This window comes from Meleagris gallopavo, chromosome 21, assembly GCF_905368555.1.
Source record: "Meleagris gallopavo chromosome 21, MGAL_WU_HG_1.1, whole genome shotgun sequence".
NCBI classification, from domain to species: Eukaryota; Metazoa; Chordata; class Aves; order Galliformes; family Phasianidae; genus Meleagris; species Meleagris gallopavo.
Window position 1 is genome coordinate 6221208 of NC_139424.1, and position 563212 is coordinate 6784419.

General features: G+C 44.4%; 29 protein-coding genes across 57 annotated transcripts; 18 read left to right on the forward strand and 11 right to left on the reverse strand.

The window, feature by feature from the left end:
- The first annotated feature begins 3308 nt into the window (after positions 1 to 3308).
- Positions 3309 to 25401, forward strand: CPD (carboxypeptidase D). Its single transcript, XM_085241056.1, has 21 exons — positions 3309 to 4066; positions 4788 to 5035; positions 10879 to 11021; positions 11633 to 11802; positions 12394 to 12761; positions 13167 to 13358; positions 14015 to 14182; positions 15295 to 15404; positions 15562 to 15664; positions 16111 to 16253; positions 16804 to 16973; positions 17518 to 17829; positions 19026 to 19221; positions 19510 to 19645; positions 20427 to 20573; positions 20982 to 21077; positions 21171 to 21235; positions 21372 to 21503; positions 21771 to 21956; positions 22269 to 22368; positions 23028 to 25401. Exons 1-21 carry the CDS (start codon positions 3411 to 3413, stop codon positions 23252 to 23254), a joined length of 4068 nt encoding a protein of 1355 aa, XP_085097182.1. The 5' UTR covers positions 3309 to 3410; the 3' UTR covers positions 23255 to 25401.
- A 58-nt stretch (positions 25402 to 25459) lies between these two features.
- On the forward strand, positions 25460 to 50327 carry GOSR1 (golgi SNAP receptor complex member 1). Of its 2 annotated transcripts, none has more exons than XM_085241059.1 (9): positions 25460 to 25616; positions 25929 to 26034; positions 27500 to 27587; positions 27811 to 27918; positions 28319 to 28410; positions 28794 to 28868; positions 40132 to 40161; positions 45952 to 46034; positions 46982 to 50327. In XM_085241059.1, the coding sequence occupies exons 1-9, from the start codon at positions 25586 to 25588 to the stop codon at positions 47104 to 47106; spliced, it is 738 nt and encodes a 245-aa protein (XP_085097185.1). In that variant the 5' UTR covers positions 25460 to 25585; the 3' UTR covers positions 47107 to 50327. The 2 variants fall into 2 exon arrangements, with proteins under 2 accessions (XP_085097185.1, XP_085097186.1); XM_085241060.1 differs by having other exon boundaries at positions 25929 to 26028.
- A 3264-nt stretch (positions 50328 to 53591) lies between these two features.
- On the reverse strand, positions 53592 to 61239 carry TRARG1 (trafficking regulator of GLUT4 (SLC2A4) 1). Its single transcript, XM_085240840.1, has 3 exons — positions 60746 to 61239; positions 57506 to 57638; positions 53592 to 56965 (listed from the first exon to the last, which is right to left on the reverse strand). The coding sequence occupies exons 1-3, from the start codon at positions 61139 to 61141 to the stop codon at positions 56958 to 56960; spliced, it is 537 nt and encodes a 178-aa protein (XP_085096966.1). The 5' UTR covers positions 61142 to 61239; the 3' UTR covers positions 53592 to 56957.
- Positions 61240 to 61839: 600 nt separating this feature from the next.
- On the reverse strand, positions 61840 to 65182 carry BHLHA9 (basic helix-loop-helix family member a9). The gene has a single exon (XM_010722181.3). It carries the CDS (start codon positions 63420 to 63422, stop codon positions 62781 to 62783), a length of 642 nt encoding a protein of 213 aa, XP_010720483.1. The 5' UTR covers positions 63423 to 65182; the 3' UTR covers positions 61840 to 62780.
- A 911-nt stretch (positions 65183 to 66093) lies between these two features.
- Positions 66094 to 96464, forward strand: ABR (ABR activator of RhoGEF and GTPase). 3 transcript variants are annotated; one of them, XM_085241052.1, is made up of 23 exons: positions 66094 to 66445; positions 76230 to 76414; positions 80736 to 80840; positions 81177 to 81362; positions 81505 to 81612; positions 82030 to 82090; positions 83514 to 83566; positions 83730 to 83870; positions 84069 to 84190; positions 84295 to 84460; positions 84586 to 84708; positions 84797 to 84872; positions 85024 to 85128; positions 85509 to 85583; positions 85722 to 85819; positions 85928 to 86059; positions 91946 to 92005; positions 92110 to 92219; positions 92328 to 92467; positions 93014 to 93148; positions 93255 to 93360; positions 94327 to 94474; positions 94605 to 96464. In XM_085241052.1, exons 1-23 carry the CDS (start codon positions 66109 to 66111, stop codon positions 94692 to 94694), a joined length of 2862 nt encoding a protein of 953 aa, XP_085097178.1. In that variant the 5' UTR covers positions 66094 to 66108; the 3' UTR covers positions 94695 to 96464. The 3 variants fall into 3 exon arrangements, with proteins under 3 accessions (XP_085097178.1, XP_085097179.1, XP_010720400.1); XM_085241053.1 differs by lacking the exon at positions 66094 to 66445 and adding an exon at positions 72157 to 72309; XM_010722098.4 differs by lacking the exons at positions 66094 to 66445; positions 76230 to 76414 and adding an exon at positions 78604 to 79126.
- Positions 96465 to 97640: 1176 nt separating this feature from the next.
- TIMM22 (translocase of inner mitochondrial membrane 22) lies at positions 97641 to 101365 on the reverse strand. 2 transcript variants are annotated; one of them, XM_085241054.1, is made up of 4 exons: positions 100930 to 101365; positions 100420 to 100616; positions 99362 to 99434; positions 97641 to 98250 (listed from the first exon to the last, which is right to left on the reverse strand). In XM_085241054.1, exons 1-4 carry the CDS (start codon positions 101348 to 101350, stop codon positions 98174 to 98176), a joined length of 768 nt encoding a protein of 255 aa, XP_085097180.1. In that variant the 5' UTR covers positions 101351 to 101365; the 3' UTR covers positions 97641 to 98173. The 2 variants fall into 2 exon arrangements, with proteins under 2 accessions (XP_085097180.1, XP_085097181.1); XM_085241055.1 differs by lacking the exon at positions 97641 to 98250 and adding an exon at positions 98529 to 98901.
- A 50-nt stretch (positions 101366 to 101415) lies between these two features.
- SPECC1 (sperm antigen with calponin homology and coiled-coil domains 1) lies at positions 101416 to 183344 on the forward strand. 6 transcript variants are annotated; one of them, XM_085241047.1, is made up of 15 exons: positions 101416 to 101545; positions 120014 to 120194; positions 122185 to 122320; positions 146132 to 147699; positions 149565 to 149772; positions 150396 to 150469; positions 151009 to 151187; positions 159409 to 159554; positions 159781 to 159881; positions 160239 to 160317; positions 163553 to 163703; positions 164806 to 164908; positions 176898 to 177014; positions 177387 to 177446; positions 178235 to 183344. In XM_085241047.1, exons 2-15 carry the CDS (start codon positions 120048 to 120050, stop codon positions 178322 to 178324), a joined length of 3159 nt encoding a protein of 1052 aa, XP_085097173.1. In that variant the 5' UTR covers positions 101416 to 101545; positions 120014 to 120047; the 3' UTR covers positions 178325 to 183344. The 6 variants fall into 6 exon arrangements, with proteins under 6 accessions (XP_085097173.1, XP_085097172.1, XP_085097174.1 ...); XM_085241046.1 differs by lacking the exon at positions 101416 to 101545 and adding an exon at positions 110402 to 110553; XM_085241048.1 differs by lacking the exon at positions 101416 to 101545 and adding an exon at positions 118560 to 118697.
- An 8479-nt stretch (positions 183345 to 191823) lies between these two features.
- ADORA2B (adenosine A2b receptor) lies at positions 191824 to 201387 on the forward strand. Its single transcript, XM_003211761.5, has 2 exons — positions 191824 to 192511; positions 198856 to 201387. Exons 1-2 carry the CDS (start codon positions 192183 to 192185, stop codon positions 199547 to 199549), a joined length of 1023 nt encoding a protein of 340 aa, XP_003211809.1. The 5' UTR covers positions 191824 to 192182; the 3' UTR covers positions 199550 to 201387.
- A 195-nt stretch (positions 201388 to 201582) lies between these two features.
- Positions 201583 to 210788, reverse strand: ZSWIM7 (zinc finger SWIM-type containing 7). Of its 3 annotated transcripts, none has more exons than XM_085240652.1 (6): positions 210648 to 210788; positions 210200 to 210296; positions 208568 to 208589; positions 206411 to 206513; positions 202144 to 202248; positions 201583 to 201877 (listed from the first exon to the last, which is right to left on the reverse strand). In XM_085240652.1, exons 1-6 carry the CDS (start codon positions 210663 to 210665, stop codon positions 201761 to 201763), a joined length of 462 nt encoding a protein of 153 aa, XP_085096778.1. In that variant the 5' UTR covers positions 210666 to 210788; the 3' UTR covers positions 201583 to 201760. The 3 variants fall into 3 exon arrangements, with proteins under 3 accessions (XP_085096778.1, XP_085096779.1, XP_085096780.1); XM_085240653.1 differs by lacking the exon at positions 210648 to 210788 and adding an exon at positions 210506 to 210635; XM_085240654.1 differs by lacking the exons at positions 210200 to 210296; positions 210648 to 210788 and adding an exon at positions 208837 to 210193.
- Positions 210750 to 214401, forward strand: TTC19 (tetratricopeptide repeat domain 19). Its single transcript, XM_085240651.1, has 10 exons — positions 210750 to 210936; positions 210996 to 211072; positions 211216 to 211326; positions 211400 to 211438; positions 211865 to 211921; positions 212186 to 212247; positions 212808 to 212902; positions 213082 to 213236; positions 213527 to 213689; positions 214095 to 214401. The coding sequence occupies exons 1-10, from the start codon at positions 210750 to 210752 to the stop codon at positions 214226 to 214228; spliced, it is 1080 nt and encodes a 359-aa protein (XP_085096777.1). The 3' UTR covers positions 214229 to 214401.
- Positions 214402 to 215649: 1248 nt separating this feature from the next.
- Positions 215650 to 273665, reverse strand: NCOR1 (nuclear receptor corepressor 1). Its single transcript, XM_085240645.1, is given in 48 exon segments — positions 215650 to 218440; positions 218671 to 218853; positions 219099 to 219320; positions 220407 to 220460; positions 220614 to 220756; positions 220892 to 221029; positions 221443 to 221666; positions 221911 to 222071; positions 222241 to 222369; positions 222822 to 223318; positions 223593 to 223707; positions 223710 to 223757; positions 224180 to 224353; positions 224669 to 224818; positions 225454 to 225663; positions 226314 to 226538; positions 227022 to 227382; positions 227777 to 228033; positions 228519 to 228602; positions 229705 to 229845; positions 230392 to 230560; positions 231348 to 231445; positions 231914 to 232015; positions 232137 to 232257; positions 232621 to 232781; positions 233480 to 233653; positions 235406 to 235601; positions 235917 to 236043; positions 237314 to 237869; positions 238207 to 238333; positions 239061 to 239200; positions 239722 to 239784; positions 241598 to 241815; positions 242085 to 242215; positions 247791 to 247892; positions 248668 to 248722; positions 249177 to 249355; positions 249887 to 249977; positions 250207 to 250379; positions 251294 to 251360; positions 252230 to 252282; positions 253055 to 253111; positions 255615 to 255728; positions 256528 to 256710; positions 257794 to 257989; positions 259619 to 259755; positions 261550 to 261727; positions 273538 to 273665. Coding segments are annotated over 47 exon segments (7602 nt in total). The 5' UTR covers positions 261658 to 261727; positions 273538 to 273665; the 3' UTR covers positions 215650 to 218252.
- Positions 273666 to 273824: 159 nt separating this feature from the next.
- PIGL (phosphatidylinositol glycan anchor biosynthesis class L) lies at positions 273825 to 329996 on the forward strand. Of its 6 annotated transcripts, none has more exons than XM_085240648.1 (8): positions 273825 to 273995; positions 274859 to 274972; positions 279718 to 279817; positions 311816 to 311906; positions 317374 to 317441; positions 325362 to 325393; positions 328920 to 329053; positions 329408 to 329996. In XM_085240648.1, exons 2-8 carry the CDS (start codon positions 274912 to 274914, stop codon positions 329540 to 329542), a joined length of 621 nt encoding a protein of 206 aa, XP_085096774.1. In that variant the 5' UTR covers positions 273825 to 273995; positions 274859 to 274911; the 3' UTR covers positions 329543 to 329996. The 6 variants fall into 6 exon arrangements, 5 of the variants coding, with proteins under 5 accessions (XP_085096774.1, XP_085096775.1, XP_085096773.1 ...); XM_085240649.1 differs by lacking the exon at positions 273825 to 273995 and adding an exon at positions 274122 to 274256; XM_085240647.1 differs by lacking the exon at positions 273825 to 273995 and adding an exon at positions 274394 to 274613.
- Positions 329997 to 330147: 151 nt separating this feature from the next.
- On the forward strand, positions 330148 to 358434 carry LOC100540299 (transient receptor potential cation channel subfamily V member 2). Its single transcript, XM_010722085.4, has 20 exons — positions 330148 to 330304; positions 332055 to 332251; positions 333533 to 333738; positions 338180 to 338324; positions 346343 to 346597; positions 348315 to 348611; positions 349263 to 349396; positions 349650 to 349802; positions 350245 to 350385; positions 350543 to 350841; positions 351087 to 351263; positions 351581 to 351739; positions 351867 to 351962; positions 352496 to 352566; positions 353256 to 353421; positions 353896 to 353962; positions 354048 to 354355; positions 354753 to 354871; positions 355643 to 355737; positions 356533 to 358434. The coding sequence occupies exons 6-20, from the start codon at positions 348370 to 348372 to the stop codon at positions 356661 to 356663; spliced, it is 2358 nt and encodes a 785-aa protein (XP_010720387.1). The 5' UTR covers positions 330148 to 330304; positions 332055 to 332251; positions 333533 to 333738; positions 338180 to 338324; positions 346343 to 346597; positions 348315 to 348369; the 3' UTR covers positions 356664 to 358434.
- Positions 331080 to 334227, reverse strand: CENPV (centromere protein V). Its single transcript, XM_019621863.2, has 5 exons — positions 333904 to 334227; positions 332930 to 333028; positions 332049 to 332118; positions 331688 to 331802; positions 331080 to 331321 (listed from the first exon to the last, which is right to left on the reverse strand). Exons 1-5 carry the CDS (start codon positions 334140 to 334142, stop codon positions 331197 to 331199), a joined length of 648 nt encoding a protein of 215 aa, XP_019477408.2. The 5' UTR covers positions 334143 to 334227; the 3' UTR covers positions 331080 to 331196.
- UBB (ubiquitin B) lies at positions 339971 to 341877 on the forward strand. 2 transcript variants are annotated; one of them, XM_085240650.1, is made up of 2 exons: positions 339971 to 339994; positions 340815 to 341877. In XM_085240650.1, exon 2 carries the CDS (start codon positions 340821 to 340823, stop codon positions 341736 to 341738), a length of 918 nt encoding a protein of 305 aa, XP_085096776.1. In that variant the 5' UTR covers positions 339971 to 339994; positions 340815 to 340820; the 3' UTR covers positions 341739 to 341877. The 2 variants fall into 2 exon arrangements, with proteins under 2 accessions (XP_085096776.1, XP_010720481.2); XM_010722179.3 differs by lacking the exon at positions 339971 to 339994 and adding an exon at positions 340028 to 340185.
- An 11862-nt stretch (positions 358435 to 370296) lies between the features above and the next one.
- On the reverse strand, positions 370297 to 374128 carry HASPIN (histone H3 associated protein kinase). The gene has a single exon (XM_010722178.3). It carries the CDS (start codon positions 374047 to 374049, stop codon positions 371587 to 371589), a length of 2463 nt encoding a protein of 820 aa, XP_010720480.3. The 5' UTR covers positions 374050 to 374128; the 3' UTR covers positions 370297 to 371586.
- Positions 374129 to 379712: 5584 nt separating this feature from the next.
- P2RX5 (purinergic receptor P2X 5) lies at positions 379713 to 399974 on the forward strand. Of its 2 annotated transcripts, none has more exons than XM_010722083.4 (12): positions 379713 to 380728; positions 382408 to 382558; positions 384320 to 384439; positions 385372 to 385447; positions 385791 to 385887; positions 386325 to 386405; positions 386977 to 387115; positions 387602 to 387738; positions 388173 to 388266; positions 388813 to 388878; positions 389733 to 389815; positions 390246 to 399974. In XM_010722083.4, the coding sequence occupies exons 1-12, from the start codon at positions 380592 to 380594 to the stop codon at positions 390319 to 390321; spliced, it is 1257 nt and encodes a 418-aa protein (XP_010720385.1). In that variant the 5' UTR covers positions 379713 to 380591; the 3' UTR covers positions 390322 to 399974. The 2 variants fall into 2 exon arrangements, with proteins under 2 accessions (XP_010720385.1, XP_003211850.1); XM_003211802.5 differs by having other exon boundaries at positions 379743 to 380728; positions 384320 to 384391.
- Positions 399975 to 400174: 200 nt separating this feature from the next.
- EMC6 (ER membrane protein complex subunit 6) lies at positions 400175 to 401147 on the reverse strand. Its single transcript, XM_085240834.1, has 3 exons — positions 401007 to 401147; positions 400850 to 400916; positions 400175 to 400743 (listed from the first exon to the last, which is right to left on the reverse strand). Exon 3 carries the CDS (start codon positions 400699 to 400701, stop codon positions 400369 to 400371), a length of 333 nt encoding a protein of 110 aa, XP_085096960.1. The 5' UTR covers positions 400702 to 400743; positions 400850 to 400916; positions 401007 to 401147; the 3' UTR covers positions 400175 to 400368.
- Positions 401111 to 404674, forward strand: TAX1BP3 (Tax1 binding protein 3). Its single transcript, XM_085240833.1, has 4 exons — positions 401111 to 401251; positions 402433 to 402552; positions 402825 to 402902; positions 403178 to 404674. The coding sequence occupies exons 1-4, from the start codon at positions 401213 to 401215 to the stop codon at positions 403313 to 403315; spliced, it is 375 nt and encodes a 124-aa protein (XP_085096959.1). The 5' UTR covers positions 401111 to 401212; the 3' UTR covers positions 403316 to 404674.
- A 209-nt stretch (positions 404675 to 404883) lies between these two features.
- On the reverse strand, positions 404884 to 412638 carry CTNS (cystinosin, lysosomal cystine transporter). Its single transcript, XM_085240827.1, has 11 exons — positions 412479 to 412638; positions 411980 to 412088; positions 411422 to 411500; positions 410135 to 410219; positions 409941 to 410044; positions 408837 to 408968; positions 408014 to 408113; positions 407800 to 407919; positions 406670 to 406840; positions 406165 to 406282; positions 404884 to 405809 (listed from the first exon to the last, which is right to left on the reverse strand). Exons 2-11 carry the CDS (start codon positions 412077 to 412079, stop codon positions 405679 to 405681), a joined length of 1140 nt encoding a protein of 379 aa, XP_085096953.1. The 5' UTR covers positions 412080 to 412088; positions 412479 to 412638; the 3' UTR covers positions 404884 to 405678.
- SHPK (sedoheptulokinase) lies at positions 412376 to 420945 on the forward strand. Of its 2 annotated transcripts, none has more exons than XM_085240826.1 (7): positions 412376 to 412463; positions 414372 to 414513; positions 416628 to 416811; positions 418028 to 418180; positions 419160 to 419335; positions 419427 to 419627; positions 420532 to 420945. In XM_085240826.1, the coding sequence occupies exons 2-7, from the start codon at positions 414375 to 414377 to the stop codon at positions 420924 to 420926; spliced, it is 1248 nt and encodes a 415-aa protein (XP_085096952.1). In that variant the 5' UTR covers positions 412376 to 412463; positions 414372 to 414374; the 3' UTR covers positions 420927 to 420945. The 2 variants fall into 2 exon arrangements, with proteins under 2 accessions (XP_085096952.1, XP_003211843.1); XM_003211795.4 differs by lacking the exon at positions 412376 to 412463 and adding an exon at positions 412709 to 413147.
- A 138-nt stretch (positions 420946 to 421083) lies between these two features.
- TRPV1 (transient receptor potential cation channel subfamily V member 1) lies at positions 421084 to 434033 on the forward strand. The gene is made up of 18 exons (XM_031556467.2): positions 421084 to 422700; positions 422906 to 423064; positions 423727 to 423761; positions 425095 to 425410; positions 425941 to 426107; positions 426447 to 426599; positions 426985 to 427125; positions 427596 to 427894; positions 428542 to 428718; positions 428928 to 429092; positions 429361 to 429456; positions 430042 to 430112; positions 430763 to 430928; positions 431656 to 431722; positions 432141 to 432457; positions 432674 to 432801; positions 433032 to 433147; positions 433687 to 434033. Exons 4-18 carry the CDS (start codon positions 425109 to 425111, stop codon positions 433851 to 433853), a joined length of 2532 nt encoding a protein of 843 aa, XP_031412327.1. The 5' UTR covers positions 421084 to 422700; positions 422906 to 423064; positions 423727 to 423761; positions 425095 to 425108; the 3' UTR covers positions 433854 to 434033.
- A 131-nt stretch (positions 434034 to 434164) lies between these two features.
- On the forward strand, positions 434165 to 464031 carry TRPV3 (transient receptor potential cation channel subfamily V member 3). 2 transcript variants are annotated; one of them, XM_019622025.3, is made up of 19 exons: positions 434165 to 435103; positions 442688 to 442943; positions 445964 to 446086; positions 451700 to 451804; positions 453307 to 453393; positions 453748 to 453905; positions 454574 to 454750; positions 454852 to 454992; positions 455430 to 455710; positions 456446 to 456622; positions 456715 to 456873; positions 457212 to 457313; positions 457456 to 457529; positions 458369 to 458534; positions 459045 to 459111; positions 459495 to 459766; positions 460221 to 460333; positions 460917 to 460987; positions 461883 to 464031. In XM_019622025.3, the coding sequence occupies exons 3-19, from the start codon at positions 445968 to 445970 to the stop codon at positions 461975 to 461977; spliced, it is 2364 nt and encodes a 787-aa protein (XP_019477570.2). In that variant the 5' UTR covers positions 434165 to 435103; positions 442688 to 442943; positions 445964 to 445967; the 3' UTR covers positions 461978 to 464031. The 2 variants fall into 2 exon arrangements, with proteins under 2 accessions (XP_019477570.2, XP_010720382.3); XM_010722080.4 differs by having other exon boundaries at positions 463173 to 464031.
- On the reverse strand, positions 463965 to 470703 carry ASPA (aspartoacylase). Its single transcript, XM_019622026.3, has 6 exons — positions 470280 to 470703; positions 468556 to 468751; positions 467480 to 467573; positions 466745 to 466852; positions 465709 to 465818; positions 463965 to 465168 (listed from the first exon to the last, which is right to left on the reverse strand). The coding sequence occupies exons 1-6, from the start codon at positions 470516 to 470518 to the stop codon at positions 464956 to 464958; spliced, it is 960 nt and encodes a 319-aa protein (XP_019477571.1). The 5' UTR covers positions 470519 to 470703; the 3' UTR covers positions 463965 to 464955.
- A 2893-nt stretch (positions 470704 to 473596) lies between these two features.
- Positions 473597 to 477480, forward strand: SPATA22 (spermatogenesis associated 22). Of its 3 annotated transcripts, none has more exons than XM_085240810.1 (8): positions 473597 to 473639; positions 473993 to 474115; positions 474791 to 474845; positions 474995 to 475087; positions 475464 to 475818; positions 476128 to 476257; positions 476788 to 476885; positions 477289 to 477480. In XM_085240810.1, exons 1-8 carry the CDS (start codon positions 473597 to 473599, stop codon positions 477478 to 477480), a joined length of 1089 nt encoding a protein of 362 aa, XP_085096936.1. The 3 variants fall into 3 exon arrangements, with proteins under 3 accessions (XP_085096936.1, XP_085096937.1, XP_085096938.1); XM_085240811.1 differs by having other exon boundaries at positions 474995 to 475075; positions 475485 to 475818; XM_085240812.1 differs by having other exon boundaries at positions 473993 to 474073.
- Positions 477481 to 479247: 1767 nt separating this feature from the next.
- On the reverse strand, positions 479248 to 535051 carry LOC146543032 (LHFPL tetraspan subfamily member 7 protein-like). 2 transcript variants are annotated; one of them, XM_085240829.1, is made up of 4 exons: positions 534605 to 535051; positions 525831 to 525969; positions 521520 to 521673; positions 482150 to 482226 (listed from the first exon to the last, which is right to left on the reverse strand). In XM_085240829.1, the coding sequence occupies exons 1-3, from the start codon at positions 534890 to 534892 to the stop codon at positions 521558 to 521560; spliced, it is 543 nt and encodes a 180-aa protein (XP_085096955.1). In that variant the 5' UTR covers positions 534893 to 535051; the 3' UTR covers positions 482150 to 482226; positions 521520 to 521557. The 2 variants fall into 2 exon arrangements, with proteins under 2 accessions (XP_085096956.1, XP_085096955.1); XM_085240830.1 differs by lacking the exon at positions 521520 to 521673 and having other exon boundaries at positions 479248 to 482226; positions 534605 to 535030.
- LOC109370682 (uncharacterized) lies at positions 483453 to 538088 on the forward strand. Of its 3 annotated transcripts, XM_085240831.1 has the most exons (10): positions 483453 to 484493; positions 485398 to 485488; positions 503819 to 503908; positions 506149 to 506220; positions 514862 to 514970; positions 528178 to 528296; positions 530283 to 530406; positions 531264 to 533905; positions 536662 to 536722; positions 537071 to 538088. In XM_085240831.1, the coding sequence occupies exons 2-7, from the start codon at positions 485471 to 485473 to the stop codon at positions 530385 to 530387; spliced, it is 513 nt and encodes a 170-aa protein (XP_085096957.1). In that variant the 5' UTR covers positions 483453 to 484493; positions 485398 to 485470; the 3' UTR covers positions 530388 to 530406; positions 531264 to 533905; positions 536662 to 536722; positions 537071 to 538088. The 3 variants fall into 3 exon arrangements, 2 of the variants coding, with proteins under 2 accessions (XP_085096957.1, XP_085096958.1); XM_085240832.1 differs by lacking the exons at positions 530283 to 530406; positions 531264 to 533905; positions 536662 to 536722; positions 537071 to 538088 and adding an exon at positions 528781 to 530268; XR_004161812.2 differs by lacking the exons at positions 483453 to 484493; positions 485398 to 485488; positions 503819 to 503908; ... (4 more) ...; positions 536662 to 536722; positions 537071 to 538088 and adding exons at positions 520392 to 521081; positions 528781 to 530268.
- A 596-nt stretch (positions 538089 to 538684) lies between these two features.
- AKAP10 (A-kinase anchoring protein 10) lies at positions 538685 to 553419 on the forward strand. Of its 3 annotated transcripts, none has more exons than XM_085240689.1 (15): positions 538686 to 538927; positions 541084 to 541131; positions 542049 to 542231; positions 542558 to 543112; positions 544287 to 544385; positions 544603 to 544687; positions 544995 to 545118; positions 545678 to 545814; positions 546778 to 546922; positions 547425 to 547598; positions 548988 to 549097; positions 549933 to 550015; positions 550573 to 550625; positions 551213 to 551308; positions 551950 to 553419. In XM_085240689.1, exons 1-15 carry the CDS (start codon positions 538906 to 538908, stop codon positions 551953 to 551955), a joined length of 1920 nt encoding a protein of 639 aa, XP_085096815.1. In that variant the 5' UTR covers positions 538686 to 538905; the 3' UTR covers positions 551956 to 553419. The 3 variants fall into 3 exon arrangements, 2 of the variants coding, with proteins under 2 accessions (XP_085096815.1, XP_085096816.1); XM_085240690.1 differs by lacking the exon at positions 538686 to 538927 and adding an exon at positions 538973 to 539252; XR_014887530.1 differs by lacking the exon at positions 549933 to 550015 and having other exon boundaries at positions 538685 to 538927.
- Positions 553420 to 554201: 782 nt separating this feature from the next.
- NLE1 (notchless homolog 1) lies at positions 554202 to 562602 on the forward strand. 2 transcript variants are annotated; one of them, XM_085240691.1, is made up of 13 exons: positions 554202 to 554314; positions 554639 to 554782; positions 554861 to 555078; positions 555165 to 555244; positions 555515 to 555591; positions 556899 to 556996; positions 558611 to 558803; positions 558938 to 559073; positions 559439 to 559485; positions 559648 to 559850; positions 560800 to 560959; positions 561049 to 561119; positions 561224 to 562602. In XM_085240691.1, the coding sequence occupies exons 1-13, from the start codon at positions 554306 to 554308 to the stop codon at positions 561234 to 561236; spliced, it is 1449 nt and encodes a 482-aa protein (XP_085096817.1). In that variant the 5' UTR covers positions 554202 to 554305; the 3' UTR covers positions 561237 to 562602. The 2 variants fall into 2 exon arrangements, with proteins under 2 accessions (XP_085096817.1, XP_085096818.1); XM_085240692.1 differs by having other exon boundaries at positions 554257 to 554314; positions 554483 to 554782.
- Positions 562603 to 563212: the final 610 nt, after the last annotated feature.

A 563212-nucleotide genomic window follows, 5' to 3' on the forward strand; every position in this document is an offset into this window, starting at 1 on the left:
AAAGGGAGTAAATTAATAAACGCCAGTCTCTTCGGGTGTAACACGAGCCTTAGAAACCTGAGAAGAAATGATTTAGAATGTGAAAGAGACTGTTGGCTGCGTTACCCTCCAGCTCAGAGTCAGGGCAGTGTGTGTCCCAGTCTGTCCTCAGTGCCTCCAGAGGCAGAGCACTGCTCAGAACCCCCTGGGCTGTCACTGGCAGAGGGTTGCTCTTGCAGTCCGGGGCATCCCGGGATGCACCCAGATGTGTGTGAGTTGGGATTGCCTCTCTGGTTGGCTGGCAGTGCCTGTAACTGGCTGCAATCCTGCTCCAGAAAATGCCTGTGCTGGTCCCCGAGGCTCTGCCCCAGGCTGCTCGGTGCGGTTCTCCTCTCCTAATCCCTTTTTAATACACGGTGCCACATGTTTTGCAGCTCCCATTGTTTAGGAAATCCCAAACCCAGTTGGGAGCAGGAGAGCAGGGCTGTCAGGGAGTGCTGCTTGGGCACCTTCTGCTCTGTGCTGCCTCCCACAAATCCCATTCTCCCCAAGTATAATGACTGGAGATGTGCCCTGCTTTTGCAATCAGACTCAGCCCGTACCCCACGTACTTTCCACTATTGGCACAGAAAAATCTCAAGTTTCGGGTTTTTTTTTTTTTTTTTTTTAATATATAAATCTGCACATCATCGTATTTCCCGATCATCCTTAAATAAAAGGTCACACTCTCTGGCACTGAATGCAGAGGAAAGATTGGCCAGTTTTAGCCCTGGGGGAAAAAAGAACAAGGAAAAGAACCAGTGCCTGGGTGAAGGTTGGAGGGCGGTGGGGGCCACCTACTGGCTGCGGGCCGGTGCCATCGTGCTGTGCCTCTCAGCTTTAAGCAGTTCCTTTCAATCATTTTTTTCAGGATCCTTTCAACTGTGTCTCCTTGAAGTGAGTGCAGGAAACAGAGCCGTGTCCCAGGAGTGCAAATCTAAGCTGTACTGCAGAGCAGCGAGGCACTGGCCCGTGGATCCTGTGCTGTGATGAGAGCACCCAGAGACTGCAGAAATTCTCAGGGCTGTGCACAAAGGTTCTGCCAAATCACTGCTGTGCTCGCTGCTGTCTGTCACCAGCCTCATCCCTGATGCTCCGGGTCATGGTCAGTGCTGCAGGTGTGCCCACAGCCACCAACCTGACTGAGAAAACTAAAGACAGAACACTGGTGTGGTTGTTCCTGTCCTGCTCTGTGAAATATGGTCCCAAACAAAAGCACATGGGAAAAGAACTTGGTGTTAAATGAATAGTACAGGTATCTGCAGGAGATAGATGTGAGGTTTCTGTATTAAATTCCACTTAAATTAAGAAAAATGTGTTGTCAGAGTGTGCTGCAGTGGCACAGCTGCCCAGGGAGGTGGGGGAGTCCCCCTCCCTGGAGGTGTTCAGGAACCATGGGGATGTGGCACTGAGGGCTGTGGTCAGTGGGCACTGTGGGGCGGGTTGGGGTTGGACTTGGGGATCTGAGAGCTCGTTTTCAACCTGAATGATTCTGCCATTCTGAATGTTGGTCCTTGTATCTTCCCAGTAAGGGGGTTCTGTTCAGTAACTTTCCACTTTCACACATAGTAGCACTCAGGCAGATGAATAACACCAATCCTTCGTTTGCATCCTCTACTCGTGAAGCTCCATTTTCAACCCAATGGGAGCAGCTCCAAGGCAGCCTCCTGCCCAGCAGACTGTGGTAGCAGAGATTATCCGCAAGGTCCCCATGATTTTGTTGTTTTTCTGAACAGAAACAAGCTGCCACTGATGGGCTGAAATTCATTTTTGCTTCCTATGGGAAACCAGATTGACTGGGGATGATGCCAAGTTGGGTGCCTGCTTCTTTCTCGATTTAGAAGCTCCCTCATGGCCAGTGCATGAAGTTCCCTGGTGCAATTCTCTGATCTGCTTTTTTTTCAAGACACTGCTGTGCTGTGGTACCCGTCAGCCTGAACCTAAGGTATTTTTGTCTGCCTAGGAACTATCATCGCCAGTGGAACTTCTTGGAAGTGCATTTCTGGAAAACCAAGTGCTGATTTGATCCTGTGAAGACCTCCCAAACAATATCAGCAGTTTGAACTTCCCCACTGCGGAGCCGTCCCTCGTTTCCTCTGTGAGCAATCTGCAAAGACCAGTCTGCCCATCCTGCCTGATGGGAAACCACTCGGGAGGAAACCGTGGCGGTGCTGCAGGGCAAAAGCCACAGCCCCCACAGAGGAGCAGGAGGCGTTGTGCAGGTCAGTCCCTAACCTGCAGTCTCACCCTGCCTGCAGGCACAGCTCTCAGGCTGGCTGGTGGGAGCGAGGAAGCTTTATTTATGCTGGCTGATGAGAAATCGACGGGATGAGTCAGGCCTCTGCCACATGCTGCTTTTACAGTTGGTTTGTTGAAACTCCAGACAACTGGGCCTTCATCGGCTAAAAAGGGAAATGAGCTCAGTGATTCTGTGTAAATCCAAAGCAATTTATTTGTAGACTGAGGATGTAACCTATGTAACTGGGACCACTTCTGAGATTGCCAAGTTCCCCAATGATGTTCCTTCGCCCTTTCAGTTTAAAATACCCTGATGACCCAGGTCTTTCAGCTTTCCCAGGAACCTCTTTGATGAACAATCCCTGTTCCCTGCTCATCTCCCTCCCAGTGACCACGCAGCATGGATCAACCCTGAGGAGGAGGAGCTGATTTGCTCTTCTTTTCCTCGGGGCCCTTTGGATGCCGTGCGTGCTCTGATCTGTGGAGCAGCAGATGGCAAAGATCTGCACAAGGGATGGATGTTCCCCAAAGGTTGCAGGTTGAGGGCCGCACTCAGCTCGTGTCTCCGACAGGAAATGCCGGAGCTGGGAAGCAGATGTGTATGGGAGATAGCACAGAGGATTTAAACAGGAATTGCTGAGACCTGCTGTTGGAGGTGACCCCTTTTTTTATATGGGCTGCGGTGTGTTTTTTGCAAAGTTCTCCTAGTTATTCCTGATTATTCCACCTGCCTGAAAGAAAAAAAAAAAAAAGGAAGCAGCAAAGATCTGATCAGAAGAACCCCCCAAATACTTACTCAGCCCCTTGTGCAGCAGGGCTGTCGGTCCCCGGACCGCCTATTCGCTGCTCCCCTGCCTCGCCTTTCCCTTTCGGGTAGCACTGCGCCGCAGCCCCGCCGTTCCGTTCCGCGGCCAGACGCGCTCCGCACGAGGCCGGGAGCCGCGCGGCCAACAGGGGGCGCACAGCGCTCCGCCTCGCCCCGCCCCCCGTGACGCAGCGCCGCCCTCCGCTTCCCGTTGGCCGCTCTCCGCCTCGCCCCGGCCGCTTCACCCTCGGGTCGGAGCTCATTGGCCGGCGGCCGGAGCGGCGCGCCCGCCCCCTCCCGGTGCCCGGCGGCTCCGCGGCGCGGCGGGGCCGGGGCGCGCGGCGGGGCCATGGCGTGCGCGGCGCGGGGGCCGCGTGTGTTGCTGCCGCTCTGCGCGCTGCTGGCGCTGCTGGGCCCGGCTCGCGGCACGCACATCAAGAAGGCGGAGGCGGCGGAGCCCGGCGAGGCGCTGCGGTACCTGCACGCGGCCGAGATGGGCGAGGCGCTGCGGGAGCTGGCGGCCTCGGCCCCGCCGGGCCTGGCGCGGCTCTTCAGCATCGGCGAATCGGTGGAGGGGCGGCCGCTGTGGGTGCTGCGACTGACGGCGGGGCTGGAAGCGCCCCGGGCCGGCGAGGAGCCCGGCGGGCCGCCCCTACCCGGGCGGCCGCAGGTGAAGCTGGTGGGCAACATGCACGGCGACGAGCCCCTGGCGCGGCCGCTGCTGCTGCGGCTGGCCCAGGAGCTGGTGCGGGGCTGGGCCGGCGGCGACGCGCGGATCGGCCGCCTGCTGAACACCACCGACCTCTACCTGCTGCCCAGCCTCAACCCCGACGGCTTCGAGCACGCCCGGGAGGGAGACTGCGGCAGCGGCGGGGCGGGCGGCCGGGAGAACGGCCGCGGCCGGGACCTCAACCGCAGCTTCCCCGACCAATTCGAGGCCTCCGAGCCCGACCTGGGCCCCGTGCCCGAGGTGCGAGCCCTCATCGCCTGGATGCGGCGCAACAAGTGAGTGCGGGGCGGCCCTGCGCCGTCCGGGCTGCTTTCCTACCGGCGCCCGACCTCCGGCGCTGCCCGCCTCTGCGGCGCGGGCCGCTCTCCGCTCTCTCCCGTTCAGCTTTGGGGAGCGAGGTTTAGTTCGAGGGCTCTCCTTGTTAACGCTCTGTGTGGCTGCCTGTCGGGAGCCGTGCTTGGGGAGGCCCTGCAGGCTGCGCCGTAACTGGTGTGTCCTGCTCAGACGGCTCGGTTATCCAGGAGCACTCCTGGTTTGGTGCAGTTCAAATTGAGCTGCAAGAGAAACCTTTGCGTGTTCTTTATATCATTTTGGAAATGACTTTTTGTTTTCCGTTTATTAACTTAATGGTTTTGCAAAGGTGAGGTGAGATCTTCATTTAGACCAGGCTGGAATAGAAAGAATGCCATCCTTTGTGCACCAGCTGGGGCTGCTGCGCTCGCTGCACCAACGTAGTGCTGGTACAGGAGGCAACGGGTAAACAGAACTGCTTGACTTAAATAATAAAGCAAACAAAAAGAAATAGATAGTGGGTATAACCCAATTCACGTGTGCTGTCTGAAGCAAGGATGGAGGTATTGGTCATGTTATCTCTGCTCGGAAACAACAACGTGCTGAACTTCAATTCTCTTTCTGGTGGAGGTGGCTGTTGTTGGCTTCTTATTCACAGCGTTCTGACGTGACTCTTAATTCTTTCCTTCTCCTTCCCAACTCCAGGTTTCTGCTCTCTGGCAACCTGCACGGTGGCTCAGTGGTTGCAAGCTATCCCTATGATGACTCGCCCACACATAAGCCTACAGGAGTCTACAGTAAATCAGCTGATGATGAAGTGTTCAAATATTTGGCAAAAGCTTATGCATCACATCACCCCATAATGAGGACTGGCAAGCCAAATTGCCCTGGTGAGGAAGGAGAGACCTTCCCAGAGGGCATCACCAATGGTGCCCAGTGGTATGATGTGGAAGGTAAGCTGTGCTGCTGAGCCACTCTCGCTGCTACTTTGGGTCACATGATGGTGCATGGAAATGATTTCTTGGTCCTGCTAAGAAGTAGTAGTGATGACCACCAAGGGAAGGATGGTAGGTGAGGCGATGTTTTTAGCTTGGGATGTGTTCTAGCAGCTTGAAATGGTTTCATGGTTACACTGGCTAGTGCTTGGTGAATCTCAGCTTGGGAGGGTCTTGTAAGGAACAGCTCACAGCACACTGGAGGGCTTTTCTGCCCTCATTAAGTTGCCAGAGGGTCATCCTGCACACAGGTGGCTTCATCTGCCAAAGGGACTATTGTAAGATCTTGAGACAGTTACCAAGTTTTAATGATGGTACAGGAAGGTGAACTTGTGTTAATGTACTGAAGACACAAGCAGCATTGATCTGAAACCAGTGCCAGTATTCTGCGAGGGTTTTTAAACCTCTAAACCTACAAGTTTAGAGGTTTGTAGGTAAATGGTTATAAGGTGGCCAGGTATAAAGGTGTAGAATGATGTAAGTGCACAGTGTGAGTTCAGCTAGCTGCTCTCCCTGAGGTGGGGTGGTTTGGCCACGCAGTGGGCTGTGCTGTGTGCATCACTTCTGCTGCTGCTGAGACTTAAATGTCTGTTTGTGATGAGGTGCTCTTGTGGAAAGGAGCCTGTGAGTAGCGGGAAGAGAAATCTTGACTGTGCCCTTAGAAAGAATTACACCATTTCCACACCCCGTCTGCGGAAGTTGTACAACCACAGGCTTACCAGACAGCACGGTGACTTCTGTGGTGAGGACAAAGCACCAATCTGGCAGAACTGGTCTGAAGAAGTTACACTGCTTTGCTGTGTTTGGACTGCTCTGCTTTCCCTCGCACTAGGGCTGATGCAGAAGGCAGGGGTGCAATGAAATCAGGCATAGTGGACCCCAAATAGCTTACAGCTTAACAAATTCTGAACATACAGTGTCTTTCCAAAACACGGATTTCAGAGCTGAATCATGTGCTAACCTGATGTCCACGTTTCTGGGGAAGAGAGGAGGGTGATCCATTATTAGACCTGATTACATCACCGCCGTGCTGGAGAAGGAAGTCCTTATTTCAGCGGTTGGATGGATCATTCCTGAAGATTTCACTGTTCTGATAAGCTGCGGTGTTCAAACAAGATGCGGCTCTGCCATGTTTGCTAACAGCCGTCTCCTCTCCTCCACCCTGCCGAGCACAGCACTGGTGTTTACTGGCCTCAAGGTTCACTCTGGAAAGCAGAAGGTTCAGCACAAGGAAGGTTTGTGTAATCTCGTACATCTGCTCGTGACGGAACAGGATATCCTGGATGATCTGTGCTGCCTTGTTCTGGTGGTGGTTGTTATCAGCAACCGTTGAGATCAGTAGGTTTCTTTGCTGCAGCTCCAGGGCTTTTGGCTTCTTCCTGAACTGGGCTGGGTGTGCTATGGAGGGAGGCTGCTTTGAACTTTCAGTTTCCCTGCTCCTGGAGCAAGAAATGCTTCTCACCACAGTGTTAACTTCATCCTCCTGCTGGGACAGTGAATGCCCCACCAGTGCCAGCCAGCCTGTAGGAGGCTTGCTAGCAGCTGTTGCACAGGTGTGAACCTTTTGGGCTGCCTTTGTGTTGGACGCTATTGAAGCTGGGGTTTGCATGCTTTCTTCATGTAGGAAATGGCAAGGTGTGAGCTAGACCGCAGCATTGTGGTTTATAACTTAATAGCCTCCAACTTTCAGCCTCTGCGGAAACAAACCCTTGAGCTGTGACAAGCCACAACCTCGGGCTCTGTGCTGATGGCTGCAGGCAGTGATTGTAGGCAGTGTGCTAACAACACCGGCTCAGAATGAAGTGCTGCGAGGCTGGCACCTGTGCCATCTCAGCCAAGCTGATCAGGAGGGCAGTGGCAGCCCTTGGAGCACATCGCACACCGATGTGTAACTCACCATTGAGGGAAGAGTGCAGATGAGCTAACAGATAACACGGGGGGCAGCCTGCACAGTTTGAAGTTGTGTCAAGTTTCAGTATTGCTTTGTGGTTTTGGGTGTTAATGCTGATTTTCAGTATTTCAGGTGGATGGAGTCAGTGGTATGCTGCTATACTCAGACCAAGAGGCTTTTCTCAGTAACTGCAGAACTGGAATGCATGGGGGAAGGAGGATGGGAGCTCCCTGGCTGGGCTGAGCTCTGTGAGAAGCATATGACATGCCTGAGGTGCAGAGCAAGTGCTCGTGGCCTGCATAGCAGGTTGTGCTGGGAAAGGCTGCAGCCTCCAAGTGAACTCAAGCCAGGAAAAACAAAGAATTGAGAACAAAATGTTTCAACAGGTGGAAATTTTCCTGCCACGTTTTATTGTGTGAAATCAAACATGCTGGAAAGGCGATTGCTGTGGGATTCTTTGTCCTGGAGCTACCAGTTGGGCTTACGCTGGTGCCAGACCCCATTAACTTTGTTTTCAGTATCCTCTTATGTGTATCAAGCTAAGGTGGCAAGTGCAAACCATCCGAGTAATTCTTAAGGTCAAGCGTGAGCAGAGTATGGCTCCTTGCCATGCAGCTCAATGTGGCTGCTGCGTTCCAGCTGCTATAGATAAGCGTGTCTGGCACTGCTTGGGCTATCTCTGCTGTACATGTGCTTAGTCTTCCTTCCCTTGTAACCTCTAGGGCTTTTAACTACTGAATGACCAGTTCAGATCAAGAAAATGATTGGAAATTTGGGCTGTTTCATGATGCGGCTTAGTGCAGTCTGAGTCGAGAAGGGCAGCTGTCCTGGAGAGTCCATGAACATAAGGAACTTTTGTCTGTAGGGTGGATGTGTTTGCCTTTAGGTGGGAAAGGCCCTGACTCAGAAATGGAATTAATTGTGACATTGATTGGGGTGTTTTATGGGCTGCCTCGAGCGGCTTTTTCTTTATTTGTAGCTTCTGTGTAAAAGATGCTTTCCTCACTGCTTTCAATCTGTGCTGTGAAGGTGCTGGAGGTGCCTACAGGTGTTGGGGCAGGGAGGGGTTTGGTGGGGGTTAGGTGTGTGTTTGCCAACTTCTGAGCAGCTTGTGGTGACATTGAACTCGGAGCAGTTGAAAGGAGCCCCTGAGAGCAGCAGCTGCTTGTCAGATCCATGCTGTGACCTCTGCTTCCTGGGCATGTCCAAAGGCAACTGCACAGTTGGAAGGTTTCACCCATGGCTTCCTGGCTTATACAGTTAGCTGTCGTGTTTACATACGATTCTTTAATGTAATTTTTTTTTTTTTTTTTTTTCCTTGAGAAAACTGTTGGCCTGTTTGTTAGAGGTGTGATATTAGAGGCTGTGATGCCTTTTTTCACACCTAATGTGAGCAGTGCAGTGCATGTGAAGGTGCTGCTCTGCTCCTCAGGGCCTGGAAGGCTGCAGGGTGCACTGCTCTGGGCTGGATTGTGAGCTGCTGGAGCTGCAGGCTGGAACCTCACCTCCTCTGTGTTTTAATGACTGCAGACTAATGGACCAAAACATTCCTCTGCCTTTTTGGGGCTGCTGCTGGTCTCACGCTGTGAGGCAATCAGCCCTGTCCACAGAGGAAGCAACTTGTGCAGTGTATTTAATCACGTCTCTTGCCTTGTGCCATCTGCTCTCCCTGCAGAGCAGACAGGAACCTTTCTCTGCTGTGACTGAGCTGCAGGTCTCCATCTCCTAATGTCTGCTCTGCTGAGAGCTGGAATTAGAGAGCTTTCTTCATCACGCAGTTTGAAAATTGAGTCTTTCCAAGCTGGCCTAAAAGGCTTCTCTGGTATCTGGTGCATTTATGGCATTGGAAGCTCCGGGCATGACTCGAGTGCTGCATTCTGCCGCCTGCCTGCCTGCTGTGGAGCTTGGCAGGGAGCAGCAGCATGCTGTTGGGCTCCTGTGCTGCGAGAGGTCTGAGCCTGCTGCCTGAAGGGCAGCCCCGATGCTCAGGGGATGGGACAGAGTGGGGGGAGGTTCTGCTGCGTTGGAAAGCAAGGGCTCAGCTCCAGCCATTCTGGTACAGGTCTGTACACCTGCACATCTCCTGCCTACTCCTGAGGGGCCGTGCAGATGGTATATGGAAAAATATGCGATGCCACATGCTGTAAAAATAGCTGTCCTGCTCTGCAATGGGTCTGTGAGAAAGCCAAATATGTTCAGCACATACAATCCAAATTTTCAAGCGTGCAGTGGACTATTTCTTGAAGAGATTCTCACCAAAATTGATGTACCACGCTCCAATTTAGTCCGTTACTGCTCTATTATGGGTGAGCATCTGTCCTAAATTTGCTTGAATGGCAGATGAAGCACTAAATATGCTTCATAATGGCTCTGGTTTACGTATGGATGTTTTCAAATGCATTAGTATCCCGCTATGAACAGATGGTTCCAGGCTGGCAAATTGTTCTGCTCTGCACAGAGTTTACATCCTGCTGTGGGCTGCTTTTCTGAGCCTGGTAACAGGAGCTGTGTAAAACCAGAGTTACAGGCCTGGCACCTCCAACCTCCTGAGCTGAGCTTTACAGGTCGGTTGTTTTTTTTTTGTTTGGTTGGTTTTTTTTTAGGCCCTCAAACACTTTTTTGGGCCAGAAAAACCTCTTTCCTGTTTTAATCTCAGTCTGTGTATGAGCTGCAGTGCTCTCTGTCTAGTGGGAAGTGCCATTTGATTTGCTACGAAGGCTGCCTGTTCCCTTGGTAGCAGGCTCCTAGGAGAACCAGAAGGAACTGGGACATCTCTGATCCAGCCCCATCCCTCCTGTCTTCCCGAGGTCTGTGCTGTCAGTACGTCTGTTTCACCAGGCTGCCATGGGGTTCTTGGATTCAGGACAGCAGTCCCTGGTTTGGACAGTGAGTGCTCACAGCTGCCATGCTCACTGGAAGACTGCTGTGCTTGGGGGAGCAGTGCTGATGCCTTGTCACAGCCTCTGCCAATGCCAGGCTGTGTCTTTGCACTGTGGCTACCATCCTTTCCAGTTAGTTAGTCATCCAGCACGTATTTCTTAGACTTACCTGCTGGGATCCTGCTGTTTGACAGGCTTGTGGTGTTTGGGGTCATGCTGCTTACTACTGAAAGCTCCCATGAGTGTTCAGAGCGTTGTGTTTACAGCCCTGAGCTCTGGACCATGAGATGGTACCCAGCAGCCTCACGTCTCACTGGCGCATCATTCGTTCCTGTTTGAGAAACAGATTTGCATGTTGAAGGTTCATCTTAACTTCAGCAGATGGGATCGGGCTGCTTGCTAGAACAAGGTGACTTTTTTCACTCGTAGCAGTGCCTGTGGTTTGTCTGAAAGGAAAGAATGAACAGATAAGCTTGATGCTGGGAAACAGCTCTTGCGCGCTCCTGTTTTCTGGTGCTCATGAGCTGGTTGGTTTCACACCAAACTGTTGAACTTCCCCAGGTTGGCACTCTGGTGCATTTTTTTGTGTCAAGCCTGAAGCTTGTTTTGGATGAAACTACTTCTCCTACAGGCAGGCCTTACAGGTCTGAGGCTAGCTTGCAACACGCAGTGAAGGATTGCAGCAGCAGCATTCCAGCTCTGTGTGCCTGCCATGCTGGGCTCTGGAGCATCTGGCAGAGAGCTTCCCAGTGATATGAACCCAGAGGTGCTGCCAAGTGCTGTGAGTTCAGCTGACAGAGCAGCAAGGCCGAAGGGACTGCCTGCAGCTTAATGCCCTGTGTGCTTGTTACTGGGAGAGGAGAGCTCTGTCTCCCGCAGCACAGGCTTTCACAGTGATCCCATCTGACTTTTCTGCTGAGGTTCATCCTGGTGAGATGCCACAGGGGGCTGAAGGACGGAGAGGAGTGTGCATCCTGTGGAGGGATGTCCGTGTATTGTTCTCGTGACACATCTCTGCCTTGTTTTCTCAGGTGGGATGCAGGATTACAACTACGTGTGGGCCGACTGCTTTGAGATCACGCTGGAGCTGTCCTGCTGCAAATACCCACTGACCTCTGAGCTCCAGCAAGAGTGGGAGAACAATCGTGAATCCCTCCTTTCTTTCATTGAGAAGGTAGCGTGAGCTGGTGTGGGGCGTGGGGACAACACCTGAGAAACTCCTGTGCCCCTGCTGGGCTGGGAGCACTGCATCAGCTGCTCTCGTGGGCTGCATGTGGTAACACAGCTGCTGCAGAGGCTGCGCAGAGGTTGGGGACTACAAAGTTTCTGTGCATCTCTGTGGTTCTGCCACAGTTCCACATCCTCAGTGATAGTGAGCTCCTCCGAGAGGCCTCGTGGGGTACAGTGTTACGCAGGACTGTGAGTTGCAGATCTCACTACCCACTTATGTGCTGAGTAGGGGAGAGTTTAGCTTGAGGAGGGAGCAGCTGTGTTCTGTCCCTCGATATGGCCTGTAACCCTGCTCTGTTCATTATGTTGCGTGCCCACGTTGACAAATGGGAGGATTAGCTAGGGAGGATCAGTTTTGAGAAGCTGCTGCATGCTGAATTTCCTGTCCTTGCTCCCAGGCCAAGCACTGTCTAAATCATGGCCCCTTGTTTGTCTTTGCCTGGCAGCTGTCCTGCTCTGTGCACGTGGGGACAGCAGGGGATGGTGTCGCTGGTGAGGACGCTGTTGACCTGCTGTTACCCATCTTCAGCCAGAGCCTTATGTTGTTTTCCTCAGGTCCACATTGGAGTGAAAGGTTTTGTCAGGGATGCAGTCACCAAGGCTGGCTTGGAGAACGCAACCATTGTTGTTGCTGGCATTGCTCATAACATCACAGCAGGCAAATACGGCGACTACCACCGGCTGCTGGTGCCTGGGACCTACAACGTGACCGCCGTTGTGATGGGGTAATGTCTCCATGGTGCTGCCTACTGCTTGTGTTACTTTACTTGATTTCTTCCCCCTGAGCATGTTGTGTATTTAAGGGGCTTGGCTGGAAACTGCAGCAGGAAAGGTCTCCTGCAATGGATTAGAGCTGCAGCTGTGTTTGTTCACCCGTGCCCTGCTGTGGTGGGGAGCTGCTGGTTGCACAGCACTTCTTCCTCCTTCATTTGCTTGTATCAACCTCCATCTTACTTATGGGCAAAAGGAGAAAGTGCAGTAGGTCATCCCAGTCAGGTTTTGCCTCACATTTGGGGGGTAAATGTGTTGCTTACTGCTGGCTAGTCCTGTGCTGCACCTGTGGCTTCTTCCCTGGAGAGTCCATAAACAGGAACTCATGCCTCTGACACAGCAAAGGGCAGCAGCATGGTTGGATTTGAAGGCAGGAGGATGAGCCCCATCAGCTTGTTTTGCTGGTGGATCTCTCACATAGTTGTTAACATCTGAATGTGCTCAGACTGGGAGGAGGAGGATGGGAAAACGTGCAAAGGTTTTGGCCTCTGTTCTGCAGAGCCACCTTGCTGAAGCCTGCTCTTTTTTTTATTTTCTTCTTACAGTTACACACCACTGACCAGAGAAAACATTGAGGTGAAGGAGGGAGATGCAACAGAAGTGGATTTCTTCTTGCAACCGACTGTGATGGCACCAGCTCCCAACCTCACACAGCTCACAGCAACACTTGCTCCTGCTTCTACCATTGCCTCCACCGTGGTGCAGGCTGAAGCCCCGAGCCCAACCTCTCTCCGTCAGCCCATCCAACCTGTGGACTTCCGCCACCACCACTTCTCAGATATGGAGATCTTCCTGCGGCGCTACGCCAACGAGTACCCCAACATCACCCGGCTGTACTCCGCAGGCAAGTCGGTGGAGCTGCGGGAGCTCTATGTGATGGAGATCTCAGACAACCCTGGTGTCCACGAAGCAGGTAATGTGGGAGAGTCTTTCTAGCCAAACACAGATGCGAGTGGTAGACCTTTAGCTTTGGGAGGCTATGGGCTGAGCGAAAAGGAAATGTAGAGCTTGCATCTGATGAGAGGCTGAGCTCTTCCCCTTTAGAAAGACAAGGTGCAGTGGATGATGCTTGGGTGAGTTAAAGAGCATTCCTAGGGAAATTTACCTGAGTGGGTGGGACTCTGGGGTCAGAAAGACCAAGCACCCTCCTTGCACTAATATTCATCCTCTTGGTGTTGTGAGAGCAGAAGGATACATAGTAGGTAAATGCCCTCTGGCCTGGAGAAAGGTCTGAGTGCAGTGCTCACGGTGGTGAGATGTCTCCAAGCTTTAATGTAGCAGTCATAATTATCTCTTTGGCATGGCTGTGTGTTTGCAGGTGAGCCAGAGTTCAAGTATATTGGTAACATGCACGGGAATGAAGTTGTGGGGCGAGAGCTGCTGCTGAACCTCATCGAGTACCTCTGCAAGAACTTCGGCACCGATCCTGAGGTGACTGACTTGGTCCGGAGCACACGGATCCACATCATGCCATCCATGAACCCAGATGGCTATGAGAAGTCCCAGGAAGGTAATGCTGCCCGTGCTGAAACCCCTGCGGGATTTCTAGCTCTGAGAATGAGACCTGTGGTTTGCCATACCTCTGGGAAGTCTGGAAGCATTCTGTTGGGGCTGAAGTGCTGTCAGCGCAGGGGGGATGGGAAGGGACTGTTGTGTGTAGTGGAATGAGTGGGTGGACCCACCACTGCAGGAAGTGGGTGGCTGACTGATGCCTGAAGTGGTTGGAAAGAGCTCTTATGCTTCGGCAGTGCTGCCCCTGTTTGGGTCCCCTTATGGTTTGTGGCTATCCCAAGGCTTATTTAAAAACAAAAAAAGACATTCCTTTTACACAGCTCATACTTGCTATGCTTTGGTCCATGCTTTTAGTAACATGTGATGTGGGAGCCAGGCAGTCTGCAGAGCACTAGTCCAAGGGTAATATAGGCTTTTATTGTGGTGTTGAAATTGGCAAAAACATTCAGGGAAGTCCTTCAAACTGCGTGGCTTTTGCAGATTGGCCCAACAAAGCTTGTCCAGAACAATTTTCTGGAAGTAGAGCTCTGCTTGTGTTTAACACAGAACTTGTCCAGCTGGTTTGAGAAGGTCTGAGATTCAAGAGGACACGGCCTCCACAGCAAAATGGGAAATTGCATAGGGTTCAAACCTGAATCTGTGTTTATTTTTCAGGAGATAGGGGAGGAACCGTTGGCAGAAACAACAGCAACAACTACGACCTGAACCGGAACTTCCCAGATCAGTTCTTCCAGGTGGCAGACCCTCCACAGCCTGAAACTCTGGCTGTCATGAGCTGGCTGAAGTCTTACCCATTTGTGCTTTCAGCAAACCTGCATGGAGGTACATCAGCTACACCAGGCTCCTTTCTCACCACTGAGGTTTGAGGATGGAGTATGCAGGAATATCTCTGCTGTGTTTATGGCATGGACTGAGGAACAGTGCTGTGAAACAGCAGGAGCAAAAGCAGCCGGGTTCCTGTACTGGGGGTGGTGCCTGTAGAAAAAGGGGAAACCAAATCTACTGTTACTTGGCTGGAGGTTGTGCTTCTGGAAGGTGGATCAGAAGCTGAAAGCCATGTCCCCCAAGCACACTTATAGGCAGTTGAAGAGGCTGCTGGAAGGAGCACAGCCATTTTTCTGAAGGGAGCACATGCACAGGACAGCAGCTGGCATGTTGCCTGTGGAGTGATGGGGCAGTTGGGATGGACTCCCCTGTCAGCAGCTGCTCAGTGGCTGCTGCTGTGAATGTGGCAGTGCCATGGCTGTGAGAGGCTTCATAGTATTTATAAACTGAGGGGAAAACGATGTAATCCTGAGGGTTCCCTGCCTCAAATTGCACGGCAGAACGATGAAATTTGCTGCAATTTAATTATCTTTTGAGAGTGATCTAAATGAAGTCTTTGCATTACAGCTTATTCCCTAGACACTTTGTCTGCTGGCTTGGAGCTGTGGTGACCTGCAGGTGTTGCTCTGTGCTAGCATGTTTAATTCTGTAGTGCAGAAGTACAGTGTGTGGGTGAGAGGGAGCTGGCTGTTCTCCAGCAGCAGCACTGTGTCCCACAGTGCCATTAACACAGCTTGCTTAGGGAAAGTTTCAGCCAGCCAGAGCTGTCATAGTCTGCCTGTCCTTGCAGTAAGCTCCAGGAGTGTTTTAGGAAATTTCCTTTGTGTTTGCTCCTCTGGGAAAGTGATTATTAGCAGGCTGTGCCCATCCCTCCAGAATGTAAGGGCACAGCTTTGACGTGTCGTGGTTGGGGTTTGCCTTCCTTATTGTCTCATCTTTTCCTGTGCTTTTGCTGTCTCTTCTGTTCACTGTGCCTAATGCTACATTTATAGCCAAGACTTGAGAGCTTGGTCCTGACACTCTCAAAGTAAAAGAAAAGCTGCTTCTGTTAGGCCAAGGACTCCATTGAAAAGCATGCAAGTCTGAGTTGAATCTCATTTCCCCTGCAGGTTCTCTGGTGGTTAATTACCCCTATGATGATGATGAACAAGGAATGGCCATATACAGCAAATCCCCAGACGATGCTGTGTTTCAGCAACTGGCACTTTCTTACTCCAAGGTAAAGCTCTGAAATGGGAAATCCCATCTGCCAGAATCGTTTCTGATGCTATCATGAGCTCTCTGAGTGTGTGGTAGGGGAGCCAGTCTGTTAGAACAGAAGAGCCATTGGCTGTAGAGAGCAGACTCAGCTTCACATGTTGCATCTTGTTTTTCAGGAAAATAAAAAGATGTATCAGGGAAGCCCATGTAAGGATATGTACCCCAACGAGTACTTCCCACATGGCATCACAAATGGGGCCCAGTGGTACAATGTTCCAGGTGAAGTCATCCTGAAGTCTCTTGCAGTGTTTCTTTCCAAGTTAACGCGTGTGCAGCTGAAAGAATTTAGTCTGATCAGTCACAGACTTTGCATCTCTCAACCCAGATTCCTGGGACTTAGGTTTCTTTTGTAACCTCTTCAGTAATGTACCCGGGTTAAGTCATTCCGGAGGGGAGGAATTTATGATGTGGTGTTTCTGGTTACCAGCAGTATAATGGACATGAAAGGCATTTACAAGGAGGGTGGTTGTCTGCAGTGTTGACAACCCCCTGAAGATTGAATCTTGCCCCATGTTAAAAGCCTTTTCACTTTGGTATTAATTGTATGTAGTAGTTAAAATTTAATCTTTCTCTAGTATATGATTTTTTAAATCTTTTTTCTTTGAGCTATGTTACTGCTTCCTTCAGGAGGTCATATCAAAAGTTCTTTTACATTCCTGTTGTAGGTGGGATGCAAGACTGGAATTACTTAAACACAAACTGCTTTGAAGTGACCATTGAGTTGGGCTGTGTGAAATACCCAAACGCAGAGGAGCTCCCAAAGTACTGGGAGCAGAACCGCAGGTCCCTCCTGCAGTTCATGAAACAGGTGAGACACTTTGATTCCAAAAGATGGTGAGAGCTGCCTCTTCGGCCTGGATTAGAGGTGCTGGACAAACAGGCTGATCTGCACACTGCAGTGAGTGCTGCTTCCTGCCCAGTCCAGGTCCCTGCTCCGCAGCGATCCTTCCATCTGAACATGCATTGATTTTTCTCTTCTCCCCTCCTTAACATGCCAAAAATCTGTATGGAAATAGCAGCCAGATGATGCGGGTGGGGGCATTTGATTTCCCAGCTCAGTTTTCCCTTGGCTACAGGTCCCTTCTGTGCTGTTTCCATCTGGCTCACGGCTGCTGGCAGCACGGTGCAGCTGGGGCATGCAAACAAAGGTGTGGGGCAGAGCGTACCGTCATGGCATCGTGAGCCAAACAATTGCCCATTCATTGTGCTCGTGTGACCTTCGTCCACGCCAGCTTCACCTGAACCCTTCTGGAACGTGTTGCTCCTCCAGGAGCGCTGGGAGCTCTGCATGTCAGCACTCCCACAGTGCTGTGTGTTGGAGGGCTGGAGCTGAGTGGGGCTCTCCGGATCTGTTCCAGGTTCACCGTGGGGTCTGGGGCTTCGTGCTGGATGCCACGGATGGAAGGGGCATTCTCAATGCCACCATCAGCGTCGCTGAGATCAACCACCCAGTGACCACCTACAAGGATGGAGACTACTGGCGCCTCTTGGTGCAGGGGACATACAAAATCACAGCATCTGCACGAGGGTGAGTGAGCTGTGGCGCACGGGATGGGCGCTGCACAATTACCACAGCGCTCTCCTGGCTTCTTAGTCAAAAGCTGACAAAGCTGTGCTACCCTGATCTCAGGACTGTTCCTTTGGTGACGGTGTAGAGTCCAAATCTTCCCCCGTTTGGAAGTGGTGTGGAGAAGCAGTTGAAAACTGGGTGTTTTTAGGGGAAATTCTCACGCAGGCAGCTGCTCGCAGAAATGACTTCAACGGCTGCCAAAACCTTGTTGTTCTGTGGGTTAAAGCTTGCTGACCTGTCATCCTACCTGCCTGCCACGTAACCCTGCAACACCTGTGCCAGAAGCAGCTCAAAGCTGTGCTGGGTCCTGAGCTGCTCCCTGCCCTGCCGTTCCCATGCCTCTTTTGAAGAGTTTTTTTGCTGTTTGTATTTGTGCCTCTTGCTTCCTTTGGCTGGAGTGCAGCAGCAGTCTTGTGCTGAGTATCTGGGCAGGAGGGGGAATGGCTCAGTGTGCGAGGCCTCAACCCCTGATGTTTTCTTGTCCCTTCTCTTTCCTGGGCAGGTACAATCCTGTCACTAAGATGGTGGCAGTTGACAGCGAAGGTGCGGTGCAAGTCAACTTCACTCTTAAACGGACAGATGCCAAAGTGGAGGAGGGGAACGTGCCAGTCCTGAATACCCCAGACACCAGCGACCCCAACGAGAAGGAGTTTGAGACTCTGATCAAGGATCTCTCTGCTGAGAATGGTGTGGAACGGCTCCTGCTTTCCTCCTCGGGGAAAGTCTCTCCTTATCGGTACCGCCCTTACAAGGACCTCTCCGAGTTCCTCCGAGGCCTCTACCTGAACTACCCACTCATCACAAATCTCTCCAGGTGAAAACTCCAAGCAGCAGTGCTCAGCTCCTCCATGAGCAGCAACCTGTGGCAGAGAAGTAGTGCAATGATGAGCTGTGAATGCGATACAGAGATGGGGGGGAAGTTTGTTCCTGTCCTTCCCTGTGGTGCATGAGCTCAGAGGAGCCCCAGATGTAAGGGCACGGTGGCAGAGCATTGGCTGCAGGGACCCACAGACACATCCACGTCCTTTTTCCTGAGACCTCATTTTACTGACTGAAACCTGGGGCGCAATTAGCTGCCCTGGGTGTCTTGCACTGATATTCCCAGCATTGAGATGCCAGGTTTCTGCAGACACACTCTATTCCCTCTATTTTCCAAATCCTGCCTGACATTTAAGCTGTACAAGTGGACAAATACGGGTTTGGAATCTTAGAATTGTAGAGTATTCTGGGTTGGAAGGGACCCATGAGGATCATAAATCTGATGGCATTTTTTTCAATTATCTGCTTTCAGATTTTAATTTAATATTGTGAGATGTATTTGAGGTAATGTCCTGAGCCAAGGTCTCTGCCCTCCCGCAGGAGCTGCCTTGTAGTCCTCTGCTCTCCCTTGTGACCTGTAGCTATTACCCTCTGTCAACTTCAGAAGGCACAAATCTGGCCTCTTTGTCCCAGGGCCCCGGTTACTTGTTGTCACCAGGCACAGTGTGCTCATGTGCTGTCCGTGCTGGTGCCAAGGCTGCCGTTCTGATCTGTAGCCTCTATTGTCCTTCCAGTTACATCAGCCCTGATTGTGTTCCCTGCTTTGCTTGCATTCGGTTTGCTAACTTAATGGCACGACTGTAGCAACAAGTTCTGCACTGCTGGAAATAGGCCTGCTTTTGTCTTCTGAACTTGGTGCTTTATGAATTAGTTTGATCTCTGGATGTATCCTGCACTGATTAGAGAGGAGAAAAAAGTCCAAAGCAAACAAACCCACTTTGGAAGAAACATGGAGGCATTTAGCCATTCCTTCCACGCTTACCGTGGTGTTGCAGGCTGTATGTAATGCATGGAGCATTGAGTGTTCTGTGCATCTCTACCTGGATGCTTGTGATGCGGCTGTGTGTTCTGTGTCACTTGTCTCAGTAGCCTCCTTGTGGAAGGAGGCAGCATTCCCTTCCACACCAGGGTTTCTCCATAAGGCCAAGCTCTGTTCCTGAGCTGACACTCTGCTTTCTTCTCTCTCGGCAGCCTGGGTCAGAGCGTTGAGTTCCGTCAGATTTGGTCCCTTGAAATCTCCAACAAGCCCAACCAGTCTGAGCCTGAGGAGCCCAAGATCCGCTTTGTTGCTGGGATTCATGGGAATGCTCCTGTTGGTACCGAGCTGCTCCTGACACTGGCAGAATTTCTTTGCATGAACTACAAGAAGAACGCTGCTGTTACAAAGGTGAGGAGCTCTGCTGCAAGGGACCATCTTGGAACCCGCCAGTTGTATCTTCAGAAGACAGCACTCGTCAGGAGAGACTTGTCTTGTTCTGGCCTGTGGGTCCCGTGAATGCAGGGAGGATGTTAGGAGATCTGTGGGGCCGGTGGGAACCTGTGACTCATGAAATCAATGGAAGCAGTTCTGGAGAACTCCTAGGAAAAGATTGAGGCAGAGGAGATGTACAGAAATGTACAGAGAACAAACCCTATTAATTGTACTGATGTGTTGTTTCCTTCCTGCTTTATTCAGCTGATTGACCGAACACGGATTGTGATTGTGCCATCCCTGAACCCAGACGGACGGGAGATAGCACAGGAGAGGGGCTGCACCTCCAAGATAGGCCAGACTAATGCCCATGGCAGAGATCTGGACACAGACTTCACAGGTAAAGCTAACTGATGCAAACTGACGTGTGGTGTCCCATAGAAATGCAGGCTGTAGTAGAAGTCTCCTGTTGGCCTCTCTAGGGTTGGAGGTACTTGTCTGACTGTGGGGTCTTCCTGTAAAGAGGGCAGTGCTCCTGCCTCCCAGCTGAGGTAGCACAGCTGCTGGGAAATGTCCAAAACTTGAATTCCCCTTAGAGATTGTAATTTGCAGACCTTTGTGTGGAAAGAGAAGACAAAGCAGAGCTCTTTAGGAACAATCTAGAGATATACAGAATTTTTTCCTGTTAATTGATTTTTTTTCAGTGCTACGTTTCTGAAAAGCATTCTCTATTCTTGCTCCTTGGAAACAGTTTCCTTTTTTCATGCTTTACTGCCTGGTATATCCAGCTCTGTACCAGTGCTGTGCCCACCTTTCCTGGAGAGGAAGTGTTTTCTCTGGCCGCCTTTGGCTGGAATCATCCCAAGTGCTTTCTTAGGTGTCAGTTCAGGGACAATGAAGAAAGCAATCACACATGAAACACCCTCTGCATCACAAAAGTAAATAGATTGGGAAAACACTGATATGTCACGTTTGTTAAGCTTTGCAGATGAATTCCACCCATGAGCAGTGTGGATGAGGTGCTTTACTTAATCTTTCAGAAGCAATTTGCTGAGATCTAGCAAATATATTTTCAGGCAGATAATTTCAGCCATAAAGAAGAAACATTTTTCTGCAATCCTCTCAAATAGCAGAGAAAACTATCATCAATCCCTTTTCCTATTTGTTGTTCTCACTTACAGGCAATTACTCCAGGTATTCAGGAACACAAGAGCCTGAAACCAAAGCCATGGAGAACTTGATATTGAAGCAAGACTTCAGCCTCTCTGTTGCTCTAGATGGTGGATCTCTGCTTGTCACTTATCCCTATGATAAGCCAGTGCAGACAGGTATGACTGACTCCTCCAGGGTCTTCAGTGCAGTTAGACTCTGGCTAGTCACGTGGCTGCACGGTGTAAGAGCTTGTCCTTTTCTTGGTGTTTTTGTGCTGATGGTGTGCTGTAGCTTCCTTTTCGGTTTAAGCCCTTGGTTCTGGAGAACTGCTGGCAGTCTGTAAAGCAAAGCTCAGCACCCTGACAGGATTCAGCTTGGAGTCAGAACATTTACTGTTTCTGTTTTCAGAACAATATTTCAGTTTTTCCTCTGTGTGTGATACACCACCCCTCGATGTAAGAAGAAATCTGAAATCCCCCTGAAGCAATGTGTGACTTTTACATAGGATCATGGGATTAGAATAAGAATATCTTCCCCCACTCAATAGGAGCTGCACTCCCAATGTCTCACCTTTCTGTTTGTAGTGGAGAACAAAGAAACACTGAAGCATTTGGCATCTGTATATGCAAACAACCATCCGTCGATGCATTTAGGCCAGCCAGGCTGTCCAAATAAGTCCGGTAGGTTTGGTTCAATCCTTCAAACCCCTGACCACTTGTGCTGGGTTCTGCTAGGAGCAGATCAGTCTGATTGCTGTGTTCTTACTCTCACAGATGAGAATATTCCTGGGGGTGTGATCCGTGGCTCTGAATGGCACAGCCACCTGGGAAGTATGAAGGTACTTCATCTCATCACAACGCTTTCCTTCCTTGCAGATATGTCTTTAAATTTGGGCAAAACCTCAACCATCTTCAGCTGCACTCTGGGAAACCTTTTAAATGCTGCCTCTTGTAACTGTGGTGGTTTTGTTTCAGGATTTCAGCGTTACGTTTGGTCACTGTCCTGAGATCACTGTTTATACCAGCTGCTGTTACTTCCCCAGTGCAGGGCAGCTCCCCGGCCTGTGGGCAGAACACAGGAGGTCTCTCCTTAGCATGCTTGTGGAGGTGAGCAGTGGTCTGGGGGCAGAAATCCTTGCTGGGAGTGAAGGTGTTGGGATGGGTGTGTTATTTTCTACTGGGCTGAGCAGCCCTTGCAGTATTATATAACCTTATTTCTTAAGGGAAAAGGGGAATGCCACGGTGGGGTGATGGTTAAGGTTGCTGAAGAACATGCTGTATTTTAAGGGGAAGCTAGATCCCGTTTTAGTTAAAAAATATGCCTTACACGTGGACTGGAACATAAGGCATTTGAAATGCTTTGTTTTGTTTCAGGTTCACAAGGGAGTCCATGGATTTGTCCAAGACAAGAGTGGCAAGGCAATTTCTAAAGCTGTCATTGTTCTTAATGAAGGTTTGAGGGTTTGTACTAAAGAAGGTGGCTATTTCCATGTGCTTTTGGCTCCTGGTTTGCATAACATCAATGCTATAGCAGACGGGTACCAACAGAAGCATATGCAGGTATGTGAATATCTATTGGAGTTCTCCTCCCTTGCTCTCTTATGAAGGCATCCATCCCTAACTGTTCTTACCTGGGCTGTATCTTGTTGGCTGTGTTTACCTTCTGGCTACAGTAGTTGTCTTCTGCCTTGTGATAATGGAGAAGAATTTCTGAACACAGCAGAGTTCTTCTGGGCAACAGTTTTTCCCTACGCTGCCTTTATCTTTGGTATCTGCCTGGTTCTGCCCTGGGCAGCAGATGTCTTTTTTTCTTTAGACACCTACCAGATGTGTAAACATTGAGACAGACTGAGTTCTCATATCTTTCCATAGGTCTTGGTACGCCACGATGCACCCAGCTCTGTGTTCATTGTATTTGACATGGAAAACAAGATATTTGGTCTGCCACGGGAGCTGGTTGTAACAGTTGCAGGTAAAGTGATAGCTTCATTCAAAGCTTTGAGCCTCGTTTTCCAGGCTGGTTCATTCTGACAGTAACCTTTTTTTTTTTATATATATATATATATATATATATTTTTTTTTTTTTTAACTGAATTGGAAGAGTAGCCTACAGCATTGAGTTTTTCTCCTCCTGTTCTCCCTTCTGAACACATGCTTGGCCCTGCAGACTGGTACAACAGCCTTTGGCTCTAGTGATGCTGGGCTAGCAGATAAGGACAGAGGAAGTGAAGAATGTTGCAGGGATCTGAAGAGTCCTGAATGGACCTTGAGATGGCTAGAAGGGGGAGAGCCTGTATGTGCATAGGGCTGGGACCTAGCAGACCTTACATTTTCCCTAGGTCTCTTTGCATGGTCTGGCACTGGGCCAGCACTAAGGAATTCATATATTTTTGTCATTGTGGCTGCTGCTGGGGTTTATTCCCAGTGTACTGCAGAGGAGCTCAGTGATATTATCTTAAATTGCTAGCCCGGAAAATCTGGTGCTTCTCTACTGTGACTGAGCTCCTTCCTCCTAGGGCACAGAAGTGAGGAAAGCGGCTGTGATTGTGTAAGGGAGGATTGATACTGGAAAATGTAGAAGCCTCTGAGGTGACGAATATAGAATTAAATTCAGTGTCTTCTCTTTGGCAGGTGCAAGTATGTCTGCTCTGATCCTCACTGCCTGTATCATCTGGTGTGTCTGCTCAATTAAGTCCAACAGACACAAGGATGGCTTCCACCGCCTGCGGCAGCACCACGACGATTATGAGGATGAAATCCGCATGATGTCCACTGGCTCAAAGAAGTCCCTCTTGAGCCACGAATTCCAGGATGAAACAGACACTGAAGAAGAAACATTATACTCCAGCAAACACTGACACCTCCCCGACAGGAAAGGAAGTTTCCATGGACTAGCCCCAGTGGGAGGGAGGGGTGATCCCTCTGGATCAGTTTGGAAACATTAACTTGCAGGACTGTGTTTGGGTGGCAGCTCCTGACTTCCTTCTGCTGTTTGCTCTGTTCCTATGTACATGCAAATCAGTGGGTGTTAGAGGCTGTGTTTGGGTTAAGGGCATGGCTTATGTTTTTAGGGCAAGGTCTGGAGGTTCACATGATGCTGACTGAAAGGTGATTTAGCAGGTTGGCCAGCAGAGTTCCTAACACTTCCCCAGCATCTCAACGCTGTGAGCAGATGGTGGGGAAGTGTCCCAAGACCTGTGTAGGGTCATAGTCAGAACACTCTGAAGTGGTATCTACCTGTTTTGATTTCATTTTTCTTACTGTGTGTGGTGGAAGCCTTGATCCATCACCAGCTCCACATTCTGCAGAGCAGCCCTTGGAAACAGCCTGTACTTGCTTCTCAGCTGCTCCCTTGGAGCTTTTCCCTACCTTGAGATGCTGTGCTCAGCCACACTCTGCAGTGGTTGTGGAGCACCTCTAACGTGTTGCTAGTTCCAAGCAGTGATTTGGCATCCTGAAGGCTGGGGGAGATGACATCAATTCTTGGTGTGAACTGGAGAAAGGAACAAATGTCAGAGCTTCAGTGAATTCTGACCAAATTCAGCAGCTTGTCAGCTCTGCAGAACTGCTGTTCCTGGTTCTGGGGAAGAACATTTGTCCCCATCATACCTGGTTGCATCTCATTCATGTGGACTTGGCTTTTGGAGTCTCATGTTAGTGTTTCAGCAGTGCAGTGTCTGAAAGCTCAACTGGAGGTTCTGAGCATTATTGGAGTAGCAGAGAGAAAGGGTATCCATGGCCTGACTTTGGTCTTGACTTTTGAAGAGCAGCTGCACCCTTTGCTGTTGTCCATTTAATACCATTTAGTGATCAGAGCACTTGGAAAACAATCTCTCATCCAGCTCTGGGGATGCTAGGCACCAAATCAGCCTGCTGGCCTAACTTAGTTCTGCTGCTACAATGTCCCTGAAGTATGTAGCAAGAGCTCCACCTGCTTGTATGTCTGCAGTGTGCTGTGGAGGCCTGAGAGTGCAAGGCATGAGGAAGGGTTGAGTGGCTGTGCTGGAGGGCAAAGCAGCCAAATTCTCTTCTGGAGCACTTAAGTAATTGGAAAGAGGAGCTGCAGTGTGCATCCTTCAGCAGCATTGAATTTGTGGGGCAATGAAGAGGTGCCCAGAAGGGCAGGATGCCCAAGACATTTGATTTCCAAAGCCTTCACATATTTCTGAAGTTCTCGTGCTTTCTGGGCAGAAGTCTGGGGTTAGAATGTAGGCACTTATTTCCTTGCTGCTCGTTCTTTTTTGTTTCTTTCTTTTTCCCAACGGACTGAACTCTGCAGTGCCTGGAGCACTCACTGCCTTGGATATCCAGCGTACCCTGAGCTGATCTGCCTCCAGCAGGCCAGAGAGGTCTGCTCCTGAGATCTGCACAGGGCAGTGCTGCAGTGTTTGCACCCAAATGTGTGATGAGGGCTTGGCAGCTGCCTGGAAGGGTGAAGATGACCCTTGGGTGGCTGCAGACTTCCTTACTTTACCTGTGGTGTTGGTATAGGGCGAGAAGCACGTGGTAAGATCTGGCTGGAGCAGCGCTCTAGGAACAGGGAGATGATCGTCCACACTGCTATCCTGCATCGCTGCGGTGTGAATGAGCCCCTCAGTGCCTCTGCCCTGCAGAGCCCGTGCGGGGTCCCAGCTCCATGCTGGGTTTGGTGCTGGACTGTGAAGCAGCTCCTGGAGCGCCGCGTGGGCAGAGCCGTCCCCAGCAATAAGTCCTTGGGAATCAACGCACGGGAGCCGAGCGGGGCTGATAGGGCCGATGGTTTTGTAGCCGTGCGGGACTTCTCTGTGCCGCAGTGGTGCTCAGCGTGCCGAGGAGCCCATCCGTCCTTCTGTCCGTCCGTCCGTGGAAGCGTCTGCCCCACGCGCACCGTGCCTTCGCTGTACGTTTCCACGAGGGCCTCGAAGCGCCCTTCCCCGGGAGGCAAGGGCCGGCGCTGCCCCGCGCTGGGCCCTCGGGTCGTTTTTTACCTGTATACCAATAATCTGTATAAAACTATTTTGATGTCCGCCCGCCTTCTCTCGTTTTTCGCCCTCGAGTCGCGGGGACGGGAGCGTGCGGTGCTCCGCGCCTCCCGTCCGCTGGGGGGCGCTATGTTGGGAGGACCGGCCGTCCCGTCGGTCACCGCGCTCGCAGGGAGACGCTCTAGGCGGGAGTTCTCGGCAGGCGGCGGCTGACGTTGGACAACAAAGATGGCGGCGGGGAGCAGCAACTACTGGGAAGGCGAGTGGGGCCGGGGCGGCGCGGGGTGCTCCCGGGACACGAGACGGGCAGAGCGAGGCCTCCGCCGGGTCCCCTCTGCTCGCTCGCGGCCGGAGGGTGCGGTGTTCTCGTCGGCCGCTCAGCCGTGAGGCGCCGGTGCCCGGCTGAGCCCCGCGGCGGGGAGGCCTCGGGCCGTGTGGGGCGCGGCCTGCGGGCTCTCAGCCCCCGTCCTCCTCATCCGCCCCTTGGGGCCGCCTCTGTTTGAGGGCTCCGCGGGGTTCCCCGGGCGGCCTGGGGCTGTATGTGACTCCCCTCCGCTCCCCTTCCGTACAGATCTCAGGAAGCAGGCGAGGCAGCTGGAGAACGAGCTGGACCTGAAGCTGGTCTCCTTCAGCAAGCTCTGTACCAGCAGCCGGGACGGGCGGCGCGACAGGTATAGGTACTAACACGTTTCTTTACGTTTTACTTTGCTCTTTGCAGCATTTGGTTCGTGTCTGTGGTTTGCTTAACGCTGGTCCCCACTACAACCTGTGGCGTTGATGCACAGTTGCTTAAGAAGCTTACTTTGCGGTGCTGGGCTCTGAGAAATGTCTCTTTCAGGTGCCAGCATTGCTGGACAGGTGTGCGTTCCACCTGTGAGAGCACACAAGGCAATGGGGGAAGCTGTATTTAAACTTCAGTTTGTAATTCATGGGATTAGCACAGCTTGAGTCAGAAAGGGCCTTAAAGACTGAGTTTCAGCGTCCCTGCCATGAATGAGGCTGCAACTCAATTATGGGGGAAGTGTGTGAGGGAAGGATACGGCTTCCGTAGTGCACAGTACAGCTGCCTGCATCGTTTCCTACTTCTCCCTGCATTACAGTTCGCAGGGACTTCAGTAAATGTTTTGTGCACAGGCAGCTCAGCTTCACACCTCCCTGGCAGGGGGCCGTGGTGCTGGTGGTCCTGTGCAGGGATGAGGGAATTGTGACACGGGGCTGCAGTGACCAGCCCAAGGAGGACACCAACAAAGTGGGGAAGTGAAGCAGTCAGTCTGTGGCAGTCCTTTCCCAAGGGTGGCTGTTATTTCTGATTTCCTTTAAGGTAAGTCTTAGTAGGGAGAGCTATATATATATGTTTGTATGTATACATAACAGAGTTTGTTTGAAGAAATTATTTATTTAGGCAGATTTGTATTTGACTGGAGAACTAATATAAAAAAACTTACCAATTCTTTCTAGCTTAAGGACTAGAGCTGAGGCCTTTCTGCAGTTCCAGAGCACCTGGCTATCAGCTTCTTTGTCCTTGTGTGCAGTCTTTAAAAAATGCCATTCTTTGCCTGCTAATCCTGGATCCCCACATTGCATATATAGTTAGGAGAGTGATTACTGTTTGTATGTGTGTTGATTTCAATTCTTTTTCAAATCAGTGTTTACTTTTTATCCTTCTCAGGTTATGTCTTGATACGTACAAACCTGTGTATCCTACAGCCTTGAGTGCTTTTTGTCCTTTGACTAAAAGTTGCTTTCATTACCAATTTCATTGCCCATTCCTTTGAAGTCTAAGAGTGTTTCTTGGTTTTCTACCATGGTGGGTTGGGTATAAAGTTTCTGGAGGGTGAAATGATTTTTTGAATCTTTCACTAAATTTCTGTTCTAGAAACTTGAGAGCAACTCAGAAATAATCATGTTGCTCTCCAGTCAGATTCTGTCTCTCTTAGCTCTGGGATATATAACTTGCTGTTTGTTCTAATTGTCTTACTTAGTTTTGCCATCCTGCACAAGATGTTCTGATCTTGCTCTGGTTGTGGAGATAATCATTTGTTTGGTGTCGTTTCTTTGGTGCATCTTCCAAGGGGAGGTGCTGTTCTCCCCAAGTGGTGCAGGTTGTTGTATGTTTTAGTAATTTGCCTTCTTTTTCCTTAGCTCTGACACCACTCCTCTCTTAAATGGGTCGAGCCAGGACAGAATGTTTGAGACCATGGCTGTGGAGATTGAACAGCTTCTGGGAAAGGTAATACACAAATTACTGATTTTTATTTTGAAGTATCACAGTACAGGTTTTTGTGATGAGTGTTTAGAAAGTAATAGCATGGGTGGTAAAGAAGTGTGTCTGATGTTGTGCATCTCATATAAGGGAAAGCTCTTTCACCTTATACATTGTACATTTCCTACAATAATAAACCGTTTCAGGTTGGTTTTGTTTTTGTGTTGGTTTGTTTGTTTCTCCCCTACAGCTTACTGGAATAAATGACAAAATGGCAGAATATACAAACAGTGCAGGAGTTCCATCCCTGAATGCTGCACTGATGCACACATTGCAGCGTCATAGAGACATTCTGCAGGTAACAAGCACGTGTTTCTCTTGTGTTTTATTTCTTTGGAGTAATTATTAGTATTACTGGCAGCTTGCTCAGATACACTCCGGATGCCTGTTGGCTGGGAGAAGGCTCTGTGAGCTCCCAATATGAAAGAAACAACAAATCTGATTTATTGAAAAACATCTTCCCTGACATGTGCTGCAAGCACAGGATCTGAAAACATTCTTACAAACAAACTTCTCCAAATGAGGTCGGGGTTTCAACATCTTCATGTGCACTTGGAATGTGATGTTAATTTAATAAGTTGGTCTTAGCTGTTCTGTAGCAAAAAGGCTAATACTTGACAGAGATGGCAAGATTTGAGTGTCTTGCTTTGGTAACTTGATCTCAGGGCTCTAACTTTGGAGTGATTGTTTTATTGCAGGATTATACTCACGAATTCCACAAAACCAAAGCAAACTTCTTGGCAATAAGAGAAAGGGAGAATCTGTTGGGATCAGTACGAAAAGATATTGAGTAAGTTGCATTGTGTATTGCAGCAGTGCTGTGGGAGTGTGCCAGAAGGGAGAAGGCAGCACCTCCTGTAGGAGTGTGCTTGGCTTGGGTTTATCCTCTGCACTCTGAGCAAAATGAGAGTAGTTGCTTGAGTTCACAACTCTTAATGAGCTTCTGATAGAAGTATTTGGTGGTTTTGTTTGCTAATTTTAACTGTGAAAATGAAATCATGTTTGTAAAAGTAAAATTGCTAAGCACAGATTACTTAAAAATGTTTGAATGTGACCGAAGCTTTTCTGGTTGGTCATTTCAGAGCGACACAGCATGATGTGTACATGAATCAGTAATGTCTACTTAAAAGCCTCTGGAGAAGATGTTTTTCAATGTTTGTTTTTTGCATTTAGATCATATAAAAGTGGGTCTGGCGTGAACAACAGAAGAACAGAACTATTCCTGAAGGAACACGAGCACCTTCGGAAGTAGGTGTCACTTGTTATTTCTGGATAACTTGCACATCTCCTTATGGTGGAGGTTGCAAATTTTTCTGGGGGGTAAAACATTCCAAATTCCAAGTGTGGATGAGAACTCTGTGATTTTTTTTTTATATCTGACGAATGTGTACAGAAGGCAATGGAAGAGACTAATTCCCCAATATTTGTGAGTTGTCTGTACTTTATTGGACAAGGAAAACAAGAGGTGCTGCCTTTTGATTCTTGCTGCAGAGCACATGAGGTTAGGAGAGGTTTTATTTGTGCGTTCCCCACACAGCAGTAGCAGAGCACTGGCAGAAGAGCACTGTTGGTGTTTTGTGGACCACTGGGATGCATAGTCAAGAAGTAGCACTGATCTTGCTGTCTGTTCTTGGCTGAAGTCATGCTAAGCTGCAGGCTCGCACCAGAGGGCAGGCTTTCATTTAAAAGAAGGAACGACTTCAGTCTGTCTTCAGGTTGAATTTGTTGCTAGGTGTGAATGATCAGGGAATGTAAAGTTTCCCCAAAAGAAAAAGGAGGCTTAATATTTTGGAGTTGAACATCAGTTGAACGTCATGCTTAAATTATCTGACATTGATTCCTTAAGTTCCTTCCAGATGTTGGGATTACTATTTTGAATTATTTCTTGGAGGGGTTGTGAATACTTTATTTTAGACAAAGCTACAAATGAAATATTTCTGAAGTTGTAAAATTCACTTCTGAAAAGCTGAGGATCCTCTGAGTGCTCTGTTTTGAAAAGATGAAAGCTTGAAGTTTTGCAAGCATTACCTGAAAGATGTTTTCAGACACTGAAACCAGAGCTCTGTGGGGCATCCATTGCTTTGATCTCTTCAAACATACCAAGCTCTCCGTATGCTTCAAGGATAAAAAATACGTGAAAAATAAGCAATTTCAGAAACATTTAAACCATCTTCTGGGTGATAATTTGAAGATATCAATCAAGGCTAAAAGAAAGAAAACAAGAACTTAATATGAGTTGGGGATGTTTAGGAAACAGAACTAAAACTAATCATAGAGCAGTACTGCACAGCAGAGATAACTTGAAGGTGTGTGAAGAAGTCTGGAGTAGAAGGAGAAGGCAGCTTTGGCAGGAAATCAAAGCCTGCAAGATGCACAGAACTCCTGAATTGAGACTCTGTAAGCTTAGATATACGTGCTGGCAGAGGAAATGACTGAAGGCTGTGTGTGTTTTGAGGTGTTTGCAGTTCGGTGAATGGTGGTGCTTGGCTCATTGATAGAAATAGGCACTGCATGTATGGGCAACTGGGAGAGTTCAGATGTATTTTTAGTGAAGTTGTGAAACCTGTGAGAAGAGCTTGAAAATGGAGATGGGAACACACAATGTGCAAGGTATTATTGTGAGCTGCAGAGTGGCGACAGTGCCTCAGGAGTGATGTATTCCTACTGAGTAGTGGAGTACACACTTGGTTGTGACCCTGCTTAGTGTTTGATCTCAATAGTATGGGGGTAAGGAGAAGTGCCAAAAGCTCTTCTTTGGGTGAGCCTTGGGACAGATGTTGGATCTCTGCTTTGTGCCTAAATCTGCCTTTTGACTTTTCTGCCCTATATCAGACATCATCCTTTCTGGAAAGACTGAGAAGGAAGGAGAAGTCTGCCTTCTCCATATGTAGATAATAAGAGGGGAAGTAAAAAATAATAATCTGTGAGTACAAAAGTCTGATGAGTAAAAGGATCCAACGTACATTAAGCAGCAAGGGAATGAGAGCAGCGGGAGCACTCGGTGTAGCACACACACACTGCTCTCCATTAAGCTGTGGGCATTGGGCATCCATTTGGATTCCCTTCCCCAGGCTGGTGCTGCTGCTGTGTCAGTGCTGCTGGCACAGGCACTGTGCTCCGGTTCCTCCCATAGCTCTGGGTTTAGCAGGGAGGTGGGTTTGTCTCAGTGTTACTTCCTGGGGGTGAGAGGCATAAAGAGTGTTTCACCTTGCAATTTTAGTTCTGTACCAATGGTTTGTGGGTTGGTTTTCATACCTCTGGAGAGAGAAGCAACAGTGCTGAAAACTGTAATAAAAATTGTAATAAAGATTTTAACACCTGCTAATTAAAGAGAGGCAGGAAGGCAGTTGTTGTTGCATGCTGATGTCCTGGTAATATTTTTACTTCATACCTCAGGTCTTTTGGCAAGGCAGCTGCTTAAAGAAACATCAAATCTCACATAGCAGCATCTCTAGTTGATTTTCCAATATTTGTTTCCTTGGGACTGTGCAGTGCAGTAAATGTGTCTGTATGCTTTTGGCACGGAAGTAAACAAGTCATTCTTTTTCTTGTAATGTTTTCCATCTAAAGGAAACAAGAATTTTGATGAATAGACGTAGCTGAGCAGTTTATAAACTGCTCTGAAAAGTGCTGCCTCAGTGGATGGAGTCCTGTGGGCTCGATGGGCGCCCTGAGAAGTTCTGCAGTTATTGATGAGCTGTGCCTGAAGTCAGCAAAGAAGGGAGTAATGCGTTTGATTAAATTTGCAGTGCTGCGTGTGTATGCAAGTGAGAACGTTTGTCCTGTTAGTGCTGAGTTGTTGGGGAATGGGGAATGAAACTGTGTTCATCAGCTCTTGCTGGAGCTTTGTCCCGCCGTTGTTGGATTGCTGTGATTACTGCCTTGCTGCTTAGCTCAAAAATCAGACATTTGCCCATTTCCAAGAGGAACGCTGCTGGTGGCTGTGCTGGTGCAGATGGCATGGGCTGATTTAATCACCAGCTGGCTCTGTTTGTGGTGAGTGCTGCCCTGCAGGCCCTCAGCCCAGCCAGGAAGGAGGTGTGCAGCTTCCTGGGGTACGGGGTGAGATGAGGGGCTGTGCCAGGGGCACAGAGCAGTGCTGTGTGAACACAGTGGGGGGGGGAGCCCAGGTAGGTGGGTGGCACGGTGGGAGGAGAGATAGCAAATCACAGAAGGGTGTTTGCATTCTGCATGCAAAAGAGGAACGGGAGAAGCGAGCAGGAGGAATAGGGGGATTTGCAGCATAATTGTGCTATAAATAATACATACCTGGCTCGTGGAGATGGTGGGGATAAATCAGCGTTTGTGGGGGACTTTCATAGAATCATAGAATGGCTTGGGTTGAAAAAGACCACAGTGATCATCTGGTTTCAACCCCTGCTATGTGCAGGGTCACCAGCCACCAGACCAGGCTGCCCAAAGTCACATCCAGCCTGGCCATGAATGACTCCAAGGGACTTCATCCATGTAAAGCACTCTGAGGTATTAAATGTCTCTACTGCTACTATTGCATTTCATGTTTCTACAGAACCATATCAAATTTCCTGTGTTTTTTGGGGCAGAAATGGCTGCATTCTGTAGAGAATAATCACCAGGAAACCTCCTTCAAACTTTTTTGGTAACACAGTTGAGTTCTTAACAGAGGGAGTGACTTCTTCACCATTTCTCCCTCTTCCAACTGATGTTGCTCACAAGTGCTCAGCACTGCTGTGCGCAGAGAAGTCAGCTTAATGAGATGCTGAGGCACGTTACAGGGATCTTCCTTTGTGCTTTGTGGGAGAAGCTCCCAGCATTCTACCTGGCTGTAATTTCCTGTTCTTTGTTACTCCCTGCTCTGCCCTGTGGGCCATCTATGCTCTGTGTTGTGCTGCTCATGTCACTGGGGGGTTTCGGAGCACCTCCAGCATTGGCTCAGACCCAGAGTGCTGCCATGGCCACCCCTTCCACCCCACACTCACCTCCCATTGCAGGGGGATGCACAGATGCTTGGGAGCAGCTGCTCCAGCTGTTCTCCTCTGCATCTCCATCACACAGAGCAAAGAGAGAGACTGTAAGAGAAACAGCTAATTCACCAATTCCTTCCTCCTTCCCAGAGAGGCTGGGCACAGCAGGAGGGAGCTGTGCTCAGCCTTCATGCCCAGTGCCTCAGAACTGCTGAGCTCTGCTGTAGTTGGGCCCAGTAAGGGCTTTCTTAATTGCTCTACTCGCCTCTAAATTGAACTTATTTTGTCTTCTTGTCAAAGCAGAATGCACTGCTATTGTTGCTTTGTTTTCGTAATTTTAATACAGATTTTAGCTGAAGCCGAGCTTGATAATGAAGAACTTTCTTTGCTTTGTAGCAGTTCTGGAAAAAGCCAAATAGATCTGCTATGAAAGGCAAATCCGTGCTCACCATCAGCTTGGTTTGGACTGTTTGGCAAGAAGCACTGAAAAAGGTGCAGTTTGGCTGCATACTTGCTGTGCAATAGTAATAGAAGGCTGCAGTGCTTTGTGTATTGAAGTGGAAGATACAATGCAAGGCAGGAGTGAGGAATCTAGGTTAAAACGTTTCCACGCTGTGATTAACTGAAAGAGCTCGAGCAGCATTGTGTCACCAGTTTCCCAAATGCAGTTAAATATCTTTGGCTTCTTTGTTTCTGGAACAGGGAAAGTTGGGCAGTGATTGCATTAGAAGTGCTGGTGCAAGCCAATTGGGATGCTCACTGTAATTACCCTGCAGACTGACTCGTCTGGTGCAGCTTTCAACCTCCCTAACGCTGAGTTTTTGGGAGGGCTGTACGTGCCATCCCAGAGGCAGCACAAATAAACTGGTTTTTAAGGAAGAGATTTGAACAAAGGAGCTTTTTGCTATCCCAGAGCAGCACGACAGCTTCTACTCCTGTTTCCAAACCCAACTCTGTGTTCTCATTCTGCTCTGTCTCCTGTTGCAGCAGATTTTTCTCAATGGCAGTTGCACATCAGTGACTCTTCCTTCAGCCTGATCCCTGTGTGGGGCTGAGTGGGCTTTATTTGTGAGCCTGCTGGCAGAACCTCATGGCAGAATGACACAAGGCTGTGTGACAGCAGCTGCATCATCTTCCTCTTTAGCATTCCCTGCCTGAACACAGGATTCATGCACCTATCACCACACTTATCCGCAAAGCTGGTCTGAGCACAGCGCATCTGTTTTCATATCTTAATGATAAATGTTTCTCAGTGAGAGGAGGCAGTTCTGGAAAAAAACTGGGGAAAAAAAGACTGGAAAAAAGGCATTTCGCCACTTATTAGGAGTGTAATGTGACTGCATGAGCGAGTTATTGAAGTAGTTTAATGAGAATTTGGGGAGGTTCAAAGGCTGCAGGCAGTGAAGGAAGATGCTCTCCTGGGTGTTGTTACTATTTATAAATAATTTTCTAAAAGAATGTGAAAATCAGCCTTTAGCATTTCAGGATTTGAAAGAGGTTTTCCCTTTAAAAATAGTTTGAGCTTCGCTAGAGTAAAATCAAGTGGTGCTTTTCATCTTCCTGTGCTATATTTAAGGCTTCAAACGAACAGAACAACCACTAAACTAAAGATTCTGTTTGCCTCACAAGGTTTATTTGCAAGCTTTCTTTACAGTTAGATTTCATTTAGAAGGCAGTGAGGATAAATTCCCTGATGCCTGTGGTTGTGGTGAGATGGTTACACCTCAATGTGTTTGTTGCAGCAAGGAGGGGAGGTACCTGCATGCTCTGGGGGCTTCTTTTGGAGATTCCAGCACTTCCAGAGCTACACCAAGTTGTGCAGGTGATCAAGGACACAGCCAGGCAGCAGCATTGAGAAGCTCAGAACTCATGGTTGGTACAAAGTGTGGAAGTTTCTGTGTTCATTTCCATGTGCCCCCTAGGAAAATCCACCCCAGGTCTTTATAGGCATCTGCAGGAACTCAAGGGCAAACCCTCACAGTGCAGTTGGGAAAAATGACCTGAGTACATCATGAACAAAGGAAACTAAAGATTGAAGCTCTGCTCTGGTTTGTGGTTCTGGGCTTTACCTTAATGGCAGCGGCTGCCCTTGGTGTGGGAGGCAGGGACATAAAGCCACCCTTCAGACTTCACAGCTCCACGTGCACTTCTGAAGCAAGTTGCTCATTTCAGAAATAAACAAGTCAGCCACGTGTGCTGATTTGCTTTTCGTTTTCCTTCAGACACCATTTCTTAACTAGGACAGCTTTCCTTCCACAAGAGCTGCATTGAAGTTGGGACTTTGACAGGTACCGAAACTCATCTTCCATGAGTAGGTTCTGAAAAGTAGGTGTGTTGTTTGAACAGATCCGACAGTTGTGGAGTTCTATCGAGTTTCTTTTGTGTAGCTTATTTAACATGAGCAAATTAGCCCTTATTTCAGAGGAGCTGCCTCTGGTGATTGCAGAGCTCTATTTATCCTCAGCGAGCACTCTGTTCACATATAATCACAACAGTGATGCATATAGTATAATTTTCCAGCTACAGAACATGTTAGTATCCCCATTTTTGAGAAGGAAACGGTTTTAAAATTAAGACAAGTTTACTCCTGATGCTCACAGCATTCTAGAAAGCATTCTAATGCAGATATTCCCTATAGAAATGTTTTATGAAGCAAACATCTTCCAGAGGAGTGGACCCCTCCTGCTGTTGTGATTACCAGAAGATATGTTGGTTTGCATATATGTGTGTGTATGGATACATTAAGCAGTGATTATTTCTGTTTTTCAGGAATAGATATTGTATCTCTTGGAAAATTATATTACTGTGTAAATGTCACTGTTGAGTTTATTATTTGAACCTCTGTACCACTGCTTCAGAATGAGGTGCCTATCATCTTCACTGCTGTGTGGAAGGCACTGCACATGTCCTAGCACCCTGGGTTACTGGACATAAAGCATTGCCCTCTCACCTGCTGAGGTTTAAAATGCATTATTTAGTTCACTGTACAATTGCAAGAATCCTTTCCTGAAGCATAAGAAGCAGGTAAGTAGTTCTAACTTCAGGTGCTCTGGTCAGGTTCTAAATGGAGGCTGTGTAGCTTCCTACACCTACCAAAAAAACCTCAAAACCACAGCAGAGTTAGGAGGCAGAAACTCAATGTGTATTTTAGGCTTTGTACTAAAATAAAACTGGGTTGTCATCTCAGGGATAACTCTCACTTTGTTTCTGTGCTAGCTTCACTGGAAATTAAGAAGACACTTGAGGTATTAAATACCAAGTTGTGTGGCCAGGTCCTCTGGAAGGCGTTCTCCTTGGCATTCCTTTTGGGTGTGTGAGTAGTAGGACAATTTTTCCAGCTTTAGGGAAAAAAAAAGTTGAGGTAGAGAAGAGGCACAATTTTTTTTTGTTACAGTACTGGTTGTAAGCAGCTGTGTTTCATGGAATTGGTGCATCGATCTCATCGTTGTGCACAGCACAGCACTGCTGACAGGCTATCTTGGTGTCCTCTATTCTGTCACGCTGGTGTTGGACACTGAAGGCTGTGTGCTCTTACAGGTGTTACTTGGTTTTGAGGGTTTTTTCCCCCTTGGTTAAAGGTATAATTTAAATTGTATCTTTTAAACCAGAGGAAATATGAAAACTGCACTACTACTGAGTGCTGGGTCCAAGGAGATGCCGATAGAGCCCATTAGTAAGTTACTGGAATTGTTCTGACAGCTGTGGTTACTGATAATGACTTACAGTAAGGCCTGCCCTCTCCCTTCATTTAACTTTGTTCCTATGGGTAATAGGGAGCAATTACACAGGAGGGTCAATCTATCCAGGAACTTTCCCAACCATGGACAGAGAGCCTCTAGAATCTTCATTATGTGGCTCTTGGTGCCATCCTGGCTTTGGTTTTATGCTTACTAATAGGCAACCAGCTGCTGCACTTCATTTAGATGATAGGAGCTGTTTTCATTTTAAGTTTTTAACTGCGTTCTCTGGGTAAACTGGATAGTGCAGATTATTGAGAAGCCTCTTATTTCCTTATAGATCTGCTTTGAAGGAAGAAGTATTGCTGTTACTCACCCTCCTGGGACTCTCAGACATCAGGCACTCACAGTAGTCTTTCTGTGTGCCAAAGAGCTTTCTTGGCTAACTCCTCTTTTTGCAGAAACATTTATTTTACTCTGCTGATAGTTCTCAGACAAATACATGGAGTGCAGTGGAGGTGTGGGCTGTGCCCTTTAGAGATCCCAAACAGCGTGCTGGTGTCCTCCAGCTTCTGAATGGAGCTCCACCCCAAAGCCACGGCATCCCTTGCATCATTCTCTAAACAGCCTTAGAGAAAAATCTTTTTTTTATTTGCAGTCCTGATGTAGGCAGAATTACAGATGTTAGATAGCTGCAGAGCTGTGTTAGCTTACCTCCAGTTCAGATTCAAAAAGGCTCTTCTCGCTGTAACCAACGCGCTGTTGAGGTATTTACTTAATGATGTCGTTAGGAGTCTGATTTTAATGAGTTCTTTATCACACAGGACTGCAGATTGGCTGTTGTGTTGTCTCTAACCTCTCACGTGCTGTTTGCACGTGTACAAGGTAGATGTGAAGCATCTGGAAGGGAACCCAGCACCATTACATTGGTACCTCCTGCCTACAGCAGTGGTTTCTGTTCATTGTAGACTAACAAATTGCGTTGACTTAAGAACAACATGATGATGTGCTATCATGATTTTTCTTCTCTTTTCCAATGTTGCAGCTCTTCCTCATTCTTCTTGAACACGATTGCTGAGTGTCACACTCTCCAGCACAGTGATCCACAGAAATAAGATTGCTTACATGTGTAGAGCTTGAAGTCACAGTGACATTTACACTGTTAACAGTTTGTTCCTCTGGGGCAAATCTATACATGAACATAATGCTCGTACTTCTGCTGGTTTTTGTTGTGTTGTTATAGGCTGTTATTTCATTTTGGCTACTGCAAGTGGAAATGTGAAAGCCTTGCATCTCCTTAGCACCCGGCTTGGTGCTGCTGTTAATGAACCAAGGGAACCCACTGGTTGTGTGGGTGTTGGAACCTTTCTGTCCCTGCTTCCTGAATATTTGTCCCATGCAATGCAATGCCCATTCAAGTCTTTGTTTTTGACCAACCTGCTCTTCTCACACTGGCAATTTAAGTTGAGTATTAGTAGGCAAATGGACTCTTTTTCCTCTCTGCTGTGTATTCATAGCAGGTGCTACTTCTGCTCTTCACTACCAACACAGGAACCAGTTTTTTGTTGTTTGCACAGACCTCTGCTATACGTTTTCATAGAATGGGTTGGAAGGGGCCTTTAAATCATCTAGTTCCAATCCCCCTGCTATAGGGGGCTCCTTAGAGCCCAGATTGCTCACCAGCCTGCCCTTGAATGCTTCTCTTTTTCTCTCCTTGGGTTTCTATCCCCTCGGTGTATTTGACTCCATGCTCTTGTGTTGGCTCCAGTCAACAAGGCTTCTTCTGCAGCAGTTTTTGTCTTCCTTAGCATCTGTGTCTGTACCAGCTATGCACCTCCAGCAGAATTTTCTTTCTTTCTTTGACACTGGAGTGAATCAAGCTTGATATGAGTCTGATAAAATCTGAAATATCTAATTTCTTATCACAGGGAAGACTAAATTCCACTTCATGTTTTTCTAGTTAAGTTCTTACAGAGCTTAATAATATTTAGAACTTCTTCAATGCTTTGGAATCTTGATGGCACTGAAGCATTGCTGGGTTTTTTGGGTGCTCGTGGTGTTTCACTTGTGAGATAGGAATGGCTGTGATGGGAATATCTATGTAAGTATGATTTGCTTCATCATAATCTGCATAGTTGTATTAGAGTATCAAGTATGCTCTGCCACATTTGCATTCCTTAAAGCTCCATGTTGCCTGGTGATTCAGGACTGTGAAAATAGAAAAGATTTGATGCGAGCAGCTTGGGGAAGCGAAGGCTATTGCTGAATCTTACAGTCAGAGCAAAGTAAAACTGGTACTTCTATGAAGAAAGAAAAAAGAAAAGAGAAGAAAAAATAATTTTAAAAGCTAGGTGTAATGGGCACACAGCTTTTCTATCCTAGAAGCCTATTTTACTTAAGAGGAAAAATTACCTGTCCACGTATTTAAATGATGAGCTGCGTGCCCGGTCTTTTCTGAAGATAACAGTTGCACAGAGGCCTGATTATTTCATGTGCATGACTGCTGCTGCTGGATCTGTGCCACTTATTGCGGTAGGTGATGACCTCAGCATCTTTTAGCATTCCTTTGCATAGTATTTTTAAATGACTTGGTCAGAGTGCCATCTGTCTCGACAGGTGAAAGTGCCCAGCTTACTGAAACATATGGCAAGTCAGATTAATATTGCCCAGAGTGATCTCTTGCTTGGATGCTCATAAGGCAATGTCCACTGGAATTGTCTTTGCTTGGAAAGCAGAAGAATAAAATGGAGATCTTCCGAGGAACTCCATAATGTTTTGGATGTGTGAGATACACAAGATTATCTTTTTCAGTGTTTTGCCTTTTGATTCTGTCAAATAGTTAAAATTTGACCTAATCATTGTGAGATTGGTGTGAAACAGAGTATTAATGATCAGACATCTGTAAACATCCCCTCCACTCACCCTACCTCAGTCAAGCTTTGGTTCTCTGCTCCCCACTGTGCTTTTGGTCTTCCTTAAGCCTGGCTGTTATTTTTTGTAACTGTGAGGTTGTGCACCTGCTGGACGTGCTCTCAGAGCCTTCAGAAGAGGAAATAGGAAGAACATACTGGAAGATGTGTTCAGCAAACCTGTGTGTTTTGCAGCTATTTATTTAATGAGAACGTATGAGTTAGCTCAGTCTGCCCTTCCTGCACATCAGTCATTCACAACACAATTCATATGCAGCTCATCTTTTTCAATAGTCAGGATGACTGTCTTGTAAGTTGAGAACCATTCATCTTGTGACTTCTCCAGTACCAATTAAATGCTCTGGGTTCTCGTTTGAGTTCTCTGTGCCCCTGGTAATAAATACCCCACAGTGGGTGAAAACAGCTTTACTTCATTAAACCAATCAACTCAGAGCTGATCTGGCTCTTCGGAGCATGGCTTTATTTTGGGAGCAGAATGAAGCGTTCCAGTTGCAATGTTCTCAATGTTTGACCCCAGTTGGGTCCCTCTCAACTCCAGCTTGGGCAAAATATTTGTAGTGCTCTGTGTGCTGTCTCCGTGTTTCAAGCTGTGGACTTGCCAGAAGTAGCAGCTCTGGTGGAGTCTCCATCCTTGGAGGTGTTCAGGAGCCATGGAGACGTTCTGGGATCATGGCAGTGGGCATGGTGGGGATTTGGGTCGGACCTGGGGGTCTCAGAGGTTTTACCTTGCTTATAGTTGGGAGGTACTGCTCTAGGGGATGCTACGTGCCTCTTCTTCTCCAGAACTCTCATTATATGTGTGCCAGATCTACGTTGTAGTGAACAGCAACTGTGTTCTGAAACAAGACTCACCAAGGGTAAATTTGTGAAGGATTATGTCATGGAAATCACTGATGTAGCAATCAAAAGTACTGAATGCCTGTTCCTTTTTTTAACTTTGTTTTTTCTTCTTGGCTTTCAGCTCAGATCGGCTGATAGAAGAAACAATAAGGTAGGAATGAATTTACTAATTTTCATTATTTTCTGTACAATCAGTATTTGCACTGAACTGTGTCCAAAAGTCTCAGTCACTTTCTTTATACAATAACTGTATTGTTCACAACTTGTACTACAGTGAAGCAGGGTTTTATTTTTACTATTCAACACTGACATAATGGTGCTACCAAAATATTTTATTCAGCCTAATTTGGAAAATTTGGGTTTCTGTTCAAAGATGAATACCTTCTATGGCAACAGTGAGGATGGCTGAGCAAAGGGAATCTCAGGTTGAGTTGTTGAGAGCCATTCCAATAGTGGGGCTGTTTTTTCTCAGGGTTACTCTCCTACAGCATGATTTTCTGTAGTCCTTTGACGTGTTCAGCATCCCAGTGTGCAGCTGATATTGGTAGGCACTTGGTCCTTATGGGCTTGAGTGGCTGTTATAAGCATAGTTACTTATTCCTTGGTTTTCGTGTGGTTTGAATATTTAAGTGCTGCCTTCTCTAACTGATCTAGAAATTTTAGAATCATAGCATTGCAAATTACTTTTATCATCTGTGCTCTTCCCAATCTTTCATTGAACTCTGAGATTTTGAAAACCAATAATTCAGAGAGCCTGACTTAATGGTTTCAAGTCTTAGATATTGTTTTAAAAAAAAAAAAAAAAAAAAAGGAAGAAAGCAAGCAAGATACGGTTTCAGATAATGCATGTACTGGCATAAGTGATAAAGAGGAGTAATTAGAGGCTCTGTGTCCATTAAGGGCTGGCTAGCTTAAGTACATTCAGTGGGCTCAGTATAATTAACATGGTGGAAGAATGTGTTAAACCACCACGTTAATGTGCTGTGACAAACCAGAAGTGGTCACTGCCATAATGTCTGGGAATGTGGAGGTAGTCTCTCCTCAGGCTCATAAAGATATTTGCCAATCTGAGCACAGATATTGTGAGTCTTCACTTTACTTTGGTTCTCATCTTCTCCTGATTAAACATCCTCTCCTTTATTGCCATATTTGTAGCCCTGCTTTTCCACCTCATAAAAACACTCAGTCAAATCTCTTCCTTGCTCTCCTTGCTCAAACATTCTCATAACTAAAGCATTATAAAGCCTGTGATGACTTATTAAGCTTGATATCCTGCAAAATGACTCGTATTATTTGAGCTCTTTCCCTGGCCTCCTGATTACGTGTCACTGAGGAGTATGAGAGTACAAGATGAGTGAAGTCCTGAGTGGATTGGCTTGCAAGCTGAGGCTCAAACAGGGCACCTACCTGTGTGTTGCCTGAGTTCCTTGACGAGCTGTGAGCCAGCCCCGTGGTGTCCCAGCCACAGCATCATCAGGAGGTGACCTGCCTGCTGTAGAATGGCTTTGAGTTCCATTTGGGTGAGCTGCAGACCTGTGGTTGACTATGAATCCACCAGGGATGGTTTCTCATGCGATAGACCCAACTGCCTGGCTCAGCTCAGAGCTCCTTGCTGCTGGGTGCAGAAAGCTTTCCTTCTGTCAGCAGGTGAGCCATGATTTTAGGAGGCTGGAGCACTCCTTGTTGCACCACTTATTACCTGTAGTAAACAAACTTCTTGTAGCCATTGCCAAAAATGTTCTACGTTTCTTTTTGTAGAGGAGGAGTTGGGTAACTACACACATCACACAGGACATGCTGCTTGATTTAGATCCCCTCAATTCACTTCTGTCTCTGGTGAAGCCAGGGTGATTTTTTTGTCACCCCCAGTGGTTGGAGGTGTCCAGGTGTGGTATTCCTGCTCTGACTTGCAATGCACTGAAGTGCAGGGCCCGACTTGCCCTGTGTGTGGTTCTTCTATGGAGCAAGCAGACCTGCAAGAGGATGCATAGGTGCTGAAGCTGTCATTCCAGATGTTGTGTTAGCATGAACCTTATAATGAGATTTTTAAATGAATTATGTGACATGGCTGTTAACTGCAGCATATTTCTTTCCAGAAAGGAGTGGGAAGTGATAGTTTGTACTGCAGTTCTTTTGGAACTGTGTTCACTTGTCTTGGATATATTTAAATATAAGCATAGATTCTGCTTAATATGTTTGGTGTTCTCAGGTTTTCATTTTCAAACATTATCACTTTCTCAGAATAGCAAATGATTTATTTCTTGTTTTCCAACAGCTTATATTTTTAGGTTGGTTCACTTTGACAATTTGCTACAGTTTGGCATGCACAGTGTGACCAGCTCCTAGGAATTCATTGTAATATTCCTTCTGATGCCTGATTCGGGCTCACTTGTCAGTCTTTGTCTATTGGCAGGATGGATTCAGAGCATTTTTGCTTTGACCAAACCCATAGATTAAAGAAATAAGTAGAAAATTCACTAGTGTTAAGGCCTGACTTCACAGGGTGGGGAGGTCTGAGTTAGATTTTGAGTCCTAGCTCTGCTCAGGAGAGCCTGCAGGATCTGGGTGAAATCACACTCATTTCTGGGGGAACATTTCCTTGGTTTTCATCTGAGCCTTCACCAGAAGACACGATAATCTGTAATGAAATTGGAAAGGTTGTGTGTGTGTATGGATATGCCTAGATATGTATGTGTGTATATGTATACACAAGGAACAAGCAATGTAGTCATAATTGTTAGCAATTTAGAAGCAGAGCTTGCATTTCTATGCCTAGTCACTGAGTCCATTCCCTCAGTCACAGATGTTGTCATGCATTTAAATAAGCAAGTATGATTCATGAAGCACAAAGTGAAGCAGAACTTCCCATAACTCGAGTTATTTTATTTTTAAAAGCATGTCTTGTTCCTTTAGAGCTTTGTTTTAGTTCTGCACTCATACAGATGGGACTGAGCTACGTGAATAAGTGAAGCAAGGAGCTGACTCTTGGTAGGTTTGGTTGGCAGATACACTGCATCTGAACGGCTGCTACGTGGGGTAAAGGTACCCAACCCATCCCTACTGCCTCGGTCCAGTGCAGCACTGAGAAAAGTTCGTGCTGTAGTGAGCGTTGTGGCATGGGGATATGTTTTAAGTAGTTCAGTCCTGATACGAATTCTCAGTTTTCATTAATGCTGCCACTCTTGTAACGTGGACTTAGCAGAGGTGTCTTATCATTGGGAATCATCAGTCAGGAACAATTGAGGAACCAAACCGTTCCTGTGGACTGGGGAGCTTGGGAAAGCTGGAGGATCAACGTTCATCATCTCCAAGAATGCCTTGAGAAATGATCACTGTTTTGTTGGGAAGAAAAGTTCACTTTTAAGCCTTAATTCTGTGTCGTTCTGCTGAGTGAGTTTGAGAATTGGATCTACCACAGGGAGCAGGTAGATTCCTGAAGGAAGAATTTAATCTTAAACGTTGACTAGAAGTCTCAAAATGAAAGAAAAAGTAATTCTTCATCTGGAGAGATTGCTGTGTCAAGTGACTAAATGGGACCAATGCTGTGAACAGGAAGAAGATTAATTTTTTCTAATTAAAAAAAAAAAAAAGACATTTGTCAGTAAACAAATGATAACAGTGAGTTAACGAGCATATGCTGGGGGTGGGAATGGAATCAGAGCTGTTTAATGAAGAATATGAGGATGCCTAAATGCTCGAGACTGCAGAAACAGACAGGGACTAGTTCCCAGGGGCTGTGCATTGCCATTTTGGTGGTGCTTAAGCAGTAGTCCCAGGTTCACAAATACAAAAAAGGCTCAGGTAAACCAGGCAATATTTCGGGTGATCAGTGCATGAGGATCGGTGCTTTCTGTCTGAATTTGAATTTTAGTCCTAAAATGACTCTTCCATGTAACCACACAGATCAGTTGTGTCAACAGAGCAGGTGAGTTGGTGGATCCACAGCAACAAACGCACACACTGCTTAATGCCAGTAGCTGTACAAAGCAAGAGGAGCTGCTTTGGTCAGTTCTGCTTGCACTGAGGAGCAGCACAGGTTAATGGATGGGCACCTCCTCCTGAACCCCAAGGAGGCCCCAGCAAACCCTGCTGCTTCCACACAGCTCCAGTTTCACCTTATGCTGATTTGACACTGTATAAAACAACTGAAAGCCATAACATGCATGAAGGTTGATCTTAGTAAGCCCAGAAGCATCCATTGTGTCAGGGTTCTGTTTGTTCGTTCTGTTTTGTTTTGAAATGCATCTCAAACTGCAGAAAGGGGGCTGGAAAAGGCATCCTCCACCTAAAGAGAGAGATGCAGATTTTTTTCCTTTTATGTTTTTGGGTTGTTTGGTTTTTTTCCCAACTTTGACTGGCACACAATGGGGAGGTAAGAGATACTGCATGAAGGTCTCCTCAAGATGGAGTAGGCAGGTACAGTGGAAGGGAGCCTGAATGAACTTAATGCTCCAGACATACTTAGGGCTCATTGATCCAGGCTCTTTCCTTAAGATGCCTCTGAGCTCTGGCAGTGACCTTGTGCTGTAGGTCTGAAAGGGCCACTGTTGGGCTTGGCTCTGCTGGGTTTTGCCAGATGTTGTGGTTGGCTGCAGTGCCCTGGTGGAAGAGTCAGTGGTACGTGAGATGATTCAGGCACTGAGAGTGAGCAAGCATAAAATGCTCAGGTAAGTTTGGATGTCTGTATTTGGTAAAGGATTCTTTCTCCTATCTGTTCATTTTCCTATCAAATTGCAGCCTTAGCTCTCTCCTATCCTCTGTTGTATCATGATGTTCCAGTTAACTTTCACTCTCCTGGAACAGTTTCCCTCCATATTTAAGGCTTAGAAACTTATCCAGGAACTCCCTTTAATCATTGTTATTCATGCAGGTATAGAATTAATGTAATTATAGAATAATAGTCAGTAGCAAGTGTCATCTTCTGAGTTGTTATCCCACAACATTGTATGGATGTCCTACTTTTTCTTTTTGCAAGGAGAGCAGCTCAAACTCAAATTCCTCAAACTCTTCCTTCTTAAGCGCTGTAGCTCCTGAACTAAACTTTTATATATTGTTTCTCTATGTGTAAATGAGTCTGTTTGTCCAGGCAGAGCTCTTGCATTCAGTATAGCTACATGGAACATCACTGGGACTGCAAGTAGTAGCCTACCCTTTCGTTTTCCGTGGTAGAACTCTTGGTTTTATGGGCTGAGGAGATGCTTCAGGTTCGAAAGAAAATTGTCAGCTGAGTATTTCTCTAAAATCTTCTTTTACATGCTTTATTACTTAAAGAGAGTAGTCGCTGCTCTCCAACTTCCAGAATGTTTTGTACTTGAAATGGGGATTGATTTTATATTTACTTGTATTGTGTTCTGATATTTGAAGCGAGTACGTCTGGGTCGACCAAGTCTTACTGAAGAAGCAAAGTATGAAAACTCCATTTCCTTGTGTGACATTAACTAGGACTGAGGGTCAAAAATGTGATTTTTTTTTTTTAATGCTGTTATGGAAGTGTCATTTGGTACAATTTAATGATACACCAGCTTGTAGAAAACAGGAAAGTTGGACTTTGTGGGACATGAATCAGAAGAACCCAAGCTTTGTGTGCTCAGCTGGAGTTGGGATCTGTTTGATTCAGCAAACTTCCCAGTTTACAATGTAGTCTGGTAGGGCACCTTTAGGCTTGCTGGTAGTGGAACACTCGTTTCTTACTGGGGGTGGAGGTGCACCAAGACCTTCAAAGAGTTCAAAGAGTCGTTGTCTTCAGTTGGTAATGGCTTCTACAAAAAGAGAAATCATGTCAGGGTAAAAGAGAGATTAATGGAAACAAATGTTGTTTCATTCATATTGCTTCACCTCATTCATTGTTCTGCAGAGAGGTGTTGCCTGCTTGCTTTCCTGTTGTTTTAACTGTAGATTATTCTTAGCACCAGCAACTTGATCCACTCTTTTCTTTATCCAGCATTGCCATGGCAACGAAAGAAAATATGACTTCGCAGAGAGGGATGTTAAAGTCAATACAGAGCAAGATGAATACCTTGGCTAGTATCCTTCCTCAAAAAAACTGTGCTGCCAATGCTTAAGAAAGAGGTACAGTAACTTCTTTTCAGTATGTCATTGATTCAGGGATCAAAATGCTTTGGGATGCCAACAGCTGCATAACCTGCGGTGCTCTTGTTGGGTTGTGGTTGTTTTTTTGATCTAACTGAAGTCTCTTAATGACAAATTGGTGATGAGCAAATTGGTTTTATTCAACTTTGAATCCTGCGTATAGACCCATGTCTATATTTTTCATGTAGAGATCTATAACAGCATTTATTACCTTTCCAACTCTGTGTGTTGGTTTTGGCTTTCAAGATCAGAGCAACTGCTGCTGTTTGGTATTATTTATAGCTCAGTATTCATCACCTGAGGATTCTTCTGTCAGTCACAGGCTTGCAGATGTTAAGATTTGGGTTTCTTAGCTTAGGATACATTGACATTAGTGTGATTTGACAGTAGGAGGAGTTCTTCATGTGCTGTGCAGGGAATAGTGCATATTCATGCAATGTGCATGCTTCTCTCAGTCAAATGCCTTTGCTTGTTCCCTTAGCCAGTAACTATTCCATTACATAAATATCACCAAAATTTTGCTCCCTCCCCTTTTTTTTTTCCCATTTAAACATACTTATTAAGAGTAAAAAAGCTTTATATTGGAGATGACACCAAGCACTGGTAATTTAGGTGATCAAATGCTGAGTTCTATGTAAATTTGAACTCTAACCTGTTGCATTAACTCTTTTCTCTGATTATTAGATCATAATTTCTCTGCCTTATTAGCAAAGTACAGCTGTAATCCTGCTTATCTTGTTAGTTTTCTGATTGCATCTTCTCCCTCCAACCTGAGAGTGGTTCTGTACTTCGTGGCATTGCTGACTTGCACATACAGAGTTTGGGGCTGGTTAAATAAGTCACTGTTTTTTTGGTATGACCTTGACTCACCCTGCTTAAAGATCGGTTCCCAGCAGTGAACAGCCTGATCCAGAGGATCAACCTTCGGAAACGACGGGATTCATTCATTTTGGGCAGCATCATTGGCATCTGTACCATCCTACTGCTGCTCTTTGCCTTCCATTGATGGATGTTCCCCCGTGGACTCTGCTAAACTCATCACCACATCCCTCCCCCAGCCAAGGAAAAGTGAGCAGGGGAAGAGATGGACTTCCATCAGCCTGCTCCCCCTGGCTGGGACCGTCAGCATGGTGTCTAGAGTTGATGATGATAGACTGCAACACTGGTTTGGGGTTGAAGCTGCAGTGTTTCTCCTTCCCTGCCATACATCTTCCTTTGGTTAAATTTGGTGGGGGTTTTTTTGTTTTTTTTTCCCCTCCTTTAGTCCCTTTCTCATTGCAAGGTAAGTAAATACAGCCACTTAACAACACCAGTAGAACAACACCTGTGCTCAGTGGTGCTGGGGAGGTGCATTGCTGGCCAGCAGATGGGAACTGCAGGAAACCTGCTTTGCCTGCAGGCACTTCTGGGCACTGTTGTCCTATGAGAAGAATATTGCAGCTTTAAGCCATCAGGTTGTTTTACTACTAGATACATGTTCTGTAATTCTTTTTAACTCATGGTTGAGGTAATAGTTATTTCTACATCGTTTGTGCTGTGAAAACCGTGCTTCACACAAATTCCTCAAAGAAGACAAGGATTGCTCCATTCACTTTTTGCACAGAAAATGAATAAACCGCCCTGGGAGGAGCAGTGATAAGGTTTCTTGTGGCTTTAAAGGGACTGATAGGTCCTCTTCTGTAAAAAGGGAGCACAGTGCCCTAGCAGCTCCTCACCATAGTGTTCAGTCATCTGAAAAGTGACCAAACGTGAGTTCACCTAAGAGCAGCCTTTGGTGTCAGTACTTGGATTTTGGCTGACATCATAGAGGTCTTTATAAAGACAACGACTGAAAAGTCTGTATTGTAATTTACATAAAGTTATTCTAATAGCATTAATATTTTTACACTGTAAGTAAGATATAATCTACACTGTCAAACGGAAGTGAAAATGATGATGGTTCTACCTGAGGCAAATGCATCTGAGTGCAAAAGTTTTGGACACACCTCCTCCTGGTGAAGAGTTGAATGTAAAATAGCAAACCAAGTTTTATTTACTGTTATCTGGGGAAGTTGTTTGTGTCCAGGCACACAAACCCTGGTGCGTTTGCATTGATAACTGATGGCAGGAAGGGCTTTGATATTGCAGAACCACAAACGATGGATTTTTCTTTCTGCTCTTTCAACTGCTTTTTCTCCATCTGTTGTGTGATAACCCAGTGAATCCCAGCTGAAGCACTGGAATGTCTTAGGAGCTTCATCAGCTCTTTGACAGTGTTCCTAAGAGATTCCATGTATGCCATTGCCACGGATGTCAGGTAGCCTCCAGCTTATCTTCTGGAGCAAAGCCTAGTGGAACAGTTGCAGTGTTGTCCTGCTTTTCTTGTGTCTGGGTGGGGTTGGGAGTTGTGGCTGTGTGGTGTGCAGCCCACACTGCTGCCCCTGAAACGTTTGTATGGGTTGGAAGGCTTATTTGCAGAATAATGGCTTTGTGCTCCAAGGTCTGCAAAGGCTTCTAATCGGTCGTCGGCGGCATTAGAAAGCATTTGGAATTAATGCATGTAAATAAAGGGTGATTATTTGGTTGATCTGGGAATATTCCTGGTTTGATATAAAGCGTTTATTAAAAGGGTTTATGAAAAACCTTGATGGATAAAGGGAGTTTATTAATGAAGCTGTGTGTTGGGAGATCAGCCCTTATCTCCCCCATCCCACCCCATGCAGGACCCCGGCTGGCAGTCGTGCATCTGCTTAGGATCTGTAGGATTTGGCTGCTCTATAGAGGGCACTCGGAGATCTGCAGTATCATAAATAAATTCATTTCCTTAATCTGGTAACCCGTCTTTTTACTGGACTTAATTGATGATTTGGTGCATATATTTAATCTTATTGTGTGAAAAAGCTGCTATGGAAAGTATGTAATTATAATAAATATGTAAACAGGATTGATCTTTTTCATGTTATGAAGATGTTTCGGAGGAACTGATTTATTTTAGTACAAGATAAATATGCTGAATTATCTCTGATAAAGCTTGACTGGAAATGCTAGCTATGGTCCTTCCATGCAGTTCTTCTTAATCTTTAGGAAAATGTGTTGTTAAACTGTTTTTATTTCTGGAATTCCCAGCAGAGTTGCAATGTCGTAACTCAACCAGGTCCTGCTGGTAACTTCTGATCCCTCAGACAGACCCCAGTGCTCGTGTCTGTGCCATTTCTGCCTGTCTGATCCTCCTGCTCCGTTTGCTGGAGCCCACGGGCAGCACTGCTGTGTGTTTGGTCAGCACTGAGCATTGCTGGGGCAGAACCAAGGACGTGGGGGTTTCTGCTGCTGTGAGAAGGCACAGTGGGTGTTTGTGGTCCATACTGAGCTCGGGAGCTTTGGGTATCAGCATGCTGTAAGCTCCTGCTGGGTTCGTTACACTCATCAAGCAGAACCTTATGTACTTCTGAAAGTCCTCTCTTCTGAAGGTCTTAAGGTTGCTGTGAGAAGAGCCAGTTCCTCACAGGGTGCTGAAGATAGAAGAGCAGAAGTACGTGGTTGTAGGTGATGTAAAAGTTCCAGGTCTGTGCTGACCCCTCCAGGAGCCACGTTCCCAGAACTGCTCTGCCATGCCCAGTGGAGGAACTCCCACTTGGTTGGGTTCATCGGTGCCCCCCCAAATCCAGCAGCTTGTTTGCCAAGATCATTCCATGCATAACTTCTTCTTACGTATATTTTTTTTTTTTCCCCAAAACCTTTCATGTGAAGCAGACAGGAGGGGTGACAGGAAGAAATAATTCTGAAACTCCTTCTAAGAGTGCTGGATTACGGCAGCCCTCAGAACGGCGGTGCTATCTGGCAGTGCACAGCCAAGGAGAGCACAGTGGGACAGAACTGAGCCCTTTTCTGGGTGGCATCAGAAATCCTGGGATCTGTGTGCTGGATGCACGAACCCAGCGCTGTGCTCAGCTCTGAACACAGCAGTGGTTGTCCTCTGTGTGCTGCAGAGTGAGGAAAGTGGTTTAAATCAACATTCCCTCGAAATGAAACCGCCATCACCAACAAAACCTTTCTGCCAAAACATCCCAGTCCGGACTTCAGTAAGTTAATTTCTGATTGTAGTTTCTGATTGCACTTTCTGATTCTTTTTGCTTTTCACAGAGCTGCTTGAAACTTACTGTATCTGTAATTACTTTTCACCTATTGTGCATTCTCTGGATGTAATTACAAAGCTTTGATATGTAATTTAATAATAAATGAGAACTCTAAGCAGGGTGCTTGGTTCTTTCCCCGGGGCAACTTCTCCCTCCCTGGCTCCAGTGAAGATGCAGACATCGCAGAGCTCATCTCTGCAGTTTGGGATTGAGCCTGGATGTACACATGGGTTTGTCCTCTGCTTTTGTGCCACAATGGGCCTCTCTCAAGGTGAGCTCTATGAAGGTTTGTGATATATCCATAATTTAAAACCTGGATTCCCAAACGCGTGCCCAAACTGCGGCCAACGTTTAGCTGACAGACTACAGGAGTTGTTACTTTGCCCCTTTTTTAATCCACTTCTCCGTGGTTTGGTTCCTTCGCTCCCACCTTGCAGCACAACACCAGGTGTGAACCTGCACTTGGAGCTCAGTGCAAGTGGTGTGAAAACCCACAGCCATGGACCCAGCAGCACCCACAGAGTGCAGCTGTTGTCCGGGAGCTGTCCCTGCATGGGGGGCCGTGCAGTGATGATGAATCCCTGCATCCCTCGTGTGCCCCCAGACTGCTGGGGGTGAGCAGTTCTTCCTTCAGGGCAGCTTTGGGTGTCCCTGCCTGGAGAGCAGACTGTGGGATCATTCTGGATGCACAGAGGCTGTTCTGCCTGCAGACGGGAAGCGCCATTCATTTTCCCAGTTGCTGCACTGGTAATAAGTGGTGCATAAAATTCCATCTTCGTTTGGATTAAGAGGTAAATTATTAATTGGGTTGAATCCTTTTTTCCAGCTCCCTGTACAGTCAATAATTTATAGTGGCACAAGCACCAGAGATACATTTTTAACCATCCACCTCCCAGCACACTGCGTGGTGTGTGCGTGCTCGGCTCCTCCATTTCCTGCTGCCATTCCTTGCTCCTAATGGGACCCTGAGGCTTTGCTAATCTGCTTTTGGTAGCACTGCTCGTAAAGGAGGAGAGCTCTGGCTGCAATCAGAGTCCCTACACCATAAGAAGCAGCATTTGTGGTCCTCTCACTGTGTTTTCTTCTCCGGAACTGCCGCTGAGGTCTGTATGAATCCTCACTCCCTGATGCACAGTGCAGTGTCTGCTCGGCAGTGCTGGAAGGCAGATTGCAACCTCTTCGGATGCTGTTTCTCACTCTCCTTGCCCACCCCCATCCCATGCAGTGCTCTTGGAAGAAGAATCAGAATCCTTCAGCTTGTGTCTTGTACCGGGAGGAGCTGGTGGCCTCTTGCTGCACATTGCAGACCCCACAGGTCCCATTTTGCTGCTGTTTGTGCAGTGGAAACTTCCTTCCAGCACTGCCCAGGCACACGGGCTGCTCCCCAGCCCCGTGCTGAGCTGGCTGTGTTGGTGCCATGCTGCTGAGCCATCACATTTGTACGGCCGCCTTCGCTCGGAGCTCTGCAGAAACAACGCAGGTGGAAAAAAAGGAACTGCGAGGAGCCCCAAAAAAATGCTGAGCGGCGACAGCGCAAAAATTAATTCCATTCCAGGGTAACTGTGCAGCAGAAGGCCGTGTCATCAGTGCAGGTGTGAGTGGGGTGGTGCATCCCCGTGCTCCGGTGGCACAGCGCTGGGATGCGGGCGGTTTCCCCTCTGTGCTATAAGAGGAGTTCCCTCTGGGTCAGGCGTGTGTCACCAGAGCTAAATTTACCCGCAGCCATCACTGAGGTGCGGCGGTGAGTCAGCCTATGACAACCTTATGTCAAGGGGTGGAGGGGGCTGCCAGCCCCCAGCAATGCCCGTCCCAAATCAGCGTTCAGCCCGTGGTGCCCCGAAGCAGGGCAAGGGGACAGCGGGATGCTATTCCTGGGCTTCCAGATGTTTGGGGGAATTTGAAGACTTTCCAACCTCTATTCTGGCTTAGAAATGTAAAAAGGAAAAACAAAGCTCACATTTGGGGAATGAATGAGTTCATCTGTTCTTATCCAGGAATACTTCAGCTCTTCGCTGCTGTGGGAGGAGGGGGAGGAATGGGAAGGAGGGATGCTGCTGTGTAGGTTTGCGTGTTCAGAGCTGGGAAGGGTTTAACAAACGGGCTTTGAGGAATGGCACCTGAGACCAAATAACGGGAGAAATTCCTTAGGACCCACAGGCTATGGTCAGCCATCCCTACGAGCTCGGCGGGAGGAGATGTTTTGCTGGGAAGGCTCCGTTCCCCCCTCGTTACAGCTTCACAAGGTGAGGAGTCCTTCAGCAGCCCCAACCACCCTGCAGAGTGGAGGCAATGACGGCCACTGGTCGTCACATCTCTGTGCTCAGCTCAGGGAGAATCCCCACAGCTCTATTTTAGGAAACCTGGAGATCCGGCAGCAGCCAGCAGAAGGAAAGGGTTGAGTACGGAGTTATGGGTGCCAGAGCAAATCCTGACGTCTCCCTGTGTTCCATTGGGAGCTTCCATGGAAAGCGGCTGGGGAAGTGGTGACCAACTTTGTGTCCTTCACCCGAACCCCCAAACATCACACAAACTTACTAGAGGTGAACGGAGAGCCTTTGGTGCTCAGCAAGAACCATATCCACACGGAAATGGGATGTAAACCTCTCGCTGTTCCTTCTCCTATCTATTATACATGAGCCATCAGAGCAGAGTATTAATAAAACAGGAGCAAAAGCACTTGGCACTGCCCTCTCCTTAGCAAAACAGTGGAGCAGAGGCCATCAGCTCCCACCTCTGAGGTCTGGAGCTCCATCTGCCCACTGCTCCAGGACTGCACCGGGCGGAGGGAGCACTCTGTGCTGTGGGTGATAGGATTCACACTGGGAAAAATCTGGACGTGGCAAAGAAATAGGGTTCAAAATGTCTTATTGTGGTGCAGAGCCCAGTGGGAGATGGTGTTGTGATAAAGGGGAAGGGCGTGGAGAAGGCTGGTCTGGTCTGAGTGCTGCCTGAGTGTTCAGGCAGTGCTTCGTGGTATGAAATGCGGGTGATGGATCCTCAAACCACAACTGTAGCTTTTGTCTTTTGGGAAAGAAAAGGAGGTATTGGTCCTATCCCTGCCTACTGACAGCCCAAAGCTTTGTTGGGCTCCTTCCTGCAGCCACCATTTGGGATAGGAATGAGGGGATGGAGGAGGCTGCTGGGGGCGGTTGCCCATTCAGGAGATCTGTGGTTTTGATCAATAACTTGAGGATTTGGGTTTGGAATGTGTCTGCGCTCTCTCCTCGTTGGCTGTGCAGAATGCAGAGCTGCAGAGGTGAGGTCTGGTGGCAGTGCCACCACAGCCAAAATGCTGCATTGCTTTCAGAATGGGGAGCAATAATTAAATGAACAGTTTGAATTTGATACATTGTTCTCATTAAGACAGAAGAAGCAAGTCTGGCTTTGACCATGCATGTTACATTTTAATTCTTTTCTCATGCCAAGAAATACAAAGGAAGTATATAAGGTACACCATATCATCCCGCAGAAAAAGAAACATCGACCAGCAAGGCGATTCCTGGAGTGTCCATGGCATCGCTGAGCACTCCTCCAGTTGGGCTCTGAGGATTGGGGCTGTGCCCTGGGACACCCCTTACTTTGAAAAGGCTGCTCCCCTCCCTCCCTCCTTCGCCCCCTTGGCTTGTCCGCAAGCATGGGAGATTTTAGCTTTGCCAAATTTGGCATTGCCAAAATGAAAGAGTGTAAGCGGAAAGAAAAGAATTGGCATTCAATCTGCAATCAGTTCATGTTGGGCAGCGATGAGCGGCCAAGTGCTGGGATGGGGCTGGGGCACCAGGAATGGGAGCAGCCCATAGGGGTGGCTCAGCTCCATCCTGGGCTCAGACTGAACAGGAGTGGGGTTGGTGTTTAATTGGCAGCAACTGGAAAGGAAGGAAATAATGATTAGGAAAAGGGAAATCATCCCCAGTGCAGCAAACTGGGAAAGCTCTTCTGCCATTTTTCTCCCTTTGTGCTAAAACCCTTGTGGTCCTCTCCACCAGCAGTCATCAGTTGGACACTGAGTGTTGTGCATCCCTTCTGCCTCATGGTCACTGCATCCCACAGAGAGCCTGGCTGAAAACACAGTGCTGCAGAGAGCAGCTCCTGGAGAGTCCTGTGTGCAGGATTGGGCTGCAGAACACACCGGGAGCTCAATGGAGTGTGGGAAAAGGGTCTGGTTGGTCCTGGGAGCCTTCTGGCACAGCACTGGAGGTGGGTTGCAAGGAAGGAAAACCTTTTGTCCGGCTGTAGAGGTGTTCCACTGTGTCTAAGTGTGGGATGAGGAGCACAGAGATGTATTGAAGAGTGCAGGGCAGTGCAGTTGTATCTAGCCAGAAAGGAGATGAAAAAAGGGAAGGAGTTGAGGGGTCTTTGTGTTTTATGGTTTTAGAGGGTTTTTTTATTAAGTTGTTGCTCTCTCCTGCGCTCAGATGGCTTCTGGTGCCTCTGCTGCACCTCCGGTCCTGTTCTGTACATCCTCGAGGTGGTCCTGGCTTGCAAAGAGCCCTCTGGAAGCACCAGATTCAAAGGACGGATCCATTCCCTCCTATTTATGTTGAGGGGGAGAAATAACTGTTTTCTTTTCTGAGCTGCTGGCACACGTGACTTGGAGCAACTTTGCCATCTGTGCGATGAGAATAGCGCAGCCCTCACCGCGGGGCTGCAGCCGTGGCGAAGCACTTCAGGTCGTGAGCTGGAAGGCTTTGTGTAATGCCAGGGCAGCGTTCCATCCTCCATTTGGTGCTCTCAAGTGCTGCAGTTTCCCCCATGTGCGGACCCATCTCATCCTCAGGGATCCCCCCTCCAAGAGGGACAGGGGATCAGGTGTCAGTGGGCTCTGCACATGGCCAAGCACAGAGCTTCTCCAGCCCTGAGCGTGCAAGAAATGAGTTGCAAATGCAGGAGATGAATTTGGTCTGTTTTCAGAAGCTCGCAGTTTGCAATAAAACGCAGGCAAAGGGATGGGGCAGCCCAGGAAAGTGCTGTTGTACCGTGCTATTGCTCTGAGTCCCTGCACCCCTTTTGAATGTAAAGAAAAACATAATAGTGGGTGCAGGGATTTGGCTCTCCTATCCCCTGGGTTCAGATTACCTCTACCCAGAGGAAACCCTGTAACAAAGAGCAATTAAACAAGTGACAAGAGAACAATCCCGTCTACATCCCTATGGCGTGAGGATTTATGGCACAGCAGTTCTCCCCACTGCCTCCCCACGTGCCCCATGCTCACCAGTTTGGGAAGGATGCTCAGGGGCTCCTCTCGGTGCACCACAATGTACAACAGCTCCCACATGGCCAGAGCCCTTGGACATATTGGGTTTGGTTTGGGGATCTTCCAAATAGGGTGCCCCAAAAACACCCCAACGTCCCAGGGCAGGCTGTGGGTGCAGCTCCCATGTCTGTAATTTGGAATTATGGCAGCAAAGTTTTGCTAAAAGGAAGGCTTGTCCAATGCAAAGCCAATGGGCACAGCCAGGAGCCATCTGCAAATGTACAGCAATGGGAACCTTGCTCAGTCTGCACAGCCAAATGAAATGCCAACACCAGCACCAGCCCACAGTGGGAACAGAGAGGTTGGATGGGGCTGCATAGCATGGAAGACTCAGCTGGGAGCAGAGGGGCTTGGAACGATCATGGGGAGCAAAAAGTCAGCATTGTTTACATGTAGTTAAATACAAAATGTTAAAAAATAATAATACTCATGACCCGAGCCCAGCACGCTCCAGTGGTGCTGGAGGTGTCTGGGGTGCAAAAGAGGGGTAATGACAAGAGCACGACTCTGAACTCCTCCATCCCTCTAAAGGTCCCCTGGAGCCCTCAGTTGGAGCCCAAAGAGGTGAGAGGAGACGAGTGCGGCTGTAGGGCCGGATCTTGCTGCAGCTCTTGTGTGACGAACACGACCCAGCAGGTAGGAGGGCTCTGCTCCTCAGTGCCGCCGCTGTGGGTTAACCAGGACCTGTGCTCAGCGCCGGTGGCATTAACCTCACTTGGGTGGATGGAGAAGGAAACGTGTGGTTGCACAGAGAAAGCGTGATCCCTTCCGTTAGCGCTGCGCTCCCATGCAGCAGCGCCCTGCTCCGCCAGCCCTGACATCAGATGTGAGCGATGGAGGGGCGCGAATGGATGAACAGACACGGAGAACATTCCCAAAGGCATGCAAATGGTCATTGTCTCTTTTTTGTTTGTCTTTTTTTTTCCTCATCAAAAATACAAAAGCACCCACCGCATCTCCGAGCACCGCCGCGCTCTGCAGCTCGCCCTCCTCATGCATGGAACACCGCTCCGCTCCTGGTGGCAGTTTGAGCTTTTGGGTGTTTTTTTTTTGTTGTTGTTGTTTGTTTGTTTTCGCAGAGACAGAATTCAATGATTTAAAAAGCAACAAACCCCCCAAAACGACAGTGCCAAGGTCCTTAGGAGGATTCCTCAAAATGCCGCAGTCCGCCCTTAGGTTTTCCTTCAAACAAGCTTCGGTCTGGAATCTCCCTCCTCATCCTTCTGTCCATCCCCCAGTGTGGTCTCCCCACCCTGTTGGAGGGGAATGAGGTAGTGGATTTCCCCTTCTCCTCTCTGCTCACATCCAGTTCTTGTCCCTCGTCCCCTCGCTGTGTGCCCATCCCCTCTTGTCCCCAAAAGGCGGAGGAGCAGCCACGCACATTCCTCCAGATGGGCTCCGCTGTCACAAGTTTTTGTTGCAAGGCTGAAAGTAAAAAAACCCCAAAAGGAGCGCTGTCTTCCTCCTCTTCGAGGTATTTGCATGCTACGTCTTCTAGGAAACTGTAAAAGAGAAAGAGGGTCTCAGGGCAACTTCCAGCAGAGGTGCCCCTGATGCCTTTGGGGTTTGGGCCATGGAGTGGGCGAGATGTGACATTCCCATGTCCCCAGGTGCTCTGAGAAGATGGCTTTGTGGTTGGGAAGATCCCCACACACCCACGGATGGCACCACTGGGCAGGCTGACTTGTGGCCTCCGTCCCTCATCCCATCAGAGAAAGCCACCTCAGCCTCACTAAGGTAAGTCCTTGGGTTACAGCCAAAATACTTTTTGCCTGGGGGATCTCATATGGAATAGTAGAGGAGGACCTCAAATTCTGGTCCTATTCCTGCTGCAAGCATCCCCTTCTCTGGGGCATATTGCATGTGTGCTGTTGGTGGTGGACATATCAGCACAGCATAGCAGTGCTCAGTGCCTCATGCTGTGTGGGAGTGATGTGTCCTATGGGCAGGAGTGTCCCATAAACTGCCCATGGAGCCCCACGGACAGGGGAAAAAAAGGAGAGGTCACTGCTTGAGCTGGAGAAATGAGAAGGAGGTGTTACCTCGAACACTGAGCGAGACGTAGAGCACGATGATGATGGTCCCCAGCACGATGGAGACGATGCTGAGCAGGCGGGCCATGCGGCCCAGGCGCCGGGCTCCATCCACATCCCCCTGCTGCCCGCTGTTCCGCGACTGGGGGGAAGCATAGAGAGAGGCTCCTGAGACCGCAGCCCCAAAATTCAGCAGCTGTGCCACCAAGGGACATGGATTGGATCCTGGCCGATTGGTTGTCCCCTGTTCCCCAAGAGTAGGATGGCGAAGAATGGGCTCAGGTCTGCATTTGGGTGAGGCCTGGGATGGGAGGCGTTGACCAGCAACAACCACCCCTCTCTGGAGCTTTTATGAAAACAACTGGAATTTGGGACTTGGGTCCCCGAAGTAATTCATTAACTGGGGGCTGGGATTGGGAAGGCAGTCACTGGTGGTCTGGGGTCCATAGGGGATGGAGGGAACCCTGAGAGCTGGAGTTGGATCATTCAGTGGAACCAACTGAGAAGGGTTTGGGAGGGAGGAAAATAGGATAAGGAGCTGTAAGGCCCGTGTTCTCAGCTGTTGGGGGGGCTTGGAGTGGGGAAAAGGCATAGGAAAGAGAAGCAACGTGGACAAAGAAGAATTAAGAATTAAGGATGAAAAAGTATCAAACAATTACACTTTCCTTTCCAAAAATGTGCATCTCAGATGCACTGCGCCATGTGTGAGCTTTCTTGTATTGAAAACAAAAGAAAATGAGCAGCTGGGAGAGCCAGCACAGCTCCAACTCCATGCAACTCCATTACCTCCAATGCCCTCAGCTTGCATCTCCCCACAAACGGCGATCTGGCATCACGTGGCCAAATCATTGCACTGGTGTTGAGCTCAAGACCTCATTCCCTTTGATTCCCTATGGCACACCTGACAGACAACCCCAAAAATCAGCGGTGCACAGACAAGAGCTTGTTTGCATTGTAGAGCAGGAGGGGAGGAAATGAAGCCCCATGGGATGGTGCAGAGGGACAGGGGAGAACACAGCCATGCAGGGATAGATGGGGTCCCTGAGCTGCTCGCTGTCAGCTCCCGGCATTTGGGATTTTTATAGGCTCAGATGTTTGTAACCAAGTGTAATGTTTTTGCAGGGTGTGGGTTAGATTGCGGTGAAACATATTTGCAGCTCTAGCTGTCTTCCAAGGAAAATATATGGGCTAACAGATTCGACATATTTATCACTACAGCTTCTGGAAGTGTTTAGTGATCGTTTATCCTGAACAATTCTGAAAAATACATCAGCATCAGCGTGGCGTGTTTAGCAAGCATTTGGTCCTGCACATATATTATTCATTGGAACGGTTTGATTATAGCTGCTTCCTATCAGCCACCCTATGATTTTCATTCTCCATAAAACCATGACCATTTTCGTTATTAATCGAGATGCAGAGGAGCCCCAAAGGGCAATATGCCAGCATTGTGCTAAGGGACTCGGTGTCACAGGGAATCTTTTAGGGAACACAACCCAGCACGGAGCTGGGACTGGAAGGGACTCACAACAAAATGCATGGAGCCAGGTGAGTGCCATCAGGAGAGCCGTTCTGTGCCAGTCCCACGGACAGAAAGACAAATGGTCGCAGCCTCTCTCCATCTATGAACTGGCTTTGGATGTGCTCTGCTGAGTGCCACCCATTACTCAGAATCGGTCATTAATCCTCCACACTTGCATTTGGTTGAAGAAAACATTCCAGGGGAAATATAAATCACCACCAGACTGAGATGGATGAATGCACCATTTACATGAATAACACACAGTTTGACTTCTCCCACACCGCTCTGTAGCAGCAGTATGGATTTGGGGCCCACTGTTTTACTCAGTGTGGGTTCTCACTTCGTGTTTCACTCCCCCTGATCTGCTCCTGCTGTTGGGTGCTGTTGGGTGAGCTCTGCACTCCCATGGGACTCTGGCTCTTCTCCAAGCAGATGCACCCCAGGAGCAGTGGAAGAGCCCCTAGGTTGCTCATTTCCCCAAGACCGCCAGGAGCAGGAAAAGCCTGGGGGCTGGAGCTTATTTGTTTTCCCACCCCTGGCCCTGGGCCCTATGGGGATCTGAGTGCAGCGTTTGGAAAAAAATAATGATTTATGAGACACTAACTCCACAAAGCATTCATTTGCTTCCCTCTCTGCTTGCCGCTTATTGCCCAGCAAAGCTTTCATGTGCAAAGAAGCATTGACTTAGGAAAAGAAAAAACACAATTGCAGAGCTAGAGGGAAGTCGGCACACTGCAGGGAAGCTGCCCACCCCCCAGCATGAGGGGTACCCGGGTGCCATGCAGGTTTGCAGGCAGCTGCACAACCCTGGTTCTGTGCTGTGCGGGAATGACGCCTCTGTATTTTGGGTGGAGAGTAGGGGATGGCCTTCCCTGAGCATTTTCAAAGATGAGATTTGCCTCCGTTGCAAATGCATGGTGGGGAGGCTGGCTGGGGGCTGTGCAGCAGCAGGGGAAGGGGGTGGCCGTGCTCGCGAGGCTCTGCTGAGACAAGTGGGAGGCGGCTGCCTTTCTTCTCTCCTCTGATGTCGGTGTGTTTGCTGAGGTGTGGGGGATATTTAATGGAGAAAATTGCTTTTTTGGGACAAATGTGGGAGCTGCAGGTGCAGCCTTCCTCCCTTTGAAGTGTCTAAGGGCAGAAGCGAGCCCCCCTGCCCGGGTCCCCCCGGTGCTGCAGGGTTGGGTTGGGCTGCTAAGGGGTGGAGAGAGGGAGAGCCCTCGCCCGTGCCTTGCTGCTCCATCCCAGCTGGGAATTGGGCTGATCACGGCCACCGGGAGAGGAGAGGGCATGGAGTCAGGACAGGGCGTGCCTGAAACCACATCCCAAATCCCGTATCCTGAATGAACCCACATCCCAAATTCCAAACCACACATTCCGAATTCCAAATCCCGTATTTCCAAATCCCACATTGCGCATCCCAAATCCCATATCCTAAATCCCAGATCCAACAGCCCGGGCTGCCCCACTCCATTCCTCCGTGAGCTGTCCCAGAGAACCCCAGTCGAGGTATGGGAGCAGCAGCACAACCCTTCCGAGCTCCGAGCCCCGAGATCCGATCTCCGAGCCCCGAAATTCGAGTCCTGAGCCCCAAGAACGGATCTCTGAGCCCCGAGCCCCAAGCTCCGAGCTCCGAGCTCCGAGCCCCGCCCGGTCGCTCTCCGCCCCGAGCCGCCGCAGCACCGCGGACAGCGCCGCAGCCCGGTGCCGCCCGTCGGGGCCGCACTCACCATGATGGAGAAGACGAGGGCCACCACGTTGATGGGCCAAACGGGGCAGAAGCAGGAGAAGATGGCGAGCACCAGGTAGTCCCGCGGGCGGCCCTGGTCGGGAGCCGCCGTGCTGGTGGCGGTGGAGGAGGCTCTGCCCAGGCTGAGCCGGGACGGCGACAGCGGGGCCGCTTCCAGGTGCCCGACCGACACCGACTTGTAGGAGAGCCCGTGCCCGTGCCCGTTGCGCTCCGCCTCGCCGGCCAACGCGGCCGTGAAGGACTTGGAGCCCCGGAGGCCCTCCCGGCCCTCGGTGGCCGCCAGCAGCTTCTCGGTCTCCTGGAGGCGGCTGGGCAGCACCGTGCCCGAGCCCGAGCCGGAGCCCGAGCCCGCGGGCGCGGCGTCGCCGCTCGCCATGGCCCGGCGGAGCGGGCTCGGAGCTCGCCCCGCCGCCGCCGCTCTGCGCTCGGGGCTCGGCGCCCCGCGGGAGGCCGTGCCGGAGGAGGGGCCAACGGGGCTCTGCCCGCGGGGCAGGAGCGGGGCAGCGCACCGCCCCCGGGTTGGCCCGGTTCCTCCCGAGAAGGGGATGCTCGCCGGGATGGGGAGGGCCGAAGCGGGAGGGAAACCCCCTATGGGATCCTCCCACCCACCCACCCACCCTCCGCGCGGTTTCGTCCCGCCCCGCGGAGCCCCCCGCGCTCGGATCCCCGGACACAGCAGCGGGTGAGAGGGGCGGGAAGGAGGATGGTGGCGGCCCACCGAGCCGCCTTCCAACGGCGGCTTTTCGCCACCGGCTCCGAATTCTCCCTCCCCGCTTTGCCGGGGGATTCCCGGGCGCGGAGTGCCACCTGCGTGCCCGCCCCGCTCCCGCAGTCACTCCGCGGGGACCCGAAGAGCCGCTGTTCCCCTGCAACTCTCCACCCCGCAGCCTCCAGACAGAAAAGGGATCCGCATTTTGTAACTGTGAAGCTGAGAGCCTCGATGGTCTCAAGTGTTTTGTCTTTCCCATTCTCTCATCTCTCCGAACATTTATTTCCATCCGTTTTGCTTTAACACCAAAATGTGGGGTAAAAACTGAAAATAGAATTGTGATGGAGAGGGATTAGTGCTAGGGTGGGCGTGGGTTTGGTTTGGCTTTCACATCTCTGGATCCTGGTGTTCCTGAGCTCACACCACGGTGTATGAGTGCTGGACACAGGCAGAGCCTCGCCCCGTAGCAGGGGATGCTGATGGGAGACATAGGATTCCTCCAGCAGCCATGGCTGCAGCCCTCCTGGAAAGGGGAACATCTGCTGGAGATGAAAGCCAAGATGTCTCACACCGGCAGCGCTTGGAGGAGGATCCTTTGCTGAGCAGAGAGCTCTCTCTCCTGGCTGCTACGGGCTTTCCTCTGCCAGGCTCATTTCCCAGCTCCCCCACCCCACCCTGGGTCTAAAGGAGGAAGACTGGCACACGAGGAGCTGAGGGCTGAGCCCTTCCCTGTCCCAGCCAGGAGCTCGGTACCAGACTATCCCAGAGATCCACTTTGCAGTCACCAGGAGGAAGCACGAGCTTTCCAAAGGCAGACATCTGTCTCTCTTTCCTCTTCGTCCAGGCTTACCAGTCTGTCTCCGCACCAATATGTGCACCAATGGGCTTAGCATTAAAAGTACAACCGCGTTAACCTTTCCCAGCCCCTGCTCCCCTAATTCATCAGCTGGAACCAGAGCCAGGGGCTTTAGTGTGATCCACACACACCATCTGTCCACCTCGCACACACTAACAGCCAGTGCCCCGATGCTGGGTTTTTAAGTCATGTTTTCTCACAAAGCAAGCAAAAGACAATAAATAATGGTCACAATTTCCAGCAGAGAAACCTCACAAGAAAAGAAACTGCAGAGCTGGCCCTTCCTCGAGCACAAAGCAACCTCCTCCACACTTCCCAGCTGAGTTTCCAGGCTTTGCTGGGCTCACGGCACCTCAGCTGAGCTCCACATCCCACTGCTCCCACACAGTCCCATCCCACTCCCCGCTTTGTTACCTTCCCGGCACCGCCTCACCCTCCCTGCTCTGTGGCTCAGTGGATGGGGAAGCATTGGAAGCCAGAGCTCTGCAACCCCCCCAGCTGCCAGGGGAGCGGTGCAAGCGGGAGGGCTTGCAGGTTGCTTGCGTGCTTCTGCTGACTCCCCACGGGGTAAAACACAGGGCTGGCTGCTGGGCGATCCTCCTGCGGGCTCTCATAGCACTGGAGTTGGCTCTCGGGAGGACAGCAGCCGTAACCCACAGCACTGGGGGGCACGAGGCGGCCGTCCCGCACGCCCTGCCTGCGGCACTCGGAGTGGGTGCAGGGCCAGCAGTGCAAGGACAGGGACAGAGCGGCGATGCGGTGGATGGCTCTCCGGAGGGTGGCGATTTTAGAGAGCCTCTTGCCTCCGAGGTCGTGCTTGAGGGCCAGCCGCAGGGCATTGAAGGCTTGGTTGTAGTCCAGGATCCTCTTGCGCTCCCGCACGTTGGCTGCCATCCTCCTGGCCTTGGAGCGTGCCGGCCTGCTCCTCTTCCTCACCTTCATCTCCTCGGTGTCCCCCAGGCAGGCGGTTGCGTTCCTCCCCTTAGGAACCCACATCTTCTGCCTGCAGCATGCTCGCGGTGCTGCACCCACCTCCAGCTCCTCTTCCGAGCCATCAGGCTCTCCCAGCCGTGCTGCAGCTGCTCGGGACATGGCTGTGGTGAGCAGGACGGGGCAAGGTGCTCTTGTGGTCCTGCCTTCCCCAGGGCTGCCACTCACTGCTCTGGGGTCAGGCAGCCAGCCCTAAAAACCCAACTGCCGTCACGTGGCTCCATCCCAGCCCCCAGGTGCTGGCCCTGCCCAGGGGATGCTCCCACTTAGAGACCTCTCAGATCCCCAAGTCCAGCCTCAGACCACCCCCACCATGCCCACTAACCTCGTCCCTCAGTGCCACATCACTGGGCAGGTGGCAAAGGAGCAAGAGTGCTGTCTGCCTCCTGCCTTCCTGCTGCTGGGAACACTGCTGGGCCTGCCCCATATTTGCCCTTATTGGTGGAGATGATGAAGCTCCTTGTGCCCCAAACCTCCTTGTTTCCCACAGCTTGTTTCCTAAATCTCCTTATTCCCCATGGGTCTCCCAGCTATGGGATGGAAGCCATCAGGAGGGCCGGGCTGCTTGCAGTTGCATTCCCTGTCCTTTTGCCCACCTTTTCATTAGAGAGCAGCTGCTAAATGCCCTCCTGCACACGAGGTAACAATGTTTTGAAAAATGGCCCTGGAGAGTCATTGTGACAAATTGTTGGGGCTACTGGTGCAGAAGCCAAGCCCTGAGAGAACATGGTCCCCTTTATCCATCCCTTCTTATCTGATCATCCCGCAGTGGGGTTCATCAATGGCTACAATTAGCGGGACTATTTGTCTATTGCCCTTCTCCTCTCTTGGTTCTTTGAAGTGGGAGCTAATTTAGGTGCCTCTGCTTCAGAAACCCCATAAATCAGGAGCAAGAGCCTGAGGGAGTGGGGAGGATGAGGCAGTGGGACTTCAAAGGGAAATGAAGCTTGCAAATAGCTGAGCACCCACCTGTGCTCACCATGACCCTCTTGTTCTCCCAGTGGCCTTCTCGTCCCCCAGTCCCTGCAAGCTGCAGGCCCAGCTAGGAACAAAAAGCAATTTAATTTTCTGGGGGGTGATTTCATGCCGGAGACTTAGGGAAATGCCACTCTGTGATGCCGTGGGGATGCTTTGTGGATGCAGGAAGTTGAGCCATGCACACAGAGCTGAGACAGAGATGTACCCATGGCCCCTGTTATACCCTCATCCTACCCAGAGCCCCAGGAATAGCCGTGAAGCTTTGCTGGCCCCAGCCCTGCAGGGACTCAGCCCCAGCTCTCGGAAGGACCGGACCATAAATCACAGCTCATCGGATGCCACCTGCTGCCTGTAATTAGCACAGCCCGCCGGGTGTCCCCACCTCGTCCTGGACATTTCCTACCTACCTGCCCATTACTGGTGGGCAGGTGGGGAGGGACACCTGCCTGGGGCTGCTCCCCCAGCCCCCCTGATTTATCGCTTTTCACTGGGGAGATTTATGGGTTGGGATGGGCAGCCAGAAATGCTATGTAAAGCTCTGCTGGGCTGTCTGCATGTCAGGTGATGGAAGGGCTGTAATTATCTGTCGCCACACATAAATCAGTCACTCACAGCACCCCCCCCTCCTCCTCCATCTCCTGTAGAGGATCTCAGCACTGGGGATGGGCTGTCTCTCCAGCACAGGACAGGGCATTACCTGGCACTGTCCTCACCTGGGCTCCAGTGTCACTTCTGTCACTGGCCCCAACGCCCAGAGAGGTGTTTTGGGAGTCTCTGCCCCACCATCCCTAAGGGGATGTTGTGCCAAAAGGAGTCCCAAAGCCCTCCCCATGGGAGCAGCCACCGCAGGGACAGGAGCAGCCGCTCTGGAGATGGAGGAGGCGGCTGTTGCGACACTTCCTGGGATCATACGTAAATGAATAGGGTGCTTTCTTCCTGCTGGGCCACAGCCAGGTGGCAACAAGGGACACAGGCTGTGAATCACCACCCTGAGTCACCCACACCTTCCTCCTGTGGCGAAAGGGAAACGCCATTCCTGTGTGAGGCGTGGGGAGCAAACCACTGTGCACCAAGCCAGGTGTCACTGATAACAAGCCAGGTGTCACCATCAGAGTATCATCGTGCCAGGTGTTATCGTCAGAGCACCACCAGCCTGGGGATGCTGATGGCCATAAGCCCAGCACGTGGGCTGGGATAGGGCAGCTTCCACTATTCAGCACCACTGAGGCTCACTTCTTGCTGGCTGAGAAGCAGCTCTTTGCAATGTGTGGGATGGTTTGTGCCACTTGGTTCGCTGCTCTGATGCTGCTGGCAGCAGGCACTGCCTCATCTCAGCACCCAGCATCCTCCTGGCACATGTCAGGATCTCTAAGGTGGACCCTCACCAGGAAGGGCTCGGACCACCTGCGGGTACACGATCCTCCCAGCATCCTCAGCATCCTCCTAACAAGTCAGGAGCTCCTGGGGAGACCCCAGGTTGCACCTTGAGCAGGAAAGGCTGCTGGTACGAGTGCTGTGCTAGCACCGCTACCTCAGTGAGGTTCCTTTAACCTGGGGGTGGCTTCCTTCGGAGTTCCAGGAGTAGACCCCGAGATCCGGCTGCAGAGAGCCGGGCCGGGAGATGCCGGAGGGCGGTGGTAGCGGTGCTCCCGCCCCGTCGGGGCCGTGCCGAGGAGGAGCGGCCGGGGGCGGGCCGGAGGGGCCGGGCGGGAGCCGACGTCAGGGCCCGCGGCAGTGGTGGGGGGCGGAAGGAGGAGGAGGAGGAGGAGAAGGAGGAGGAGGAGGAGGAAGGCGGCGGGGAAGCCCGGGGATGGCAGCGGGCGAGGAGGCGGCGGCGGCGGCTCGGGCGGACTTTGCCCGACATTGGCAGGAGGAATTCCCGGGGGAACCGGCGCCCCGCATGGAGCTGGGCTCGGTGCGGGCCATGGAGCGGGAGCTGGAGCGATGCCGCCGGCACCTGCGGCGCCTGCAGCGGGCTCTGGCCGAGGAGCGCTTCAAGGTGCTGTACCTGGAAGCGGCCCTGGCCCGCGCCCCCCCGCGCCCCCCGGCCCCGCCCCGCCGCCGCCCGCCCCCCGCCGCCCCCCGCGGCAGTTCCCCGGAGGGAGGCAGCGACGGCAGCTCCGGAGCGGAGGACGCGTCCTCGGCAGGTGGGTGGCGGGGGGGCACGGCCCTGCGAGTCGGTGTCCGGCAGCGGGGTTGGCCCCCCGGTACGGCGGAGAGGTCGTGCTGCCCCGCGGCACCCGCGCCGGCTCCTCGCCGGGCTGTCCCCCTTTGCACGGTCAGGGGGTTTCCCGTGCTGTCCTCCCGGGCCACCCTCACGTGCCACATCCGAGGACGTCGTGCTCGTGTCCCCCCACCCTGTGCCGTCCCCTGTGCCATCCCCGCACGTGGTCACGGCACGGCAGCGGAGCTGAAAATCTCCCCAGGAGGTCCCCATCACATCGCCAGGAGCCACTTGAGTCTCAGTTAACATCACCCCCGGCCCCGTGCTGTCCTGCTCTCAAGGGCATCCTGTGCCAAGGCCCCGTCCTTGGGCCGATCCCATGCAGCCACTTCTTGGAGGTGCCACCAGCACAGCGGCCACCTCCAGGCCTGGGATGCTGCACAAAAGCCACTTCCTCCAGGTGTGCCTTAGCTCAGGGCTGTGAAGTCCTGCAGCCTCTAAGGCAGACGTGTGAGGTGTCCGGGCATCCTGAGGACACATTATTTTGCAAGCTGCTGCATGCTTCATGGCACTGAGGGTGCAAGCAGCCAGCACTGTCACTTTGTCCTACTTCCAGCGACCTGGAAGTTGTTATTGCATCATCCCGTGTGCTTTCATCCCGATTCAAACACAGCCCTGACAGCCAGGAGATGGCACTTACATTGCTGACTCTGCAACTGACTTGCATTAATTTTGCTCTTGCTCAGTCTGTTGGGGTTGATTTGTTCCCTGCCCCAAACAAACTGAGCCCAAACAATCGGCTCCCAGAGCTGTGGGCTGTGTGGGTGATGGTGATGGTGACAGTGGTGGGCTCTTCCCAGCATGTCCCATGCAAGCCCTTGGCATCAGCACTGCTTTGTTGTGCATTATAAGGGACTCAGTGTGTGCTGACATTTCACAGCAGAGTCTGAGCGTACAATAAGCAGCGTGTGGCTGATGACTGGATCCCCCTTTCTAGTTACGTGTGGCTCATTTATTGCTCCTGCCTTTTCTTCTCACTTCTCTTTATTGTCCAGCTGTAGCTACCAATTCCTGATTGCAGTGCTGCTTGCCAGCTGGGCTGTGATGTAGTTGGTAATTTGGTGCATGCTGTCTGGTTTGGGCTCCCCCAGTATTTTCATGAAGTTTGGGGCTCTCCTTCTGTAGGCAGCTGAGCTCACGGTAACATAATGCAGCAGTGCTGGGTATTGCCTTTATGGGAATTACCATGGGAAACACAGTGGTTTCCGTTAAGTAGCTTGTGATTAATCTGATTTAAAGCGAGGATATCTACAAGATGCCTCCGTCTGCAGCTATTGCATGAGAGGAGGGCATGTGACAGCCAGATATGTGATGCTGGCATTGGAGATAACGCCCTTTCCAGCTCGCTCAGGACCAACCCAATCGGAGTGTCAGCGAGCAGATGGCTGAAAGGAAGTGTGCAAAGGGCTGGCATTCCCTTCATCTGGCCATCACCTGTCCTTATGCCGGGGACTGAGAAGGGGATTGGGGGATTGCATGTTGCGGGGATGCTCTGAGCTCAGTGTTTGGGTTGCAGTCAGAGGAAGAGCACCTCCATGCTCTGTTTCATTGCTGGGAAGTTTAGGAAGAGGCCTGCTTTACCTGAAGCTGCTTTGCTGCGTGAACTTTTCTTGTGGACACACTGCAGCCCAACAGGATGAGAGCAGAATGTTTGGTGTTGGATACAGCACAGCAGGATGCTGTGAGTGAAACCCCCTGCATTCAATTAGCTGGAATCACATCTCGTGGTCTCTTCCATGAACGCAACCGCCCCACGTTTGCTGTGACCTTGGGAAGTGTGACCCGAGTCCTGGGGGCAGCAGTGGGGTCCCCATGGCACAGGAATAGTGAGCACAGCCCCAGTGGAGGCTCAGCTCCACCCCAGGCACCTTGTGCCCTGCTGATACCTCATCCCCCACTTGTGAGATCCCCAAAAGCTCCAACAGAAAGGAGAACGGAAAACAGCACACAGTCCGAGGTTTGTCTCCGTGCATCTCTTTCTGTCCGGAGCAGCTCGTGGTGTGCAGGAGGTGATGGAAAGTGAAATGTTTTGCTGTCACCTTGTAGCATCTCTGTACATCCGTTTCCTTCCCTTTACAGCAAGGAGGGGCTTCAGGCAGGAGCTGAAGCTGTAGGTGCGTGGGTGGCCCCGAGCCTGGCCATGACATCTGTGTCCTCTTTATTTTTTAATTTTAACTTCATAGTGTTTTCCACTGTTGGAAGAGTGTTTGTTTGAGTTTGAGTGTGCTGCGAGTTCCTCTTCTGGTCTGGGAAGGACATGCAGAGTGGCAGTGTTTAATTTTAACTGCTTGGGAGGGAACAAAACCCCAGCATGTGTGTGTGCGAGCCCTGCCTGGGACCTTTGAACCATCCCCATCTGCTGTGGGGCCCAGCACTGTGCTGGGGGGTGCAGGACAGGGCGCTTTTCCAAGCACCAAACTGACTGGGGATGGAAGGGGGGTCTGGGGAGGTGACACTGGGGCAGGTTGGCACCATTAATGAAAACTGTAAAGAAGTGCCCTGCGGGGCCTGAATACATTTGCATTGTAAGTCCTACCAGGGCCGTGAAATCTATTTTGCTTTTCTTTTTTTTTCTTTTTTTTTTTTTTTTGGCTGGAAAGACACTTCTGTGCAGTGAGGTCTTTGCTGGTGAGATTCCCCCTCCATCAGCTGCAGAAAATCTTTTTCCCATTTTCTGCTGGTGGGGGATGTGTTCCCTTGGGTCAGAGCAGGGTGCCCAGGTTAGGCAAGGGCTAAAATGTGCATCTGTCCAGGAAAAGTGGTACATTTATCCCCAGCATCTCTGGGTTCCTCCTGCAGACCTTGTGGCAGTGTCCACAGGAGCAGCAGCCTCTGGACGTGGTGTTGCTGTTGGGATGCACTCAGATTTCCCCTCCTCGCCTCTAAAAAACATCTTAAAATAGGCTTGGCTTTTTCATCCCTCCTCTCTTTATCGGTGTTTGCTAAGCAGGAAGATTTGCATATGTAGATGAGCAGCAGCGACGCCTCTCGGCTCCCTTGGATGCGTTTCAGGAGCAGAGTCTGGCCTGGGGCTGGGCGGGTCTGCCCTGCACTGAGCCACAGCCGCGAGCTTTGGGATGGAGCAGAGCTCTGGCAGATGGAGACCTTTGTGCTCGGGGCGGATGCTTTCTTCCCGACTTGCCAACCACCATCTCTTCCTTTTCCTCTGCAGCCCCCCGGGTTGGTGCTGGGGCTCCTCCAGCCCCTCTCGCCCTGCTTTTGGCTGCATGTTCTCCACTGATTCTTCCTCCCCCTCTCTTTCCCCTCACTGCCCGTCCCCAGCACCCCAGGGCCACGTGGCTGTGGTCGGAGCATCCTTTTGTGCAAGAGCCCAGAAATAGCAGTGCGTGGGCTGCCCGGCTACGGCCAGCAGATGCCAGGCGGGCGGTGAGAAACCCAACAGGGCACGGGGCTGCAGCGTAGGGGCAGGAGGCCTGGGCTCTGCCGTAAGAATGCACCCAGCTCCACGAGCTGTTGTGCCCAGAGCCATGGGCAGAGGCTGTTGGGGTGTGTTAGAGTGTGTGGTTCCCACTGTGGGAGCCACCAGCTGCTGGGTGTCCGTGCTGTGGCACTGCTGCTGGGAACTGGGTGTGCTCCATGTGCAGGAGTAGGGTTGTGTTTGTTTGTTTTGGTTTGGGTGTTTGTTTGTTTGCAAAGGCGAATAGGGTGGAGTAACCAAAATAAAGCACAGGTGTCTGGCCCACAGGATATATGTTTGCTGCATTAAGCCATCAGTGGTGGTATGGGGATGGTACTGCCTTGGGCATCTTGGTGCATACCGAGCATTTCTTCACCCCAAATCCATGGGATGTTTCTACGTGGCTCCAAATGGCTCCTACCTCCATGGAGCAAAGTTGGGCTGTGCTCTTCGCTCCCTCCCTGAGCATATCTTGGCTGCAACACTTGCTGTTGTCACTGCTGGCTCTTTGTGGGGTGTTTGCACTTTGGGGAGATTCCCTCAGTCCCCACCAGTGCTGCTCAGGGGAGGCACAAGGTTCCTCATCCTCATGCTGATGCACGGGGGGAGTGATATAGGCATACCATGCACAGACAATCAGCTGCACAGGAGATGCTGAGCGCTGCCTGCCCCCATTCTGTGTGGGGCTGTGCTGGTGCTGCACGCCCACAGTGGTGCTGCTGCTCTTGCACTCAGCATCTTCCTCTCTTGCGGAGGATATGTGTGCTCAGCCCTGTACCTCGCCATTGTGGGGGCCTGCTTCTGCAGTGCCTATGCATGCATGCCTCCTCCCTGCTGCAGCCCGAGCAGCTGCTGCCACCTCCTCCTCCTCCACCTCCTCCGTCCCTATCCTCAGCCCTGGCTTATGCTGCATGGGCTCAGAGAGTGCTGCTCAAGCACAGGAGTTGAGAAGATGGAAGTGGCTTTGCATCAGGGCTGGTTGTGCCTTGCAGTCATTCAGATGGGGGCTGCTGGGTATAGGAGAGCAGTGGATGCACTCATTGTGTGGGGCAGTGTGTCATCCCACTACCTCCCCTGGGCGCCATATGTGCCAATGGCTTGGGGAGGGGAGCTGTGGCACCAAGCAGTGCCAGGGTGTAGAGTGGGGTGCAGGGGTCCCCAGGATATCCAGAAGCATGAGGGCTGGGAAGTGGCGGCACCTTCAACACTGACTCAGCATGCAGTGACTCAGCCCGTGGGGGCTGGATGCGGCCCTCTGGGGACGTAAGGCTGCACCGGGGCGGCACCGTGTGCTGTTGGCTGTGCCAAGCTGTGCTCCCCAAAATGCATCCACCACATCTGAAGGCCGTAGCATCCCTGGGAGCTGGGAACCAGGTGGTGGCAGTGTTCCCATTGAGTTTTCCAGGTGTGGTGACTGCTGATGCCTCCCATGTCCTGGCACCTCACACCCCGGTGTTGTGCCTTCCCCACACGTCCTGCACAACATCGTCTCTCCTGCACAGCTCCCAGCTGTTCCCATCACCTGGGCTGAGCCCATCCCTGTGCAGGGCAGGATGTGGCTGAGGACAGTGCCTTAGGATGCTGTCGCACCAGCAGGACGAGGGCAGTGGTGTGGGTGCGGGTGGGAGGAGGGCAGGCTGAACGCTTGGCTGGTGTGCTGACATATTGGGGTTGATGACTCTGGCACTTTGTATTTCCTTTGGCTACACGCAGATGGGGAGGGCAGTTTAACCCCTGCCTGCCCGTTCCAAGCTGTCAGCCCTTTGTGGGGGGCAGCGGGAGAGGCTCCCTAGGTGCTGACTTCTCCTGGGGAGAGGGACCAGCAGGGGTCTGGCATCCTTCCAGGGAGCTGGGCATCCTTCAGCTGGTGAGGTTTGGCTGGGATTGGGGCATCCCTGGAGCATGGGGATGAGAGTGAGGTTGGGGCAGAGGTGGGTGTTCCCGTGCCCCCCCATTGGTTCTGGGGTTGCCTGAGGCTCTGCGTGAAGCCTCGCACACCTGTGCCCATAAAGCCACCATCCCCACCTCCCCTCTCCAGGCACCGCGGGGAGTTGGCGTGGCTGCGTGCGGGGAACGCAGGGCTCGGCTCCCCCCGGCGAGGCAGAGGCGGGAGGCGGGACGCTCTGCCATCGCCAGCCAGCACCTCCTTCCCTGGGCTCCCCTGGCAGAAGAAGATCCGCTGTGCGGCCGGGCAGGAGGCATTGCCCTGCTCCCAGCCAGCCCCCGCCTGGGCCTGCAGCCCCCCGCCTCCCGCCCTCGCTGCCTTTGTTGTGAGATGAGAGCCGGCTGGCGGGGCTGAACGCCGAGCATGGAGCCGCTGAGCCACCGCGGCCTGCCGCGACTGTCCTGGATCGACACCCTCTACAGCAGTACGTGCTCGGGGCGGGGGCTGGGAGGGCTCGGGGGGACGGGTACCCCCACTATCTGTAGGGTGACGGATGGATGCTGCGCTGGTGATGCTGAGCTGAGGGCGGGCAGGGGGCAGGTGATGCCGGTGGGGGCTGCGCTCCCCCACCCCTGAGCATCCTCTCGTGCCCCGGCGGGGCTCTCTGGGGTTGGAAGTGGGGACCTGTGTCCATTGCAAGGGGTGGCAGTTGTACTGGTATGGAGCGTGTCACTGGTGCCGGAGCAATGTGACAGTGTGCTCTGCCCATGGGGGACCTGGGGGTAGGGGTACTGCTTCAGTCCCTGTCTCTCAGTGCCTTTGGGTCGTCTCCACTCCCCCAGCAGTGATTTTAGCAGTAGGATGCGGTGGAAATGCAGTCCCTTGGTAGGACCTAAGGTCTGGCAGCAGAGAATCCCCTGCAGCAGCACTGGGGCTGTGAATCCTTCCTGGCCCCATGGATGGGCAGCCAGGATCTGGTGTGGGAATAAGCTGGTCCTGAGACACCCAGTGGAGGCATCAGCATCCTAGGGAGCCTGGGATAGAGATGGGAGTTGGGGGGCTTGGTTCTCTGCCATTCCTTCTGGGGAGCACTGAACCTGCACACACTGCTGTGTGGTTTTGGGGGTGTGAAATCTGTGGATATTAGCTGGGAAGTGGCTGAGCATGGAGCCTGGCACTTGTGGGGCAGGTTTGGGTGGGGAGGCAGGATGGGGATCAGGGGTAATTGCACGTTTGAATTTGCAATTAGCTGTGCCAAGAACCCAGAGCTGAGGTTGATCATGGGAGCACAATGCATGGGGCTGAGTCCCCTGAAGTTTTCCATCCCAAATTCCCCAAGGCAGACCCTTGCAGTCAAAAGCATCCCCCTGTGCCAGCTTGTGCAGTCCTCCAGATCCAGCCTCCCTGCAGCTGCCTCCCTGCAGAGCCCATGGTGCCAGGAAGTATTAGGATGCTCAGGGACAGTAGCACTTGGGAGCAGTGGGTGCTCAGCACTTGGGCTTGTGAGCATCCTGGGATGATGTGCTGGCTGGAAGGATGCAGCGTGGGTGAGGAGGAGAGGCTGTTTGTGTCGAGGAGGCCTGTGGAGGCAGGTCTGAGGCCAGCTCACGCATCCCTGTTGTCATGGTGAATTTTCACCCAGTAAAAATGTGGCGTTTTCCCAAACCTTGCAATCTGGGAATGGCAAAGTATGTTCTCCCCCACCATAAGGATGTTGAACTGTGGGAGTGGGACAATGCTGGTGAGCACTGAGGTGTGCGGAGCCTTGGATGTGGTATGTGCCCAACTGGGAAAGCAAAGGAAATGCCACACTGTGCTGCTGTGACAGTGCTGTCACCTGCCCATGTTGGGAGGAGCCAGCGGCCGCCCTTGGCCACGCTCATTCTCGAGCATCATTTCACCGGCGTCAGCTTGGATGGCAGAGCTGAGATGTGATTTTTCCATGTGGGGACGTATTCCTGACCCCAACATGCTGTGGGACCCCAATGGTGCCAGTGTCCCTCAGGCACAAGCCTGTGGTGCTGGGGGCTAGAGGCTGCAGCACTGCTGAGGGAGCCCAGGCCATGGCTGATTTGGGTGGGGGGCTGTAGAGTGGGTTCTGATTCCTCTGTCCCCATATCTTGGGTGGAGCAGGAGGGTTTCCACTGCTGCTGGAGCAAAAATAGCTCTGGGTTTGGCATGGGCACAAGAACAGGCTGCAGGGGCAATGCATCTGCAGGAGGAGGAGGGAGCTGTGTGATTTGGGCTTGCTGGGCTCTGCAGGCAGGGCTGTGAAGAGGATAGGCCTTCAGTGTCCCTTACGCATGGGCAAGGTCCCCTTCCCATGGTGGCATTAGGCACTGATCTGTGCACCGAGTGATGGCACGTCCCTTTGGATCCCTGCTTGCAGCACGTCCTGACTTGTGTCCATCTGTCCTCATAGTGAGTTCAGTGATGGAGCCACTTGTGCTCCATGGATATGGGGGGAATTACTTCAGAGAGCCTGTGAAAAGGTTGGGATGCTGCCAAGAGGCACCTCCTGGTGTTCAGCAGTCCTGGTGCACGTGGAGACATGGCACTGGCGGTGTCTCCTGGGTGCCCAGGCACCCTCTCCTCAGTGTGTTCTGGGCTCCTGAGCAGGTACAGGACTCTGCCAAGGGTCCCTCTCCTTCCATGTTTCTTTGGATACCGCAGCTTATCTCCAGGTCAGACCTGGGGCTGAAATCTGCTCAGGCTGGGGGCAAGCAATGGGTGCTTGAGGTCTGGGGCCATTCCTGCGTCTCCATGGACTGGTCCTTTCCCCTTCTGTTCCTCTGTGCCTTTGTCATTACCTCCACTGCCGGAGGCAGTTGGCAAGGTCCCCAGCTGCCTCATTAAAATGGTGTTCCTCGTTACCCGAGCTGCTCCCAAGGCTGGCAATGGAGTGGGGAGGTGGCCAGGTCCCAGATCTGCTGCAGGGTTCCTGCGCTGCCTGCTGCTGCTGTGGCCCTGGTGTAGGAGCAGTGGCTTTGGCTGGGCTGGCATAGCCTCATCTGTACCCATGTCACCATTTTTGGATGCTGGGATGGGGTGGGCTCAGGGCTGGGGTGTTGTGCTTCAGCCTGAAGCTGCAGAGTTTGGCGAACAGGAATGTGGGATTGAAGATTTTCAGGGGGGAACCTTCAGCTTTGCCCCCTCCCTGCTCCCCTCGTTAGACCCTAGCCAGTGAAGGGTCTGTGTGAGGGGCTTTGGGCTTCCCCAGGGTAGGTGGTGTGAGGTTGGCAGTGTCAGGCCTCTAGAGGTTCCTCATTAGTAGCTAATTGCTAGTGAAGAGCGGTCTGAGAGTGGCTGGGCTGCCCTGGGGGTATCCTGTTGGGATCCCTGTCCTGTCCAGGGATGTAGGACAGTCCTGGTCCCTCCCTGCCAGCACTGCACGGCTCCTGGCCCTGCGCTCTTTGATTTAAAGATTTATCCATTTTAAATATTGAGCTGAATGCAATATTAATGGGACAAGCAATGCTGGCGGGAGCCAAGGGACTCCCAGTTGAGGCTGTGGAGCGGTGAAGCGACAACAGTGCAGGGTTTGGCTTGGGATGGGTGCAGCCCAGCGCCCTTCTGAGCAGGGATCTCAGCCATGGGGACACCCCAAGGAGTCGGGGTGAGGTCCTCATCCTCTTTGCAAGGTACTGGGGGGTTCCTGTGCCGCAGCCGGGCTCCCTTCCCCCTCCCCTTTGTCAGCATCTCGGGGCTGCTGCAGCCGCCTCTTCCCGCCGAGTGCTACCGTTGCCATGGGAACCGGTTCGGATGTACCCCGGGCCCCCGCTGCGCCCTGGGCCCTCCCTGCAGCCCCCAGGCCTCGCACTGCTGCTTGGCCATTCTCAGCTCCCACTAAGGGCTGAGGGTCCCCAGAATGGCTCTGTGTGTATGGGGACAGGGGGGCATGGCCTGGTGGCAACGTGAGGGTGAGCAGAGTCCTTCTGCAGTGTCCCAAGTCTCTGTGTTGGCATTGCTCCCACGTCCCCCAGGTTGCCGTTGTCCCCATTCTTCCAGGTGGGGTGGCTGTGTCCCCCTCACTGGCATGCAGTGAGGATGAGGAGGATTGGATGCCAGCCCGGTTCCATCGCTCGCCGGCACTGAGGGCAGGGCTGCTGGCGCAGGGCCGGCTGTCTGGAGGAGCAGCTGCCCCCACACAGACGCGGCCTGCGGCTTCCCGGCAGCATGAATTATGTAAATGCAGGGAAAAGAGCTGCTGGTCGGCAGGTGGGCAGCAGCAGCTGTGTGGAGCGGGTGTCCTTGTCCCTACGTGGCCCTGAGGGTTGGGAGCGGGGTTGTGAGCCCCTGAGTCGTTGTGGGGTAGGACAGAGACCAGGAGTGCTTGGTGTCCCTGTCCTGACATCACCCATCTCCTTCCTGGATGCTCACCACCATCTTCTCTTCTTCTGGCAGATTTCAACTATGGTGCAGAAGATTACGATGCTGAGGGAAACGAGGAGCCCAAAGCACTGCCAGAAGGCTCGGAAACCATGCCCTATATTGATGAGTCGCCCACCATGTCCCCCCAGCTCAGCGCTCGGGGCCAGGAGAGCGGGGATGGCGTCTCACCCACACCCACCGATGGGCTCAACACAGGGGTAGGTGGGCTGGGCACTGAGCTTGGCAGTAAGACCTGTGAAAATTGGGGCTGGGATGTGTCTTCTTTCTAGGTGATGGTCTGGTGCTGCTGTGATGCATGTGACTGCTCGGCTTCCCAATCCCAGGGCTGGGAATGGTGCGGTGTCCATGGGTCACGTTGGTGACACTGCCCCAGACAGCAGGGGCTGGGTGCTGGAGCCCAGTTGGATGATGCTGGGATGCACTGCTGTGTACCCCGCCTCTCTGCGAGGGGACAAGGAGCCGTGCTGCAGGCTCCATCTAGTGGCGCTTGGGGACACCCTGCCAGCTGCGGTGGGACACCGTGTCCACCCCTTTCTCTTTAAAAGGAAACTCAGATTTAACTCCTTGAGCTCTCGAGCATCCTTGCAGAACTGCCGGGTTTTTATCCATTGCCTTTCCCAGAAAGGAAATTTCGAAAGCTTTGGAGTGGGAAACTGAAAATGGAGGGTGTTTTTTCCAAAATTAGGGTTTCTCTATAACCCAGGGGGTGCAACGCTGTCCCAGGGACCTGGGAGCTGCTGTCCCCTGGGCAGGGCACTGGCTACCTCTGCTCCCTGTGCATAGGGGCTGCTTTGTGGAGGATGGTGGGGACAGGGACATGGGAGGAGGCAGTGTGGAAAACATGGAGGTTTTTGTCATGGAAGGAGTTAAAGCCCTAACCCGGATGTTGAGGCGGAGGAGCATAGAGGTGTGGCTTCCTCCCCAGGGTACGGGTGCTGTGCAGCATCCTCTGTGTCCAGTCCTATATGGATCCCACGGGTCCCATCATCCCTTGTCGAGCTGCTGCGTCCCCAGGCATGGTCCCCTGGCTCCCCAACATGGGACTGAGTTAGCCCCGACCCTGGTACCCCACTGCAAGGGGGTCTCATCCCCTGGCAGGGTGGTCCTGGGGAAGCAGTGGGGCTCTGGGTAGCGCAGAGGATGTTGCCTTCTGCTCTCAGGCAGTGATGTCATCTCAGTGGCCATCTCAGCTCAGTGTGGTCCAGCACTAACAGGATTGGGGGCTTTAGAGCTCAGTGCCAGCTCTGCCTCTGATCCCTTTATCTGCAGCTGCTTGGGCTGGGGCTTAGGGAGAGTGCCTTTGGGTGCCAGCAGCTGTGGTCTTGGAGCGCCTCTGGGTGGGTACATGTGCGTAAGCTGGAGCCTTATTGTCTGGGTGGCATAAGGTGCCTGGCTCAACCTGACATCCCATATCCACCTGGTGTTGGAGGTGGCATCTCCAGCTTGGCAAGTTTCTGGCAGGGTCCTGTGAGCTCCTGGGGTGACTGCAACTGAGCCCAGAACTTCCCCAGCTGCATGGAGACCAGCCCATTCCACGCGCAGCCACGAGCATCCTGGCAGAGGCTGTGGCCACAGAGGTTGGTTTGGTACTGAAGATGGCTCTCCCCACCCTGGTGATCCAACAGCTGTGTTCTGGGGTCCTGGGAAAGAGCTCTCTTACCAAATGTGCAAAGCCTGAGGTGCAGTATGGATGCAGGGCAGGGCTCCAGAAAGTTCTTCCTCCATTTTTTCATGCACCAGTGTTTTGTTTCAGGTTTTGAGAGGAGTAGGGAGGCAAGAAGCTTGTGGGGGCTGAGCATCCGCAACTACTGGTTCCCTTTTTTTTTTTTTTTTTTTTTTTTTTTTTTTTTTTTGCGTAGGAGATTGAGAAAACAACTGAAATGGCTCTTGCATTATTACCTCCTCCAGATATCTGCATCTCCAATCCCCTCTTGCCCCACTCATCAGGGCCAGCGAGGCCCTGCAGAATTGCTAGATGTAGACCGCGTGCTCTGGGCAGTACTGTGCATCAGCACCATTTCCCTGCTGAGCTTTCTTCTGGAGCAGGGAGGGGTCCAGGAGCCTTCATCTGTGGGATTCAGAGTGGGGGGTCAGATGTCCTAATGGGACATGATCTCTTCTGCTGCCCTCAAGGGTCACTAAAGAATCCCGTTATCCAGCTCTCCCCCTTCATGGGGATACCCATGGGTGACAGCAGGCAGAATGGGTGCTCTGTTGCTCGCTGCTCTGGCTGGCGAGTCCAGGGAGGACATGGGGGTGCGGATGGAGGGTTGGGGACCTCTCCCCATGGAGTTCCCCCTTGCTCTCTGGCTTCCCCAGTGCCCTAACTCCGAAAAAACATTTGCCGAGCTGTCTTGACCATAGTGTGAGCAGCCCCACCTCCACACCAGACGTGCATTTCCTGTAGCGAGAGCACAGGGCGGAGCGGCAGCGCTGGCTGCAAGCAGAACAGAGCGGCACGGCGGGCAGCGGCCCTACGCTGCTGGCGGGGCACCCGGGGAAAGCGTTGGCCAAGGCAGAGCCAAGCAGCTCCTCCGTCTCCGCTCGGGTGACCTCGCCGTCCCCGCTGCCGTCACGCGCGGGTGGCTGTGCTGCTGCCTGGGGAGAGCCCCGCAGCGGGGCCGACGGCCTGAGCTGGGGCAGGCGGGAGCACCGGGGATCCCATAATGGCTCCTTTCATCCAGAGGCTGTGGCCGGCATCCAGGGCTGAGTCAGACCCGGCTGGCTCGGCTGCGTAAGTCCTCACGTCCGAAGCCTTGTGGGGTCCCCGCAGCCCCCCTGGTGCCCAGCAGGCCATGGAGGAGGAAGAGGAAGCCATAGGGTACCTGGATAAAGTCCTGGAGGATGAAGATGACTCTGAGCCAGGAACCCCCACCAGCCCCGGGTCTCCATTCTCGGCCAGTGAGAAGGTGGGCACCCATGGGGCACCCTGCTTCAGTGCTGGATGGGGTGGGGATGGAAATGGGCTTCTTGCTGCTGCTGGCATGGGCCTAGGGGCTTGGGTGCGAGGTTTCCCAGGGCAGGGGTGGGGAGGGAATTGAGTGCCAAGAGCTCAGCCAGTGCTTGTGTGTGCCTGCTGGGGTGGGCTGCTGTGCTGGCGGAGCTGGGATGCTCGAGATGAGGCTGGACCACTCTGTGCCACTGACTCACTGCACAGCCATGAGCAAACTCCCTAAATTGCTCCCAGCCCTGGTACTTTGGCCCGGGAGGTGTCCTGGTGTCTCTAGCTACAGCCCTTTGCCTTCTAGCCCACCTAGCATGGTTGCTTCATGGGGGGATGGAGGAGGTCTCCATCTCTGTTCTCCATGGGAGTCTCCTTCCCAGGGTGGCCACTGGACCCTGCGTGAGGGTGGACTTTCTGCCCGTTGGGGCCATGGGGGTCCCACTGACACTGTCGCCAGGAGTATCACGGGCCTTGGGTGCAAATGTGCCCCCCTTATCTCCTCAGCTCTCACGCAGGGCCCAGCCTCAGGGGAAGCAGGAAGAGCCCATGACTAATGGTGGCAACGAGCCCGCCAGCACCAAGCAGGCTCCCTGTGCTCCCCCCACAGAGCTCCCTGCAGCCTGGCCTTAATGGTACTGCTGGGCAGGGAGCACTGGGCTCTGAGCTGGCTGATGGGATGGGACCGAGCGGTGCCCACATGGGGTGAGACAGGAGTATCGTGTGCTTCCTGGCTGTGCTTCCATCCAGGAGGGGCTGCTCATGCTGCTCATGGCATCCGAGTGAGGCTGCTGTTGCTGCACCTTTGGTGTGGTGCCCAGGGCTGGCAGAGAGAGAGGACCGTGGTCCTGCTTAGCCGTCCCAAATTGCTTGGAACAACAAGCTGGTAGTTGTGTTCCTCACTCTCCAAATTAGGTTGTAACAGCTGGGTTAAGGCAGGGCTGTGTCTCTGCCTGGTGCTGTTCTGGTTGGCAAAGCCCAGCTCCTGAGAGTGAGCTTTAGTGGATGGGAATTTTGAGCACAGCGTGGGTTTGACGCAGTCCAAAGCCCGAGAGAGGCATTCAGGGTTGTGCCTGGGCCTGATGTCATGGCTAGGTGCATCTCTTCTGAGTAGAGCAGAAGCTTCTGGTGTGCATGGATGGGTGCTGTGCCCCTGGCACTGGGCCTGCCCTGATGCCACCAAGCAGTGACGCAGAGGCCAGTGGTGACCACAGGGGTGGCACTTTCCCAGAGAAAACCCTAGCTGGGAAGAGGGTGGTGCTGGCTCACAAAGCCAGCCTTAAGGCATGGTTTCTTTGGGCGCCTGTGGACTCTGCCCTGGGAGGGTTTTACCTCACTGTGCCGCCTGGAACATTGCCTGCAGTGCTGGGCTCAAGGCCAAGCAAAGTCGGTGCTGCCCCAGCTTCCCAGCTGGCTCCAGCCTGGCCGTGCTGTCCTGCAGGCACGTACCAGGCCCTTGCTGCGGTGTCTCTATGCTGGAAGGGATGTGTCCTCGTGGAGATGCTGGGGCTGGGGGATGAGGGGCTCTGTGCCATGCTGACTGCTGGCTGAGCTGGGCTCCTTGCTGTGTTGCACAGGGTGAGCGAGATGCTGGCAAAGGGCTGGAGATGCGGAAGCTGGTGCTCTCCGGCTTCCTGGCCAGCGAGGAGATCTACATCAACCAGCTGGAGGCACTCCTGTTGGTGAGCACAGCCGGGCCCCCTCCCCAAGGGGGTCACCAGAAGGGATGGAGGGTGGGGTCCTTCCTTCCCGGGCAGTCCTTGCCAGCTTGCCCAGCACAGAAGTGTCTGTAGCCCTGCTTCCTCCCATGGCCACCATTGGCTCTTGCAGTGGAGATGCAATTGCATAACATGAGGCTGCTGGGATGGGCAAGTCTGAGGGTGCAGGAGCAGGGAGCAGACCTTGCAGTTACTGTCCCTCGTGCTGGGGGCCACGGCTGTCCCAGAGCTATCCCCATTGTTGGGCTGGAAGAGTCTTTGGGGCCCAGCTCTCAGACGCTCTCCCTTCTCCTTCGGCAGCCCATGAAGCCGCTGAAGGCCACAGCCACTACATCACAGCCCGTCCTCACCCTGCAGCAGATTGAAACCATTTTCTACAAGATCCAAGACATCTACGAAATCCACAAGGAGTTCTATGACAACCTGTGCCCCAAGGTGCAGCAGTGGGACAGTAACATCACCATGGGCCACCTCTTCCAGAAGCTGGTATGCTCCTTGCTCGGCTGGGTCACCCACATCCCCTTCTGCTTGAGGGACAGACTGAGGTGGTTTATGGCCCTGCCTGGCCTCTGGGGGTGCAGGGGGCACTGTGAGCACCTGGCTGACCCCACTCCCCCCCTGCTCACAGGCCAGCCAGCTTGGGGTGTACAAGGCCTTTGTGGATAACTACAAAATTGCTCTGGAAACAGCCGAGAAGTGCAGCCATAGCAACAACCAGTTCCAGAAGATCTCTGAGGTGAGTGGGGCTGGGGTCATGCTATGGGGTTAGAGCATGTGTCATGGGGTGGGGAAGGGGACTTTGTTCCCACAGCTGTGCTGACCACATGCACTCTATAGATGTTCCCCCTGCCCTGGGGACTTTTGGGTACCATCTGTAAAGCAGAACCACCTTTTGCCGTGTGGGCTGGTGGTGCTCACTGGGTGTTGTTCTGAATCCTGCAGGCTTTGCCCCCCAATTTGGGACCCCTCAGTGGACCAGTGCTGTGATACTGCTTTGGGGAGACCTGGGGGAATGGCTGGATCCACCTTTAGCTAGTAGCACCCCATGCTTATGGCAAGGCCCTGTGGGGCTGGGGGAGAGTCTTGGAGCAGAGCCTCCCAGCCTTGAGGAATCCCTGCCCCAGCCCCGCTTTGCTGCCCTTTCCCTTCCTAGGAACTGAAGGTGAAAGGCCCCAAGGACTCGAAGGAGAGCCACACGTCCGTCACCATGGAGGGTACGGCATGCGTGCGAGGGGCGGGCGTGGGGAGGGGGCTGCAGCCTTTTGTCTGCGGGTGCATTACCAAGCAGCTCCCGGCAGTGGAGCCCTTTTGCGTTCCCATGCGCAGCGCTGGCACTGAGTAGGGGGGGACGCCCCTCGTGAGGATGCTGGGGGCGTGCAGCAGCCCCCCACCCCCTGCCCACCCCCTGCCCACCCCCTCCTCCTATGCTGGGAGCTGTGCTGAGGGCCGATGCCGTGGCGCAGCAGCTGGGCTGAGCTGCCGAGGGGAGGCAGGGATGGCTGCGCGGAGAAGGGGCTGCCATGGAAATCCTCGTTATCATCCGGCTTTGCTGTAACTGCACCTACGGTGAGGGCTGGCGGGGGCTGTGGTGCGGGGGGAGCGTTTCACCTGCTGAGATGCTGACGTCTTTACGGGACGGTGGTGGCTTTGTGCTCTGCAACCTGAAGTTGGGCTCTTCTTTGTTCCGGGCTCTGTTGAACCGCCTGGCTCCGGCAGAGTGGCCATGCGCTCATCTGGCCCATGGGGCTCGTGTTGGTGGTGGAGATGGGGAGAGAGCTGCTCAATGGGGCTCTGCGGAGAGGTTGCTATGGGGAGGGGTCCTCCTTTTGCTCGTTGGATGCTGTGAGCATCTTGAGGCTGCGATGCCCTTCTTGGCTCCGTGCTTTTCTGCCTGCTGTCATCCAGCCCCTGGGGACCGCGGTGATAGGGATGGTGCTGGAGAGGGGGTTGGTGCTGTGCCGGATCAGCCCCTCCTGGGGACACGTTGGGCTCCCAGGTGCTTTGTGTGTTCCCCGTAGTGATGGCAGCAGGAGGCTGTGTCCTCCCTCTGTGCAAGGCGGGGCGGTACCTTGAGCGTCCCCTCCCTCCTGGCTCTCACTGAGTGCTGCAGGAGCTCCAGCTTTCCGAGGTGTGGGGAAGTGGCTGCAGTGGGGGACAGTCCCGTGTCCTTTCTCAGACAGAGGGGTTCTTGTCTTCTCACCTGGGGCTGTTGGACAGCACTCTCCTCCAGGCTCCTTGGGAGCTTCTCCATGACTCATAGCGCGGTGCAGGGTCAGCACGTTTCCCACTTCCTCTCCTGGTTGCAGCGCTTCCCTACTGGGGCTCTGCAATTTGAGGAAGTGATCCGAATCGCCGGGAAAATCCAGATGCCTCAGTCTGGGTATAAATAGCCCAGAGGGATGTGCAAGCAACCAGCTGCAGGGTGATGGGACCCAGCACCACAAGGGGATGATATGGAAGGTCCTGCTGCTGGGGCTGAAGGGAGCTGCAGAGCATCTCATTGGGTGGGTGAGCGGGGCTGGAGCAGGAGCTACACAGGATCCAGCATGGAGCAAAAAGAGAAACTGAGAAAGATTCTGTCTGTGAGGAGCTGAGCTCCCACAGGCAGTGCCAACTGACACCTTGTGTCTCCCACAGCACTGCTGTACAAACCCATTGACCGTGTCACCCGGAGCACCCTTGTTCTGCACGTGAGTGTGATGCCAGTACTGGGACGAGGTGGGGATGGTGAGGTGACCTGTGATGGCTGTGTCCCCTGGCTGGACCAACCATGTCCTGCTGCTGTTGGGGTCCCACAGCATGGGGAGCAGTGTGGGGGGCACCCCAAGCTTACTCCATCCTCACCCCATCCAGGACCTCCTCAAGCACACCCCGTCTGACCACCCCGACTACCCACTGCTGCAGGACGCCCTCCGCATCTCACAGAACTTCCTCTCCAGCATCAATGAGGACATCGATCCCCGGAGGACAGCGGTCACTACTCCCAAGGGGGAGGTGAGACTGGCAGGGTGGAACAGGGGGGCAGTCGAGCCCTGGTCCTTGCTGCTTGCTGGCACCCTACTGACATTCAGGGAGACAGAATGGTACCCAGGGGACATGGACCTGTGAGATGAAACATGAGGAGGGACAGGGTGTGTGTGTGTGCCACCCTATGCTCTTTTCCCTCTCTGACACCCACCCTGCTCCCTGCAGACCCGGCAGCTCATCAAGGACGGCTTCTTGGTGGAGCTGTCAGAGGGCTCGCGGAAGCTGCGGCACGTCTTCCTCTTCACTGATGTGCTGCTCTGCGCCAAGCTGAAGAAGACAGCCGTGGGGTAAGAAGGGCACTGGGTTTAGGGGGGATGAGCTGGATGCCTCAGCCTCCAGTGGGATCCAGTAGGGCTGGGTGGATCTCTCAGTGCTCACACCTCGGCTGCAGGAAGCACCAGCAGTACGACTGTAAGTGGTACGTGCCCCTGGCCGACCTGGTGTTCCCCTCGCCGGAGGAGTCAGAGCACTGCCCTCAGGTGCACGTCATCCCCGACCACGAGCTGGAGGACATGAAAATGAAGATCTCAGCCATCAAGAGTGAGGTGCAGAAGGAGGTGAGAGGAGAGCATGGGATGCCTATGAAGTGTCAGGATATCCCCATGCTTGGATGGGACACCGATGAAATCTTGCCTGCCTGTCCTTGACCGACTCAACCTCTGTGTCCTCTCCCTGCCTGCAGAAAGCCAACAAAGGGCAGAGCCGTGCCATTGAGCGCCTCAAGAAGAAGATGTTTGAGAATGAATTCTGGCTGCTCCTCAACTCGCCCGCCATTCCCTTCCGCATCCACAACCGCAACGGAAAGGTAAGCAGGGCTGCAGGTGAGAGCACAGGGTTGTGCTGGCCAAGGAGGGACAAGTCTCAGCTCTGCAGCATTGCCTTCTCTCTTCCAGAGCTACTTGTTCCTGCTGTCCTCTGACTACGAGAGGTCCGAGTGGAGGGAAGCCATTCAGAAACTGCAGAAAAAAGGTAATTCTTGTCCTGTTGAGGCCCCCATGGATTGTCTTTTCCCCAGAATGCTGGGATGGGTTGGTCCCATGTGATTGCAGCCACTGCCATCCGGTCCCTGGGGCCAGTGCTGGCCATGTCCCTCTGAAGCTCCTCTGCTGTCCTCTTGCAGACCTCCAGGCCTTTGTGCTGAGCTCAGTGGAGCTGCAGGTGCTGACAGGGTCCTGCTTCAAGCTACGCACTGTCCACAACATCCCAGTCACCAGCAATAAGGATGGTGAGTGATGACCGGGCTGGTGGCCCCTCTTTGCACGGTGGTGTCAGTGGGGAGGGCATTCTGTGTCCCTGGCCTGGTGAGGGGTCCCTGCTGCGGTGGCCCTGGCTGTGCATGGGGACATGTCCCCAGCAGGTGGCACTGCGGGAGCACAGCTGGGCTCCCGGACACAGCACTCCCAGCTGTGACATGGGGCTGGCTTTGGGGTGGGAGCGTCACCCCAGCATCGGGATGCCCAGTGGGGCTGTTGTGGGGGAGGGAGGGAGTCGATGCTTGGCCTTCCCCAGACCTCTGAGACAGCCCTGCAGAAGACTGGGAGTGTCACTCGGGGGCTGTGCTGGATGGTAAAAACCAGAGCCCTAACGCATCCCCCTGTCTTGCAGATGATGAGTCCCCTGGGCTCTATGGGTTCCTGCACGTCATTGTCCACTCTGCCAAGGGCTTCAAGCAGTCAGCCAGTAAGTGCAGGCACCTGTCCTTTGTGCAGGGGCTGGGGAGGGAGCTCGGTCCTGCATGTGGCCCCGCTCTGTCCCAGTGTCCCAGGGTTTGGCAGTGAGTACACATTTCTGGATGCTCAGCAGTGTCTCCTCCCCCAGACCTGTACTGCACACTGGAGGTGGATTCCTTCGGCTATTTTGTCAGCAAAGCCAAGACCAGGGTTTTTCGGGACACAACAGAGCCGCAGTGGAATGAGGTGAGAGTAGGCTGTGGGATGTGGGGAAGAGACCATGCTCACCTTCCAGTGCAAGCTTTGAAGCTGATTTGGGTGCTGGTTCTGAGCCATCCTCTCTCCTCTCCCCAGGAGTTTGAGATTGAGCTGGAAGGCTCCCAATCCCTGCGCATCCTCTGCTATGAGAAATGCTATGACAAGACCAAACTCAACAAGGACAACAATGAAATCGTGGACAAGATCATGGGCAAGGGGCAGATCCAGGTATGTGCTGGGGCATTCGGGCATCTTCTCACCCTCTTGGGGCTGGTCTGCTGGGCCGGGAGATGGTGTGTATCTGGCCTTTGGGTGGATCCCTGCATGCAGTAGCCTTAGCAGAGGCACAGAGCACAAAGGGATCCTGGCGAGGTGGCAAAGCCCATGATCATCCTGAGGGTTGCATCCAATTCTTGCCCTGGTGGCAGAGGGCTGCAGGAATGGGGCTGCTCTGTCCAAGATGGGGCTGTGAGCTGGGTGCCTGCTTGCCCCAAGGAGGGCTCTGGGTGTGCTGCCCTACATCTCCCACGCCAGCACAGCCGTCCCACTCTGCCGGCCACGGCTGTCCCCCTCTGCCACCATCTGCCTCGCCTGCGCCTCCATCAGCTGCTGTTATGGCAACGGGTGTTTCCAAGGCAACAGCTGAGCTGCCTCTGATTGGAGGTTACCAGGCAGGGAGGATGGAGGCCTTGGATGCCCTGAGATGCTCCCAGGTGAGCGGCAGCAGGACAACAGGGAATGCCCACCCTGTTTCGTGGCAGGACCCCTGGTCTGGCTGCCTTCCCTGCTATGCTGGGGAGAGCGTCATTCTGGGGACATGTTCTTCCAACCTGAGCGTGCTTCTAAGTGCCCGTCATGGCTGTCTGCTCCATGGGAAAGTAGCTGAGGGCAGGTCCCTGGGGAGGGAGGAAGGAGCATGAAAATGTTGCTGAGATGGAGGCACCAAGTGGGGTCAGCACCAAACTGGGTGCAAGATGGGAGATTGGGGCTCGGCTGGGCTCATTCATATCCAAAATTTCCTATCTGTTGCCCTCCTTGGCACAGGGCAGGGGTGATGTGGGGTCAAGCAGCGTGCGAGAGGCCGGGGAAGGGGCTCAGCGCCTCGGAGGGCTCAGCCCAGCTGCACTCTCTGAAATAGCCCATGTCAACAAACATGAGTCACGCTGAGAGATGCGGGGATCAAGATGGGGACAGCACAGCTTGTCTCTGCTATGCAAAAGTCCTGGAGGAAGAAAGGAAGAGATAAGAGACCTCAGGGCTGCTTGCCCCAAGGAAGACCTGACTGGATGCACTGGTGTCTCTGACACTGGGACAGGGGTGTCCAACCATCACCCAGCCCCATTGCTCTGGGCAGGGCTGGCTGCAACAGGACCAGCACGGTTACAGACTTGGAATGGAATGGAGCAGGTATGGGCAGGACAGGCGCTGCTGTTTGCGGGTACCTGCGTTGTTGCATCCTTACTCTGTGCTCTGAGCTGCTAAGGCAGAGATGCTGCCCAGGATAGCTCTTATTTGGTCTCTGAGATGGTGTTTGTTCTAGTTAGCAGTGAGGAGCAGAAAGCACTGGTCTGAGGTTGGCAAGGGGCTGAGCAGTGGGGCATCAGGAGAGCTCAGAGCCCTGGAGGGCAGCCAGGGGTCATGGGGCGGGAGGGAGCAGCCCCTTCTTGGCTGTATGGCTGCATTTTGGGGCAAGGGGAGGAGATGCAGCTTTTGGAAGCGGAGGCTGTGTTGTCATGGGCACAGTGCCTGCAGTTCTTGCAGGGAATCACCCCCTGGCTAGCCCCCTTGGTGCAGAGCTGGCAGAGGCTCCACAGGAGATCTGTGGTGTTGGGGCTCTACTGGGTCTGCAGGGACTCACAGGGTGCTCCATGCAGGCCTGGGGGCTGGATCTTTCCTGGTGCTGAGCCCCATGGGGACAGGGGACTGTGCAAGTCCCCACACTATCACTTTGCTCTGTCCCTGTGTGCCACGAGGAGCCGTGGTGATGCTCCAGGGCAGCACACCCCACCTCTGTACTCTGCCCCACTTTGTCCCCTCCTCACTTCCCCAGCAGTGGAGGTGATGAGGTCCAGGAAAGGATGGGGAAGTGTGGAGGGATCCCTGTTCCCCAGAGCTTGGCAGGGCAATCCCCAAAGCACCAACCCCGTGCCTCTTGCCAGGCCCAGCCTGGCTGCTCAGAGGGCTGGGAATGCTCCGGCGCTGTGTCCCCAGCCGTGTCAGGCAAGGCTGCGCAACCCTCCTGAGCAGCACGGCGGGCGGCAGGGCGGGAGTTAACGCGTGGGGGACGCCGGGGGGGCTGCTTTGAGTCACTTCCTCGCAGTGGGAGGGAGGCTTTGGGGCTGCCGAGCCGCTTCTCGCCAGCCTGGCTCACACCCTGAAGATGAGCCCAGCCTGCTGCTGCCCGAGCCGGGCTGTCCCCGGCCACTGCTGAGCTCCGTGCCCCAGCAGCCGGAATGCCAGTGCTATTCTAACCCCCACCTGAGCCACCCTCGGGTCCTCCAACCTCTCCTCTCGCGTCCGCGGAGCCGAAGCGGTGGTGATGACCGACGTGTTGGTGCAGCCGGACAGTGGCCCCGCTCCTGGGGGGGAGCACCTGGAGCCGGGTGCAGAGGAGCCTGATGGCAAACGGCCCCCCACCACCGGCGCCCGCCTCTGGGGCCGGGTGCGCAGCAAGCTGCTGCGACAGAAGGTGCGGGGGGACCGGGAGGAGGTGAGGGGCACCTGGATGGCTTTCCCATGCTGTGGCTTTTGGCTGAGGGGGGTTGTGGCTGTGGGCGTGCCTCACTACCTGCTTGCTTTGGGGAGATGGTTCTGCATGCTCTGTTTGGATGCGTTGGGAGCTTTTAGAAGTAGCTGCCTTCTTAGTGTTTGTTTTCCTCTTTCCCTTCTTCCCTGGGGGATGCTGAGCTGCTTTGTGCTGCGCTGGTTGGGATGTGCTTGGGGTGTAACACCCCACGAGTGGCCGGGAGGAAACACAGCACCTCGGTGTGTTGTACTCCCCCATGGGTGGTAGGTGCTGCTTGGCTTGCAGCCCCCCTGACCCTAACCCTCGCTCTGATGCTGCGTTGCAGCTGCATTGCAGCCCCATCAGTGCTGTCTGTCTTTGGGATATGATGAGGTACAGGGGGGACAGCACCATCTCAGGCTGTCCTGTGTGACACCAGGCGCTTTCTTCCTGTGCTGGCTCGGAGCGGTGGTGGACAGGAGCTGCCCTGGCACGTGTGGGTTCAGTTTGTCAACAGCACAAGGGGCTCAGTGGCAGCAGGGCTGGCTGTGACGCAGCAGCATTAACCTCGATTTTGTGCAGCCGCCACTCCCGGGGATTAAGGGGCGGCAAGGGCTGTGCAGGAGGCTGCCGGGGGCTGTTGCTGGGTCAAAAGCCAAGCGGGTTGTGCTTCCCACTGCTGCTCCAGGATGCGGGGCAGACAGGCAAGCAGAGGCTGTGTCACCATGAGCTGTCCTGCTAAGGAGTTCGGCTACAGCAAGTCCGTGTGCAGGGTCCTGGTGTGCGGAGAGCACGTCCTGCATCCTGCTGGATGGGGCTGTGAATTGCTGCTTTGGGCTATGCTTTGCTTTGGGCTAGCATAGGGGCTGCTGTGTTCCAATGGCATAGCTCTGGCATTGCCAGCTCTGTGGGCAAGGAGTTGGTTGGGGAATCTAGAACATCCTCTGGTCACTGGACTGCTCCTGGAGGCCAGGCTGGGTGCCCTCAGGTACCAAAATGATGTGGAATTGCCCCAACTGCACTAACTCTGCTGGGATCTCACTCCCAGGGTGATACGGGGTGACGCCACGCTGGTGAGTCACTGCAGTGCTCAGAATGGCTTCACCCCAGGCTGAGGCATCGAGTGACCTCATGGATGAGGCACAAGAAGGGATGTGCCCGGCAGCATCTCAGCTCCTGGGGCCACTGCATGGGTCTCCCTGCCACCAGCAGTGACCACAGCCTCTGTGCTGGCCTCAGCATGGGTGTGTCAGTCACAGCACTGTCCTTGTGGGCAGGAGGGAGTTGTCCCACAGAGACACCTGTGACCCGTTTGCCTGGCTTCAGGGTGATGCATGCGTCCAGCTCAGCACAAAGCTTGTGCACAGCACCTGGCATCTGGGACTGCAGCGTATCACCTGCACCATCCTCTCTGCCAGCTTGGGGACATTACTGGGTCGTGCTGGAGTGAGGCAGCTCCCTTTGGTGCAGGAGAAGGAGTTGGTGATGGTGACAGTTGCTGAGAGCTGGGTGTTTGCCAGCCATTGCATGGGCAGATGCTCACATTCATCCCATGTGTGGGGACAAGGCTGGCAAGACACTGCCTTATGGGGATATGGGTAGGCTTTGGGGAGCACTGGGACCAGCCCTGAGCCCACAGGGACTCACCCCAGCTGCAGGGCAGCTTGGTGACTCCAGCTGAGCCATTTCTGTTGTGGGGCAGTGATGGAAGCGGGGGGCTGTAGTGTGGCAGGCGGCCTCAGGAACGCGGCATGCTCAGGGTAAGGTCTGCAGCGCTAGCAGCATCCAACCTGGCTTTTATTATGGCTCTGTTCAGAGCCTGCTAAAGCCCTTCCAGATGTGCACTGCCAGGGCCATCAGAGCCAAGGGGACCCATGGGATGGGGCTGGGGCAGATGTGCGTGTTGTTTTCAATTAATCTCGTGCTGCAGAGTGCGGAGGCCCATGGCTCCTGACCTGGCTGGGCAATGAATGGCTTCACTTGTCGCTGTTGGGGCTGCAGTAACAAGCCAGCCCCTGTGCCGTTGCCATACAGGAGATGTGGGAAAGGGGTGAAAGCCCCTTGCATCTGTCCAAGGGTCCCTGGCCAGAACTGTGGTGCTACTGTGCAGGGGGCTGTGGCAGGCATGCTGTGGCACTGTGGTGGAGGGGATGTGGAGCTGCAGGGCTGGGGCTGGCCACGGTCCAGCTGAAGTCTCATAATCTTTGTGTCCAAACCTACTGTAGAGCCCCATGGGAGCCCAGGGTAGCTGCAGCCTTTCTTCTCCTTCTCCTCCTCCTCACTGTTCCCAGCAGCCACAGTATTGGGTTTGAGCAGGGAGCCAGGGCAACTTGGTGTCTTGGTGTGCAAGAGGGGACGTGAGGGACTCCAGCACCCCTCAGCACAATGTGCACTGGCTTCATGAGCAGCCAGAAAATGTGGCAGGGGAATGATAGCTCAGTGGCCAGAGCTCTGGACATCTTGATGCTTGCCTCGAGCATCTCCCAAGCCATCAGCTGCCAGAGGAAACTCCAACGTCCTTGAGGAGTGACCTCATGTGTGTGGCATGAGCCTCGCCTGGCAGCTGCACACACATGGCTCTGGGACCCCCGCCAGGTCCACGTCCCGTCCCCTTCCCCGAGGGGACATTAGTGCCGGGCACTGCCCTACTGCCTGCCCTGTGCATTATTACAGGGATCGATGGGGACAGATCAATGCTACCAGCTGGGGACCAAAAAGCCCCAAAAGGCCATTGGAGTGAGAGCTGGCTGCTCTGGCAGAGCCCCATGCCCTCGGGTGGGAGCAGAACCCCTGATCTCAGTCCCCATCCCTGTGGGAAGGCGAGCCGGTGGCAGCCTTCCTCACCCCTGCTATCATGTCTCCAGGGATGAGATCCCTGATCTCCATTCTTTTGGGTCCAGAATCAGCACTGTCACCTCTGCCCCAGTCCCGCATCACTGGGGATTGGGGACACCTCTGTTCCACCTCGCTGCCACCTCGCTGCCACCCGTGTCAGGGCCTTGGGAACACCAGAACCTTGCTGCGGCCCAGGGGAAGCATCACCGCGTCCCCTGCTAGCCCGAAAGCCTGAAATAGCAGAGCCTGTCATTCCCAGGGGTTATAAATAGCCCTGGCTATTGGGAGATGTTGTTTTTTTCTGCATGGAAAATGCTGCCCTAGTTCTGTTCCATCAATCTGCCTCCAGAAATAGTCCCGATTCTTGGAAATTTCTTGTCTCTGGGGTGTGTATTCAGCTGGGGGCTCAGGGGGGACTGATCCCACATGGGTTCAGCCCCCAACCCAAGGGGACCCCGGATTGTCCCCTTTGGTGTCCAACACCACCTGCGGTTTAGGGGGGGGTGGCGGCAGGTGGGCAATCAAGGACCCTCACGTGCTGTCTCTCCTCACAGCTGGACCCGCAGGCTGTGCAGACCAAGAACTGGCACATGGACGTGATTGAGATGAATGGGGTAAGTGGGGCCCAAGCCCCCTTCCTTGGGGTGGGAGCTGCCAGCTGGGATCCAGGCTGTGGGGCTGTGTGACACAGAGATGACAACCGGGGCATCTCCCGCAGATCAAGGTGGAGTTCTCCATGAAGTTCACGAGCAGAGACATGAGCCTGAAGAGGACCCCATCCAAAAAGCAGACTGGAGTCTTCGGGGTCAAAATCAGCGTTGTGACAAAGTGTGTACAGGGCTGCGGGTGGCTGCTGTCCCACTCCCTGTGGGATCTGGGAACGTGGGGCTGGTGGGGTCCAGCAATTACTGCTTACACCTCTCCTTTCTGAGCCAGGCGCGAGCGCTCCAAGGTGCCTTACATTGTGCGCCAGTGCATCGAGGAGGTGGAGAAGAGAGGCATTGAGGAGGTCGGCATCTACAGGATCTCCGGCGTTGCCACGGACATCCAGGCACTGAAGGCTGTCTTTGATGCGAGTGAGTGATTGCTTCTGTCCATCTGCAGGCATCATGCACCCTTCCAGCCCCCAGTCCTGCAGGCTTGGGGTCTGCCAGTTGCATTGCACAAGGTGCAAATTGTGTGGGTGGGTGCATGGGATCTGAGCCCCCAGAAGGGAGCCTTGCAATCCCTGACCTATTTTTGGTGGTGTTTATGTTATGGCTGTGCTCTGCCTCCATGCCTGGCCGGCTCCCAGGGAGACACTGAGTCAGGGCAAGGTTGCAGAGGGATTTGCAAATTGTTCCGCGTTCCATTGCCCAGCAGGCAGGGACCACTCAGCTGTGCCCAGCCCTGGCATGGCCAAACAATCCACTCCCAACAGCAGCAGGAGGGTCGGAAGTTGGGTTAATGCTCACACTGGTGCACGTCCCCTCCGTGGGATGGTCACATCCACAGGGACCCATGGTGTCTCTTGGAGTGCCGTGGGGCTGGGGACCCAGCTGTGCTGCCCCCTTATTGGGCACTGGGGAGATGCAGGTGTTGGCAAACAGGAAGCATCACATGTGGCTCTGCTCTCTGGCCAGATAACAAGGACATCCTGGTGATGCTGAGTGACATGGACATCAACGCCATCGCTGGCACGCTCAAGCTGTATTTCCGGGAGCTGCCCGAGCCCCTCCTCACTGACAGACTATACCCTGCCTTTATGGAGGGCATCGGTAAGGCCTCGGGGATAAGAAGTGGTCTGGCCATGCTGCTTTTCCCCACCATCCCGCTCATGCAAGGCTGGACGCCCTGTCCTGAGCTCTCTCTCCTTGCCCCCAGCCCTCTCAGATCCTGCTGCCAAGGAGAACTGCATGATGCACCTTCTCCGCTCACTGCCTGACCCCAACCTCATCACTTTCCTCTTCCTGCTGGAGCACTTGAAAAGGTAACAGCTTGGTGGTGCAGGGCAGGGAGGGCAGCTCAGCCTTTGGCATGAGGCAGCTCTTGGCTGCCTCAGCCTGCCTGCAGCTGCTGGGATGAGATCTGTGGCCTCAGCAGAGGGCGGGGAATCAATTTGGAACCATGCAGTGCCCTCTTAGAAAACAGCACTGCATCCCTTCTCATCAGTCCAGGAGCAAAGCACATTGTGCTAATCCCCGTAACGTGTCTGCAGGGGTGTTCAGCTTTGCAGAACCATCCTGAAGCTGCATGCAGCACCTTATGCTGCTGTAGTTGCATCTAGCATGGCAGAGGCTGGAGCTCCTGTGCCGGCTCCATCTGGAGCAGGGAGAGCCCATCTGAGACCGGGGAAGGGCAGCAATGGTGGACACACAGCTGTCAGCAGAGCCCAGACACAGTGTGCTGTGAGCTAGGGAATGGGACTGGCAGCTCGTGTTACTCACATCGGGAACTGTTTTTCTCTGGTTTGGCTAAAAGCAAACAGAAAAAGTGATTGCTGCTGGGGGTGGGGAAGGAAAATCCATTTCCATCCCGAGAATTGGGCACAGGCAGTTCCTACATCTGCTCTCCTGGCTGGGGCTCAGCCGAGGAGTGTGGCCACCTGCTGACATGGCAGTGCAGTCCCCCAGTGTGGCGTAGATGGGGCCAGGGGCCAGTGTGCATCCCCCATGCCCTGCAGGGGCTGGGGCAGGGCGGAGGCTCTGTAGATCAGAAGCAGGCCAGGCTACGCCGCTGCCACATCACACTTGGGGCTCCCAGCCAGGCCTGGCGGCTCCTGCAGAGGCCATGAAGGGGGCTGAGCTCTCTGCCCTGCCCCTGGGTCTGAACAGTCAATGCTGGGGCTGCAGGGTGGGAGGAAGGCTTGGTGTTTGTTCCCTCACGTTGCCCCATGCCTGTGCTCTGGGGGTGAAGCTTTGGGGGCTCACATTTGTGCTCTCTCCCCATCCTACAGGGTAGCGGAAAAGGAGCCCATCAACAAAATGTCCCTCCACAACCTGGCCACAGTCTTTGGGCCAACACTGCTGAGACCTTCAGAGGGGGAGAGCAAAGGACACCTCACCCTGGCATCGGACATCTGGTCCCACGATGTGATGGCCCAGGTAAGAGCCGAGTTGGCAGTGCGGGGGCCCTGAAGGGCTTCCCCTGTCTGTTCTCACTGGGGATTGCTGCTCAGGGCATGCTGGCAGCACTCTCCTTTTTGGCCTAACACTCCCTGTTTGCCCACCGTAGGTCCAGGTCCTTCTCTACTACCTGCAGCATCCTCCCATCTCCTTCACGGAGCTGAAACGCAACACACTTTACTTCTCCACGGACGTGTAGCCCGCAGGGAGGAGGCACCGGCTGCAAACACTCCCAGCTCCCTGCCAGGGCCATGGACCGGATCGCGGCCCCTGAGGACATCAGCCTTGACCCGAGATGTGCTGCCTGCAGCTCCTGTACAATTGTGTACTGATGGCCTGGTGCCGCCCCAGCGCCGTGCCGCTCTGTAAAGTAGTCGTGTCTTATGTCCCTTCTTGTGTTCAAGAATTGTTTTTATGTATATTTGTTCAACGGATGAGGTAGTGACTGACAAGGGCTGTGGACACAGGCTCCTCCTTTGGCTTACTTTCTCCTGGACTCCTTCCCACCCGCTGACTCCTGCCCAGCAGCCCTCATCTCACCCTGCTCAAAGCCTGCAGCACCTATCAGTGCCCAGCTGCTGCTTGGCTCTGGCTCTGCTCTGCCTCGCTGCCTGCGCCGTTGGACCCCACACCTGGATCTGGTTCTGCACCATGAGAGCACAAAGCAGGGCATTGCTGCCTCCCTACCACATCCCTGCTCAGTGCTTCAGGCCAGTCTCCTTGCTCCCCGTGCTCCACCTGCAGGGGTGCAGCATGGTGGTTACCTCCCTTGGTGTTCTGCAGGTGTCACAATTTCCCCTTCACAGGGTCTAGGGTCTAGGCCTTGTTCTTGCCAAGCAAGAGTGTTTCCCTGCCATTTCTGTATCCCTGCCTTAGCTTTGCACGTGCCCCTTCCAGCCAAGCACTGCCACTGGGTTACCAACCCCTGGCTGCAATGCACTGCAGCTCCATCTGCATCCCACAACAATGCTGGCCGAAGCCCCAGTGAGGAAGGGGAGGTTTTGTTTCCCTCCGTGGCCCAGGGAAAGGAGGAGGAAAGCCCTTGTGGGCTCCTTGGCTCTCACTCCCGGAGGCAGCAGTGCTTCTCACAAGGCTGTATTAATGGCCGTGTCCCTGCCCTTACAGGTGGGTGCTGGTGCCTGCTGGGACACAAAGCCTCAGTTCTGTGAGCCCACTCTGTGTTATCATGGGGAAAGCCCCCTCCTCGATTGCGGTGGCCCCACGCACTCCTGTGCCAAAGGAGATGGATGAGAGGTGACCAAGCATGTCCCCACTACCAGCCTTGCCTTTACCCACCTGACTATCAGACTGTTCCAGGTAGAGCCCGGCCGATGCTCCAGGTGTGTCTCAAGCCCACCTCCCTGGGGAAGACAGCACCTGCCGGCCCCCCACCAGCAAAGCAACTACAGGAGGGGAGGTCTTTTGGTCTCCCTCTAAAGGGCTCACACTCCAGCCCCTGCTCCTCTTGACTACCAGCTAAACAGAAGGGAAACAGCATAGCAGAAAATAACCAGGCGTCTGTCTTGGCCCTGGACCCAGGAAGGAGGCTGAGCATTAGATCTGACTGCACAATGGATCCCTGTACGTGTCTGATTTGTTACATGTGTCCAAGTCTGTCCACCATAGTGTCATTCCAGATGGAGGCTCTGTACAGCCAAATCCCCCTGTGTGATGGTGGCCGGGGACCACTCCGCACAGCCCCGGTACAGCAGGCGGCAGCTGTCCCTGTGGTGGGCTTTGTTTGTCCCCACAGGAGGGGAAGGTGGGGGGGGTGAACTTTTGCAGCTACAGGTAGAATAGAACTGTTAATTAATATTTGACTTTCAGAAGTTGTTAAGGATATATTTTTGTTTGTGTTCTGTTTCAATTTCTGTAGATTATAAACTTTAAATGGCTGTAAACCATGTGAAGAGAAAAAAAACAACAACTGTTAATAAAAATGCAAAGCCCCAACATTTGCACAAAAGGAGCCCTATGGTGTTGCTGCTTGCACGAGTTGATCACCGTGGCTCCATAACTGCTGCTCTTTCAGTCATGGAAATCTTGCTAGTTGTGTTTCAAGCCAGTGGTATAAGCACGGGCACTGTGCCAGGCAGTCTTTTAGGAGACATCTTATGGTTTGGGCTACATCCTTGCATTTCAGTACATTCTGGAGAAAAAACCTGGACTGTCTGGAGCCAGCTTGTTTAATCAGCCCAGAATTACTCAAGCTTCAAATTCAGCTGACTTGCACAGCTTCTGCCTGAGGATACTGAACAGGCACAGCGAGGGAGATCAGGCGATCAGGAAACCTCAGCTGATAGATCACATGGAGCTGTCTCCCCACTTCTTTCCGTGTAGGCATGGGAGACAGCACGTCACCAAAGTGACCACTTTCTCACTAAACACCCAGCTGGTGTTGCTCTTCCAGGTAAGCAAATGCTGTGCTGTCCTGGGATGTCAAACCCTGAATGCAGAGGGGAAGCAGGTGGGAGAACCCCCATTAGATGTTCACAGTGCATTTTAAATCCTGCTGTTCCATTGCAAGGGTGGGTGTTTGCCCTTGCACGGTGGCTCAAAGAAGGTTAAAACAGCATCTAAACTATTTTGAATATAAAAATTATCCCCTGAGGTCTGAAAACAGAGTTTGGTTAGAAAAACAAGACAGCTAATAAGAATGCAAATCCAAAAGGGAGCAGCCAGCCAAGCTCATGAGCAGGTGCTCTGACTTCAGTACCAGCATTCTGCAGAAGTGATGTTTCACTTTCTCCCAGTTTAACACTGGGGAGCTGAGAGGTGGTGTAGGAAAAGGATGGGAAGCAGACAGCGTGCTAAGTGAACGCCTTGTTATCTGTCTTTATTCTCACAACTCTGCTTTAAAGCCCAGCCATCAAACTGCTGGAACTGAGGGTGTGAGCCTGTGGCAGTATAAAGCAGTAGCAAAACTGCTTGTACTCCCAGGGCGAGGTTAAATCAGGCAAGCCAAATGGCTACAGAGAATTATACATCTGCAACAACCTCTTTTTTATCCTTAAACTGTTTTGTTCATCTGCCAGGAACCACATGGTCCTAAGGCACAGGATTCCTTTTTGCTTTTCCCCTTTAAGAAATGGTAAAGAAATCTGGCATTCGTTCTGTACTTGAAATAAGACAAGTTGTACAGATGGTGGTTTGTCTTCAGTTGGTATTTTAAGAAAAGCCTGGAACAAACTATTTCTCCACAGGATCTTACCTCTCCCCAACAGAGCAGCAAGCTGCAAACCAGGAGCTGCTAAACACTTGCAGCATATTCAAACACACGGTAACATAAACCACTGCTTTCTTTATGAAGATTGTCCTCCTGCCTCTTTTGATGCTAGCAACAGACTTAATCAAAATCAGACCCAAAGGATCGAGAAAGCTCAGAGTCCAGGCTTGTTTCCTGGAAACTGACAGTCAGCTGATCCGTACTGGTGATACTGCTCCCTGTGCCTGGCTCCATCCTTGCACATTCCTGCAGGCCTGCCTGAAGCAGCATGCCAAGGCTCGCAGCCAGATTATTGTTAGTCATTCAGGAAAAGCAGCCAGCATCATCCAGCTTGCACTGATCAGGGCTCCAAGGCAGTGGAAAGGTAAGCCTGATGGTTCTTCTGCCGTGATGCAGGCTCTGAGCAGCAGCACTGGAACGCAAGGAAAACTTGCTCCCAAGGGATCCTGCTGTTACCGCAGATAGTAATCAATTGCTGCGGAAAAAGCAGCAAATCCACCACAGCCGATCACCCCTGCCTTCATGCCAGCTGCAATGCAAAAGGGTGGGAAAGAATGAGACAAAACAGGGAAAAAAAGATTCCTTGCAGCAATTAGCCTACACTGCATTGGCTTGGAAAGCTGACACCTGCAGGAATCTGGAGGTCCTCCACCAGGGAATGCTGCCACTGCCCAAGGGAAGGGGGTAACCTGGCACAGATGGGACTTCAGCTCCCACATCTGGATTAGCGTAACACAGTGACTGTGTGCCGTGTTGCTAAGTCTCCCTGCACAGGCTAGGACATAAAATAGCAGTGGCCACTGCCGATTTAAGGGTGCTCTGATTCAAAGCAAGTGACTTTATTGTTGGGCAAGGATGGACAGCAAAAGCAGCTGCTACTTTGAATGCTCTAAGAGGATTAGGTGCAGGACAGACACAACTTAACAAGCTCAATTAGAAGCTCTTTTGAGAGCACTTTCATTTCTTCTATGCTCTGTAAACTGCTTTTGTCTTTTTGATTTTGTTTTCTTAAAGATAAGTAAGTGAAGTTTGATATTTCTGCTGAGCAGCAGCACAGTTCTCTTCCTGCCTGGGGCTCTTCTTCAGATGTTAACAGTCAAAGCTTCCCAAGAAGTCCCCACTAGGTCCTGCTGGACGAAAATCTCAGTCCTCCTGCTCTTGCACAGCTAAATAGAATTGCCTGTTTGATTTGAGATGGGAGAAAGGAGGGAAGCATTGTATAAGCTGTGCAAGTTAACAGAGTTCTTGTCAGTGAAACAATATATATAAGTAGAGTCTATTAACACAAGAGCTGTAACTTCAGCAAGTTGCTCAGAACATATTTTTGGCTCCCTCTCCATGACACCCCAGAAGCATGTGGACAGCTAGCACCATTTCCTGATTTGCTTTCAAGTCACTTCTGTTCATTTTTCTCCGATCTCCCTGTCCTGTACAACCAGCCTTCTCTACCCACACATATTTTTCAAGATGACAGGAAAATGACAGAGATGGCAATTCTGCCAACTTCAAGCACATTCTCATGCTGACATCAACATAACCCCATACAAAGAGATTTGCAGTGTGTGTTGCCTTAAAAATGCTGCCTGTTACCATACCAAATTGCTGTCTTATCACAGTAGTTGCTAGCAGGCATCACCAACCTCTGAAGCCGATTGCTCCTCCCGTGATGCAGCCACTAATAACACTGTTCCTCCAGTCTGACTTTCCACGATACTGTGGAATTAAAAAACAGAGACAACAAGTAAATATGGAGTAACAACTCGACATCTGTGCTAATACCAAGGGAGATGAAGCGACATTCCAGACGTTTCACATGAGGATGTTTTTCCCTCTGATTTCAGCAGATGGCTCCCCTGCACTGTAAAAGGTTTTGCACGGCCAGGCGGAGGGGAAGGAGCAGGTCAGCAGCAGAGGTAAGACACATCCGCGTGGTGCAATGCAGTGCTACAACAGACTCTCAGGTGAATCCATACAGCCCCCAGAAGGCAGCATTGTGCACTGGAATTAGCTCACAGATTTTAAAGGCACTGTGAGCACAGTCTGGCCATGCAGCCTGCTGCTCAGCATGGGGAGAGCATCAGCAGCCTGCGGGCAAACATTAGCTATGGAAATTGCATGAGCACACTAGTTTTTCACCAGTGCAACATCTGTTTGTTCTGCTTCACTGTGCAAACAGATATACTTTTCTTTTATATAAAAACTAATTGTGTTTTTCAATTAAAGGACAGTACTGACATTCATAACAGACTCATCTTCCTATTTAAGAAAATGGACAATAGCTGTAATGCCGAACCGCACGAGGTCACTTCTTGCTGTAGGGGCAAGATAAAAACAAGTCTATTACTTCAGAACTCTCATCAAAGGATCCCTTTCTGCACATACAATTTTTGGAGGCTCAGATGGCCATGTTGCAACTCCCAGTTTGATCTTTTAACACAACAAGAAGTTATTTGGAGCTTAGGTTTCAAAAAGTAACGCCAAAATCCAGGACTTGAACGGGAAAGGTCTTCACTATTGCACGCAGCTCTGCTTATTCCATCAGAGAACAGCTCTGAAAACCTTTAGAACTGAAAAGCTTAAATGAGCAAGCAAAAGGAAACGAGCCAATCCCTCACCACAGTGCAAGGGGGCTTGGACTCATGAAAAGTGATCAAGTGTATAATAAAACCTTATGTAATGTTTGAGAGTCATTACTCACTGATTCCACCACGCACTCGGTGCAGGAGAACATGGCGCCCACGATGGCGAAGTTCTTGGCATAGGAAATGCCGCGCTGCCCCATGTCCTTCAGCACCTCCTTGGCAGTCGGGGTGCGATAGGGGTCCTTGGGGTCGAAGCCCACATTGGTGTCGATGCCAGCAGTGAAGATCCCAAACGCTCCTCCGAGAACGAACCCTGGGAAAGACGATGGGTATGAAATGAACCTCTGGATTGGAGCAGCGGTCTCCTCACAGGATCAGAGCTGCCCCGGTCCTACGGGCAGCACGAGCGCTGTCCCTCCGTGTGGTGGGCACTGATGCTGACCCTCCTTTACTGCAGGCACACAGCACGGAGCACTCTTCCTTCAACTGGGGAGGGAAGAAAGGAGACCCCTCCCGAGGCCCACGGGCCAGAACGGGCCCTGAGTGCTGAGGAGGCCGCAGCCTCTCCCTCAGCCCCAACCCCTCCCGGTACCGCGGGACCCCCGGCCCTCCCAGCCCCGCCGCACCCCCCACGCAGGCCAACGCCGCTTTGAAGGCGCAGCTCTCCATGGCCCTCTCCACCATCTTCTGCTCCTTGCTCTTGGGCGGGCTGGGAATGCCCCCGAAGGTGTTAGGGTCCCACACTCGGGGCCGCCGCTGCTCGCCCACCAGGTGCTGCAGCAGAGCGCTGTACTGCAGAGGCGGCGGCGGCTGCGAACCGCCCGGCGTGGAAGGCGGCGGTGCGGCCGCCATCGCTGTCCTCGGCGCCGCGACCCGCTCCAGCCGCCGGCAGCGCGGCTTCCGTAGCGCGGAGGGAGCGGCGCGCGGGTGCCGATGGGTGTCGTAGTTTCGCTGAAGGAGACGCCCGCGGTGCGGCGCGGTGCCGCGACTCCATCTCCCAGCGTGCCCCGCGGCCGCGCCCGAGCGGGGAACTACAGCTCCATGCATGCTCCGCGCCGAGACACGCGATTGGCCGCGCTGAGGGCGGGGAGCTCCGTTACCCGGCGTGCCGCAGCCCCCTGGCGGCCGTTGGGGCCGGTGCAGCTGAGGTGAGTGCTCCGGCTGCCCGAGCATCCTCGAAGGCGGCAGCGGAGGAGGCGGCGGCGGTAGAGAAGGCGGCAGCAGCAGCAGCAGCAGCAGCAGGTGAGAGCGGCTTTCAGTGGGATGGAGAAGGGCTGGGAGCGGGCCGTGGGCAGCCGCGGGCTGTAGGAAGGCTGAGGAGCCGCAGTGCGGGGCCGCTCTGCCTCAGGTGCGCGGGGCGGCGGGAAGCTCTGAGGCGCCGTTCTCGCCCGCCGCTCCGTCTGAGTGACTTCTGGGGGCAGCAGGTCAGCCTCGCCATGGGGCCGGGAGCTGCGGGTCCTGCGGTGGTGTTCCTGCACAACACCGGGCCGAGCCCTGAGGATGTCCCTGGGGTGGCGAGGCTTCATCTCGTGGCCCTCAGGGCTCTCCTGAGGTGTGTGAAGGTGCGAGGTGCCAGGGATCTCCTGCAGCCCATCTGAGCAGCCTCTGGTGCAGGGAGGCGCGGAGAGGCAGCTTTACTTCAAAGGTGCTTAGAGAGCAAATGAAAGTCTGCCTTTCTGTCACAGAATGCAAACTGAGCTCACGGCAAGTCATATAGAAACCTCAGTCCTTCTGTGCTTGCTCTGTTCGGTAATGGGGTGGGAAACTCTTCTTCTGTGCCCTGCTCAGCGAATGAGGAGCTGCAATGTTAAAAGCCTTCACTCACATGTGTGTGTTCCATCTCACTTTGCTGTTCTGTGGAGCAGAAGCACTGCTCTGCTCAGCCCAGCACACTGCAGATGGGTTCGCTTGGAAGAAATAGCCTTGTTGACTTCAATGTTGGCTTGGTTTAACTTTGTTACCTATACATTTTTAACTCCCGAGAAATAGCTGTGGTGGTTTCAGCAGGATGCTTCAGATCTGTGTGCTTCAAGAACTGAAAACGATGTAAAAGATTTGCTCCTTGTTCTTAAGCAGTGAGTTAAATATGAGATCTTCCTGATGCCATGCGGTGCTCTGAAAGGTGACTGCTTAGAAATCCGAAGGATCCAAAATAATTTTTTTCTTATTTCTTTTTTCTTTTCGTTTTCTTAAATTCCTTGCCCTGTGTCTTGTTTGTGCTGGATATGCAGGTTCAAATAACAACCTGAATTAACTGAGTTCTTCTTCAAATGAAGCGTTGAAGTTATTTTCATCAACTTTCCTCTTTTCCTCTTAAATTCCACTGCCCTCTGCTGGCTGGACCATCAGACCTGCCCAAAGCTCTTCCCTTGCTATTCTTATACTCTTTAAAGCTTTTTGTATTTTAAGGTCAGAAACTGTTGCAAAGTGTGCTGTTAATATCTACTACTATGGGATCTTTATATAAGAGAGGAGGTTGATGGTTGAGCTCCCTAGGGAGCCCTGAACTGTAGATCTCAATCTTCTCTTTGATCCACACTAACCTAGTTGGGCTGATCTTGAAGTCAGACTGCAAAGCCTATTTTCCAAAGGCGTAAAGGGAAGAAAGATATATGCTGGTATTTGATGCTGCGAGTTTACATGTGAAGCTGGAATACTGCTTTTAATTTCTTTTCTGTGTTTCCAAACCCAAAATCGTGAGTTTGTTTGCTTGTGAGTATAACAATATTTCACAAGTATTTTCACCCTTGGTTATATGAAACAATTATATTTATTTATGAATATGTATATTGAATTAAACATTTCCATTTCCCCTTTAGGTGTTTATCCTTTTCTGCTTCGTGCTGTTCTCTGTTCCACCTTTGAACAAATATATGTGCTTGAAAAGTCCTGATGAGATTATCCAAATGGTCACATGAGGGAAGTCAGATGGAACATTAAGGCTAGGAGAGGGAATCTGAGAGTCTGAGACATCTCCAATGAGTTGTTCATGTGAAATTTTAAGTTGCTTCTTCCTTGTCCCAGGTGAAACCTCTTCAGTTCGCATGTCTTCTCCATGTGTGATGACAGGATCAGGTGCAGCTGATGGTGGCTTTGCTCAGGCCTGTGATGGATCCACTGTGCTCAGCACTTCAGCAGAGGGCAGCATACAGGAATATTACATGACTGTATTTCACTTGGCCTGTGCAGTGACTCAGTTGTTATCCCACATTGCAATGTTCTCCAGACAGGGTTCTGAAAGGCAGATTGTTCAAACATTGGAAGTAATGGTTTTGCTTGAAATCCTGGTTTTGTGTGTCCCTCCAAGATTTTGAATAGGCTTCAGCTGTCATTTTTGGCAGTGCTGTTTGAAAACAAAATCCAAAGGTTTTTGTAGCTGAACTTTATTTTGTAATACGTTGTCAGTTCCTGAGTCCTTTCTGAAGCAGGAAATGGCTGAAGATGGAAGCTGAAAATAGTGAGCTGAATCCATTCTTTTTCACTCTTACACCTACCTGCCTGCCCCTTTTCCTTTCCCAGAACTGCAGCAGCCCAAGGGACAGAGAGGAAGAGAGGACAGGTTCACTGATGTTCTCACAGAAGAAGGGAAACCTTTCCATTGTACCACGAGCAGAAGAAAACACGTCAGGTTTGTAGTGCTGGTAGCTGGTTGCTCTGCAGCCCTTGCCTCTCCTGGAGCCCATAGGTTCTCCATGACTAGAGAGGGCTGTGCTGGGCTCCATTCCAGCAGTACCACCTAACACTTTCACTCTGTAGTTCTCATATCCATGAACTGAGGTTGCAGCTTTCCTACCTCTCATCCAGGTTCTAAATGTAATGATTTTTTACCTATGGGATTTTAAATTCTTGGCTTTGAAAGGACATTACAGCAGTAAATTGCTTTGTGAATTATGCCTAAATCCAGTAGATTTAGTTACTTTAACATCTATGCTTCCCTTGGCTTATGAATTTAACCAATTTTATGTTTGAGAGTGCAGTTATTTTTTTCTTCTAATACTAAAAAAAAAAAAAAAGGCTTTCTATGCTGGAGAATCTGTCACTATGATGGCAAACGGCTGAAGTATTAATAACAGGTCACATTTTGGAGATGGCAGTAGGTATATGGGAGGTAAAACAGAAAAGGAAGCCTGACTCGCTGGTTTTTCTTCAGGTCAGATAGACTGCAGTGATATAGACACAGATTTAAACAAGATCTCCTTTCAGGATCAGCAGGTTTGTTCCTTGTGGCTCTGATTTGTAGCTCAGGGAGAAGGAGCAGGATGTGTGGTTTTTGAGCTGTTTGATCCTCTCTTCCTTCTCTTTAACATTTTATATCTCAAAGTGAACATACTTTTTGACCATAGTCCCTTCAGTTTTGTCCCACTTCAGTGAGCTACTGGTTTCCTTCTTCCCAGTTTCCCCAATACTAGGCGTACTTTTGCTTTAATCTATGAAATCTAAAATGCACTCGTGTTGTGGGCTAAAAAAAGATCTGTGTAAAGTTTCAGACATCATCGTCTCCCAGGGATTTCAGCCGTTGCTATAGGAGCCCAAACTCTCATTTGAGAGACCTTTCCAATGTGAAGAAGTTGATACTGGGGAAAGTTGTCATGGAAATACGCAGCAGAAAGGGAATCTCAAGGTGATAATTGTTCCTGGCTTAGCCAGCTTGAAGTGACTTGGTGGCTGGAGATCTGGTCCTGCAGATTCTTTGTTGCATTCCACCAGTCTGGAAGGCTATGGATTCAAACCTCAAGAAATGCACTGTTTGACATTTAGAGCTCTAGTTCTCCCAGGATAGCTCTTCATCAAAGTGAGCTTCTTATGTGCTGCATCCATGTTTCCCCCTGCATGCAGATAGCAGTGTGACACTGGGGCTGTCCACCACTGTTGGGCGGTGCTGCACTGCCTGGACCTGCAGTGCCACCGATGTCCCCTGCAGGAAGGAAGACCCCTCTGGGTGCCAAGGGCAGCAATACATCCCACAGCCTGGCCCTGCTGTGGTAGTGAGCCACAGCACAGCCCCTATTGCACTTCTGGAGGGGTTCACAGAGCTATTGCTGCTGAAATGTGGCAGTGGAACAAATTTTTCAATGACTAAAAATAGCTTATTCTGCCAACTTCAGTGCTGCCTCAGGTTTGAATGGAACGAGCACTTTGTGTGCAGCCAGGTGGTGGTAAGAGCAGATCTCTCTGTATGTTCCTTGTCCACTTACTCCATTACCTGACCCAGGTTTCTGGTTTCAAGCTTTTTCTGCTTTTTCTTAATAAAGCTTCTTGATCCCTAATAGAAGTGATTGTGGGAGAGCTGCCTTTGAATGTCTCATACTGGTGTTACCATGGTAACTGCTGCAGGGGTTTCTTGTTGGGAGAAGGTTTCCAGCTCCCTGAGATACAGCAGGGCAGCTCAGGCTGCCTGCAAGCTCTGAATGAGATTACCCACAATATCAAAGAGGAAATACATTAGTTCTTATCTTTAATAGTGAATGTTAATGGTAATGGAAGGCTGTAAGATTGATGTTTCTCACGTTAGATGTCCTCAGGTGAGAGAACTGAAGTCAGCTATGTGGGCAGTGAGAGCCCAAACTTTTTGCTAGGAGCATGGCTTTCCCAGCAGCTCCTGCAGCAATAGGGGAGTGTGGCTTTCCTTGATCAATCCAGTGCTTGACCTTTCCATTGATACTGCCAACAAGTAACTAATTAATCTTAATGAAGGATGTGGAATTGTGGTACTCGCTACAGGAACAGACATTCCTATTCAGGTTTATTCAGTCTGTAGTAGAAAAAAATGATCTGCCTTCTATGTTCTCTTTTCTCTGTATTCCCAAACTGTGGCTGGGTGCCACACTAGCACTGCTAGATGGACACTACCAGAGAGACTACTACAGACTTTGCTGTCCTGAACTTCCTAATCTTCCCCTCTTTCCCACACAGTGGCTTTCTTTGCCAAGTTCCTTGGGTGTTCTTGGCCTATTGGTCCTCATTTTACCAGCAGTAGTTCCTTTTGCCTTCTCCAAGTGATGAGTTCACAGATGTGCCTCATATTCCCTCCTGCGTGTTTCTTAACAGTTATGCTGTATCATGACCGCTAATGCTGGAGGAGTTGAATCTCCGTGTTTGAGAGCTACAGCTTTCAGGCAGCAGTGAGTGCAGTCATTCAAACAAGTTGACTGGAAGCAATCAGTTGCTGAATGTTAATTTGGATTCCCCCTTTTTCCTGCATTTGATTAGGCCACCAAAGCCAAATCTTTATGCTGCAGTTCTGGGTGCCTGTCAATAACAGCAGGCCCAGCTTCTGCAAAGCTGCTGACTTCCTACTGGCTGGGGGCTGAAATCAATGGGTGCTGAAGATCCTTACTAGCTCTTGATGTATTGTCAATAAATTAGGTGCCTTTGTTTCACTGTCTTTGAAACAGATAAGGGTTACTAAGCTGCTGGTGCTGTTTAAACAATCCATAAAAAAAATTAATAAATGCAAAGAGTAAGAACAGGAATGGAACTTTAGGATATTACTGTATAGAGAACTAAACCTTGCAAATAGTGGTGGTTTTTTTTTGTTTTGTTTTGTTTTTTTCTCCTGAAATCCTGATCTTCATTAGAGGGCATGTTAGTCTTCTGGGGTTTGAGCTCCTTGTGCTTCATCATTTTTCTCAGTTAATTTGTCCTAGTTCTTGCTGCTGCTGGGCTCCCTGTGATGCACACTTTGCATCCAGGCATGCCCTGCAGTTCTGGTTCCATTCAGGGTCTGTCAGCACTTCCAAATCCCTTCAAAACAAAGCTGGCACCTTGGCTCTTTTATTTCCGTCTCCCTGAAATGCATCAAGGAGTTCAAAGCGGTGAGATGGGACATTCCTACACCATCCCTTTGGGGTTTCTGCTTCGAAGGCAGCCTCCAGCACACGTCATCTTCGGTCCTTAATTTTCCTGCACAGCTCTCCACTGTCAGTGATCAGCAAAAACTTAATGAAGTGACTTTCTGTTAATCTTTCTAATGGATATCTGTTCTAATTCCTCTCCTGTAAGGTGATCAAATGCTGGCTTCTCCAACATGAAGTCTGTCTCGGCCTGTACGGAGAGAGAGCAACTCAGGTTGTGCAGTACTTTGTCTGTGTAGGTAGTAGGAACTTGCTGTGCAACTTGAATATGGTAATTCTGTGTTGTTAATGCTGTGTTAGAGCCTGTGCATCAGAAAATTAACAGTGAAGAATAATAAAGACCAGGGGTGTTTTTCTTCTAAGTCTTTTTAATTTCATTACTGAAATAAAACAGTTAAGTGAGAAAACATTGAAAGTCTTATCTCCCCTTTCAGGGAAGAGAGCTGAGCATTGCGTTTCTCACAGATTGAGATATATCTGCATTTTGAACAGAGGAGTAACTGTAGTAACACTGTCTTTGGTTTGCTGCTGTGCCTCTTATGGCTGAGAATTTTTCTCTGTAATTTTCAGATGTCCCTACGCCAACTTCTCTAGATACGTGTGTGAAAAAGCAACAAGAGGCTTTTATTTTATATGTATGAATTGCAGCAAGTTTGTGAATATTTCTTTGCCATGTAGATTTCCTTCCTCATTCTGTCACGTTCTGTAGGTTGGATTTTTTTTGGTAGATAGATGTCTATTAACTCTTCAGTGATTTGGATGGAGATGACAGAAATACTGCAAGATGCTGGCTCCTCTCACAGACTCTTACTTTTGAATCAGGCAGTTTCCTAATTCTATTTTTGACGTACTTTGTGGCTGTTCCCTTGGAAATTTTCAAGTTGTTGTCTGGTCTTCTGAAATTTTGGCAATAGGCAACAAACTGCTTTCAAGCTGCTTTTTCTGTCTCTTGTAGCACTCCATGTTCCATAAATCATATCTGCTTTCTTCCTTCCAGCTTTAATGATTCCAGTTTCTTCCAGCAGAAATGTTTGTTCTGGTTGCAGGTCAAAGCTGGTAGCTGTGCCACAGGGTACGTGCTGCAGGTGTACACAAGGAAAAGTGGCACTGCAGGAGAAAATCTGAGTTCCCCAATTGAGCGTACACAGCTTTCTTGTACTAGTGCAGCCTTCCTGGCAGCAGTTCCAGGAGTTCACTTTTTCTATCCACCCATTCAATCAGCAGCATCATCTTGTTAGCTGAACAGCAGTTGTTTTTGTCAAAATGGAAAGCGGTGCCCCATGATTCATTCTGCACATGTCTGCTGGCTGCTTGAACTTCCTGACATCTGTAGTGGAACTGAGAAAATAAAGAAGTTTGTATCAGTTACGGAGGAGGAGGAGGAAAGGGGAGTAAATACTGACCAAAGCCATGGCCTCAATCCACTTATACCCACTGTCTGGTGCAGACTTTCCCTTGTAATTACTCTTGGCACATTACTGTCTGGAGTTATAAAACCAAGCCTTATAGCTGAATTACAGACTTGCTTTATAAAAGATGTTGTTATTGACATAATAGCCTTGCTTACGGAATCTCTGTCTCTGTAATTAAGGTTGTTGCATGCACAAAAGCAGTTAAAAATAGCATAAATATCTCTAAATGCTGTAAAAAAAAAAAAAAAAAAATCAGTAAAAGATACTCTTCATCTTGTTCCTCCTATGAGCCTTTGTTTTTTTTTCCACGTAGCATGTACACTTGAATCTCAAATGAGCTGTGCCACTGGAAGTTCTGCCCTTTGCCCATTCCTTTAAGTTATGTGCTATCCTATTTGTTCCTGTGAAACTACACCAGTGATGCAGGTTGCACCATAAAGCACCTGCAGTCCTCACACGCAGGGTAATGAAGGTGCATTGGTGAGTGAGATTCAGTCTAACTTTTGTCCCTTGTTAGAAGAGCTGGTGGGTTTGACCAGCATGCAACCAGTGTGCCATCTGTTCATGTGTTTGTCTGCTGACCAGATTTACTGGTTGGGTGAGAACCTGGCACTTTCTTTTAAAAAGAAATAAAGAAATTCATATTGCTGCTGAAATTTTCTCATCCTGGCTGTGTGAAAGTAATTATGGTTAATGCCCTGGACAGGCCACAGGCTTTCTTTATGACCTCAGCCAGCTCATTTTAGCTGTCTGTTTCTGGGCTCTTTGTTCATTAAACAGAAATGCAGTTTTTCAGTTCAGAAGATTTTGTGTTGAATAATTCTTTGGTCTAAGTGAAGAGATCAGATGAATGTAAGTGCTACTGAAAAACCCAATAAACAAATGTACTGTCTGGTCTTGCTGGGCCTGGGGAAATTGTGTGGCACTATTCTAGCAAAACTGAAGTATGTAAGTGCTGTCAGTACTTCTCATTTCTGTTCGGCTCTGAGGGTTGTCCAGTGCCAAAGCAGAGGTTCTTGCAGCCTACCTTACTGCCTGTAAGCAGTGATTGAATGCCTGAATGCAGTGTTGCTTCCTCAGGGAGGAGAAACCATTTGTGTAGATGGCAATACCTGCCATAGCTTGGTTAATATGAATGACAGAAAGTACTGCTTTCTTATCTGAGCTGTGAATAATCTCAGACTCTAAATATCAGATGTATAGAAATATGGCATTGATAAATTTTTCTGCCTGTGATGACCCAGTCTGTCCTCAGGTACTGAAGAAACTGGCAAAGCAGGCTGGGTCAGGTTGGTACTGCAGGTATCTGAGCTCCCAGTATCAGCTGGCCTGGTTGGGTGAGTGCTTAGGGGCTTACAGCTGATCGTGGGTGCCTGACACCCACCGGACGTTGACCACCGATGCTCTCAGTGCCTGATCTGTCACAGCCTCTGACAATTTCCTTCCTATTTTCAGAGACTACATTTTCTTCAGAAAGATTAAGCAAGTGGGTTGTTGATCCTTGCTCATTCTAGTCCCTAAATAGAGACCAGGCTTCTTGGTCAGCTCGAGAAAAGTCACTCAGGACCGACTCCAGCTATTTCTGCTAGCGTGTCTGCCCAGGGTCCAGATCTGCTTGTAAGGATGATGAGATACTGAAAAAAACTTTGCTCTGCTTTAATCCGTGAAGCATCTCTGTGCTTTTGAAATGGCTTTCTTGAATAAATCTGCCTTGCTTTGATGAAAATATAATATTTCTCTTTCCCCTGAGTAAGCAAGTGTGCATATATGTGTGCGTGTGTGTGCTGAATGCCAAAGTGCTGGTGAAGCCAGCTTGCTTCCGTATGTGAATCATTTCTCAAGCAGCTCTCTGTCTCGCTGCAATGTGGTTTTCCTCTCAGGGAAGCGCTCAAGCCCTGTATTTTCAGTCTGGCTTGCACATGCTGTCAGAAGCTAGTGGGAGACAGTTTTCTTCTTAATGCAGAAAAGAGGACAAGCTTTCACTGTAAGTATTTTACTTTTTAAGCTGGGAATAATTGTATCAGGATTGTCGGAATATCGGTGTATCTTAGAGTGAATGAGCCTGTAATGCTCAGCAGTACTTTTTTTGTATTTCACTCTAATTAAACTTAAATTGCACGAAACACAAAAAATGTAGAGTGCAAACAATTCTGTGTTACAGAAAACAGGCTGGGGGTGATCTAGAAGCCATTACAACTACCAAAAAGTGAATCTGGAGAGCTGGCTACTGTTTTCTCCTGCTTGGCTTCGTAGAATTGGGTGACAGAAGGGCTGAAGCTACTTCTGTGTCTGCATCTCCTTTCTTCTCTGGGAGCCGAGTGTTGCGTTCCGGCAGTTAAACCAAGCAGGAGCATGAGCAGACTTTCCTCTGCTACTGCATGTTCACGCAGCCCATTGAGGAAAGGGCAGAAAGGAACAAGCTGCTAAACAAATAGCTTTGGCAGCTCGCTTCTCCGCAGGGGACCAGTGACAGCAGTGCAGAGCCTGCCAGACAGTACCATCCCATAACACCAAAGCATGCAGCTGCTCTGGGTTTTGCGGGGCCCTTGAGCTGTACCACGTTGACATGTGGCCTTAAAAGTATACTCTGGGCTGCAGCATGTTCGTAATAATAATTGTGTTTATATAACATGTAACATAGCTTTGCAAAGTTGTGGAGATGTTAATTAACGTTCTGTATATGTAGCAGTAAGGGATTACTGGTAGAACTGGTTTGAAAACAGGGATTCTCTACCACCTTCTCTTGTGTGCTGTCTTAAGTTCTTATGAATGTTCCCTACCAGTTCTTTGTTTCACCTCCAGAATGCTGTTCCTCTTTTACCCTTTCTAAACTGTGAAGCACTTTCTGTCCCTGTAAGCTTAGCTGTGGAGAGGATGTCTGATTTGCAGAAATATGCAGGGTTTTGTTCACAGAATGTGGCAGATGACTAACACAGGGATAGCTCATCCTAACATGCACACGTGTACTACCTCTTCGCTTTCCTCTGTTTTAAAACAAATTCATTTCATTATGCAGCACACCACAGTGGGTCCTTTTGTCCCTCAGTGGTCCTGTAACTCATAGTCACAAACCCCTGATACTGTTATTTAAATCTGTTCTATTCCTGTTCAGTATGACTGTTTTTTAAATTCAGAAGTCTTCTAGTTTCTCCTTCAGGTTTAGAATTTACTACTGTTGTCTTCCCAAAGTAGCCTTTCAGCTTGAAGTTTACAACATCACTCGTAAAAGTTCAGAAGTTCCCCATTTCCTAACTTTAATAAATGGCCTTCTCAGCACTTTGACAGAGGATAAATATCTCCCTAAGGGATGGCTTCCAGATCTCCATTATTTCTCCCTGTTGTGATTGGTGGAAAAGGGGAATCAGGGAAACATCCCAACATATGGCAATATTTGGGGCTGCTCATTGTATGCCGTGTGACAGATGTTGATTTTCCATTATAATTTTGCTTTTTTTTTTTTTAGTAGAGTTTCTTTCCAAGGCACATGAATGACCATCATTCATGTGTTTATCTTCATAAGTTTGCTGTACAGTGAATGGTTACGATTCTGCTCTCATAAATGTAAGAGGGCTGAGGTGGCCCATGAAATCTGTGTTGGAGCTGAGGGCAAAATCAGGAGGAATCCCAAGGCAGTGCACTGACTGTGGTGTCACCCAGCTGTGCATCACACACAAAGGAAACTTGCCAGTCTGTGTTTATGTACCAGTTCATTGTACTCTGAAATGACCTGCTGTGCATCTCTGCCATCCTAAAAATGGGCTCATTCCTTCCCTTTCTTGTTCCTCTATCTATCCTCCTGTGCTGCAGAAAAATGTAATTGCAGGTAATTACCCAGAAAACCACTTATAATTATTCTTCATTTCTCTAGCAATTATATAGCTCTTGCTCTATATAAAATGAAACCTTTTCCTTCTCCTTATGAGTTGACAAAACATGAAGTGTTAACTGTATGTGTCACTCTTTGTGCTGTATTCACTGGGGCAGCAGTTCAAAGAACCTGGGTTAATGGGCAGTGGCTACCTTGAAATGGTTCGAAAACATTTTGTTCTCAATGTGCAATATACTGAATATAACTTAAACCCTTGTATTCAAGGCAGGGACGTAGTGGGGAAAGCCCTGAGTGACCTAATTCTTTGTGGTGATGACGATTGCAATTCCAGAAGCTAGGAAATTCAGGATCATGGCATCGTTTTCTCCCTTCTGGGGAAGATTGTCATTTATTGTGCAACCTGTATATATGCCTTCCATGTTTTATGTGCTTTCCCAGCTGGAGAACCTGCTGCCTGTGCCCTCTTCCCTTCTTTCAGTGTTTCCATCCTACCCTGATTTTTCCTTCCTACCCTGCACGTTTTTTTTTCCTGATGTGCAATAATCAGTAGCACGGTGCATCTGGGTTCAGAGTTGCCACATTCAAGTCCATATGTCTGTCCTGCAGTTAGTAGAAGACCCTACCTGCCTTTTGGATGAGACAGCATCCACTGCAACCAGAGAAGCACAGCAAACTGCTTCCTGCAGGCCAGCACATGGCCGTGCTTCATCACTTCAGGTCTCATGCCATCCAGCTGGTAGCTGCTGCTGTTATCTGGAGGACACGCGAGCAAAACGCTGACAAACGAGCTGATATCTTTGCTTCCCTATCCCTGTATTTTCTGTATGATGGAAGGTCACTGGGAGGTAGCACAGCTTCTCTTCTGAGATGCGTGGTGGTGGCTGGTTAGATAATCAGCGTGAGGAAGGAGGGGGCGGAGAAGATTGAATATCCATGGACAAACAGAAGATGGTTCTCAGCTGTTTCAGAGCACAGCGTTAGCTTGGTGGGTTTCTTGTATGATTTTTGTCCTGTTTTATAAATGGTCAGTAATGTAGAACAAGGAGAAAAGAAATACAGCTAAATATCTCCTATGTCCATACACACCTGTGAGGGTTTTACTGTAATTTCTGTGTTCTCTATGGGATCTAACTAAGCATATAAAAGTCACAAATCATAAACTCCAGGGAGAATGAGTGTAGGGATGAGCAGCAGGCTATGTGCTGCTCTGTGCCTGGAAAAATCATCAGTGACACTAATAGCTGGTGTGGGAAGAGAGCATTTTGTTTGGAGCAGTGCTGAGAAGTGGAGCTGTGCGGTTGCTGACCTGTCAGCCATGTTGGGATGGGTCAGGAAGTTGAGTTGATGACCAGAAACTTGTCCTTTGTGGCTACCTGGAACTGTCATCACTTGGACCATTTCTGCTGTTATTTACATGTCTTCATAACCATCTGGTATATTTATACACTGGTTAATACGTATCTGTTTTAGAGAATTATGAATGCTGAGGAAATAAGCAAGAAACACTTTGAACAACACAAACACCAGAGATTGTCTTACCTCAGTAACCAGTGGTGCAGAAACTGTCTCTGAGAGATAAAGGGGAGTTTCCATAGGCTGTGAGCTTGTAACTGGTGCTGTGAAGGGAAGGGAGAGGAACTGGCTCTGCTGTAGTTCCTCATGCTGTGGAGGAAGGGAGCCCTGTGCTCTACTAAGAACGTTCTTATCTGAGGCTGTATTGAAGGCTTTCTGCTGAGATTTTTAGGAATCCTGCAGAAGAACGGATTTTGTTCTGTTAGTTGTTTGTATCCTTGAAAAATGCCTCAAAAAGCAAACAATTTTCAGATAACAGAGAAGGTGTTGGAGGTGTGACCCTCCAGCTGGATCAGAACTACTGCTGGTTAAATTCTTGGAATACTGCTTTGTTTTGTATTCTTCTAGTGATGAGTTAGGTGACCTTGGGCCTGCTTTTTCATTTGCACGTTTTCTGTCTAAAATCTATCTAAGAGTTTAACTCCTTGCAAAACTGTTTGGATTTTTCAACTGCCTGGCTGTGTTACTGCATTATTATTATTATTTTTTTTTTGAGCTACTGAAATTAAAAGAACAAAAACACAAAAACATCTTTGCTTGAGGCATGCATAAAATCAACCATTTTTCCCTGCTGTAGCATACAGTCTGGACATGAAAATTTCAAGGTGTTGCCTTGTTGTCTTGTTCTTTACCATCAAAACATGAAAATTCAACTGCAGATGCAATGGGAAAGTATGTCTGCTGAGGTAGACCGGAGGAAACAGCTGCCTGAGTGATTGGGGTCAGGTTTAAAATTGATTCTCTGTTTTTATGGCCAGCAAGAGTGTCAGGTGTGAGGTGCTGGCACACTTTACCTATTCCTCTGGGTTGATTTTTGGGTGGAAGTGGATGATCTGACTTGTGGTTTTGAGGGATTTTTAATGCAATTGCAGGGAAAGTTAAGCTTTGCACTGGAAAAACTGCCAGCAAATCTGTTTGGAAGAGTAACAGAGGATTGTTGCTCTGAGATAGTATGCTTTCAGTAAGCTTGATGCTAATGGAAACCAAATGAAAAGAGGATGTTGAATACAGAAATATTAAACACAGAGCTGAAAGGAACTGATACCTAAGGAAAGTTGCTAATGATGACCACAATGGAGTAACAGATTGTTTTTGTTAGTCTGGTCTTCCTTGCAGATAGCACATACAAAAAGCAACCTCCACCCTGGCAATTCCTGTGTTAGACTGTGGGCTTCCCTGGTGTGTGACCTGGCTGGGTTCCAGGTATCAGCCTGAAAACCAATATGACTCATATGGAAGCATCTGTCAAGCCTGAAAATTGTTCAAAATGAATTTGTGTGAAAGGCAGAAAATCATTCTGCTTTAGCTGTCCTGCTGTACAGCTTTATGCAGGCCAGAAGGGAAGGTCTTGCACTTTTTGGAACTCGCTATCCATCTCTGCGTTCCAGTTGATCGTTTGATAATAGAGTTTGGTTAGGTTAGGAGGATAGCATGACCATGATGCAAATTTTGCATGCCAGAAACAACAACAGCAAACAAGAGAATTGTTTTGTTTTCACGAACATTTGTACTGAAGGTCCTGGAACAGTCTGACATCTTGATACAATAGAAGTAACTGAATTATGGGAAAATGGCACTGGGCTGGGGCTCTTAACCAACCTGACTAACAGACATCTGTCCTTCGAGAGTTTTCTCTTCAAAGATGGTCCTTTTGGCCTCTTTTTTCAGAAATGGGCGTTCATTGGTCTGAATGAACATGCTATCTCATACATTACTCATTACAGGTGAGAGTTATAAAGAATGTTGACAATTATTCTTTTCATTTGTTTGGCCAAAGCAACTTGAATGATTCTGCTTTGGCTAGGCTGCTCTATGGAGTAGATAGCATTACACACAGAGATGAGCACTGAAACCTAAATCACGTGAAATACATTGGGTACAGAACTCTGTGTATGTCCTCCTTTCTTCTCTGGGAGTTTCTTATGGAGATTAATTTCTGCAAGTGATATTCTGTTAGTGATATCTGTGTACTTAACAGTGTAACTGCTAGGTTTCCTGACTGTAGAATATTTCTGTTGCCATTCAGTTCAATCTAATCTTATTTAGTTATTCAGAGGGAAGCAGCCTTTGACAGCCAGCAGAATGTTTGTTCTACAAGATGGGTGGATTCCTCCTTTGATGGATAGCCAAGCCTTGAGATCCAAGGGACCTGCCGTTGTTTCTGCTTATGCTGACTGCCTGTGAGAGTTGGAATAAATTCTGTATCCAGTTTTTCTAGCCATAAAATGGGAATCATTCTAGGCTAGTTCTAAAAACTTTTATTAATAAGTGCATTCAGACTGACTAATGAAGAATTGTCTATGTTTTCAATCTTTAATAAAACAATAACATTGTAAGTAAAATGGACCATTTTTCCACTCTAAAGCTTCCTCTGGCAACTTCCAAAATAGTGCACATCGAGATTTTCCAAATCCCCTTTAAAAAAGCCAGTGAGTTAGGATGTGCTGTACAGAATGGCCTGAATTGTTAGAGACTGATGCCTGCAGGGAATCCTGAGGATTACTGAAAGGAAAAGCTCCGTCAGGACCAGCTTTCCATTTTTATAAGCCCTCCTGTTATTTCATTTGCAGCACCCATTTCTGACAGGAGAGACACTCAAACACCAGTGTTCTTTGAGTAGGAAATAATTATTTAAAATACATTTTTTAAAAAAGACCTTCTGTCTAATTCTGGAAATTACTGGTAATGGAATTGATTTTGCTGCTCTTAAGCGATACGTTCTTGGCATGAACCCCCACTTACTTCAGCATGGGGTTGCTCCTTATCTTCAGTTTATATGCATTTTCAGAGCACAGCTCCAAGCAGAGCGTTCTGCTGGGCTGTAACTGCAGCCCACTCGTGAGCTGCTCTGGCTGACAGCAGAGAGAGGCAGGGCTGGGATCTGTTTGCTTCCTAAAGAAAGCTCCCTGTAAAATGTGAAGAAAGAAATGAAAATTGTAGAGATCTGGACGTTGCTTATAAAGTCATCTTCTGGGAGAGCGAGCAGAAGTGTGCCTCATCTGAATGTGTGAGACACAAGGGATGGAAAAGCAGTGATTTTTGTCATTGCGTTTGTGACAGCAGCTTGACTGCATCTCTTGTGTAAAGCAACTTTTTTTTTCTTTTATTTATTATTTGCTTTTTATTTACTTTTATTTATTATTTTCCTCCCTCTGTGAGGAGCCTAGAGATTAAGTCACAATCTCTCTGGGGTTCTTCTGAAAGGAAACGCTGATATTAGCAGGCTTCTCTCAATGCACTGTACACTAACTGGGAGCCATTACCTACTGGTGCACAAACACAAGTTCTGTTTCCTGAATGCCCACTGTCTGCAGCCACAAGAGATACCCAAGTTAACGTTTTCTTGGCAGTTCATTGCTGCCTGCCTAACTCTGTCCATGGGCCACTACTTGATACTAAACTTTTCTTGGTTTATTTTCTTGTAATGCAATAAATTGAATTTTGAGGCAAAGAGAAGCAGATGCAAACTCTTAGGATGTATTTCCTGCTCCCATCAAAGCACAGTACCATTTTATTTGATTTTTGAAGTAGTTTTATTTGGCACTTCTCTCGAAGCAGTGCTTCTAATAATGTGTGTCGCCTGCCTAAGAGCGAAACCTGCATAAGAGGTGTGAAACTTGTCTTTATTCTTTGAAGTACATACAAGGCTTGTGGAAAATACTGGGGCTCCTCTTCACAGATGGAAACCTTTTTATCTGCAATAGAGGTTCAGGTTAGTCAATTGCATCAGAAGCATCAACTTCACATTTCACAAATGCTGATTCCCATATAAATTTGTGGGAAACTAAACACTGAACAAATCCAAATATCCTCTTCTCAATGTTAGTTTCATCTCTTTGATGTGGTACATTATTATTAAATGCAGATGGCACAACTCAGCTATCACTACATGATAAAGCTGCTTTGCTGCAGGCTACTGGCTGCATATGGCTTCAGGTTTGTTTTGTTTTTTGGTACCTCCTCCTTTTGCTTCCAGCTCCTCCTTTTGCTTCCAGCATTGTGTTCTCATGAGCTTATCTCTCCACTGCAACTTCAAAATGCCACGAGTGACTCAAAATTAAATTCTTTTGGGCACCAAGAAAGCATCTGTGCATCTTAAAGCAGGAAAGTATGAGGTAATTATGAAGAAATCCAGAGGGTATGTGCAACCACTGACTGTACAAAAACCCAAATCTGCATAATTTGGAGATTAATCAGGAAGATAGCTTGCATCTGTAATTGCTTGTTCACCCATGTAAATACAGTGAATGTATGCTCATTATAAAGCAGTTTATTACATATGTGCAAGCACTGAAGCTCTGTAAGGTAGATCACGGAGTCTGGAGATGCTAAATATTTTCTATTGTAATATGGTTTATGTATCTGTCCAGGCTTCAAAAAAGCAGCCAACTGTGATCAGCATGATTATCAACAGAAACAGTACTGCTTTCTCCTCTAATGAGATCAGTTGATGGCTCTATGCTGTGTATGTGTTAAGAATTTTAATGGAGGAATATCTATAGTTAGTAATAATACTAGCCAGTAATATTGTAATTTCTTTATTTAGCAGCTGACAGGTTAGAGCTGCAGGGAAAGCAGGCAAACCTTGCAGGAAGCGCTGAGGATAAACAGCAACTGCCACTTGCTGGCTTTGGTCTGTCAGACAGCAGCATAGCACCTGATGTTCCCTTTGCCTCTGTGCTGCAAAGCATTCCTTGAACAGACCATGATGGCACACGGAAGCTGCTGTGAGTGCTGACTGTGTCTTGTCCCTTAAGTGATTTGCTTTCCATGTGCTCAGTGAGTGCTATTTGTGAATGTGAAATCATGCAGAAAGTAAGTTGTGGGATAAAAAAGTGATCTAAGCCCTTCTCTTGACTCAGCCAGGAGGAAATCGTTTTGGCACCTCTGTCACAGGGTTGCCATCCACCTGCCCAGCTGGACTTCTGTGTGATGAACAGCAGGCACTTACTGCTTGCTTCGTGCTTTCCCCTTGATGAGACTTTGATCTCCTTATAGATCTCTGGATATTACCTGTTAAATGTAGAAACAAGCTGGCTTCTGTCAACACAAGACTGATATGTAACTGCATCCTGTGTCTATTTTAGAATTGAAGCTGAAGAAGAAAAATGTTGCTCATACTGAAGTGTGGAGGAGATAGCAGGCGGTCTCCTCTCCCTCCTACTCCCAGCCCTGCAGGCTCATGGGGTTTCAGGAATATAGATATAATTATTTTATTCTGCTCCTGGTTTGGATTAGGGAAATGGAGGGTTGAAAATGTATGGATTTAGATCTACAGGAGTTGAGCTACTGAATTCTCAGCAGTCTGCTTACTGAGAGGGGAAGAGTAGTTGTTCTTGCTGGCAGATCAGGTTTATTCAGCTATAATTAAAAAAAAAATTAAAAAATTCTATTTCCTGATCCTGGCAGGATTTCTCTCTTGCATAAGCATATCTCTGAGGAATAGTGGATCTGCTTTTTGTTTTGTTATTTGCAAGGAAGTTGTTATTTTTACCATGGTTCGTAAATCTTGGTATTGTGAAATGCATCTTTATCACCGGGGCAACATCAACTGCTTCTGTAAAAGACTGATAAGTTAAAGATATAATATTCTCTGTATGACTGAGGAAACTTCTCATGTGGCTTTTTTAAAAGAGTAGTATTTCAATTGAAGGTGTTCTAGATCTAACAGTAAGAAAGAGTTTTCTTTTTATGCCAACGTTGTCCTTGTTGTTGCAGGTTTTCTCACGAGTGTCCTCAGTTGCTCTTTTGTTGAGCTTCGGCATTCGTGGGTTTTCTGCTGTGGTTGACAGAGGTTTCTGACTTGCAGAGTCCCAACAAAAATCCCTGTTCTGTCTGTGTTGTTTCATGTTTCCAGTCATTGTTAAAAGTGTAAATGGCTGCAGCCTGTATTGAAGGACACTATAGGCTGAGGTCTCATGTTTATAAGAGAAGGAACAAAATTTGACCAATCCTTTTCAGCTCTTTAAACTCATGCCAGGTATCTCTGCTTTGCTCTCTCAGATGAAAAGACACTTTTTAACACTTTTTTTTTTTTGTTTAGGGTCTGTAGACTGAGTTACTCAAGGGGAGAAAAAATGAAGAGTACTGCCAGGCCTTGGAGCACAGTGTCAAAGCCAGGAAGTCATGGGGTTGACAGAGGAAAGTCGCTTTCCACTGCTTCATCAGGAATGAAGACATCCAAGTCCTCGACTTCACTCGCTTTCGAATCTCGGCTCAGCAAGGTATAAATCCAGTTGGGGCTGTGCAAGCATTTCTGCCTTGTTTTTTGCACCTCTGAAGGGATGCTGCTGAAGAGACTAGTCCAGAAATTTGATATGATTGATTTGCGAGTATGTTAAATGCAGAGGATTTTCTTCCTAATTACAACTAATATTTTGAGATTGTTGAACACCTGTAAATGCAAGATCATCAGTTTACATAGGTCACTCCGAAAGTAATGCCTCCAATTTATTTCCATAGAAACTGTGGCAGGTATGAAGCACAATAGCACTACTTGATAGAGCAAATTCTCAACTGCTAAATACAATTTGTCAGCATAGTCACCACCATTAGCTATGGACTTTCACCAGCGATGAACATGAGTCTGAATGCCACACTTGTTTAAAAATAGAAATAAAAAGATCTGCTCCAGTGAAGGGGATCCATTGACCATGTCATCACTATTGAAATTCCTCACTGTTCTCACGTCTACTGTTTGGTCTCCATCATCATTCAGCAAGCATTGATGAATGCCAGTAGGTGCAATTTTTTCTGCATGGAGGAATTCAATTAGGTGCCTTTGCTTCATGTGCACTTCCATGTCAGACAGTGTTTTGTCAGATTGCCTCTCTGCTGCCATCTCTTGAACGGCAACAAAGTTCAGTGAGTACTGGTGGAAAAGTTCAGCCTCTACTGCTATACCACCAACATCTGCTGTGAACATCATGGTCCAACATCATAAAATAGGAGCATGTCCTTTCAGAGCATCCCTCTAGTATATTTGAAAAAAGAGAGTTAGAAAAAGCCAACAGTTGCTGCTGTAAAAGAGGATTACTGACTAAGTTATGTAGAGAGGTTGCTGAGGTTCAAATTGTTCCTTTCTGCTATTAAAGGGGAGCTGAAAAAACTTCTGGCAGAAGGTGAAACATTGTTTGGTTTCCGGAAGCAGATCAGCAGCAGCTTTTGAAACTTGCACGCTCATGGGGTCCAGGAAGCCACAGACTGAGTCAGAGACAAAAAGAAGAAAGAATTGGAGTTGAGAGAGATCTTATTTTGCTTTAAGATTTTACATTTAGAAACTGTTAACCAGATGAATGGACATCATCATGTGCATTCTTTTTCAACCTGAGCAGTGGTTTTCAGCCTGTGGTTAATGGATCCCCTGTGTGTCACTGAACAACCCCTAGGGAATTTGGTTTTGATTTGTGAAAACAGCTTAGGTGTCCACAAACTGTGAAGGATAGAAAAATACCCTTCTAAGGAGTCTCTAGAGCTTTGGTCTTTTAAAATTCTTTACTTTCAAGAGAAATGCATTCAGGTTTTATCAGAATTACATAAGCTGTTAGAGGTACAGAAATGGGGAAGCAGCTGACCAAAAGGTCTGAGATGATTTGGTACTTAAGTGTTCTGATTTAGAGTAAACTTAAAAGCAAACTCCTGTCCCAAGAAAGGCAGCATAGCAACAACAGTTCCTTGCTTTCTCTTGTACAATAAGGCATGTGAATAATATATAGTGATATCATATACTATTTTTAAAAATATACTGTAAAATAGCATGTAAGGCAACTAGTTCTTCTTCCATGAAATGGAATGTGTCAGCTGGCACTGAAATGCAGAGACCTAAATATTTCAGTAAAGGTAAGGTAAACCAGTGAGGAAATCCAATGGTTGCTGTTCAGGGCAGCATCTGAGAAGCTGGCAATATCCAGTAGTCTACTACTGTAGTTTTTTTTCTCCCATCATCTTAGTTACTTGCTAATTTAAACACTTGTTCCTGTTTTCTATCTTTAGTCTTGAAACGGTTTTGTCTCTTAACCCACTTCTCAAAAATCTAGAATGCAATACAAGTAATATAAAAATAAATTAAAAATGAGAGAGGATTTTTAGCAATATTTGCACTGGGTTACTTTATGGAAATGGTCCTTTTCTCTCATGACCCTGGGTTTTGAATGGCTTCATGGGAATAGTCAATTTCAGAATCTTCTGGTTGCTCACAAAATCTCTTTACTGTAGCTGAAGAGGGCATGCAGCGATGATATGCTTACAAAACCGGGAGTGACAGCAGCTTCTGGAGTTTCTAGACTGAAGAAGACCATTACAACTGGAGCAATTTCTGAGCTTGCCGAGAGTCGGCTGAAGCCCGGCACAGGTAGGTACAAAGATACTGGAGGACAGTCTACTTGATGTGAAATGTGCTTGGTTTGCTGAGAACCTGTTTGAGTTTTCCCTCTTTTCACCTTGTAGCACAGTTATAACTTACCTGCTGTAATATTCATCACACTGAACAGGAACCTGTTGTGCCTTGCAGGCTCATCTTTAGTGTATCCTGCTTGGTCAGTAATGTAGGGGAAGAAGGAACTGAGCGCTGAGTGGCCACGCGGTGGCACTGGCTGCCTTCTGGCAATTCGGGCTGTCAGGGGCGATGCGCAGCTCGCTGCTCGCAAAGGGACACGGCCATTTGAAAGCTTGTTCTTTACTTATTTAATTTCCACCTTATATGCATACAGCAATCTCTTTTCCTTTAATTGATTGAGCAGAGAAGTTATCAATCTGTCCCTGGGACACAGCGGAAATGCAGGAACAAAGAACCAGCGCTACCATCTTCGTGTGTAGGTTGTCCTCCTAAGCTACATTGTGGCATGCTTCCTCCCTCTATGTCATCCCCACCAGCTTGTTCCTATTGACTTCAGATCTAAGCCCATTTCTAAAGGCAGCGACACCATCTGCATACCAAGGACTTCTGAGCAAATACTTTGTTTTCCCCTAGGAGCTCAGCAAATGCTTTCTTTTGTCTGCTCCCTGGTAGCATTTCCAGGGGAATGTGAGATGTTATTAAATTTGATCATGACCTCGCAATTTGTCACAGCCTCTGCAGGGTTTGGCTGTGAAACAGAACAATGAAAGTAACCAGAAAGAGAATTCTCATTCAAGCTTTTGTTGCTTTTTTTTTTTTTTTTTTTTTAATATATACAACCCTGTAGCCCCTAATGGAAATGATGCATCTTAACAACCCAAAAACAGATCCTGTTTTGCAGTTAATTGGTGTGTAAATCCGCAGCTTTAAATGTTTAGTTGTATCCAAAGACATTTGAGATTTTCCAGCCAATAAAGAGGCATGATGCTAGCTAAAGATGCTTGAGAGAGGAATAACAAGGAGAGTAGAGAACCTGCACAGAGAATGCAACACAGGATCCTGGGAATAGAGCCAGGGAAACAGCACTGCAGGGAGTTCAGAATGAAATACATATGTCAGATATAAAAATACTAGCACTGGAATAGAGAGCCTCCTTCTGCATTTGTGTGTAATAACTGGATGGGGGGGAGAGGGACTGAGATTTATGATGATGACTGCTTTAAATACATGATAAAAAGGTTTCAGATAAACACCAAGAATGTTATCCCTCAACATTTTCTTTTAGCCTAGAGAGAAATGGCTCAGGTCTTACAGGAGCTATGCACAGCAGTGTGGATGTTGTATGTCTTAATTTTCACAATGGTTTCATAGTCCAAAAGATTGTTTAGAAATCTGCCTAGATTCTGAGAACATTTGTCACTATCACGGCCACTAGAAGACACTAGATATTAATAAGCAAGGTTACAAGATCTAATTCTTGATGGTTGCACTGTGGAAATAATACCAGAAGCATATTATAGTACAATATATCATTGCTTAGAGGGGAAAAATAAAATCAGTTATGGCAGAGGACAGAACATGTTCCTGAGAACATTAAGTAGAAAGAATGTTAAGTTTCAGCTGCTGTCCTTCATTGAAATAGCATCACAAATAACCTCTGATTGTGATCAAGATGACTCTGAAATTCTAGCTGACTGTGGATTTAAGCCAAGAAATAACGTTCCTGTAGTTGAGAAATGCAGATGTTTGTGTACACAGCCAGCTGCATAAATCTTGAAATTCTATTCTGAAACCCCTTTCCTTGGCTCCCCGATTTTCTTCATCAGTTCTGTGTTTTCCTTTCATTTCTTAAATGCAGACATTATTTCTTTTCTCTGCCTTGTTTGTGCTTTTTATGTTGGGTTTCCTTTGTTATTCAAGTGAGAGCTTTGATTATTTTACTGAAAGGATATTTATATTAGTTCCAGGTACATTTGGGTGATACTCATTTGGTATTTCATTATTTTGTAACAGAAAAAAAATGTTTCTTTATTTTTTGGGTGTGACTGCCTGGTATTTGTGTCTTATCCTTGAGCAATAGCACATGTTCCAAATGCTGCAGATAATAAATAATTGACACCAAAATTGCGTGTTTAAATAGGGTTATTTGTATGCTGCCCTTGGTATGGTTTAGGTTATTCATTCTTGCCTTTTGCTGACATACACTACCCTTGTCCCCTCGTTGGAAGCTAACACAGTAAATTGTAAGTGGCTTAAAGGAAGATGAAGCCAATTGCATGTCTCCAGTCTTGCCAAGTGGAGCTGAGCAAATGGAACTGGAGAGGAATTCTGGCTGGGAGTTCTCTGCTGTGATGTTTGGTTTTGTCTCTGCTTGGCAATTTTAAAACCCCCAAGTAATGGGAAACGACACACAGGGAGAAAAGTCTTGGATTCTGCTTCCTTATCTGGTGTTATGGCTGTCCATGTACTGTCCTGAAGTAGCTATTTGGTTTTATGTTTAAAAACCAAATTTACAGAGGTCTTATGTTGTTTTTAACGCTTCAGAAGAAATAGAGCTGGAAAAACTGCAGAACAGGAAGAAGAAAATGGGGAGATCGCTAATCTTGAAAAATGTTTACTTTAACGAATGCACTTGTAAAGCTATCCAACCTGTAAAGCCATAAAGTAAATAAATTCTTTTAAAATTTTTAAATATAGATAATTATTTCTTCTTCAGTTTCAGGATTATAGGAAACCAGTGATTTTTCAGATGCTGAACCTTCAAGGTTTATAAACGAAGTAGCCTTAAACTCTGCCATTTCACAGTCAAAGAATTCCAAAGCTGCTTGCATGGTCATTTGCTTTTTGTGAAGAGCTTTGCGTGGTAATATTGACATGCAAATAGAGGATTTGAGGTTCAGAAAGGTGAAATTGCCTGCTCAGTGGATCCTAGAAGTCATTCCAAATCCTGTCTCTGTTCTTGTACTCCCTACACATTCTCAATTCAAACACTTTCTAAAAATTTCCCTCAAGGCTCTGTAGTTTAATCACGTTCGTATGCTTCCTTGCTGTTATTTCAGTGCCAGCAGTTATTATCTGTCAGGTTCAACAGCAGAAAAAAAGTCTTGTGCTATACATTTTGGACACTGGAAAAGAGAGCCGGGGTGTGCGACTCGGCTGTGCTGTGAACATGTAATCTGAAAGCGTTCCCATTTCTCACAGATATATTGATTTCTGTATAAGGCTCTGCTAGCTGGAGTATGAAGTATTGGTTATCCCTGAAATGTGAATAACAGCTAGCTGTTCTTGTTTTCCCTGTCTGCTTCATTAGCTTATTTCTTTAAACCTCAGTGAAGTCTAAAATCGTATATAGAACTATTGAATTTTACATAGAAACCATAGGAAGTCATCAATACCAGTGTTATAACTGTCCAACTTACTATTTATAGATATCTTGAATGTTTTACAGCCAGAACAAGAAAAGTGTGTTGCTTTCTGTGCAGGCCTTCAAAGTTGATGAACATCAATAGCTGAAGGCAGTGACAATGCAGAAATATAGCAGAGGAAAACTCAAAAGATATGAAGAGTTTAAATTATCTCCTAAGCTTCTTGTGTTGGGAATCTGAACTGCAGGTTACCTGGACAAAGCCCCCTAATCCTAAAAAGGAACGTTACCAGCATTAGAAATGAAGCTGTACAAAGCACTCTGTTTTAATAATGCCAGCAATTTAAATAGTGAAAGAAAAATACTAAGAATTTTGGCCTAATTGGTAAAGGCTATGAAAGGAGACAGGTCATGGAACAGTTTGTTTGGTTTGAGCAGTGTACAGCTCCAATAAGGGAGGCCTCAGCTTTTGAGTTTTGTGTTATCCATATTCCTGTAGAGTTGGCAGAGTTCATGTCCCAGTGGCTAAATATGGTACCTGTATATCTTCAATTCCTTCCTAGTTCTAGCAGAGCACTTACTGTCCTTCTGTCCAACTTAATCTGTTTGTTCATCACTTTCGTTTAGTCAAGTAGTTTATATAAAAAGGGAAAGTCCTGATTTCCCTCACAGGCTTGTTGTGTGTAGCTTTTCTCTGTTGATAGTGATGACATTTAGTTAATGAGGATAACTCTTTTCTGAATGAGGATAACTGTTAATAAAAGCTTAAAAAAAAAAAAAAACTGCAAAATCCAACAGTTCAATTCTTCTTAAGATGCTAATAGATACCAATTAAAATAGAAAAAAAGGAAAATGATACCTTTTGAAGGACAGAGTTCTGACCTTGGGGTCCTTTTCCTTCCCTGTACATCCATTTTTGACAGGGTCTGCTTTTTGTGATCTGTCACATCAAACACTACTGCAGGTTTGCAGAGGGTTGCTGTGCTTTGCATTCAGCTTCGTTACTGTCTCATTTTTGTGAAAGATAGAGACAAGTGTGAGAGACACTAATGAGATTGGTGTGTTGTGTTCCACAAGACTCCACTAGAAACCAAATGACTGAACTCACCTGGGTTTTCCCAAGAATAATAAATATGCTTTAAAATTTCATCTGGAAGGCTGGTTGCATTTTGCTACCCTTTCCATGTACAAGAGACAGCTCTTGCATGATTCTTCTTATCAAGAAAAAGAGAGATATATATATATATATTTTTTACTTCGGAAATGATATAGAAAGCAAAGAGTTAAAAAACAAATGATTGTCAAGATGTCGCTCAAATAGACAAGAAATACTGCAGAAATTTAGCACACAAAGCAACAAAAATGCTCATCTGCATTCACACCCATAGCTCCACACGTAGCTGGACGTATATATTGACACCCACGTGCACTCAAACATCTGCAGGTAACGTATTTGTGCAAATGTGAGTGAATCTGAACCTTCACCTCTCTGACTTAACAAAATGATTTCCCTGGGAGTCAGGTAATTCAACTAAATTTCAGCACCATTGAAGATTTTAGCCTTTTTTCTTTTTTTGTTCAGAGCTGACATGATGGTTGACCAGCACAATTATTCTTTTGTTCAGTTGCTGGATGTATTACATGAGCCTCCTTCTATAGCCAGGAATGGAATGAGAGCAATTCATTACAGTGGCTGTCTGTTGGGATTTCTGTTACCTGATTCTGTTACGGATAACAACTTCTCTGAGAGGCATTCACAGACTGTCTGCAGTCATCTTGCATTATTAAACAAGTAGAAATTAACTTCTGCTGACAACACTGTCTGCAGTATGTACCTTTCTCATTTTTGCTGCCATCTTAATGCACTGCACAACTTGCATCTACTGCACTGAGTCTGTATTACAGCATTCTAACGTTTTGCATGCAGCTTTCTGTTAGCACAACCTGTGAAATACTGTAGACCCTTTTCTCTCTTGTATATTCCTGAAAATGACTTTGTTGGCACATGTTTACAGCCCTGGGACCTGAGCCAGCTAAGAGGATTTGGTGTGTGGTAGGGATACTGAAATGCAGAATCTTAGATGTAATTACTTGACTCATTAAACTGTTGACAGTTAATTGGCTCAAGCTGGCATATATAGGGAAGTTCCATTACAGTTATAAGCAAACTGTGAAGATCAGAAAAGCTTTGCTAGGAATATCTAAACAGATAGGGGGATTTGCTTGGATAGTCTCAGAATAGTGCACATCTATGATCTATGTTTGTTTTCATTTTCAGTCTTTTTTGCTGAAATTGTTCAGCAAAGTCAACGCAACTTTGTGTTGCCTACCTACGGTAGGTTAATTATCAGTTTTCTTTCAGCTAGTTTGAAGAGAAATGATCCCTAACAGTCTCAGGGCCCAAATGTATCACAGCCAGAATGCTTTGGCAGAATGCCATTCTCTTTGCACTTTGAGAATGAGAGGGAGGGAAAGAAAGGAATGCAAAGCGGGCCTGGTCTGACAAGTATGCATATCAGGAGAGGGCTTGGCATTCCTTTTATTATTATTTTTCCACTGTTTGGTTGTTTTTTGTTTTTGTTTTTTTTTTCCAGCAGTCTGTGGCTTGCATTAGACTTCAATACTCTAAGGTAAGAGGGAGAGGTTGACAGCTACATGTTGAGTGGGTTCATAAGTAGTACTTAGTGCTCAGAAAATCTTCAGCATGAATAGAATAAGGAGAGCATGATGGTGTGAGCACTGGTATTAATGGTCACGTCCACATGTAGGACCTGTTCAGTTCAGTCTTGGCCAGAAGGTCCACTCTCTGGAGGTCGTGCTCAGCAGTGACTTCTTTAGACCTTCTCTTTCTGAAGAGAGTGACAATTATCCAGTCGCTGGAAATTTGAGAGCATCCTGCAGCACTTTCAACCTTCTTTTGACCATGGATTATAATTTAAAATTTCAAAAGTTATGCTAATTAATCTGCTGTGCAGTGAGAGCAGGACAGAAGGAGGACTGTGCCTGACAAATAAGTCCTTTGACTTGTTATTTGAAAGAGTTTTCTGTTTCACACCTTGAGTAATTCATTCTCATTCTTATTACGTAGAAAAGGGTGTTTGTGGACTATTACCTTTTTAGGCAGTCCCACAAGTGAATAGTGCAAAGGGGTGAGTCAGTCAGTCTTCATGCCTATGGAGAAACCAGCTAGTCTACTTTAGGATGATGAAATTGTTTAGTCATTCACCTTTATTACTGAGGAGGAAGGCAAAAAATGTAAAGTATTCAGAAAATAAATAGTAGCATATAGGTTTAGCCAAGAATCTGCTATAATTTCATAGCTATGTACTGTTCTAGAAGTCTTGTGCCAGGTCCTTTTTTCTTCTGAGCTTCGTGCTCCACGAATGCTAATCTTGATATCCATAGTCTCTTCTCAGGCTTAGCTGTTTTTAAAACTTGAATTCTACCTTTTGCTGTGGGTTTGGTCTTGTAGTCTTATGCCTGACTCGCCCTATTGTGGTTTTAGAATTTCTGACTTATGTTTCATGCTGCTGTCAAAAATAGCAGATTGGTTCTTCCAGTAGTGATACTTGCAGAGTGTTAAGATCTCAAGTGTGTTTGCTCTGGCTCTGTGGTTACATTTTGTAGTTACTGCAAGCTGTACCCTCACACTACTGGGATTCTGATACCCCTTCCGTATTACTGAAGTAGAAAGCGGGTGTTGAAATGATGAATAGTTAGTGTCAGAATTTATCAGCCCAAGAGATTGTATTGGCTAATGCAGTTTCTCTGAATTCTGTTGATGAAAAGCAGACGTTGCTCTTTAATCTATAATAGAAGAAAATCTCTTTGTGTCAGAGGTGTTTCAAGAGCAGTTGGAGGACATTTGTATCTTCTCTTCTGAAAAAACTGATGGGCATGTTGAATACCAAAGCTTAGGAGACCATAAGATGGCTTCTAGGAAAAGCATCATTGATAACGTGTTATTTTTTATAGAATTTACATTGTTTATTCATTAAACAAAGCATTTCATACTTGTCAAGTCATAAAATAGACAGGAGTTTTGTTTCTTGTCTTCCAAACCAGACAGATGTATGTAAGCTTTTAGCTTCATCCATGGAGTGTCAGAGCAAGAACAATGAAAAATTACAGTTGACAACTAACTCCCTGTTATGCTGAAGTCTTAGAAAAACTCTTTCTATCTTATGGAACAATCTCTTTTAATTTGAATCAGTAGATTCACAATTGACTATCTTAATTTCTGCATGTTTTATTTTCAGTCTTTTTGATCTAAGAAATTTTTCAGTGTGTTACTGTACTAATTTGTTTATAACCTCCTTGTTGAAACCAAGACTTCAAAAGGTAATTGTGTTAATTGTCCATGCAGAGAAAACAGATTGCTGGAGCTGTTCAGGGTTCTTGTTTCCATTGTTGTCATGATTCCATTAGTGAGAAGCATCTCGATTTATTTCAAAGGAAGATCAGCCATCAGCCAGTCTGTGAACTGCCACATGCAGCTCTTCTTGCATTACAAGGCGTGGTCAAAAAAAATGTTGATGATAGAGATATGGTATGTAGATCATGTTTGTAATCAAATGTACTGGTGTATGACAGAGCTCTGGGGCCAGTCACCCCCCTGCTGCCACGGCTCCTCATCAGATGTGGCTGCACCGGGACGCAGAAGTCCTGCCTAAGTTTCCAGGGTGATTTCTTGTCTGTGGTGGAGCTGGTTTCAGGCTTTAGGGGGCTTAATCACAATCGGTGCCTCTCAGCTGCCTGCAGTTCGCTGCTGCTGCCTCTGAGTGGCCTCCACTGCTCGTTGAGTCGTTCTTTCTTTCTCTGCGAGCTCTCTTTTTTTTCTGCCTCTCTTTCTCCCCTCCTTTTATTCCAGCAGTCAGGCAGCTAATTAACTGCACAGGCCGGCCTTCAGTGCATAATATTGTAATGAGGTAGGAGGGAGAGCCACAGCTGCTCCAGCATGAGCAGCAGGCTCTGTTCCTGGTGCCAGGAACTAGGAAGGAGCTGACTTTTTTTTCCTTTGTAAGTTGACCGGAGCGCAGACGTTTCCAGCAGATAAAGGCAGGTCTGTCTCTGAGAGCATGGGGTCCTAGAGGAGCCTGGGGAGGAGCTGGCGGTGACTGAAGATGGGCAACCAGCCTGGGCGAGCGGAGGAGCACGACCAAGGTTTGTATGGCCGGGCGGCTGCCCGCCCAGCCCTGCGCAACGCCGGGGCTGCTGCCTGCAGCTTGCAGGGCTGTAACTGCAGGGGTTGGGGTTTTGTTCTCGGGGAGCTTACCTGCAGCGTCCTACCGAGTGGAAAAAGAGGCTATTGGCATAGGTAACGCTGACAGCTTTGAGCCTGCCAGTGAAATTAGGGCTGTTTACTTTGTAGCTTGTAAATGGTATTCATTACAGTTCCATACCTGAGCTCGCAGCATCGTCCTCGGGGGAATTTCTGAAAGAAATCCTTTGGTCAGAACAGAATGCTGACAAGGGAGGGACCTGGGTGCCTGACGGATGTTATTTTGTCTAGTCTGCATGATGCAGCTAAAAAGTTACAAAGCTAATCTAGTGATGTACATACAATTTTTTAGAATCTGCAGCTTGGTGTCTTGGCTTTTACAATTGTTTGTGGCCTCCAGCCTGATATTTTCTAGGCCTTAGAATTTAAAATGATGCCTTTGTGGACGGTCTTCCCACCATTGTCTTTCAGAAGTGTAATGCTTTGCATGTTAATCAGTAGCAGCTTTTATAGAAAGCCAAGAGTCAGGTATACCTACTTCCCTTTGTGCCAGATGTCTCTACCGTAAGCTTGGAGACAATAATGATTTGTTCCTGATGCTGAAGTACTGCCCTTTGATTCATTTTGTTTGCTGCCCTAATATCTAGTGAGGAAAAACAGTAGGCCCACAGATTTCTGCTGTTAGTTCCTGTTCAGGCTTAGAATGCTCCAACCAGAAACCAGCATCAGTTGGATTTCCTGGAGCTGTGTGCCTTATTGTTGTGTGGGATTTCCATTCACAAAATTTACTTGAAGCTGTTACTGAGTGATCAGTGTTGCTTTTGCTTAGATATGTAGCTATTGCTTTAGAAGTAAATGTGTATAGCTGAGCTCTGGGGTTGTGCAGAAGGTGTTGCATTGCTGCTCTAGAATTGCTCATAATAGATCTGCTAGTGAGTGCTAGAACAGCAGTTAGGTGTAGTGGGGAACTCTCTAGCAGTATGTTAATCAGCAGGCTAATGAGGAACACAAAAGCTGCCAGTATCCAGTCACCAGAAGAAATGCTGCCCTAAGGGAAACTTCAACTTTGGGCTGGAAAGTACTGCTGTTCCAAACGTGGTCTCTGAAATCATCCCATTGCAAGCTATGGAGGTACTGCTGAAACCAACCCTGTTACTGTCATTTGAGGAGGGATGCTGCTGATAAACTGTGGGGCAATGGATACTGGCATGGGTAGCACTGCTAACTTCTGGTCAGAGTTTGGGAATGGCTATGGTTTTTCAGGGCCGGTGGCAGAATTTGAACAGCTTATTACTATTAACTTAAATGATAAATGAATGCAGACTCCCTGTGGGTTTTGAAAATCTCTTTCAACCTTTGTTTGCTCTTGCCCTGTGATTTATTTATTTGAGGAGGAAGGCTTATATTTCTGTAGCATCTATAAATTTTTAAAGCTTTTTGGGTTTCAAATGTAGACCACGCTAAGTCTTGTTTTAGTTTGATCTCATGGTTCATAAGATATAAGCATGACTGAACCCCAGATTTTATATTGAACTGTGTGCTCAAAACTTAGTTTAATTGCAAAAAAAAACTTCCAGGAACATCAAAGTAAATAATTTGATAAATTGTGAGAACATATTCCATGTATGAGATCTCAGATGCTGAAAGTCAGAGGATAATGTAAAGATGTGAGAAGTATTTGTGTTCCTTTTAGACAGAGCTCTTTATTGATGTAGTTCGTGTTCCAGGTTTAACTACGGAAATCAGTTCTTCTGTTTTCCTTGTGATATCCAGTGTCATCTTGTTTGTTTTTCTTTCAAGAAATCTTGTAGACACTGCATGTTTCATCTTCAGTCTTTCATCCCAGCACTTACTGTACTGGGTTGCCACAGACAGGTCTTTAAAACTCTTGTTCCTTCTATTGATGTCTCCGGACCACAGAAGTCTTTAAAAATCTGACTGAATGCCTCTGTTATGATGTATATTGTAACCTAGATGAAAGACTTATTTCCAAATACTTAAGAGAGTACAAAGTACTTTGACAGGTTTTCTGTTGAGCGTGGATACAAAAAGCAGGACATGGGCATGCACAGCTTTTGGCTTGGTTTTACAACAAAGATCAATTTTAGCTTAAAACCTATAAATAAAATAATACAGGCCCAGAAGCAACGTCCTGGGGGTGACTAACTGGGGGCCTGCTAACAATCAAGATGCAAGATATATGGGCACAGCAGTGGTAGCCCCAAGTTCTGGGTGGGTTGTTCAGTGCTATTGAGGAATAGGAAGGAAGTTATTGGGCCCAAGCACAGCAGTTTGAAGCTGACACTTTACTATGTTGGACTCTGAAAGAAGTTTAGCTAGAAATGTCAGAGAGGTGAAGACAGAGAAAGTAGATATTAGATACATTGCATGCTTTTTTGAAGTAAACCCCTGCTGATGTCTAATGGTTATATTTGGAACCAAAGGTTTACAAGTTTACAATAGTCAAGTATCAATTTAGATTACTCTACATGTTGCTAAGAGTGCAAGAGTGTTTCAACAGGAATCAGAGACAACACATTCTACAGGTCCTTCCTGACTACAAATTTCAAACCTATTTTAAACCATTTTTTAAATAATTTGTAAGAACTTTGTTTTGTGGTATTGTGACCAAAGTTTGCAGCATGTTTGCCAAAACTCTCCTGCTTGCAAAGTGGGTAAGTAATAACTATCTCCAAGTGCTCTGAATATTTGAATTTAATGAGCATGTTGAGCTTTTAGAAGGAAAACACCAGTGAAATAGTACCAAAAATAAGTTGTAAAAACAGTAGTGAATATTGCTGCAGTTCATCAGTAGAATTAGTTTTCTGCTTCTGAGACTGGCTGTCTCAAATAGAAGGAACCATTAGTGCATATGCAGGCCAGGGCACCTATGAAATAGTTGGAACATTTTATGGGAACTGTATGGAAGAATACATACCATGCAGTGCAGAAACAGTTATTGAGAGAAGCCTTTCAAACATCATTTTCCTTGGAAACAGTGAGGCAGCCAGTGTTTGTGAACAGGAGTGCTAAGATTGTTTGACATTGGTTGACTTGGTGATGGTGAGGTTTTGTTTATCCTCTAAACATCTGCAGGTGATGTGGTGATTAATAATATCTTTGAGAAGAGGTGGAAAAAGTGACTCAAAACATGCAAAAACTTTGAAAGCAGCAGTTGAATGGGAAATGTTAACTTCTCTAGCTGGAACAAGGTAACGAGTGGGGTTATCCAAGGGTTAGACTTTTTTTGGGGACTGTGCTTATTTGTAAAACATGCTTACATGGCTTGGATGAGGATATCAGATGTCAGTGCACACACTAAGGCAGTATTGATCTGTTTTCTTGTGCCTGTTTTGTCCTGACCCAGGGGTGGCTTCATTTTATGTTTCGGTGTAGAGGAGATAGTCCACAAAACATCAGACCCTGTCAAGGTAAAGGGTAGAACTATTATTTCTAGCAATGTCTGATTCTCCTTCTCAGGGAGTACCCCTTCTCAGGGTCTTTCTCTGGGTGCTCCCTTCAGTCTTTGTCTGCTTCTCTTCCTTTCTTTTAAACATGGGAACCACTCATTTTAGCTGTTCTATGTCAGCACACCATTTCTGCCAAGCAAGAGCTCCAGAGAACAGATGAGTTTAATGATGGTGTGGGGGGAAGGGAGGAAGGCGAAAGGGGCCAGCAGAGCTAATGAATCACATAACAGCTTTCATGGAAATACCGACAGCAAGTCATGTCCTCTTCGAGCCCAGGCAGCGAGCTGTAGACCTTTTGTTCCCAGTGGAGCCAGCAAACCACAGTTTGATCTCCAGTGGGTAGTTTAATTCCTCAGTCACCTCTTCCTCCCACAAGTCACTCTTGCACGAGGGTTTTACAAATGCTTTCATTCTTCAGAGTAGTAACACATTGCTGATTAAACTAGCATTGGAGGAGCTTATTTTCCCCCAGGGAGTAATTTTTACTTGACTTAAGCCTCTCTTCCAAGGCCGGTTAGGGCCAGCTCTGTTGATTAGCTTTGTGATGTGACTCAACTGGAGTGACACTATTAAATCATTTCAGAAATACTGACAAACAGATGTCAAATAGCAGTAGTGTGTTCTGCTCTGTAGGCCAGCGAAATGAGTACAGCCAAGAGACTATGTCACTATTTGGACGGACCTCTTAGAGGAATTTAGTCATGAGCATGAGTAACTAGCTGCCTCTGAAAATATCTGTTTGAGGCAGTTAAGTGATAATCAGAGGTCCCCTGATCCCAAGTTGAGAGGCCAGTGAATGCTAAATTTGTGGAAGACATCAGTAAAGTTCTGTTTAATGCAAGGGCCCTTACAACATTTGGCGTAGGCTGGGAGGATGTGCTGAGTGGGAGTACTTTCTCTGGGGGCAGGACTGAAGCTCTTACAGAAAGAACTTCTAGGGCATGGCAGGCAGCAGGATGTGGTTTATGGATTTTGTTTTGTCTTAAATTGTTTTGCTGTTGAAAATTAAAACCATTCTTGGAAAAAAAAAAAGCAAGGAACTTCTGCCGCAGTTGAGGAATCTTACTGGGTGAGGTAGTTCAGTGGAGTCTTGTCCTACGATAGAGCTCTGCACACTGCTTCTTCCCAGCACTGGGGATGTTTTAGAATCTATGAATATCTGGTATAACAGTAAAGGTAAAAGCTAACTTTCACACACATCCATGTCCTCTGAGAAGAATCATCTCTCATTTTTGTTCCTCTGTATGCTCTGGTGACGATCAGTGGAAGTAGGACTCCACTGAAATAATTGGTAAAACTCTTACTTGCTTCAGTAAAGTCCTATTTATTAATGTATGGGAAAGGGGTGTTGGGGCAGAGTGCAGTTAGTGGTTTGACATATGGTGCTTATGTTGGCTGACTTTTCCTCCTCCTCCTACTGAAATGTAATTTATCCTTAGCACTTAGTTTGCATTTCTTTGCCATGTACTGTAGATAATATTCAGAATAATTTGCTTTACTCTTCAATTTGCAATGAACTAGTTGTTGCACATGTAATTAGATGAATGGCAATTAGTCCTGCTTTAACAAGTTGATTGCTTTCTATGATCAGTTCCATTTCTTAACAAAATAAGATCTAGAAATACAATGGCTACTGAAAAGCAAACAAACCAAGAATAAAACATGCAAAATATTTCTGAACAAACTTAATCACTAAGGATGCTGCCCTTCTGCACAGCTTCTGCCTCAGAATGCAGCAGGCATCTCAAATTCAAAGGATTTTCTGCTGTATTTTTAACACCCTAAAGGTCTTCTGCAATTTTCACATTGCAGCATTTATAATGAAGATATAGAAATCCTGCTTTTACAAAACCTTGCTGACTTTGAAGGATGGGCTAATCAAGTTAGAAATTGGCCTCTCCCTCCTCCACTCACAATTGCTTTGAGGCTGCTTGACTGTGGAAAATCTTTGACTGATCTTTTAATTAAAAGTGTTTTTTATTTTTTTTTTTATACCAAGGAGTTGAAGCTCTTCCTGCTTTGAAGTGGGCAACTTTTTGTAGATAAACATCTCATTATGTTATGAGATTTCTTCCTCTCTGTCCTTCTGTCTCATTCCTTGATGCATCTCATCCTGTGTTGAAGTTTTAATGATTTCAGCCCCATTCCCAGTGTCAGCTCTTCAGGACAGTGCACTTTGGCTCCCTTCTTCTCTGCTCGGCAGAGCTAAAGCTCTAGATGAGCTGTGGAAACTAAATACAGTTCTGTTCCCACTCCCTCACTGTAGCAAGCTGGAAACAGCAATAAAACTGGGTTTATTATGTGGTCATCATATTTTAATAATCAAAAAGCAGTTGTAATAGCAGTGCAACGTGTATTGGTATTAAGTATTATTCAAAATGTAAAGGCCTCTATTTTTAAATTCTGCCCTCTGTTTTGCACAAGGAGGAGGAACCTTTTTTCATATCTTAATTTTTGTTCCGTTCCTTCCCACTCTATCTGGATTAGCAGGGTTTGAGAATTCGTGAGGAGAGAAATTATTTTGGCTCAGTCAGCCATGGCCTTTTGGCCAAGTGTGGGGCAGCATTCCTGAACTGAAGGATTCGGGTCATGGTTTCCTAATACAAAGCACTCAGCAGCAGCACTGACCAAAGGCATTTTCAGCTGCTTCATTCCTCTGTAGTGGCTTGCTGCTCCCTCAGTGGGATGAGCTCAAGTGTTTATGGGCAGGATGGTGAATTAGATCAGGATCTGTCTTTAACAAAGAAAGGTGAAGGAGAAAAAGCATGTAGATAACTCTACAGCCAGTATAATTCCCTGAGTCAGCTCTCAACCTGGCCTCCTGAGCAGTTAAATAGACTGAATTCTGTGAATGTTGATATCGAGCATTTTCCTACTTACAATCACTTTTTGGTTATCTTCTGTGCATGTAGATGCATCAGTTGGGCCTTTGGTTCAGGTGATACACAGCACTGATGTGTGTCTGGAAGGAGCAGAGTTCTGTTCACTTCTCTTTCCTGTTGGATTCTTGGACCAGGAGGCCATGGGCAACTATTCTTTTTTGACCACCAGACACAGCTCAGATGTTAATGCACAGCTGTGACAGCCATTGTACGTGCACTGTGTGCATAGGAATGTGTCTCCTTGCTACTCAGCAGTGACCATTACTAACTGAATTTACATAGCTGGTTTGTTTGTGTTCTAATTTCCTGTATTTCTCGAAACACTTAAAGCTGGTATTCTCTCTGATTTAATTGCGTTTCCCAGAAATGGGGGAGTATAGCTGTCGTGTTACCACTGTTACTTCAGCAGTGCCTGAGTGACAGACTGCTGGGCTTCATTAGTAAGGAAGTAACTTGCTGAGCTGAAGACAATTCTCTACTCGTTTGCAAACAAGAATAGAGGAATATCCTGGAATTCTTAATACAACTAACAGTCATTTATCTCAGGAGAACTGTATGTAGTACAGGCATCTCATTCAGAAAATAGCTCGGTTTCTGTAAATTCCACCAGATTAATTTTGATATAATGCTATGTAAAACATTTTAGTCATCCTTTCTAGGAGGAGACAAGGGTTATAGTCAGCAGGTGACTGTGTTTTTGGCAGACCCACAGGTATTAATAGTTCCTAAATAGATTTGAGTTTACAGGAGGACATGCCAGTAAGCATACATGTGATATAGAGTTTCTCTCAACATTTGCTAGACCATTTGCTTTGGATGTCTGTTTGTTATGCCAGGTTGCTGGGTACTCTTAATACAACGCAGTGCAGTGGTAGATGGCAGTTACACTCCTTGTCTGCACCCAGATTGGCAGAGATGACAAACCTTGGTTAATTTGTGGGGTTTTGTATACTTTATTTTAAAGGTAAACACTGTGGTATCCTCATGTATGTCATGCTGCAAGAGGCTTAGGGCACGGTGAAGGCTCAGGTACGAAACTGTATTATCTTCCAAATAGGCATATCCAAGCTTGAGTTTTCATTTGAGACTTAACAAACTTCCAGAAAATCCAAGCAAATATCTGAAGGAATGCTCAGAGGAATTCTGCTTTGTATGGCCATTGGTGTGTCTGTCAGAGTTAAGAGATTTTAACTATGGCTGTGGTTATTCAGGGAGGAATTCTGTATGAACAGACCAACAAAGAGGAAAGGAAGTTCATATTGTAACCAGTCTTTAGTCTCTATTTAATGAAAGAGTGAAGGTGTTATTTGAACAGATGCTTCTATATAGGTAGTGTTAGATTATCAAAACCACCTTTGTTATTCTGCAGCCATTCCTTGTCTCTTTTAAAGTGGGGTGGAGTCCAGGTGAACCTTCCCAAAGATTTGCTGACCTGTAAAGGTGTTGGCTCTATGACTAATGTTCTGCAAACAGACTCATTCAGGAGAACCACAACTGGCCAAGCCTAGATCTGCTTTGTTTGCTGTTGCATAAAGACTGGGTAGCAGAGAGCATTGCCTTTCTGCAGGGAAGCTCTCAAAGAGATGGAAAACAACATATTCTTTCTGTTACTGAGGAACATCCAAAGGAGTGTCTAGCAGTGTGGTCACAGAGAACTGCTGGCAAGCTAACCCATTCAGCTTGTTCCTTTGATCAAGCAGATCAAGTTGTAATTGTTGCTTGTGCAATAGTGTCACTCTTTATCCTAATCTTTACCTAGATGGATGGTGGACCAGATGTTTTAAACATTTTGCTCTTGAATATGAAATTCTAAACAACTTAAACAATTTTGAAAATAATAGTAGGTGATGATCAGTCTCTTGACACCATTCTCTGGAAATCTGGCCTTCTGCATCCAGTCCTGCTCTCATTCTAAGCTACAAAAAGCACTTAACAACTGATTCAGATCTTAAGTTTCCATCACATGCATTCACTCAGTATTCATTATCAAACTATCTTGCTGTCAGCATGCCCAGTGATCTGGAAGACAAACATTAAATAACATGGCAGACTATGTATAGGGATCTATCTATGCGAGTATCTCTGTGGAAGACTTTAAGCCAGTAGAGCATTGCTGTTATGTCTGCCCTCCTTTATAGCAGTTACGCTTTTTGTCTTTCCACCCTGAAATGTATCAGTGTTTCCCTCCTGTGGAAACTGTTTCCTGTTAATTAGGATATGGAAGATCTCTGGACAGCAAGGAAATTTTTTTTTTTACTTTTTCATTTTCTTTAAGCAAAGCTATGTAGCGACAGGGGAAATACTTAAGAGTCAAATGTACACCAATCATTCTTCTGTGCTATATAGTCATCATTTCCAAAACATAATCCTGGTTTTTCATTTTCAGCAATCTCAGTTAGGAGCAGTGGTGGAGAAAGGAAGGTGAAAGTAAATTGCAAAGTCAGCTAGACTTTCCATTCAAATTTGAGCTCTTAATGGCTCATCTGCTTTTGGAAAAAATCATATTGAGCACCAGGTTAATCAGGATCTTGTCAACTCAGAATAACATTTTCGAAAGGCAACAGAAAGGGTGGCTCATCTCCTTTTAACATGTGCTACTTTACAGCAGGGAATCAACTGGGAATAAGATGGCTCCAAAGTAGTACTGTCTTTTTTGAGTTGCCAACCAATTAATTGCTATCAGTGATCTCATGAAGTTGTATATTAATGCACTGCATTACGTCATCGTTCATTTTGTGGCTGGAAGTTACCCAAGTGGTACTTGGGTACTGAAATAATTTTGAAAACGACACATAAAAGCTGTTATTACCCATCTTGGAACATCAGCTTCTAAATCTGTTACGAAATGATGACAGTTCAATTTGATGTCTAGCACCATTTCAGATGTCTTCAGACATCACAGTTGCTCTCTTGGTGCCTCTCTGGCAGAGTACCTCCCATAGGTGCTGTCAAATCTTTCAGGTCAGTGAAGGTATTTTAAAAGTACCTAAAGAGCATCCAAAGTGACACTAGACATCTATATTTTGGCTTCCTACATTGTGTCATAAATTGGGTGAGATCGAGGTATGTCCGTGGCCCATATTTGTCCAGTTAGGTTAAAAACAGTAATAGAACACAGGCAAGAATGAACACGCACAATTACATGGTTGCATTACTGTTTGTTAACAATCTGCTGTGGATCTTCAGCAATATCTTAGCAAACCCTGGGTAGGTGCAAGCAGTGCTGAGTTTGGGATCTACCTTGCAAGCCACAGTCAGAGGATAAGATGAAAGCCAAAGCTGATGAGCAGGACTATTTCAGCTAAACCACGTGTAATAGAGCAAACTATAATGGTATGGGGACATTTAATAACTCTTTTTATTTGCTGTGCAAACATAGGCTCTTAAAAGTATTGTCTTAACTTAGCCATTCTAAATGCTCACAGCACATATAATGATGTTTTTCCTCAAGGTTTCACAATAATCACTTTTCTGTCTAAGAGACAGAAACCTGTGAGCTCTGTGTAGGAAAATAGATTAAAAAATCATAGTGCCTGGGAATAGAATTCCAGAACAACAAAAGAAGCAGTCGTCTTTGTTGGCAGAGAGGCTATGAATTTAGCCCATAATTTCTTGCTTCTTTGTCCTTTATTTCTTTATCCCTTTGAAGCCATTTTGAGATGGGAGGGATGGCAAGGAAACACGCAAGACAGTGAAATTTTTTGTTTGTTGCAAGTGTGGGAGAAAGAATGAAAGAGACGTGACGATTGTTGAGCAGCAGATGATCATGAGAGTGCAGATTTGTCTGCAGGCAAGTCTGCCTTTTTCTGAAATACGACTTCTAACATTACAGAGTGCTGTGAATAGTTTTATTTCTTGTTTTGCTGCCCTTGCAATTCGAATAAGATATCCATTGTTCTAAAAAATCACACCCAAAAATGTGTCTGTCTTCACGGTTTAGGCTTACATGACTGAAGTGCTTTCTGAAATGAATCAGCGGTCAGCATGCTTAAATTACATAGATGAACTCTATTCCTACTCAAGCTATGGAAACATGAATTATTAACATGGATTTTTAAATGCTAGAGAAGAAACTGCATGCTTGTATTGTTGTTAGTTTAAGAGTTGTCAGGACTGCAATTTGGGAAGAACTTACAAATGGAACTTTCCATGTTAGTTTATCCTTGGAAGAACTGAAGTCCATGGCATTAAGCTTTGGGTTATAAGAATGTTGATAGAGGAGAGGATTAAGAAAAGGGCAGGTTGTGGGACACGAGTGACACAAAGACCAGAGGCAAAATAGTCTTGTAGTGACTCCAGTTCTAAAAAATAGATTCAATGGAGAAATCAGAACTTACTGCAAGGTGATTCTGTGGTCAAATGAAGTCAGTTCCCCACTGAGATACTTCCTCTGCACTGGGATTGGAGAAGCAAGTATTTGAACTAATTCTACTTAAGAATCAATTAAAATAAATGTAAGTTCAAGGCTTTACTGAAGAGGCAGTGATATGTTATCTTAGAGCACATAAAACGTGAGGACTGACAGTCTCAACGGAATCTTCATTCCTAAATGTCACACGTGACCCCTCTGTACCTATGGTAAAATGTTTGCTACCTCCCCTGCCTTGCTGTGCTAGTGCTGTAACTGTGTCAGCTCTCTTGCAGGAATGTGACTTCTAAACAGCGGTTGATGTGTTCCACCTTCTGGGTTAGGAAATGATTCTCTCCATTCTCTCCTTGCTGCCCTTATGGGAGCTGATACAACAGGTGCTGGGAGCTTAGATCCAATATAGATCAGAGGCATTAAGTGGAAAAATTGAAGAGCAATTCTGATCCTTTCTTCTGTGCAATACAATGTAGTTGTGCTGCAAATGGGATTAAAATGGCTAAAGATCATCATGAGGGGTCAACTTCTATCTCATTAAAGTTCCACTTTGTTTCTGATGCCAGCTGAAAGGCTGCAAGTGTTCCCTGGTGAGCAGTAAGGCAGCACAGCAGGCTGTGAGCCAACAGCTCCGAGGGCCTAATCCTTACTGATGTAGCATGACCTTGGGCAAGGCATTCCTGTGCATCTCTCTTTTGTAATCTAGAAGTCACAATTGTCTTTATTTGTAGATTTGAGCATTAAATTGTTAATTTTAAGATATTTTGAAGATTACAAGTACTATGTAAGTTTAATCCCCTGTGCCTGGATGGTAAATCTGGCAGATCCTGAAAATGGAGGAGTTCAGTGCTCCTCCTGGGCACCAAAGTGAGGAATGTGACAATAAAGTGACTCCATTTTGTCCAAAACAGGTTTTCAGGAAATAACTCCCAGTGGATTATTTGGGGATAATTCCTAGCTCTTCTGAAGTGGAGGAACACAAGCTGAGCCCATTGGCAAACTGAGTGCTGCGCTGGGGAATGGGAGGTTAAGCGTGGTGCAAAGGGAAGTATGTGGAACTGTAGTGCAGATTGGAGGTGATGGAGGTAGGTATGAGTTTGGATGTAAAAGCAGTGGTGTGGAGCTGTGCTCACATTCGTCAAGAGAATAGTTGTGCTACCAGGGCAGGCAGGTAGATAAATGGTGGAAATGCGAATGAGATACCATAGCAGCATTTGAACAAACAGAAAGATATTTAATGATCTGGGATTTTTTTTCTAGATTGTCACCCTTGAGATGCAGGACTGAATTCTCGCTTGTTTGTGTGTTTGTTTATTTCCTGCTCAAAACTCTCCCTTGGAAGTGCAGTTCCATGAGATGCCAGCCACTTTAAAATCAAAACATGAGCAAAACAAACAAACAAAAAGTATTAATCAGCTCTAAAACAGGGTCTGCAGCTTGGCAGCATACTCTGTCTGGAATCTCCTTTAGACCTTAACTGGTAGAGTGTAGAGCTGATGGTCCCAGGGAGACTGCAGCTCTAAGTACAGTTCCTGCATAGTGGGTGCCTCGGGCGCTGGGGCTGGCAGTTCCATTAATAACTGCTACACTGCTCAATTTCAAGGTCGTTCAAGGGGGGAGTTGCCCATAAAATAGACTTGATATCCATGCTTATGCTCGCTTTGGTGCTTCCTGATCAGCTTATGCCTTGAGAGGTGCCTCTTTTCTATGTTCTCTTTGGCTTTTTAGTACTTTATTGAGCTGTTTTGGAGGATGGAGAAAGGAAAATACAGAAACACTTGTGCATCAAGAAAAACCACACAGGTTGGTTAATGGTTCTTGATAGATTGCAAATGCTTTATGATTTATGATGGAACAGGTCAGCAGAGTATGGACTCTTACAAAACATGTGGGGCAGGCTAAGTAAGCTTGATGACTGGACTGGTTGGCAGTCTGGTGAAGTACAGATAATCCCTGTTAAGTATGCTTGATAGTTATCCTTATGTATATATCTTCCATTGCTCAGGATCGTGTTGCAATTGTAAGCAGGTGGCAATTAGAAGCATGCTGGCTTTGCTACCAGAGCTGCTACATTTCTCTTGGGAAAAGGGGTTTTTCTCATAGTGCTGCAGAATTTGTACCAGTGTGCAGCAGCATTTCTTGTTGTAATGTGCGTTACACTGCCTAGTCAATGCTACCCACTGCTTATATAACACTCCCCTGTCATGTGCTGACCAGATGACAGTCATGCAGACAGACATAAGCTTCAACATTGCAAGAAGCAGACGAGTTATTTATGGCACTTTGTCATAAAATTGCATCATAGCAGTAGGAAAACCTTTTGGATTGAATAAAAGAGTGGGAAACAATGAAAGGCTTTAAAAGCACACCTTAGGTTCCATCGAGGAGCACTTCTGGCCATGTGTAATGTATACTGTACATCTTTAATCTGCAGTATGGCTATAGCTCGTCTGAGTTCTGCTTCTCTACTTGGGACTCCTATACAAATGTCTGCTCAAGGGATGGATGCTCTCTGCTGTACTCCTGTGAATCTCCACGTGAACCTTTACTTCTGTGCTGAGCTGATGCTTCTCTGCTGGAAGCGACACATCACATCAGTCCATTCTTGTCCTCTTGTCCCTCATCTTACAGCATTAGCTGCATTGATACTAAAAGCTCTGTGTGGTGAGCTCACTGTGAGTACATTTTACAGGTGCCGCGTTGTGGCAGTTGGGAGCCCATGAGTTTGGAAACAGGACAAGCAGTGAGGCCAGGGCCTTCAGACCCCCCCAAATGAAGGAGTTCTCTGGCCTGGGGCTGCAGCAGCCACCATTTGAGTCACAGTAGCAAACTCCTATCTCTGCCTGTGTTGCACTTCTTGCTGGGGAGCGCGGTGCTGCCTGGATCCTTCGGCTCCTGCAGATGCAGATGGCTAAATGAAGCTGTGTGGGCTGCTGACTCTCCAGCCAGCCTGTCCCCGCTATCTCTTCCCATAAACACTGAACCCTTTGTCTCCGGCCTTATCGTGCCTCTGCCATCACAGAGCCCTTTCTGTGCTCTCCTCCCAGCACAGCCACTGTGTTCAGGGGTCTTTTCTTCAGCTGCTCTTTGTCTCTGGGTGTTTATTGTGCCTGCTGCAGAGTGTGTTTGTTGGGAAAGAGGAGGAGGGGCTCCTGTTTGTGTGGGTTTTATAAACCCAGTGCAGTCTTAAAAGAGATGCTGAGCAAACTGGGTGATGATAATATTAACCCATCAGTGCCCTACTTTACTGACTGCAAAACTAAGATTTCCTCAGTGTGTGGAAAATGTTTTGGGAGGCTAACGGAGTTGTATTGCTGTGGGAGGCAGTAGGCATGCAGTCGTGCAGCAGGGGGTCTGCTCCCCTTTTGGTCTCAACGGACCTTTGATTTTCTGTGAATTTTGCACATGTACCTCAGCAAAGTGAGCCTTCCAAACGTGGGGAGATGGAACTGATTGTAGTATTTATGCCCAGAGTGCTTCTGGAACTTGTTTTTACTGCAAATGCTCTATTGGTAGCCTCTTCTATTTGCTTAACTGACTTGTGCATCCTGTCTACGTCACTGCATCAGACAATATCTCTTTGTAATACCACGTTCCGAGACTTTATGGCTCTGTACTTTAAGGTTTTCCTTTTGAGGAAGGTCCTAAAAACAGAAACTTGAACATACTTCTTTTCTTTAATCAGTTTGTTAATACTTTCAAGGTTAGAATGTCTGTTACTGTTTATTCAGTACCTGTGATACCATATTCATTATTCAAGTCTTCTAGAGTATCAGCTGCTCAGAACTTTTCCCTTGTAATCACGTGATGCTTTGTTACTAAGTTTAAAATAATGATATTAAATAACACTAAAAAGGAAAAGCATCAATTTTCTAACCTCCTCTTGTTCTTGCTTGGTAATGGAGAATGGAATTTACAAAGTGAAAAATCTTTTGTTCAGCTCTGAGAAACTGTTGCAGTACCACTGTTGGAGACAGTTTTCAATTTGAGACTCCATATCGCTGAAAGTACAGTCAGAATAAGTGTTTCCAACATTTTTCATGATTCTACCCTGCATAAATGGAGTGTAATGCAGATACATTAGTTTAATGTGTAATAACATAGTCATGTAACTAGAAAATAATATATTTTATAATCAAGGATCATATTTTTTCCTACATTATTGAAACTTCAGCCGGAAATAGGATTACACTTGTCTTTTCACAAGGTGTAGCATAATGAATGTTTTCATTTTCAAATAATTAGTTTCCTGGTAGTGGGGGGGTTGCAGTTTGTGTATCACAGCATCTGCATGTTATATTATTACACTGGGAAGAACTTCAGCAGATTGTGTTCCCTTTGCAGGAGGTAGCAGGGGAGGAAATGCAAAATAGTACAAGCCTTTGTGAAACGTGAATCCGCACTCGTCATGACTAAACCTATTCAAACATTCAGGTGTTTTTTTTCCAAGACTGCTCTAGTATTGTTGTTGTTGATTTGTTTTCTTTATGAACTCACCCAATTTGCCTCATCTTTTTCTTTTCAAGGAACAGTTTCAACTGCAAAGCGCACAGGGATTCCAGCACCCCGAGAAATATCATCCTCTGTATCAAGGGAGAGAGCTGTACTGCGTGGCCAAGCCAATACGAGGAAAACTCAGCCCAGCCCCACCTCTTCTGGTACACCGACTCCTACCAAACATGTGCGTCCCACTAGCAAGTCCAAGCAAGAGAGTGAAACTGGTGACAAGGCTGTTTTGGAATCTCAGGTTAAAGAACTCCTGGCAGAAGCAAAGACAAAAGATTCTGAAATAACCAAACTCCGTTGTGAACTGAAGAAATGCAAAGAGAAAGGGTCACTTAACCCTGAAGGGATGGGTGCTTCAGACCAAAATGTAGAAACCTTGTCACCTGTTGATATAGATCCACTAATACGGACCCTTCAGGAAAAAAACAGGACTTTTCAAAAAGAGCTTGCTAGCCTGGGAGAAGAAAATCGTGTTTTGAAAGAGAAATTGCTTTATCTAGAGAACTCTCCTCTGTCAGACACAACAACAAGCAGTGGCGGTGACAGCAGCCTCCCTACCCCAACTACGCAAGAATCCAGTTTTGGAAGCCCATCAAAAAATGTACTGAGAGGTGAATCAGTTGAGCACAGGCAGCGAGTGAACGGGGGCACGCTGCGCAATTCTGCCTCTTCCAGCAGTGATGTAACTAAAGCTTCCTTGTCACCTGATGCATCTGATTTTGAACATATAGCAGATATACCTTCCAGGCCAGCATCCTCCAACAGCAACCACTTCAAAGGTTCCAAATGCTCCACTACAGGAAGTTCTCCAAACAATATTAGTGACCTTTCTGTTGCATCTCTTACGGAGAAAATACAAAAAATGGAGGAGAGTCACCATAGCACAGCAGAAGAATTACAAGCCACTCTACAGGAGCTGTCTGATCAGCAACAAATGGTGCAGGAACTGACAGCGGAAAATGAGAAGCTGGTGGAAGAGAAAGCTCTCCTGGAGACTTCTTTTCGCCAACACAGAGACAGAGCAGAACAGCTGGGTCAAGAAAATGAAAAGCTAATGACTCTCCTCCAAGAGCGATCCAAGAGTGAAGAAAGCAGAGCTCAGGAGGGGAAAGTCCTTGAACTGGAACAGAAGTGTGCAGAAGTTCTTGAAAAAGCACAATTTGAAAGAGAGAAATTGCTCAACATTCAGCAACAATTAACCAGCAGCCTCCGGAGCTTGGAAAGGGAGCATCAAGATGCCCAGCAGGTGATTAAAGGCCTGAGAGATGAAAATGAAAAGCTGCTTAAACTTCTAGAAATGGAACAGCAGAGCAACAGCACGGTGACAAAAACTCTGGAGGACTGCAAAATTGCATTGGAAGGTCTAAAAATTGAGAATGGATCTCTAAAAACCCAGCTGGAGAATGAGAAACAAAAGGCTGCAGAAATCAACGCCATGGGATGCACTACTGACAACTCTGAGGTGCAAGAGCTGCTGAAAGTCGCCCATGCAGAAAAGGATCAGCTGGAAGCATCTTGCACTGAGCTTAAACAAGATCTGCTGAAGGCAAACAGTGAACTGAAGCATGTTCAGGGTCTGCTATCTAAGGTAAAGCAGTAGCAGCTGTACAATGTAACAGTTGTTTATCTGTCCACAAATAAGTAATTGTTGGTCTATAAATTACTATTGATCAGCTGATTTCAGTACTCATTATTTCAATTGCATTCATTACTGTTGAATGGAAACTGGGATGATTACAATATTTTCTATTTCTTTTGCTATGTGTATGTTTTTCCAGGAATAACTGTTAGGAAAACTGTGCTTGTAAGTTCAGAATTTATTTCGTTTAGTATCTTCTGCAGAATATGCTATTTTTGGTGAACAGAACTATACTTACCAAAATCGAAGCAAAAGAACAGGTTAATAAAAATGTACTTTGACATTATGTCAACAAATACTAGTGAAAGTTACTTTGTAGTCTGGGTAGAGAGGAGGACATAAGTAGTTATCAGCAAATATTAAATTTTTGATAAATGATAAAGGGCAAGCTAATAAGTAGTGAATTATAGATGTGACTGAGTACAAAAACACAGGAGCACGAGTTAATAGTCAGAGAAGTTGATATTTACAGTGGCAATGTACACTCAAACTCCAGATGAGAATGTTTTGGTAAAACTTAAGGTATTTTTACAAAACTGAAAAGTACTCTGTTTGGAGATAGGTAAAGTAATGGCAAAAAAATAAATACATTTTGGAACAGATTTCTCTTTGTCATTTGGTGGCTTGTAGCTTTGCTCCAAGGAAGCTTAAGTCAATTGTTGGTTCTATTTTCTGTCTGATCCTGGGTGTTCCAAAGAGAGTTGCAATGCAGGGTGTCACAGAACAAGCATTAATATAGTGCCAGCCAGTGATTAATGTCCCATCACTGCAGAACGAGTGATAAGCAATGTGTGCAGCCTTTCCTGTATGGGGAAGGGGTCATGGGAAGAACTGTAGAGTTGGCTAGCTGCAGAGGAAGAGAGCATTGCCAAAAAGCACCTCAATGGTTTGTGTGTTTTAGAAAATCCAGGTGTCCTTTCAGCTTAAATAGGTGACCACAGCAAACAGAGTTGCAGAGGAAGTTCCCTAGTGCTTTTGAGTGCTTGCTAGTGCTGGAGTGTGTGAAGAATAAATGAAAAACTGCTGAGTTCTCAGACTCTGCTCTGAACTTTTATTGCTTGGTTTTGAAACCACAGATTTCCTCCTTTTTTACTTTTCCCTTGAATTAAGCTGTTTTGAATCAATGGCTATTTGTCACACCCAAGCAAGACCACAGGCTTCTGTAAGGCTGCCCTTCAGTCAGCCTGTGCCAGTGCTGCTTGCTGAGTTGGCAGCCTACATCTTGCTTTTGCATAGGTTGTTCATACTCAGAGGTCTCCCCCAACCCTGGAAGCATTGATCTGTGGGCCTGAGCTAACAAAATGAAGCACAGCATATTCCCCCTTCAGTAATTCCAGCTGTCCTATATCCAGAAAATACACTTATCTGTAGCTAGCTTTCCCACATGTGTTTCACAATCCATCACAAATGCGTGTGGTAAAAGCAGCAGAATTGTTAATATGGACAAACTGATTACTCTCATCCCTAAGGCAGCTCTATCATTCTCATAATATAATACATGATTAGATTTGGAGCTTTCCAGAAATACCATTCTTCTGTTCATTACCTGCAGAGAGTGGTTTGGAATAACAGTCACCCAACAGAAAACTTCATTTCCTTCCTAGTATCTTCTTTTATTATCTTTATGTCTGGGAAAGAACAGTGACATTCATAGCTCGTGTATGTTTCTTGAAACTATCTTGTTAGTGTGGAAACTCAGTTTTCACAAAGCAGGTTCAATTCTTAAGTTCATGACATAGTAAAATGTCTAACAAGTTATATCCCTTAAGAAATAAGGACAGTCAAGCAGTTTTTTTTTCTTTCCTTATTTCTAGGCTGAGAATGAGTGTGGTCAGCTGAAGGAGGTGTGTGAGCGGCAGGCTGAGCAACTGAGCAGAACCAGCCAGAAGCTGCAGGAAAAAACATCAGAGAATGAAGCAGATATAAAGAACCTAAAGGAGACAATTTTCGAGTTGGAGGACCAGGTGGAACAACATCGTGCTATCAAACTTCACAACAACCAGATCATCAGTGACTTAGAAAGTAGGTGGAGATGAAAAAAGGGTTTAAGTGAACTTATTCTGGAGGCTCAGATGTGGCCAGAACCAGTAGGAGGAGGAGGCAGCGTGACCTGATGTGTGACAAGAGCCTCACTTCAGAATTATTTGTATTTTGTCCAATCCTTTCAGTTCGTGTGCGAGTCACTGTTTTAACAGTTCGTGCTATGGAAATAATATTACAGACATTTTCCAAACTTGCTGTTTAGCGACAGATGTATCACCCATTCCAGAACCTGCAGTTACTGGCCTTTTGAGGAGCCTCCGGGTAAAATTGCTAGTAGGAACTGGGAAATCGAGTTTGCTGCTGTTGTGTGGAAGAGGAGCTGCCACCTGGTGGAATGAGTTGCTCATTTCACTTACCAGTATTAAACTGCTTCCTGACTGTGCACACTGACAAGTGACCCTGCACTTGCAGTTCTGTTAATTTAAAAGCCTGCTTTCGTATCACAAAATAATGAACTGCTTCGGAGATATTTGAATAACAAATCTGTTATTGATTCTATTCCTGATCTACTGGCAGAATATCATAATTTCCATTTAATCTCTGTTAACGACGTTACCAGAGGCAAAATCAAATAGGCTTTTCTTTTTTTAAACTGTTTCTAGGTAAAACTATGAAGCTGGAAGAGCAAAAACAAGATATAGAGAGGCAGCTGAAGGCTCTGACTAAGCAAATGAAGGTAAGGCTCAGATGCCATGAAAAGCTAGGCTGAGCATTTATTGTAATACTGGATTTCATTTAGGCATTGCAATTTTTAGAGCAATTATAGGAAGTTCTACCTCCTTTCATTCTCTGTTCCTTGTTTACAGCTGATTCTTTGCCAGTGAAGTAAACTATAATCTTTGCTAATTACTTCTAATTTTTCTACCAGTGAACTTCTGCTACTTTGCAGCATGTTCCTGCTTCCTGAACCATCAGTAGCAGTGAGCTCTTTTCAGCAACAATCCTTGTAGTAGTATCACAATTCTGAATGATCAATAGCTATAGTAAGAACCTTGATTCTACTTCCTGAATTGGAATGGGGAGCTTAGGGTCAGTTGTCAGCTTCTTCTATGGCAATCTAGTCAAAACTATAAAGACACTCGTATTTAGTTTGACCTCAGCATCTTGAAATTGTGCTGAAATCCTGTTCTCTTTTAATCACTGAAAGGGAGGCCAATAATTAAGTGCTCAAGTGGCATTTTTACGGCAGTTTGTGGTTGTAATTATTCTTTCTAGGAGGATACAGAAGAATGGAAGCGTTTTCAAGCTGATCTACAGACTGCGGTGGTTGTAGCCAATGATATTAAGTGTGAAGCCCAGCAGGAGCTCCGTGTGGTAAAGAGAAAGCTTCAGGAGGAAGAGGAGAAGAGTGCCAGGCTGCAGAAGGAGCTGGATGAAGTGAAGGGCAACAACAGGTTGGTTACTTACAAAGGCCGAGATCTGATCTCCATGACTGCTAACATGCATGCAAACGGTGCTTTGTCAATAACTATTCATTGACTTGGATGTGTATGTTGTCTGTTTTTAACTCTTCTGATAAATTTTGTTGTCTTTTATTCTAAGATGTTCTGTTCTTTTCTCTTTTTGATAATCTAGTTCTGTCACCTAGGCCATGAAGGTTGTAATAAGCAAATATGAAGTAATAACAATTGCCAATATCCTTTCATAACTTTATTCTCACTACTGTATTCCATTGTTTTATTGCCTTCATAACTCTGCAATCTGCATTAAACCATCTGTAAAAAGTCTGTCTGGCTACATATGGGACATCCAGAAGAGAACTTCTTTCAAACTGAAGTGAGGGTTAGCTGAACTCTTTGTTCTGCAAGTCTGATACATGCTGTTTGAATGAATAATGCAAGTACTAGGATTCCTCACCTCACATCTCCAGTCCTTAAGTCAAAACCTGTTGTGTGATTAAATGATCTGGACTGTGGCCTGGCTTAACGTCCTAGAAGTGATTTTTGTCGTGCAGCAGACCCTCTTGAAAATCAATGTCTGTAGTCTGTGGTTGGGCAGGGAGCAGTAAATATGAGCTATTTAGAGACCTACTCCAGCATGGTGAGGTTCCATGAAAGCATGGTAAGATCAAGTGACTTTACAATTGAAATTGGAATCATCACAGCTGCCTTACAATGTGGCTTTTGTTCCATGCAGGATGTTTTATGTATGACATTTTATTCCAAAAGTCATACTACAATTGAAGTACTAAATAATAAAGGATGGAAAACAAAATGTATATTAAGAGGGGCAACTAAAATTTATGAAGGAGGCAATGCTGTACTTCTTTTTTATTACATTGGCACAAGCAGAACTAGAGCTACAGGAACGAAAATTTGTACTGGGGAAATGATGAAAAACAACACACAGTGATGCTGCTTACCATAAACATGCCAAATGAGCTCTGCTCCTCTAGATTTTTCCAGTTAATCTCTCTGCTGCCAGGTTCAAGACTATTGTTAGGATAGCCACAGAAACAAGAAAACACTCTCCTTTCTTTCAGGTAGAATAACAGTTCAGATTAACATTGCTTGCATTTCTTCTCTGTTTTCCACTCAGGAGCTTCCACAGCAGCTGTACAGTGGATAGGTGTACAAAGAGGGGATGACTTATGCGTAGTATATGGTTCAGAATTGATGGATAGAACAGAAATCCATTTTTTCAGGAGAAGAAAATGTGTTTAACTTCCAATTTTGTTATTGATGTGTCCAGTAAAGAAAGGCTATTATGTGCAGTGCATTAAGAGTGATTACCAGACAGTATTAAATTATAAGCTCTGTTTTTATTCTTAATTTGTTCTTAATCAAATTTTTCATGTGGAATAGGGCAATGTTCATCTGTACATAAAATATCAATATTCAGACATTACTCCATATGAGGATGTATTTAGTATTCAAACTGAATAGAAGATGACCTGCTAATTTGCAAACTGGGCTATTTATCTTACATGTATAAGGAACTTGCCTGCATTGTTGGTTCTTTGGCATAAGAAGCCTGAGCTGAAAACACTGATTTTGAAATTAGACCATGGAAATCTATACATTTGTAGCTTCAGAAGAAGGCATTCAGACTTGTATTTGAGTTTTGGCATTTGTCTTGCTTTTTCTCATACGTACAGAAGGATGTGTCTGTCTTTTGCATCGCCTTGGTTGTCTGTATAGCTTGCTTTGGGTATTACTTTGGTCTTGGAGCCAGACATGCTGTCTGCAGTGGATAATGTATTTTCTCTTTCACAGACAGGTGCTGAGATTTTGCATCTGTTAATTTAGGTTTAACAAACTTGACTGTGGATATCAGTGTCCATGCAGAGAGTACTCAGGCAAAGTTTCAGTACTGAGTGGTATGGAGAAATTAATGAAGTCTATATAAGCCATTACTCAACCCGCTGATCAGCAAAAAAGCAGTGAAATTATAAAACTGACCTATAAAACAAAGCCCTGACATTGCCAAAGCTACTGCCAAGAGCAAGTTCTACACTTCCCTACACGGTTGTTTTTGGATTGCTGAGGTTGCTGTGTTACCTAGCACCTCAACTTCTTTTATGTGGAAAGATCTGGGATGTTCTCCTCATTTCAGTTAGTGAGCGTTCACAAATGCTACTGCTCAGGATCAGCAGTAGATTCTGGTGCCCGTGGTGATTTTTTTCAATGCGTGCTCAGCACTGGTGAAAATAGCTTGTAGCACAACACCTTAACACATTATGTAAAGTGTCCCTCCTATTCGTTAATTCTGAGCAGCTGTGCACTCAGCTGAATGTCTGAGTCCCCAGTGAAAGTTTCCTGTCTGATTTTTGAGCTCCGATTGGAAAATGTACCTTCCAAATAGTTGTTGCTTCTCAAAGGTTTATTGGCAAAACCTCATCCATCTCTTGAGGGTCAGTAGACTCCACTCATAAATTGATCTTGAAGCCAGTTTTCTCCTACAACATCCTGTCATTTTAATGTTTGCCTGTGGCTGCCTGAATTCCTGCCTCCAACACTGATTTCACCATTACATTCTTCTAATCAGACAAAAAGTCACTTTTGGTTCAGGAACAGCCAAAGAACTTGCAGAAAAAATCCTGATGAGGTCATCAGAGTTCATCTGAACGAAGGTAAGAGCCTCCCAAAGGCGACTTTAACACAGATTAAATGTCTAATTCTATGACTAAGAATGTTGGGGGGAGGTTGGTCCACCATCAAACAAGTGGAACAAAGAAGAGAGAAGTTCACTTATCCCAAATTAGTACTGATTAAAACCTACAAATTGATTATCACATTTCAAACACACCTATGATACTTTACATTAATGCTATTTCTCTGAAGTTATATGCAGAAGTTTACAATCTACTGCTGTGTAACTTTTCTCAGGCATGGTGGAAATTGAGATAACATAGTCTCCATCCTTGGATGTTTTCAAGACCAGACTGGATAAGGCCCTGGGTAACCTGGTCTGACCTCATAGCTGATTCTGCTTTGAACAGGCAGTTGGAGAAGGTATCTTCCTGAGGTCCTTTCCAGCCTTAATTATCCTGTCAGTCTGTAGCAAGTCTCATCTTTTCAAAAAACTCACATTAGAAATAAACCCACATTTTGTAGCTGTTTTAGGATCAAGTGTTTAACTGGAGATAAAGTACCATATTGGGTTTGTAACACAACAAACACATTAGCTGCTGAGTGCATCCAAATTTTGAGTAGCCCTTTATGGCTTCATGCCATATGCATTTTGGAGCCTTTCTAGCAATACAATGTTTAGCAACAGAGAAATTTTATAGGTGTGCCTTGACTCTTTCCCTCCCTTTTTTTCGTAAAATTATGTTGGAACTATAATATTAAGTACCTTAAATCAAGAGCATGGTGGGAAAATAGTTGGGCTGGGAGCAGTGTTCAGAAGACAGAAATTATAGCTGGAATTAAATGAGCCACTTCCTATAATAATAATAATAATAAAGTCTAACCAAGTCCTCAAAAAAAAGCCTGAAATGAAGCTTGTGATGTATCCCACTAATTTGCTTCTGTTCTTCCTCCTAAAGTCTCAAATGCTGCAGCATGGCAGTGTTACATGCTTTTTCTCATGGAAATAAGCTTGTACTCTATGTGTATTAAACCCTTATGTCAGTCTTTATGTGCTGATGTGCTGCTCATTTGTGCCTGTGTTTTGCAGCTGTTCTGTCTTTTAGAGGTTTGATAGTTCATTCTGCTCTCATTTTAAGAAAGCATAGTAGGATTTTAGAGCAGGGTTCTTGATGTACTGTTTTCTCTAATCAACTGATTAGTTGATTAGCTCTTTAGAGTTTTTGGTACCCAACAGAGATTTGCTTTGGGCCCTTCAGTGGAAGGACCCTGACTAAACTTGGACTGAGGTAGTGCATTTCTAATTATGTGAGCAGGTTCACATACCCATTTCAGATGAATAGCCCTAACTGAATATAGGCAAAGAAAGCCAAGTATGCAACCAACCTTATCCTTTGAAACTTGTTTCTTGGCTCTAAGTACTTCATTCTTTCCTATCTGAGCAATAGAGATTTATGTTATTGATGGTTGCTCGTTGTGTTCCAAAGCAGAGTTAGTGGAGTGTTAAGGCACTTCTGTAAGACTGGTCTTGCACCTGTATATCATTCTTTCCCCTTTATTTGGTGATGATGGGATGATTAACTGTATAATAGAGAGCTGTACCTTGGAGTGGGCGCTATACTGCTGCTTTTAACTTCTCCCATTCTTGTCTGTATCTCCATAGGTGCCTGATCTCTACCAGCTAACACAGCCCTAGATGGATGCATAGCCAGGCCTGTCAGACACTTCAGGACATGCCTTCAACTTGCAGCTGAAAAAGGGAAGTTTCAATTGGAGAAAAGCATCCCCAATTTCTTATTGCCTGCAAAAGTCGAGTGTATCACCAAGTGTGAATGCTGCTCAGGTCCACCTTCTCCCCATGGGCAAGAGCTGATTTCTTTGTTTCAAAATGCTTCTTTCTTCAGAAGACTCCATGAGGCAGGAAAAAGTTCTGAATTAATTTAAAACCAACTAGAAGTAATCACAGAGATTTGGGAGACTGAAATAACTGATGGCCCCTTTGGAGTGATGGGGCTATTTGCATTTGAACAGAAGTTCAAATGCTCTATTTTAAGCTTAAACAAAAATAAAACTGTGTGTATGTCTAATTTGTAAAATTTAATGTGCATACACATTTGTTCTCCATATAATATTCTATTCATAAATCTGTGTGTCTAAATACACATGCATACAGATATGTGTGTAAAAATGCACACAAACTCTAGGGATTCCCACCTTTGCAACTGGGGTGAGTTGCTTGTGGAAATTAATTACTGAAATCCAACAGGAAAATTAAATAGATATATTATGCTATTTAATTGATATCAACTGTTTTGTTGGTTTCAGCCTTTTAATATTGTGTTGACAATGCACTCACCACTTGGTGGCATGTCTGACTCAGTGTGTGCTAGGAAGCAGGGTGATGCTCAAGGAGCACGATGTCCTGATCCGACTTTCACAGGCTGTGTCCCACAGAGGAGAGATTTTTCCTTGCTATGAGAACTGCAGGTGAAGAGATCCAGAAGGAAAAGCAACGAATATGTCAAGCTCTAATCATTATCCTCTCAGAAGGAGTTTTTCTCATGCCCTTAACTCAGGTGAAGTGTATAATCAGGGAGAACTTGTTTTGCTACTGGAGACACCTGAAGAGAGCTTTACTTGGATGCTGATGAAAAACTGAAAAGTCACAGCCTCTACCAGGATATCATCAGGATTTGTTTGTTATCATCAGGATTGGAATTACATATTTTGGCTATGGGATTCCATCCTTTTCTCCTGGATGTGAAGACCTAGCAGGGGCCTGATCTCAGAGGAGGCTGAGCTAGAGAATTCTGCAGGATTCTGGCACAGCCTTCACCTATGTGCCATTCTACTGGAGTGTATGCATATATGCACACTTGTGTTGCCTTTCTTTACTGTGCTGGCAGCTGTTAAATGTTGGTTTTTATGTTTAAGAAATTATATATATTGAAGTGCCAAATAAATGTTTGTGTTTGGAATTGTCTGCTGCCTACTCTTGGCTTCTCTTCTGTTTTGTGCATCAGCAGCTGTGTGTCGTCTTTGTGTCACTTGGAGTTCAGGAGGATTCACAACAATGTAATGTAATGAAGACTACATTACAGAGTAATTATTTCTGAAAACATGGTTCTGCTGTCCTGGGCCACTTGTAATGAAGAGATCATCAGAGCAGTTCAGAAACCTTCAAAAGCTTTGATGGCTGCTCTTGCAAAAAATCTGTATATTAAGCACAGAAAGACTTGTACCTTGCTGGCTATTGTCCACATATTCCAAACCAGGAAACAAGCAGAGTAACTCATCTTTAGAGAAAAGCTCATGATGTCTATTTCTCTCATTGGTGAATGAAACTAAGCAGTGATTTTGTGAAAAGGACTCTGCATGTTTCAATTTCTTTGTGGTTTAAGTGCTCTGCTTCATGCTGTAGCTGCTTCACTTAAGCCAGCTGCACTTGCAGCTTTTATCTGTGCAAACCATTTATTCTTGTTTCAAAGTAAGCATATAGCAGATGCTGGCATCTTGCTTAACTCCATCCTCTTAGTAGCAGGACTTAGTCTTCTTGGCTAGACTCGTCTGTGAAGCGTGAGCTTTCCTCAGAGTTAAATCCTGCTCAGTGATTCTAGTCTGGCTGAGACTTGTCATTAATACTGGCAGCCATCACTCCTTTCCAGTCTTTTGAGCTACCATTTAGTATGGTTCCTCTCTGACTAAATAAAATCTGGGTCCAGCTTCTGCTTTCCTGCTGAAATGATGGCTGTCCACAAACCTCGTACTTTATTGTTCCCACCTCGTGAACCAGACAGAGCTCTTACATACTGGCCTTTTTAATTCTTGAAAACAAAATGGATTGCACTGGTTGACTTAGTCTCCTGAGGCAGAAATCTATTCTCTTTGTGTTTTCTTACAACGAAGTGCAGATACTGTCACCTGATGATTTGTTATTTATATCTTAAAAAGCCATGAAAGAAAAAGTGAAGGATTGAGGTTAAAATTAGCCACTAAAACAGTGGCTCCCTCAGAGCTCAGTGGATCTTATCCAGTTTGCCTTTCCTCCTTATTGGATTAAATGGAGAATGGAACTGAAATGGCTTTTTCTCTAGCCATCTGCCTCTGTGGTCCCTTCTGGCACACAAGGAGCTTGAATGAATTAGCAAAGAAATGCCTGCTTAAAGACAGCACCTCCTTAAGCTCTGCCAAAAATAGAAGCATTAGTCACTCTTATTCTCTTATTCATTGACACCCTTTAGCCCTTCGCATTTTGTAGGCTGTGGTGCCAAAAGGGAAATAAGAAGACTGCAAGTTCTATTTTTAACTAACAGAAGTTGTTCAGTCTCATGGGTACTTGCCTGTTGGAGTCTTCCAGGCGCCCTGTGAAATCTTTTCTGTTTTTCTGTTCATGTAGCCCTTGGTGCCTACCTTACTGCAGAGTAAGGGAATGGTGATGCCTCAGCTTCTGTAGATCAACGTGCATTTCTTAAGCTGCTAGGAGATAGGAAAAACCACACAATAAAGACTCTCTTTTTTATGACACTAGGCTTTGTTGTCTAATTACAGCTTTCCTAAACTAAAGCTAGGTAATTACACTCGAAGTCTGCCTGAGCACTACTAGGTAAGTACAATGTCAGTGCTAAGCTATTTCATTCAGATCCATAAAATGCATGACTAGAATCATCAGTTATACTTACAATTATGTTTGCAGTTTTTATGTAATGTGGACTTTTCTGTATTAATTTCTTTCAAGTTCACCACTTTATCCTGACTTTAAAATTTCCTATCAGTGGAATAACTGAATGATCCTTACTGTTAAAATAGGGGCCTTCTATTTTGAGTACATCTACCTTCGTTACAACCACTGAATTTTGGTATTCCTGTGTCTGTTAGGATGAAGCACTTTTAAGTTTTATTCCCTATATATTTGCTTAGAGGTGGCAATTGAGGGCTTACTGGTTTAGCAGATGTTTTTGTTGATAAGTTTAAGAGTTGAATTTCAGTGTTTTTCATTACGAAGCATGTTTTCTGGTTTAACTTTTGTCGTTCTTATCTGAACTCTGTCCAGCTAATTATTTTTTTCCAGTTATGAGATTTTAACTGATAATAATGATGCCAGCAGAAGTTGCATTAATTAAAAGCATAGAACATAACATAACATCTTTCTGTTTAGATATTTTCCTTGTTATATACCGAGTACCACATTAGCCCATTGGCCCCAGTGCTGTATTGAATGCCAGTCTTCAGGTGATGATCTGTGGTGACCTGAATTTCGTAAAACTCTTTTTTTCCATGATAACCTGCTGTCCTGTGAGAAGATGAGAAATGGGGATGATACAGTTGACAACAGAAAGAATTGTTAATACACAATGATTTCATGTTTGTTAGGCTCCAAACAATGACAGATGCTGTCCAACACTCCAAAAATCTCCACTCCACTCTTCAAACACTCCAAAAAATGAGTGTGAGCATTATAACAGTGGGTTTATATTTGGGTATTACAATATAAATGTATATCGTTAGATTTGCCTTACATATGAAGACCTGCAGTTTCTGCCCGTGTTTCCTGTTGCCGCTGACTGCTCTGGTTTCTGCTTTGCAGGCTGACAGCTGAAGAGGTAGAATCTATAGAGGCAGATACAGCCAACCGTTGGCAAGGAGTCTGCATTAGCAGGACATCTCCCACACCATCAGAATCTGCAGCCACTGTGAAGTCACTGATAAAATCATTTGATTTAGGATGTTCAGGTACGCTGTATACTGTAGTGGCTTGTTTTTTTTGTTTTTTTTTTTTCTTTTTGAGTGATAAACTTGTATTTCTTGTCATTTTATTGCTGCTTAGTGGAAATTTTCTGTCAATGCTTGGTTCAGAAGTACTATCTGTGAAATGTCACTATGTCATTGGTTCCCTGTTCTGCTGAGAGGAAGATGGCTGGTTTTGAAACACAATTGTTTCCATGCTTTTTCTTTAAAGGTAGCACTGGACAAAACATCACAGTTCAAAAGGTCCCTAGGAGCCCTCTAAGTGGAATTCCAGTGAGGACAGCCCCTGCAGCTGCTGTTTCCCCCATGCAGGTACGAGGAACTCTTTCAATCACTGGAGAGTTTGAATGGATAGATGCCATGTTTGAATGACACAGCTTCAGTGTGCCAACATATGCATGTTGACAAGGAAAAAGGGAAACTCATCTGTTTATTTGCTGTGAAACATCAAATGCTTTAGTACTAACAAAAAGGATCAAAGTTTGCTTTTGACTCCAGTTTAGAGGTCTCAGTGGACGGATGTGAACTCCTTAGAATACAATTCTGAACTTTAATCACAGTTATCTAGAAATAAAGTTTTGGTTATTGGTAGTGAGAATGAGAAACATCAGCATCAACATGATGGCTAGTATTTTTTAATTTTCTTTTATACATTTTTTTGTTTCACAGAGACATTCTGTTTATAATAACACAAAGCCAGCCAGCAAAGGTGTCAAGCACACAGATCTTTCAGACCTTCCACTTGCAGGTAAATTGCAGTAAATGTACGAATATTGCTTTTTTTGCCAGCATTGTCATTAACTGTTAGCCCTTCTGGACCACTTTTCCTCTTCACATATGCTCAAAGAAAACATGAAAATATGTCTTTAGAGTCTGTTTTAAGGAGCTTATTGATTTTGTCATTTTTCCATTCCCATCTTGATTGTAGCCTTAGAAAAAGAAAAAAAAATAAATAACTGATGCACTAGGGTTTGCCAACACAAACTTGCCCTCTTTATTCCAAAGTATCCATGGCACCTCTCTAATCCATGCTGTGGAACTGGAGAGGGTTGAATTTTGTTCAGTATATGTGTGTTTGGAACAAGTCCAAAGCACTGTCTTTTGGGGGCTGATTATTTCTGAATTGAGCTTCATTTGAAATACATCAAACATTTCAGATATAGATGGGACTGTTTTAGGAACAGTCATGTTTGGGCTTGAAAGAGTTCGTTTTGAGAGTTCTCAAGAGATGCATTTGTTTTCATTTCACACTTTTGTTCTCTTGTTATTTAACGTTCTTTTCTACTAGTGTTTGTTTCCCCTTTTCTCTGGAGCCCTTTATTTTGCTTATCTAGTCTTGAATCTAGTTATTGCACTGGAATCAAAGTTGGTACCAATAGATGACAGAATCTGTAAGGACAGATGAAAAATTATATTCATGTAGTCAAACTAAAACTATAGGGAGAGAAAAAAGGATCAGTCAACTTCTTCAGTGGTAGACTGAATTTTCTGCAACAGGTTTGCTAACAGGGAGAAATTGGAACCCACTTTCATTTTTAAACTCTTTAGATACTATGGTAAAATGCCCTTTCCTCCATTCAAAAATGAAAAGATACCGGATCTGAACAGCAAAACAGCTTACTGGGATGGCAACATAAACAACATCTTGTCTATGCTACCAGCTTCTGTGTGAGTAAATGATAATCGAGCAGAGGTTATTAGTGGAACAGATAGTTTACTTACATTTATCAGTTGAAAATCTCTTGCATGAAAATATGCTCTGATCCTACACAGGACATGAGACTCTTAAAATCTCTATCGATTTATTCCATGGTGAAGCAATCTGTCAACTGTGATGTATTTCGAGTCCTTAATAATACATATCCCAGTTCAGGATGTGGATAATTGCTGTTATTACCTGTAAACAATTGTTCTATGGAAATCTGTTGAAATCAACAGATATTTTATTAACTATTGTGTGTTAAAATTTATGGTCACTTACTTAATGACTTCCTATGTCTATCATTTCTCTTTGTACCTGGATTTGATTTAGCCCCAGTAATTCATTGCAAATGCTTTCTCACTATGAAGTTGTAATAGCTCTGGTTCCAATCTAAATAACCCTAGAAGGCAGTTGATCCAAGTCCTATGCAAACAAGACTGAATTAAAAAATATCCCCAAGGAAATTCAGAGTTGAAGTAGTCTCCATGATAATAATCTTCTGGCTGATTCTATCTGACTAATATTACAGCAGTGTCCTGTGATGTCCTTAATCTGACCCAAATGTTATGTGGTTGAAGAGGAGAGTAGATTACTGTGCAGAGAGAGATGATCTACGAGTATGATCTTTTCAGTTAGAATCAGAAGTTGACTGATTCTGTCCTGGAGTTTCTAGCAGCACGAAGCAAGTCAGAGGAAGTGTATTATTCATGCAAGTGAGATGCAAAGCACAGAGCTGGATAGCATTGCCTGCACCACTTCAGGCACTACTGTATAATTTAAGCCAGTAACCACAAAGTTTGTTTTAATTCATGCAAACTGATCATGCTAACAGGATGTGATTTTTTTTTTCCATAATCATGTTGCATATTTTTCATATGATTATTATCCCATTTCTTTTTCCAAATTGCTCCTTATATGCCCTCATCTTCCCCTTCTTTTCTTTGTAGCTATGTGCTTCCAATAGCTTTTATTCCTGTCTGGGAGCCATCCTTTTCTTTCTTGCGCTATGCTTGAATGCATCCTGAATGGTTGGCTCAGCATTTCCTATTTGGATCATGCCATTAGCCAAGTTCAATTATGCTAATGACAGTTTAACAGTGCACTTCCTTACAGGCTAGTGAGAAACCTTCATTCCTCCTCATAATATTTGGGTTTTATTTATTGATATGCCCTTTGTTGTAGATCTGTTTCTCTAAACAGAATATTCTAAAGTTTAAAAAGGTTCCAGAGCCATCTGGAATAGTGTGCTTGTCTGGCAAATGCTGTAACACTTCTGCTGCAAATAAATGTAGGACTGATGCAGTGATAGTACACTTTGCTGAAACAAAGATAAGAAGAGGAATTCATACAGTTAGGCATTAATTATTTAATAATTAATATGGGGAAGTAACTGAAAAAGAAGAGAGAATATTAAATGATCTGCATTCACTTAATTTTTGATAACAACTCATAGTGTGCTGCTCATAGATCCTGGCTTGTTGACAGTTTGTCTACAGAAAAGAAAACACCAGTTTTCCCAGTATTATCCATCAATCTACTTGATAATTGAGAGGCATGAAGATAATTTGATTTCTGTGATCTCCTTGGCTTCTGTTCAAAAACTTATCAACTTTGGATTCTGTGTCCACTAATTTTGTTGATTTTATATATATAAGCATATAATAAAAACAATAAATAATATATATATAAATGCATAATATATATAAATAATAATAATACAGCTGCATTTCCTACGAACATATTGAGAGCTCCCAAAGTCACATTACATAGGATGGCAAGCATCATGTACTAATAAATGCCTTTTACTGCTGCCCTGAACTGGTTGCATTCAGGAGGGAAGAGGCTTTCATGTTACATGTCTTCTAGTGGCAGGGAAAAGCAAGTATTACACTAGGGCTGGTCAGACCTCTGGTGAAGATATCTGGTAATCAGCTTTTGAACATTTAAGTTTGTAGATTTTGGTATTTCCCCTCATTCACCTGAGGCCCCTACCCCCCAGCAGGAGTATCAATCACAGGAAACCAGGCAGTCCGTATTGTTGAAGTCATCAAAGCCATTCCTTGTTATGATCACCTCTAATCTGCTCAAGGTTTCCTAACCCCATGTGTGTTTAATGAACAAATGAGTACATTTGTTTAGAATCAAAACAACAGACTGTATATTGTGTGCTGGGTGGCAGGACAGTAATTAATCAAATTCCTCAGACTGCAAGCTGGCAGCTTTTTTTTTTTTTTTTTTTTTAAATTCCCTTTCTTTTTTTTTTTTTTTTTAATTCCCACAGACCTTCTGAAGGGGAGAAATGAAGAGCTGAAACCAGACCATTACCTCCGTAAAAGCCCTTCCTTGGAATCCCTGAGCAAACCCCCTATGGCCTTCAGCAGCAGAATGCTTAACTCTACCCCCAGCAGCTTGAAACCCCAAAGCAAACTCAGGTACCAGCTAAGTCTCCTGGGAAGACAGCATACTGGACAGATTTGATGTATTATCTGGAACCAAGATTGATGTTTTCATTAATAGACTCTTGTCTCCAGTAGAAAGCCTGCTGGCTAGTCTGTCTAGCTCTGAATTACCAGACTGTATAAACTATACTAGATTCAAATTTCAAAATTCAGACTATAGTAAAAACAATTATCTGTAAGATGAGCAATCATGACAAAATGAGGATAACAAATTTTCAGGAGCCATTTAGTTGTATGCCAGAATACCATCATTACTTTACTGTAGCTTTGCACATTATAGTGAGTTAAAAGCTAAAAGCTTTGAGGCCTTCGGGAGAGCCAGACACATAATTTTCCTCTGATCTCCACCATTATTCTCAAAAGGAAAAGCTGCAGGGTAGAGACTTTGCAGATTTTGATTATTGGCCTTTAGCAGTCCTCTAGGTCTTGACAGCAAAACAGACTGCAATTATTTCAGTTAAATCAAGTATTTGTTCTGCAGCACCTCAATTGGATGCTAATTGGCTGTTACAGATTCTTTAAGTAGAATGTATGCTCTGAAGGCTATTACAGCTTGGTTTCCATTTAGGTTCTGTGCTGCCACTGATTAGTCCTTAGGTACAGGGGTACAGGTTTTGCACGGGGAAGAGCTAACAGTCCTCCTTCCACATGTTCAAGGCCAAGTTTGATGGAGCCATGCACAACCTGATTGAGCGGGTGGTAACCCTGCCCAAGGCAGAGCTTTTGAACTGGATAATCCTTAAGGTCCCTTCTGACCCCAGCCACTCTGTGATGAAGCCTCCCTCATTTTTACCTCAAACCCAAGTTGCTGGATTGACTTTACGTACAGGAAGAATCTGAGCTAGAAAATCATCAGACCCCCTGCATACCGTGGAGATCTTCAAGACCCATTTGGGTGCTTTTCTGTTCAACCTACTGTAGGGAACCTGCTTTTAGCAGGGAAGTTGGACTCAATTATCTCCAGAGGACCTTTCTAATCCCTATGATTCTATGATTCTATTTATACACCGGGAGGGAGGAAAAAAGGAGACTTAAAATGTATTTGTCTTCTTCTCCCTTTGCTCCCTTGGACTAGTGTGGAGAGAAAGGACCCGTTGGCAGCCCTAGCCCGGGAGTATGGTGGCTCGAAGAGGAATGCTCTGTTGAAATGGTGCCAAAAGAAGACCGAGGGCTACCAGGTACATTTTCACTTTTCTCTAGAAAATAATTCATGATTTTTTTTTTTTTGGTCTGCGTAAAGTAAGCAACATTATTTTAAAGAAATATGTGCGTTTCAGTCTGCTGATTTTTACATGTTTATTTCTGCTGGATTTTCTGTCCTTTTCCTTTGGATTTCTTCAGCATTGCAGTCCCTAGTATTGCATTGTTGTAAGTTGTTCAAGGTGAAATGTTTCCTGCATCAAAGATAACTGATGTTCAGAATTAGTGTGTATGAGCAGCAGCTTCAATTTGATACCAGTTTTTGAAATGACATTTTAATACATTTTTGTGAGTTACAAAATTTATGTATTTACTTGTGTGGCCTTGACAAAATTGCACTGTAGGACGCCACTCTTTCTCATCTGCTGCAGTTTAACAGAATTCTGCAAAGCGAGTTTTGACTGCTTGAGAATGTGTAATTTCTTTGTGGAATGATTTTTCACTGCAAAACAGGCATTAATTTTGTCCAGTTCTTGTATGGCTGTGCGCATTAAGCTCGGACTCGTGTTTGTACACAGATGAGTTAGACCTTTGACTCTGCTTGTAACTGAGCTGGAGAAGGCAGTTTTAGACAACAGTTCATCCTGTGCTATATGCTGGCTGTGCAGGACAGTCTTGGTTTGATATAATGTTGAGATTTTTTTTTCCTTAAGAAAAATATTGTTTGTTACTTAGAACAGAAGACAAAAGCAGTTATCACCACATGATATGCACCCTGGAGCATGTCTTTAATAAAAGCAGAGTCCAACTTTTAAAGTAAATAATATTTTTTTCTTCACAACATCTCTTTATGAAGCATCAGCTACAGGGGGCAGAAGATTGGAAGAAAAGACAGTAGCTTTTCCTTTAATAAACCGATCTATAGAAGTTCAGTTTGTTTCTTAGCACTGGCACATTTATCTGATTTGCACAAACTTCAGAGAAGAACAATCAGCAGACAAAGCTCTTGACTTTAGACACACCTTACAAGCACTAAAGCCAAGGTCAGATTGCCTCCAATCATCTGACGCTGCCTGGAAAGCCTTAGTGCTGTTCTGCAATGTTGCATCCTCTACTCTGTTGAATTTATACTCATTTGTATCTCACCTTCTGAAATTCTCCTGGTCTTTGATTAGAATGTACCGGGGGAATATTTCCATCCAGTATTCAGAAAATGATTGGCAAAATGCAACTTTTCCAAGCCTAACTTTCATTAAGCCAGAAAGACCATCTCTCGGGTTAGACTTTCTCCTGATGGTGTTGTCTTTTTTTTTGTTTTAAATGTCAGATATAAGTGAGTTTCCTCCACTTCTCCTAAAACAAACAAACTCATCAGAGTTCACTGTAAGGGAGACAGTCTGTAGTTTCCTTTGTATAGTTACACCCAGGTAGGATTAATGGTAATTTTAGAAATTATTGTGTGGCTTTGTGAACACACAGACCTGGTGCTGTAGGTACCAGTCTGGTAACTAGGGTGACAAGTATTCCCTCTGTGACAAAGTAGTAAAGGAGTTTTGTTTTTCTGTGCTGAACCCAAGTGGTGGAGCTAACTGTGTATCAGATAGCAGGCCACACAGGAGGTATGCAAGGCAGTCTATTTGTTTTTCCTTTTGGTATCAGCCTCTGGAGGAAAGTATGTCCATGGGTCAAAGGACGATGCATGTCTTTGCTTTATACGTGGCTGCTGGATGTTCAGATGATGTTTCAGGAAAAAAAACTTTGCCATTTCGATTCCTGCTTTGATGAGACTCGTGTCAGCGGCTGTCCTCCGTCATTACCATTTCTAATGCAGCAGAATGAGTCTTCAGCAGCTTTCAGAAAGAGCAGGTGTGGTGCTGACAAGCACTGTAAGCCAGGAGGGCCCGAGAAGTTCAGCTCGTGATGTGGGGGGGCCTTACTGCTCAGAGCATAAGATTTCAGAGTAGAAATTGAAATCAAATGAACCAAAGGATAAACAATTCACTGATTTATGGCGAGAGTCTTGCCTTTCTATCCTTACTGCTTCATTTTGAAGCATTATCTCTTGGACATTCTTCTTCAGATTTTTGTTTCCATTGTGCCCTCTGTGGTGTATTCACTGACTTTTCTTGAACTGGCTTTTCCCTGACCCTTGCATTCATATGATATCTGATATTAAGCTCCACAGGGAGTTTTTCTTCATTCTTGAGTACAAAGCACTAGAGTGGAGTAGAGAACATCATCCTCCTTCTTGCCTTACCCGCAGCTCTGGTGGGAATGAAGGAATGAACTCTAGCAGGCAGAGCCCTGATGACATGCATGACTCTTTTCTGCGCATAATACCCTTGTCTGTGAGGTATCATCTGTGCAAGTTCCTGTATATTCTGTCATGTTCTTTCTAACATGAAGCCCAGAACCACAAGTCGCTTTGGATGCAAGCTATTTTCATCCTGGTGATGCAGTGGAAGGAGCGAAAATGAGACTTGATGCTTAGCTGCCTAACTTCTTTTTTCCACTGACACCACGTACTGCCTTCCAAAATCTAATATTGACAATTATAATGTGAGCTGGCGAGGAGGAGGGGAATTCCTTTCTGTTTATATTATGGAGATACCAGATTTCATTAAATGACACAAGTAAAATGAATTAGAATAACTAATATGCTCATGAGCTTCTCCTAGCCGTGTCCCAGATTCCTGGAGGAAAGCTGGATTAGTGACCTAGGAGAGTATTTGGGGATAAGACCTAGGGACCAGTGCATGAGGCTCCACTTTTAAGTGCTTTAATCCATACAAGGCTTATACTATAGATAGAAATTTATATCCTGCTGCTGGCATATATCCTTACACTGACTACAGTGGAACATTCCTTGGCTTTTAGCTTCAGTGTGCTGTTCCCCTAGAGGCAATCTCATAAAACAAAAGAGGAACACTGGAGGGAGTTGAGAGAAATGTGACATAAATGAATGTTGGCCTGAAGAGTTTGATTTATTTTTGAAAAAAAAAAAAAAAAAAAATTGCATGAGTTTCCAGTAACTGAGAAAAAAACATGAAAGTATCTGTGACTCTGATCTGCTATCATTTCTAAGATCCCTATTCAAACAGTGATTTGATATAAAAAAAAGATACAAACACTAAGGAGTGAGTAATTATTTAGAAAGTGAAGAAGCTCTAGAATGAAAATAAGGTTGAAATTCAGCTTAATGGCTGAAAAGAAAAAAGAGATGTCAAACACTATGGTATGTTCTACCATATGATTTCAATTGTCATATTTCAATGCCTGGGTGAATACCTTCTGGCATCTTAGGCATCGATTTTTGAATAACCGTGCAGAAGAGCTAAAAAAATGGCAGCAGCAAGAAGAATTGCAGTGAAATAAGGCTTTGGGCTCAGCAGCTTTTTGCAAAACCTCCCTGGGGAAAATCTCCAGCTTGGAAGAAAAAAAAACAACAAACACCCTTAATCTAAAATATGGTTCCCTGTAAGAATTTTGCACTGGCACATCTCTTTGGCTAGACAGATACAGATTGCTCCTTCTTACTCTGTGAATTTGCTGATATCGTGGTTTATAATGTAGGGTGATGAGATGACCAAACTTGAGTACTGCTTTTGTGGTTCTGAAGCTCAATTACTACAAGTCCTTTCAACCACAGAGCCTGCTGAGAGTAAGTCATTTGTGTTAAAATAGCTCTTGTTCTGTTGTCTAGTGTTTTTGTGTTTTTTTTTTCATTTATTTTAAAGTTATACATCATAGCAACAATGTGAAGCAGAAGTTGGGTGCCTCTGTTCTAATAGGCTCTGTTCCCATGAGCTGTAACTCCTGAAAGCTGCTGAAAGTCATTCTTGTTGCATTATCACCTCCCATAATCAGATCATTAGTGACTGTGGTGTTATTTAAGTGCTCAGGTTCTATTTGCTCTCTATGGAGAACATTTGTCAAGAGTCCAAACCTCTCTAGATTAAGTCTATTGCTATCCACAGATGTACTGTGAACACATGGAACATCAAGAGGCACTTAACCCACTATCATTAGAGTTCAGGATTATTGTTTCTGCCACGTACTCTCCTTAGAGAGAGGAGGGAACTGCTGCCATGTTAATAAATATCGTTTGCTTAGAAGAACTATTTTCAGATTTTTTCCAGCAACTATACCTCCATCCTATGGCACAGAGGAAAAGAGAATCTGAGACTTTTCTCTAAAAGTACCGTTGTGGTAATTAGTTTAGGCAATATTAAAGTGAGTTTAACGGGACCCGTTCAGAATCTGCCTCTTGAAGAACTACCATCCTTTATAATGAAACCATCTGTGTGGTTGTCTTAAGTAGAGGAATGTGAAATAGAAGGTGGTAAAGAAGCTCTAGAACAGACAGGGGAAAATAGCAGCTATACCTCTGAAGATGTTTTTATTTCATAGTTTCCCTACCTGTGCATGCAAGCCATTGCTTTGTAACTTAAGACAACTTATGTAACTTATGCACATCTGCTCACATATAGGGCAGTTCTACCCAATTTCATGCTTCTGGAAGAATCACACCGGCATGCAGAAAGTCTTTAGTAGCATGGTATTTACCTAACTTTCATAGCTGCTTCTGGAAAAAGTAATTCCTTTTCATTATTCTGCACAAAATGCGCTTGTAACTATGAGCAAAGCTAGAAGAAAATGATTTATTTGTTTCCCTGCCTTATGTGGAGTCACTTAACATTGCAATAAGTTCCAAGAACACTGTGCTGTTTCAAAAAGTATTCTTAGGAGCATGTAGAAACTATTTTTAGGGCAATACTCTCTGACATTGTCTTGTTTGGTCTGAATTAACAAAGTACAAAAATCTGTACCCCCAGCATCCTGAATATTTGTCTGGAAAGTTATGAATTGTTTTCTGAAGCTTCAATTTCTTAAGAAACAGGGAGTTTTAGGGCTCTGGTGAAATATCCCAAGGGTATCTGTGTTCTTCGTAGCTTCTAGAAATATAAATGGCATGGAGAAGAGTCTGAGTACTTCAGCCTTCGTCTTTGCTGTATGTATTGATAGGAGTGCCTTTCAGATGTGCTTCAGGTAGCTATTCAAAAAGAAGAAAAAGGCCTATCCTGAAATATTCCTGCTATTATAGCTACTACAGCCTTGAGAGACAGAAATTGGAAGCAAATTTCTTCCAAGGACAACCTAAAAGTCATTAAGTGTAATTCTGAGTGCCCTTACTGCATGAAGCTGGTATATCAGACCATGTAAAAGTTGTAGTGTCTGCACTGCATTACGTTCTTCATGTAGCAAGGATGCAAAAGCGTGGGGAGAAAAACAAGGGCTATGCCAGTGTGTGCTGTTTGTCAAGTAATTGTAGCAAGAGACTGGTTGGCCAGTGGCTTGGCAAAGCTTTTTGTCCTTTTATATTTGTTTTGACTATCACACAAAAATGGACAAATGCACATAGGCTGATGAGGGTATAAAGTTCACTTTGGTCTGGTGGTCAGAGGCCAATGCATTTGCAGTACGGAGGTGGATGCTGCTGCTGGACCAAGCAGACAAGATCCTTATTTCTCTGCTGCTGGTACAGCATGCAGATGTATTAAAGAGCTGTGTGTTTTGGGAACAGAACCAAAAAGCTCCTTCATGACCATGATTGAAAAAGAACACTGAAAAAAACACCTCCAGATTTAAGTGACAGCCATCTATTAATTCCAAACAGTATTCCTGGAGGAACTCCTCTATGAATTCCTATTTCTTCTGCCACACCAAGCTGCGTGTTTAGGATTAGAAGCGTATGAGCAGAGCCTCCTGAGTAAACAGAAAAAGCTATCTGTCTTAGCATTTACCAATGCTATTAATGCATCAGAGTTCTTCTCTGGTGTACAATGGCATTTGTTCTGAAGTACCACACACGAGCAGATCTGGCCTGGTATGAGAGGGTGCACGTGTTTGTAATAGCACTGCGCCCACAGTGCTCAACACATTTTGACATTTAGAAGTGGAACGTATTTGCAGTGAGGTTTTGTAGGAAGTGGTGTACGTGGTGTATTTCTGAGAACTGGTTAAAATTTCTGCCTGAGTTTTTTTAATTGTTGCAGAAAATATTTTAGTTCTGTGAAGAGGACGTTGACTTCAGAGAGACTTTTCCTATCTATGCGATAATTGAAGGGAATCTTGGGAAAAGCCATTGAAATGGGAGGGTCTACCCTGTGTTTAAATGAAAATTGATAATAGGGTGATAGGAGTTTTGCTCCTGAGTCTGTATTGGGCCACCTCTGTGATCGTGGCAGTCTTGCATAATATTGCCTTGGTTTCCCAGGCTGTTCAAATACAGATCATCTTATCATCTCAGTGGATAATGATGAGTTTCAGTCATGTCTGGAAAGGTGCTCTGATAACAGGGCAATACTGAGGGGTTTTAACAATGGAAAATGAGTTTGAATTTTCAAGGTATTCCTGATTCTTTTCCAGAATAATTCTTTTCTTATACTACATAAAAGCACTTTGATAGCTGACTGGGTATATGCAGTTTCTCTTTACGTCCCAGCTGAAGCCAGGGCTGGGTCTGGAAAACACATGTAGCACCCAAATCTTCACGTGTTGGGAGTAATCCATTTCATTACTCATCTGCAAGCCCCCTTTGCAGTGGTGCCAGTTCCTAAATGTGCTTCTCCAATGCAGACAACTAACTTGAGGTGAGTTCTACCTTTTTTTTTTTTTTTTTTTTCCCCCACACAGGAGGCTTTATCCTTTAAGCAAATAAAAGTCTTTAGATTGGAAGGATAAAATAAATGCCCGTGCAGCGCTCTCACACGTAATTTTCTATCCTTCTGGGTAACTTTAAAAATAGCATTTACATTCTATCCATCCCAAAGTCCAAGACATTTTCCTTGTGTTGCCTGGATGCAGTGACAATCAGTGAAAACACTGATTGGTCACCAGCTGGAACAACTCCAAGCTGTGGATTTAAGTGGGAGAGCTGAGCCCTGTTGCTTCTTCCATCAATATTCTGTGCTGCTGGGACCTCCTCCTAGCTTGTTTCCATCCTTTTCCATGAGCCTACCATAGTCTGCAGCCTATCCCACTGCCCAGGAATTGCAGGACGTGGCTAATGGCACAACTGTCCATACAGATAATTAGCAATAACTGTGGGAGCAGTCACTGTCCTCGTTAGCAATTCTGTGCCAGGCTGCTGGCAGGAAGTAGCTAAGCTGCTGCCTTGGACACAGAGGGCAGTGCGTACCTCCCCAGCTCCCTCTTTTCCTCCCCAGAATGTCTGTGTGGCCCTTGGAGCTGTGCTGCTGCATCTTCACTCTTGCAGCCTTGGCAATGAAAGAACACAGCCCAGCCTGTTTCATCTCTGCAGCTTGCAGCTGTGTGGTGTCCTTTATGTGAGATGTGAGAAAAATGATGCAAGTGTTAGCTTTGTAGCAGGAAAGAATTGGCTTTAGCAGGTGAACATAAAAAATGTAATTTATACTGAAGAGCAGAGAAGAGGTGAATGAGAAGAACTAATTGCTTCCTGGCCTTGCTGTGTAATCCACCTCTGCCTCTCCAGACACAGCTAACTCTCTCTCTCTCTGCTCCCCTCTTCCAAAGCTGGATTGCAAAGAGATAGTTAAGTCCCACAATGAGAAAGATGTACAAAATCTTGTTACTTTACTAGCCTCTAGAGAGTTCTTTGAAGTAGGTGACCTTAGTAATGAGAATGTTTTCATAGGGTAATTGGTATTCAAAGCTGCTTGTGTTATTTGCTAGGAAAAGTTCACACGCATTGTGTGTAATTTGTGCTGTGCCAGCAATGTGTCTCAAGCTTTTTCCTGATTTACCAGAATTTACTTTTTTTCTAAGAAGTTTATCTTAACACATTATAATGAAAAGAAAACCTAGAAACAAATCTTAGTGAAATGTTTACCAGTCCACGTAGTGCTGGGAGCAATACAGCCAGTGGGCATGAAGAGATGCTGCTAGGCTCATTAGGGTGGTTATTTGTATTTACAATTACAGTGATGATATCCATGTCAGTTGCAGCTGTATTTCACCTTGCAAGCCAAGGAAGCAGGTGATTACATAGTTATGTTATCACATATTACTGTAAGCATCTCCCATTTGGTGCCACTTTTGCTTTTATTCTTACAACTTCAGCTACAGCAGCAGCACATCTCCTACAACCAGAACGACAGAGTGAAGCTGCCTTGTAGAGGTCACTGACCTCCTCAATACTTCATGAAAGAAGAGCTGAGCTTGAAGAATACACAGATTATTTTATAATGCCTTTACAATCTACTCCGAATGGTATCTCTGAGACAATTTACGTCAGATTATTAGATTGTGCAGAGCTTTGGAGAGCACTGTTACCTATTCTTGCTAGTTTGATCCAATCTGGAAAGGTAATGAAGAACATGAGACACTCCTGACTTTCTGCTGTATTCTTAGAAATCTTGTTTTAGAGAGACTTGCAGTGATTGGGAGCTAAGAAAAAATCTGTGCTCAGTGCATGACGATAAGCTTGTTAATTTTTTGCTTTTTAATCATCTCTCCTCCCTGTGGCTATTTTAGTCATCTGATGTAAGAGAGCTGGGTGCTCCTAGGGAAAACAAAAAGTCACAAACTCGTTTTCAAACATACTAGATGAGGTAGCCCTTAAATTGCTGACACCACTTCCTTACATTGTTTCATACATATAATCAGCACTAAGGTGCACGGCTTACTGACATGTCTTACAGAAGTGTTAGAAATACAGAAGGGGGGCATCGAAACACTGAGTTTCAAAGAGGTTAAAACAATCCTCATTGAGACTGCAGCTGCCCAAACCATTTGAACTGGGGATATTAATATAGCCTGGAGAACAGAAGGTCGTTTGGTTTCTCTTCCAATCTTGGCTAGCAAATTAATATCTATACAATAAATAGTATTGCTGTTCCACAAGTTATTCTCAATTGACTTTTTTTTTTTTTTAATCAAGAGGCATTATTTTGTATATTCCATTTATGTGTAAAAGATTTGTAAGAGAATTCAAGAAGTTTCCTGGTAATAGATTGACATTTTAAATATGAAAGGTAAATCACTTTAGATTTGCAGCCACCCATTTAAAATAGTTGTGTGCAATTGTCCAAGCCATCTGGGTGCACCCTGTAATTACAGAAGAATCCAGGCAGTCTTCAATTTTAGGCATTTATGCCTTCCATCCATGTTAATTGGACCTGACCGTGTTTCCAATTCACCTTTATTTCCAGTGAGCTGCCCAGATGTTTCATATATTTGGAGCATTTCAGATGAACAGACTTTTGGTTTGTGAATGTGATGTAGGTCTTTGATTATTGATAGGGAGGAAGAATTCCAGAAAGCTGAGCTGATTAAGGGGGAGCTGCTTTTAAAAACAGGCAGTTCCCTTTGACTTATTCAATACATTTAACTAGTTCTGTCTTCACTATTGAAGTTTATATTTTCTTTGGACTGAAATTCAGTGATTAGCCATTCTGGTGCATTCCAGGTCTGCTGTTCTGAGAGGCAGGAGGGCAACTTGTTTGCTGGGGGTGGGTGGGAAGAGAGATGCTAAGGATGTATTTATTGCAGGCTTCCTTCCGCAGAGTTCCAGTTTAGCTTCAAGCTGATTCATGTTTATAATTCATAATCCTGGGTCTTGTACAGAAAATTATGACTCAGAGAGCCGTTGCTGCAGGCACAGGATCTGCATGGTGGGAGTATCTTGGGTCAGTATTTAACATACTGAGGCTGTAATGAGGAGCATGTGATGTCATTGTTGCTTTTTGCTGAAGACCCAAAGATCCAGTGAAATCTGATGGGGTGGTTGTTTTTTCCTCAGACAAACAAGGAATTGTTTTTAGTGAGAAGAGATCACACAGATTTCCCTGTGGGTCCTTAGGTGGCTCTCGCAGAGCTCTGTTATCTGCAAGCAAAGGTCCTGGTCCTGGGGTGGGGGGCTGAGGTTAATGACTTGCAGGTGTTCCGTGCCTTTTGGACTTGGCATGTCTCTAATGCTATAGATAATACATATGATCTCTAAATAACATTGCCCGGACTTGTTATTATTATCATTATTTTTTGCTTTGCCTTATGTCAGGTATATTAAGATACACAGAAACAAACCATGCTGAGTACTTTCAGACAATCAAGCTCCCTGTGTGCTTCTAGATCCATCTGGTATTGTTCCCACTGCTCATATGACCTTTCTTTTGAAGTGAGTGGAGTGTTTTCTCTGACAAGAAACCTGGCTGTTACCCTGAAAATAGCTTTGTCTGGATTACCTTTTTGCTATTAGCAGTTCTCTACCACTGCCCCAGCAAACCTTACACTCAGGTCTTTCTGTGCTCCTGTTTTGCCATTCCACTGGGCATGTAAAGATTCTCATGTCATACTCTAGTGGCCTATCTTGGTGTTGGGCTGTTTGCTGATAACATGTATTGGCCTCAGTAAATTTAACACTTCGGTAATTTGGAGGTCATTCCTTTCCCACTAACTGCAGACTGATAAATAATATGTACTTTTTCCATCAGAAACTTCACTTCCTGTTGCAACTTTATGGCTTAAGCAATGCCAGGATAGTTCTGAGTAAAATATTTCTTTCTTGCAATGGTATTCAACTACTATGTCTCTTTTATCTCCACTGACAGATGTGCTTAGCCCAAAATGCAATCTGGTGGCTAGTACAGTAATGACTGCTGATGATAACCTGCTTGCTCAGTTCATTAAGTTTGTAGATTTGTTTCTGCCACAGTATTTTAACTTGAAATATTCTGAACTCTTTCAGTTTGAGTCATATTTTATTGTAGACATTAATTTCTAATCTGAAATCCTGACTGGACAAAGTCCAGGTCGGACAACTAATCAATGAGGCATAAGTGAAAAGCATATGCTGAAATACTTACAGCTGGGTTTTAGTGCTCCTGCGTGAGGTTTTGTATGAGGAATGCAGTAAAATATGTATTCTGGGGGGAATCTTGAAAGAGGACGGAAAATAGCTAAATAAATAAAGTTACGTAGGGGATTTCAGGGTGTCTGAGCACCGGAGTGAGAGATGGTGCAGTACTGTTGTATCCTGGAGCCTTCCATGCTTTGAACATTTGGAACTTTTCTAACCACTATCCCTATTATATTTTTAGCTTGTTGGAACTGCAGCAATAAAACCTAGCCTTGAGGATTCCTGGGCACACTGATATGGCTCCATCAGTGCATACAAGAATGTTAGAAAGGTCACTTTGTTCACAGAATCAGATGGGGCCACGAGTGCATGTTTAACTGTAGCTCTGCTCACAAGAGAATGTGAAGATCCCTGAGTGCACTGTGCGTCCCCGGTAATATTTTTAATTTAAAGGTGTTCTTAAAGGGTGGCTGATTTTAAGACATCTGTTTCTGTTCCTGCAATTGCTTACTTGAGCAAACTCAGGATTGCTGTCATGTTAGGAAATGTGTGTTAATAATGTTTAAGTATTTGTTTATTTCTGTTTGTCAGGATCTTGTACTTGTTACCACGGACTCTGCCACCTTTATTTGTCAGCAGCTATAGGAGAATGAGCATCAGAAAATCTGTTCTATCCTCAACTCTACTTAGGGCTCATTTTGTGAATTTGGATAGATGATCAAATTCTATATCTCTGACTTCCCGTTCTTTGTCTGCCTTTGTTCAGTTCTCCATGATGTGCAAATGAAAGCTACTGCATTGACAGAGAATATAAGAATGCAGACGTGCCTTCATGCAAACAACTCTGCAAATTAGGCACATCTGCCCAGCTCTTGGAAAGCTGCCCACTCAACTGCTGGTATTGCCAATTTGGAGCCTCTCTCTCATACAAATAAGCACATTCTTTCTTTAGGGCTTGAGAACTAGGTTATATATTACCAGTCTGATATGGCTTTCGATAAGGAACTGAATCTTGTTGATTACACATTCTCTTAAACTATCATCTGTGTGAAGGTAGCATGAGGTCAAATACACAGAACCACAAAATGGTTGAGGTTGAAAGGGATACCTGGAGGTCACCTGGTCCAGCCTCCCTGTTCAAGTGTACAGTGTGGCACTATTAAGGAATGGTTTGTTTCCTCTTACAGAATATTGATATTACCAACTTCAGCAGCAGCTGGAGTGATGGGCTGGCCTTCTGTGCTCTGCTGCACACGTATTTGCCTGCACATATTCCTTACCAAGAGCTCAACAGCCAGGATAAAGTAAGTTTTGTTGTACTTAATCCTAAACAATCTGCTGAATGCACAGTGATCATTATCCATTTTGATGGAGACACAGTGCTCCAAGATGTTGGTATTAATTCATACCAAATAAAAAGGTGGGAACAGCAGTAAGAGACAAGTGTCATTTAAGAACTCAGCAGATAGACTGCAGCTTTTTTTTTTTTTTTTTTTTTTTTTTTCACCTGGGACCTGATCTAGCTGCTTTGTCTGTGAAAATACCAAACCTGGTGTTTTTCAGTATTCAGGTGTTTGTCATCTGCTTATTTAAACTTACTGTTTGTACCAGACACAAAGTAGAAATCCAGAATCATACTTTGATAATCCTTTTGAACCTCTGTTTTATTTTTACAGAAGAGAAATCTGCTGTTAGCATTTCAAGCTGCCGAAAGTGTGGGCATCAAACCCAGCTTGGTGAGTAATCTGCTTTTAGCAAGGGAAGAATTGCTGCCTACATCATTCCAAAGCTTTTGTTGTCATGTGGCTGGTCAGTCAACTTGCACTGAAAATGCTCATAGTGTGCTAGGGAATGTGCAGCACCATCTCTGAAAGTTTGCATTGTTTTGAGAAGTCCCAGCAGACCAAATCTGTAGTGTCGTTGAATTAATACAATTTAAAGTAACTTCTGGGGGTCATCTGGTATTAAAATTGAGAGTATTGATTATGTCCTCCTCTCAGAAGCTTATTTGAGAAGATGATTCCTGTTTGCATGGGCAGAGTCCTATATCTGCCTGCTAGATCGTTTTCTTTCCTTTTGTTTTAGAGTTTTAAGAAACAGAAGGATAATTTTCTTGTTAAACTGTTTAAAAAGCCTTTGCTTAAATCAACAATTTAATGGCAAGAAAGGTAAGATTAATATGAAGGAGGAAATATTATGGGTTCATAAGCTAAATTACAGAACCAAGGACATGCAAAGAAGCAGTAATTTAAATAAAATGAAATTACATAGAGAATTAATCTTTGATTACAGATGGAAGAGACCTTTTCAGGATGTACAGTGTTTAAACAGTTTGTTCTTTGGCTGGAGTTGTACAATTGCAGTCAGTCAGTAGATTGTTCCCATGGACTTTTATACAGTTATGTGGCTTTAACATGCTCTGGAATCAGAAGCAGTAGTGTTCAGTAACAACAGCTACTCAGAGGACCCAGGGATGCTCCCAGAGGAGGTGCTTGACTAAATTTTGACAATATGTCCTATGCAGGAACTCAGTGAGATGATGTACACAGACCGGCCTGACTGGCAGAGTGTGATGCAGTACGTCGCCCAGATTTACAAGTACTTTGAGACCTGAGATGCAAAGCAAGAGGTGGACACAAGTGGGGAAGAGAACAAAGAATGCCACAGATGCACTCGATCACTTTAAAAATCCCCTTGCTCCTCTTCCAGAACCAACCTATGCTCTTAGTTCACAAGAAAGCTCTTCCATAGTTTTGATAACATCTGGGATAAAACCAAATAAATAACCGTTGTCCATATATTCAAACCAAATTCATCTGCAATTTTGTTTCTGAAGAGGATTCCTTGTGCTAAACAATGTTTACCACAAACTAATCTCTACCAACAGGAGACCTGCCACAAAATGAAGTTTTAAATCAGTGTGGACTATGCTCGTACTCAAGGGAAGCTGGGAGATTAATTCTAATACAAAATCTCACCAAAATGCTCTTCTTGCCCAAATATATTTAACTCATCCCAAATATGTTTTGTTTTCTTCCCTCTGTGTATTTTAGGAGATGCCATGACAAATGCATGTGCGTAGTGCTTTAACCTGAGTTATTCTCACACATCTGTCCCAGTCAGTCTGCTAGTTTTTTTTTTGCCATAGCTTATCCAGTAGGATAACAACACCATCATTTGTAACTTGGAAACCATGCTCTGTTCCACCACCAGTTTGTGAGAGAACTCTGGAAGATACTCTTACTTGCTGGGACTCCATTTCAGATCAAACAGATGTCATTTCAGAGAAAAACAGCTTTATTACAACAGTTTCATTACTATAGCTTGACTGTAAAATGAAGATGGAGCCTTGTTTCACAGCTGTCTATACAGACACTGTTAGCATAGGAATACTGCAAATGCAAGTTACTAGCTTTAGTTTACGAGGTGCCAGTAATCAGCTGGTGACTCTCTAAGCAGTATACTGACATCTCAGTAGGTCATGTTTTTGTGAACTGAGTAGAGCAACTTCTCTTTTCTGCACTGATCTTTTATAATCAGCACAAATAAGTAAATTCTATGTAGAAGCATAAATCTTGAGACAGCTTATGCCCTTTGAGGTAAAATGTAGTCCGCAGGGCACTGTTGAATGCTTAGAAGTTACATTACCCTGTAAAAGAACACAGTAATGTATTGGTAACAATAGAAGTTGCAATTTCACTCTGCAAATTGCAGAATATTACTGTGTTCTCCTCTTGGTTTCTCGGATATCTTTAGGGTGCCAGAGAAGAGCCTTTCAGCTCAGTAATACTATCAGTAAGATGTCCGAAGTATGCTGTTTAATTTACTGTTTCTCTTATTTCACCCCATGAAGCTAAATTTTATGTCATCTCCAATGGTGAAAGGATCAAACTCAAATAAAGGCTGCTTAGTTTGTTCTAGTAGCATGACTTAAAGAATATGCTGCACTGGATCTCGCAGAAGGCTGCTAGCCACTTTAGATTATGCTGCTAGAAGAAAGGAGTAGTTTAGTTAACGTGTTTAACCCTGTGACCCAGACCTGATGCTTCATGAATGTTAATCATAGGCAGCTAGGTATCATTTTTCTCTTAGAGAAGTTAATAGTGATGCTTGCTGCTCTTAGCGCTTGAAAAGAGCTCATGAAATGGAAATAGATGATTTCACAGAAGAAACATGATTTTTCTGGGGCACTGCAGGTGCCTGATCTCAGCCTCTGGCTTCCCCATAGTACTTAACTGGGTTTGTTTATTTGTCTTTTTTTTTTTTTTTAATTAGTAAACAAGCTATTTCAGACTTTGGTTTTCTCACAGCAAAATCAAGATTTAGGGGGTAGACGACAGCAGCCAAGGTCAGTGAGTGCCTTGAACAGAAAGGAAGCTGGAAGAATACAGAGTATGCCTGTTTCACAGGAGGAGGAAAGCAGCACTTGCTCTGAGTTGCAGTTTGACTTATTCTAATCCATCACCCTCAGGAAAATCTGATTCCAATCTTTTGAGTGTCTGTGTGATAGAAAGTGGCACACACTTGCAGTGCCCTTGAACTGTTCTGGTGTCATGCTATACTGTGAGAAAGTGATTGTAAATGCTTGGGCAGAGTTCCTTCCTTGCAAGAGAGTGCTTTCTAGATTAAATTAAGTCTGCAGTAATTTTCAGCATACACTCTGACATCCCTAGAGAGCAGGGGATGCATTGCTCTAAATGTTCTCAAATATAAGTTTCCTGTTATATGATAAGATGGAAGAGAGAAATAGCTGCTAAGCAGATTTTGTTTAGGAAGAGAGCCACGCTGCACAACTCCTTTGCCTTGTGGATGCAGCAGGCTCTTTTCCCTTGAGGTATCCATTGGCAGAGATCCCAACTCACCAACAGGCTGTAGTTCAAAGCATAGTGAAGTCAACACAGAAAATTCCATATTCCTCAGTGGGCTTTGGATCAGGCACTTGGAGAGATGACAAAAACTGTTTTCATTCCCAGAGTCTGGAAAACATTTTGAAGTCAGAGGGCTCCACGTGATCCAGAAAAGAAATATCATCTTAACCCTCTGATTACTGGAAGTGCATGCGTTCCATGTGGCTGTCCAGATGTAAGCTACATACATATGTTATCTAATATGTCAGCTCCATTTGCTTCAAGCACTGTTTTGACACTTATTCTAATCTGTTTCCCCAAGACTTACTTGCTTTACAAAGCATTCTTCTGCTGCTTGATCTGATGGCTTTCAGTTTTTAAATCAATTTTACAAAGCATTGTTTCTGTCTCTTTGCAGCTAATTTTCTCATGCCTCCCCCAACAGCATAGTCCAAACCAAATTCTACGCAGTTCTAATGGTATATTCATGAGAACATGTTCCCTTACCTGGGAGTTGGAACAAGGAGTTGTCTGTTTGTAGAGAACAAGGTATCAGTTTTCCCATTTGCTCTGTGTTACTTTTTCAGCTTTCAAACCTGCAAAGCATCTCACTTCAAAGTGCTGACAATTGGAGATTGAGACACTCTTCCTAGTCATTTTCTGAGATGAAGAATTGGGTTTATGGGTTCATTTAAGCTGCTACATTGTTGTGTTTGTTTTTTTTTTTTCCTTTGGAACATTGCACCATTACATCTGCAGACCTAGATTTTTAGAAAAGGCTATTGCTTTTTGAGGCTGCCTAAATGCCTAAAAGTTTGAATATAAATTTACGTTTGTCCCATATAAGGTGCTGCAGAGCAGCGTGGTGTTCAGAAAATATGTAGTGTCTGTGAGTTCTTTTAAGGCATCTCAAATTGGAATTTGAAAAATTAAAGTTCTAGCTGCCATTAATGTTACAGGACTTATTAAGGTAAGCTACATATATATATATGTATAGGAATATTCTTGCTAAATTGGAACATACGATGCTGTGACATGGATGGTATCAGCAACAGCTTGCCTAAGCTACCAAAATCCTTTCTGACTTTGCCTCTTAGGTGTAATAGATTTTTTCCCTGATGCGGGCAGATGGAATTGCTTTAGCATGTGCTCCTTAAATGTACAGTAGCTCTAAAACATAACTGCATTTATTTGTGTCCTGGGGTAGTCTGTCAGACTCCAAGAAATCATAAAGCTGATCTTGGTTGAGCATGTGAGAAAAATGTTTAGGATGGGGATTTCAGTGGAGTTCCAAGGAGGGATATTGCATTGTGTGATTGTTTCACTAGAGCTGCTAGAGGAAAGGGAATTAAATGCATGGAAAGTGATCTGACTTCCAGAATTTGTGGTGATTCATAGAATGTACGGAGTATATCATGATTTGGGAAGGTACAGGGGAGTTGAGAAGAGAGTCAGGAGTCAGCTCTCTAAGAAGGTTTTCGGGAAGGGCTGTTGAGCTGTTTCTGAAAGTACGCAATGAAACTGCCTGGAGTGAAAGTCCAGTATGTGAGGAGAGGGAACAAGATGGAAAATTAATACCTGTACCTGTATGGACAGCAAAGGATGTGGATGTCTGTAGCATTTCAGCTTGAGAGTCCTGACTGACTGCCATCTTGAGTGACATTTCTCCTAAGAGTGCAGCCTGGGATGGCCCTTGGAAGATGAAGAGGGAAGAGAACCCGGAGCTCACTGCATTTGCCAGGTTTTCTTTCTTGTGACTGTGATATTCATGAGAATGTCAAGAGCCAAAGATTCACTGTTTTTCTTGTGCTGCAGTAAGGCAGCCACATTAAGCAGACTCATTTTTGACTTAAGCAGGTTCTCCAGTTTCCATTCAGTGAGACACATTCTGCTGCTTGAGTTTTGGCAGGTTTCTTTTTTTTTTTTCAGGCTTTCTGTATGATTTTTCTTGTTCTGTGTGTGCAACCAGTATTTGTGAGTTTTTCTATCCAAACCAAATAGGTGCATGCTGACAGAAGGATTGGTTCTGCCCTATTTGATTCCTGACCCAGAGCTCTTCAAAGTCCAGCTTTTGGCTTCACTGCCTTAACTCTCACTTCCTTAGCAATGACAGTAAGAGTGCATTGGCTCATCTGGCTGTAGGTTGTTTGCACCTCCCTCATCTTTCTTTGCTTATGGCTTCCATTTGGAAGTATCTGATCGGTCCAGCTGTTTGCAAAGCTGCACCTTGTCTATCTGATGACATGCAGAGTCTGTATGGGATGAGATTATGCATTTTCCTGTCAGAAGAGGGCTTTTGCCTAAGAAGACTCAGGGCACTGAGCATTAAGACATATTTTTAAACCCAGCAATAACTTCTACTATGCTAGACTCTGTTGTTTTTTATCAACTCCAGTGCCATTTAGACTCACCCACAAATGCTGTGTAGGAACAAGTTTATAACTTAACTACAATTAACATTTTTCACAACCGATGGTCTCTACATTTTTAACTTGCACGTGTGCCAAGTTCCATTGGGTGTTGCTGGACACAATATTTTTATTGATTATTGGTCCAGACTTGAGTTTATCATGTGGCATAATCATCTCTAACAGTCAAGTACTTTTAGCTTTCTCTATTGGATACAGATGTTACATCGTGATCTAATTTATACAAAGAGCACATTAGAATGTATATACAAGGCATTGCCAGATTCGGACATGCTAATATTTAAAAATTAACATTATTGAAATGTATGATGCAAAAAAAAAAATGTAATATTTCTAATAAATCTTTCTCTGTTTCTGATGTTTCTGTAATGTTTCAAATATCTACGTACAAATCTGATTCATCTGCAGACTGCTGGGAAGCAGGGCTCCCAGGAGAGGCTTTAAAACATCCTCATGGTTCATTGTTTCTCCTACACTGGTAGCAGAGAAAATTTGATCAGAAGCTTCATTTCATAAATACATCAATTTCCATTTTTTAAGTAGATGCATTTGGATGCCTTTCAGAAGATTGTCTTGGGGATAAAGGAGTGTCAGATTCTGAAACAGACTGTATTGAAGACACAGTAAGAAACCATCCTAATGCAAAGGAAAGGAAGGAACACAGGAGACACCGGCATGTTTCTGCATCTGGAGAGCTTAAATGACTTAAAGAATTTAGGAACAAGCAGTCAAAAATTGAAAACCAAGGACGTATGACTGGAATAAGTATAAAGTATAAGCAAGTCACCAGTAAGGTGGCAAAATGAGTTACAGCTTGAAAGAGCACTCCACCTGGTTCTGTTACATGTGATGCTGAGGAGTAGCAGTGAGTAGCTGTGCCTGGCTGCAGAGATGAAAGCTTGTGAAAAAGGTTCTCATTTGCATAATCCAAACTTCTTTGCTTTTCCCCACCTAAATACCATGTTTCAGCCATGGGTTTTCAACACAGGGTTGGTCCCTCCTTGTGGCAATGTCACAGGGAAAGCAGTGTTGTTTTGATGATTTCTCTGATTCAGACAGCTTTACCTCCTGGACATAGCATGACCAAGTGAAATGGCAAAGTAGAGTTTCCAATTTTTTGAGGCTGCCACTTTATTTAGAAATCTTGTAATAGCTCACTTAGAAAGCACTAGATTTGGTATTTGTATCTCTGTGGTCTTCTGCAAAGAACTTCTCAGAACCAGCCCTCTCTTGCCCTCTGGAGATCTCACCATCATGAGGAATGTGTTATGCACAAAGAGCAGGACTCTGCGTTTATCAATTGGATGATCTTGGATTAAAGCAATTCATGTCTGTCTATCTAAAGTTCCAATCCATCATCAATCTATTTTATCCTTTTGTCTGTCCTCATTTTTCAGCCATTAGTTCTTTAGGGCAATGGCTGTTTTTGCTAGAAGTTTATTTAGCCTCTAACCACAATCTGCAGTCTACATGCAGTATTGTAATATGACTAATTAATAATCAGCTCAGGCTGATTTAGTGATGTTTCACCTCAGGGATGTGAAATCCTGCTCGTCTGTCTCACATACTGGCGAGCAAAAATTACGCTTACCAAAGTTTCAGTTCCATTCTCTGTCTATAAGACAGTATGAATCCCTTGATAGCTTGTTGTCAGAGTTGATCCATTCTTTGTACAGTATGGAGATACAAATGGCTAGCAAGATACATGCTATTGCAGCTACTTTAGGTCATGTTTGCTTTGATTTTGAGCAAGTGATCAAGCAAACTATGTCTATTTGCTGGCTCTTTAAAATCTGTCACCATATTCCTTGCTTGAACTGTAATTGCTACAAAACACAAAGTCATGCTATCACGGATTGTCTCAAAGCTTAAGCCAAACAAGCACTCATAAAAAGATATAAATGTTGAAGTGGAGACACTGCTCTGCCACTCGACTTCAGTATCTCGACTAAACTGATGCCACTGCCTTTGCCATGGTAAGTATACACTGAGAATCCTGCAAAAATCAACAGTCCTTCCATCAAGTTCTACAGGCTGTAAGATCGTTCTTTTTTATCAGAATTTACTGTATTCAGTTGTGTATTATTTGCAAGTATTAATGTCTTCAAATTCCCTTGTTATCTTTCAGAAAATAGATCCTACGTAGATCAGTTGGTGTTGTACCTGCTGCCAGACTTGGTATTTCTGCTATTGAAGGAAGGTGTGAGATGCAGGCTCTGCTGCCTCAGCTCTTTTCACTCCGGTTGCTTTGATTTATTTGTTAGAAAAAGCTGGATTCTCTGTGGAAAATGTCTGTGAGTAATCCATGCTGATATGTTTGCAAGTGGTTCAGCAAGAGACTGGAAATGAGAGTTCAGGCCAATGTTTTCCCAGGATAGTTTGTGGCTGGTTGTAGACGAGTGAAATGAGAGGATTTAGGGCTGCTTTGCTGCTAAGTTTGGTTTCACTGCCAGGTGTTTCCTAGTGCTTAGAGAGCATAGATTGGACTGGAAAGAAAAATTCCTTTCCTGCCTGATGCACATTCATCTATCTGAGACGGAGAGGTTTTTATTTGTTTGTATCAGCACAGTGCTCACAGACCTGCTCCAAACATAGATTCCAGCACTTGGAGGTTCATATCCAGCTGGAGCCCTGGCAGAAGCAGATAAAAGCAGAGTGCCATGACCTGATCTATATTTGAAGCTGAAGAAAGCACAGTCGGTACAGTAAAGCTTAAAGCCCAGGTTCCTGGGAGTCTTGGTTTGCATTCCCAAAATGGTCACAGACCCTCCCTGGGAACTGAGGCAGGTGTGCTAATCACAAACATGGTTTGAACCTATGGGAACTCGCTTGTGGTTCCCCAAGATGTGATGAAAAGGAAACTCTTGGTTTCGGGAAAAGCTTATTATGTTTTTCAGTCACCCCCACCTCTGAGCCAACCCTTTCATGTCTCCCCTTAGTCATTAATAATGCTAATTTTGCCCAATATTCCCAGGCTTCTGCTAACTAAATGGACAGGACCTCAGATCCTGGTTCTCTTACAACTCCTGAAAAGTAGCTCAGAAGAAAGGAAAAAAGAAGTGAGGTGCAGTGTAGAGGAAGCAGTTTCTTCTTGAATCACATTGTGAACAGCTTTCAGAGACAGGCAAGTGTCACACCACATTGTCTTAGGCTGCCCAGCCACCAGTGGGTGTAAAATAATTACTCTGTGTGTCCTCTTTTTAGGCTACAACAGATGTAGGGATGCTTGAACAGGAGATGCAAGTGAGCATTAGTTAAGGAGCTGAACGGGCTTGAGAATCATGGACCGTGATAGATGGCAGAGAAACGTAAGCAATACTAATGGTATGAGAAGCAAGTCTTCCAGATGGAGAGTCTGCAAAGATCAGCACCAGGCTGAATTCTCACAGGTGAAGTTTCGCATTATTTGATGCTGAAATAGTACTGGCACAAGCTGTATATAGCAGGGCTCTGAAGTAAATGTCACTTAGAAAAGATGGCATTAGGATTATGGGGGCAATCAGTGTTTTTTATTGAGCATAGCAGGAAGAAAATGAAAGCTGTAAAATGCCAGTATGGGTAAACATTATTCACATATGTAGAATATGAACTTCTGTCCCTTCTTGAGTACATAGCAATGACCGAGGTTTTATCCTTACCCACACATCATGACTTTAAGCTGGTTAAAGAGAAACTAACAAAACTGGAGAATTAAAATGAGAGCAAGTGTTTTTCCAAACCTGCTCTGTAACAAACAGCCCAGCACAGAGGAACCTGCTGTAATGCCACTGTGACTGGAAAAGGACAATTGCTGGTATGAGCTGCAGGGAGTGGAATCCAGCAGAAAACACCTCCTGCGGATGGCTCTCTTTAGGGACACTGCTGCCCAACCCCCTTTGAAGGAAACTGCAAAAATTTGAATTTCTGCTTATAGTTTCCTACCCTGGAGGGCAGTTACAGTGAAAGCAGTGCACAGTCTATTCCTATTTGTAATGCAGCTACTGGTGTTTGGTTCCCACAACCCAGTGTGTCTGAATAGCACAGCAATAATATCATATGCATAGCTTAGCCCTTGAGAGTAGTTGTACTGCTGAGACCCTGGAGAGCCATTCAGGGATGGAAGAGTTCATTTTGAAGCTTTGCAAAGGGACTCATAATACCGGTAATAAATAACACGCTGATCCATGCTCCAGGTTCTCCCCTTCACCTGGGATTAAGACAGTGCTTTCTGAGCAATTAAATGAGGGTCTGAAAAGTCATACATAACGGACATTAAGTTACTGTGTTCTGAAGGTGTTTAGCAGCAGGTTTATGTCGTGCTTTTGCAAGTGGACTAACAGGATGCAAAGGAAGTGAATTTTCTGTATACTGGTGCCCAGACTCTGAAGGAAGGTGGCATTCAGTGTCACCATCCCTCCAAGGCAGGACCCTCCTGTGCTGGGCAATTCCAAGAAATTCTTTCTGTAATGGAGGTGCACAACAGGGGCTGTGGTAAAGATACTTGGAATCAAATGGGTTTTGAGCACAAATTCAGTGTTTGCTGTGTTGAGACAGTGAGACAGGAAGGCTGTGGTACTTCCTCCACATTGCCTGACCTGATTTTGTGTGTGTATCCTGCAGGTTTCACTGTGTCACAACTAAGGCACCCTTTTACTCATTTAGAGGCTGCATGGGTCTGTCTGTGAAAGGAGAATGGGAATTAGAGGCTAAAGATGGCTCCAAGGTCTCATGGGACTTGGAACATGATGGACTTCTCTATTCAGGATGGCTGTGTTGCATTAATTCAAGTCTCCTCAGTCTGTTCACTTGGAACTCAAATGTCCCATTTTTGCATAAAGCCAAACAGCTTTGATCTCTGGTGTAAGAGCAAATTTCCGTGCTCTGTCAGAGTTTGGCAAGGAGCAGAATCACTTCTCCTCATTGTTACTGTGAAGCGTTGATGGAGAGCAAACTTCTGAGTTACGCTCCTGGAGCAGACACTTAGCAAGGCTCTGTTGTTAGGGGCAAGAAGCTGTGAAGGCTTTGCCCAGGAAGCCGTGGCTGTGAATGAGGCAATTTCGGGTTGTTTGAATTGCAAACGGCATCACTGCCTGTCCTGCTTCACCCTGGGCTTTCCACTGCTGGTGTTGGCCTGGAAACAAAACGACACTTCCTACGGATTTCTCTGGGGAAGTTGCTGTGCCCTCAGCACAAGTGAGGCAACCCGCACCCTGCGAGCCCTGTGTGGCTTCGTGCACTTCTGGAAAAACTGCAGCTTTTACTTAGGACTACTGCTGAGAAGGGTGCTTGGCTTTGCATCATACAAGGTGCTTAGTAAGTAAAATCAAACAGAGATAAACTAAAACATTCTTTAAAATGCTGTCCTCACTGCCTGGCCCTCTGCTCAGCCAAAATCCTTCATTTTTATGTTCTCTGCTCTTAATAGTTTATTTTTATTTTTCAGTTTTGTGGTGACTTTTTTGCTTTCTAATGGAAAGTGTAAGATATAACTCACCATTTATAAAGAACATTATAAACACACCTGCATTGTTGCAGGATGCAGGTAATTTAGGCACTGGTTTTACATTCCAGAATAATTTACGTTTATTATCTGGCAGTGACCCCAGATCTTGGAAAACCTAGGTTTGTTAATTGGCAGTTTACCATCTTGCCATAATGTTTTGTTTTGTTAAGTCTGCACTTTGCAGACTTACTGAGGTGTCCAGCATGGAAATAGTTTTTTCTGGAGATTTGCTCTCTGCTTTACACTTTCTCTTCTCTTAGGGAAAAACACCCAGAGCAATACAGGGCAAACCTCACCTTGCACCATGCACCTCCATAACTTCAGAGCTCATCTGGATCTTTGGCATGCTAGTGCTCAGTGCGGAGATGCAGGAATATTCAGGCAGAGTGACACTTCATCTGCTGCACACCATATTGCCCTCAAAAATGGTGTTTCCTTCACCCAGCTCGTGCAGGCAGCATGCAGCTCACGCTGCCAGTGGAAGCACCACTTTGAAGAGGACTTTTGTACCAGCTGCGTGGTTTGCAGGTTATATTATGCTTTGGGAATCCTCCCTTGGAGCCAAGATCAGGACAAGCTGTGTCTTGTCCTGCAGAGCAGTTCAGAAGTGCCAGTGGAGACTTGAGAAGCAGTGGGGCCTCAATTCAGAAGGCTGTGCCAGTTCTGCCAGGCTGATGGCTCACACCAAGCAGTCAGACACAGCCTTACAGAATCATTAAGGTTCAAAACGACCTCTAGGATCATCTAGTCCAAGCATCTGCCTAAAACCAATTTTGCTTACTAGACCATGTCCCTAAGAACTGCATCGCCATGGATCTGTCACTGATCATTCCCTCTGGCCAATGCATGCAGTTCAAAGAGATTAGGAATGTTTCTCCCCAGGAGATGCGTGCGTTTGGAGGTCTGTGCTGAAGGCTGGAGGGAGAGAGAACCTCTGGGCCTCCGTGGTCAGCAAACTTGCATGCTGAGCAAGGGACAAGGGGCTGTGGGCTGTCATCCAGGGACTGCTCAGGCAGCAGGTGTGGTGCTGTCTACAGGCCCGAGGGCTCACTAAGCCACGTGGCAGGGCTCCGACCAAGCTGAGAGCCCCGAAGGTGCCAAAACAGAGACAACCAGGGCAGCCCTCAACCTGAGCCTTGCACAAAAGATCACAGCGGCCGCAGGAAGCTGCCTCCAGCATGGTGGCTCTGCTCCCCTGGGAGCGCAGCGACAGAGGAACGGCACGTACGAACTGCAAGCCTCTGCCAAGCCCTAGCCCAGCAGGCTGCTGGGGTTGTCTCCCACTGTATCACACTCGGCACGTGTTTAAAGCTGCTTCCCTCTGAACAAAGGAGCTCGAGTCGTACTGGCACTTGAAAGGAGCAGCTCACTGCTGGTGTCGCTTCCTATGGGAGCAGTGAGCAGCAAGTCCCTGGAGTTGAATAAATCCAGGAAAGTAATGGTGGTGATGATTTACTTGTCACTCAGTGGCATTTTTGTGCCAAACAGTGCTCTGTTCTTAATGTGCTCCAGCTCTTGAATAGATTCTGTAGCCTGTGGGCTGCCTTTACCTGTGTGACTGCATAGAATCACAGAGTATCCTGAGTTGGAAGGAGCCCATAAGGATCACTTACAGACTCCTGTATACAAACGCACGCTGCACACATTTTCATCTGAGGATCACAGCCACAGGAATGAGTTTCACAACGCCTGCTCAGCTGATTGCTTTACAAGGCCAGTATGCTCCAGTGGTGTTTGGTGGTAGATTCTATGGTGCTATATTTCTTAAAACAGGGCTCAAAGAATACGGCCAGAGGGCACGGGCTGGGAGCTGTGTATCTCTGGCTGGGAAGCGGCTCATCCTGCTCTCCTGCCTGCAGGTTTAACAGCATCTGTATAGCAGAGCTCAGCACGCTTCTCTTTGGCCACGCTTGCAGCAAAGTTGTGTTCGGAGTGAGTTCAGCTGCATCAGTTAACGCCAAAAGAAACCACCGGGCCTTGGCAGAGGTTTCTGTGCATTGCAGGGCTATGAATCTCAGCATAATGCAAAATCCACAATGTTCACAGTGCTTTGCTACCTGCCTTGCAGACCTCCTTGTCCAGAACAGCCCATTCATCACAGTCCGCAATGGATTGCTGCTCTGTTCACGTCTGACTTGGTAAACCAAAATTTCCATGGGATCAGCCTGTAAGAAGTGCTTCCTTGGTCACCACAGCAGATTCTTCTCTAATGAAATGCAAAGAAGTCCCTTCCCGTTGCACTGAAGTGCTGTAAAGCAGCAACAGGCTTCTGTTGGCACATATTATAGAGCTAGGAAAACAGCGTGTAAAAACCCTGATGTAGATCCACTGCTTTGGGGTAAAAAGTGCTTTTCCACAACTGTTAACCTTTGTTTACATGATTATAACAGCCTCCCCACGAGCGGAGCTCCACTTATCCCCAAATAATAAATAAACCAAACCAGTGCAGGCAGGTTCAGGACCCAGGCAGGGCTGGTGAGGACCTGAAGCACGTGGGAGTATTTCTATTCCCTCCACAAAATAAGCATTTATATAGTATTTTTCCCATGTGTTTTTCTTCTGCTTCAGTTTCGGATCCCCAGAAAGCTTTCCCTCCCGCAGGTTTTTCTTCCAGAGTTCGTTTTAAAAAAGCAACCGCAGTTTCTTTTACTTTCTCTTTGCAATGGCCAGAGCTGAGGTTGAACATCAGGGCAGTTTTGTGGCATCCAGTAGCGCTCAGCCAACAGGAAGGGCAGAGGCCCCAGCAATTCACTTTGCTCAGCCCCAGCTCTGGCTGCGTTTTGATGGCAAACACAGCATACAGAAGGCACAGTGGAAAGGTGTTATTGGATAGGTGCTGTATTTCAGCCCCACTGCTGCATACAGCCCCTTTGTTTTGGCGATTGCCTCAGCTTTTGGTGCGTTCTGCACTCTGCAGCCCCACACTCAGCCTCTCCAGCCCTGTGAGTAACACCCAGCTTTGGTAACCGTTATGTTTTGCCACTTCTTACATCAGGGAACGTTACGTTGTGTGATAACCGTCCGCAGACGAAGTGCTGTCATGATTTATGAAATAGTTCTCTTTTTTTTTTTCCCCCAGCTCATCGCGGGGATTTTTCTCCGTGTGGCAACACCGCACGGCGGTGTCCCAACGCGCTTAGCAATGCGGTGCAGGAGAAGCGCGGTGCTGAAGGCCGGGGGGAACTTTCTGCTCGGGGGCACCTGCGGGGCGGGCGGGGGCAGCGGCCGGGCGAAGCGGCGCGGCGCGGAGCGGAGAGGTGCGGGGGTGCCGGCCCGGGGCCCGCCCGCCTCGGCCAATCGTGGCCGCTCCGCACACTCCCCGCCCCGCTCCGTTCGCCCCATGTGCAGAAATAGCCGCGGCGGCGGTTTCCGCAGGGAGCGGGGCGAGCGGGCGGCGGCGGAGCATCCCCAGGCGGAGCGGAGGCCCGTCCCGTCCCGTCCCGATGGCCCCGCGGCGGCCGAGCCCCGCGGTGGAGGGCGGGCGGTGATCGCTGCCGGCGAAGCTCGGATGCCCCCCGGAGGACGGGGGCTGCGGGCAGCGGGGGGCCGAGGCGCGGGGCTCGGCGCGCCCCTCCGGCCCCCCACGGCCCCATCGGTGGGGCCGGACATGGGAATTGGACTCCGGGAGTCGCTGCCCCGTGGCCTGCCGGTACCTGCGGGGGAAAGTCCCTTCTGCCTGTGAACCTTTCGAGCTCCTCATCCTGGGCTCTCGCCATGAACACTATGAAAACCACCTACATCGTGCTGGAGCTCATCATCGCCGTGCTGTCCATCGCTGGCAACGTCCTGGTGTGCTGGGCCGTGGCCATCAACAGCACCTTGAAGAACGCGACCAACTATTTCCTTGTGTCTCTGGCGGTGGCTGACATTGCCGTGGGTTTGCTGGCCATCCCCTTCGCCATCACCATCAGCATCGGCTTCCAGGTGGATTTTCACAGCTGCCTCTTCTTCGCCTGCTTTGTGCTGGTGCTGACCCAAAGCTCCATCTTCAGCCTGCTGGCGGTGGCCATCGACCGGTACCTGGCCATCAAGATCCCCCTGAGGTAAGAGACCTCACACCTTGCAGCTGCCGCATCCCACCTCACTCGTGGGAACTTCCTCTCTCTCACATTACCATGCAGTCTGCTGCCCAAAGGTGATGATAGTGAAAGCGTCAGTGATTCGCCGTCACTTGCTCTGGGATCGGGTTGTCAGTGTCCCATCTCTTACTCAGAGATACAACTGTGGGCTCGGTTTCTGGAAGTTATTTGCCTTGGGTGGGTTGGCAGCAGCTCCACAGCGGTGCGGTAGCGAGGGACAGCTCCAGCTCATCTATGGAGGTATTTGTACAGCCCCCATTCCTGTGGTATCCGGGCTTCTCTGGGTCATGAAGCATAAGAGCAGCTGTGCAGGCTGCCCCCAGCCAGGATGGTGATACCTTCAGCAAGGCTGAAATTCAGCCCTAGGATCTGCTGTGCATACTTCATGTTGTTAACTTGGACTAGAGCTAACGAGGCTTTTCCCAGGTTTTAGAGGGGATGTAATGAATAGAAAGTGCAGTTTGTTGCAGTGAGTGTTGGGTGCTACAAGTGCGTTTCTGCACTCACACATGGGCCTGTTCCTTCCAGCGTGCACACCAGGGAATATCAGGAGCTGTCAGCTCTGCAGCATGCTGTGAGGGGAGAGCAGCAGGGGGGTCAGAAACCACTGTGTGGTTTTCAGAAACACGCAGTTCATGTTTTTATCCAAGCATGGTTTCAAAGCCAGGAATTGGCTTCCTTCTAGTTCATTTCAATGCACTGGGAATGTGTGTGAAATATATTTTACAAGTGCTTTCCCTAAGTGCACCAAAGCCCCAGAGTCTGTAACACGACTGACCCGAGTCTGTCAGCCTGCTCTCCTGTCTCCACTGTCCCTCCCCCAGAACAGACATCGATGCAGCCCTGTGAGCCCCAGAAACACTGGGACTGCCAGCAGTGTTGGTCAGGGCAGCTCTGGCACAGGGACCTCAGCTGAACTGGCCAGCTGCAGCTTCCCTCTGCTCACTTCTAGCTCCTTTGCACCACGGATGAATTCATCCTAAAGTGACTTAGAGGACCCCACCCACCCACCCTCTTCTGGCACTTTGCAGCACAGAACTCCCACATGTGGGGCAAATTTTAACTAGTCATCAGGCAGACGATAAAACTGTGTGATGGAATTGCATGTATCCTGAGTGGCTGTGTGTCACCAGAGCGTGGAAATTCCATGGGATGTGGAGTGTTATACAGGGACAGCAAGGCTCAGCTCTTGCACACCTCTGGCTCTGGCTGCTGAGTTCCCAGCCTCCAGCACAGGAGTCTGGGCAACGCTTCGGCACCCAATCCATCTGTTGACACTGAGGCTCTTGGAGTGGGCTTTGACAGCACAGAGCCCCTCCGGATAGGGTGAGAGCAGTAAAACCCCGTTACAAAGATGGGAACAGGGCAGTGCCTCAGCAGCAGCAAGTTTAGGGACTGTGCTGAAAGGCTGTATTTTTGCAGCACAGGTTGGTGCCCAGCTGCAGCCTGCATCGCCTGAGCTCAGCACACCACATTTCCTCTGGTAACCTGTGCGGGATGCTGAGGAGAGAGCCTGACACATAATTCAGTATTATTTAAGAGATGTTTCAGCCCAAAGGCCAGGCAGGGCTGCGGGCAGGGCCGTGCACTGCAGCCAGGCTTGTATTGGATTTTTCAGTTCTGTGGCTGAACCGAGAAATCCCATGGGAGAAGAGGCAAATTGCTTCAGTCTGACTGAAGCAGCAGTGGTTGGGGGTGGCAGAGAAACAGAGGGTCCCAACCGACTGTGCAGATCACATTTGGGCTGCTTGGCCCTTCTGCTGCTGCTTTCTGAAATGGAGGCACAAAGGAAGGAGCTCATGAGCCCCCATCTAGAGTGCAGCAAAACAACTGTTTTGTTGAATCTCAAACTGGTTCTTTGGAACCCTCCCTCGTTGGCCACAAAGTCATGAATTCTTTCTGTCCCTTGAAACTCTATTTTTTATTTGTTTGTTTCACAAACTTACTATTTCCTGAGGATCCCCCTTCACCATTCCAGCATGTGTGGCCACAGCCTTGAGCCCCTTCCCAGCTCCTTTCTCACCAGGACACAGCTTTTGGCTGCCCCTTGTCCTGCTGTCCCTATGCCCATCAGTGCTGCCCTGCGGTGCCTCTAAGTCCCCTCCCATCCCATTGGTGCCCAGCACTATTACTGCAGGTTTATAATCTCAGCGTGCAGCAGGCCAGGAGAGTGTGCCCAGTGCAGGGGGGAAATAGCAGCTATTTTTAGTTGTAAGCAGTGTGATTTCCTAAAATATGTCCCAAATTTTTCTACTTTTCCTGCACCTCAGGGGTCATTTCCCTCCTTGGCAAAAAGCAAAATCCTGACAGGATGTGAATTGTCCCCAGGACCTCTGCACTCCTGGAGCAGCTGTGGGGGCAGCAGGGATGTCAGGGAGCACACAGCTGCTTCCAGGCTGTGGCTTGGGGCATGGAGCTGTGCTGAGCCAGGAACCGGAGCCTTGGCATTGTTCAGGACTTCTTTCAGCCCAGGTCAGCTCAATCTGTTATAAAAACCCCAATATTGTGTTAATTTTTAATTATGTTAATTTTTGTGCTGTTATACTGTCTCTCAGGGCCGTGCTGCCCTGACCCTGATGGCAGTCACTCTGCAGTGGGATGTGAGGCTCCAGCGGAGCTTCGTGCAGGGTCAGTGCTGCCAGCTGTGCCGTCCCCATCTGCTCTCAGAGCCTGCCGAAGGCCGGCGGGGCTCAGGGAATTTGCACGCACCAAAGAGCGGATTATCCCCCTATAATCCCACTGATGACTTCAGGCCTGCCACGAGCCACAAATAACCCACATCCCGCGTTGTTTTCCTGGGGTGTGGCTGTGCCCTGCGAGCACCGTCTGGTGCTGGGAAAGCAATCAGGTGCTGAGGAGCAGGGGAGCTGCTGTACCCCCATTCTGCAGGGGACAAGGGACAGCGATGGCCACGTCCTCACCCCCAGCTGCTGAAGGCCCTGGTGCCTGCTGTATTACACAAGTGATCTCACTGCCACCCACCACCTTGCCCTTATCTGCTATCTGCATGCACAGGGCTCCCATGCGTGGGAGGGGTTGCACCGCTGCCCTATATATGGGTTTGCACCAACATAGCCACAGCTCCTATCTCCCTTCTGCACCACAAGGCGTGCCTGGGGGCCAGGAATGAGAGAAATCCTCATCCCCAGGTATGGAGGGGCTGATAGCAACACCCCCAAGATGGCTGGGAGGGTGCTGCAGCCGGGCTCAGGGATGCTGCAATGCCCATGGGCACATAGTCAGCACAGCGCTCACTGTTGGCTGCCCTCACTGTCCCCCCCAGCCCCATATACCCGGCAGGAAGGCCGAGAGCACGAGCGGGGGATGCTGCTGCCTTCCCATGTGCACAATAGGGACAGATGCAGGAGGAAGTGATTTGTCTGCCGCTGGATGCGGACGCGCGCAGATGTCCGGCTTCCTCGGCCGATGCCGTAACGCCGATCAGATTTCTCATTCTCACCGCCAACTCCTTCCTGGTTGGACAGCACTGCTTTCTCCTTTTCTTTTTTTCTTTCTTCCCTCTAAAGTGCAGTTTATGATTCATTTAAAATGTCCTGCCAGGGTGTGCTGTCTGGTGTGTGATCTCAAGCAGCACAACAGCAGTGGTGCTGAAAAAAAAAGGGAGTGTGATGGAAAGTACAGCTGCAAGTGGATGACAGGGGCACAATGCTTGGCAGCCAGAAGGCCCTCACACTTGTGAATGGAGGTGTCTGTGTGTTTTTCTTCACACTTAAAATAGAAACATGTAAATTATCACCACGTGTTTGCATCAGAGCACCTGCATAGAATGAGTTCTGCGGCTCCCAGCTGCCCATGTCCCTGCAGCCAGCACTGGGCACAGGCAGATGGGGAGGATGCAGCACAGCAGTGCAGGCACGGCCCGAACCAGGGACTCAAAGGGCAGGACAGGGGCTGGGATGCTCCCGGCTCTGCTCTGCAGAAGGCAGTGATGTCCCTGTCGGGCTGCTTGGAGCAGCAGCCCCACGGCACTTTGTCATTAGAGAAATTCCTCCTGATTGGAAAGGTAATGCTGCAACGTCAGCAGTGTGTTCAATACACAAGAGGAGCATTAAAACACTCAATAGCTCCATGTGGCTTTCACGTCTCCGGTGTTCAGTACAACTATTTGAGAACAGGTACCAGTGGTGGGGTGGCACTGGTGCTCCTCCAGTGTGCAATGGGCAGCAGCGGGCAGGAGCTGAGTAATTAGCAGTCTGACACTGATTAGGCCGGGAAAGAGGCTGTGCCTGCCTGTGTGAAGGGAACTAATGCATTGCTGGGTTATTTAATCTCAATAAATCATTTTAAAATATTCCGCTGTTATTTACATTAAAGCAGCACTTGATGCCTTTTGGCAGAAGCATAGAGGAGATTCAATATTTGTTGTCCATTAATTGAGCAGACTTCAGCGAGTAAATTTACTTTAATTGTTTCTTGCCTAATAATATTAAGCCTAAAAGAGCAAAGGAGGGATTTAGTGGTGTGTTCAGAGCTGTGGAAACACGTCGGCTCCCCGCTGCCTGCTCACGTTATGTGTGCATGGGGATGAGCTCGGCCTTGCACTTGCCATTGCCATTGTTTTATGGTGGCTCGAGGCTCTGACCTTGCCAAGATTTCTGGGGTTTTGCCTCTAATCAAACCAAGTTTCAGAGCAGGTTGAGTTCCTGAAAGCAGGCACAGGGCTTTGAAAAAGAAGGGCTTGGCCTCACAGCTGCCCCCTCTGATAACTTCTCAGCTGAAGCAGTGCTCGGTAATGAGGAGAGGAAGGTGCAGGGCACCCAGACCTGCCCTGTGAGCTCCATGGGTGTGTGTGCAGCTGTGCAGGGCTGCTACCTGTGGCCGCGGCTCCCAGCAGGGGATGGCTGCACGTGCACGGAGGCAATGGCAGCGTGATTCAGATGCACAGCTGTGGGTCTGTGGGAATCCAACCCTCCCCTGCCTCACGGGCCGGAAGAAAATGAGAACAGGCGTTCTTAGGAAAGGAGGAGCAGAGTAATGGAGCCAGAGTAAACAAGCACTGAGAGGAGGGTGTGGGAAGGGGGGACACGTATGTCGGCCAGTGGATGCTAGCTGGCAGTGGACGGGACAATAATGGGTTTCTCATGTTGTCTTTTTGGCACTCACTGAGCTCTTTGTATCCCCCAAAAGAGAACTGAGCAGCGCTTTGATGCTGCTGTCTGTTCTAATTGCACCCAACTTGCCTGCCCTTCCTGCTATTCTCACTGCTCTGTGCACCTGGGCTTGGGGAGCACTTGGCTTTCCTAACTCAGGATTTGGGATAAGGAGAGGTGTAGGGCAACGCATGGCTCTGTGCCCCTCAGTACCACACCAGCTTCACGCTCTGCCATGGCTGAAATTTTTTATAACTCATGAGAACCCAAGGAAAGCATTTGCTCAGAAATCCAGCTTTGTGCAACCACACAGGAGCAGCCCTGGTGGCCGGGGGAAGCTGTCCACGTTGACGGGAGGGCAGGAGGAGGGAGAAGAGCCCAGTGTTCCTGGCTCCCTGCTCCGTGCCTGGATGCAAGTCTCGGAATAGAGTCATAACCCCTGGCTTCTAAATCTGAGCAATCCATCATTAGCAGATGCTGGCTCAGAGCAGTCTCTCAGGGTGTTTGTTATCCAGCCATAACAGGCTTGCGTGGGCTGCAGCCTGGCATGTGTAAGCCAGTGATTGCCCTGTTTGGGAAGCTAATAGGATCCATGGTTTCCAGAGACATGGATACTTCCCACGTTATTGTACAAGGTAGCACAGGGACAGACATCACACTACTGCACCGTGGCAATCTCCAGTCAGCCAGCATTGCTGCAGGCCTAAGAACAGCCCAAGCTGATGCAAGCTGCCTGTTGTACAGAGGCTGTAAGACCATGTGGTGATGTTAGTTAAGTTTTAGCTGCCCGGTACTGCGTGCAAGTGAGAGCCAGCAGCAGCTCAGCCCTGCAGGTCAGGTAGCCCAGCAGCATGCTGGAGCGTGCCTGGGCTGGGTGCTGGGAGCCAGGTGCTGGCTGCAGTGCTTTGTGCCCTCCTGGTGAGTTAGGCTCACACAATGACAAAAGCTTGTTCAGAACTCTCAGTCCTTACCTCCAGCTGGCAGTGCTGGGCACCCCTCAGGAACAGTACGTGACAGCTCCCCAGATCACCTCCTGTGAGCATAGAGGTGAGATTTTGTATCCCGGGGCCATCACAGAGTTGAGGTTCCTGTAGGTACACTTGGGGCTTTTGTGACATCCACCAAAATGCCAACGACTGCAGGGAAGTCACGAGCGCTCCTTTAGTTAATGGCTCTGTCCTGGTTCTGATGCTGCAGGTACAACAGCCTGGTGACCGGCACGCGGGCGCGAGGACTCATTGCTGTGCTGTGGCTCCTGTCCTTCGTGATCGGGCTGACCCCACTTATGGGCTGGAACAAAGCCATGAGTGGTTGTCCCAACTCCACCAACGAGACAGGGGCTGACCGCGGGGCAGGGCACCACGGCTGCTCCATCTCGTGTCTCTTTGAGAATGTGGTGACTATGAGCTACATGGTGTACTTCAACTTCTTCGGCTGCGTGCTGCTTCCGCTCATCATCATGCTGGGAATCTACATCAAGATCTTCATGGTAGCCTGCAAGCAGCTGCATCAGATTGAGCTGATGGGCAACTCCAGGACCACACTGCAGAAGGAGGTCCATGCAGCCAAGTCTCTGGCCATCATCGTAGGACTTTTTGCCTTCTGTTGGCTGCCTCTGCATATCTTGAACTGCATCACTCATTTCCATGAGGAGTTCTCCAAGTCCAAGCCAGAGTGGGTAATGTATATGGCCATCATCCTCTCACATGCCAACTCGGTCATCAACCCCATCATCTACGCCTACAGGATCAGGGACTTCCGCTACACCTTCCGCAAGATCATTTCCAAGATCCTCTGCAAGACGGACGACTTCCCCAAGTGCACCACTGACAACAACCAGCACCTGACCGTCACCAACGTGAACGCTCCGGCCGCCTCGGTGACCATATGACCTCGCACGTCCCGCTCCCAGCCTGTCCCCAACGCTACCCCTCCCTGTGCCTAATGGAACAGTTACAGCCGGCTCCAATGGGAGTGCTCCGAAATGACCACTATGCAGTTCTGCAGCTGTATTTTTATGTTTGTAATTAACGTAGTGCCTCCTAGGGGGATAACCTGACCAGGGAGACTGAGTGCAGTTCACCCTCTACTGTTAACCAGGTTGCGTGAGCGCTGGTGACCGTGCTGTAGTTCCTTGCCAGGTCAGGTGCTGAGTGTGGAAGTCCCACCTGCTGGGGGTGTTTCCCCAGTTGTGCTGCTCATGTCAAGTCCTCGGATCTTTATTTTAATTAATGTTATTATTTTTTAATCTCTTGATTGATAGGAGTTATAATTTAGTGTCTGGGTTTTTTTGGGTTGTTCGTACTTGACAGCACTTTGGTAATACCCTAATTATTCCATCAATTGTTTGATGCAGCTAGTATTCTCTGATGGGAAAAAGTCTTAGCCCAGTTGCTGGTGTGAAACCGGATCTGTGTTCCAGGCTCTGAGGGACATGACTGTTCTGATGGCAAACAGATCACACCTGGCCATATTTTTGGCCTCAGAATGAGAGCCCTACTTACTAAAACAGAGAACTTTAGGGAAAGGGCTGAGTGAAGTTTTAGAACAGCAGTTTTATTGCCTTTAAATCACTTTGTTTTATAGTACATACTAACTTGTGCAGCTGAACGCATCAGGTTTGATTTCTTGTTATTGAAATGCAGAAGGCAGATGTGCCCCAGCAGTCATGGCTGGTCTGCTCTGAAGCCACCGAGGGCCATGGAAACATTCCCTTGGTGACAGGACCTTTTTTATTTCCTTTCAGTTACTTCAAGTGCTCACCTTGCCCAGAGGCCAGTTTGCTGGAAGTGGTGGATTCAGCTCCTGTAAGGCAGCTGAACCATCAAAGCCAGCCACAAAGCTTGGTGAAGCACCAGTGAGCTCTGACGGGGTCTGTGCAATGCCCACATTTGGCTCTGTTTCTTGGCACTTCAAAGATGAATCTAAACAGTTAAAGCTAGTCTGAAGGATTTCTTTTTTACTATCTCCATTCAGCTTTGCTGCATCTGCCTTGGTCATGATCCAGCTAACACATGTAGCCACCTCCTGCCATTTAGGCAGACTTGGGCTCTCCTTTTAGTCCTTCCCTTCACTATTATCTTTGGCTGTGTTCCTTCCGTTAATCATGGCTAGAAACAAGTAGAGTTTCACCTGCATATCTGGCAGAGTTGCAAAGTGGTTGCAAGCCACATTTATCCTTACAACAAAGATTTCAATCCCTCGCCTCATGCAGGCTGAAAATGAACCAAATTCTTAACAGCACAGAGCAGAGACAGAGCCAGTCCCAGGACACTACCTGAGGGTGACAGCATTGCAGAGTGGCACTCACTACTGCTACCTTTCATATGCCACTTATGAGCCAGAAGTCCATAGACAGACAGGTTGTTCCCTTTGTGTGAATGTGCTACCAAGTTATTAGCTGTTGTTAACTAGGACCTGGGTCACCATGGCATTTAGGCACACGAAGTGCCTTCCTGGATCTGAGCCAAAGTCATTTCAAGGAAAAATAAAAACAAGACACCCTCTCACCCCTCCTCAAAAAAAGCTCTGAACGTTACTATAAAAATGTGAAGTGAAAATAGCAGAGGACCTTTCTGTAGAGTGTAGCTGTGGACCCTCAGCTATCACTCTTTACTGCTCTGATGTACATAGGATGGATGTGTTTTCCTCATGTTGCTCGGATTTTGTATTTGCCGTAACTTTGTTATTTACATACAGAATGCTTAATCTACCACCTACACAACCTGGCTCAGCCTGTGTGCAGTCATTTTGTGCAGTGTTGTGTTCACATGGTGTGTCACACAAATCCACACTGTACCTGGAAAGGAGGCCAACCTCAGAGCAGGACCAGGAGTCACAGAGCTGGTTCCTGAGAGATCCAAGACCTGCTTCTAACATCTTCAGAAATCCCAAGAATAGCTTAATGAAACTGAAGTCAGCACAGGCTTTTTACCATTTATTATATATCGGTGCAAAGCTGCTAATTAAGTCATACTTGGTTACAGCACAAGAATAAGCCTAGCAGCCGCAATGGACATTTGACAGCCTTGTAGACAAGAAAAATGCTGGCTGTGCAGCCAGGAGGTACATAGAAATCACATCTGCATGTGATCTGAGTCCTTCATCCTTCATCCTCTTCCTCAGCCAGTAAGATGCTTGTGAGCTGCTCCTCAGAGACAGTCAGTTCCTGACAGGCTTCCATGGCCTGGCTGAGGTAGACAGCAAGTATATGTTTGCACTGCAAATAACAGCATGGAAAAGTTAACAGCCAGAGCAACACAGAAATGTCATGCTATACCTGGAAGCCACAGCAAACCACCCAGGCCAGAATGCACCTAATGAAGTTCTCAGCTTGAAGGAACACAGCTCCCTCTTGTCACACCAAGCTCTGGCACAGCCTGCAGCTCCAGTTTGCCCAGGTCAGCCTTCCCAGGCTCAGGGGGGAGAGATCATCTCAGCCATCTCCCCTGCTCCGTGCTCCCCAGGTTAAGGCAGACAGCTTACCAGAAGGCTCTCACTCTTCTGCAGTACAGTGAAACCAAAAGCAGGACACGTGCAGAAGTGGCAGGAACTGTAACAGGTGTAGAGTTTGCCTGAGCTCCCAAGGACCTGAAATAAATGCAGACAGAGGGTAGGAGGAACTCAGGATGAGCAATCAGTATAATTTGTCCGACTCTCACCCTGCATCTGCCCCAGTGTTCTCTCTCCACAGAGACTCAGAGCACACAGCAGGAAAGCAGGGGCCACAATACAAAAGGGGCCTCAAACACTGCAGAGATCCACACTGAGCTTGAAACTCCTCAGCTTTCCATGCCTCTGTGCCCTTCTCTCCCTGCAGAGAAACACTCCTATACGTACACCCATGCTCCCAACAGACCTCAGATCCAGTAACTTGTCTGAGGGAAAAGGGCAGTGCCACAAAGTACTAAGCCCCATCCCAGTTGCCTGGCTTCCCTCCAGCCAGCCTCTTCCCTGTACTGGAAGACACTGGATGGTCAAAGATGACCAAAACTCTTTGTCACAAATTCACATGGGAGAATTCAGGGCCACTGATGACACTGGGACTGAGGGCGAGCAGCAGTAAGCACTTGCACTGAGGCTTTTCCCAGAACAGCTGCAGCCGCTGGAATCCAGATTTGTCTGAATAAACAAAACTCAAGTCTCCAGAGAAGAAGCCTCCCTGCTTCATCTATGGTTTGGGAACAGCACTGCCTCGTTTTACCACATGCAGCTCCTCCACAAGGCTGGTGCTGAGGCATATTCCCTCCATACCTTAAATGCAAAGATTAAACTTAACAAAGGAAAAAGCACAGTTCTGCAGTTTTGCTCTCCTCCAGGAGGTATCAAACATTCTTACATCACTGTAGAAGAACATCATCCCTCATAGCCTCGCACTGTGTTTGCAAAAGGAGCCTTCCCCTCTGCCCCGCATTTCACTGCAGCCCTGGCCTGGCAGGTGTTGTCTGCAGGTTGGAGCTTCCCGCAGAAGTGCCTTTGCCTCTTATCCCTCATCACTCCTGGCAGATCATGACACGAGATCCACATCATTAAGGGGAAATCAGGCTTTTTACAGAGCCTTTACCCTGGGCCCTCCTTATATTCCAGGCTAAGTTTGTTTCACTTGTAATAACTTTATCATCTCGTTTGATTTTTTTTTTCAAGATGAAGTATTCTGATGCTGCTTTTACTTCAGAAGTGTTTTCCTTTGGGGGGGAGGGGGAATCACAGACTGCCAGATTTGGGCCGAGCTAAGAGATCTCCTGATCTAGATGGCAAGAATACAGCTTCTGCCTAATAAGGCAGGAATCTAATCTCCAAAAATCAAGAAAAAAAGGTGCTGTTTCTGCTCAGTTGTGGTCAAGTCAGGCGCTGAGGGGCTTTCTTCGCCCTGAGATGCTGTGAGATTTCCTCCTGTGCCCTCAACTCCAGGTGCCTGCTGGATGCAGAGAGAGGAAAAACCACCTCGGAGGTGTCCCTGCCTGTGTGTGGGGATGCAGGAGAGCCAGCTCTGCCCCTGTGGCACCTAGTGCTGCCCTCACTGTGCTGCTAAGCAGCACCACATTCTGTGCCATGACCTGCTGCTCTAATCCTCATGATGGGGCAGGCTGCCACAGAATTCTAGGAAATCGATTTTAAAAGACATATTTAAGAAGAAACCAGGATGTGAGCAACGGAAGTGACAGCTGGCAGCAGGGCTAGAGCACAGATTCTCTCCCTGCTAACTGCCTTCACTCCTGCAGATCACAGCTTTTTCACAATTTAGGCCAACATGTGCCCCGACTGCTGCTCACCCCATAACGTCCAGCATGCTCCAACATCAGCCAGCAGCAGCTGCTCTGCAGCAGGTCAGCCGTATCCCTGACCAGGAATACACAGGGCTGGCTCTAGCCTGCAGTGTAGGCAGATACTATACAAGCCCTTCTAGAATGATTACCAACTGTGAATTAACAGCCTTTGAATACCCAGTCAGTGCCATCTCTGTATTAAGTAGCAAGAGCATTAATATCTGGGCATTGAAAGACAAATCAATTTTCACTCGAATGAGGGCTTTTCCTACTCCCATCTCAGTTCCTGAGGGCAAAAGCTGTCTACAGTACAAACTACAAGCAGTCTTAAAGCTTGTCTGAGCAGAGGCATTTTCCCCTGAAGCAGTGCCCGAGATGTGCTGGGTGATATGAAACACAAACAGCATTTTAGTCTGTGAAGTATCAACATCTCAGATTTGGCTATGAGGAGTTTCACAACAGGACCAACCTTATGGCCACAACAAACAGAGCTCCCTGGATCCAGCTGCCAGTGAAGGCACATTCCAGCTCAACCATATCTGGGCACAGCCAGGAGGGCAGAGCTTTGAGGGCAGTGAGATGGATGTGTGCAGGCAGTCACAGACGTCCCCCATCCCCCACTGCACTGGGCGTGCTTCTCTGCAGAGGGAGAAGTGCACACAGCTGGGATCTGTACCACACACAGACACAAGCTGAGGGCCAGTGACATTACCCAGCCACCATGTGTCCCACTCAGAGCTTCAGTTTCTACAGCCCCAGCCTGCACTCCTGTCAGAGCTCCAGCTAGCAGCCCTGAGGAAGGCTCTGCTCTGTTTCTGCATCTCAGACAGATGTGCTGAGGAAGAATTTTGCAACAGGACTGGCCTCATGCCTCCAGAGAAAATAGCTTTTCAAATTCTTCTCTAAATGAACTCATCAGAGTGGCCTTAATCAACAGGATGAAGAGCAATGCTGCTCTGAAGCAGCACAGCACAACTGGGAGCATTTCCTGCAGGCCGTGGATCAGCCCGGAGGATGCAGGCACATACCTGGCTGATGCTGGACACCCACACCATAACCACAGTGCCAGGATGAAGGCCCTGACCAACCCGCCAAAGGGCTCCTCCTCTGTTATGGAACCTCCACCTGCAGAGGCAGGAGGACAGCACTTCTCCCACTTGCTCTTTTTTAGCATGCACCAGTTAGGCTCCTGCTGCACTACATGCTGCTTGAGGCAGCACACGTTAAGAACAGCCCTGTCCAGAGCAGAACAGGCTGTCAGGGCAGTATGTGGCACATCAAAACCCTCTCACCATGCTCCTCTGATCTCTTCACCATCTCAAGGGGCTTCCTCCATCCAGGAGATGAATATCAAGTTTCCTGAGATTAAGATAACCCTGTCATGATGCAGAGAAGCCAAGGGTGTGTAGGCATACATTCGGGCTCCTCGATGACCAGAGGCTCTAAGTGGTCCCCTTTGTCCTCCACACAAAAAGGGGGAAAGTGATGACTGTACATCCCTGCCTGCCACACTCTACTTTAGCCCACGAGGCCTGACAAAGCTCTGCAAAGAGAATGTGACCATTTTCTGCTCAGTGACATATTCAACTGAGAAACAGTAAAAAAAGAAAAGCCTTTAAGCATTCAATTACTGAGGCAGCTGCTGCTTCGGCTTTACCAAAAACCCACAGGCAAGCCCTCATCTCAGATTAAAGCCTGTGTTCTTGAATCCTGTGTATTTATGAATCATCAGATGTCTTCTCCAAGCTCCCAGAAGAGATGAAGATTCCATGTGCAAAGTAAGCAATGCAAGCTCTGAACACATGAGAAATACTTGTTTCATTACCCAGGCCCAGTTTCCCGGCAAAGGTTTAAAGTGCCAATGACTTTTCCTTCAGCTGACGAGCCTCAGCTCCACTTCCAGCCCTGTGCTGTACAAGGAGCTTCATTTTCAGGACTAAGATGAGCTCTTCTGTCTATACTGCCATTTTGTGAAGATGCTTCTGTGATTCACAGACTTGGCTACAGTGAACCAGTGAACTAGAATAAAAGCCACAGGCTTGGCCTTCACTGCTTCCTTCCAGGCAGCAAGGATCCTATTGGAGGTCACTGGTATCAGAGACACTGAGGATTTGAAGTGCAACGAGGTAAGAAATGCAGTGACTGCAGATAACACTTCATTGTGTACAGTTTTTCAGGAGGAAGAACTGCCTTTGATGAATAGGATGAAAATAATGCAGCAAAATCAGCAAATCCTGGAAAACCTCCCTCTGACCCTAATGCTCACAAACAAATCAGAAACCGTCTCTAGCCAGGAGCTATAAAGGAAACTGTAGTGCAACATGCTGTTCTCATTCCATTCCATGGCTGCTGCTCTCCAGTAGCACTTGAGGGGTTTGTAAGGCACTGATACTGACTCTGTGTTTGTCTAATTAGTCAGTAGTTGGGTAAAATGTCAGCTGGAAACCATCAGAAAGTGAAAAGGAGGAGAAAGACAGTGTGCTTACCTGGTATGCAGTCCTTCCACTCGGGGACACGACTCGGGTGACAGAACGTTGATCCACCAGATCCAAAGCTGGAACAGCAGATGGGCCAAATACGAACTTTAGCCTGAAAGAAAAAGGTTATGTCATGCCACAAAAGGAGATCACCTGACCTAGTTTAATCCACAGGACTTAGCCCTGTAGAGGTCTATAGCCAAAGGTTCCCTTTGCATCCCCAAATCCCACCAGTTACAGCTCCACTATCTATGCTACCAGACAACGTGTCCATTTGTCATTCTCAGCTTTGCTGGCTTTTACCACTGACTGCCAACCTCTGCCTCTGAGACAGCCCAGATGACAGGCTTGCTCCTGGAAGACACATCTCTGCAAAACCCAATGCAGATTTAATTACAAGGCATTTTAAGGATTTTTATTTTTTTTTTTACATAGGACATGCAGTGGTACCTGTCCTGAACTAAAATGTGCATCAGAGACACAGCAGTGAGATTTGTACCTCAGCCTCTGACTGTGAGGCAGCGTTAGCCATGTAGGTGAGAAGAACCTCTGATAAGCTGTATGTCAAACCCAGACAGCTGTACCTTTAGTCTATTGTCCAGACAGCTCATGAGCCTAAAAGTTATTGTAGAGCTGCACATCCAGCTGCTCTGAGAGCATTCCAAAGAGCTCAGGGGCAACTGAGATAATCCTCACAGAGCTTTTATTCACTGAGAAAAAAAAAAGTGTAGTCTAGATTAGTTGCAAAGGTAACCAACAAGAGAATCAGCAGCGATGAAACAACAGAATAAAACATGAGCAGGAAAAAGAAGAGGAACACTTCCAACTGGCAAAGAGCTGAGGCACAGCCGTCCCAGCAGTGTGACTGACCCATGAGGCTGAGTCAACTTCACTGATGAAAGCCAAGCAGACGGATTGATTCCAGTAAGAGCAAAACTTCAGTTGTACAACGTCGAGGCAGTAAGGACTGGCCTCACTTGAAGGGCTGAGCAGCGGTGGGTGGGGGAACACTCAACGTAAGACATTCCTTAATGATTAGGTTTGGGAATATAAGGGGGCTGAGTTTAATGAGTTTCAGTAACTCGGTTTGAGGGAATTCTTTTTTCATGTCTATAATTTGATCAGTCTAACAGGAAATAAGCAAGGGGAATGCCAGAAGGAAATTGAAGTTCTTTAGATATTTGGAAGAGACGCAGAAATGAAATCAGAACACTTCAGATCCCTTGGTTACAGAAAACTGATGGAAATTCAGCTGCCAAGAGTTACCACCCCAGTGTTACTAAACTTAACAAGGGAATTTCTCTTAACTTTTATGACAAGAAGGAAGCAAAAAGTTGAGAGTAATCCCATGTTTCAAAGGCCACTGTGCTCTAAAAGGCCTCAGTACACACTTTCCCAAAGGCAGACCTTTCACAACTGTAACTTCACACCCAAAGTTAGTAAGGCCTGAAGAGTTCCTGGTGATCTCTCCTGGCTAACCTGCAGGCAGGCAGGAACACAAAGTTAAATAGGATTTGAAAGAAAAGTTTTTCTCACTGTAGTTGTGCCTTCTCTCTGTCACCAATCAGTGAGGACTGGAAAAGAGTTCTTGGGTCTGCCTGGGTATGACATTCACAAGCTTCAATCAGTGCACGGGTGATGACGCTGACCTAAGAATTCCTCTAGAGAAGAAACCTCTGAAGGCAATCTTCAAAGTAACAATTCCCTGGTACAGAGGGATGGAAAGTTCAACTTTCCCTTTCCATCACGCATATGTATGACTCAAACACATGAGGGGATGGCAGGAAGCTGTTGTGCTCACAGTGATAGGAATGTAGAGGAGATGCATTGTTCCAGTGGCATGAATACTGAAACACAGCCTGCTGCCACAGAAAGCTCATTACGGATCTGAAGGTGGACTCAGAGCTCAGGTTAAACATTCTGGGTTTCTGCATGCTTTATCCACACAAATTAGTGCACATCATCGCAGGAAATTCAGTGATACAGAGATAGTTTCACAAATGTGGAAAAACCCTTGAGAAATCCTCATTCCTACTACAGGCAAGTACACTCAGCAACGCTGCACGAGAAGCATTACACAGGGAAAAAGGAGCAGTACTGCGTTGACAACAGATTATCAGCTGTCCAAGCAGAACTTGGACAAGAAGCAAAGCAAAAGATACTCACCCCAGCAGCAGGTCATCGGGGACTGCAACAAAAAAAGGGTGATTTTGTTAGCATGAGCCATTGCAAGAAACTTCATCTCAGGGAAGAGAGACTCTCCCTGATCTGCCCCCAGAGGCCTCACAGAGCGCAGCCCTTCCAGCCCTGAGCCTCCCATGTCCTCCTCTGACACCAGACCCTCTTTACACAGCAGCACTGCCTCTTCCCAGAGCACATGTAATAAACCCCACATCTCGCTCTGCCACTTTAAGAAGTTGGTTAAAAATACGTACATTGTTTTCCTTGAAACTCTCTTGGCATCAGCTGAGAACTCTGTGGCATTATAACTTTAAGTGTGTTGTTCTTTTCCCAGCGTGGTCTTTGAGGGCCCTGCTAGGGGCACTTATTATAGCTCTTATTACAGTACACAGAAACATAACATTTTCATTTATTGGAACTTCTTGTTAAGATGGAAAATTGCACTTAGGAAAAGCAGTCTCTTTGAGCTAGCAGCTTACACTGATCAGCCAATCTGATATTTCTGTTATCACTAACAGGACGCAGCGTACCATCTCTGTACTCTGCTACAAGACTATAGGTCTCCTAACTTTTAAAGCCCTTTCTTCCAACAATTCAAAATATTTTCTCTGACTTAATGCTGTTGGTTCGACTTTTCCAACTTTCTTCTGATTTTGTTCTCTAAAGAGGCCGATCAGCTTCCTCCCACAGTCGCATCCCAGCACACAGCTTTGTTGCTGTAGGGAAAAGTGGACTTCGAAAGGAATGCTGACTTCTTCCTTCTTTACAGAGGGATTCATAAACTGCTTTAAAAAGTCACACGTACGTTTTGGATCTCCTCTAATCTGACAGGAGCCATACAAGTACAACAAAAAGCAGTTGAGGTGGCCACTCTGTTTTGATATGAAGTTTTTGTTCCTTTTGCACTCCAATGCAGTACTCAGCCAGACTTCCCTGAACATTTATTTGGTTGGTTTTAGCACAGCTAAAAGCACTCCTTACACAAACACTTTCCTTAGGACTTTTTACCCAGCGACAGACAAAGATTAATATTCTTTCAGCACAGATTACAGAACTGCGTCAGTAATCCAGAATGCAAGGAAGGTAACAGTTCTGAACTGCCTGACCAAGGTGCTGGCTTGTGTCTTCTTCCTTTAAGCAACATGAAAGCTGCTCTTTGCCACGCGATGGCCGACGCTGTACCCTCTGCTGGTCACTGATGAAACACGATCATGTTTAGGAAGATTTCCCTTTCAACTCTGGTTTTGAGTCCATAAAAAGGAGCACCGTGTAGGCATGACAAAAAAACCCATGGAAGCATGGAAATGATCATCCCTCACACACAACCACCCGCACTGCAAGCTCTGGGCAGGCAGAATTTCCCTAAGTCCCGTGTTGGAAAGCATCTGACGGGTGTTATTTTTTTAAAGGGGTGCCGCTCCCCATTATCTCTACTTCAGAGCCCTTTGTGTTGGTTCCAGGCAGGGACACAAAGGCTGGGAACAGCCCAAATGGCAGCGACGGCCACGGCTGTGTGACGGCGTGCAAAGGACGCAGATGAGGGCAGGGCACCAATGCTGCTACGGAGGCTGTGCCAGCACCCGGGCAGCAGGGATGGATCTGCTGCTCCTTACGTACCGTGGGAGGTCTCCCGAAAAGCCTTCCTGATCTCCTTCAGAAGCTCTTCTGCCACCGCCGGCAAAGTGCCGTCCATCCCACAGCTCTGCCCTGAGGACTGGGGGCGAGACAGGAGATGAGGAGATGCTGGGAAGCCATTAAGGTCAGTTCGCCCGGGCAGCGCTTCGTCCCAGCCCGACACGAGGCCAAGGAAAACGCATCCGGCCGAACCCGAGCTGCGCTCCGCGCGCTTCTCGGCACGAAGGGCTTCTCGAGGCGCCGGGGTCTTTCAGGCGGGCCTTTCGGACGCCGCACGCATAAACGCACCGTGGGGGAGAGCGGAGGGGGAACGGGCAGGAAGAGGTCCAGGCCCGGGGCGGTCCCGGGGGTCTCAGGGAGCGCCGGCAGCTGCCGGATCCCGGCAGCGGGAACCAAGCCGGAACCATTCGGGGTCCGGGCCCGGGCCTACCTGCGGCCGCGCTGCCATGGCAACGGAGCGCGCCCTCCGGTGACGCGGCGACTCCCGTCACGTGACGAGGGCGAGCTCTTAAAGGGCCCGCGCCCGGGGAAGATGCTGGCGGCGGCGCTGCCGCGGGCTCTGTGCCGCTCGGCACGGCGCTGCCCCGCGGGGCTCGCGCGACCCCGGCCCGCCTGGCACGGCGGGGCCCGGCAGGAGCGGGGCGGCAAAGGCGGCGGCGCGGGGTCCGCCGGGCGGCGGTGGGCTCGGCCGGGCGGGCCTGCGCTGGGCTTCCTCGGAGGTGAGGCGCGGAGGGCCGCGGGCGGGCCGGACCGGGCGGAGGTCACCTTCGGCCCGCAGCCTTCTCCATCTTTCCCAGGGACGACGGCGAGGAGGACGGCGAGGACGCCATTATCCTCCTGCTGAAGAAAGCCAAGGTGAGGCGCCGAGCGCGGCGGAAATGGCGGCCGTGCGGTGACAGCTTTCTCCCGCCGGGTGGGCGCGGAGCCCCGCAGGGGAGGGCCGGGCTGAAGGGGTTCCGCGGCTCCGTGCCCGATCTCTGCCCGATCTCTGCCCGCAGCTCAGCGCCATGAAGGGCGAACTGGATGAGGCCGAGCGGCTGCTGCATCGAGCGCTGCGCCTGGCGCAGCAGGCCGACAACAGGAGGGCCGTCATCTACACGTACAGCACGGTAACCAGCCGGGGCGGCGAGCCGTGGCAGCCCAGAACCGCTGCGGAGCTCCAGCGCTGTCTGTCTTTTCCAGATGGCAAACGTGGCCTTCATGCAGGGGCGGCTGGACAACGTGAGTAGGTCTGGCGGCCGCTGGTTTTCCTGCCGGAAGGGCCGACACCTGAGAGCTGGGATCTGTAAAGCAGAATATTCAGCCCGCGGTCTCGCGGTGCTGCTGAGAACAAAGCTTTCCCAGCTGGGCGTTGGGCTCCAACATCCAAGGGAAGGATTATTTACTACTGAACGCCGCAATCCTCGGCCCGAGGAGAACCTAGGAAAGCACTGAAGAGCCCAGCTGTGATAAGCTTGTGGTGCTGTGGGGGTCCTGACCAGCTGGCGGTCGCAGCGGACGCTGGCTGGCCTTTCGCTTCTCACCACTCTTGATAATAACTGTGGCAATTCGAATGCCAGAGTTTGAAGCAGATTCCCCCCAGCAGTCTTCTGTTGTAGGGATGCGTTGTTGTCATCCTCCAGTGATTCTTCAACATTCTCATTTCAGGCAGAAAAGCTCTACAAAGCAACGATGAGCTACTTGCTTGCAGGAGACACGAAGGAGGTGGGTTCTTTTGGTGAAGGCTTTTCACTGGGAGTGTGAAGTGCTCAATTCTTTGGTCTGTTTGGTGTGATGCTCTGCCTCCCACTGGTACCTGGCAGCAGTAGCTGTGAGCCTGCCAGCTTTTCAGGAATTTCCTATAATGGAAAGCTGCCCTGGAAACAACAGGATGGGCACATTGAAGGACTTAAGTTTGTTCTCTGGCAAAATAATGGTTCTACAGGGAAGGTGCAGGAGGAGTAACAGTTGCATTCTGTGTCCTGGCAGGATGACAATGCAATCCTTGAGATGTCCCTCAAGCTGGCCAGTATCTATGCTGCTCAGAAACAGTGAGTTCTCTGCTAAAGGCATGTTTTGCTTTAATCTCAGCTTCACAGTGGTAATGGTGGCTTGTGCCTCTAAGAATAGAATGCCTAAGGAAGCTTTGATATGATAAAATACCATCAGTATGAAAGTTCTCACTGACATGATATTTGCCTGCTCACCATCGTGCAGCAGTGATTGCTGTAACGACCTGCCCAGCTTAGGGCAGTAGTAGCCATAGAGGCCGCAGTGCTGTAGACTTAAATGTCTTAAATCCCCACCTCGCAACACATACTTTTGAAATGCAGTTGGTATTTGGTCATTTGTAGTTTCTTTTTTTCACAAAAGAGAGAGCATTGGTGGGGGCAGCCTCTGTTGGCTTTTTTTTTTTTTTTTTTTTAATGGGGCTCCTTCCTCCCTCTTGGGTCCCTTTGCTCATGGGTCAGAAGGGTATACACCATAATCAAGGAGCAAGCATAGAAGGCAAGAATGGAGGGGTAAAGTCTTATAGGATAAGGAAAGTATTCACATCCATCCCTCTAGGGATGGAAGAAGCCTTGCACTGCTGAGCTGTTGTACATTGCAGGCACAAATTAGCCCTGGCTGGCTATGAGTTCTGCATCCTGACCTTAGAGGAGAAGATTGCCAAGCAAAAGGACTTGCCTGAGGATGTCTTGCCAGGTGAGAGTGCCTCAACTGCCAAAGGCTTCTTTCATTATCTTTTCTCTGTTTCTCTGTCCTTGCTTAAGCACCATTTTCATGCCGTTGTCTTCATACTGCTTGGTTTTCCAGCTCTCACAGGAGGAGGTGAACTCATGCTTCATATTGCAGCGTTCACTTCCACTCCTCTCTATTTGCAGCTGAAGAAAAAGCCAACACTCGTCTCTTGCTGGGGATGAGCCTGGACTCCTATGCTCGCTATCTGCTGGATATTAACCAGCTCTCAGTGGCCCAAAAAATGTACGAGAAGGCTCTGCAGATATCAAATGAAGTTCAGGGAGAGACTCATCCACAGGTAATGTGTACAATGGGAGTTAGACTAGTAAGGAAAGAAAGGCATAACAGTTGTGAGGGATTGAACAGGGGAGGGCCTTAAAAGAGTTGAATATAGACAGTACTGTTTTCCTGCCAGTAACAGGGAGCACGTATCACTTTAATATATAGGTACTTCCTTACCAAAAGCTGCTCTGGGAAGCACTTTTATTAGAGTAACATATATTAGAGTAACATATGAATAGGGTGCTGCTGTAGGCTCAAAGTTCTACACAAGTTTTCTCTGAGGATTTCTTTTCTGTCCTGCTGCAGACTGTGGTCCTCATGAATGACTTAGCAACTGTTCTGGATGCTCAAGGGCACTATGATGAGGCATACTCTCATGTGAAGAGGGCAGCTGAACTGGCAAAGGAGACGCAACACCCTGAGGAGCACATGGTGCTGAATAACCTGGCAGCAATACTGATGCACAAAAGTAAGTAAATGAATGTCCAGTGTCTGTCACTTTTGTGCATTCCTGTTTTTAGTTTAATTAGTGGGCCTGCTGACCTGGGGTAGGCAGCTTGTGTTGCATTCAAACCAGAGTCAGGAAGGTCTCGTCCAAGGTGAACCAGAACGTCACCCAGAGGGACCTCGTTTGCCTTGTCCTGTACACAGCAGCTGTTCCAAAAAGGACAGAAGGCGTTTGTGCTTTGTTTCAGAGACCTTGATGCTGAAGCAGCACCTTGACACGTCATTATAGTTGCTATCTGGCTTTCACAGTTGGTGGCAGATACTGAATGTTTTCCAAATCACCCTCATTGTATAAGTGTTCAGGTTACTTGCCCTCTGCATGTGGGTGATGTGGCTGCTTAGAACTACTTTTTTTCTCTTCTCGCAGAAGATTTTCTGCAAGCAAAGCAAGTGTATAAAGAAGCTCTGAAACAGGCAGAACAAAAGGGAGATGCTGATTCTGTCCGGCACATCCAGGAAGAATTAGCTGAACTGGCCAAGAGGAGAAAAGGCTCTCAGTGAGTTTGGCCAAAGAGTCCAACAGCAGCAATGGTGGGTGACTACAGGCAGTCTGGGACTAGTTTGGTACAATTCTCCAGAGGAGCAGCAACTAGGAACTTAAGGACAGCTTTATAAGAAGGGCTGTTATTGCCTAACTGTTAAGCCCAAAATAAAGTTCTGAAATCTTAATAGTATTTGAATTTGTGGTGTGATCTACGGGTATAATAATGTAATATACAGGATCTTTGTGCTAGTGAGTGCAGTTTGCCAGCAAGCTCTAAGTCTAGCCTGTTACTAATACCTGCAGTTAGTTGAGGAGCAGCCATGTGCTATTCCTGACTTTTCACGGTATTCAGTTTCAAAACATGTCTGTCCTAAAGCTATGTTGTGAAAAACAGAACAGCCTGCCACGAGGCAGCACTGACTTAAATTTCAGACTAAGGAAGGAGGATCCAAACTAAGACAGGAATTCTCACTCTTTACATGCCAGCCAGCACAGCAGGGTGTACCTATCAGTGCTACAGTTCACTGTGTATTAGCTGCAATAGAACACTTTCCTCCACGTACCCACATTATGACAAAGCTGCAGCCTCCTCATGTTATTTTCAGACAGGTTGCCTGAAGATCAAATGTATATCTTCAAAACATCTAGCGTGCAAAGATAGAGCCTGCCTTCTCCAAAGAGTAAGAATATGTTACTAAACCAGAGCTGCTATCAGAAATAAAAGCCTCTGACTACCTCACTCCAGCAGCCAGAGCACACTAAATGCCACTTTTCCCTGTGCTAGGACACAATCTGGTGCTAGAATGCTGAGGCTTCCTATTGGAAAGGATGATGTGTGACAAGCATCAGGCTTATCAATTACATGCCATCATAGGGACTCAGTATGAACAGCCTGCTTAAACAACAGCATTTTTCAGTTTTTCTCTGTGGGGAGGCCTACTATGAAAGACAAAATTAAACAAGAAGTTATCAAACTGTAGTTTATCTGGGCATGCAGAACTGCATGTAGCTGTCATGATCATCATTTTAACTGCTCAGCTGTAGGAACTTCAGATATGCAATATAACTCTTAGTTTTAATTGCATCATTATTAATTTACTTACAGTAGCATTAGTAGTGGCTCCAGTTCTTTGTAAATGTGAGCTAAGAGGCAGCACGTGAGTAGGTGTTCACTGAAGCTAGGAACTCACTGTCACATACACAGCATTGCTGTCAGCATGCTAGGAAATAAGAAATAGGGGTGTTATAGGCACACTTGTACCAACAAAGAGGCTCTAACACATTAGAGCCAATTTTTCTTTATTATTTAGATTTTGTTTTTAGATACCAGCAGTGTCAGCTGGGAACCCTGCAGCAGCCCCTAAGGGAAATGTGTTGCCAGTTCTCATGAGCACAACTTGATGCTGCAAAACAAGAGGGAGACGCAGGAGAATCAAACTGAGAACTGATCTCCTTTATTGATTGGTCTGAATCCAGAAGTCACTGCCTACTGGAGAGACACCGTGGGGAAAAAAAACCTGGAGATATGATGCATGGGTTTTTCAAGTCTTAAATCATTTCATCTCAGAATTATGAGGTTAAGATGACAGCATTGCAAAAGTGCTGACCAGAAATCAGTTAAAAATTTGTAGCAGACCACAGTTTGTGAACGTGATTTATAAACACCTTCCTGTTTGAAACAGGTGAGATGTAATTCCGTATGTGAAGATCAATGGAATTACGTTTAACTCTAATTTGGGCTCTGGAGAGGTCTAGACACTGGAAAAGTTAGAACTTGGACAACAAACAAAAGCAGCAGCAGCAGTTTATGTGCAAACACCACTCACCTCATTGCACCTCAGAACCTTCCTACTTTGGGTATCTTGCTGCAGCAGCACCAAGATTAGTGATGAACATGCTGTACTTACTGCACAGTCAGCAGCAAAGACTTTTGTCTGTTTGTGCCTCTTTCGTGTTGCATTTGTTATACTAAGAAAGTGAAAACAACTGAATTTTGGAATGAAACTTAATTCTGTGTTCCAATTTAAAAGCTCCAAAACAGGCAGATGAACGTGTTGCAGAGCACATGTTGCTGGGGGAACAAAAAAGGTGTAAAACCAGGATTGAGAAATCATTGCTTTAAGCCAGAAGGGCACTGCCAGCTGCTCTCCTCTGATACAGTGCTTAAATTAAAAAAAGTAGCAAAGCGATTCTGTATTTACAATGCACAGTCAAGTTTTCAAATGAGCTCCCTTTTGATTTCTCTTTCCTACACCTATGGCAAAAAGGCTTTCCTCTGTAAAGCAATTTGCTTAAGTAGATTTGCTATTGATAGCAATTCTGTACTGGTTCTTAACTGGACCATTAAGCTGTATATCTTACGGAAAAACTGCACACAGGCTTAAGGTTACACAGCTACATTATACCTTCCATAAAATGTATTGCAAATGCAGGGTTACATTTAAAATGTTTTGACTGGAAAGTAACTTCTAAGCAAAGGCTGGTCTATGAGGTGCAAAAGCAGTTTGGAATCTGCCAGGCCATCCAACCCCCCAACTCAGTGCTATCTGTAAATCAGTCCTTCTACCCAGAGATTTAAATTCATTTTCCTGAAGTTAATGCAGCAAAACGTAAGGTGCTCCTGAAGATGGATGCCAGGAGACTCTGTAACAACAGACCCAGGTGTACACAAGAGCTACAAGCAGACCATAGCAGGCAGTGATAGATGAATAATGACTCTCCCAGTACCATCCACAATTAAAAAAAGAAAATAAATCCACCCTAATATGTATTGCACACTTCAGGAGTTAAGCCAAGCGTTTGTAAGGACTTTCACCTTTAAGTTTTCTTATAAAGTTAGGAACTGGGATGTGAACACAGGCTTCAAAATTATTATTACATAAAGATTTTAGAATCAGTCTGAAGGAAGGTAAAAATTACAGTACCTATGTCAAACTGCTGTATCAGAAGTCAAGTAGCTGACTCGTGTTGCTCAATTATTCTATAAAAGCATTTTGTTTTTATTTCAACTTGGGATGTAGAGTTTTTCCTTCTTGAAGGACTTATCAATCCACCCAGAGCCTCTGTCCAGGAAAGCCATTTGCTGTGGTTAAACACGACGGTAAGATTTAGTAGCCTATTTCAACTGCATACAATGCAGAAACACAGAACATTAAGGTTTGCTTTGGGGGCACAGTTGAAATTCCCAGTGTGCATAACAGTGAGGTACAGCCTCCAGAAGCTGCTCTTCTTGTTTTGTTGTTTTTTTTTTTTCTTTTATCCTTTTTAAAATTAACCATAACATACCCATGCAATAATATTTCTGCAGTGTTGCTAAGTAAAATCAACTGCACCAAAAATGTACAATGTGGCAGAATTCAAAATTCAAAGAAATATATCATCTTATTCCAGCGAGCTGGCTATGTTCATGTACACAGTTCAGTATGGGGTCAGTCTTAAAAAAAAAATAATAAATCAACATCTTCACAAGAGCTTGAACACCACTGAGAAAGTGTATCTGGGGAAGAAAATAGAAAAGCACAATGCCTGCAAGAAGTGGCACAGCATTAAACGGGCAACGATGCTAGGCTGGCTGGGAGGTTTGGGTACGGTTAGGGTAGGCTGGGAGGGAGGCCACGGTTATGAGGAGTAACTCTACACTGAGAAAATGCTTTAAAAAAAAAATTACAAAATGACCCCCAAAGTTTAGGCAATGATTTGAACATAAGTACACCAGATACTATAGCAAGGGAAAAAACACTGCAAAAAGTACTCTCTATTTACAGAAGAATGATTTAAAGACATTATGGTTTTCTTTACAAATAGATGTAGAACAGGAATAGTCCACATTTTTAAAAACTTTTTACATATTTATCTTTAGTAAGTCAACCTTCTTGATCACAATCCTCCGACACACAGCCGTGCAGAAGGCATTTAACAGACTCTCCATTCATTCTTCATTGTGTGGCCCTCGCTCTCTTGGAAAGTCTCTCTGGGCACAAGTCAAAAATAAAATCTTTTGTTTTGACCCGCAAATTAAAACAAAAAAAATATCTGCATAGTTCAGTCATCACTGTCAGACAGAGTCTCATATTGTGCTGAAAGCAGTGGTGCTGGCTCTCGCTCCCAGATCCTGTTCTGTTGGTGAGTGGTTGCTTGGCTCATGGACGGCGGGGCGCAGGCGATGGATGTTGGCGGCGTACTGCTGAGCATCCGCATTGTCAGTGGGTTGTAAGGGAACTGTGTGGAACCTGGATGAGAGAGTATCTGCAAGTCAAACATGTGCCGTTCTGAGAAGTTATCAGAGAAGCTGCACATTCAGAGATAGTATGGCTTTGGTCACGACGACTATCAGAAAAAAATCAGTTTCAGACAATGCTTGCAACCTTTTGATGAATACACCAGTGCTATGTCTGCATCTGACTGTTCCACAATTAGCATTTCTAGTTCATTAAGCTGAAAGAAAAGCTGCATTTCTCACCTGTTGATGAAGGCCGATCTTCCCAGGCCCACACCGGAGTCTGCCTGTGGTAGTCCCCTTCTGAATGTACAGATGAGACAGAAGAAGGTCTTTCGGTTCCTAAATATCCCTGTCCAGGAATCGGAGACTTTGACTTCCTACTGTTTGATTTGCCAATTAACTTCTGCTTGCTGACTCCCCCTCCTGGAAATAGAAGGGACAGGTTTTCCAAAAAGCATTACGCTGCATTTTAACCTCTATATTGGTTCCTATAAATTATCACTCAGCACCAAACAGGAGTTGATGCCTTTTGGAATGCTGACTTACTACAACTAGAAGAGCAGCAGAGTGTGTCTAGAGACATACAGTCACTAATAACACTGTTGCTAGAAATGTTTTACGTTTTCTTTTTTTAAATCATAAGATATGTGGGAGCTGAAATGCCTCACCTGAATTTGGTGATGGATTGGCTTCTTCCCTACGTGTCTCATTGCTTGCTGATACCACAGCACTGGAATTGCCAGGTGCTACTGCAATGGATTGTGACATTACAACTCCATGATCCTCGCTCTTGTCATCAAAGTTTCCCATCAATGCTTTTCTAATAATGTCTTCTAGACCCAGATTACTGGCAGGATCTGCAAAGGAATGACCCCTAGAACTGACTGCACCTGGGAGATAAAAAACATACATGGAAAGGTGGGAGGGGAGGCAAAAAATATATCTCAGAAATTACAAAGGGATGTGGAAGATGATTTTAGAGAGAGGCAGAAAGTTAGGAGAAAAAAAAAGATTTTTTTTTAAATGCAAAACAACTTGCTCCAAAGCAGCTCACATTGGCAGGAAATTATGTGTGCCAGCAAACACCAAATATCCACAATAGAGTACATTACGCATTAAAAAAATGCCAAAAAAAAAGAACAAAAAAACCCCAAACAATACAAACAAACAAAGGAAGCTGAACATGCTGATTGTAAAAGCATATTAGGTCAAAATCTGCAACTACTCATCAGCTGTAAGAGAAGAGACAAGAAAAATACTCCTCACATTAATGATCCATGCTAATTCATCTTATGAGGTACGATTTGTGGCAATTCTTATTCCAAAAGCCTGTTTTTCTATCTAGTTTGATGGAGATCAGTACCTTCTCTACTTGAAAGACAGAATCACTGTCTGAGGAGGGGAGGTCGCTGGCCAAAATCACATCTGCAGTTCAACTCAGACTCAGATTTACCAGTTCTTATCTCCCATATTTTTATTCAGTTCTCTTTCACTGATAGCTTTAACATCGTAATGTATGTGTTATGTTTAATATTTTTGTGACAGGAAGTTGGGGATTTTAATTTATTTTCTATAGGAAAATTAAAAAAAAAAAACAAACAAAAAAAACAACTACACATTTCCCATATCCTGGTTTATAAACTAAACTACATTTGATGAACTAAGCTCAAGTTTTATTGAACTACACTGTATTTAAATTCTATTTGAGTTGGATGCTAACCAGTTTCATGGCTTTCTCTGTAAGATTTGCAGACAACACAAAAATAAAACATTAAGTCCCCAATTTAAATATTTTCTGAAATCTTCAATCATTTTTGCTCCTTCTTATGACATACGAAACATTTTTTTTCACGTGGGATATTACTTTTCAAGTTTTATATCATCTTCTCATGTATTCCTCAAAGCATATACATTAAAAATATTGCATTAGTTTACCTTTCTGAAACATAAGTAGTTTTATTTTCTGAAAAACTCACCTGAGGTAGTGACTGCTGGCAAATTGAATATTTCAGTCCCTGGCTGAGCAGTTGCTGCAATTGAAATACATCATTTATATCAGTTTTTCAGTATATATTTATGTTCATTCACGTTATTTGAAACATATTGACGTTAGAACATCTGTGGACAGCAGTCACACAAATCTCAGGTTGGAAAAATTCAGTACAAAAGCAAGTCCTGCATACCCATGTCAGAGTCGCCTCCACCAGATGAGTTCAGCTTTCGAAATATCTCTTGCTTCTTGGATTTTACCATGGGTGAAGTGTTCTCAAGTTTGGTGAAAAATGAAGGCAGGTAGCTTATACTGCCCGGGGAGCGAGAGTCAGTCCTGCCAACATCAAGTGTCAAAGAAAGAACATTCTTAACACTGTATATTTAACTTCTTTCCAAAAGCAGTCGCAGGCAGAAACTTACAACATTCATATGCTTTAAGATTATCTTAGGATCTCAGTTCTACACATACCTCTGTTCAGTAGGCTCAGCTCTTTGGGAAAGCAATAGAATATTTTCCTGTTTCTCATGTACAACGGGGACCTGAGGGGGTGAGATTGGCTCATAGGGCTCTGAGGAAACATGACTCCTCTCCGGAGATTTTCCAGGTCTACATTTAGAATTCAGAGATGGATAAGTAATCTTATTGCATGTAGTACAGCAGTTAACACACACAATTGCATTTTGATTGTTAAATAACTATTTATGTTTAGTTATATGCATTACGTGCTTTAGTATACTTGATCACAAAAATATCAGAATAATTATAGAGAATTCAGTGTCATAAGTTCTAAGTGATTAAATGTCTTCACTTCTCTAAAGACTGGAAATCAAGCATTGGTGAACATTGGGGGAACATATTTATAAGTGATATTATGGAGCCAAACAATCATCAAAAACATCGTAAGACCAAAGGTTACCTCTATTTCTGATATTCTGATCTACACAAGGATTACCACCCAAGTTTTTGTAGTTATCCTATTTGAGAATTAAATTTGCAGTTAAACCAAATACATGCATTACCTTCCCCGGGACTTGTCAGACAGATTTTCAGGTGACACTCTGGCACCTGGCCTCTGATGGTGGACTGGTTGTGACTGTGACTCGGGGCTGTAGCGATTTGATGTTTTTGCTCGGGTAGAAACAGGCGTTGGAGCTGGGGTAGAGTTCTGGAATGTAGTGGTGGGAGGCTGCAAAGAGGCCTGAGAAGCTGCCTGGTTTCGAGCAAAGTCTTGTGTAATAATTTGCTGAATGTGTCCAAAAACAAACAGAGAGAGAATTTGGTCAGACAGTGGTTACAGAATAGCATTCAGAAATTTGTGAACAAGACAAGTATGAGACTAACTGCAACACATGAGACAACTGAAGATCAGACACACTACTGTATAATATTCCCTATAGCAATTCTATAATTGCTAGTTTTTATTAGTGTTCCAAAATGTATGTTTACATAATTGAAATATAACTTTTCGTATCTGCAAATAAACCTACACAGATGTGATCAGCAAGGGTGATAAGTCGGTGTGTCCTGGGCACGTGTGCCATCCCTTCTGCCTGGGAGGAAGGAGGTGGAGGTTGCTGGGGTGAAGGAGGGGGTTCCTGTTGTGCCCTGTAACGGTGAATCGTCCCTTCATACTGCCTGTTTGGGTCACCTAGTTGAAGAAGAAAAGGGCAGTCTTAAAGGTCATTATTACTCAAGTTTCAAGGTTTTAAAGTTCTTAAAGATTCTTGAGTTAAAAACTGATGCATTTTAACTATGTTTTCAGTTCATGATAAATGTAAGGAAGATAATTGCCAGCATGCTTGCATAAGCAAACTTACCCTCTGCTTGGCTTGGTTTAGGTGTCTCTTGTTGATAGGGCTGTAGCTTTTCTTGAGTTGGTATAGGTGAATTTGCAGGACTGATCACCTCAATGGCATCTCCAGGAGCTTCATACCGGTGAGAAGATACTGATTATCAAGCAGAGGTTATGGAATAAGGTGTAAATATTACAGACTTTTGTTGTCTATAACGTAGCAACACTAGTGCTTCCATCAAAATGACACCAGTACAATGGAAGTCAAAATACTGTCTTCTTTTTCTAATAAGAACTGCAGTGAAACACAAATTTCCACAAAAGAACATTCTAACATAAACTCAGTTATTCTACATCTCCTGACTTCTGATAAGGTTACTTCTAATACCCTGCACTTCATGATGCAGCATGGAATCTGAAGAAAGCTATCAGCTACAATTTTGCAAGAATCTTCAGTCACTACATACAAAAACTGTTTTTACCTATCAAGCATATGATTTGTGCAAAGCTGAATATTTTATCATTAAACATCAGAATCATTTCACGTCTTATATCTCCCTACAAGGCTAAGACAGTAAAGAAGTAGATAGTTACTAAGATACGTACAACTACTGGAAGAATCTGAACTTTGAGAGCCCCTATCTCGTGCATCCTTGTCTGAAGCAATCTGTCGAGTGATGATCACATCTATGAAGTTAGCAGCAGTAATTGTGGTCTTTCCTCGAGTTCTCAGCTCTTCCTCGTACCTGGATTTAGGAGGAGGTCCTTTCTCTTTACCAGCCTCTGAATAGACTACTGTTGAAGACTGTCCCTGGGATTTGCCACCAGAAAAATTTGCAGATGTATAGGGGCACTGGACAGCCCTCTTTTCTACCTCCAGTGTTTTCTGCTCTATCTGCTGCTGCTCAGTAACCACAGCTGATCTGCGTCCCACATTCTCTTCTATCCTGGTTCCTTCATGCTTGGCATCTTTTGCTTTGGCAACTTCCATCTGAGGAGCAGAGGCTGCAGCATCTACTAGTGCAGCAAGGGCATCAGCAGCTGTATTGTAGCGGGAAGCAGGTAAACCTTGAGTTATGGAGGGAGCTCCAGGAGTGAGCTGCCTGTTGGCAAACATCGAATATTCCGAATTACATCACATTGAATATTTTGAACTATATCACACACACAAAAAAGTCATTTCATGAGGAAAACAAAGTAAAGCTATGGTGACACTAATCTCTATCCAAACTGAACTGAATGAAAATGCAATAAATTCAAGAGCCATCTGACAGCAGCACATCCCAGTTGCTTAGAATCTTCCTCAGACTAAAGAAGCTTTTAATAAGCTCAAATATTAGAAAAGGTATCCCTGGAACAGTAACTTAGGAAACATACATGATACGAAGCTGAGCAGCAGGATCCAAAGGTGTGATTACGCTCGTCCCATTGGTTCCTTGAAAAATACTAGGCCTTTGCTGCAGTATGTTTTCCTGGCTTCTAACTGAAGGGATGGGGACCGAACATATCCATGACTGCCAGGTCTGCCAGGCTGCTCTGTTCCTGCAGAAGATACAGCAGAGAGGGAAAAACAATAAGTATTAATAACTTTTATAACAATAGAGAACTACATATTGGTGTTTTCTCTTCCACATTCTTTCCCAACTGTCACCACCACTGTAGATATAACAAACTAAAGTTTGTTATTAAGAGTTTAAACAGTAGTGTTCTGAATGCAAGTAGCAACAGGCATGGCTGGGATTCACACCTTTCCCTGGGTACTTCATCATTATGACAGAAAGATGAAGAAGCCTGGTATTTGCTGAAATTTCAACCAGAACTGCAGTGTTAGAAATCACCATTCAGTTTAAAGCCAAACACTGAGCAATTGCGTTGTTAAGAAGCTGCATATTATTTACAGTGGATACAGAAAATGAGCAGTTACGGTCTACAAGACTGATCCAAATGCAGCAATGCACGCTCACCTGGTCGAAGATAAAGTTCAGCAGGGACTGAAGTTATTCTCTCCCTTTCTCGCTCACGTTCTCTTTCCCGCTCCCGTTCTCGTTCCCTCTCCCTTTCCCGCTCCTTCTCCCTCTCTCTTTCCCGTTCCCTTTCAGCATTCGCAGCTGCAGAAGCTGCCAGGTGTGTAGGGTGTCCTGAAACATCCACAAGACAAGAAGTAGCAAAAACAAACACTGATGTTAGGCACAGTTTGATGTAAACACTATCCGATACATTTTGCCACCTACTTGCAACAAGTTTCCCAAATCCATTTTCTTTCCAGTCAAGTCTATCCACTCATTTAGGAAAGCAAAAGCTTAACACACAGAGCCAGTGGAAAGCTGAACAGCTTTTTACTAAAGGGTTTTCTCTATAGTTAGAAACCAGACAGATTAGATACCCAAATTCCACCCTTTAACACACACCATCTGATGCTAGTGAACATGAAGTCAATTTTTAATAGCTTATACCTGGTGACAGAGAAGCAGGATTGTAAGGCCTAGGGGGGAATGTAAGCTGAGTACCAGGGATGTAAGTGATTCTCTCCATGGGTGGTGTGCTCGTTCCTCCAGGATGAGGCACTAAGATAGTGGGAGCCATATTGTTCAGGTCAATAATTCCTGTCAGGAGATGACACATGTAAGAAAGACTTTTCAAGGATAGATCAAAGGCCCACACATTAAATATGCTGTTCACTGATAACATCCTTTTCGAGACTTCTTATATTCAATAAATAAAATGAAACATTGAAATGCACAGGACACACTTCTGTATAACTTCTACTATGAAAAACACTTATCCTTTCTTTTCCAACCAATTAAATCACTGCAAGAGCTAGTATCTTATCCCCAAGATAATTAGTCCTACTGGACTAACTCCTTCACATTTGTTATCTTCCATTCTATGAATAACTTCCCAAACTGATTTAAATGACAGGCAGATTACCACATTCAATAACCAAGCTCATGGCTCAGCAATATCCTGTTATATCCCTGTCTCCTGAGAATGCCATGTAATCCCAGGGATTCGTAACTATTTATTATTTTGGTCTAATATTGCACTTTACGTTTCAGTGTGAAACTGTTCTTCAGAATTATGTTCCATAGAAAGTCTTCACAGAAATCTGCACCTCTAAGAAATCTAAATCCCTCCACAGTGAACAGAGCTCTGATCATTTATCAACCCCTTCTGCCAAGCCACGCTGCTTATCCAAAATATGCTTTAAATAACACCAGACAAAATCCCATAAGCATACCTCTTGCTCCTGCATATGGGAGAGCTAAAGTTTGTTCTCTGGGAGATAATCCTCTGGTTACATCAGGGCGTAAGTTGACTTGCATTTGCTGTGAGGTAATGTAGTCATTTAGGATTGTCTGTCGTGTATTCTCCATTGCGTAAAGCTGATACTGACTTGGGTAGCCTGGGGTGGGTGAGAGCTGCCTTTGGAACAGGTAAGCAGCAGCAGCTGAGGGTGAGGGAAGAAAAAGAAGATTTAGTTTTCAAGATACAGAACCAAAGTTTCAGATGTTTATATAGTTTCAGTGAGAAGTGCTATCAATTCTCTCAATGAATCAAAATAGCATTGTAATACTGGTATTTTATTGAATTTAAGCACTGAATGTGGACAGAAAAAGCTAAGCAATCCACATTCTCCTAGAGAAGAGATCCCAATAAAATCATAAAGTTTCGAAGATGAATGGCTGAAACACCTGAAGAAGGTTACAGCACCCCACAAAGTTAGACTGATTATGAGTATGGTAAATAGAGGTCTACTGACTTAGTACCATCAGAGACAACCTGATAATCTCTCAAGTGAACACAGGAGTTCTGATTACACTTTCATTCTGTGGCATCTTCCACACCCTTATTGGCACAGTTTTCCAGAAAGCTTTTAATACATTTCACAAATACTTATTTTAAAATACTATCTGAAGCTTCCAGAAGAAATATTACAGTAAGTTTCCTGGCTAGACATCAAGCCACAGCAGTGTATATATAACCCCTTCTAAATTATATCTGCCCATCAATAAGAGTTTTATTAAGACATCTTTCCTGTGCCACGCACACAATATTTCTAAAAACAAACAAACAAAGCCAAAATACAAACAGATTTACCAGGATCCAGAGCCCTGTGAAACGGCATAGCAGGATCTAAGTGAGGAGGGAGATGACTCCTATAGACTTCAGGAGTAGCCCCTCTGTGATGAGGGTCAAAAGGACTGTGAGCCACTACAGGATCAACCCCTGGGACTGGAGATTTTGCTGGCACGCTCTCTCTCTGTGTGGGAGTAAGTGTGTTTTTCCTTTCATGATTTGCTGACTTCCCAGAAGATATTCCAGCTAATGAAAATAATGAAAAATACAAACTCAAAATACTTATTTTCAATAGGAGATACAACTATATGCATACATGCTGCAATTAATTACAATAAATCATAGACAGTATCTTATATCACAAAATATCTAGTGAAAATTCTAAGTCCTAAAACTACGTGGCACTATGCCACGTTATCTTCCTTTTCAAGGAACCTCTAATACAGAAGTAGCTTCTGCCTTCACAACATTTTGCTCTGAGATAACACAAATGCCAATGGAGATTGAATTACTTTTTGACCTCCATGTTACGACACGGTAGATTTTCATTTTCTTATTTCAATTAACAACTCATAGCCTTCTTTAATTCCTTCTAACCAACCTTCAAATCAAGAGGAACCATTAGAGTAAAAATAAAGTAGAACAAGTTACGGGAAAAAAGAAGTTAAAAATACATTTCAAATGAAATTACTCAAAGTTGTTTTCTTACTGTGGATCAGAATAACATACCCTCACTAACTCTATTCATCATAGGTGAACTCCTGGACATTGGACTCTGATAGTTCACAGGTGTTCTCCGTGCATTGGTATCATCATAAATCCCAGGGCTCAGTTGTGATTTAGGAGTTTCATGAAGAGTTGACCTGAGAACAGAGGGACCAGAGCTGACTACTGACGTGTGACGGGAACGTACTGCATCCCCGGTCTTCACATCTTCGTATTTTCCTCGCTCCACCACCTTCACATTTTCTGGCACCATTTCCAGCTGAGGCATTCCACGGGGTAGCTTGCTTGGTCCAGTGATTAACGATTTTACATTGTGTTTGATGGCAGACTGGCCAGAATTGCTTTCATATTTTATGGGTGTACCCTGAGAAGGAAAGAAGGATCAGGTGAGGTTATTCTGCCAATGTTTCACTCCTGCTAAAAAATGAAAGAAAAATTAAAAAGTAATCACTTGGCTGATATTGTAGTTCATTGCTGCTGTCACAGCATAGAACATAATTGGATTTTAGCCATTGTTACTAGTCAATTACATCACACTTGCTAATAAGTGTGTTCCCTGCAGGTCAAGTGTCAAGATGTCTCTAACACACAAAGGATATTTAAGCCTCATACATCAGTAGATTTCTTGGCAAAGAAAAAAAAAAAAAAAAAAAAAAGCAGAACACCTACACATTTGTCCTTACTTAAATATCTGGAACTGATTCACTGCTGACTGTGTAAGCAACCATAAGATTCTACAGAGAGCCTTCTGTATTTACCTGAGATATGGAGCCTTCTATGATTGGCCTGGCTGTCTGCACGATTTCGGGAGTCTTGCGACTCTCCTGGCTTAACAGGTCCTGTCTTGGGATCTCATGGATGGAACGGCCCATTTCCTTGATGGTAGTGACTCCATCATACGGCTTCCCTTTAGTGATGGCTCCTTCGAATGCCCTTATGGGAGGTGACTCTCTCTTAATCTGTTTAGGGTATTTCAAGCCTTCCTCGAAACTTTCAGATGTTGCTCTTGGTGTGCCTTTTATAGAAAGAAAGTCACATCACTGGTATTAATTATCACTACAACTCCTTTTTCATAAACAGAGTAACTAGCTATAAGAATTCTGATTTGCTGAGTCTATGATAACAGATTACAAGGGTAAAACTGTGTCACAAAAATTACAATAAGCAGATTTTCAAGTTACTCAAAGCGTTCCAGGTTATTTCAGATGCTGAAATAAAAGCAATACCATACACCTTCATGTCTGGGGGAGTTATTATTGTCTGTTTAAAAATTAAAAAAAAAAAAAAAAAAAAAAAGAAGTGCTAAATACTGACAATTTGTACTGAAAAATATCTATTTTCAAAATACATATATATCAATACTTAATATTAGCTTTACATATGGTGTATCAGAAAGCGTGTCTAATAAAATAAGCTCTACCCTTAACACAGCTACCGTTCTTAATAACGGATTTCTGGGAATGTAATTAATGCCTGCCTTCCAAACTAGCAGAACTTTACCTTGCATTATAGAACCAGACAACACTGTTCTTTCTTTAAGTTCAGCATGTGGGCTACCCCTGGGCAGTGCACGGCATATTAAACCTGAAATTAAAACGAACATAGTTTAGAGAATTAAATAACAAGTGTTCAAAAACACCCTCCTCCTTCTTACATAATTACAGATATTATCTGTAGTGCCCAGAGCTTTGCTTCATTATGCTAGGCCTTGCATCAACATGTTAAAAGAGCATCTTGCCCTATGAAGTTCTTTGGTTCAAGTATCCATGCTATTACACCACTGCAAGTTTTAACATATTTCAAATCAGAAGGTTATTTTACAATTAAGCTTAACTCTTGCTCCAAAAGCTTCTCTTAACACTTCCTTTTATTTTCCAAACCAAGTGCATGAGCAAGTTAAAGGTACCACTGAATTTTTACACATGGTTTAGAAGCCTCTTACTCATTGTTTAATCTGATGAAAACAAACCAAAACATCCTTTGAGGACTATTCAAAGGTGGGACAAAATGCATCTTAGGACTAAGATTCCAGAGTTCAGGTAAGAAATATCTTCTTGATGTTCTGTGTTTATAAGACAACCATAAAAGTTATATAATGGCTTGTGTTGACCTTTACAATCTTAGTCTGACTGCAGCTTGTTAAATCAAAATAATGCTAGAGATGCCCAGAAACAGAATACTGTATAAGAGCTGCATAAATCTTCTGCTTGGCATAATCTAAGCTATTCAGTGAAGGAATGCAAAATGTCATAGCAACACGTTACGTTACCGTGCCACAGCAGAGAAGCAATACTGAACTGAGGAGCTGTGTGTCCATGCAGTCAACATAAATATGACTCAGTGCTGTTTGAGCTTTGCAACAATTCATCAGAATTGTGAAAAGTCCATTACTTCTCTGAGAAAATGACACATGTAAGTGCTAGCTGAATCACTTGCAGTTATGGGGACCATCCACCAGCAAAAGAAATAGGAAATCTCTACTACAGTAATAACTACAGCATCCTTTTATTGCAGTAGTCACTATATGGATTTAATTAATGGCATAAGATGTAAACATAATTCCTCTTTTGATTTGCCCATAAGACAATTCTAGGTTATCTTGCATCGATACAAAAGACCTGAATAAAACACAAAACAACTCAGAAGCAGCTTTTTTTTTTTTTTTTTTTTTTTTTTTTTTTTTTACCTTCCAGTGGTGCAGATACTGGAGATTCCCGCATTGACATTCCTTGCTTTATATTTCCTTCCATTGTATCATAACTTCTTTTTAAACTAATTTCATGAGCAGTTCTTGGGCTCCTTGTTCCTTCACGAACATTTTTAATAGCTGGTAACATTTAGAGAAGTGTGGTTAGAAAATGCAGAAAATAAGAAGTCATGGGCATTACATTTAATGAGACCAGAGGGCATGAATACTTTATTGATGACTTTGATGTAATACTGAAACATTAAGTTGCAAGCTTAATGATCTTTTATGGTTTGTTAAATAAAGTACTTTCCCAGTTACTTGCATATCAGTATTTCCAATGAAGCATAAAGTTTATTTTTTTTTAAAATCTATGGCCTTTATTTTAATATAGGGTATTTTAAACTTGCTTGTCTCAAAAATTTTTTCAGGACACAATAAAAATAAGCAGCAAAGCAATTGAATTAACGATATTTTATCTACATATACAGGATACTCACCAGAACACAGGTAAAATTTCTGGACTGTTTTGGTCTTTATACCCACAAAAACACACAGGCAGGTCAGTGCTTCTTCCAGGTGGCACCCAGTGACTGAGGTTTATATCCATACATTTGGAAGCACACAGATTTCAGCAGAACCTGCTGCAGTCTTGGCTTTCATCAAGTAGAATATATAAATACTCACCATCATAAGATAAAATATGCCCACTTTTGCCTTCATAAATAACATGGCCTTTGGCTGAAGCTTCCTCTCGGCACTTTTCTGGGCTGCTGTCTTCTGTAGCTAGCCGGGTAATAGTCCCCTTCAACAGCGCATCAGCTGCTATGCCAGACTGCGACAGAGCTGGTGTACCCTGCATTTAAATCAATCAAATATAATTCAGACTATGTGTATTTATGCAAGAAAATAGGCGGCCATGAAGGAAAGTGTTCTATTTTTAAGATTTAGAACACCAACCACTTTAACAAGCAGCATTTCTTAAACTTCTGCCCCTATTATCAGAAATTTAACCTACATATTAATAAAATTATTTGTAAGTAATTCTCACCTTTAAAAAAAAAAAGCACATAAAGCAGAATTGGGGTACAATATTCCAGAAGTATTTAGTGACCCAGAACATTTACACTATAATACTACTGGGGGAAAGATAGCATACTCTACATACTTACTGGAGCCATTAAGATGTACCTCTATCTACACTAATGAAATCTACCCTTCTCAGAATGGAATTGTTCCTATTACTGTCTGTAACTAAGAGAGATCCTAAATCACCATTTAAAACAGCTTACACATCCTCTGTGCAAGACAGGTTACAACTGATTTTACTACTCGAACTCAGGTGTGATGCTATTTTTACAGAAGTTGCTACTGATAAAGGTTGGATGACACTAATAAGTCCTCCTGTATACTGAAGGCTCCAGCAATTTTATTTGACAAGTTTAAAAACAATCAAATACATGAAGATGAAATCCTTGTGTCGCTGACTTCATTGATGGTTGGATTTGACAATCTAATTCTATTTAAACTTTTGAGGTAGTTCCTGTTCTGTGGTATTTACTCCTTTTAGACATGCAAATACAATCACAGCAATAACTGAAATACACTGTTATGCTACAGCCTTCTCAGTGAAAGGAGCATACCTGAGTTATGGAGCCTCTCAAAGAAGGAATGGTCTCAACAGAAACTTTATTGGTTGGAGTTCCTCGTGTTATACTTCCCTCCTGTATGGTTGTGGTACCTGATTTTAAATAAAGATATATATAGATAAATAAGCAAACAACAGAAAATAACAGCCACTCTACTTGAAATGGAAACTGTAATAAGAACCACTAGTTTATATATTAAAATACAGGGAAATTTTCAGCTTGTTAACAACAGGCAGCTAAACTATTTCCTCTTTTGACTTAGCCTTTTATTGCATGCAAAGCTATTAACCCACGCTGCTTAGTTTCCTCTCCTCTGAATTATTTATATATTTCACAAGTATTGTACTTGTGAAACTGGCATCTCTTGAAACCAGTTTTTTTAAAATGAGATATGCAGACAAGAGGAGCTTTACTAATACACATGTACACATGCCTCAGAAAAAAGGGAACAGATTAATCTTTTAATGTTTAAAAATAAGACTTGAGTAGCTTAGGCTCAAATTCTCTGTTCTACCAGGCTCTTACAAAATTTCTTTCTTAAACTGTATGACTGACATTACCTCGAACAACACCTTCATGCTGTGCCCTGACCAGGAGTCCCTCAGGTTGGGAATTCTGACTTCTGGGAGAAAATTCTTCTTGTTTGATGTAGGGCAGGGAAGCTACTCAGAACAAAAAATAAAAGGTTTTTTTTCTTGTTTGCTGGTATTCTCTCCCCCACTCCCTTAGTTACAAGTTATTAAGTAGTCTGTACAAAAGGTATGTCAGCTCCTCTTTTCTTACCAGATTTGGCTGACTCCTGCTGCCTTGGCAGCCCAAGTGATATGGAGCCCACTGATGGCTTTGCCGTTTCTTGCGTATAGGAAGCTTGACTGTGAGATGTTAAGTAAGTGCCAGGTGTTCCCTGAAAAAATACATTATGTTAATGGTTGTTTCTGGAAAAAAGATTCACTTCTGTGTTTGATGGAGACAGTTAAAACCACTATGATCCTAAAATGCTACAGAGCATTGCTGCAAAATAAGAACTATAGGAGTCCAGAGCAGAGATGCAGTCCACCTGAACGGTGCATTCTCAACTATGTAATAAACACAAACAACTGCAGCATGTTTTATTTTATAAGATATCTCCTGGATTTTTAGAGATAACGTGTATAGTTCTTTAACTGTTAATGCTGTGAACGTGTTACTGAATACAAAATCCTGAAGGTTGGTGAAAGGGCAAAAAGTGTTGTTACAAGCACAGATTTTCAACGAATAATTCTCTTACTTGTGAGATTGAGCCTCCCATAATGAAAGAAGGTTTTTCTGATGGCACACTTGTTTTAGAGGATGGAATGAGTGGTGGTGGTGGTCTGGTAGGTCTGGTTGTAGGAAGGCGGACTCCTTCAGGGATATTGGTTATTACTTGATGAGGAGCAGGCTGGAGAACTTAGGGAAAAATTGTACGTTAAACATGACAGTCTGTTTCAGCTCTATTAGCCAGCAGAGATAAGAACACAAGTTGTATAGCTCATCTGACAATTTCCAACAAGAACAGCCTCGTAATTCCCAAAAGCTGTCTCACTGTATTTCCAGCTCTGAAACTATGTCCAAATATACGTTACTCTTTAAAAATCAAATGGGTAATACCCAACCTTGCAGTGGTGTTCAAAAAATGACAGAAGCTGCCCAGTAGAATTACAAACTCTTAAAAATGAATTTTTAAAGCTAACAATCCAGGGTACATTCACCTTTTTTGTTGTTTTCCTGATTTTAGATAAAGTATTCTATTTAAAGAATAAGAACATCTGAGCAGAGTGTAATTTAGGCTTCTCTCAACTCTGCCTGAAGATGACAGTATTTGTCATATTGAGCTGAAAAAAACTTTTGATAACTTTGTCCCTAAGCTGTTCTAACACTCTACAATCATCCTATTTGTTTAGTAAAATACACGTTAGCTGACAAAACAAAATCCAGGACAAACAAAACCACAACGTCACTGGAGACAGAAAAATACGTACACACAAACAACCCCCTTCTTCTGTTAGTTCACAAAGCACTCAGAGAATAATTTGATATTGCAGAAAGTAAAAGAAGTTCATCTTCCAGAGACCACACATTGCTGTGGTACAAAAACAAGCTTTTACCTGGGGGGACACTATAGCGAGCTGCATTCATATCAGGCTGAGGAGAGGCTTTATTGACTTCTCTTGGAGACAGCCTGTATGGTGATGCTGACCTTGCTGCTGTAGTTTGCACTTGTGCTTCCTGCTCTATTGCTCGCTTGACCTCAGCGTAGGGCATATAGGCCACTGGTTTTCCTATCAGGGTTAAAGAAAGAAGAGAATCCTAAGATTAGAAATTGGAGTCAAAAGGTCCAGTATGCAACAGAATTTTAGCAAAGAGCCGATTACAATGGTCAGATTGTACTCAGCAGGTATAGATGTTTAAGTGCAAAGATGTAATTTGACTAAAAAGGAAACAACTGCTTTCAAAACATCACTTAGCACTGAAATAACAGAAAAATTCCAAAGTCAGGCATGTAGGCTCTTTCTAAATGAAAGGAACAAACAGTTCTACATACTGAGGCATGAGGATACCAATTCTTGTGTCAGTTTCCTGGCTTACAACAAGTAAGCACTGCAACCAGTAGGTGAGTGTATTTAGCACTGCTATCTTTTAGGTAATTCAGACTCATGCATTTGCTTCAAAATAAATGTGCACATATACATACAGAAATTCATTCTAGAATACTGTCCTTGGCAAAGACTGCAAGTTTTTTTTAATTAAGTTACACACAGGTATCAGGCTGCTTTCCAAAATAATTAGAAAAATTGGATTAAAGGTACAACTTAATTTATTATGTTCTTAGGTCTGTACAAAATTTTGAACAACTCTCATACTTTGTGAAAAAAGCAGTATTTGGTCCTCTTACATCTCTTAATTGTCATAAGCCAGTTCAGCAGCAGGTCCTGCAGTCTGACTGAAAAACCTGAAGATTTTTACAGACTACATGCTCCCTCCTGCACACAAGAGTGGAAGGACAAACTTGCATGCAGAATGTGTTTTAGGAAGTAGCTGCTGTAATGATCTGATGACAAGTCAGCCTCTTTAATTTGCAGATGAAAACGTCCAGGCTTGTAGAACCCATTTACACTAACCACGTTATCCCCCCCACTACTTCAGTAACACTCTTGATTTTTGTGGGCAGACTTCATGCTAGAACTTTCCCACCATTTATAATGCAGTACTGCCAAAGTCAAGATTTACTGAGGTAATATTTTAGCTAAATGGTACTTGAACAAAGGCTTTGAGCAAACCCTGACTTTGCACCTAAAGAAGCAGCTTCCAAAAACCACAACCTTATCCCTTTACACTCTGTCAGTGTAAAAGCTCCCTTTCTCATCATTTTAATAGGGGGGAAAAAAAAAAAAAAGGTATGTTTCCTTCTTTTTAGGTAAAAATAATGAAGATGAAGCATTTTCATAGCATATTTTTAAAACTTACACATGTTAAATATAAAATACTCAGAGCACAAAGAACATGACAGCTCATGTTGCTAACATTGTGGAGCCACCAGACAACACACAAGGATATTAAATCAATGAATGAAGAATTAAACATCAATGAGGGTATTTCTAACTTCGCAGTGCTCAGTACATTGGTGCCTTACTGGTTTTATTTCCCTGTTACAAGGCATTTTCTGGACCACTTCCTCCTCCAGTAAAGAAAGTTGGATATTTAGAGCTAACAGTTATAGTGAAGAATTGGGGCTTCCACTGAATATGCACAATTCTTGCATAAAGACAATCATCTGCTCAGCTGTTTCTGAACACTAAATTCTGACCTCACCCCAAGGGAGCCCATTTTGCCTTATTCAATGAAGTTATAAAGCAGTTCCCTAACCCTGTAACTGTAGCAGGATTTGTTACAATAGACTGGTTCCATCAATCAAATTCCTTAAGAAAGCAGGAATTCATCAACAGTACATCAAATTTTCCTTCTTAAACGAGACAGAGAGGCGAACATGTGACATACAGTAGAATTACTTCCACAACAGATGTAAAACCTACCTTCCCACTCAACATTAGGGCTTTTGGAAGTGCCACACGGGCTTACGGAGCTTCGATACTCCATGTCCAGCTGTTCCTGCCTCTGGCGTTGCTCCTCCAGCAGTGCTGACTCATGCATTGCTTTAATGTGCCGCTGATAGAGAGCATAACCACTCACTGGTGTTCCAACAGGAACAGTACAGGGACTGCAAGAAACCTACAAAGAGGGGAAGATGCTCACAATTGGTGCATTAATACTAAGTATTTTCTGAAGTAACTATCTTGTTCAACAGCCCCATTGCACCAGGGATATAGTCTACATAGGAGCACTTCAAATGGTCTACTTCTCTTTTTAGGCCAATACTTGTATATTTGTTTCTTTTTCAATTAATTCACTCTTGAAAAGTAACACGATGAGAAAGTAAACAATGTATTTCTTTGTTTGTTTCAAAACTATTTGCTGCCTTAGCACTGAAACTAGTTATCAGGAAAACAAATATTCCTTCAAACACCACTTAAAAGACCCCCATACCATAGGTGGTATCACAGCTGCTCGGTGGTGAAGCTGTTGTAGGTCCATCTGCCCTTGCTTTATTGTAGGTGACACCAGTATTGATCCAGCTGGGTTTAACAATGAGGGCTTTGACTCCCTGAAGATACTGGAAAAAGAGAGAAAGAAGGGAAAAAGTATCACCAAAAAGACCAAGATTCAACATGCTGACATCAAATAAATGAAATAAAGATTATGTTTTGTGTATCCCAAAGTACACCAGGTAGAATAAGCAACAGATCTTTCTATGTTATAAGATTCACAGAAATAACAAGTGTTCAAAATCTTCAGAACTATATATTTATGTATGCAGTTTCCGTATGTATATTATTACAAGAGTGAAACCTTCTTTATAAAGAATTCCTTGAAAAAAATAGTAGGGAAGTGCAAGATCTATACGTAAATAGTAGTGTATAACAGAATTTCCACCCAGAGACCACCCATTTGTGATGTCTGAAGAGGCAGAGAGAAACACCATCAACTGCACTCTTCAAAACAGCACATGCAGCACAACGACACTAGATACTTTTGACATTTAGCAGCTATCCTTGATACAGTGTGTATATTAAGACCACTGGCATAGAGGAGGCACTGGCTCTGAAGCTACGCTATGGTTACAGAGGAATCTCACCAACAGAACACACTGGGATGGATGAGGAGCAGAACGAGCACTTATGGATCAGGACTAAAGGGAGAGCAGAGACAGGTGAAGTTACAGTGGGAGTCTGCCACAGTCCAACTGACCAGGAAGACCAACTGGAAAAGGCCCTCTATAATTGGAGTAGTCTCGTATCCACAAACCCTGGTCCTCACTGGTAACTTTAACCACTCCAATATTTGTTCAGGGGGCAATACAGGAGAGTACATGCAATCCAGGATGTTCCTGGAAGACACTGATGTTAACTTCCTTCTCCAAGTGACAGAGAAGACAACAAGGAGAGGTGCTATCCTAGACTTTGTTCTCACCAGGAGGCTGGTGGAGAAAGCAAAGCTCAAGGGCAGCTGTGGCTGTAGTGACCATGAAACAATGTTCAAGATTCTCAGGACAGTGAGGAGGGCACATGAAAAGCTCACTACCCCAGGCTTCAGGAGAGCAGACTTTGGCCTCTTCAGGGACCTGCTTAGTGGAGTACCATGGAATAAATCCCTGGAGGTAAGAGGGGCCCAAAAAAGCTGGTCAGTATTCAAGAATAACTTCATCCAAGCTCAAGAGTGAAGCATCCCAACTAAGAATTCAGGCAAAAATAACAGGAAGCATGCATGGATGAGCAAAGAGCTAAAAAAAAATGTCACTACCGATGACACTTTTAAATCACTGCTAAGTAAAACCATATCAGCTTAAATATGGAACTTTTTGAATGCTAAATAATTCAACTCACCCTTGTCTGTCAGGTTCTCCATCAACTTCCTCATCAGCACTACAGGTGGCACTTGAATCATTATCCGAATGGGATTCTTGTCTTGCTGAGTTAACCTGCTGTGACAGACTATAGTCCATTTCTTCAGGTTCTGACTTTTCCTTGGGTTTCTCCACCTCTCTCTCTTTGGTATCACTCTCTATTTTCACTTGAATATTTTCTGGTAACCTCATTTCAGTCTCTACAGGTTCAACTTTGGTATGCACTGGAAGATTAAGCACAGGCTTAGCTTCAACTGGATGGCTTCTACTGTCAACCTCCATAGGTTCTTCTGCTTCAGTATTTATTTCTTCCTTAACCTGTGGCTCAGAGGTCTGACTTTCAGCAGTCGATACACTTTGGGATGTTACGGGGGGAGATGTGCTGGCTGCAGGTTTAACAGTAGATTCCTGTTCTGCTGCTGCCTCAGTGGTCATTTTTGGAGCAGCACTCTCAGATGGAGTTTCTTCAGTTGGTTTAGTAGTTTCTGCTGGAGTTGGAGATGGAGCACTTTCTGTATCAGAACTATTTTCAGCACCTGAAAATTAAAAAAAGTTTTAGAATAGACTCAACATTAATGAGATCTAAATAAGCTTCAGTCAACTGCGGCTTAGTATTTACTATAATAATTAAATATATATGTCTGCAAAACACAACAAGACAATTGCCCTAAGAGTATCAACTAGCGATGATTTGATTCAATTTTCAGGCTGCTCAATACCAAAAACTTTTTCCTCTCCACATACAATTAGTGAAGTAAGTTCCAACAGCTGAAAATCAATTGTTTGAGTATGACATTATGAAATGGAATACAGCTTTCTGATCAACATCTTTCCCTTCCAGTGCATATAGGTGTTCCCTTCCCAAGAAGTTACCTTCACTGTCCTCTGGATTCTCCTCTTCATTAGATGCTTCAATGTCTTCATCCTCCTGAGCTGACACAGTCGAAGCTACGCTCTCACACTGCGATACATCTCGCTCTTCACGGGGCCTTCGTGAGGACTGATAAATACATGGCATTTATACTGTACTGAAAATTTAAAAGTATTCTTTCTTTCTAGATGCAGTCTCATTTCTTAACCTCAGGTTGAAATGAAAGGCACAGAATCTCTTTAGTACAGACTTATTTGCAAGGACATACTCTTTCAATCTCAGTGAAGCTTTTGCTGCTCCTGACCAAAAGTAAGTTTGGGAACAAACCACTGTTTCCATAGATATTTAGGGGAAAGAAGGAATTACTGCAGCAAACAGAGAAATCAATGCTCTTCAGTTCAGCAGAGAGAAGACTAGGGCACTACAGCTTAGAGGATACCAACTTCCTCTTCAGATGCCACAGAACTTTCAGTTCATGGTCTTCTATTAATTCTTTTACTCTGTTCTGTAAGTTTAGAGCTTACTGTGCACTGACGCATATTTCAAGGTAACTTTTCCATAGCCATGCCCTTAACTTTATCTATAGTTGCTGCTGTACAAATAAAAGCACTGAGGAATTCCTCAAGCTTAAGCATGCCATCCATTGGACAGTTTTCTATTGTATTTTAAAGCATTAAGTGATTACTATTACAGGTCAGTGAGCATCAGTTGCCTTCTCTAGATTTACACCACAACACAAAAACAAGCAGAAAAGGAAACAAGTGGTGACCGCAGAATAGTTTTAGTGAAGTGCAATGAATGACTTCAGAGATACTAAATTTTTCTCTGCAAAATATGCAATGTCCACTGTATTTACCTTCTGTTTGTGCTGTTGTAGGAGACTGTCCAGGTTATGTCTCCTTTTATAGTTGAAGTAGAAGTTTTTACACTGAGCTTCACTTTTCGTCCCAACCATTTTGGCAATTGCTGCCCAGTTGCGCCCATGTTCCACAAGGCCTGTTCAAACATAAAGAAACAGATATTTGCTATAATAAGTAACTCAGAGATCCAAACCCTCATAAATTGGGCAACACGACCAGTTGGAAAGGAAAATACTGAAGTACTGCTGTCCTTACACATTATCACAGTGAGAAGCCTTATGTGACCACTAATTATGGGGATGGAAAATAAACTATCAAAATGTCTGCTAATGGAGCCTTCAGACTTAGCTGTTGCTAATACATAATACTTCTGCGAAAACGCTGCTTTTATGGGTAATATTTAGAGATGACATTATCTGTCAAGTGAATAGACAACTTACAAAAACTTACAAAATACACCGACTTTTCTGTCAAAAGACCATCTCACACAAAAGGAACTTTTGTAAGTTGTAAACACAAAAACATAGCAAATTTCAAATTATTCATTTAGTGTAGTGCTGCACAGAATCACAGTACTTACACAATTCAGAAGGAAGCATTCAATAGTTCAGTAAATACAGCAATAAGAAGTAAATAAAATTTTTTAACAAAGTTTACCCTTCTTAGCAACTTCCATTTCTTCTTCTGTCCAGCGGGATGTCTCCACAGGCTCTGTAGAAGCTGAAAGAGCAAATGACAGCTGATCAGAAAAAAAGAACAAGAGTTCCTTTTATGGCATGCATCCCATAATCCATTACATTAAGGCTGATTCAAGACACATGGGAAAGCTGCTCTTGTCGGTGGGAAATAGTCTTCATTAAACCAAGACAAAAATATACATTCCCAGCTGGGCCCTTTTTCCTCTTTTGATCCATTCTTTCCCTTCTATCCACCAGGGTTCCATAAGTTTAGATGTTACAATAATGCAAACATGCTATATTCCTCTAAAATCATAAAAGAACTTTCTGCACTCTTACTGCCCACATGATTGTCTACGTTTTCAGCACGTTGATTACTGCAGTAGCTGAACAACAACAACAAAAAAACAACAAACTGATTCTCAGTTGTAATTTAACCCTGACCTCATAAACCAAGTATATAATCAACTCAGGGTAGAACAAATCAGCAGTATTTTGTTGTTTTTAATATGCTTCACAACTGGAGGGAAGCATAACATACTAGCTTCTTTAAATGTGTTTGGCACTTTTCTCACAATCCAAGATGCTATAGAGTGGTTCCACCTTATTTCATTGACTACTGTGGAATGGACTGAAATGGTTGTTCAGCAATTAGCTGCTATCAAATCTACTATTCTTGTACTGATTATGTTTTCTACTTGAGAAACAGAAAAATAAAAGAACAGTGAAAACAAAAACAAGAAGGAAACTATGATTCATGCCAAAATCTTTTTCATTTACTTCTCTGGATTCGACAACATTCTGTTTCTGAATGGCATTAAGAGACAACAGCCTCCATTTCCTTTTCATAAAATCTGCCATTACATACAGCACGCAACGTGGACTCTCCAACAACTTCCATTAACAATACAAGTAAGATGCTATAAAGAGGATCTGACCCTCTGAAAAGCTATTCTGGATTTTCCAAAAAATCCTGTAAAAACAAAGAAAAAATAACTATTGCCATTATCCAGCAGCTGACAAAAAAAGAATCGTCAACTGAGAAAAAGTGTTTATCACAATTACTGATATTTACAGCTAAAATACTCATTTGCCTACTTACTCTGTTAGGATGCAAAGAAAACCTGAGCAACAGAAAAGGTTGTTACAAATTCTGTAAGAGCAGCTGCCAGTAACTACCCAGCTGGAGAGCTAAGACTAATGTTTGCCACAGCACAGCAGTGAGGAAAAGGAAAAAAAAAAAAAAGCCACACAGCCCTGGCTAATTACTGACCTGTCACAAAGCATTCTGTTTGCCAGTATTTCTGCACCACCACAAATTATGTCAGAAATGCAGCTAGAGTTAGCGTACTCTTTTCTAACATGCCAAGGGAGTAATATTTCTATTTTAAAAAATTCTCTTGCTATCTAATGCAGAAATGATAACAAAAACAACTTGCTGGGATCTATTTCAGGTTATGAAACTTCCCAATATACTCAAATATCAAGTCTACTTATTTATTTAAAATAAATTCTATGAGCTACAGCCTGTAAGTCAATCTCTGCCAAAGGCATTTGGATCTGCATGCATCCACCAATAACTCTGAAAAACAGAAAAAGTAGTTAACGCAAAATCTTCATTGGCTCCTACCACATGTGGTTTTAAGAGTCATCTGAATACAACTGTATCATTCAGATGCATTTATGAAATTTAACAGTAACAAATGGTCATAAAATTATAAGCAGGCCTAAGAATAAAGATGTAATACTAAACAAATGAATCCCAAAATGTACTCCATGTATAAAACACGCTCATATGTCAGTGATGAGCATGAGACCACAGATGGGTCCCCAAGTGTCCCATCAATGCTACTCACAAGGTTCTGGTGGGGGTGGAAGAGGCGGTGGTGGCTCTTCAGTGGCTGCAGCTGCAGCAGCATTTGCTTGTGCAGCTTCATTTGTCATTGATCTGGTGATTCTGCCCTTACGACGACCTTGACTATTGGCAGTTTTGCGGCCCCTAGGAGTGGCCTGCTCCCTTTCCTCCGTTTCCTCTGTGGCAACTTCAGTTTTGTCCTTTTCTTTGGTATTCTCTCTGAGAATAGTTGGAAAAAAAAAAAAAAAAAACCAACAACATATAAATAAAGTTATTATTTACACTCATTCAGATTGTCATTATGGACAGTCTGATTAGTTCAAAAAAACTCACCAAATTAATCTATCTTGTTTGATGCATAAGAACTAAATAGAACAAGATGTCACTGCTGGACTCATTCATGCTGAACCTTATCTGTTCTCTATTAAAAAAATTGCATAAAAGTTACTGTAATCTAGATTAAGTACATTTTCTGTACATATACTTACTTAGATTCCTCTTTCTCATCCTTTTCCTCCTCATCTTTCTTTTCCTCGTCTTTTTTGTCTGCTTTTTCTGCTTTTTCCTCTTCTACCTTTTCTTCTACTTTTTCCTCTTGAGAAGGACGAGCAATTTGTTGCTGAAATAAAACAGAATTTACATGTTTTAAACAACAATTTACACACAAAGGAATAGAAGCTCAGAGCACCACAAATGCTGATGTTATCCCATTTGCAAATTATATTTTAAGCTATAATCACCACACATCTGTCAGTATAACAGTAAAACTGGGTCAGGAATTTAGATTTGTTTCTAGTGAATTTATGTTGTGTAGATGGAAAATTACAGTTCAGATTTTATTTTTTTTTTAAATGCTATACCTGTATTGAGATGATAGCTCTGCAAGCACTTAAGTACTGACAAAAGACAAAAGGTAATTACCATTACCTGTTATTGTTCCACAGAGAACAGCACAAAATAGGGTTTATGCATTAAGGGACACTCACTCGTTCAGAGTGAATCCAGATGACTGCTACGTGGGAAAATTTCATTTCAGAAAGCACATAAATTTGATTTAAATTTTCCAGAAGATATAATCTATTTCAAAACAGGAATTAATGGAAGAAATGCCTGTTACTTTATATGATCACATGGAATTTTACCACCGCTAGAAAGTAAAAATTTAATTTTTAAAAAGTCTCAGAAGCGTGATGAGAATACGTGCCATTATTTTTGCTATTACTTATCACAAACACACACACAAATATCTTGATATTCCCTGTCAGATTCACTTGTTAGCTATAGGCTAGCATTAAGCAAGCCAAATATCCCTGATGTTCTAAGAAAGCATAAAGAAAATAAGAAATACTCATACAGAAAAATAATATGTTAAGGAAAATACATTAAATATGGCTATTGAAGAAACTTCCTTAAGGTTTAGCACTGCTGTCCTTCTGGTACGTTGCTTCTCAGCACTCTGAAGACCTCAGCTTTTCTGACCTGAACTGGTCAAGACAGACATTAAAGCTGGTAAGTATTTATGAGCATTAGTGAAGAACACTTCCCTTTGGATCCTTTTTAAACCACTGACTGCTAGTCAGATAAAATGCTGTTCAGTTCAGCAGCACTCAACTTTGCCACACAGGCCACAAGTCTTGTTAAGCATGACGAAGAGCCTCAATATTGCTTTTTGCCATCCACGGTGCTCAACCTGCACATGACAAACACATCTTATGCTTCTCAAGCAAGTCATGAAGGCAGAAATTCGTCAATGTTGGATAACAGCTGCATCAAGCAGCTGTTGGCTGCCATGAAATAAATCACATAACCCACTCCCAAAATTCATAGAATCCCTACATGCAAGTGAGTGAATTCTCCTGACAGGCCTCAAAAGCCAGCAGGTCCACAGAAAGTATTCAGAGCTTAACGCTGCATCCAGATATTCATGCTGAACCTTATCTAAAACAAGGAGATCCTCCAAGTGCCACAAGAAAATCCAAGCCTGCTGCATTAGGCATGATACATCAAAACTGGGAAAATAACCAGCTTCAGATTGCAGACAAGTTAAGAGAAGGAACAACTCCAGCCAAAGGTGAGGAGGGGAGAAGGAATAATAATAATAAAAAAAAGTTCTCTTCCTCCTCTCTGAAAACATGTGTTTTCATAACTAACTTAAATAAATGATTACAGTTTAAATGTTTTCATAAGAAACTACAGCACATACAGAGAGAGGGGATTCAGAAACAGCCACACAGAGGGAACCATCAGCAGGAATTCACACCGAAAGAGCTTGAATGGGTTGAGCAAACCACCTCAGCCAGAGTCCCCGATGCCAAAGAACCACCGCACTGAGGTGGCTTTCCACTCACATTTTGTTGTGCAGAACAGAGCTGGTCCTTGCTGGGTGTTACACTCTGCAAATCTACTTTAAAAAGCAAAGTAGGTGTAGCATTTACACGTGGCTAATTTTATATGGGGCTACCTTTCACATAAATGCCAAACATACACTGGGAAATCCATAGAAAGTCAAGGACTGGGACCTAGAAGATAGCTGGTTTAGAGCTAGCCATTCAATAATTGATAGCCACTGAAATATTCCTCAAAATAAGCTTTTTTACTGAAGAACCTTCTTGAAAGCATAGCAGCAGGTGTCACTGTTTCATCAGCAAAGCTGAAGCTGGAAATAGACAAGAAAATGGCTTGTTTTTGACATTTTAATCAAGTGAATTGGAGCAGAAACCCCAAACACTAGCCATAATTATCCTGCAAATTAGTAGCACCTAAGATACTAGCGTTACTTCGTGATCCAAAACATTCCTTCACAGAAGATATCAGAGACATGTACTAAGGTAAATTATTTCCACTGCCCTACACAGAGCAGCCTTGAAAACGAGGAGTTAAAATCTGCATTTCTAGAAGAAAAACTCTGTATTTTACATTTAATCTAATCCCAAAACAGTTGCTGAAAACCCTATGCTCTTTTTGCCATTTGGTTAATATGATATCATAATTTTTTTAACATGCATAATCGATAGGTCAAGAGCAGGTTAAACACAAACCTTCAAACAGCTGAAGCCTCAGTCAGCGACGTACCTGCACATTCATCTGTTGATTAAAACTTTTACTATCCAGAGAAGGGGACGGGCTTTAGTTCAGGATAAGATTCAAAAGGACAAAACCCCCAACAGCACCGACATCACACGGCTCTTGAGCAGCAGCTGCCTGACCCAGCAACATGTTTATTCCAGGAAATTGTGTCATTCTGCCACTTAAGCTGCCCGCAGAAGAGTTGCCCATCTCACATACAACCTTCTAATCTCACCGGGGTCACGCGAGGCGATCCCGTCAGCTCGGCTGATTGGCGGCCGCAGGAGCACAGCGAATTTCTGTCTAGTCAGGTCACCGGGCTGGGCCACCTGCTGCAAAGCACAGCCTGCAGACACTGCTGAGCAGGCAGCCACGGAATCACAGCCTGGCTGCTGCTTTGCTGCTGAATGTCAGTGAGAAGCTTTACTCAGAACCTCCTTTCAATGAGCTATTTAAGGAATTATCTGTAATGAAACCAGTGCAAAAACGTTGACTTCTTCACTCCATCAACTCCCAACTTGTAAAACAACAACCCTCAAACCATCTGTGGGCAGCTGTTTTTCCCTCCTGAAACAAAACTTGGAATACGACTCCCAGTCAGCCCAAAACGTACAGTCAGGCTTCAATCTTACAGCCACACTTCCTTTTAATACTATGTCAAAGATCTGCACTTCGTTTTATAATTCACATTTGGTTTCAGGCACACCACCCTCCTCGCCTCTGTGAGCATTCTGGGACAGTTTAGGCAGCATTTTATAACAAGATCCTTCTAAGCCTATTCAAGGACAAATGTACATCAGAATCCAATAAGCTTTACATCTCTTAACTTTCTATGCCTTAACCTAGCAGTCAGCTTCTGTAAGTATAAACATCCATTGAAATTTGAGTCAAACTGTACTCACTGAAGTTCTCAATGATTTCAACATTGTTACCATGATTAATACATTCTCCACTGCAACATTCTATGCGCTTGCCTTCTACTTTATAAAAATATATGAACTCTCAAGAGCTTAAGCTGAAGCACCTGTTATTGGCATAAGCATATCTCAGAGCACATCATAAATCTTCACACCTTGTGTTTGCCAATCAGCAAGGAAGTTTCAGGTTGCCACTCAGAGACAGGAGAAAGATCAGCTTCAAACAAAGCTGGGGTGAGGGAGGGACAGGGGGAATTAATTACAGTCTGCAGCCATAAGGAAGAGTCCTGGCAAGCAAGGCACTTCAACACTCTCAAGTCCTCTTTAACTAGTTTCCATAGATGTCACTAATTAATCATCAATAAAATTGAAATATGACTCCTTACTTCAGTGTTGCTAAACACCAACTGTAACACTCCTGAGTTTAAGCTTCAAGAAACAGTAAAAATGTTCACGTTTGGCACGTTCATAGTATTTCTTTGTCTTTACAAGTATGCTTTAGCAGTCATCAGATCTGTAAAATCTGACACTTATCTGTATCCTTACTGCAGAGCACACCTTAAGTCTGTGCAGCAGCTGTCCATTGATCTGCTGTTGTATTTATTGTGGAACAACAACTAGCAAATAAGATCCACAGCTGTTAAAATTCTAAGTGAGTATCCTGAGTCCAAAAACCAACTTCAGCAGCTCCAGTGCTCCAACTCAGTACGTACTGCAACTTACATCTAGATGGTATTCAAGGAAAGTAATTTATGGATGGAGAAATCTGTTCAAATTTTGAGTTCTACCGGTTTTGATACTCTAAAATGCAGCAATGCTGAAAGAAATTTAAACACAGTTGTGATCTTCTGAATACTTCACAACTTACACTGTGATACAGATGGAGCCAGTTATGTCTCCTCACCTCTTATTACAGCTGCAAGAGAACACCGTATGGCAAAGACATCACTTCACATATGTGTACTTACTATCACCATGCCAAACTCATTTTATACTGAATTCTAAAACTAAACCACTTAAAACAGCAGCATTATGTGTGTTTTGTTCTCACAGCAAATTTTGGACAAATCTCATTTATTTTCATCTTCTTTTATTTTCCATACAATCTTAATTGAATTTTTTGCTGTCACTAGTCACACAGAAATACATTTTTCTTATTATTAAACCAAAGAAGTCTAATGTAAGTTCTGGTAAAATACAGGACATATTTCATTTATTTCCAACAACTACCACAGTCATAACTTCTACTGGGCTAACTGCCAAGTCCTTTACATAACGAAATTATTTTCTCCCATCAATCCATAATTTGTGGGGGTACAGAGAAATCAGTCCTTGTTGGCACAGTCTCTTCTGTCAGAATATCAAACAATATGTTAAGAAGGCTTAAATGCAACAGCACCATAGAAGCACAGAATACTGTTTTTAGCCAACGGGATCAATTTGTCAGCTGCAGTTGCATTACACTTACTGGGACTTATTATTAGATAAGAGGATATGCACATATATGACCTTCTTTCCTAACCTCGTTACTCTTTTATTCTATTTTCAGAATGCTGTTAGATGCAAAGGAAAATCAAAACAGGACGACAGTGAATGTACAGCATTGCTCCCTTTTTCTAAACAAGTCTCAGCATTTTTGTTTTCCTAATATCCACATTAAACCCAGTAGCCTAACAAACATATATATTCTTCATAATATGCTGTTCTTTCTCCTTGGAAGCCCTTCCAAAGGTTTCCAAGACTTCCAAGTGAATTATTCCCGAATCAGTAGAATTTTTAATTTGCATGCATTAAATTTCTCTCTTTCTTCTTGCTATTAAGTTCCAGTTTGACTTTGAGCCTGACCACCAAGAAACTATCACTACTAATTTCTGCTTTTTGACAAGCACTGACATTACAAAGTGATTATATGTTTCCCACTGCAAGTCACATGTGAAACCTTATTTCTGTTGGCCTCACCATGGAATTTAATAATTATGGATTTGACCTCCATGTCTATGGCAGGGTCCTCAAAGAAAGAAGTTACTGCACAGAGTTAAGTACTAATCAAAAAACCTTTAATGACAGATTTCTTAATTTTAAAGGAAGGTAAGAATGAACTAATGAAGAAGGAACTTTTTTTTCACCTCATACCTTCTGTATAGGATATCAATATAGCTATAAATATGAAACAATAAAACAATATGCAAGTGAGATATCAATGTCAGATACCTGGTTTCTTCCTCTGCGTTTACCATAATTCCTTCGCACAAGGGCTTTATAGTTTTCATTTTTCTTAGTCAAGTAATAATAGAGTACACAGTCAGGAACATTCTAAAATGGAAAAGGAAAAAAAAGTTCTTATACCTGCAAGAAAACCCCCACATCGTAACTACTTAATTTCCTCCAACACTTAAAAATACTCATCCCCTAGACTACAAGCTACCAGATTTGATAGTTACATTGGTAGGAAAATAAATTCATGCACAAATGTAACATTATAACCATGCATAAAATTACACAGTACTAAATACAAGTCTCATATATTTATAATATCCCTCAGCTACCCCAGTTTGCACAATTTAATGTATACCAGTCAGTTTGCAAATTTGTGAAAGTCTCTATTTATAATAATAGTCCTAAGTAATCAAGATCCTTATGTCTCAACAAATCATAATTCTCCATTACTTCTTACATGATCTCTGCAAAGTCAGTTCTAAAGACTAATTCAGCCAGCAGTAGGATCTCACTGACCTGCACTGTGGAGGCAAGGTTTCTTAGAGTTAGCACAGTGGCATAGCAGATCAAATTATACCCTTACTTAAAGAGTTACATCACTAAAGCAGCTTCTCAGCTTCAAAAGTAAAATAAATCAAAACTAATTCAAGTGTCATTTACTTTTACTGCTATCAATAGTTCATCTCACTAACTTCTGTTAGATGCTTGCTTGTGCTGATCGTGTAACTGTTCGAGAACTACAAAATCCTGTCAACTTTTTTCAGAATTGCAATTTTTCCCAAGATGATAAAATAATGCTGGAATAAACAACTTACATTTGGAAAATTAGGGATCCCACCCTAGGCTCTACATGTATTCAAAAAGGTCTTACCTTTCGTTCCAGGTAGGAAGCAATTAGACCAAAGTTCTTGGGATGTTGGACAAACCTTTTACAAATCAGAAATTATTTAAGTTTAACAACATAATACATATCAAATAAACAAAGCAGTCTTCTAAACAATCTGCACCATCAGCAAACTCTTGATTTCTACAACTGAAATTAGTCTAAAAAGTTTAGTTTTCAAATCGTTCAAACTTAGAACAAAGCTAATAACTATCATGAGATCATATACATACTCTTCTCATTTTCACCTTATCAAAAAACTGAAGTGTTTTAAAAATAATTTCTGATGTACAGCCTAACTGGATGCAATTGAAAGACATACAGAGCAATCTAAAACTTCTTGCAGTGTTTCATTCATCCGACTAAGTTATCAAATACTTCACAAAAATTTCAGTTTTTCCTGTTTAACTCATGTTTAACTCCAGTCTAACTTATGAATTAGGTGTTCAGCTGTCATCAGCAATGCAATAAAAATAAGAGATAGGAAAGCCCATTACTTTTCTTTAAAAATCTCTTTCTCGTGGTCCGTCCAGACATTCATGAATTGTCTGTCTTTATAAACTTTCATGGGATCCTCCATCAGACCATTCATATTAATAAACTTCACTCTTCTCTGTTCTGCATCAAACATCATGGGAGGAATGACTGAGAGCTGACGCATTTGTTTTTCATTATTCTATAGGTAAAGAATAAAAGTAAAAAATACAAAAAAAAAAAGTTGTTATTAATGTTTACATTTCTCTATTTACACAATTCATAGAAGCTCCAGCACAGCAGACATTCACAAATAGTTGGGAACATCTTTCTGTTGCCTTCTTAATTCTTCTAAAAGTTGTTCATTGGGGCAGTAACATTTACACAGTCAGCTAAAGGAAAAGAAGATAGTGTCTCACTACAAAAAACTGAAATGGTACAGGGCTTTAGAATGGATGACTTTTCACATGCCTCTTACAGCTGTGAAAAAAATAGTTGTAACACACCTGAAATGGACAAATGAGTAAGTCTAAGATGGGTACAATTAGGAAACACAATCCTTGAAAGAAAAGTACTTCTTAGATTTGTTTTAAGCCAAAGCTTGCATAGACTCTCCCAAACCAGCACCCCAAGATGTTTTTCTTCCAATAAAGAAAAAAAAAAAAAAAAAACAACCTCTGAAAGAGACCTTTCATTTGCATAGTCATATAGCAAAGTACGATAATAGCCTCACCTCCTGCTCAGAAAGCCCATCAATGATTTCAGAAATTTCATGCTCGCTTCTAGCAATAGTTGCTGAAAGTCCAGCCCCTCTTTGACCAACTCTAGAATTAGGAATAAAGAGCAGTAGAATTTGTGCTCAATGCCATGAAACACAGTGAACAATGCACTTAATTACAGAACAAAATAATGTTTTACTTTGTACAGTAAGACACACTAATATGAATTACCATATAAAATAACCATTAAGCAAAAACAATTTCATTATAAATAATTCTAAAAACTAAGTTCTATGAGATGATTTATAAGAATGTTCCAAATCCACATTTATACCTCTGAAATCGTTCTTGCTGTTCTCTTTGCTTCCGGATTTCTGGAAATTGTTTCTCATAGTACTCTCTTGTTTTGCTCTCCTTCGCTTTCCTGCGTGGATTATTTTCTATCCTATCAACTTTTTTCTCCCATGCTTCCATCAGCTGATCGTAACGTTGGCAGATTTTCTGTTCCTGTTAAATTCCAAAAGCAAAGGTTGAACTAAACAGAAATACATCAAGTGATCAGTATCCCTAAACTGGGTAGGTTCTAAGAATTAAGAGAAATTCTTCCTGCAGCACTGGCTTTCCATTTTGAAAATGACATACAACTATTTTCAACAGAATGGACCTCAGAACTTACACTGGAAAAAGATACACTCATTCTCTTTTTTATACATCACATTGGCACTAAATAACTGCAGTCCTTTCTTGAAATCTCATATCTCCAGAAACCATGCTTTTAGTTAACAGAATGGACTTAGGTTTGTTGTTTTTTTTTTTGTTGTTGTTGTTTTTTGTTTTGTTTTTTACATTTAAACTTTTGCTAAATTTAATAACAGAAATACCCTTTTGGATATCACCCAAAACAACTTTGCATGCCACTTGCTATAACAGTACAAGGTTAATACTGGTGTTTAACATGCAAACATTTGATTAAAATTTCTGTCAGACTTCAGAATCAGATCTGCTCCTTTTCTTTCATACCATATAGCTACTATACAAGAAAGGTGCACAGAGAGGCCAGGTAAAACAGTTCAGGATTCTTCATTGGCTTTCTTCTAAGAAAGCAGAGGGGAAAAGAGAAGAGGGGAAAAAGATGGCTTTCTAAGAGCAGAATGGAAAGGAGAAGAGGGGAAAAAGCAAAACAAGACAAAAAAAATCCACAATATTTTCCTTATTGCATTTTAGGATGGTTTTCAGTTAAATAATTAGCAAATAGCAGCTATAAATTGGCACTTTCTTTCCAAATAATTTGTTAGAAAAGTAGTTTAAAGACATTTTTCTAGCCAATTGAATTTACATGATGACACAATGGATAAAATACACCAAGGATTTAGATATAAAAAGAAGATGTTCTTAGAAAACTGAGAACATGATAGTATTACCCGTTGTTTCCTTGCATGATTTCTTCTTTTAAAAAACAGTATCAGCTTTTTCCTCATCACCTGGTTTCTGGAAAACAAAATTTGAGATGTGAACCACATACAAGAACTTCAAAGTTACCCAACCAACTCCATGTGCATTATAGATGCCAGATTGTTGCTACAAAGAATATTTTCAGAGGTAGAAAAACTGAGAAAATTCCTGATGAAACAATCACTTAACTTACACTGCATTTTATCTGAGAGAAAATAATCTTGAAGATGGCCTGAGAGAGACATGAAAGCTCCCAGTTTCAAGCTGGGTGCTCTCCTAGAGATACTAAAATAAGCAAGTTTGGAAAAGATTTTGTGTCTTGGAAAAAAAAAAAAAGAAATGCATATTTGCAATTCAATCCTAAAAACCATTAAAAAAATTGGTAGAAGACAACCAGCTTATTTCACGTAGGTGATTTTAGTTTGCTCCAGCAAATAAACATAGCAAGCAGCAAGTCTATTCTCACAGCTCTCGACATGAAACAAGTACAGGATGAAATCAGTGAAAAAGTCAGGATTCCTGCCACTTTGTGATAGCAGTAACTTTTGAAACAGTTCTTTGAAACAAGAACCTTTGGGAAAAGTTGACAAGGCACATCTAGGTCAGATGTGATATTTCAGGCTTTGAAAAATACCAGTGCTACCAACTTAAAGAAAAATAAGTTTTATGACTTATTTTTCTCTTTAATCCACAACGCAAAATTACTGTTTGCCACTGCCTGCAGTAAATACAGCTAATTCCTTGCAGCATTGTTCTACAACATAGAAGTCTGAAGGTTACATGGGCTGGAAGGATGTAAACGTTAAAGTATACATGGTATATTTGGAAACAGCAGCAATTAAAAATTTGAATCTTTAAGTCCAGACCATTTAAAAGGCACAACAAGAAGATATTAAAGCACTCACGTTTTGATGTTTTCATGGTAGACTTTTGTGTCTGATGGTTGGTTGTAAAGCGGCTACAATTTTGGATTAGAAAGATAAACTTAGTACTTTTAAGTGCACGTAAGTTTTAAGTATATGGAATACATTTAACTGTATTAAAATATTCTGCTCACAATGGATTCATTCTGAGATGCAGCAACCCAAAGTGACAAGTTTAAGATACTCAACACTTTCAGCATAGATTTTATTACTTTAAATTAGATCATTGTAGCTATTATGTATATAACAGCATTTCAGTGCAGTTCTATTTCAACCCTGACCTCTGATTTAAATCTATTTTAAAAGCCATACTTACATCCAGTTCACTCAAGCCCTAAACCATGAGTGTATTTAAACACACATTAACACATTCTTGTTATATGAAGACTCCAGAGATTAATTGCTTTCTTGAGAATTAAAGATGAATATCAGACTGAAGACAACTTTTACTTGAAATATTCTTTTAAAATGCATTGTTTGCAATTTGAGGAAGACAACAGAACAACATATATTTAATCTACACTCTCATACAGCTATGCTACCAATTCCACTATTAAATACCTGAGATATTCAAACAATTTTTTGGCTGATAGACAGGCACAGTATTTCTAAGTTTATATAAAATATCAGGCACCAAGTGAAAAGCAAAAAGAAGTCCCAGCCTTTCCCTCCCCAAACCAAAAGATTAAATCACCCTATAATGTTCTTTTATACGTGAACACAGAACAACATGTTTACCACAGCAGAATTATAGATGTGAAAGCTACACTGGCAACACAGTAAACAGAACAAAAGCAGACCACTTACCAGTTCAACTTTGGGACCAAGACCTTCAAAAATCTTGTGAGCTTCTTCTGCTTTTTTCTGTAAACAAGATTTTTTTTAAAATATGGTCTCAGTAAGTCCTCTGTAGTTCAGATGTGAAGTGTCTCTGAAATTTCACTCAGCCCAGCTGCTAGGCCCATCTGAGCACATTATATCCTCCTTCACCTACTTCTGCAGTGCTGCCTCAGTGAATCAAGAAGTCTCTACCTGAATTTTGCAGTTACTGCTGTGCTCTCTCAACTCAAAAGTGTGGAAAGGTGTTCAGAAAAATAAGAGTATACTTCTGAATTAAGGACAAAAATTCTTCAACTGCAAAGTCTGCAATTGTTAACCAACATGTGCATACCAAAGATCATGCCAAAGTGCATATGCATGCCAAAGATCTTCTTTCCCTTAAGCTAGGCAAGGACCCCAGAGTTAGTCCTTAAGGAGGCAGCACTGGATAACACAGTTGGCTTTCATAAATTCATTTCAAGCCAGTACAATTTCCCAAAGCCCTTTGTCAAAAGACAAGGCTGTCTGAAAAGATCCAGCAGACTAATTCACATTTGCTTCTTTCCCACTAATATGGGAATGGTATGCACCAGCCCTAAAAGCAGATGCCTGCAAAGAAAAATGTAGGATAACTAATCCACAAAGTAGTTATTATTAGAAAGAGTTCTGCTAAGTTCTAATTTCACATGTAATTTAAATCTTGAGATGTTCTTTGGAACTACAGCTGGACACAATAATTGTATATCAAGGCAATATTACAGCATAACCCTGCTAAAATGGTTTGTTTGGTTTGAAAAAACATATAAAACTGACCTCTATCCTATTACTTCAACCAAAATTTAGCCAATTGTATTTGAATATTAGAAGTAATTATCCCATACTGCATGCTTTTAAGATGAAAGCTGCCAAGGGCACTGTCCTATTACAACTGTAGAAGATACCAATGAAGTACTGCATACACGAATGGATTGATGTTTCTTTAATGACCACTTAAAATAATATAGTGGGTACTGACACACTGGATTCATATTGTCTCAATGACACTGCCATTCTACAGTATAAGTAATGCCTGATAACAAGAGCTCAAACCAAGTGCTATGTGGACTTACAAATGCATCAAGCTTGGTACTTCCCCTGCTACAGATGTTACTACATGGAGAGCTACAAGAATAGAAGCAGCTAACACACGACCACACTGACACACTACTCCATCTCACTCAACAGAGAAATGGATTTCCTCCCACCCACTGATACATACAAAACATGGGAAAGCAACAGTAACTTCAAGACTCTCTTAAGCCACCAGCAACCAGGGCTAGCAAAGGAAGAGAGCTGCATAGAGCCCACTGAGGCTTCTTCAAATATGTCCTAGCTTTGCCAACTACCCATCACAAAACTCACCTTAAAAAAGTTTTCTGAGGTGACCATATGGTTTTAATGCTTTTTAATTACATTAGTGTGAAAGAGACTTAAAACAGCAGAACTGTTTCATCATCAGTAGTTAAGTTATTGCTGTACATTGGTTATATCAGTCTGTGTAACATAATAACTGTCCTCCTGTATTAAGTAAACACAACAAATTTCAGAGACAAACTAGGTGAAAGGGACAACAGGAACACCTAGGGCACAGTACTACTATGTATGATTTAGTACTGTGCTGTTTGTTTGGTGTTTTACCATCTCAAATTTTCAAAAATACTGAGAGAAGCCAGCTATTCCTCTGAATTACAAAATAAAATTGAGTAATTAAACATTAAACAAAAGTCTACCAGTCACATAAGCTTGGAACACTTGGCACTTTCAAAAACAACAGATATCCAACTCCCCAGTCTCAAACTACCAGAAGGAAAAGGTCAGGAAGCACTTTGCTACCACTGCTGACACTACTGAGCTCCTGTACTTTACTCATCCATTATGCAAAATGAACTCAAAATTCACTTGGATACTTCTTCGTATTTGTTCATTTATCCCAACTTTAAGTATAAGAAAACAGAGTTTTGAAAGAAAGTACAGAACCTTAGAACATATGCAGGTTTTTTCTTTTTCCTTCAGCTAATTTAAATGACAGGTCTTCATACAAGATCATCAGTATTTAGTGAGGAGAAAAGAAACAAACTCCTGAAGCATTTATATATATATACATATACATATATATATATATATATATGTGTGTGTGTGTGTATGTATGTGTGTGGATACACACACACATACACACACACACATATATGTGGGCATATATACACATTATACACATTCACATAAATAAATATAGATGTACACATACACACCAACACACAGGTCTAGGGATGACAGCCATCGATGTATTTTCAGTACACTGTTTATAAGATAGAATAAGGATCTCACCATCAAGAAAAAAGATTTTGTGCATGAATTTTTCACGTAAAGAAGTAAATAATATAAAAGAAGGGCGAGGACAAAATCTATAAAATAAAAATAGTCAAAATTGCCCCAGAGGAGTGTATTAATGGCTTTCAGTAAACTTGTTAAGACTCACAACTACACTCAGTCAACTGAAAAATATGCTTACCCGATTTTCATCATAAATAATTTGGACAATACTGCGGTGCTTCTGTTCCACTGGAGGAGGGGAGACAGGCCTCTCTGGCTCTGGTGGTTTAGCAGCTTCTTCTTCGAGTTGTTGCTAAGAAACCAAAGAAAGAAAATCAGCCATCCGCACCATGTTACCCTTACAGTAATTAGTCACCAGAGATAAAATATGCATCTGATCAACAGTTTGCACTGTTATTCTTCTTTTTAACTAACTATGAATGAAATGGTTTCAATGTCCATAGGGATACGACCACTCTGAGCTACCAGTAAATTTGTTTTAAGTGAATTAACCAGTGAATTGTTTACAAGATTCACCTGCATTGAATCAGACTTGTCTCAGCTTGACACTTCAAGCCACTGCAGCATTGTGTTTTATCAAATATTTAACTTTAAACAAGAACAATAACTTCAGAGAACAGTTACACCAAACCTGTCTTCCCACAGAAGACATTAACCTCATATACATCTCCAAGACAGAAAAACTAAGTGTCATTATTACTACTTTCTTATGTTTTTTTTTTTTAAAAAGGCGTGCAAGAGATTCTCCACTTTCACAACTATGAAAGAAGATGACAGCCATCCCCTTAACCAGTAGTCATTCTTTAAAGCTGAAATTACAGTCACAGTGCCCTTGTTTCACTAGACATTAAAATAAAGTAATCTGCTTTTGGTGTTTCTACATGGCTTTCTCTTAGTTTCAAGATGTTTAAAATTACATTACATCCAATCTATTTAAATGTTCCAAGAAAACTGTATACACAACCTTTCCTTTTTAACCTTTGGTTCACATAACCAAAAAAAAAAAAAAAAATCACCACTAACACAACAGAAGCAGTTTTCCCACATATTTTGTGCTAGCAGATAATAACAGCAGTGTCTGCTATGCTCACTTGCTTTTTCTTCAGTTTAAGGATTTGCTGTTCAACCTTCGCAATCTCACGATCCACGCGGTCCATGCTCTGTATCAATTCTTCCTTTGACAGCTTTGAAGGTGAAGCATTCTGGTCCTCCCCACACGGCTGACCAGAAATTGGAGAAGATGGTCCCTCATGCTTTCCTCCAAAACCTGGGTCCTTTCATTGGGACAGGAGGTGGGGCAGAATCGAGAAAAATCAGTCATATTAATAACATGCAAATGAGTGTTCAGTAACTAAACTAGCATGTATGAATTAAACAAGAACTTCCAGTTATTTATAGCTTAGGTAGCTCTTCAGCAGAGGTAAAGTTTAAGATTTCAGATTATCAGTGCTCTAATTATCTTAGAATTAATTGACAGCTCATTTATGTTACTACAATTTCAAAATCCATCTTTAAATATGGAAGCATGATGCTAATTATTTTTATCATGAAATGAAAATAAGATCAAAACATTTCCCTTCTAAAAATACATCTTCATAAATATAAATAGTAACTTCTATTTTGAAAGGTAGGGTTACTTAAGAGACAACCCTCAATACTCTGCACATATACTGATGAAAATGCACTTGAGCATAAAACTGTGATCAGAGAGGAGTACATCTGGAGTTATGTGTGGAGATGCTTTGAAAGGACAGGTCACAGTTCATTTGGTTTTGCTTTTTCATCACTTTTTTTCCCCCTATGTGTTTCCAAAAAACATTAGAACATGGAACACACTGAAATATGTCAGTACTGTTGCACTTTGATTTTATTTGCATCCTCAGAAATGATGCTCTGCAACTGCTTAGCTGGCAAATGCTAACTCAGTAAATGCATCCCTCACTCAAGTCAATCTAACCAAAAGATTGTGCCTGAATGCCATTTCTCAACACTGGGATGTATTTCTAACTTGAGACAGTAGATTTCTACATGTAGTACCTGGATAAAAATTCCGTAACATACAAGCATGCTAACATTGCATGTCTTAATTTGGTTTCTCCAGCCCCCTTTGATCTTATCTTTGCGATGCAGCCCAGCAAGTTACTAAGAGATGATGTGCTACCCTAGTTTTACTTTACTTCCCAGATAGCTTTACTTACTTGATAAAAGGAATGGTAAAAACAATGCAAGACAAATACCCTACTTTAAAATCTGAATCCATGTGCTAAATGCTTTCTTTAACGATAGGAGCTTAGAAACCTGAGCTCACCATGACACACAATTTTTACCTTCAGTATTATGAGAGAAAATGCCTTTACCTTCTTAATATCTGCAGATCTCAACCCTTCCTGCAGAGGATGTACTAAAGGCAAGACAGTAGCAGCACTGACACGCTGAAAATGGGAATCAGAAACTTGTTCAAGACGTGGTCGCTTAGATTCCAGTGAATCATGATCTGTCTGAGATGGACCTGGATGAAACTGCTGTTCATATCCAGTTCTCCTTTCCTGAGGCCTAGTACACAGAAGAGATGATAAACTATTAAAACACGCATTTTAATGCAAGAAATGTGTTTCCTGTACATTTGGTAAGGATTGAGGAACAAAAAACACAACAAGCAGAACTGTTTCTTTACAGTAAAGCAGAAAAACATTTTTAAGTGCAGTCTTCAAAAATATAATAGTTAAAATCCATTGAACAAGAGATGAATCTTAAAAGATGCTGTTTAAATGCATTCCTGTCATTGCAACCACTTAAAGTAATCGCTGCTACAACGATATTGTTCAAGTCAAAGCTTTGATTCAAATTATAAACATAAAAAAATCCATGAGATAAAGATAGCACTATATTCGACAGAGCACAGATGGCTACAACAGCTCCATTATTTCATTTTTGCAATCAAATCATTTTAAACATACACAGAATGCTTGAAATGAACCATGAGCCTATGTGGAATTTGATCTATAGTCAAATGCTATTAAAATGCAGATGGAACCAGGGATCTTAAAGGTCCCTTGCAATCCAAGCCATTCTATGAATTTACGTTTCCGTGATAGAACCAAAATAAACTGCTAAATCTAAACATGTACTAAAAGGCCAAGAAAGAAGGTTGTTACAACCAATAAGATCTGCTTAGACTTTGTACATCAGCATACTAACACACTAAAGAATTGACGTGCACAGATTATACAGTAGCTTCTCCCTTAAACACATACATAATCCTGCCAATTTTCTACAACCCAATTCATCACACACTGATCTGATATCTACCAAAAACTTTTTCTTGAGCCCATCATCTCTATGTAATATTAATGATTGAACGTTCATCAATATTGATTGTAAGTAACCTATTTTACTAAGAGGATATTGCCAATCTGACACTAAATGACAATACATGATTCACTGTAGCTGTTCACTATACCTGTCCTCAGTTAACCTACTGGACCCAGATCATTTGCATGCATTTACACACACAGGAATATTACACCAGACCAACAGCAAGGGTATTAACACAAATGATAAGAAGCTGTCAAGTTTCTTGCCAAAAGCAGCATACTTTAGTCCCATTTCTGTGCCACAGTTTGGTGTTCTACAATTTCTGCAACTCAAATACCCAATTAGCTCCACTGTTTATTTCTTACCCAGGCACACAAATACCATCTGTTGAATACCCAAACCTAAGAATTTATTCCCACTGTAATCTAGGAAACACAACTAGTAATATTCACACTGTTAATGATTCTTGCATTTGTTACTCTGACTTTGTGAAATCAAATTACCTAAAGATGATATTTTGCATACTTCTAGCCTAAAGCTTTAGAAGCTTGCAATATGCAGCTGTCTCCTAAGAGCTTTCTGTAGGGAGGGTGCAGTAGATTGTTACTTCCTGTCTGTGAAGCAAATGTAATTAAAGCAAAGGAACTAAGGAATTACACAGCAGATGAAAACCAGGCAGAACCTACAACACTCAAACGCAGGAGACCACAACTGCTCAGCAATGGAGCACTGATGAATAAAGTCATGTATGTACTCGGGCAAAATTGTGAAACTCAAAATGTTTCTACTCAGAAATTACAACTCACTTCACAGAAAGCAGAGACATAAAAGATTTCCCTTCACATAAGTCAAAAAGAGAATCCTAACCTGTCAGAGCCTGGGTGAAATTCTGAAAGCAAAGAAGGCCGGCGCCGAAGCTGCTGCTGTTGCTGCTGCTGCTGCAAGAGTTGGGTTGCCTGACTGACTTCCAGGTGAGACGAGCGATAATCGGGAACTGCAAATTCCTAAAGGAAACACACTTCAGATGTTAATGAACACAAAAGGCACAAAAGACAGGATGAAAAGTATTTGGTGTTATAGAACAATCGTTTCTCCAAATATTAGAAATAGACCAAGTCCAGATCACCAAAGCCTTACTTGAGCTCAAAAAGGTAAACATATAAAGGGCAGTTCTCAACTTTAAATGAACACATTATTTGAAAATAAAGGAGAAAACCAAAAAGCTTCAGATTTTGAATTTCCTTTTCTAAACACAAGAGCAGAGCAAAACAGATCCAAATTATCTGTAGTGGGAGGAGAATTTCATTAAAATAAGGAAAACCTGAGCTGTCCTAGAGGCAACAGGCAGTCCTCCACAACCTACAATTCCACAGCAAGCCCACAATGACAGAGCACATGCTCAGCAGAAATGAGCAAGTCGGAGATCCTTAGAAATCCATTCCCCTACTTCTGGCAAGCAGAACACAGCTGGCTGGAAGCACTTTTACAGATGCTTCAGAAAAAGTTTGGGGTAAAACAAATCGGTACGTTTTAGGTTCACATTCTTCAGCATGAACGCAGATTTTGTCAAGCACAACATCAGCTTAGAGCCAATCTAACCCAACGCTCCTTATGTACAGGTTTACTTTTTGCCCTCTTGGAACTCTCCTGGGCCTAAAAGGAAATTTCCCATATAAATTCAGCACTCACCAATGCCCCACAAGTCCATCCTCTCCAGAGATCTGTTACACCCAGAACTCTGCATTCATATTAAACGCACAGTGACTGCAGACAAGTTATTTGCAGATTCTTGGAAAATTCCTCCCATCAATGCATATGGACTCAGCAACACTTGCATTGGCCAAATTTAGTACAATGACTAAACATTACTGAATTGAAGCAAAGCTAAATCAAAAGTTTATGAAAACAATCCACAGTGAATTTATTCAAGCTAGGAGGGACCGATGATAAGAACAGGAATTTAATATTAATTCTCCATGATAAAGATATAGGATTACAAAATTCAGATTTCTAAAGAAATATTATATAAATAAATAAAAGGAGAGAGGCAGGGAAGACATTTATTTGCCTAAATAACACAAGTAGCAGTTCTCCTCAGCAGAGAATACACTTCATTTGCCACTTCAAAATTATTTTACTTTTGATTTTTCAACACTAAAAAAAGAAGACAAGGTATTTTAAGACAGGCCAAATTTTTAAAAAGTGTTTTGTCAGTTTTAGTACATTCATAAATGTTAAATACTGCAGGAAATGCTGTCAAGCCAAAATCCTGTCTAGGGTTTTATTTAGGGTACCTTCACAGTTTTATGGAGCATTTTTAAATTTTAGTCTGCATAAAAAGAACTGGGAGCAAGGAGAGGGGGAACAGGCCAAAAGTAAGCTTTAAAGAGACAAATTTGAAGGCAAGGATTTCAGCAATTTCATCTACAGTATTGCAGCAAGGCATAAATCAACAGGTAATTATATCCTTTCAAGTTAATACTTCAGAAGGAATCACAGCACCAAATCACTACCGATTATACTTCCCAGAAGTTACAGCATAGTCAGACCCTCATTTACAGAGGAATCAACTCGAACAACTGGACCCATCAGCCTTGATTTAAGAGCCAAATTTCAAGGCTACAAACAACATGGGTGCACAGATTTTCCCAGTCAGCTTTATCTGGGCATATTGATCAGCAACTGCTCAGTTTTCGGATGTGAAGAACTCATGTGACAGCAGTAAAAAAAAGTCCCATTTGACACAACAAATACCTGAATTATTTCTTGCTAGGACTGCAATCTTTGTGGCTCCTTACCTGCTGGTGTCGGGTGCTAGGGAAGGTGTACTGGACAGAGTGGGTAGGGTAACGACTCTGTTCTGTGCTGAATGCTCCTTGGTTAGGAGGGTAGCCTGAACTTGACATTATCAGAGAAGAAGTCTTCACAAAGCTGTGAGATCAAGACCAGCAAGCAATCATGTTTCTAGGAAACCGCCTAAAGGAAAAAAGATCACTGATAAGCACTGAAGTACCAGATGTACCCACAATACATTACAGCCATAGTCACCTAAGCAAAACAACCATTACCAGTAAAAGCTTTTTCCTGATGTATTTATTTAATAGGTTACTCTAGTCTGAAACATGTTAACGGGTCTTAAATGGGCTCAAAAACAGGTATGTCAGCATTGTCTACACAAAGATTTGAGGATTATACTGTCAGAATACATCATTTTACCATCTACCAGTTGAATTAATAGGATTTTAAAGAAAAGTAGGTCATTTAAATAGGTGTTAAGAGGTTATAATAGTCCATAGATGGAACACACAATATAGAGTAAGTTTCTTTAGCTCAACATGAAGTTCAGTTTCGTTTCTACTACAGTTTTTGGATTCTATGAACTCTTTCCTACTTTCAGGTAGACTTAGGGCTGCTTGACTCAGTGCTGCCTACAGTTCATTAAACCACAATGCATTAGTCAAGCTATAAAACATTATTACCACCTAAGAGCAGCTTGACAGAAGCAGTTCTCAGGAAAGGAAAAAAAGCACCCACAGAGGAAAACAAGCTCATTCAGTTCACAGCATACATAGTGTGTCCCATATGGGATGCCAGCAACTGAACATATTATGAAGCTTTGAAACAATCCTGCAATAGTAGAATTTGCCTCTACTGCAAATTAGCTGCAGATTAATGGTGGAATGTATACTGATAGGAGGAAGATTAAAATACTGGGAGGAAAAAAAGGCCACTAACAAAGTTCAAGCATCCATAAAGCACTGTATAGCTTTATCTGCCTTAACCATCTGCTGAAGATCAGAAGACAGCAACCAAACATGAACACTGCCCATTAGTGCTTTGAGCACTTCTCCATGCAGGTGAATTACAGCTCTGAACAAAAGAGAATTTCTCTTTTTAAAGCATAAGCTGTTTCTTCCTGACAGCCCAGAAGAGGCAATCCTTGAGCCTGAAGTAGTAAATACAGAATTCTATCAGACCTGCAGCAACCTCTGCTCTGGAACCCAGCAGACATGCAGACCTTCAAACAAAGTAACGCTGTTCCCTGCCCAGATGGCTTCATTTTTAAGTGCATTCAACTGCAATTTTTCACAAACACCAACATAAAATTATACTTCTGAACTGTGGTTTCCATTAACAGTCAATAGACAAAATCCACTTAGGAAAAGATCTGACACAGCAAGCTATACAAACAGATTTTCAAATTTATCTACCGCATTTTGTCACTCCTGCCCTGATTACTTCTTTTCCCACCTCTCCATCAAAGAAGCCACCAGAGTTCAAGCCTTTCTGTCTACAAGTCCTTAGCAGCTTTCTCTTCCATTGGTTCACCCAGCTGTTTGCTGAAGCAGTACGAGTTCTCAGCACGCACAATCACTCTTTGCACTTCTACAGCTCAGTGACATCTTGCATGAGAAACCACCAGCTTTTGTTTGCTTTGGATCTGCAACCTTCATTTGGTATCTGTGCTTTTGGCACTGGAACAGACCAAACATCTAATTTCTAGTTTTTTTTCCCCCACCACACATGGGATTCTGCAGAATTCTTTCACACCCCTTTAGCCATATATTTTCCACACTGAACAATCTTAGTCTGCTTGGTTCCTTGTCAACTCGCTTCAAAACCTTCTCAATTTGCAGGATGTCCACTCTAGGGCACAGGGTGCCAAAAATGCACAGTGTTCTGGGAGAGCACTAAAAAACACTCTCTATTCCCTTCCCTGGCACGCTGGTCATGAGCAGATCCAAAGAATGTGGAAAAGCAGACAGGGACCAGGAGAAGAGCCACCTGAAAATAAGGCATGAACATAGCCAAGTACTGTGTGTGATTCAAGGTCCTCTCTAGTTCATCTCTGTCATGTCACATCTTATCTTCTCTATGCTCTGACAAACCAGCAGGTTGATCATTAACTCAGGTGCTGAAAGTTTGATTCAGGCTCGCTTTGCATGATGCTGTAAGGGATATTTCTCCATTCACAAGAACTTCAGTGTACAGGTTGTTAGATTTGTGTTTCAATTGTCAGTTCTGAAGTCTTCCCAACCTGCCCATGGCTAGTAAACCATATACTTATCCACTGGGAGCAATCTCAGACACCAGTAGTAAAGACACCGAAGATCCCTTTGCTTATCTAACAAGTAAATTTTATCCAGGGCAGGGAGAGGAAAAGAGTAATTCACTCATTCAAGAGCAATGAAGTCCTAACTGTTGCTCGAAGGGCAGGATGGGGACATAGCACACAAGTGTGAACATCCTTCAGCAACACAGAAAAATGCCCCTATATAAAACTTGTAGATCGAGAGATATGAAAACATGCAGTCTAATGGCCTTCCAATTGGGAACTGAAGTACGACCACTTTTGTAGCAACAACTCAAAAAAAAAAAAAAATTGTGAAACAAAATCTGCCAACAGCAGAAGGCAATAAAAACAGTAGTACAGCTCAGAATTGAGGTCAGTGGGAGGTGGAAGTGAAGAAAGAAAAAAGAAAAGCAGAAGCTTTCAGTGGTGGGGGTGCACCACTCCCCCGAAGGGCAGGAACGGCAGAGGAAAACGTACGGTTACAGAGTGACACTGAAAAGGAGCAGAGGGAACCAAAGGATGGGGATCCTGCATAGAGACCTCATTTCATTCATGACAAAAACAACATTGTAGCACCATACATAAAGTGACGCTTAAGGATAACATTCCCTCCTCTCTACACCTGCCATTCCCATTAAAAACGTTTGTGTGCCTGCACACTCTCCTTATCTGACCTCTTTACATGCCCTGCAGACCCCACCTTATCTGCTGATCTCTTAGTATGAGCATGTTTATGTTCTGTCATATTGGGCCATGGGAGCTTGCTGGCATTTGCCCATGGAATTACCACCAACATTATGCACCTCTCTCCCTGTTTTATTTCCTTAATCTTGCAACAGTGGCTGCACATATGTGAGTTTGACTGTTATTTCTCTGCAGACCACCCTACGGTCACCCACCTGCCTCCCTCTTCAACATTTGCTTACACATCCAGAGCATGGATTATTCCTCACCAATCTATCTTCTGGTCAAGGAGGGCAACGCCAGCCTCATGCTCTAACTTCTCCAAGTCCCTCACATTCAAACTAGATTTAAACATGAGGTTTTTTTGCATCAAATTATAACCATGCGTACAGACTGCACACAGTCCTATCCATGCTTCCCTCACTGCTCTATCTTCTCTTTACTCATGATAAACCATGTCTCAGTCTACACAAATCCAATCAGAATTCTCCTGTAAAGCCCACTGTTATCAAGCACGTCTGCCTCTCTGATCCTTCCACCAGTTCCTTCTTCCATGCTCGGCCAGAAGCTGCTCACCTTCATTTTTAGAGTCCTTGGCAAACTGTGATACAGGAAATCAAATTCCAAATCTGCTCAGTCAATGACAGCAAAATCATGTTTTTTCACTTAGTATTTTCATACCTTCCTCTCATGTCCTTCTGCAAATCTCAGAGCTTGCTCATAAAAACATTCGTAAGAATCACTGTAGACTTTGGAATTGTGCCTCAAATGTCTGACAAAGATAAAGCCAGGTCATGAATACTTCCACACAGCCACCATCCATCCTGGCCAACTGTGTGTCTCACTGACAATCAGAAGGGGAAGAAATACATATTTCTTGTTTCCTACTTTCATAACCCAGCCCTTCTTGTGTCCCAGCCCAGGAGTGACATTCCCAGACTGAATGTCCAAGAGATAGGAAAACTCAGTAGTGTCAAATGATTAATATATAAAATAGAAAATAAATAGAAAATGAAAGGGAAGTCAGCATAAAGAATCCAAAAAGATAATGTTAAATCTAAAGATACCTAGCTGAGAAAAAGCAGTGACCCCTTTGGGAACTGTGAGGGTACACTCAGGATGTATGATAATTTAAGCTTTTCAGGCAAGGAAATACTTTAACATTGTTTATATCCAAAGACATGGCAACACATTCATTCACCCACCTCTGACTGAAACTCTGCCTTGCACTTACGTTTGTCCTATGCAGAGAATATTGAGTAAGTTACAAATAATCCAGAACTGGATATTACAAGAACAAGAATCACAGTGTAATTTCAGAGTTGGTTCTAAGAGGCCGTACTAATTTGAACAGTATCTCAAAATCTGCAGGTCTCAAAATGCTTCAGAAAGAAGCAGAACTATGTAGTAGCCTCAGTGCCCACATGGGAAAATGAGTCACTGAAAGGTCAAGGCATCATCAAAGAGTACCCATGAAATAGTGACTGAATCAGAAATCAGACTCACGTCCCCAAGCCTTGGCTTGTGGATTTGTGGCATCTGAAGTGGGCAAAAGGTGGCACTGCCCCAGAGGAAACTAGTCCTATGCTTGGAAAAACATGGTTAAAAACCATAACTATTTTTAGCAGGCCAGTTCTCCAATTCAAACCATTCAACACGTGGCCAGACAGATGTTCAGGGCAACAAGAGGGAAGGTCAGGAGGGCAGGAGAAGGGCAGCCATCTCCACGCTGCTCCGCTCACAGCTTGGTATGGAAGGACCACTCTCTGGTCCTCTGGGGTAGATTCAATTTTTCATCAGACATATGAAGCTAACACTTCTGCATTCACAGTCATTTTTGTGCCATCTTGAAGTACTTAACCAACATTTGCTAATTAAATTTCACATTCTTTGGGGAATTTTTCTCATCTTGTTTTTGAGCAAGCTAAGCGCGATAGCAACGACTGAGATTACAGCCAAAGAAAGCTTCAATCGAGTTGTTTAAAACAAAACCTGCAGCCTCAGTAAAGCGAGCTCTGATGTAACAAAGCTGCAGCAAAACAAGGAAGGCTCTGCCTTAGGCAGGGGGTCTACAACATAACATGGAATTCAAACAGGAATATCTAGTCAAATTTAACCCAGAAAGAAAATGAAGAGTGAAGAGAAAGTTCCAGCAGTGGTTATTCCAGTGGTGGCTAGAAGGGCTTTATCCAAAGCATCCTCAAAGCTTGAGGCCTCTTCTGCCCTTCAAAAATCTCCATCCATTCAGTTTTATGTTGCAGAACACTCTCACAAACCATATGAGCATTTGCTGTTAGAGTGAGTGAACAGAAACAACAAATGTTTTCTTTAGGTTGAAAACAACTAGCAGTTGAATTTTCATGGCAATTCTGCATGAACAAATGCTTTTTCTCTTCTCTAAAGATGTTTCAAATGTACTATAAATTCTTGAGACTAATCTTGCATAGTTGCACTCCCTCCTTCCATAAGACTCTTGACGTAAAAAAATTGCTATTTCTATCCCTACTAGAAATATATTTTTAAAGAAAAAAACATCTGTAGGGCTTCGTTTTACTAGCAACACTAAATAGCATTCTCTCCATTTATTCCTAATGTTGTGAATCGAGCCATAAATGCTGCAGTGGGGATATCTGGGGAAAAAGAAGAAATAAAATGCAGGGAGAAGCCCAAACATCTGAATGCGACCCTTTCTGACACCCTGACATTTCTACTAGCGTATTATTATAATATTATAATATTGCCTTCTATCTGTAGGCCCAAGGCATTAACTCATTGCTGCACCACACAGTGTCTGACACATCCTGCAGGATATGGAAGCACAGTATGCTTTAATTTAGCCGATTAAGGAAGTGACAGAAGTCAAGGAGCATTACAGCAGCCAATTCAAGATGTCACATTTACTTTCTATTAGCATGACTTTTCCATCTGCATCAAGGTAAAGCAAAAATGAAGACAGGATTTTACACTTCAAGTTTTAACAGAAGAAGGTTTTCCATTAAAAATCTTCCAACTCCTCAAAGTACTTTAAGTAATTGCTTTTGGAACATTAAATATTGAATCAGTTATAGAAAAGTACTTCAAAAGGATTTTTGTTGCCATACCAAAAGATGAATATAGCTTACTTAATTGCTTATGCGATTTGTAACCAAACTATGTTACCAAATCTCAAGATCACATTTTGATAATTCATCTTTAAATACCAGTTTCCTCTGTTTGTGGCTACAAATACAAATAGAATTAGTGCTCTTCTAAATGGGGTCGATCAAATCCAACTGACAAGCCGCCCTTCTCCAGGAAATTCTATTTTAATCTCTCTTCTGTCATTTATGAGCCTAAAGAAAAGTTGCTAATAAGTGATACCAGGACCCAGGCTATGCACTTTGCTATTATATGGGGGATCAGAGCAGGACAAACCAAGGCTGCATTAACACCTTAGGAAGCTTCTAATTAGCTACCCACTTGCCCCATCAAAAAGTAAATAATAAAATGGTGCTGAGCACATATGTTTTAAAGAAAAGTGCTTTGGTTCACAGCATGCTCACCAGTTGCTCCAAATCTAACATGCAAGGGGATCAGATTCATTCTCTAATTTTCACTTGCTGAGATGAGAGCTTCTCCCTTCTGGGTTACGTCTAGGAATCACACTTCTCAGCTCTGGAGGAGCTCATCCAGCTCTTTTCTGCCAAGGAAGGTCACAAGGACACCAAGGAAGGAGGAAGTCCTCCATTCACAAAATCAAAGTCAGGTACGCACACGGTTCCTTCACTAAAAGTACTGTTGAGAAACAAATTAAACCAAAGGATACAAATCTCATTAGGTGTTCTGGTTTCGAAAATGTGTCTTTAGAATATAAACTGTCTGCTTTTCTCCTGAAGACATTTAAAGCATATCTTGGTTTTCTCAGAACCACCAGAGGCTCATTCCTGGTTGTCCCAAGACAGCAAATACTGGGCACTTAGTGCACACCACAAGGAAATGTCATGAGCCAAAGACCAAAAACCAAACCTACAGAGTTGCCTGGTTAAAGTAGCATTTTTTTCCCCTCTCTTAAGATAACTGCAGCTTTGAAACTCCCTTCTGAGAGATCCCATCTCTGTCACAGGATAATTCGACTGATTATGAAACATCATTCAAACTTAACCCACAAAGCAGTAATGTGAAACAGAAACCACCCCAAGCACCCTCCAGTGAATCAGTCTGTAGAATGCAAGAGGTTCAAGAGATTCTACGCCCACAGCAGTGCTAAGCACCACCACACCTCCCTCAGCAAGTCATCCTCACTCAGGAGTCTGTGCCAAAAAGTCACTGAAGTTTACTTCAATGCCTCCAATTCCTCCCATTTCACCTACAATTAAGATGGTCTCAAATTCCATTGGTACCATACACCATGCATAAAATATTCTTGCAAGATGACAATTTTTGCTTTTTCATCTGGGACCGAAAGCATAGGTACCTTAAAAACAGCTGCTGCACATTAATTTGTTCCTTCATGTTAGGCCTGCTGCAGCTAAAACTGCTTTTTACGTCACTTAGCATGCAAGAAATTGTGGTCACAATTTTTCATTTCCAGCCTCCTCATGCAAACCATTCATCAAAAGCGTATCAGGAGCAGCAGCTTTCCAGAAGAGCTTTGGTTTGGAAGAGGAACTACAACCTGACTAATCCATACTAACTAAACCCACAGCTCACAAAATATGATGTATTGTAAGAGAAACCAATCCTTCCATCTAAATGGTTTACAGAACAAGCATCGGCCTCAACTCTCTCCTCAGTCAGCTGGGCTCATACAAAAATTATTTTCAATCTGAACTAAAAAGTCAGTAAGGTTAAAATAATTTTCTTTTACTGCATATAATAATGTCTAGGTCTATTTAGATACTCCATAGGATAAGCAAGATGGCCCTCTGAAAACAAAGTTTGTGATTTATTTATATGTAATTGTTATTTATTGACATCAACAATGAAGTTTGAGATGTTCTATTACACAGAGAATACGACAGATAAAAATACAGTCCTTGTTGAAGCTCACATAACAGCTTCTAGGTCAAAGAAAATGGCAAGGAACGGAAGGGATCTTCAATTACAAATGGTAGAAGCACCTCTGTTTTGGGGGGAGGGTAGAAAACAGTTTAAAATAAAAAAAAAGAAGTCAAGGTTCTACATGGGTACAAGTGTCTTTGAAACCACAGGGAAATATCAACACCTACAGAAATATCAGATGGAGGTAAGTGGCTGCTTCTAGCAAGAAAGGTTTTGAGACTCTGAGAAAGGTAAAGTGTATGGGAGAGTCCCACCTTCTTGACACCCCTTCTCTGTCAACAAAGCATTTTAAACAACATTTTAAACAACAGCAGAAACAATGATAGAATAATAGATGAAGACTCCAGCTGAACTGTAGTAGTACGCTCATCTGGTTTGCTGAACAGCACTTGAACTTCTAACTTAGCTTAACTTTCCAATAGTGACAGAGATGAAACAATAGGTTCATGAGAAGAAAGAGGCAAATGCATTTCCAAATGGATTTTCCGTATGAAAACATGGTTTACATCCACATTTGTTGGACATCCTCCTCACAATCTGAATGCAGGTGAATTCATGCAGGAGAGCACTGCCCAGGGATGTCCACACGCAGCCCATGCCCCACAGCCAGGACAGATGTGCCTCTGACTGCACAAGGGCTACAAACAGAATTAACCACATGTACTTTCCCCGAAGCACCGTAAGGCACAACTAAACACATGGCATAAGAGGAAGAATTAAAGAGACATTATATTAGTTTAAGCACATTTTATAATTTATCTTGTCTTTTCTCATTTATGGGACGTCTTCCCCTCGCTGTCTTTGTGAATGCATTTTTATTTTCAGGTTTACCCAAGGCCAGTTTGCACACACAGAATTTCTAAGTCCTGTCAACAGTCTGCCCAAATAACGTCGGCATAAAAATTTAATTGCCCAAGTTTCTTACTGCTGAGAAATACAAACAGGAGGGTTTTTCAGAACGGCTTACATTTCTTTTTACCAACACAGTGACTTAATTTTGCAATAGCCTTTGAAATCATAAGCAGGTGAAGTCATTGACTTCAAAACCACACAGACCAACATCCTCCTGAAGCCTGAAACAAAACTGCCTATCAAATCAGTCAGGGAGTGGCAGCACTACATGAGCGGCTTAGATGTGAAGCTATTCAAGGACATAGAAATCTCTCTCAGGATACTGGGAGGAAACATAGCTCCAAGGTAAGTTTGAGCTTTCTATGTGCACACAGCTGAAGCCCTGGTAGGCCCAGACTGTGGACAACACTTACCAGACAGTGGATAAAGGCTGAACTAGCATGGAAAAGAGAGGAAGCATCACAAAACATCATTATTCGATGGAGACTCATTGAAGGAGAAACTAAGACTGAAGATAAATTCAGCATGTTCCTGGATATTTACATAATTTAGAAGTAATCCAAAGTAAATATTTACAGACAGCATTCTACGTAGGTCAGAATTTTTACTTCAAACATTTACAGTACAGAGACCAGGTAGCAGGTTGCTAATTGCTTGCCATCTGAAACACTGATTCAGATTTGACTGAAGAACATAAATGACACGAAGAGTTCGAGGCTGCATCCAGGAAACATTTGTTTGTATTATGAAACCACTGTCTGGTTAGTAGCCTGTTCTCAGGATTGTACTGCATTGCACAGCACCTGCGTGAGGCACAGATCTGTTCCAACTTAAACAATTGTTAAAATCTTAAACTTAAGTGACTACACACACAAGAATTTTTGAATAGTACTTGTGACCATACAAGAAAACCTTCACTGAAACCATTTTGTAGGAAAGCACAGAAGAAAAAAAAAAAATGATTTCAGCAAAACTTTGGCTGAGAGCTTTGAACAAATTAAATGTCAATATTAAGAATACAATAGTAGAGGAAATAAAGAAAATATTTCTCTCTGATACAGAATATTATCCTGTTACTTTCAGACATTTAGCAGTAGTTGAAGCGGTCAGCTTCCCCTCCCTGTAAGCATCTCTCACTCATGCTGTAACTGAGAAATGAGGTAGATTAGAGGATGCAGCAACAGAGAAACCAAGGGCACCAGAGGGAGGAAGTTGAAAGGAAGCATTCACGTCTGTCACTTCTTTTACCTCCGTTTTTGAGACACTTTTATAGACTCCTTACAATGAGGAACGCCCAGAAAGAGCAACTAAAAAGAGTGGTTATAGGACTCAAATGTATTTAGAGTAAATTATCAGCATAATATAGAATAATGAATATACTCCAACCTTGTACATTTAATTCAAATTGTAAAAGTTAGTTTTAGTTGGTTTGTACATAAAACAATAGAGAGAACTAACACTTCTGGAAGCAAACACTTGCAGTATCCTCTCCATACACTAACAAGTGGCATTTTAACCCTCAGAAAGAAGATTCCAAAGTGCCACCCTCTCCTGCATCACAGTGACCAACATCAAGCAGCGTACTACAAAGAGACAAATCAAACTGCATACAAAGCACAACAGAATTTTGTTTCCTAAGCAGCCCATGTTCTATCACAGAGAAAAGCCATGTCAAGAAAAAAATTAACCACGCTATTGCAAAAAGGGTCACTGCAGTTAGTTCGTTTCCTCTGAACTTTTGAGGATGAAGGTCTTTCATCCCCCAGCACGAGACACTAGATTTTAGCTAGTTAGAAATCCACTTCAAAGATTACATACTCCCTTTCCAAATGTCAAGGTTCTTTAGTCAAACACGAACAACATCCTGCAGAGTAAAACTCCAGTGCAAAATTTCAACAGATCTGCACAGCCCCTACGTGCAGTGACACAATGCTGTGCATCCACTTTTTGGACACCTCAGCTGTACCCAGGGCCTTCTTACACACCACAATAACATTCACAGCAGCACCATTTTTTCCTTTAAATCATCAAGCCTAAAATGAAAAGCCCTCTGCCTGAGCTCAAGCAGCACATAGCTGTATAACTATACATAAAGACACTGGATAATACAAGAATATTGCCACAAAACTCAAAGCTAGACATCCTTCTCGTTGCAGTGTTATCGTTATTATTATTGTTATTACGTTATAAGGATATTTATAGACATGAAGACCATATAACCGACGCATGAAGAAGCCCATTTTGGACAACAAGACGGTTCAGACTCACAACTCACATACTTGAGCCTGTCTAGCACTAACACAGTCCATCTGGAACCTCGTCCAACTGCCACTAATTGGATACTGACCATTTTTTTTATGCACAGAGACCAGTGAGCACAACGTTCTCTACCACTGAGGCAGAATTACTCCAGAAAAGGCCATTTTCCTGGTGCCCTCTGGTAGCCCTGAGGTGAGGAGGACTGTGGGATGCAGGGGCTGGGGCTGCTGATGGGTCCTAATGGGGTAACCCAGCACCAGCACTGCCCACTGACAGCCTCAGCAGGAGGAGAACATCCTCAGGAACGAACACATTCCTGCCCCACGTTCCAGAAGACTGACTTCGAAGAGATTTTTTGAAGAACGGGCCTTTTTCTTTAATTATTACTGTGGTTGGGTGTTGGGTTTTGTTTTTTTTTTTTCCTTTTTTTTTCAGATCGCAATTCTCCCCACAGGAGGATCACGGCAACCCCCGCCCCACCGCTCTGCACTTCTCCCCCAAGTTCCCCTCACTCAGGGGCCGCTCCCGCAGCCCCGCGCACCCCCCGCCCTCCTCACGCACACACCGCGGGCAGCGGCACCCCCCCCAGATCTGCCCCCCCCCGCCCGGCCGCTCCCTCAGGACCCCCCCGGCTCCAGCGCCCTCCCCTCGGGGCTCTGCCCGACGAGGAAGGAGGAGGGAGGATGGCCGTGGCCCCCGCCTCTTCCCCTTCCCCCTCCTCTTCCTCCTCCTCCTCCTCACAGTGGAGACTCCAAAGCCCCGCTGCCCTCCGTGCTTCTCCTCGCCGCCCTGCCAGGGCCCTGCCCTTACCGACAGCGCGGCGCTGGGGCGGCGCGGCCGCGGGCTCCGGCGGGGTTGGGCGGTCGCGGCGTCTCACCTCAGCCTCAGCGCCACCGCCACCGCCATTTTGCCTCCCCTCCCCCGGCTCAGAGGACTCCACCTCCTCTCGCCAGGTCCTGGCAGCTACCAAACAAACGGCGGCGCGGCGACTCAGAGGTTTTTTACCGGTCGCGGGGACTCGCGCCTTCCTCCCAACGCGCAGCCGACGTAGCGCTGCTCTGGAGGCGTCGGCTCGCTAGAAAGTGGGGGCGGGCCCCGGAGTAAGGAGGCGGGTTGCTACGTTCCTTCCAGGACCCGCTGGCCGGTGCGGCGGCGGAGTACGGCTCCCTCCCCCCTCCCCGCTGAGGGGCTCTGTGGGGGGGGGTGGGGGCGGCGGCGGCCGCCATGAGGCGCGCAGTGGCGCTGAGGCGATGTGACGGACGGAGCGCGGGGGAACCCCTCACGTACACACCGCCCCTCGGCCGCGAGAAGGCGAATGGGCTGAGGTGAAAAATGGTAAATAACGGCCGCCGAGGCGCCAGGCGGTGGCTGAGGGGCGAAGTGCGGCTCCTCACAGCCGTGTGGGGTCCCCGCGGTTGGCGCGCCTCTGCCTCTCGTTACGAAATATTAAGTTTTAAATCGCAACTACCTCGGTTGTTTTTTTTTGTTTGTTTGTTTGTTTTTGTTTTTTACCCTTTCCTCCTGAATGAGAAAAATGAGCACTGTCCCCTGTCGAGCCGTGTTACGCTCCGCTGGTGCCGACGGCTTTTCCGTCAGGTATTTGAAATTCTCACGTTTTATCTGCAAACGTGAGGTGTTGAGACCGCAGATAGATCCCCTTATCGGGTTTGTAACGGGAAGCACGTACCGTCAGCCAAGATTAAGCTGTCCCATTGAGGAAATGTGGTCATGTTGCACAGCTTCCAGCCGGAGTCACAACACAGGTGCTCAGCCCGTGGCAAAGAGGCGACTTTCCCTCATTAAACACGCGCTTTATTGGCAGCACCGCGCAGTGAGCACCACAGCTGAGTTCCACTCCGTTAAATACCTACATCAACACATCTCCAGGCTGAAGTCTTTAACCCGACCACAGCCGACGGCTCGCTTCAATGTATCCAAGAAAAGCACGTGAAGGTGCCGTTTTGTGAGGTGTTTGTTCTCCAGATGCTCGATTCCTCTGATTTACTCTCCCACTTTTATTCTTTAAACTGAGGTTGGGATAACGGACTGCTCTTCCGTGCCTCGAGCAGCACAGCTTCCAAGCCACTGTTTATCTCGTTGCCTTTCCCTATTTATTCCTTGTCATCTTTCGCTTTGTAACGTCTCCAGCAATTGAATTCACCCCTGAGATGCGTCCCAAAACTTTTTTTCTCTCGCAGCCGCGCTCAGGACAGCCGCACAGACCTGCGCACGGGACAGCCTGACTCTGGAGATGCTCCTCGCCCCTCTCTCGAGTCTCACTTCGCCCACGTGTGTCCCACAGCCACGCAGAGGTACGCGTCGAAGAGCTCAGTTTTGTCTCCGTTTGTTACTTCTTAATGTCCCACAGGGGCCCATTTCTCGCTAACGGGGATGCTCCCGGGCCATGCCGCCACCCAGCCCGAGTACGGCAGAGCAGCCCCGAAGCAGTGGGCCCGGTGCACGTTTCTGCGGCCGCGTGACCCCGCCCCGAGGCGGGCAATAAAAGGGCGGAAGAGGGGAACTTTTGGGAGGCGGAACGTTCGCGTTTCCCGTCCCCGTTTCCCGGCGGAGCGGTGCGCGGTGGCTGTCGCTATGGCAGCGGGGCCGTGGGGCTGGGGGCTGGCGGTGCTACCGCTATTACTGTTGGCGGTACTGCGTTGCGCCGCGCGCCGCCTGCGGAGTCGTTCCGCCGCGGAAAGCGCGGCGGTGTTGCGGGATGATGACGTCAGCGCTCTGCTGGTGACGGCGCACCCTGATGACGAAGTGATGTTCTTCGCCCCCACGCTGCTCTGCCTGGGCAGGGCCGGCGCCCGCCTCGCGGTGCTTTGCTGCTCCGCAGGTGAGCGGGGATGCGGTGGGGCTACCTGGCCCCTCAGGTGCCGCTGGCCGTGGAGGTCAGGCTTCCCGCCCGTGGCGTCACGCAGAGGCCGCTGTGGTGTTTTCGTTCGTGACGTCAGCGCTGGGTTGCCTCCGTGGGCGGAGCGGGCAGGGCTGTAGTGACGTATCGGCGCATGGTTGGTGTGGCCTCATCGTGGTGTGACAGTGTGATGTCACCGTGATGTCATCGCTGTGCTGATCCTCACAGCCCTCTGGGTTTCTGCTGCAGTGACAGTGGGCATTGCTGAGACTCTTTGGTTTGGGGGCACCATTCTAAGTTGGGGCGCGTTCTGCACACACCTGAGAGTGGCCTCACGTATGGGTCTTCAGCCAAAATGCTGTTTTTGGCAGTTTTGTTGGCTGTAGTAAAATCTATATTTGAACCACTCACAAGGTTTCACAATCAATTCTCATGTTGCAGCACTGAGATACTCAGAAACTGCATGGAAATGTCATTAAGTTGCATAAAAGCACTCATTATTAAAGTTTTTGCATTTTGTAGTTCTCTGGTCTTTTAGAGAACTTGCTCTGGATGATCCAGTTTTGATATCATGATATATTCACAGTAACGCATTTAAAAATGTTGGTTGCAAAACAGTCTAATCATTGAAAAATAGCTCTGAAGATAACCTGAGGCTGTGCTGCCCATCAGTCAGCTCAAAGGCAACACTAACAGTGTCTTCATTTGTTAGAGACAAATGTCTAGCTTGTGCTTCGGATCCTCCAGGGAGGTTGCGTGGCCTGCTTCAGTGCTGCATTAGCTTTTCTTTACATCACCTTTTCCTGAATTTAGAGTGATCTGAGTTTGTTTGTTTATTTGTTTTATCTGCTGTGAACATAGTAATCAGAATATTCCTTTGTAGCAGCCTCTTACGTATTTTTAAAGCTGTTGTCTGCCTCTCCTGTGTTCTCCAAACTAAACTACACAATTTTTTTCAATCCTTATCATAGGCAGTATTTTCTAAACTTCTGATCATTTTCCTTGCACTCCTGTGGACTCTCCTCCATTTGATTCACATCTGTTTCTGAAGCACAGTCACCAAGAACTGAGGCCTTTCTGGGCCTGAATCAAATGAAAGACTCTCAGAGGAGAAATCTTGCAAAGAATTTTCCCAGCATAATACACTCCTATCTTGCTTTTTTCTTGTTATCTACTAAAGCTGGAGATAATTTTTTTTTTTTAATGCAAAACTGATACCTTATTAGTTGTTCTTCCTGTGAATTCAAGGTTGTACTGTTATGCTCAATGAAACACTGCAGTTTTGCATTTCATTATCATTACTTTGTTCAGTTCTTTTGGGTGTTGGAAGCAGCCTCATGTTAACTGATTTATCAGACCATATACACTGCTGTACATGAATTCATGAGCCTGTGGTGAAAACTTAATGTCTTAATGTTTGTTCAGAGGAGTATTTCAGGCTAAAAAGATGTACATCTTACACTAACAGCTGCTTGTATTTGGGAAAAGGGACTGCTGTAATTCTGAAATCTCCAGCTTGTTCACTGCCAACTTCTGTATTCTTTGTTCTCACACCTTTCTGTCATAACAGGCTATCTAGGTGAGAAGACAGGGATTAAGCTATTGTTGAAGTCTAAGAGTACATTGATTTTAATGATCCCTGCATACTCCCCATTAAAGATTTAGTGCAGAGCTTTCAGTTGTCTTTGTTGAAGGACAAAAGTCTGAGGATTTGGCATTTTCACAGCTGTGACAAGATTACTGACATGCAGTTCTGCCATTTCAGTTGTCAGGATTAAAATACTGCTGCCATAGAGAACTTTCCAAAGAAGTGTTGTGTTTCTTTTTTATTTTGTTCAGATTCTTTTTTTTATTGTCTTTACAGTAGTTCTGCTTCAGTGCCATGAAACATCAAATGGGCTTGAGACTGTCTTCTGTTGCATGTCTTGCACGTCTTTGTGATGGAACTAGCAACACATATAGGAAAATGCATTCACTGAGCTAATAGCTTTCTCTCTGCCGCTTAATAGCCTTTTGGTGATTCAGATGGTTTATCCTCTCATTGTTTGTATGATTGATGATGACAAGTGAGTTGATCAAAGACTCCGCAAACTGTAAGACTGAACCAAAATAATGACGTAGGAATTGTTGTATTTGCAGTTCTCACAGATCAGTCAAAATGCCATAGAAATGAATCAGAATTACAGCACTATGAGGGGAAAAACCAGCCTTCTCCACACTGAGTAATCCTTGAATTAATAACTGTATAAATGTGTTTTGTTCTCTGTAGTAGCTGGCTCTCTATTGTGAGTGCTCAATGGATGAGTTCCAGCAGCATTAGCTATTCAGCTGTTTTTGCTTTCAGTAGCTGCCCATTTTTTCTTGTTAGCATTTATATATTCCTAATGTCCTGACATATTTCTCAAGCTGAGGAAAATGGATCTGTTCCTTTGAGTTCAGTAGAAGTTGGGTATTTTGAGAATAATGGCACCACTTGGAGAAAACATCACCTGCAACCAGTTACTGTGCTATGTTGCAACGTAACTTACGTTACGTTAAAACACAAGTATCATTAATTCCCATGCAAGAAATCAATCTAAAATGAAGTACTCATGTAGTCCATCTGAGGAAGGCACACAGTTAAATTTCCTCTTCTGAAGCTGGAACTTGTGGTCCAACTGCAGACTGCCAAGCTGACGTGTTCCTCAGCAAACCCACAGGTAATCACTGTCACAGTCTTATAAAATCATTCACTCACAGTCTGCAAGAAGAGTTGTTTTTTTCTGGCTGTTGTTCACCTCTTTGAAAATCATACAAAGCTGCTGGTGAGTGCTCAGGTTGCAACATTTCTTTAGAGAAATGGTAGATTTAGATGAGTCATCCCCAAAACAATAAAAAAAAATCTAGTGTAATTCAAGACAGCTGAGTACAGACTCAAATCATACATTAATACACAGCTATTATCATTTTGTTGCTGCAAAGTTAAAATTGGGCTGCAAATATTGTCCTGCACATGGTAGCATATTGGAAGGGACCATTGCAGTACTGGCATAGACTTTGCATGACCGATTCCAAGAAAAAAAAAAAAGGTAATGTGAGGACAAGATGAGAAGAAAAGGTTTCAGCAAAGGAGACAGTGGGTTAAGTGTCTCCCTGCTAGCTGTTGGTCTCCAAGTATCTATCAAGTTTTAACTTTTCCAAAATACCTTTAAAGTAGGTTCCTGCCTTTTTTGGTTCTGTAAGTTCTTTGCAATTGTAACTTCTGCTGGAATTTCCTCTGTGAATGATGCAGACTTCTGAGAAATCTTCATCTCAAAAACAGATTTTTATCTTGGAATTCTTCATTCCCTAAAATCTTCTTAATTTTATCACTGTGTTCTATTGCAGTTTTAGTGTTACGTGGCGCCTACTGTTCATTAGAAGTGGTCCAAGGCGTACTATAAACTTCAATCACTTAAGGAATGCAACTCAGGACAAGTTTTCCAAGTGTTGTCCCAGAATTTCTTTCTGAGGACTTTGGCCTTGCTGTTCAGCCTGACTATGGGCCTGTGCTGTTAAGAGCACAGGAGGGAGTTCATGGTACCATGCCTAATAGTGAAGGCCCTTCCTGAGGAGGTTAATTATTACTGATTTGTTTTGAATACCTCTCTTTAAAGTGGACTAAGGTCCCACTAACCTCTTTCATAGAGACAACCTGGAAATTTGCCAGCGATAACAGTTTTATTCTCCTCACTGGAAAGGCTGTTTCTTCTGTGTTTAGAAGATCTTGCTCAATTTGTTTTTGTTGGTGACTTGCATTCGGATAACTTGTAACCTGTATGTCCATGTAGACAAACATGAGAAAGCTCCTTAGAAAGCTCCTTCCTCCCTCCTCCCCCCTACCCCCCAAGCAGAGTTAGCCTTTGGAATTCACAAAAAAATACAACACAAGAAAACAGAAAGCCCAAACAATAACAACAAAAAAGGAAGAGCTAAAAATTTTGGTGTGAGCTTGTTTGGAAAAGACATCAGAAAGTGCCATGTCTAATCAGACCGGTTGTCCAAGCAGCCCATTGTCCTCCTTTTAGTAATAGCCGAAGTCATGCTTCTGCTAAAGACATGGGAGATCTTCCAAACAGCAATTCTGGAACAATCTGCTTGGGCAACAGCTTCTAAACTTCTATTTGACCAGTAAATGTCTTTTTTCTCCATGCTAAACTAAACAGTTGGTGTTATTTGCAGGAAACTATTACAATCAAGGAGAGATTCGTAAGAAGGAACTGGAACAAAGTTGTTGTCTGCTGGGGATTCCTGCATCCAGTGTAACAGTCATTGATCACAGGTAACTAGGTTTTATTTATAGTATTATTTCTATGCTGGTTTTAAACAAGAAGTGAAGTTCATTTCAATGTTCTGTGACCGTTTACCGTATCATTCTATATATATTGTTTTGAGGACTGTTAAAAAAGATCATATGAGATATTTATGTAAACTACTAGCTAAGGAAATCTAATTAATTCAGAACATAAATCAAGAATATAACAGGGATTACCCTCCTTAGAGTAAACTCTGTTAATACAGCATTTCAAGTAATGATAACTAACTAACTTTTAGGGGGTCTGGACAGTGTGTTTGGGCAACATGATCACTCTTTGTTGCAATTTTTGTAGTGTTATCCAAGACACAAAGAAATCTCTGAATTGCCAGAGGCAAGTTTGTGCTGAAAATAAAACTGTTTGGAGGATTGGCGGTGCCATTACATTGCAGTTATTCTCCCATGTGATTATAACATAGTTGCAGATAGTTGGAGTCTGTGTTCCATGATAAGATAACCATATAAACACATCAGCAGTTGTGCTGTCTGTAAAACAATGCAGTGCCTATGTTATTTTGGTAGCCATCAGAGCACTCTATAAAATAGGAATCCTGCCAGCTTTAGCTGCAGAAGCCATCCTGACAGCAGAAATTCCTGAGGGTGTATTTTGAGGGAGACAGAAAAATAGAATTGCTTGGAGTCTGTTTGTTCATATGTTTGAGTAGTTTGTTAATTGCCAACGAGTTTTTCATCTGTGGGTGAGCTGGTGGTTGATTGCATTTAATGGGATGGTCTGAAATGGATGAAATGTCTTCTCAGTCTTTGCAGAGGAGGCTGCTGCTAGCAAAGCTGTGTGTAGTATTTCTCTTGCTTCTAAGTGTTTTATTTTAAGACTTCAATTACTTGTAAATTAAATTGTGTGAATAGTTCAGAATCAGATATAGGCATTAGTAGAAGACCTTTGTAAAATGTAACATAACATTGATTTGATTCACTTAAAATTTTATTTTATGTAAATGTTTTAGGTCATGAACTTGTAGTCACCTTTTTCACAGGCTAGTCCTTACATGGCTAGTGTGAGATTCTGTTATATTTATAATTTGGTTTAGTTCTGGCCAAAAACAAAATGCATTGTGGTGTTAAAGGCCTTCCATAATAACATGATAGTAAGTTTCTTTCAACTGAAGCCATGCAGGATTTCTGTATGGGTTTTTTGTTTGTTTGTTTTTAATACGTGTTGTTTTCTTTAGCTGTGTCTAGATATGGAGGTAGGTGATAAAGCTGACACTTCTTTGTTTTGGAATTAACTTGAAACTGCATTAATAGAAGGTGATTTGACACTTGGAATCAGTAAAACTCAGAAGGTAACATTGCAAGGCCTATAAAGTTGCCCAATCTCTGCCCATCTGGGGTTAATGTTTACTGAAATAAATAGTGATTTCTAGCGAACACAGTACAACCAGTTGTTTCAATTGTAAACATCTATCATGAAATTCATAAAGAACATTTTTGTTTACGAAGAAGAATCTTGAATAGAAACAGACAGTTTTAAAGCCACACCAACTAGAAAAGTCAGAGTTGAAAAAAGCCTGGCTCCAGGCAGGCCCTTTTCCCATGAACATATTTTCCCTTGAGCTAAGGCAACAGAAACCACAGTCCAGAATATGAATCCTCTTGAGTTCTTTGCTTTTTTTAGCTTTAGGTTTCTCTCCAAGTTTTCAGCTCAGTTAGGAAAACAGCACAGGAGTTGTTTTTCCTTTGGAATGAAAAGAGACGTTTCCGTTTGCTTCTCATGAACTGACTCTGGGTAGCTTCATGTTTTGTAGTACAATTATATGATAGTACCCAGAACCTTTTCTGGGGGAATAAGGGAAAAAAGGTGTTGAGTTTTGCTAAGCATAAGTTTGTTAAACAAACCTTCTTTTGCAATTTACACTGAGCCCAGAAGCCTGCTTGTCTTTCATGCTCTAAAGCACTGTGAGTTTGAGTTTGGTTTCTCTGTGATGCAAGTTTCCTGATACTGCTCAATCATCTCCCAGTGCACACAGTCCAGAGGGCTGCTTTTTGCAAGTAGCACTGTGGTTTGCTCAGTAGAAAGGTGAGGGTGATTTCAGAGAAATAACTTTGGATCGTTCACCTTTAGTGCTTTCACTGTTAGTGATATGCACATTTATGAAATTAGTGAGCAATGTGTGAGTTCTGCTAACGAATGCACTGCTTGAAAAGACAGATCCGTGTCATTGCCCAGAGTTCTGAGGCACAGGCCTAGCATGTTGCAGTGGCAAAGCTAAGTCATGGCTTGAAGCAGTGATGAAGCACCTGGAGGGAGGGCAGGGCCAACCCAAGGGAGCTCAGGTGCAAGCAGTTCACCTGAGTGACCAGAAGGGGTGAAGCCAGGGTCCACCCCTTCCCAGACCTCACTTAAGGGCTGGCAATGGAGGTGAAGGTATCTCGCTGGAGATCCCTGCCTACCTGAGGCCTTCTAGAAGTAAGCAGATTTTTTTTTTTCCTTTGTTTCTGTGGCCACAGCTGCTGCTTTTGGGCTTATTCTCACTTACTGCAGCCTGGGACTTTGCTACCTACTATCATTTCTGTGCTTTCCATTGCGTTGTAACTTTACTGACGCATGACGTTGTTCTGAGAAACAAGTTTAGGTATGAGAAATTTATTTAGAGTTAGGTTGCAGTGAGATAACCATCAAATCATCCAACTTTGTTCATTCAGGGAGCCAACCTGAAGAGAAGTTCTTGCTGAATTTAGTTCAGAGCTTGCTTGTACAGAGAAGTTAAGCATGTTTATAGTGCATTATTCACTCAGCAGTAACTCATCTAATGGAAATACTTTATGAAAAACATCTGTGGATCAGGTGTTTGCAAAAATAATAGGAGATGAGGAATAATTTTTAGATGACGCTGATTTTTTTTTTTAAGTATTTTCAATGCTTTAAGTAAAGCACTGGGGCTGAGGTTCTTTAAACTTACTCAGAGTTCCAGATTCCTTAAAGTCAGTAGCTTTCCTATGCCTCTTCTACGCCTTCTCTAATTTACACATAGTACAGAAGTATTTGCCACTATGGTCCGATGTGAAACATGCTAAATTTCAATGGAAATTAATATCTAGGGAATACAGTTTGTAAGACTGTTCTCATCAGCGTTCTGCCATCCACATGCACTCTGTAAGATCAAAATCCTTTGGCTTTTTTTTTTTTTTTTCATTCTCTTCCTGACTCTCCAGAAGATAATCTTGCATTTGTGTAAAGAACTAGTACAATGCTTAAGGACTGTAGCTGGCATGCTACCAATTAACATTGCTTATGCAAGCTCTGGATGCTTTACATTATCCAAGCTGCAGACTTGTATTTTGGAAAGGAAAGCCCAAAGGATTGCTCGGTCTGGATCTGCTCCAGCCATTGTAGTGCAGAGCTGAGTCATGCTGTTTCCTCCTCTCTTTGCATAATCTACGAGTGAGTGAGTAGAAGTTTGAAGATGTAGAAAGGAATGTATCTGAAAGACAAGATGATTGATGTGCTCTGTAATCTCATTTGGCCAGGCAGATATAAAATCAACGTGACATTTGAGTTACATGTGAACCTGTAAAGAGAAACCTTCAGTTAGTCTGTCTGTGATGAAATCTGTGTTAAAGACCAAGCCCTTATTAAGCAGTCTCTTACCTTAAACAATGACTATCTCAAGTAGAACCAGGATTGATAGGGCAGGACGAGTTCAGTCTCTACCAGACAACTGTTTTGCATCGTTTCTTCAATAGGCATTTGATATAGTTACAGTTAACAGCATCTCAAATCTTCTGCACAAATACAGTCCTGTACTGTTCCCACATTTCAGCTATAGAGATTGGAGGCCCCCACAAATCAGTTGAACTTCATGAAATACAGTGATTTTGATATTTACCTGTAGGTAATTAATCTGTGCATAGATGCTCCTGAGCAGCAAGCTCTCCCTCCTGCTTTATGGAAAACATTAACATCTAATTGATCTAATAAGAAAAATTAGTTAAGCTCCCACTAATGTTGAGCACATCTGCTAAAACCCTTCCAATCTGTAATGTAGCGTGTAAACAGGAGATGTTTTCTAAGCTGTTTTCACTTTCTGAAGAGAATGAACAAAAACGAAGCCCAAATGATTTTTTTTTTTTTTTTTCCTGATGTGTGTTTTGAGTTAATGGAAAGATAAGATTTTACTGCAGCCTTCTGAGTCTTTTGTTTGTGATTGGAGTGGACAGAAAGTAGGACTAATTGCATCTTTTATGTGACAGAAAAACCAAGTTTACCCTGTAAAGAAAATAATAGCTAAAAAATGGGGTAAAGTAGAAAATTTTCCACTCAGTACAGAGACTTACAGCAAGTAACATCACGTCTGTTTCTGAGTTTCCATGGAAATGGCACTGCATACACTTCTCTTATTATTTCACTTAAGTTCACAAGGGCTCTGGTTAGAGCACAGTAGAGAAGACATCTGCCTGTACAGAATTACAGGCGAGCTGTGAGCTCTTTGAGGCAGCATGAAAGCTCACGTTTCTAAAGGGTTTTTTACTATATAAAAATTATTTAGTTTTGGTCTTGGGTTTTGTGTGTGGGTTTGATTTTGTTTTGTTTTTTTCCATACAAGGTAAACAGGCTGTATTGCACTTCCTTGTGTTTTACTTGTAACAAACTTCCTTCTGCAAGCTCCCCATGTCAGAGAAGTGAGTCTGTAAGGTCATGGGAAAAATATACCCTGAAATAGTGAGTGTGTCTGACTGGGACAATGAGAAGGATGCAAAAACACCTCAGACCTTTCAGAGAACGAAATATGTAACAACCTTTTGGTTAGAATTTGAAAACTTACACGTGGACAGTTAAGGAGTACATCCAGTTGATCCAGCTTGGTTTCTGCTGTGCTTGGGTTGTTTGGTGATGGCTTTATGGATTTGTATGCAGGGTGCTGAGTGCGTGAGAACTGTGCGAGCTGTCTAGTGAGAATTTGTGCTGCGATTAAGAAAGCCTGCCTGGAAATGGAGGACCAGAAGAAGTGCAGCAACAAAATCCTGGCCTCTGAGTCTCCTGGGAAGACTGGCAGTGATTTCATACCAGTTTCTGACTCATTCATTTGCAGACCTGTGTCATCTTGCTAAATGTATCTGGAATTTTTCTTATAATTGCATTTATTCTACATATGCTTTTCTAATCAGAAAGTTTACATTATTCCCTGATCCTTTTTCTTTCCTTCTTTTATTTTGGGCTCAGTATTTAATAGTTTTTTATTCTGCTGGAGTAATTGTGGTAATTAGTTACTTTATGTCTTCCTACGTTCCTTGTGGTATTGCACTTAGACATTCTGTTATGCTGCTAATTCTGAAGCTATGTGCTGATTAACAGTGCTGCCATGCAGTTCTTCTAGAAGAGCTGTGTTTTTCAGCAGTGATGACAGGTTCTCTTGATCTTACTTATGCCAGAAGCACTGTAAAGGTCTTTTTTTTTGTGTGTGGATTTTGTGACATTGGGGGATCAGAAAATCTTAGATGAAAATTGGTTGCATATTCAGAGTGGATTACAATGAAATCAATCTATATTTGAATACAAACCCTCTTTACCATCACAAGAAAGCAAGGAGCCTTAGTCAGATGGCTGCCCTGATGTTTATGTAAAGACCATGCACAAATTTCACTTCTATTTACTTTGTGTTCTTGAAATTGTTGCCTTTCTCAGAAGGTAATAAAATAGTTGGCCACATGCTCTTATTTACATTATAATCAATACATCTTTCTAAAACATTTACCACATGGCAGCTTATACTCATAATTTTAGGTCATTGGAGCACTTTATGAAAAGGTTTACATTGAAATCAGCTTTTAGGGGTCTGCTATTGTAAGTGTTGCTCTATGCAATAATTTAAGAGGAAATACTTCTGGGGATTGAGATGTCTGTCTGCCTTCCAGGAAAGCTGCTTTCTGAAACAAAGGCTTGTATTGCAGTATGTTAGGTTTGGCTGTTTTGTCCTAAGTTAGATGTTTTCCTCTATAAGGAAATCTACCCTTCAGCTTCCCTGGGGCTTCCGTGTATCAGCTCCTTTCTCAGCTTCATAGCATAATTAACTTTCCTGCAGTACAATAAGGGGGAAGGGTCTGTGGTAGAAGGGAAAATGATCCTTTTGGTGCTAAAGGGATGTGGCCCCCAGATTGCTTCTGCAGAGAAATGAGGAATGGTCCTTTTCAAAACGTGGAAGGATTCTCCTTCACATGTCAACAGAGACCTGTCAGACCACATGTCAGTGATTTGATTAGGAGCAAGAGGTTGCCCAGAGAACCCAAGGGTTTTGAATAAGTGTTGAGGGAAGGGAGGAAGTGCTGATAAAGGACAAAATGTCTTTATGGAATTCTAATCAAAATATTAAGTGTCAAGATTTATGCTAAAAATGTTCAAGATTATTTTAGCAGAATGAAAACTTCAGTACTGATCCCAAAACATGAAATATGAAATATCCCAGCCATCCCTTCAAGCTGATGACATTTGATTCTACTCAAAAACCATCAGCACTGCTAAGTTGATAGTGAGAAAACAAGTCAAACATAATAAGTTATGTTTCAAAAGTCAAAAAAGCAACCAGGGCTGAAGACAGGGAAATCACTAGAACAGGACAAGCCACAGGAATCACTTCTTTGTTCTTACCTGGTTTGTGCCTTCAGAAATGCTTTTTATTATTCTTTTGTTCATGGCTTTCAAAAGTGCCTTACATTCATTAAAGACAGGCGTGGTCTTGGAGCAAAGGAAGCTTCAGTGGCCCACTCTGAATTTGCTGGTGGTCAGTGTCCTGTGCTGGCTGTATCCTGGTAACACAGACATGCTGACTGGAGCAGTTTTGTAATGAGACCACTTGTGTCCACACAGAAGGATGTGTTGATGTGTTTGTTGGTTTCCAATACAAAATGTAAGATCTCATTATTTTGAGTGAACTTTGTTCATTGATGCTAGTAAAGTGAGCTACCAATGCAGAAGAACACAGTCATCAGATTAAAATTATTTTCAAGTTATACCCAGAGTTGGCTTTTAAACATGACAAACTGTGTCAGCCTATTTATTTTGCCAGTTATGCAGTGGAACAATACAGTGTGCTTTGCCAATAGATGCTCTGAGGGACTAATGGAGAATGACAAGCATTTTCCCTTTGCCTGTGGAATGTTTGCTGCTTTGATAATCCATACTGCGATACCCAGCACCATCTCTGCTAGTCACTCATTTTAACCTGCTGCTGTAAATGCCTTCCTGATCATTGTAGGCAGACTGGAGTCTTCTAGGAGAGAAGGTAAAATGGTTAACTCTTCTTTAAAGTGTAGCAGTTAGACCAAATAGTATCTAAGTTATTCAGAGAAGAGAAGCAAACAGGAAAACAATGTAGCATGAATTCACCTTTTGAATCTCTATTTGGACTCGGCTTACTTAGGGAAAAAGTGTGTGGTTGTTTTTTGTTTTTTGTTTTTTTCTTTTACTGAGAACACTTAAAAACTTGCTCACAATAATGGATTGAGGGTTACTGCCTTGTTCACGCGAGCTGTGGTTTCTTTTTGTGTTCTCATAACATTACTTTAATTGTAGCTACAATTCAAGATGCTGAGTGCCTCAGTTACAACAGGGCTGTGAGAGCTGAGGCTATCTGTGACACTTTTGGTATGTCCAGGGGTCTCACAGTGTTAAAAACTTGTTGTTTTACCGCTGTTCCCTTCATCTAACTTTGCTAGTTCTGGCAGCCACAGAGGAATGACCGAATAACCAATATCTGAGTCTTGGGAACTTTATTAGGCTTATAAAGCACAGAATGTTTCCAATTACAAGGCGCAGCATTGAAGGCAGTTGGGCCACTTAAAATGCCATGATATTCTGTTGTGCTGAATACCAGCAATATAATCCTCATTTCTTCAGCTCAGTTTCAAAATCCCATTGAAGTCAGAAGGCATCTCCTACTCTGGCAGCCGGTAAGAGAATTTGAGAAGTAGTGTGTGTAGTGCCTGAGGGATGGGTGGGAAGCATCCTCTTCTGTGATAGACTCAAGGGGTTGAGTTGCTGAGCTGCAGAAGGATGTCCTCAATACCTCTGAGACAGGATCATGGTGTGAGGGAAGTTCCATGCTATTTCTCCCTGCCCTAAAAATTTCAGAGCATTTGGTTGGACCTTTCTGGCTCTCTTTAAATTAAAGATGGTGTGAAAATGGGAAAAAAAGATTTGCAAAAAAGCATCTTGATAAAAATCTTATTTTTCATAGGAATAGCAGTGTTTGGACTGGAGGTGCTGTAAAGGCTCAGTGGATTTTTGTGAGGATACTTCTGTTTATGCAGACTTACAAATTCTTTGCTTTAATACAACATGTGCTTGGGTTCCATCAAGCCCATTTTTCTGCATAGATGGTAGAACTGGAGCTGTAGAAACTTGGATTTGTTTCCTTCTTTCCTCAGAACCACCTTCTGGGCCCATCAAAATGAGTACGAGTTGGCCATTCACTTCAGTAAGACCAGAAATTGGCATTGAAACAATTGACAACAGAAGACAAAGTTGTCTTCAAAAAAAAAAGTTAGGATAGGGAAAGTTGGAAAAGCAACTGTACAATGGGCGTTGTGTAAAATATGTTTCCTCTTAATGACTTTCCAGTTCAGATTGGCTCTGTTTACATACAAATCAAAAGCTGGTTTGTCTAACTGCCAACACAGCAGAACTCAGTCTGGGATCTGAATATCCAGCTGTGTCTTTTGCCTCTGACATCCTCCCAGTAATAAAAGTTGTGTGGATAGGATTTGGCTCGAATTGCAGATGATGTGTGATCCAGAATTGAATTCAGGCTGCTCTTCCTCTGTAAGACAATAGAAGCTAAAACTTGTTTTTGTCAATAAAATAAGCATGTACAACTCAAACCCCCCTGGGGATATGTGATGATGAGTAAGATGCTCTTTTTCCATCACGACACTTCTGACCCTGACCCATTTTTGTAATGACTCCATGAGAACTTCGAATTTTTTCTTCCTCATTTGGAGCAGAAACTGTTATGATATTTACCTGTGAAAATGCAGCATCCAGAAAACAGATGTAGTTATGACAACTTCTGCAGACCAATTTATTCCAGTTTCTTTGTTTTTTTTCACTCTCAAACTGCCCGAGGGGTACAGCATTAGTTCAGTGCACCATGCTAGGTGCTCTGTAAGCCTGTCCTCTCTGAACAGCTTCCCTGCAGTTAGAGCAAGTGAGAGAGCGACTTCGTAAGTGAAATGGTACTGCTAGAGGATGCCTATTAGTTGTCACTTTAAGTCTTCTTTTCCAGTGGTCTGTTAGTAAATGAAAGTGTATCTTCTTCCTTCACAAAACAGAGCCTCTGAACTTCTCCTTCCAGAGACTGATAGCCTGTCAGGAGGCAGCTGCTGCACCTTGCAGATGCCAATGGACCATGTGATGATGGAGTAGTTTCAGGACCTGGAGGTTCATATACTGTTTGGGTGCAGGCAAAGCTATCTTTGTTCCTGGAGGAGCAATGTATAAAGAAACTATTTACAGCATGGCCTTCTTGCTTGTAATGATGATGAAAGTGCTGGCTGCAGCACAGAGCTCTGTTAGCAGTTTCACTTGCAGGTTGTGCTTTTGCCACCTCATTGTAAAATACTGCTTGTAAAGCTGTTTAGCAGTTAAGCAAAGCATTCTTTTTATCTCTGTTCTTTCCAAAAATAAAGCTCTATTTGACAGATGATTGAAAGCTTCAGTTGACTGTTGCACTGTGAACTGGTGAAGGTGGTCTCAGCAGTCTGAGGCTCTGCAAACACTTCTGGCTGACTGCAGTGAGATGCTGCTTTGTAGGAGTATGATCCAGTGCTGCCTTTTGAAGCATCCTACAAGACAATTCTCATCTGTATTTTCTTGGCTGAGTTTGTTGTGACATGCCCTGTTATTATTTGCATTCTGTGTCCATTCTGAAGTTCCCCCAGGCATCCCTTTAAATGAAACATTGCATCACTGAGGAAGTGAAGCCATTAAAAGTGAATACTTTTGCCAAACACTTGGAGTGAATATAATCAACTCTCATCTACCAGAAAATGACTTGCACGTTGACATTGCAGAATTTGAGAACAATGGACTTTTTTTTTTTTTTGAGCGATTTGATGGAGCAGTTTTTCAGAAAGCTCAGCTGCACTGTTGCTCTTCTGCCACGTCATGATTGAAGGTTTTATGCTTGCATAGAAAAGAGTTGCCAAGCAATGGTTAAAGCATGGAGTTTCACACTTCAAAATCTCTTTGGAGGAAGAGATGTTTTGAGTTGTGCATGTCTCACTGTCATCCTCTAGCAATGCTGTTTTTTCACAGAGCTATGGGGATAGCCTAGTTATTGTTTACATACTTTATCATTTATACTTTTATTGTTTATACATAGTGATGTGCAATGCTGTGTAAGTGTTAAAGCTCATTGTTAGAGTTTTCCTTTCTGGCGAAAGGGTTAATTTCTTTCTCCGAAGAAGGGAGATCAGATTTAGGTTTGGAATGGGAGGAGGGAAGACAGGATTTTGTTCTGCAGGAAACTAGGTCAGCGGGTTTTTATTATCATGCTCGACAGCCCAATGTGGTTTGCATTTAGGAGTGAACTCAGTTGACATCGTGTATGGTCGATTTCCTCTTCCCAGAAAGCAGGCCTCAGACATCGCTTCATGTGTTATGGCTTTCCCAAATTGAAATCAAGGATGTTTAGCTACAGGGGGGAGCTCAAGAAATTGTGAATTTGTTAGGTTTGTTTTCAAAGCTGTGTCTGTCAAGAGTGCCTCAGAAGCCCATAAAAAGTCCAAGATATTTTGGAGATAAAAAGCAATAGGGATGGAATCTTTTCTGTCACTCAAGTGCTTCAGAATCACGGAGATCTTGGCTGCTTTTAGACAATCTGCAGATGATTGTTCTTACAGTTTTTACTGTTGTTGATTTGTTGCTTGAATGCAGCCAGATTCTGATCCTCATCTGCCAAAGTAAATCTGGAGTAATTCCCTTGTTTTCTCTGAAGCAATTGCAATGTGTGGCAGAGATCACAATGACATAGATAACATTTAGATGGGGAATTTTCTTTTAAAACTTTCAGATCGTGGCTGATGCAAGATCATTTGAAATCTTTTTCAGATCTTAAGACTTTCATGACCATGAAAATCTTGGAGTGCTTTTTCTCACTGGGTGGCTGAGAATAGATGTCAGCGTTGTTTACTTCTGCTTATTGAGGCAGACATCATGCATGTTGGAGAACTCAGGCTGCCTCTCTTTACAATTATGTTGACCTTACTGAATAATCAAAATCCAAATGCTTGTAACTTTAGAAGATCTACTTTGTTTTGATCATAGGAATCAGGTAAGATGGAGCTTGGATGTAAGTCTACAAAAATGCTCTGAGTAATAGTAAGACCAAAATCTATTTCCAGATTTATATTCTTGTAGTTTTATGAACTTTCGTGTGATTTAATGGCTTTTCAGTGTAGTAGAAACATCTAATTCTGTCCTGTTCTAGTCTTTATTCAGTCCTGGCATTGAGAAGACCAGACATTTTTGCAAACCAAGTTTGGCTTTTAGAGCTGAACAAGGAAAATACGGGCAATACTGAGAACAGGCAGCAGTAGATTGCCAGCAATTCCTGGAAATAATGGAGTTTCACAACCATTCCCTGCAGATTGGACATTTCGGGAGGAAAAATAACCCTGTGGCTTGCACAGACAGAATAATGAAAATGCAAAGGCTGTAGAGAAAGTTTATTATGGTGAAATTTGAAATGCCATGCTTAGATTAAAACCAAAGAGCAGAATACCTCAAAATAATGATAGCATGGAAATACTAAAGGTCAGAAAATTGCATGCTGTCTCTTCTGAGCATGCTTTTAGTGTTGTGCAAGGCTGTATATTTTAGTTGTTCAGTGCTTTTGAATCTTTAAACACTTCTGGCTGCAGGAAGTGTGCTCATGCAGTCATCTTTTGAAATGTGCAAATGTTACACAGGGTTGGTCCTTCTGTAATACCATTGTATTCTTCCACTGCTGGCATCTGTGACTGAGAGCCAAGAAAGTGACAGCACACGTCAGACTGGGAGGCACAGGGAGGACTTGCAGCTGGCAGGCAGGCACGTACACACCACAGAGATCTGCCTTGACACAGCGTTTGAACAGTGCCTTCTGTGTAATGAAGGCAGAAGGGGTTGTAGGAGAATCTCCACAGCTTCATTCAAGGATGAAGAATTCCTCCATTCAAATTTGTAGCTGCTCAGAAAGTGTCACTAAGTTGCTGGAAGGATTGGGTCGTATTCCTTCCTGTCTAGATTGAACTAAGTTGAATTCAGCTCTTAGCTCAAGAAACGTCAGATGGAAGAGACTTTCTGGGCTGTTTATCTCCTGTGTGCTCCTGCACAGTCAGTGCAACGTGATCTCCGTCCTGCTGAGGATGGGCTGGTAGAGGAAAGCTCTTAGAGGTTGTCAGTTATGTGAAGCTTCTGGGATGTGACTCATAGGATAAAGAAGTTTGGTTGTTCCTGCTGTGAATAACAAGCGTAAAATCCTCTTTATTTACAGAGGCTTTTTCTCCCCCAAAATTGTTAGCATATTGGAGCTACCACTGAAAATACAGTAGCTTCTGGGTTGAAACGGCGATTGTTAATAGCACTCATTAATACCATCTGTATGAAAAATGCTGCTGTGTATTTGTGCTCTTTCAAATTAATAAACTTTGAAGTTTCTAGGCCGAAAATGAGGTTGGTAATGCAGAAGAGCAGAGCATCTATGTCAGCGAATGAACAGATGCTTGCAGGAGACTGCAGGATAAACAGATGCCAAGTAATGCTGGTGTATGAAATAAGCCATTTGTGCCCATTTGGGAGCTCTGCTGCATAAAGGATGCAGTCTGCAAATTTAAGTAGGTTATGATGTTCTCTCCTATGGCTGGGGTTAGAGGCTAGTGCAGTTAACTGCAGAGTAGTTGCTCTGTGGAACAAACATGAGAGCTCTAAACCAAAATTGTCTTTTAGTGAACAGTGGCTTCATATGAGTGCATTTCTTTTTTGTTTTTCAATGTAATCTTATCTTTTACCAATTAAACTAGCTACTTAATGGTTAGAATATGATTTCTGAGCCAGGAGAACTTTGTTTATCCCTTTTGTATAAAATATATTTAGCCTTGCATTATTTGTAGTTGTTATTCCTGCTTAGTATTTTAAACAGTAGTTAACCCTATCCTTTGATAGTTGTTTACAGCTGGGAACAGGCTGACTAGAATGGTGCTCTTTGTTCTGCAGTAAGGAGGGAACAGTGCCAGGTAGCTATCCTGTGTCTGCTTTCCAAACCCAGGTAGCCATCTCTTGGGGCACCTCCTGCACTGGGAGAGAGGGAACAGGGCTCTTAAACGTGACTGCTTGCTGCTGATCTGTTCTGAGAATGGGGATTGCCTGGGTGTTGATTTTGGTGAAAACTCACTGCAGGTAAAGGTGAAAGCACTGGTAAACTGTAGATACGAGTCTCACACAGTATGACTCACAGCAGAGTAACACACACTGGTGTTTTTTGGTATAGTCTGTTGTTGCTTCAAGCTGATTGCTTGTATCTGCAAGAAGATTATAATCCGGTGTGATACAACTTTTAGCCTCTTTCCTGGATGTCAATAAGAGGATTAATTAGAACAGGGCTAAAAATGTTTTTGTACTTAAGGGAGATTTTTTTTTTTCTGTGCTGTCTCATCTCTTATTCCACCCCAATCCTTTGTGCATTATGCTTAAAGAGGAACTGTAGAGCAGAGCTGAAGCTGTATCGATGCTCTGTACAGAGTTCTCAGACGGCTTCTGCTATGTTTAGTGCTCCGTGTATCTACAAGGAGGTAGGGAAGGACTTTTTGTCTCATATTCTCATTCCAAGAGAACAGATGCACCAGATTGCTTTTGCGAGAGTGTAATGCTCTGCCAGCACAGGATGTTTGATGTACGATGCATTTTGATACACGCTTCTACACTGGCTCATTCTATTGATACTCACTATATCCTTTCACAGTACCCTTTTTAGCACCTTCACACCACTTAAAAGTGTTGCCTGGCTCCGCAGCAGCTGAAACACCTGAGCAATCTCCAGCCAGTCTTTGCAGTTGGACTTTCCCCGTGACCTATATTAGCTAGAAATGGCTGGGGAAGTTTCCTAGTTCCACCATTCTGCTTTTGCTGCTTGCAGCTGCAGTAACCAACTCCTGACATTTGTACCCAGCTTGTGCTTTGATGGCTGTAGCTTGGTGCCTGTTTGCACACGGGGCCTTCTGATAAGGCAGGCATTTGACCTTTCTATTCTTAACTCATTAACATTTAGAAGAGCTGCTCTCCTCACCTCTAGAGGCTGTGCTCCTCCCCCCAATATCCCTGTTCCTAACAGATAAGATTACTCCTGGGTTATATATTGATCTAAGAGGAGAGTGCCAAGTGCAGCTTGCACCAGTTCAAGGGCAAATACTGAATCCATAGGAGTGAGTTCACGTGCTTCAGTTCAGCAGTGGAAAAGTAAAGACCAATGGCTGTTTTTTGCCCTCTCAGCAGAACCTGAAGAAAGATGCAGGGATATCAGTTCTTTATCTCACCAGTAAAATGAACTTCATGGCTGCAGGAAGTACCTGTCCAATCTGCTGATGCTGCATCTTGGAGCTGTTTTCTCTTCTTCACCAGCACCCACAAGCACTTAAACAGATGAAGGGGTTGAAGTGATGATTATACACACATTTGCTTGTGGCTGTGTTTTCAGTTACCTGAATGTGAAAATGAGAACCAAGATTGCTTTATTTTAAACCAAGCTTAGCTCAGTGGATGTTTTGCACTGTCGCTCTTGAACAAATCTCTTCATTTGTGCATCTGTATTTCCCCTGGGCACACTGACTAGATGAAGTGACACTGAGAAGCTCTTGGGGAATAATTGCAGATAGGCAGTTAAACATGGTCTCCCAGAGCAGTGCTGTAACTATAATGTGAATGAGATCATGAGAGCAAGAGAATAACAGAAGTTAGAGGGAGCAGAGGTAGAAGGGGTAGGGCACAGGTTGTTTGGGAGTCTCTGGTTCTGCATAGAATCGCAGAATCATTAAGATTGGAAAAGTCCTCTAAGATTGCCTGGTCCAACCATCCACCTACCACCAATATTGCCTTGTAAATCTTGATCTGAAGTCTGTATCTCAAAATAAGATGTTGATGTTTGGAAGATACTTGGGGAACAGTCATCAGGAGGATGACAAATGTGGAAAATGAGCCTAATAATGGGATATCTAAAGTGCTTGAGCTGTATCCATCAAATGACCCAATAATGATACGGGAGAATCTGCATGAAGAGATGTGTTGGCTGAGGTCTGTTGAGCTCCTATGTAGCATACTGAGTGAGAATTATGGCCACAGTGGTCCCAGCTAGTTTTAAAAATCTGACTATTATTAACTTTTTGTAAGGTTTTCCATCTATTTCTGCAAGTTCTAATATAACTTTAGCTCCAGCTTCCATCTCAACTCAAAACTGCACAAACTGTGAATGAGAATTTGCCTAGTGGAGAAAAATACAGCACTCCCTGCTTGCTAATAAAAGAAGGCTTAAACTCTATGCTTAGCTGCTTCAATGCTTAGTGGTCTTGGGGGGGAAAAAGAAAAAGACAAAAAAACAACAAAACTAAATCACTTCTTTGAAATGTGTGGATCTAAACTGCCCCACATTGCACAGAGAGGTAGGTTGGAATTTTGGCTGTGCATGTACTGCTGGATTAATCCCAGTTTCTGAATTTCCTTGTAAGTGAAAAGTAGTACATCATCACTGAGGCTCATTGCTGTGTTTTGCACTTATCACGTTGCTGTTGGAGTCTGCCTGTAAGGCACTTCTGCAGTGTCACAGCTGGCCCTGTGAGCAGCCTGATAGAGAGACACGAGCTTGGAGCTGCCATGCTCTGTGCCAGTCTTTTTGCCTGCATTTGGAGATTGATTCACACTGGCTGTTTTCCTTTCTTTTCCCTACAAATGTTCCATGAAGTAAATTTTTGCTCAGTGACTCAGAGCAAAAGAAAATTTCAGATTTTTGTGATAAGATATTAGATGTCTGGGCAAGCCTTCAGCTTAAAATGATTTTTGGCTTATCCTGTGAACTGTACATGCTGAGATTTGAGTGTGTGATCTTCTAGCTATGATTAAATACCAAAAGCATGGACATGGGAAGCTATAAAGTATTACGCTGGGGAAGATTCATCATTTTTGTGACTTTGTTTAAAGAAAGCCCAGATGTGGGAGTAGATATCTACTGAATCAATCATTTTCTAAGCCACAGATGACCAGAAAATTAATTAAAAAGAAAAAAGAGAGAGATTAGAGAAGTAACCCTTCAGAACTTAATGTTTAAACAATGTAGCCCAGATTAGGTTGGCCTTAAAATGATCTTCATTAACAGTAATGTATTTGGGAATGTTTAACCCTCAGGATTTAAATTTAGGAGATAGTCATGTTTGATGGTTGTGGACAAAAACTGGGCAACAGCACTGCTCCAGTTTGCTTCTGCTGTTGAGTGTGGCATGTGAGACAAGGTCTGTGAGCAAATCTCCAGCATGGAGCAGAGTGTTTGCCTTTGGCTGCAGCAGTGCTGGGTCTTCTGTCCTCTCCAAGTCACATTGCTGCCATGTAGCAACATTCATAATGTCTGCTCCATCTCAAAAGGAGGGTACAGTGGCTGTGTGTTCAGCAAAACATTTGACAGTTGCACATTATTATGGAAGCATTCCTTGCTCATCTCTTCTTCACTGCTATGAGTTCCCCCCCCTCTGTGTTAGGGCAGCTCAGTGCCCAGCTGCCCCGTGCTGCTGCAGCAAGCTGTCCTGCAAGAACTAATTATGCCATTGGCACGCAGATCTCTGCGCCTCTCTTCATTAAGAGCTTTTTACATATTCTTCCTGGTCTTGTGTGTCTAAAGCAAGACAGGCACAGAAGATGGTCACTCAGATATACTCCTGCTAGCAACAGGTAAAAAGAGAAATAAAATACTTGAGAATACTTAGGCTGTCAGAACATTATCAGGGTCAAGGTACTTCCTAACAACCCAATAGAAACACTTCTAATAATACCTTGTAAATTTTATTTTCTTTTCTCTTCCTGCCTGGCCTATTTACAATCCTTGTCCTTGCCCTTAATGCGTTTCAGAAGATGTGTTTCCATTTTGATTCGGAGATTGCCCAGCAGGACATTTGCCTTAGCACACAAGGACAGCTGTGTTGACAGTCTCTCCTGCCTCAGGGCGTTACTGGGCTCTGCAATCAGCTGAGATCTGTGCATGCTTCGGTGCCTTGGCAGTGAACTGAAACAACCTTTGTCTGTTTGGGATGGCAGAGGAGAGGTGGCCATGTTGAGAAATTTGGCAGTAATTTTTTTGAGATCCTTTAAGGGATACATACACTGCAAAGCCAAATAAGGGGACAGGAGTCAACTGTATGAAAGTTCATTGTGCAGCATGCAGAAAGAGATGTGCTCTGGGGCTGGAAAAATGCATGAATGAAATTCAAATGATTTGAAGTTAACTCTTTTAAAATGTGTTGGAGTTTTTATGTAGCACCTGTCTCCCATAGCCCTACCCAATGTAATGGTTCTACAGCAATATTCCGGAGTGTATCTCTGTCACACAGCACAAAGGAAGAAACAGAAACGTGCAGCTTTTTCACTTTGAGTAGTCTTAGGATTTATTTGTAATAACAGGAGGCAGAAATGAGTTGTGCCATTTAAAATGCAGTTTGCATAGCAATAGCAGTGATCAAATCCCTGTTGAATAGTAGCCAAAAGTATCCATTGGAGTGCTTTATTCATGCTGTGTGACAGCGCAGTTAACTCTAGCCTGTATTGATTCTATTTATTACAATGTGTAAAGCATCTCCACTGAGCATTTGGGATGATTGTTACAAGGATAATGTCCGCAGCTGCATTATTGTACAGACAAAGATGGCCTTCTAATGTTAGGAGATTTGAACATGCTTTAACTTAATAGGTAAAACATGTGCTTCACCTTGTGCCTTGTAACTAACAGACCATCGGAAGAGATCCTAGAATTGTGACATAATGACAGTAGGTGTTTATAACCTGACTGCTGCCAGTGAAAACCCCAGGGAGTCTGTAAGCAATAAAGATGTAAAATCAATGGCACGTAGTAAATGTTTATAAGTTACTTAAGTGAATAAGCATTCAAGACAAAGACAAGGTTATGAACGTGATACGCAGAAGTTTGAGTGTGTTTAGTGAAGTAAGCTACTTTAATTAGCTCTGCCATGCATTGCAATTGTCTCCTGCTTATGATGATTTAGTGATTCTGATCCAGGGTTTTTCTCACCTGGGTCAACCACAGTGTTACCAGTACAGCTAAGCAAGCTCCTCTCTGACCTTGGGTATTGCCAGCCGCAAGGCAGAGTATTGATAGTGTTTGGGTATAGTAGCATTAAATGTCTCACCTTTCTGTTCTGCAGCTTTGTCTGGTTGTTGGAAAGGCAATGTGATGGATCAGAAGCTCAATTTGTACAAACAAGCTCTAGTAATAGCTGAAGTGTTGTTTAGGTCTCCTCAACAGCAACAAACAAGATGGATCGGATTCTTCAAGCCAGGCTGTATGAGACCACACAAATATCCTGAACAGTGTAATATGTGCTTGCCCATAACCTTGCTAACATGCCAGAAACAGAAAGCACTATTTGGGGCTACAGGCACTGCTTACTACTTTAATCAGTTTCAGGAAGGGGTGAGAGCTGCAGGTGGGCAGAATAAGAATGGTGGACCTGTGGTGAAAAAACTCATTGACACATTCCAATCCAATTAAACATCTTTCTGTAACACTCCCAGTTCCTGTCTGGTAAGAGTTTTCCTGGAAGCAGTGAATGAAGGAGAGCCCTAACTAAAAAAGGAAAGGGGGGAAGAAAGTCTAATCTTTTTAAATCCCTGTACTTCATTTCCTCTTAGAAGATCTTTGCGCTGTAATTATATTGCCAAGGAAGCCTTTCTTTTGTACTCACGTGGAAGCTAAATGGTTCTATTCCCTTTGGCCTTCGTTCAATCAGTATACATGAAATTAAAAAGTTTTTCTATTCCAGTGTAAGCTTGAAGTAGAAATTGGTGGGCTCTTCAGATTAGAGCAAACTAATCAAAAGAATAAGGTTCTTAAAGGAGCAGTTGCTAGGCTGAAAGTAAATTTAATGTGGTTCCATCAATGAATAGGAATTTTGTTTGAGAGAATCCAAAGGACCAACAAAGAGTGCCAGCAATGCAGAATTTACAATATGAAACAACTGTGAATAAAACTAGGTACTAGGTACTCTGTCAGGAGGTAAGTAATGCTGATAAATTAAGAAGACACAGATGTTTTCTTTATAATGAATTCAGTAGTACCAAAGATACCTAAAATAACGTCTAAGGATGGGATGGGATTTACTGGTTTGCTCATGGAGTTTTACTGTTGTCTTGGAAGAGATACTAAAGCCAGTTTGAGTATTTGCACAACTTTGTGTGGAAAAACATGATTGTTTCGATGATGCAACAGCAGCTTTTTTTAAAAGAGGAAAGCAGAACTTGAAGCAAATAGGAAGTGTGCATGTTTTTGTTTGTCACAGACTCACAGTACACATTAGGAAAAAAGGTATTTTGCAGATTAGTGAGTTATATGATCCATAACCTCAGCTTTATTGTACAAGTTGTCAGAAACGTGGGAAATGAATTTTTCTCTTCACACCTTTGAGCATCTTTCCCTGCTGTAACTTCTTCAGTCAGATTTGATTAAAAGAAAGAAAAATCTATTTTAGACTGCAGTGTAGGAAACCAAAGTAGATTTGGGTTGAAGACTTTGTTTTCTGATCCTTCTGTGCCAACTGAAGCATGAAATGCAAGCAGTTTGGCTATGGTTCCATGCCAAGTCATGCTCCCTCTTCTAACAAGTCATGTATTAACTCTCACTCTGCCATACTCCTTGCACAGTAGTTTCAGTGCTCTCTCATTTCAGTGCTGCAGTCTAATTCTCTGCAGCTATTATTTGCATTGCAGTCATTCAATTGATTACATAGCCTTCCCTTCATGCACATTCTTTACTGTTTCTGTGACTGTAAGCTTGACAAATCTTGGCTGAGTTATGTGCATTTTCTTTTCTTCAATAGTTAATATTTAACTGAATTGTACTAGAAGTATTCAGTCTGTTTTCAGATGATAGATGAACGTTTTCCTGTAAATCGCTCTGTAGGTCTTCTGAGTACTGAAAAGTCTTGCCAATAATGCTTGAAAAATCAAAACTTGTGCTCATTTCGGAGTACAAAATGGCAGGAAATAGAAAAGGCAATTCACTAGTTAGGCTGGATATATTTTTCTTTGAGTCCTTTCTAGTTCATGTCATTACACAGCGTTAGTGAGATTAGTTCTTTGTATTAGAAGGAAGGGTCACATCTGTAATAAATTATGGTCTTAAACAGTAGCATTGCTATAAATGTTTTCTTCCACTGTTTCTGTTTCATAAGCCAAATACTTGGCATTTCTCTTGTCCTCATAAATAGCCATATGATGGGCTGCCAAGGCTGCTTTATCATTTGCCTTGGAAAAAAATATTATATAATATTGCAAGATGAAGCATTGGCAGCCAGTGGTTTGGTCTGAGCTGCAGGGTTTGCAAAGAGGGTTGAATACATGCAGAACTCATCCATGACAATGAGAGAATTCAGCCAGCCTTGCTGGTAAGGGGTGGAGAATGATCCTCTTTGTGCAAAGATGAGACTGAATCACAGACTCTCAGCGTAAGATTCAGAGTTTTGCAGTGTTTAGGATCTAACAAATTTCCTTCCTTTCTTTGTTTTTAACGAAACATTGATATTTAGCTGTAGCTGTTAGAGAGGGTTCTACTACCAAGGGGTTCCTGCTTTTCAGTGCTGTGTCTACAGAATCCAGTCTTGTAGCGAATTGGTCATCATAGCAAAGGAGAGAAATCCATACAACCTCTTACTGGGAATAATCAGGTTTTACTGCAGAATGCTGTATTTCAGGCCCAGACTAGTCCTGGGTAATGAGAACACAAGACAAAGCATCAAGAATGTTGACAGAAACAGTCATCCAGGGCCGTGTCTTATCATTGCAGCCCAGAGTACGAGTAGGTGATGCAGAGGTCGGCATGCTGACCATTGACAGGCTTTTAGGGGTTCTTTAAGTAGCTCCTATGGTATTCGTGTAGCAGTGGTTAATTTGTAGCTGTTAACGTGGCGATCAAGAGATTTTCTGTGCAATCTGAGTACATGGGAAGACATGAGCTTCTGCAGAGCTTGTTGAAAAATGGGTTGTTATTTGCCCCAGGCGATAAAATGTATTCCTGGAGTGAGTGTGGGTGTTGCAGCTTTGCTGTGTGGGGACTCCTGCTCCAACCCAGGCTCTGCTCCCACTCAGCTCTGTGGCCTCAGGCTCTCGAGGGAGAGCTGCCTGAGCTCTTGAGTTACTCGTTAGAAAATGTGGAGGTTATTGCGTGCTTACTGCCCCGTGCCAGACTTGTAAGGGGTTTAGTTAATGAGTGTCTGTTAATGTGTGGAAATAAAGGATTTGCTGAAGCATGGGTGCTGTTTGCACAGTGGTGGTGTGGCTGCAGGTTGGTTATCTGCAGCCTTTTGTTACAGGATTGTGCTGCGAGATTGTAACAACTGTTCTAATAAGGTGTTTGCAGAGCACAGCTTTGTTGTCTCCAAGGACCTCTGTGCCTTCTGCTACTGGTAATGTGCAGCGGAGACCAGCACTCGGCTGCTGCCCAGTCCCAGTTCCACACCAGTATTTCCTGCACCCCCAGACGATGCAGGTACGTGCATTTCCTGGCATGCAGTGCTCAATAGGGTATTACTGTGTTCCCGGCTCATTATCCTTGCTCATCTGTGACTTATTAAGAAGAAAAGATACTGTTCTCTACTTTAAAGCTTACAGGTTTCCTTACCATCACCCCTCGCTGAGCGTCTTTGCGGCGCTCAGTGCTGTGGGGCAGCGCCGCTCCCTCTGGGCAGCTTCCTGTCTCCGGGCCCTTTGCAGGCACCGCCGGAGCGCGAAAGCCCAGCTCCCAGGAGTTAATCATTTCAGGCCTTTGGCAGTGTTGGCCTGGTCCTAGAAATCCTGCTGGCTGCAGGGAGGCTGCCAGGAGCCTCCCACTTGCGAGCTGCGTAAACAGGCCGGCGCGCGGTGCCAGGCGGGTGGGAGGCTCGCTCCCGAGACTGGGCCAAAGTTCAGCGGCTGCACGGCGTGCGGCACGGCCGGGGTTACTGCCGGTCACGGAGCCGTTGCTATAGCAAAGCTGTTGTGTAACGCTCGCGTGGAGTCCGAGCGAGGAGGAGAGGAAGGCCGAACGATAAAGGTCGTCGCATTGTGCTGCTTTTGTTCATTGTTGCCGAGTCCCACTTAGCTGCTGCAAATTGAGTTCCGAGCATAGTTTCTGGCCTGGCTGCGGTGCGGGTATTCAGCGATTCCAGGGAAAGAGAAGGGACTGGCTGAGAGCTTGCTCATGTAATCATTTAATTGGGGCATGCACATGAGTGGGGCTGGCAAGATGGTGCCTGCAGTTTGCATGAGTAGAATCTTTGCATGTCTTTGTAAAGTTTGTGGGATCGAGCTTGCAATTAGATGCTTAACTTCTAGGTACAAGCTGTCTTATAAAAGGAAGTGAATTGGTGGCTGTAACAAAATTACCACCTAACTAGATGGCTCCAAGCATCCTCAGTGCTATATAGCATGGTTACACCAGGATTTCAAGACAAAATGCTCCATTATCATTGCTTAGATCAAAGGGGCTGCAGGAGATGGTTGTTGTGGGAGCCCGGGGATTCAGGAAACCTCTTTTTGGATGGGATTGGTATTGGGAAGCTGACATGTTGTGACATGGGAAGCTGCATTTGGAATCAGGCCATGGTCCCATTGAGATCTCTGCTGAAGTTGCAGTTACATGAATTTTGGCATGAGAAAAAATGTCCGTAAAGCAACTATTCCACGTTTGTTTTCCTAGATGATTAACTGAAGTGGCTGAGGGACTGATTTGGCTGCAGGCTTTCTCCAGAGGTTTCTGACTGCCCTGCTTGTTATATGGACTAGATCAAGGCCTATAGTTTCAGTAAAGGTAGTTATACTTTCAGCTTTTCTTGTTTAAGAGAGTCCAGCCCGCGCCATTAAGCCAACATCAATGTTCTGTTTGACTTACCAGAGGCAGGATTGAGACTGCAGTTCTTGGCTATACAACACCATGTATTTCTTATTCCAAGAGCAAATGGATTCACTATTAATGTTGTGATGAAATAGCACCTACATGTTGGGGTGTTTCAGCCGTTTGCCTCTGAAGGATTTTGCTGCAGGGAGACTTTCTGTTCCTTCCCTTGGCTTTGCACCCTTTCCACTGGGCGCATTATGATGTGAAGTTCCTGACACACGTGCCAGTGCTGTAGTTAAATCCTGGCTAGAAAGAACACACTGCATCCCCACTCCACCTGTCTGCTTCCTGCAGCTCTGCCTGGAGAGTGAGCCTTCCTTCCCAGCATTCTGAAGCTGGGGGTCTGCCCTTCAACCAGCAGTGCCTGGATTTGTGCAGGCAGCTTCTTGGTGGTTGGAGTTGGCTACTCAGTAGTGGATTAATGCTCCCTGTCCCAAGCTGTGCCGTGCTGCTCTGTTCTTCTTTCAAAGCGTTTTGCAAAACAAAAGAAATGAGGAAGAGAAGAGTGAAGTCCTGTGGTCTGTCCCTCACAGTCCTTGTATTCCTGGTGGTTCGTATTTCAAATGTAAAACATAAGTTTGAATTGTAGCGTTGCTGGGCCTTTTGTTCTCAATCAGGACATCTTAGACTGTCAGGCTCCAGATTAATTCCTAGGCACTATGGCAAAGACACAGATGAGGAGATGAGCACTGCTATGAGATATTCTAGAGCTAACTGATGATTCCATACAGCCTTGCGATGCTCGTTTCTTACAGTACAGGTGATGATTTGGGGAGAATGTGCTGTGTTCTCTGTTATTGTCAGAAAAACCGGAGTGGGCACAGATGTGCTGAAGTGGTAAATCAGTGGTTCCAAGGAGCTGAGTGTTGGGATGAGTCCACCCTGTTTGGTTTCAGATCAGTTTATCACCTCCCAGGTGGGAGATACAGACAAGAACAGATGGTTCTGGGAACATGGAGCAAAATTGCCAAAGGCTACTGACTGCTGTAGTCCATGGGTGCTTCCATCACATCATTTTGCTCTTTGAAGGGCACAGAACCAAAGAGCTGCTTCGTGTATGCCCTTGCCTGGCAGTTGTGCTCTGGGATGCTGGACAATTGAGTGTCTAAAGTTGCTTCTTTTATTAGAAGCGTACAGATGAGTTTACCAGATAATGCTGAGAGATGTTATTTGTCAGTCGTTTGGGACAAGTGCCAGAAAAGCATTTCACCAATGGATGTTCAGAAAAACATTGGTGATTTTTTTGTTTTGTTTTGTTTTTCTGGGATGTTTTTCTGAACTAGGTAGGAGCTTTAATGATCTACATGCCTCTCCAAGACGTGAGTGGAATTGACTGCGTCTCACACTGCGCTGTTGTCTGCTGCCCAAACCACATTTCAGTGGGCCAGAGGAGAAAGTGCTGACTCATAATTCAGCATGGCAGCCCCTGCTCTCCTGAGACTACTAAGTCTGGCCTCTGACTGATGTTTTCAGTGAACTCTCTAATGACCCCCAACGGATCGTGCAGAAGTCCAGCTTCTATAAACTGAAAGGGAGGCTTTTTGCCCAGCACTTGGCAAGCTGCTGCTGGTGAGCCTGCAGTGCTCCAAAGTGCAAGTTGTGCAGGGACCACGCTCAGCAGCGAGTGGGTGAAAATGTGCCCCTGAGGTGGGGTAGGTGGGCTGTGTTCAGTACAGGTGTGTGTAGTATATCCTGCTCTCATCACAGGCTGTAAATGGCCTTAGTTTGGCATGCAGTAGATGTTCAAAAACAAATGCAACTCCTACATGGGTGAAAATTGCGAATGTAGCTTAAAACGTAGCATGCAGCTCAAGGGTGAAAGGGGTCTTGAACTTGACTTTTTGTTACAGTGTTACCAGGGTTCCTGATACACCCCATGGTACCTCATTATCCTTGTAACTAACCTACTGCAGTTTCTGCTTAAGCTGAAGCTGGGGCTTCTCAGGCATAGGCTGAAACAACTGAACTAGAGGCCTCCTTTCTCTGTGAGCTGAATTGAAAGCTGAGCTATTTGGTGCTCACTGCCTTGGGCAGTTGGTCAATCAGTAACGATGACTACAAAGTTCCTGAGCACGTTCAAGCAGCACAGTTAGAACATGAATGTCACGCACTGAGTGTGACAATTGCACAAGACTCCAAGTCATGTTTCTCCTCTAGCAGGTCATATGTCTGCAGCACAGCATGGATCCTTTCTTACATGCGTGTTTGCCACGTGTGATTTGCCGTGTGGGATCAGGCAAGGAGCTGCAGACAGAACTCTCATTCTCCAGCAGCATGACTCTGTGGAAGGCAAGTTCCTCAGCTGCAGTGTTGCACTGTGACACCTTGCAGTAGGTGAGACACACAAATTGTTATCATGTGCTTTGGCAAGCATGGTCTCCATTGTTGGAATAGCATTTGGCCCAAATAACTCATGTTTCTTATGTGCACTGGAGTGTCAAGGGAATTTTAAACTTTAAGTATTACTGTTTTTCTGCTAGGAAGGATATGTTCCAAGGAGTATTACTGGTATTTGCAGCTGAAAGCAAAGTAATTTGTGATGACATCTGATCTGGGAGTTCATTCTGTTTGGCACCAGCCCCTAAGGAAGTCCTAGCTGCTCCAGAAGATGTTGTCCTTATTGCAGTGTTCCTGTGAACACCTTAGAAGGTTCTCAAACTTAGGTAAATAAGTGTGAACATATTAATATCTCCTTTTCACAGAACTGAAAAGTGGGAGATAGGAAAGCTGGGATTGTATCAGAGGTTAATTCACAATTAGTTGAGCTGAATGTTGTTTCCTGTCCTTACATATCTGGGCCTGATGCCCTCCGAAAACTAGATTTTTAAAGTTACTTCTTAAAACTAGCTTTAGCCACTGTCGTTTCTATGCATTTCTGTTCTTGAAAGGTACCATCAATTGTTTTTGATTAGAGGCATTGAATATGAACTTGTTCCTACAGAGCTTTGTGCTGTAATTTATCAACAAGGCACTGAGGCACAGACGTCAAATGAATACCAGATTTCAAATTATGATAAGCAATTGTGTCATCTCTGTGAATAGACATTAAACTCTGCTGAGAAATCATCAATAATTCATTTAAAAAAAAATGAGTGCAGGGACATTTGGATAGACCTTGCAAAGAAGCAGTCCTGTATTCTCTAATAATTCCTTTGAATTTAAACCCAAAGGATTCTTATTTCTCCAACAGGAACATATGATTGTGGCCGAGTCAGAAAGTTTGTTTCTTAGTCACCCAATTGCCATTGACTGCTGGGGATTAACAGGTGCTTGGAATACTATCTGCAGAGGTACAGCCTGCTGCAGGAGCACACACACCTTGCCTGGGCTGGGAGGAAGCTGAGCAGAGTGCTGCCTGTCTTTGTGTACTTGCTCTCAGTGCATGACTTCAGCCTCACATTAGCAAGAACAGCACTTACCCTGTCTTCTAGGCATCTAAACTTTCTTAATTTATCTTTGAAATGTGTACAAAGTAGGTCTAACGATACACATTGCAGAAGTTAAGTGCAGGAGAAAAGTAATAAGTCCATTCTGCTTTTTTTAAATATTTGAAGCATGTTTTATTTCTAAATGTTGCAGTTTTCAACTCTTAGTATCCTGCTCTTTTCCCTTGTTCTCCTAAATTGTAGACTGTTACATTCCAACAAGCACACAGCATCTGTTCTCTGTTTTACACGATGCTTTAAGATGCCGGTCTTTTGTCTAAGGGGGATCTTTTCATTTGAATCAAAGATGTACATGCAGCCGAATAGCAGTATTTCCCTCCTGTTATCGTTCATTACAGGAGGAGAAATTGATCAATAGTTATTAGTGTAAGGATTTAGAGGCTCTGCTTCAAGATCTGGGGCTAGCATGTCTTAACTTATCGTAGCATTATCTCAAAAATAAAAAATTCTCTGCTCTACTTTATAGAGCATGAAATAATTTGTTTACTCATTTTTTTTCAATTACTTTGATGCTATGATATAAAGGTCACTGATTGCCTCTAGTCATCACATAGCTTTTTCACTAATTGTGCGCTCACATCATTTTGTTCTGTGGGATCTTTTGCTTTTTGATCCAGTTTCAATTGCCCAGATGTTCGTTTTGTACAGTTAAGTCTATACAAAGGGCGTGCTTTGTTCCAACAAACACACCGTGGACATTGTTCTCAGCTGGGAACCCATTGCACAGCAGTTCACCTGTTTCCTATGTAATCCATTATCCATCTCCCAACCTTTATGCTGACTTAATGTACAATCATTCACTGGGGAGGGGAGGGCTAAGGAGAAGAAAGTATGCAAAAATGTTTCCTGGTCCCTAGCCTTGGTTTGATTAAGGTCACACTGCAGGATGAAAAGGCAATAAGAAATTGGAAAACTCCTTTGTCTTTATTTCATTGCTGTGTAGTGGAATGGAAAATCATGGTAGTACCTTGAAGGATTTTTTTTCAGGATGTATTAATGGACAACGAGACACCTTCTGGAAGGAATCCTGCTGCTGCTACTCTCCCTTCTCCATGGTCACCTGCAGAGGCTTCGTATCAAGGCAGAGGTGTGTTTGCCAGACCCCATCTGCCACACAGTGGGAGACACTGCTTCAAAGTGCACCCGGGGGCCTGAAGATTCCCAGTTCAGCAGCTTATAGGAGGGACAGATCTCACTGCAAGTGTCCCTCCCAGGACAGCCTGTTTGGTCTTTGCAAAGCCATGTGGATGTCACACAGACTAATTGTTCATTTAACTTAACCTTCAGAGTGGTCATGAGAGCTTAGTTCATGATCAGAATGAATTCCGTGGAAGACTTTGAAAGGGGATTGTATGCTATAAATGCACTGCTGTTGCTAAAGACCTGTGGAGGATAAGCAGTGGAAAACTGGACAGGGATGGAGCAGTATATCACATAAGAAAGGTGTCACTTGGCAGTACAGATCTGTGAAGGTGTTCAAGTTTCTAAAGACACCTTCCCAACGACAGGAATGTAGCTGTCTTCAGCCTAAAGATTCCTAGAAAGATAACCGAACAAAATTGTCCAGGCTACTGGCAAGGACAACATTATTGGCAACATGTACAGAGTGTTAATGGCCAAGGCTGAGGCAGAAGATGAGCTGTGCTCCACAACAGGCAAGAGGAGGCGGCCTGGAGGGGAGCTGGCATCAAGCAGAGATTTTTAACATTGCTTTCATTCAGCCAGCTGTAAGGCTGCTGGGCAAGATCTGCTCAAGGTTGAATGTTGCTTTAACTTGCTCACATGATTTGCTGTGCCTCCCTCTGCATTGTGTTTCCTATGCAGACCTTTGGGAAGGGGACTGCAGATACCAGTGCCCACTCTGGCAGCCTAGTTTGGCAAGGAGGAAGAAAGGAAGTGAGGGAGAAAACCGCAGGTCTTGTCTGGTTCCCCCTACTGATGGTGGCACTGCCTTGGGTAGATAAAGGTAGAGTATTCTCGTTTTCAAAGGTACAGTGTTTCCTGTATCTGGGTCTGCTGAAATCAGCAGAAACCAGCGCTACTCTGTGCTGCAACTGCAGAATAATTCTCTATTTCTCTCTCCCTTCAGTCTCTAGATCCCTTGGCACAGCTGTAAATTCCCTGTACAGTGCACAGCACAATTTTTGCTGAAAACAGCTGATAAAACATTTCTGGAGAGAAACCTCATTTCATTAAAAATATTTCTTTGCCTCTTCTATGCATCTCTCTATTTTTTCCTGTTGGCCACCTGTGCTTGCCGTCAGTCACATGGAATGCCCATAAAGATCACTTCCAGGCTGTATAGGTTGGTGGAAATGAGGCCAAGTGACCAAACCTCTTTACCTCTCCCACTGGCACTCTCCAGCAGCGACCTGGGAGGGCTCTCCAGTGCAGGATTTATATCTTGGTCTGTTTCAGTGTCTGACAGCAGCAGCAAGGAGCTCTCTGGGGCAGAGGACAGAGAGCGAGCGCGTGGGGAATGGTTCTTCCTGGGACAAGCTCCAGTCTGCTCCAGGGAATGTGCTAGTTTTCACTCCTTTATAGTCCTTTATCTCAGCCCTTTGACCTTGAGCTCAGGGGCATTATCAGCCTTAGCCAGAAAGGCACTGTGGAATTAACTGTTGAAATGCTGAATGTTTCTCATACTAAGCCCTAAAATTAAAAAATGTAACAAATGCAACTTACCTGAACAGTCCAGGGAGTCGGTGGACCTTTCAGATTTGGTGAGCACTGATGTAGAATGTTAGGAAAAATGTTTTGTACTGGAGCATGGCAGTTTTCAAACATCGTGTGCTTCTACCATGCAGAGGCCTCCTGTAAGAACATCTCTCCTGTGTATACAGGGTGTATGAACTTGGTTTTCTTTGTCGTGTTTCATCCTTACGTGGGCTGGACTGTTACTGATTTCCAGAGCACAGGCAGAAAGCCATTGATCTCATGCTTTCAGCACGGTCTGTACCATTGTGATAACACCCAAATATTTGACTGCACAAAGTATTAAACTCTTAGCAAAAACAAATAATAATAATCCTGAAGTGATTTAGGTTGATGTGTTGGCAGTTCTACTGCTGATTTCTCTGGGTGACTTTGGGCACTTCATTTAATTTGTGTGTCACTTTTCATATTTGCTGAATGAGCTAAGGATGTCTCAGTGGGCCATCGCAGCTATTAATGAGTCATAAATATGCTTGTGTATGTGTGTCTGGTTTTGTAGGAGTTGCTTCTCTATCTTTGGTGCTCAATGAATGACATTATGCAGGGAAAAAGTTTTTTTTTTCTTACTGGGAGTGAATGAGCAGCAGTAAGTGGGTAGAAGTAGATTTTTTTTCTTGCAGAACATTCCCATCTAATCACTTTGGTGTTCACTGAGTTAATTTGCTCATGCCTTCAGATTGTTTTGTTTCCAGGGATTTTAAACCCTTGCCTCCAGCTGTTCATTTCCATTGAAGGAGGAGGATCTTTATCTGTCTGAACTAGTTAAAACCTGCTCCACTTCCCGGCAGCGTTTTTGGAGACAGCCCAACAGAGTGCAGCAGCTATGACACCAGGAGCCTCCTGGACATTGTAAATACCAAGCCCTTTTTTTTTTTTTTTTCCTGACCACGTGCTGTTGGAGCACTTTAGTGGGACTTCCTCCACAGCTCCACTTATCCACTGTCCAAAATAGGCAACAGTATTAGCATCCTATTTTGCATTCTATGTGGCCAGCAGAAAATCCATTTTAGGCTAATTTACTACTCCAATATTATCAGATTAAGCCTTGACATAACGTCAAAGGTGCCATTCAAACAGCTAAGGCACACTTAGACTGCTCTCGGTGTGCATGTTCTTGGGATATTTTGAAGCATGTTTTAAAAATGTGCTCGATTTAAAGCCCTTGCTGCATTGTGGTGGGACTTGCAATACCTTCAGGGCCATTTCATCTTCAGACAGAAGATGGGAAAGTTTTTGTCTTGAGCAGATTACTTGCAGGTTTGTTAACTGGATGAGACAGCCACCGGATGTACTGAAGAATCTTTTCTGTGATGAAAATCAAATGCCTTTTGTACAGCAAAGATGCTGTCTGTACAAGAGGGACTGGCAAACAGAAATTTCTGTTGTCAGTAATGTCAACCCAGGGACCATGACTAGAATGTGTATTACTGTAGAAATGCCTTTCTTTATCGTAGTGGTTTCTAACAGCACGTTATTTTGGCCTGTGCTGAACAGAGCTATGAAACAGAATGGTTAATATGCTAATGCTCAGTTTGTACTTCAGGTTCCTCCTCCTCCTACAACTGCTATTGACAGCAGTGGGAAGATTTGTGGCCAGGAGATCTCTCGTGAAGGCCAGAGCTGAGAATGAGCCAGGGAGACACTGTCCTGTTTTGCTGCAGATGTTACAGCCCTTCTGTCCTGGGAGTCAGTAAGGCATGAGGAGTGTTGGGAAGTGACTCCCCTGCTCCCAGCAGCACGCAGCTGGATCAGTTAGAGCTGAAACCTGTGTGTCTGTGAGAAGGCTGTGAAGCTGCTTTTCTACTCAACCACCTCATAGCAGTTATCACACTATCAGAGGATGGAAAAGGTCTGAGAAAAGGACCAGTTGAACACGTCATCATTGGTATTCAGCAGCTGCATGTTTTGCTATTGTTACAAATAACCTTTTTAACTTTGCAAGCAATGTTTTCTTGGCATCATTCGTACGTAATTACTGAGAGGTCAAATTCAGCTGTCAGTTGTGTAAATATGGAATAATTCTGTTGGCTTCCTGATGTTATTTTGCATTTGGATCATAGTCTCTGTCCCTAGGAGCTTGCAATCTGAAATACCTAGGGAGAGCACTCTGTCACAGATGAGTTAGTATGCAAAGCAGTTAAAAAAAAAAAACAACAGATGAACTGCTATCAAATCCTCTCAATATAATTACAACTTTGGTTGAGGTTAATGGATTAGTCCTCTGTAAATGCAAGTAGACTATTTGTTTGTATGTAGTTCACGAGTAGATTACAATTAGAAAGCCTTTTGGGAAAATGAGTTTTAAAAGAGCTTTTAAATAAATATTTGATAGTTATTTCTTTACGTAGAGAGAGGAATTTGACTGGGACAAATAGAGAACAAGAATCATGGGACCAAATAGGTGCTGCTTGAAATAGAGCAGCCAGGAAGTCTACCATAGAGGTCAGAAGAAAAGGAGAGCTTGGCAAAGGAGGATGTTGGAACTGCGGTTTCCCTTCCAGCCTCGTCTCCCCCTTTTCCCCCCACTTCCCAATATGTAAACTTCTGAGACTCTGAGTAAGGTTTTGGTGGTTTTATGTGGTAAATAAATATATCTTGATTTCAGTATCTTTTCTGGCATGGTTCTTCTAAAGTTTTTTAGGATTGAAGTGACTAATTGCACTTGTCATTTTTAGGGATCTTCCAGATAATCCTTCTGTTGAATGGGACACACAGCTCCTTGCCTCCTTTGTGCTGAAGCATATAGAAGCCAACAACATCAACCTGGTAATGTGAAACTTCCTACCACATAGGCAGTGCTTTTGAGCTAATTTCTAGGCCACTCCTATCTGGAGATCTTTCTTGGCTTCTCAGTGGGAAATAAACAGTGGAGAGGTTTTGTTTTAGTAACTTCTCAAATGTTTCTTATATTTTAAAACAATCGTTTTTCCCGTGTTGCAAGTTTTATTGCTAAAAAGGTTCTGATTGGGATTTAGGCGTAGGTTTAGGCTTAGGTTTGAAGGACATTAGCAGGCATGTGTTAGAAGGCTGGATTAGTGAGGGCAGGATTGAAGGCTATTAAACTAGGGTTCCTAGAAATAGAGTTCTTTCCATCAAATAGGAAAAAAAAAAAAAACCATGGAAAAAACATGCTCTGTTCTTTTTTGTGATCACACATGTTATTGTCACACACTCATTAGCAGCAAAATCACAAAAAACTTCAAAGTGTTTCAGCAGTGTGCAAAACAAGAACCACAGCTCCTGCAGCATGAAAGCCCCCTGAGCATGAAAAACAGCAACATGTATCCAATTGTATTGATTCTGTGGCTAATTTTCCATGAAATACATTGCTGTGCACAGAGACAAATCCAGTGTTCGTGCAGTCCTTTTGTGCCTTTTGATCCGGTGAATAGATAGGTTTTAATCTAATCTGAAAGCTCCTAACACAACAGGATTTGTATTGCATTTTTGTGACTCTCCTGGGCACTAGGACAAGTGCACCAGAATCCCAGTAGAAACTCTGAGAACACCAGAACTTTCTATAGATGGTTAGAGAGGGTTAGATCTTTGCCTCAGAGGAAATTAAACTCAAGCTGTTCGTTCTGGGGAAGCAGGAGCCTGGCACTAACGTAGCATGAGTTGAAAAATCAAGTGTGAGGAATTGGGAAGCAAGAAACATGCACAATCACTAGTACTTGCCCTGCTGTGCTGCTGATATTACAGGGTGTAGCTGTAGTAATGAAGAGTGCTGTTGCAGGGCCCATTGCATTCCCCTCAGCAGTTCCCTTGGCAGCATTGAGGACAAAGCAGAATGTGTCAGCAGCATCAGTGGCCGCTGGAGCATCTTCATGGGAACGGTGGTAATGAACTGCCTTGTAAACTTGATTATTTTCAGTGTCACAGGTAATCACACGGTCTCAAATGTCTGCTGTAATACCTTTCAGGAAAGAGCAGACCTAGTTTGCCAACAACAGAAAACAAGCACCAAATTGCCTTTGTCCAGCTTCCAGCATTTTGGAACTGGAAACTTGCTGTCTGTTTGCCAGTCTGTGCTCGTCTATGCTGTCCTGAGACAGTAGCCTCTTGAAAGGTAAACTGAGTCTATGTTTCTATGGTGAAACTGATAGGATTAGCTTAACGTATTAAAAGAGCTTAATCAAAATGTAAGTTAACAGAGTTTCATCTACATCCAGCTAATTCATTGAAGTTAATGTGATTGGAAGACATATATTGTCTTCATTATCCCCGTGGGAAAAATTTTTCCAGTTTTCCCTTGTAGTCTTATCATAGAAAATGGTATTTTTTTATTTACAGAACATGTGTCATCTGGCAGTGGAGAAGCATGCTGCAATTCCAGCATGTCTGAAAGGAAAGATTGCAAGGCACCATGTTAGGCACAATTCTGTTCCATTGCATTGTTACTCATTTCCACAATTGCCCTGGAAGTCCAAGAGTAACTCAATCTTGTTGAGAGCTACAGGGACATATTTTATCCAAGCTCCACGCTAAATAGAGCAGACACAGAAATTAACAGTTGGTGTGCTCAAAGCCAAAACTAATTTATAGACTTTGGAAATTATTTCCTGCCTGCTGGATTTATAAGCAAAAGCCAGTGGTGCTGGGGGAGCAGCCAAGGATAGTCTTGATCCAGATTAGAAAGTATTTGGCATATAAGAAAATGAAGTTACATAGTATTGTGTGGGCCCCAGGCAGCCCCAGATTATGAAATTCTACTCTTCAGGATTGAAGGTTTGGTGACAGCAAAGCTTGGATTACAAGGTGACATTCAGACTGTGCATGGGGCAGCTGCAGTGCCAAGACCAGAATTCAGCAATAAGAGATTCTTAGAAGATGCTTTCCACCATAGACTACTGGAAACATGATCCATTCAGCTGTTTGCAGAAGAGTCCCATTGTCTTTGCTCAGCTCCAAATCAGTCTAGATAGGCCAGACCCTTGGGCCTGTGAGATGATGCTATTAGAATGGAGGTTCTTGCTCTAGCACTTTATGGGATGGTCCTTCTTAAAAAAGGAAAGACGTTTTTATCCACAGCAGTGTACTTGAGTAGATGTGTGCTCTGAAACACTGTGTGATGCCAGAAAGAGTGAGGGAGACCCACAGCTTCTCCAGCACACACAGCATGTAGAGGGAGCATGGACTCCAGACCTCTCAGGGGTTTTCTGCTTGTAACTGAGTAATTTCCTCTGTGCTCTCCCCACTCTGGAAGGGATTTCTGGACCTGTTTGTCTTGGCTGCTGCTGGGGTTTCCATTAGTGAAAGCTCAATTTCCTAAATACCAAGGTCACCTAGAAGAAAAACCCAGCAACACCAACAGCAGCAGCTCCCATTTCAGAACAGGTGTGGGGAGGGAACTCCCTGTTGCCCTGAAGATTTCATTGAGCAATAATTTCCACATCAAGTGTATTTCCTATCCTACCCTTTTGCTCCCAGGACTGGCTAAGCCTGTTTTTAACCCAGGGTTTCAAGATGTTCTGGTTTCTTCATCCTGTCCTGATTGTTTGCTTGATTTCATCATCTGCCTGGTTCAGGTTATGTGTTTAAAGGAAGCACGCGAGCTAGCTGCTCCATGCAGAGGAAGCAAATGCTCCCATGTGAAAATATCTTCATCGTATGAGAAAGAAATTCAGATTTTTTCATCAATTAAATTAATCCCTGAAGCTTGAGGAATATATTTATATGTGATTGCTGCCTGCTATAAGTCACGAGCACTGCAGTGATGCTGTGGAATCAGTACTCTGTTTTAGAGCACAGACCTTGAAGCTACATATTGGATAGGGGGGCATCACCAATGTGTCACAGTCAGCCTGAAGGATCTCTGAGGACAAAGATGACCTATCTGCAGATAAGGTGAATGCTGCTGTGACCAGGTCAGTGTGCAGGTACCTTGGGAGTTATGTTTACAGATTTCTGCAGTTGAAGAGACAGGCTATTTGCTCCTAACAATAAATTAAACAGTATCAATTGAAAGTGAATTCCATGCAATCTCTTTACTTGGTTCAGATGTTACATAACCACAGCAATATGAAGAACAGCAGCTCCTATTTTAAAACAGATGTGGAGAAGGAAAGCCTCCAAAGGTGTTTCTGTACAGATAATTTCCATGTCAAGAACATTTCCTAACCCAGCTTTATGCTCCTATAGTTGGCCTGAGCCAGTTTTGTCAAAATAATGATTAGCTTATTTAGTCTGCTCACTGTAGTCTCTTATCTTGGTCTTCTAGATTGTTCTCCTGTGCTCGCTGTAGAAAGGAAAATGTGTGTTTTGGCTTGCCTTGAGTTTATAGTTTGGTTTCCCAAGGAAACAAGTATAATGCAGTTGTATTTGTGTGTGTGGATGTGCGTGTTTCAAAAGATTTTAGAGCCCACTGGCTGATTTCAACCACATTTTACAGCAGGGTAGTAATCTTGAAGACGTTTTATTTATACAGGTTACATAAACATAAATTAGCAGGTAAAAGAAACAAAGCTTGCTCTGTCCCTGTATAGTTAAAAGGTTAAGTGAGAGTCCAATCTGATCCTTATCAGACTCTCACTGTTAATCACCTGCTTAGGAATTTATTCTGCCTGTAATGAGTGGGACACGTTATCATGTTAGGAGAGCTCCACTATAGGTAGAAATGACTTCAGAGCACGCTTTTTCTTATCTGTAGCATGCAGGGTGCTGTGCTGGTTCCTCAAGCCGTACAGAATTCAATAACATCTTTCCCAGATGAGCTACTCAAAAAGCTGATAATCTTAGGGAGAGCTGAGCACCATTCCAGACCGTGCAGTCCCTGCAGGCAGACTGTCAAGTAGTGCTGATGTACAGTAAAGCAGCCAAAGCAGAAGACACCTGCTGCTTGGTGGCAACACAACTATAGCCACCGGACAAAATAGGGGGTCTGTCTGTGGGCTTGTGCTAGGTGGATGGGCTTGTTAGCAGGTTTGCCTGGAGTTTGTGGGATTTCAAGTATTTTTCACTGTCTCTGTTTCCTGTCCTTTACACGGTATCTCTTATGTGTGAAAGGGCCTCTTCTGTTGGAGGGTGGAGTAGAAAGTTGCAGGATGGGCAGGGTGGTTTTTGATCTTCCCTTGATCATTAACCCAGTAGTTCAAGCCTTGCTTAGAAAATAGATGTTGAGGAGGGAGCTGTGGTGAGTAAGCAAGGCAGTAACTTTTTCTTCCCTCAAGAAAGAACGGACTGGCAAAGAAGCAAATATCTGTTGAAATGTAGGGAGTTTGATTCCTTCCTGGTCATGGAGAAAGGAGCTGTGAAGAACTCTGCTGCTTGGCCTCTTTCAGAGTGGAAGCCTAACTAGATGCTGTTGAAGGGCTGTCACTTTCACCATATGGAAACCGTACCAGTACCAGCATATATACCCTGTCTGCTCTACACTTTGTGCTGCCAGTTTGTCTTCCAGATTGGTAGCAGGAATCTTTTGATACCTACTTCACAGTATTGTGCAGAATGAGCACTTAGGGTGGATGCTTTGCCCCAATACATTATTGAGTGGCTCTGAGGACTGGGAGCCAAGGGTATTCCATGCTTTGGCTAGCGACTTGTTAGTGCTACTTTCACATGTTATTTCTGCATTTAAAAAGTCCTCATTTCTCCCTGCAGAGAAGCAAAAAACAACATGCTCTTCTCATTCAGCTGACAGCCTGACTTGGTTGTACAAAGAAGGCAATCAGCTGATTCCTTTAAAAGCTTTATTCTCGTATCAGATTATCAACTATTGCTGTTGTGTGATGAAGTCTCATTGCAATCAGGACAGTAATGCCCAATTGTGTTGCTTTTATTAGAGCAGTCTGTCCTGAATCACAGCACAGCAAGCTTATAGTCTCACCCTGCAGTTCACAGGCATTCTGGTATGTTCTCAGATTCAGGAGAGAGTGATTCACAGAGCTGGACTACTTGGGACAAGAGCGAGTTTGCATGAGATTACTCTGAAAGTAACCTTTTGGCTACATAATAAGTAACAAGAGCATCCTGCCATTGGGAACGTGATACTTATCATTTCTCCCTTGTTTAAGCTATTAGACCATGTAGTTGTTTAGTTCCAGAGTGTCCTCACTTATTTGTTTAGTTGTGTTTCTGTAACTTGACTTCACGCACAAAGGCTACATTGTGCAACACAAAAACAACTCTTTGGAGACAATGGGCTGGGACAGTGCCGTGTTAGATGTCAAAGCTGGTTATTACATTGTCTCTTTATTCTTCAAAATGTTTACTGTTCTGTGGTTTTACTTTGCAGGTGGTAACTTTTGATGCAGGAGGAGTGAGTGGTCATGCTAACCACATTTCTCTCTACGCTGCTTTAAGGTACAGTGTTCTGCGTGCTTTGTTGGATGCCTCCCTGTAGTGTTGCAGAGGTGAACATGGTGTTTGTGTGTAAGCAGTTAATTACCAACTAGAGCCAAGAGTAGTATTAACTTTGTTTATACCTGTGTGCTGGGCCATGGGACATGATGCTATTTAGAGGAGCTCCTACAGTGTTGTAAATGACCCACAGCACCCTTTATTATTCCACCTGCTGGTGCTTTGCTAGTCTTCCTTTCACTGAGGCCTCTTTTTCTCTTCCCATTCTTGATCTCAGAGCAGTGACACATTCTTGCTCCTAGTGCAGTGTAGTGAATGCACTTGCACTGAAGTGTGCTTCAGATGGTTGCATTTCTGGTTTGAGGTGAGTATGTGAATAGATGCATGAGCTGGTGATAGTTGAATTTTGGAGAGGCCTGCACCATTGTTCAAGAGGATGTTGCTACTCCATCTGATTATCTGAATTTACTACTCTGGGCAAAGGATACTGCTCCTTCACTAAAGCTGTTCCTATTTACTAATCTTCCTAAGTCAGTTCATTGCTTTATCACTTTATTCTTTAAATTTTGAAAGCCTTTATCTCTGTGTTGTGATGTAGGAAGGATGCTAGACAAAAATCGCCCAATTTTTTCCTGGCAAGGCAGCTAATCATATTTTAACTGCTCATTCAGATTTCATTGTCCTAGAGTGATTTTCCCTTAGAGCCATCCCTGTCTTCTCCAGGCATGAGAAAAACTCTTTGCAAGTTTATCTTGTATTTTTAGCGCCCATTTGTTTTCTGAATCATCTGTGCAATTCAAGTAACTCTGGATCTCCAACATCTAGTCATTTTGCTTTCTTACTTGCTTGAAGAAAGCTACAGAGCCACATATCCCATACTGGGACCCACTAAGCTCCTCTGGGAAGATGCTGAGAATCTTTGATCCTATCTCATGGCTGGAACTCAGTGTTAGAGGAGATCGTGGCTTTTCCCAAGATCTTTTAAAATATCTTAACAGGAAGAAGGGAAGTGAAGTTAAAGTAAACAGTGCATTTGTTTGGACTAAGTGGTGAGATGCTTTCCAGCACAATGTTGCTTGAGGGGTGAGCAAAGGACAGAGGTTGATGGCTGATGCTTACATGTTTGCACAGAGGTAGCAGAGAGCTTTCAGCTACCTGGACCCTCAGTGTTTGCTCAGACAGTTTGCCATAGGGCTTGCAAATAGAAATAGAAGACAGGCTGTTGGATATCCCCCTATGTCCTGAAGAGATATAGGGAAAACAAGGTAGCAGCTGTATCAACTATTATCCCAATTGTGCTTTTGTGTTACTTTGTACCTGTCCAGAAATCACTTTCCCACCTTTGCATTGTAGGTTTCCTATGTATGCACAGGGGATTGTTAACCTTTTTCTTGTCCCAGAGTATCTTCCTGAGAAGTGTTCTTTATCTGGAGGCCTCTTGAGCCCGGATCTTTGCATTAGTCCTTAGCCTAAGCAGAATATTGCCCTGAGCTGATGAGGTGGTCTCACTTGTATCAGAATATATAAGCATATCTCATTAATTAAGGACCAGTTTGTCTCATCTCTTTTCTGGTCCTGAATCAGCAAAAATAAACATGGCAACTCAGTCATCTGTGTGTGGCAGGAGTGATGCTGTGGTCACTGAAAGGTTAATTTTATTTTTAGTGTCTTGCTTGCTCTCATTATTTTTCAGTTTGTGTCATGGAGGAAGTAGAGCGTGACTGTACCACTCCTGATTCTCAGTGCCCTGCTGAGTTCTTATATACTGGCTAGTTCAGGCAGCACCAGGAGCATTTGTGGGGCTTCTCACAATACCCCCTGCTAGCAGGGCTTTGCAGAGCAGAGGTTGCTGCCCCCAGGGCCCGAGTGCTACATGACAGCAAAAAGGCAAATGAACTCTCTTCTCTAGGTATCATGTGGAATGCGTTTATTTATTAGCCATCTTTAAATGAGGTCTGCAGGACTCTGCCTCCGCTATGACAGCAAGTGGAAAGGGTGAAGAAGAAGGCTGATGCAGCAACACTCAGCTCTTTTGGAAGCTCCCTGACTGTGGGAGACTGACTTTATGCCCACTAAAAGGTTGTTTGCTGCAAGAGCAGAGGTACAACAGGCCATGTGATCCATTCCACAGCTCCTTGCTTCAGGAGATACAAATTATTAAGCAGCTGCAAGGAGCACAACAGTTCAGGAAATGATCATAGCTCAGCATTATTTGCTAAGAATGTAAATAACCTTTCTAGGGTCTGGGATAGAAGTTATGTTCAGAAGAGCAGAACCTATTCAGAAGCAATGTTCCTTCCACTTGCACCAAATATCCTTGTGACACCCTGCAAGGAGTCTAGATGCTGCTGTATACCTAGCCTTCAGATCTGTGAAATGCCAAGGTTTGAGAGTGGGTTTCTTCTTTTGCAAGGGAAAAATACTAAGAAAAACAAAACACCCAAAAATAGGATGGGGGAGAAACACAAATTGCTATTTGATTTTTGTCTCCCCTGGGAGTATTTCAGTTCTGCCTTCCAGATTGAGGGGAAAAAAAAAAAATCAAAAAACATCAAAAGAAACAAAAAAAAACCCCACAAACCAACACTATAGCAAAGAAGAGGGAATTGAATGCAATTCTCTGTAGCTCTGTTTCTTTCCCTGTGGCCTGGATTTGGCAACATAATTCTCCTTTATCCTCAAAGTAGGAGCTTTCCCTGTGGCCAAGACTGGACCCTGTACACACATTCACAGGGATGAACAGGTCTCAAGTGACATCAGGGCCACTTAATTCCCTTTCTTAGTACTTGGTCAGTCACTAAAGCACTACAGTAATAACCATGGTAAATAATACGTGACAGGAATATCTGAGAACCTCTCTTTCCTGCACTTTGAAATGACAGTGTTTGCACTGAGATCACATGTAATATCAAGGAGTTCTAGTTTTGCATGACTCATCTTGCATTTTGATTTTTATACAAGCCTTCTTGACTAGCAAATGGAGGGCTGTTGATTTTGTTATTTGCTTGCTTAAGGTGGGGAGAAATGGCTGCTGTGAGGGGGAGGAAGGACTGTAGCACTTGTTTTCTTCAGTGAGCAATCAAATCCATTTCATCCCAACTAGAACAGAAAAGAATAGTCCTTGTCTGCTTAGGGCAGAGCAAACTGAGTGGAAAATAGGAGCTACTATATTTAACCATGCATTATGTTGTTATAGCAACTGCATCCATAAAACTTATATCAACGATGCCATATAAAAAAGCTACATCAAAGAATCATTAGCTGAGCCTATTCTCATCAGTTCAATTTAGAAAAACACCTCTCAGTCTTTCAGGATGTTTCTTAACATCCATCAGCTCAGTGGTAGGTTGTAAATGAGACTGTGATATCGCTGCAAAAATGATATTTGGGAGCTTAATGCTTTATCTCTCTTGAGTTGATTGTGACACAGCTTGAGTGCCACCAATGCCTTTTTGCACTTAGGTGTCACAGCTTGACTTCTGAGTGCCCCATTTATGAATGCCATGGCACGTAGCACTGTGAGGGTGGATTGCACCAGGGTTTCCTGAAAGAGGAGGTCTGATTAAATGCCAGTTTCAAATAAGTGTATCAAAACAGTGATCAGCATTGTCCAGCCATATTCGGTAGGTACTGATTTCAAAAGCTGCCAACTGGATTACATCTCTACAGAGCACAGTTGTGCTTGTATTGATTTTCTAAGTTCAGGTCTTTAAGAACATGTTGAGCAAGAAGCTAGCTGTTTCTATGATAATTAGCTTGATGGTAGTGTATGGGTTCCCAACTACCATTTTTATTGCAGGTCTTTTTGCAGTGCAGGTCTTTTTGCAGGGCTAGAATGGGATTCTGATCCCTCACTCCTTTTAAGCAGCTGTAGCCCACGTATTTCAAATGAGTGACATCTCATTTATGTTTTTAAAGCAGACTACAATCTTGTTATTTCCCTTGCTTTCTCCCAGTAAATCCTTCTTCCAAACCAACTATTGTTTGCTCCACCTTGGAAAAGGATTTTTTTTGTCATTGATGTGTATGGTTGGGATTCTTTAGGCCCTAACAGAGTTGTAGGGTTCCTGCAAAATAAAGAGGATTGGCGAAATAACAGGGTGCAATATCTTATGTTTCAATCTGTCTTTTAACAATCCAGCTCACTTCTGGTATTTTGTTTTAACGAACTCAAATGTCCTAAGTGATGGGAGAATTTGTGAATGGTAGCTGTGATTGGACCCAGACTCTGTCCTTAAAGTCAGGAAAGAAATGTCCTGTATTTTATCCTCTAAGTTTCTGTCCTTTCCCCTCAGATGACTGCCCATGCCTGGTATACATCAGTTTGGTATCTAGCTGGGTATTTCCTCCTAGATTTCATCTCATTCCTTAACATGACTAAGCTCATTCATCCCAGTGCCCTTCCACGTTCCTGGTGAGAGCCATTAAGGTAAGGTTGCACACAGGGCACTGTATTGTTGGTAGTCAGCAGGGATTCCCTTCCACCAAGAAGTTTTTTTTTTTTTTTTTTTTTTCCTGAAGAAACAGCCTCAAGGAATGTTCTTCCCAGTGTCACTAGACTGCTAGCAGCATGACTGGAGCAGTGACACTGCACATTCTTCTCCCAGTGCAGGGACCTAAGCACAGAGCCAAAGAGAAGCTCTGTCAACTGGAAAATCTCTGAATCGCTGCTTTTTTTTCTGAATGATGGAATCATCTTTTACCACTGTGATACACGTGAGTACAGAGTGTCTGAATAGTGTTTAAAAAGCTGCATGTTGTTACGTGGTGTAGTTCAGGGTGCATGGAAAGGCAGCCAGAAAGTCCAGTTAGGGAGGGAGGAGGCGTTCCAGGTAGTAAACATTCAACATCTGGCAAGTATATCCCTCTAATGTCTTGGTGATTCCTAGGAGACTAACTGTTCTTCCTCTTTCACATCTGTTTCATCAGATTAATTGGACAGATTAGAGGTAGGATCCTAAATGGAGCCCCAACGTATCTTTAAGACATCCATTCTTTTGCTGTGCTCTTGAAAACTGCATTTCCCTGGGGCTCTACAGCATCCAGCGTAGCACAGTGAAGGGTTTTACCTTTGGCACCAGGATCTAATTGGAGAGTGAAGTCACTGATTTCTGTGAACAATTTCTCACTGAAGAGAATGTTACCAAAGCTGTGGTCCACCCACCTGAACATCAGTCCCACTTCCAACCCAGGGGAGTTCTGTGTTCCCTGGGGCAGAGGCCCCAGCTCCATCTCAACTTATTCCTTCTTGCCTTAACAGGCTGGTATCGGGGTCTGTACTTTAGAGCTAGCCCACTTGCTTTGCTAACAGCTTTCATTGAAGTAGGCTGAATAAAGGATTTGGGAGCTGTCTCCATTCAGCAGTTTGCAGAATGGGGTTTGTTGGCCACTTCAGTTTTTCTGTTGAGCAATAGCTACAGACAGGAGTAGCTTTCAAAGCTGCTGGTCCTTGAGGGATGGTCCTTGCAGTGCAGAAATGGTGGATGCCATCACAAGTCTCATAGTATTTTGGAGCTCTTCTTTGCAGAGGGCTGCACTTTGTTTCAAATGTGGATCTGAAACCTACAACAGGTCTAACAGGGGGTGCAGTGAGAAGTACATTGAAATCAGCTGGCCTTTGGGATTTGGTGGGTGGATGGGAATGAGCTCTATATTTAAAAGAAAAGAATTTTTATAAAAAGGTCTCTTTGGAAGGAAAACACAAAAACACTGCTAAAAAAAGAGCCTGTTTGTGTTTGACTTGTCAAGATTTTATGCCAAACTCTTTCATTTCACCCAAACCACAGCAAGTCCAATCTATAAAACAGCATTCCCAAAATGGCAACAACAGACAGCTGCAACCTCTCCCCTACTTGGAAGTGTCCCATGGAGAAGCTTCAGCAGGGTGGAGATGGGAGCAAGAAGATTAATTTGGGGGAGGATTGGCTAGTTTTGTGAACATGTTGCTTCTCTCTCTCTCTTTCTGCAACCACGCAGTTCACTGCCAGCTCTAGCCTGAGAAATACAAATGAGCAAAGCTGCAATTCCTCTGCACCTGGGTGGAGTCCATTCTGAGAGCTCTGCACAGAGCTGAACTATTTGGCTCAGGACAAAAAGGATAAGGAAACGATCCGAGTTTCTCTGTGCCTGTTCTTCCAGATCAGTATCAAGTCTCTCTGGCTGCAGTGTTGAAGACCTTTCCTTAACCAAAATATGGAGTTTGTGTATCTCTGAGCCTTTACACAAACACAAGCCCCTTAATTTTCTGCTGGATCAAACTTTCCTTCCCTGCAGAAGGTGCCCCCTGCTCCTGCTGGAACATTTCCATATGAACTGGATCTCTCTTTGTTTCTGTTTCTAGTGGCCAGAAATGATGATTATTAGTTCACTCTTGGAGCAGCTCTTCACAACCTTTAACTTGCTGTCAGCTAGTGCTTTGACAATCTCTCAATACAGCAGCAGCACACCCAGAACAGGCACTAGGACTTGGAATAGGTAGCCAAATTTCCCACCCCTCACTGCTTTCTCTCTTCAAGTTTATTTTAAAATAAGTTCCCACCCTGCTAGCTTTACCGAGTGCTGAATCACCACTTTGGGTGGCCAGATTCTAGCTGGAGGGGAAGAAACTTCTGGCAGAAGAGCAGAGCACGCATTAATGGAGATATTTAAACCTTTCCCTTGCCTCTGAAAAATTGCTGGTAGTGTTTATGGAGCAACATTGACAATCTTGGTCTGTACAGTAGGACTTGAGTAGCGGGGTGTAAGAGGGCTAAGCCAATATTACAGGACCACTGTTTAGTAGAAAATGGTGTTGCTTGTTGATCTTTGGCTCCGGAGGAGACCATTGGCAAGAGAATCTATTTAAGGCATATGTCTTCTGATTGCTGTTTGAGTTCTGCCATGACCTGCATTTCTGGCTTGGCTTTTGCTTTGAATTGCTTTGGCTATTCATATTTCAGTGCTTCCTATTTTGTCTACTCCCGTGTAGCTAATCCTTTTCCTTGAACTTAACCAACAGCCAGAGATAATCCTAGTTTGAAAGTGACTGGAGAAACATAACAGTTTACATATAATGTATGTTTTATCCTGGCTGATTTACACATGAACTGTCATGTTGTCCTTTGTTAAATACACCACTATAAGACGATAACAATCTTTTTAAATATTACACAGGGTTAAATAACTTTTTTTTTTTATTTCCTTTCTCTTTTTGGCAAATGTTCCATTGTTTGGGTATCTTTTTCTAATGGAAGAGCAAGCCTGGGTGTGGGACAGCTCTGAGTGCCATCTGCTGGAGACCTGCTTCCTCCCATCCCTTTGATGGGCCAAATCTGGAGGCATTCAAATGGTGATGCGAGCATAGGTGTTCTGTCACCATGAACAATGGGCCAGAGCAGAAAAAAGTTGTCCCCTCATTCTATTCCAAAGGACTTGTTTTTGTCACAGAAATTTCCCAGGTAAAAGTCATGAACAGATCGAAGTCTTATTGAGCAACAAGTTGGAGAAAATTCTTGGCCCCAGTGCCAGCACTGGTTAGAAAGAATGAAGTTGGTCCCCAAGCAGGAGCTGTCAGAGCTGTCAGCTATGTTCCTGGTCAGCAGACAGACACCTGTAAGAGCAAATGCCATCAAAGGTAGATAACCTTTGGCAGCTTCCTACAGTTTCCCTTAGTGCAACAGAATTTTGAGAATGAATTGGATTTATGGAACTTATTTGTGCTGTGTCCCCAGCAGCCAGCATAGAAAAGAAATGGCAGATTAACGTGGGGATTGAGGCTTACTAGTGCCTGACATACACCTCCAGCGTCTGCTCCTTAATTTCTTTTAAGATCAACTGCTGTAAATGTGTATTAAGAGAAAGGGGTTAATACAGAGTCCATGTCTATAACATCAATATTTGATTAACTTCGTTATTGTTTACCTACATGTATCTCTTCATTCACAGGTACCTGCATTCAGAGAGGAAGTTACCTGAAGGTATGTCACACAAAACAGCCATGACTCTGCACACATTAGGCAATCTTTCACATGCGTGTTCTGTCCAGGGCTTCATCTGCCAAACTCGCCTCTATTTGAAATGCAAATGAAACCCACAACTGAACCCTTTCTTGTTCTTTTATTTCCCTGCAGCCTCTCACCAGCTAAGTCTCCTCTGCAGTCACTTTCCTGTCTGGTTTGGGGAGCTTATGCCTTTCCTGTCATTTGGGGTTGTCCTGAATCAGTGGTGTGACTTGGTGTCTGCTCTGTGATTCTTGTGGTCTTGCTTGAATATAAGGGCAAAATCAGTTTTATTCCCTGATAGTAGCACGTTGCAGACCAAGATCTAGTGGAGAGAGCTGGGGCCAAGATGGCAAAATGCCCTATAACTGAGCTCTCACTCTAGTCTCTTCAATTCTGCCATCTAAGAAAAATAGCATTAATGCCAACTCCTTTCCTAGGAATTCTGAGATAACAGCAAAGAGCTGCCTATGTGCTGTATGCAGTACAGAGAAAGAACAAGGAACTGCAGGGGTAGATGTTGCTGCTAGACATCAGGTATTTTCTAGACCAAACCAGCTCCATGCTCAGTTCATGCTGGTTTAGACATGGACATTAGATATAATGTGGTCCTGAATAGACTGGATGGGCTGTGCCTCAAATTGGTTCAGGTTTGAAACAGACCCACATATAGATAGCATTTCCATTTCTCCAGCAGCATCATGAAACTCCTGAAGCTATATAAAAGCCTTGCTGCTCTGATTACATCACATCTGACATGACCTACAAATGCCAAAGGAACGGGGAGCTCCCATGCTGCTGCTTACGCTAAGCCTTTCCAAATATAGTTCCAGTCTCATTGAAATTCCTGGTATTTATAATTTGATCTGGCAGGCGTGCAGGGCTGTGCATCAGAGGGGCTTAATGAAACAAGAGTGATGCTGGGATTGAGGCTGTGTGGATAGAGCTGACAAGCATGTTCAGGCCATGGAAATGTCCTGCTCTGCTGTTGGTAAGAGGGAAATATTTGCGGGTGAACCCATGTAAGCTCATGTGATCAGAGAATCCAGAGAAAATCTCTCTGCAAATGCAAAAGCCAGCTAAGCCTTGCATTGCCTCACTGATATGCAAATGAGCACCCTAAATATCCTGCTTTGCTTTCTAATGCCCTTAGCCAGCATAAAGACAGTAGGCTTTTTATAATCTGTAATCAAGTTGTCCAGGCCAGGCGCAAGCACGTAGGCTTGTTTCTAGAAGCCAAGACAGCCCCAATTGCTGGCCCTGTCCAGCTTTAACCATCACTCTTTCAAAAGAATTGGTGTGCTGATGTCTGTCAGGAGCAGTGCAAGCCCTTAGCATGCGTAGATCTGCTAATAATCTCATTCTAGGCATACTTGCTGCATAAGCAATTTGAAAGTAGAAAGCCAAGCCAAACAGGCTTTATGCGCTTCTATTCTAGGTCTAATCCACTAGCTATATTGATCTTGCCCTTTCTGCCAACCTAGAGAGGTTGTATTACACTGTTAATCCTGTCCTGCCCAGGTCACAGGCACAACAGGCTCTGAAAAGCTTCACCTGCTGGTGTCATAGGAGTAGACTCATCAATGGCAGCACTTCTCTTACCCTGCTTGGCAGGGTGCAGTCTGTTTCTCTCAATCCTTTTCCATCTCTCACTGAACTGTACATTCCTTCCCTGCTTCGCTTCATCTCACATTCCCATGCAGAGCAGCCCTTGCTGTCAGCATGTGGAGATCCTTGTCATATCACTGACACAGAAGGCTCTTACAGTGCCCTTCATGTTGTGAAGCTTGAATGCCCACGGCTTTGCCTGATCTGACCGATGGGGGCCCAGGAGGCCCAAGTGATGAATGTCAAATATTGAGTTTGGTTGCAGCTGTTTGGGGACCTTACTGCTGAGATTTGGGGAGTAGCAGGAACAGAACCTGCAGGCTTTGCTGTTCTGAGGAAGAGGGCTGGTGCATTCTGGAGTTAAAAAGAGCACAGATTTGCTACTTGGAAACAAGAAATGTCTTTAGTGCCAAGTAAAAGCTGTCAGGGCACTTCTGCATGGAGCAGCAACACACTTGTCACTGCAAGCATCCTTCGTGACAGCAGGCTGAAACCTTATGGCAGCTAAACAGCAACTGCTCAGTCTGTGACGTGTCAGGGAGGACTGTGAGCAGCCGGGCTATCAGGAGGTGACACAGGCCACCCGGTCACCCAGCTGCCTGCGTTCCTGCACGTCCCAGGGCCGCGCTGCAGGGAACTTGGCACTGCTGTCGGTCCTCTCAGACAGCATTGCACAGCTGCAGCTCCGCAGGGACCCACACGGTGACCTTGCAAGGTTGAGCAGCCGAGGCTGCAGCAGGAAGCAGCAACGTGGCACGGCAATGACACGGTTCTGACCACAGGGCCACCAGCACTGTAGGTGCTTGCAGTGACCCAGCCAGGCTGTGCGTTTGCAGCTGCCTCGGGCCGCCATCTGCCGGCAGCTGCAGGAGGGCTTTGCTCCTTTTTTTTAAAGGAGAGAGGAAAGAAAGGGATTGAAAGGTAAGGAAATGTTTTGGAGTTGATCAGGGCTGCCATTGTGAGCTTCGGCTGAATTAAAGCAAGACTCGTTGCAGCAAAGTGAGCATGTCGCTAAAATGAGCCATTATGCAGCCTCTGTAGCAATTCAGCATTGTTCTTTGTCTCATTGGAAATCTAATGGCATATCTGACTGCATGTCTACGCAGCAACTTTGGCCTTTCCTGTTGGACTACAGTGCAGCATCTAAAGTGTGGAGCATGATCACAGCAGGTTCTGAGCCCTGAGAAATCCCAAAGCAGCTCTGAGCTCATCAGTGAAGACAATTTAAACATAGTTTAAAAAAAAATAATAGAAATTAAAAAGCAATTAATCTTTGAGTTCAGAGGTCTCTTCAAAATTGGGGGGGAAAAAAAAACCCTAGTCAATATAATCTTTATACACTCCCTTCATCATGAATACCTGAGCAATGAATTCTAGAACTCTGAATTGTAACTGCCACCCTGAGTCAATGTTTGATACAACCATTCCTGAATCTTGTATTTTTTTTTTTTTCCTGTAAGTAAGAAGTGGAGTGGAAAGAGGAAATCTTGTTTTTGTTGATGAACCAGAGACAGCTATTTTAAATTTCCATTATATCAGGCATGTCCAACCTGCAGCCTGCTTACCAGGGAGAAGCAGCCTTCCCTTCACAGTCACGCCTTGTGGCATTGCTTTTTGTCACTACATACATTTGTGAACAGCTGTTTTCAAGGACAAAGCACAGGAAGAGTAAAATTTCATCAAAAATCTGACAAATGCTGTGAGAGCTCACTGAGAACTGCAGCCACTGCCATTGAACCAGGCTGATGTGTTACTTCCACAAAAACAAGGTCACATATCCCTTTTGTGCAAAAAAGAACAGTACAGGGGAATCTGCAAAGACCTGCTGAGCCGGGAGAGATGGGTACCTTACAACAGTTCTGTTGTTCTGAAATATCTATCCCCCTTTTCTGCCTAGGGTGCCGTGTGCTCGTCCTTGAGTCAGTAAATCTCCTGCGGAAGTACATCTCCATCCTGGATGTGCCCCTTTCCTGCCTCCTGCCCAGAGATGCACTCTTCATACTCACAGAAGAAGAGACTCAGCAAGCCAGGGTGAGACTCTTTGTATTTGCTTAACCTGTTTGAATAACTCATAATCATTGTGAAGGCTCTGATCAGAAGATTCAGGTCATCATCACAGAGAGCTTCACAGATAATTATATCTGTAGCTTATAAATGCCAGTAGTGAACAGTCTTCAGTGATTTGTGAAATATGAATGGATGAATTGCTTTGCTTCACGTGCTGTGTAGATGGTAGGACAGCTCAGAGATCATCTGTAGTCATAGTGCATTGAATTTTGAATTTTACAATGTCCAGGACATCAAGTGTAGGAGGACACTGAAAACTGCAGTCATATTAGGTCAGGAAGGTTTTTGTAATGGTTTCTCTACTGTTTTTCCTTGTAGAGAGCCATGCAGTGTCATCACAGCCAGCTCCTCTGGTTTCGCCGCATCTATATGCTTTTCTCACGTTATGTGGTGATCAACTCACTCCGCCTTCTAGAAAAGACAACGCTTACAACTCAGGGAGTAAAAAATTGAGCCAAAAAAAAGACTGTGCCAGGACAACCTCCAAAGAAACCCCAACTGTTAGACACTCAAGAGGACAGGATTCTCTCCGTGTAGTGTTCTTTCAGATTACAAAAAGCAGGTTGTATATAAACTTTCTTCTGAATCTTGTTGCCCGATACATTGAGATGAAGAGGGTTTAATAGCACTATTTTCTCACTGTAGAAGCTTAAATAGGATATGAAAATTGAATTAACCTAATAAGGAGTCAGAAGAAGGAGTACTCTGCTAGAGAAGGTATGGCACAAGCTATTTTTCCTCTGGACACAGTTATGAAGACAGATTCGGAACTTTATCTCTTGGTACTTTTGTAAAATCCAAATATTAGGAGTGACTTTTATAAGATGTTCTATCTTCACAAAAGTTAAAACAAGATAAAATCAGAACTTTAAAAAGCCAAAGCTTATGAATAAAGCATCAGAAAGTATACGTTTTTTTCTAATTGCACTGATCTTTGCTGCTACTGCTGCTGCTTTGAGATGTGTTGTGTTGCAGGCTCCCCTTTCCCAGAGCATCCCTCATGAAACACAAGCATTTCTTCTTGCTTCAGAACATGGGGCTTGAGATCAACTCAAAAGAATCTCAACAGGATCTAGGAATGACTTGGAAGAGGCTGTAACTAAGTCTTTTGTAGAACACATGGAGACAAAAATAGCAAGCAGTGTTTCAAAAGTTGTTCCACTTATGTGAAAGATATCTGCAGGAGTTAAAGATCCTCACCCTTTGTGTTAAAAAGTAAGTGAAGATGTCAGCTTTCAGTGATTAATTCCTTAGGATACACAGATTTTAAGAATGATTTGGGATTCTGTGGGTTACATTGTGGCAAAGTCAGCAATACTCCATGTTTCTGTACGCCTTTGCACTCATTAATGTGGGCTTGTATCTGCTGGCACATCTTCCCTGCATCTGCACTGCTAGGCAGTGCGCAGTCAAGATGAGAACTTAAATTGCCAGATCATGATGTGCTGCTGTGAGCACATCCTGCTCAAGACAACAGATGAGTTCTTGGTTGTACTCGAGCACGTGTCCACTGTTACAAGAGTATGACTGCTGAATTCAGTTTGCTGGCCATGTGTCAGTGCCTAAGCATATGCCAACTCAGCTTTAAAACCATAAGCAAGTCCAGGCTTAAGCAAATCAGTACTTCTAATCACATGGATAACTTCAGTGGTCCCTCTACTGCATACATTTAAGCACCTGTATAAATGCTTTACTGAACCTGAGCCTAGTAAGCTCTTTCAAAACCCCTTTAACTCTCAATCCATTGTAAGTTCACTGAAGTTATTGGAGAAAAAACAGCATAAGCTAGTTCTTTGTCCTACGCAAGAGGTTATCTTATATAGGACACTTTATATAGGACATTTTTGTAAGCCAGACTTCATTATTTTTAAAACTTTGCTCTGTTTATTGTGATTAAGCTCTACCATAGCTAAATGTGAATTACCAAAGTACCAGTCCTGGGGTGGTTTATTGAATAGAAGTAGCTTTAAAACTCAGAGTCACAAATGAATGGCACAGGCAGAATAGAAATATTTATTTAAGAAACAGAAAGATAGCAACAACACTCAGAAATGCCCAGACTACAGTTCCATGGCAGTCCTCCAAGTTCAGCTGTTAGAAAGGTATGTCAGGGTTTTGACATGTCTCTGATGGTCTTATGTTCCTTCACTGCCTTCTCCCATTCTTTGCCATTGATATCCTCTGTAACAATGCTGTGCACAGTGCCATCATCCAGACAATGGGGAGCTATCCCTGAAGAAAAAGAGAGTACACAGAAACCTGCTAAAGAGTAGAAGATAGATGTACCTCTGTGCTCTGCAGATGGGGCACCTCAGAGATTGTCAGTGAATGCTGTCAGTTCAGCTACTGTTATAAGGCTGGAGAGTCTAGATGAGAAAATTGTCATGGGTGGAAGCTCACAAGTCACAGGTAAGGCTATTTCATGTGGAGGAGCCACAGGTTCAGGCTACAGCTCTAGATGTTTAGTAATTTAGGAAAAAACTGAAAACGTGCTGCTCTCTGCTCTCACACTAGCAATCAGTGGAGTCTCCCATCCAAGATTTGCTTGGTGGTCAACTTTTGCTACCACAGTTTGCCAGATTTTCTCTTTTTACCTACCATAGCCATCTGGATTAGAGCGAGGAGTGTAAAAGCTCTGCACGCCACAGGTCTTGCAGAATGTGTGCTGGGCACGATGTGTGTTGAAGGTGTATGTTGTCAAATTATCAGCACCCTAAGCAGAAATAAAAAGCAATGTAGATTTCCCACATAAATAGGTGTATTAATTACTTTCTATGAACTTGTAGCTAAGACATAAAATTTAAAAATACCACTTTCTTGTCTCTACTTGAAATACAGAATTAGGGCAAGAAAACTGGGAACCGCTTGCATCTTTTACAATAATAATAGATTCTATGGATTAGGTAATTTCTTTCTAGTTAGTGTTTGTGGCCAGGCTCTTACTGCATTCTTACTCTACCTTCAGCAGCTTGAAACGTGAAGCTGGGACAATGAAGTGTCTGTTCTGCTTCTTTGTGCAAATGCTGCAACTGTAAAAGAAAGAGAAGACCTTTCTAAAAACAGCAGATGAGTTGTAATACAGGAATCAGATCAGAACTAGCTCAGACCTCTCGATGACAGAAATTCCACTACGAGCTAAAATGTTTCATTAGCCTCAAAGAGGTAAGTGACAAAAGTGGACTCACACATATCAGTAGCGTTTGCTAAGCACGCCCATGAGACAGACTGACCCTATGCAGATAAGCAATAACACATTCACCTCTAGCAAGCATTATATGCCTTTTTTTCTACATATTCAACTTTCAGTAGACATACCAAGGACTAGCCTGAGAAATGCATTTAATCTCTCAGATCAGTATGCCAGCTTTTCTAACATTAATTAACTGGCAAACAAGAAAGTGAGATTCAAAGGTTACCCGTGAGCTGGAAGCAAACTAGTTGCAAGTGAGGGAAACACTGTTGAAATCAGACACTGCTGTAGTTTGCACTTGTGGTCAGAAATGTAACATTTACTGGAGCAGACCAAGTTAAAAGGGGATTGATGTGCTTTGGGCACGTTGTCCTTGAAGGAAACATAAAGCAGGCCACTGAGCACCTGTAGTCATTAGACCTTTCCCAACACTTTCTGCATGAGCACAGATGAGGGGATCTGAAGTCCTGCCCACCAGTGCATCATCTGCACTGATTCCCACATTGGATCAGCACATAATCAGGCATATACCCTATGGAAACAGAGCAGAGGATACTCTCCAGTTTTATTACAGTCTTTTCTCTATGACATTGACTGGAAAAGCACATGAGCTCTTATTCATTTTTGAGAACAGGAAACCAAAAACTCACTTGCAGTTAAAAACATGCAGGTCTGCTGAAGCCCAGACCTCAAAGCGGATGGCTCCGCAGTGACAGCCTCCCGTGTGTTTGACCAGACCTCTGTGCTCACTGGAGAGAGAAGCAACAGACAGGTTATGTGAGCATAGATTTTTACGTTGGCCAAGGAAACATCTAGGCTACATTAAACAGTTTTGCTTTGAGCACTTGCAATACATCTTTAAAAAAGTATCTCCTGAAATGTATTTGAATAAAGTGCTCCCGAGTGAAGTAGAGAATGAATTGTCTTCTGCACTTATTGCATTTTTGATTTTATTAAAACAGCAAAAGGAAAGAACTACAGTTCAAGTAGAGTGTACTCTGCTTGAGTACAGAAGGTGTGCTCCCCTGCCGTGGCCCAGGCCAGCAAAATGTTACAGCACTGGCCGTGTCCAGGGATGATAGAAAGTGGTGTTCTCACAGTGCAGCCCTCTTGGAGCTGGGAAATGGCTTTTCCCACGTTTTTCCCCCGCGGCTGCTCCAGCTCTAATACTTCTCCTTGTAAAAGCTGGGAGCAGCAGAGATAAGTGCATTCCACACCGTATTGAAACATTTTATTTTGCATTTTAATTGTAGGGGAACTTTACGATGAAGGAATCTCTGAGCTTCTCCCTCTCCCCCAGGGTGCATCCATAGCAACTCTGCAGAATGAGAGTCAAAAGCTAAAAGCAGAGGAAAACCCATTTCCTTCCAAATTTCCACTCCCACGGGCAGTTACTGATTACAGACCGACGATGATGTGCCGTGGACCGAAAGAGCACAGGAGCTGGGTGCGGATTTAGGTGAGCCTCGGCTCGCGCGCGAGGGAATGCAATCCCCAAAGGCATTTGCGACCGAGGAGCCGTGAATTAGCCTAAAAAGCCACTTTGTGCGGGAGGACCCACCCCCTCCCCGGGCCCGTGTTCACTGCTGTGCAAGCGATGGGATCTGACCCGTCCCGTACTCACTAGGCGTCCAGCAGCAGCCGCGCCGCTTCCTCGCAGCTCAGCCGGTGCCGCTCCTGGAAGGCGGCCCAGCGCTCGCTCTGCGCCCCTAGATCGAACGTACCGGCGGGCAGAGCCTGCTCCCCGCCCCGGGAGCCGCCCGCTTTCTTGCCTCGCTCCCGGCGGTTCCTACCCGCGGGCGAAGCGCTGGCCGCGCTGCTCCGCCGGGAGCGCCGCGCGTTGCCCGCCGCAGCGCGCCCCATGTGCCGCTCGCCGCCCTGCTGCCCGAAGCCGCCAGGGGGCGCTGTCGCGGCGCGGGATAGGGGCGTCCCGGGAGGCTGAGCCGGGCTGCGCCCGCGGGGCGCTGTTGGCCGGGGGGCTCCGCCTGCGGGCACAACCGAGAATGGTAGCGAGGAGAATCCCGCCCCGTCAGCTGGTTTGCCCCAGTGGAAAGCGAACTTGTGTTATATCTGTTAGAGATTTGGTCGCAAAGACGAGGTTTCTGCTGAGAAAAACGGCCAAGGAATGGCTCAGCTGAGGGTTTGGGGCAGCAGGCGAATGTGAATTCATCACATTTATGGAATCTGAGCCCCAAGCCCAATGCCCGAGTGAGTATGGTGAGTTGGGACCTGTAGGTTGTGAGCTCAGGGTGCCAGCTGGCCTGTAACATACCCTACAGTGGTAGAAATGCCAGTTATTTGCAAGCATTATCACAAGGTTTTATCTTCAATTATAAACAGGGTGCCTCATGTAGTCAAGGTTGTCAGCTGCTTTGCAGACCTGAGTGTGTTGCGTGACATCTCAGCTATGCACCCTCCCTCCTTTAAAAACAAGGCTGCTATTCAACAACACTGTAGCGCATCATTATGCACGTTTGGAAGCGTAGTGAGGCTCCATCCTTCTTGAGGTGTGAATCATGATGGCAGCTCTGCAGAGAAATGGGCTTTGATGTGATTCCCACTAGGCACCTTTTTTTTATTTTTATTTTTTTTAAACAAACTCTGTCACCAGAATCTTTAAGTTAAAAGGAAAACAAACAACATGCACAGCCCCTAAAACAAACACAACCTCTGACAGTGCTCTTCTGTTGGTAAATAACCTAGAAAAGATTATTTACAAACATCTGTAGGACAAAGCTGTTTCTGGAGTGAAACTGTTCAATGTGGGGTAAAGAAGAAGAACTCGTAGGCATCTAAGTTGCATTTGGTGGGGAGAAAAAAAATGACTCCAAGGCTAAATACCCAGTGTGGCTGGAGTGGAAATGTATTTTGTTGGAGAGACAATCAATAGCTTGTATTGGCAACAATTCTTAATGCCTTGCTCTTCTCTGGAAGCGGAACAGGAAGAGATGTAAACAAGTGAGTTAGTAGTCTGGTATGGGGCAGAACAGGCAGCAGAGGGTCACGTCTCATCCAGGAATATAGCAAAGCAACTGGATGATGATGAAACGTCCATCAGTACTCTCTGGTCTGGAAAACAGCTTTAAAAACATGCATCTGCAGTGTGTGCTCTGTCTCCTGAGTTGGCACATAGCAGGACTCGAATAACAATCCAGTAGCTCAACATCATCCTTCACTGATGATAGGAAGGGGTACTGAGTTACAGTTTCCTGTTATTCCCTATCTGAACCTCTGTACTCGTTATTCATTCTAATGGAACCATTTTAAATATGCTGTATGTGACAAATTCTGGCCCACGTCAGCACGTTCTTCAGGAGCGCCTGATCTGGGCCACTCCCAGACTTTTAGTCACACTCAACTTCATGTTAGTCACCTTATATTTTGGGAGGAAATGTCACTCAGGTGAAACTGGAGACCGTGAGCTGAAACCAAGTCTGTGTAGTCTGCAGCATGGCTTTATCTGCCCTAGGTGTGGGGTATGGCTTGCAGCTGTTGCAGGTTTCAGCCTACAGTGGTCTGTCCTCTAAAAACAAGAACAGCACAGAACTAAAAGGCAGAGCATGTTTTAGGAGCAGCTTATGGATCAGTTCACTAACGGCCACCTGCCTGCTTGGAGGAAGATACTAAACATCTGTACACCCTCCTAAAGCAGTTCCTGAGTGAAAACTGGAGTGTGTAATCTATGTCATATATGCAAATCTGTCACTTTTCACTTACCTCCACTATTAATTCACCATATTTTAAATGTAGAAAGTTTTTTGAGAAGCTAAATTCTGTTCCCCTATGATGTTTCAAGGTAAAGAACTACAAGAAAGAAAAAAATTGAAAAGCAGAATGCAGTCATTTCAGAAGGTTACAGCAAAAATATTCTTCCTCCTTTTTCATTTGTTTCAAAGGACTCATAAAGCTCAAAATTGGGCCTCGCAGGAAGAGACAATGCTAGAACTTTGTAGCAGATCTCTGGCTGATGTTAAATTTTACTGGTATTCTGATTGCAAGTCCTAAATTTCAGTGGTTGCATATAGGATTGGGGGTGTACATGTATGCGTGGCTGTTAGATGCTGCCCAGTGCCTAAAGAGTTAACAGCCTTCACATTGATTATTTCCAACGTTTACCAAACATCAGTGGCAGTAGAAGATAAAGAATGTTTTCCTCTAAAGCTTCTGAAACACAATAGAAAAGGAAGAAACATTCAGAAAGAGGGTGAGAGAGATAAGAGGAAGAAAAGTCCAGTAAATGACTCTTCGAGTGTATCACGACATTCAAAGTTCAACAGCTGATGTGTTTTAGTGCTGAAGTACAAAGGTGCTTTTCTGTGCCATGCAGTTCTGCTTGTATAACAATGACTCAGCTATGCAGACCTGGCTTGCAGCCTGGGTGGAGATTCTGCCTGTAAGGGCATTTTCATTGCACTAAAAGCAGTGACATGTTTGTGGGTTTGAGAGAAGCAGAAACTGTAGATGGTTTTTATCTAAAAAACAGGGAACTAGAAGTAGTTCATAGCTAACACCATGCTTAAAAGCACTGAGGCGTTAAAGATTTCACAATTTGTACAGGGGAGAAAAATATCAATGTTTGGATTTTAGTCTTGGGGTCATGGGGGGGAGGATCTTTCTGGATATTCTCCTTATCAAGGGATCCGAGCTGGATCTGAAGACAAAGGGTCTGACAGACAAAGGCTGTTCAGAATGGCCTTCAGTGTTGTTGTTCAATAGAAAAATGTTAATTATTCACAGCATTCTAGACTTCTTTCTGTTTTTCAAGATGGTTCTCTGCTATCCTGCTGAAAATTCCCATCCCTGAAACCACACAGTAAATCAGCTCAGACACAGCAAAGAAAACAGGAACAAAGAGAGCTCCTTCACTGCAGTGCAGTTTGGATCGGCTCCAGCAGACTCGTAAGCAGGAGACAGACTGCAAAGACACAGACGTGTAATTTTCAGAACAGACCCAGATATTGTCGCTTTCACTGGCATTGTGTGCAGGCACAGACCTGTGATTTCAGGCTGATGCCTTTGTAAAATGCCCTGTAAGAGTCTCCTGACATCAGGAAGGGAATTGCCAGATCTTCCGCTGGAGCACTCAGAGAAGGACAAACAAGCCCAAGCATGTTGGTGATAGAAGCAAAGCTCTTAAAACAAAGCTGTGTCTCCTGTGTCCTGCAAAGTCAAACAATGCTCTAAACAGGCAGGGGGACAAATAAGTATTGCCCAATTTCCCTATTTTTTTACAAGTCCAGCTAGTTCTTTTCCTGAAGTTTTCAGCTCCTGAATTTGATAGCTTATTAAAAACTTTGTTTATTTAAGTTATTCTTAGAATAAGGCTTAGAAAAACAAAACTCAGAGTTGTCTTTTTTTGGTAATGTCATAACATTACAGTCCATCTTACAGTACTTTGAATTGTAACTTGTTATTTCTGTAACCCTTGAGCTTGGCTGTACAAGGACAAACAGTAACACACCACAGCTCTATCTGTCTTGTGACAATTGGGCCTTATTGCAGCATTACAGGTTTGGGGAGAAAATATTTCCACAAGCATAAATAGATAAATGTAATTGTCCTGTGTCATATACAGTAAGATAAACCAGAGGTATATATGAGTAATTCTAAGAGGTAGGACAATATACTGTTTTTCCGTATGGCAAGTAGCCCATTTTTATCTGGACAAAGGAAAAGTACTGATCTTGCCACGCATACACGAGTCCTCTGATTGTCCAGCTGCCCCAAGTTAAACTTTTGTAACTAAAGATAAACAGATTGCTTCATTTGACATTGCTCATGTGGAAATGCTATGCTGTTGCTAAGATGGTAGTGTACATAAAAACAGACACCGTGTTCTAGAATGTTCAGATTCATTGGAAACATTTCTTTGACCCCAAGTTTTCCTCTTCTGAAAGCAGGTTACTTTGTACTGCTGCCCAATGACCTACTTCTGAAATTGCTGGCAAGAAACACGTCCCCAGCAGCAGGCCCTGCACCCTGGCAAAGGCTGGAACCACCTGTGCACTCAGTCCAGTCACAAGATATGGTGATCTGTATTTTCAGGTTTGCATTTATTTATACACAATCCACAGTCACTTGCTTATTCACCTAGAGCTACTGGAGGAAGGGCAGTATACATACTAAATACTTAGATATATTTAACTAGAAAGCAAAAAACTGCTTTTGTAAACAGTTTAGTCATAGGCTTTGCTAATGTTTTGTTTATTTGTTTGTTTGTTTGTTTGTTTGTTAAAGGGAGGGCTCTGGTATTTTCTGGAAGTGCTGAACTTCTTAATGCAATCCCAAAACACCCGGACCAGGCTTTAGATTAGCTTGTGGTTAATCTCCAGTTTAGCAGCAGTGGCCTTTCACATTTGTAAATATGATTTCTAGTTTCTCATGGCTTTCCTCTCAGAGCTCCTTGTTTAGCTGCCTTGGCTCTAACATCTACTGCTTTGGCACTATGCACACAAAATGAACCTATTGGAAACAGTGAGCAAAGTTGGCAGTATTAAGGAAACACATGTAATATTGCTTAAATCCGCCCTTTGTCCTAAATCTGCGTAGCTCAATAGTATCTCAGGGGTTGGTGACTGCCCCAGAACAGTCTCTGAGCTTTCCAGTTACTCTTTTCCTTCCTTCCTGCCTACATTCTGAGTAACTGCTGGAAAGATTTATTTCCTTTTTACTGTAAACCACGAAGTACTGAGCAGACGCGGGCCTTGCTAAAAGAAATAAAACCAAAGGTTTTTCTTTATAATTGAGGGAAATACAGCTCATAGCTCTGTGTTAAATCCTGCTATTCACAACATGTTCATGCTTCCTGAGCAGAGGATTTACCAGCAATTTCATCTGCGTTCACCGAGCAGCAAATGAAACAGCATGAAAACCTTTTTGGATTTTGCATATTCTGGTTACGATGTAAGAGCCAGTCCGAAAGATATAATGAACTTTAATTAACACCAAGCACACTGCCACGTTGGCTCACAACAGGAAGCTGCTCTGTGACCTGTTCAGGGCTTCCTGTTCTGAAAGCAGCCGACAGCCATTTCAGCAGCAGAGGTCTCACAGCACCAAGGAGCTGCCAGGCAGGGCAGGCTGAGGGCGGCTCAGGAATCAGGACGAGAGCAGTGCCAGCATGACACATCAACAGCTGCTAATGCTTGCCAGCTTTCTGTGTAACATTTTCCAGCTCTTCTAACACACATTTCTGCTCTTCTGGCTTTTCCTTACAGCCACACGCAACAGGAGCGGCCCCAGCTATTCCAGTCTCAGAAATGAGATGTAATGCTGTAGTTACGGTGTTCCTTTTGCTCCCTTCTCCCTGCCCAAAGAAATAGCTGCCAAAAAGATGCGGCCTAAACACAACGCGCCACCGCCACAAGGCCTGCGCGCCCTCCATCTTCCTCCCCCCCCCGAAATCTGCCCCCGCAGAACAGGGCCGCCCTAGCAACAGGGCTGACCTCACCGCGCACCAATCAGAACACTGCAGCGCTCGAATCTTCCAGAGCTTTCTTTACAACGACCTCTCCCTATCAACCAATCAGCAGCCACCATTCTTACTGCTGCACCAATCAGCGCCGACCTTGCCGCCGCTTGGAGTAGCCCGTTCACCGCAGCTCCAGATCCATCCGCACTCACCGAAATTTGGGGATTTTTAAGGGTCTCAGCTTTCTGCCGAAGACATTAGGGACCCCCTTGGCTCCTGGAAGAGGGATTGGAGAGGTAGAGAGGCAAGTATTTGTTTTAGCAGGGGGGTTTTGTGAGGGACTACTTAGAGAGGTGGATGGATACCTTAGCGCTGGAGGGGCGGGGACTGTCTTGCGGCAGGCGCATAAATACGGGCGGCGCTGCGTCACTCCGCAGGACATAGCTGTTGCATTGGGACTTGTGTTTGTCGGGAGCTGCGCTCAGGGCCGGAGACGTGAGTTGTGTGGTGGGAGTGCTGGGGCGGGAGGGGAAAGGCATGGGTTTTGTTTTTTTCTTTCTAGTCAGGGAGACAGAAAGGGTTGGAGTGAGTCTTTTTCGAGTAGCGTATCCGAGGGGTGGTAGTTGTGGTGGTTGTGGAATTTGTAATCTGTCCTAATGACGTAGTTGAAAACTGGGGCGGAGGGGGGAGGGGGGAGGGGGGGGAGGTGGAAGGAGGAAGGAGGCAGATTCTGTTTGAGAGCGGGAGGATGTTCGAAAAGATGGTGGAAGATGGCGGATGCGGCGTTGTCCTGCCCGGAAGCGGGGAGCTGAGTCAGCGCCGGGCAGCTCTGCCAACGTGAGAGCCCACGGCGAGGGGGATGGGTTGCCTTGCAGTTGGGGGGGGGGGGGGGGGGGAAGGGGGGCTGGGCTGGCTCTGTGCTGCATACTGCTCGGGCTTTGAAAAGTATTGGGTACTACTCCAATGAATAGCTGGAGAACAGGCATTACAGGATTAGTAATAGTTTACAGAAATCCTAATTGATATCAACGTAATATGAATTAGTGAGTTGTTTTCTCATATAGAAAGCATGTGTGGGCTTAAGGTGATTCTACTTAAGGCTGAAATTTCTATATGTTTTTCAGGTAAACATGCAGATCTTTGTGAAGACCCTGACTGGCAAGACCATCACCCTCGAGGTTGAGCCCAGTGACACCATTGAAAATGTGAAGGCCAAAATCCAAGACAAGGAAGGCATTCCTCCCGATCAGCAGAGGCTGATCTTCGCTGGCAAGCAGCTGGAAGATGGACGCACCCTGTCTGACTACAACATCCAGAAGGAGTCCACCCTGCACCTGGTGCTGCGCCTGAGGGGAGGCATGCAGATCTTTGTGAAGACCCTGACTGGCAAGACCATCACCCTCGAGGTTGAGCCCAGTGACACCATTGAAAACGTGAAGGCCAAAATCCAAGACAAGGAAGGCATTCCTCCCGATCAGCAGAGGCTGATCTTTGCTGGCAAGCAGCTGGAAGACGGGCGCACCCTGTCTGACTACAACATCCAGAAGGAGTCCACCCTGCACCTGGTGCTGCGCCTGAGAGGTGGCATGCAGATCTTTGTGAAGACCCTTACTGGCAAGACCATCACCCTTGAGGTTGAACCCAGTGACACTATTGAAAATGTGAAGGCCAAGATCCAAGACAAGGAAGGCATTCCTCCCGATCAGCAGAGGCTGATCTTTGCTGGCAAGCAGCTGGAAGACGGACGCACCCTGTCTGACTACAACATCCAGAAAGAGTCCACCCTGCACCTGGTGTTGCGCCTGAGGGGAGGCATGCAGATCTTTGTGAAAACCCTTACTGGCAAGACCATCACTCTTGAGGTTGAGCCCAGTGACACCATTGAGAATGTGAAGGCCAAGATCCAAGACAAAGAAGGCATTCCTCCCGATCAGCAGAGGCTGATCTTTGCTGGCAAGCAGCTGGAAGACGGGCGCACCCTGTCTGACTACAACATCCAGAAAGAATCCACCCTGCACCTGGTGCTGCGCCTCAGAGGTGGCTATTAGTTGTCAGCAGTCTTGTCAAGCAAGATGCACAGCACTTGTGTTTGCACTGTAGTCTTTCTCATGTCTTAAATTAAATGCAAACTTAAGTAACTGCTGATCTGTATGTTGAAATGCTAATAAAGTTTTCTGTTGCACATTATATTCTGTTGTCTTGAGTTTAAGCTAGTAAACACGGTATATATAAATGACACATTCCTTTTGGCTTTCTTCTATGGTGGCTTAAGCATCTTTGTGTGGGCTATGGAGGTATTTGAGGGTGAATCAACACCAATTAAAGTCTAAACACTAATAACTGTGTCACTAATTCTTTCTAGAATTAAACATGATTTTGTATTTCCAGAAAGGATACACTGTTCCAGTAAAGACTTCAGAAAACTATCAAACTACATTAAGGCTGTAGGACTGAAGTAGTGGGAGTGGGTTGTAAACTGCACTGCTAAGATGGATGTTCCTGAGATAACAATACCTCACGGTTAGGTGTGACTTCTGTCCCACTGTCTTGGTGCAGGCTGTGTACTGGCTTGCCAATTAGGTACTTTAATGTTTAGAATTGTGTTCCACTCATGAAGTGGAAGTGGGCTGTTTTGTTGTGGGCTTTACTACATAAAATACTTTTTCTCTGGGGAGGGGCTCTGCAGTAAGTGCTGTTGTGGGCAGTTTGGGTGGCCTGCTTGAACTGGTTAGCTCTAAGGAAAATGGCTGCTTTCAGTACTGCATAGCAGAGGTGTGGGTGCAGTGGGTCTCTTCACTGGGTTAAACACTGGCCTTCACAAAAGCATTTGGAAACTGATTTCCATCTAAGCAGACATTGGGAAATACGAGGTGAGGTTTGAAATGATCGTTCAGCCACATAATAATGGACTTTAAAGAATGGACGTTGTCATCCAAGTCCCTTTTTATAGAAACTTAAGCAGGGTATAAGGATCATGGCTGTCAAGACCTTGATCTCTTGCATATTAAGAGCTGCTTAAGTGTTCAAATGGAGTCAGCATCCATATGCTCTATGCACAGTGCTTCTGTGCCAGTGCACTTTGTTCATTACTGATGATGCATAGTACGGGGTCTCTCAAATACCAGATTCTCATCTAACATTACTGGGCATGTCCTGGAAACGACCGGTACAGCAGTGCTGCCACTGGCAGTGCGTTCTTAATATGGATGTGAACATGGGGGGAGATTTCACCTGCTGATTGTAGGCAATTTAAAAACACTTCTGCTGATTACAGCTGTGATCGGTATTCTTTGCAGCAGGTTTTGATTCCCTGCTTTCCTTAGTGTATAAATTCCCTGAGTAATTCGCAGTCCAGAGGAGATACGGCAGTGAATAAATTGACTTTTTCTGCTGATTATTTGCTCACAGTGAAATCAGCTGCTTTATCTTCCCTGGATTATAATTACGAGATGTCCTTTCTCAGGTTCTTTTAATAATTAAACAGTGCCGCATGGTAAAGTCACAGTAGCTAACTGATCAGATTAGGCAGGCTGCGGGTTCAAGGGGGGTTTTGTTTGCTTTGGGTTAGGAACAAGTCTGTAAGGGGCAGGTAGGTTTTTCCAGAGCCAATTACTCAATGAGAACTGTTGCTGAAGTGTTCAAATGCAGCATAGAACCCAGACTTCCTAAGTGCTATGGAGTGCAAAGGAGAGCTGTGTTTGGGGCAGAGCGCCTGGGAACGTGATGTGTAGGATGGGTGGGTCTGCACCAGCTTCCCCGGTGTGCTCTCACTAACCACAATGCATTCAGCCCAAACCGAGCTGGGCAGGTGGCTGGGGAGCAGCTCAGGCCTGGGCTGTGCAGCCTGGACTGATTGAGCCAAACGACCTATGTGTGCACACGCTGTTTTCCCAGCCCACCAGGTGAGGCTCATGCTGAAAGTTAATTAACTCTATATTTGACTTTTTAGAAATGGCAGAGAGCAGCAGAAGTACAAGAAGTGAAATTCAGAGGTGCTGTAGCGTTGCAGTGCTACCCTGGCGGAAGGGCAATGTTTCTCACAAGTGTGTGCTTGCAGCTGCTTGTGCTGTTTTTCAGTGTTAAGCAGCAGCAATTCAGGATCATGGAGTGACCACCCGGTGTCACTGTTGCTGCACAGAAATGTTGCTTTGAAGCGGATTTTGTGTTTTGTTGATTGTATGATTGTCAGTGGAGCGTTTCTTCAGGCTGTAATCCTGTAGAAAAGGATATACTGAGTACAAAGATACTTCTACTGAAGGTATATGAGAGGTGGATACTTCCTTCAAAGGCACGAAAAGTAATAAAGATGGGGGCATTTAAATGCAGTGATGCAAGACCAGTAGTTAGCAAAACACTGTTGTGTAAATAATTGAGTTATTGGGGCAGTAGCAAGTTTTGAAAAGTAGCTATGTTTAAGAATATTTGGATTTTAAATTGGGCACCATCTGGCCCTCTAACACTGTAAGGTTCCATCTGCGTAATTGTAATAAATTGAAATTCACCCCTGCAGTTTGAGTTTTGTGTAGCAGTCATACAAAAATTTGGCATTGCAAAAATACTCGATATTTCCCCAAGTCTGAAAGAGCACTTTTAAAAGTAACAGTCTTCTCTTCTAGCCTTGTGACCTTCATGAGGTCTGAATGAACCCGCCTGTTGTTCCAGAAAACCTTTTAATGCTCCTCTCCACATGCAACTCTTACAGTCTTCTTTCTTTTGTGAGGGTGATTTTGAGTTGCTGCCCCTTACAGTGGCTACAGATCAAAGCTGTAATTAAACAACAGACAAAAGTAAGTGACTTTGTTTTTCTGTCTACAGCATACAGAAAATATGATATTAATTATAGAAGTATTTTTCAGTATTTGGTAAAAATTGGTGTGTTCATCTATACTCTGTGTATGATCAGAGAATACATACTTGAGGAGATGCTTGTTCACATCTTTTCAGAAAGCTGTCCTCCCTTCTGCTTCCTGTTGCATTCTCTTTAATCAGATTTGAGTCACTGTTTTTTCTGCCGTGAATTACTGTGCTTCTTCATACAGCATATATCATCAATACTTGTGCTGCAATGCTCATTTTGAAATACTTTCTTTGATTGAACTTAACATTTCGCTTAGAGTTTAATTTCTCTCTTCGCGGTTTGAAGTTTTCTTGTGCCTTGCTTCTCCCTTCTCCGAAATGGAAATGCAAAAATGTTTGTCATAGCATCCTCCCTATGAAAGTGTGTGCGCATGTGTGCATGCATACCGATGTTTTTGTGTTCTCCCAGCAGCTCCATGTTTCTGTTTTGCTGCATTGACCTCCCAGCTGGCAGTGATTCCTTTCCCAGCAAACTGCACATTTGCCTTCCTCTGTGTAAACTATTAAAACCAGATGAGCAGAACCAAATCTGTTATGATGCACTTTTGTAGAGGCTGATTTCACTCCCTGGTTAGAATGGTGGGCTGACTCATGAAAGCTGGGGGAGGGAAGTTTATGCTAAACTATCCTGCTTGATTCTACACCTGTTGTTACCCAAGTAAATTAATGTTCCGGGGAACCCCACATTGTCCAGCTGTCCTGTCACTTGAATATTGCTTTGGGTTCTCTGTAAGCCTGTGGTAGCTTTGGAAAAAATCCATAGCCAGAGTTCAATATGTCAGGATGTGACGCATCCCTTCTCAACATTTTTGGAGCGCTTGTTAACTAATTCATAGCTGTCAAGCTGTTGGTTAAAAGAGGTTAAAACATATCATTTTGTTAATTAACGAGATTTGCTAGATGATTTCTAGATGATATATTTGGCTTTGTAAACCATCAGTACTTTTCATAGCATGGATGACAATACTCTTCAGTGGCTTTGTGCTTTGAAGGCCATCGAAGGTGCTGAATGTCGTCCTGCATTGTTGCTACTGTGAATAATGACCATGCTGTGTCCTCTGACCACAGTTCTGTTAGGAGAGAAAAAACTAAGATACTTTGTGCAGTCTGATATCTTCTGTGTCCCTGGGGTCCTGTTTTCAGAGTGATAAGTGAACAGTGCTAGTGCATGTGCACGGTGTCAGCTACAGTCTGTTGTGTGGATGGCCACCTGTGTTCCCAGAAATAGTCTTTCCAAGACTTGATCCTTCTGGAGAACAAGCCCATCAAGAGCTGAGCACCAGTGGTAAATTAAGTAACCGTGGCACAAGTAGTTATGAAGTGGGCTTTTTAAGGCTCTTGTCCATGTGATGAGCAGCTGCTGCTTGTTATAACATTCTGGCTAGTTTGTCTGCTTTGCCTTGTAATGGTGGTGTGTGAAATTGTGTGAGAACTGACTTCCCACAGGAACAGTCGACTTCAGATGTTTTCGTGCATTCTTGATTTCATGCTTTTCTTGGGCAGTGTCTTGTGACAAACCTCACAGCTGAACCACAGACTCTGGCATTGCCAGGGTTTGATCATCCCCTGTGGTCTAAGTGGGCTGTTGGAAGCCACAAGATGTCTCCTGTGCAGGAAGGAGTTAAGCATGATGAATTTGCAATAGCCAGGCAGCTTTCCCATATAAGAGCAGTGCACTCATTGGCTCTCTCTTTTACTGAGAAATCTATCTAGTCATTTCCTGTGCAAGCCCTTCTTCACTTTGCAAAAAGATATACTGTTGAGTAAATAATCAGGCAGTTATCTCTTCTCCCAGGTTGGATTCTTCCATGGACCACCACCAACCAGGAGTTCAGTGTCGTGCCATCACCAGAGTGCTGAGATGAGTGTGGTGGTCTCTGCAGAAGAAAAGAGTTCTCATGCATGGATGTAAATAATTTGTGGGCTGCTTTCATGCTTATTAACACATGTGATTTGACATCATTTCTACGGGGAGGCTATTTGGCTTCTGAAGGCTCAGCTGGGACTCCCTGTGAGATCAGTTCTTGGCTGGAGCTTGCAGCAACTTGGGGTAAGTGCTGTGCTCTTTCTCTTTTGACAACAGGGCTTTTTTTTTTTTTTTTTTTTTTATGGTTTTGTTTTGTTTTGTTATGCTGTACTACTCAAAAAAGCTCGGTAAAGTTGCAGAAGGGGACAACTCAGTTCATGAAAAGTTAAAACTGAGCTGACAAACAGAGAGTGCTGCCTGTTTCCTAGGAAAACATGACTTGGATGTAGTTATTTATTTTAGGGTCTTTATTGTATTTTTTAAGGACCATTTTGCTTTTGCTTTTAAACCAGACATTCTGTCTGTAAACAGCTGTCACTAAATAACTTTCTTGAAGCTGTGGAGAGAAGGAAACTGCAACTGAGTAATGACTGGGGGGAAAGGAAGACAGAACAACAAGCGAACCATTATGGACGTACAAATAGCACTCTGAAGGATTGGCAAATGTACCAGTAAGTGTTCTGGGGGAGAAAACGAGGTTGAAATGGGATTGTAGGGCGTAATCCCATGCGTGCAGAGGAATGTTTGTCAGAAAAATGCAGACTAAACAAATGGCTGAATTGTAATGGTTTGTCATGAAACCAGCCTTTGGACTTCCTGCTGTGAGCAGCATAAAGATATTCTGTAGCTGCTTTCTGCTTAGAGCTAACTATGCTGCCTTGCATTCTAATCTAAAGCAGAATCCTTATGGTGTGTCCATGTACCTCCTGGCTGGTATAGGCTATGGAGTCTGGCTTAGTTCCAGCAAGGGAGAGAAAATCTGTTAACCATTTGGAGGGTGTGCATGTGAATAGGACAGTTATTAAGCTCTGGTTCAGGCTGGTAATTGTGGAGTTTCCTTGCTGCCTCACAGACTGCAACTCTCCATCATGTGCTGGCTGCAGACAGCTTGCACTGGGTGTGGATCTGGGATATATCCAGATAAACATGAAGAGATTTCTCAGAAGGGTAAAAAATACTAAATGAGACAAGTGGGCTAGCTGTAATGAATACTTAGGTTCTGTGCCCGGCACATCTGGATCCAGCATTGTTTTTGGGAGAGCTGAGCTGTGTTCAGGTTCTGTGAACTATGAGTGTCCGTATGGCACCAGCATGTGTATGTGCCTGTGCTATGGAGCTGGAAGCTGGAAGCCTGTATTCATATGGGTAGCCAACATTAGGGAGTTCTCTTGTATTTTGCCCCAGTGCAGTGCAACAATACATGAGAGGAGCATAACTTGTGCAAATATTTTCCCCATGGAACCATTGCCTTTCTTAACATGAGAGAACATGAACCAGCTTATTGCTTTGTTTCAAAAAAGTTAATCTATAGTTAACCTTATCTTTTGGCCATTTAGTGACTGGCTTGTATTGGCTGCACTGAGACCAGAACAATGATCATAGTCTCCTAAAGATCCATTCTCTTTGCCTTTTATGTAAGGAACCCATGCTGCTGCCAACAGGTGAGATCATCTCACAGAAGGGGTTCAGATGTTCCGTCGAAGTGTTGTCTGTATTTCTTGTACTACTTCTGGCAGTCTGTATTTCTTGTACTGCTTTTCTAGGTGTGCCATGTTTAAGACATTGATCCTTTATTCAAATACCCCCGACTGTGCAGAATTTTATTGAATCTCTTCTCTCAAGACACCCATAGTCAACTATAGGAACATTGGACCTGGAAACATTTCCTCTATGTCTGTGCCACATGGCTCACATTCTAGGTTTGCGAACAAACTGTGTTAATTCTCCCATGCCCTTGCAGGTTTCTTCTCCCAGTGGGGAACATCTGGTGATCTGCAAGGCCACCTCTGCTAGAAATGGATAACTTCACAAATGATCAGTCAGGCCCATGTCAGAGGAACAGGTTGGTAGGACTGCTAGAAACAGATGACAGTATCCAGGAAGATAAGCCTGCATCGAGTACAAAGGAAGAAAGATCAGGACAATATGGAAAGAAGGGAGAGCCCCGGCCCTTGGAGTCGCCTTACCAGAAGGAAAGCAGTGACTACTCTCCTAAAGTCATGATTAATCTGAACTATCGGCCAGGACTTGTGAGCAAGTGAGTAATTGTTGATTATTTGACAAGCATAGGATCGCTGCTGGTCTGTACTGACTCCTGCCTATAAACTTTACAAAAGTTGAAACTAAAAGTGGCAATGCAGAAATATTACAGCTGTCTGGTGAGAGGTAAATAAAGGTAGAAAGGGGACATGTTAGCCCTTCCTCTCCGTATTTGGAAGGTACAGTGTGTGTAGTTTATTTGGGGTATATTCGAACCAAATAGCACCAAATAAGCCAAGTTGAGTGTAAGAGCAACTTAGCAAGGAGCTCTATACATCTGAACTGTTCTTGCCAGGAAGGGATGTAAATGAGCTCATGTAGTGCTTTATACCACACGGTGGGACCGATTCTCATCCTGCAGCTATCTTGGGCTTGTCTGTGCTCTGGATACATTCCAGGATTGCACATCAGGCTGCATCTGGGAAGAGCTCCAGCTGATGGAAAGAGCAATCACTTAAGAGCATTATGGGAAATAGCTGTCTATATTTTTCCTTTGACTCAAAAATACAGTTTTTTTGTTTATTTGTTTGTTTAAGACAAACTTTTTTTTTACCTCTCTCCTCTTTCCTTACGCAACCGACTAGAGCTTATTGCATGCTCTTGTCTTACAGTCTCCAGGACTTCTTAACACTGTGCATTTCTTCTGCAGCCAAAAGGACCCCAATCGCTTTGACAGAGACAGGCTCTTCAGTGCAGTCTCAAGGGGCAGCCCCGAGGCACTGGATGGCTTACTTGAGTACTTAAGGAGGACCTCAAAATTTCTCACCAATTCTGAATACACAGGTAGGCTCCTGCTCAGTACTTCAGAAACTGAGTTAGCAGAGGCAATGCTTGTTAATGTAGGACAGGGAAGTGCCATTAGTTGCACATTTCCTAAGGCTTTTGCCTCTGCTGAAGACTTAGAATACAAAGGCCATTAAAATTATTGGGTTTGGTCCTACACTGACAGTTAAGTTCTGGGTGTGCTGAATCAGGTAATATAGATATGTGCAAGCCACATATCCACAATCTTCTTGATGCTTTTTTTTTCTACTAGATGCAAAGACTGGGAAGACTTGCTTAATGAAAGCCCTGCTGAATTTAAAAAATGGAAGGAATGACACAATCCCTGTTTTGCTGGAAATAGATCAGAAGACACAGAATCCCAGGCCGCTTGTCAATGTGGCATGCTCTGACTGTTACTACAGAGGTAAGGTTTCTGCTGATGTTGTGTCAGGTGCACCTCCCCATCAGACACGTGAGAAATGCAGCTACAGGAGAAAGAAGGGGATTTGATGTTTATGTGGCACTGCCTTTCCAGAGTTCTGGTGTAATTACAGTAACAGTCTGCTCATCTTTCCACTTCTGATTTCTGATTCTGGCACTGTCCTCCTCAGCCTTTTGCAACTTTGTCCTTACTCTATAAAACAGAAATAATACGTGTTTAATAAATCCACAAATATGAGAGAATCTGTGTAGTAGAGTTTATAAAGCATTTCTGAAAGTGAAAAAGGAATACTACCTAGCTGTTAAAGAATGAGTTCTGCTAGCTGAGTTATCCTTTACTGTTTTAACAGTGCTTTGCCAAAGAGTCCTCTGCTTGTTCTCTCTGATATTGGTACTGATTTCTGGGTTTTTGCCTGTTTCCTTAGGCCAGACAGCACTCCATATTGCCATAGAGAAAAGGAGCCTGGACATAGTGAAAGTTCTAGTAGAGAATGGAGCTGACGTCCATGCTAGAGCTCATGGTGAATTCTTCAGAAAGAAGAACGAGGGAGTTTGCTTTTATTTCGGTGAGTCTGTGTGGAACACATTTCTTTGGGTTGTTTTAATGCCTTACTGTGTTCAATGCCACTAGTTCTAGCTGGGTTTGTCCCTCTGTTCATGACTTCACTTTCAATTCTTTCAATTTCCTGCTGCCCCTCCCAACTACTGTCTTAATCTCTTCAGGTGAACTTCCCCTCTCTTTGGCTGCCTGTACCAACCAGTTTGAGGTGGTAGAATATCTTCTAAACAACCCCCACCAAAAAGCCAGACTCCAGGAGCAAGATACACAGGGAAACACAGTCCTCCATGCCCTGGTGATGATTGCAGATGACACTGAAGAAAACACCAAGTTTGTGAGCACAGTATACGTTGAAATCCTGAAGGCAGGTGTGAAGACTGACCCAACAGTGAAACTGGAGGAGATCGTGAATTATGACGGATTAAATCCCCTGCAACTTGCTGCCAAGACAGGAAAAGTGGAGGTAAAGACAAATAGAGGGAATTCCTGGGGTTGCTGGAAACAATGACAACTGCACCATACATCCTCAGCATAACAGCAGGGTCTGATGTAGCAGTATCTTGCCTGATTTTAACCATGTAGTCTCGTGTTTGGATACAGCAGTGTGTAACACAGAAAGCAAGGTGTTTATTTGAAAGTGATTTGGGTATGCTTGGATCACTTTGTAACTTAATTGCATACATATTTTTCTGATGTTTTTCTCTTCAGATCTTCAAACACATCATCCAAAGAGAGATCAAAGACCCAGTGTACAGGCACCTGTCCCGCAAGTTCACTGAATGGACCTATGGACCTATCCATGTCTCCCTCTATGACTTGTCTTCTCTAGACAGCTTTGAGGAAAATTCTGTGCTGGAGATTCTGGCATACAGCAGTGACACACCAGTGAGTACTTTTTACTAAAAGTTAAAGACAGCAACAGTTTTTGCACCACCTTGAGATGGTTTTGATCCTTTGGTTGTCCTAAGCTGAGGTTGTCCTAAGCTGCTTGGTTTTTCTCATGAAGCCAAACAGAATTAACTTCCCATGGGATGTTTAATGTTTTTCATACTGGCAGCCTTAACTTTATAAACCCTTAGGGATAGCCTAATTGCAGCCACTGAACTCCAACCCTGAAAAAGAAAATCCTCTGGTGAATTCACATTTCTGTTGATACTTTGATGCATTTGTTGTTGATGGTGGGTTTTCTCCCTTCCTCATAGAATCGGTACAAAATGGTGGTTTTGGAGCCACTGAACAAATTGCTTCAGCAGAAGTGGGAAACATTTGCTTCCAAGAGATTCTACTTCAGTTTTATCTCATACTTGTCATTCATGATCATCTTTACAGCCATTGCCTACTATCAGCCCTTAAGGGTAAAGGTAAGCCAATGTTATTTTATCTAAAAAGATCTGAATGAATGGAGTTGAGTTTTAAAAGGCTTGGGGTGTTTATCACAACTGCCAATGTCAATATTTGGTATTTTGCTTCTTTGTCTTTATCATGCAGCCTTCATTTCCAGTGGAGTTCACAGCTGGAGGCTTCCTGTGGGTCTCTGGGCTGATCATTATTTTGCTTGGAGGTGTATACCTAATTTTTGCTCAGGTATGTGGCTCTCTGGTCTAGTCTCATTGTAAGAATGAAAACAAGCAAACAAAACCGTCACTGACGTGGAGGCAACAGATTTGGTTCTGTTTGATTCTGAGGTCAGAATGTGCATGAGTGGATGGCAGGAGAGAACCCTGCTCTGAAACACAGTATCAGAGTGATCCTGTAATGACAGGAGTGGTATAGGCCAGGCTCCTGGGCAAGAGGAGGAATAGGCTCACAACAGTAATTAATTAGGAGTGACTTGTGATTTATGGTACTAAAATGCATCTCTAGCATTTAGTGCTATTAATACTATTAATAAGGACATAAGGCTGAGCCATTATTTAGCCTTTGTTTGTACTTTTCCTTTTACAAATAAAGCTGTGGAAGAGTGACTAACTGAAAATTTGGATCTTGACAATGAAAGCACAAGGAGGAGATTATGGAGTGAACCTCTCTCCTGTACAATAGGCTGTGCCAGGCAGGAATCGATCTGTAGGATGTTCTGTTGCTCTGATGAATGGCTACCATTGATTTTTCTCAATTAGAGTCTGTATCTGCGGAGGAGACGCCAATCCCTGAAGACTATGTGTTCTGACAGCTGTGTTGAGATCTTGATGTATGTCTCTTGAGGTTTTTTGCGCAATGAAAGCACGGGTGAAATTGGTTCTCTGCTGTGTGCTGCTAAGTTGCCCTAACATAACTAGAGAGATGGTGAGCAGGAAAGATTGATTCTCTGCCGCTGTCTCCTCTTTCCACCCTTTTCCTGCTTGTTTCTCCTACCTGCTGCATCTTGTCATAACCCTTTGTTGTGATAGACTGAGTGGGGTAGAGCCTGTCTTTGGATTTGTGATGGAATACAGATCTTCAGTTATTCCACAGTTTAGAGCACGTTAGAAAAAGAGCTCAAGTTTTGAATCATGTCATCACCATGGCTCAAATTTGATCAAAAAGAAAGAGACTTCATATTTTTTGAGGACAAATGTGTAGATGCATGTGTTTGCATGCATGTGTGCATGTATTTGTGAGTCACAGTTCTTTTTCTGTTTTCTGTCGGTTACGTGAGTTGCATCAAGCAGTTGAGAGCTTCCATACTGTGAGATTAACCAGTTCATAACAAAACTGCAACAATATGCACATTTGGTTATAACAGGATTTGCTTATATAAACTGTGTGCCTGAATAGCTGTCACTTTGTGTGCTCTCTGTAGCCTGGTAAAACATGTTCACTTTTCCTCGCAAAACAGAACTGCAAATGGGCCTTTTTGTTGAAGCAAATTACTGTGTCACTCATTCTACTTCTCTCCAGCTTCATCCAGGCTTTCTCATTGCTGTTGTCAGCAGTCCTGTATGGCGCAAGTTCAGAAAACTATGTGGCAGTGATGGTGTTCTCCCTGCTCCTGGGATGGGTGAACATGCTGTACTACACTCGGGGCTTTCAGCGCATTGGCATTTACAGTGTCATGATACAGAAGGTCAGTGCTTGGGAGACATTTTATGTGATAAACTTTTATGTGTCAGGAGCTGATAGAATTCCTGCAATTACTTTTATTCTCTCAAGACCGTGAAAACCATAAAATGAATTGATATATGGACCTGAAATAAATTGCAGAAGGAGATTAGATTTCTTCTTCAAGGAAGTACAGTTGAATCTGGCAAGTTAGAGCAGCTGACATTCACTTGTTGGTCAGAAAGTGACAAAACCAGCAGTCAAAGCCAGTGTAAGTTCCCTGGAAAAGCTGTGCTTGGACTGAGAAGTGTTTCCAGATCCATGTGAGAGTTTGGGACTAGAAAGGCAAGACAAAGCAGAGGTGAGATGAGAAGGGAAGGAGTCTGATCACCACTTGTATGAAACCCAGTGAGGATAGAAGAGAAAGAGCTATGTGCATTGAAATAATCTGGAAACAGCTGCTTGAGAAGGAATGACACTTCCTCCTGATTTATTTCAGACTATCCTGAGAGATCTGTTGCGTTTCCTCTTGGTTTATATTATCTTCCTCTTTGGTTTTGCTGCAGGTAAGGACTTAATCAGCATCATGTAGGCTGGGCTGCAGGAAGTAATGTTTTTCTGAGGAGGATTCCAATTCTGTTTTTCTTGTAGCTCTGGTTACGCTGATGGGGGACGCTCCTTCGCTCTCTCAGAACAAGTCTGTTGCTCAGATGGAGAGTGCTGGGAGCCATGCTATGTATGGTGGGCTGCTCAGCGTCTCCCTGGAGCTCTTCAAGATCACCATTGGGATGGGTGACCTGGATTTTCATGAACATGCCAGATTCAGATACTTTGTCATGCTTCTGCTGCTGCTTTTTGTGATCCTCACTTACATCCTATTGCTCAACATGCTGATTGCACTCATGAGTGAGACTGTCACTGATATTTCTGGTTACAGCAGAAGTGTTTGGAAGCTGCAGGTGAGACACAGTGCTGCTCAGCAGTTATCATGGTCCAAATTCCTACTTGAATTTCATAACATCAGGCATGATACTGTCTTTGTCCTAAACCTCAACTGTAAAGTTTTCTTTTATACAAATCTACCACTCTGGGGATAAACTCTAACATCATTTTTAGGTGTATTTAAAGCTCGTGTTGTTTGCCTGACTAGTAGCCCATTCAGATCCATGTGCACAAGTAACTTGAGTGAATTACAATTCTGGTCTGATACAGTTAAGCTGAGGAACACTTTGAGGCTGATCTCCGAAGTGATTTTTCAAGTCAAAGTACTTGCTGTCTGGGGGGAAGATTTAATGCAAATGAGGGACTGGGCTTTGCATGGCCTGTTTTTCCCCTGACATAGACTTCTTCTTTCAGAGGGCTATAGCTATTCTAGAAATAGAGAAGGCCTGGCTGTGGCGCCAAGGAGGAAAGAGGAGATCTGGCTGCTTGATGTCAGTGGGACTCAATAAAAAAGATGAGAGGTGGTGCTTCAGGTAAGACAGATGTGCTGTTACCCTTAAACTCCAGCATAGTGATGGATTCCTGTGAAAGATAAGCTGCTAACCCTGCTCCACCACAGGAGTTTCAACACTGACTTGGCTGAGAGTCTCAACCACATGTTCCTGGTACATGCACGCTTGCTGGTGATTTCACTGCTGAAAGTTTGAGAGCAAGTCACCAAGACGTGTGCTGTTTAGCCCACACCTGTGGATGTGGTTATGGTGGCAGGCTGACTGCAGCAATGCTTTCTTCACTGCTGCAAGTAGCTGTGCTTGGAGTTGGTTGTGGTGGTAGGGGTGTAGGCTGGTGTCCCCTTCCCTCAGGAGCATGCAATATGAGTGCAGTGTGAAAAGGCAATACTTCTCCACCCACTGAGGGGCTCAGAGCTCAGGTAAACTTTACTCAGAGAAACAAAGTGCCAGCAGCACTTCTGTAGCTCCAGGGTTTTATGTGCAATGAAGCGTGCATAGAAAGGGGAATCTAAAAGGTTCCTTTGTATTAAGTATGTTCCCTGGGAGGAACTGGAGTATTTTAAAACGAACAAGTGGTATAGGCCAGCATACCACATGCAGAGGGATAGGTATTTACCTCAGAGGGCTTAGGCTACAGAAGGTCTTTGCTCAAGAAAAAGCTCTGTAGGGTACTGTTGCTACAGTCAAAGTATTAAGTCTGTGTTAGCAGTATGGGATTGGCCAGGGGACAATGAGACCTAGATGAAATGCTGTGCTTCATGCATCTGTGTCTCCTGCATTTTGTTTCTCCAGAGTAGAGGAAATAAAATGGACAAGTTGGGCAAAGGAAGTGGGAGTTCTCAAGGAAGAGCCTGGAAACACCAGTGATTTGGAAATAAATCCGGAAGGTAAAGTCAAATAATGAAGAAATGTCTTCTGTGTCCTTCTGGCTTCCTGCTCAGCCACACTGTTTGCATGTTATGTCTTTTGGTAACAGAAATTTTAGGCCGGTTTGCTCAAGAAATTGTTTCAGAGTACTAAATAGTAGCAGCATCACTTGTGAGCTGAGTACATAAAGAACTGGAGTTCAGTAATAAATAACGAGAAGAAAGGAGAGGCCATTCCTATTTATCTCTATTGGAAATAGGCAGGAAGCACTACTGAATGGAGCAATAGGCAGGAAGCACTACTGAATGGAGCAATAGGCAGGAAGCACTACTGAATGGAGCAAGGGCTGTTCTTGCCTTTGACTTAGATCAGTACCCCAAATGCATGTTGCTTTTTGTATAAAAAAACTAAAATGTAGACCTACTCATTCTGCAGGTGTTAAAATCAAAGCTTTTACAGCATAAGTCAGGGCACTAACACTCATAACTTCATCAAATTCTGCCTTAGATCTAACTGTTTGCTTCCCTCATTATACCTGGGAGGCAGCTCTGTATGGAGAATGGAGAGCTGTTAATTTCTCTAGAAATGTTTTGCTCAGCTTGGGCAGAATCTCCATCAGAATTACACAGCTTCCTGCTCTTTCAGCATAGTCTCTTTCTAGACGCCAGAACTGCAGGAATGGGGAGGTTTCAGCACTTGAAATACTTAATTGGGTGTATGTTGGGTTTCCCTAAACCTGCATTCTTCTAAAAGCTGGATCCCTTTGTTAGCTTCCTGCTGACAAAGGGCTGCTGTTTTTATGTCTCCTGCTATAGAGATGAGATCACGGAAACAGGTGCCACAGAAACAACTGAGATCAGCTGTTTCAGAGGAGCAGTCACTGCTGCAACCCCAGCTATCAGCAACTGAGATGATGCCTCTAAAGGGACAAACCAGAAATCTTTAGCGGGTTTTCTTGTTTGCAACCTTGCTTCCATCTTCAAAGGAGTAGTTCTTCCTATAGCAGCTGGAAGAATTGAAGGCATTATCAGTGTTAAAGTGCATTTCATCAATGACTGTGGTTCACCCTGTGACATTAAATGTTTTCATGCACTTTAATTATAAATTTTCCTCTGAAGAAACCGTTTTTTTCCTCAACCTTTTCTGACTGACACTTTCCTATTACCATGTTTAAAGGTGCAAGAGCAAGATCATAGGGGCAATGGGGAGTAGGCTTTGAGAAGGCAGTGCTTTCTGAGCTGCATAGAAATAATGTTGTTTGTCAAAGAGAAGCAAAGAATGGGGTTCACCTATTTAAGAATGGGTTAACTTATTCTTTTGTCACAACACAACAACCTGCACTGAAGAGCTTTGGAATAAAGAGTATTTTAGAGGCATAAAAAATTGTTAATGATGGAACTGGCTTCTGTGTAAAACACTGCTGTTGTGAGATGTGAGTGGACAAATATTCAGGTTTCAGTCATTGTGAGCCATGCTAAGTCTTTGTCTCAGTACCTGAAGTGCTGGGATCACACCAGAATTCCCATTTTATACTATAGTAATGAAATCATTTGCACAGTGTGCACATTTGCTTAAGAGCACAAAAGTGATGTGAGTTTTCTGGAACTGTAACTTCACTAGGTGAATTTCTGAAGCATCTGTCTTTTAGAGATTGCATTGTTTCAGTAGAAAGCAGCAGCAGAATTTTACACATCGCTTCTGAGAGATAGATGGTCCAAAATGCTTCATGTGGTCGTTTCCTGTCAGTCTTGGTGAGCTTCTTATCTTTCTGTAATTGACTACGAGAACCTCATTGCTTCTTTGTATTGTGCACACTGCCTCAGGGTGGGAAATGTCTTAAGCTCTGAAGAGGAGGAAAAAATGAGCTATCTCACTTTTAGCCTACATTTAAAAATAATAATGTACTATTCTGCAAACTATAAATATAGCAAGTTTACTTAATTGAAAGTGTTGATTCTTGGATGTATTTTCAGAACATCAACCTCTCTCAAAAAGAAGTTGAAGATGCAATCAGTGTGGACTCCAAGGTGTAATCAAATTTCTGATTACATTTCACCCAGTACTGTGCTGACCTCGTTGCCATGCAAGTTATCTCCTGTTTTTCATGACCTCTTCTTAGCCACGTCTGAAACTGTAACAGGCTGCTGCATTGGAAACATCTTTCATAGAAGGAAAGATTAGTGAAAAACCTGAACAAGCTGCAGTCTACAAATGGTGGTGGTACCTTTCTTTCAGTAAGATAAACTGTGCAACTCAAGATCTCTTATCTCTTGTTTCCACTTTGAGCAAGTGAATCTAGAAGACTTGTCTTTTGAATACAATCATTTTAATCTTGTTGCTTATTTACATCTATGTGCCTGGCAGCAGAAGTACTACTTTTATAACCTGCTCAAATCAAATAGATTCTCCTGTGCTGGATGATTCCCTCTGCATCTTCACTATGTTGGGTATCTGAATTGTAACTAACTTTTCTCACTCCAGCTTCTGATGTTTTCTTGCTTTGTAAAACCTTCAGCTGCTTTTTCCATCTATGGCTTTGTCCTAAGTGTTCCCAAGATTTGGCAAAGTGCTCATATTGCACAAAGGGATCATCTGACATGGTAATCTATTGCTGTGCATGGTGCTTTGCTGAAACAGGGACACTTTGAGATTCTCAAGAAGTGCAGAATCAGATATGCTATCTGTTCCTGAAGTCTTAATAAACAACAAAAGAAAAATTGTGCTTGATGGTAGTGGTTTTGATAGGTGTGGGCTGTGACAGCTTGCTTTCAAGGTAACCTGCTTCTTGAACCTGTTTATCTTTAAATCACTTTATTTTAGTTTGTAGTGTTAATATTTTGATCTGCATTAAATTTTTTCCAAAAAAAATTTAGTGTTCATTGTGGAACAGGACTGTGATACTCCTTGTGTTTCACAGTCACTGCACAGAACACAGCCCCAGCCCTCTAAAACTCACAAATGAAGAATGATGGACAATAGACAGACAGATGCAGCAAACCACTACATCGAGTTGCTCAGAAGGTTTAGCAATTCCCAAACTGATGTGCGCAGGTTTTTTTGATCGTGGGTGAAAGGAGATTTTTGTGGAGTTACTTTTCAGCAGTGGGGTCCCTTCTATAAAGCTGAGGTGAGTCAGTACTGTACTGTTGAGGTTAACATCAGTAACCTTCCATTTTTTTGTGTCCTCAGTCAGTGCAATGCACAAGGCTCCTCTTTGGTTTCACCAACTGAGCCACTTTGCATTTTGGTCATGTAGCAAACAGGAAGGCTGTCTGGGATTTGCTTTGAGAGATGTCTGCTGTCCCTTCCAGAGGAAGGACTTAGAAGGTGGTTCACGGCTTTGATGGCCCAACAGAATTTTGGAAACAACTCTTAAGAGAGCATAATGTTTTGTCACAGAACTCTCCAGTCCTTTGCACAAGAAATTATTGAATGGTGAAGTACCGTCTCCCTTCTGCTCCTTGTGTTTTCTTATCCACCTGCATTGATCCTGCATCTGAAATCCATCCGTGTGCTAAGTGAGAGGCTTGGCAATGTTCTCATCTCAGAAAAAAATGGAAAATATTCTCAAACCCCAGTGAATGAACAGCTACAGTTTCTCTCCTCTGTCTACTCTGAACCAAAAGACCCTGAAGGCCCATCCATGCCATGGAGAGAAGACACCAGCAGCTCTCATTATCTTCCATGTAGGTTTGTGGGTGCTCAGATCCTCTCCTGTGTATTTGGTCAAGGTTGCCTGGTCCCTGGCTGGAATAGGAGGTGAATGCAGACTGTATAGCTCCCAAACTGCATCTCCTCCATCACACTTTGCCAGGTCATTGCTTTTTGTGGCATCTATACCAGGCTTCAAATGTTTCCCACTGCAGAGTAATCCTTCTCACTGCTTATCAGCGTCATTTTCTCACAATAAGCTTCATGCCCAGTTTGTATGGTTCCTAAGGTGTAGAGGTTGAAGCAGGTTTCTCTTACTCCCCAGACTGCACATTTTATTGCTGTTCTTTTCCCTGTTATTTTTTTCAAAGCATGCTCTGAGGCTGAAGCCAATATAAGGAGGTGTATGTATCTGCGTCCCGGCTGATTCCTTCTCTCTTCATGACCCCATGTGCATCTGAGCATATTTTCCATTGCCTCGTTAGCTGGTTAAAGGAGTCTTTGAAATGTGACAAGCAAAAGGGCTCGGACAAAGAACAGATGCTTTATATAGCAGCTACGTGAGCTGCAAAGAGTTATTTCCAAAGCGAGGAGGCTGGTGGATTTGTCAGCTGGACTGTTCCTGTGATTAGTGATTAGGTTTGTTCTTCTTCACTGTATTTTAAAATCTATATATGTAATTTATTCCTCTGGGGTTAAAAAGAAAGGCAACCTTTTAAAGAAAACTGTTCCCCTTCACCACTTCCTGGCTGCTTCAGCAGCAGTGAATCAGAAGGGTGTGTGGCTGTGCTGCCTCACCACTGCTGCTGTCATTGCAATCTGAGCCCAGAGACTGTTTGCTTTATTTCTGGTTCTGATGTGATTTTTTTTCAGTTCTGATATGTGAGATACAGAGCATTGCAGCCTTTCAGGACGGTCAGGCTCTGATGGTTGTCAAACGTTGTAAACACAGAGAATCCGTAGAGGAGGGGAGCGGGAGGCAGCTAGGAGTATATATGTGACCTGTTGTGCTCTTGGCTAAAGGGTGCTCAGAAAATGTACACTGGGCTAAGAGCTCCATGTCTCTCTGTTGGTTCTTCTTCCCTTCCCCAGTCTCCACATTCCCAAATAATTTTCTACACAGTTAACTTCTCTGATTGCTCAGTGTTTGCTCATTCACCTCACTTATCACTTGTACCTGCATACAAGTAGCACTTGTTACACAATGTGAACTGTCTGGGGGTAACTGGGGGCTGCTCTGCACCAAATGGGGGTCAATGATACAGAGAGATGAGGTCAGTAAAAGCCCAAGTGTACCTCTTTGTAACGTAAGTTTGCCTTTCAGTAGCTCTTTGCATCTGCAGTTTTATTGAAATGCCACTAGTGTCCACCTCAACACCTCAGCTAGGAAATCTACAGTGGAGTCACCATCTCTGTGAGCAATGAGATGTGCAGAGCTGGAAAGTCAGCAGAGGAAGAGAACTGCTTCTGCCTGGCATCTCTGGTCCTCCTTCATCTCAAAACTGGGAGCACTGATGTCCCTCTTGCACCTGCTCTACCTTGTGAGTGAGTCTCGTCTCTGTATTTATTTTCCCAAAGTCTTTAAAGTTCTTTATTAGATAATAAAAGTTCTTAGTCTGGAAACAAAGTAATTTCAGGAGATTTGCATCAGTCCCATAAAGTAGGCCAATAACATGATTATGGTGTAGAATGTTCAGGGTGTTTGGGGCTTAAGTGGAATGAAAGTCCTTCACTTGCATTGTAGATTTCTGCAGTTCACAGAAATTCATGTTTAGTTGGGGAAGGTTTTGTAGTGCTCATCCTTAGCGGGAGAAAAGCAGCTGCTAGGTGAATTCCCACTCTGAAATACAAACACAAAGCCATGTTTGTCCTTTTATTTGCTTATTATCCTTTTATTTATTTGTAGTAGGTGAGAGTGGAGAGGAGGTGGACTTTTCTGTTTGTCTGCTCTCTTTTTCAAAAGACTCAATGCTGCATGTATCCACTCCATCTGTCCAAAAGGAACACTGGTTAAGGATTCACTGCATGCCCTGATCAGCCTAACAGACTTTCTGGCAAGCTTTGTGCTTCCAGTGTGTCAGGGAAAAAATGTTATCAATCTTAGCATTTTATTGAGATGTCTATCAAAGTTCTCCGGAACTTGCTTTACTATTTTAGATTTAATATCAGGGTTTTTGCTCTGCTATTTTCCTTATTTGCATTTGACTTTTACATGTTAGATGATGGTGTTTTATCTCTGCTAATGCCTCTCTTCTCATGCTTGTCCCAGCTTTGTAAACACACACATTCTTAACAGAGATGTCCACAGAACTTTGTAATGCTTTTTCAGATCTTGACCTTTCTCAACTTGGCTTGTGGGAAATAAAGATGGAGTGATGGGTGGAGGCAGCTGTCTTCACGTGCTTCAGTAACTGTTTCAGTCACTCTTCCTTATGGCAGCATTTTTAGCATTTGGTAGTTCTGAGAGTTTCAGTGCAGAGGAGTGCAGCTGCCTGAGCTGGTGGGCCTCAAGTCCTTGGAACTTATCTAACAGATCTGTGCTGAGGGTGTGTGCATATGTGCTCCACAAATAATTTGCTGGTATAGTTAGTTAATCTGAAACACGCTTCTTTTTCACCCTCGGTTTAAGTGCAGCACACTTAATTGCAACAACTGAAGTGCTAAAAACTGAGTCATCTATGTTGGAAATCCCAGTGAGCCAGAAGTTTAAATACCTTGGCTTTGCAGCATGACAGCAGCAGAACTTGGTGCAGAGTTGAGGAGTCTTTTGTTCCCAGACCAAATTCCACATGAGCACAGGAATATTCATGAGGGAGATTAGCCCCATGGTGATCATTTTTTCTCCTTGCTGCTGCTTGGAAATTGCCACTTACTTCAAAGACAGCTGAATGTTCCAGGGAACTTGGTCCAACATATCTGGAGCTCTGTTTTTGTTTTGCTTTGAAGGAATTTTGCTGGAAGCTTTTGTAAATGTATGGAGTCATCAGGCTGTTACCAACTTGGAGGCCAACATCTTCAGCCTGGTGATCCCTCCAGCCTCATTCTTTCCCTCAACGCAGGGCTGAAGCTCTGGCTGACCTGATGGCACGGGGCCTCATCAGGGGAAGCACAGCTTGCTTTTGTACTTTCACCAGGAGGCCTTATGTGCTGTGCAGGGGATGCTGAATGTTTATTTGCCAGATGGCATCTTCAGTCATCCTCTGTCACTCTGCTCAGCATTCACTGGCCTTCTCCTTACCCCACACGGTTGCCTGCAGAAGCATCACCAGGCCCTCAGCACTGCAGAGGACATGAACAGAGTCTGTACTCTTCTCACTGCCAGCTTGTGTGGAACAGCTTTCCTCAGCTTCATCAAGATGGGTGTAGGAGCAACGCCAGCACAGTGCCTTTGCAAAGGTTCCCCCAGTTCACATAATTACTGCTGTTTAAATGACTCACAGATGCTGGTAATAATTTTACATATTGTAAAGCAAGAGTTAAATGTTAGTAAGACAAGGAGGAGGGGAGCAGAAGAGCAGCTAGGAGCTGGTTTTCATGCCAGAAGTTTGCCTAGATGTTCTGCTAGGTGAATCTCTCAGGGCACCTTGAAAGAGAAGACATAAAAATGAGTGAGGCTTACAAGACATTACTTTAAATGATTTAAATGAAGCTTGATATGTGGGGACAAAGTGAGGCTGAGCTATATGGTCACAAAAGGTCTGCCCAGATAGATAAATCCAAAAAGTTCAGACAGAGAAATCATTGCTGTGAGCCAAAAAAAAAAAAAAAAAAAAAAAGAGTCAGTTCCTGGAGTTGGTCCAAACAGGATCACCAGCATACAAATGTGTGATAGAAACGGGGATAAAGATAGATCATCTGCACAGCGTTGCAGCTCGTGCCTTCTGTGTCCATGCAGTGAAGTTTGGGACTAAACTCAGCACTCTGAGGGACTTAGGGATCCAGCCTTACATCTTGTATAACCAGCTCTGGCTTTACCATCTTCTTCCTCCAGGTGAGGTTTGCTGTGGTGCAGTATGGAACACAGATCCAAACTGACCTGAGCATGCAAGAAAGCTGCAGCAGATTAACTGCTCCCTTCAACATCCAAAACATGAAGCAGCAGAGCTCATGGATGATGCTGTGGACACACTGCAGCAAGTGCTGTAAGTTCACGTGTCTCAAGAAGCTCCTGGAACACTCAAGTGATTCCTTGTGTTTCATGTGCATTATACAGCCTCTTGTGCCTCCTCACTGTTCTTGATCTCACACCTTCAAAGCTCTCACTTTTAGTTTTCCAGTGCTTTTCTTAGTGGCAGGCTCTGCCAATAGAGGGCTGTGAATGAATCTGTCTGGTGACCTGTCAGGTCTGACTCTGGCTTCCACAAGGAGAAATTGCCAAGAGGCAAAGTGTAAAGTCCATCCTATCTGACACAGGAGCCTCAGAATGAAAATCTTGCTCAGGGCACGTGTTTATTCCCTGATCTGCTGCATCTCCCTGGGAGTCTTGCTTTTCTCCTTGACTCCATTTTCTTCCCAGTAGCACGACTCTAGCAATAACAAATACTTCATTGCAAAAATGCCCCATGAGCTGCTTGTGAAGGCAGAGCTGTCAGCTGTGGACAGCCATCATCCCTAGAAAGGATTAATTCTTGTGCACGTGAATGTGTATGTCTGCCTTGCATGTCTGTACTGAGCAGTTTCTTGTGTGCTGAGAGCTCAAAGAACATAAGCACCCTTCAGCAACACTGACATTTCTAGCTCTGAAGATGTAGTTTATCCCATAAAACAACTCTTTTTATTTTTTTTTTTCTTCCACAGGGATAGAGTCCTTAATGAAAGCCATGACTCCAGACTGACTGATGACAAGATAATCATTGCCATGGTATCTGGGCAAGTGTTTCTGGAAAACCATTGACTGAGAAACGTGCTGAACACCCTTGAAATGGCTGAGGTCAAACTGTACGTGCTTGGGCTGAGTTGGGAGCAACATCAAAGCCATGTTTTTTGTCTCTAAGCTCACATACAGAAGATAGATGTTTCCATTCACCCCCTATGTCTGCTTTTATGCTTTAGTGGTGGATGGAGGAAAAAGTAGTCTTGCATTAGATATGCAGGATGTTCATTCTCAGATGCCCTCTCTTGATTCATTTAGGCCTCTGTCTTATTGATTCCAGAGAACTTATTTTGGAGTTCTAAAGATGCCTAGCTTGTACAAATCTTGTCACTTGAGCTCTTTTATTTGCAAATAAGGTTTTTCTGTAGAATCAAGGATCCCAGCTGCATTACCAGACTTTCAGAAATCTCCCTTTCAGACTGTCAAGTTTTTAATTATGTGAAATATATGAAATGTCTGCTCACTCTTTTCAGTGTATCTATGATACTTACATTTCTGTGTGTACTCAGAGCGGTTTATTGAACTGTAGCCATAGTTTTAAGATGAAGATCTGCTCCCCACAGCCTTCAAAACTCACAAATACTTCCATAGCACCCATTCTCTTGAACCTATTTACTCATCCACTATATACTGTAGTGGCATTCAGGTCAAGTGGCCACACACACCTTGTTCATTCAAATAACAGCCACGTTTTCTCCTCCAGACAAATGTACAAGCTTTGAAGCAAGAGCAAAGCCATTATAATTGTTTGAATAAAGCAATTAGCTTTACTATTGGTGTGAAACAGGCTGTGGCCAGGCAGCCTCCACTCATTCCTATGTGCATTTCCCTGGCTGAGAACATTTCCTGCCTTTTTTAAACGAGATCTGTTGGGGCCTCATCTTCTGGGAGAAGTTGCTCAGCTGGGTAAATTATAAAAGCTCAGCTGCTCACTTCAGGCTGCTGGAGGCCATGGGCTGTCACTACTCCATGTTTTCTTTGGTTAGATACCCCACAAGTAGCAAGCAGGGAGCTGCCAAGCATCTGGTTTAGCTAGATGTGGATTATACAGTGATTACTCCATAATGCTTTGGGAACACCAGAAGAAATCACTGAATCTGAAAAAGACTGGGAAGACATTTGGCTAAATGGAGTTCATACTATATTTGTGTTATGTTCTCATGGCTCATGGGAAAAGACGTCATCAACGATGCTATTCTGCCTTTTATTCTGTCACATTTTTGAATAACGATTTGGGTACTGTTACACTGACTACAGGATCTGTCCCTGAGGATGGCAGAAATGTAATAAATAATAGGGAAGTGATCCACATATAAGTAGATATGTGATGTTTTGTTCTAAAAATTGCCTCACTGTTGCAAAGAGCTAATTCTACAAAGCTATATATAGAGAATTCCAGCGAAAGAGCTGCTTGGTTGTTTTTTTTTCTGGAGCCCAGGTTGGATCTTATTTTGGCCCTGAACTTTGCCCATTTGGTGTGAACTGTGATGGGGTGGCAGATCTCCTTGTTGGAGCTCCGTTTTATCACATCCAAGGAGAAGAAGGAAGGGTTTACGTCTATTGCCTGGAGACAAAGGTAAAAACACTGGTAGCGTAAACAGTCCATGTTGGGGATTTTCCAACCATGCCTAAGTAGTGACAAATAAAACATTCCTCCTTTGTGCTCTCACTGGATGTGCTCTCCCTGTATGGTAGAGGACTGCAGGGTGAAGCCAGCGATCCTATCTTAGCTGTTGAGTATAAAAAAAGAAATAACTGAAGAAATAAAACCATTCCGTACATGAGATATACAGATATCACAGTGTGATAAAACCATTCCTTCTGCTTGCTTGTAGGCAATTTGTTGGTGTTGACTTTGATTTGCCAAGCAGTGTTCTTTGCAGCGTTCATAATGAACACATGCGTGGGTAGCTGCTAAAACTTTGCCTCCTGAGACTTGTAGAAATCAAAATGTTTTAAGGGCCCAGCTCCTGGATCCAGTGTAAAATCTACAGGAAGTTATTAACATTCTGAATGACAGCTGAACCCTCTTTAACAACAAACCGAGAGAAACCCACTTCAGTGCATTGCTAAGGTTTGCTCGGGGCTTACAGCAAATGGTGGGCAGCAGAAAACTGGGCATCCGTTCGAATTCAAACAACTTGCACCCTCTGGTGGCCTATTTCTGTAATGTGGTGGAGAAAAAAGCTCGTCCTGAAACCAGCTGGGCATCGACTCCATCTGCAAATGGTTTATAGAGTACTTCAGTGTCCTCTTGCACAGGGCTGTCTGACCCTCTGCTGCTGCGGGAGGGTCTGCGTGCAGTCAGTGCAGAAGGATCAGCCTTCTGGTCTGAGAATTAGCTGGTATTCAACCTCACATTACATTGGTTGGGGCTTTGTTGTTCACCTGTGAGCATTATGAATGTGCAGTGAGGTCAATCTTTTTTTCTTCGTGTAAGGTCTACTCCATTACAACTGCCGTAAAGGGATTTCGTTAGTGGGTGTTTTCCATTCTCTTGAAGGACACCTAAATATGCAGTGATCACTCCTTCTGCAAGACTTGGGTTTACTGTGGCCAGCCTTGGAGCCACCAGTGGGGATATTGCATGGTCTCCAAGATAGCTCAGTAGGATCATTGGAGGATGCAGTTGTGCTCTGGTAGGTAATGAGTGCTACTTTTTAGTTTATTGGGGAAATGGTTCAAAGACAAATTTAGAATCTGTGTTCCAAGCACTGTGTAATGGTTCTATTTTTAATTTGGTATCAGAGGGACATAAAAAAAAAATCTTTCCCAGTGCTAGAAGAAATAATAAAAAATGTAAAGCATTCAACTCACATTGCTTTTGCCTTTGAACTTCTAAAGCTTTGAGCAACCAATGAAGATTAACAAATTAACGTAGGTCTTAATGTCTGCAGTTCAGCGCTGATGATTTAAGTCATTTAGATACAAAACCTTCTTGGCTGACCGTGCCTTGTTTTCAATCAGATCTCTGCTAGCTGAATGACTTGTGGAGTTCACCAAGGAAAGGAAAAGATGGACGGCTTCAATTTTGTTCTTGCATTTTTTTATTTGAAAACACAATGTAGATAAAGAGAGAATTTGTACCACAAGATAACGAGTTTATCTAATGGAAATATAAACAGAGTGTTTAATTTTGAAACTCTCTCCATACTGATGTATTTTGGCTGTCTGTTCCTTCAGACTGGGGTTTTTTACATTCCCAGCAAAAAGTGGAACTTCTGTAAATAGGCCAGCATGGCTCAGGTGAAACGTTATGGAAAAGCTGAGCACTTCTTAGTCTTGCTGCCAGGATTTCTTAAAACTTATTTTTCCTGTAATGATTCAAGCATTGATATGTGTTTCTTGCTCTTCATTGACCAGTTCTTCATTCTCTCCCCCACTTGAGATTCCATCCTGAGAGAGTACTAATTTTCCAGAACAGCAGCATCATTACATCAAAACTTTCAATATAATCCCAGCTTTACTGGTGTCTCAGCAAGGTAATAAATGGGAACTGTGATCAGCCTGCAGTCCTACACTTCCTCAGAAGCTTTGCACTGAGGACAAATTCTGGTACCTCCAACAAAGCATTCTGAAAATCTCAGAGCCTGAACTGTCACAGCCTCTTCATTTCACTCGCCTTGTGGGAAGCTGGTGGGAATCTGTCACAAGTTTTTACCTCCTCTGTGAATGCTGGAGCTGCAGATCAGAACTGTTACCCTTCATTCATGGACTCGTTGCAATTGTTTTGCTCTGAGCAAAATTCCTGTCTGTTCTTCCAGTGTTTTCAGTTTTCACAACAGCTGCAGTGATCCTAAAACCACAGCTCTGATGTTTGATTCCCACCGTGTGATTTTGTTTTAGCCTCATGCTTGGCACAGCTCTTCAGCAAAGAGCTGTTCAGTTTTCAAAGCTTTGGACAACAGTGTGGACATCCCTTCGTTGTAAAAAGTTACCCTGGAGATCTACAGAACAGCAACTTCAGTAAAACAGTGTTTAAAAGCTGTGTTGATGTAAAACAGAAATGGAAAAATGTTATTTGAAGTTTGGAGATAGTGGCTTAATCTTAAGAAGGAAACATTTTCCTCCACACGCTGAATAATACTGAATAATCAACGGGGCTGTTGCATTGTCCTATGTGTGAAAGTACTTGGAGGGAGCAATTAGCACAACAGGGTGATTTGGGTCGCTCAGTTATGACATAAGATTAGAAAACACATGTAACCTGTCTCATTTTCCGTCTACTTCTAGAAAGGAAGCAGTGGTGGGCCACTCCAAGGAAGCAAATGTTCCATAGTGGTGACTCACACATGACAACCATGTTCTGAACTGTCCTAAAAATCTCCATTTTAAGAAGGTGATGGCTGAGGTGAGACTGCAGAACAGCTAACTGTTCAGCTAGGGACAGAATTCCCAAAGGAAACAGCTCGGGCTCCACTTCATTACTACCCAAGTAAATGCTGAGGCAGGTCAGGGTAGGGCAGCATTTTGGTTGTTAGGACTATAGCTTGAACTACTGATTTAAGACTCCCAGTCTTTTATTGGGCTACATCCACCTAATTCATTTTATGGGAGCAGACGCAGTTGAATTTCCCAATCTATTTTTATTCAACATTAAAGAGTGTTCCTGTTTTGTTGGCAGCCATCCTCTCCTGCTATTCACTGTGGCCAACCACTACCATTCACTTCTGCAGACTTACCCTTAAACTGTGGAGTTGGGCATCCAGTGTTCAAGAAAACAGCTGTAAGTAGAGATGATTATTTCCATTTTTTTTTCCTACCTCTAAATGGTACTTTGAGTAGCTGCTCTTGCTGCTGTATCTTTACAGTTAGGCCACAGCCTCTGTTTGTTCACATTCAGCCTGTCACTCACGTGCATTTCCTCAAGGCAGGAGATAATTCCTTAAATCCTGCACTTTAATGTTTATTCTGGAAGGGAATGCCAAGCACAAAATGCATCTTGCTTTAGCAGGATCCCGGTGAGTTAAACAGTATTTGCAGTGTAATCAGTATTTTGTTACAGCCTTCTTTTCCCTCAAAATGGCCAAACTCTTCAGTGATTTGGCAATTAGATGAAAGCGTATTCTGAAGTAAGCCTGCAATCACTGTTAATATCACTGAGTATTGCTATTTTCACCACAAAACACACTGAGAACTGAACAAGAAAGGCTGGACGTGGCTCAGGGCAGCCTGGGCTGGTGGTTGGTGACCCTGCACACAGCACAGATGATCATAGTGATCCTTTTCAACCTAAGCCATTCTATGAATCCCTGCTCCGTGTCCACACTGTTTGTGAGGCACTGGTTTCACAAAATTGTACTTGTCCTTTTTAACCTTCCAAAGTGTTTGGATCCACGTGAAAAATCTTTCCTTCCCTTATAATTATAGCCTTGCTCAAACTTCATTATTTCAGTAAAAAACAGAGCAGTCTTTAAGGTCAGCACTGAAGAATAGTGCATATTTAAAAGCTTGTGCTTACTGAACTGGAAAACTGGGTGCTGACATCCTCCTTCCAACATAGCAGAGAAAACAGATGAGTAACATAACTCGGTTTTGTTCCAAATGAAGCTTTGATTCCAAATGATTGGAATAAGAACAGAATTAGGGCATTTTTCTTGCTCAGGAGCTTCTGTGTGTTACTGTTCAGATTCCTTTCTTGTCACATGCCTCCTATTAAAATATATGGAGCTGATAAACGCACAGAATTTTATTAAACAAAATTTTTAAAAAGGAAATGCAGACTCATCTGTGACAACTGCACCTCCCTGCAAGCACAAAGGCAAAGTTTTCTCCATGAATTTAAAGTCGAATTTTTTGAAGGGTAGAAGCTTCCAGTTTTGATTAACGAAAGCAACATTACACACTGACAGATCAACATTGGTTTGTGGGGAAACATTTCAAGGCAATGGCAGCTTTCAAAGACCTCGTAACAAACAGCAACCCCAGCACTGCTGTACGTCGCCCTGCAGGACCGCAGGCCTGGCTCCTCTCACTTTAACTCCAGTTTCCATCCTTCTGTACAGACAATGCTGGCAATTCTGAAATAAAGGACCAACACGGGCAGGTAATAAAGTTGTTTTTATCCATTCTGCTTTTTTTTAAAATTTATTTATTTCAAAGCATAAATGGAAAATAGCACCATTCTGACTGAAGAACACGTCTTTGATGTCAGATACACATTCGCTGCAGCCCTTACCACGTAAGCTTTAAAAATATTCAATTATGTTCCATTACTTAAGTCAATTAGAGGAAAAAGGATGGAGAGGATGCCTGGTAGGATTCCAGTATGATTTCCACCTTAACAATTTCAAGCAGTGCAGATTGTCAGGCTGCCTTCTGTAGCTTAAGATAGCAAAAGTAAGAGCCTTGAAGATGGGGAGGTTCTTCCTCTTCATTCCTTAATGCACCTGGGTCACTGGATGTACTAATTTTCAATAATAATTAAATTGAATGTTCACTTAGATTGATTTATCTTCCTCTGCAGGCCAGTTTCTTTGATGTATGTGAATGTTAGCCTAGGACTTCTTGAAAACAAAGAATTCAAATTTGATATAAGTATACCTTCAGCTTTAGTTTGTCTCACCCAGTTGCCATGAAGACTAAAGAACCCCTGTGCATTTTCTTCTCTAGACAAACGGAGAAAATCACTTTAATGCTACCATCAGGTCACAGCTTTGGGATCCTGTCAGCATACAAGGTCACAGCTGTCAAAAATGCATCAAGAGCACAGGTACTTTTAAAAATAACACAGCATGTTATCACATTAACAATGGTCCTCACAGAGAGGAAAAAAAAAAAACATATTATTGCAGATTAGAATGCTTTTAAAAGCCAAACTACAGAAACTTTAGGAAATTTACCTTTTATAGCCTCACGCCAAGTACAAACTGTGCCAAAATGAACAAAAGGTCGTTTTGAAAACTACATCAAAAAGTGCCCTGCTCCCCTTTCTCTGGCTGGGCTAACAAAGCTCACCTGTCTGCAGCATAGTGAGGTTTGTTTGGTTGATTGGTTGATTTTGTTTTTAAGCAAAGAACTTGGTAAGAAAATCAGTAGAATGAGGAAAGAACTTTTAATAACCTAAGTGGAATTCAAAACATGAACTGGGCCTGAAGGCTTCTCCCCCTCCTCCCCAGGGTCGAATCCATTTCCTTTCCACCCTCATCCCTCAAAGACAGTACATATGGAAACATGCTGGAGCAGAAGACTTTTTTTGTGTGTTTTTTACACATTTTTGATAGTTTACCATTCACATTGCTAACTGATGTTAACACTTCATTCTGCTAACATTTAAAAGACCATTCATTAAAGACAGCAAAGGAGAAGGGCAGCGTCAGTTCTTGGAAGCCCTGCACTCCCTTACTCATTGGAAGAGGCTGCTGCTGCCTAAAACTTCACTGGCAGACCCAAAAGTCAGTACTTCTTTATGAAACTTTGTGAGCTGCTGCTTTATTTTTCTCATGGCAGAAGATGATTCCTTTTTCTTGTACACTACATCCTTCAAAAGTTTGTCTGTCAAGTAGTGAAGCCAGAGGACATTGCTGTGTGGATGATAGTCAGTCCAGCCGTTGGAGTTCTCCGCTTTCATTTGCCTGTAGATATCAAACTGGTAGTCCCCTGTGCCTTGAAACAGCTCTTCTTCAGTGGAAAGGTCGCAGAAGACAGTTAACCCATCTTTCTCCAGCCTAGACAAGGTGTAATCTATGATGTTGACATGGATGCCTGCTGTGGGGATTGTGCACGTAGTCCCATTCAACACGTAGCTAAGCTCCTTTGCATCTGTTTTCTTTACCAGCACATTCCCCCAGTGCAAGTCTCTGTGCTCAAAGTGCAGTTCCTGTTCTGCCACAGCCAGAGAAGCAGTCACCTGGTGCAGAATGCTTTTTGCTGAAGCCACAGTACTCAGTTTCTTTCTCATGTTCTCCAAATCACTGCCTCCAAATTCAAACTCCAGAACAATGAAGAGTTGCTCTTCTCCAAACAGGTCTGGCCGATCATTTTCTGATCCTGTTGCCTTGTTGTATGTGTCCCAGGCTTTTAGGAGGTAATTAGGATAAGACCCTTGAACACAGTGCACAGAGTACAAGCTGATGAACCCTACAGTCCTATTTGTGGACTCTTCGGACAGAAGACTGAGCTCCTTTGAAATTATTATTTCAGGTAGGATCTCTCCAAAGCTCTTTTGAGCTTCACCGTTCACCCTTTCAGTTCCCTCAATGGGAATTATTTTTAAGGCCACAGGTCCTCTCTCACTGTCCATCTGGAAAACCTCCCCAAACACCCCTTCTCCGATTTTCTTGCAGTTTTTCATCTTATCTAAGGGAATGCAATCCTCAAAAGCGATAGGTTCCTCCTGCTGGCACTCCCTAAACACCTTCTCTGCATCTGTAAGCGTGATCTCTAAGGCTGAAGAGGAACTCATGGGAGCCAGCAGGATCACGGAGGAAGCAGACAAGGCGTAGCTCTCAGCCTTACTAGAAGACAGGGTTGCTTGGTGCCCCGAAAGCTGGGGATTCACAAAGGGATTACAAAGGATGCTGGCGTAGGAACTGTCATCTGAGATCACTTTCTTTTTCTTATGGAACGATAGAGATGCTCGAATTCTACCCCAGTGGTGGGAGTTATTGAGGAACGAGCAGTCAGCGTCCCGCGCCCCTCCCGACATCTGCACGCCCTTCTTCCTTCCTCTTCGTCTCAACTGCGCTCCGACGAAGGAGTTTCCCGCCTGCTGCTGCCTCTTATTTTTGTACCCGCGCGGACGGAGCCGCGGTTGCCTCCCCCAGCGGCTGGCGCTGAAGCCGCTGATGCAGGCTTTCCTGCAGGTGCCGCCCTCCCCGGGGATCAGTTTGGTGCTTTTACGTCGCTGCTTCTCGGCTCCTCGGCCGCCCAGCGGGGACGCCGCCTTGCGGCCGCTCAGCCACAGCGGCACTTCCCCTCGCTCCAAAACCACCACCGGCATCAGCCGGCACTCGGCCGCGTCCCCGCGTCCACCCGGGCTCCCCGTCGCCTCATCGCCCTTCACATCGCCGCGGGGCCGTTCCGAGCCGGCGGCGCCGCGCTGCGGTTCACCGTCGACGGGAGCGGCGGCCGCGGCTCCGCGCAGAGGCTCCCGCACGGACGCCCTCAGAGCCCTGCGGGACGCCTGTGACCGCAGCCCCGGCGCCGAGCTCTCGCCCGGTGCTGCCGCTCGGGGCGCTCCCGTTGCCCCGTCGTCCCCCCCGCTCCGCGTGCGCGGCGACAGCGGGAGCCGCTCCGAGTCGCCCCGCGATGCCCCCGGCGAGTCGGGGGCGCCGCCGAAAGAGGCGTCGTGAGACGAGAAGAGCTCCGGGCTGCACTGCAGCGCCGAGCCGCCCTCCACGCTGGTGCTGAGCTCCGGGAGCGGCGCGGCGGTGCGGCGGGAAAGGCGGGCGGAGCCGCAGGGGGGCGCCCAGTGCGGGGTGCTGCAGAGCAGCGGGCGGCGGGCGGCGGAGGGCGACCCCTGGCGGCGGCGGCGGCGGCGGAGCGGCGGCGGGGAGGGCGACGGGGAGCTAAGGGCGGCCGGGGGCCGGTTCTCCTTCTCCGCCCCGCGCCGGCTCCGCAGGTACCGGGAGCGGGCGGGACGCTCACCCAACGGCTTCTGGCGGCGCTTCCTCGGCGGAGAGAAGTCGGGGTCGTCCGAGGTGGCGGAGGGGGCGCTGGAGAGAGCGCTGGAGAGGGCACTAGAGGCGGCCGAGGAGGAACTGAAGAGCCGTCTGCGATCCTGAGGGGGCGAAATCCAGCGGTCGGGCTGCGGCAGAGCGCGGAGGTACCCGCCGCGCCGCGAGTACGTGCGCAGCATCCGCGGCATCGCGGCCGGGCCGGGCCGGGCCGGGCCTGAACCGAGCTTCGCCCTCCCGCCGCCGTTTCAAACAAAATCTCGCGAGATTGCAGACGGGCAGCGCCGCCAGGAGCCCCGCCCTGCGGATCCGTGCTGAGCTGTGGGCTCAGGGCTGGGCGAGCGGGGAGCTGATGGAAGTGGAAATGAAAATAAAAATGGGTCGGCAGAAGCTGCCCTGTCTGCTGTTGCAAATGCGAAAAGAAAGACCGTTTTGCGTATATACACATACACTGATGTATGAGTATGTAGGCTGGGACATACATGTGTGTGTTTTGTAGTTCTTAATTGCATCTATTTTTGAGAATAAAGTCCTGTAAAAGATCCCAGTCTGTGTAGGAATGCCGCGCTGGTGGCTAAAGGCGGCCGTAGTGCCTTGTCGTACCTTTCCCAGGCACCATTACAGCCGTGCAGCTGCTGCCCTTCGCTGCCCACCTCCACAGCAGCCCTCCAGCCTTCCCAGCGCCCCTTCCCCATCTGCTGCTGGAGTCCTGGCTGTTCCAAAGCACCTGGAGATCTCTGCAGTCTGACCACATTGGGTAAGTCACGGCATAGAAAAGCTCTAGGACCTTCGGAGAGGTCATTAATTATGATATTAGGAGGAAGCTTTTCACTCAGAAGATGCTGAGGCACTGGAACAGGTTGCCCAAGGAGGCTGTGGATGCCCCATCCCTGGAGGCATTCAAGGCCAGGCTGGATGTGGCTCTGGGCAGCCTGGTCTGGTGGTTGGCAACCCTGCACATAGCAGGGGGTTGGAACCAGATGAGCATTGGGGTCCTTTTCAACCCAGGCCATTCTGTGATTCTATGAAATTAATTGTCAAAGTTTGTGCTAAGAATGAGGAGATGCAAGTTAAAGTTACCTCTTCTTCATCCAACGTTCTTACACTCCCAATCTCTTTTTTTCTTCTAGTTTCTTCGGTGAATTAAGCATCCCTCATTACTTAATCCCTTTTGTTGTCCCTCATGGCTCCCAAGGAGGTCAGCTTTTGCAGTGGGTTATTATGTTTTCCTTTTTAGATTTTTTTTTCCTTAAATGCATTATAGAGTTCTGTGACTTGTAATTTCCAATGAGTGCCATTCGATCATTTAATTCTTCACGATTGCCGTAGTAGATGCCAAAGGCATTTGCAGTAATTGGATGGCACTTAAGGGATTAGTGAAGTCATCCAAACCACAGATGGTTTTTTGTACTGCTTCCATGGAAGCCTTGCTGTGTCTGCTTCTAAATTTATTTGCAATCTGAGTTTTGAATAAAATCCCCTGTACAAAAGCCTTGTTGATGGTGTGGCCATGGTGTGTCGCCTCGCCCTGACTTTAAAGCACTCTGTGGTGGCACAGTTATGCCATCTCCCTGAATGAGAAGATTTGCAAATGACTCATTTGGAGTCATTAACATCATAACCCAGCCAGGCTCCTGCGGCAGCAGACTTGGTGAGATCTGCTGTTCTGCCTTTGCCTCATTCTCCTGGGAAGAGACAACTGAATGCTGTTGGGATCCAGGAAAGCACAAGTAGATGTTTGTCCTCTACCCACTGATGGGTGCTGATCTTCTCTTCTCTCTGCTCCAGCCATCTTAGCTCTGAGCCTTGGCCTGTATCCAGACCATTCCAAGTGGGGAGATTAGCTCCCTGTAGGTCAGCTTTCCCTGACAGATTTTAGCTATTTTTTGCTGGAATATAGCCAAGGAATAGGAAGGTGACTGACAAGAACTGAGATAGCTTTTTAATTGTATCCTTGGAGGGGAGGGCAGGATACAATTTGAAATGCTGTTTTAACCAGGAGTGATAGCAGCTGCTTATGTCTTACATGCTGGGAAGATTGATAAGCCTTGGGTTGATTCTCCTTCCCTCATCGTGGCCAGCTGGCAGGTTTATGTGTTGAACTCTATGAGTGGTTTGGTAGTTCATGGGGGTAAGTAAAGTGGAAGTCTGCTCAGGAAAGCTTATCAGAGAAACACCGTAAGTAATTCTTCATTTAGTGCTATGTGTTTATGTAAGATCAGATATGAGCAATGAAGTGCTTTGCTTGAGAGCCTGTTGGGGCAGGTTTATTTGGAAGTTGATTGGATTACAACCTCACAAGAGAAATTTTCTGTCCTTTTTAACAGGATAGATGAGCTGGAATGGAGTTGAGCTGCTGCAGGCAGGTTGCTCCCACACTGCCCCTGCTGTGTGCAGCATGGCTCTCAGTGTCTGGACACATCAGCCTCTTGTTTGTGGCAATAGGTGAGAGCTTAGAGCAGCGGGAGCCTCCAGAGCTAAGGTCCTGGGCTGGCTGGCTGAGGATGTTGCTACTGGAATTTCTCCTTTGTGGGTCAAGTCTGAGTCCTATGTATGTTTTCCTGTGACTGAAAAGAGTTACTAATTGGGAATTCTAGGGAGGAAGGGGCAGAGGCCTCAGCCTAGACTTTCTAGATGTTGACATGATGCAATTCCCCACTGGACTGAGGGGATGAAGTGTCTCCTCAGCACTTGCAGCTGAGGCCTCTGACTACAACTGTGCAGCCAGGACCCATTGCATACCCTTCCAGGTCAGGGAAGACAACAGTTTGGCAAAGAAGCAAAAAAGTGATGTCAGACATACTCAGAAGTAGGGATGTACCTTTAAGTTACTATTTAAGATGAATACATGTTTTATTAAACAGTAACTCCTGATGACAGGATTTCCATTGTGGCTGGGTGTGCAGGGGCACAGTTAGGAGGGCACACATTGAGGCTGAATTTTTGTCACTGTTTCATTGGTAAGTAGTAATCTATTTCTTATTTACACTGCAAAGTCAGCAGTGTAAGAGAAGCTGACAAGAGCAATTTTCTCTGCAGGTGGCAAACACATTTCTTTATTCTTGCAACAAAATTCATCATTTTCTGAATGCAGTTTGTTTCCTGTGTGAAGGTGTGAATGTGCTGTGGTTTGAGAGAACTTCCTTTCTCAACCTGTTAAACTCTTCCCCTTGTTTTTCTTTGATATTGTTCTAAAGGTGCATTTACTATGAGAAAGAAAAATAAAACGCTCATGAAGAGAGCTGACCTGGCCTTTTCCACTGTTCATTTCTTTGCTAAAATAGTTTATCTACTTACATCCTGTGCTCTTTGTCTCCTTTCTATTTTCAGTATCTGCTCTGGCACCTATCTAGATGATGCATTTGCTGCGGGAGCATTTCCAGTGCTTGAGAAATGGCTTAGTATTCTGTGAGTCAGCTGTCCTGCATTTGGGAGATGATGTTTGTTGCTGCACTCAGTAGCTCAGTAAAGAGTGGGGTGGGGGATCAGTGAGAGCAGCTATGTCTGAAGGGGCATCGTTTAGAATTGGAAGTAAACAAGTGCCTAAAAAGGGCACTTCCAGCATCAGATTCCACTTGAATCATTGCACTGGCCAAGGTTGTCTGCCACTGCTCAGTGTCTTCTGGTGTGACTTAGAGGTAACATTATACCAGGATACTGGTCTGAACATAAAATATTTCTATTTTACCATGCCTTAAAAAGACAGGTGCAACCTTGTTACATTCTGAATGCTTTTAGGTCAGGACAGGGATCAGAGGTTAATTTCCTCTGTCCCTATATTTGGCTCACGGCTGGACATGGCTCAGCTCCGGGATGGATTAACACCAGGGAGCTACTGACAGGTGGAGAGATGTGCAGAAGGATCTGGGCAGAAAAGAGATGTGCATCTTATGACTACTTGTGAATTATAGAATGCAATTACTGCATGCTGTACAAGTAGTTATGTGTAGGTGTAACGTGTCAGGAATAAAAAGAGAGAGTTTTGGTACAGGAGGAGAAATCTTCCTCGTGAGAATTTCCAGACTGACTAAATGGCCCTCCTGGGGAAGGAGCAGAACTGCAGGTTTCCATGGGAAATTCAAAGTGTTGGACTCGAGAAGGGAGATATCTTGCAAAAGAGGGACAGCCTGAGTCCCTTGAGAAGGACAAACTACATTTTTGCCTTTAAGTGATGGTTAGATTTTAAGTTATTTTCTTCCTCCCATGTGAATTAGACTCTAACATTTGAACAGTTCACGGGCTCTGACAAACACACCAGTAATCTTGCTTCCCAAGCAAGAAAAAAATAAGGGTATGAAAGCTAAAAGATGATGAGAATGATACCTGCAAAAGCATGCCAGCAGCACCGCTGTCAGCATTAATTTTGCCTACATGGAGTGATATTCAGGATGTTCTGAGGTATGCTTGATTCAAAATGAAACTTTGTGTTCAAAAACAGCACTTGCAGCAGTGCTTCTGTTTGATGGCTCCAAAAAAACCCAACAATCCACAAGAACAGATGGGGTTGGTGTTAGATGGTCATTATGGTCCCTGCCAACTCAAGCTGTTCTATTAGCTTTACATCCATTTTTTAATTTGTGATTGGATCTGGTTGATGTCTTCAGCTTGACATCTTCACAGCTATAACAGGAAAACCTCTCTCTCAAAGCAGCTTTCTTTTCCTAACCTGTGTAAATCCTTTCTCAGATTAACTGACCTGGAAAGTAATTGCAAAAAATTTACTCTGTCTGTGTCACAGAGTAAAACCAGGCCAGGAGGCAACACACTGCTTAACTCTTAGCAAGTTTTGTAGTCTGATCATAGCCTGTGTAGTCAACAAGCAGATAAGGAGGTGACTCTGGGGAAAAGGAGGATGGGCAGAGGGATCTCTGGACAGTGCTATATGTGCTGGCTTGTCTTCACTGGTGCTTTGCTATGAACTTGCTTTCTTTTAGTGCAATAGGAGCAATGCTGGAGGCAGTTGTGAGTGAACAGGGCGTGTATCACCAAGGCATGGGATGTATTTGATATCTGCTCCAGCCTGAAGAATCAGGACGAGCAGATGGTGTTTATGTGGGACTGTGCCCATGATAAGAGGCACTGCTCAGCTGTCACCCAGCAGATAGTATCTGCAGAAGTGTTTGAACTCAGAGCAGAAGAGCAGAAGGTCAGGTTCCTTTAGGATGCTCCTTCCTCCCAGCACCACCACTCATCACTTGGCTTTGGGCTCCCGGCAGCAATGGGGCAGATAGGCTGAGCATGCATGTATTTCTTACCTGTTTGCCTCAAGGAGAGCTGTGCTGTGAAACCCTTTTTGTCGTGGGGCTGGAAGCAGGAGTACAGCAGCTGCTGGGTTAAAGAGTTCCCCAGCAGATTTCTGTTCCAGTTTTGCAATTGCTGGAGAAAGAGTTATTTCACTTTGTATTAGGAAACTCTAGGGATGTCCGTGGGATAAGGGACAAAATGAGGTTTTCTGAGGATATAGGGAGGAGGAATGCGTGCTAAAGCAGCCTTGGTAATGTGGCAGTGCTCTGCATATGCAGCACGTGGCTGTGACCTGCTCTTTGGTCCTGTGTTCAGGTGTGCATCACAGGTGTGTACTGAGTAATCTCAAGAGCATTTCTGGTTCTGACAGAGCCCTGTGAGCCAAGTGTGTGCTCAGGTGTGAGCTAATTGCATGCTCCTGCCTGAATGCAGAAAACCCTGCAATTTATGCCTACTACGACACCTCACATCTCTGGTAAATGTTTTCTAACAGATTCAGCCTATGGGAAGTCTCATTTCTGAAAAAACCTGACAGACATCCCCCACTAGCGCACATGAATGGGATCCTCCTTGCAAAGAGCACACTGGTTCACATCTCAGCTTGCTGCTGGAGCTTCTCCTGGTGTGGAAGGACAGCTCTTTTGACCATGCTGCTGGGAGATCCTGTCTTACTTCATTTTTTTACCTCAGAGCTCACTCTTTTCTCTCCTTAGCCAGGGGACAGTGTCCTCCATCCTCGGTTTCAATAATGGATATTTCATGTCCTTGCAGACACAGGTGTCTCTGTTTCACCAGGACCTCATCTCTGTGCTACCGGGTAGTAAACAGCTCTCAATCTCAGTGGGGTTAAATCTGTTCCTCTCCCTTTGGTACTGCACCAGGTGGCATGTCCTGTATCTAAATGCAACTGGCTTGGCACTCACTGTGCATCTGGATGATTGTGAATGATCTCTTAACCACATCCACACACAGAATTTAGTTTCTAGTTTAAATTGTTTTCTTTTGGCAGGATGATGGAGTGGCTAGGCAGGCATTTTGACTGGTAAGGGCTCAAGTTCTTGTCACTCATGTGAACGCTTAAGTAATTACAAATTTAAACTGCTGTTTTGCCATCATGTGAAGGCTGAATGCAGGCTGTAATACTTAGCAGTGAGATACTAGGGCTCTGCAACACGGCTTCGTGCTATAACATGTTTCTTTATAAATATTTGGTGACTGAGGGAGAGAAAATGAAGCAGAGGAGCTGAACTGAGGTGGGGGCTTCCCCAGAGAATGACATGTCTGGAAAGCAGCAAAGGAAGGATATGGTGTTATTGCAGCTGCCAGCTTCCAGCCTGAGTGCTGGTGCTGGCAAGCAGCTGACAGGAGGGAGGAGATCAGCCTTTCACTCTGAAGGGTTGGTGCGTCAGGTTTCCCTGCAGAGCACGTGCAGATAACCGAGCTGCAAACACTGCTCTCTGCTCCAGCTCCAGTAGAGAGAGCTGGGAGAATGGGGCAGGTGTCTTGGAAGGGTTTATTTCTATCGCTTTTTGATTATAAAACAGAGAAATACGTCATTGCGAAGAACAAGAAGGTTGGGATTCTCTATCGAGTGGTGCAGCTCTCCATCCTGGCTTACCTCGTGGGGTAAGGATCACCCTCTATTAAATGTACTGCTGTGGTTGCATTTGCTTGCTGTGTTGTGATGAAGATTAATGTAAGATACTTTAGCTTACAGGGATTGCTTGCTATGGTGCATGATTTTAATACAGATAACTGTGTTTATTTATAACGCTGGGATTTTGTAATACCTAATAAACTCTTATCTGATTTTTCACTGGCTGGAGATTGCTGGATTCATCTCTACCTTCCAGATTAATGTATGATTAAAAATGGATCAAATGCCACCATGGCTCTATACTGCATTATTTACTCCTTTATTTCTGTATTTGATAGGAAAGGTGCCAAGCCTTAACAATTGACTTGTTAGAGACAAAATGCAGGGCCAAGGTTGCTGAGCCATGAGACAAACCAAGCTTGTCTGCATGAAATGTTTCAGTCTGAACGAGAGGGAACCAAGCAGAAAGTGACAGATGTATCTGCTGGAGTGAGCCGCAGCTGCTGGGATTGTGGAGGATGCAGCAGCATGCAAGTCAGCTGCCTTGCATTTATTTCTGAGCACGGTTGGCATGGAGATAGGCAGAGCACCTCTCAGAAGAGGTTCTGGAGGCAGTCACTGATATATAACAAACATGGCCGTTCTCCTTGCAGTGTGCAGGCTGAGATGTGGGGTCATCCAGCCTGTGTGATGCCTGGGCCTTTGCTTCCTGAGTTTCTGAGGCTTTCTAGAATGTGACTGATAAGTCTTTACCCTCTCCCTCTGAGCTTTGGAGTCCTCTCTCCTTTCTTTCGCCTCATGCTTTCACCGATTAAATATAGTATTTTGGCATTCCGGATTTATTTATAGGAAGGTGTAAGTTTCAGAGCTTCAGTTAGTGCGACAGTGATGCAGTCTCAATGCTCTGGTATGTATTAGCTGCTAAAGGAGGAGTTCTGTAGATAACATTGCTGAGACCACATCCAAGAGGGACAGTGCATGAGCAGTGACCGTGAATGTCCAGAGAACACCCAGGCCACACTGACTGTTTGCATTCATAGACATCTGCAGAGCTTGGGCACTGCCTGCAGCACGGTGCCTGCAGTGCCTCCTCTGTGGCTGGGGATGTACAGCTGGTCATGGAAGTGGTTGGCATTAGCCTGTGCCTGCCTGGCTGTGTACGGCTCCCTGTTCAGAGGCTGTCCAGCCTGTGATCATCAAACTCCTCTGGATTGTTCCTTGTGTGTAGCTGCCATTTCCTCACAGATTCACTGAAGAAAATTTAAGACTCTGCTTTTGAGCCCTTCTTGGGGAGAAAATACAGCGTTCTTGGAAAAACAGGGAAGGGGGACACTTCATAGGAGTGGAGAATGTTATTGCTCAGGTTTGGCACAAGTTGAAGGGGAAAAGCAGTGTGTGTGAATGCTGCTCAGCTCCTGAGATGGCTGCCTTTGCAGCCTTAGTGCAGTCCAGCTCTGTGCACTGCAAAAGGGAGCTGTGCCAGCAAATGCAGCCTATGTCCCTCTCCCAAATTCTTCCTGTAGGTAAGTGCAGAATGTATCAAGAAGTTCATTCTGAATTTAGGAGTCGTCCAGTAGTAACAGAGGCTTTGGTGTCATTCATGTGTTTTGATTTGTCCTTAAAGGTTCCTTGGCCTTGGTGTAAATCTCTGGCTAGACTGTTCCCTGATTCCACTCACTAACATTGCTGCCTGCTCTGCTCTTCCCAGGTGGGTGTTTGTTGTCAAGAAAGGCTATCAGGATACGGACACAGCCCTGCAGAGCTCTGTCATCACCAAGCTGAAAGGGGTGGCATTCACCAACACCTCGGAGCTGGGAGAGAGGCTGTGGGATGTTGCAGACTATGTCATCCCTCCACAGGTAGGAATCATGCCTCTGCTGTTGTGTCTGCCATTCAGGTAGAAGGGCATGTTCCAATCTGGTTGCTGGTGGAAAGGCTACAGTGATGTATCCAGGTCTTCCTGTGAGAAAACTACAGGTGGGCTACAAGATAGCAGTGCTGTGCCTCCTCTTATGTCCTTTCAGCAAATATATAAGGAGCCTTTCTTTCTTACAAAGGTCAATATTTGATAAACAGAGCCCTTCAGCAGCAGTCTGGTGGATTTCAGTGGGACTGCTCAGCTGAACCTCCTTTAGTGGGCTGGAGCAGGCATGCATGCATGGGGCAGCCCAGAGGAGGGAGGAGATGGAAATAAATGTGTTGCAATTTGAGTGACGAGACTTGCTTGAAATGGATCTGGCTAAACTTGCCTTGCTGCTTCCTTGGCTTAGACAAAGTGAGATGCAGAGTTGATGCTTTAAGGGGAAGATGCCAGCAGATGGGCCCGGTACTGTATTGGAAATTGCTCAGCTGTGCTTGCTAGGTGGTGTTTGTTTGTTTCTGCTTCCCTGCTAGCAGCTGGCATGTGTGCATGAAGGAACATGAGAGTAAATTCAGGGTTCTGGGCTGAAGTCTGCAAACTGAACAATTTGTACGTAAGACTTCACCTTCGTTCTGCAGTTCGCTCAGATCTATGGGTTTGTGTGCTGCATCTTCACCAGTTTTAATGCAAAGCCTCGCTGTCAGCTGTTGATCTCCAACCAATGTGTGCTGTGCAGCAGGAAGGCCAGGCAGCAGGCTTGTGCTGAAGCTGCATGGGAGCTGTGGGATCTTTCGCAGGTGGCCGGTTGTGCAAACCCAAAAATGAAATGGTGATGCCGACTTGGTATTTTAACTTGTCAGATGTTTCTCCTGTGACCGAAGTACTGGTCTCTTTATCATGTGTTGGCTTATTGGGAGTCATTGTAGTGTGGCACACTAGGTAAAGATAGCTAGCTTTGCTTCTGAGCCCCCTAATGTGGATGTTTGTACTGCGGCATCATGAATTCAGATGTGACTGGGCAATCAGGCTACAATATTGAATCCAGCATAATGGTAGTGATGTCAGACCTTGGGCTCACAGTAAAGCACAGGAACTTCCATAGGCTGTGAATGCAAATATGGATATGTCATGGAGCTTTGTTCTATGAGCTCAGGCTTGTAACAGCACAGCTGGGGCAGCCAGCCCAACCCTGCCTGAGAAAAGTTCTGCAGTGGGATGGAGCCTGTGATCCCTGGTCAAGCACTGTGTCCCTTATGGGGACAGAAGAATGGTAAGTGCTTGCTGAGTGGGCAGTGAGGCCAAGCTCAACAGTCCTGCTCACCAAATTAAGGCAGATTCTGAAGCAAAATGCCTTATACCACAGAGACCCACTAAGCTGTATGTCCTTCCACTCATAAGGAAGTTGTCTCATCAGACTTTTCATATATATATTTCACAAGATTCAAAACTGTATAACAGAAGCACCTTAATCTAGTGGATGATAACACCTTAACCTGGGAGAGCTGCAACTAGCTTTGCTTTCAGCCCTCACCTGCTTTTTTGTCACTAATGAAATCACTGCTCCTCTCTGTGTCAGAGCTGTGTGTGAGACTGGTAATATCCAAATTCAAGCAAACAAATACTGAAACAAACAGCTTTGCTGTATCCTACCTTGAAAAGCACCAGAAGAGGAGGTATTGTTACTGTTCTGCAGAGAACTTTTAACAGGTTCTCTAAAATAGGTTTGTCTAACACTTCTACCTTACTTTGTTTATTCTAGGGTGAAAACGTCTTCTTTGTCATGACAAATTTGATTGTGACCCCAAACCAGAGACAAACCACGTGTCCTGAGGTAGGAAGAACTGAGTCCTTTGGCTCCCAGACCCCTACAAAACTGGGGGTAAGACCTGGCAGAGGACGCAGCAGCGAACACGGGAAGGATAGAAGGCGAATGCTTTTTCTCTGTAGTGTACATCAGTTAGGAAAATTGGACTGATTACTTAGGTTCATCTCTCTTAATTTCCAGAGGCACTGATCGTATAGAGGTTTTAACTAAGGGTGTTGGATGTCTGCCTAGCTGGAGATGAGACTTGAATAGTGATTGGTCAGGGTCAGAAAAGGTCATGGGAAAACAACCTGGAGGTGATTCAGTTCTGTTATGGGCAAAGGAGACATTCTAAGAGGCTCCCTAAGAGGCTGAACATTCAGGTTTCCAGAATGTACCTTACATTTTTACATGATTACATGTAAATATTTGTTTACATGTCCTCCATGAAATCATGGTTCAGAATGGGCTGGAGCTTGGGAGACAAGGATGCTGGCATTCCAAGGAGTGTTGTTGGCACACAACAATGATTAATTTTCCTTCACAGAAACGTGGGGTAATCCAGGTTGTCAGCACAGCTTGATTGTTAAGGACACGGCTGTCCTCTAGTGGCTGTGTTAACCCAGCATGCTGCCAGGAATACGGTGATTTGGGGGCTCATACAACTTGCAGCTTAAATCAAATATACAATTATCTCTTACGGAGAAATATGATGGCCTTCTGCTTATTTTTGTTGAGTAGTGGAAGATGTTGTTTGCTTGGCTTCTTCCACAGCTTGTCCTTCTTTAGATTGAGCAGAGACCAAAAGCAAGACTTGATAGCTGAAGCATGTTGTTGCTGGTAATGTGACATAGCCAAGTTATTTGCACACTGCCTACATGCAGCCTACTCCAGCTGCATGTTTTCACTGATTACCATTCTTTAGAGGATTCAGTGAAATGCACGTAGCTCTGCTACTGTGTCGTGTCCTGCTACGGTTCTCACTCCTGTCCTCTTCTGCTTTACAGAGTGTAAACATTCCTGATGGCTTGTGTTATGAGGATGAAGACTGCCCTGCAGGGCAAGCAGTGGTGGCTGGTAATGGTAAGGAAAGAGATCCTCCTCCTGTACACCTTCTGGTAGAGGCTGGTTCCTTCAGAGATCAGCCTGATTACAACCCCGGAGATCTTTGACTTCAGACAGCAACAATCATTTTCGTTTCTTTAAGACAGCTGCCTTGTTTACAGCTCTCTGATGGCTGGGCAAAAAGCACCCCGGGCTGCTCAGAGCAGCAACAACAGAGGGGCTGTTCCAGCTAAGAGGGCTTTTCACAGCAGGGAGGAGGGCTTAGGGTGGCAGTGACAAGCATCTGATTTTCATTTACCCTGCAGGCAAGGAGAGGGAGCAGCTGCTCTGAGTGACCTTTTCTGTGCTGTCTGTGCTACAGGGGTTAAGACTGGCCGTTGTTTGAAAGACAGGGACAGCATCAGAGGTTCTTGTGAGGTATTGGCCTGGTGCCCAGTGGAGAAAAGATCCAAGCCCAAGTACGTGGCTGTCCTATGCTGTTTCCAAGCTTGAGCTGCTTGGCTTGTGTGTCATTCAGAGTGGTGTCTGGGTTGCCACTGCTTGTTTGCTTGCTTGATTACTGGCTATTTCAGAGCAGGAGGGAGCCTGCTTGGCCCCCAGCAGGACTGGCCCTCTGTTCACCTGCTTGGCTCACTGGCTATCCCAGGGCTGTGTCCAGCTGCCAGTGTCCGCCCTCACCTGCATGTTCCTCACTAACATCTTGCTGGCAGTGTGGGGAGCTGGGTCCAGTCGTGGCGGTGCAGGGTGTGGCTTCTGAAGCCCTATGCTCTGAGCAGCAGATTCACCCCGTGGAAGCAGCACAGGATAGTACTGAGCTGTTTCTTAAATGGCAATTTCAGTTAAACATGTGAGCAGAGTACAGATGTAAAACATGGAACAAACCCTTCTGTTCCAGGAAACCACTTCTCGCCAGTGCAGAAAACTTCACTGTTTTCATCAAGAACTCGATCCGCTTCCCCAAGTTTAAATTCTCCAAGTAAGTGCAGGTGCCCAGAGGTCCCTGTATCTTCTCCATCACAGAGCCAATAACCTTGTTTTGCTCCACTATCCTTCTCCTGCCTGTGGCTGGGGTGGGGAAATGAGTGTTTCCTCTTCTAAAGCATAGAGGGAGGCCTTTGGCTTGGGCTGGAGCATCTCAGGGAACAACTCAGATAAGGCTGTCACTAAATGTGGTCTGTGATAGCTCCTGCAGCATGGGTTGCAGTTGGGGGAGAGCTTCTAAGGCAATGGGTATGTTCTACAGCCAGTGCACAGTCAGGTTTCTGAGTTGCTTCTGCTCCCAAATATTCCTCTTCTGTATAAACGAAGATGTGGCCAAAGTTGAGAAAATACAAATTTGAAGAATTGTTTGCATTTGCTGCTGCAGCTCTTGCTCCATTAAGACAGAAGTAAGGAGAGTAGAAAGAAGTGTGGCTTTGCTGTTCTGACAGGCTCAGACAGACTGAAGAGTGCTGAAGAAATCTTTCATCTCCACAGCCTTGGGGTTGTAGGCTGTGTAGGCAAGCAGAGAGGGAGACAAGATCCTTTCTTCTCTTCCCCACATGTAGGATGAATGTGCTGGCCACCAACAATGAGTCCTACCTAAAGACCTGCCACTACAGCACGGAGCATCCCTACTGCCCCATCTTCCTTCTGGGGAACATCGTCAGATGGGCTGGGAATGACTTTCAGAAAATGGCTTTGGAGGTAGGAGTACCCTTTGAGCTTGTGTTTCTCCAGCTGCCTGTACTGCTTGCTGGGTGGCTGAGGAGAGCCACTGGTGACTGCTCAGGGATCTTTTTCCCATCCAGAGTCAGGGAAAAATGGAGATGCCATTTCTTAAAATCGTGCTGGTTCCATTTATCCTGTCCCAGGGGAATGGGAGCCAGGAAAACTTTTCTTTTCTGAAAGAATTGGAAGGGCCAGTTTTCTGTTATTTAGTGCTTACCCCCTGAAATGTTACAGCTACTTAATGAAAACAGGATGAGAAGCCTCTTCCTAGGACACCAGACTAGAGTTGTGTGTTAAGTAATGTGCTTATTATTATAAAAATGAACTTAGCCCATCCAGAAGCATTTGACCAGAAATGTATCTGTTCTTGTCCCTGGGGAAATCTCGCTCAAGGATTGGACAAAGCTGAAACAGACTAATTGATCTAAGCTTAAACTCACACTCTCTCTCTCTTTCATTAAGGGTGGTGTGATAGGAATTCAGATTGAATGGAACTGTGATCTTGATAAAGCCCCTTCTGAATGTAATCCCCACTATTCTTTTAGCCGTCTGGATAACAAGTTTGCAGAAAAATCTGTCTCTTCTGGATACAACTTCAGGTAAGTAGAAAGGAGAAGCACATCAGTTATGACTTCTGGCAGTCCCTTCATAATTGGTGTTACCCACTGCTCATCTGCCTGACTCCCAGTCAATTAATTGCAGACAAGATCCATAGGTTCTGGCTGTACAATCTCTATTGCAGTATGTTTTCTTTCCATACTCCATGTGGCAATGAGAAAGGAATGTCCAAAGAAATTGTAACTGCTATAACTGTGGGTAGACACTTCCCAATCTGAGTGGTTTTCTGCTACCATCAGCTAAGAAACACCATCCTGAGAAGGGTCTGACTTGATTGCCACTTGGAGATACACTTTACAGCTAAAGCTGTTTTTGATAGGAGGAATAGATCCATTGGCACAGAGGGGTGAACTCAGATGGGTTCTTGTGTGTGGGGGCAGATGATGGAGTTAAAATTGGTATTGTTCCATTTCAGGTTTGCTAAATATTACCGGGATGCTGAAGGGATTGAGTACCGGACACTCTTTAAAGCATATGGAATCCGTTTTGATGTGATGGTGAATGGCAAGGTGAGGTTTCAGGCCAGAATATTTGCTAGCCTGGAGAAGAAGCAGGGAGACATTTCTCAGTGAAAAAAGCAGGTTTGGGATAAGAACAGCCTGTCTGGCTTCTTGTAGGAAAGAGGGCTTGCCATTCACCCTGCATAATAAGGGAGATGACCAGGAGTGTGGAGGAGGTAAAGGTCAGCAGTCTGCACCTCTTATACCTAAAAACAGTCTCGTATAAAGTCCAGCAAATGTAAAGATGCTCCCCAGACTTGTTTAGCATGTCTGCACTAGCAAAGAAGCCTAATCCAGGGATGATGCAAGCTCAGAAATGCAGCCAATGAGCAGTTGGATTTGAGATGAACAGACCTTTAACTCTGATGACTGTTCACTGCAAATCCTTCTATGGTTATGCCTGCCTTTTGCTAACAGAACACACCCATAAGCACCAGCAGCTTCCCACAAAACACACCCACGAGCACCAGTAGCTTCCCCTCTCTAATACCAAAACCTGACGTTTGTTTCTTGGATTGTTTTCAATGAATACTTCATGACTTGTTTTTCTTTTAGGCAGGGAAATTTAACATCATTCCCACTGTCATCAATATCGGTTCAGGGCTGGCTCTCATGGGAGCGGTAAGTCGAGGTGTTTTCTTAAAGTAACATATTGGGACGCAGAGCTGCCAGTTAGCTGCTCTGAGGATAAAAAGGGACAATTTAATTATCTTCTCCAGCAGGATTTTTACTACTTTGGCTGCTCAGTGAGGTGTGTGTCTGTGTCCTGTCTTGAAGGCATCTGTTAATGTACCTTGTAGTCTAAATACCCCTAATATTACATGGTACATGAAAGAAAATGCAGCTTCTACAAGTTATTTTTCTTTAATTTTCATTACAAATTAAATCTGAACATTTCCTTTTCTACTTTAAAGATGAAACATGGTAGTGAAAAAAAAGAACTCTGAACTGTGTTTGTTGATTACAGTGCTACCATGGTGAAGGCAAACACAGTTAAGTCTGATGTACTCAAGTACTGCACCCTGATGACTCTGAAATACTGCAGGCACTGTTTTTCTCCATGCCTGCCTTCCAGTTCCAGTTATGCATTATCTCTGAGATATTCCAGCATTTAGTAGCTCACCTGTAAGCTCTGGCTATATGATGCCTTTTTCAACACAAGCAATTGAAGAGAAGGTTAAGGCAGGAATTAAAGCATTTGTATAACAGCAGATCTAAACTGTCACTTCTTGTTAAAGTGTTCCTCAAATGCAGCGCAAAGACCACAACATCTAAGCAGCTATGGAGAAAAAAATACCTGAAAGAGAACTTGGAGCAAGCAAGGATGAGTAACTGCAGGCTGAGCAGGATAGCCAGGAGGAGAGCTTGTCAAGTGTATAGGCTGGAAGAGTTTGGAGGCAGGGACTGTGGTGGCCACTGGGAGAGGGAGATTTGTTCCTTGTTAGTGGCCATGACAAATTCTTTCTGTTTTGCAGGGAGCTTTCTTTTGTGACCTGGTGCTGCTCTATCTGATTAAAAAGAGTAACTTTTATCGAGGCAAAAAGTATGAGGAAGTAAAGTAAGTACCCGTGGCTTTTGTGTTTAAATGTAATGGCTTTATGACTAATAGAAATAGGAGATTGTAGAATGCAATAAACATTAATGGCAAACAGAGTCTAATTCCAGGAAATTACATTCCTCCAAATGAGTTTAGCCAAGTTACTCCCTCACTCTGCAATTCATCACTGCAATTAGCTAGGGATAAAAGGAAGTTGCTGAGTCATGGTAGGTCTATAAATGGCTTTGCACAGTCAGTCCATAATGATTGCAGACGGAACTGGGCTGGCTCCAAGGTCTCTAGAGTCTCATGAAACTGAGAACTGGAGCTTTAGCTTTGATGACTTTTGTGGTAACGGGGGACAGGCTGGCTGGAAACATCCTCCTCACATTGTCTCCTGAAATGGAAATAGCCTGCTTGCTTTTTCTGTCATCTTTGCTTGTTTCCTCAGGTCCAGTTCCAGGAAGTCATTAAATAGCCCTACTCTGAATGGGAATCAGAGCCCAGACCAACTTGGTGGGCTCTAGACATGATGATGGGTCTGTCAACTGGAATCACGTTCCAGGAAAACTACACAGGTGTGAAATGACACTGGGACTGGGAGGTGGAGCTACCCAGATCAGATCTACCATCTATTATTGGGATTTCCAGAGGAAAAATGTCCTTTAAAGAACACCCTATTTTCCCTGAGATGTTCTCTGATATCTTGAGCTTGCAACACCTGTGTTCATCACTATGGATTTATAGAAGGATTTTGTAAGAGGAAAAAGAAGGCACCAAATGAAAGTTTTTATATCTCTTGATAGATCTATCTGTGCTACCATTATTCTGTGGCTATGCTTTGCTTCCAAGTGCAAAAGAGAAGTGTTGTGAAACACCACTGACATTTTCAGGAGGGTCGTGGCCAACAGTTAACTCGTCTCCTGCTCCGCCAGCTTGCAGCCACAGCTCCCAACTCTCGCTTTTCTTATTTGCAAGATTAGATATAAAGCAGCAGGACTGCTCTCGTCAGGAAGTGCAACGAAATGCAGCACTGCAGAACTGCAGCAACTGTGTCCAGAAGAAAGTGGTTTATCATCCTGTACTGCCCAATTACTCTTATTGCCCTGTTTTTGTTGTAACCATCAGAGCTAGGAGCAGTGCTCCTCCAGGGAAAGCCTTTACAACTGCTGCAACAAGGTGCTCTGCTCATCTCTCCTGGGAACGTCCGCAGCAGAGCCTGCCACAGCTCTGAGTGGAGAACCAGTTTCAGCCACGGCTGGCTCCCAGCTACCTCATCTGCTACACAGATTCTCCATTTATACCCAAATAACCAGTATTTCAGAGGACAGAAAAGATGACAGCACGCAGAGGAGTATTTTATGGACAGGGAGAGTATTAGTAATATTAGTAGTGCTGTGGAGATTGAAAAGCAAAACTCTGTCAGGTCAAACAGACTTTGCTGGGTTCTTCCAAATGTAACAACAGAAGGAAAAAGTAGAAGACAGACGTCCACTGTTCTAACATTTCAGTATCTTCCAAGAACCATAGGTGCTTTGTTGTTTCTCAAGAGAAAACTAAGTCACTGCAACCCACTTTGTGAACCAAGTGGGGATGCAATTACTCTAAGAGGAGGAAAATGCTTACAAAATAATGTTATTTTCTTTTAAAGCCTGGATTTGCTTGAGCTGACAGGAACTGACTCACTAAGGCGGTAGGTGAATGTTCCTCTCTTTGAAATATTAGTCCTTTCACAACATTTAAAGGCCTCCTGCTGCAGTGTCCTTGCTAGGACAGTTGTAGAGAGGATGGCATTGCAGGTAGCTGCTGTGATCTGCTGTTACACACAGATGGAATCAGAATGCAACACCTACCTCTGCTTTAATTTCACAAAAGCGTTTGTTCTGAGCAATGTTTTTTTTTGTCTAAATGAAAACTCACCTTTGCTAGAAGTGGCAAACTTCCAATTCAGTCATTAATAGCAAGCCCCACCCAGTCCAGTCTGCTCTCTCTGCTCCAGCTTCTGGGCAGATGCGAGTAAATATCAACTAGTCAAACATTTAGCTAGAAAATGGAATTAAACACTGGAGTGACAGTAATTTAGGATAAGCTATGTACACTTGGTGCTGTATTTACACTGAAATTCTTTGACCCAGAACTCTTGACAGATATGCAGCACCCTGCATATAATGGATAGACAACACTAGCCAGGCCTACTGGAACTACTATGCCAACGAAAAAACACAGAGCTTTTTCTATCAGGGCCTAGTTCTATTTAAATAGTTTCTAGATGGTAAAACATGTAGTAAACCCCACACGTCATCAGGCCAAGGCACAACTCAGAGACCAGATAGTTCACCATAACATGTAAAGCTGGCTGTGCCCACCTGAAGCTAATGCTTCAACTTGACAGAATGATGTCCTTCTTAGACAACCAAAGCTTCTTCCTGAATTTAAGTCTTCATGGGCTTCAGCATCCCCAAAGCTCACTAGAATATCTCCCTTAGTTACAACATTCATTTGCAGTTAATAACAACTGCATTAATAAAACATAAACAGCTTTCCTCTCAGGATCTTGTTTGATATTTTTTTTGTATATGAAGTACAGCAATAAGGTTTGTCACTTTGGAGCAGTGCTCTGTTAAAACTCTGCTGTAAAACACATTTTTTTTAGGTTGCACGTGCCAGTTTCCTTTGTGATACACACTTATGCAAAACAATTCAATTAAGAGTTTAGAATGTATTTCAATAGTACAGGTGTCTAACCATACTAATTAATGTGCAAAAAGCAGCAGATGGCATGAAAAAGCATACTAGTGAGGTAGTTAAAGCCTTGACTCTTTTTTCTTCCTGTCAACGGTTTACGGGCTGGTTCGGCCCGGTTCCGTGACTAGAAGGGCGGAGGGATCCGCGGATCCGCGCCCCCGAAAAAAAAAAGAAAATAAGGGATCCCGAAATAATTGAAAACAGTGGCAACAATCTGAGGTAAAACAAAGTAATTTACTAAATATGGTATCAACAGAATTTTATAAGGAGAGAGAATGTGAAATTGATGGTGGATCGGCCTTACCACAACGCTGAGATGAGAAGCGCAGGCAGAGAAGCGCAGGCGAGAAGCGCAGGCAGAGAAGCGCAAGCGAAGCAGCGCAGGCAGAGAAGCGCAAGCGAAGCAGCGCAGGCAGAGAAGAGAGCATCAGGTGACCTTGCCGGGAGTTATATCTCCTCGCTGACCGCAAAGCCCCCTGGGGAAACGTAGCTGCTCTTCTCCGCTGGACAGGCACCCGGAACTTGAGCATCAGCAGTCAAACCCCCAGTACATTGCATGATGTTATGATGTGGAATACCGATAATGAAAAATCATGAAACCATGACATTCCACCCCTTATTCCACATCACTACATCATGCTTAATATAGACAAACAAAATATAAACACACGCACTAGGAATTACTGACTGTACTCCCTCAACATCAAGTTCCCTTGCGGTATACATTGAACATCCCCGTTTTCCTGCATCACCCACCAAGTGGACCCAGGTCCCTGGGCAAAAACAGTTCCACGAAGAGGTTTGTCCTTCTCAGAGGCTGGAATAACCCAAACTGCCTTTCCCAACATATTCTTTACATGTACAACAGGGACTTTATCTCCCTCTACGGTATGTAGGGAGCTGGACTGGGTTGGACCACCACGATTGATAGATCCTCTGGTATTGACTAACCAGGTGGCTTCTGCCAAATGCTTCTCCCAGTGCTTAAATGTACCGCCTCCCATTGCTTTCAGCATAGTTTTTAACAACCCATTGTATCGTTCAATCTTACCTGAGGCCGGTGCATGGTAGGGAATATGGTAAATCCACTCAATACCATGACCTTTAGCCCAGGTACCTACAAGAGAATTTTTAAAATGAGTCCCATTATCTGACTCAATTCTTTCTGGGGTACCATGTCGCCACAGGACTTGTGTCTCAAGACCTAGTATGGTATTTCGGGCGGTAGCGTGGGGTACTGCATAGGTTTCAAGCCACCCAGTTGTTGCCTCCACCATGGTGAGCACATAACGCTTACCATTACGAGATCGTGGCAAGGTGATATAATCAACCTGCCATGCCTCCCCATATTTGTACTTTTGCCATCGCCCTTCCTCCCAGAGAGGTTTCATTCTCTTGGCTTGTTTAATTGTGGCACACGTGTCACAGTCATGAATGATTTGCGCAATAGCATCCATAGTTAAATCCACCCCTCGGTCTCTAGCCCACTTATATGTCGCATCTCTCCCTTGATGGCCTGAGGTCTCATGGGCCCATCGGGCTAGAAATAATTCACCCTTGTTCTGCCAGTCCAGATCTATTTGGGCCACCTCAATTCTGGCAGCTCTGTCTACCTGATGGTTATTTTGCTGCTCTTCAGTAGCCCTATTCTTGGGCACATGGGCATCTACGTGACGCACCTTTATAACCATATTCTTTATTCGGGCAGCAATATCTTTCCACAGGTCAGCAGCCCAAATAGGTTTACCCTTTCTTTGCCAGTTGTTTTGCTCCCACTGCTGTAACCACCCCCATAGAGCATTTGCCACCATCCACGAGTCAGTGTAAACATAAAGCATTGGCCACCTCTCCCGTTCAGCAACATCCAAGGCCAGTTGGACAGCCTTTACCTCTGCAAATTGGCTCGATTCTCCTTTTCCTTCAGTGGCCTCTGCAACTTGTCGTGTGGGGCTCCACACAGCGGCTTTCCATCTGCGGTGTTTCCCCACAATACAACACGATCCATCTGTGAATAGGGCATATGTCTTCTCATTTTCGGGTAGTTCATTATATGGTGGGGCCTCTTTAGCACGTGATATCTCTTCTGCTGGCGGTGTTCCAAACTTTTTGCCTTCAGGCCAGTCCATGATCACCTCTAGGATTCCTGGACGGTTGAGATTCCCCATCCGCGCTCGCTGCGTAATCAGCGCAATCCACTTACTCCAAGTGGCATCAGTAGCATGATGGGTGGAGGGACCCTTTCCCTTGAACATCCAGTTCAGCACTGGCAGTCGAGGTGCCAGAAGGAGCTGTGTTTCTGTACCGATTACTTCGGAAGCAGCCCGAACCCCCTCATACGCGGCTAAGATCTCCTTCTCAGTTGGAGTGTAGCACTCTTCAGACCCTCTGTACGCCCGACTCCAGAATCCCAGGGGTCGGCCTCGGGTCTCTCCTGAGGCTCTTTGCCACAAACTCCAAGTGGGACCTTTCTCTCCAGCAGCAGTGTAGAGGATGTTCTTCGCATCCTGTTCCATCCGTACTGGCCCCAGGGCCACGGCACGGGCTATCTCTTGTTTAATCTGCTCAAAAGCCTGCTGCTGCTCAGGACCCCACATAAAATCATTCTTCTTCCGTGTCACCTGATAAAGGGGGCTTACAATGAGGCTGTAGTTTGGAACATGCATTCTCCAAAAACCCACTACACCCAGGAACGATTGTGTCTCTTTCTTATTAGTGGGTGGAGACATGGCACTGATTTTGTTGATCACATCTGTTGGGATGTGACGACGGCCATCTTGCCACTTTATACCTAGGAACTGAATTTCCTGGGCAGGCCCTTTCACTTTGCTTCGCTTAATAGCGAAACCAGCACGCAGAAGGATCTGGATTATTTGCTCTCCTTTCTCAAAAACTTCCTTTGCTGTGTTGCCCCACACGATGATGTCATCAATATACTGTAAGTGCTCAGGAGCACCTCCCTGTTCCAGTGCAGCTTGGATCAATCCATGGCAAATGGTTGGGCTATGTTTCCACCCCTGGGGCAAACGATTCCAGGTATACTGAATGCCCCTCCAGGTGAAAGCAAACTGTGGCCTAGATTCTTTGGTCAAAGGAATGGAGAAAAAGGCGTTAGCAATATCAATGGTGGCGTACCATTTGGCTGCCTTTGACTCCAATTCATATTGGAGTTCTAACATATCTGGCACAGCAGCACTCAATGGGGGTGTGACTTCATTCAGGCCACGGTAGTCCACCGTCAGCCTCCATTCTCCACTGGCTTTACGCACTGGCCATATGGGGCTGTTAAAAGGTGAGTGAGTCTTGCTAATCACTCCCTGATTCTCTAGTTGGTGAATCAGCTTCTGAATGGGGAGCAAGGAATCCCTGTTGGTGCGGTACTGCCGTCTGTGCACCGTTTTTGTAGCAATCGGTACTTGTTGCTCTTTCACTCGTAGCAACCCCACGGCAGATGGATCTTCTGACAGGCCAGGCAAAATAGACAACTGCTTAACACCTTCTGTGTCTACAGCAGCTATTCCAAAGGCCCATCGATACCCTTTGGGATCCTTAAAATATCCCCTTCTGAGGTAATCAATACCAAGTATGCATGGAGCCCCTGGGCCAGTCACAATAGGGTGCTTTTGCCAGTCTTTACCAGTGAGGCTGATTTCGGCCTCCAACATAGTCAGCTCTTGGGAACCTCCAGTCACCCCATGAATATAAATTGATTTTGTCCCTTGGTGACTCGAGGGCATTAGAGTGCACTGTGCACCAGTATCCACCAGGGCCTTATATTTTCGTGATTCTGATGTGCCAGGCCATCTAATCCACACAGTCCAATAAACTCTATTATCCCTTTCCCCCCCCTGGCTGGGGGCAGGGCCCCTCTATTTGTTACCTTCATTGTCTGCAGCAACTGGAGCAATCACCTTTTTGGAGAAGTTCACCTTGGTGGTTGATTTGTCTTGTAACTCTCTTACCCGTGCTTGAAGTACAGGAGTAGGTTGTTTATGCCACTCCTTCATATCTTCTCCGTGGTCACGTAGGTAATGCCACAAGGCAAAACGTGATGTGGTCTTACTGTTGTCACTTGCTCGAGCAGGAGAACGTCTTCTTTTGATGGCTGAGACATTAGATGCCACCGGCTGGGAGGAAATCAAGTTGATGAGCCCCTCCAATAGGCTGTTTTGGGAATTCTGGTCCCCATTTGATGTATCCGTTACCTCCATGGATTTATCAGCTTCAGGCACAGTTGATAGTTTGTCTATTATATCTTCTTGTTTGTTTTCCATTCTGTCCAGCTTTTCAGCTACCTTTGTAATGGCTGAAACACAAGCTCGCAGAGGGCTTAAATGTAACTCAAAGTCTTGAAGTTTATTAACCAATTCACTTATAAGGGGTCTTCTTTCCCCTCTGCCATACATTGCTGCAAATGTGCTGGCGTACCTTTCTGGTGCGGTCTTTGTGAATGTACGCCACATGTTTGGTGTACACCTGACTCTCTCGGGATCATGCTCTTGGTCTGGCTCGTCAGGAATGAAATCGGGGCTATGTAGCATTTCCACCACAGCATATTCTCTTAAATAACAGATGCCTTCTTCCATATCAGCCCATTTCTTTTTCTCAGGCATCAGATCATCTTTGAAGGGGTATCTTTCTTTTACAGCTAACAACATCCGCTTCCAGAGGGTAAAGGCCTGGTTCTGGCATGTACTAATACCTCTGTCAATGGCTGAGTCCCTGGCAATGCCACCCAGTTGGCGAGCTTCTCTACTATCCAGCCACACACTGTTGGCCCCATTGTCCCAACATCGAAGTAACCAAGTGGCAATAGGCTCATTTGGGTGACGTGAAAAGTCTTTTCTCAGACTTCGAATTTCATTCATTTTCAGAGATCGATCAACAATAGTAACGATATCTTGCTCACCTCTTACTCTTTCGGGACTTCTTGTTGCCCTCATTGGCGCCGGTGACCGTGGTCTTACTGAGGGCCCCTCCCCTGGACTTAGGGGTGCTTCTTGTGGATCTTGGAGCCACTCCTCTGGACCTCTCTCCTCTTCTTTCTTCTCTTCTAACTGAGTCGAGATTCGTTTCATTTTCCGTCCTCTTACAGGGGCAAGTGACATCAATTGTGGTGCTTCTTGTAGTTGATCAGGTTGGTCAGTTCCAATGCTCTCATCCTCCAGTTCAGCTCGGAGCCTGTCTCGTTCGATTATGAGAGTATCTAGCTCAGATTGGAGGGTGTCTTGTTGAGATTGAAGACTGTTGAGTTTGGATTGCAGGGAGTCTCTCTCAATTCGGAGGGCATCTCTCTCAGATTGGAGGCTGTTTCTCTCGACCAGGAGACTCTCTCGCTCATTTTGCACTGTTTCCCTGAGACTCTCCTTTTCAATTTCACAAACTCTCTCCCTCTCCAGGATAGTATTGAATAAGGCCCGGTAAGCATTAGCCAGGCCCCAAATAATTTGGGCCTCCTCAGATCTTCCTGAGCCGCGACATTCCTGTCTCAAATATCTGTTTAAATTTTCAGGGTCTTTCAGGTGTTCTGGAGTAAAGTTCCATGACACCGAAGATTTCCATCTCTCTAAAGTCTCACCCAGGCCTCTCCACATTCCCTGCCACTCAGTATTTACTGGTTTTGGGGCAGACTTCCTCAAAATATAATAAATACTAATAATAAGTGAAATGGTGAGCAGTACATTCACAGAGATTAATAACGTGATCAGGTGAGCATTGAAAATCCGCATAAAGAATTCAAAGGAGAGGCTGGAAACCTGCTTAAAAATCCCCAACCCTGTAAAATTAGCAGCTCCCTCTGGAATGGTATGCCACATAATATGCAGATGCCACATAGTTATTTCCATCCATGTTTTCAATTGGCTATATATACCTATTGCTCCATAGAGCAAAGTGGTGAACTTAATTAAGGCCCAGTATGTTTTTAGCATTAAGAAAGAAGAGACAGTGGCATGCAGCCCCTTAAAAGGCAGTTTCAGTAGAGAAAGCATTTTTTCTCTTTTTTTTTTTTTTTTTCTTTTACAGAAACAAGATAGCAAGGCTCAAAGTTTACAAATATCCTAGAGTATTGGCCGTCCGCCTGGACTTTTCAAGGTCACGCTTTCAGACAGTACTGGTGAAACAGATAAACTTTCCCAATGAAGCTGTCTGAGAGCGGAGAGAGAGATTTGTTCAAAAAGCTAAAAAGCAACTGTTGCCCGCATTCTCCACCAAGAATGTCAACGGTTTACGGGCTGGTTCGGCCCGGTTCCGTGACTAGAAGGGCGGAGGGATCCGCGGATCCGCGCCCCCGAAAAAAAAAAAGAAAATAAGGGACCCCGAAATAATTGAAAACAGTGGCAACAATCTGAGGTAAAACAAAGTAATTTACTAAATATGGTATCAACAGAATTTTATAAGGAGAGAGAATGTGAAATTGATGGTGGATCGGCCTTACCACAACGCTGAGATGAGAAGCGCAGGCAGAGAAGCGCAGGCGAGAAGCGCAGGCAGAGAAGCGCAAGCGAAGCAGCGCAGGCAGAGAAGCGCAAGCGAAGCAGCGCAGGCAGAGAAGAGAGCATCAGGTGACCTTGCCGGGAGTTATATCTCCTCGCTGACCGCAAAGCCCCCTGGGGAAACGTAGCTGCTCTTCTCCGCTGGACAGGCACCCGGAACTTGAGCATCAGCAGTCAAACCCCCAGTACATTGCATGATGTTATGATGTGGAATACCGATAATGAAAAATCATGAAACCATGACACTTCCCCAAAAAGAAACATGACTTAGGCAATGCTGACAAACCCCCCTTTTGTACAACCCTGTGTTTTGCCAGAACTCAGTTTTTCTGTAAACTATTTTTGAATACAGAACCTAATGTTGTAAAATCTTTGTATAACAAACAGGTAATATTTTATAGTGTTCTGGTGAAGTGATGACCGACCCAAAGACCAGACAGCCAGATGGCACAAGGTGTGGTTGTAGAATATGTGATAAAACCCTGTCGCTGTACAAGAATTTGCTTGCTGCTTTCAGATGAAAGGCACTAAACAGCGTTTGCACAAGCAGCTCCAGAGCAAAGTGACTTAACTGCTTTAGAGGGTGATCGAAAGTTCCTTTCAGATTCTCTCAGACACAGAGTACCGCAACAACTGTAACAGCTGCAGAAAATGCCAATGGCTGTAACAAGTGGGTTCACTACAGACTGGGTTGCAGGTAATTAGACATTGAGTGTATTTGGGTGTCTGTGTTTCATTGGACACAATGGTATTTAAACAGTGATTGACTTGGAAGAGCATTACTTATTGACTTTTGTACATGCAGTGAGGAGTATCTGTGACAATGTCATTTATTTATAGCGTGAACATACAGCAACTGTGGAAGTTAACATTTGCACTAGCATTTCAAATACATTTCTGTACCAAACCTTTGCGTACGTTTAATTACATGCTACTGTGAAATACTTCCTCGTGTCAGTGGCTTATTTTTATAGTGCTCTGTTTGCATGTAGGGCAGGCAGCAACAGGCAGTAATTGGTATTTCTTACCCACAGTGCACAGGATGCAAGTAACTAAGGTAGTCAAAACCTGCAGCTGTGACTGCAGCTAAGGACAATAAGTCATTCCTCTGCCACCAAACAAACGTTCATGGGAGGCATCTGAGTGGTTTCACATTCAGTTTAATTAGAACAATACTACCGATTCATTTGTACTCGGACATAATTTACTGACAGTATGAAGGATACAATCAATGAACAAGTTTAAAAGGTAAGCTGGCCTAGTTGTGTGGGTGATGTTTGGCAACAGTCCTCCTGCTTCATTAAAAACCACCGTGGCTACCACGTGGTTTCCGTTGTTTCAGTAGACGTGAACCATGCCGTACAGGAAAGTCCAGAACAGGACGTAGGTGAAGAGCCCTCCTATGAGCCCCCCCGTGAAAAGCGGCCTTCGGGATTTAAAGTACTTATTCCATCGCCGCCCGGCTTTCAGCACCAGGAGCACGGAGAGGAGGACGGATGCCAGAAAGTAGAAGATGAAGCCGTGCAGGCCCGTCAGCCCGAGGATCCCCGCCGTGGCTCCCGACAGGGCCGATACCGACGTCCGGCAGTAGTCCAGGATGGCCGCGTTCCCGCGTACGGCCGCCTCGCTGATGAACTGCGGCCCCTCGCGCTTGGCCACCACCACGGCCATGGCTCCCAGCCGGGCTCGGGGATCTCCTGGCTCCCAACCGGGCTGGGGGAGAGCAGACGCGCGCTGTGCCCGGCCCGCCGCCGCCCCAGGGCCTGCTGAAGCGGCGCCTCCCGCGGGTCCCCCCGGCACCGCCCGCCCCGGCCCGTACCTCTCATCCACGGCCGCACGCCGCTCCGCAGAGCCCTCGGCCAGGCCCGACCGTCACGCTTCGCGCCCTGCCAGGGGACAGCACAGGGCACCCGTCACCGCAGGCCGGCCCCGCCCGCACGGCTGGGGAGCCGAGGCCGCCTGCGGGCCCAACTTACCCCCGCGGCGGCACCGCGCACCTCCCCGCCGGAAGCTCCGGTCAGCCATCTTGGCGCAGGGGGCGCCGGGAAAGCGGGTTCACTTCCGGCAGGAGCTGCGAGGCGGAGGGCGAGGCGGCGCCTGACTGGCTGAGGGCAGCAGGGGGCGGGGCCGGCGGAGGCGCTTTTGTTCGGGCGGCGGCGGCGGCAGCCGGGTGTGTGGGGCCATGTCGTACGTGCCGGGACAGCCCGTCACCGCCGTGGTGGTGAGGCGAGCCGGGATCGGGCGGGCGGCGGGGTTCGGTGCGGGTGGAGGGAGCGGGTCAGTGTCGGGTCATCCCGGGCGCAGGAGCGGGAGGAGGGCGCGGTCGCTGGCTCCGTACCGCTGTTCGCTCGCTGGAGCTGAGCCGCATCGCTCCTCCTTCTCTCGGTGCGAGATCCGGACAGAGGAGAGCTCCGAGCGGCTTCGTCCCGCCCGACTGTGCTGCTGAGGAAGGGGAAATTCAGCTTTCGTGATCCGGTGCTGGAGGAGCCGCTCCTCTGAGCGCGGTGTGACACTTCGTGATGCCGTTTCTTTGTTCCGTAGCCGCAGGACGCGCTTTTACAGGCTATGAGCGGCCTTAATTAGAGCGGTGCGAGGGAAGTCTGTGCGCGTTTGCCCGTGGGGAGAGCGGCAGGGCCGTGCAGCGCTGCCCGCGTGGCTGTGGGCACGCCCTGCCCTTCAGCTGCGAGTTCCAAAGGAGCTTTGATCGTCGCTGTCTCAGCTGGGGCTGCGCCTTTCCCTGTCAGCTCAGGAATTGTAGCTGGTTGCTGCACGATATTCGTGGGCAGTGTTTGTCAGTTGCCTGCATTCAGCAGGCGGCGAGGAGCCCACCTCTGAGTTACAGAGACACTGATAACGTTCATAAGGGAAAACATCCTATTAATAGGTCGGCACTGTCACTGGCAGGGTGAGGAGGAATGCCAGGCGCTGATAAAAACCAGCACTGGTTGAGATGTGAGTGATGACCAGTCAGCGAGATGTGACTCATGTTTAGAGAACTGCTTTCCCCTTGTTTCTCAGGGTGGTGGTGAAAGACTGACTTGGAGCACAGCTGTATGATGGTGTGAGTGCCCTCCTACCTGCAGGTGGTTTCCTGTTCTGCTGTCATAGGGTAGGGCTGAGAATGGCTCAGAGCCAGCTGGCACTTCAAGACTGCACGTGACCAAAAGAGAGCAAATGCTGTGTGATAGTTCTGTGTTGCCAGCAGTTTTTAGATCTGTTAGCCATCCATCAAACCTGCAGGTATTGTAAGTAATAACTCCAGCTGAAGCTGTGGTACAGCCTTCCTCTCCTAGAGTTACCTGAGCTTTATGGTACCTGTGGCAGACACACAACAGTCTGAAGAGGTCTTGAGATTTCTGTCGGTAATCACAATGCAGTTATTTTGTCATCTTCTCTTTTTAGCAAAGAATTGAAATACATAAGCTTCGCCAAGGTGACAACTTGATCCTGGGATTCAGCATTGGAGGTGGCATTGATCAGGACCCTACTCAAAATCCTTTCTCTGAAGATAAGACTGACAAGGTCAGAGCATGTCAAATTCAGCCAGCAAGCACTCCAGGAGCGATCTGGTTTCTGTCCTCTCACATTGTTGGCTGAAGTTATTCTGTTGGTATCCTTTGCAGACTGAGCCCGTGTTTAAGTTAGCTCTCCTCAACTTTTCTTCAACACTGGACAAACCTGTTTTTATCTAGAATGCTGTAATATACTACCATGAGTTTTTTGCACTGTTAGTAGAATGGCTTTTCTGTAAAGTCTACTCATAGTAAGTGAATGTTTTTTTTTTTTCTCCCCAGGGTATTTATGTAACAAGGGTGACAGAAGGAGGCCCAGCAGAAATTGCAGGACTACAGATTGGGGACAAGATCATGCAGGTAAGCACAAAGACAAGTGCTAATCCAGTACCATGCGCACACCACAGGCAGATTTCTTTCCAGGTACTTTCCAGGGCAGTTTGTAAGGCTTACAAAACCAGTTGTGCTCTGAGAACTAAGTACTAGATATGCTTATAGAGCAGTTAATTATAGGACACTTATGAGTCCACAGCTTGTTTCCATAGACTGGATTTTGAGAAGAGCTGCTAGGTGTAGGTCATCTACAAGCAGCCAACAGCCTCTTTGCATATTGAAGCCTCATGTTGTTTTCCTAGGTGAATGGCTGGGATATGACAATGGTGACCCACGACCAAGCTAGGAAGAGGTTGACAAAGAGAAATGAAGAAGTGGTCCGGCTGCTGGTGACCAGGCAATCTCTGCAGAAGGCTGTGCAGCAATCCATGATGTCCTAATCAGTGATCGAGCTGGGGAAGGGTTAGGGAGGGAGATGCACAGACTGGATATCAAGTAAGGAAGGATTGTCTAGAAAAAGTACATGTTCCAAACTGTGGTAAACACTATTTTTACTTTCTCTGGTGTAATTAACAGTAGTTAAAGTTTAGTCCCCTCAGCGTGCTTCTATAAAGCTTTCCCTGCAGGTACACGGGAAGAAGACCTTATTATAATCATGGCTTTCAGGAAGACAGGCCAATCCCTAACTATCTAAGGAAGCACACAGAAAAGCTTCAGTTGTAACAAGATTCCTCTGTAGCACAAATTTCCTATTCAAGAAGAATTTGGCTTCTGCCAAGATAAGACGGTTTGGTGTACTTAAGCTTTTAGAAGTGAGCTGTCCTGTCCTCCCATGTTGTCTAATTAAAATGCCTGGACTAAGAGTTGCATGCTGCTGTAGGAAGGAGCACTGTACTCATCTCACATTGTGTGCTGGTTAGACAGAGTATGCTGAAGGTTTGGGGGCATTATGCCTGACTGCAAAGACTTGCTGTACAGAGCAGCCTTTTCAGCCAAATAACTGAGTATGTTATTTAATACCTGTTAGATTTGGCACACTTAGCAGGTATTAAAAGTTTTGAGACACTACAGTTCAACTTTGGTATTGAAGAAAACTTAATTCTCCTTGTTCCTAATAATTTGTAACAAATGAATCAAGTTTAAATGAAAGTAATATGAACCAGGATGAGCAAATTAAGAAAATGTTGTTGCTAGACTTACCAAAAGAGCTGCTTGTATCCATGGTCTTCAGTTCCTCACTTCTGTTGGAGTTGAAGTGGGAAGGGTGGATTTTGGTCTGTCTTTCTATCTAGAAAATTGTTCAAATGACCGATTTATTGATTGAAGAGATGAATATGCCAGTAAATTGTCCAAGTGCCTCTTGACCAAATTCAAACTTCTGCACAAATAAGTTAATTACATGGCATACTAGTGGTTTGTTAGCTAGCTAGCTTTACAGTTATCCCTAAACTGGAGTTTTTAATCCACCTCCATTCATTTATTGATACTCTCCTTAAGCAATCTTCAGGTAAGCTTGTAAATAGAACTTGAGGTGGTAATCTAACTTATTCAGTACATTACTGCTGTGCCATGTATGTATGTTATTACTGGATCTCAGACTTCTGTACACATGTGCAGATGCTTATTTACCATTTTTGTATCTATTAAATTACTCCAATACTGCTTTTGAATTTTGTAACTTAAGAATTCAGTGGTAAATTTTAAGGTTTTCAAGCTGAAGTTATTTTTGTTACTGTAAAAATTGCTCCTATTTGTACTATTTCACTTGATTTTACACACAATAAAACAAACTTAAATTACCTGAGTTGTTTCTCCTTACATTTAATATTGCCATATCACTCAAATGCTTCCTGCTGAGACATCATTTCTGCCTTCAAATGACAGATTTTGGACTATATCATTACAATCCAGTCAAGGTTAGCAAGTTCTGATTTCATTGTTGGGTTTTTGTAGCAATTTCATCCTGGAACGCACAACACGTATGTAGAAAATTGCACAGAAACAAAAATGTGTTTAAGACCTTTAATTAGTGGGCTGTTAATTAACATGATCCACTTCAAAACAACACCTCTGACAGTCTAATCGTTACCATCCAGTTTAGAAGTCAAGGCATGTCAGTGGAACCAAGCAAAGTTAAGTTAGTGCCTTTGTCTTAGCACCTCTGAAAGGGGCTTAAGTGAGCTGAGAATACAGTTTCTTATTATTCTCAGTGCTTTTCTTTTTTTTTTTTTTTTCCCCCCTCCTAGAGAAAAAGTTCTAACATCTGTAGTTGTGTTTGTTTGTTTTTTTTTTCCCTAGCAACTTTATTACTCCTTCAGTTACCACTACTGCTGTTACCAGCCACCCTGAGTGGTGTTCTACTGTGGTTTGGTCTGCAAAGAGTCATCAGCAGCAGAATTTAAATCCACAGACCACCTTAAGATATTAATAACTAAAGTGGTTTAATATGATCTCAGATTTTTGGAAGCCAGAACTTTGGGAGTGGTACACAATTAAAAAAATGCAGTTTTGGTTTCTTTCCTGTTGGTAGTTGAGAAGATCCACATGCTGCTTGGCCAGCTCAAGCTAAAGCTGACTTTACAGCTTTGACAGGCATGAGTCTTCCATCTGTAAGTGGAGGCTAGATAGCCTGACATCCTTTAAGGTATTTGGCAAGGCAGCTTGTATTCCATACCAGGACAGATTAAAGTATAAGCAGATCAGAATCAATAATCAGTATTTCTGATAACTGGTAGTAGGCATCTTCAAATCCCTTGGCCAGGAAGGGGCAAGTTCAGTTGAAAGTTTTTAATGTTCAGAGATGTTATTCACAAGGTTCATACCCCCATCTCCTATAAAGGCAGTAGTGCTGAACCATAAAAACAATATCGAAGATGATGGAGAAGACACCCAGGCCAAACTTGGTTGGATCTCCAAAGATTAATTTCCATTCATCTGTCAAACACAAGATTAGAGGTTAAGACTAACTTGATGAGTTTGTCTTATCTCAAGACTGCAAGACCACACCATACGAAGTAGAGAAGTTCACGTTTATTACCTACATTACTTCAATACTTCAAGACTGACTAATAGACAGTTGGTACAAAGCAAACAACTCTTCCTGTTGATTCTTCAAAATAGCTACATTATTTTTTATCTTCTAGGAATAGAAACATTCTCAATTCTTAGTACAAGGACTGCTACAGTAGCACACTCTCCCAAGATAAAATCCTGTAGGTTTTTGTTTGTGTTGTAGCAAGTTTCTCCCACCCCATTAAGAGAGGCCCCAGCAGCTGAGGTTCAGCCTTACCATTGTTGTATGACTGCAAAAACATCTGCAGAAGGCTGAAGCTTCCACCGATGAAATCTAATAATACATTTCCAATGCTCCATCCCTCTGTACTCTTCCGACGGAAATTCATGTATGCCTGAATGTGTAACAAGAAGTTTGGTGTGCCAATCACCTGTTTGTTTCAGCACCTAGCCAAGACTAAGACCAGACAGGACTCTGCTGTCTACTGTGATACTGTGTTAAAGGAAGTCTTATTCCAGTCTTCAAATAAGGTAAAGGGCAAGAAAGCTCACAACTAAGGCATCTTTGATCATTTGGACTTTTTAGTAGCTGGGCCCTGGGCAATCCCAATAAAAGAGTGAGCACTTATGACATGTACTATGTAGGAGCTTTACATTATTTTGTTCATTAAGAGGCCAACAAACAACAATTGCTGGTTTAGTTTAGTCTGACTTTCAAGAACATGTGCTTTAGACTTACATTACTATCACCCTAACATTAAACCAGAAAAGTTCAGGCTTACCTGTGGAAAATATTTTATCAGCGTGACTGCTAACTTAATGTAAGAGAAGCAGAATAAGAACTGTAGCCATGTCATCTCCTCAGCTGCAGCAAGAAACAACGTTGTAAACGTAAAAATCCATGCAAGTGCCAGCAGTCCAACAACAGTTTTGGATACTTTCTGACCTGCTCGCTGAAAGAGAAATGCAGATATACTTAGATTGCCCTTGGTCCTACATGCCCAGAAACTTGTTAGATAAAAAACAAGCTCAGTACTACAGAAGGTTCCAGTTCAAAACCTACTGCAGTACCAGTTAGGCTCATACCACGAGGGAACTCTAAGCCAACAGCTGTAGGTTTGCAGAAGCTTTTGTGCAGTATTCAAAAGCATTATTTAGAACACTGTTGTTCATAAGAAAAATGTTGCTGCAGTATTTTTGAAGATTTATGATACTTATGATTCAGTGCCACCACCCATAACAAGCTCTTATATCTAGTCTGATGACATCAACAGTTCCTGTATATGCAAAAGGCCACTGCTGTAAAAGTCATTGCCTCCCCATTCTTTACTAGAAGGTGACATTGCTCTCCACAACAGCGATAAATAGCTGCTACAGTTTCAGGTTTAGCATCACCAGAGGAAGCACCTCAAAACACAAACAGTTACTAGGCAGAACGAATCACCTGTTCAGATCAGAGCTTTTATGATGATCACCTGACTGTTAGTGATTAGGCTCACCTGAGAAGTGGGTGAGAATTATAAATGGGCCTCTGCAGCTATTTTAGGTAGAGCTGGGGGAATCTCTTAGTGCAAAGGACACTTTGAAAGGTGAAGAATCAAGATGTGTGAGTATTTGTACAGTGTAGAACTACAATTTATGTGCTGGCTAGAGACTGATATGGGAGCTTTATAACTTGCCTATTTGCTTTAGTTATTTTGGGTCTTTAAAGAGTTTACTTGTAAGCTCAGAATGCTCATGAGGCTGAAGTTGCAAAGCTTGCAGGAGTGGCTACTAACTCAAAAGATAAGGCTGCTGGACTGTAAAGGCCACTGAAAGGGAGGGAAGATAGATGACTTTGTAGGCTGATAGGGTGAGTCCAGCAGAGGGAGCTCTGCCAGAGCTACCCAAGCAGTCCAGCGTTGAGTCTTACCTCATAAATACAGCACTGAATAATGGTGAGGAGTGTTAGAGCTACTGCATGGAGACTGAAGAAAACATCATTAATAGCCACAGGGTTCACTCCACTGGGGTAACTGAGTAAGAATTCTTCCTAAGTGCAAGAGAAAACAAAACTAGCTAAGTGTCATAAGTCCCTTATGTAGATACCTCCACTCCTGAAAAATAGTAAGGAGAATAATGATTACCTTAATTAAGGGAATCCAGAAGAGTCCAACATTAAACACACTGTATGCTATGAAGCCAGTAAGGTTTAGTGCTATATAGTCAAAGCTTAATCCAACAACACTAGAGAAAGAGAAAAATATAATTAAACTTAAGGGATTACTTATCCCTAGAACAAACAGCCAGATTGGCAGTTTTTTTTTTGTTGAAGTCCAAAGCTGCAGGTGTTGTGACAACATGATGCTGAATTAATTGAGTAGTAAGGTGAAATATCCTTTCATATGCCACACACTGCCATTCACAACTGCTCTCACTGCCAAGCTTGTTGCTGTCTAACTCTACCTCTTCATGAGCTCAGCTAGCCTGATAAAAGTCATGCCAGTCTAAATCCACAGAAGCAGCAGTGCATCTTTGCCAAAGTGACTGCTTCAGTTTTCATACTATAGTTTTCCTACTTGCAGCCATTTTGTTTAAAGGGAGCTTATCTAACGATAACGCTACAAATTGCTCTCTAGTAAGCAGCTCACAGGGGAAGTAAATCTTAAGGATGTCAGCACAAGTGACTTGGCCAGATGACATATACAACATGACACCACAGGAAACATGGAAGCCCTCTTCTATCAGGAATTAATACTGGATGGCAAGCTTCAGAATTAGTTTTTTCTGATCTACATATGTAAAAGCTCACTGGTGCTGCATAAACCCAGGCCCAAACTTTATTCTGCTTTTTTTCCTGCCCCAATCTTTTCATGCATAATTCCCAAGAACAAAGATTGTCCCTGAACCTAGGAACGTGATTTTCAGAAGTGCTTAAGGGACCTGCAAATGCATCTTAGGTTTCCTTACCTTTTTCGTCGCCAGTTCTCAAACAGTTGAGGATAGAAGGAGATAGACCAAGCAAGGAAATAGATCCATCCAATCACCTCATCAGCATATTTCACTATGATGCTATGAATCACTTGAAATTGAATCCTAGGTCTGAAGGTTAGTACAAACAAAAGGTTAATTTGCCTGCTCATACTTTATTTCATGGTCTTTTGCCTTGTTCTGCTCATAGAGGAAAAGCAAGCAGAGTCCAGGCATTGAAACAAAATGAAGTTTCAGTGCTAGTTTCCATTGAGGTTTTTCCCCCTTCCGTTAGTGCTCCTGTTATATTTAGGGTATGTTCTACTCCTATCCTCAACCTATCCTTTCCTTCCTCTTCCACTCTTTCTATTCTACATAGAAATCTTCAAAAAGGCTATCTTGTGCCTATGGTTTCCACAGTCTAAGCACAAGGTCTGTTGTGCAAGAGCAGTTTCACTTTTCATGCTCTGCCAGCAAAGCCCTATGATATGCCTGGCCTGTTGATCGCTTTGTGAATGTGGTTACCTCTGCTTTTACTGCAAGTTTTAAAAGGAGAAGTAAAATGAGGAACTAACACAGGACTATCCTGTTGATAAGTAGCATTTGGGCAACATGGAACTAGAATCCAGTTTTTTCCCTTTTGCTAGATTGTTTTCCTGGTAGAGAGGACCAGAATCTGTGAACAGAGGGCTCCCCTAACCAGGGAGCAGAGCACCTGCATCTCCTTACGATTATGTGGGTATACAGCATTAGCATTCCAGAACAAGCTCTGCACAGTAAGCATAGTTTCCTGCCAGGCACTGACAAACAAATGTTTCCTGGATCTGAACATGTATTTTTGAGACTTTGAGGATAGGTTATTAAAAGCAGACTAAGAAGCCATAAGAGCTCACAGTCACCTTGATATACGTCTAAAATATCAATATTATACCATTCCAGATACCATAGCTCATATTTATCTGACTACCTTGAGGGTTGCTGGAGAGTCACTACATCTTCTCAACTATGTATTGTCCATGTCCAGTTAGCTACAGGGAGGGAATTCTGTGAAGCCTAGATTCTACAAGGCAGTAAAGTAAGCAGAACTAAAAACCAGTTTCTCACCCAGTTAAGTTGGAATTACTGGTATAAAGATAAACTGTTACTTGTCCAACATCATCTGCTTTCACTTGAAAGCCTGCCTTAGTGTGACCTGCAGGCAGCTGAATCTGCAAGGCAAAGTAGAGGAAAGAATGAGGAGAGTTGCACCACACCAGCAACAGGCTTTTGCATAGTCATAAGTATATTCTATCACTTACTTCATCTGGTAGCTCAACAATGGTGCTGTGTTTTGATGAATGTGTAATATTAAGAGTTATCACCAACGTCTCATTTAATGGAGCCCTGTAAAGATGGAAGAGCCAAGTTAGACTGGTGCCTGAGTTCACTCTTACAGCCCTGAAACAATCTTTGTATCTGCTAATTCCTCAGAGCTGCAATGAACATAACAAACAGACCTGTACATAACAGTACCTATTTAGTAGTCAAAAGGACAGCAACATCACATCTGTGAGCATTGTACTGATTTTTATCTACTAACTAGTGACAGGCTCTGAACAGTTACATGACCACATTTTGCCTCTGTTCCACACAAATGCCATAGTAAAGCCATTACCTGAAGGGGGATAACAAGCTCAATGGTAGGATTTTGGGGACTATGAGAGGCACAAAGGATAGGCAGTACTGAGATAATAAAAAGCAGAAATTACAGTAGTGGTATAAGATAAAAAAAGTAAAATAGTTCTGAACAGCTTTACCCAAGAACTCCTCTGAGCATTTGTCCAGGAGAACTGACTGCACAGCAGTACACTCTGTATCACATGGCTCAAATGCTTGTAGCTGTCTGTGAACAAAATTGCTACATACTTCTTTGCAGAAATAAGAGTTCTACACTGTTGCACCCATGTTTTGCTATTTTCCCTCTTCATCACACTTACTACACTATCATGTGGCTATTCCCTTCACATACACCCCTGCCCTTTGGAATCTTTAAGTGTAATTATTTAACACTCCTTTCCTGGGAAAGGCCCAAGATAGCAAAAACACAGCTACAAAATGCATTGTATTGAACAATGAGACTGGGTGCCTCACTACCTAATCTGGAGTAACTGCATTTCTTTGCTAGAAATGGCGAGACTTTTTGGTGAAATTTTATGATCCTTCTAAGAAATGCAACTTCTTCAGCATCATTTAAAAAGTGGAGGAACTCTAAGTTCACATATGGAAGGTAGTTCACTCAGCTAATATAAGGTAGACAGTATGAAATATCTTCTGCTCAATTTTCCATACAAATGGTATAGGATATTGTTATAGGAGATCAACTATATAAGGCCATTTCAGATGCTGTGGCTCTACTTTGGTCCAAAGTGGTACTTAGTATGTTATGGTATAGAAGTGGCCAGTCACACTTGGATAAGGTCCTCTAGGCACAGTTAACCAAGTCTGTAAGGAAGTTTATGTATATAGTGAAGTTCTACCTTCTTTCTCCTCCCAGTTTCATTAAAAAAAAAACACCTACAAAACAAAGTTTCAATTCATCATTTTACCTCAGAGATATTGTGACATTTGTTGAACTTCCATTTTCTAACAAAACCACTTCAGGGACAGAGAGCACAATGACTCCATCTGAGGGGGAAAAAGAAAATTGTCCATTACTATTTGCAGGGTAATATTAGAATAAATAAAAAAATAAATCAGTATTTCAAGGAGACTAAACAACTTAAAAGGGGAACTAAATAACCGTCAAACATGTCACAAGGAAACAATTTAAATATCTGAATTGCAGTAAAAATTCACAAGAGGAAGCAATAGGGTACTTTAAACTGACACTGTTTGTGATGTGATCCCAGTAACTTGGTAGGTATAGCGTTTAAAATTTAATTTAAAATTACTGCTTGAGGGGCATGAGGTACCCAGTTGTTCAAATGAGACCCAAGCATGACTCTTGAAGTATACGACAAGCGTCCTGCAATAGTGGTCTGCGTGTGAGAACACTGCCTCAGCACAGTGTGCAAAATCAAAGGTTGGTGTGAAAGCAGAGCTGAGGGATGTGAGGTCTCCCCTGATGTGTGAGCTGGGGGATGCCTCCGAGCCCCCTCACCCACCTCTCTGGGCCCAAGCAGGGACAGCCGAGCACTGACCGCCATGCCCCAGCAGCACAAGTGCGAGGAGCAGAACAGGAGGGAAGAGCTGTCTCATCCTCATGGTGATAAACTGCACGGGGAAAAAAAAAAAAAAAAAAAAAGGAGAAGGCTCTGCTCAGACCCCACAAACTTTGGGAGGGCACCAGCCCATTCACAGCTCTAAAACAGCCCCAGCCCAGCCCAAAAAGGCGCTGCTCTGTCAGTCCCCGTCTGTCCCCCCTCCCCAGCGCTCACTCTGCTCCCGCCACTCAGCCTCGCGCCCCCCCCCCCCCCCCCCGGAACTACAAATCTCAGCAGCCACTGCACCCCCGCAGCCCGTCCTCCCGTAGCCGCGCGGCGCGGTGCACGCTGGGACTTGTAGTTCCCGCCGCCCTCTCCTTAGGGCGCGGTGAAGCGGAGCCATCCCACGCTTTAGGGTGCATTCATACCTGGGTAGCAGCACCCGGTAAAGCCCACCTACCTCCTTCTAGCACCGCAGCTCTGTCCCACACAGCCCGGCTCTTCCCTTTTCAACTCCTCACGTGAGGGGACCGCCTATCGCCTCTTCGCCTCACGCCCCGCCGCGCGGTGTCCGCTGTGGCCGCTCCCGGGCGCCATCTTGGGCGCGTCCGAGCGGATCGGGCGCCGGGCTGCGGGGGGGAGCGCGGCGGGTCGAAGGGAGGACTGGGGTTATGTGTTGGAGCTTCGCTTAATGATGCGTGGGGTGCTGAGGAGGGTTGGGGAAAGGGGTGTTTTGTCACGCTCAAGATGGAGGTAGCACCCAGGCGCTGTGAGGGTGAGACATGTTCGGCCGGTGTCCTGAGGGCAGAGTCCAGGTCGTTCCCTCAGCGCTGGGTTCCCACTCGCTGCGTGCTGCCGGGCCTCGGAGCTCCTCAGAGGCGAGGAGAAGCGGTGTGTGGTGCCCAGGCACTGTGTAGGCTTTGCTGTGTGGTGGGCGAGGTGAACGCAGTCCCGTCTGCCAGCAGTCATGGAGGGTGGGCCTGATTCCGTCTGCGTGCTAGGCATAGACCTGGGTACAACCTCTGTGAAGGCTGCCCTGGTGGTGGGGACAGAGCGAGGGCAGGTGGTGGCAGAGAGCTGCTCCAGAGAGACACAGGCCCACACCAGCAGTGTGGAAGCTGGACTGCAGGTAAGGGCTGGAAGTGCTGCTGGTGGTTGCAGGCTGGCTGCCTTGTAGTGGCTGGGTTGTGTTACTGGTTTATGGGGACTCTGATGACTTTCCTGGATTTTTTTTTTAATTATTATTTTTGTTCCTGGAGCGACAGATGGTTGCTGCATGTTTTTGGGTATCTGAAATTAGAATTAAAATGCTCTTTGCTTCGTCTTCAAGAAAGCGAAGTAAAAATATTTTAAGAAAGACACAAACTGTTGGTTAAGTATGGAAATGGTCAGGTTACAATGAGAATAGTGGAGTCGGTGAGAATAGTAATTCTTCAAGAACTTATTCCCTCTTTTTGTTCAAAATGGAGGCAGCTGCTGGGAGCATTCCTTAAGTAGCACCACAGAGGCAAATGAACTGCGTCTGCTTGAGCCTCCCACACATCTGAAATGGTACCCCAAGCTCAATTTTCACTACGGACACTGTGCAGGCCTGCAGAAAGTCTGTTTCTGCTTTTGTTGTAGTCTCAGGTGTCACAAGACTATTTAAACCTGTTCTGTGAACCATCACCTTGTCTTTGATGCTCCAGTCAGCAAACAACAAACACTGCCAACTGGGAGGGTATTTTGCACTTCAATGTGAGATGGAATCCTAACTGGAAATTCCCCATGGAAATAACCTGAAGCATATGCACCTGTTAAAGGGCTTTATTTCTGTTGTGTTGGTCAATCAAATTAAGCATGAATCACGAACATGAACATAAAGTGTCAGCATTCTCTGGGCAAGTGTTGTGTTTCCAAGGGCTGGTTTCTAAGCAGATACAGAGATGCCAACCCTTCTCCCTACACCTATGTTTTCACAGCTAGAAGAATACACATCTGTATATCTGTATGTAGGCTGTATTTAAATACTTTGTCTTATAATCTTCATTCTGGTCTGTCAAAGTAATCTGAGTCTTCAAAAGCATGATTTTTTTTTTTAAAGGTATATTTGAGTGTTATGTCTTAAGAAATTAAGAAATATTTGGCCTTCAATGTAAGATGCTGTTATCTCATTCTCAACTCGCTAGTATTGGTTTGGGGGTTTTGTGGTTTATTTTGTATTCTTTCAATTTAGTAGTGAATATTATTATAATGCGTGCTATTAAGCTAAATGAATTCTGTTCTTTGCTTCTGACTAGAGTAGCCTTGTTTAATAAATAAAGTGAGTGAGACCTAATGGCTTCATGCTCAGTATAATGTTTCATGATTACAGGGAATGGAGCAGGACAGCTGGAGGATAATAAGAGCCCTGAATGAATGCCTTGCTGCTCTACCTCAGCAGCAGCTTCAAAGAGTCAGTCACATTGGCATTACAGGGCAAATGCATGGGATTGTGTTTTGGAAAAGAGATCAAGGTAACATTAATTTTTTGGCATTCCTGTGTAGAGTATTACAATGCAGAAAATAAATTTTGAGCACTGAAGTGATCTGTAAGAAACTACTGCATGTTCTTCTGTGGGGATTTTGCTTTAATTACTGTCATTTCAGCTACTGACTATAAATAACCACGTTGTTTACACTGATTGTTTGGAGGGTTTAGTCTTGTGAGATCCCTGTGGAGCGAGAGCAATTATAAATGTGAAGGAATTGCCTATATGTGAATTGTTAATTGTTTGTCCATCATATGCTACCTGTATTATCTGCTGCTGTTTGAAAGAACTTCTGGACCACATGAATTACTTTTTTTTATGAGGTGAATGACATTAAAAAGAGCAACACTTACCTACTTGTTCAGTACCTCAATACTTCTACTGCAGAAGCAGTATTAACAGCTCTGTGTATGCACTGGAAAGCAAGTTGTACTTGATCTTTATGTTAGATTATGCACAGCAGTAGCTATCCAACAGGGAATATTGCTATGCTAATTTGAAATGCTGCTTGGCAGCACAGTAAGAGAAAAACTGAAAATCAGTAATAGGAGATAAGCAGAGATTTATTGTAAATTGCAGAAGAAATTTTCCAAAAGTGCTGGTCACTGCCTATCAAAAGTTGCCAGTTTTATATGCTTAAGGAGACACAGTGCTATTCATTACTGGTTGCAGTTTTACTTTAAATACTAAAATGATTGCAAAGAAAAAAAAATCCAAAGGCTGATGGACTGAAGGAGCTGTTGCTTGCTTTCCAGCTGTCCCAAGGGCTGTATAACAAAACCTCTTGGGTTTGTGATAGACACAGATTTTTATGTGATATTGGTTAATATTTTATTTCCTGAAGCCACATGCTACTTTTGTTTCATTTATACCTTGTGAAAGAGGATGTTTGCTCTCATTTGTTTGAGTAGACTAAGTGAATTCATGCACTTTGGGATACAAATTAGATTTTTAATAGCATCCTTTAGGGTTAGATTTATGGTTAATAATATTTCTTTGAATCCATTTAGAACTGGGCATTTTGAAAATTGTTTCAAACAGATTTGATAGAACAGGGAAAAGCAAGAAAAGGTATCCATTTACTTGTCATGTTTCCTGTAATATTTCCCACCTTTTATGGCTGCTTTTTACTGTGTGTGTATACTTTCAAAGCCCTATATCCAGCCAAGAAACCTTTTAAATCATATTTTGCTAGTCAGTTAAGCAGCCAGGTCTCTTCTGTGACCTGAAGGAGAAGTGGCACAGCACAACTTGAAAGCCTTCTGCCACACCTCCAACAACAAAACCAAAAATGCTGCTTTGGTTACAGGGTCAACTGAATACAGCATGTGGCCTGTCCTGTCCCCACGTTGTGGCCCAGCGTTATCTGGGAGAGTAGTAGTTGGCAGGGGCTGAAGCTGTGCTGTGGAGCATGCTACTAGCAAACATTACAGGCCAGTGCTGGAACTCAGCCTCTGCTTGATTTGCTGCTCTGAGGTGTCTGTAATCTGCCTTAGGAGTTCTCATGGGGAGCAGGAAGCAGCACATTGCACTGGACCAATGCAGACATTGCTGAGAAGGCTCTGTGCAGCCACGAGAAGTTGCCATAATTTAACTGATGCCTTTGCATAGAAACATCTGACAGCTTAACAAAAGGTGTAGTGATCTCTGTTGGAAAAATTAAATGCTAGACTGATAAAACTGAATTAAATCCTTCTCTGGAAAGGGGTGTTCTTTAGTACTTTGCAGTCCATTGCTTAATACATATAGAACTAGGTTTGATTCAAAAGATGGATGAAACTATGCACTGCCCATCATACTAATACTGTGTTCTTCAGTCACGATGTGGCAATTCAGCTCTTGTATATGTGAGCTGTATATCTGCTTCTTACCTCTCAGCAGAAATGCAAAATTATTTGAGGATGACTGGAATTATGATGTTATCTAGGACTGAAACTGTGACTAATTAATTTGATTATAATCACTATTGGGGTGATATCACTGTTTCTGCTTTTTTTTTCCATTGTATTTGACAAACAGAGCATCCAGAAGTAAAGAATGCCAGGCAGTGAGTGCACTGCTGGTAATTACTGGACTTCTCAAACACTGTTGTGTTTCAGGTTGCAAATGGACAGAGGGTGGTACTGGCCCTATCTTTGAGCCAGAGGAAGTCAGTCATCTGGTTACTTGGCAAGATGGCCGCTGCAGCCCTGCCTTTCTCTCTTCTCTTCCTCTGCCACAGTCGCACATCAGCTTGGCTACAGGATTTGGGTGTGCCACCATCTACTGGTATTTAAAGAAAAGGTACATTGTTTCTCAAAAGGGCATCCCTGTCAGGCTGTTTCACTTATGGTTTCTCATCTTGAATTTATGTGACAATTAGTATTCCTGTAGCATGTTAATACACCTGTGAGCTCAGGGGCTTGTAATCATAATGTTAAGTAGTCAAAGAGTATTTATAATGGCAGTTTTTAATATAAACTGTGCAACTGAGCATGCACGTCTCTCTAACCTCATTAAAAATACTGCAGATCTTTTTAATGAAAGGAAAATTTTTTGACTACATAGAAATAAAATAATTACAGTCCAGCCTACTGCTCAAAGAAGGTCTACTAAAATAGCTTGAACACTGTAACTTTGATTGTGCAGACTGTGGAAAGTACAAACGTGCCTAAAACAGTAACAGAGTTGGTTTGGCTGGTTGCCGCCAGATGTTAAAGAAACAATCCCTAAATTAATTTCAGTTCCTTCCTTCTTTAGACACCATGATTCTTACGAGGTGTTACTGATGCTCTGCTTTGTTGTGGCATTTTTGCAGAGGATGCAGTTTTTCACTTACAACATTGCACCAGAAGGATTTGGTCTTCAGTTTCATCTGCAGGATGCCACGTTTCTCAGAGATGATGTCTTCCTCATCCATAAGTTGAGGCTAAATAAACAGGGACAAACCTATTAGATGTTGTTTTCAGTCAGCGTGTTCAGTAGATACCTGGGATGTGACATGATCTTGCTTTAGAGCTGTGCAATTCACGAGCCCAAAGTCTTTGATTTGTTCCCGTTCTGTTTCACTACTTGGTACATATTCATTTGTGTAGTTTGTGAATCTTATAGCAACTGCAGGAATTTACTATCTTTCTCAAATGCTCTGGAATGCGACATTCTTGTACAAATAATTATTATCTTCCTTGTATGTTTTGCTGTATTGTTTTTTCAAACCTAGACAGTTCATGCCACTGTTTCTATCTTCCATGAGGAAATACCAGCAGTATTGCTGTGGTAAGAGCTTGGCAAATAAATCCAATTAAAAACGTGCAAAATAGCAAACAAGCAAAAATGAATTAACAGAAAACAACAGCCCACCAAATCCAATTTAATCACTGAGATACTGAGATTACTATTTTGTTTCTAGGAGATGGGACTGCATACATCTGAAGTTCGCTGTAGCACTGGACATAACCTTACTTCCAAGGTCTAAAAGCTCCCTTTGCTGATTTTCTTTTTAAAATGTTTTGTTTAAAAGTCCAGACTTTCTGAAGTCTTATGATGCAGCTGGTACTATCCATGACTATGTGGTTGCCATGTTGTGTGACTTGAAGAAGCCACTCATGTCTGTCCAGAATGCCGCCAGCTGGGGATATTTTAATTCCAGAAACAAAAGCTGGAATACTGACATGTAAGTGCTAAGGTCAATCAGTGGGTTTTATGCTTTGTGTCATGCAAAGTGAACACCATTTTGGGCCTTAAGTATGAATGTGTTACAAATAGAGTGATCTTACTTGTGGTGTGGCTTGTACTGAAGGACTGTTGGGTTTGCTCTTGTTCTGTAAGTTGTCTATGTCTGCATTATATAAAATCTGGCACTGTATTTTTAGAAATACCTAAGACAGCATAGCTGAGAGACTTATCAAAGTTGTTCTCTCTGTTGTGTGATGGTGGAATGGGATGAAGAAGTGAATGCTGCATCTAAGGCTGTGATGATAAAATATTGTTAATACTGTCTTCTTCTACTGAGCTCCCTTGTAACTGTTGAGATTTATTAGTGATAATAGTTACAATTTTCTGTAGGCTATGGGAAGTATTGCAGGAAACTGGTTTTATTTATTTATTTTTAATGATTTGCTCTTTCAGGGCAAAGCCATAAGGCTGTGTGTATTTCAGGGCTTAGGTTAGGCCAGGATTCCAAGATCTTCTCATGAAGGTAAATTAGTGCCTAATACCTTGAAAGAGTGTCAGGAACTTGCGTTTGGCATGCTGAACTCCCACTAACCTCCTGTTTTTGCTGTAGCAAAATAGTGTGCCTTGCAGTTTATTTACATAAGGAGTTTGTTGGACTTAACTCTTTGTGATTTGGTTTTGAACCACTAACTGCATGACAGCTCAAAATTCTGTTGAAGAATTTAAAGCTGAATTTTTATGGTTGTCCCTTGACTGTGGATCTCCTTGTCTGTCTAACTTTTTACACAGGTATTGCTTTATGATCTCAGGTAATCAAATTGTATATAAAGAAAAGCTATTTGTTCTTCCTGACTATTCTTCTTCACTCAACCTATTGAACTGGAACACTGCACAGGACTGAGCTTTCTAAACAGATGAAAGCATGTTTAAATCCAGCAATGATATTGTTTCCTGCAATGATATTGTTCTGATTACAGATTGAAAAAGTCTGGCTTTCCTGTTCACTTGCTTCCAGAGGTGGGAGACCCTGGCAGTATTGCAGGCAGGACAATCAGTGCATGGCATGGAATACCCAAGGGAACAAAAGTGGGAATTGCTCTGGGAGACTTCCAGTGCTCTGTTTATTCCTGTCTGACTGAAAGAACTGATGCAGGTATGATCATTTTGATATCTTACTTGCTCTTCTCATTGTCCTCCTTCAGAGTAGGACTGGAAACACTGATTTTTTTTCTTTTTTTCTCTAGTTCTCAATATCAGCACCTCTGCTCAGCTGACTATCTCAATGCCCTCGGGTTTCCAGCCTCCAGAGACACCGGATCCTTCCTCAGCTGTCACTTACTTTCCTTACTTTGATGGTGACTACTTGGCAGTGGCAGCATCACTTAATGGGGGCAATGTGCTAGCAACGTTTGTGAACATGGTGGCACGGTGGACAGAAGAGCTAGGTAAATTAATTTAAGGGTAATTAAGGCTTAAAATTGTGGTTGATCAGCAGCGTAAAGGGAAGCTATGGTAAAGGAGCAAGCTTAGGGCTGTTTTGTCATGCTGTATAAGGAACAAGGATGTAGGCCTGGGTCATGCTTCTTTGGTTCTGGAATTTCCTTTGGAAGGTAGGGAATGTGTTTCGACAGTCATCTTTGGGCTCAACATTCACACTGCCTCTAGATTTGGAGGTTTCTTTTGTTTTAAGAACAGAAGAGAATGTTTTTTGCAAGTTGTTTTTTTAAAGGAAAGGTCAATAAATTCTAGAACAGCTTCTGATTTTGTATGGCTGCAGTCCAAAAGAATCCCTTGATTTTTGTCTGTTGCTTTTAATGCATATTTTAGAGCAGTCTGATGGATTTTAAGATTTAAACTCATATTTATCATCTAAGTGCTTTAAATGTGGCGTTTATGGTTGTGGTGTTTTGGTTTTCATTGCTGTTGTTTATTTTTTATAATCTCCTGGGTTCCACAGTACAGAAATAAGCTCTGAAATCATTCTTTCAGTGAGTTCTTGAAGTGAACTCAGCATTCAGCTTCAGTGGCTAAATTGTGTGTGAAGTCTGCCATTATTGCCTTTAAGAGGTGCTGTTTTCTGTGACTTTGCACAGTTTAGGCAGAGACAGATAGTGTATTACTAGAAACAGCCATTTCTTCAAACAGAAAAGGTTTTCTGGTATGACAGATAGTAGATAAATTTGGATTGAGAGAACTGAGTTCATAATCCTGGAAAAATAACTACCTTTGATGCAAAGGAAGAAGGTATACAGCATTTTTCTGAACAAATAGCTCAATTCATTTTAAGTCTCCACGTGTAACATATACTAAACCTCTTCAGATTAATAACGTGATATTTCTGATCTTCAGGATTTCAGATTCAAGAGTCTGCCATCTATGCAAAAATAATCAAAGCAGCCTTGGATCAAAATGACAGCCGTCTCTCAGTCCACCCAACCCTGTTTGGAGAGAGACACATTCCTGAGCAGTTGGCTTCAGTGACCAGCATTGCTGCCTCTGAGCTCTCCCTGGGCCACGTCACCAGAGCTGTGTGCCGCGGCCTCGTTGAAAACCTCTGTTCCATGTTGCCAGTGCAGCGCCTGATGGAGACAGGAGTGCGGAGGGTTCTGGGGAGCGGGAGTGCTCTTGCCAGGAATGAGGTGCTGAGGCAGGAAGTGGAAAGGATTTTTCCGTTCCCTGTGGTTTATGGGAAAGATGTTGATGCTGCTGTGGGGGCTGCCATGGTGATGTTCCAGAGAAAATAAATTACTATTTGGAATGGCCTGAGATGCGTCATCTTTTTTTAATTATTATTATTTTTGTTGTTGGCTGTTCAGTGTTTCCTTGCACTTCTTTGCTTTCTCTGGAGTTGTATTCAACCTGCTATCTTGCACTTACACTGCATCTTACACTGAAAAAAACAGCTTGCATTTAATGTCTGTTTCTGTGTGCACAGGGTCCTCTGTTTCCTTGTTCTGTTTTTCCTTGTTCTGTTTCACAAATTCCCATTTGTGAAATAAGAAGTAATCATCACATTAAATTTGACTGAGTGACTAGGAAAGAGCCATTAACTTTCTGCATGAAATGATACTTCATGCAAGGCTTGTTTTCCTGGTAGGAAGTATGTTTGGAAGGACTAGGAGAAACAACAGCAGCAACTTAACATGATGCTTTCATTGGAGACTTCTTATTCTCAAGGTCTCTCATAGTATGCATACAGCATGACACCAGAGAAGGATCTCAGTCTTATTTAAGAAGCTTGGTGGCACCATATAAGGCTATGGGGTGCACCCAAGAAAAGGGAATTAATGCCTTCTTGTTTGTCATTCCTGCTTTTGATCAGCTTTGGCACATTCTGATGAGCTTACACCTTTTAAGAATCACAGAAACACCAAGGTTGGAAAAGACCTACAAGAAGGTCCCTGTGGAGGTAGAATATGTTACCTCTGACAGCTATTGCAGAAAGTAATGGAGTGGCTGCTGGTAAGAAAGAAGTAACATCTTCACAGGAAACAGAAATCAAGTAGGCTGATGAGGGAGACATCAAGGCTCAGAAAATTCCAGAAAGCTCCCAAAGTGCTTACATCAGAGCATGGCAAGACTGAGAAGAGCTGATGCTGGAAATGGGAGGAGAGAAGGAACACTTAGCAAAAGCAAGAAGCCAGAGACTAAGGGAGACCATCCATGTCGTTTTCTTACTAAGCCCTGCACTGAAAATAACGAAGGAGTTAATCATAATGCTGAAGCAGATGCTTAGCTCAGCAAAGTTCCAGGAGGACCAGCCAAGAACCTGGTTTATTGGTAATCTGTATTTATGTATTAATGCACAGGCATTATATTTTATTTGTGTATGATTCCACAGGGTATTTTAAGTAGTGTAATTAGTTTGCTGTTGAATAGACAAATATGTTATTCTTTTATATATAGATAGATGGTAGGACTAGAACGATCTCTTATGCTCTGTAATTTCATTGAATAATTTAATTATGTAACTCCATAGCTCTAGAGCTGGAACTGGAGTTTTTTTCTAGCCTGACAGCTGTAGCCTATTGACTTAACCTTCTGGAAAAACTCTCTAGGCTAGTCTGATAGAAAGATCCTATATGAATGGTACATTTAACAATATTTGACACAGTTCTTCGTTTTTAAGGATATTAGATCCATTTTCTGATTCAATTGTTTTGTTGCTGTTGCTGTTGTTTTCCTGATGACAACGCTATTTGAAAGCTTACTGTTCCATATGTGTTATTTAAATAAAGCATAGTAGGAATGTGGAATGATAGAATATCCTTAGGACTTTCAGTTCGGTTCTCCCTCAACTCTTCAGAATCAGCTTGTCTGTGAAATACTTTGCAGGGCTTTGCTGCAGCCACTCAAGAGGGCCCAGAAAGATGAATAATCTCAGAGAAGAGCTGTGGCAGATTTTACAAAGTTTTGTAAAGTGAAATGAAGCTGTGACCCACAGGAACAATTGCTGTTTGATGGTTTGGGGGGTTTTGCAAGCTTGAGTGTATTTACGAAGAGGAAATCTGTAGAAGAGTATCCATTACTAAATGCAATTAGTGGGGGAAAAACAACAGCAACTTGCTGTGATTCTTGTAAAGAGCTTTGCTAAACTCCTGGGAATAGAAGCTACTGATGCTTCTGGTTCCAGAACTGTTCTTAATGGTTTTATTACTCTATTCCCTCTTCTACTGAACTTTCCTTGATTCTAAAAAAAAAAAAACAAATCATCTACACATAGAACGATTTTGCAGACAAATGAAGTGGAGAAGCAAACTCTGAAGTCTTTGCAGCCCAGGCATCTAGGAGGAGGAATCTCTGGCACCAAATTCCTGTAGAGCAGAGGGAGTTTACTGAGACTGGACTATTCTGCAGAAGACAGGATTTTTTTGCAACATCTGTAAGTTCTGTACATGTATTTGAGTAGTATGCTTGCTAGTTATTTGTAAACAGTTTATTATTTATCTTAAGTTGTGATTCAGTTAGACATTCTAAAAAAGTGTTTCCTTATTTATCAGATCAAGCTTTGATGTACATAGACTTCAAGAGTAGGTGGGTTACATGTTTTTCCAGGAGATGTATATTTCTTTCAAGAATATTTCTGTAGAATTTGAATGTTATTTTTTTGTATGCAAATTCAAACTTAAAAGGAAATGCAGCTTTGTGTGTATTATCAAAGATACTGACAATGAGCATTAGAAATAGAAGCACATGCAGTGACTGAGACAGGTTTGAGTAAATTGCCAGGAAGACAAGATTAAGGCTGTTCTGCTTATTCTAATATATATATTCCGTGGAAAATACATGATTCCATTTTGCATAGCCACCTCCCTGATCTTTTTGGCTTGATTCACGTTGATTTAAGTGAGACTAAAAACAAAAATCATACATGTCTGTATTCCTACTATATTTTTTTCCATTTTTTATAAAAGTATGTTTGTAACTTTTTACCTACCATGCTTGTTCTTCTGTACTTCTGGTATAATGTTCCAAGGAAGAATATTTTTCTATTGAGAACTTCTTACTTACAGAACAGTTAATAAAATACGGTTATTCTTTCAGGGTGATTGGACACAGGGACACAGAAGACTTGAAAGGTAAGCCCAGAAGACTCAGCAATTTAAATTGCAGTCTTTAGTGTTTCATCTGTACTTTGCTGTTTTGCTTCCAGTTACCCTAAATGTGCAAATTGATGTTTTATTTTCACGTATGTTATAGAAAATTGTAGGAAATGCAAATGCCTGACAAGACTCTTTCACATCCTGCTTGGAAAGGAAAAAGTAAGTGCTTCTTAGTGTAAATATTAACTCATGCCATGCATGAGTTAAAATGGAGCTTTAGTGTACGTTGTAGGTTTGCAGATGATCCCTCAGAAGATTTTTTTTGAAGAGAAACAGCCTTGAAGCTTATTTATGTTGAATTCAAACTGAATGTACAGAGATAATTATTGATGACTGGAATTGGTTTATGATTGAAAGCCTTTTGAAGATTTTGTAACACTGATGTTCAGAGTTTTTGTAAGATTTTGTAGCAATCTAGAATTTTAGAATTTGATTCTAAAGCTATCCAGTTCTCTCTTAAAGCCAGTTATGTAGTAGCTCTGGTATGATGTATTCCTATCTCCACTGGATTTCCAGAATATTTCACATTCAGTGATGTGAATACTAACATTTCATTGGTCAAAGCAGTTTGATAAGAAAGACAAAATCCCTATTCTACGTTTAGTATGGCATATTTGTTAACTTGCGTCAAGCTCTTTGTGGTTGTAAATCAGACAAGATCAAACCTGTGGTCTTACAGTCATCTTTTATCTGTGGTAAACTTTTCTATTTCCTAGTCTTGTGTTTGAGGCGGCACCAATCTCACAAGAGCTACAAGCCCCACTTTTCATCTAGCACTGCTGTAACCCTGGTAAAGCCACTAAGTGATACCCTTCCTATAAACAGGAAGCCCTCTCTGCTCATGATCATTAAGATATGATTACAGCACAAGATATCAGGCTTTTATCACAGGCTTGATGTACTTGTGAAAATATATTGTGGCACAAATCAGTTAGAAAAGAAAATATAAATGCAGAGATTATTTGTGGTCTGAAGTTCAGGCCTTGACAGACATTGGAGGAGAATGAGGCTGATTTTAAGCAGAAGTGACTGACTTTGCAGTGAGGTGGCTGGCAAGCTCTGGTACACTCTGGTTTGCTTTCTCTATTCTGAAATAATTGGGGCAGTGGAGACAGTAAAAAAAACAACAGCGTAGGGGTAACAACCTACCAAACTACTCGAACTCTAAGAATAGTGAATATGTGTCCTTCTGTTTCATTTCAGAGATGAGATAAATCAATTAATTCCCGGCTGTTTCTGGAGCATAGGCAAAAAGGGACTTGGGGCACTCTAAAATGCTGACCTGAGGTGTTTGTGTGGTTTGTTGCAGGCTGCACGTTCATCATGTCTTCCATTCTTGAGAAGATGAAGAAATTTGGCAGTTCTGACATAGAAGAATCTGAAGTTACAGATGAACACACGGATGGGGAAGACTCTGCACTGGAAGCACCTGACAACCTCCAGGGTACATTCAGCAGCAAGGTGCAGCCATCCAGAAGCAACATCTTTGCAAGACGTGGACGGTTTGTGATGGGGGACAGTGACAAAGACATGGCTCCAATGGACTCTTTTTACCAGATGGATCACCTGATGGCACCTTCTGTCATCAAATTTCATGCCAATATGGAGAGGGGGAAACTTCACAAGTAAGTTTGCCTTTTAAAATTGGTTGAAATGAGTACATTTTGGCAGTTGTAGGCTGTGCTACTTAGAGCAGTATTTATTGTCTGCACATTTGCGTGCCTGTCTTCTCAGTTCTGCTATTCTTGGTGCCTAAAGTAAGGAGTATTTTGCTTGAAATTCATAGTAGCTCTTATCTCTTGGCATCTCTAAAAATCCAGCCCATGAATCTTAATGATAAGATTTAGCTCACATGCTTGAAACTGCTCAGTAAATGGACATTGCTCAGAATAAGAACCTGGAACTGCCTGGATCCCACACCGCAGTTAGACTGCTGTACTTCAATGCAACTTGCTTTCAACATTTCAGCAGCAAACTCATAATTTTATCAGGACAGTTGCTGTCAGATGTTATTGATCTTGTACATTTTGGAGATCCATCTGTACTCATCAGTAGTACTTGCAATTTTGTACAAGCAAATGAAAAATAGTTTTATGGTAGTTTATAAAAAGCCTGCTAAATGTCTGGTTTCAGTAACTAAAATTTACTCTTTTAGGCTCCTGTCAACAGATTCCATCACAGGCTGCTCTGAAAAAGCTTTCAAATTTTATGACCGCAGAAGGATCTTTGATGCTGTAGCCCAAGGCAACACAAAGGACCTGGATGATCTGCTGCTCTATCTTAATAGGACCTTGAAGCATCTCACAGATGATGAATTCAAAGGTACCACATAATGTCACATACCTAAAGTTGCCCTTGTCTTCTTCCAAGACTGCTCCTGAGATGGGTAGCAGGGCGAGGGGGAATAAAAACTTCCTGCACAAAACAGCATTGTTAAATGTAAATTAGCTGTAGAGGGTCCTCTGGTAGCCTGTAGCTCCTACTGATTAGGCAGTGCATTGATTGGAAGGCACAGGAGAATGCAGAAAAGTTGATATTTTCTGTGGAACTTTGGCTGGATTTTCTTGTCTTTTCAAAAGAACCACGTTAATTCTTGCATGCTTGGGTGTAGATGATGAGTTCCTAGACATTTCTGTGTAGCTGTAATTTTGTTCATTATAGAACCAGAAACTGGGAAGACCTGCTTACTGAAAGCCATGCTGAATCTACATGATGGGAAAAATGATACCATTCCCTTGCTGCTGGATATTGCAAAGAAAACTGGAACTCTGAAAGAGTTTGTAAATGCAGAATATACTGACAACTACTACAAGGGTAAGGAAACAGTGAATACAGTTGAAATAGTGGATACTCTTGCTGAGAAGATTGGAAATAGGGCTAGGCAGGGCTCTTAGTCTTCTGTGTGAGGTGTTATGCTTGAGGAGGCAGTGCCCCAAAGTTGCAGTGTGTGATTAACAACCAGTGCATTCATGCTAGATATGTCTTGTTAGACAGGTGCAATATTCCACCCTTTGTGACAGAGTGATTTAACAGCAAGTACAAGGGACTTCCATTTGCTGTTTGTGCCATCTTTTTTTGTTCAATTCTAGAGTTTTTTAAGTCTACAGAGCTCTCTTATGAGCCATCTTATGTGAAGCTGAATGAATTGTGCTGCTCTCAGTTTATGTTAAATATTGAAGATTTCTTTCTGTCTCTGTAGGCCAGACTGCACTCCACATTGCCATTGAGAGAAGGAACATGTACCTGGTTAAACTCTTGGTCCAGAATGGAGCAGATGTTCATGCAAGAGCATGTGGGGAGTTCTTCAGGAAAATCAAAGGGAAACCTGGTTTTTATTTTGGTAGGATTAAGCACGTTATGAGCTTTATTGAATGAGTTATCCTAGCATTATCCCAACTGAAAGATGTTAAATAATCCTGTTTATGTGAGACTGGAGGCTTAAAAGTCATAAATGGTTTGATCCATTACTTACTCCAGATATTTACTTCCCAAAGATGAGTTTATAAAGAAACACAGTTAGTAGCTGATGGTGTTCATTGTCAGCTTGCTGTCTACATCCTTTTTTTTTCTTTTGAGCACTTTTCTTTTGAGAGATTGTAACCTTCCACCAGTCCTTATTTTGTGTTTTTATAAGCAGCCATGTTTCTGAAGTGCAGTTAAGCTGAAGAAAATGTGATAGCTGTTTGAATCACAAGAATTAAACAGAGAAATCCACCTCTTCTTCTCACGGTGTAAGCTGAAAATAACATGGTCTCTTTTCTGTTTATGCATGTGTACTAGGCATTCTGACCACTCATTTCTTATCCATAGGAGAGCTGCCCCTGTCCCTGGCTGCCTGCACCAATCAGCTCTGCATTGTGAAATTCCTCCTTGAGAACCCCTACCAGGCTGCTGATATTGCTGCTGAGGACTCCATGGGCAATATGGTCCTGCATACTCTGGTGGAGATTGCAGATAATACTAAGGATAATACCAAGTTTGTTACCAAGATGTACAATAACATATTGATCCTTGGTGCCAAAATAAATCCTATCCTGAAGTTGGAAGAACGCACCAACAAAAAAGGGCTGACTCCATTAACGTTGGCAGCCAAAACAGGGAAGATAGGGGTAGGTGAGCAAATGTGTCCAGCTGTCCTTTCCTGTGTTATGTGATACAGAGTACAGGTGGAACATTTATGCAGGATAGATTTTATCACTGCTTATTGCTAAGTCCTTTCTATTAAGAGGAATTAATATTGCAGTTCAACATGCAGAACTGCATAGTGCTTAATGCTTTTGAGAAGAGTGTGTGCATGCATGCATCTGCCCAGGTGGCATTACATATATACTAGCAGTATGTAAGACAGCCCAGGTGGAAACAGAAGGGGTTTTGCTATCTTCTGAACTTTTGATGGTGGATGGAACTCACCATCTGACAGTCTCCATTCATCATGTCTGTATGCTCCAGATGTATAACAAATATCTCTGTATTTCTCTGGTAGGTTTGAAACATGGATAATTGCAAATTGTATGTAGTAGAAAGCAATGAAATGAACTTTATTCTATATCTGCATTTTCCATTCACCAGCATACAGTGAGAAAATTTGTATTTTTTAATTCAGACTTCAATCTCTTTCAGTTTAGTCCAGTGAATTAACTTCAGCATAACTAAACTGTGTTAATCTAAATGAAAGTATTCATCTGTTATGAAGATATTGAGGAACTAAAACTCTGTCAGCACTGAAATGTTGGTTGTGTTGTTCTTTTGCAATTAGATTTTCGCTTACATCCTCAGACGAGAGATCAAAGATCCTGAGTGCAGACACTTGTCTAGGAAGTTCACTGAATGGGCTTATGGACCTGTCCACTCATCTCTTTATGACCTGTCCTGCATAGACACATGTGAGAAAAATTCAGTGCTTGAAATTATTGCCTACAGTAGTGAAACACCAGTAAGTATGTACTTCCTTGACATTTATTTGCAGGCTGGGGACTGCTGGAGAAGAGCTTTGTGTTCTACACAGTACATCTTTTGTGTCATTTCTGTAAAACAGCAATTTGTATTAGAGGAAACATTTGCTAAAATTGAGTATCACTTGCTATTTTTAAAGCCCAGTGCATACCAACTTGTCAAGTTTCTCCTCTTTATCTTTCCACTCAGAATCGTCACGAGATGCTGCTGGTAGAACCCCTTAACAGGCTGCTGCAAGACAAGTGGGACCGGTTTGTCAAGCACTTATTTTACTTCAACTTCTTTGTATATGCAATTCATATCAGCATCCTGACCACAGCTGCCTACTACAGACCTGTGCAGAAGGGGGAAAATGTATGTTATTTTGTCCCTCTCAGTGCATGATATCCCAGAGCAGCCTCCCATTTGCATGTGTGCTCCTAATGTCAGTTTTCTTCCTTTCCTGAAGGTGGGAGGGAGACTTTGATCTCACTTGCTTTTCAGGCAAGACTTGCACCCTTCTGCAGCACATTCAGAAATTTAACCTGTTACCTCAGAAATGTAATTGTTTTCAGCCACTGGCATGGACAGGTCTTTCCTATCTCTAGTTCTGCTGATTATCTCTGTGTTCTGTTTTACACAGCCTCCCTTCACTTTTGGTCACAGCACTGGGGAATATTTTCGAGTGACTGGAGAGATACTGAGTGTATTGGGAGGACTGTATTTTTTTTTCAGAGGGGTAAGATATTTGAAATACTCTTTTTTGCTATAAGTGCAAGTGAGAACCAAACCCGCCTTTTGAATTCGTTGCCAAGATAATCCATGTTTCAATCAAAAAGCTTTTTCTTTGCCCAAGTTAGGAGATACCAGGTTGCTAACAAGCCCTCGGTCTAAGTTACAGTTCTATCTATTTTACGAAGAAAGACCTAAGAAGTCAATGAGCATCTAAACAGTTATGTTGGCCAAAATGTAAGAATGGAGTATTGCAAGTAGCCAAGTCTACACTTAAATTTAGCTGTCCTAGTTTAAAGTCAGTCACCTTCCTTTTGGCAACCATTGGGGAATATACAGTGATTCACAGATCCTCAGACCACTAACTAAATAGACTGGTGTCACCAAAAGAGGTGAGGCCCAAGATGCAAGGGGAATGTCATGTTACCAAAGTGTCTCCCTTGCAACAGTTTTCTTTTAACTGTTCTTGCCAGATGTTGTATGGGTACCAGCTCCCTGCTATAGAAACCAACGCTTAGCTGATGCATTCACTTGGGATATTTACTCTCTCCTTGGATACAAACGTAGTCTTTTTTTTCCTTCTTTCTTTCAGATACAGTATTTTGTGCAGAGGCGCCCATCATTGAAGACACTGATAGTTGACAGTTACAGTGAAGTTCTTTTGTAAGTGCCTGTGTCTGTGATTGTATTTCAGCATGAAGCAGATGACTGTGTGAGATCTGTTGCTTTGGCTTAAACCACTTCTAATTGGTAGATACCTTACATAATACTTGCCAGTGGCTATTGTAGCACTTAAACAAGTGTGTCTGGATCAGTAATGTCCTGTGGAGGTAAAGCAGATTAAGCATTTAGAAATGTAGTGACTGCATCATGCAACTGAATTAGAAATAGATCTCCAAGTTGGACTTGCAGTGCAGTATGTGCACTGGGTATGCAGACATCCTCCCATTCCTGAGGGAAACTTTCACATGATTTGGGCCCTTTGTTTTCTTAGAGGAAGGGCAGCTAAAATAGGCAATTTCATGTGTCTGTGTAAGGAGAGGATGTGCTAAAGAAATGAATATCATCAAGGACTTTTATTCCCTTCAGTCAGATTGAAGAGCAAGAGTGTATGAAAGTTTGTATGTGGGGAAACTGAGGAGCTTGCAAAGGAAATTGTAGGACTGGAGAAGGAAAAGAATGAATGGAAAAGAGAGGAAGGGTCTGCCAAGGCTTCTGTGTCTTTAGTGTGCTGTATGTCTCATGTTTCTCCTCTGTTCATACCACCTATGAGTGTCTCAGCACTCTGGATTCAGAACATACTTGTCTTTCAGCTTTGTTCACTCTTTGCTCCTCCTGAGCTCTGTGGTGCTGTACTTCTGTGGCCAGGAACTGTATGTGGCTTCCATGGTCTTCTCCTTGGCTCTGGGCTGGGCTAACATGCTGTACTACACCCGTGGCTTCCAGCAGATGGGCATTTACTCTGTCATGATTGCGAAGGTCAGTACAGTGAGTGGGTGATGATGCCAGCAGAGTGCTTACAAGAGGAAACTGCCACCAATACCTGGGTTTCTAGGAGTGGAGTCACCAGGTGCTTTCGTGATGCCATTGGGAAAGCCCATCAGACAACCACACTCAACTTTTATTTTCTGAGCAAAGAGATACACTTTTTAAGTCATTGAAAAAATTACCTGTTCCACATCCATGCACTTTATACCTTCTGTTACTGTTATGCTTCGAAGTAACTCTACAGTTGGATAGACATGGATGTAAGTTGACTGAGAACAGTACAGAGCTCATCTGGTGTGAAATAGCACAACTTTCTGCGAGCTGGAAATTTCCTTAGGAGTAGTTTACATGTTACCAAACAGAGCAATTAAGTAGGAGGCAGTAACTGGCTAATAAGCCTCTGTGTATGATGTAGCCAGTTAGTCCAAGAGGGGAAGAAAGAGGCAATTATCTTAATGTGATTTATATTCACAAAGATGAAACTATTTAAGTTAAGCATATATCTTGCACACATATGTAAACTATTGCTTGAATAACAGAGGAAAATGTTTTCTGTATTAAAGTTGATCATCTTGGCAGGATAAACAACAGCTTAATGCATGAGCAGCCACTTCACAGCAGTTGCTTTCTGGAACTGAAGGAATATTTTCTACCAACTTTTGTTGCAGTTTACATTCAAGGTTTTGCAATAGAAAAATGTTCCATTTCTATGTTACAGATGATCCTAAGAGACTTATGTCGCTTCATGTTTGTCTATCTAGTATTCCTCTTGGGATTTTCCACAGGTAATATCAAACTTGGAGTTAATTTTTTTTGTTATCTTAAAGAATCTCATTAAATTATATTTTTCAGTTGACTTAGAATTTTTATTTTCAAAGAAAAACTGACAAATCAATCTTGTTACAAAAGTCTTTTCAGAATAACAACTATGTGTATGACTGCTTTTCATCCTTGGGTCTCAGACTGCTTAGCAAAGCTGAATGGATGAACAGTCATCCTGCTCTACATAGACAAACCTGAGACAACACTTACTGAAATGTGACAGTTATGGGGACTATTTTATAGAGCAATTTCATTGGGGATGAAATGCCATGAACGTATTTTGTCTTATCTGATACTTTAATGCTCATTTTTATTGCTTGCAATAGATTTATGTTCTCAAATTATATTTTCATCTTCTCTGTGATTCTTCTTTTGCTACAGCTGTGGTGACTTTAATTGAAGATGACAATGAGGGGCAGGACACAAATAGCTCTGAATGTGCCCGATGCAGCCATACAAAACGAGGCCGCACATCCTATAACAGTCTGTATTATACCTGCTTGGAACTTTTCAAGTTCACTATTGGGATGGGAGACCTGGAGTTTACAGAGAACTACAGGTTCAAGTCTGTGTTTGTCATCCTTTTGGTTCTCTATGTCATCCTTACGTACATCCTCCTGCTCAATATGCTTATTGCACTGATGGGAGAAACAGTGAGCAAAATTGCACAGGAGAGCAAGAGCATCTGGAAACTCCAGGTATCTTGGTTCTGTGAGGCTATCCAAGATGGAGGTTGTGGAGAATTTAAATGTCATGCTAACAGAGGTGATGTTTCATAGAGGGGTCTGATGCATGCTTTAGGGTGGTGTTAACAATAAAAGCTCAAGGTTTCTTTTTCTAATTAAAGGCAGAATTCAGGATTTGCGTGACTGAAACAGCAGGTTCTTAGTGGTCTGCTTTGTTTTTCCTGTTAGAGAGCCATCACAATCTTGGATATTGAAAACAGCTACTTGAACTGTTTGAGGCGCTCATTCCGATCTGGAAAGCAAGTCTTGGTGGGGATCACACCTGATGGCCAAGATGATTACAGATGGTGCTTTAGGTAACCTGCTTGTATGTCAAATGAGCAATCTTTTATAGACAAACAGCATTAAGGTATTTGATAATGGATTTTGGTAAAAAGAACTGTCCCCTTGGAGCACTCCTCCAACAAGTGCCATATTACAGTAGTCAGTTTAATCTATTTTCTGGGTCAGATTTGTGACTTGAGAGATGGCAGAAGGTGATTCTTAATTCTTAGAATATATATTCTTTTTGTTCTTCTTTCCCCAGAGTTGATGAAGTGAACTGGTCCACGTGGAATACTAATTTGGGCATAATCAACGAAGATCCTGGGTGCTCTGGGGACCTCAAACGAAATCCCAGTTACTCTATTAAGCCTGGTAGAGGTGAGGGTTTCAGGGACCTAGATTCTAGTGATAGAAGCAGTACAGATTGTTTGTTAGAGGGCAATCTGTTTATGCATTTAAGTATAATGATGGAAGCTAAGTTTATGTCTTTTTCAATCAACAACAAAATATAAAGGACTGTGTGGGCTTATTATTCACATAGCAGTTTTATTCTCTGGAAGAAAAGCACTATGGATTCAGCATTCTGACTGTTGATTTTATAAGGCAGATAATATGTGCAAATCCTGAGGGCTTGTGACAGTGTATGTTGGCAACCACATAGCCAAAAAGCTACTTTGGAGGCCACAAATATGGCTTCTTCGGGAAGCTTCCTTGGGAGTCCAGCATCCAGCACAGAGTAATTTAATTCTAAGGCAATCTGCTGCGCTTGCCAGCTGAAGTATGGAAAACAGAATGTGGAAAAAATTCCACAAAGCCCTTTCTTCCTGCTTCTTTCTTCTTCCATCAGCTTCCTGTTCAAACCACTTGTATATTTCTGTTTGTGTGGAGAAGAAATTAACCATTTTTTTCCTTTTTAGTTTCAGGGAAAAACTGGAAAACTTTGGTTCCGCTTTTAAGAGATGGAAGCAGGAGAGAGGAAACACAAAAACTTCCAGAAGAAATCAAATTGAAACCCATTTTGGAACCTTATTATGAGCCAGAGGATTGTGAGACACTGAAGGAATCACTTCCAAAGTCAGTCTGATCTTCTTTTGTTTTTAAGAAGAAGGCTAATTCCCGTTGTTTGTGTTGGTTCTTACAAGGAGGACAATTAAAACACTTCCTTCATAAGAATAGAGATTTATGGAAAAAGGCCAAAGAAGTTAGGATATGACTGTGTGCAAGGATTCATTAAGTATCTTGAATAAACTACTCGTTGTTTAAACTCATGTCTTCATGGTTATTTTTAATATAAATCTGGAAGAAAGTAGATACTTACTGCTTGGTTTATATTTACTTGGCTAGATATTTGCATGTAGGCTGACTTACAAAGTGTTAGACAATTCTTATAGTGTGGTGTGGGTTTGCTTTCTTTTGCTTTGCTTTACATTAAATACACTGAGAATTTCCTACAGTTCAGAGCTGTCAGTATGGTAGTGAGCTGTTTTTTGATGCAGATTTTTTCCCAGTCTTCACTTCTTTCACTCTTTGTAAGTGCTCTCATGTATTTCTGAGGTCTGAGCTGACATTCTCATTGTTAGCTTACAGGTCCTTCACTAAGTTTTGCAGATTGGTGCAAGTGGCCAGTAATGGTAAATATTCCATTGATAATATGAAAATAACAAAAAGGCCTATAGAGAAAAGGTTATCACTTGCCAGCTGTGTCTGCTTTTAGATTCTTTTAACAAGTGTTTGTCTGAGCAGCTACAGGCCCTAATTTCCTGACTTTCCAACCTTGAAAACCAACTAACTGTGTTATAATGGAAATGGATAAGAGCAGTAAAAATTACCAAGAGACCAAAGGTAGGTTGCTGTGAAGAATGTTTCTTGGAAAGGAGATAAATGGGGACACAGTAAAAGAATGGTAAGTAATGAATCATCTAAAGATGTGGTTAGCCTTTCTCATAACACAAGAACAAATATACTCTGAAATTGTAAAGGTTGGGTAGTCAAAATGAACGGAATGTTTCTCTTCTACCCAGAGTTTGGGTAAACTCCAGAATATCCAGTTACTGTTACTGAGGCTGAAGGCTTAACAAGATCCCAAAATTGACATTTATTTAGATAACAGATGAACTTTGCATAAAGTTAGAGAGAATGGCTATATAGACTGTATGTTTCAAAGATCAGATGTATAATAACAGTAATATTTTGAAATCAAAGTTTTTGTTCTTGACTTTTAACAGCAATGAAAGGAAAGTAGCTAGTCAGAAAGGAAGGATGAGAAAATCTGTGATAAAGATCTGACCCAATGATCCAGTGCTGGACCTGTGCAGCTGCGATGGGCAAGAAAAGGTAGATTACCTTCTTTCCTTTTTATGTATCACTAAAGCACGTATACCTAACACCCTGTAATATGCAAATACAACATGAGTATACAAATATCCTTAAGCCAACAAGTTTCAGTTTGAGCTTGAGTGTTGTTTCTGTGGCTGTGTTCAAAGTGCATCTGTTCTAAAGTGATATGCTAGATAGATGAGTAGCAAATTATTGAGAAAATTGGAATTCAGAGAGAAAATTGTGCCAGCCTTTGAAAGGTAATTTTCATCAATACATCTTAATTTTTTTTTCTGCAGCAGTGCAATATGGAGGCATTCACTGCTCTTAAAAAGAAGCAATTATATTTACTGACAGACTTTTCTCCACTGCTAACTCTGCCAGATGAACTCTATGTTGTTTCTGGTTTGTTCTTTTACTGAGGTCAGGACATCTGTCAGTGCTGGTTTCTCATAGGTTGCTGTAGATAGACTTCAGTGAAGTTTGCAAGCATCCAGCTTATTTGAAATAGTAGCACCATCTAGAGGGCTATTAATTCTTGATCCTTCTGTTAATCAAATAATTCAGGACAAATACTACTTTTTTCATAGAGTTTTGCAGTGTCACAGAAACTTGCCAAAGAATTTGAAATAATTATTTAACAAAAATCAAAATTTAAACAAGCTTTGTATCTCATAAATAGGGAGACTACAAAAGGTGTTCAAAGTAGGGATGCTGAATGTCATACCACTCTAAAGGTGTATCTCTGAACTCCTGTTAGCAGTCTTTAGAGGTTCCAGTCAAGACTCCCTTATGTTCCTTACTGAATATAGTAAGAGACTGTCTGTATGTAAAACAAATATAGCTAAGTAAACAAGACAGGCTGAGGCAGTGAAACTCCGGCCATTAATAATAAATGTAGAAAGGGGCCAACCAGAAAAACAGAGGTCATTGTCTCCATGCCTTTATGTGCCAAAGCAAATTTATACTTGAATGCACACAGGGAATGTAATGTAGCTGGAAAGCATTTATGAAGTTTCTGTATTCTCTGTGAGGGATCCATTTGTCATAATTATCTGCCTGTATAGAGACCTACTCTTAGTGGTTAAATTCCACCTTGATTTATATCAAGTGCCTATCCAGGATTTATTCACTTCTGTGGGTAACCTAAACAGAAGATTGGCCTCTGCCTTCCTGTCCTTTTCTGCTCCAGCAAGATTACAGGGAGTGCAGGGGACTTCTTAATAAAAAAAAATTGAAATGCGGAGTGAAAACACGTATCTGTATAATGAAAATGTATATGTCATGTATCTGTGGGATAGAGTGGTGCTGGTGGCCTTTTGGTTGCTTTTTTTTTTTTTTTTTTAAACCCTTAGCCTTCTTTTGGAAGCAAAAAAGAAAAATCTCATTTTTCTCAAGTAAGTTATTACTAACCTATCAGAATTTCTAGCTATATCACCACTCGGTTACTGCTGCAGGCAGGAGTTTGTTTCCCACAGCTGGGGCAATATAGCCTAGCAGGGTCTCTAACCTGGTGTCATGCACATTTATTTAGAGTCAGCTAACCATGGCTCTGCCACAATTTGCTTCCTTCATCTTCATTCCATCTAAATGCATAGGAGTGCTTTGAAAATGAAGGTGCGTCTCTGTTAAGGCAGACTGGATGGGATGCCTACAGGGGACACGCTGGTTCTGAAGAGACAAGGAACACAAAGCCTTAGTGGAGGGCTGTGACTAACCCCCAGGAAAGAGAGGTGGCTTGTCAGGAAGTATTTGTGCTTTAAGAACAGCTTTGCTAGGACCAGGGCACTGCTGTTGGTACTGCTAGACAATTCCACTGGTTGGAGCATAGCTTTACGATAAATTAATCTTTATTTCTATTTTTGGGGTGGAGGTTCAGCTCTATGCTGGCTCTAAAACAAAGGAAATGGAGTTGATGTGCTCACCTCATCTGTCTGTGAGTGACTGTAATTAGCAGTAAATAATGAGTGTAAATGCGCATATGATGGGAGACAGCAAGAAGTGAGTTCATCTAAGGTGAATTGGGCTTCACTTTACTGGGAATTGAAAATGGGCTGATTAACATTTGTAAAAGCCAAACGTTGATCTCAGTACGCTACACTGCCATACCTGAGATGCAATTTATGCTTAGTCAGTCACATAAGCTGCTGTATCTTTCAAATTCCAATAATTTCTGAATTATTTGAGGAAAGTATATAAATTACTTGAAAAATATGGAGCCACATAACCTGTATTATGTACTTATTGTGCCCTCTGCAACAGCTGGCATTGTAGCCTGCATCCCACTTGTCCTAATTAAACACCAATGTTAATCCCTTCTCAAGCAGCGCATTGTCAGTTTTTGGTGGGCTCCATGGGAGACTGCACAGCCCACCAGAGGGCCCCCACGCTGTGTGCAGAGATCCTACCCAGCCCGTAGCTGACTTGCCCCAGGAAAACCCTTCTTCCTCTGACACCGCTGTCCTACTCTACTGCCCCCAATCACATCCATCATGCAGGATCATATTTCTCTTTGCCAAAAGCTAGGTAATCCCACTGTCCTTCTGTGGCAAACATCTGTGAGAATGAAGGTACTTATGAGTTTTTCTTGCTCTGTTAGGCAATAGGCAAAGATGTACTAAGGCCTGGAAGGAATATGTCTTAATCAATGCTGCCATATACAGCGTGAGCACTCTGGGTCTTATGATGTGGTTACAGAGCTCTGAAGTGCTTCCCATCACGCACACCACGCAGACTGGGATTACTTCTGACTCTGGAATAGTTTCCATGGAGAAAATATGGACCCAATTTCATCAGATATTAAACTGTACAAAACACTTCAGGATAAATGGTAGAGAGTACACTATTTTTTTGGGAAGGAAGGGAAATAAACCAAATGATCTCATGAGACTTCTGCCTTTCTGGTGTGTTTGTGATACTGTGGCAGAGCTACATCATTATTAGTAACGCTTCCTGTTTCAGTATGCAGGCAATGAGAGGGTACGAAGAGACATGAATATTTACAAAATCACTGAGGTTTTCAGATTCCATCATCAACCAAAATTGTACTTGTCTGTCACTGTTTTAATCAGCCTTCCTGAACAGTTTAGTCACCTGAATGTTGACATGAAAGGTCATGTCATCTGGAATTGCCATGTCAGCCGACTGTGGAGCAGCCAAGGAGAGCAACTCCCAGTGATAGGAACTGGGAGGAAGTGTGTCCTACTCATTCAGCCAGTAAGAGCAGTTTTAAGCAATGTCATCAAGTGGGAGTCATTTCTTTCCAAGGTGGTATAGTAGGTGTAGCTCAGAGACAATTCCTCTTACTCCAAAGGAGAGTGGATAATGAACTGCCCAGGGAAAAGGGATTGTGTCCTCGGTTCCTGAAAGTCAGGAGTGTTTAACTGACGTAGAGAAAGACACAGGAAAGCTAATGTCCCTCATTAGCAGCAGGATTTAGAATAGTGAAATTTAAGGCTGGAAATGGATAGAGGGTTCTCAAGAGACTGATTTGCAATGGCAAACGGAACATCTGAATCTTAGTTAGGGTCTGTATGACAGAAAATGGAAACATTGACAAAGGGGGCACAATCTGCATAATAAAAGATATTTTAACGAGAATAGTGGTTGAAATTGAGACAGAAAAATGTATCCTGGAAAGATGATCTGTCCATGGGGCACGTATGATGAGTATCTGCTCAGAGAACTCCCTTTGGAAATACTAGAAGATTCAAAATTCAGCTCATGTGTACAAATACATGCTGTGCCATCCTGACTGCAGCAACATGGGACATGCATGTTTTAGCTCTCTTATTTTTGAAGTTTATTTCAATTGTTCAATGTTCTCCTTGAATTCTTCTTCACATATTTCCCAGGAACAGCTTGACAGTAAGTGAAAGGGGCCTGCAGGGACTTCATTTTGTTGTAGTCAGTGAGCATCTGATACAAGCGCTACAGGTGATGCGAGGTTTAGCTCTCAGTGGAAGACCTGAGAGTGGGTGAGTTTTTGTTCCCCTCGTATTATTTTTATACAGCTGTAACTAGATCTTTGGAGGGGGAAAGAACTGTTCCCCAGACTTAGAAGAGTGAAACCAATTAAAATACTTTCCTTTTAAATGAGGAGTGTTGATGCTCCTTTGACTGATGCATCAAAAGAGCGAACAACAGTTCAGCCTAAAATTATTATAACATTACTGTTCCTCTTCAGGTTTGGTGGTGAGCCCCTAAGGGCTACTTGAGTCAAGCAGCAGAACAGACTTGAGTAAAAAAACTGTAGCATATAGGTGGGGCGTGCTTTGTTCACAGTGTATTCCTTGAGGCATTTTCATATTGCTTAATTCCCCAGTGCTGTTTAGTGTTACCAGAAATCATGCACCACAACTGAGATTGACTGAGGGTACAAACTCATTCTGAAATAGCTGGAGACCAACCTTGACCTTGTTGGGACTCTGAGGCTCAGAACAGCCAAGTAAAGTTTTTGCTTTGAAAGTTCTCAGTGAAGTGTTACGTGTTGGTTTGAGTTGGTCTGAGTTCTGCTTAGAGTAGCAATGTGACCATGCTCTTGTGATTTTCCTATTACTCTTTTCTGTCTCTTCATCTGGTTAAAAGTTAGCTGGAAAATCTATGGGAAAGTGATAGTATCTTCCCCTTTTTAGCATACCTTACAGAAGTGCTCTTCATGTGGTTCTTCAGCATTAAATGCATATACATTCTCTTAAAAGCATACTCTGTGGGATATCTTGTGGAGCCTTCCCACAACAGACTGATAGTGCTGAATCCTTTTCCAAGAGACAAAGGGAACTTAGGTGCATTTTTTCCAAAAAATCATGAGAGACCCTTGTGAATCAATTAAATGCTGTGCTCGGGGGAACTGGGCTGCTACTGGTAGTTGGTGTGCACAGTGCTGTAATACTTAAACTTCTAAGAACACTGGGGAATGGAATACTGACAATAAGTAATTTACATTTATCCATGTTGTTGCCTGTTAATGTTAACAATGTTTTTTAGATAATGGCTTTTCCTCCTAGTGATTAACAGGTAGAGTATTGAAATTCACAGAATTAAATGTGAAATCAGAACAATTTCTTAATGCAGGTTTGACTCAGATCATGTCACGTGTCAGCAGAACAGAAAATGCAGTTTGCTGATGTCAGATGGCGGATCTCCAAATTCTCAATCCCTCCCATGTGGGGCTTCCTTCATCTTGTTCAGTTTAGTTTCTAGTGAATCTAGCAGTTGCTAGAAAAACAAAATAATGAATGCCAGATAGGGCATCTGCTGCTTGTTGGTGCTGTGCACGCCTTCCAAAGCTAATGTTTTCAAGTCATTTTTCATAGGAGATGCATGTCTAGTTTTTAATGTTTTTAACCTTATGGAGTTTCTTTAAGTAAGTGAGACAGCTGGTAGCTGATGTGGAATTCTATAAAGTGGTCTGCACAGCCATGATGCAGCCTATTGCAAAATCCTTCATGGCTTGTAAGAAATCTGAGTGGAACAGGTCTGGGAACTTAAAGGCTGAGTGGGTTAATGATTAAAACTGTAAGAAAATGGTTGTGCAGATGTGACTTACTGTAGTTCTGCTTCTTATTTCCTGGCTCTTAGGTCTGCCCTTAAAGCAGCTCTGTTCAGGCTCACAACACCCATGTGCAGCACGGGTGTTTTTACCCGTTTTGAGGAAGACTAGCTAGGAATAATCTGTCCACATGTCTTCTAAATCTGACAATTGCACAGAAAAGGCCACACTGGTAACTTAAAGTCCTCATAATGGAGGGAGAAGCTGTTAACACATATCAGGCAAGATGAAGTGTAATTCTTGGGCATGTGAATTGTTAGAGCTCTCACAATCTTCTCTACTTTTTCATAGTCAGATTTGATACAAGGCTCTGGCTCTTGCTGTAGCTTGTCCCTGTTTTTCTTTTAGGCTAACTGCCACGACATTGTAAATAGACCACACCGATAGGTCCTGTGTGCTGCTAAGCACACAGATCTGGGTACTTTCAGATATAGCTGCTTTCTAAGTTCAAAGTACAGCTTGCTGCTGAACTTATTCTCCCTTCTTTGCAAAGGAATTTAATTGCTTTTCTGCTGCGGTTTTTAGGAGAGTTAAAGCAAGAGTCCTTAAATGCACCTTCACCCAGATTTAATCTAACTTTGCCTATTTTGACATGCAATACTCCAGCCTCAGAGTGACTGCAATTAAACAGTTTCTCGTAGTTAGTGTGGAGAACAAAGCCAGTGTTCTTCCAGGCAAGATTAAATGCCATTATTCAGTTCTCGAGTGGTTAGACCAGCAGCTAGGAGACCATCAAAGCAACTGACTCTAGACTGCAGCATATTAGCTTAGGCAGTCATTTGACAAGGCGTGAACAGCTTTGCCCAGTGCAGGGTTTGGAATATATCATCATCAGTTTGGAATATATCATCATCAATTTGTGTCAGGCAGAGCTGGATGTGTGCTTGGCTCATCCAACCAAGCTCTCCTAATGCCAAATGGAACTGGTGTAGGCATGAACCTTTTCTCTGTGCTGTTCTGTAGAAGCTGATTCATTACCAGAAACAACGTAACATTCCTGGTATTTCACACCAAAGGGCTGACCTTGATGTGAGGTAAAGATAAAATCCAGCAGTCCTGTTCTTTAAAGAGATCTGCTTGAACAAGTGGAGTTCACCTACAGTTTGTAGATGTATTTTATAGTCATTCTGTTCAGATTCGAATGCCTGTTCTAAATCTGAACATCCTGAAGGTATTTTATGGTTTCGTTTCCAGCTTCCTCAAACATTACTCTTTCTTCCCTTTTTTGCAGTGGAGAAATATTTTTGTTTTTCCAGCCTGCATTATTCCCCTTGAACTCCCATTTATTAATCAAGTGAAGGAAAGGCGAGTTCTAAGTTTGTCTTTTAGGTTTCATTGCAAAGACATGCAGGTTTTAAGTGCACCATTTACACTGGTAACTGAAAGACTCTGTAGGGAGAGCAGAAGAACTTACGGTTCCTTTTCTGGCATGTCCCAAAAAAGAAGTGTGCAGCAACCATTGCTTAACAGCTCAAAACCAGCAGAGCTGGAAAACACCATTCACTGTAGTTGGCACAGTGAGAAGTCACATCAGTGCTGTTTCTGTGAAACACAGGCGTGTTGTATCCTCACAGACCCTAAGGGTACACATTCATCAGAAAATGTAGATAGGGAAAGATCTAAACACACCCACCATGTTTTCACTGACATTATTGCTATGAAAGTAGAAGATTTTCTGAACCCATTTCTATTTTTTCATGGTAATAGCAAAAATATTTGCTTTCTGGAGCACTTATCATGATTGTTTTCTCATTTTTGCTTTGTACTCTCTGAAGAGTTCCATAATATATAATAAGCTAAGCACGACATAAAGAGATGTCATTTACAACCCAAATATGTGTGCATAACCATTTTCTTTTGAATACAGAATGTAAACTGCAGAGTGCTGTGATCATTTTAGATATTCTACTGCTACCATTAAGTCATCCGTGAGCAACTCAGCTTTAGTAATAATTTAGTATGTAATTATTGCGTGTGTGTCATCCCACTTTGGCAGCTGTGAAGTAAAGAGTTTGTTGTCTAGCAAGTTTCTCTCTGCTTCCTAATTTCAGATGTAAGAAACCCTGTAAGGATTCAGCGCTCCAGTGCCGTACTTATCTGTGCTTTCCAACAGCCAAGCAAACCTGATGACTGAAGATGGGGCTTTGTGCATTTTTAGAATCATTTTGACCCTGAATATAGTTTTACTCACTTGGAAGATTCCTTTTGTTGGATGTTGTCGAAACATCAGTGGGCCCCAAATCTGAGCTTCATTCGTACAATTCGGAGGTGCCTTGTCTACTCTGCCATGCAGGTTTTGTAAACAGGGTAAGTTCTGTGAGAGCTCTGTGGGTGTTCGGAGTAAGTGTGATGCTTTTCCAGAGAATGAAATCTTCTAAACTATCCTCACTAAGCCTTGCTTTCAACTGGAGAATGCTGCTGTGGTTGTTGCCATTTTTCTAATTTATTAATCTGTCTTTCTCCTGAGGTGTGCCACACAGACTCAGAGGCATTCAGAAATTAAGATACAGCTTATTTCCTTTATATTTCTCTGTTTAACGCACTGTGACTTTCTGATTTCTGTGCTGAGGAGATCCAAAATATACTGGCATGCAGGCTGAAGTTAAAAATATTTTTATCTTCTACTGAGAGATTCACTCACTGTAGTGACTGTCAGAGGCATTTTCCTCACTGAAAAACATTGCTTTTCACTGAGACTTTTAATATTTTGGGTAGGAAAAACTTTCGTAGTAAAATAATATATTTCTCCCCAAGAAAAAAATGACATTTTCGTAGTGCCTGATGTCTACCACAGCCCCTCAAAAGATTGAAAATCTTACAGGAAGACTAAACTCTTTCTATCACGTGTGACTTTCTGCTGATTGGATATACGTACCATAAATAATGCACAAAAGTAAAATGGAATTTTTATCATCTTTCCTGTGGGGGAGAGGATTATTTTCTGAGTTAGTAAGAATCAGCTGTGCTGTGGGTGTTCAAAGGATCCCGTGAATGAAACATCTCTCAGTGGTCACCACCTCTCCTCTGCGCCTAAGGAGAAGAGAAGATCTTTGTCCCATGATAATCCCACAGATAAATGTTTATAGTGTCATTGATCTGTTGAGGTATAAATATGTATGATTTTTCTCAGATAAGTGAAAGGTGGGTCTGTGATATTGTGTGAAACGCTTCATTCTGTAAAAGGTGAAGTCCCATTCACCATTACAGACAAATGCACTTCTCTCTTCTCCCTGCCACGCTGGAGGTGAGACACTACATCCACAGTGTCCTCAGAATCTCCTCCAAAGTAATTCTTAATACTATAAATCAACACAGTATTTTTGTCTCACTGCCCACTTCAAAAAAAAGCACCTCTCTGATGGAGTGTAAGTAACAATTAAATAGATAATGAGACTCAAAAATAGTTACAACTAAAGATGACACTCCATATCAGGTTACACTGACTGCAATAATTATGATTTTGCATTCTCCAGACTGTTCCAATATTTTTCTCTATATGTCATAGATTACATAAAATGATAGTGCACAGGAAGGTGATGATGAAAGCAGTTAGTCATTAAACTAACAAGACAGAGAGAGGAAGAAGCTGATAAGCCTAAAAAAGCTCCATTTATTTTCATGACATCTGTATGAATGTACCTAAAATAAGAACTGAGTTCAGTAAGTGATACAGTCAAAAGCCTGGGTTTAATTTTCTTCTGGGCTTGCAATTAATAGTGATTAAAAATGAGGAGCAGACACTACTTCAGCACTGCAGAGGGTGCTTTTACTGTTATGGCTGCAGTTATTTACTTGTGCAGACTCTGACATCTTGTCTGAAATAGTCTCCGTCAGATCTTAGATGTGGCTTTGAAAGTAATATATAAAATGACAAAAAATATACAGAAGTGAACCATTCCTCTTTTTCCTCTTCACACTCTTCCCTTAAATCACTGGTGGCTCAATAGTGTTCCATCACAGACTGAAAGTTCAGTGTTATCTTTGATTACTTTCACCTCTCTTAAATGTTTCCTGCTCTCAAGACAGTGCTAAAATGTCTGCAATGACAATTGCCTGCAGGTGGGGCTTTTGACATACTCCCCTGTGGATGTCCCATGCAGAAATGTGCAACAGTGCTAGCGTTGCTCACAAATTAAAAGCTCTTCCCTGTGTCCATTGTGTGCTTTACAGATTTTAACCTTAGCCTTTTCTTTTTCCAGCTCTGTGACCACTCTGTGACCCCTCTAACTTTCACACATGTACCAACTGTGTTTTTCTCAAATCAAAACTCCTTTTGCTGACACATTTTTTGACCTATTGGTCTGTTTCCAACAACTCTCTTCCTCTAAAATCACTTATTTTGTAAAGCTGTTTGATGCCCATCTCCATCTCATTCCAGTCTCCTTGGATGTGATTTATGTCAAGTATCACATCGCCCAACACATTCAAGTTAAGGCTGTGATATGCCTGCCCTCTTTTTCATCCCTGTTGTCAGGTCTTTTCACACATGCTTCACAATCTGCCTTCTATATGTTGAGACAGAAGTAGAAAATCTGTATGTACTTTTGTCACGTTAAGAAAAGTGGAAGTAGGAGGGGAAAAAGCGTAGAACATTGTTCAGGTCTGTTTAGCTTGTCCTTGGGTATGGAGGGTACTTCCCCAGTCTGCTTGGGAATGGATCCATGACTTTGTAAAACTTACTATTTCTACATTCGATTAATTTTACAGGATTCTAAATCCACCTTCTTGCTTTCAGTTTATTGTTGGTGATTTAAAATCATGCCTGTGAATATTATGTTGAGAAATAGGAAGATTATTATTATTACTGACAGATTTTGTGTTGTGAGTGTTCTTAGGCAGATAACATGCATTCACACCTTTTTGTGTGGCATGATGTTGGTGATTCCCAGATAGCAGAGCCATGGCTTATTCTTTTTTTTTTTTTCTGAAATGTTGACAAATGTCACCAGCACACAAAGGTCCTTGATGTCACCCATGTGATCATTTGTTTAGCTGAGATCAGGCTGGACACTGTTCAGAGATACTGTTCTTGTGATTGATGAACTCACTTCAGTTTAACTTAGGGACATTCTTGAAGTTACAGTTCTCCTGGGTTTATGGTATCACTCTTAATGGCTCTTTTCTTAGAATGTAATTTAAACAATCTTGACCATAACCCTCCAGCCTTGAGACATAAAATGACATGTATGTGCCTAATAACTGAAAAATGAAAAACTTTGATAGGAAGATCAAGAGTTGTATGATTACTTGTGAAGAGATTATAAGTGGGTAATTTGGTCCCTATACTTTCTTGAAGTGTTAAGTAACCGTGATTCCACTTATTGCAGAAACATGATTAAAGATAACAAAGAAGCTGTTCCACTAATGGGCAAGAAAACAAATCCACCTGGTGCACCCCCTTCAAATCAGCAAGAGAAGAAACCAACTGAGAGCACTCCAACAAAGAAAAGGTAGGATGTTGTATCTCCCTTTTAATCTCTTTCAGTAGATATTTGGAATGCAGTATCACTAATATCTTTATTCATGCTGTGTATATGAATGAGATAGACCAGATAAAAGAATATGCTTTCAAAAAATGGAGGGCTTATGCTGTTTGTAAGTGGAAGAGTATTCTGTTTAGATAGATATATGTGTTCACCCTAATAGGAAAAACACTCCTATCAACTGGGCTGTCTGCATCCACCCTATACACCTTTATGAACTTACAAGAATTTGGTCTAATGATGATCTGCATTTCAGTAGGAGAAGGTAAAGTGGTCTTTTTAAAGCGATGACGTGGCAGGGCACACCAGGCTTTGTAGAAAAGATGCTGGCCTGGGAGAAAGGAACATTGCAAACAGCATCAGAAGGAACTACAGCAGGTTGTCAGGAGGCAGAGGTGGAATTAAAGAATGAGAGCTGGTAGGGCAGGAGGTTTAGGATATCCTTATTACAAACAGAAACCTATGTTCATTACATTTTTCATGATTGTGATTAATGAGATTTCTTACCTATTTTGTTTTATAAAATAAAATATTCCCTTTCATTCATATTTTATGGTAAGGAATTAATACAAAGATTGAGGGTTTTAATTTAATGTGAATACTGTAATAAAAGCAGTAATTCACCCCTGATACTGTGTTATTGAAATCACTTACGTTAATGTAGACTGAGGATGAATTTAATTCATAAACTTTTCACTCTGGCTAATTACTAGCTATTATAGCAACCTGTGAAGGCCCAGGCAATTGTGGCTTTTCTAATATTTATAATTTCTTAATAATCAGAGGAATCACTTTCTACAGAAATGCTGTCATAAGTTATTTGAAACCCACTGCCTGGTTGGCCCAATTTCTCTTTCCAGTATTAAATTCAAAAAGAGAAACTTTGTGTTCAAATCATTACACTTTGCTTGTAGAAGAGGTCAATGGGGTGTATGAAGAGCTCAGCTAGTACTCCAAAAAGGGGCGATTCCATGGAAGATTTTATAGTTAAAACAAATACTGGCAAATACTACATTTAATTACTTAATCTCTTGTCTCCTATTCTGTTTTGTGGTATCAGTAAGCAGTAACCCTGGGGGTTTGCCATCTCTCAACCAAGAGCTCAGGGTGTGGCCAACAACATTCCTGTAATATAAGGAACGAAGATCACATGAATTTTAATGCAGTGGTTTAACGTGTTCTAGTAATTACATGTTTCTAAGCTGCTGTACTTCTATAGGTTCAGAACGTTTCCTTCTGGCATATGGTGCCACTGAGCACCTAGTGCACCTCTATGGGTAGCATTTCTCACTTTGACAAATGGATTGGCAATGTGTACTTGAAGAAAATATGACTTCCCATTCCTGAAGCCCCTGGTGTCTGAGTGTGCTAACAGTATGTGCACAGGAAAACCAAGAGACAGGATGGGAGGAGCACTGCCAGCGTTGTCAGAACCTGATTATGTTTGTGGGCAGTGCTCCTGACATTGTGCACCATGGCCACATAAGCACTTGGGTATTTTTTGGCAGTTGTCCCCTTGCTTTGCTTGGTGGATTTTGTTTTTTTTTACCCATGGTATCCCCAGAAAAACCACATGTTGGTATAGGCTAAGTATGTTGGCTTCCAAAACAGGCACCACTTCATAGCTGCTGTACAGCTATTGCATGCCAAAATCTTCCACATGAACACAGTGCTGGGAGAGATATCAATGCGTGGCACACCACTCCTGGTGTGAGCAGCTGAGGCAGTCCAGCTAAGCCTGAAGAGCAGCACTTCTGGCTTTCTGGAAATGCTCTGTAGCCTCTGACAGCTTTTACCTGTTGGGACGGATCCTGCACATCATAGTCAGGGAATGCACAAAGCAGCATGAATCCTTGGCATTTTCACTGCACAGTCTTTCTGCCAAGTTAAGATCCCAGTGAAGCAATGGTGAATTACAGCAGCTGTGAGCGTGGCATGTGTGGTGGAAATGATAGCAGTGGTCCTCCTTCTGTCCAGACTTTTCCTGTACTCCGACAAGTGCCCCATGCCGAAGTAATTTCAAGGATGCTCTGCTGACACGTCTCAAATGTTAAAAGGCCATGAAGCTTGAACAGTTACACAGTGAAATTAACACTTGGATCACTATTTATCACTGCTAATGAGCTTGGAATGATCTATTCTGATGGCTACTGGCTGGAGAAATAGGGACTAAATGTAGTAGATGAAGAAGAATATGCATGTATGTGTGGCTGGTTATGCATACGTGTCTGGCTGTTTGTAAGTGTCTGGTGCTGTGTTCAGCTGTGGGCACAGAATCACAGAATCACAGAATTGTAGGGGTTGGAAGGGACCTCTAGAGATCATCGAGACCAACCCCCCTGCCAAAGCAGGTTCCCTACACCAGGTCGCACAGGTAGGCGTCCAGGCGAGACTTGAATATCTCCAGAGAAGGAGACTCCACAACCTCCCTGGGCAGCCTGTTCCAGTGCTCCGTCACCCTCACCGTGAAGAAGTTCTTACGCACATTCGTGCGAAACTTCCTATGCTGCAGCTTATGTCCGTTTCCCCTCGTCCTGTCTCCACGTACCACTGAAAAGAGACTGGCCTCACCGCTATGGCCGCCACACCTCAGATATTTATAAACCTGGATCAGGTCCCCTCTCAGTCTTCTTTTCTCAAGGCTAAACAGACCCAGTTTACTTAGCCTTTCTTCATAGGGGAGATGCTCCAGGCCCTTCACCATCTTTGTGGCCCTCCGCTGGACTCTTTCCAAGAGATCCCTGTCTTTTTTGTACTGGGGAGCCCAGAACTGGACACAGTACTCCAGATGAGGCCTTACCAGGGCAGAGTAGAGGGGGAGGATCACCTCCCTCGACCTGCTGGACACGCTCTTCTTAATGCACCCCAGAATGCCATTGGCCTTTTTGGCCACGAGGGCACACTGCTGGCTCATGGCCAACCTGTCGTCCACCAGGACGCCCAGGTCCCTCTCTGCAGAGCTCCTCTCCAGCAGCTCATCCCCCAGCCTGTATTGGTGCATGCAATTATTCCTCCCTAGGTGTAAGACCCTACACTTGCTTGTGTTGAACCTCATCCGGTTTCTTACTGCCCAGCTCTCCAGCCTGTCCAGGTCTCGCTGAATGGCAGCACAGCCTTCAGGCGTGTCAGCCAATCCTCCCAACTTCGTATCATCAGCAAACTTGCTGAGGGTGGCCACTATACCCTCATCAAGGTCATTGATGAAGATGTTGAACAAGACCGGACCCAGCACAGACCCCTGGGGGACACCACTGGTCACAGGTCTCCAGCCAGACTCTGCACCACCAACGACGACCCTCTGCGCTCTGCCAGTCAGCCAGTTCTCAACCCACCTCACTGTCCACTCGTCTATCCCACACTTCCTCAGCTTTGTTATAAGGATGTCGTGGGAGACAGTATCAAACGCCTTTCTAAAATCAAGGTAGATTACATCTACCGCTCTTCCCCCATCCACCCAGCATGTGACAGCATCATAGAAGGCCACCAAGTTGGTCGAGCACGACCTCCCCTTGGTGAACCCATGCTGACTACTCCTGATAACCTCCTTTTCTCCCAGTTGTCTGGAGATGGTATCCAGCACAAGCTGTTCCATCACCTTTCCAGGGACGGAGGTGAGGCTGACAGGCCTATAATTACCCGGATCTTCCTTCTTGCCCTTTTTGAAGACCGGAGTGACATTGGCTATCCTCCAGTCTTCAGGGACCTCCCCTGTTGTCCAGGACCTCTCAAAAATGATGGAGAGCGGTTCGGCAATGACCTCCGCCAGCTCCCTCAGCACACGTGGATGCACCCCATCAGGTCCCATGGACTTGTGGACCTTAGTACTGCCTAGGCGCTCACGCACGTCCTCTTTCCTGACTAACGGGAAGTCTCCCATTCCCCAGACCCTCTCACTAACCTCCAGGGTGTGGGATTCCTGCAGGGGAGCCTTTTCACTGAAGACAGAAGTAAAGAAGGCATTCAGTATCTCTGCCTTCTCAGCATCCCCCGTTACGAGGACCCCCCCCTCACTTAGTAAGGGGCCCACATTCTCCCTAGTTTTCCTTTTGCTATTAACATACTTGAAGAAGCCTTTTTTATTATCCTTTATCACTTTAGCTAGATTCAATTCCAGACGGGCTTTAGCCTTCCTCGTTGCATCCCTGCAGGCCCTGACTACATTCCTATATTCTTCCCAAGCGATCAGACCCTTTTTCCACATTTCATGGACCTTCTTCTTTCCTTTGAGCTTGCGCATGAGCTCCTTGCTCATCCACAAAGGTCTCCTGCCACCTTTTCCCGATTTCTTGCTCACAGGGACGCACCGATCCTGAGCTTGGAAGAAGAGCTGTTTAAATGCTGACCAGCTCTCAGAGGCCCCCTTACCTTCTAACACCCGAGCCCACGGGATAGCTCCAAGTAGGTCCCGGAAGAGATCGAAGTTGGCTCTCCTAAAGTCCAGGGTAGCAATCCTACTTATTGCTTTGCTTCTTCCGCTCAGGATCTTGAACTCCACCATCTCATGATCACTACAACCCAAACTGCCCCCTACCTTTACTTCCTTAACAAGTCCATCCCTGTTGGTGAAAATAAGGTCCAGTAACACCCCTCCCCGCGTCGGTTCCTCCACCACCTGCATCAGAAAGTTGTCTTCAACACACTGCAAGAACCGTCTGGACCGTGCGTGCCTGGCTATGTTGGTCATCCAGCAAATATCTGGATAATTGAAGTCCCCCATAAGCACCAGTGCCTGGGAACGTGACGCTACATCCAGTTGCTTTTGGAAGGCCTCATCAGCCTCCTCATCCTGATCAGGGGGCCTGTAGTACACCCCCACAACAGTGTCACCCTTACCAGCCTGCCCCTTGATTCTCACCCATAAGCTCTCCACTGCTACATCACTCTCCCCCAAGTGAATTTCAATACAGTCTAGCTGCTCTCTCACATAAAGAGCAACTCCACCACCCCGCCTAGCCAGCCGATCTTTCCTAAAAAGCACATAGCCCTCCATGACAACATTCCAGTCATGCGAGCTGTCCCACCACGTCTCCGTGATCGCGATGAGATCATGACCTTGCGACCGCACGCAGAACTCCAGCTCTTCCTGTTTATTCCCCATGCTACGCGCATTAGTATACAGGCACTTAAGAGAAGCAGCATCCCTCCACCTCTCTCCAAGCCTTTGAACTCCACTGTCTCCACCCATCAAGTCCTGTTTGGAGCCTCGAACTGGCCCCTCAGTCCCAGCGGTCGTCATTTTGTCCCCCTCCCCCTTCATACATTCATTCATTCATAGAAGTCCGATGTGAGGCTCCTTTTAGGCTGCTGGTGTTGATGTTCAGACATGTCAGGATCTGATGTTGTGCCTTCTAAAAAATATCTTGGGATCTTTTGCCCACCTGCCAACATGGAAGTGCTTAACTGATGGTAGAGGCTTGGATACTTCCAGGGAAAAGTAGACAGCATCCTGTTAGACAGGTGTGATGCCAGAAAATATTAATTGTCAGTGTTGTTCCAGGTACTTACGTGTAGTGAATTCTATATCTTATGGTTGAATTTGATTTTTTTACTAACAACTTTTCAATGCAATATGTTCAACAGTTCACATTTTTTTCTGGAGATTGAAGGTTTTGAAGGCAATGCAACTCCAAATAATACATCTCCCCCTGTGTTTTCAAAACCAATGGATTCGAATATTCGTCCATGGTAAGTTATCAGTGCATATACATTAGTCATACTGCAAGTATATCTATTTCATTTTCAGCAGCTACTCCTTCTTCCTCCTTAGAGCTAAAATTTCACACGGTTTTACATAGATTTTGATCACTTCAAAGACAGAATTCTGTTGGAGGTCAATTGTTGCTGGATTATTTATCTGTATGTTCTGCTATCATTTACACTGAATAAATCAGGCCTCAAATATGAATAAATTTTAAATCAATGCTATCTTTTCCTTCCGAAGCATATGCTGTTTGTGATAGATGAGGACAAACTCCATGCACCCAATTTTCTAATGTGAAAACAACAGCTTAATTTAGCAAGCCATATTCCCAGCTCTGTGTGCTCGCTCTGTTTTTCATTAACAACAAACCAGCATGAAAATGTTGAGTCTGAGATATTTAAAGCAGTTATTTATGCTGAATGAGTAGAGAAAAATTATGAGTGGGTAGAATGCACCAGATATTTAAAAACTGGAATGGTACTGAAAGCCAGAATTATGAATTAGGGAAATATGAATCAAATCTAGAATAAGCTCAGAATTACCAAATGTTTTTGTGTCTAATAGGGGACTGGTCAGCTTTCTGGAATTGTTGGCAGTTTTATTGTTGTATCAGAGGAAAAGTACCCAGATTTTCCCTTCTCATTCAGGAACAAACCTGCATGAGACACATATGCACTTTGTCACTGGATTTTCTGCAGAGAAGTGATGGACTGAATAAGAATGTACCCTGAGCTTCTAGCTTTGTTTCAAATAAATATCTGCAGAGCAGTGTTGAATCCTTGCATTCTGTCCTTACATCCATCTTGTCAATAACTAATAGTCCAGGCTCCCTAAGTTATTAACCTGTGAGAGTTCATCAAATCCAAATCCCATAGTAAACAAAAATACAAGTGAGAAAAATTACTATCAATCAACTCTTATGTCAGATCTGTTTTTAGGAATGTCTAGAAATGGCATACAGAAATTACAAAATACCAATGCCACTGAGGTCCTTTAAATTTATTACCTAAATATGCATATAGGGCCCAGGCTTTACTTTCTTTTAGCTGAAATTTCCATTACATTCAGCTGCAAGATGTTCTTGAGTTGCCAACAGTGTACTGTGTAGTAAATCTTTAAATCACATTCATTGTGTGCAATCCATGCAAGATCACTACTTAAACACTTGTTTTGTGGCAGATGACAAATTAAGTGTGTGAGGAAGGCAGACTGTACGTTTTCAAGGTGCAACATTGAAGATGTTGCACAAACACTGAAGAAAAAACTCCAATAGGTTCAAGATCTCAAATGAAATAATGTAGAAAAACATAAAATAGGCTTCTTTCCTCAGGATTTTTTAAATGTAATAAAATCCTGTGGATCTCTTCCTTTTTGCCACTCCTTTGGCAATAGACAATCCTAGTACTGACTGGTTCTTTATGTAGTTTGACAAAATGTTTTCCAATATCTGCCCGTCTTAACAGTTGTGCTTTTCTCATTTCTACAGTGCATCTGCAAATGGGGAAGACATGGATTCCCCACAGTCTCTTCAGGATGATGTGACTGAATATAGTCCTAATGTAGACAGTTGTTGGTGAGTGGAGATGGGAAGTATTTCTTAATGCATTTTCTACACGTTAAGTCTATAATAGGGTAGATATTATCAATTATGCCTGCCTTTTTTTTTTTCCCAGAAATGAGGCATATATACCTTTCTGAATATTCAGTAATTAAACTCAGAAATAACTCTAAGTTTTGCTTTTCAATAGCACTTTCTTAGCAAATAAGTAATGTACAGAAACATATTGAGAGATCCATACCGGGACACCTGTATGGAAATGGGACAAGTCAATGTAGTCTGGTGCAAGTAATTGTATTTCTTTTTCCTCGTATGTAGAAAATAAAGTAAACTGACTCAGCAATTCCATTATTATTTTTGATCATTCAGTGCTAACATAGCACAAGGACCTGAGCAGACAAGAGCCCCAAAGAAGCTGAAGAAATACCTGTTTCGGGCAGTATCTGAGGGGAATATTGAAGAACTGCAAGGTCTGCTTGCAGAGCTGAAGGAGAGATCAAATGTTTGTAGAAACACGACTGTGCCAGGTAAGCTGTGGAGTTGTCTGAAGGAAGACTCTTACCTCTTCTGGCAGTGCATGCGTATTCTACTAGGAAGTACCTCAGTGCAGCAGCAACTCGTGTGTGAATCTGAATCATTTGTTTGCAATCAAATGGATGTAATTTCTTATTTCTAAATGAAAGCATATTCAATCAGCTGCTTTCTTGCTGCCTCTGAAGCAACACTGGGGAGTATTTGTCTCTTATTTATGTTACCCTGTGGATCTAGTGCACTGTGTTCCCACAGCCATACCTGAGCTACCTTCTGCAGTACAAGACTCAAAGCTGATGTCTCTGTCCTTACTACAGTCACTCTGGTTGTGGCATAGTCACTGTTTGTGATGTGCGTAGCATGGTAGAGCAGGCAGAGAAGAAAAGAAGAGAATTTGGATTTGTCTGGAGTTACTGTGTTGGTGGGATAGCTGGAAAAGAAAGCAAGCACACTGGCTGTCTTCTTAACCACTACCACATCTCTGTATCATCTCACAAAATACACATAGCTCAAATATAGAGTGACTGGGTAACTGTTTATCAAATAATTTCTTTTCATATTTATCCCTCAGGCTCTGCTCCAAATAAAAGATTCAAGCTGTTTTCCATTAACTTTATAAATAATGATGGCTGCCGTGATCTAATCCCAAAATTTACTCTTTCAGATTATCTAATGAAAAAATTCACAGCTTCAGATACTGGGAAAACTTGTCTGATGAAAGCTCTACTGAACATAAACAACAACACAAATGAGATAGTGAATATACTACTATCCTTTGCAGAAGAAAATGGTATTTTGGAGAGGTTTATCAATGCAGCATACACAGAAGAGGCATATAAAGGTACTGCCATCTGATCCATTTTGAGGCATGTAGCTAAATATGTCATCAGTAATTGTAGCATCATAAGATTTCACACTAAATACCTGTGTCTGCTGTTTCAGGCCAGACAGCTCTAAATATTGCCATTGAAAGAAGACAGTTTGAAATCACTCAGACTCTTATAGAAAAAGGAGCTGATGTCAATGCTCACGCCCAGGGTATTTTCTTTAATCCCAAATATAAACATGAAGGCTTTTATTTTGGTAAGTAGAAATGGGATTTCTGCAACAGTTAGGAAGGAATACCCAGACAAGTAAGACAGTACAGAAAGCAGGCAAGTGTGGATCATTGCTGTCACTGAACCTAGACTAAGAAAGTTGTATCACAGGACAGAAAAATGGTACAGTACCTCTTATAAAGAGATTTGCTAGAGTCCAATGTATTATTAACACTCAGATATATTTGTAAGACAATTGTCAAATGCTGAATGGCAAATGAAGTGACACAAACTTGAACTTGAAGATTTTCTCCAAATGTTTTTGTGAATATTAAGTTTTTCTAAACCAGGAGCTAAACTAAAAATAATCTATACTGATACATGCTTTTAAATATGAAGATGTTTAATACAATCATTCCTATAAGATCAGTTTGATTGCTTATAATAAGAAATGAACACATGTTGCATGTTATGATTTTATAGGTGAAACTGCACTGGCTTTAGCTGCATGTACCAATCAGCCAGATATAATTGAGCTGTTAATGGACAACACCAGGACCAACATTGCTTCTCAGGATTCCAGAGGGAATAATATCCTACACGCATTAGTTACTGTTGCAGAGGACTTTAAAACTCAGAATGACTTTGTAATCAGAATGTACGATATGATTTTGTTGAAAAGTAAAGACAGAAATTTGGAAAAAGTGAAGAACAAGGAGGGTTTAACACCACTACAATTAGCTGCAAAAACTGGGAAGTTAGAGGTGGGTATTATCTCAGTAGTATCTAAGAGAATTTAAGTATGGAGAAAGCATCAAGACCAACCATGTACTCAGATGTTAGTGCTCTAGAATGTAGTTCTCCATGCTTGCTATGCTGTACTGTATACCAGTGTTATACCAGTATACCACTGAGCTAATAGGGTTCAAAATGTAAGCAATGTTCCTTCTACCCTCCAAGGTTTTCCTCTAAGAATATCTCTCTGTAGAAAATATATATATATACTATTAAAAACAGCCTTTCAAACCTTTCTGTTGTACAGAAACTCAGAAATATTCATTTATTACAAAACTACTCTTAGACAATACAAAATCTTCAAATCATTTTAGAAGACTTTCCAGAACTGCTCTGCTCTGCTGCTGTTGCATTTGTTCCTCATAGATCATCTGTGTATATGTGGTAATGAGTTGACAATGTGATGATTTAGAGAGTCGCTGGTCAAGTTATAAATGTGAACACCTGGAAAATTATGCTTTCATTCTTTAGAAAAATATCTCTTTGTCAGAAAATCCAGAGACATTAAGAACACTGTATTTACTTATTGGAAGTTTGTGGTCTCTAACAGCACTTACTTAATGACAGAATTATGAATGTATTAAATTACACTACTGTAACAAAGATGAGAATTACAAGGTATTGGTTTTAACAAGTGTGTATGTATACTTTCTCAGTTCCCTGAAGAATGCATTTGGTAACCAACGATTCTGCTCATGTTTTAGGTTCTGAAATACATCCTCAGCAGAGAGATAAGAGATAAACCCAACAGAAGCCTGTCAAGAAAATTCACAGACTGGGCTTATGGTCCCGTCCAATCTTCTCTTTATGATTTGACAGAACTAGATACCACTGCAGACAATTCAGTATTGGAAATTATTGTCTACAACACGAATATCGGTGTAAGTTGCCTATTCATACAATGCACACATATCTCAGTTTTCTTACAAGTGGAAATTTCAGATCTTAGTAGATTTTTTTCTTCTTTCCACAGAATCGTCACGAAATGCTGACATTAGAGCCTCTTAATTCACTCCTGCGAATGAAATGGAAGAGATTTGCACGACACATGCTTTTTATGTCATGTTGCTTTTATTTTCTGTACAACGTAACTCTGACGTTAGTTTCCTACCACAGGCCTAATGAAAATGAAGTGAGTACAGTAACTTAACTTTAACACGTTTTACTGCTTTGAAATGCAGTAGTATTTTCTGGTTTATTTTTAAAATGCTGGCAAATAAAAATAAAAAAGTGCCCCAAAATGTATCAGAATATCAGACTATATGGAGACCAGGCTCTCCCACATCAAGTTTTCTTACCTAGAAGGAGGAGGAATAGAAGTTACTTGCGAAAGTAACCCAAAAACTACATAACACAAAGGCAGACAGTTAAATTGGTTACCCAGAGAGCTACATACATGAGGCTTCCACTTCCTTTGCCTTTTACCCTTCAGATATGGAACTCAGTCTTTCATGTTGGCTTGTCTTGCAGGCTCCACCTTATCCACTGGCTCTGACACGTGGTGTGGGATGGCTGCAGTTATCAGGACAGGTGATGGTTATGTTAGGAGCCATATTTTTAGCCATAAAAGAGGTGAGACTTTTAAATAACAAATAGATACAAAGAGATATTTCTATAGAAGATTAACTTCAGATGCATGATTTTGAAAGACTGATCTTGACCCCTGCTTTCTCTTACTTCCATTTCTGTGTTTTTTCTTTATCTCATGATGTAGAGTGTAGCCATCTTTCTGCTTAGGCCCTCAGACCTGCAGTCAATTCTTTCTGATGCGTGGTTCCACTTTGCATTGTAAGTCTGTCATGCATACATTTTATACACTATGTATCTAATCCATGGTTGCAGGGAATAATTCCTTGAGCAGATGCACGATTTTCTTTAGATTATCAATTTTCAGGGAGATAGATGTAATTTTCCATGCAGCTTTTCCTTAGCACATGGGAATGCTTTCACTGGTCAATTATAATACTGGGAATTGATGTGTACTGTTTTTCAGAAAGTGCAGTACTGTCTTTTATCTCTTTCACATGCTTCATCTCTTCATGCTGTATATAGACAAATACATTTAAGAAACCTGGTTAATAAATTAAATCTAGTTTTCAACTCTTCCTGGAAGAAAATACAGCATAAAGCTGGTTCAGCTGGCTAGTGGCAGTAGCCCATCAGCTGGTCTTCAAAAAGCACAGAGGATTTCCTCTCCTTTCTAGAATAAGATCATATATCAATAAAAACAGGTAGCTTAACTCTACAGCCATTCTAATATCAGTCTTGTGCTGCCAGAGTCTGGTCTGCATCCTATGGGAATGCACTGCGTGTTCTCTGTGTTCTCCTTGCAGAGAGGCTCATGGAAACTCTATTGATTCCAAATATCTCTGTTAACAAAATCACTGAACTGCTGTCCAGGGGAGAAGAGTTTATTTAAAGTAAGCTTTAATAAGGATAGCCATTATATATTAACATACCTAGATTTTAACTCATTTACTTTATTGTTAAATTATTTTGGTTATGTTCGTAGGGGAGAATGGAAAGCAATATGAAGCCTAAGAAGCAATTGTTTTCTTATATTTCCATGATGCTATTGGTTTTGTGCTAGTAATTTCCCTTTTACATACGTGTGTTTTTTTTAACAGTTTTATACAAGCTATGCTTGTGATCTTCTCTGTCTTTTTGTACTTGTTTTCCTACAAAGAACACCTCGTGTGTCTTGTTTTGGCAATGGCCCTGGGATGGGCTAATATGCTCTATTTCACCAGAGGTTTCCAGTCCATGGGAATTTACAGTGTTATGATTCAAAAGGCAAGTATTTAATTTTTTTTTTTTTTACCTGGTGCTTGCTTATCTATACAATCCTAATGAAGCATGTGCAACAATTCACGTGTATAATTCATATCGAATTTTCTTTTTTTTTTTATTCTGCTGAAATATAATATATAAAATCTGCCCTATGACCTCAATAGCAGAAATTAGCTTATATCTTAAAAGTCAAGATTTTATTTTATCAAATACACGAGTAGTTTGTGGAGTTTTTTCAGCTAAAAGAGTTCTGCTATTTAATTGTATCACATACTATAATACCTGTGTTGTGCACTTACTTAAGTGCACAACTTATCAGGCTCTCATTCACAAGATTAGAAAAAAACCTCTGACCTAAGTTTCCTCTGGGTTTCCCATAGAGGCTGCAGTCACTTTGCCTAGTGAGAATGATCTGATGCAGTAGTGTGCATCACACCTGTATCCCTGCAGATACATAAGAATAAAACCAGTTCTCAATTTTAATTTCTGATGAATATTCAATTTAATTTTTAGGTCATCCTGAACGATGTGATAAAATTTTTAGTTGTCTATATCGTGTTTTTGCTGGGATTTGGCGTAGGTAAATATCACTGGAGAAAAGCACTGATGCTCTGTGTGAGTAAAAATTTTGGCATTCTTATGACTAAGAACCCTGTTATCATGATGAGAGCTCATGTTGGGGTGTCTCCTGGAAATTAAAAAGCCCTGTTTAGAGATTTAAACTCTGCCTAGAGACTATGTGAACAGATAAGTAATTTGGCTCTTGCTCAATTGCTTGCAATTTCATTTGGATGTGGGCTGTTTCTGCTTCCTCTTGGTTACCTGTCATCTAGCTGCTGCTGTGTACGTTGCTGGGTAGCTGTAGCTCTTTATTATGTAGTGCATCTTGAATTCTTTAGATTAAAATGCAATGTATACATGAAGCATTATTGTGATAAAAATTGTCTCATGCTTTTTTCTCAGCTCTTGCTGCATTGATTGAAACTTGCCAAAATGGTGGTGAATGCCATTCCAACAGCAGCCTGGGACCTGTTCTGATGGATCTTTTTAAGCTCACCTTAGGTCTGGGTGATCTGGAGATCCAGCAAAATTCCAAGTATCCTGTGCTATTTCTTCTGCTCCTCATAACTTATGTTGTGTTGACTTTTGTCCTTCTCTTGAACATGCTGATTGCATTAATGGGAGAAACAGTGGAAGATATTTCTAAAGAGAGTGAGCACATCTGGAAACTCCAGGTTTGTTTGTGGTCAGCTTGCTTAATGAAGTATAGAAGCATTGGTCAGGTCTTCTAAGCTGTAGCTTTTGTCACTTATAGATAGAAGGGGATGGGTGTTAACAATGAGAATCTCTATTTGCATGTATGTACAAATAATGGAAATCTGTAGGTTTATTGCAAGAGTATCCTAATAACTTCACAATTAACAGCTAAAGACAATCTTATGTGTCAGATTTTCAACCTCATGCACTGTCCCTATGTATCTCTGTGACTTTAATTCCCCTGGATGTGCCACCAGGAAGGTGTGTTTCATAGTCTGACCAAGAAATCTGCAACGTGTTATTTACTTCTGTTTCTGTCTCTGTTGATCATGGATGGTGGATGAAGGATGTGACATAACTCCGTGTATGCTACAAAGTCAGAAGATTCTGAATATGATTAACCACATTCCTGTTACTGTTCATTGTTAATAGAGAGCCAGAACCATTTTGGAATTTGAAAAATTCTTACCAAAATCTTTGAGGAAAAAATTCCAATTGGGAGAGAGGTGTAAAGTGGCTGAAAATGACACAAGAGTCTGCTTAAGGTAAAGTCTGAATATTGTGCTATTCTGTTCTATGTGCCTCTTCAAGGTTATTTCTCCTCAAAAGACTCTTTAAATATTTTATACATTTTGGCAAATTATTTCCTGCTTTTAACAGAAAAGGTTTTTTGTGTTAACAATTTTTAATAAGAAAACAGATTTTGAGGCTCAGGAATGTTTTTAATGTACAAGTATAAGCTCTTATTGCAGGAGATGTCATTTTTATCATAATCACCTCCAAATGTTAGCTTAAAAGAAACTATATTTAGAATTGACTGCTAATTGATATGATTATCATATTGAAGATAATGTTATTGTGCTGTTTAATGAAAAATACTCTTCTGTGTAATGTGAGTCTGTGCTCATAATGTGTGAAACTGCAAAATGATCTGAGTACTGTTCCCATCTGCATATGATGCATAACACTGCAAAAGGCACTCACTGCAGTACTTCCCAGTACTATTAGGGCAGGTGTTGATGGCAAACCACGGCAATCCCGAGGAGTGAGAAAATAAAAGGGGAAGTGCAACTGTGTAGCTGGGAGATAATGTACACTAATGACTCAATTTATGTACAATGTAAACAGGATTAATGAAGTGAGATGGACTGAGTGGAAAACACATGTTTCGTTTATTAATGAAGATCCAGGGCCAACAGGTACTGCTTAGCTTTACACCACCTTATTTATGAAATCCCTTTTCCTTAGAAATCCTTTGATGTAATTTTCTACCTTTAAGAATGTAAATGTGCGTAACCTAGATATACAACTCCTCTACTTACTGTTAGGGAAACTCATGGCTAAAGTGAAGGGGGTCCTAAACCATTTGGAGAGAGGTTTAGCTACAACTCTTCTTATTTATTCCTCAGCATTGAAACATGATGGGTGTAGCTGATTTATTTTTCTCTAAGCAGTTATTCTTGATCAATATTTTACATTCTCTTATGGCATTTGAATGGCATAAAGCTGAATAACTTCTTAACAGACAGCATATTTTGTTCTGGAAAAAGTATTGCAAAGCACATTGATTTACTCCTTGAGTCATTACGCATGGCATTGCAAGGTGTGGCAAGAAATCAGACTGATTCTACTAACAAAAGTGTGGTTTGCTGTATTTCAGCCCTACAACATTCCTGTTTGTTTGGGATGTGTATTGGATGATAAATTGGTCCTTGTGAATGTTAACCAGGAAATTCAAGACAGCCATTGGCTGAGAGTATTGGAAGTGTCATAGAGACATGACTGAACTCAGAGGTGTCAGATGTCCTTCTAGCAGCAGGCGTCAGAGTTTACGACGGGGCATGTGAGGATCTGAGATGTGTTTTGAAGTTTGCTCTTTAGTCAGTTAGCATTTCTACTGTGGAGTAGAATTTTTTTGGTAATAAAGAAGACAGGCAGTAAGAAAACGTTTGGTATAAGATATGGTAGCAAACTGACAACTTGCTGTTTAAATAAATGTGTGTTATTTTAACATAAATTAGATGTGCAAAAGCTTGATCTCATAAATACAGTTTCTACCATATCCTGTTTTGTTTATAATGCATTTTCTTGCAGATCCAAGCAAAGTTCAAGATAATTCAAGAACTAATAGCAAAAACACCTTGAATACGTTTGAAGAAATGGATGATTTGCCTGAAACTTCTCTTTAGTTGTTCTGTGTTTGATATGTAGATGTTTGGAAAGTTAAAAGCATCAGCGGCTGATGTTGGGAGGTTTTTTGTTATTTTGGACAGCTGTAGCCAGCTGGAGCACAGACATTCAGTGATGTGGTCTGGTGACTTGAACCCGTTTAATCAGGGCAGCTAAGCTACAGTAAAATGGACTATTGCTCTGTTCAGTTTTAAGCTTGAAAACTGCTGCTGTCCAAGTTCGTATGCCTGCTGAAACTTGACTCTAGACTGCTGAAAGAAGTGTCAAATGTGAGATACTTCTTCCTTTTGTGGAAAATTAAGATCTTTGGGATCCTGATCTGCTGTCTGTTGTTTTGGAATCTTTAACTCCTGGGCAATATTTTGTACACTGAAAAAACCTCTTGTCGTAGTGAAAAGAAAGGCATTTCAATAGGTCTGCTAAATGAAGTCTGTTATTTTGAAATAGCGACGTTCTGAGAACATTTGCAACTTTTTGTTTTGCTTGTCAGTGTTATTGGGGGCTTATCCTGCAAGCTGCAGAAAGCCTCTGTGTCAAACTGCCTCTTTGGGTCTCCTTAGCTTTGTGATCTGTCTTCCTGTGTGTGATGCCTGCAATGTAACGTGCACTTCACTGATTTTTATTCATTATTCATACCTTCCCATAAAATGATGGGGCAGAAACATAATTCATGATGGGGAATATTTGTGAGAGTTTTTTTAAGTCAGTGTTTTTATTTTTCCAATTGCTACGTGGCTTTTCCACACTTGTGCATCTTGTTGTGTAAAAACTACTCTGTTAGAAGATTTCAGGTTTAATTAATTTCTAATTTCAACTACTTCAGGAAAATTAGAATTTCTTCCCACAGAAAGAAAATAAATGAAATACAGTGCAATTGCAGACTTTTTATTTTATTTATTTATTTTTATTCAGAGGACTGTGTAATGCATTTCTTTAGCACTCCTTATTTCATTACTTGTGATGGCCTACTATTATAAATTTTTTTGTTGTTGTTGTTTTCAATTTTATCTGTGTATGTCTTAAAAAATGTGCTCTGTGTACCTTCAGATTTCAATTAATTCACATCTTCCCTGTCCTGGGTTTTCTTCATATGTGTGTTCCTCTGGTGCCTGTTTTAAAGGTGCTACTTAGGAAACACTCAGGTAAATTCAGTTCTGTTTGAATGATAATGTGAATTGCATTGAATTCTTACAGCTAAGCCTGAAGCGCGCAAACTGACCCCAAAGACTTTCTTAACACAGAAGAGAGCATGAGTGAACTCTGCAGCAGAAAGGACAGTGCAAAGCAGTTTGCAGGGATGGTGAACACGGTTCTCTCTACCAACTCATCTTCTGTAGATGCCCTATCCTGTGTTTGCTACCATGCATGGCCTGGATGGATGGGATCGAACTGAAATCTTCAGTTACTTTTTTTAGAGTGCATAGGAATTATAGAGGAAGGACGTTCATGAGTGCCAATAGTTTGACCTCCTCAGTAGGATATGTGAGTATGAGAAGAAAAATCCCTTTCTTCCCGGAATCTTTCATCTCTGCTGGTTAATTTTGCATTGGAACTCCCAACAAAGAACATTGCCATAGGACTACACCATTCTGCTTGGACTCTTTAAGTGCCAGTTTTTGTACCAAAAAAATACCTCATCACATGTACTCAGGAACCAGGAAGAAAACCTGTCTGCACTGTATTCCATATTGCTACGGATGGACTTGTCACTGAAAACAGGTTCAGATGTCTCTGTACTGTACTGAGGTCACTCTGTAGGCACAGCCATAAACAGAGAAGGCACCAAGAAATGTAAGGAATGTTCCTTAACCACATTCAGGTACAAAGCTATGTGATAAAACGGAGGAAGGAGGCAGGGGTTATTTTATGTGAAAGTCATTCAGTGAGGAAATACCCTGCTTTCTGCCACAGAGTCCTGCCAGAACACACATCAAGCATCTCTTATCTCAAGGCTTCTATCAAGAACACTATAATGACTGCAGCAGATCAATCTGTAATTTTTATTCAATATTTATCTGAATATAAAGAAATAAAACATGTAATTCAATAAGCATCTTCTTTGTCCTGTATCTTTACTTTATTGCTATAGAGTTACACAAAGGAAGCTAAAAAGATTTTGGCTTAGTACTCTTCAAAGTAGATATTTTTGGGGGGTTATGTGGATGATGAATCTTTCAGTAAGCAACTAATTATTGAGTGCTTTCTGAATGTATTCACTGGATATGCACTTTTTTTCCCCCCAGAATATGGCTTCAGTATCTTTCAGACTACTGGAAACTTCTTAAATTCAACCCTTTTTGTCTTTAAAAGATAAATTGGGAACAGTTTAATTAATCTTGTAATAATTTCAATTTAAACATAATTTATTTTAGTGTATTTCTTCCTTGGAAATCATGTTCTTAGATTATTCTTCTTAAGCACAAAAGCAAAACAAACCCTAAGGCGTCCACTTCTGGGCAGCAGGCATTAATAACATACACATCCCCTCTCTGTGTTTCTTTCCTTCTCTCTTGTTTCCTTTGTCTCACATTTTATATGGCTCAGCTGAACAATTAATTTATAAATGGTTGATTACTGGATGTTTCTGCTTACCAAGTTAAAGTGTTGTCATTTTAATATCATTTAGCTGGGTGATAAAGTTTTACTTTCCATGTAATTCTGGATAGATGCTTTATTGCTACTCATCAGCATATGTGGTACGTTGTCTAATCCTTTTATATAGCATGAACTATCAAACTTCATAAAAATAATCTTTGTATCTATAGTGATCTATTAAAACAAGTAAATAGAAGCCATAATTAGCATTATGATGCTATCTTATTACAATATATTTCACATTAAAAGTTCTCAAAATGTTAATTAAATTACATTTTTAAATTAGATTCTGAATTTATTAAGCCTGTGAATAACCTCTGAATTATACTGGATTTCACAGAGAAAAAAAGCACTTCTTGTATGGAAAATCTGTCGTGAGCTTTTAAGAGGTGTTCTGATCTACGACTGAGGATCTGATGTGTTCTGCAGTGAGTTCCATTTTAATTGTTTTTACAAAAGCTTGTTTCTTTTCATAATACGCAGCTTCATTAATAAATGTTGGATAGACTGTACAGTCCCCTTTATATGCAATTACTTCTCCATCAAGAGTCAAAAATAGAGGATCACCATTGTTCAGTGGCTGCCAATCTTGATCCTTAGATAAAGAAAATAAATAGAATACATTTACTTTCATTTTTTCTTAAAAACTTTCTAAAGGTGATTTCTAAATTTATGCTCAATAATTATTTTCCCTGTAGCTTATGGCAAAAGCTTTTAAAATCATTGCTTTTAATTTTCATTACATAATTTCAGGATTTTGGCACTCATTTTCAGGCTTGCATAGAATTCACTGGTGAAGTTGAACTAAAAGGAAAATGCATACGCTCACAATTAATTAAAAACAGACTTTTACTTCAGAATTCAGCATTAGATCTACATTTTAGAATATAAGCAATCCTACTGTCTTCAGTTTTGGATTCAAAAATGATGTCACGTTCAGTGATTCCCAAATCAGTTCCTGAAATACTGTATGACCTCAGTGATGGAGCTTACTATGGGGAAGGTCTGAAGTATTTGGTAAACCCATTAGCAATAGTCTCATTATAAATATCTTATTTACTATATACTATAATGTAGCAGAAGCAAAACAGGAGCACTTAAAAATGGTGCAGATGGAAGCTACTATATAATTTACCTGCAGCTTAGGGTGAATAATAGCAATAACTTCATCATTTTTATTCCTGGGATAATCTACTTTCTCCATTATTTTATAAACCTCAATTGTACATGGTGGAAATTCTTTTCCTAGAAAGAATAAATGCAATTTAATGTCAGAATGAACAACTGCTTGTTAGAGAGCACAATGCATTCCTAATTCACTGCAGAATAGCTTAAATTATTAGGTTGTACACTGTCAACATTTACACGCTGGTGATTAGCTCATACATCATAAAAATGTGTAGATCCACGTCTTTCTTTCCCTAGATCCAAGCTGTAGAAAGATGATCTTGTCATGTATTGCATTTTGTTGCATTTGAAGCCCTGATCTAAATTAGATCAGTGGTGCTAGATGTGGCTTTTCACTGTATACTTAGGAAGATTTATTCTGTAGATGAGTAAGTTAGCAGAAGGCTGTGTTTGGTACTGCTGTGTAACGTGGATGATGTTGGTGCTGTTTAATCTTTACCATTCCAGCACAGTAACGTAGATTCTGGAACACACAGCTAAATTCTTTTCCTTCTACAGCCAAACAGAACTTACTGACAAAAGTAATCCAAAAGAATTTTCAACACCTATTTTTGTCAGTCTGTACCTTTGCCACTGCACAGATAAAAACAATATCTTACAAAATTTCTTGATGATAATTTGAAATAATGCGCAGCAGGCATGTAAATGGAACACTTTTTAATTTACGTATGCAGTATTCTCAGTGTACATACTACTGCAGAAATAGTTAGCTGCTATTTTCTGATTCTCAAAGCAATTTTAAAATCAAGTGTACTTATAGAGTTTTTGAGTAATGTCCTCAGAGCTGCCTAAAGAAGCCATAGCAGGAATTGTTCTGACCTCCTCATGCCACACTTGGGTGATCTGGAGAGGCTGCCCACCCCTGCATCCCCGCAGTGTTACCTGTTTAGCAGCAGAGAGCTGCAGAACAACCTGCTTTTGGAAAAAACACTCTTGAAATAACGCACTGACATGAGGCAGGGAGCTTGCATTACTTACTCTACCTTCATTAAAAAGGTGAACAAAATCAAGGCCATGTTTGACAATCTTCCTCATTTTGTCCAAAATATCAGCTCTAACAACACCTTGTGGCTGAGGCCCCACCTCCACACCTGTTCACAGATGAGGGAGATTATTAAAACAGCTGTAATATAGCACGCTTCGATTATACAGGAAAAATACATGTCTGATTGTGTCTGAGTTTTATCGTTAAGACAGATTTTAATCTACAGTCCTGTTATTTGGAAGGCAGATAGAAATGTAGCTCATGAGTAAGGATCAGTTCAAAGATCCGTATAACCATTTCTGAGTGTGCCTCCAGGATGTGAGAGTCACTCTGTATGCTCTTTTCCCTCACTCTTTTTCTCATCTTTTCTTTCCATGGTGCCTTTTAGAGAACTCATGAAAAGCAATTTTTTTTTTTTCTCCCTGCCTGTGATTACGGTTTTGTTTCTATAAATGTAACCACTGACAACTTTCATGCACAATGTCATTTTCTCCTTTACTACATATTTTCTATTCCCCTTCCTGGCTAGCATCCAATGCTTTGTATGCCAAATGACAGATCAGTGCTCTTTAGATGAGAAAATCATAAACATCTGATTCTGTAAATGCATTGTCAAACAAACAGCAATTAGTGATCAGAGCACTCTGTAAAATGTAATGAACTGATCTGGAAACAGACATATTTTTAGATAATTTCTGATAGATAAAAAATGCTGTTTATCTTTCATATTTACCAACAGGATGTTTTGCTACAGATCGGGTTGTTGCATATTTCAAGTTAGGATGTTCAATCAGCAGAACAGGAACGCGCTCTGGAGCCAAAGCATTCTGTGGAGATTGTTTTAAAATGGTTTTGTTATGCAAATATTTTAAAATGTTGCGCCACAAAAAGACTACTGATGCAGAAGTGATTTACACAATGTGTTCAATATGTTGCCTTTATTTCATGGTGCTCAAAGAAGTAGGACATCTTTAGAAAACACACAAAGCTCTGTTTGTTGGTCTCCTTTCCATTAACTCTTGCCAGGCTCGGTCCAATGAACTTAGCTGTCTCCTAATATAAATGAACTCAGTTCTGTTCCTAAATTGCTAACAGGAAGAGAAAACTACTCAACGGTGCTGCAGAATTTATAATCTAAATACTTTAAAGCAGATTTCTAGGCAGATCTTTTTTCTTGTTGTTATATTTACATTATCTTGTGAAGATTGTGAATTAAGCCTTTTCTTTTTTCACCTCTTTTTTTTTTTTTTTTTTTTGACAAAGAATCCTATTGGAGATCTCTTTTCCAATTGCTCATTTTCTGCAAACCTCACTCTGCCATTATTTATCAGCTCCAGGAGCAGCAGAATCAAACAGGATTCAAAGACACATTGCTGTTCCTATAAATAGTGATGAAGGGAACATTTGTCATTACTTAATTCCGTTACTTTTTCCATGTCCTTATTTCATAAAATTAATGTCTAACTATTTAGCATGTGTGACCCAAATTTATCCCAGTTCCTGACAGATCAATGTGGAAGCAGATTAAACTACATTTATTTTCATAGATGTTATTCTAAGCATTGTTCCCTGCCCATCAATCTTACTACAGTCGTTTTAATACATGAAGATTATGATGAGTTGAAATCTGAATTACCTGATATTATAATCAAATTATTAATTAGCTCTGATTTTAAAAAAGCATCGGTGATTATATATTTAAAACAGTTTTGCTGAATAAAAAATAGAATATTTGAAGAAATGACATAATATATAGTCATACACTGCAAACAGTAATCTGTTTTAATAGTTCATTTAAAGTAGTTTTACCTTGATATAATGACACATTTGAATTGTAAAGTCATCCCTGGAGTTCTCAAGAATAAGGGTACCACCCATGTTAGCAGTGGTGTTGTGAAGGTCAAAAATAAGGTCATAGGCATCATCACTACCTTTTGGACCAAATATATGGTTGATTTCCTGAGCCCTTCTCACTTCATATGGAATATCTTCCACCACTGTCTGTCTGTTAATATTAGTACAAACAAATCAATCAGCTCATTTCATGACTTTACATTCAACAAAATATCTGCATCCTTTTCTTTCACTTTACTTCCATAACTGCCCATTACATTAGCTGGCTTAAAACGTGATGTTTGTGCTGGAACAAAGTAAATGATTGTTAGTGGAAAACACTGCTATGTATCTTGTGCAGAAAGGTATTACATTTTTTTAACCCAATTTTTGCAATAGGCTTCGTACTTCTCTTATTTATTTGCATTTACTTCTAATACATGCATCTCAGCATTTCTCTCTGTGCAAAAAACTAACTCAATATTTATCAACAACTTCAGCCACCCTCAAGCCTGAGTTCAGCCTCTACTGAAGGGGTATTCTGATACGGGTTCATGCCCTTTTACCTTGGACCTCATTTACAAGTTCTTTCATAACACGTTCTCATGTTCTGCTCAGATTTTCTTACAGTCTGTTGATTCTAAGCCTCTTGAACCTTAAAGAAGATTTTGCCACCTCAAATGCCTTCCTCTAAAGTTTTAATGCTTCCAGTCTCAGGTACCAGACTAGCCTGAACTGGCATGTAAGAAATGGTCTGAGATCATTGGCTTCCTGTCTGTAGAGGGAACGTGTAAGTAAGCAATGAAAGAATGGTCTTAACACTTCTGTGTTAAACAGTCTGTCCATCTTACATATAATATCTAACAACAAAATTATTAGATGAAAAGCCAGGTGAGAAGGCATTCAGGGTAAGAATAACCATGATTACAAAATAAACGTGACACCTATTTCTCTCACTAATATTCACTTTTACAATTAAGGCTTTTCTGATACTTAATTATCCTTTCAGCTTGCAGCTATACCGGTCATTAAAAAATGTTGTTTCATACAACAAAGCACACCTCTGGTATAGATGTCTCAAAAGCAGAGAAACATAAAATCCCATTAAAACGTAAACTCAATTACCACTGTACAGCAATTATAGATTTCATTTCTTCTAAAATAAGGAGACAGATAAATTACTGAATTTTGCCATTTTGCCATAGAATGCTTTATTTCTAGCTTATAATTTCAAGTTTTTTGTCTTTTATCCCGTCTGACCGTAATTAAATACACTTCCCACCTTGCATGTCACCTTTTATATACTGAAGTCTACATCTAAATTGCTTTGTGTTTTCATATTTCATAACTGTATTCAGAAGAGCTCCAAGGCTGAATTGCACAAGAAGGCATGAGAAATAGTGACTTTGCAACTCCAAACAGCAGCTTAAGTTTACACAAGCTCAGCTATCCTCATACAGATTTAAAATACTCTGTTTAGGTGTTATGTGTTGGTTTGAGGCTCGTTCTACCAGCAAGTTTTAAAATGAAACAAGACACACAATTTGTTCTTTTTGGGTAAAAGGTCAGTAATTTCAGTTATGTGACTGCCTGGATAACACAGAAGTGGAACCTGCATCAATGTTTTAATCTGGAAAGGAAGTTCTTGGCAGTTTTAAAAAACAGAAAATTAAAACAACAGAAAGTACAACTATTCTTACCCAAGATTATCAGGGTCAAAAACACGGTTCAGATCACAGTCAATGTATCTAGTACACTTCTTCACAGCTCTTGGGTTGGTGAGAAATGGTTTCACTTCCATTCCTGCTCTTTGAATCTCAGCTCCATTCTCTTGCCAGTGCTTGACCAAAAATATCCCTGATAACTCATTGCCATGAGTTCCTCCAAAGATAGCAACCCTTCTTACTGGAGGTTTTGGAACAACAGAACAGGAAGTCATGCTTTTCAGCAGCTTTAAGAATTGCTGAAAGCAAAAGAAAACAATAGTGAAGTAAAGCTCGTATCTCTGGAAAAGAAATATATTTTTCTTTTAATAGGAAATTCTTTATGTCTGTTTAGGTCAGACGGGAATGAAAGAGAATTAACATTTCTCTAAGTTTCAGATTCCGGTTGCAAGGCGGGGCGTTGCTGGTCCGACTCTCCTCCCTCCCCAGGAGCCCTCCCTTCATTTCCCATATTTAGTAATCCTCCCACTCTGTTACTGTACTGTTACACAATTCAAATATTAACTTCTCCAGACATTCTCTATTAATATATGAGCTGTAGGTAGATACTCTGCTGATGAAAGTGTGAAAAAACTTGCAAACTCGTTGTAACAAGTCTGTTCGTGTAAGCTTTAAGTTACAAAAACATTACAGTACGTATGAGCAGAATGATTTAAAGTGAGTAAAAACAGTAAAATATGAATCATATCTTTGCTCTAGATCAGAGATCAGCACATAATGCTGAGACATGAAGTGCTTTCATCTAAAAAAGCACGAACAGCTGAGTTCCTCAAAGCACGCTGTCTTGTATGACCTTTGTTTCAGACTATCAGAACAGTGCTTGGAAGGAACAACAGCTGAAATTAAAGTGCAGCATAGCTACAGTTTACCTAGCATTCCTGGCTCTAGACGTGTCTTGGGATCTGCTAACACCGACCTGTATGACACTGGAACAACTTAATGATGACTCTTCCCATTTCTGCAGCCCCTTACAAAAAAAGGGAAATCAAAGCAGATCACAATGGGACAAAAGTTGTGTTCTTCCCTGAAAGAAACTTAGCCAAGGACTTCTGCCAGTTCAGAAAGCATTCCAATGGGTTTTCAGAATGGAAACTCAAGCTAAACAGCAGCCATAACTCCTGTTACGAGGACTGAAATGTTTAGATTAAAAAACAAACAGTTTTACTGATATTAATGACAGAATTGTTCAAAATTGGCCTCCAGCACACAATATAAACATAAAAATGTTACACTGTAAGAGAATAAGGAACATTTATTGAACAATTCAGTTTAATAAGAATATACCCCAGTGACAGTGTTTGGTGAGGGTCCGTGGGGGGTCTCAAAACCCAGGTTGATGATCTGTATAAAAACAGAGCCAAACATAGGGCTTATCCACCCAATTTCTACCAGGAACACATTTCCTACAAATGCTGCTCTCTACATTGCAACGTATGCCGAGTGCTTGCTAAACCTCACAGTGAGTTAATAGATGGAGTGTTCACTTAAGTCAGCTGTACTCCTGTTGTACTTTAGGCTGTCAGCTATTCAGTCATGGTAAGTAATGTATTAAACAAAGCAGCAGAGCTGTGCTGTACAGCACCAGACAGTCTGCACCGTCCTTTGACCCCAGTCCTTCAGCAAAGGTGCCATGTGCACGCCGTCACAAGGAACAGCCCATGCTCCGAGCCGTGCTCTGTTGAATTTAAACACCACAGCAGTTTGAAGAGTAAACTATCTCTATCCTGCACTGCCAGCAGGGATCGGTGGTCATTCCTCACAAAAAGCCAAAGCAGAGACAGCGCTGTGCACTTACCTCACTTAGCATGCAAGCAGTTTGTCTCCTGAGCGCTCTGCTAGGGCAGACACAGCGCATTTCAAACACGAGGCTTGGAACCAAAGCTATGGAGGCTCCTTTTATACCCTTGGAGCAAAGTAACTTGCGGACAGCGTTTAACTCCTGGGCTGCCAGCACATCATGGGAGCACGTGGCACAGATGCAGAAATGTTCTCCCTTTTCTACATGCTGGAAACCATTCCCGTTTTCCTGTGCTTGGCCAATGCTTAATTATGCAGGAACATATTTGGTTTATTAAGAATTCAGCACTGATTTTGTATACTGCTTTATTTGCACTGAACGTTTTGACTTAGTTTATTACCGAGAAGTGGAAAATATAGTGCTTATTAATGACAGCACCACACAGTGCAGAGTTTTTTATTATTCCCTCCTTTCTCCTGAGGTGACCTGACCTAAAAACTCAGGAGCACTCCAAAGCTAGCGATTTAGGAATTGATCTGCCTACGAGCTACAATTCAACATGGAAGCCCATCAGCCGCTGCCGTAACACCTCATGAAGCCACACAGCCGCTCCACAGGGGGCGATGAGCTCCTACCCGGGCTGCTCACTGGCGCCCTCTCGCGGCCACCGGCGGCTGCAGCGCTATAGCGCAGGGCGCGTCCCACCCCTTCCCGCCCTTTTCTCACCTCGCACCTGAGTGAGGGTGGGGCAGGTTGGACCGTTATTTTTGGCGGGCTGCTGCTCGATTCTGTCCCCTCAGTGTGTGGGGAGGCGGTTTGGTTTGTAGGTGAGGATGCTGCTGTGTGTGAAGCAGTGCACAGGTTTAGCCTGGTGTCTCCTGTTTCTTCTTTTTTGTTTTACTTTTCCTTGCATGTTTTAGCTCAGGGCTGTGCTTTGCTCACCTTCAAGAGGAAGAAGAATAAAGCCATGCAGAAAAGCAATCTTACGTAATGCAAAAATTGGCTTTAAGGGCTGCAGCATCAGGTGTGAGAGGTTTCATTTTACAAGTGCATTATTTGCTAACATCCATGAGGCTTTATAGCACTTGCAGTGCATTTTAATTACAAATCAGGCGGCAGCGACGAGCTGGGAGCTGCTGCAGTTGTCACAGTGCAGTTAATGTGCATTGCAGAATTAAAGAGTAAACTGATTCCATGCACTTGAGTGTGCTTTTAAATTCAGCAGTAAATTCAGTATTATTATTGCATGCCAAGAACTTAGGGAATGTGACTTTTGCTTCAATGATGAATATTTTGGGCTACCGACCTGCTAATTGAATGCTGCTTGGAATCCCTGTGAGCCTGTTAAATTCAGCACAAATCCTCACGTGTTTTAAGTTTGTCTGAAGTGATGCATGCAACAGGTTAAACAAAGCATTGAGACAAACTGCCGTAAAGTTGCATGTAATTTGAATGTGTTTACAGCATTAATTAGCTCACTTTCCCTTTGCCTACCTTTCATGCAGTGAATACGGAGTAACCGATAAAGCGTTGGCTATTAAAGCACAGCACAGTCATGAAAAGGAGTTCAGCTGATGCTTCAACCCGCAGCACAGCAGGTATTATCCATTCTTTTGCACTTTACAGCTTATTCATTGTTGTGCTTATATCCTGGAGCCCATTTCCCAAGTAGACTTGTACGGATTTCTATGTTACTACAGCACAGTGTAAAGTTTTGGAGGCATGGGGCTGGTAATGAAGTAATACATGTATCTCACAGACTAATTTGCAGGATGAAGGGCTCAGCCTTGTGAGGGGCTGGGCTATGCTATGCTACGTGCTTATGAACTACAATTTCCATGGGTAATGTAAATAAAACAATTGTTAGACAATCGCTATTTACATACTTTAAGTATAGAGTGCATATGCTCCTAGTGCTGGTGTGGTGTTATCATGTGAATTTTAATTTTAGGTTGTTTGCCTGTGCCTCTCTTCAATCAGAAAAAGAGACCCAGGCAGCCCCTCACCTCAAATCCTCTTAAGAATGAGCCAGGTTCCAGTTTTGTGACTCATGACTCTTCTTCCTCATCATTGGGTAATTAAGATGTGTATATTTTTGATGGATATATCCAATTAAATGTTAATTTTATTCTTGTATTAAACGAGATATTGTCCTTATCAAGACCTATATGCATCCTTTATATTTATTTCTGAGAAGTCCATTGTTTAAAACATGTCCTCCAGGAAGTTTCTTTCTGTGCTATACAATGAGCTTTTTTCCTCCCTGCCTAGAGGGAGGTCAATGCTTTGTGTGCTACAGAATGAAGTAGCACTGGCATTTAAATAGTCTCTTGGATTTCTGACCTTTTGTTTTCAGTTGATTTCAATCAAAATTCAAGCCCAGTATTACAAGAAGAAACACTTACAAGATGTCTTTCTTGTAATTGAGAACTTTTATTCTTCGAATTGTACTTGGAAAGTGTTGCAGTATTCAATCATTATTATTTTTCTTGCATTTTTCTTGTAACAAAAATGTGTCTGTGCTAGTAAGAAAGCAGTATCTAGAAAAGCAATCTACTTGCTAGAATTTGCCTTATAATTACAGATATTAGAAAAAAAAGCACATTCTCTTCTTTTTTTTCCTTTCCTTCCTCCCCCTCCTGAGACTATTTGTGGAACATTAGTTAGGGTGGGAGCTCTAAGTAGACTTGCTACCTTTCCATCTTTTCCCTTTGTATCCATACTCAATCTCTTGTCTTTTGGGAATCAGGCTGGGGAGCTGCAAACCCAGAAGTCGATGAACTACAGAATGCAGCAAACAATGGGTATGTATGTTGTACTACTTGTTCTAGATCTGTTTTTATTTGGGCACTATCAATTTGTTTCACAAACTATGAACTATCCGCCTGTCTGAAAAATAAAGCTGCTACTGTGTCACTGATTTTTTTTTTTTTTAACTTATCTTTGAAAACAGAGCAGATGATCACATGGCTCCTTCCCCTATGAAATCACCAAACGCATTAAAGTCTAATTTAGTCAAAGCTGGAAGAAACTTGTATGCCTACAGGTTAGTAAAAACTTTAAATTTTATTATCTTTAACCAACTTTATTCTTATGTGAGAGTACATCTCATTGTATATTCTAGTGGCATTCAGGAACACCCTTTTAATTTCCAGGTAATCGCTGCAGTCCTTAGTAATTACATTCTGCTTATGAGCCAAAAAGAACTGAAATGGAACATCAATTCCAGTGTACCTAAACCTAATTCAGAAGGATTTAAGCAAGTGTGTAATGGCTGCCCTGTATATGGATAAATTTAATTGTATGTTCTTTGAATCTAAAGAGGCACCAGATTTTTAAAACTAAACCAATACGTACTGCTTTTGTACATGTGATTGCTTATTTGAGGACTGGTACTGAATTTATCTTACATCACACTGCAGGGCAGAAGAGAAGACTCCCAGTACTAAAATTTGGAACAGAAATGAGTGTACCCCTGCAAGTAACAGAGCAGGTTCAATATCTGATAGTGGAACTACTCAAAAGTTTGAGAACCGTTCAAATAATTGGAAACCTGTTCAGCAGCAGAAAATACCTGATAGCTCTAATTCATCTCAGCATATCAAAACAACAGAATCCAGCCAAATGCGTTGCACTAAAGGACAGTGGCCAGTGAAACCTAACACTACATCAAGGAATCTGCAGGATTATGGTCTGGCATATAAATTGAACTGCAATAGTCAGCAAAATAGCATGAATGAAAAGCAATTTGATTGCGTTCCAGACAACAAAAGTCAGGTAAACTTATGAAGTCAGAATAGGAAGATACAGTGAAGAAAACTTTAAAGAAACATCATCTGTCCACAATTTTCTATCAGTCCCAGCTGCCTTAACAAACCCTTAAGTTTCTAAAAATGTAGAGCTGAGATTTTCATATTTTAATGGCCTCCAGTCCTCAGCACAATCATATAAATTGGCAGGGGGTCATGTGCAGAATCTGAACAAATACTTTAAATATTGGGTATATAATAATACATGAACACCTACGTGCTTTTGGAAGTCTTTGAGTGCATATCTCTAACTAAGGTTTTTATCTTCCTTCAAAAGGATATTTCTTCATTTCAATTAAAACTTAAAGAAAAAAGGAATTCTTTGCGAATCATATCTGCAGTCATTGAAAGCATGAAGCACTGGAGCCAATACACTTACAAAACTCCACTATTATTTGAAGTTTTAGGTAAGCATGGGGTGCTTCTAATGGAAAGTGACTTAGTGTGGTTTCACTTGGCTTGCTAACTGACGTTATCTGAGAAATGAACGTGGTAAAAGACAACAGAAATGACTAAACCCATTACATTAAGATGAATAAAAAATACAGTGTAATGACATCTCAGCAAACTATTATTGTGACACAGCCAAGATATTCGTAATGTTTAATGTTGATTGGCACACGAGGATCAGTGTAACTCAGAACTGTGTTCTGCTCTGGTTAACAAGGGAATAACCCATTTACAGTGACTGTTATGACAATGACATTTTTGTCACTCCAGTTATGCAGATTTTAAATCCAGTTTTACTATTAGAAGAGAATGCGAAGCCCATAACATATTGGAACTTCCAGGGTTGTCAGCAGGTTGTGACAGGAAACTGATGCTGATTGATACACCTTTGTGCTTTTGTGAAGGAAATGTTGTCATGATGTCTTGATATCATATTTAGTACAGCTCTGATGTTTACATCATGCCTTGGTTTTGTTACATGCTGTAGGCACGCTTGATTCTGCAGTCACATCTGGAGCATACGGAGCCAAGAATTTTCTTTTGAGAGATGGAAAGGAGAGCCTGCCTTGTGTTTTTTATGAAATTGTAAGTATTCCCATGTATGTACGTAACAAAGACATCACTGCATATAATGCCTTTAAGAAGTTAATAATGCATTGTTCTGATAAAACAGAAAATAGTGTTGTAAAAGGAAGACTGGGTGCTTATACCTTATTGTACCAGACTGGTGTAGAGCAATAATGCAGCTGCTATTTAGGCGCCCTCAGACTTCAGTTTCACCAAAAATATTGAAGATGCAGGGTAGGGCTTTCAGTTCAGCTCCTAAGTTGTTGATAATAGCACAAAAAAAAAAAAAAAAAAAAAAAAAGTAAATTCCTTCAGTGTTTGATACAGCTTTCAGAAATGAACTAATAAGCAGTAAGCAGATATTTGGAAAGCTTCCATGTTAGGTGATGGAATTTCTTTCTTTGTTGCGCTTTTGTTGAAGGATCGTGAGCTTCCAAGACTCATTAGAGGTCGTGTGCTCAGATGCATGGGAAACTATGACACAAAAAGGAATGTTTTCAAGTGTGTCTCTGTAAGACCAGCAACTATTCCAGAACAAAACACTTTCCAAGAATTTGTTAAAATTGCAGATGTTGAGATGACAGCCTGTGTAAAAACAATGAATGAGATTTAAGTGTAAAGGTGGTTGTATAAAATTCATTTACCCAAACTAATGCTGAAAATGTGATTAAATAATTGAAAATAGTACTGTGTTATCCAACAGATGTTAAGGACACCGTTTTGTTTCCATATCACTTTCATAGTTTGTTTTCTCTGGCTATCTGTGTGGTAACAGCATTTGTTATGTAGTTCATTAGATTTTACTGGAGAAATTCAGAATTAAAATGTTGAAATTGTTTATATGTACGTAACTTATTTATATGAACTGTTCCTGCTTAACTAGAGTGAGCCAAATTCTATTTTTTTGGAATGGATTGTTCAATGAGTTTTATTTAAAAAAAATAATAATAACAAAAAATCCATGGATCTTTTCCATGTGAAAACTGCAGGGAGTGCCCCACTCATCTCTCTTGTCTGTTACCCAAATGTATGCATCATTAACAGCAGACCGGGTTGATTAGTGGCTCCTATCTCTCCCAGTCACTGAAGAAAAGACTTGATAGTGAAACTTTCTTCCATTGAGGCATGAGGAGGAGAAATGAGGCAGAGCCACAGGTGGCTAACGAGAATGAAAATGGTGTCTCCTTTTTAGAGATGGCCTAAGCCTGAGGAATTCTCAGAAATGTTTTGAGCATTCCTAAGGGGATCAAACACATGCTTCTCTTATCTTCTATATGTACTACCTACTGTAAGTATTATTTTCCCCTTTTGGTGTGGTTGCTTTTTGGTTTGTTTCTATGCCAACAAGCAATCAGTCTAGACCTATATAAACAATTTGCTGAGAGTGAAATTTTATATTTCTAAGTTCTGTAATACTTGGCCACACAAGCTTGACTCTGACAGTAGTTCAGGTGTCTCAGAAAAAGGATATTGTCAAAACTAATTCCCACTGCCATTGCTTCTTATCTTCAGTTATTAGAAATACCTTCAATACCCGTTTCAGAATGTTGACTGTGGTGGGTGTTTGGTCAAAGTTCAGAAGCTAACAAACATCAACAAAGTTCTTTGTGTAATTTCATTAAAATTGCTCTTTGGTAGAAAGTAAGATGGTGTATCCTGCTTCAGTTTCCTTTGAATAGCAACAACATGTGTAAAAGCTCTTCTAGAAAGGAACATAATAGGCACTGCAGAAAGATTTCACAGGATACAGCTGTATATATTAGGTATTCATATGGTTCCCACTGCTACACCATCTAGTTATACTTTTCTTTAAAAACAGTGAATCATTATAACACTTGTTTAAACGAGCAGCATACCCTGAAGCTGTAGGAACATTGTTCAAGGACACGTAGGAAGTTGGAAAATAATTACTTGAACACAGAACTTCTTTGCTTTTGCCATAGGAACATCCTGTGAGGGATGGTCCACATGCATGTTTGAGTCTTTGCATTCGAACATTTGCTTTCACAGCTTATTCCTGTTGTTTCTACTTTCTTCTCCCCTTACTTCAACACTTTGTACCAAATCTGTTGGAAATTTTTTTAATAAAAAAAGAGAGAGACATTAAGAAAATAGTGAACAGTGATTTTTTTTTCAAATTTTTTTATTATACAGTGTTGGCAATTGGAAATTTCACATTTAAAATAATTGAAATATTGTATCCAACAAGTCAAATACAGAAAACAGTTAATATTCTAAAAAGGAGCCAGCTAGTCAATGCAGAAACACATTAATGGAAAATACAGCTTTTAGTTACACTTAGAAAATTATATATTTAGAATAAAACTTGAACCTGATCCCATAAATTGTTTGACTTTTAACAAGAAAACGCTTTACACAGTTCAACTCGCAGACAGTCTTTATTTTAAAAAGTGATCTGTCAGTGTTAGCATATGGATTGTTAGCAACACCCTACTAAAGCTGTCAGTTGAGGAGCTAAAGCATATGCTTTCCTAACTGTGCTAAGAATCCCTTGCCTTATCTCTGTCTTCTGTGCTAAGCTGGTTCTGAGCATGGATGTTTAAAGGAAAGTTTTGCCTATCCAGTTGTAGGGGTCCTATACTTATGCTTCATTTCCTTAGTATATGGTAAAATGTTAACAAAATTTCCAAATGGAGGCATTAGTTTGCTTCTAGGAAGGAAATAGAGCCTGACAGCACTCACGACAAAAGAGTTTAAAGAAGTAAAAGATTTGGTACAGCAGTGTTGTAAATTGTAGAGCTCCATTAAAACTGTAAGTTAAAATTATAAAAGGAAGTTTGAGCTCTGGGGCCAGAATTGTGAGAGTGTGTGTGTGTGTGTGTGTGTGTGTGTGTGTCCAACATCACACAGTGCTGCAGTCCTCGCCTCTGTGGTTGAATGAAGGTTCCAGTTCTGCATGTGTGAAAGTTAATAAGCAATGACAGGAATTGTTTGTGTCTAGCAGGTATGGTGTGGATGTTAAGAAAAATACAAAATTTTACTTGTAATGTTTAGGTCCTTGCAATTTTTTTTTTTTTTTGCACACTAACAAATCACTTTTCTAGTGGAACATTAAGTGACAGTCTTAAACATTACACAAAACAGAAAAAACCCTACATAATACAGTTTATACATATCACACGTTTCAGTTGTTGATTCTTTTTAACCATATTGATCCTGTCTTGTCTAATGGTTCTAGAGTAAAGGCACAGGTTGGTTAGGAAAGAAAAGCCTGCATCTCTGTCTCTCTCTACTTTGTGGTTATCATTTTCTTTTTACTTGTTGGTTATTATTCCTCACTTTTCTGACTTCTCTACAAAAATTGTCAATTTTAGCTATTCATTTAAGGGATGTTACTGGAAAGCATGCTACTACACAGAAATGGTGGAAATTCTGCTTAATTCTGACATTCCTTTAACCTACTTTAAGTATTTAGAGGATGTCATCTCTTATCCATTGAGAGCAAAAACACACAATGCTCTTTCTCTAATTCTCAGTGTCCTTAATTCTACTGTGAAATCTGTATTTCCAGAGATAAGTGATGAAACTTAGTTTGTGTGCAGAATTTGCTTTTGGAGTGCATGAAAACGTAACAACAGATCGTTATTGGAAATATTTTGGAAAACAATGCAACAGTCCATTGAAGTTCAGAAGCGTGAGGAATGTAAACCAGACTTAGAAGTCTTTGACATATTAAAATTACACAGTGATTGTTCTATCTGTTTGCATTTTCTTATACATCCTCAACATGTCTCTGTCTGTTCCTTCATGTACACTTTCCATTAAAAAAAAAAAACCAACATAAAAACAGCACTAATTTCTGGAATTAGTTGGGCTCAGATAAATGAAGAGTAATGAACTTGATCACTTAGGTTGTGCCAAAATGCAAACTGAGACATACAGCTCTGAATTAAATATAATCTATGTGCTTGTTAATAAATAATAGAAAATAAAATATTAGAATTCAAATTATTTTAAATGAAACACAGAACAGTGGGGGGAGCTTAGAACCCAATGTTTCCCTTCCTTAAGGAATCAAGTGCACTTATTTCTATCTTTGATAGTAATGAATCCAATGCTACTGAGGAGGTTAGATGAATTGCACACACGAGCCCAGGATCTATGGCCATGTGCTACTTCTGGCATGGAATCAGATTCTTCTTAGTACTATGCAGTAACACTTCCCATGTAAAAGTATGTTAGCAGGATCTTAAAAGGATTGGATATGTTAGAATCTGGTTACTTCTGCCTTGTGTTGCCATTACACATAAGGGCCATAGGGCACACGCTTTTGGAAGCAGAGATTGTTGTTTACTGCCTTAAAGAGCTGCAACAACAAATCTGCAGTTTCATAGTTCAAATCATTCTGCAAAATCCCACTTAAAATGAGCATTGAAGAAACATGGAGAAAAAAAAAGTATTTTTCTTAACCTGTTATATCTTCATGAGCCTTTGGAAGCAGTTACAACTCTCTCTGTGTTATCTTCATGAACATGACTATAAATCTTGAGGATTAGATCAGAATGAATGTGTCCTGACAACTGACAATATGGAGGTACTACTAATACATAGAGGTTAAAAAGAAAAATTTTCTGGTATACACTTCTTTTAGTTATCAGGCTTAATTGTAGGCCATGGCTACTAGTAGGCTTTTTTTTTTTTAATTAACCAAAATAATTATAACAAAATATTGTTATTGGTTTTAAAATTATTGGATTCATAAAAGCTTTCACATTTAATAATATATAAAAAGTGGATTGAAACTTTTAAAAGTCTTAAGGTTTTGAGACACAAAAGAAACAGTCTGGGAGGTAGACAGATGTTCTGAGGATAAACAGATATCAACTTTTCCTAAGGCGTGACGCCGCTGTGATGGAGCAGTACAAAGGCTGCTGATTATCTTAGTTTAATTCCAGAGCGTTCGCTACTCGTGTGTACGGAAGACTATCAATGCACTTTTGGTCTTTGTGAATCTGACCTTCTCTCCCCATCTCCTTTTTTTTTTTTTTTTCTTCTTTTTTTTTTTTCTTTTTCTTTTTCTCTTTAGCAATACAGCTAAATGGAAGTGCTATAATAACTGCTGCCCATTGCCCGTAGACAGGAATGTTCTGTTCTTAAACAGTAATAAAATACTATAAAATTGTAGGTATTGGAGTCGGAGATATGTGCTCTTTTGGTGCATATTTTGCAAAGAATGGTAAAAAGACAGACAACATGACCCCCACAATTGCCAGCATATACCCCCATCCAATCTGGCAGTCTCCTGCATAGTAGATGTCTGAATTCTCACAGAATCTCTTCACAGTAGCAGAGTTGAAACCAAAAGGGTAAACCAAAAGCCCCGAAGCCATTATGAACACTGGAGGGGAGAAAAGAAACCACTGTTACTACAGAGCTTTTAATTCCTTTGAAAGAATTCTTTGTTTTAGAAAGGCAAATGCATAACATTAAAAGCAGTGGGAAAAGTTACAGCTTAAAGATACTCCTGATTGTTAGAACATTTTTCATAATTATCTCTGATGGACAGTGGTGTCATAACGTAGCAGTGAGTTAGCACTGGGATTTTTTTGCATGAGAACTGTTGTTCATTACATAATGTCTGGAATGCTGTGGTGCACATCATACAGCCATTTAAAAAGTGAGATGATTCAGATGTAGTGGAATCCAGAGAAGAGTTTCTAAACTTGCAGACTGCAAAGCTGCTTCATTTTCTTCTCAATAGCATTTTTTGGGCATGAGACAAACAATGACTTTGTTCTGCCAAGTAACAACATTCAGTTAAAGAGATTCAATGTAGTTTTGCAGATTCTGCTGATAATGTTCTGATAATGTAACACTTTGTCATTATTCTCAGCACTGTGAACTCAATATATAATACAATATAATGCAACATAATCTGTCCTTTTATTTGGCTTTATTTGGCTTTTGATTTTTTTAAAAATTAAGGCTGAAGGTTGCCTTATTATCTCATTTGACAGCTCAGGGACTAAAAACACGGGATAAAGATATGCTGTAGGAATGTGAAGTTTCAGTAGAAAGGCACAGAGTTGGAGGAAATCTCCTTCAAGCCAAATTCACCAGCAGATTAATCCAGTGTATAATGAGGAAATAGGTCTAAAATACAGTGAAAGCTTAAGCTGCCTCCTGATGTTTGAAAGCCAGACTTGCCTCCTGCAATTACTCTGTCTGGATTGTCTGTTAGCTTTTAATAGAACTTCACAGATTTTAGTCTTTAATGAATGTGTGTTATGTTTAAATGTATATTGTGCAATTAATAAAGAGCAGAACTATTTTTCCTGCTTTGAAAATAGGACTGCCCAAGGTACAGGTGATGCCTATGATGCAGATACACTAAAGTACAGCAGATACGGTACTCAGAGTTTGTTTTTGTCCACCTTGCAAGTCAAGAGGTGCTGAGGTAGGCTGATATGAAGAGCTGTGTCTCCCCAGCCCCTCTATGTAGCTCTTGTTGGAAAGAACACTGAGAAATAGATATATTTTTAATTTTATGGGGGTTTGGTTTGGTTTTGCTATTGAATTAGTGCTGTATTTATAATCTACAGCCTACTTTTAGAAAGCTTTATTTTATGCATCAGATATTATGAGGCAGTCCTTATTCCCACATTTATTCAAATTCCGGGTGAATTGTTAGACTCAAGAATGATGGTAGTGACTGAGTTAATAGTTAATCCCTTGTAAAACAAAACAAAACAAAAAACAAAAACCAGACAAAAAACACAGGAAATAATAAGACCAAGAAAACAGAAATTCAAAGGAGAGAAACTGGAACAGAAGCAAACTTGCACGTCTGTTTTCCTCCAGGGTAACTCAGGGAAAGGTACAAAGGGAAACTGCCTGCTGGTAAGTGGAGCTCTCTGAGAGCAAGGTGTTCACCCACACTTCTTCCCATCACCGCTCTTTCCCTTTAAGCCTTTGAGAATGTTAAGTTCTCAGAGGTTCACAAGGAAAGAACGCTGTGGCCTTCCCCTCTTTCCAGGCTTAAGGTGCAGAAGCTGACTATTCTACATGCAAGGTCCTCCCCAGCACACACAGCACCTGCAGTACACCAGGGAGCACCTGAGCAGAGCACAGCACAATTCTCAGCAGCTGTGTTTCTCTGCATACAGAAACTGAAGCTAAATGCAAAAGACTATATGGTATGATCCAGATCTACCTTAACTGCACACGTATCGGACTAAACTAGCCATGCAGGAACATTTTGTCTAGCAAAGATTACTGAGCTTTCTTTTCCCAAAAGAAGAAAGAACAGCTGAGGGCCAGCATGCTTCCTTTGCTCAGCAGCAGAGCCTGACAGTTGTATGACTCTTGCACACCCAGGAAAACTCCAAGAGCACCACTTCTATGGAGAGAAATGGAAAAAGCCACGTTGGAGAATAAACAGAAAAGGAAGAATGTTCCTCCTGGTATTGTAAAGTTTGAGTGTTAAGCCTCTGAGCAGAGCTACGGGCTAAACCAGTCAGTCCTCAGACCTACGTGGGCTGTAGCTCCATTCTCTAAGCAAGAAGCAGGTCTGAAAATAACATTTGAGTTATTTCAGTTGATTCATCTTTTCAAAGTCAAAATAGTCCAAACATCTCATTCAGCTCCAAGTTGTTATGCACAATTGTAAGCAATCTTCTTACCATCAAATCCCTTCAAACTGTGCTGTTAAACTTAGCTATTTTCTGATAGTATCTCAACCCCTTGCTCTACTTCTTGTATCTGTCCATATGAATGTTTTCTTTTTGGTTGGGTTACACTGAATTAATATTTTGAAGGTTGTGCTTTACAGCAATGCCAGTGTTTTGATTACCACTTGGTACTCATGGTTTATAGTATGATTTAATGGAAGAAGCTTTGTTTTGTTTTGTTTTGTTTTGTTTTGAATGCTAGAAATAATCTGTCACAGTTGAATGTAATGTGTTCACGTATCAAAGGGACTAAAAAGTTACCCGTGGTTTCATATCCTCAGGCATGTCACCGAATGACCTCATTATTCTCATTTAGGTGCCCTCTTTCTTGCAAAGGCTCCAGATATTGAATAGCCTGTTATTATCAGCAGAAGCCAAGCTTTCAGATGTGGTGCTAATGACGGCTTAATAGTGCTGTCCATCAGCAGTGCAGTAAGCTGGGAGAACACACAAAGAAGCAGTGGGGTTTCATTTAGGCTACTCATAGAGCACTTATACCTCTGCACGATTTTCCAGCAACAAACAACCCTTTAAAAGGTGTCAGAATACGGCAGTAAGTTTGTATTACTGTGATGTGTAGTGTAATCTCACTGTCACAAAAGATGATGAGAAAGCAAGACAACATATTGGGGCCGTTTCTGCAGCAAGAAGCACATGGAGTTTAGAGCAGCCTTGCTGGTAAAACGGAGAGTTGGATTGCTTTTTTTAACGTGGCTTGACTGATCGTTTGGCTCCTCAGACTGTTGACACTCATATCCCATAATCTACTGTGTCATGCTAAAAACATGCACTTTTAATTGCTGTTTTAGTATCTGATATGTGGTATTTGTTATTGCTAGGACACCGCCAGCTGAGATCTCACCAGTTAACTCACAGCCACTGCTGAATGCAAGGCAGTTCATAGTCAAGTCCATGTGCATCAATTCAACTGTAAGTCACTTTTAATATCTACTTTTTTATCTTCTGCCCTGACAAAGAGTTCCAGTCTCACCCTCTTCTTCTCTCATCTTTACTTCACTGGTGTCCTACAGTCAGATGGCAACTGGCAGTTCTCCTCTGGCAGGTTTGGCAGCCCACACAGTACCCCTGGGCTGTGCTCTTGCTCCTCTGCAGAACCAAAGGTTAATACAGTGTTGTTTCCCTCCTTTTTAAAAAAGTTGATATGTGAGTTTGTCAATTTCTAAATGGAGTAACTTTAATTATCAGGAAAGGAATTATTAGGAAGGAGGGTTCCTCTTTTTATGGAAAACAGCATTTATTCTAAAAAGTTGTAAATTGGTGGTGGTAATAATACTAAACAAGTCACTGCTACTTAGGGGAAAGCAGCATTTGCTACTATTTAAAAACATAATTAATTACAACTTTTTGTCATTGCTCAAGTTTATTTTTTTCATTAAGCTCTTGAAATACTGTTCAAGTATTTAAACCAATCACAATGCATTTTCCTGTTCATTTTAACCCAAACCAAAGTGATGCAGTTCTCTCAAGTATGTGCAGAGGGCACCAATGTACAACCATCTCAAATACCACGCACAGAAAATGGCTATTTCCATTTCCATGTCTTTCCCCAATATTGCTGAGTTTTCAGTGTAGGAAACAAGTAAGTGAACCATTTTCTGTACTGTGAGGCAGGAGTGTGAAAACTTGGTTAAACTAAGGTGTACCCTACCATTCTTATGTTTAAACTGAAAATAGCTTGGGATCAAAATCTAGAGATGGTCCACAAATATTACAGAGATCAAAGAGCCATGGAGGGGAGATTGTTTTGTTTTATAGTATTTGTTAATGTGCTTAAATGATGTGTAATAATAGTAATGGTTACCAGTAGTAAAATATGCTGTGCATGAATTATCTTGCTGAAATTACCTGCTGTAAGAAGATTATTTGGTTTTAGAAATTTAAATTGCATATTTTAGGAGTACATTATATTCCTGACTCTTGTGACTATGATGGATTAATTGCAAGAGTGTGGGATATCTCAAGCAATCATGAGAATTAAGGCTGAATTGTAGGCCAGCAAGAGTGTTCTTCCAGACCTATTACAGATTACTTTACAGTCTTATCTATTCTTGGAACATTTTTTATTGACAAAGTTTAATCTACCAAAGCAGTTTCTCACTCATCTCATCAAGAAGTTTCCTCTCACATATAATCCATTTTATCTCTCCTTAAAGCTGGCAGTTCTTCTTACACACACTCAATTGACTTTGAATAACATTTCCTTGAGCTTATACAATGTTCTCTAATCATTTTATTAGCTCCTCTTAAGCTTTTCCTTACGTTTATTTGATTTTACTAATATGATTTTAAATGAGAAAGCAGATGCTGATTCAAAGCCACAGACCCCTAAAAACAGAGCCAGAAATACAGCTAATATCTGAGCAGTGCTGAGAAAACCCTTTAACCAGAACTCAGCCAGAAATCTTCAAAAGCATCGTCTCTTTTCCTACTGCACTGGCTAGACTACACTTCATAATTTCCAGCATTCTTCCCAAGCAAGTATTTTTGTAGCATGCCTGAAGGGTCACTACATATATTATATTTTGCAAGTTCCTCTGTATGAAAAGGAGATATATATAAGTCTCTTCCAACAACTGGAAGCCTAAAGACAGTGCTAAATAAGATTCAAGGTCACAGCTATTCTCTGTGATAATAGCTGCACCTAAGTGTGCAAACAGAATCAGGGCAAGGAGGAGTAAATTTGATAAAAAACTGATATATGTCTAAAATCAGCAGGGACCATTTTAAATGTCATTTAAGTACAAATAACATGGTGAGGGAGGTGACTTGTCAAAGATAAAACTGAAGCAGATAAAATCCTACTGATACGGAAACGAATCGTTTTGGGGAGTGAGACAAACAGGGGCCCTCATTACATAGCCTTTATGGAACTAGCAGGTGCAGGTGAGGTTCCCATAATTCAAACTCTTGAAAGCAGCCCTAGCAATTATTCCCCCCAAAGAAAGCAAATGGAGAGCTGGGAAAAGGGATAATAGCATTCATGCACGTGGTATGAAAATCAAGCTATCTTTCCCCAAACAAAGAGCTGGAAGTGGTAACAAGGATACAACCACCTTAACATATTGCAGTTCAGCTCTTCTCCTTTTATAAGAACTATTCCATCGGCTTCATTTCAGTCAAACATGTTGTGAAGAACATGCATCATTCCCAGACTGTTGGCAGATATGCAGAAGATTATATCAGTTCCTTTTCTGTTTTTTTTTTTTTTTTCTTCTAAATGGTACAACTCACAAGTTAGCACTTAGTGGCTATAAAATGAATGTGGATATAAAGAAAGCTATGTAGCTTGTCAAAACCCTGTCTTAGCTAACAAAGGAGATGTACCAGTTTGTACAATGTCTCAGACTGTTTAATTAAATGCTGAGTATGTGACTACAACTGCCAAGGTAGTGCATTAGATACAGTAACTTGTGTTTCTATACATGTATATATACACAAAACTACTGGGAGATATCATGTGGAAAAAGATGGACAACGTTACTACAGTTTATCTGGATTCAGCTGAGGTGGAATAGGAAGGAAGAGGTTATTTTAAATAAAACTAACACTGAGATGAGTGCCCACACACCTTTTTGCACACATCTCATTAGTATTGCTCAAATACCCTGCTCCCATTTTGTTGGCACAGCCTCCTCATTCAGACAGGCCCTCAGTGCACAAATAGCCTGTTCCAGAAATGTCTAGCAATTGTGCAGACAGCTAAATCTACCCCATATTATAACTGAAAAAAGTGGAATCCAACTACCGAGACTTCAGAAAAGAAATTCTCTGAAGGCTGCACAGGGGTAATTGGGCTTGGTAATTGCTGCATTAGCTACAAGTTTATTGAGGGCCACAAAAGGAAATGCCATCCTGGTGACCTTTGAGGTTGCATTTCACAGCATGTTTTCTACATGAGAACAAATGATGATACTTCACTATTTCTGCCAAGCGAGTGGTAGCTATGGGGAAGATTTATGGTTGTAATCTGGTAATCTATGGGCCTAATCATGCAGTTATAGAGTTGCATGTCATTTACTCAGAAAGGCTGAAATGATCTGGCACTGTGTGGACTACAGTGAAGGAGTGCATTTTGTCACCTGCAAGGTTAGAAGATATACAGCCTATTTAGTGGCCTGTAAAAGGGGGAGACACGAGCAAACGTTTCTCAGGATAGCAGATTGTTAAACAAAATTTTAAAAGACTCAGGGATTGAAGAAATGGGGACTATCAGATGCACTCTGATTTGGAAGCCATTACAATTTTTCACTATTTTATTGCTTCAATAATTATATATATTTTCTATTTATTTTATTGGAAATCATGTAAGTCACGCTCACTCCATCTCTTTCAGAACATCAAACATAGAAGCAGAGCAGTAAAATAATATTAAATAAGTGCTGGATCCTTTAGATGACAGCAGCACATTCAGAATGTATTGTACTTCAATGTGCCTGTGTTCCCTTCTCTCTGTTACATTTTATTCAACAATTAAGAAGTGCTAATAAAAATGCAGATTTCGATTGCTCTATTTTAGGTAAACATAATATGGTACACATTTTCTAAGCAATGCACACTGGTTAGCTGCTCGGTTCCTGTTCTACTAATAGAAATAAAGGTGGCAAATGCCTTGCTTCTTTTCTTAATTAACCTATCCCTGCCAGAACTAGCATGCTCTCCAGCATAGATAGGGAATGAAATTGATAACTGAAAATTTAATTAATGCTGCTTGTTGTGATCTTTTGGCTAAGAATAAATGCAGCTTCAATTCACCATGCAATATGTTCCCTAGCAAGAGCAGTATTAGCCTGAGTCTAAGCAGTGAAGGAGCTGACATGTCTCCTTGCAGCATTATTGTCTCTGCAAAGGAGCCAGCCTACTTGGAAAGGGGAGATTCTGCCCAGCCTACAGTAGGTCTTCGCTCTTGCTCTGGCTGTCAATTCCAAGTTCTTAAATAGCTATTTAGGGCAGGGGGGTGAGGTCCAAAAGACAGGCAGTGATGTGTAGATCACCTGAAATGTCACGATTTGACATGACACATTTGCTCCCTTCTCTTCCCAACTTGCTCACCTCACGTGTCTGTTTTAAATCACGTTTTTCACCCCTTCCAGGACTCTCAGACACTCATGAAAACAGATTTCTAATGAAGCTGCTAGCCGTTAAATACTAGCCTTACATCAGAGGTGACCTTATTTTAAAGGCGTTTTACAATGAATTTATTTTAACTTTGCACGTTCTGTATCTTGTCTCCCGCACTGCTGAGACGTGCTGTGCAGAGCTGAGTCAGGCTAATGCCTGAGAGCAATGCCCACGTCTCACATCGTTACAGTCGCACTTGGCATCCCAACAGTCTTCAAGCCTCAGGGATATTGCATTCATTACCTCTTTCAGAGACAGGTATTTTACATAAATGGCTGAAAGGTGATTAGAATCCCTGACAGTACAGCGTTTTATCTGAGATGCAACCATGAAAAATACATGCTTAAAACAAAAAAGGCATCCTACATGCTTCTTCTAATTGATTTATGCAACAATGACCAGCTTCCATTTCCCCAGGACTCAAGAATTACCAGGGAGACACAAATTACATGTTTTCATATCTTCTAACAAAAACTCTTTGACAGGGGGTTGAAACCAGAGTTCTCTGTTTCTCAGACGCTCTGGTCCTGTGAATGTCATCACTCAGCAGATACACAAGTACTGCCACCTGATCATAAAGAACAGTTCTGTAACAGCCCTCATTTCACGCTACTGATTCCAACGCACCACCAATCAGCAGTGCCACAAGTAATGCTGGGAATAGCTGTCTTCTCCACAGCTCCCCTCTTTTTACAGCCCAGGTGTCACACAGCTGTAGCCATATGGGTGGATACATCCTACTGAAGTTGGTTATAGCTGCACCTCCAACTTTGAACACTACCTGTGTGCTTGGAAGGTTTTTGATTCTGCAAACTGGAAAAGTGCCACTTGTTTTCCTAACCTTTAAAAATATTGTAGAAAGAATCAGCCATAGCTTAACCCTAGGTACTCAGTAGATAGGAAATGAGAGCACAGCTGCTAATTCACTGAAAGCTGCCGGCTCATCCCAGCCCGATCCTCAGACAAGCCTGGCAGCATGTTGCACTCTGACCTGTCCTCTCTTCAGTCAATGGGCCTTTAGGTTAGAAAATTAACAGAAAAATCCACAGTAGTGATAGAAAGTCTGAAAATTACTAGCTAAATAAAGCTGATTTGGGATATCTGATCATCTTTATCAGGTAGGCTCTGTTCCACAATTTCCCATCTTCAGTTATAACAAAAGGACCCATGCTTCCTCCTTCATTAATATGTTTGAAGGATTTAATGAGTTACTTCATCAGGTTAATAAATCCCTTCAATAACTTTATTACACTTTAATACAATTATTCAAGTGGTGCAGCTAAGAAATGATCACCATTTACATTTTTTTGACAGAATAACTTAGTTAATGTATTTGGACCGTGAAATGCAAAATCCATAAATAAACTATGGGGATGGCTGAACGTCTTTGTGGGGAGAGGTTTTTTCTTTCTCTACTTATGATAGCATTGAAAATCCTCTCTCTTTTGCAAGTGACTTCAGGCACGTGCTAAGGAGGGCTGCAGGAGGCTCCTGGCAGCACTCTGCATCCCACCGAGTGCTTAGGAAGGAGGTGTGCTGCTGCAGAACTTGTACCACTGCCTACAAGCAGATCTCTTAAAATCAGAGGGGACATAACCTGTATTTATTTATTTTTAACACTTTATCATGTTTAAAACCCAGCTTCATAAAGGCTGTTCCATTTCTTAAGGTTAAGATCTTCAGACAACATTTATAAGGTGCAGTGACACCATCAGAAAATAATGTCATATTCTAGAAATTGTTTGAAAACTAAATTAAATTGGTTGCCATACCATTTATTTCTCCTGTGGCATCATAGTAAATGATGGCATCAAGAAAATAACCTAAGGGGCAAGGATGTTTTCAGAATCTTGAACCTCTGAATGGCCAGCAGTATTGCATCTTCCTATTACCAGAGTAATAATATTTATGGTGAGTAAACTGCAAGAATGGAACCATCCCATTTATTTACTCATACTTGATAGCCACCCCTGGCAAGAACAAATTTCCCATTAATCACCATCTTATCTCTGTTAGAAACAGTTACTCTCAAGGACATCTGTATTATCACCTTTGTTTTCTTAATACAGGGAATAGTGCTGCCATGGATCTTCTGACACTGAAATGTATTTGTTTTCTAGACTTTGTTTTTTAAAGAGAGATGAAATTCTTAAATAAAACAAGCGTTATTCTTTCTTAATAAATAAACTACTTAAGACCCTGATCACAGAGAGGAACATGTGCATTGGAAATCTGTCTGAATATACCTATATGTAAAGAAGCAGCAAATCAGTCTCTTTCTTCTTTTTTATCTTGTGCAACTCCAGGTATGAATTCTGAGCTTCTTTTGAGAGAGCAGATGACCCTGTTAACATGTGAGAGTGCCAGAGATGCAGTGCCCTCCAGGCTGGGAGGTCGGGGAAGTGAAGCCAGTTTTTAAGCTCAATCTTAAGCTTGTAATAAAAAAGCCTTATTCCTCATCCCTTATACACAGCCTTTAGTTAGCATTTATAAAATGGCCTATTATGTTGAGTTCCGGGTTGATTTGTTTTTCTAATTTTTCAATAGCATTGCATCACATATTTTTATCTTTAAAAAAAGAAATCGATATCAGCCCAGCAGGGAACAATATCTGACAGCCAGATTCTCTTTCATGTGAGAAAGACATTAATGGAAAGACTTCCATGAGATGAAATTTGTGGAAGTTTCTCTCAGTCAGCGGATTTGGTTCTGTTCATTTTGCTGAAACAGAAAATGATTGCAGATGAGCAGAGGTCTCAGGTCAGCTGGGAAGGAGCAGAGCTCTTCCTCTAGCAGCAGACGAACTTCTGTGCAATCTGCTTTGAAATAATGGAGCTGTGGATTCCCATTTCCTTTCATTTTGGCTCCAAGTGCCCCACAGAGCTCAGGGTGGCTGGGCCACTCGAGTGCTGTGATTGCAGAGGAGATGCAGGCAGCATTTAATGGCTGCTTTCCTGTGCAGCCCCCTCCCAGCTCTGTCTCAGCGAGTAATAACTGTTGGCAGCACAGAACAGTGATGCTCACATACGTTAGACTCAGCAAAGCAAAGGGTCTGCTGCTAGCCAGCCCTTTGTCCCCTTTCCCTCCACCTGTCTCAGCCGAGGACGCAGAAGACAGCCTTGCACTGGCTTCCCCATTAGAGCCTGCTGAAATGTGCCTGTCCACCCTGCAGGCCTGAATCCTTTCTGTTGAAACCAGAGCTTGAAAATGGGAGGAAGAGAAAGAAAGAACTGCTCTGTGCACTCTGTGGCACAACGGCTCCTCTTCAGAAGTGATCAGGTTCTTGGCAGAGGGGTGATATATGCAGTTTTTCTAAAGCAAATAGTCTATCTTGCAGTAGCACAAGCTATCTTGCAGTACCAGAATCAGGCAGTTTCACTACTGCAAGGTGGATCTTTCTCATTTGCTGTTTAATTATGTACCCAATACCATGCAAGGGTGAGATGCTTCCTTGGATGGGATGAGCCATCTAATTGTCAGCCAAGCACGCAGACGTGCCTTCTAAACCCAAGTGCTGCTCATACAGCAATTACTCTGGAATCTGTCGAATGTGATTCAACCAGTAATTTGCTTGCAAAGTGAAAGCTGTTCTTTGCAATATAGCAAGGGCTCTGTCCTTTATCCTGCCCTTGTGCCCGGGTGAGGCTCAAGCTATGCTTGTCTTGCCAAGGATGTTGCAATCTAAACTGTCCTGTGTTAGATTTCAGGTGGACAGGACTAGCTGAGCCAGGAACAGTGGGAGCTTGGGAAACCCTTCTGTGAATCTGTGCTGGAATTTGGCAGGTTACAGTGTGCCAGTGGGGGTGTAAAGATGCTGCTGGAAGGATCACCTGAGATGCAGCTGGATTTTCCTGACTCTAGTTGGTGAGCAAATCTTAGCCTCAGGCAGCTGTTCCTGCTCAGCTCCCTGCTCAGTAGGGTTACTGAGAGCTGGGACCCCACTTTGCTGCAGGCATCCGCAGTGACACTGCCAGCCACCCTGCACTGCAGGAGAGACACCCCAGGAAGGCACTTCCTTCAGGGATGACAAAAATAACTCCACTGCATCTCCATCTTCCTGCATGTAAATGTTTGAGTTAATAACATTTATGGGGAAGCACAGAAAAAGTAACTACATCATTTTTCATCTCAGGACACCAAATGACACTGTAACTGAATGAGAAATGGACAAATGTTTCTAATAAATATAGTAAATTTTGCACAATTTATTTTGCATTTTCCATACGCAAACAAGCATGTGATGCAGGAAGCACAGGACAGTACAGCTTCTTAATGATCATAATGTGTGTACAGAAAGAGCAGTTCCCTGAAGACTACTGATTAATCAGGGCGATACTCATCTGTTCTGCCAGGAGTGATGTGATCGAAGAAGGGCAAGTGAAGAATCCTAAGTGCATACTGCAGCCATCGGGGGCCAAAAGTTTCCATTCATTTAACTGTTTTCCCTTCAAAGAAGAGAAGTTTCAGCACAGCATTAGGACATAACAGCACTTGTTCTCCATCCGAATTCCTTTAGGGTTTTGTCTCATTAAGGCATAAAGAGGCCTCACATTCATTTCAGAAAGTATAAATGCATGAGAGTCAGCTTCCAAAGTAAGAAATCACTGCTGCTTGTTTAGAGACACTGTTCAGGGGATGACATAAGGTCCCTGCTGCAGAATCTGATTACAGTGTGAGGGACTTGGGAACAAGTCAGAAAATTTGAAGGATTTTTCATCAGATTTTTATACTCGGGAAATCCTTCATGCCTGCTGACTGCAGCCCTTTCTACAGTCCTTCAGTCTTATTGATGTTGTGGTCTAGCACAGGTTTTGCCACCTAGAAGTTTGCTACCTGGTATTTGCTGGTTACGCCATGCCACCTCTGTGCACCTCCCTGTATTTCTCTTGTGTCCATTTGCAAATCAACTACAGAAAGAACAAACTAAAAGCAGATGCATCATACGTTTATCTGAACATTTGGAAGCTCAATCATGGAAATATCTTTCTCAGATAGATGAATTCCAGGTCACTGGGAAAAATAGATGCCATGAAATACTTGTATGCAGAAGAAGCCTCTGTGAAAATGTGATCCAATAACTCTTCAAGGAAATTGCTGTGTAAGAGATCCAACTTTGAGGCTTACCTCAGGCTTTTACATAAGATGACAGTTAGTACTTTAAATTGGAGAAAATGGGATGGGATCTTTCAGCTTTTTTCCACTCGCTTTTTCAATTTCATGGGATCAGCAGAAAGTGAAGGAAACGAAAGCTGAACAAAAAAAAAAAAAAAAAAAAAAAAAAGCTTTGCTTGTGGCTTCAGCACTGCCTGAGCACACAGCAGGGATCCTTCGGTGGGGAAAGGAGTACGTGTTCCCCTCCTGAGAGCATCTCAGAATTGCCAGAAAATGTGGATTTTTGAGCTGTTTTCAAAACAGCATGAGAAAGTGGAAAAACAGAAATAAATGGAAAGGCTGAAACCTAAGTGGAAAACAGCAGTTATTTAGTTTGGCTACTGATTTATTAATGCCTTATAGCCACGCACGCAGGAATAAAACCTCATTTTAAAATGTTTTTCAGCTCTAGCAGGGATTATTTACAGGAAATAAAAACAGTTTAAGGGTTGGAATGAAACCCTGGCCAGACCCAGCCGACAGAAGTGTTGCCACTGACCTCCTTAGGCCAGTTTTGCCCCCAGATATCTACAGAGAGAGCCACGATTCTCGCAATGTGACGAGCAGATTAACATTCAACAACAGCAGAGGCATTTTAGAAGCTGCAGAGACAAAGTACTAACAGCTTATCTTCCCCTGCACAATCCTTTGTTTTTCTTTGGCTGGCCTACAAACTCTGCTCCACAGTTTTGCTTTTTAATGCAAGGCAGACACTGATCTGTGCTGCTTTTCAGCCTGTTTGCCTAACGTGGCCACTCCCACTTTGGCTTAAGCACCTTTCAAAATTATTATTTTCCCTCTATGTTCCGTATTACATTTTTTCCCACTGAGGTATCTGCTTTTGCAGCAGCAATTTTAAGGCATTTCGGGCTCCTGAAGAACTACAGAATCATCACTGTGCCCACAGATGCCATTTAGAACATGCTTCTTTAATCCCATCTTTCAAAAACCCATAAGCATTTGCTGTTCTTCAATAATTTGCCATATGCTTTTTGCAAGGAACATTTTGCACCTGTCACCATCATACAGGAAAAGCACCAGCTTTGCAGGAAAAAAAAACATTAACTAATTTACACAAAGCCTTAGGTGGTCTATTAGCCCTGCATAAAAACAAGAGCATATAATTACTAGATCTACAGACAGAAGTACATTTGACTGACTACGAAGAAGGAAAGAGTGGAGCAATTAACAACAAAACCCAAGAAAACTCCTTTGACTGGGAAACAGCTATCGAGGACTACTGTGGATTTATGGAAAATACAAATCAATGACCATATTGCAACTGGACACAAGTGCTTTGTTAAGCTTGGGATGGTAAAAATCCATCCAAAAGCAAAGCATAGCCACTTTCTAGCTCCTTGGCCATGCAGTTAATTGCACATATTTTGCCGGTGCCTGCGGTAAGGCAGGGAGCTGGGGTGTTTCTGTCACAACTTCCACCCACGATTTGATTTAAGGCCCCATGTGAGCAATTGCATCTCAGTGCTTGTAATAAGAAAATGTCATAAAGGTACATGCTGCCTGGTCCAACATCTTTCGGCTTTGACAGTTGAAATTTACAGCTTTAATTCAGTGTTCTGGAAGCCTGGTACTCCGTACACACTTAGTGAAGGGCTGCAGGAATGATATTTTACAGAATGACTTACCTGCGTTCAGTGACCCATGGAGGATCAAAGCCCTCGGCCCTTGTGCCATGCACTGCAGACAAATTCATGGTCCAGATTGCCCAGTGCCAAGTTAAGCTCCCACCTGGAGGCCCTGACTCGAATGCATTGCCTCCATACAACTGAAGAGCTGAACTTTTCTTGATTGAACAAGTGCTCGATTGGGTTCCATCAGCCTCTTACATGATCCTCTCATGCTTGATTTCTCAAGTATATGTACAACAAGTTCCATTTCAACATCGTTGTCTCCTGTTCTTACATTCCTGCAACTTTTTTCCTAACGAGTTATTTTGCTGAGTAGCTGGAATACACAGCTATCAGTAAATCCACCACCAGTGAATTGCCCTTGCTACTTTTTTTGGACAGCTTCACAGCAGGATGACTGAGCACACAAACCACTCCTTGCTCCTTTTTGCAAATTCAAATTTGAATCCCGCATTTCTGTTGCTGCTGTGTTCCCAGGGGTGACATTTGGGGCTGTTACAAAATGCAGGCATGCCAGCATTTCAGGTGTTCCCAATCATGCAGCTGTTTAATGAGGCCTGCTGTCATTACAGCAAAATGACTCATATACTTTCTTAAAAAAGCCCTGTATTTATAGTGTCATAGATTACCTTGATGCCTTTTTACTGGGAGAGGCTTTGAAATACTGTGCAAACATTACAAGATGGTCCTGAAATAATGTGAATTTAAACAGAATCTAACAAGGGAAGCACAAATACTGGATGGAAGAGAAAGCATTTGCTGAAATTTTCTGAAATCTTCAGCAAAGGAATATTTTTATAAAAATAAGCACTTCTGAGCTGGAGTTTTACAGGATATCTTCTGTGTGGGATTCAGGGTGAATGAATTCCTGATGGAGAGATCTGTGTGCTACATGTAAAGATTAGTTTGAATTTTCCCCTACCATCAAAACTGCCTACAAAACATCACAAAGCAATGTCATTATTCAGCCCGAATCTTCCTGCAGTGGATGATTACAGGTGGAATCTTAAATGAAAATGTATTTATCTTCTGCTGGTACTCTTCCTGTCAAAACTCAAACAGCATCAAGGAAATGAAGCCGTAATGAGAGGTTCCATTTAGCCTCCAAATCTTTTTTTCTTAAGTATCCATATTTTAATGAAATTGATATGCTTTTTAATGTGGGAGACATTTTGATGATCTTAAATACAGTCTCTAATTACACATTCTGTAATTAAACTTCTTGCCAAGGAATTAGAGCAAGCCTTATGCCTCCAGCTTAAGCCCTACTTGAACTCAAAGACACCAGGAAGATGATGTCCAACAGCAGATCTCATCTGATAAGGCAATCCTGGGAGCAGAAGGATGCCTATACACCAGAGAGCCCATGCAGCTGCAGTGGGGCAGAGCTCAGGAGAGCTCCCACATTTGTACCAGTTCCAGCCCCCCTGCCATGAGCAGGGCTGCCAACCACCAGGTCAGGCTGCCCAGGGCTCCATCTAAACTGGCCTCAAATAATTCCAGAGATGGGGCACCCACAACCTCTCTGGGCAGGCTGTGCCAGTGCCTCACCACCCTGTGAGTAAACAGTTTCTTCCTAACACCTAACCTGAACTCCCCTTTTTTAGTTTAAAGCTTTTCCTCCCTGTCCTATCACTATTACACCATGTAAAAAGTCAGTCCCCTTCCTGCTTGTAAGATTCAAGTACTGGAAAGCTGCAGCAAGGTCTCCCCGGAGCCTTCCCTTCTCCAAGCTGAGGTCTGAATGTCTTCATTCTTGCACACCAGGGTATACTATTTCATCCCAGAAAAATAAATTTAAAATAATCATTTTAATTCATTTGTGGAGGGTCTGTCTCATAGATAGATCCATGCTACATTCACCTTTGTTTGCTTTATCTGTAAAACATCCACTATTTTTGCACGGTACGGATGATCTTGTTTCTGTCACTTTACCTGCAACGCAGCGCTGTGTTCATTCCTCCTTATAAAATTTCTGACGGAGAAGCAATTTGTAAGAATGACAGAAAAATGGCTTCTCATTTGTGTACCCATAGCAATCTGACACAGAGAGAGGCTCTGGTGAGATACACAAGTCCTAATTCTTACCGAGTTTCAGGCAGCACAGATTAAAAAAAAATCACGTCAACCAATTTGATCATAAAGATTCTAATTCAGCACAGGTTAATTGAGAAGTCAGATTTCCTGCTATCACTTCTGGAGAGGAGGGAGATAAGCGAACACAATGACTCTTTATCAACAATATGGGGACTTCATTTAGGGAGAGAGCATTAGGTTACAGGCTAGAAGATTAGTAGCAATCAGACTGCTCTCAGAAAAGAAAATGCACTGGGTAATAAAGATAGAAGGCATGAAGCTGGATGCATAGAAATGAGGTCTGATGCCAAATATTACAGGTCAAATCTGAGCTATCTATCAAGTTGGCACTGATCATTGCCAATGCACAATTATTATTATTCATCTGTGATCAGATCATTTACCACCATCAAGTCAATGGCTCCTCCCACATATTACATTTGAGAATGACATTTAAATGAAAAAAAAAAAAGTCCATCTATTATCTCTTTGCGATCGCAAACCATTGTGTTATAGCATGAAATGCATTTACTTTCTCCCAATCACCCATAAAAAGATATCTGCTGTTATTCTGTTTCTTAGCCATAACCCCATAAATCTGAACGCGGCTTTGCATTTAAAGGTGGCAGGCTTATTTTTCCTTTTTCTTTGTGTGCCATGTGTTTTCCATACCAAAAAGTGCCTGTTTTGTTACAAGTGACAGAAGGAGAATTTAAAGGGATGCTGGAGGATCATAAAGGCTCCCTTCTACTCAATCCCGGGATGCATTCGCCTTATTGTTCTGCTGACTAAAGAATTAGAATCTGTTAATATTGTCTCTGCTGGCAGGTCAGAAAAATACTTATTCTGTAGTCGAGTAGATTACTCTGAAGGGGGAAATAACCGCACAGAGCCCTGCAAAAGCTGGCCATCCCACCAATCCATTTTCAAAACCCAGATGTTTTCAATCTGTTAAGTCTTAATCTCATGATATTTCTTTTTACGCCTATGAAACAATTTTATCATGTACAGAGCTGTTAGAGAATTTGTACGATTACTGCAGTTATTACTTTTTATGAAGGAGACTTCTGAAGGAAACCCTTTCTGTGAGTTTGTCAGTCATTTGTTCCCATTAATTATCGAGACATGTTAGGACCTCTTGCCATTAGCATTCTGATGGGCTCTGGATACCATCCAACTTCAGCTACCCTTTCCAAGGGAACCTTTTTCAAGCAAAGTCAGAGGCAGTGTGATACTAGGTAAGTACAGATTAAACACTGGCATTCTTCCATGATGAGAGCCCGAATGAACTGAGATTTAGGCTTCAAAGAAGATGATTGAAGGCCTGGTGCAGGGAAGACACCAAGCACTTGTCCCCTCTGCACAACAAAGAATTGTAGATGCTCGCTGCCCTCCCTTGGGGGGTGAGCCAAGAGAAACAGTTAAACTACAAAGCAGTTATTACAACACTATATCTGATGACTACCTGAGGTTCTTGGGCAGATCAGAGCCAGTGGGCAGAGGCTGAAGTCAGAGGTACTGTTCTGCAGAATTCATGACAAATATGTAAAACAGGTTTGCAAATGAAAGCACTGGAGTGTAGTCTTGAATTTACTCCATCAAAAACTGGGCAACTATGAAATGTAGTTCACCATTTTTCCTGAAAATTGCAGAGATTTTTTTCCTTCTTCCACACACTCATCTTATGTCTTATCTTGGCATGACTTTGGTCTCCTCTGATAAAGAGCTGTCTTGAAATAAGACAGCTAAACTGGAAGTTTTAAGCCAAGACCTCTTGTGTGACAGATGCTGATGGGCCCTGTTATCTGGGCTCACTGTGTGAAGAATAATGGCTTGTGAAAGGAAGGTTACAAATACGGTCATGAAACAACTCCAGAAGCCTTGTGTTTCGTGTCAAGGATCTTAGAGGTTAGCGGAGGGCTGCAAAAATTTTCCTCTGGGGCTGCTAACTGACAGACCTATGTCATGATTATAACCTGATTTTGATTAATCATGCTGATCTACCATTGGCAGAGGCTTCAAAAGTGCGAGTGATGCATTCTTGTGAAATAGGAGATCAAATCCATAGGAATAAAAAAGCAGCTTACAATTCCCATATGTCCCACTGGCTTCTATACAACCATCTGAGAGAGGGACTTTGCTCCCAGGTAGCTGCCCAACCTGCAAGTTATGCACTGGGAGGTTTTCCTCCATTTCCACAGAGGCAGAGCCTCTTCCAGTTTTGTGACCCTCCACTGGCACTCCAGATGTCCTCCTGAACCATTAAGCAGTGCCCCTTCACAAAGCAATCAGGCAGTTGATTTTGTCTATAGGAACTGTCTAGTGGAGAACAGATGGGGCTGCAGGCAGCTTTGCTAGCCCATGCAGGGTGAGGGGTTCATCATGAGCATTAAGGATGCTTCTTTCATAGGTTTGGTGTGAGATGAGGTGAGGAATCAGTTTAGAAGTAAAACACAGATTTTTCAGCTTGTGTTTAATATTTATAGAGCTTGTTTTGCTTTACAGACAGATCTTTAAAGAGAAGATGGAAAGCTGTTTGTCCTTATTTCTTGTGCCTTTGGTTCAGATTTTCATTGTTTATACCACTCTCAGCAAAATAACTGTTGTGGAAATGCAGTCATTTACAAAATCCAACCTGCTAAGCCTTAAACAGCAGAGACGTGTCCTGCTATGTTTGTTCCTTTGTTGTTGCTATGGCATTACCACACATTTTTCTATGTAGGAAAGGAAATCCCAGGGAGACCAGATAATAAAGGCTTGGATTTCCAGGGCACAGTGTCTGTCTCGCCTCTTGACCTGTTTGACACCCTCTTTCACCAAACCTCCATTCACTGAATCCAGATAAACAGCCAGCCTTCAAAGGAAATGTTCTAAAAGGATTGCTTATGGCTAGGCTTGATGAAATATGCATTGGAAAACATGCATTTGAATCATGTTTGGAGTTCTGCATTTCAAAAATGGTTTTGTTTAACTACCTCAGACTTGTCATTCAAGGAAGTTTCCTTCCATAAGATGCCTGCATTTAAAAGTCAAGTTAACCAAACCCTAACAAATTTCCCAGGAAGCTGTAACAATTCAGACAAGCGTCTGACCTCTGCGTCACAGCAGGTGTATCTGCCTGCTACTGCAAGTTTCCGAGTTGCTGTGTGTTTATACAACACCACCAATTCTCAGCAAGGTGCCTTGAGGTTTCACTGAAATATCATCACTACCCTTTGCTGTCTGGGACAGCCTTGGCTTAGACCCTTCACTTGGTTTATCTTTACAATCTTTACAAAGACTGTTCCTATGTCCTGACCAAAATTTGCTCTGCCTAAAGCCCCCGGTCATTCTAGGTTGCACAGGATCACTGTGCCTTGTTTTATTTTAGAAATAACTACTTCATGATTTTAGCTGAAATTATCCTTTGCTTATTTCTTAAAATTGACGTGTTAATACAAGTTCATAAAATGGTCTAGGACATTAATCCTATGTGATTTTCTATTTGGACTAATGTACAAGGAAGTTATTGCCTCCAGTACCATTGATGCTCAACTTATTTTATTATAGATATGGCTATGAATAAAGCGTTCTTTGTTGAGAACAGGGAATGGGAGAACAAACAGTTCACAACTCACTAAAGAGCTTCACACTCAAAACTGCTCAGATGCACAACAGCGTGGTGTATTTTGGTCTTCAATTCTTGTCTGTCTTGCACTGCTATCATTTTTGTGTAACGTAACCCAAAGGCACTTGCCTAGCAATCCAGGTATAGTAACAGTGCCCTGGTTTTTTTGCTCAGCTTTTAAAGCCATACACTCATATTGCATACAGGATATTGTGGCCATAAGGCATATCCAGCCAGCACAGGTTAATTTGCCACAGGCAACATGCAGCTTGTGGCCTTCCAAATTCTTCAGATAGCACAGGGAAACAAAAGCAGCATTACAGACTTAATGGACTTTTAATGGATTTGATGGATTCTGCATCAGCAGTTTCTAATGGAACATCTAAAGAGGAAAAATTTCCTCCCCATAGAGATTCCTGGGAGAAAGTAAACTGATGGCGTAAAGGCACTTTGTTGCTGTGCAAAAGAACTCAATGACAAGACCTGAAGTCTTTGGAGAAGTCATTCAATTTTCAGGGGTTAGTAACTGAGCCATGTCCGTGCTATAGGCTCGTCACGTACCACAGCACCACAAAACCCCATGAAGCCCTGACCTCCTTGATCAGGGCCGTTTGACTCAGCCCCCTGGGGCCGGTGAGGAGGGATTGCAGATACGGAAGCTGGAAGTCTGCAGCCGTTCTGAGAGGGTGACTGGTGTTAGATGGAGAGTTGTTCTGCAGTGACCAAAAACAAGACAAAGGCTAAATTCTGTTGAATCCAGGCAGCAGCATTAATATTTTCCTTCTGGGTATATATCTATAACTTTGTGATTTCCACAAAATCTTTTCAACTATTGATAAATAAATTGGTTTACAAATCAGAGAGTAAATCACCATTCACCACTTAGCCTATGATTTGCAAGGCGGCTTTCAGGCTTGCTTTTTAATCAGTTTGTCTTGACATTTTGTTTTCCTACTATCATCTGTATCTCAGGAATGGATTGCATAAAAGATTTTAAGTCTAGTTGTTGCAATTCCTTGGATGCTGTTGCCCTTGGAGGTGCTTTCCCCAAGTAGAACATTCAGGTATAAATTTTGTTCTCAGTCATGCTGATACAAAATCAACCATCACCCACTGAGATCAAAAGGGCTTTCCTCAGATTTACAACTGTTACGAGTGTTTAGGAAAACATCGGAGCAATACTTTACACTGAGCATGCAAAGGCACATCACTATCTCCCAGCAGTATACTTAAGGGATGGGGTTAACTCACTTATCCGGTTGCCTAAGCTCAGCAACTGAACCTGGTGCTTCTTGTTGCAAGGGATTATCAAGTGCATTCAGCTGTGGTTGGGCTGCTTTAGCCGCAATATGTCAGCAACACAGCCCTTTGAGCTGGGTGGATTTTGTAACATTCACTTTCCAAGCTTTCAGATGCACTCAGCCATTTTCAAGCAGCTGTGTTGGATATACTAAAACCTCAGCAACTAATTAAAGCAAGTACATTAGTCCCTTTTGATGGCAGGTGTTAGCTTTTTTTTTTTCTCCTTGTGAGAGAGCAGGCTACCACTGATGCAGACCTGCAGCTTTTAAGCCTTTGCTTGCAAAAACTGTCTCCACATGCCAAAAACCTTGCCAGCTATTACTCTCCGTTTCACAGGTTTCTCTGATCTCCCAGCATCTAACTTCACACCTGAGTTTGGAACAGAGAATGTGTGAGAACAAGAGCTTTGTTACTAAGGAGCATTTGGTATGTAATTTTACTATTTTTTTTCCCCCTATACTAAGAAATAGTTTGTTTCTCAGGAAAAAATGTGTGATGTGGCTTGAGGCGGTTGTAGGTGATGTGCAGTGGTCATGCAAAGGAGAGGGAAAGAGCAGTGACTATAATTTTCTGATTGGCATTGACTTATTTGGGTTATGGCTGCCTGGACTTGGGTCACTTGGTCTGGTGCCCAGTTCCTGTACTTGCACAGTGTCTTTTCAAGGCCAAAACCAGTGCCAGAGCAGCAGCAGGATGGGAGAAGCCTCGGCGGGGGACTCTGCCACTTACAAGCCAAACAGGTTCCATTTTTCATCTCAGCACATGGAAATGGTATGGTTAATTTGTATGACATGGTTGTGACAACAGAGAGCTGTGAAGATGACGGATGTCACAAAAGCCCTTATAGGGCAGTTTGTCAAAGATGACTACAAACACAGCACAAGGCAAAATGTGTGTGTGCAAATGAGGCAATTACAACCAGAGGCATGCAGGGCTCATGGCTGCAAAACTACAGCTCTCTTGTTTGAAGATGTACCTCTCAGCTGTGTTTCACAGGGTTTTCCAGGCATGCCTGGCTTTGCATTCAGACCAGGAGGCGGGACCTGCATTGCCCTGACTGATGCTGCAGGCCTTGCACCACTTGGCCAACGCGTTTTGCCAGTGCTCCCCACAACCAGGCACTCCTCCCTGTCTTAATCACAAAGATCCCAAAGACGAATCCTTTCTGGGGGGCAGGAGCCATTCTGCACAAGGCCTTCAAGAACAAATTGTCCTTATTTAGAAAAGCATGTTACTCTAATGGCATACTATGCTAGGCACGATACAGTTTAAATGTTCTTCACTGGTTACAAATGTGACCTTCATTAACTCATCTTTGTGTGCCTAGATCTACAGGAACAGCTCATTGCATTTTCGATTTAATTTAATTTGAATGATAATTTAAAAGTTGTTTGATGCAAATGCGACCATCTGCATCCCTGCAGCTGACACAGTTTTTAAAAATGAGTTTGTTGGTAGGGTGAGGGGGAGTTTTTAATAAAGGATGAGAGCCAGGGGCCATGCAGGCACTGGAGCCCCCCAGGAGCAAGCTGTGAGTGCTGGGGGTGTGAAGCCAGTGAGAGAAGCTGATTCAGGTTTCCAGGGCTATGCTATAGGTACGGAGATATGACTGCAAGTCATCCTGCAGTCCCAACTACTGAGTTTGTCCTAAAGTGGAATGATAAAAATGGTATCTGTATCTAAATTAAGCTCTTAAAAAGGAGCCAATGGAGCCCTCTTGCCTCCAATGCTTCCTTGCTGGCAGAGTTACTCACACAGGTTGGTTGGGCAGCTCCTCATGTGGGACAGGAGCACTACTACCCTGCACCCCAGGAGCCATGCTTAGAGAGCAGCACCCCATATGGGTCCACCAAAGCCTACAGGAACTCCACTGAAAGGGCCAGTAAAGGGGAGGGAGCTGTGAAGGAATTCAAATGAATTGCTTTCTGTCCTGTATTCTGTATTTCAAGCTGTGCCCTTTTCTGGGGTGAGGGGGGGGATTTGGCACCTGTTTGCAACAGCCACTAAGCTAGTGCTCATGGGAATGTCATTGAAAGCTCTTAAGTACATTTGCATGCATCATCTCCCTTGCCACTGTGAATATGAATGAAGGAAATGAGAAAAATGACCCTTTCTAATAAGGAATGGTCAGCATAGCACCGTCTGTGGCTCAGGAGATATGGGATTAATTCCAAGTACAGCCCTGTGCTCCTGAGAGGCTAAATTCTCTCTTCTGCAACATTACCACTCCTGCAAGAGCTGACCATGCCCACTTCTGCTCTGTTTTAGGGGTAGCATTGTGTGCTGCTGTCTTCTCAAAAGCAAAAAAGGTGCAATGCTTCAGATTGTGGAGCTGTAAGTGGGGTCTATGCCAAAGCTCCATCAAGGAAGGCACGGGTCCCTTATTAAAAAGAGCACGCATGATACGAACAGTAGCTTATTGCCTTAAACCTGGGTATTGGATGAAATATGGCTAGGAAAATAACACATCAGCTTTCTGTGGCAAAGGCTTAACTACTGATGCATTTATGCAGCATTTTTCTTGCCTTTCATTTAAAACCACGTTTTCTGCCATTTCTCTTGTGCTCGCTAAACTGGGACATGAGAAATCACAGCATTTTTGACAGCAAGAGCAATTGCCAAGAGCTCCTCATACAGCTCCGTTTTCTTGTTGCATTCTGTTTCAGGTCCCTCTGGGCTGTGTTAGAAATCATTTGGGAACAACAGAGCTTGGATACGCCCGTCTGGCTGTGTTTCAGGTAGAAAGGTGCACAAATGACTGTTAAAATTTGTCCCACTTAAAGTTCACTTTACAAGCAGTCTGTCAATGCCACTGGCTCTCAAACTGGCAGGAAAAAACTGGAGCAACACGATTGTTTCATTTGGAATGGATGGCTCTTACTCTGCAAATTATACTTGAACTATACTTAGGAGAATTAAAAAAAAAAATGTTATCTAAGTCAGTTTTTGGAAAGAAGTAAGGGATGCCTCTTTTTTTTTTTTTTTTTTGTGAGAGATCAGACTGCGTGAATGAGGCACAAAAGTGACTACTAAGGTGTTTGGGAGCAGAGGCTATGAACTGTGACTGGAGGGCTGATTTCTGATCCTTTTTCTCTGTGTCAGTGTTGCTTCTCACTGAACCCATAAGAGAAACACTTAACAGAAAAAGGAGAGAAAAAGAGAGCCTGCTACCTCCTGTCAAGATTTGGAAGAAGGCTCACATCTACCTATTATAAAAAAGTACTTTTAGCTTTCAAGTTCATATTATGGATCCAAACAACATATGCTAGAACTGAACACAGTCTTGCTGGGAGGAGATTTGCCAAATCCAAGGCTGCTTTAGCAATAAATAATAAACCTAATTAGGCTCCTTCCCTATAGAGCATCCAGTTTTGCAGTAGTGATACAACAAGACATTGGCACCTCACGTAATAGATATTGAGAACGGCACTGAAGTGTAAAAACAAAAAAACACCACAAAACAAAAGCAAAATAACCCCATGCTCTTCTTGAGAACAGCCGGTTGTAGGCAGTTACGTTATTTGTGGTTCTGTTTCCCTGCTATTGTATTAAACAGCAGCTGGTCTGATCATGGCGCATTGCTATGCAGGACAGGGAAGGCAGCTATTTCATATGAATACTGATTGCAATGTGAGAAAACTATGGATGCCTTATTTTTCTCACAATCCTTAGTTTCCTGGTATCAAACATCTCTTTGATAGAAACCTTATAGTTTGGCTTTCAAGAGGCAAAATCACTTTAACTAGTGTGTTAGAAGGACTGCAGATTTCATCCGTCACTGCAAATCCTTCTGTGCTTTCTCTACCAACACACAAACATCAAATGGTGGAGCTGTTCCAAGGCTGTCAGCTCACATAGCTTTTCTGGCCTGGAAGATGCTCAAAATGGGGAGTCTCAGTGAGAAACAGATGAGAGGACTCACGTTTCACCACCTTCACTCTTGCTGTGAAAACTTCCATGTGCATTGCCCCTTGCTGGTAGTTCTGTTGAAAGAATGAGAACTCATCTATCTTTTTCCCTTTCCAATCTCCAAGCTTTGGCTCTTCCCTCTGCACAAACCTTGAAACTAGTCAGAGGAAATGAATGGTGCTTTTCCATTCACAGATCTGCCAAACCCGACCTGCAGCTTAGTCCTGTGAGCAGCAGTTTTTGCACTGCTGGGGTAGGAACCCCCAACAGCTTTGTAGCTGAGCCCTTTCCCCCTTTGTGTCCTCATAAATTAAACATAACGGCTGTCTCCTGCTCCTGCAGACAGCTATATTCTAATAAATCATGTAAATAGAGTCTCGGAGACTCACTGCCCTTTATTTCAATCTAGCCCCTTAACTCAGATGTTAATTGGATTTGAGATATTTCACCACATGTTCCCTAAGCAGGATTCTGGAAGGTCCTCTCCAGAGCAATAACCTACAGCATGGCCCTCTTTGTTTTGCTCCTCTCCTGTCTCGAGGAAGAGAGCAGTGAGGCAGCACAGCCAAGCTGAAGACTGATTTCTTCTCTTGCAGCTCTCCTGGGATGCCTTTTTGGGCCACTGGTGCTTTGGTGCCATTTTTGGGCTGTTTTTTGCAGCAGGGCTGTTCCTGCCTCCAGTCCCAAAGCAGTGGTTCCCAAGGAGCCTGGCAACATGTAACCCCTTTGGAGCAATTACACCAGGCTGCTGGGGCTGCTCTAACTGCTGAGTGCTTCAAGCTAACAGTGACCCTGTTTTTTCAGAAAGATATTAGAAAGTTCTGGTGGTTTAATTAGTAGTACCACTTTTCAGCTGAGAATTTTGGAGACGTGGGATGTACAGTCAAAAAGGCGTTTGAAGTTTCTTTCTCTGGGGCAAAACGCCACATCTTCTGTAATTTCTCTTGTCTTCAAGTCTTGTCTAGAAGTCTGCCATCTCTGGCCATGTCCTGTCAAGTGGGTGGCTTTGGCTGGGATGCACAGCTCCCATCCTGCAGCTCGCTGTGCACAGACAGCACCAAGCACAGGGCAGTGCCTGTAGCTGCCCCATGCCCCCACATCTCACACCAGCCAGGCTGTGGCAGCTTGGCTGCTGCTCTTCATGTTTGCAACCTGCCCTCAACCAGTATCTAGGAGCAACAGCAACTTAATTAGCTTTAGCAATTAGTGCTGCTTAACTGAAGCTGCTGCAGAGCAAAGGCACTTTTTTAGACTGTAGAAGCAGCAATTAGTGTTTCTTTAAAGTAATGAGCCTAGCTAGACTTCTGAGCCTGCCTGAGTCTGTTCATCTGATTTGGAGATCCATCAATAACTCAAGGGGAATCAAGAGAGATGCATTGGGCTTTTCACCACCATGACTGAAAAAGCCAACTGGGAAGCTATGGGAAGATTTTGTTTGTTTGTTTTTGTTTTGTCTTTTCTGGGCTGGTTAATGGTCGTGGACATCTTGGTTCATGGGAGGCACTGCTGGAAAGCACTGACTGGAGAAAAAAACAGATGGGTGCAATTGGCTCCGTATGATTGGAACTGGGGCTTCTCTGGGAGGCAGAGGTGGCTGAGGGAGGCTCTTCCAGCCCTGGCTTTCAAATCTCATGGTAAAGAAAATATAAGCAATGTCTGGGCTTATTTGTGAACATCCTTTTCATTAGTTTTCTGAAGGAGACTATCTGCATTTCCGTTTCAGTTCTCATTCCTTTTTGAAAAATAATGTGTGCACTGGGAAACAGGCTCTTTTTTTTTTTTTCCTTCCCCCTCAAAGCCTTGCCTGCAGCTGTGGCCTGCTGTTTTGTTCACCTGAAAACTGAGGTCAGTTCTGCTGGGAAGGGCAGGAGCTAACACTGCTTAGCTGAGCAGCAGTGCTCAGAGTCACTGCTGTGCCACTGCTGGGCACCAAGGAGCTTGGATGGCACAGATATATTATTTGCACTAAGATGCATACGCAGTGCACGATGCCAGGTTTCAAGACCCATTAGCTATAATATGGTGATTCACATCTTGTCAAAACATCTTTTGGATGCTTTCATTATTTTGCATCTGTGAGATGAGTCAGTGACCTTAAACAATTTGTTAAAGTTGTTCCTGCTCGTGCAGTCTTATTTTTTTAATTGATGGCTGCTCTTCCCTATCTTCTTGCTTGAAGCAGCCAAAACATGAGAAACAGAATACAATTTACGGTGATTTTCAAGATGAAAATCATAATGCAGCAGTTTCTGGGGCTTTTCCTGATGAAGTTTTTACTGTCCCACAGGCTTTAAAATGGTATATGTGCCACATAACCTTACCTTGTGAAAAACACTCTGTCCTTTGGCTTACTGATAGACTTAAAACTAGACTGGACAAATGAAAAAAAACTGCTGCAAAACGTAATGTTTCCTGAGAGGTGGATGAGATATATTTTTATAAGTATTTCTGGTTTTGAAGGTCTAGGATAAACACTTACAATGTACATCCCTCCCCATTACAATTCTCACATATTAAGCTCTTTCTAACAAACCAAACAGTATTTAGTGGTTTTGCTAGGAAATATCATTACAGAATCAGCATAATGTATCTCTTCTGACTTCTCTTTGCCATAACACAAAAATAAAACGTTCTGCTCTGAAGCTTCCTTGTATTTTAAGGGTCAGTTCAGCAGGTTGTAAGGAAAGGAGACGAAAAAGTTCTGTGCTTTACTATAACCAGTAAATTCCTGTAACTTGGAGGCTTACTTAAGAGAAATGGGCGCAGAGCCATGCTTCCAGCAGCCTTCTGCTAAAGAAATGGATGCAAGTCAGAAACTTTCTAAATAGCAGTCATACTGGGAAAGCATTCTGTTTGCAGCCAGTAACCAAGAAGGGCTTTGGTGCCTCTCTTCTGATTCAGTGCTTCTGGGGTTCAAATAAGCCATCCTCTGTGTAATGCACTTAGCATTCCATAAGGACTTTCTCAAAAGAGCATATTTCTGGATATGTCATAGAACTAGGAATGCTTTTCTGCATACAAAAACTTAAGGAAGTGTGCTCCCCTGTTCACTGCTTAATTGCACAAGAGACTTTTATTTGTGGCTCTACATCAGATTTGGGATTTTCAAGGGGGAAGAATAAGCCAAAGGCATCTCCTCTAGCTCACATGAAGTTTCTGCCACTGAGCTGAGCAGAAGGAGCTTGGCAATGGACACCCATTTTCCATCAGAAGCAGGATCCCTCCCTGGGACGTTTATGTTCAACACTCACTAAAACTCTTTGACCTCAGCACTGGTCACCATCGGCAGTGTTTGTCACAGCTCATTACACAGCAGGCATGTGGAAGCCCAGTGACCTTTCCCAGGAGGACAGACAGAAAAGCAATGACACAAAAGAGGAGGGAAAAAGTTGTATCCTTTAGAAGAGAAATAATTGAATGTTATCAGGATGGAAAACACTGGGCTGACAATAGGCAGAGACAAAGATTTTCCTTTTAGAGTGTTGGTTTGGTACACATGGGGTTTGGACAAATATCCGGGTTCAGTTCCCCTTCCTGACCTCACTTCACTACTGTGGAACTTCAGTCAGGATGGGGAATGACTCCCAGGTCCCAGTGGTGTTAGGGCAGGGGACACCCTGGCACCTTTGTGTGGCACTGGAGCAAGGATCAGAAGTGGGAAAACTAAGGCCATGTTATGTGGCTTCCTTCTGCCAGGCAGAAACAGCAAGAGCCCTAAATGTGAGATTTCTGTACCTATTTAAGGATTTGAGTCAAATTTTCAGTCTTTCTCCTCAAAACTGCCCAGCTTCCATAGTGGAGGAACAGAGCCTGAAGGTCCTCCCAGCTGTGCCTCCAGAGTTTCTTCTTCAAATAGGTGCAGGTTTCCAACCATCTTTTTCCACCCTTCATTTCTCTTCCAGTTTTTATTTAATCTGACTTCTCCAGTCTCCTGAGACAAACTGATTAATTCTTTTCCCCTTCACAGTCCCCTGAGTCCCTTGTTCAATCTTTCCTGCCTCAGTGAGATCTTAATAAATGCTGTCTGTGGCTGGAAGTGAGATTGGGTCTCGGAACTCTAATTAATTCTTTACTTCCTCCATTGCTTCAGTGTGCTGTTTGCAGCCATCAGCCCGTGCAGAAGCAGAGGTGTGCAGACTGCCTCCAACTTTTGCTGCTGATTAATATGTTATGTCCACTCCTCTTCCTCCTTCCTCTCTTACAGTTCTTGGTTTGCCTTGTAGCCATTTCGTTCTTGGCTAATGAAAACACTGATGGGCTTCCAGTGAAAATGTAATCCCAGGAACAATAATTGCCAATGTTCTCTTTGTTCATGCTCTGTTTCTTGAAGATAGCAGTGGATTTCAATTAATGTAGGTATAACTGTTGAATGTGGGAGTTGCTGGCCATGGGAGCTTCCTCTGGCAGGGCAGCAAGCCCAGCGTTGGCCATGCTTAATACCAAAGCAAGTGTCTGGCCCTCCTGCCCCAAACCTGCTCAGGATTTCAGCAGTGAACTGGAAAGCTGCATTCAGTAAGCCAGCAAGGGAGTGAATGCAAATTTCCTTCTCTCTTTTTGGTGAGATTTATGCCACCTCCACACGCACAGCCTCCTGGCAGCAATAAATCACAGAGGGGGAGGGAAAGCAGCGAGGAAACAGTTACCATGCAGTTTCTGTGTGAGGGGCAGGGAGATGGGATGTGTGGAACCAGCCAGCTGCTCCCAGGCACGTAGCCCCCATCTCGCAGATCTGGTCCAGTGCGTGCTCCTTCTCCTTCCAAACAACCACCCCAGAGACCACCTCTCTGAGCCAGGGAGACAGAGAAGGGATTTGCTTTTTAGTCATCCACCTTCCTTTCCCTCTGTGCGAGCGCCGCGTGTGTGCCAAGACATTGGAGGCTGGGACAGAGCTTGGCAGACGGGTTTATTAGAGATGATGAGCACTTTGTCTGCTCTGTGCCAAAGTCCTCTCCAGCGTGTGATGAGCTGGGCACCCCCCAGGCTGAGGCTGCATCTCAGACCTACAGCTAGTGCATCAAAAATCATCTCATCCACTGGGACTCGCAAAAAAAAAACCTGGAAGATGGGGGTCCTGGTTCTGCCCAGGCCATAGCAGAGCACAGCCCTGGTGCGAGTGGAAAGATGGGAATGCTGCTTTGCCCTGGTGATGGACATTAACCCAGGTCTGCATATCCCTTATTTCTGTGCTGTCTGACAGAGTTGTCTGGGTTCAGCCTGGGGAAAGCTGAAGAGCCACAAGGAGCAGAAAGGGTGTGAAACAAAATAAGTAAATGCACTTGAAGAGTTGCTCTCACTTGGGACTGGAAAAGCTCCAGAGACACCTCTCTTTGGGCTCAGTCAGTATTGCTTTCAGGTGTCTTAGCCTCTGCTCTGCAAAGTGGAAATAGAGGTGGGCAAGGCCATGGATGCACTCAAAGCAAGGCAGATTCTGCAGGAAAGCTTCTGGTACCCATACAAACCCTGCAAGGCACTAGTTCAGTGCTCTGCTCTATTTTGTAGCTGCCTGGCAAAAAATGCCTAGCTCTTGCCATTCTGTGGTAGTCTCAGCCACCTCCCAGCCTTACCTTGCAGCCCCCTGCTCCTGGGACTGGTGGGGCAGCTGTCAGGACTGGAAATACAGGAGATGCTGAGTTCCCTTCACACTGGCCACAAGCAGCAAGAGTAAGAAGACACAAAGGGGACAAGGTCTATCCATCGCATTGTGCTGAGCTCAGCACGCTCTGCTGCCCCTCTGCCGCTGCTGCTGGGACTGAGGAAGCAAGTCCTGCTCTGCAGGGTCTGGGTTCAACCTCGAGAAAGGCATTTGGCTGCTGTCTGTAAGCACCTGACCGTGGCTTAATCTACTTTCAGAGCAAAGCTCTGATAGGCCCCCAGCAGAACTAGGACAGCTAAAAATACTCAATGCCTGAAGAAAATAGTCATTTGGGTAGGACCGAACCCAAGTGATTTATCTCCAATCAAAAGGTGCAAAAGGGCCAAAAGATGGTCTCATCAGGTCAAGCATCAGAAAAGGAACAAAGACACGAGCCAGTCAAGGGCTAAAAAAAAGCAGCGAGATCACAGCAAGAGCAGCAGAGCCTGCACTAGCGAAGCTGAGAGGTGTGTGCCCATTTCCTCACCATATGCTGACTTTACCTTTACTGTCAGTCTAAATTCTGCCAGTTATTAAATTATAACTTGCAGCAGGAATGCAGTTAGATGTGATCCAAATGGTGTCACAACAATTATGGTAATTATCTGAAAACAAGCCAATTACTTCCCTCCTTCGTGCCGGTTGGTACCAAGATAGCAGCTGTTCGAAGCAAATTTGTTATCGCATTACTGTACATTTGTTAAAGGTTGAGGCTATAGATTTTAGTCTTCTTTTATGCTATAAAGTCACAGAGAGTATAACTTACTAGGATTATTTTTTTAAATGTCATGGAGAGAGAAATTTCTTTTGTATGCCAAGAGAACTGATGGGAAAGTGATTTACTAGTGGCTCCTAGCTGGAAATGTATACTTTGCAATCAGCATACAACTGAGCTATAAATTAACCTGTGTCAGTTTGTTACCTCTGCCTATGTAAAATGAGCCCATAAGTTTTCATGGGATCTCTTACACTTCTTCAGTTTTGGCATTTGGGGCCACTCAGCACATGGGGAGGTGTCTCACAGGGTCAGACCCTCGACTGGATTTGCTTTCAGCAGCTGCTTTGACTCGTCAGGTGTTCGGACTCATTGGATCACGTGAGAAGCTGCAATGTTCTCTTATGGGGAGTGCATGCCAAGGATGCTCAGCCTCACCACAGTGCTGGGACCAGCAGCTCTGCCTCCTGGCACAGCAGATCTTGGAATCTTTGGCTTTGGTGTCTGCAAAACACTCCTTTCAATAAATGTCAAGGGCAGATTAAAGAAAATTAAGCAGCGGAAAGAAAAGATACTACCACCTTTTGGCTGGAAGAGTATTTTCATGACAACTGAATGAATCATCTGTAAAAAATGTGTTTCTCACTCCGTGCTTCAGGTACATGCCAGTAGGACCTGTTTATATCTGCAGACTTAATGTACGCCTTCATGCACCCAAAATTCCCTGTAGCTCATGTGCAGCTATGCAGCCAAAGCACAAGGTAGAGCTTGGTTCCTGGGAGAAGGTCATGGCACAGGCCTGCTGCTTTGCTTGAGATAATTAACACTGTTTGCAGATGACCTTCACAGCAAGCCTAAAGGCTGACAGATTTGGGCTACACTGGAGCAACAGAGAAGCGCGTTCCAGAGTGCTCTTCCTGAAGCCATCCTGTCTGCTCACCCAGCTGCCAGTCCCAGGAGCTGCAGCTGAGTATTGTGGTACCCACCCACTGCAGCAGGGGAATTCCCTGTGTCCTGTAGGAGGGGGTTGGGCAGAGCCAGGCTCCAGCACACCCCTGGACATCGCTGGGACCTTCATGCTGTGCTTAACTGACATCATCTGCTCTCTATTTTCCTTTCCCAGAATGTCCCCTCTGTTGTGAGAGAGACGTGCCAAGACTTCTTTCTATACTTGGGGTCATTCCTGTTAATTTGGCAACATGTGAAATACAGCCTCACACAAGAGAATGTAGGTATGTTATTCCTTATCACTTGCTGCTTGATTCTAAAACCTTATCATTTGCCATTTACTTATTGCCTTTGTCCTTCTGCTTCACATGAAGCCAATCCCATATGTGTTACCCGTTAAAACTGCCCTGTTCAGATTTCTCCCTGTTAAGCAGCAATGAGACCTTCAGCCCCAAGGACTACATTTGAGAGAGTGTTAAAAAAATAATCCTGGCCGTCTCCTGTCCAATTGCAGCATTAGCTGTGAGCGTGTAAACAGGTTCCTGCTTATCAGTCCTGCTGCTATCTTCTGCACACAAACTGCTCAGCCCACGAAATCCAATTTCCAAGCGGATAGAGGAGGGAAGTGTTTGCAGAAACATGGCAGTACAGATCTCCAAAGCCACGGCCCTCGTTATGCTGATGTTGAAGGGAGAAATGCTGCTTGATGCCTCCTGGCACACAAGGGTGACATTTACTGTTCTGACTTTGGTCAGAGTCAGCTCAAATTTGTCATAGAATCATTTCCTCATTGTTTTCTTCACAATCATCACCTTCTGTATCCCCCAACCAGCCTGGAAACAACTTAGAAATGACAGTCACACGGGCAGGAGATGCAGGAACACAGGCTGCTTCTCCTACGGGCACCCAACACAGGACACAGAGTGAGAGGACGAGCTCTCACATTCAAGACTGAGGTATTTTGCACCAGGATCTGTTGGTGGACGGATGCTGCAGCTCTGTCCAGGAGGAGCTGAGCCCCCTGGCACTTGAGAGGAAGGAATGCAGCACCGGGAGCACTGCGGCTGGACTCCCTGACCCAGCAGTGGGAGGAATGCAGGCACCACCACCCAGCACCAGCAGGGCAGCGAGATGCAAAAGGCATGAGCTCTTTGTTCATTTCCAAATTGAGTGATCAGGCAGCAGGCAGTCTGACTCCGCTCCAGCGCTCCTGTGAAGGGCTGTTTGTTGCCCAGAAGTTCACCGCATCACTAAAAATGCAAACTGTAAGCTGATTAGCTATTCATAGTCTTTCTTGATTAGCTCACCATTAATATTTCAATGTCAGAACTGGATGCACAGTGCCTCCCAGCTCTCTTCCTTCCTGCTTAATTAATTTTGACCACCGCCAACAATGGTTTCCGACAGATAGCAGAAATTAAAGTGGGCTGTTCCGTGACTTTGCTTGCTGTAAACAGCTATTTGCAATTCCTATTCATACATCACCCACCTGCAACAAAGAGATCACGGCAGCAGAAAATGAGTCTTCCTCAATAAGGACTACAGAGCTCCAAAAGAACATTTGCTTATTTGATAAAAATAATCAAAAAGACAATGAGATAGATGAAACTCAGCAACAAGGTTTGCATCTCACCTAGCAGTCAGCTGGCTGTTATGCCATTTAAAAAAAGAATAAGGAAGAGAGAGAATGGTTAATTTCTCTCTAAACAGAAAGGGTCTTTGATTTCGGGGAGCTCATAAAAGCTGTGGTTTGCCCCAGCTGTGGGGGGATGCATGATTGCTGCAACCCCAGCAGTGGAATGAGGAGGTTGCCTCATAAAATGCACAGCACACACAGCTGATAACACAACAAGCTGCTGATAGTTGGTCTGATTTTACTGTCTTGCTCAAAATGTGTCTACCTAGGACCACAGCAGCACTCAGACTGAGTTTACAGAAACAGAGTTTTTGCCTCTTTGCTGCTACGTGAGCTGTATATCACTGCTGCAAAATGAGCCCTTCTGCTCAAGACTCACTCCACATCTCCATCCATTGCTGCAAACCATCCTGCCCCATCCTCCAACCTCTCTCTTCACGTGGAATGCACCATGACAGCGGCCCAAGGCAAGCGGAAAGGCAGGAGCAGCACAGTGCAGCCATGCTCGGCTCCATCCGCTCCACACAGCAGTAACTCAGGCTGTTAAATGCCTGGCCAGAGCTCACCATCTGCTCCCAGTCTTCTAGGAATACTACTGCGTAATTCAATCAAAAAGGAGAAGGTCCTTGTTTCACTGAATTGTAAGTCACTCTTCAAGTAATTATATTTTTATGCCCCTATCAGGAGGCAACAAGGGCTGTTCGTTTTACAGGCTCTGCCAAGGTCACGGCTGGGTGGGGAAACACAATGTCACATTTCCTCAGCCACCAGTAAGGGCCAGCTCCTGCTGCTATGTCCTGTGCATCCCCTGGGCCAACTGCAGTTCCCAAACCCCAAGGCTTATTTATGTTTTAACTTTCTGGTTAGGCAAATGAACAAAGCCTTGCTGGAGTAGGGCCGTGGTCCAAGAGCAATCTTGTTGCAGAGCATCACAAATGTTCTGGCTGGGATGAGAACAGCTGACCAGCACAGTCAGTCCTCCCCTTCCCAATTGCTACCCAGAGCCTGGCTCTCCATTGGCATTATCAGGGTGGGAGGTGAAAATCAAAGAAACAAGACTAAACCATCACCATGAAGCTGATCCTCAGTGGCATAGGCGTGCCAATCCTGCCCCTCCAGGGCAATGCACATAACAGCTTCTGCAGTTCAGTGGTTGCTGCCCCATTCCTGCTTATCCCAGCCATTGGGGGAGATGCAGGGTTGCATCCCTTACATGCTGCCTTAGGAAGATCAGATGAGATTAGTTCAGGGCAAAAATCTATCAACTTGTTCCATCTAAAGTGCCCAGTATACAACTCATGGGGGACACAAAAAAATAAAGGAGACTTTAAAAGATACAAAAGAGTAATCTTGCTGGAGCCTTCTGTGTAATTCCCCCACTACAGACACTTCTGCTATCCTACAGTTTGTGCGTTTCAGACTGGAAGGCAGAGCAAAATGCTTCTAAACATCACTCACTTGGGAGCTGCACTATGTGCCCACACACAGACGGAGACCTCTGCCAGGCCTACCTGCATTATCAGACTGTGCAAAAAGGAAGCTGGACCTGGCCCAGAGCCACCACTCACACATTTGCTCTCAGAGCTGGCCGCCCAGTCACCCAGCAGCCCAGGTCACGGAGCTCAGGATGCCGCAGCCAAATCCTCATCTAGAGCAAGTGAGGCAGCACTGAAACAGCTCATGTCCCACCAAAGGGTTTGACCCACACAGCCAGAACTGTGCTGCAGGCCAGACAGGGCTGCAGCTATTAGAAATACCCATTTGTCAGCTCTCCCCAGCTCCTTTCTTAGGGAAATCCTATCTCTGTGCATGCGTCCTCTCAAAGCAGGACTGACTGATGCATTAATGCGGCCATTTCGAACTGCCTGGGCAATTTGCGACACAAAGGACAGCTGCAGCTCAGATTTATCACCTTTCTCACCAAGTCTAGCCAGCACTGTTCTGCTGTACAGTAAGAGCTACCAGGCTGGTAATGACTTCTCAGACAGATCTACAGATAGCATGAGCTTCATCTAATCTCAGGAAAACAGATTTTGAAGCATTTGGGGGCTTCACTCTAATCTGATATCAACCTTCACGTTTTGGGGCAGCATGTTGCTGCTGGTAAATGCACGTAAGTGCTGCTCTCATTGCTACACGCTGTTCCTCTGTACACTGATACATCCCTGCCCCCTGTTAAATTACAGCCAGAATCCCACCAGCCCAGCAAATATTCGTCTGACACTAAAACTAGAGACTGTCTTCTGTGGTGCTAATATCAGTTAGAACACCACACTAATAGGACAAACACTTCCAACATCGACAGAAAAGGAGAGTTGGATGCCCGGGTTGACAAAGGCTCCCTAAAATTAATGCATTCTTCTCCTGAGCAAACCAAACTGCAAACAGCCCATACTGTTCTCAAGCATCCTGTTAGTCTCAGAGAGGATGAGAACGGTTTTTTCCTGTTTTACACTTTATGTTCAGTCCAGACAGATGAGTCAATAAAAATGATGTGGCTTCTACACAATTGCTTTGAGATGCAGGAAACTCAGCAAGGACCTCCATTCATACAGCAAGGATATTAGGGTGTCCCTGAGGGGCTTTGCAAGGGTCTGTGTCCATCTTCCCAGCAATAGGAGATACAGCTGTGAGCCAAACCCGGGGGGAAAAGCAAAAGTCAAATTCCCTCAGAAACTGAAGCATGGATTTTCCCACCTGAAACACGTCTGGCATGGTGCTCACAGAAGTACTTTTGGAGCCCCAGTCAGGCTGGTTATTTGTTGTCTCCATTTATTACAAAGCACTGTTATTTTTAACAAAATATACACTTTAAGTACAGTTACTGCATTCAAGTGCAATAACTGGTCTAAGCTCAAATCCCTAGGAGATCTGTTGAAAGAGAAGCTATTCTACCACATATTAATATGACAAGGATTTCCCCAGGTTTAAGGGAATAGAAAATACATTTTGTACAAGTGAACTAGTCTTTCTTATAGCACGAAACTGCTCTTTTCCAATGATAGCAATGAAAGGATATTGTTTCTGTCACTGATGCCACTGGAAATGTATTGCCCCTCTCCAAGAAACCAATGAAAGGACATGGCTGGTTTATTCTCTAAATGAGGCTATTGAGAAATACACTGCTCCCGGCACTAGTCCATGCACTGCTGCTGCTGTGTCCCCAGCCCTAAGGGAGGGCAAAGGCATCGTGTAAGCATCTTTGTGCCAAATGGCAAAACTATACCTTGCAGAAAACCAAACCAGAGTTTGAGATCTAAGCAGAGGAAAGAAGCTGGCATCAGATGGAAATGAAGCCCTGTCTTACCTCACAAGGCTGGGATAGGAACCAACTGCTCTACAGCACGGCCAGGATCTGATCCCTTCTCCTTCAGCAGCTCAGCACCTTGTGTGAAATGAGCATACACCCCGGGGAAGGTCAACCCAGCCTTACCCTGTGGCAGGGAGCCTGGCCATTAGGAAAGCTGCCGGTCCCTCTCTCTTTTACTGCTAAGTTTAATGGCCTGGCTCTGTGCTGAAAATTTCAGGTTTTGAAAGTAAAATAATGAAACAGTTCTCAAACCAAAATGATCTGTCACTTGAATGCACACACTGAAGTGAGCGTGGAGAAAGAACTCTTACAGCAGACACAAATTTCCTTCAGTGAAAAGCTGAAGGCAAGTCAATGTTTGTGGATCCACTTTCATTGCTCATCGAACTGCAGACCTGGCAAGGTTGTCCTCCTGGGTGGCACCAGTTGGAATGTAGATGGAAGAAAAGCCAATTGTTTAAAATGTGGCAGTTCATCCCATCTTTAAAAACACAGATTCACGAACCTACATCATCTATGCTTTGGCACCAGCGCCCAACACTGCTGCAGGGCTCAGTGCTGATCCTGCTCCAGGACGTGCCATCCTCAGGCCCATGATGGTGGGAATATGAGCAAGAGGGTGGAGTCTTAGGCTGACAGAATGGCTTGGGTTGGAAGAGACCTCAAAGATCACCTTGTTCCAACTGCGCTGCTGTGCAGGGGGTTCCTGGGCTTCATAGCTTGCTTTTAGCTAACTGAATGCTGGAGCAACTTGGCAAAAAAAAACACCAAAAAACAGTAAACTGAAGAATTGCATCAGTGTGAGTGAAAATAGATGAGCAGGGGTATGTCAGGTGTGAGTGACACTGGAACCAGAGCGAAGCAGCACATGGCTGCATTGCAGTACTGGAGCTTAGCACAGTAGCATGGGGCCCTGCCCACAGGTTTTATCGGTCATGGCAGGAATCAGCAGGAGCTCGCTGGCTGAATAATAATGTGCCACAGGCGGTTCTTCAACCTCACTAATGTAATTAAAGCAAGCAGGAGGAAATGCCTTGTGCAGGAAGGAACCAGCATGTCCAGTGTTTTTGGTTACTGTCACTATCGCAAGGCGAAATGTGAAATGTGGAGGGAAGAGGGTGAAACTGGCAATGGGGACCTGAGCAGTGGCAAGGACCCTGCCATTAATTACTTCCAGTGTCATGGGAGCATTGCTCTTTCCAGAGAAAGACAAGGGAAAACAGAAGTGCTGTCCTTGGGTCGCAGGAGCTGGATCTCTGGGTTCAGATTTGAAGCTGCTGCCTGGACAATGTCAGGACACTGGGGTGCTGCTCCCATGTGCTGCCACTACCAAGTTCCTCCTCCTAATCCCAGGGCTGTCTGCTGACAAACAACCCTCAGTGTCAACAGGATGGGGATTCCAGGCTGCCATGGATGCCAAAATGTCCATCAGGAAACCAGCGGTGTCAGGTCTGGGCTGGGCTGCGTGGGAGCAGGGTGGGAAAGGCTGTGTGGTTGGTGACTCTTGTCTTCTTGAATATTTTTAGCCCTGAGCATTTTTAGCATTGCTTGCAGCTTTGATCCCGCAGTCCCAACCCATCCCCTGCCTGGACAGCTGCTTGCTGCCTTTATATCTCCTCAGAGGTGCTGCTGTGACATTGCTAGCACCCTGGAAGCAGTGGGCATGTTCCCACTGTCCAGCAGCCCCATCAGGCAGTGCTCCAAAAACACTTTGTGTGGTATTGATGGCAGCAGGGAACAAAGGATCTTTGGTTTTAATAGTAGGTCAGCAATTAGCAGGCAGCCATGCCTCTCTATTTGCTGCCACCCTGGAGATGCTAGCAGAGGTTGGAGTACCCATGCACCATCTTGGTGCTATTGTTATCTAAGTCACTAATTACACATTACCTATATGTCACCAGGCCGATCGATACTAGTCTGAGAAATCAATAGGGATGTGGAGGTCGGTGCTGTTTGCCATTCCGCACAAGCTGGGAAAAACAGGGCATCATCGATCCCAAAGGTGCCACTGCTCTGCTTCCATCAGCAAGAGGGACTTCAGCTGCAAATGCAATCAGATTTCGCAGGAAGAAGCTCTCAGCACTGCCACAAAACTTGGGATTTAAATGAGGTTAAGTAAGGGAATTGCATAACTAGGGGCTTTTGCCTGTCTTGCGAGTTTCATGACTGTCCTGATTCTGTCGTAGCAATGCTGGGAAATGGCTCTTTGAAACTACAAGAGCCTTAGGAAGGCACAGGCAGGTCAGGATCATCTGCCCTCAGCGCTTGGCTTGTCTTGAGCAGTTAGCTGATGGTGGTGGGATTAGACAGAGAGCAGTGTGGGGTGAAAGCAAAACTCTCCCCAAAGGCTTTGCTCATGCTCAATCATGCCTGTGCCCTCACTGAGGTGCGGAGCTCTACAGCCCCCTCCTGCCATGCTGGGCAGGTGTCATGGCTTCAGGGGTTTACATCATAACATCTTGTAGTGTGCTGGGAGTTAAAGAGTTCATGCTGCAGTTCCATAGGTTGTCAATAATCCAAGGAACTGGAGAATTAATTGTCAAACTTAATGATTTCTAGTCAGCTGTTCTCAGAAGAGAAGAACGAACTACACCTCCCAGAAGACTTCATCTTTCTGTTTCCATTTTCCATTTGGAGGGAAAGATAAAACAGGCTGGGAGTCACAAGACTGCCCTCTCTGCTCCCTGGCTGCTCAGCCTACAGCATTAGAGTAAGGACTTCAGTTTCAGAAACTCTCTGTTTCACATTTTATTTGATTTGTTTCAATTTCAATCTTACTATATTATATTGTATTATCTCACATTCTGCTACTACATTCAGTAAGCTTTTTTCCTTTAGCTTGTTTGAGGCCCATCTCCCTGCCTTTTTCCTTTCTTGCACCCCCCCCCCCTTTCCGGGGCACAGATCCATGGGTCCCTTTGCCTCCTCATCAAGGAAACCAGGCCAACCATGACAGCAGGCAATATTAGAGGTGAGCAGGTGGGGGTGCAGCCAGGCACCAACCCCCAGCAGATCAGCCTCTGCTCACTAGCAAAGCAGGAGATCTTTGCTTGGAAAGCATAGGATGAAGTGTTTCCAAGCAGCAGCAGTCGGGCTCTCATCAAGCTTTTAGGGCAGAGGGTAGCAGAATGAGATTTGGGTAGAGGCTTCTGGTCCCCACATCCACCTACAAAGACCTGTTGCTTTTCCTAAGCAGCAGATGCAATCCGCTTTAGTCCCAGAGCAGTCTGCCAGGAACTTAATCCAGCAGCAGACCCATAATCCTTTCTTAGTCCCACAAGCCCCAAATGCAGAAAGCTGACGGATTTGCTGTTTCATGGGGTTTACTTGGCCCAGCCTCATTCCCTACAGCACTGGAGAGGTTTGCTTTGGGATTTTCCCCCAGCAATGATGTAGGAATATTCCTGAGGGGGTCTTGCACCACTCTACAGCTCAAGGACCTGAGCTTTTGGTACTGACAAGGGGCTGTGTTCAGCAGAGCAAAACCTGCTTGTGGTGTGGATAGAAATGAAGAACCACAGCCAATCTGCAGTGGCATAGGGCTCTAATCTTCAACCCTGATGTGGCAACGCTGCTGGGGACTGTGTGGGCTCTCAGACTGGGAGCTCCCCAGGACATAGCTGATGAATGAAGCTGGCAGCCCCCAGTCCTTTCATTACAACTTCATCTTAAGAGATATTTCCCCCTGGAATTAACCTCTACTTTTAAAATGCCAGCAAAGAGGCTTTTGCTGATAAGGGACCAGGACAGGATTTCAGCTGTGCACTCATTTGCTCTCCCTGTCCCTCTCTACTCTACCAGCAATGATGGGCTGCAGCTAGAGAGTTGGAGCCACCCTACTGACCTCATATATACATGGGGCAGGTAGCTACCCAGCTCCTAAGGATGCTGCAATGGAGATGAGGGACTATAACAGAAATTTAATTTTAGTGAGATGGCACTATGCTTGGTGAGTAAGCCATGTCTCTAATCTCACATAGGCAGCTTTGACTTTGCATGAGAGATGAGCGAATATTCCTCTCCCCGTTGCTCTGCTGCTCATTTGCTCTTTCATTAAGGATCATCCTCTTAATATTTATGAGGATGTGGATTTTTTGTTGTTGTATTTTGTTTTATTTTTATGGAGTGTGTACCAAGCATCAGGAGTCACGTGTTCAATGAATGGTGGCAATTAGCCTCACTTTGACCCTTGATGGCGTGCCTGTGTCTGCAGTTAATGCTCTGCTCTGTGTGCATGAAGTTTCTATCTTCCTTCCATCTGGGGCTGGCAAAGCTGGCTCTCTAAAACGAACAGGAAAGCACTGAAGATGAAGCCTGAGCCCACTGCCCTGTGCTGTGGGCTGCTCTCAGGATGTGGTTTGTGCTGCTCTCTGCAGTTGGGTTGATGTGAGCATGGCTCAGGGTGCTGTGTGATGCAGCGCAGAAGCTGTGGGACTGATTTGGCTCTGCTGGTGCCTCTGCTCATGCACTTTGTGGCAGATTTTGTGTTCCTGGCCAAATGCATCTAGGAAATTGGATAGAGCTTGTGCCTTTAGTGCTCTGTAGAATTCTCTGAGATGGGAATATGGGAGCAAAATTTTGATTTCAGGGGGAATAACTAAAGGTAGACAGGATGGCACCTGTGTGGCCTACTGTGCTGAAGGGAAATCTGGGGAGTTGGGAGAAACATGGCCCCATTCTCTGTCCCACTGCTGTTGGCATCTCACAGGGGTTTTAAACCGTTTTACCCCAGCAGAGCCAGCACTGCCAGAAAACTGCTCTTATTCTGCTTTCCTTCTCTGCCATGTAAATTCATCTATCTCCAAATAACTGCTGTGCTCTAAGATAATGTGATTTTTGGGGAGGAGCTTGCCTTGCTTGTCACCCAACTGCTTGCTGGGCTGCAGCTGATTTCTAATGAAGAGCTTCCTCCTGGAGAGAGGCGGGGGGAACAGGGAGAAAAATTACAGCAGAGAAGGGGACAGCGTTTCTGAATCCAAATACATTAAACCACTTAATTCTGTTGACTCAGGGCTGCCTCACTCTGAATAGGAATTAATCCGCCGTGAACCAAAATTAAAAAGCACAATACAAAATGCTTAGCAAGGCACCACCAGGGCTTAAAGTAGCCCATTAGCTTGCTTGAACGTACCCAGTAAATTTTCATTTGTCAATAATGCTTAGAGCCTACAATTTATTTACAGCCTGTTCAATACAACCAAAACCCCTCAGAGTGCCTTATCTGTATTTATCTGACACAATCAGCTTCCTTTTCAGGGATGCTTCTTCATCCCTTGTTTTGCCCCTGCTTGTCTCTCCCATTGCAGATCCAATTCCTTTGGGCAAAAGTGGTGTAGGATGACCCCTTTTCTATCCCACATGGAGATCACCTGCGGGGCCACCTGAGCCAGCTGCCAGGTGATCATTATTGTGGCTGGGGCTGAGACCTCCCCCATCCTGCACCCACAGGACAGTGGGAGGTGATGGGAACTCCTACACTGTGGCTTCCAAGGGATGTGTTGGTCACCAGTGATGGGATGATGGGGAGGGGTGTGAGCAGCTGCCTCTGCTTGCCCACAGTGTGGCTGAGCTCCAGCAGCCATCACTGAAGGCCCCTCCATCTGTTCCCAAACCGGCTGCTGGGGGATGAGTCCTGGCAGAGACGGTGCCTAACAGGATTTCCTCCAAAAGCGGCTTGAATGTTGTGGAGCTGATAACAAAGCCTGGCAGGCCCAAGGATTCTCCAAGAAAAGGAGTTATTCTCAGGCACAGACATAAATGGGTGCTTTGTATTTCCAGCACGGCTCACAACCAGTTCAGCAGGTGCAAGTAGTGCAGGAGACGGCCCATCTAGGGTGTAGGGCTTATGGAAGGAATTTGTCCAGAGTTTTCACCATGAGGATTTGCACAAGTGGGATGGCAAACATCCCAGGAGGCACCGATCAGACCCCAGGAGGTGCAGTGGCAGCCTGCTCTCTGCTGCTCACCATGGACTCCTACACAGGAGTCTGTACAGAGGGCAGTGAGCAGGACCTGCAGTCCAGGTTCTCTTACACAGAGACAATTTCTAATAGATTTTATAAGCATGCATGCAGCAGGCAGTTGGTAAAGTGAAGGTCCATTTGCTTCCTTCCCAGCACTGGCTAGTGTTTGCAGGCACCTCTTCTGTTGGGGAAACCCTGTCCTTCCACCCCAAAGAGCAAAGCCCCCATCACTTGCCTGCTGCTGTCTGCATGTAGCCAGCCAGGGTGCAGACTTTCCTCTCACAGGCTCCACTGGGCAGCAGGATGGCGACGATGGCCAGCAGCGAGCTGAGGGCCAGCAGGGCACAGCCTCCCGCACACAGCACGGCGCTCGTCTGGAAGGACACACAGGACAGTCAGCAAGGTGGTTCCCTGCCATCCCCACAACACCTCCCCACCAATTCCCTTTCTCCTATCTTGGAGTAAGAAGTGGAGGCTCTGTGTGGGTGCTTCTCCCAATTCTCCTTCTTCCTGCTGCTCAAATCCACCATTGAATTGCGAGCCCATGGTTCACTCATCACTTGGTCCCAGTATTAGCATTCGGATGATGGTGATAATGGCAAATGTGTTACATGCATGAAGGGCTACGTCACTAATAGAAGTGCCATTAGGTGCCTGCAATGCATGTCAGCGTCTCCACTGAAAGCTGAAACAAATCTCATGATGGTGCCTGCCCCTGTGAGCCCAGCAATTAGAAGGTGTTTTGCCAACTGATGCTCCTTGGTGAGGAACCCATTGTTGCAAAGATTTAATGGCAGCTGGCCCCACCAAAACAATCTTTGGACTTTGATTTAGCTGCTTCTGCAACAGAGCTTGGATCTTTAGGCCTGGTATTCAACCCCATTTGTACTGTGTGATGTTGCTGATGGCCAGGGGAGTGCCTGGTTAGCAGTGTTCTCTGGATGGGAAAGGAGAGGCAGCATGGCCCACAGCCTCTCCCAGCCACTGCCCAGTTCTGCTATTTCATATTCTGGTTGTTACATGCAAGTGGCATTAGGACCTAAAAGTAGGAAAAGCACTAAACTGCAGCAAAACAGCTCACCCTTGCATACAGGTGCCTGATAGCTGCAGTGCTGCATTTTCTGCCTCCACTGCAGGTGGCATTTCTGCCTCTGTCACCAGGATGGTGCTGGCAGCGAGGTGGTCCCCGCAGCATCAAGGACACATACGTGCCAGCATAGTGTGGTTGGGGTGGGGAGGATCCATGGCAGGTACCTCCAGCACTCAGCTCATGGCAGCACTGGCTCCTAGCACTGCTGCTGGGACACCAAGTCCTGTTATTTCACAGCCTATATCAGCTGTGCCATGCCACAGAGGCATGGTGGCTCTGATGAGAATGCTGCCAGGCATCACCTCCCTGAGAGCACTTCCCCCAGTGCTATGCAGCGATTAAAAATCAGCATCTTCTTTATGAGCTATTTTTACATCACAAATGCAATGCAAATGCTGTCCCAGCAATAAATTAATTCCTGACATGTGATGGAAATGACACAGCGGTGCAAGATACAGCTACTAAAAGAAATGGGGAGGGTGTTTAGGCAGTGGCGGTGCAACCTGCTCCTCTCCAGTGCCTTTGGAGATCCACAGTGACAAAATGCTGCTTTGGGGACACGTGAACAGAGCTGGCTGCTGGCCTTGTGCTCACCCCAGCAGCACCCTCTGTGAGGATGCAGAGCTGTGAGGGAATGCAGATTCATCAAAATAGGACTGCTCTGACCGGTGCCTGAATTTCATCCTTCACCCAACAACATGCAAACCACCCTCCTTTGCAGGGACCATTAATTATTTAGAGTGATGAATTTTTCAGCAGAAAGGGGTCTTGTGAAGCAGGCCTGCTTCTCTCCTGTGTGAAGCACATTGTTTTTAATGATCTAGGTTCATAACTATGTTGGCACAGCTCCCCTAAAAACTTGCAGCTCCTGCTGGAAGCAACCTACGAGCTGCTGTGGCTGCTAATCCGCACAGAAAGGTGCAAAGGCACAAAGTATTTTCCAGTGCCAGTAGAAAAGGCACAAATTGGGTTCATGCAGGTGTGTGCTGTACTGAAATAGGAGCCAGGTCTGGGTCAGGTGCTGCCACTGGGGTTTGTACAGGTTGAGTACACCTGTGCATCCAGTGAGTGGCCAAAAAATGACCCGATCCACTGAATCCTTTTGCAAAAGGGATTAAGGTCATGCTTTGAATGAGCATGTTAAAACTCAAGAGGGCAGGAGGCACGGGTAAATGGTGAGCATCCTGACACTGAAGGGCAAGGGATGCTGACCTCCTTAGGGCAGAGGGCATAAAAGAACAGAGTGGTTTTGCAGTGTGGTTCAAGTGATCACAGTGCTGCAGCTGCCTCAAAATGGGTGGCTGAAGGGAAAGGCAGAGGGAGTTTCAGGGCAGGTTGTGAGCAGCCCTGCTGCAAGTTGCTGGTGTGTGATATTCAGAGCTGCTAAAACACAGGCTGTGAGCTTCTTTCTCCAAAACGTTGGAGTTATCGCCCATAATCCTGGATACGTTTTTGTAAAATAGAATTTCTGCTTTTGTTGTTCCCTTTGCAGGTGCTTGTCTGGGAAAGGAACCCAAGTGCTCCTGCCTGGTGCTGGAATCACACCTGCAGATCAACAGCTGCTTCCTAAGAAAATTAAGCCCTAAGCTGGAAAGAGTTCATGGAGCAAAGGTACCAAAGCATAGCAGCTAAAATGCCTCTCCCCCCTGCTGCACAGCACGCCCTCTCTGCTCTCCGTGTCTGCTGTGTTTTGAGAGGAAAGGAGAGGATGCAGGAAACAGGACGTGAAGGCTGAAAACCAAAAATAGATGGGAAGCAGGCAAAACAAACACCATGCACCAGGGCCAGCGCAAGCGGCAGCAGGAAAAACCCATTCATCACAGCAGAAATCTCAGCTCCCACCACAGTGCTGGCCGTGGAGGAGCAGGGCCTTGTGCTCTGCTGCTGCCTCACCCCGGGCTGAGGGCAGCCCTGCCTGCGCCGTGCCGGGATGCATAAAGCCACGTTGGATTTTCTGCTCCCACTCCCAGGGAGATTAATTGTTTATCCCCAAACAAATGAATAGTCCCCTGGTGGGACTGTAAATATGTCTTTATGTAGCGTAGTAAATTCTGATTAACAGCGATCCCCTACCCATTATTTTAATATTTTACAGATCTGACACGTGCTGTAGCTGTGCCATTCACTAAGCGATAAATCTGCTGAAGACGCCATTTCATTCACCAAAAAGTCAAAATTAAAATGTCACACAACAGCCACCCTGGGAGAATCACTTAATGTCCTTAATGAAAAGTTTAAAATACAGTTAGCTCATCTTGCGAAACCAGCATCCGTGATCTTTGCATCTTAAAGTGAAAAGGGCAAAAGGAGAGAACAAATTCCAGTGTGTTGGTGCTGAGAAATGGGATCCAGTCTTTGGCTTGACAGAGACAAACTGCTCTGTCCTTTGCATTGGATCTTTCCTGTTGAGAGGGAAGCTGGGCAGAGCTCCTGCCATCACGTCCTGTGTGTTGGCATATGCCGTGCCATCCATTTGTTCATTAATGCTATTTATTAATTGCAGCTTGACCATCCTGAGAGCTGTCATCTCCGATGGGGGCCACAGTTTACAGCAGCAGGCTTAAGGCAAAGTCACAGTCCTGCTGAAGTGCTCAAGCATCTTTGAAAGGAGGGCAGAGAGTAAATACAGATAATAATTAGGAAAGGAAGGCAGGGGCTAACTGAGAAAAGGAAAGAAGGATGCTGGGTGGTGGTTGCAAATGTTGGCAGCTGGGTCCAGCTCTACTGTGGGGCTTGAGGTGCTGCTGGGTGGAGGAGGCATCACCACTGCTGTTGGAGAGCAAAGGAAGGGGGTTGGGGGAATCCACTGCAAATGCTCAGGCTGGTGTCTGCAGGACAGCAGCAGCAATGGAGCAGCAAAGCAACCTTCTCTCCATCCCGGAGGGATCTGCACGCTCCCGCACCCTGTAAGAGTCGCTGCCATCAGCACCATGTGGCCACGAGGTTTGTCACTCCTCCCAGAAGTTTCTGTGAGTTTTGCTGTGAAATCCCCACTCTCCATCCAAACCAAAGCAGGTGAGGCTGCCCTGTCCTGAAATAGCAGTGCCTTCACCTTGGGCAAAGGTGTGAGAGGAGATCTTGGTAGAGAACCATGAATGTCCACCTGGGCACAAGGAAAAGAGATCTGTCTCTGCAGGAAGCTGCGTGCCCAGAGGTGGGTGGATCGAGGCTCACAGCTTGTTCATATTTCCCCCACACGAGTCACAGAAACAAACATCCGCCATCTGGTCGGCATTAAAGCGGCGGCCAGGAAGAGGATCCCACACGTCCTCATCTTCTCCTCCCCAGCAATTACCTTCCTTTTGGCACCATCTGAGAGCTTTCTCCTTCCTATTTGATATTCCGTCTCCATCCTGCTCCTATGCAGATGCTGTTCCCTTCCCAGCAGCACTGGCAGTGCCTGGTGTCATCCAATGGGGACGTGGGAGCAAGTCCAGCCTCCTCAAACCGGCCCTGCAGTCACACGGGGCTTGGGGCAGAATGCTGCTGGGGGTGGCCAGTGTCTAAGAGTTCTCTGTTCTGGGGTGTGTGCTGAGACACAGGGATGGAGAGGAAGCAATGAGTCTCCTTTCCTCTTTTCTTTCCCTTTGACTGAAGGCTTTGGTGGATGGGGAGCTGTCTGAACACGGGATTCTGCTCCCCAGCCCTGACTCAGCTGCTCGCACTCAAAATTCAGCAAAAACCCCTGACAGCCACGGCTAAGCCAGTCCTGGCCTTTCAGGTAAAATAACCTTCCCACTTGTAAATTAATCAGAGTTTTCAACACAAGCACCAGAAAGTTTAATGCTCAAGCTGACTGAAGAAAACCGCAAAAAAAAAAAAAAAAAGCATTATTTTAATTAGAGAGAGAGAGTAAGAGACAGATAATAAGTCTGATGAATTGCGGCTGTCTCTCTTCCAGTGCCATTGCATCTGGGGACACTGGAAAGCAGCTCCTAATGGCACTGCTTTATCTAAGAGGATGATGGATAGTAGTGAAAGAGGGAAAAAAAGGGGAAAAGTAAGACATTAGCACATCAATGGTGTGCCTGTGACCTCTATCAAGGGATGTGAACCAACTTAATGAAATTTTAATTAGGCAGCAAGCAGTGCACTGTTGCTGGGTACCGAATCAGACCTTCTCACCCTCACTCAGTCATTATCTTTCCTTGGGATAAGCTCTTTTCCAGCACTGGCAGCAAAGCCAAGCTCCTTTTCTGGGGCCAGGAACGCCCTGCATGTCTCCCAGCTCTCCCATCTGCTTCTCCATACAAAGCTGTGGGAGAGGAGCCCAAAGGTAGAGGCGCTGAAGCCTCAAGGGAGATGGAGGGAATGTCATGCCATCAGTGTCCTGCCATGCCACTGCTATCCTGTACCTGACTCTGCTCTGGGTCTCACAAAGGCCAAAAGCAATGTTCAGCCCCAAACACACCCAGTGTGCCTGGGTGATGCCCTTTCCTAAGTGTGAGGCCCTGGGCCCCCTGGGTTGGTTTGTCCCAAGGGCTGTAGGCAGGTGAGCCAACATGAGCTGCTCATCATTGTCATGAGAAGCCATTTCTCAGCTGATTACAACCTAATGAATTCCTCATGTGCTCTTAGGTTGTCCAGTGCCTGAGCTGAATAAGAAAGTGAAGGTACATTCAGCCTTTCAGCATCTTCTAATAGAAGGGAAAGCAGTTGTTCTGTGCATTTTCACTAGGCTCCCCTGAATCTTTTCAACCCTGCTATGGACAAAAACCCAGGAAACACCCACCCTGAGAACTCACTGGGCCGTGCAAAGCCTTCATCTCATCCTAAGTGGGTTATTTTGTACTGTGCTCCAGCAGTGCGCTCACTGGCTTCATAAACAAATGGTCAATGCATTTTCAACTTGAATATCATGGGCTGATCAGCTCCTGTTATTTTAGATCATGTGCTTGGCAAAGCCTGAAAATAATTGGAGACTATCTGGAAAAATAAAAATAGAAATTTGAAAGGAAGCAGTACTGGCTTCCGAAGTACAGCACTGACAAAGGAACGCATGAGCCAAATGCTCCCACTGAAAGAAAAAAAAGAAAAAGATCCCTGCCTAAAGCACTACTCTGCACGCTCACATCTGCAGGCACAGATTTGGCACAAAAAAAAAGAAACACAGGGAGATGTGGGGAAGCAGCTCAGGGCTCCAAAGCTTGCCTGTTTTCCCTGGCTCTACCAGCTGGGCTGCAGAGAGCAGTCAGTGCCCGAACCCTCACAGTGTCCAACAGCTCAGAGTGCTCCCACAACAGATCCTCCTTTCCATCATCAGTTGTTCATGCACATCAGCATTGGTCCCTGCACAGTGCCACCTCCTTGCCTGGCTCCCACCAGCCCCCTTCTGGTTTCCATCAGCCCCTGAAAGGTCTCATCCTGCGTGAGCTGCCCTGGTGTCATCAACAGCATCTCTGGGTATTGGAGTGGGTGCAACACCCCCGCAGCCTGAGCACTGAGAGGGTTAATTAAAGGTGCCCAAGACATTAGAAAGCTGCAAAGTAATTATAAAAGGCAGCAGAAAAAAGCCAGCAACCCAAAGCAGACATAAAGGCCCTCTTAAGAGAAAAAAGGCATGTTAATTAACCTCTAGACATGATTCAAAGCATCATTTGTAGCATGATTACCATAATCCCCCAAGTGCAAACACACAACTGGCATCAACCATCACTCACAGGGCTGAACGCTCCCCCACCCTTTCGTCACATCAGCACATTTGAGCAGGGGATGATGTGACACAGGAGACAAAAAGAATCTCATCGCCCAGAGATGGACATCACAGAATCACATCCCAGCTGTGAGTTGCTGCCACCCTATGCACTGTAGGTGGCCATGCTCCCAGGTGTGTTCTCAGCATCCCCCCCAGCTGTGCTACCAGCTCTGCACTGGAAACTCCTGAACCCAGTGTCAGCTTTGCTTGCTTCACTCCCCATAGCCACAGCTTCAAACCCTTCCTGCCAGGCTCTGCCACTTCATCAAAGGGCTGGTGGTTGCTATCAAAAGCTCCTAGATTCTCCTCCGCACGAGGATCTTGGCTTTCACTTAAAGGAGCTGCCCACAGGATTGCTTAAAAGGATGGAAATGGATGTCACAAGTTCTGAAAGCAAAGAAAAAAAGAGCCACAGATTCCCTGAAGAAGAATCTCCTGCTTGATCTCACAACCAGAGCTCACAGCTCTGCTGGGCACCGACACGTGCGGGCGCTCACACGAGGGAGCCAACGCCACAGCCTGCCTGAGCCAAACTGCCAGGGACGTTTTGTTACACCACACATCACCAAGCAGCCACCATTGGAGGTATTCTGACCGTCACCGTGCCACGAAGCTGGAAGGGGAGCACTTTTCCCTGCAACAGACAGCACTGCTTGTAGTTCATCAATATTTGAGTGGCATTAATAAAAGGTGGCAAAGACGCATCACCAAAATCTCCTATAAGTTCCACTCAGTAGCACAGCATTGCTCACCCCAGCCCGGGTGCTCAGGGCTCTGTGCTCCATCACAGCCTGGCTGTGGAGCCGTGTGATGGCTGAGGCTGCATGGAGTTGATGCTTATTCCAATGAGTCACTGCTGAGCTCCGTCCTTATCTTGAAAGTTTGTTATTGCTCGGAAGTGTTTATCTGAATGACGTTTGCAAAAACATCTGAACAAAGGCCAACTTACGGAAACAATGGCATTTTTGCATGTTTTTATATAAGTAGGAGGGATTGTAAGCAGCCGGTTCTTCTCTTCACAATTCATAACATTTGTTTTTAATGACAATTTTAAGGACCGTGACAGGATTTAAGCATCGCACGCAGACCTGGCGTCCTTGGAGGCAGAACAGCACAGCTTCACAACAGCTGAGGAATTCAGCTACTGACACACACTGTGCCACAACCTTGTGGGGATTTCACCCCCACTGTGGGATTTCCACAGCACTGCAAACTGGGGTGAATCAAAGCTGTGTGCTTGGGGCAGCAGCAGCAAAAATCTCTAAGTGAGAAGCTTGGAGTAAAAGGAAAGGAAAAGAGGAGGATGAAAGGGCAGAGGGGCAAGCAGCCTGCATCAGCAGGGCTGAGCTTTGTGTGCTGACGATCCCTGTGCAGTCAAGGGGCAGGCAGCTCTTTGTTACACCAGGACACCACACGACCCTACAGCCAACGGGGGCAAGCGGAGGGACATTGGCCTCCTTCTCCCAAACCTGACAGAGGAGGTTGGACAGGCAGAGCAACAGACCAGTCCCCACGTCCAGAACTGGTTGGTGGATCCGCGCGTTGTGGTTAGCAGCCTCGGGCAACAATCAGTGCCCAGAGCCTCAGCAGAAAGCATCAAACCCTGCAAGCACCAAACCCTGTTGTGTCCTGACTCCCTCCCTTACGAGATGCAGCAGCTCACCCGGGCAGGTCGGGAGATGAGGGACGCAGCAGCCAGGACTCGCCGGGACCGCGGCCGAGATGCGCACCGCGCCGGCACTGCCCCCAACCTGCACCGGGGCTCCAGGCAGATTTCCGTGCGCTGCCCCGAGCACAGCCGAGCATCCCCACCACGGAGAGCATCCTGAGCGTGCTCGGGGACAGGAGACGGGGATGCGGGGGATGGAGGGATGGTTGGGAGCAGCACGGGGAGATGCAGGGATGCACAGGGGAAGCAAGGGGTCTGAAGGTGATGCCGGGATGCTCGGGGCAGCACTGGGATGCTAAGGCAGGTCCGGGGGACAGGATGCTGGGAGCCTGGATCAGAACAGAGGATGGTCAGGTGATGACGGGGGAAGATTAAAGCGGCGACGAGAAGGAAAGAGAGACACCAGAGAGCTTGGGGCAGGGCTGGGGAGACGCAGAAAGGATGACGGAGGGGATGCTGGAGCGGGGCTGGGCGGGAGCGTGTCGGGGAGGTGACGGGAGAACACCGGGGAGCCCGGGGAAGGACGGCGGGGTGCGGCGGGGCGGAGGCGCTCACCTGCCAGGAGCCGGAGGGGATGTCTCCGAAGCCGCCGGGACCGGTGGAGCCGTGGCAGCCGCGGGGCGGGCCGGAGCACCGCCACAGCAAGCCGAAGCCGGCGGCGGCTCTCCCGGGCGGCAGCAGCCAGGCCGGGGAGAGGAAGGCGGCGGCGCAGGCGGCCAGGAGCCCCGCGGAGAGCAGCGCCCAGAAGCAGCCGACGCCGCTGCACATGGTGCGCCGGCGGGGCAGGGAGCCCGTGCCCCGCGCCGCCCCCGCGCCCGCCACCGGCACCGGCACCGACAGCATCGGCGGCGCCGCAGCGCGGCCGCGCAGCCGCCGCGGCGCGGAGCGGCCGCCGGGGCCGGGCGCGGGGCCGGCAGCGCTGCCCGCGCCCCCTGCGCGCCGTCTGCGCGTCGCTCCCCCCCCGAACGGGGCGCGGCTGAGGCCGGGCGCGGTTGCGACACCCGCGGCGGGCGGGGTGCGGAGGGGAGGGGGAGTCCCGCGGGGGGAGCGGCGCCCCGTCACCTGCGCGCACGTTCGGAGGGGTTACGGCGTTTCGTCGCCACAGCTCGCGGCTCTCCGCGTGCGGAAAGGCTCCGCAAAGAGTTGCCGTTTGTGGCGTTATTTTCAGCGCCGAAAGCGCTGCGGCTCCGGGGCTGCGCCTTCCCGGGGGGCGGGAGAGGGGGGTCGCTGCTCTGTGACCCTGCACAGCTCATGTGGGGGCATTCCTCGCGCATCGTGAAGGGATTCTGGAACGCACGCACGGTGCGCCTTCCGGACGTCCCCAGCACGGGTCCGGGTCCCGGAGCAGGGATAGCGTTACCATTGCATCGTGTGGGTTTCCCTACAGCGCGTGAAGCGCAGAATGATCGCCGGGAACTGGGACTTCGAATCCAAACGCTGCGCCTCCCAGCGCTGACGGGTTTTAGCAGTCACCGTGAAACTTCACGGATCGGGCAGGTTTGGTTCTGCCCCGCATTACGCGCTGAGCATCTGTGCTCCTATTCCGCAGATCTGACTGCTCCCATCGCCCCATAGCAGCCCCCAGCTGCCCCCAGGCGGGCAGAGCCCTTTGTAAACACGGCACCAAATCGTTTATTCTGCCCCAGTATCTTCAAACATGCTTCAGGCAGTTATTGCCCACAGAAATGAAACAGAGATGAGGGGCACCTGGACAGAGTTTTTGGGAAGGGAAGGGAAGGGAAGGGAAGCGAGGGGAAGGGAAGCGAGGGGAAGGGAAGGGAAGGGAAGGGAAGGGAAGGGAAGGGAAGGGAAGGGAAGGGAAGGGAAGGGAAGGGAAGGGAAGGGAAGGGAAGGGAAGGGAAGGGAAGGGAAGGGAAGGGAAGGGAAGGGAAGGGAAGGGAAGGGAAGGGAAGGGAAGGGAAAGGAAGAGAAGGGAAGGGAAGGGGGAAGAAAATAGAAGAAAAGGAGAAAAAGATCTTTCCCTTCAGATCCGGGCGCGTGGGTTCGGCGCCAGCCGGGCAGCCCCCAGCTCCGGTACCGCACGCAGCAGCCGAGGGCCGCGCTCCCTCTCGCGGTGCGCGCAGGGAATGCCCCGAAGCGGAGCGCGGAACGAGCAGCGCTTCGCTGCCGAGCCCTCGGACAGAGCATCGGGGATGCAGCGCTGCCCTGCTTCTGGGGACGTCTTGCTTCATGCGGATGTGTGCTTTCCTCGCATTGAAAAGCGCTGTGCGCGTTTGTAAGCCTGTAACTTCGAGGAAAGTTCATAAGGGACAAAATCACACCAAGTGTTCTTTTCCCAGGTTCCCAGGTTTGCAGAAACACATGGAGCTCAGACGCCCCAGATGCAGCCATCCTGCTGGGAATGCCGTGTTGTGTTTCACACGGTTCTGCACTGCACTCCCACGTTCAGGTTTTGCCCCTGTCACGTCAGACAGCTGCCCCCCAGCCCTCACTTGTGCCAGTTCCCCACCTGCAGCAGGCCTTCCTGCTCAGCCACACGCTCAGCAGCAGGAGACAAGGAGGGACTGCAATGTTTGAATGGAATCACTTTGGTTTCCTACGTGGGATAATTGCTTTCCTTTGAAATCCATTCATATCCATTTCTGTTACAGTGTTCCCAAAGCAGTGAGAAGTTGGCATATGAGATGGAATCCCAACACCACATAAGTGCGTGTAAGTAAATGAGTGCGTGTAAGTAAATGAGTGCCTGTTCTGTCCCTTCGGTTCTCATTCATTCTGTTCTCATGTGAGAACTGGAAAAAGCCTAAAACACGGTTTGTTACACATGTGGTTTTTGAGCGCTGTAATTGAGCTGGGCAGTTCCCTGTGATTAATTATCTGTGAGTCAAAGACACCAAGCTATCAACAAAGTCTTGTTCTGCTTTATTAATTCTGCCCAAACAAGCAGATCCCACGTAAATCTTTTCATGTACAAAACCTTGTTTAGTTTTCAAGCTGTAGAGAGGAGAAAATTACCAAGCAATGATACCTTTCTATTTTCCTTTGAATACTTTAATTTAGGGAGGTGTCCTCGAACTACTCTGGTGTTGGCCAACCTATGTCCTGAAGTCATATTTCATCTGATTACTCCGTTAATTAATCTGTCATGTTCTGTTACAAACTCCACAATCTGATGCTTCTCATGTTCCCTGTTCCAGTCTCCAGGGTCTGAAGCTGAAAGATGAAGCTTGGATTGGAGCTTCAGCCTTTCTGCACGTTCCCAAAAGGGGGAGATAATTTCAGTCCAGTAAATGTAATTCATGCCAAACATGCTTGTAGCTCGAGGTTTCATCAATTATCTAGGATCTGATAAAAAGATAATTGAATTATCTCGAGGCCTTTGACAGATTTTGGATTAGTTTGTTGGAAAAGGAGCCGCTGCTTGAAAATTAATTGCAAAATAAAAGGTCATCTTCATCAAGTGTGATGGGGGATGCCTACAGTTTACCCACCCAACAGCACAGTGCCAGCTGGCCGGGTCCCTAACAGCCCTGCCTTCCTGATGGCAAAACTGCCACCTCACAGCTGGCAGCGCAGCCTCCTGGGACTGCGTGTCCCAGCATGGAAGGGTCCGGGCTGACTGAACAAAGCTGTTTGTTGGAAAGCTTGCCCGCTTCCACCACCGCTCAGCTGTGTTGTGGTGGCCCACGGGCCCGGCAGTAGGAGGAAGATGTGTCAAAAAGAGGATCAGGCTTTCCTAGGACATTCACTAGCAGCGGCAGCTCAGCCAGCACGTGATTCTGCAACGCAGCACATCCTCCCTCAACGCCAGCAAACACAGTGAAAACCTCCTGGTGACCCGCAGGCCTGGAGCCCCTCAGCACAGCAGCGCGGGCACAGCCGACAGCTGTGTGCTGTACTGGGGGTGCTGGAGGCCAGGCTGGGGCGCAGCTCCGGGTTCCAGTGCTGACAGATGTTCACCTCCCTTCTGCGATTCACCCCATTCCTTCTGACTGTTCACCTCCTGGATATTTGACTTTATTACCAACCTCTCCGATTACGCACCAATTAAATAATTCGGCTCATTATGCAAATCACCTTCCTCCAGCCAGCCTCTGGGCACGCACAGAGCCGTATCAAAGAGCACCAGTTAGCAGAAATAACATTCAAAGAGAACAAGCTGCAGAGCGCTGCCGAGCTGTACCTCCTGCCTGAGAGCCGGCAGCGCCGCGCAGCTCCCCGCACAGCTCTTATGCAATTAATGAGTGTTAATTAGCGAGAGCCGGTCTGGCGGCGCCGCAGGACCCACGTGACCCACAGTGCAGCGCCGCACAGCGCCCCCAGTGGCCGTAAGACGGAGCCCTTCAGCTCAGCGCATGGGAACAACTCGGGATTTCTATGAAGGACGCGGGCTCCTTCGCCCCGTTCCCCTCGGCCAAAGCGGACATTCTGAGGCCGCACCTCGGGGATCCGACCTTTCCGAAACTCCCCGCTGCATTCCCCGCCCGGCCGGGCCGCGCTCCGCCCTCTCCCAAGATGGCGCCGCGCTTCACCGCCCCGTGCCTTGCCCTATTCCAAGATGGCCGCCCCGTGCCTTGCCCTATTCCAAGATGGCCGCCCCATGCCTTGCCCTCTTCCAAGATGGTCGCCCCATGCCGCGGATTGGCGGGCCGCCCGAGGGTGGGGGCAGCGGCTGCATCCCGACACGCTCTGCGCGTTCGCCGGCCGGAAGAGGGAGCGGGCGGTTGTTGACAACATGGCGGCCGCTGGCTCCTCCGCGGGAGGAAGAGGCGGAGGGAGAGGCGGCGGCGGGCAGGGGAAGGCGCCTCATTCATAGGGAGCCCGGCTCGCTGCCCGCGCTCCCCCGCCCCTTCCTTCCCCCCTCCCGGCGGCCGCCTCGCCCCCTCCCCGGCACCATGTCCTTCTTCAGGCGGAAAGGTACGGGAGGGCCGCGGGGGGGCGGGCAGGCGGGCAGACCCGAGTGCCGCTCTCCCGGCCGCGGCCCGGGCACCGCGCGGAGCTGAAGAAGCGGCCGGGGTTGGCTCGGGCCGCGCGGGGCTCCCCGAGGTGCGGCTCCGCCATTCCTGGCGCTGCCGCTGGCGCCTCGCTGCTCTGTGCGGCGCTGTTGGGGACGGGGCGCTGCGCGTTGCGGCCGAAGCTCCGGCGGAAAGAGGAACCGAGCTGTGCTGAGGTCTTCGTAACGGCGACGGGAATCGGCGCCGGAGGGTCCCGTGATTCGTTTTGCGGGTGTTACACGGCGCAGGTCGAGATTTGAGCAGGGCTCCAGAAATGCGGAGCTGCAATAAGGCGCTTCGGGTCATTTTAGCAGTTCTGAACCGCTGGGGGTTTTGTGAGTGCCGTCATCCTTTCGGGGCTGTCTGTGTATTGAAGCGGAGCTGCAGATCTACATGTCTGTGTTGTCTGTAAGCAGACTGCCCCAAGCTGCTTCTGCTGCGCCTGATGTGTGTGGGGGGGGCTGATATGGGGGCTGAAGGTCCCTCCTGTGCTGAACCACCAAACAGCCTCGGCTTCCATGATAACTTACTTTCTCACCAAAGAAGTGCTGCAGTGCATAACAGTGTCTGCGCCGTGCTTTGGTGAAAGAATCTCTGGCCCCAGAAGCACAGCAGGAGCTGAATGCCCCAAGGAGGCACTGTTAAAGGCAGGAGATGAGTGAGCTTTCATCCAGATTGTACGTGGATTAATATTGTTTTGTTTATCTGCAGTAAAGATACTTTAGATGAGATCTCAAACTGCAGCTGGGAGAGCAGCAACAAATAAATGCTTATGATAAAACTGCAGACACATACAGGCCAAAACTGGACAAAAGCGCTGCTGTCTTTGTGTTGGACTCCTGTTCTTAAGAGGATGCAATGTGGGGTATAAATGAAAACAAGTGTTTTTTTCTGAATGAAATGATAGCAGCGTGTGCACAGAGAGGTTGGCAGTGTGACCCAGGAGTTTGTATTAGCAGCGGTGTGTGGGGAATGAGGGAGGAGCCGAGTGGCTGCTGGGAAGGAATGAGCAGAGCTGAGTGGAAGGTGGGCACGTGGAGGACTTCTCTGCTGAAATGTGGGAATCATTGTCAGAAGTTAAGGTTCAGTTTGATGAATGCACTCCTTGTGTCCTTAAAGAGAGAGGAAGTTGGTAATGCTGCATGCGGGTTGCCTTGTCTGTGTTGTGGCTCGGTGTTATTTCAGACATGTGGATTTCTTAGTGATGTCTCTCCCTCATATCAGTGCACGCCGGGTTATGTAAAAAGCTGGTCGTTGTCACTGCTCGTGTCCAGGTTGGATCTGGCTGCAGGAGGTCAGTTTAAAGGAAACCATCTCTTGTGGCTGCAAGCTGAAACCTTTCTGTGTCTGGGAATGTGGAAAGCAGCAAGTTAAACCTCCCTGAGGGCTCCACCCAGCCCTGCACTGCCCGCTCCCCATGCAGGCTGGCGGTGCGGCCATGCAGCCCGTTATGTAACCAGAGCTGATGGTTCCTGTTAAAATATTTAAAACACTTCACTTGGAGTTGGAAGTATTTTTTTTTTTTTTTTTAATCTCATGTTTTATAATGTAAATGTTTGATTGGAGTCGGTTACTATTCATGGATCTGTTTGGGAGGTGTCCAGAATCAGTGCTCAGGGATGAGCTGTGTGTTAACTTGGGCTGGCCCTGGCTCTGTGCACACCACTGCTCTCCTTTTGTTTCCAGGCGTGACTTGTGGCTCAGAGAGCACCTGCTGGTGCCCTGCTCTTAAAACACATCTGTCCCGTCCCTTCCCATCAGTGCTGTTTGTTAAAGTAACCTAGAACCTAGCCTTGCTTTAATCATTTGGGCAGCACCTTTCCGGATCATCATTCTAATGTCGTGTCTTTCGTTAGACTTAGTTTATGAATGAGAAGGGTTTGTTTTGGAAATTAAAGCAGCACAGCAGCTTTGGAAATCTGCCAGTTCTGAGACGTGCAGATTTAAGATCATTTTGAACAAGGTGGTGGTTTGCATCTTCCTTTGATACTTGCTGAACTTAGAAACGTCACGTTCGCTCTCTGGTGAATGCCTTTTATCACTCAAAATAGCAGTAACATTTCCCTTTATGTTTTACAGTGAAAGGCAAAGAACAAGAAAAGACCACAGATGTGAAAGCAATTAAAAGTAAGATCAATATTTCATTTATAGCATCAGATCTGTACTGTCGTCTGCCACTTTTGTTTTACTGCTGGGATGACTTCCTTACAACTGAGCAAAACGTGGCCTAAGCCTTAAACACAAAATGGACCCCACTTGGTTCTGTTCTTCAGTGCTGATTCCTCTGCTCTTTCCCAACCAATCTGCTGAATCTAGAAATACAAAATTATGTCAGATGTGAGCTTCAATGCAGAGAAACCACAAAACTCAGTCACCTGCAAGGAGCTATTCCTTGTCTATGCTGAATTCCTTGTGAAATTCCTTGCTTATTTGTTGTGTCCTTTGCAATTTTGATGCTTAGATTTAAAAAAAACCTCGTCTAAAGTGTTTGTAATGGATGTTTTAGTCCCCCTGTACTGCTGCTTCAAGTTATCTGTCACAGTGCTGTGTAAGTGTAAAATCATCAGCTCCTGTCATCTCACGTCACTTAATGGGGAATAAAAATAAAGTGATGCAGCATGAAAGTCAAGAACACCAACTTCCCTGACACCTTGATGAGGTGCATCACGATGAAGTAGTGCTGAGATAACGTGTCATCTGACTCGCTTTATTTTTAACAGGAGAGGTGTGAGATGTCCTTGCCTGACATGCTAATGAAATGCAGCTTCCCATGAGCTTTTGAAACTGGCGTCGCTGTGCCATGTTGCTTTTTTCCAGCTCTGTCACCAAGCATTAATTAGTTGATGCTTTTAAAGTGTTTGACTTTTGTATGAGGAAATTCTTTGTGCTCTTTTGGCTCAAGTAGGCAGCCACGTATTCAAAGAACCGAGGGACGTTATACTCTTGCAGCCCCTCTGGTTTATTCTGAGAGTGCTTCATGTTGGATAATGCATAGAAATGGTGGTAGAGTCCTTTTCTTTTAATCACTGCTGTCTTAATTCCAGCTCCAGTACCTGTACATTCCTCTCAAAGAAGCACTAGAAATCATGCCTTGCTGGAGGCTGCAGGACCAAGCCATGTGGCAATTAATGCCATCTCTGCCAACATGGACTCTTTTTCTAGCAGTCGGACAGCTGCCCTTAAGAAGCAGCCAAGTCACATGGAAGCTGCTCATTTCGGAGACTTAGGTAAGGCTTCATCTGTTCTGCAGGACTGCCAACAATTGCTTTTTTTTTTTTTTCCTTTTTGCACGCTACTGGTGTGCTCCTTATTTGTTGGTTTTCAGTCAAGTAGATTAGGTAACTGAAACATTTCTCTGCCATTTCAATGGTGTCTATGTTAGCCTAGAAGGATTTTGAGCAGGCAATAAAGTTCATTGACTGTTTGGTTTCTCTTACAAGAGATGCCTTTGTGGACCATCAGTTAGAATCATCTCTTTGCTGCCTGTGTTTTTATATTGAATACAAATATCTGTAGCACAGTATGGAATCATTCCCTTGCTGTTTTTCTTTAGGCAGATCGTGTCTGAATTATCAGGCTCAAGAGACCAAATCAAGCCTTTCAAAGACCCTTGAACAAGTTCTGCAGGACAGTGTAGCCCTCCCTTATTTTATCCAGTTTATGGAACTGCGCAGAATGGAACACTTGGTTAAGTTTTGGTTAGAGGCTGAAAGCTTTCACTCCACAACGTGGTCCCGTATAAGAGCACACAGCCTGAACACAGTTAAGCAGAGCTCACTGGCGGAGCCGGTGTCGCCCTCAAAGCAGCAGGAAATTGCATCTTCTTCTCCCCCTGGATTGCTTGAGGAGAGACTGGAGGATGCTAGCACTGTCCATCTGCTCAGGACCAGATCAGTGACTCCAGACAAGAACGACAGAACTCGCAACAGCAGGAACCACGTGCTCTCAGGTCAGGAGAGCGATGATACCAGCGTTCTTTGTCTAAGAAAATCCGAGACAGGGACACATTCTGTTCCTGCTGATCATCAAGAATCTTCCAAGCTTACAGTATCAAATAGAAACAGTCCCTCATCTGCACTAAAAGACTTGTCAGGAAAACTAATGAAAAGTAAGTGGTGTGTGTTCCCTTTTTTGAAAAGGGTGGGGAGATGGGGAATGTGCGAGGTGAGCTGTCAGGGTTCTCGTGTCTTCTTAATAAGCGTGGCGTGATGCTGTGAGGAGGGAAATCATTTTGTATGCCAGTAAGTCACTGTGTAAGCTGATAGTCAATGTAAGTGGTGTATATTTTTGCTGGTTGTTTAAAAATAAATGTGCTGCTGAAAAATCATTACATGCTCTGATCCTCCGCGTGTGACCGTAAGAAACAAAGATGAACATTGCACTGTCTGGTGTTTCCCTCACTCATCCCACTCCACGACTTAAGAGAATTGTAGGAAATTTGGATAATGGGGCTGAGAACTGATGATTAACTTCCCACGGAAGGTAAATATCCTGTGTAACATAAAATATTGGTTACAAAAGCATTAGTACCTACGTGTTCATTAGAAAAGACTTGTAGGAATGTTGCATGGAACGTACTGTTCTTATTCTTGGATTTATTTGATAGAGTTCCTTCCCTTGTAACTGATTATTCTCATTTGGAGTCCACCTCTTCAGAGGCTACTGGAAGTAAGGATGCCCTTAAAGTACTTCTTTTTCATAGTAAGCTACACGCACAGTAACCTGTTTCTTTACTCTGCATCTACTCAGTCCTCCCTCATTTTATGCAAGTCTGCAGTCAAAAAGGAAACACTCCTTTCTTCATAGTGGTTCCTTTTGTTTGCTCAACTGTTTCCTTGTGTTGCATCCCTTTCTCTTACTGTTTGCCTTTCTCATCTAGTTACTTGTCATATCCCTTCAGAATACATAACCTCAGCCCCAAAGTATCTTAAGCAAACAGTGATACTCTAGAAAGCAGAGGTGTTACTGCTGGGACTGAGGGGTGCAGCTGAGGATAAGGGCACTCTTCTGTTTGGTGGTAGGGAATTTGGAGCTACACTGCTGCAGTCCTCCTCACTGGATAGTCTGTGCTGGTTTTGTTGTGGCCTGGCTGGAGACAGCACAGCCACAGCAGCTTGCTGATAGTGAAGTGTGGAGTAAGGAGCTGAAAGCTTCGTGGGAAGGAGGCTGTCACTGCTGGTCAGTTACTCGCTTTTCTGAAGAGCAGGTGTTTGTTTGTCGTTCACTCCTTTTTAAGCGTGTGCCAGTAATACAGAGTTTGATTCTGTGTTTCTTTCTTGTAGGTATAGAACGGGATGCAGTTAGTACTTTTACCAAATATATTTCTCCTGATGCTGCTAAACCAATACCTGTTACAGAAGCGATGAGAAATGACATAGTTGGTAAGACTGCATTCTGCTTATTTTAGAACTTCCACATAATGACCTATTTCTGGAATCTTCAGAAAGTAGTGCCAGTGTCTCTTGAAAAAGGTCTTTTTGCACGGGCAGGACCAGCTGATTCTAGCAGGTTTGAAGTGCAGTATTTCATGAACTAGCCATTGCCCATCTTTCAAGTCAGTAAACTGTGCATTACAACTAAGCTGTTCTTTCTTTACAGCAAAAATTTGTGGGGAAGATGGACAAGTGGATCCTAACTGCTTTGTTACAGCACAGTCCATAGTGTTTAATGCAATGGAACAAGAGTAAGTGGTGTGTGTTGTCCTTTGCAAAAGGTGGTCCCATTAAAAATGCTTATGAAGACATAAAACATTGCATGGTTGTCTTCTGCACTTGTAACTGTGTTCAGATCTCTGCCTCCAAATCTGTTCTTGTGATTGCTTGCTGAAGTTGTGTTTGTGTGATGTTACTGCATTCTTTGTATTGTTCTCGTGTTTGTGTACCCTGTGCTGTTTCTGTCTGATTGAAGGCTTCTGGGGCAAGAAGGAACTGGTTCATAAAGTGCATTTAATGCTGTTGACCCTTAATAATAAATTGTTGCTCTGCCTGCAGGCACTTTAGTGAGTTTCTGCGAAGTCAACATTTCTGTAAATACCAGATTGAGGTGCTGACCAGTGGGACTGTTTATCTGGCTGACATACTTTTCTGTGAATCAGCTCTGTTCTACTTCTCTGAGGTGAGTGTTAGGTTTGGGGCTTGTATTTTTTTCTGTCCCTTTCCATCTGATAGAAAATAACTCGTTCCCTGAAAGCTCCAATACAGACACCTTAAATATAACCAGGGAGATGAGGTGTATCATTTTCCTGGATTATGTTTAAATATAGTTGAAATGGATTGTACTCTTCTTGTCCACATATAGAACAATTTCACACATCCAAACCTTTATGCTGTGTTGTAGAATAAGTATTTGTATCTTCAGTTTAGTGATCACTTTTGTGCGACTGTGCTTTGTAGGAGCTCTGATATGGACTTCTTAATCTTGCCCTATGAAGCAGTGACTTGGAGAGCATTAAATATAGATAAAGAAAAATTCTGATTTTAGTACTTCAAGAGGGCACTGGGCTGAAGTGATGGGTTGAATGATTGTACAGTTGTGTGGTCCTGTTCCAGCCCAGCATAGCATGAAAACAGATTCTTGTCTGCCTCTCCTACAATGCAAACAAGCAGTGGGATGGGTTGGGTTTGTGTTAATTGTAGTTGCTTGCTGAAACTTCTTTTTTAAATTTCCCTTCTAGTACATGGAGAAGGAAGATGCAGTCAATGTATTGCAGTTCTGGTTGGCAGCGGATAACTTCCAGTCTCAACTTGCTGCCAAAAAAGGCCAGTATGATGGGCAAGAAGCACAGAATGACGCCATGATTTTATATGACAAGTGAGGGAGTTCAACAGTTATCTTTCTGAAGTCTAATTTTGTCCTTATACTTCTGTGTTGCACAGTGAAGGAGGAGCTTTTAATTTTCAGATGGTGCTTTGCAGTTCTGCACTGCTTTGCTGAAACGTGTTATTTAGATGGCCTCTGTGTGTGCACAAAAACCCAGAGTTTTCCTCATACGTAAGGAGAAAATCCTTATAAAGAGTTTGTTCTTTAAACAAAAACCAGGATTTCAAGGACTTGATTGCTAAAGCAGATGTGTAAGTGCAGAAGAATCTTAAGTTTCCAATTCTCTTAGCCATTACATGTAGACTACAAGTGCTTTCACCATACACAGTAAAAGCTACACAGAGCTTGTTTTTAATGTTTCAAAAGATTTTTTTGAAGGAAATGTCCAGACTTCAGTAGTGTTACTTTTTCTTTATTTTGAGTTTCAGCTTAGCAGTAGTGCTGCTGGAGGATGGACATAAGAACTGCTTCTGGAAGCTTAATTGTGAGGCTTGTTATCAGAAGCTTGCTGAGAACCTATTCTGATACGAAGTAAAAAACAAGAAGGAAAGAACTTGCTTGTGTTGGTTCCACCCCTTTTTCCCTCCTCCTTCATTAACAAACTCAGTTTTTAATGAGCAAATGACTGCTTCACAGTCATGGATATTTTCTGCTTCATTCCTGTTTCTCTGTTACAGAGCTGTGTGTCAGGTTCTGCTCACTGATGATCACGTTATGCTTTGTTTATTCTATCCCAACCTTCAGAGAAAGGCTTTATCAAAACTGTTTCTGTGAACTGGAGACTTTTTTCCTCCCTGCCCTTTGTTGTTCTGAGCTGTGCATACATTTTTGAAGCCAGCACCATCTACTGGCTGCAGTGGTGTTAAAGGCCTCTGGTGGAAGAGGGGCAGGTATTCAGCACTGGCAAAACTTTGCAAAACCTTTCGTGTTGTCTTCTCCTGTCTGGTGCTGCAGGTACTTCTCCCTTCAAGCCACACATCCTCTTGGGTTTGATGACTCTGTGAGGTTAGAGATTGAATCCAACATCTGCAGGGAAGGTGGGCCTCTCCCTAACTGTTTCACTACTCCCCTGCGGCAGGCCTGGACTACCATGGAGACGGTGAGACACCTCCTTCAGACTGGTTTTGGCAGTTGGTAGGGGTGGTGGGGAGATTTCTGCAGTGTCAGGCATTCCTTTTAGCATCTTTGCCTCGTCCTGTTGTTTTAATGATTTCCTGTTTGCGTAGGCAATACAGCTGTGTTAGTGAAGTTTGCTAGCATGTTTTCCCCAGCCTGACTTGAAAAGATGGCAAGGTGTGGTTTTGAGTATTGTAGCAAAATGGCTGTGAGCCTGCTGGGTGATCAGACCTTTCCAGAGGAAAAAAAAAAAATCTGAATTTCATTTCCTGTTTGTGGGGCTTTGGTTACTGTCTAGCAATTTGTTTCATTTTGCAGCAGGACTGAAAGTAATGCAGTAGCTAATCCAGCTTAATTCCTTTTTGGGAACACCTGTACCATCTACACAAGGGCTGAGGTGTTCATGTGTCCCTTCTGTTCTACAAGAGACCTATGGGAATTGTGCAGGACAGCCTTGATTAAAGAGGACTTCTTCTGTCTCTCAGGTTTTTTTGCCTGGTTTCTTGTCCAGCAACCTTTATTACAAATACTTGAATGATCTTATCCATTCAGTTCGAGGAGATGAATTTCCAGGAGGAAACATTGCACTGAGTATTCAAGGGCCTGGTGGCTCTCCAGACAGTGATTCCATAGGGGGCCCTGATGGCTCTGCCTCCCAGGTAGGAGCTCTTTTATTTGATTCCCTTCTGGTAAACGCTGCAGTCGTGTTGCCATTGCTGGGCAGGGCACTGATAGTTCATTAACCATAACTGGAGCTGTGTGCTTGTTCCTTTGCAGTTCTGTGTAGAAACAAGAATGTGACTTGGTTTCTGTTGGCTTTCTTACACAGTGCACATCTCAGTGTCATAGGAAAGGTATCTGCCCTGTGCAGTGCCCTGGTTGTGGGTCAGCATCTTTTTATATTATCTTTTGGGGTGCTGCCTCCTAAGAACCACGTTCCTCCATGGGCTTAATTTAAGACACAGGCAGTGGAGCACATCCCATTCTGAAACCATCCAAATAACATCAGGGAAACCCTTCAACCAGGGGTTGTCCCAAAAATTCTAGCTTTTCTTAATTCAAATGTGGGCAAGGGAAAAGATGAGCAGATTCTAGTTTATCTATAACCAGACCAGCTTGCAAATGCAGGCCCAGCTGAGAGCAGAAAAGCCAAGCAGGATCTGCTTCTGCTGAATTGGTTTTACTGAATGCTGCAGTGCTACCAGGGGATTTAATCTGGTGTGTAGACCAGCAATCCTGACGTGCTGTGTTTCCAGCAACCTGGAAGCAGCACTGTCTGCTTTCACTAATTTTGTACTTCCTGGTGAAATGGGAGAATGGGAGCAAAATCTGTGTTCTGACCATCTTGAATTATCCTGCTGTCTGATAGAAGGAGGAGGAGAAACTGCTTACAACTGGCTTGCTTGGAGGGTTTAGGGAGTGCTGTGCTTTGTGCTGTACATTCCTACTTATCTGAGTAGGAGAATCTCCAGTTCTCTGCATGTTTCTGCATAAAGAACAGCACTTACACAGACCAGCAGGAAAGAGTTTGCGAGGCAGCTGCTGTAATGTTTGTTCTGAGTTAAGGTGCTTGTAGATTGCTGTGCATTTGTGTTCTCCCTGCTGGTGCTCAAATGTTTCCTTAATTTTTTTTTGCATAATCTTATATAAATGCTCCAGACTAAAAGATAAATACTGTTCTCTGTTTATGGGGGAAGCACAGTGTTGGGGAATTGCTCACCAAGGGTGTGAAGGATGAGTGAAACAAACAAATAATGGCCATGCACACACAGATCTGTTTGGCTGATAATGCTTAGCAGTCTGCATGTATGTGTGTGCTGACCTGCACGTTGTGTCTGGTGGCTCTGTGTAACTATCATCCTCTGTTTATAAACAGTGTTGGGCTGCATGAGGAACTCACCTTATGTAGATGCTCTCTAATTCTGTTGTGCTTGTACAGAGATGTCTGGAGGTTCACCTAAGTGTAAAAGCTCTAAAGTAGTAATTAAGTGTTAAGAAGCTACTAGTTGTTTGCATTGGGCACTAATACTTAGAATTTTTGTTTGTAGTCCAATGTCAAAAAGGCTAATGTTAAAATCCTGAAAAATTTTGATGAAGCAATAATTGTAGATGCTGCGAGTCTGGATCCAGAATCTTTATATCAACGAACATATGCAGGGTAAGGTTCAGTGTCTCATTCTTCCTAGCATGTGTTTCATGTCTTTCTCATTTTTGCCATGTCCTTCTGCACTGAGAATGCACACAGGTACAAAATGTTGCAGTCTTAGTCTATCTTAGTGTCTGAAAGTAAATTTCTGTAGTTAGTGTGTTAACACCAACGTCATAGTGAACATTTCTCTGACCAGAATGGCAGCCAGAAATATTTCTATTAGGATTTCCTCCAGCTGTTACTCCTCTTGGAGTCAAAATATAGCAAAGCAGTTCCTATTTGGATTTCAACAGAAAAAAAAAAATGCATTTGATGCTGTAACGTAGAGCTTTGATTTCTCCCTGCTTCCATAAAAGAAAAGGGCTTGTACTTCATTAGTAGGTTGCACTGCTGTTTTTCTGTTTAAGTTGTCATTGTAAATCTCTTTTGCTCTGTGGGTCTCATGCAGAAATTTGTTTCTGTAGCTACTTTGCTTTTCTTTTCCTTACCACTCTTCTGTCCCCTTAAGTACTCTAAGCTGTTTTCTCCTTAATAATGTTTTATAGTACTGTAGAGCACTTGCTGGCACTGCCTGCTGATAGGATTGAGTCACAGAAGTATTTGCCTACTTCAGGTTTCTAGAATAATTTTAAATATAGACTCTTATGTTCAGATATACAGGAAGGGAGATTTTTTTTTTTTCCCCAGTGTATCAATTTTAGGTGGAAATGGTAACTGGTAAAATGCCAGATTTTCGGACACGAATCTGTGTAGTACTGATCTCTTTTGTTTTCCTGATGGATAACTTTCCCTGTGCTGAAGTTCTTGGAAACCTGTGTGGTTCCATTCTTCCTTCTCTCTTCAGGAAGATGACATTTGGACGAGTCAGTGACCTGGGGCAGTTTATCAGAGAATCTGAACCGGAGCCTGATGTCAAAAAATCAAAAGGTTTGCTTTCAGTGTCAGTAAACAGCCACAGAACTTTTCCTTACTTCAGTCAAGATGATTCTTGACTCTTTCCAGCTCTGTTTAGAGCCAAACAGAAATGCTTAGTGAATTGTCCTGTTCTGAGGCAAAGCCCATCTCCAGCCATGTTCTTTAGCCAAGTCCTGCTTCTCTCGTCCAGCTGGGAGTACGAGCAGCCTGTGGGAGCTGGAGCTCTCCATGGAACGTGGCAGGGATGAAAGCCTCTTGCAGCTGAGCTGATCAGACCTTCAAAGGTTTGGTTTCAAAATGAAAAAGAACCTCAGCTCACCACATGCTTCCCTTCCACTTTAGGATCTGCTGTTAATTCTGCTTTTCCACTCTGCTTTCTGGGAAAAAGGAATGATTTGGACTTGCTGCCAAGAGAACCATGGCTCCCTCTGTTCCCCTGTCTTTCATGCCTCTCTTGTGTTCTCTGGCACAGCAGTGCAGGCCATTCAGAAATGTAGAGGGAAGTAGCTCCAATAAGGATGTGCCACAGAGCTTGCTAATATAGCTTTTTTTTTTTTTGTCTCAACTAGGGTCCATGTTTTCACAAGCAATGAAGAAGTGGGTTCAAGGAAACACGGATGAGGTGTGTTCTCTTTTATCTGCTCCTTGTGGCATACTTTACAGTTCAGATTAGGGAAATCAAGTGTTTGGGTTCTTAATCCTGGCTGTTTCTCTATCTCTGATAACACCAATCAGAACTCTCAGGCTGTGTACCAAATACCTCACACCTGTGAGATGGTGTGGGGTTCTTTTTGTCACTATTCCCCCCACCAGTGTTTGATGGTTTAACTGACAAAATTAACAATGTGCTTACAGTCAACAGGGTTTTATTACAGTGTCTTTACTAAGAGTGGCAGTGCTCATGTTTATTGCTTTTTGCTGTGAAGTGATCACTGTACATGGGTTACAGGCTGCATTTCTCCCCTCTGGAGGGGTTTGGAAAAGTATAAAAAATTCACCAAATTGCATCAAGCAGTAAATATTCCTATTAATTGGATTGAATGCAGTGCATGGAAGCCAAGTCCATTTGCATCAAGGGAAGATCTGCTTACAAGTCACTGTGCTGTGAATGTTAACTGCGTGTCTGAGGTCGAGAACACGAATGATGCTGAGAATGCTGTATTCTCATTTAACAATTCCACCTGTGTTTGGGATGTTTTTCCATGGCAGGCTCAAGAAGAGATGGCTTGGCGGATAGCAAAGATGATAGTCAATGATGTCATGCAGCAGGCACACTGCGAGCAGCGCTCAGAGAAGGGCACAACGGTAAGAGGTGGAAGGATGCATGCCTCTGTCTGACCTGAGCCAAGGTGTGGGAGGAGCAGAGCTCTCACTTGCTTTCTTGGTGCCTCTGAAATGCACACTGCCAGGAGTTCAGACTTGTATGATCTGAAGAACCAAAGGTTGGACTCCTTTCAACCTACGTACAGGGCTATAGGAGTTTTGTAACAGATATCTTCAGTGGCTCTGTGCAAGTCTGCAGCCATGTTGATAAGCAGTTTAGTGTTGCATGTTAATGTTTGATGCATATTGGTGCCTACAGACTAGGCTTCAATCATTGGTCCATAGTTTCACTATGTGACTTTTGATTTTTCTGCAGCAGTTATGTTTAAACGACTTGCATAATAATTTCACCTAATAGCTTGGCTACAAATCACATAATTCCAATCTGACTGGATGAAAAGGTCACTCAGCACAATATTGGGAAATGTCAAGTGGCTGCAGATGTTCTCGATTCAGTTAAGCATGTTACTGTAAGCTGAAGACTGAGAGTAGCTCTTCTTTCTTTCCCAAACTCATAAGCACACCTGGCTTTAACATTTGTGAACACGAAATGTCTCTCTATTGAGTGTCTGTGTGTGTGTTTTAGGGTATGATGAACTCTAACCCTGCTCTTCCTTTTCCAGCTATGATTTTAGAAATGCCAGAACAGGAAATCTGGTTTTCTGCGTTGAGAATGAGTGAACTTTCCCATTTGGTGGATTCTTTAACACAGCCAATAAAAACAAAGCACTGTTACTCCAACTGCTGATAACTCCCTCGTTTATAAGGAAGAATTAAAAAGAAGCAATCCTGTACCTCCACTGTAGAGCGTGAAGAAACACTTTTTCCTGTTGTATGTGGCATTTAGCATGATGGTTTTTAGAGATGAAGAGATCATTGCTGAACGTGTCACTGAAAAACTCTGATCAGCTTCACAAATACTTGACCCTGTCTCAAAAAGACTCCTAAGCAAAATATCTGGAAGGGGACACAAGCCGCAGCAAGGAGGGGAGAGTTTTGCTGTAGTTTCTAGTTCTGTAACCAGTGATTTTGTAACACGTAACTGCAAAGGCCGTGGAACGTGCCCCTGACATTGGCCATTGGAGGAGCAAACCTGAAATGATGAATTCATTTGGCAGTGAATGACCTAAAAAGCTCTAAGTTTTTAATTTTCCTTACTTGAAATAGATGAGTATTCAACTGTAAGATAAATGTATTTTACTTCATAACTACATTAACTTTGAAGGCAGCGTAGAATGATGAGCAAAGCCTGGACGGTGTGACTCTTCCTTGTCAAGCTCTGACAATTGCACACTTACATTCATCTCCTGCTTCTAACACAGCAGACTCGAGCAGACTCTAAATCTTATGCTTGTGCAACCCTCTGCTCCTGAGCCTCGGCTGTGAATGCACACCATGTTTTCAGGAGATTCTACCCGGTAGACTGCTCCATTTTTTTTCCTTTCCATCCCCTAAGCAAGGAAAAAAGTAATTGCTGCCATGTGTTACTGCCATTCTGCATAGCTTGTTGTCCTCAAACCAACATAGTATCTAATTCCAGATGTTTGGTTTACAAAGGAAAATAACTTTAATGACCTCTGACCGCCTTTTTCCTGACACTGTCAATACTTGCAACATACAAAACCTTTAAGTAAAGCCACAGCGTGATGCAGCACCTCCATTTTTCCCAGTGAATTGATTTTTACAGAGTATCAAAAGCACTGTGTGTAACTCTGTTACATCACTGCGTTTTTAATATACAACACTTCTACTTTGGGTTTTTTATTTTACTCATGATTGCTTTCTTTTTCTTGAACTTGTGCAAAAAATCACTTTGCAAAAGAACTCAAATCATCTCCAGTGTTCCAAATATTTTGATTGACTAGCAAGTGTTATTCTGTTGCAATATTTGATTGTATAGAGAGACACTGTATTGTCTATATATAAAAAAAAAAAGGCAAAAAAGGCTGTGTATAGGTTTTTGGTACTATGTACCACTTCTTATTTCTCTCATGCCCAAGTATTCATGTACTTAAAGCATACTATATTTAATTGTGTTTTGATTTAAAATATATAAATATTAAAATTTGTGTCAATTTTCTGTTTTGATGGGATTTGAATTTTGATGTTGGTTTTTTTTAACATAGGTCATGGAGGTTCATAAAAGAGATAAAACATTGTAATGTTTGCCCTTTATGTTTGCAAACATTTCTTAATCTTGTAATGGATGGCATTGAATTAGAAATGATGTCTATAAATGTTAAACAAGTTTTTGAACTGGGGGGGGGGGGAGCTGTGTTAGGTGTCTCACTGTTGCTGTGCCTGATATCTTTGATGTGTGGAGAGATGATGGGGAAAACCCAAGTCTGGGAAGGCAGAGTTCTGGCTGCTCTGCGTGTTAAGGGAGCACTGGTAGCTCTGAACCTGCTGTAGTGTGAAGCACTGAAGGATTCCTTCCTTAGCTCAAGGTGTGATTTGCACAACAGGAACTGAGGTTGCTCACAAGGCTGGGCTGTGATCACAAACGTGGTAGGGAAAGGTGCAGGTCGACATCCTGCAATGCGGTGCTGAACTGCACGTGTATAGCTCTGGCTTGTGCAGAAACCTGAACGGCAACCCACTTTGCATTCACCACCGCTCTTTCTTTTTCCTACTTGGCCACATTCAGACCTCAGCAGCTACTTTGCTCTCCTAGCAGAGCACGTTTACAGATTACAGGCCCCAACTTTGGGCCCTGATCACGCATTCTTTCAGCAGCAGCACTGCAGACGAGACGAGCAACGCGGAATTTACTGCTTGCTTCATGACGGGTTTGCATAGCAGGGTTGTGTCTTTTTCCAGCCCAGCTGAACAGCGTTTCGGTGGAACGCTCCCAGCAGTCCCGAACCCGCGGCTCCCACCGCCGGCCACGAGGGGGCAGCAGCGCCACGCCCAGTGCCTCCCGCACCTCCCGCCCCGCGCAGAGCGGCCGCTTCCGGCCCACGTGGGTCGCACGGGCACATGGCCGCGGTGAGCGGGGCCGGCAGCGGTGCCCAGCGTGGGGAGGGACGGGACGGGACCGGAGCTGGGTTGGAGGGGCTGCGTCCGCACGCGGAGCCCGGGGCGGAGTGGGGCTGTACGGGATGGCAGGGGCTGGGGCTTCCCGCGGTCTTCTGACTGCTATGGAGTCTCCTACAGGGCTCCTCCGGCCTCCTGGCTGGATCTCTGCCGGTGCCTCCACCGTGAGGCTCCCCCGGAGCGGTTCACCTCCCTGCCGGGGGCCGTCTCTGCCTGAGTCTGAGCGCTGCGGGGCCGCTCCTACCCCGTACCGGCCCTGAATCCGCTGTCCCGCAGAGCATGGAGCCTGCAGGGGACGTGGAGCGGCTCCTGATCCAGTTCCGCGATGAGTCCGGCGAGCCGCTGGGCTCCCCCTTCGACGTGCCCGTCAGCATCACCCCGGACAAGCTGCAGCTGGTGTGCAACGCCCTCCTGCAGCAGGTGAGGCTGCCGGGCCCGGGGCGAACTTAGCTCCTGGTGCCCGGAGCCCTGCCACCTCTCCCGCAATTTCACCTCTAGGATGAGCCGGTGCCTTTGGCCTTCTTCTTCCACGATGCCGAGATCGTCGTTTCGCTGGAGAAGACCTTGGCAGGGCAGGCAGTGGAGACAGAGAAGGTTCTCGACATCATCTACCAGCCGCAGGCCGTGTTCAGGGTGCGGGCGGTGACGCGCTGCACCAGCTCCCTGGAGGGACACACCGAGGCCGTCATCTCCGTCGCCTTCAGCCCCACGGGAAAGTACGAGGCTCGGCTGCGGATGGGGCACGTCTCCATGGAGCAGCCACCAGGGCCCCGTGCTGATCCTGCTGTCCCTCCTGTCCCAGGTACCTGGCGAGCGGCTCTGGGGATACCACAGTCCGCTTCTGGGACCTCAGCACGGAGACGCCGCAGTTCACAGCCAAAGGTGGGTGCAGGGTGTCCTGGGAGGGCAGCTCCTCCCCAGTCGCACTCAAACAGGGCAGACCTTGTGTGCTGTGTGGGCTGGGACTGTCCTCCGAGGAATGGAGCAGCTCTTTTGCACTGAGTTGAGGAAAAGGAGGAAGAAGGTCTGGCCAGGAGCGACATAAAGGGTTTGCCCTGCTCTTGTCCCACTGTTGTGGCTGCTGCATCCAGGGATGTTGGGGACAGGTGGATGCAGCTCTCTGCTCACACTTGCTTGTGCTCTCTCTCCCAGGTCACAGGCACTGGGTGCTCAGCATCGCCTGGTCACCTGATGGCAAGAAGCTGGCCTCGGGCTGCAAAAACAGCCAGGTACGTCCATTAGTGCCCTGGCAGAGGGTCTGGATTGGTCAGCCGGGGGACCCTCCACAGCCATACAACCTATTAAGTGGGCCCCAGGGTATTAGCAATGAAGACTTGTTTTCGCTAGCAGCTAGGGGCAAGCAGGTGTCTCGTTGTTCAGGGCAGCGTTCCCAGTGTCCTGGAGAAGCTTTGCATGTAGGCACGTCACAGTGGTAGCGTGTGGTGTCTTTGAACTGGCCTGAGCCTCAGCTGTGCCAGGCAGCACTCTGTTGCCTTTGCAGAAGTCTCGCTGCGAGAGCCCTGCTGTCTTGTGGCAGACGCTTTTCCCTCTGTAGAGGAAAGAGGCCAGGATCTAGACGTGGTCCTTGGCAGACAGTTCCATCACGAGGGAGATGTCTGAAGCAAGAAGGGGTATCGCTTGGTCAAGCCAGTGTGGTTGTGTGTATGACCCAGACATGCAGCAGCAGCCTGTTTCACAGTCCTCCTGCTCAGACAGAGCCAAATTCCCTTTTACAGGAATGCTGGGAGGAGCCCTGCCCGAGTTATGGGGCAAAACTTGTGTGCTAAACATGCTTCCAGAAATGTCTCGGGAAGCAGGAGCAAGTGGGCACAATTAAAAGCAAGTCAGTAACTTGCTAATCTGCAGCAGGACGTTGGCTTGCTCTGACTTTTGAACAGCCTGGGAGTGAGGACAGCGGCCGCAGAGCTGCTGAGTGCTGCTGACCTGGGTTCACTGTCTGAGAAGCTGCCTTGTGAGGCCACTGTGATATGAGCCCAAAGAAACAAGCAGGTTCTGGCTTTAATCTAACCCAGGGAGCTGCTTGTTCTGTTTTCGTTGTTTCTCCGAGTTTCTTGCAGCATATGACTAATGCCTTGGCTCTTTTGATGAGCATTTACAGAGAGAGAAAAAGCAACAGAAAACCAGCATGTGTCCCACCCACAGAATCCGATAATAAGTAGCATTTAGCCCGCTCTGGCTTTCATCATGCTCTGCAAACATTCACCAACTCTCTGGCACAGGCTGTAGGGCTCAGGCTGGCTTTCTGGAGAGCTGGATTGCTTTTGGGCTGAGGCAGATATTTTTGTAGCAGCAGTATCTGAAGCAAAGAGGAAGGCAATCAGGTCTCATGCTTTGAGATGTCAGCTGATTGCAGCTGGGATCAGTAAAGGCATCCAGCTCTCCTGCTCCCCTCCCTTTCTGCTCTGTAAATCCCAAGACTGTGGATACCTATCATTTCTAAATGGAGCCCAAGCCATCCCTGGGATTCACATGACGTGTGGCCTGATGCAACCCTCTTGCTTCCTCTCTTGGGCAGATATTTCTCTGGGACCCAGCCACAGGCAATCAGATCGGCCGCGTCCTCACTGGCCATTCCAAATGGATCACGTGTCTGTGCTGGGAGCCGCTCCACATGTAAGTGAGGGGCCAGCCCAGCCTTCCTTCCTTCCCCTTTACTTTTAAGGCAAAGATGAGCTTGATCTTTAGGGCATTCCTCTTGTTTGCCTTTGTCCTGCTATGGTGTGCAGAGTGTGTTCAGAAGAAGTGGCTCACAAGGTGGGGCAGGAAAAATGCATCCAGCTCTGGAGTCCCAGCTGCTGCTTGCAGTTGAGCTGTGCTTCGGATTCCCTCAGCCTCCTATAAAAGTGAGACCTGTTGATGGGAACTGCTTAATATTTTCAGAGTGCTACAGAAACTGCCCATTGGAAGCAGGGAAGCCTGTGGACATGGAGCCTGAGCTCAGCCTTTGCAAAGTGCTGTCTTTCTGACGTCCTGCATCCTGATTGCATCTGTTTGTCGTGGGTGCTGATTAACTGTGCAAGCTCCTTATCCCAATCAGCTAAAGCTTTGTCTGGGAGAGATGAGTGGAGGGGGATAGTTGTAGCCAATAATCCAAGACATCATAGCAATGAAGGGGGGAAATAAAGGGAGGAGAGGGGAGAGGGGAAGGGTCCTGTAAGAGCAGAGTCCTGTAAATTGAATTTGCCAGTAGGAAATTCCAGCAAACAATTGGATTTGGAAAAACTGATTATAAAGGAGGATCAGGAAACGGAGATGGAGGAGATGCCCCTGCCAGGGCTTGACTTCCCTGTCTGCAGCTGGCTATACTCTGCTCAATTCCTACACAAAAGGATGGGTTGTGCTCTTCCTCAGCCCCTCATGCCATCGATGTGGTGGTGCTATCACTTGTTACTGCATCTCCTGACTGCTTGGCATAGTGCTGTGCTGCTCAGTTTTGCTTCTCCTTTGAGGACAGTTTATTGTCAGCAGCCAGCTAAAGAGAAACAAAGCTGGTGCTCTGGCAGCTCCCACTCCTGAGCACTGTGATGCAGCAGGAGGCAGTGAGTGTCTTTTTCCTACTGGGGCCAAAGTGCTGGTAGTTATAGGAGTCACTGCCCCAAGGAGGTGTGGGAACTGTTGCTGGTTTTGGAGCGAGTCATTAAAAAGGTGTTGATAAAAATGCTGTGCAAAGGACTGGGGGCCATTTGTTCCCCTGTTCTCACTGGGTGCTGGCCAGCAGCTTCCAGCTGTGTCCAGCTTGCTCTCCCTGAACTGTGAGGATGGACTTTTCAGCTCTGCATCACTTGGATAGCAGGCCAGCACATTTCCTGCTAGACACAAAGTATGGTGTAGACGAGATATTATACATGGTTTTGTTTCTGGTGGTCTGTGAAGTCTCCTTGCCCAGGAAAGGTGCCAGTTTGTGGTCTCCTCATAAGTGGGCTAAAGCTGCCTCCTGTAATAACAGAGTAATTACTCAAGACACAGGAGCCGAGTTTATACTAGATCAGTGCTTTCAGGGTGCAGCCCAACAGTTGGTTTGGAAGGATGCATCTGCCTGCTGTTCCTCTATCTGCAAAATCTGGCTGTCTGTAGCCCACTTCCTGACATCCCTCTGGTCTTAACCCAAAAGAGAAAGTTGTCTTTTATTGACATCTGGGCCCTTAAATCCTCTGGGGCTGATGCTGGGAGATCTTGTGGAGGAGATGCGTGCACTGTGCAAATGGATTTTGTCTTCTTTTTGCTCAGAAACCCAGAGTGCCGCTACCTGGCCAGTGCTTCCAAGGATGGCAGCATCCGCATCTGGGACACACTGATGGGCAGGTGTGACAAAATCCTCACGAGCCACACGCAGTCGGTGACTTGTGTGAAGTGGGGCGGCGATGGCTTGCTCTACTCCTCCTCCCAAGACAGAACTATCAAAGTGTGGAGAAGCCAGGATGTAAGTGGGGCAGGTAGCCCTATAACCTGCCAGCAAAGGGGGCTGGATGCAACTTTGCCTGCTCTTCCTGGCACAGGTTATAGTTGTCTGTCTGTCTTGCCTTTCCCTTTCTAAGTGGGTGGTTTTGTTTCTAGGGCATCCTCTGCCGCACCTTGCAAGGCCACGCTCACTGGGTGAACACCATGGCCCTCAGCACAGATTACGTTCTCCGCACTGGTGCCTTTGAGCCTGCTGAAGCCACCATCAACCCACAGGATATGAGTGGTTCCTGTAAGTGCAGCCTTATGTTGGAATGTGGAGGAGATGACAGGGAAACCTGATGTCTCTTCTTAGTGCTCATGAGCTGAAGCAATCTTGAAATCTAAGAGGAGACTCTGTGCTGATGTTGTTCATGCTGACAGCCATGACCTTTCTGGTGTGCATGGAGTTAAGCAGTCTGGGAGCTGGGAAGGCCATCTTGAGTTCAAGGCCACTCTGCTCCCAGAGAAATAGAGAAATAGGCTGAGCAGTCACAAACATGTCTGCTTGGCCTACAAAGACAGGGCCATATTTGACATCACAAGGTTATAAAGTTGCTTTTCCCCCAGCAGTATCCAGTCTCTCTTCTTACCCTTCTCCCTTTCTCTTTCTTCAAGTGGCAGAACTGAAGGACAAGGCACAGCAGAGGTATGATAAAGTCAGGGTAAGTCCCATTACAAAGTTTATCCTTGCTGTGGTTTATAACACTAGTGCTGGTGGAAGCAGTAAACATGCACAGTTGGCTGTTGACCCCAACGCTGGGTGTGTTTCCAAATGTTCCACAGCTGGCTTGTACAAAATTTGAGTTCTTTCATCCCTTTCTCAGGGCCAGGGACCAGAAAGGCTTGTCTCAGGTTCAGATGATTTCACACTGTTTCTTTGGAGGCCAGCAGAAGACAAGAAGCCACTGGAGAGAATGACAGGTCACCAGGCATTGATTAACCAAGTCCTCTTCTCACCAGACACCCGGATAATAGCCAGTGCTTCCTTTGACAAATCAATAAAGCTCTGGGAGGGCAGGACAGGAAAGTAAGTTTTTTTTGTTGTTGTTGTTCTGTTATAAAGATGGTGTTTGGGTCTGTGTGTGATGCACAGGTTATGCAGAGATCAGCAGCACCCCACTGTCATTGTCAGCAGCTCCCTGGCGTGTTCAGCATCTCCAAGATATTCTGTCTCTTTGCTCTACTGCTGTCACTCTCTGCCCTTGATAGGTCCCTTGTCTGGCTCCTCGTGTGTTGTATGGTCTTACTTGCTGGATGTATGTGGCTCTGCTTTTACCCAGCCACAGCACTGCACCCAAGTGGCACATGCTTTCTGCTGCAGGGATGGTTCTCTGGGGCAGGCATGGCTGTAGTGGGTTGGGATGTTCCACTTGACTGCTCTCCTGAAGACATGTGCACGTTGCACACTGTAGAGTGACCCAGTTTAAATTGTGCCAGGGAACAGCTTGTTCTGGATGATGGGAATTTATGTAGCTATGAGTGATGCTGTTGGTGTTTGGATGCCCCTGCAATCCAGCTTTTAACCTCCTGACAGAATATTGGTTAGCTTTATGGAGCGGCAGTCCTTCCATTGTTCTGTCTTTGTACCTACGATCTTTGGTTTTGTGTCAGTAATTTAGTGGTCTTTCTAAGCCTAGGCATGTTCCTGTTAAGCTAGAGAGAGGAAGGACACACCTGTACAGGGAGGCTGCAGCGTTGCCTGCTGGTGGTGGAGGACCTGAAGAGAAGAGCTTCTCCCCTACAAGGGTCTGAACCTGTCTGGGAAGGATTTAAGACTTACTGAGTGGATTCTGTATAGCAGTTAGCTGCCCTGTTCGTGCAGGAATGGAGTGTGCTAGATATCCTATGGCAGGGCTTGATTGCAGCTAGAAAACAATGATTCTATGATGAAAAAGCACGAAGGCAGCGCGAGTGGGTTTGAGACAAACCTGGGTGCCTGCTCCTCTAACCGCTTGGTCGTGCCACCTCTGCCTCAGGTACCTGACATCACTGAGAGGACATGTCTCAGCCGTATATCAGATCGCCTGGTCAGCCGACAGCCGCTTGCTGGTGAGTGGGAGCAGTGACAGCACACTGAAGGTCTGGAATGCTGAGACAAAGAAACTGGCCATTGATCTTCCCGGCCACGCAGATGAGGTGAGTATCCAATCAAGCTGGGGTATTGGAAGTGGAGATGACTGTTCTTTCCAGGACAGCAGGACTAATTGGGTCTCTCCTTATGCTAGGTTTTTGCGACAGATTGGAGCCCAGACGGACAGAGGGTAGCGAGTGGAGGGAAGGATAAGTGTTTACGGATGTAAGTAACCTTTGGTCCCGCAATAGAGGAACTCACAGCCACTCCACGTGTCCTTCAAAGCTGCAGTTTCCTTGCAGAGACTTGACAACTCTTTCTGTCTGCAGATGGCGTAGATAGGAGCAGCAACACGAAGCCACAAGTCCTGTCCTAAGCTGGCCTGCCCATCGACTCAATCTGCCTGGGAGATCTGCAAGGCGATGGACAACGGGGGCTGACCTGGACATGTCTCATTGTTCCTGTCAGCTGCTATCCCTCACGGACTCTTTCCTTATATTTATTTAAGGAAACTTTAATTTCTGTTCTTAGTAAGGGCTGTGCTTTGCAGGATCATTTTCCTCTGAGCATTACAAGAAGGAAATCTCATCTGCCTCCATCTCAGCCTCCTTTTTATTGACATTTCAGCCTTGTAGTAGCCTCACCTTTGAAAAGGAAAAGCATAGGGGTGGGGACATGTCATGCTCTTCCTTCCCGTGTGAAGAATCCTGCATGCAAGAAGGCTTTTGGTGGGAACAGAAAGTGTTGTCCTTGTGTGACCTTCAGAGAGGGAGGAGAGAAAAATACACCACATCATTACAGTGCAGAATTGTGCTCAGCTGTATGCCTGGGACAAAGATCTGCTGAGAACATGGTCTCAGGGCTTCTCGTTATTCCAGTAAGGTTTTGCCTTTTCACACGGCCCATTTACTCGTGAGCTGTGCCAAGCATTATCTGACAGTGATTCTCCACATCCACAGCAGCTAACTCATTTGCCCATCCATTCAGGCCTGAGCGCAACAGGCATCGGCTTCAAATTGCTGCAAGAGCTGCATAGAGTTTTCAGGTCTCAATGGCTCTTGGAAATGCAAAAATGAATCACTTGTGCTCTTGAACAGGGTGCTCGTTTCCCTTCTACTTCTGACTTGAGGAAGTAAAGAAGGGGTGGGGAGGGGGAAAGATGGAGCAGCATGTTGAGTTTCTTATGGCCCCTGTCCTGGGTATGAGCTTGATGGCAGGGCTGGGGCTGTCTCAGTAAATAGCAAAACTTACGTTGCACAGAGTTGGCTTTCTGGAATTTCTCAAGTGTATTTATTTGCCCAGTGGGCGAGAGGAATTCACACTATCAGTAATATATTTGTAAGCTTGTTTGTGAGCCTTTTTATGTCAATTCAGTGAAAATGATTAATAGAGAGTAGAGAATGTATTAGAGAATATACTGTCAGATTTCATTGCAGCAAGTCAGCGTGAAGACCAAAACATTCTGCATAGCTCTCATACTGTGGTTGATATCCAGTGATTACTGTGGCTCAGGAGTTTGTTTCCCAGTTGTAGAAAATGCATTTTAGAACTTTATTCCTGCTGACAGGATTGCTTTGGATAACTAAGAGAGGATTTTGCAATTATGACTATTTGCATCTCTGCAAGTGTTCAGGTCAGCAAAAGACTGGAACAAAATGCTACATGTTTAGTATGACTGAAAACATGAGTTGTAGTTCCTTTTGTTGTATCATTTGACTCTATCTTATGGGAAGAACTCAATATCCTGTACTGTTCTTTCATTCATATGCTTCCTCTAGCAGATTCTCGCTGGAAGTGAAGGCCATGTTGTGTCCATCTGTGTAAACAAAACCCTTCAAAATTTGCTAAGGGAAAAGGGTAGGGCAGAGGGTGATGTAAAACTATAGCTGATAATTCTGCCCCATCCAGACTAATGTGCCCTTTGGAAGGAGGGGAGCATGCTTGTAGCTGGCAGAGCTCCTATCACTGCCAAGAAGTCTGTATGCAGTTTCATAGGGGAAACAACTCTTCTTTTTGCGGCCAGCTCTGTCTTTGTCCCCTATGTTGACTTGCTGAAAGTGGTACCTTCTGCTGTTCTTTCTGTGGAAAGAGCATTGTTCTCTGCCTCCTCTAGCAAGGAACCGTACAAGGTTGCTATGCCCCACAGATCCACAGTGTGTTTTGTGTTAGAAGTGGTGATTTATCCAACTTGGGGGAGATGTTTCTGCCTGCAGGGACAGGCTTGGTTGTGTTTGCTCTGTTGTCCTCCCTTCCAAACCAAAGCCATTGCTTTGCCCCCTGGCCACGCTCCTGACCTAGGTTAGTTCCTGCCATCCTTT

Coding starts and splice junctions, on each gene's coding strand:
- CPD (XM_085241056.1), top strand. CDS start 3,411: ATGGCGTGCGCGGCGCGGGGGCCGCGTGTGTTGCTGCCGCTCTGCGCG. Junction 21,078..21,170: donor AGGCTGTCCAAATAAGTCCG/GTAGGTTTGGTT, acceptor TTACTCTCACAG/ATGAGAATATTCCTGGGGGT. Junction 21,957..22,268: donor ACCAACAGAAGCATATGCAG/GTATGTGAATAT, acceptor ATCTTTCCATAG/GTCTTGGTACGCCACGATGC.
- GOSR1 (XM_085241059.1), top strand. CDS start 25,586: ATGGCGGCGGGGAGCAGCAACTACTGGGAAG. Junction 27,588..27,810: donor TTGAACAGCTTCTGGGAAAG/GTAATACACAAA, acceptor TCTCCCCTACAG/CTTACTGGAATAAATGACAA. Junction 40,162..45,951: donor CTGATAGAAGAAACAATAAG/GTAGGAATGAAT, acceptor TTCTTTATCCAG/CATTGCCATGGCAACGAAAG.
- TRARG1 (XM_085240840.1), bottom strand. CDS start 61,141: ATGGCGAGCGGCGACGCCGCGCCCGCGGGCTCGGGCTCCGGCTCGGGC. Junction 57,639..60,745: donor CCCTCGTCTTCTCCATCATG/GTGAGTGCGGCC, acceptor GCTTCCCCCCAG/TCGCGGAACAGCGGGCAGCA.
- BHLHA9 (XM_010722181.3), bottom strand. CDS start 63,422: ATGTCCCGAGCAGCTGCAGCACGGCTGGGAGAGCCTGATGGCTCGGAA.
- ABR (XM_085241052.1), top strand. CDS start 66,109: ATGGCAGCGGGCGAGGAGGCGGCGGCGGCGGCTCGGGCGGACTTTGCC. Junction 81,613..82,029: donor AGTTCCAGAAGATCTCTGAG/GTGAGTGGGGCT, acceptor TTCCCTTCCTAG/GAACTGAAGGTGAAAGGCCC. Junction 86,060..91,945: donor TGGGCAAGGGGCAGATCCAG/GTATGTGCTGGG, acceptor CTCTCCTCACAG/CTGGACCCGCAGGCTGTGCA.
- TIMM22 (XM_085241054.1), bottom strand. CDS start 101,350: ATGCATGGAGCTGTAGTTCCCCGCTCGGGCGCGGCCGCGGGGCACGCT. Junction 99,435..100,419: donor CCGAGTGCGTGGTGGAATCA/GTGAGTAATGAC, acceptor TTAATTCCACAG/TATCGTGGAAAGTCAGACTG. Junction 98,251..99,361: donor AGGAGCAATCGGCTTCAGAG/GTTGGTGATGCC, acceptor TTTGCATTGCAG/CTGGCATGAAGGCAGGGGTG.
- SPECC1 (XM_085241047.1), top strand. CDS start 120,048: ATGAAGAGTACTGCCAGGCCTTGGAGCACAGTGTCAAAGCCAGGAAGT. Junction 120,195..122,184: donor TCGAATCTCGGCTCAGCAAG/GTATAAATCCAG, acceptor TCTTTACTGTAG/CTGAAGAGGGCATGCAGCGA. Junction 160,318..163,552: donor TTCAGACCTTCCACTTGCAG/GTAAATTGCAGT, acceptor TAATTCCCACAG/ACCTTCTGAAGGGGAGAAAT.
- ADORA2B (XM_003211761.5), top strand. CDS start 192,183: ATGAACACTATGAAAACCACCTACATCGTGCTGGAGCTCATCATCGCC. Junction 192,512..198,855: donor GCCATCAAGATCCCCCTGAG/GTAAGAGACCTC, acceptor CTGATGCTGCAG/GTACAACAGCCTGGTGACCG.
- ZSWIM7 (XM_085240652.1), bottom strand. Junction 202,249..206,410: donor GTGGAAGGACTGCATACCAG/GTAAGCACACTG, acceptor CATTTATTTCAG/GTCCTTGGGAGCTCAGGCAA. Junction 201,878..202,143: donor AGAAGAGTGAGAGCCTTCTG/GTAAGCTGTCTG, acceptor TGTTATTTGCAG/TGCAAACATATACTTGCTGT.
- TTC19 (XM_085240651.1), top strand. CDS start 210,750: ATGCTGGCGGCGGCGCTGCCGCGGGCTCTGTGCCGCTCGGCACGGCGC. Junction 211,073..211,215: donor TCCTGCTGAAGAAAGCCAAG/GTGAGGCGCCGA, acceptor CTCTGCCCGCAG/CTCAGCGCCATGAAGGGCGA. Junction 211,327..211,399: donor TCATCTACACGTACAGCACG/GTAACCAGCCGG, acceptor TGTCTTTTCCAG/ATGGCAAACGTGGCCTTCAT.
- PIGL (XM_019622038.3), top strand. CDS start 275,253: ATGGCAGCGGGGCCGTGGGGCTGGGGGCTGGCGGTGCTACCGCTATTA. Junction 325,394..328,919: donor AGAGAGGAAGTTACCTGAAG/GTATGTCACACA, acceptor TTTTCTGCCTAG/GGTGCCGTGTGCTCGTCCTT. Junction 329,054..329,407: donor AAGAGACTCAGCAAGCCAGG/GTGAGACTCTTT, acceptor TTTTCCTTGTAG/AGAGCCATGCAGTGTCATCA.
- CENPV (XM_019621863.2), bottom strand. CDS start 334,142: ATGGGGCGCGCTGCGGCGGGCAACGCGCGGCGCTCCCGGCGGAGCAGC. Junction 332,119..332,929: donor CTGCATGTTTTTAACTGCAA/GTGAGTTTTTGG, acceptor TTTCTTTTACAG/TTGCAGCATTTGCACAAAGA. Junction 331,803..332,048: donor CACGTTTCAAGCTGCTGAAG/GTAGAGTAAGAA, acceptor ATTTCTGCTTAG/GGTGCTGATAATTTGACAAC.
- UBB (XM_085240650.1), top strand. CDS start 340,821: ATGCAGATCTTTGTGAAGACCCTGACTGGCAAGACCATCACCCTCGAG.
- LOC100540299 (XM_010722085.4), top strand. CDS start 348,370: ATGGATAACTTCACAAATGATCAGTCAGGCCCATGTCAGAGGAACAGG. Junction 353,963..354,047: donor CCTCTTTGGTTTTGCTGCAG/GTAAGGACTTAA, acceptor TTTTTCTTGTAG/CTCTGGTTACGCTGATGGGG. Junction 354,356..354,752: donor GAAGTGTTTGGAAGCTGCAG/GTGAGACACAGT, acceptor TTCTTCTTTCAG/AGGGCTATAGCTATTCTAGA.
- HASPIN (XM_010722178.3), bottom strand. CDS start 374,049: ATGCCGCGGATGCTGCGCACGTACTCGCGGCGCGGCGGGTACCTCCGC.
- P2RX5 (XM_010722083.4), top strand. CDS start 380,592: ATGGGGCAGGTGTCTTGGAAGGGTTTATTTCTATCGCTTTTTGATTAT. Junction 386,406..386,976: donor CCCAAGTTTAAATTCTCCAA/GTAAGTGCAGGT, acceptor CCCCACATGTAG/GATGAATGTGCTGGCCACCA. Junction 387,739..388,172: donor TCTTCTGGATACAACTTCAG/GTAAGTAGAAAG, acceptor GTTCCATTTCAG/GTTTGCTAAATATTACCGGG.
- EMC6 (XM_085240834.1), bottom strand. CDS start 400,701: ATGGCCGTGGTGGTGGCCAAGCGCGAGGGGCCGCAGTTCATCAGCGAG.
- TAX1BP3 (XM_085240833.1), top strand. CDS start 401,213: ATGTCGTACGTGCCGGGACAGCCCGTCACCGCCGTGGTG. Junction 401,252..402,432: donor AGCCCGTCACCGCCGTGGTG/GTGAGGCGAGCC, acceptor TTCTCTTTTTAG/CAAAGAATTGAAATACATAA. Junction 402,903..403,177: donor TTGGGGACAAGATCATGCAG/GTAAGCACAAAG, acceptor TTGTTTTCCTAG/GTGAATGGCTGGGATATGAC.
- CTNS (XM_085240827.1), bottom strand. CDS start 412,079: ATGAGGATGAGACAGCTCTTCCCTCCTGTTCTGCTCCTCGCACTTGTG. Junction 410,045..410,134: donor TTGTTGAGCTACCAGATGAA/GTAAGTGATAGA, acceptor TTTGCCTTGCAG/ATTCAGCTGCCTGCAGGTCA. Junction 405,810..406,164: donor TTTGCAGTCATACAACAATG/GTAAGGCTGAAC, acceptor TGTGTTTGACAG/ATGAATGGAAATTAATCTTT.
- SHPK (XM_003211795.4), top strand. CDS start 412,986: ATGGAGGGTGGGCCTGATTCCGTCTGCGTGCTAGGCATAGACCTGGGT. Junction 419,336..419,426: donor GACTGAAAGAACTGATGCAG/GTATGATCATTT, acceptor TTTTTTCTCTAG/TTCTCAATATCAGCACCTCT. Junction 419,628..420,531: donor ACGGTGGACAGAAGAGCTAG/GTAAATTAATTT, acceptor TCTGATCTTCAG/GATTTCAGATTCAAGAGTCT.
- TRPV1 (XM_031556467.2), top strand. CDS start 425,109: ATGTCTTCCATTCTTGAGAAGATGAAGAAATTTGGCAGTTCTGACATA. Junction 429,457..430,041: donor TGTATTTTTTTTTCAGAGGG/GTAAGATATTTG, acceptor TCTTTCTTTCAG/ATACAGTATTTTGTGCAGAG. Junction 430,929..431,655: donor ACTCTGTCATGATTGCGAAG/GTCAGTACAGTG, acceptor TCTATGTTACAG/ATGATCCTAAGAGACTTATG.
- TRPV3 (XM_019622025.3), top strand. CDS start 445,968: ATGATTAAAGATAACAAAGAAGCTGTTCCACTAATGGGCAAGAAAACA. Junction 454,993..455,429: donor ACATGAAGGCTTTTATTTTG/GTAAGTAGAAAT, acceptor ATGATTTTATAG/GTGAAACTGCACTGGCTTTA. Junction 460,334..460,916: donor GACACAAGAGTCTGCTTAAG/GTAAAGTCTGAA, acceptor CAATGTAAACAG/GATTAATGAAGTGAGATGGA.
- ASPA (XM_019622026.3), bottom strand. CDS start 470,518: ATGACTTCCTGTTCTGTTGTTCCAAAACCTCCAGTAAGAAGGGTTGCT. Junction 466,853..467,479: donor TGTAGCAAAACATCCTGTTG/GTAAATATGAAA, acceptor ATCTGTGAACAG/GTGTGGAGGTGGGGCCTCAG. Junction 465,819..466,744: donor TGTTCACCTTTTTAATGAAG/GTAGAGTAAGTA, acceptor TATTCTTTCTAG/GAAAAGAATTTCCACCATGT.
- SPATA22 (XM_085240810.1), top strand. CDS start 473,597: ATGAAAAGGAGTTCAGCTGATGCTTCAACCCGCAGCACAGCAG. Junction 474,846..474,994: donor CAGAATGCAGCAAACAATGG/GTATGTATGTTG, acceptor CTTTGAAAACAG/AGCAGATGATCACATGGCTC. Junction 476,258..476,787: donor ACTATTATTTGAAGTTTTAG/GTAAGCATGGGG, acceptor TACATGCTGTAG/GCACGCTTGATTCTGCAGTC.
- LOC109370682 (XM_085240831.1), top strand. Junction 503,909..506,148: donor TTGTTACTAAGGAGCATTTG/GTATGTAATTTT, acceptor ATTCTGTTTCAG/GTCCCTCTGGGCTGTGTTAG. Junction 514,971..528,177: donor CCTCACACAAGAGAATGTAG/GTATGTTATTCC, acceptor TTCCCTTTGCAG/GTGCTTGTCTGGGAAAGGAA.
- LOC146543032 (XM_085240830.1), bottom strand. CDS start 534,892: ATGCTGTCGGTGCCGGTGCCGGTGGCGGGCGCGGGGGCGGCGCGGGGC. Junction 525,970..534,604: donor TCCCCTCCGGCTCCTGGCAG/GTGAGCGCCTCC, acceptor GTGTCCTTCCAG/ACGAGCGCCGTGCTGTGTGC. Junction 482,227..525,830: donor CTACATGCAGACAGCAGCAG/GCAAGTGATGGG, acceptor TCTCCCCTCCAG/TGTTCATAATGGCTTCGGGG.
- AKAP10 (XM_085240689.1), top strand. CDS start 538,906: ATGTCCTTCTTCAGGCGGAAAG. Junction 538,928..541,083: donor GTCCTTCTTCAGGCGGAAAG/GTACGGGAGGGC, acceptor TATGTTTTACAG/TGAAAGGCAAAGAACAAGAA. Junction 541,132..542,048: donor AGATGTGAAAGCAATTAAAA/GTAAGATCAATA, acceptor TCTTAATTCCAG/CTCCAGTACCTGTACATTCC.
- NLE1 (XM_085240691.1), top strand. Junction 554,783..554,860: donor GCAACGCCCTCCTGCAGCAG/GTGAGGCTGCCG, acceptor TTTCACCTCTAG/GATGAGCCGGTGCCTTTGGC. Junction 558,804..558,937: donor AAGTGTGGAGAAGCCAGGAT/GTAAGTGGGGCA, acceptor TTTTGTTTCTAG/GGCATCCTCTGCCGCACCTT.